The sequence below is a fragment of the Triticum aestivum genome, chromosome 7A (assembly GCF_018294505.1).
Source record: "Triticum aestivum cultivar Chinese Spring chromosome 7A, IWGSC CS RefSeq v2.1, whole genome shotgun sequence".
Classification (NCBI taxonomy): domain Eukaryota; kingdom Viridiplantae; phylum Streptophyta; class Magnoliopsida; order Poales; family Poaceae; genus Triticum; species Triticum aestivum.
This window is the reverse complement of record NC_057812.1, coordinates 394,937,440-395,514,155: the sequence shown is the minus strand read 5'-3', so window position 1 is coordinate 395,514,155 and position 576,716 is coordinate 394,937,440.

Sequence of the window (576,716 nt, the reverse complement as noted above, 5' to 3'; positions counted from 1 at the left end):
TGTGGTGATTAGTGGACTCGTGTGCGCTGCCTCACCTCAAAGAAGTTTCTCCTTGTCGTAGAACAGGATAGCCACTAAGTCAAAGCTGGCTTGCTGCAACTAAACCCCACATTACCTTCTTGATATAGATGCTTGTATGATAGGATCCGATGTAAGTCTTGCTAAGTACCTTTGTACTCACGTTTGCTTTATTTATGTTTTGTAGGTGAGACATTTGTCTCACTAGTAGTACCACTTGGACTTCGACGAGTAGCTTGTTACCTCAGCTATGATCTTGTACCCTTGGGAGGGACTTGTAGATAGTCAGGCCTCTTAGCCTTTTTCTTTTGTAGTTGTCTATACTCAGACATGTAATGCTTCCGTTGCTTGTATGCTCTGAATGATCAGTCATGTGACCCCTATTTGTTTTTAATGTTATGTGGCTGTTCTGTGCTTTTATTTATATGAGTTTGCGTTATGTTGTGATACCATGTTGTACAACACATACTTGCATGTTATGCGTACGTGTGACGTGTATTGCTATGTGTGGGATCCGACAATCTAGTTGTTTATCCTTGGCAGCCTCTCTTATGGGGAAATGTAGTCTAGTGCTTCTTTGAGCCATAGTAGTCCGCTACAGCCCGGTGCACCGGAGTCCTGGTAGCCCAGCACTACTGCTCAGGACACTTGACTGGACGGCATGTGTTTCATTTCGTTCATGTGTCTGTCCCTACGGGGAAATGTCACGCGGTGACCTCCGGAGTCCTGCCTAGCCTGCTACAGCCTGGGTTCCCTGGAGTCCTGTTAGCCCAGTGCTACAGCCCGGATTCACACGCTGCTGACCGACATGCTCGATGTGAATCATGCATGCCTGTCCCCATAGGTTAGTGCCGCTTTGGGTTCACGACTAGCCATGTCGGCCCGGGTTCTCTGTCATATGGATGCTAGCGACACTATCATATACGTGAGTCAAAAGGCGCAAACGGTTCTGGGCCATGGTAAGGCGACACCCGTGGGAATACTGTGCGTGAGGCCGCAAAGTGATATGAGGTGTTACAGGCTAGATCGGTGTGACTTAGAATCGGGGTACTGACAGCTTTGGTATTAGAGCCTGACTGCCTGTAGGATTTCCAAGCCAACCTGGTCGAAGTTGAGTCTAGAAATTCTTTAGCTATATAGGGGAATTGATTGTGGAAGGGAACGTAAGGCTCTTTTTACTCCTTATATCTCATGCCTTCTGATCTGAGTCATCCTATCTTTCCTACGGGGTTAAGGAACTAGGCTTCCTCTTCCGTCTATCAGGATCACGTGTTACTACTCCGTAGTCTCTAAGGGTTGGTTGATCTGAGTCTTATCCCAGTTCAAGTACTTCCGGTGTAGTCTGTTTAGTAATATCTCAGAACCTTGAGTGATGATGTTGAGTATGGTGCTACCCCATCATTTGCAGGATGTCTCATTTTGAGCATTTTACTGCCGTTATGCTGCCGGAATTGTCTTGGAGTTTGAGAGATACTAAATTCTTGTGCTACCTTCTGCATCCTATAGTTGGTGCTGAATCCGTCCTTGTTTACCTTGGTTTCATTCTTCAGGATGTTGCCGGTTAATCGAAGTTCTGTTGCTCGTAGCCGGAACCACGGAGATGGTAGGGATGAGGATCCTCCCGATCAGTCTTCGTTGGCAAAGTTCATGTTAGAGGTTGAGATGAACAAGCGTGAGACCAACCGCTTGTTAACACGTATCGAGGAGAACACCGCACCCCAGTGCAAGAAGTCAGCGACCATCTATGATTCCATTGGTCTGAAACCACCTACCTTCCATCATTCCATTGAACCACTCGATGCAGATGACTAGCTCCGTAGTATCACCATTAAGATGCGTTATGCGAATGTAGCTGAATATGACAAGGTCACCTATGCTGCATATCACTTGGAAGGTCCTGCTAGTCTTTGGTGGCAGAACTATGAGGCTATGCTTCCAGCTGGCCAGATAACCACCTGGAGAGATTTCACTGAGGCTTTTTGGGAGCATCAGATTCCTCTGGCTCTCATTGACCGCAAGAGAGAAGAGTTATGTAGTTTCACCCAGGATAAGATGGCTGGTGATGCTTACAGTAGAGAGTTTGAGAACCTCGCCCGCTATGCTACAGAAGAGGTGTCCACAGACGCCAAGAAGCAGCCTAGGTTCCGGAAGGGTCTCAACCCCAAGTTGCATCGTGATCTACACTTGCGTCATTGCAATAGATTCCAGGCTCTTGTGAACAAGGCCATTAATGCAGAGACAACTCAACTCATTTATGAGGAGTCTCGTAAGCACACCCGTGATTTGGGTTCTTCCTCCAGTTCTAGTTCTCGGAAGCGCCGAATTTGGGTTCCGAACTCTGCTCTTCCACCCGGCTACACACCGACGCCATCTTATGTGGCGCCTTACCTAGTTCAGCCATATGCTCCACCCAGGCCTATGGGTGGACCGCCTACCAATGCGGGTCCATGTCCTAACTCCAAGATTTGTTACAGGTGTGGAGAGCCAGACCACATTGCCCACATTTGCACTCAGGCCAGTGTCACTCCATCCCAGCCCGAGAAGTCTGTTGGCCGTGGTAGTAAGCCATCACACAAGATGATCAATGCTAAGTCAGCTCCCACTGAACATGGACGTGTGCATCACGTCTCAGCTAAAGACGCTCATGATTATCCAGATGTCGTTATTGGTACACTCCTTGTCAACTGTCATCCAACATCGGTTCTGTTCGATACTGGGGCATCTCATTCCTTCATTTCTGAAAGCTATGCTCGTTTGCACGACATGTCATTTTGTGATATGCCCTCCCCACTACTCATTCAAACTCCTGGATCCAAATGGCAAACTTCTAGGATAAGTTATGGCAACGAAATACATGTTGACAGACTTGTATTCCTAGCTTCCTTGATATCTCTTAAGTCTTCAGATATTAACATCATCTTGGGTATGGACTGGATGAAAGCTCATTATGCCAAGATTGATTGTTACACCAGGTCTGTTCAGCTCACACACCCCTCTGGCAAGATAGTCATTGTCTCCACTAGAATTGCAAAGTGTCAGCTTTATTCTCTTAATGCCAGCCCTCTTCCAGACCTTGAAGATATCCCGGTAGTCTGTGACTTTCCGGATGTCTTCCCTGAAGAACTGCCAGGTATTCCACCTAACAGGGATGTAGAGTTTGTCATAGATCTTCTCCCAGGAACCGCCCCAATTTCTAGGAGACCTTAGAAGATGGCATCCTTAGAGCTAGCTGAGCTTAAGAAACAACTTGATGAGTCCTTGCAAAAGGGTTACATCCGTCCTAGTTCTTCTCCTAGGGCTTGCCCCGTTCTCTTCGTCAAGAAGAAGGATGGTACGGACCGGATGGTTGTAGATTATCGTCCCGTTTATTTGGTCACGATAAAGAACAAGTATTCTCTCCCCAGGATCAAAGACCTATATGATCAGCTCGCTGGATCCTCAGTCTTTTCCAAGATGGATTTGAGGTTAGGCTATCACCAAATCAAGATCAGAAATGGGGACATTCCTAAAATGGCTTTTGTCACTCGTTATGGTCAGTACGAGTACACCGTCATGTCCTTTGGTCTAACCAATGCTCCAGCCACATTCTCCCGCTTGATGAACTCGAACTTCATGGAGTACTTAGACAAGTTCGTCGTGGTTTACCTCGATGATATCCTTATTTAGTCGAAGAACGAGGAAGAGCATGTCGAGCATCTTAGACTTGTCTTAGAGAAACTTAGAGAACACCGCCTTTATGCCAAGTTCTCCAAGTGCAAAATTTGGTTGCCATAAGTGACCTACCTAGGCCACGTGATATCTGGTAAGGGCATTGCTATCATTCCCGAGAGAGTTCAGGTCGTTCTTGATTGGACTCCGCCTGAAACAGTTAAGCAAGTTAGGAGTTTCCTTGGTCTAGCCCGTTATTGTCGCCGCTTCGTTGAGAACTTCTCCATAGTGGCCAAACCTCTCACAGAACTTCTCAAGAAAGATAAAAAGTTTGAGTGGTCCCCACAGTGTGAGCATAGTTTTCAGGAACTGAAAAGACGCCTGACTTCTGCTCCCATACTTGTGCCACAGGATTTCATTAAAGACTTTGTTATCTATTGTGATGCCTCATGACTGGGACTAGGTTGCATTCTTATGCAAGATTGCCATGTGATTGCCTATGCATCTCGACAGTTGCATCCACATGAGGAGAATTATCCTACACATGATCTAGAGCTTGCAGCCGTAGTCTATGCACTTAAGACCTGGCGACATTACCTCCTTGGTAAGCGTTGTGAGATTTACACCGATCACCAGAGTCTCAAGTATATCTTCACCCAACCAGATTTTAACCTTAGGCAAAGGCATTGGTTGGAGTTGATCTCAGATTACAACTTAGGGATTACCTACACCCCAGGCAAGGGCAATGTCATGGCTGATGCGCTAAGTCGTAAGTCCTATTGCAACAATCTTATGTTGTAGGAGGGCCAACCACTTCTCCATGAGGAATTCTGTAAGCTTAACCTTCACATTGCTCCTCATGGATTCCTTTCTACCTTGGTGGCGAAACCTACTCTTGTGGATCAAATCATCTCTGCTCAGAAGCAGGATACGGGAATTTCCCGGATCAAGAGAAACATTAACAAGGGAGTTGGTGGTAGTTTCTCTATAGATGATCGAGGTGTTGTTTTCTTTGAGAATCGCTTGGTGGTTCCCAAGAATCAACATCTACGACAACTGATCCTTAAGGAGGCTCATGAATCTCCTCTCACGATTCACCCCGGTAGTACAAAGATGTATCAGGACCTACGCCAGAGGTTCTGGTGGACTAGGATGAAGAGAGAAATCGCTGAGTTAATTGCCAACTGTGATGTTTGTCGTCGCGTTAAGGCAGAACATCAGAGACCTGCTGGCACCCTTCAGCCTTTAGCTATTCCTGAGTGGGAATGGGATAAAGTTGGTATGGACTTCATCACCGGCTTTCCCAGGACCAAGAGAGGGAATAATGCTATCTTCGTAGTCAGTGATCATCTTTCCAAAGTGGCTCACTTCCTACCTATTCGAGAGAGTATCACCGCTAGTAAGCTCGCTGACTTATATATTTCTCGAATAGTGTCACTTCATGGTGTTCCACTAGAGATCAATTCAGACCATGGTAGTCTTTTCACTTCTCATTTCTGGGAGAGTTTCCAAACTGCCATGGGCACCCATCTTTCTTTTAGTACCGCTTTCCACCCTCAATCAAGTGGTCAGGTGGAAAGGGTCAACCAAATTCTCGAAGACATGCTTAGCGCTTGCGTTATCTCATTCGGTATGGATTGGGAGAAGTGTCTTCCCTTCACCGAGTTTGCTTATAACAACAGCTACCAATCCAGCCTCAGGAAAGCTCCTTTTGAGGTTCTGTATGGACGAAGATGTCGAACACCTTTGAACTGGTCAGAAACTGGTGAAAGACAATTCTTTGGACCGAATATGATCCAGGATGCAAAATAGAAAGTTCGCATCATTCGTGAGAATATGAAAACATCCCAATCTTGTCAAAAGAGCCAGTATGACCATAGACATAAGGAAGTGGCTTATGAAGCTGGCGACAAGGCTTACCTTCGGGGTACCCCTTTGAAGGGTACCCATCGTTTCGGTATCAAGGGCAAGTTGGCTCCTCGTTACATTGGTCCTTTTCGCATTCTCGCTAAATGAGGAGAGGTTGCCTACTAGTTGGAACTACCCCCACATATGTCTCGAGTACATGATGTCTTCCACGTCTCTCAACTCAGTCGTTGCTTCTCGGATCCCATCCACGGAGTGGACCATGAAATGCTTGATCTCCAAGATAACCTCACTTATCGAGAGTACCGTGTTCGCATTCTTGATCAAGCAGAGCGTGTCACTCGACGTCATCACATCAAGTTTCTCAAGGTTCAGTGGTCTCATCATTCCGAGAGAGAAGCTACTTGGGAGCGTGAAGATCGTCTTCGACTTGAGTACCCCGCTTTCTTTCTGCCAACCCCTGAATCTTGGGACGAGATTCTTTCATATGGGGGCGAGTTGTCACATCCCTAGTTCTGGTATGACCTAGGCCAGCTAGTCATTTGTGCATCATGTTTAAATTCCATTTAAATTTCAAATGGGGATTTGTGAAACCCTCAGAATTCATTTCTGGAAATGACCCAGATAAAAATTGCTCCAAAAGGGTCCAAGAAAATGTTCATGTTACTCTCTGAAAATATTGGTCAGAGGTAAAAAATCAAACCAATATTTTTAGGAGCTCACAAATATTTATTTTGGCCATTTGGAATTAATGCATAATTATTTGCTTTGGATATATATATATGTTATATAAATAATATATATCCAAAAATTATGCTAGTAGTTGAGGAGCTCTGGAATAATACCACTAGCTCCTACAAAAATTGGCATAAGAAAATAAATTGATTTAGTATTTTTTACTAAATCAGAAACAAATGTCAGAAAAATAAAAAAATAAAAAGGAAATGGAAAAAACTTACCTGCGGCCAGTTCCCGTGCTGGCCCAGCACTGTGCGGCCTGGCCGGCCTAGTTGGCCAGCCCAGCCCACCTGCCCCCCTCCCCTGTCGTCTTCCTCCCGCCAGGAGGACGGGCGCGTGCCCGACGCGTGTGCACCACCGCGCCGCGCCACCTCCTCCCTCCCTGCCTGCCTGTCCCTCCGCCGATGCATGTGGACGACGCCACGCGCCCCCCAGACCCTATCACTGTCCCAAGTCCTGTCCTCTCCCTCGCTTTCTCGCTCACGGCCGAGCGCTGCCGTCGCCACCGGCCACCGTTGCCGTAGCCACTGCCTCCCCTCGCCCTCTCCCCGTGCTCAGAACCTCCGCCACGTCGCTGGCTACCTCCTCGTCGAGACACGCACCTCCGGACGGCCTCCATTGTCGCCACCGTCGTCTTCTTCACCGTCGGCCGCCGTGGATCCCCACCGCCCGCATGTCGCTGTCCGGCCTTCCCTGAGCCCGCTTCGAAGCCTGCTGCAACCGCTGTGAGCTGCTGCTCCTCCTCCCCCTCTCCGTTCTCGCCCTCGCACACAGCAGCCGCATCCCCGCCCGAACCCGAACGCCGGCCGCCGCCGTGAGCTTCGCTCTGGCGCGCTCCGGCCACCCCCGCCTCTCCCACTTGCTCCGATCAGTGCGGACGAGCGCGGACTTCGCCTCTGTGGTCTCGGCCATGCGTCTAGTCACCGGAAGGCGATTTTCGACGCCCTCCGCCGCGTCTGGCCTCGCCGGTGTCGAGTCGCCGGCGGGTTTTGACCCCGCTGACCAGGAGGTTTGACCTCCCGTGGGTCGCTGACATGTCGGGCCCGGCCCTGCTAATTTTTAGTTAGGATTAGTTTAATAACTAATTAAACCCTGTTAACTAATTCGGTCACTGACACTGGGCCCTAGCGCCACTAACCCTATAATTAGGATAAACTAACCCCTTGCTTAACCTGTTACACTGACGTGTGGAGCCCACAAGTCAGGTTTGACCATAGTCAGCGTTGTTGACTTGCTGACGCAAGCATGACGCAGTTATTTCTTTTCTGGTTTTAAATTAAATCAGGAAATTCCAAAAAAATGTTATAAACTTCAAAAATTCACAGAAATTTAACCGTAGCTCAGATTGAAATAAGTTATATATGAAAAATTATCAGAAAAATGCAATCTATCCATCTGTACAACTTTCATGGATGAAAAACCAACTTATACATGCTGTATATGTGAAAACACATAAATGGCATTTATAAGAGCTTATCTTGGAGCTGCATTTGAATCTTTGGTTCAAATGGACTTCAACCAAATGAGTGCTAGTTGCATTAGCTCAATCTACATCACATAGTCATGCCATGTTCATGCATCATAATGTTGCATATGATTGTGTATTGATTGCCGACATCGTTCCTTCTCGATAGGTCCTGCTCCGGAGAGTGCTCAAGAGTACCTGTCTAAGGAGCAGTGCCCCCCTGTTGATCTACCAGGCAAGAAAACCCCCTTGTTCATTCCGATACAATCCTACTCTCTCGCTCCTGCTCTCAGTTATTGCATTAGGACAACAACGATTCAACTGCTACTTTATGTTGCGGTAGTTGAACCCATTCATCTACATGACCTGTCATTGCCAGAGTAAATAGTTAAAACCCACTAGCATGTGTAGGAGTTGATTGAGCCATGTTGTGTTCCTGCCATGCCATGCATGCTATTGCTTAGAGTTGTGTCAGGTCTGATTCATCGGGAATGAATTGGAGTGGTACGATATGTTCTGGTGGTGAGAGTTAAGCGTGTGAACACGATTTGGTAAAGGTAGCGGTGAGAGGCCATGTAGGAGTACATGCTGGGTTGTCTCACTGGAACCGTCCCTAAGAACTGAGTTCTATGTATGTTGTCCAATGACTAGCTACTACCACACATTGGTCTCCGGGCGCTCCAAGCTCTCTCGACTTATTAACCAACTTGATCTCTGTCCAGGAGTCGCAAATAGTTTTTGGTGTTTGTAGGTAGTGTTAGTAGTCTACCAAGTGGCACCCGACCAGGTGGGCTTGGGACAGACTAGGCAAAAGTGGCACGGTGTACCAAGCGTAGATCCATCCGGCGAGGTGGGCTTGGGAACCCTGCACACATTGCTTGGGGCCGTGAGCGACACCCCGGCCGGATCTCCTTGCGGATGGAACCCGAATAGGCGATAAACCTGGACTAGTGTCTTGTGTGGTTAGTCAGGTCGTGGCCGACACCCTCGCCAGGCTTCCGCTTGAAGGTTGTCGAGATACATGACGTGTATATGGTGATAAGTGGTGAGAGCGTATGTGAAGAAGTACAACCCTGCAGGGTTATCATGATCTATTCGAATAGTCGTGTCCGCGGTTATGGACTTCTTGGATGCTTACGTGGTACATAGACAACTTGAAGTGGATACTCTAAAATGCTCAAGACAAGTGTGAGTTCTATGGATGGCTTTCTCGTAAGAAGACGAGGATGAACCCATAGTAGTGTATTGATGTGGTGATTAGTGGACTCGTGTGCGCTGCCTCACCTCAAAGAAGTTTCTCGTTGTCATAGAACAGGATAGCCACTGAGTCAAAGCTGGCTAGCTGCAACTAAACCCCACATTACCTTCTTGATACAAATGCATGTATGATAGGATCTGATGTAAGTCTTGCTGAGTAGCTTTGTACTCACGTTTGCTTTATTTATGTTTTGCAGGTGAGACATATGTCTCACTAGTAGTACCGCTTGGACTTTGACGAGTAGCTTGTTACCTCAGCTACGATCTTGTACCCTTGGGAGGGACTTGTAGATAGTCAGGCCCCTTAGCCTTTTTCTTTTGTAGTTGTCTGTCCTTAGACATCTAATGCTTCCATTGCTTGTATGCTCTGAATGATGGGTCATGTGACCCTTGTTTGTTTTGAATGTTATGTGGCTCTTCTGGGCTTTTATCTATATGAGTTTGCGTTATGTTGTGATGCCATGTTGTACAACACATACTTGCATGTTATGCGTAAGTGTGACGTGTATTGCTATGTATGGGATCTGACAATCTAGTTGTTTATCCTTGGCAGCCTCTCTTATGGGGAAATGTAGTCTAGTGCTTCTTTGAGCCATAGTAGTCTGCTACTGCCCGGTTCACCGGAGTCCTGCTAGCCCAGCACTACTGCTCAGGACACTTGACTGGCCGGCATGTGTTTCATTTCGTTCATGTGTTTGTACCTTTGAGGAAATGTCATGCGGTGACCTCCGGAGTCCTGCCTAGCCTGCTACAGCCCGGGTTCCCCGTAGTCCTGTTAGCCCAGTGCTACAGCCCGGATTCACACGCTGGTGACTGACATGCTCGATGTGAATCATGTATGCCTGTCCCCATAGGTTAGTGCCGCTTTGGGTTCACGGCTAGCCAAGTCGGCCCAGGTTCTCTGTCATATGGATGCTAGCGACACTATCATATACGTGAGCCGCGCAAACGGTTCCGGGCCATGGTAAGGCGACACCCGTGGGAATACCGTGCGTGAGGCTGCAAAGTGATATGAGGTGTTACAGGTTAGATCGGTGTGACTTAGAATCGGGGTCCAGACAGTAAGTATTTGCAAAGATTCAGTAAAGTTCATAGAAATATTCCAAATATCCATTCGGCAGCTGTTATAGCAGCTTTCCAGTCCAATGTGCACAACCACCACATTCGTAACAAAATGAACATGCAGTTGCCCAAGACTGTGAAAGAACTATATAAAGTGGTGGATAAATGTGCCCGGATGGAAGAAGCAAGGAAATTGCGAGGAGAGGAAGATTGCATTAGTGTTGAATCAGAGGATAAGGATGAAGCAACTAGTTAGAGGAAGGGAAAGAAGTGCAGTAAGTAGCCAAGAGATAAGGCAGTGATGACTGTATAAGGTTTGGGACACCTAGTATCAGCATGAAGGCCAAGGCTAAGGCCCCTGGCAAGGAAGCTACCGCGTGCACTGCCTGTTGGGAAGCCGCTACCGCGGAAAAAGTTGGGAAACGTGATGGGTCGTACTGCAAGATCCACCAGACCAAAGGCCATGACTGAGGTAGTCCTGGACTAAGGGGTCCTCGGGTGTCCGGCCTGTTGGACATGGGCGGATTATTGGGCCATGAAGATACAAGATAGAAGACTTTTTCCCGTGTCCGGATAGGACTCTCCTTTGCGTGGATGGCAAGTCAGGCGCCTGGATGTACTATTTCCTTTCTATGTAACCAAGTTTGTATAAACCTAGTCCCCTCCAGTGTCTATATAAACTGGAGGGTTTAGTCCGTAGGGACAACCATAATCAGATAAGCTAGAATTCTAGGGTTTAGCCATTACGATCTTGTGGTAGATCAACTCTTGTAACCCCCATACTCATCAATATTAATCTAGCAGGATGTAGAGTCTTACCTCCATCGAGAGGGCCCGAACCTGGGTAAAGATTGTGTTCCCTGTCTCGTGTTACCATCAAGCTCAGACGCACAGTTCGGGACCCCCTACCCGAGATCCACCGGTTATGAAACCGACATTTGTGCTTTCATTGAGGGTGTGTCGTCGAAGTCATGGTTGATGGCTCGCCTCGTGATCAAGAACAACATCACCGCCGATGGATCCCTAGTCTTAGGCCAAACCCTCCGGCTGGGTGGCTTTATTATGACCGCCCGTTCGTCCGGTGAGCCGACGATGACTTCTTGAGTCATCGAAAATCGCCTCCGAATACTCCAGACAGATGGATCCAATGGAATTATTGCCCTTGAACGAACTCCTAGATTGCATCGCCACCTTGGGGGTCGCTACAGACTATGGTCGGATTGGGCTTAAACTCGATCAGAGAGAAATCAAATCTCCATCGATCACCCACCAGATAGCGGTAGTGGAGGAGCAGAACAATAACTCTCCCTCTATACTGAGGACGAACTATGTCTGGATTTCCGAGCTCGAAGAGCCGGATACCTGTCCATGAAAGTACATGACTTGTCCTCCAAATTTGGAATCAGATGGTAGACTTGAAAAATCGGTCCATCTCCCGAAACCCGAATTATTCGGCTCGGAAATTCCTCGAACTCCAGATCCCAAATTGGGTCGAGGTTCGGACTTAAATCCACCCACCCACCCTGATATACGCGATCTCACATACCTACAGCAGCAGTCTCAAGAAATAGTCTATCACTTTTGGGCCAGGTTATCACTTTTGGGCGAAGGAATCGTCAACGCTATCAACCGCCACCACGTATTAGACTTCGCCGACTTGGCAACCATAGTACAGAAGTACTGCGCAATGGAAAGCGTCTAGAAAACCCAGACAGCTTGTTGGGAGCCACCAGCTCCCACTCAACCTTTCGGCCGGGCAAAGAGGATGCACCCTCACGAGGCGCCCAACACAACAGTAAAGAAATACAAACCCATTACGGGGCGTGGAACCGTTCTGGAAGGATGGCTCGATAGGCCATGCAAAATACACACAACACCGAATACCATACCTACCCACAGCCTTAGAGCATGTTGGATACTCCGGCAAGTGGCCAAGAGCGGCGAGGATATCCTCACCAAACATACCTCAGAACAACTCCCCTCGGAACATGACAACCGCAGAGTATTGACAGTCTTCGAGACTTTCGCTTCAAACAATCGGCGCAAGAGGGCACTCCGCGACCTCACCGAAGTCTGTCAAATCACAATAATAAATCCTTGCAACAACACGGCCATAACTTTTAATGCCAGTGATGAACCAAAAGCCCGGTCAGACCGAGCACCAGTGGCCTTGGTCCTCAATCCAATTGTGGACGGTTTTCGACCTACCAAAGTGCTCATGGACGGCGGCAACGGGTTAAACTTCATCTACGAGGATACACTCAGTAAAATGGACATAGACAGGAGCCGTATTGAGCAAAGTAGCACGGCCTTTCGAGGAATTATTCCCAGCCGAGAGGCATGGTGCATGGGAAAAATCACACTTGAGGTGGTATTCAGCACTCTGGATAACTACCAGTGCGAAGAAATAACCTTCCAGGTGGCCCCTTTCAACAGTGGATACCACGCCCTATTGGGGCGAGACGTATTCACACGCTTTCAAGCCATACCTCATTACGTGTATAAAAAGCTCAAAATGCCTGGGAGCAACGGTATTATCACTCTCGCAAGTGATCCGGATATAGCCCTCCGCGCTGAAAACAAAACAGCCTCCCTGGCCCTCGAGGCACACTCTGAGGCCCTTGTGGCCGAAGAGTTAAATGCGCTATGCTAAACGGTGGATAGGGGCGACATAATCCTCGACAAGCACTCTAAATCCACCTCCATCAAACCTGCAGATGAAATACTCAAATTTCAAGTCCACCCGACAGACCCAAAGAAAACAGCCTCCATTGGTGCACAGCTGGACTCAATGGTGGACGCCGCACTACTAGCGTTCCTAAGCGAGAATTGGGACATATTCGCGTGGCACCCTTCTGATATGCCAGGAATCCCATGCAGGTTGGATGAGCACATGCTCAAAATATTTAAGGGATACAAGCCAGTTAAGCAAACATTGTGGCTCTTTTCCGAACCCAAACGACAAGCCATGGGGGAGGAGCTAGCCAAGCTAATTGAGGCCGGATTCATCAGAGAAATAAAACATCCGGACTGGCTAGCAAACCTAGTGATGGTGCCAAAGAAGGATAAAACCTGGCGTTTGTGCATCGATTTCAAAGACCTCAACAAAGCTTGCTCTAAGGATCCATTCCCGCTCCTCCGCATCGATCAAATTATTGATGCCACTACAGGACACGACTCACTGTGTTTCCTTGACACATATTCCGGATACCATCAAATTAAAATGAAGGAATCCGACCAAGCTGCAACTCTCGGCGTTCTGGAAATGGGGGTCCCCAGACTTGCCTGCCTGCGGCCCACAGTGTGGCACTACAAGCTGGCCCGTACGACCCATCTTCACCAACAAGCATTCAAGACCCTCGTGAGGGGCCAAGCCTCGTGAGGCGGACGACACAAGAACTCCTCGGGAGCGGCCTCACCAGGCTGGCTCGCGAGGGGCGGGGAGATCAAGGCAAGGGAAACCTCGCGAGCTTCCAATGACGTGAGCCATGACAATCGAGACCAGGAGGGCGCCAGCGCTCGCAGTGTCCTTGTTTCCTCTATGGTGCTAAGGAGGCAAGGGCAGGCGAGGAGTACCGAGGCGTCAAGCAAATGTTTCCATATCGGTGCAATGAGACCAACACCAGCAGGACAGCAAGACGGAGGTCACCATGGAGCCTAAGGCTGCATCACCACCAGAGCCTTTGCAGGCGAAGACTGCTTTTGTCAGGATGACTTGTACTAGTTCTCCCCTTTCAAATTGCCATTGTTGGCTCCCTTCCCATTCAATATTTGGGGAGAGGACCAATGCCTCTATAAATAGGACTAGCCACCACAGTAGGAGGTGGACTGAGCCTTGGCCATCTCATCTCGGACTAGATCCAGCCCATCCTCACACCCACCAAGCACAAGAACACCTCACCTCAGGAGGCTGTTCTTCCCCTTGTATTGTTCATCCTTAGCTCGAGAGGCAATCCACCACACCACACTAGAGTTGGGTATTACATCACAACGGTGGCCCGAACCAGTATAAATCTTGTGTCTCTTGTGTTGTGAGTTTGTCGAGCTTGCCTTTGAAATCGTGGCAAGGTTGAGGGCTGAGTTGGTAGGGGGAAACCTTCGCGTGCACCCCAGTGTTCGAACCTTGAGGGTTTTGCCGGAAACCCGAGATCCGACATTTGGCGCACCAGGTAGGGGTGCGCCGGAGTTTTCCTTCCATTGATTCACGCTCCACCATCTTCATGCCCATTCTCCATGGCTAGCTCCGCCCTTCCGGCTGGATCTACGGGTACCCCACAGTGACGCTTGGGGGCTCCGAGCCCTTGCTCCCGCCTTGCGGCAGGTACAGTGGCCACCCAAGTTCAAGCCGGAGAAGCTGCCGCGATACGACGTCGCGGCGGACCCGTCGGATTTCCTATTGGCGTATTAGGAGGCCGTCCTTAAGGCCGGGGCGACGACAAGGTCATGGCCAACTGGCTTCCCATGGCCCTCACTGGCGCACCGCGTGCCTGGCTGCTCGACCTCCCCGGATCCATGGTGGCATCTTGGGAGGCGTTGCACGGCCTCTTCACTGTGCGCTATGCGGCACCGGCGCACCACGCGGTTGCGGCCCTCCTCTGCGGCTTGCAAGCACCAGTCTCGGATCGTCACGTCAAGCCATTCTTTCGCCAGATCGGCGCCACTTCCAAGCGCCCGGGGGCTCCACCGGGCTGGGCCGCGCCCGAGGCCGACCTCACCTTCGACTAAGGGGATCATTCCGTCTCCACCGTCGGGTCGGGTGTGCTCCCAATGCTTTGCACGCCCGCCATCTGCAACATGTCCGTCACCAAGACGCTCATCGGCGGCGGCGCCGGCCTCAACGTGCTCTCCGTCGGGGCCTTCAGCCTTCTTCAAGTACCGCTCGAGCGACTCCACCGTAGCAAGCCTTCCTTAGGGGTTGGTGGAGGCTCCGCCCACTCCCTAGGGTGGATCCGCTTCCCGGTGACCTTTGCCACACGCAACAACTACCGCACCAAGATGGTCGACTTCGACATCGCCCCCATCGAATTCCCGTACAACGCCATCCTTGGGTACCCGACCCTGGCTCAGTTCATGGCGTTGACCCATCTGGCCTACAACCTCATGAAGATGCTCGGGAGCAAGGGTGTCCTCATAGTAGTTGGGGACACCAAGGAAGCCATGATGATGCTCAAGCTCGCCCTCAAGACCACCGCGATAGCGCAGCCCGCCGACGCGGATACCTCCAAGGCCAAGGGACCCACACCAACCAAGTAGAAGCAGTTTTTCACTCAAGACAAGGCAGAAACCAAGGAAGTGCCAGCCGAGGAGGATAGGTTCTTGGGGGCAACCTTTACCATAGGCGCCAACCTCGAGCCTGATCAGGGGGAGGCGCTGGTGAAGTTCTTGCGCGCAAACAAGGCAGTGTTTGCTTGGGAGCCCGATCAGGTGGTAGGGGTCCCAAGAGGGCTGATAGAGCACCACCTGAAGGTGTGCCCCAATGTACGCCCCGTAAAGCATAGGGCGAGGTGGCAGTCCACGGAGAAGCAAGCTTTCATCATCCAAGAGACCCGCAAGTTAGAGGTTGTGGGTGTCATTCGCGAGGTTCGTTACCCCGAGTGGCTAGCAAACCCCGTCGTCGTGCCCAAGAAAGTCGGGAAGGGGCGAATGTGCGTTGACTTCACCAACCTCAACAAGGCGTGCCCTCAAGATCGGTCCCCTCTTCCACGCATCGACTAGATCGTCGACTCCACTGCCGAGTGCGACTTGCTGTGCTTCCTGGATGCGTTCTCAGGATATCAGCAGATCAAGATGGCAGTAGAAGATGTGGAGAAGACAACCTTCCTAACCCCCATGTGGGGTGTGCTGCTACACTTGCATGCCTTTCGGGCTGCGCAATGCAGGCGCAACCTTCAAGCGGCTCATGCACATCGCCTTGGGTCGGCAGCTTAGGAGAAACGCTGAAGCCTACGTCGAAGACATCATGGTGAAGTCTCGGGAGGCGAGGACCTTGATCCAAGACCTGGAGGAGACCTTTGAAAGCCTCTGGCAGGTGGACTTGCGACTCAACCTAGAGAAGTGCATGTTTGGCGTCCCTTCTGGTAAGCTGCTGGGCTTCCTTGTGTCCCACAGGGGGATCGAGGCCAACCCAGAGAAGGTCAGGGCCATTGAAGACATGAGTCCACCGCAGACCCTCAAGGAAATGCAGAAGCTTGCTGGACAGGTGACTGCATTGGGACGTTTCATTTCTAAGCTGGGAGAGCGTGCCCTACCCTTCTTCAAGTTGATGAAGAAGAAGGGCCCATTTGAGTGATGGTGGTGCCGCGACCTCTCGAGCCCCTAGTGCTTTATCTTGCCGCCCCTCCTCACTCCGCTAGTGCGGCTCTAGTGGTGGTTCGGGAAGAACACCAAGCCAAGGGAGACGACGCAGGACCAGGAGGCCGCCGCAAGGGCCGCAGCAGCCACAGCAGAGGATCAGGCTCAGCGGGACGACGCCCCTGAACCCGCAAAGGCCCCGACAAGCAGTCAATCGTTGGGGGCTCCACCACCTCAGGAGGCACCCCAACTCCCGAAAGGCGCAAGCCTCATCAGCGCACCTGCCCTCGTCGAGTACCCGGTATACTTCGTCAGCACGATGTTGCGGGATGCAAGAGCATGGTACCCCATGCCTCACAAGCTCCTACTCGTGCTCCTGGTGGCCTCACGTAAGCTAGGGAACTACTTTCAAGGCCACCCAATAAAGGTTGTCTCAGCCTACCTAGTGGAGAGGGTGCTCAGGAGCCCCAACTACGCCGGGAGGGTCGCCGAGTGGAACATCGTGCTGTAGGCATTACAATTGGAGTTCAGCACCACCGGAGTAATCAAGGGAGCCGCGCTCGCCGATTCATGGCAGAATGGACGGACGCCCCGGCGCTTGAAAGAGGCGAGGATCGGTCCCTCTCGCTGGGAAGTGAGGTGCCCGGCGGCTGGGTCATATATTTCGATGGTGCCTTTGCGCGACAAGGCGAGGGGGTTGGAGCAGTGCTCATCTCGCCCACTCAGGACAAGCTCTACTATGTCGTGCAGCTCTGCTTCCAGCAGGGCGAGAAGTTATCCAACAACGTTGCAGAGTGCGAAGGCCTCATAGCCGGTCTGAAGGCTGCGACGACACTAGGGGTGACACGTCTCACCATCAGGGGCAACTCGCGGCTCCTCGTCAACTTCTCCAACAAGGTATATGAGCCAAAGAACAAACACATGGAGGCATACCTCGCAGAAGTGCGCAAGATGGAGAAGTAGTTCCTGGGCTTGGAGTTGCAGCACGTGCCCCGGGGAACCAACAAGGAAGCTGAAGGCATCGCCAGAAGGGCATCCAAGCGACAGCCCCAAGATCCTGACGTCTTTGAGGAGGGGCTCTTCAAGCCATCGGTGACACCACCGCTTTCCAGGACAGTGCATCCTCAGGAGGAGCTCCCACAGCCTCCTGCCACGAGAGCCCCAGCCTGTGGCCCGACTTCGGGAGTGTGTCTACTCTTGGCGCTCGGGCCCCAGGAGGGATGCTGGACCAAGGAATTCAAGGAATACCTGATGCGAGGGATGCAACCGTAGAAGGAGGAGGAGGATGCGGAGCGTGTGACCCGGCAAGCCACGGCATATTGCATCCAGGATGGTGAGTTATATAGGAAGCAGCCAAATGATGTTTCACTATGTTGCATCTCTAGGGAACAGGGGAAAGAGCTGCTAGCCGACATACACGGCCGGGACTACGGGCACCACTCGTCGTCATGAACCCTCGCCGGCAAGGCATTCCGCAGCGGATTCTACTATTCTACGGCGCTCAACGACGCAGCTAAGCTGGTGAGACTGCGAGGCCTGCCAATTCCATACCAAGCAAATCCATCAGCCAGCTCAGGGCCTCCAGACCATTCCACTCTTGTGGCCGTTCGCAGTTTGGGGACTGGAGATCTTGGGCCCATTCCCTCGAGCGCCTGGGGGCTACCGATACCTCTAAGTTGCGATCGACAAGTTCACCAAGTGTGTGGAGGTGGAAGCCGTCCGCACCATCCCATCTGACTCTGCGGTCAAGTTCATCAAGGGCCGAATGAGCCGTTTTGGTGTCCCCAACCGCATCATCACCGATAATGGCACGTAGTTCACCAGTAATCTCTTCAAAACGTACTGCACTAACCTTGGAACGCAGATTTGCTATGCTTCAATGGCGCACCCCCGGAGCTATGGCCATGCTAAACGCGCCAATGCGGAGGTCCTAAGAGGCCTCAAGACCAGGACCTTAAAGAAGAAGCTCAAAGCTTGCGGCAGGGGCTGGCACGATGAGCTGTAGTACGTGATGTGGTCCATCTACACCACCTCCACCAAGCCCACGGGCAAGACCCCATTCTTCCTCATCTACTGAGCAGAAGCGGTCCTCCCTCATGAGGTCAAGCTTCGCTCTACACGGGTCCTGGCGTTTGATGAGACGCAGAGGGATGCCACACGGGGGATGGACCTCGTGCTGGGGGAGGAACGCCGTCACGAAGCTACACTACGGGCGGCAAGATACCAGTAGGCGCTGCGGCGGTACCACTGTCGCAGCGTCCGCTCCAGGACGCTCAAGGTGGGTAACCTCGTCCTGAGGCGGGTGCTCTCCAGGAAAGGGCTGCATAAGCTCTCACCCATGTGGGAGGTCCCGTTCAAGGCCGTCCATATCTGCAGGCCTGGCGCCGCACGCCTGGAGACACATGACGGGGTTCCCATCCAGAACGCCTGGAACATTCAGCATTTCCGGAAGTTCTACCCATGAAGAAAGGCCCAGCGCCTGTGGAGAAGGCCCAGTGCGTGTGCAGGTCACCGCCCGTGACACTCTCACGTAATAATGAGTGGGGTTGTACATGCCCCGGAGTCTCGGGATGGCCGCCCTCGGGCCTCGGGGGCTCCCTCCCACGTCCTAGTGGCAGCACTTAGCTCCGCGCTGGTGAGAAGACATGCAGACTAGACTATGTGCCGGACGCGACTTTTCATTTGCTTTCCGTAGTTGGCTTTCCCTCTTTTAATTGAAGTTTGCTTCTGGTGTTCTTCACTGATTTGGTTCCGTCGCCTTCTGCCTCTGTTTCCGTCTTTAGTTTAGCCTGTACTCTCTCTCGCATTCCTCGCGAGGGGGCTGGACGGGTGTCTTCGTGAGCATTTTTCCTTTTCTACCTTTCGTCGCTTTTCGCGAGGCACCCTCCTTCGAGCCCACAAGCTGGCGCACCTCTCCTAATCTGTGCCCCTCGGGTACCGCGATACGAAGCGCTGGGTCAAGGCCAGCAACGCTTGTGACCAAGGCTTGGGTGAACGATAAGCCTCTTAATGAATTTTTTGCAGTTCCTAAGCGCCTACCAGGCCAAGGAGGCCTCGACAGGCACCAGGAAGCAAGCGCCTTGTGAGGAGGAGACTACTGCGAGCAAGTCAAGCTAAGTTATCTCTACATAAAACAACGATGTTGCGACACAGGATAGGACCAATAAACATAGCATAATACTTGAGAAATCATAGTTTGTTGCACGCCCCTCGGGGGCCCATACTGGCTTCTTTCTTAATAAAGGAAGGAAAGGAAGAGCGAAATAAATGCGGCGCATGCCCCTACGGCGGTCCACGAGGGTGGACTCTTGGCGCCGTCCCGAGCTCAGGCAGACCCCTCCTTAAGCTTCACGGAGGTGCGGCAACGAGACAACCCACTGCCGCCTTCTAAGCGGGCGCGGCGGCATGGCGGCTGGTCCTAACCACCGCTGCTAGAGCTGTCGCCGGAGGAAGAGCCGCCGTAGCTGGACGAGACGTGGTTAGCACCAAGGGCCGGTTCGCCCTCATCCTCATCACGACCATCGACAAGGCCGAGCACCTCCTCGCCGTTGCTGACCTCGGGGCAGCACCCGGCATGGCGACCATCTTCCCCAAACACCCTCACATAGAGGGTCGTGTCACCGTCATACTTGAAATGGAGGGTGCACCGCATACCCAGGCCACGCGCGTGGGCAAACGTCTGCCAGTCGCGGGCCAGGGCTATGTTTCCCACGACGGAGACCTCAACCGCGACCCAGGAAGCCCTGCTGCAGCAGCCGTCCGCCTGTAGCCTGAGCCCGCCTGGACCTGAGGCCAGCAGCTCATCGGCAAAGAAGCGTGGGAGCTGAAGCCAGCTGCCGGTCAGGTTCTCCGACCAGACGACGAACTCCGGCAGCACCTCCGCCACGCGACCACGTCACGTCTCCCTTCATCAACAGGACTGCCACGACAGGAGCTCCCACTGCCATGCGAAGCGGCACCGTCGCGGCTGCGGGGGGGGGGGGGCGGCGGGGGTCGCGGTGTGCTTGCGTGGATGGCCGCGTCCACGCTTGCGCACCGAAGAGCTGGGCCCCTCGCGAGGGGCCTTCCCCTTCTCCGTGGCGGAGAACCTCTTCGACAGCGCCATTGGTGTCGCTATTGGCATGGAGCAAAGGGGGAGAAGCAAGAGGAATGGGAAGAGATGGGCGACGGGGGCTGTGCCCCCCTCCCCATTTGTAGCAGAAGAAGGCCAACCTGCGCCCCCCATGCTCACAGGTAATGATGGTTTATCCTTGCATGCAGCAGGGACTCGTCAAGTCGGGCAGTTGCCGAGGCAACGTGGGGAAGCGGAGACGCCCACGTCCAATCAATCGCCACGCGTAGACCAATGCCACAGGCTATTGGGGCCCGTGGTGCTCCGCACTTGCCTTTGGCTTCGCCTCGAATCCAAGCACGAGTGCGCCTTGGGACCGGGGGCTATTATCGGCGTTCTGGGAACGGGGGTCCCCAGACTTGCCTGCCTGCGGCCCACGGCATGGCTCTGCAAGTGGGCCCGTACGTCCCATCTGCACCAACAAGCCAAGCCTCGCGAGGCGGATGACACAAGACCTCCTCAGGAGCGGCCTCACCAAGCTGGCTCGCGAGGGGCGGAGAGATCAAGGCAAGGCAAACCTCGCGAGGTTCCAATGACGTGAGCCATGATGATCGAGACCAGGCAGGCGCCAGGCGGGCGCCAGCGCGCACAGTGTCCTTGTTTCCTCTTTGGTTCTAAGGAGGCAAGCGTAGGCGAGGAGTACCAAGGCGTCAAGGAAAGGTTTCCATATCGGTGCAACGAGACAAAGACCAGCAGGACGGCAAGACGGAGGTCACCATGGAGGCCAAGGCGGCGTCACCACCAGAGCCTTTGGCAGGCGAAGACTGCTTTTGTCAGGATAACTTGTACTAGCTGTCCCCTTTCAAATTGGCCGTTTCTTGCTCCCTTCCCGCTCAATATTTGGGGAGAGGACCAGTGCCTCTATAAATAGGATTAGCCACAACAGTAGGAGGCGCATTGAGCCTCAGCTATCTCATCCCAGACTAGATCCGTCCAATCCTCACACCCACCAAGCACAAGAACACCTCACCTCAGGAGGTTGTTCTTCCCCATGTATTGTTCATCCTCAGCTTGAGAGGCAATCCACCACACCAAACTGGAGTAGGGTATTACACCAGAACGGTGGCCCAAACCAGTATAAATCTTGTGTCTCTTGTGTTGCGAGTTCGTCGAGCTTGCCTTTGAGATCGTGGCAAGGATGAGGGCGTGAGTTGGTAGGGGGAAATCTTCACGCGCACCCAAGTGTTCGAACCTTGAGGGTTTTGCAGGAACCCCAGATCCGAGAACAACGACATTTATTACCCCATACGGGACTTTCTGCTTCAGCATTAGGCCCTTTGGGCTCAAAAACGCTGGTGCCACCTACCAACGCATGATTCAACATGCCTAGAGAAACAAATCGGTAAAATAGTTGAAGCATACGTGGACGACGTCGTCATCAATACTAAGTGCGTTGAATCATTGATAGATGATTTACAGCTCACATTCGACAATCTCCGGACATATGACATTAAGCTCAATCCGAAAAAATGTGTATTCGGTGTCCCCTCGGGAAAACTACTTGGCTTCATTGTTTCCAGTAGAGGAATCGAGGCAAATCCAGCCAAAATCCGAGCTTTATCACAATTGGCTACACCAACAGATGTTAAACAGGTCCAAAAGCTAGCTGGATGCATGGCAGCTTTAATCCGCTTTATCTCCAGACTAGGAGAAAAAGCATTGCCACTTTATCGGCTCCTTCGATGCACCGATCACTTCGAGTGGACAGATGCACCAACTGTTGCTGCATCTGTACTGTTGTTGCGACTCCCGGTACCCTCATTATCAAAAGATAGCATACGCGGTCTTCATGGCAAATCCCGGTACCCTCATTTGATAATGAAGACCGCGTATGCCATGAAGACCACGTGCATCCCGGTACCCTCATTATCAAAAGTTAGCATACGCGGTCTTCATGGCATCCCGAAAGCTACAACACTATTTCCAAGAGTGCTCAATCACAGTGGCTTCTGAAGTTCCACTGAACGACATAATAAACAGTTGCGACGCAACGGGCTGGATTGCCAAGTGGGTGATTGAGCTCCTTCCATTCGATATAACATACAAGCCACGCCGGGCCATCAAATCCTAAGTACTGGCAGACTTCATCACCGAATGGACAGAAGCCAAACTCCCTAAAGAGTATGGCACATGTTCCAACTGGGTCATGCTTTTCGATGGTTCCAAAATGCTGGCGGGCTTAGGAGCAGGCGTTGTCCTAACATCTCCCACTAGAGATATAGTTCATTATGTACTCCAAATATTATACATTGACTCCAACAATGCAGCCGAATACGAGGCTTTACTACGTGGTCTTTGGATGGCAGTCTCCGTGGGTATACAACACCTGGAAGTGCGCGGGGACTCGAACCTCGTGATATCTCAAATAAATGGAGATTTTGATGGCAAGAATCCGAAGATGGCGGCTTACCATAATGCTGTTCTCAAAATGTCGGCTCAGTTCGAGGGGCTCGAGTTTCACCATGTGGATCGATAGAGTAATCAAGCGGCGGACGTCCTTCCTTGCATTGGCGCCAAGCGCGACACCTTCCCACCAAACATCTTCTTGGAAAGGCTTTTCAGGCCATCCGTGGTGTGGCAAGGGGAGAGCGACAACATCATCCCAGACCCAACCATAACCCTAGATGTCGAATATACCGACATCATCGGAGGCTCAGCCACCGAAACAACACCGTCGGCTCGTGTTGTAATGGTAGTCATTGCCACATGGACCAAACCATTCTTGGCCTACTTCAATAGGCGAGAGCTCCCTGAGGATCAGAATGAGGCCCGCCACATTGTTCAGCGTTCAAATGCCTATAAGGTCCATGAAGGAGAACTCTACAAGAAAAGTGCTACCGGAGTGCTTCAAAGATGTATCTCCGAGGAGGAGGGGTGGCAGCTTTTGGCTGAAATTCATGCCGGTCTCGGTGGTCACCACACCATAGTTCGGTCCCTTGTAAGCAAGGCCTTCCATACAGGGTTCTACTGGCCGACGGCCTGAGCATATGCACATGACCTTGTCCAATGTTGCGTCAGACGCCAGCTTTTCACCAACCAGAGCCATATGCCACCCACTTCTCTACAAATAATCCCCATCACTTGTCCTTTCGCGGTCTCGGGGCTTGACATGGTTGGACCCCGTAAAGGAGGCAGCCTTAAGAAAAAATATCTGCTAGTTATGGTAGATAAGTTCACTAAGTGGATAGAGGCCAAACCAGTTAAAACGGCCGAAGCCAGACCAGCGATTGACTTTATATCCGGTGTTGTGCACCATTACGGTGTTCCACACAGCATCATCACCGACGACGGCTCTAACTTTACAGCCAACGAGGTGAAAAACTGGTGTGCTAATCTCGGCATTAAGCTCCATTGCGCCTCCATATATCATCCACAAACAAACGGTCAAGTCGAACGGGCCAATGGTCTTATTGTGATTGGCATCAAACACAGACTAGTGCGGTCTTAAAAAGAATCATACAAGAACTGGGTTGAGGAGCTCGACTCCATACTCTGGGGGTTGTGGACCACGCCCAATCGCGCTACCGGATACACACCTTTCTTTATGGTGTACGGTGCAGAAGTTGTGTTACCCTGCGATATTATTCATTACTCACCTCGAAAGTGCATGTACGAAGAGAGAGAGGCTGAGCTCGATCGGCAGGACACCTTAGATGCCTTGGAGGAGTCTGACATCGCAAAATCCTGTTCCGCATTTTATCAACAGCAGGCCCACAGATATCAAAGCAGAGAAGTACGGGCCAAGACTTATAATGTTTGCGAACTTGTTCTATGCCTCACAGAGAAGAAAAAGGACAAGCTCAAGCCAAAGTGGGAGGGTCCCTTCATCATTAACGAAGTTCTCACTGGGGGAGCATACCGCCTGCGTGACGCATCCGACAATCACCTAGAGCCGAACCCTTGGAATGCGGCCAGACTCTCAAGATTCTATGCCTAGGGCCGAACTCTTTGTTTGTTTCCTTCTACCTATTGTTTCCAATACTTTTTTCCTCTCTTTTCGTTTTTTTTCTTTTTAGCTTTAAAGCTCTTCGCGCGGCTCAACTTTGCACCTGTGACATACACATACTCAAATATGTACGTCCATTACACCTGGGGATTCTTAGACAGAAGCTTGTTATTGATATTTTCCGAGCATCAAGCTCGTCACATATGTGTGTACTCCACATATGTACCTTTTCTTCGACATTATATGCATCGATATGCCTTATGTTTTGGCCAAGCTAGGTTGCCTGGATCCTGTGCGTATGCCCTACATTCCCGTTAGTTCGGCTAGGGCATAAAGGGAGCACCTCCGTGATTGTTACTGTCGGGTCATCTGGATGTGTACCTCATACTGGGTGAAGCCGAAAGCTAGCGTTATTAAGGGAATATTTGGTCGGCGGACTAAAGATGTCTTTTCATTCACCCCATGGGTGAGCACCCCAGATGTTACGAACGCTACGATTTCTGCAAATCACAGTTTGACATGCACATTAATGCCTGACTACCCAGGGAAAGAAACCCTTAATGGAACTATTCTCTCTGTATGATGTTTCTTACAATCACAATGTAATATAATATAGCTAGCCAGATACAACTTGTTTGTTCAAGCAACTATGACCCCTACGCCTAGTTTCCACGCATACCCCGACCTATTTTTTGCCACTCAGATATTCGGAAACACTCCGCACCTTCGGGTCCAGAGGTGGAAGTGAAAAGGTCTGCCATGACAATCGTTTTACAAATCCTCCTAGGGAAAAACATTTCAAGGAAATTAATAGTCAATTAGACTCAAAAATTTCCTCCTCTATACCGTCTAACAGGCTGTCTAACTTGCGGTCCTGTTGGGGATATTGGGCGGCTACTTCGACTTGGTCATATACCAAACTAACGGGAACTTCTTTTCCATCTGACCCTACAAGTCCGACCCAAGCCATATGATTCAGATCAAGCTTGGTATATCGTGTTTTCACCATGGCCCAGGCTTCTCGTGCACCTTCCCGGCAGGCCGATATCTTCCATAATCAAAAATGCCGTTGTGCTCCCTTGAATAGCTGTATAAGCTCCTCCATTCTTAATGGAGTGGAGGAGGATGGCCATAAAGCCTTGGCAACACTTCTCATCGTCTGCAGAGCTTGCTCGTGCACTTGCGATAGCTCTTCTTGCAGATCGCCCGAGAATCTGGACATCTCCTATTCAGAACGGCCAGTCAGCATACCTACAGGCATAAATCTGTTAGCCCCTTTCGTTTCCGAATTACATGGAGGTAAGTTTGACCACATACTAAATATGGCACCTCGAAGACTCTTATTTTCCTTCACAGAGTCAGCCAACTTGGCCCGTACATCTTTTAGTTCCTCGCCCAGTTGGTATTGGAATCCTGGAGCTTGTTTTTCTCCTCCACGACTCGTGTTAGCACACGCTTGCCCGCGGCTAGTAGTTTTTTGGCTTCTCATTCTCCCCCTTGAGCGTCTTTCAGTTGCTATTGCAGTTTATCTGATGAGCCTATTAAGAGGTGAGCAACCGTGTTAGCATTATTGGTATACCATCATGTTTTCTCAATGGAGGGGAACATTACCAGGTGACGCCTTCTTAGAGTTTTCCAGTTCGGCATTGGCAGCAGTCAGCCGGGTCCGATACTTTTCTAGTTCCTGAGATAAGACTTTGTTCTTCTCCGTAAGTACCTGGTTATACAATGATCCTTCAATCAGTTGGATCAACTGCTTCAAGTCTCGGGGGCTACTGGTATATACCTATCAGATTGGTACAATGTAAACTTACCCGCATATCTTTTAGATGCTGGTGCGTGGCTCTTACAAGCCCATCCCTAGCAGGTTGGATGTACGCATTGGCTGAGCCGAAGGCATGAAGTGATTTCTTTGAAAAGCCGGGGTCACAGAGAGCGGCCCTCCGACGATGATGATTCATGGCGCTCTCCACTTTAGAGTTCGTGATGGACATATTGTCCGAATCCTCTGTGGAAGGATAGTTCGGCGCTATTCCCGTGTCAGCCCTCGTCCTTAAAGCAGGGTCTGGAACATGACTGGTGGAGGCACGACCGGTAGAATCCCCGGACATAGTCCGGCGAACACTTTTGCTGATAGAATGCGGCGAATGGCATCAGGATTTGATGTGGAGATCAGAAGATGTATTCTTTAAAAGAAAAGCCTTACCTCTTTGACGAGGGTTCTACCGTATTATCATTTGCCTTCCTGTTGGAAGATGTGCTCGGCACGGGCCCCGCTCTCCTCAGAGATACTTCTGGTGCACGTTGTGACACTAAGCGCCTCCCCTTTGGAACACGAAATAGTGCGGTGGGTGAAGCATCGTAAAGAAACACTTTCAAAGAAGGTGTCTTTTAAATTGCTTACATGCGAAGCAGGAAGGAGGCCAGAGTAATCAGTGATGATGGGTAATTCTGTACCATCGTATCCCGTCTGATCGAATACTCCATCCTCGAGCTCCATAAATATGTCCGGATCTTCTTCGAACCGGGGGTCAAGGTCCCGGTTGTGACCTTCTAGCTGGGGGGTGGGGCTATGGATCCCCTCGATAGCCTTCCGCCATTCCTGTTGCGAGTGGATAGGTTATTGTCCATCAAAAATGATTCGGGGAGAAGAGTAAAATGGTGGTATCGGAGCTTACCCAGCTAGGGGAATTATACATGGAAAATCCATCTCGGTATTGGAAACGAGTTAACTCCTCCATCTCCCCCTTGAACAGTTCAGCCAATATTTTGGCCAAAGCGGCAGGAGTTTTTGGACCCTTCCGACCGCGGTGTGAGACGTCATCTTCTCGATTATAGTGCCACATGGGAAGCCCTCTATATTGGAGTGGTTGGACCCTTCGCACTATGGAGATCCCCATTACCTCGATTATTGACAGTACGGATTGGGCGAGCGTCTTAATCTTGCCCATCAACTGATTGACTTTTGCACTATCCTCCTCCTCGAGGCTCCGAGGACGGCAGCTGAGGCGTTTCTTCAATGGAGCGCTTGAAAATTCGGGGAGGCCCATTCGGACTGGGTCAGGAAGAGCGACGTCGTCAATATAGAACCATTCGGAAGGCCACTCTTCGGAAGCCTTCTTCGGCGTGCTGGACAGGTATCCGGTCCCGGTGATATGCCACACTTCGGCTCCTGCCACTTAGAATATTGACCCCCTTGATTATGAGGGATGAGGCAAAACAGTTTTCTCCATAATTCAAAATGGGTCTCGCAACCTAGGAATAGCTCTCCTAGAGCAACATAACCTACGATGTGCAGGATGGAGGCGGGGGTGAAACTATGCAGTTGGAGGCCATAATACTCCATAAGTCCTTGGAAGAAGGGATGGATTGGAAATCCAAAGCCTCTTAACAAGAAGAGAACAAAGCATACTCGTTCCCCCCTTGATGGATTGGGGAAATTCTCCGCCTGAGCCCTGCCATTGAAGGACATCAATCCTGCTCGGACGGGGACTAGATCCGTGGGAGGAAGAAAGCCCTGTTTCTGCAGCTTCGTCAGCTGACGGTGAGATACAGAACATCTCTCCCAATCACCCTTTTCGGAGCCATGGGGACAAGAGGAAGATCTAGGAGCGCTAACCATGTTGGGGTGGTTCCGCTTAGCGAGCTCTAGGAATTTTCTTCGCAAGGTGTGGAATGGATTTGAGATCTATTCTCTTTAAATAGGCACCTCTTTGGTATGGTCAGGGTGGTATGTGCAAAAATAACCCGACCTCTCGTATTCGCTTGCCACGTGGAAGCTAAAGTCAGGAAGGCGTGGAAGCCGATGGGCACAACATTAAATGGAAAAGCCGAATACCGCTCTTTAAGTCAGGGACTTTGAAGTAATCGGAGGGGGAACCCGCCTTGCAATGCCGAAGACAATCTACGCGTCGGACACCTCATCATTGAAGTATGGTTCGGGGGCTACCGAGGGAGTCCTTGACTAAGGGGTCCTTGGGCGTACGGCCTGTTGGACATGGGCCGGATTATTGGGCCATGAAGATACAAGATGGAAGACTTTTTCCCATGTCCAGATAGGACTCTCCTTTGCGTGGATGGCAAGTAAGGCGGCCGGATATACTATTTCCTTTCTATGTAACCAACTTTGTATAACCCTAGTCCCCTCCAGTGTCTATATAAACTGGAGGGTTTAGTCCGTAGGGACAATCATAATCAGATAGGCTAGATTTCTAGGGTTTAGCCATTACGATCTCGTGGTAGATCAACTCTTGTAACCCCATACTCATCAATATTAATCTAGCAGGACATAGGGTTTTACCTCCATCGAGAGGGCCCGAACCTGGGTAAACATTGTGGTCCCTGTCTCCTATTACCATGAACCTCAGACGCATAGTTTGGGACCCCCTACCCGAGATCCACTGGTTTTGACACCGATAACGACCTTCAAGAGTGTTATTAGGTTGAGCAGCTCATCAAGAAGCAGAGGGGAGAATATGATAAGCGTGATAAGGAAAAAGGTCAGAATGCTACTGGCGGCAAGGGCCGAGGCGGTGAAGCAAATCGCCCCGGCAAACCCTTTCGGAACCAAGGAAAACCCACCATGGGCCAAGAGAAGGAAACCCGTGATGACGCCATTGATGGAGGGGAGGAAGAGGAAACTAATGAGCAGGAATTTGAGAAGGCCACTGACGCCCTATGCATTGATGGAGGAGCATCTTTGCACACCTCTCATCACCAACTCAAGCGATGGGCATGAGAGGTCAATGACGTGGAAACAGCGCCAGAGGCCCAAAAGCGGATCACCAACTCAAGTTAAAGTTGTCCTGCACGCCCATCATCTTTCATGAGGCGGATCACCCTTGCCGCACCACGGCGGTAGGGTGTTTGCCGTTGTTGGTCTCACCAACAATTCGCAACCTCAAGGTCACAAAGATGCTAGTGGATGCGGGGGCGGGTTGAATCTGATTTCCCCAACAGTTATCATCAAGCTTCATATAGGAGAAGAGGAGCTAGAGGCCACTGGCACGTTTCAAGGAGTTAATCCCAGCAGGAGTCATCCTAAGGGGAAGATCACGTTGTCGGTGACGTTTGGCGGAGACCTGAACTTTCTAACTGAGAAGATTGTGTTTGATGTGGTTGACCTCCCCCTGCCGTATAATGGGATTCTTGGATGACTAGCCCTGGCCAAGTTAACAGGTGCATCCCACTATGCTTACAACACCCTGAAAATGCCTGGGCCATTGGGAGTCCTCACCATCCCGTCAGATGAGAAGGATGCAATTATCTGTGTGGACAAGATGTATTGGAATGCAGTCGCAGCAGAGGCTGCAGCGGCAGCAGTTCCCGCCAAGGAAAGCAAAGGAAAGAAGAGGGATTGTAGGACCTTCGGCAAGGAGTCTGGGAAGCGTGCCCCCACTGAGGGCACGGCACCCGTTGACGACGTGCCGGAGTGTTACAAAAGCAAGAGAGCCAAGGTTGCTACAACCCAAGTGAAGAACGTCCCGGCAGGGCTTGCCGGCATTGATGGTACTTTCACTATGATCTCTACCCTCGATGACAAATAGGAAATTGTGCTTGTTGCCTTCCTGCGGGGGAATATTGATGTGTTTGCTTGGCAACCATATGATATCCCCGGTGTTCCCAGGGAGGTAATTTAGCACCACCTTGCTGTCTGCCCACATGCCCTACCCGTCAGGCAGAAAGTACGGAAGCAGGCCTCAGAGAGGTAGCAGTTCATTGTCGAAGAGATCAAGAAGTTGGAGGCAGCTAGTCTAGTCAGAGGAGTACTACATCCTACATTGATGGCAAATCCAGAAGTGGTCCGGGAAGCTAATGGGAAGTGGAGGCTTTGCATTGACTTCACAGACCTCAACAAAGCTTGCCCGAAGGACCTATTTCCCTTGCCATGCATTGACCAAATCGTGAATTCTACTTTGGGATGTGATTTGCTCTCCTTTCTGGATGCATACTCAGGATATCATCATATCTTTATGTCTAAGGAATATGAGGAGAAGACATCATTCATCACTCCATGTGGTACGTACTGCTTTGTCCGCGTGCCGTTCGGATTAAAGAGTGTCGGGTCCACTTTTGCATGGGCAGTCCAGATTGGTTTTGAGCTACAGTTGCATAGAAATATAGAAGCTTATATGGATGATATTGTGGTCAAAACCAAGGATAAGGCCACCCTTATCCAAGATTTGGAAGAGACATTTGCTAATATGTGCAAGATCAATCTGAAACTTAATCTGGAGAAATGTGTATTTGGTATTCCCTCCAACAAGCTACTTGGGTTCTTCGTGTCCCATCGGGGGATCGAAGCCAACCCCGACAAGATAAAGGCCATTGAGAAGATCCAAGCGCCAAGTATAGTTAAGGATGTGAGGCGCTTGACGGGATGCGTTGCCGCGCTGAGCGGATTCATCTCCAAGTCTGCCGAGTGTTCCCTGCTGTTCTTCAAGGTTTTGAAAAAGGCGGGACCTATGAAGTGGACCCTAGAAGAAGATGGAGCTCTATAAGAGTTTAAAGCCTACCTATCGTCTGTTCCCACCTTGGTTGCACCCAAACCCCAAGAACCATTGTTGCTATACTTGGCAGCAACCAACCAAGTGGTCAATGCTGCTTTGGTAGCGCAGCGAGAGATGGATGTGACCGAAAGTGGCCAGATCACAGCAGAGTCAGAAAAGTATCAGGACAGCAATGAGCACAACAACGAGAGCATCCCCAAGGACGCGACAAGGATGAAAGTGGTGCAGCGCCCAGTGTACTTCGTCAGCTCCTTATTACAGGGGGCTAGATCGAGGTACTCTAGCGTGCAAAAGTTGATCTTTGGTGTCATTATGGCCTCAAGGAAACTACGCTACTACTTCCAAGCCCATGAGATTACGGTTTGTACTCATTTTCTGTTGCAAAGGATACTCCGAAACCCTTAGGCAACTAGCAGAATAGTGGAATGGGCTTTGGAGTTATCCCTCCTTGGTTTTAAGTTTGAGAGAACTTCAACTATTCCGAGCAGGGCATTGGCAGTGTTTATTGCAGAATGGATGCCAACCCCTGATGAGGAAAGGATAGAGACAGCTCTCCCCGGCAAGGAATCACCCCAAGAATGGATTATGTATTTTGATGGTGCTTTTTCCCTACAAGGTGCAGGTACTGGCGTGCTTCTTGTTGCCCCCTCCGAGGAGCACTTGAAGTACGTCATCCAAATACACTTTGCCCGGGAAGAAGCCACCAACAAAACGGAAGAGTATGAAGGGCTCGTTGCCGGGATCAGGATTGCGGCAGAATAGGGAATTAACAAGTTGATCATTCGAGGATTTTCATAGCTCGTGCTGAGACAAGTCAACAAGGATTACCAAAGCCCACTGATGGACACATACGTCGATGATGTAAGGAGATTGGAGGAGCACTTTGACGGGTTGCAAACATAGCGCATACCCCGTGCGGAAAATAGCATAGCTGATCACCTGTCAAAGTGCGCTGTGTAGATGCTTCCTCTGGAACCAGGAACTTCTGTTCTCCATCTCTCTCAACCCTCCGTATCACCAACCACAATGGCCCGGAAGAGGAGAATGTAGGACTATGGTAAGCCTCTCCCGGCAGAGCCACCCGCTCCCAGCAAAGACCCTGCCGGAAACAACTCCTCACAGCCTACCGGACCACCCCCTCCAGCCAGGCCTATGGACCCCGCAAATGAGGCTGGAGCTCCCGCGGCTGAGGAGGTGTCTCTAGTCCTCATTGCCGAGCCCCAGGCCCCAACTTGGGCAAGGCACATTGTCCACTTCCCCCAAACCGGAGAACTCCCTAGCAATCATGATGAAGCTGAAAGAGTAGCCCCGAGGGCCAGTATGTATCTGTTTGTGAATGACACTCTGTACAGAAGGAGGCCCAACAACGTAAAATTAAAGTGTGTTTGCCGGGAGGATGAAAAGGAACTACTGGCTGACATTCATAGAGGAATGTGCGGCTCACACATTGGATCAGGGGGATAAGTTGGGAAAGTATTCCGGCAAGCATTCTATTGGCCCATAGCCCTCCAAGATGCAGTTGAGCTCGTCACGAAATGTGAAGACTGTCAGCTCCATTCCAAGAGAACACACCTGCCTGCCCAAACCATTCAGACAATCCCCTCTATCATGGCCATTTTCGGTTTGGGCTTGATATCCCCGGCCCCTTTCGCCGAGCGATCAGGGGCTTTGAATTTTTGTTCGTTGCCATCGACAAGTTTACAAAGTGGCCGTAAGTGACTGTCGTGAGAAAGGTGACTGCTCAGTCAACTATCAAGTTCTTGAAAAGAATTGGTGTGTCGTTTCAGAGTTCAGACAAGGATCATCACAAACAATGACACCCAGTTCACAAGCCACTCCTTCATGCAATACGTTCACACCCTCGGATGCAAAATCTCATTCGCTTCTGTGGCACACCCCCGGAGCAATGGAGAAGATGAGAAGGTGAATGCTGAAGTGCTTCGTGGACTCAAGACAAGAACTTTTGATACACTGCAGAAGCACGATAGGCGATGGATCGAGAAACTGCTAGTAGTTCTGTGGTCCCTCAAAACGACACCTAACCAAGCTACCAGGCAGACTCCCTTCTCCCTGGTCTATGGGGCAGAAGAAGCTATCCCCATGAAACTCATTTATGGGTCCCCTCGAGTGCTTGCCTATGATGAAGTAGCGCAAGATCAGCACCGGCATGACGATGTTGTGCTACTTGAGGAGAACCATCTCCGGGCTGCTACGCATGCTGCACGCTACCAGCAAGCCCTGTGTCGTTATCATAGCCGTAGGGTTCATGCCCGGTGTTTTGAGGAAGGTGACCTTGTCCTTAGGCGCATTCAGTCCGCCAAGGTTACAAACAAGCTATCACCAAAGTGGGAAGGCCCTTACCGGGTGGTAGGAGTCACCAAACCTGGCGCAGTCCGTCTAGAGACCTGAGATGGCACATAGTTGCAAAACTCATGGAATATTGAGCATCTCCGTATGTACTACCTATAAGGCGCGAGGCTGCCGGGCGGTGCCCTTTTGAATAGGCCTTGCCTCAGTTGCATGTAACACCTTGTACAAAGCCGAGGCGATGACCCCGTGTAAGATAAAATAAAGAAGCATTGTGGGGGGCCCTGATCAAGATTGCATGCATGCACAAGCACATCCAGATCACTACATAAGCATTTCATGAGCATTTGCATATGCATATAGGTAGCACTGCATCCACCATTCATTCTCATCTACATGGAGTTGCAGGTTCCTGCCGTGAACTTCATTCCGACAAGAGAAGAGAAGATTGCACGGCACCGTGGTCCCCGGCAGGCCAAACATATAGGTTTACCTCTTGTCCATTAGTGTTCTGTAAGCTATAACTTGTTCATAGATAAACCTCGCCGCTCTCTTGAAACTAGGGTGCTTCCATCCTTGGCTCGAGCGTTGCTTCGGCCTAGATGGTCGCAGTGGCCCTTGGTGAAAAGGGAGTGGGCGGGGCTTGGCGCCTCAGTGTGTTCCCCGGCAGACATGGTTCTACGGCAGACGAAACGGGTGCCGGCAAGATATCCTACCGGGAAAACTAGTTTAATTATAGTAAAGAGGCACTCCACCTTTCCATGGACGTATACATGCATGAGTTCTCAGCAAGGTTTATCTCTTTCATTGACATGCAAATACAAGCACAAGCATTACTAAACAAAAAGATGGATTTGAGAGAGTACATTATTTGAATTAAAATTTGGCAATTGCCTACAAGTTTAAGATTTAAAAAAGATAAGTGCCCCGTGATCCCCTCTTTTCGTTTTTCCGCCTTCAGGCACTGCGGCGGAAGGAGGAAAAAACGAGAAAAGGAGCACCCACGCAGGAGCCCACACTGGTCCCATAGGGGCCGTCAGGCACGACCTGACAAGCTCGGGAGTGACGAGGCTGCGAAGGAGAAGCATGGGGTACAGGGCGGCGCCTTCTGGTCACCACCTCCAAAGCCAGCAAGAAGCCCTGGCTTGAGCGTTGGTGGATTCATCCACCAAAGCTTAGCCTGAAGACTGCTGGAGGTGAGGAGAAGGCACCAAGAGAACATCGCTCCCCGGCTATCACCCGAAGAGGCTGCACTACAAAAAAATACACTTCTGTGATGATATGTGTTTGTCATAGTAGGTCACTTTTTCTGTCATGCATGTACATCCATGACAAATTTATGACAGAATCAAGATAGTCATTCCTGTGCTGTTGTAGAAGTGTTCCATGACATTACCAAAATTATCATCACGGAAGTGTCCAATTCCATGACGATAAATCGCGCGTCCCAGAAGTGCTTTCGTCAAGGGTGACCGACATGTGGCATCCACCGTAACGGAACGCCGTTAAGCTATCGGGTCCGGTTTTGGATCCGATAACCCGCTAATAGCCCCAACCAATGGGGATTTTCCACGTGTAAAATCATCATTGGCTGGAGGAAACACGTGTCGGCTCACCGTTGGGACAGATGTCATCCACTCATTGGACCCAAAGCGCCTATGATACGTCGACACGTGGCACGGCCCAACAGAGGGCCATTCCTGTGAAAAGGCCGACCCGTTTGACTTGTTCAAAAGGTGGGGGGTCGGCCCATGGCAAGCATGTTAACGGCATGTTCGCATATAGCCCATTTACAGCCCGCTAACCCAGGGCCCATTTACGGCCTATCTGAATTAGGCCCAGTAGCATCATCTGGGCCGTCCAATATAATTCCAGCCCATTTTAACTTCTGGCCCATGTATGGCCGATGACGTCTTTTGGCCCATATGAGGCCCTTAGTAACCCTCGGCCCATTAACGGCCCGTGGTAAAATAGGCCCCTAATGAATAGTGCATCACTTTATACCCATTAACGGCCCATTATTTCGTTGGGCCGTTTCCAACCCATGTTATCTTTCGGCCTTCTCAGGGCCCGTATATTATTGGGCTCATTTCCAGCATTCGTTCACTTTTGGCCCGTTACTGTCATTTTCTACTTGTGGGCCAAATACATCCTGTGGTTACAGTCGACCGTTTGGGGCCCGTTAATACCTTGGGCTGTTTTCATAGCATCATCAAATACGGCCTATTAACGACGGCCCGTTATGGTCGGCCCATGAACGGACAATTTCAACTCTAGCCCATTTTACGGCCATAATGTGGTCTGTTATTTGCCCATGTTTGGCCAACCGATCATACGGCCCGTAGAAGGCCCATTGATGATGCAGCCTGTAGAAGGCCCATTGTGTCTACGCCCCATAGAAGGCCCATTGTTTCTACGGCCCTTAGAGGGCCCATTGTTTCTACGGCCCGTAGGAGGCCCATGTTAACTACAGTAAATATGTAGCCCATTGTTAACGTGGCCTAGTTTTAAAAAATAGGTTATTGCGGCCACAAGAAAATCGCGGAAAAAGAACTCCACTAACTACAAGAAAACAAATAAACATGACAATGGAAATAAATAAGCAAGAACCTTACGCTAGGCTATCATGGCTATTACACATATTACATCCACTTGGCATCAAAGTTCGCCACAAGTGCAAATATAGGGAACAAAGCAGCATATAAACACCACAGCAAAACAAGTCTAGAACTAAAACCACTTCAGTAGAGCTCAAGAAACAATATCCTGGGTACCCATAATGCTGGCAAGATGCCTAGCAAGCTTATTAACTTTCTCTTGTTTGGCGCTTAAATCCTCCAGCACTTGCTGTTGCACCAGAAAGTATGCATCTAAATTATGCAGGGACTTCCTCAGTCCTTCGGCTTCTTGTCGCATAACATCTGATCGATCTCTTTCAACTTGAAGTTGTGACTCAAGAAGCCGAACTATTTTAGGCAGCGAGTTCGAAGAGCTGGTGCCAGCAGTAGTAGCCAGTAACTCGAACACTACATCAAGACAAGACTTTGGGGTTGTCTCAGTGTCTTCAATATAGTTTTTATCAGCTTTCTTGGAGAACAACAGGGATGTCTCACTATCTTGAACCTAATCTGCATTACTTCCTTTACCATTGCATAACGGGGTACTGTTCTCCAATATTTTATCCGCGTTCTAAAGGAGAAACAAACAAACACATCACAGGTTTACAATGTAGTATATGAAAATCATTTTGGTAAACCAGTTCAGTAGTAAGGTGGACAGGATAACAACATGAAACAAACATATATTTATGTAGTATGGTCATTGTATGGTCTATATCATTCTGGTTTATGTTGCCAAATCAAGACAAAGCAGCATAGACAAAATATGAGTGTGGGAAACTACAAATCAATAACAACACTTGTAATGTGCATGACATGAGAACATAACTGTTTATTCAATTGAAACCAAAACCAACATAGAGCAAGTTACAACAGCAAACATGTCAAAGAAACAGGTTTAAAACATACCTGTTGCGCCATTGGAGTTACAATTGCATCCTTCAAATTTGAAATTAGTTGGTATGAGTAAATACAGTGATGCGAGAGCAAAGTAGTATGAACCATAGCTACGGAACCTGACCTGAGAACAATTCTTCTTCTTCTTAAGCGTTGACTTGGGGTTCAGAGTGGTGGTCCTCGTGCTTTGGCACTGCAGTTGCCTTACTAACTGCTCGTGTTTGGGTGCTCTGTGGTGGAGACGGTGTTGTATCAACAAGAACTGGGTGACTATCTGCTGGGGTTGGGGTTAGAAGGGGTGTAGCTGGTTCTCTGTCCAACTGGGTAGGGGTAGAATCTGCGTGAGTCTGGGTTATGTGTGGTGGGGCTGGTTCTTGGGCAAGTACAACCATGGTTCTATCTCCATCGACAAGTATCACGATCTTTTCTAAAGGCCGTGTTTTTACTCCCACATATACTGCCATCACCCCCTCCAATTGAAATGGCTGATAAACAATAAAAGTAATTAAATGTACAAACATTGTAAGATAGACAGGTGCAATGGATAGTAGGGAAGAAAACAGGGCATGAAATAGTTCACATTTATATTGTCTAACCAAACAGAATAGCAGGACATAATTTCAAATATATGATGGCTAATTAAACAGGATAACATGACACAATTTCGCATGAATGATGGCTAACTAAACAGGATAGAATGACATACTTCAAAATATGATGACTATGTAAACAGGATGACATTATATAACTATATGATGTGTCTATTGAAGTGGTTGGCATGCCATATATCACAAACATGCCGTCGATGGAAACATGATGGCATGACATAATTCACGGATGGAATGACATAATTCAAAATATGATGACTATGTGAATAGGATGAGATGATATAACTATATTATGTCTTTAGAAAATGGGTTAGCATGCCATAATTCAAATACATGTTGTCTATGTAAACATCATGGCATGATATAATTCAAATATATGATTTATATACTACGGAAGTGAGCAGAGGGTAATCGCATATATGATGTGTCAACTAAGGAGATGGCATTCAATATCGTGTATATGATGTAAAAACTAAGCATTGCAATACAACATATGCATGATATGAGTAATATAACCCTTCCAAGTTTGTGCATACACCTCAAGGGGATAATAGGACTGGTCATCCGCCTCTGAATCCTCCTCTGAAGAGCTATCTGTAACCAGCAACATATCTGCTTAACCAGGTAGCATTGTCTGCTCTGAAGACCTTGTTTTCACTCCAGATTTCTCCATCACCAAGTCAAATGGCTGATGCACAGGAAGATCAGTTGAATATACAAACATTGTCGACAAAAGCAATGAGAAATACAAAAAAAGGACGGCACGATATAATTCACATATATGACGCTTGGCTAAACAACATGGCATTGCATAATTCACATATATAATGCCTTGCAACAAGATAGCATTGCATAATTCACATATATAATGTCTTGCAAAATGATGGCATTGCATAATTCACATATATGGTAATTAGACACTAAACAGGTGGCATTCACACAAATCATGTCTAAAGTAAGCAAATGACATAGCAATGCAAGAGACCATACACACGATATGAGCAACATAACCCTGCCAAGTTAGGGCATGCACCTCGGGGGGGGGGATAGGACTGGTCATCTGTCTCTGAATCCTCCTCTAAGGAGCTATCTATAACCAACAAGACATGCGCTTTGTCAGATAGCATTGTCTGCTCTGAAGACCTTGTTTCCACTCCAGATTTTTCCATGACTGTGCTGAATGGCTGATGCACAGGAAGAGTAACTGGATGTACTAAAATTGTTGACAAATTTAACACATAATAAAAAAACTGATGTCATGATATAATTCACATATAAGATGACTGGCTAACCAGGGTGGCATTGCAAAATTCAAATATATGATGCCTGGCTAAACAAGATGGCATTGCATGATTCACATATATGATAAAGAAACTAAATAGATGGCATTGACACAAAGCATGTCTAAACTAAGCAGATGACATCTTTGATGTATACAGTAAGCAATGCAAGGCACCATATGCATGATATTACCAACATCAGCATGCCAAGTTAGAGCGAAGACCTCATGGGGTAAATAGGAGTGGTCTTCTGCTTCTGAATCCCCCTCGGAATAGTTATCTTCCTCTTGATTACGATCCGAAATGGCTGGAGGGGGGCTGCCTTTGTGCCCACCATTGAGCGATGTCTGCATGAAATTTTATTGCCTCGCAAGGCTCATCTCTTTTGCTCCACATGTTCAGTTCCATTGTATACAATAACTGACATGCATAGGAATAAAACATAGTGAGATTATGTAAGGAGTGCATGCACAAATCCAAAGTGAAGGTAGCAAACTATGGGTAGACCCAAAACCAATGATAGTAGGCAGATAATAGCTTTAGTTAAAAAATACAGATAATGGCTCCTTTAATGTTTGTTTTCACCCAACATGAAACTCATAGTAGACACCCGAGATTAACCAGATAGTAGACAGATAGTATTTATTGCTGCCCCAATATGTACCCCACAACCATTTAAAAACTCAAGTTTCAGCATAAGTTTGGACCTGAGTCAGAGTCTAATAGGTGAACACGATGATAAAGTAGCATGTCATCATATTAAGTGATGCATAACGTAAGCAGACACGGAAGAATGCGACCTCTCTTACAGACCCGTGTAGTCCTCGAGGTCATCTGCTCAGTTGATGATGGTAATGTAGTTGTCATGGCTGCCGGCGGCGGGGAAGAAGATCTGAGGCGGCGAAAGGCAGTCTGGAGAGCGGATCCCTACTGTGGTGAACCCTTCCGTTGTTGGAGCAGCTAAGCTGCGGTGGAACACAGAACCGCTGGAGCAGGACAAACCACACAAGGTTTTCTTTGACACATATCTGTAACAGAAGTAATTGTGTAAGGGCTTGTTAGAAATTTGAGGATTCTAACAATGCAGGGATAGGAAATAGACATGAATAGGATAGGAATGCACGTGCAAAACAAAGAATTTAAAAACACAGGATTTCTGCCAATCCGGGTGTTTGGTTCACAAGAATTGGAAGATCACAGGATGCAAAGAAGCATGGTGAGATTAAGTCAAACCATAAGAAGTGTACAACCTCTTTGGGAAAGCCATGTCGATCTCAGCGTGATTGTGTTGGATGGTGAGGATGCTCCGACTGACTTGGCTGTCGGAGGAGGGGAAGAAGATCTTAGGCGTCTGGAGATGCAGCCCGAGGTACTGCTCCGCTGTGATGGAGGGTTTCGTCGTTGGAGCAGCTCCGGTGAGTTGTACGACGTCGAGGCTGAAGCAGGACAAGAGAGACAATGTTAACCTGAGTGGAATTCTAATAGCATCTCCAATAGATGATGTAAAATACATAACCACAAACTGCTAGATGTATACATCAGCCGCTCATCTCTGAACTTAACTATCGAAACTGAATTTAACTGTCGAAACTGAACTTAACTTTCGAACTATCGAAACTGAACGCACTAGAGGTGAGGTTACAAGTCAGTCGACTGACTTTTTCAGCTCTGGTCAGTCGATTTTGTAGCCGTTGGATACGAAATCAAGGGCCTGCAGTTCATCTTCAACCTCCACTCCCCTGAGCCGCCAGCCACCACCAGCCGAACAGCCGCCCTCCGTCACCCGCGGCCGGTGGTGCGCCGCCCCACCCACCCCGAAAACACTCCCCACCGCCGATCCGCCGCCGCCCCGGCCATCCTTGTAGGCCCCCATGTGCCGAGCTTTTTCTCCAGCGATCCCCATGCCACCGCCCGACCACCGCCGGCGACCACCGCCCCCACCTTGAACCCTAAGATAGATAGTGGGGTACCTCTCCGGCGAGCCCCCCTCCCTGTTGTAGCTGGTTCTTCCTTAACTCCAGTGAGCCGCCCCCTCCCCCACCCCCTGAAAATCGACTGACCCAAAAGTCGATTCAGTCGACTGAAGTGTAGCTAAATCGGAGCAGCATTGCAAGCAAGAGCAAGAGCGAGAGCATAAGCGCGAGCAAGAGTGAGAGCAGTAGCGCGAGCAAGAGCAGGCCAGGCAGGGGACCAAGAGCAAGAGCAGAGCAGCAGCGCGAGTGAGAGCTAAAGCAGCAGGAGCTCCTACTGTTGTGGACGTCGCAGCTGAGGGAGCGACACCGTGGAGGAAGTGGCCGGCGATGCCGCTATGGATGGAGCCACGCCGTGTCGGCTCGAGAACGAGCGCCAGCAGCACCGTGAGATCGAATCAAGAAGAAAATGTGACGATTAGTGTAGAACCTCTTTGGTGGCACCGATTAGGCCGCAGCTTCATCCGAGGAAAACGGTGATGATGATGCTCTTCCGGTGGTGCAGGTGAAGGCGGCGGTGTGAGAATGGAGGTGGTGCAAAAGACGAGGGGAACATCGGGGAAGCTCCTTGGAGGTGGAGGACGAGGTGGCTGAACCAGCGGGACGACCAGATCGACGACAGATCCTCATCCGGTACGGTGGATGAGGGACGTCGAGGTGTTGCTGTGGACGACGTCGTCAGGGAAGAGGCTCCGACTGGGTGGCGGACGGAGGAGGGTGTGGGGCTTCGCGGGTTTCGCCAGCCTCGGTGTATGAATGGGTGGGAGGATGGGATGGGAGTGGGGGAACCGTGGCTTACGAACACGATTTTCTGAAATGTGGGGTAAGTTACGAAAGTACCCCCACCAATTTGAGCCGGTTCTGTCAGTTAGGGGTATCATGGGCATTTCGCGTGTCAGGATTTCAAAGGAGGTGGGAGTTTTCGCACGCGTTCTAATTTTGGAATAGTAAGGCGCGAGTTGAGATGGAGGGAGTTGTCGGAGCACAACGAGACAAAGATATATCTTAAATATTTCGGGCTAACAAGGCGCGGTTGATATTTCCGGACAAGCCTAACGTGTACTGTACCAAATCAATTCGCACTACAAATGTCATTCAGAACTTTGAATTCATGTTATGTTCAATTAAAATATTTCACTACGTGTACAATGCATGCAACCTAGTACTCAAATGAACGTTTTAGTGCATTCCAAACATATATACTACCGCTTCAATATGTACTAAATTTGAATTCGTTTCTATTTGAATAAGATCTACAATAATGATTGTTGTGAAGTCAAAGCATTTCAATTCGTTTCTCTGTTTTAATAAGATCTACAATCGTCATTATTGTCAAGTTAAACCATCCTTTGTGTATTATCTTCACAGCACACCACATGATTAGTCTCGAGTTACATATGAACTATGTGTACTATATGAACTCGAACTTGATTTTTGAATCCACTTTATGTTGATTTCAAATCATAGTACATTTCAAGATCTAGCTAGATCTTCACAAACTAAACCATGTCTCATATGTATAATGTGTTTATCACATTATGTATGGTGCCCGCATCCTACGCCTACAAGTATTTAGATGTGAGTTGCAAACACCACACAATACCACAAATTCAAATAAAATGTGAGAATGTTTGATATATAGTATTGTTTAGATTGTTCGATATTTAGTTGTCAGCTGCAAACGCCACACATTATCACAAATTCAAATAAAATGTGAGATTGTTCGATGTATAGTATGGTTTAGATTGCTTGACATTTAGCTGTGAGTTGCAAACGCCATGCATTTTCACATTATGGTATAACATGTGCAAAACCACAACACGCGTATCACCGCTATATTCATGCATGCATATGTTAAAAACACTATGATCTCCTATTCAAATATATGAATCCACTTTCATATCAAATTATGATCTTTGTTAGTCTCTTACACCCACACAATCCTCTAGCCTTTGTAGCAACCACTAACTTTCTCTCGTGCATGCACACTCCCTCCTCGCCCTCCCCCTCCCTCAGCATTCTATCCATCGCGCACATTCATTTTCTTATTTAGGTCGTTCTCCCACAGTCTCCACAACTCCTTTCCGACACACACCCATCGATAACCTCTCCAACGATGTCTGTCTACAACATACACACGCACCTTCAATCTCCTCCTTTATGTGTCCTTGCCTCGTGTCTCTCATACGGTCCCACACAGGTGCAAACTCTTGCCCCTCTTTTCATCGATCTCACAACCGCACACTCCTCCCCCTATCTAGCTAGTAGCTGGGTCTCTCGCACCACCTCCTAGCTCCATTCTCTCTCTCTATCTGTCTCGCCGGGCCTTATTTTCCTCTAACAAATGAACGTACACCGACCGATCTCCCGCTATACATATAGCTAGCTAGGTCCTTATAACTCGTTTTCCACACGCGTCGATCGATATACCTCATTAGTTATGTCTCTCCCTTCCTCCGACAAACAACAATTGATCTACCAATCTAGTTAGGTTTGCTTACCAAACACATGGTTCCCCTTCATCATCCATGGATGTGTCCTGACAGATATATCACGCACAGGCACACACAGAAACACATCCCCACTCTTATTGATAATAGTGCAGTTCCACCTTCAGTTTGTCTAGTAGGCCTGTCCCACCATCTTTGAGAAGCAACTCCATCACCCATCCAACACTCTACCCCTCTTCCTCCATCTCTCTCTCCTCTCTCTCTGTCCCATCCTATTTACCGTCCTTCAGTTATGTATGGATGTCGACCGATCTCCCTCAAGACATAGCTGGGTCTCTCCTTCTCAATGCATATACGTGTCGTTCTACATCTATAGTTAGGCATCTTCCTACCCCTCCCCCACCCCCTCCCGCACACACACACACACCAATACATTGAGCGCTCTAGTCATGTCTCCCTGCCACACACAAACTTGACCTGTGCCCTCTGATGTTCCGATAGCTAGGTCAGTCGCCCTATATCTTTGACATGCACACACACAATTTATATGGCTCTCTTCATCGATTTCGCACCCACCCACTTGATCCTCTCTTCGACTCTACCGATATCTATGACCCCTCCCTCTCTTCTCGTGGATTGCCCGACCATCTATATATGATATGTATAGGCCTCCATTTCACACACATTGCATGCGAGATTTTGTTTGAGATGTCATCGAGAGATATGCCCACAAATACATTCACGAAATCAACCCCCCCCAAACAAAAAACACTCATGAACGCGCAAGCCATTTTTCTAGGTTTGTATCTCTCACACACACCCACTTTGGTGGGGGACGTGCACTAAGAGAAGAGGTGCAAGCATGGCACGCGTACTCCCGTCTCTTTCCCAACCACACCCGCGCGGGTACACGGTGGAGCTCATTTCTATACAAAAAGGCAGGCAACGTGGTAATTTGACATGTGTACTGGTTGTCCACTAGATGGAGGGAGGATCGTCTACCACGGGTGAACAAACAAATTGCGACTTGACGCGTTATGTTAAAAAAGAGGCAAACCTTGTGGGGCCTACCTTAGAGGCAAGGCTCTATACACTGGAGTACTTTTAATGTGTCCCATGAACTCGCAGAACGAGGAGAAGCTTGCTTGCTCACAAGATGAGGTGAAGCTTTCTTACTACGCCTTATGCCCGCTCCCTCGCCCACGTGCATGGTGGCTCGCAGGATGAGGAGAAAATTTTACTAGTACTCCCTCCGTTTACTCCTCGTCCCTACCTTGGTTAGAGAGATTATCATATTGTTTGGAATATATGTCCTTTAGTAGATTTCAATATGAACTACTAGTACATACTCCAAACACTGATGTATATAGACGTATTTTAGAGTGTAGATTCACTCATTTTGCTTCGTATGTAGTCCATATTGAAACGGGCGTAATAGTACACACTCTCCCTCGCCCCTCGACCCTCGCAACGTGGTGGATGTGCGGCAATTCATTCGGTCTCATATAGCCAGAACAATATATACTGTAGTACCATTATTGCTCGACTTCCCGAAGAGGTGAAGAGCCAATCGCAAGGTTAATAGTTTGGAGATGCCAAGCACAAGGTTTATAGGAGAACGAGTAGTAGGTGCCGCGTCATTTATAAATAAAGTTGTAGTGTGAGGTGGGCCATGTAATCACCGAGCCTGCGTGTTTTCACTTCTCTTGCACTCCTCCGCCGTAAGAATGGAGAAAATTGTAATCTAGTAGTACCTCCTTTCGCCAAAAGAGTGGGACATCCAGCAGTCCTACCACCTTAGTAATAATGACCAATGAGCCGTCAAATCACATAGACCCAGCAGTAAGTTGGACGGATGAAGCAACCATCACTCTTGAATCCGCTTCTCCCTTCAATGCAGGCGCCAGTGAGAGATCACGTCCTCTCTACCCGGGCATGAATGCGGCACCGATTCTTTGGAGCTGCGCTAACCGTTTCTGGCGGGAAGCGCGCAGGTGATGGAGGGGCTTTGGGTAGTCCAGGCTAGTCAGGAGCAGGCATGGCAGCTGTCCGACTGTCCCTACCGGACGCCCAGAAACGAGAGGATGCACTGACTCTCTCGGCTAAAATTGTACACTACACACAATCTCTCTGTAGGAGTAGGTCGATTTGTCGCTCTCTCTAACACACACATGTTGTTAAACACACACACACACACGCACACACAGGTTCATAGAATAGGAAAATCGTGCGAGTGTGAAGCTAGAGGAAGTGAGATACAAATGGAGTACGTACAAGAAGAGAAGAGGTGATGAATATTCCATCAAACCTGAACTGAGGAGTAGTACTCCCTCCGTCTAGGTGTTAAGTCATCCTACGGAAATCAGATATTCCCAAAATGTTTAGGCGTCGTCCATTAACTTCGCATCTCAATCCCCTCCTGGCCTCGTTGCTAGCGAGCGTTGTTACTCAGGGAGCATTTGGATCCTTAGCAAGAACAACTTATAGCATATCCGGGCAAGGTTAGGCGTTTGGAACTGTTAAAATATGTTAGCTTTTGTGGGCCAGCTATCTTGGGTGGGCTAGAAAAACCTTGCTAGATTAGGAGAGCCAGATCGGCTCGCTTCCGACGGCAAACTTCGTATAGTAGTAACATAGACTAGTAACATATGCATGTTGTACTAGTCCAAGTTACTCACCACTATGACTAGCCTAAGCAATGTAACCAAACGCTCCTTACTCTGCCTTGTTATCTCCCCCGGAAACCCAATGCATGGAGAGCAACTACGCGTTGATCAGTCAAGAAATCAAAGTCGGCTTGCATGCGAGTTAATACGTGGCCCTGCATGGTAGCTAAAACGGCATTTCTTAGTTGTTTGGATTTATTGTTGCATTTAGAGACAGAAATTAGGGCTTCGATTGGAGGAATGACCGGTCAAGTTTCTCCTTCTCCTCCAATCTTCTTGCACCTTGGTCCCGCTGCACCTTCTAACATGACTTATTACACCTAGACGGAGGGAGTCGTATGAGATACGGTGGCACACTGACTTAGGTCGAATACAAGTGTCCAAAATTGTGTGCATGTTATAATAAGGATTCACTTAAAATAGTACGTGAGCGAACAGAGGGATCAATTGGACAATGTTCCCGAGCAGTAGCGAGATGTGCGAGGTAAGATACATCGTTGTCGCTTTTAATTTTTCTTACTAATTTGTTTGTTTCACCCTCTGACTGGTGGGACCCAACGTACTACGTGGAGAGAGGTAAGGTGACTAAGGCTGCATTATTTCTGCACCACTGTGGATAGTCTTACCACCAAAGCCACATGACACGATTATGACTTAAATCCCAATGACTCCCACACACACAAAAAACACAGCATGCTTGTCACATGAATGCAGGAATGTATAAAAGGTTATTTCCCTCTCGTTTAACATAACGGGAGGGTTGTGTAGCTGGTTAGCATGTTCGCTCATCAAACTTGAGCATAATTCATGCCAGGAGGATTCTTTGACTGGTCAAAATGTATGGATACTGAGCTATATAATCTCGTAGTGACCGTATAATCACCTCATCACGTATAAGTTGCAGCCTCGGCGCTTGTTTTCTAGGGTTTGCACTCTTCATACTCTCTCCAGTATATATATACACGCTGGAGGCTCAGTTCTTGTAGTTGCTCTCTTCACACTCTCTCACCCTCTCCAGATCTAAACAAGACTTCGTTGGCCTCTCTCTCTCCCCTCACTGTTGGTCTGCTTGTAGTTGCTCTCTTCACACTCTCTCACCCTATCTAGATCTAAACAAGACTTCGTTGGCCTCTCTCTCTCTCCCCTCACTGCTGGTCAAAGAGCCGGCAGGATCCGTCTGCCGGAAAGGGAAGGAGGCTTAATGCTATCGCCATCGGCGAGGGAGGGAATCCACTACCGACGCAGCTGTTCACTTTCACCTAGCGGCGGCCCGGGAGGGCCTCCGACCCTTTCTTCTTCGCTGCCGTACATAGTGTGGGTCGAATGGCCTCCGGTCGCCCACCGAACCACACCCCAAGAACCTTAAGGTATAATTTACTTATTCTACATGCATTGCTCTAGCTGCATGTGGGCTTTTTCCGCATCTGCACTCGAATCTAGGTGTTGGATCAAACAGGAAAGTAGTGGGGAAAGTTGTATACCATGAATCTAGGACGTGGTTGAAAGAGGAAAGGAATGGGGGAAAGTAGTGGGAAAAGTTGTATAGCATGAATCTAGGACGTGGTTCAAAAAGGAAAGGAAGGGGGAAAGTAGTGGGGAAAGTTGTATCGCATGAATCTAAGACGTGGTTCAAAGAGGGCAGGAATGGGGGAAAGTAGTGGGGAAAGTTGTATAGCATAAATGTAGGACGTGGTTCACAGAGGAAAGGAAGTGGGGAAAGTACTAGTACAGACTGGATATCCAGCACCTATGTGGGTCGAAAAGGGAAAACAATGACAAACGCAGTATGCACATCTGTAATGAATTGGTCTTTTGTTTTGGTGGACAAGGATATAGAGTTTGACTAGGACTAGATTTGTTGCGCTCATAGGGAAAGGTGTCTAAAGATAACAAAACTGGGACCAACACGAATATGCTCCTTGGTTGTTTGTTCTTTGTTGCAACTGACTGTGCATCACCCGAGTACATCGATAGATGCACATGGTGCTGGTGCATCCACTGACCCGTGCAACTCTTTAGCTGTTGTTAATCTAAGGCCCTGTTTTGTTAAAAACTCCGTAGTCCCTACCTGCTTGGTTCTAGGGACTAAACATGGACTAGAGGTTATTAAATGACATGCTAAAAGACCATGTTACCCCTAGTAATGAACTAATAGAGACAAGGTGTGATGCGTGGCAGGGGTAACTATTGGAAAAAGTCCCAAAAAGACTCTCCATTGAGGTCTTCTTTCTTTAGTCCCAAATGCCCACTTTTAGTCCCTAAAAGTCACTCCTGTTTGGTTTAGATGGGACTGACACGGAGTTTTTTAGTCCCTCCACCAAAATGTCCCTGTAAACAAGCACCCGCTAATAATGCCGCTAGAAAATTGATGCAATGCCATAGTTAAAAGTAAATTACAAGTTTAATGAATTTTATTGTTAATATAATCTCTCTATTAATGTTAATCAATGCCACCGTTTGAGAAATGCTACTGTCTTGTTTTATTTCCCATTTAGATAAGGTAGATGCTTCTTTTTGTTGGCTTCTGTGTCATCCACCATTATTGAACACTAGTTGTTTCCTTTGACCTACTTGTAAACAGGGTTATCTACTTCACCTCGTTGCCATTGTGACCTTTTGTTGCACTGCACAAAACACTTCTGTTTTAAGATTGTTTTGTGCAGTTCAACCAAAGTGTCACACAGAAAATGTTGCTTGATTTCTTGATCTTAGTGGAACTGCACAAGAGGAGATCTTACTTCCTATCCGTGTTGGCAAATTTGGTTCAGATCTTCTTCTTGTGAGTTGTTTGAATTCCGCGTCATGAGAGGTCAGTACTAGCCTTCTTTCACATGATTCTGTAGTGTTCTTTCATATGTTGTGCTACTTGTACGGTAGTTGCTTGATTTTAGTGAACTGCACAAATGGAGACAAGACTTCCAATCTGTATGTGCACCGCAATATCCAATTGAGGTAAGGTAAGGATATTTCACAACTATTGGCCTGTATGTTGCCACTTTCAATAGAAAATTAATGTCATTGTTTAGTGCTATACTTGTGCAACCTAATTGACATGCCAAATCTTACTTTGAAGGTGAAGCTTCTCTATAGTTGAACCAAGTGATGAAGGGGAAGAACAAGCGGAAGAAAACCAAAAATCAACTCCTGGTGCTGTAATGAAGAACTGGAACTGTGATGACACAAGTAATGATATAGTTTTGCATCTAAATTTATTGCTATGGCTGGAACGAGCAATTGTTTTGCCACTGATTTGATGCCACTCTTAATGTAATACGTAATTATCTCTACTTGTGCAAACAGGGATCTTCTTTGAAGATACCATATATTTTAGTGGAATTGCGCAAGAAGATGTTGGGAGCATTAATCTAATCCAGGAGTATATAGTAAGCATGGCCACCACAGTAGATAGAAACAGATGGTTCCGGAGAAGTGCTTCATCTGTATGCTATACACAATAAGCCTCCTGATAAAGGTTGGTACTCGCCCACTGATTTCATCTAGATGATTGAGCTTTGTCATCTCTATTGGTGTTGTGCTACTGTTTAGATACTGTCATCAAAAAGTGGTATTGTCCTTGAGAAGTGCGTCATTTGGGCTATTTTAAATATTTCCTTTCCTTTTTTTCGATCAAACAAGGATGCTAGCATTTAGTTATCCTCTTGTCTTTGCACAACAAGATCATCCTCCTCTGAAGAAGAGTATGTAGTACGTGAAGTGACTAGTTCTGATTATGCTAGGATGAAGAAGCCATGTCTATCTTCTCATTAGAAGGAGCAGTTGAAGGATGGTCACATTACCCCCCACAAGACCAAACTAACTTCAGCTCAGAAGGACTGACAAATCTCCATTTTCTTGCTGTGATGCGCGAGTACAATGTTGTTCTAGGATTCTTTCCAGTGAGTTCCATTTTTCTAAAAGTGTGCTCTACATGGACCATGTAGGTGCCTGTTTAAACTGTCAATTCATAGTACAGTTTGCTTTATACTAATCACTTTTTTGTATTTGTGCAAACAGGGGTGCTCATCTTGATTTCAATGGGAACTGCACAAAATGTTCATGAATACATCGAATCATTCATTTACACCACAAGAAAGGAGGTGCCGATAAGTTCAAGGCGTTGCAACATATAAGGGCGAAATCATACAAGCTACGCGCGAATTTGGTTGATTTTGGTGGAACTACACAAAAAGAACAGCTGGTTTATTTAGCACGAGGTGCCATGTCAATGTCCGAATTGATGGCAAACCCTGCCCATTCCACAATCATAGGCATTTGATATTTTGGAATGGGAAAACCTTGTCAAATTTTGCTCATTGATTTTAGCAAGAAGACATGCGTTTGATATTTTCGAATGGGACGCCCTTTGCTGTCAGCAGCGTTGATCCATTTTTTCTTTATTCTTTAGTTGTGAAGTAAATATTGTCTCTGACATGTGAATCGCTGAGATGCATAATCATCGATTGTTTTTAATGTTCTCTATGAATTGCTAGACCTGTGTGTTTGATTGCAATGTATAGGAACGCTAAAAAGCTGCTCAAACTCTTTGTACTCCTTCTGTTACTTTTTACTTCGCACATTGCGAAAGTGCATACTTTCTTCTATAAGATTGGTCAAAGTAGAGATACTTTGACTGCAGACAAAACTTGTATGCAGACTAGAAAGGACCGGAGGGAGTACATGTGAAACTGCTGCAAACGAGGTGATCACCCTGGGAATAATGCTAGTACGTATTGTTTTGCATGTTCATCCAATGCCAGTGATACAAGAATTCGAACTAATCGAAATAAATTCATTCATACACGGTCGGATTTCATATAAACATTCTGGATTTCATTACATTACATACATTCTTCAACTAAAAAGGGGTGCACTGGAGGTATAATTAATTAACCGAAGCTACCCACCTGTGTCCGGCTAAGGCGATCAGAAGCTTCAGTGACTTAACTGCAGGTGCAGTTGCATAACTGACATGTGGCCTAGATGCCTGTTTGTAACACCCTCGATGCGACTATATCTCCCACGTGTCGAGGCACGACTTAGAGGCATAATCGCATTGAAGGCATATGTCGCAAGTTAGACAATCTTCACAACATCCCACGTAATATAGATGTAATAAAAGGGGAGATAACATAGTTGGCTTACACTTGCCACGTCAATCAAGTACATAATTAGCATTACATCATCCAAACACTCATGGCCCGACTACGGCGCCAAAATAAAAGAGAACCCAACATGCGACACGGTCCCGATCACCCCCAACTGGGCACCACTACTGATCATCAGGAAAGGAGACATAGTAACGTTGAGAGTCTTCTTCGAACTCCCACTTGAGCTCAAGCGCGTCACCTGGAGCAGAATCATCAGGCCCTGCATCCGGTGTAATAGTAATCTGTGAGCCACAGGGACTCAGCAATCTCGCACCCTCGCAATCAAGACTATTTAAGCTTATAGGTAAGGCAAGGTAAAAGTATATGGGGAGCTGCAGCAAGCGACTAGCAAATATGGTGGCTATTCTGAACGCAAAAGAGAGCGAGAAGAGGAGGCAAAGCACGAGCAAGAAACTAGAGGACAACCTGCGCAAACATTACTCCAACACCGTGTCCACTTCCCGGACTCCGCCGAGAAGAGGCCATCACGGTAACACACTCAGTTGATTCATTTTAATTAAATTAAGGTTCAAGTTATCTACAACCGGAAATTAACAAATTCCCATCTGCCCATAACCGCGGGCACGGCTTTCGAAAGTTCAAAACCCTGCAGGGAGTCCCAACTTAGCCCATGACAAGCTCTCACGGTCAACGAAGGAATAGACCTCCTCCCAAGATGTTCCGATAAGACTTGGTATCTCGGTACTTCAAGACAACTCCGACAATGGTAAAACAAGTCCAGCAACACCACCTGCTGTGCCGACAAATCCCGATAGGAGCTGCACATATCTCGTTCTCAGGGCACACCGGATAAGCTAAGCATACGGGAACTAACATAACCCAAGTTGCCAAGGGACATCCCCGCACGGTGCTCTAGGTTGGACCAACACTCAGAGGAGCACTGGCCCAGGGGGGTTTAAAATAAGATGACCCTTGAGTCTGCGAAACCCAAGGGAAAAGGCTAGGTGGCAAATGGTAAAACCAAGCTTAGGCATTGCTGGAGGAGTTTTATTCAAAACGGACTGTCAAGGGGTTCCCATTATAACCCAACCGCGTAAGGAACGCAAAATCCGGGAACATAACACCGATATGACGGAAACTAGGGCGGAAAGAGTGGAACAAAACACTAGGCGAGAGGCCGAGCCTTCCACCCTTTACCAAGTGTATATATGCATAAAGATAACATGGCAATATAATGATATCCCAACAAGTAAAATAAATGTTCCAACAAGGAACGGCCTCCAATCTTCACCTGCAACTAGCAATGCTATAAGAGGGGCTGAGAAAAGTGGTAACATAGCCAATCAACGGTTTGCTAGGATATGGTGGGTTAGATGTTTGACATGGAAATTTGGGAGTCTTGAAAGCAAATGGTAGGCATCGTAGCATTGGCATAGCAAAAGAGCGAGTAAACTAGCATAGCAAAGATAGTAGTGATTTCGAGGGTATGATCATCTTGCCTGCACAGTTGTCAGAGTTGACTGGATCCTCGAAAGCAAACTCAACGGGCTCCTAATTAGCTAACTCGTCTCCCGGCTCTACCCAAACAAGACAAACAAGCAAGAAGGACACAATCAACCACGTGCAAGACTCAAACAATATGACGCAATGATGGTATGCTATGCGGGATGCGATGCGGGATGCATATGCAAGATTTGACAAGGGATGCATGAACCTGGACTCAACTTGGAAATCCAAGGGTTCCACTAGAAAGATGATATGAAAATGCTTGAAAACGGTTTAAAGAACGCCGGAATCGGAGTTACGGTTTGAAAATGGCAAGCGATTCAAAAAAGACACCGGTCTGCGATTTACAGCAAGTAGCCTACTAAATGCAATGAGATGAACATGCTACAGCACTCAAACATGACAACAAAACACATGGCAGGGATGCATTCAAGATGCTTAACAAAATTGTAGCACTGAGCTACGGCCAATTCATCCATTAACAGGTTCAAACAAGCATGGCAAAAATGCATATGGCAAACAGATCTCAGACTTAGTGATATTAACACTTGTCTGGAATTTCAGATCAAGTAGCACTCTTTGGAGCAACAAAACTACATGCTACAGGACCTGAACATGGAAAGCTAAAGCATGGCATGGAGCTACTCAAAGAGCTTAACAAAAGTCCCTTAGTGACCTTGAGCCAAAAAGGACCAGAAAATACAATTGCAAGCATGTGAACATGGCAGAAACATAATCAGTTTTCAGACATAGTGAAAACTGGCACATGCTGAAACATAACTCAAGTAGGCATGTTTACGAGCTCGATGCACTCAACAAGGATCAAGTCATGACCAACTAAGCATACACCCATCAAGAATACACAAAATGCAATCTAGACATGGCAAGAACAATAATATAGCATGCACAGATCAACTACAACATCATCGGCAAAATTGCAAACAAGTTGACAATCTGCCCAGATTCACAAAGTTGCAAAAGTAGAGCTTAATTGACTCAAGCTAGGGTGCTCCATAATTGCAAACAAAGACATGGATGGATAGAGCACTACACGATTAACAAAACATCCTTACTAATCATCCTCAAAAGAGGCACGGATCACTAGGAATCAACATGAACATATGGCATCATGAGATAAACAGCTCAAGGACTTAGTGGAAATGCTAAGTCCCTGAAATCAGAATTAACAAGTGCACCACTTTGCAAGCTTGTGCTAGACACCACACACATCACAAAAATACATGGGTTGCACCTCTGGAAAGATGACAAGACCCTTAACAAAACATATGTAGAACTCATGGGCATAGCATGCACACAATAATCATGGAAGAAATGACAAAAAGCTAAATGAAGTAACAAATCTGACAATTATCTCAAGTAGCCCTCTTCTAACAACATTTCAGGCATCAAGATGAACTCAAATCAAAATGATGCAATGTAATGAAATGGTGTACTCTCTGACATGAACATTTTGATATGCTATATGCCCAAAACGGAGCTATGGATGCAAAGTTACGAGGCCATAAACAGGAGCATATGGATCTGTGGAAACAGGGACTTAGAAGAAGAAAAAAACACCTCCGGATCTAGGGTTTGACCCGGGCAGGCAAAACGAGGCGGCGACACTGCTCGCCGGAGTTCGAAGACGGCGGCCGGCGAGGTCGAGGTCGCCGGATCCGGTCGCTCCTCGACTGGATCTGGCCGGAGGAGGGAGGGTACGGCGAGGCAGCGGCGGAGGGTGGCGTTGGCGGGGCGGCGGAGCCGCGGCGGCCGACGACGAGCTCGGGCAGTGCGCGGATGCAGCGGTGCCGGCGAGGGCGCGCGATGGCGGCGGGGACGCGGGCGAAGCGGCGGCGGAGACTCGGGCCGGGAGGGCCGCGGTCGGGCCCCGCGGGCCGGCGCGGTGGGAGGCGGCGGAGCCGCCACGTGGCGATCGCTGAGAGGGCGCGGGCGGCGGCGGACGTTGTCCGGCGCCGGCGGACACGTCCAGCGCGCGGAGAGGAGCGGGTAGTTAGGGTTAGGGTCGACTTGATCCAAAATTTTTGGGGAGGAGGCTATATTTATAGGTAGAGGGAGCTAGGAGAGTCCAAATGAGGTGCGGTTTTCGGCCACGTGATCGTGATCGAACGCTCTAGATGATGGAGAGGGTTTAGGTGGGTTTTGGGCCAAATTGGAGGGGTGTTGGGCTGCAACACACACGAGGCCTTTTCGGTCCCTCGGTTAACCGTTGGAGTATCAAACGAAGTCCAAATGGTACGAAACTTGACAGGCGGTCTACCGGTAGTAAACCAAGGCCGCTTGGCAAGTCTCGATCCAATCCGGAAATGTTTAATCCCCACACACGAAAGAAAAGGTAGAAATGACCACCGGAGCAGAACGAAGCGCCGAAATGCAAAATGGACAACGGGGAAAATGCTCAAATGCATGATATGAACACGTATGCAAATGCAATGCACATGATGACATGATATGAGATTCATGACAACGATAACAACACACGGAGGCAAAAACCCGAACCCGAGGAAATAAAATAACTTAACGCTGGAAACGGACAAGAGTTGGAGTACAAATTGGGAAACTTACATCCGGGGTGTTACAACACTCCACCACTATGAAAGGATCTCGTCCCGAGATCTAGGACTGAAAGAACGCCGGGTACTCAGAACGGAGGTGGTCCTCGCGTTCCCAAGTAGCTTCACAGTCGGAATGGTGTGACCACTTGACTTTGACAAATTTGATTGACTTGTTGCGAGTCTTGCGTTTAGTCTCTTCAAGAATAGCAACTCGGTGCTCATGATAAGAGAGATCTTCTTGGAGTTCAATGTCCTCGAAGTTGACGGTGCGGTCAGGAGTCTTGAAGCACTTTCGGAGCTGAGAGACATGGAACACATCATGAACATTTGCAAAGTTTGAAGGAAGCTCGAGTTGATAGGCGAGGTCGCCTCTCTTGCTGACAATCTTGCAAGGTCCCACGTATCTGGGGGCAAGCTTCCCTTTGATACCGAAGCGACGAGTACCTTTCATAGGAGAGATGCGGAGATAAGATCTCCGATCTCGAAAGCCAAATCACGGTACTTACTGTCATAGTAGCTCTTCTGGCGGGATTGGGCTGCTTTGAGATTATCTCGAATGACTTTGTACATCTCCTCTGCCTCTGTGGTTAAGTCATTTCCCAAAAGCTGACGTTCACCGGTTTCAGACCAGTTGAGAGGGGTATGGCACTTCCTGCCATACAGAATTTCAAATGGGGCCTTGCCCGAACTTTCTTGAAAACTGTTGTTGTAGGAGAATTCAGCATAAGGAAAACAATCCTCCCACTTCATGTCGAAGGAGATCACACAAGCCCTGAGCATATCTTCAAGAATCTGGTTGACACGCTCGACTTGACCGCTAGTTTGGGGATGGAAAGCTGTGCTGAAGCGGATGTTGGTGCCCATGGCCTTCTGAAAAGAATCCCAAAACTTGGATGTAAAGATGCTGCCACAGTCTGAAGAGATCACTTGTGGAATACCGTGCAGAGAGACAATCGGAGAGGTATAGAGTTCCGCCAATTGAGCTGCAGTGATCTACTCTTTGATAGGCAGAAAATGAGCCACTTTGGTGAGTTTGTCGATGACAACGAATATAGCATCATTGCCACGCTTGGACTTTGGAAACCCAGTCACGAAGTCCATTTCAATGTGGTCAAACTTCCATTCTGGAATGGCAAGAGGTTGGAGGAGACCAGCTGGCCTTTGGTGTTCTGCCTTCACTCTTCTGCAGACATCACATTCATTCACGAATTGAGCAATCTCTCGCTTCATTCGAGTCCACCAATAAGCCTTCTTGAGGTCCTGATACATCTTCGTGCTCCCAGGGTGGATGGAGAGGAGAGAATTGTGAGCCTCATTCATGATCACTTTACGGAGGTCACCTTTGGGTACAACAATATGATCCTCGAAGAAGAGAGTGTCCTTGTCATCAAGGCGGTAACACTTGTACTTGGGTTGACTCTTGGCAATCCCAATCTTCACCTTTTTCACCATAGCATCAAGAAGCCGGGCTTGGCGAATCTGGTCTTCCAAGGTAGGAGAGACTGGAAGGTTGGCGAGGAAACCTTGTGGAACAACTTGCAGATTAAGTTTGCGGAAAGCTTCACAAAGCTCGGGTTGATAAGGCTTGAGAATAAGACTGTTGCAGTAAGCCTTTCTGCTCAATGCGTCAGCAATCACATTGGCCTTGCCTGGAGTATACTCAATACTCGGATTATACTCTTGAATCATTTTGACCCATCGAGTTTGCCTGAGGTTGAGATTAGGCTGAGTGAAGATGTACTTGAGACTCTTGTGATTAGTGAAAATGTCCACTTTTCTTCCCAATAGAAGATGTCTCCAAGTCAAAAGAGCATGCATAACTGCCTCCAACTCGAGATCATGAGTGGGGTAGTTCTTCTCATTGGGCTTCAACTGGCGAGAGGTATAAGCAACAACTTTGTTCTCTCGCATCAATACTGCACCAAGACCTTGGAGAGAGGCATCACAAAAGACCTCGTACGGCTTGGATTCATCAGGCGGAGTCAGAACTGGAGCAGTGATCAATTTCTCTTTCAAAGTGTTGAAAGCAATGTCACACTCCGGAGACCAAACGTACTTGACGTGCTTCTGCAGAAGATTTGAGAGAGGCTTCGCGATCTTAGAAGAGTTTTCAACGAATCTTCGGCAATAGCTTGCGAGACCGAGGAAGCTACGGAGTTGCTTCACGTTCTGAGGAGGTTCCCAATTTACAATTGCAGACACCTTCTCAGGATTCACCGCAATGCCCTTGGCAGAGATGATATGACCAAGATAAAGAACCTCATCGAGCCAAAATTCACACTTGGAGAACTTGGCGTAGAACTGGTGTTCCCTGAGCTTATCAAGAACCAAACGCAAGTGCTTGGCATGATCTTCCTTGTTCTTCGAGAAAACCAGAATGTCGTCGAGATAGACCAAAACAAAGTCATTGGTGTAGGCGTTGAAGATGAAGTTCATCATGCGAGAGAAAGTCGGAGGAGCATTGACGAGGCCAAAAGACATGACAGTGTATTCATATGAACCATAGCTTGTCCTGAAAGCCGTCTTGGGAATATCTTGCTCACGGATACGAATCTGATGATAAACCATACGGAGATCAAGCTTGGAGAATACTTGAGCACCTTTGAGTTGTTCGAACAGCTCGTTGATGTTGGGAAGTGGGTATTTGTTCTTGATGGTCTTCTTGTTCAATGGACGGTAATCAACACAAAGTCGGTCCGTTCCATCCTTCTTCTTCACAAAAAGAACACCACAACCCCACGGAGAAGAACTAGGCCGGATGAGACCCATTTTCTCTTGAATATCGAGTTGCTTCTTCACCTCCTTCAACTCTTCAGGTCTGAGCTTGTAAGGACACTTGCACACAGGTTCCGTGCCAGGCTCAAGATCAATAACAAATTCACCTGGCCGGTGCGGAGGCATTCCTGGAAGCTCTTCTGGAAAGACGTCTTGATATTCACAATCGATTGGAATTTGCGAGATGGCATCGAGTTCACCCTTCTCATTGAGAGAAAACAAACGGATGGTATCATCATTCGCGGCAAAGACAATTACATCCTCAGACGAATGAGTCAATTGAATCTGCCTGGCTGCACAATCAAGCTAAGCCTTGTGCTTAGAAAGCCAATCCATCCCAAGAATAAGATCAATATCCGAGTTACCAAGAACCATTGGAGAAGCCAAAAACTTGAAATCACCCATCATGATAGAAATATCCGGGACTATTGAAGTAGCCCTCAAAGACATAGCCGAAGAAATCACTCCCATAGGTTTACCCAACATTTGTGAAATGAAGTCATGCTTGGAAACAAATGATCTTGACATGAAACAGTGCAATGCACCAGTGTCAAAAAGAACTCTTGCGGGAATAGAGTTAACTGGAAAGTTACCCATGACGACATCTGATGAATCCTTTGCCTGAGCTGCATTCATCAAGTTGACCTTGGCATGCTTGGGGTTATGCTTGACCAAAGTTGTACTTGTGGATCTGACAGGAGGAGGAGGAGGAAGACGCCTCTGGTTGAAACACTTCTTGGCATAGTGACCCTTCTTTTGGCACTTGTTGCACGTGACCTCTGAAAGCGGACGGTGGTACGGAGCACTTGATCTTGGAGGTTGAGACGAAGTCTTGTTCTGAAAGCCAGGGTTGGGTGGGTGGGAAGATCCACTGCCACCTTTGCTCTTCTGCTGATACGGCTGACGGAACGGAGGAGGAGGAAGCTAATACTTCTGCTACTTGGCCACTTGAGTAGAGGAAGAAGGAGTAACATCTCTGACTCGCTTCTTGGAAGTATCACACCTCAATTGCGCAGCCTCTTGCTTCAATGCCATGTTGTAGAACTCATCGTACCTCAAGGGCTCGAAGAGAACAAGAGCGAGCTGAGTTTCTTCTCTGAGACCACCCCTGAACTGATATATCATGCTCTTCTCATCAGGTACGTCCTGCTTAACAAAGCACGCAAGCTTCTGGAACAACTTGTTGTAGTCATAGATAGACAAAGAGCCTTGCTTCAGGTTGCGGAATTCCTCACGCTTGCTTTCAACCACGCTCTGAGGGATATGATGAGCTTAGAAATCTTGATGGAATTCACCCCAAGTGATAACACGTCCACCTCCGGAGTCCTTTTACTGCTGGAACCATTCTGCAGCTTGATCTTTGAGTCGGAAGGAAGCCAACTTGACAAAGTCCTCAGGCCTGACGTTACTGCACTCGAAATGCTTGCACAGATCCACAAGCCAATCGTCAGCATCGGTTGCCTCAACACAATTGCTAAAAGTCTTTGGCCCGTTAGCAAGGAACTGGTTGAGTGTAGTAAAGTGATTATGATTGTTGCCTTGGTTCCGTAGGTTGCCTTGATTGCACTCTTGAAGAATGTGCATGATCAACTATGTGTTTGCATTGGTTGCGGCCATCACAGCTTGCCATGCCTCCGGAGGAGGTGGAGGTGGTGGCGGATCAGGATTCGGAGTCGTGCGTGTTGGAGGAGCCATCCTGAATAGGTTGACATCCATTAGCACATTGATAGACAAATATTGAAGCTGAATCCAACGGAATGAAAATTGCGACATGTAGTCTTCACATCCGAACAAAATGAACGAATGAATTCCTCTTGAAATGGTCACATGTCCATAAATTGAGAAGCCACTTAGAATTAAGGTAAAGAAATAAATCAACAAGGTACGGATCAAGAACGAATAATCGGTAAGAAATCCCAATCTCAAACCAATATCCGTGGAAGAAGAACTAGAGCTACTAGAATTCCCTCCTATGAAACTCCCGAACCTTTCCGGTTATGCAATCAGGTGTTGGGGATACAGGGGAAGCATAATATCTCACCCAAATCTAGCGAATCCTACATCCAGCTGTATCCATCCTTCAACACATAACCAAGATACCTTCGGAAACCATCTACCTCAACCTTCGAAAAGCATCCGTTATACAAGTTATGGCGATACTCCCGAACTCCCGCCCCAGTACTGGGTGGCGTCGAGGTTATCTCACCAACGAACTTCTTAAAAGAGATTTTCGATGTCGGCGTACTAAACTCAGGTATTCCAGAAGTGCATCGATAAAATTATGGTGACAACACCTCAGAGCTCAACTCCCCGGGACACTTCCACAAAACCCCTGACAGGAGGCACCAAGACAATGTTCTCATCATAAAACCATCGGAACGATTCCAAGATACCCGCGTGATGCTAAAAAAAATTAGTGAAATTTGAGAAGAGAAGAGTCAAAACTCTACGTCAGGATGCCTTACCCGAGCGATGAGGAGACTGGGAAGTAAAAAGAATTCCTAAACTCTCTGATATATAATTCCTAAATGACTCAAAACATTTTTCTAGACACAACTCGGCTGCTAAAAACGATCAAGCAATGGGGCTCCTAAGGTCGGGGAAGGCTCTGATACCAACTTGTAACACCCTCAATGCGACTACATCTCCCACGTCTTGAGGCACGACTTAGAGGCATAATCGCATTCGGGGCATATGTCGCAAGTTAGACAATCTTCACAACATAATATAGATGTAATAAAAGGGGAGATAACATACTTGGCTTACACTCGCCACGTCAATCAAGTACATAATTAACATTACATCACCAAACACTCATGGCCCGACTACGGCACCAAAATAAAAGAGAACCCAACATGCGACACGGTCCCGATCACCCCCAACTGGGCACCACTACTGATCATCAGGAAAGGAGACATAGTAACGTTGAGAGTCTTCTTCGAACTCCCACTTGAGCTCAAGCGCGTCACCTGGAGCGGAATCATCAGGCCTTGCATCTGGTGTAATAGTAATCCGTGAGCCACAGGGACTCAACAATCTCGCACCCTCGCGATCAAGACTATTTAAGCTTATAGGTAAGGCAAGGTAAAAGTATATGGGGAGCTGCAGCAAGCGACTAGCAAATATGGTGGCTATTCTGAACGCAAAAGAGAGCGAGAAGAGGAGGCAAAGCGCGAGCGAGAAACTAGAGGGCAACCTACGCAAACATTACTCCAACACCGTGTCCACTTCCCGGACTCCGCCGAGAAGAGGCCATCACGGTAACACACTCAGTTGATTCATTTTAATTAAATTAAGGTTCAAGTTATCTACAACCGGACATTAACAAATTCCCATCTGCCCATAACCACGGGCACGGCTTTCGAAAGTTCAAAACCCAGCAGGGTATCCCAACTTAGCCCTTGACAAGCTCTCACGGTCAACGAAAGAATAGACCTCCTCCCAAGATGTTCCGATCAGACTCGGTATCTCGGTACTTCAAGACAACTCCGACAATGGTAAAACAAGTCCAGCAACACCACCCGCTGTGCCGACAAATCCCGATAGGAGTTGCACATATCTCGTTCTCAGGGCACACCGGATAAGCTAAGTGTACGGGAACCAACGTAACCCAAGTTGCCAAGGGACGGCCCCGCCCGGTGCTCTAGGTTGGACCAACACTCAGAGGAGCACTGTCCCAGGGGGGTTTAAAATAAGATGACCCTTGAGTCCGTGAAACCGAAGGGAAAAGGCTAGGTGGCAAATGGTAAAACCAAGGTTGGGCATTGCTGGAGGAGTTTTATTCAAAGCGGACTGTCAAGGGGTTCCCATTATAACCCAACCGCGTAAGCAACACAAAATCCAGGAACATAACACCGATATGACGGAAACTAGGGCGGCAAGAGTGGAACAAAACACTAGGCGAGAGATCGAGCCTTCCACCCTTTACCAAGTGTATAGGTGCATAAAGATAGCATGGCAATATAATGATATCCCAACAAGTAAAATAAATGTTCCAACAAGGAACGGCCTCCAATCTTCACCTGCAACTAGCAACGCTATAAGAGGGGCTGAGCAAAGTGGTAACATAGTCAATCAACGGTTTGCTAGGACATGGTGGGTTAGAGGTTTGACATGGAAATTTGGGAGTCTTGAAAGCAAATGGTAGGCATCGTAGCATTGGCATAGCAAAAGAGCGAGCAAACTAGCATAGCAAAGATAGTAGTGATTTCGAGGGTATGATCATCTTGCCTGCACAGTTGTCAGAGTTGACTGGATCCTCGAAAGCAAACTCAACGGGCTCCTCGTTAGAGAAATCGTCTCCCGGCTCTACCCAAACAAGACAAACAAGCAACAAGGACACAATCAACCATGTGCAAGACTCAAACAATATGATGCAATGATGGTATGCTATGCGGGATGCGATGCGGGATGCATATGCAAGATTTGACAAGGGATGCATGAAACTGGCCTCAACTTGGAAATCCAAGGGTGCCACTGGAAATATGAGATGAAAACGCTTGAAAACGATATAAAGAACGCTGGAATCGGAGTTACGGTTTGAAAATGGCAAGCAATTCAAAAATGACATTGTTCTGCGATTTACAGCAAGTAGCCTTCTAAATGCAATGAGATGAACATGCTACAGCACTCAAACATGACAACAAAATACATGGCAGGGATGCATTCAAGATTCTTAACAAAAGTCTAGCACTGAGCTACGGCCAATTCATCCATTAACAGGTTCAAACAAGCATGGCAAAAATGCATATGGCAAACAAATCTCAGACTTAGTGAAATTAACACTTGTCTGGAATTTCAGATCAGGTAGCACTCTTTGGAGCAACAAAATTACATGCTACAGGACCTGAACATGGCAAAGTAACGCATGGCATGGAGCTACTCAAAGAGCTTAGCGAAAGTCCCTTAGTGACCTTGAGCCAAAAGGGATCAGAAAATACAATTGCAAGCATGTGAACATGGCAAAAACATAATCAGGTCACAGACTTTGTGAAAACTGGAGCATGCTGAAACATAACTCAAGTAGGCATGTTTACGAGCTCGATGCACTCAACACGAAGCAAGTCATGACCAACTAAGTATACAACCATCAAGAATACACAAAATGCAAGCTAGAAATGGCAAGAACAATAACATAGCATGCACGGATCAACTACAACATCATCGGCAAAATTGCAAACAAGTTGACAATCTGCCCAGATTCACAAAGTAGCAAAAGTAGAGCTTGATTGACTCAAGCTAGGTTGCTCCATAATTGCAACCAAAGACATGGATGGATAGAGCACTACAAGATTAACAAAACATCCTTATTGATCAACACCAAAAGAGGCACGGATCACTAAGAATCAATATGAACATATGGCATCATGAGATAAACAACTCAAGGACTTAGTGGAAATGCTAAGTCCCTGAAATAAGAATTAACAAGTGCACCACTTTGCAAGCTTGTGCTAGACACCACACACATCACAAAAATACATGGGTTGCACCTCTGGAAAGATGACAAGACCCTTAACAAAACATATGTAGAACTCATGGGCATAGCATGCACACAATAATCATGGCAGAAATGACAAAAAGCTAAATGAAGTAACAGATCTAACAATTATCTCAAGTAGCCCTCTTCTAACAGCATTTCAGGCATCAAGATGAACTCAAATGAAAATGATGCAATGGAATGAACTGATGTACTCTCTGAGATGAACATTTTGATATGCTATATGCCCAAAATAGAGCTACGGATGCAAAGTTACGAGGCCATGAACAGGAGCATATGGATCTGTGGAAACAGAGACTTGGAAGAAAAAAACACCTCCGGATCTAGGGTTTGACCCGGGCATGCAAAATGAGGCGGCGGTGCTGCTCGCCGGAGTTCGAAGACGGCGGCCGGCGAGGTCGAGGTCGCCGGATCCAGTCGCTCCTCGACCGGATCTGGCCGGAGGAGGGAGGGGACGACGAGGCGGCGGCGGAGGGCGGCGTCGGCGGGGCGGCGGAGCCGCGGCGGCGGCCGACGAGCTCGGGCAGCGTGCGGATGCGCCGGCGGCCGTGAGGGCGCGTGGTGGCGGCGGCGAGGGTGCGCGGTGGCGGCGGGAGCAGCGCGGGCGGCGCTCTGGCGGCGGGGAGGCGGGCGAAGCGGCGGCGGAGACTCGGGTCGGGAGGGCCGCGGTCGGGCCCTACGGGCCGGCGCGGTGGGAGGTGGCGGAGCCGCCACGTGGCGATCGCTGAGAGGGCGCGGACGCCAGCGGACACGTCCGGCACGCGGAGAGGAGCGGGGAGTTAGGGTTAGGGTCGACTTGATCCGAAATTCGCAATGGGGCTCCTAAGGTCGGGGAAGGCTCTGATACCAACTTGTAACACCCTCGATGCGACTATATCTCCCACATGTCGAGGCACGACTTAGAGGCATAATCGCATTGAAGGCATATGTCGCAAGTTAGACAATCTTCACAACATCCCATGTAATATAGATGTAATAAAAGGGGAGATAACATAGTTGGCTTACACTCGCCACGTCAATCAAGTACATAATTAACATTACATCATCCAAACACTCATGGCCCGAGAATGACACCAAAATAAAAGAGAACCCTACATGCGACACGGTCCCGATCACCCCCAACTGGGCACCACTACTGATCATCAGGAAAGGAGACATAGTAACGTTGAGAGTCTTCGTCGAACATCCACTTGAGCTCAAGCGCGTCACCTGGAGCGGAATCATCAGGCCCTGCATCTGGTGTAATAGTAATCTATGAGCCACAGGGACTCAGCAATCTCGCACCCTCGCGATCAAGACTATTTAAGCTTATAGGTAAGGCAAGGTAAAAGTATATGGGGAGCTGCAGCAAGCGACTAGCAAATATGGTGGCTATTGTGAATGCAAAAGAGAGCGAGAAGAGGAGGCAAAGCGCGAGCGAGAAACTAGAGGACAACCTGCGCAAGCATTACTCCAACACTGTGTCCACTTCCCGGACTCCGCCGAGAAGAGGCCATCACGGTAACACACTCAGTTGATTCATTTTAATTAAATTAAGGTTCAAGTTATCTACAACCGGACAATAAGAAATTCCCATCTGCCCATAACCGCGGGCACGGCTTTTGAAAGTTCAAAATCCTGGAGGGGAGTCCCAACTTAGCCCATGACAAGCTCTCACGGTCAACGAAGGAATAGACCTCCTCCCAAGATGTTCCGATCAGACTCGGTATCTCGGTACTTCAAGACAACTCCAACAATGGTAAAACAAGTCCAGCAACACCACCCGCTGTGCCGACAAATCCCGATAGGAGCTGCACATATCTCGTTCTCAGGGCACACCGGATAAGCTAAGCGTACGGGAACCAACGTAACCCAATTTGCCAAGGGACGGCCCCGCACGGTGCTCTAGGTTGGACCAACACTCAGAGGAGCACTGGCCCAGGGGGGTTTAAAATAAGATGACCCTTGAGTCCGCGAAACCCAAGGGAAAAGGTTAGGTGGCAAATGGTAAAACCAAAGTTGGGCATTGCTGGAGGAGTTTTATTCAAAACAGACTATCAAGGGGTTCCCATTATAACCCAACCGCGTAAGGAACGCAAAATCCGGGAACATAACACCGATATGATGGAAACTAGGGCGGCAAGATTGGAACAAAACACTAGGCGAGAGGCCGAGCCTTCCACCCTTTGCCAAGTGTATAGATGCATAAAGATAACATGGCAATATAATGATATCCCAACAAGTAAAATAAATGTTCCAACAAGGAACGGCCTCCAATCTTCACCTGCAACTAGCAACGCTATAAGAGGGGCTGAGCAAAGTGGTAACATAGCCAATCAACGGTTTGCTAGGACATGGTGGGTTAGAGGTTTGACATGGAAATTTTGGAGGCTTGAAAGCAAATGGTAGGCATCGTAGCATTGGCATAGCAAAAGAGCGAGCAAACTAGCATAGCAAAGATAGTAGTGATTTCGAGGGTATGATCATCTTGCCTACACAGTTGTCAGAGTTGACTGGATCCTCGAAAGCAAACTCAACGGGCTCCTCGTTAGCGAACTCATCTCCTGGCTCTACCCAAACAAGACAAACAAGAAACAAGGACACAATCAACCACGTGCAAGACACAAACAATATGATGCAATGATGGTATGCTATGCGGGATGCGATGCGGGATGCATATGCAAGATTTGACAAGGGATGCGTGAACCTGGCCTCAACATGGAAATCCAAGGGTTCCACTGGAAAGATGAGATGAAAACGCTTGAAAACGATATAAAGAACGCCGGAATCGGAGTTACGGTTTGAAAATGGCAAGCGATTCAAAAATGACACCGGTGTGCGACTTTACAGCAAGTAGCCTTGTAAATGCAATGAGATGAACATGCTACAGCACTAAAACATGACAACAAAATATATGGCAGGGATGCATTCAAGATGCTTAACAAATGTCTAGGACTGAGCTATGGCCAATTCATCCATTAACAGGTTCAAACAAGCATCGCAAACATGCATATGGCAAACAGATCTCAGACTTAGTGAAATTAACACTTGTCTGGAATTTCAGATCAGGTAGCACTCTTTGGAGCAACAAAACTACATGCTACAGGACATGAACATGGCAAAGTAAAGCATGGCATGGAGCTACTCAAAGAGCTTAACGAAAGTCCCTTAGTGACCTTGAGCCAAAAAGGACCAGAAAATACAATTGCAAGCATTGCAACATGGGAAAAACATAATCAATTTTCAGACTTAGTGAAAACTGGCACATGCTGAAACGTAACTCAAGTAGGCATGTTTACGAGCTCGATGCACTCAACACGGAGCAAGTCATGACCAACTAAACATACACCCATCAAGAATACACAAAATGCAAAGACATGGATGGACAGAGCACTACAAGATTAACAAAACATCCTTACTGATCATCCTCAAAAGAGGCACGGATCACTAGGAATCAACATGAACATATGGCATCATGAGATAAACAGCTCAAGGACTTAGTGGAAATGCTAAGTCCCTGAAATCAGAATTAACAAGTGCACCACTTTGCAAGCTTGTGCTAGACACCACACACATCAAAAAAATACATGGGTTGCACCTCTGGAAAGATAACAAGACCCTTAACAAAACATATGTAGAACTCATGGGCATAGCATGCACACAATAATCGTGGCAGAAATGACAAAAGGCTAAATGAAGTAACAGATCTGACAATTATCTCAAGTAGCCCTCTTCTAACAGCATTTCAGGCATCAAGATGAACTCAAATGAAAATGATGCAATGGAATGAAATGATGTACTCTCTGACATGAACATTTTGATATGCTATATGCCCAAAACGGAGCTACGGATGCAAAGTTACGAGGCCATAAACAGGAGCATATGGATCTGCGGAAACAGGGACTTAAAAGAAAAAAAACACCTCTGGATCTAGGGTTTGACCCGGGCAGGCAAAACGAGGCGGCGGTGCTGCTTGCCGGAGTTCGAAGACGACGGCCGGCGAGGTCGAGGTCGCCGGATCCGGTCGCTCCTCGACTGGATCTGGCCGGAGGAGGGAGGGGACGGCGAGGCGGCGGCGGAGGGCGGCGTCGGCGGGGCGGCGGAGCCACGGCGGCCGGCGACGAGCTCGGGCAGCGCGCGGATGCAGCGGTGCCGGCGAGGGCGCGCGGTGGCGGCGGGAGCAGCGCGGGCGGCGCTCGGGCGACGGGGAGGCGGGCGAAGCGGCGGCGGAGACTCGGGCCTGGAGGGCCGCGGTCGGGCCCCGCGGGCCGGCGCGGTGGGAGGCGGCGGAGCCACCACTTGGCGATCGCTGAGAGGTCGCGGGCGGCGGCGGACGTTGTCCGGCGCCGGCGGACACTTCCGGCGTGCGGAGAGGAGCGGGGAGCTAGGGTTAGGGTCGACTTGATCCGAAATTTTTGGGGAGGAGGCTATATTTATAGGTAGAGGGAGCTAGGAGAGTCCAAATGAGGTGCGGTTTTCGGCCACGCGATCGTGATCGAACGCTCTAGATGATGGAGAGGGTTTAGGTGGGTTTTTGGCCAAATTGGAGGGGTGTTGGGCTGCAACACACACAGTCCTTTTCGATCCCTCGGTTAACCGTTGGAGTATCAAACGAAGTCCAAATGGTACGAAACTTGACAGGCGGTCTACCGGTAGTAAACCAAGGCCGCTTGGAAAGTCTCGGTCCAATCCGGAAATGTTTAATCCCCACACATGAAAGAAAAGGTAGAAATGACCACCGGAGGAGAACAAAGCGCCCGAATGCAAAACGGACAACGGGGAAAATGCTTGAATGCATGATATGAACACGTATGCAAATGCAATGCACATGGTGACATGATATGAGATGCATGACAACGATAACAACAGACGGAGGCAAAAACCCAAACCCAAGGAAATAAAATAACTTAACGCCGAAAACGGACAAGAGTTGGAGTACAAATTGGGAAAGTTACATCCGGGGTGTTACACTGTTGGGCCCACGTGTCAGTCAGCCAACTGCACCAGCAGTTAAGTAGAAGCAGCGTCCTTCTCCAACATAGCTCTCTGACACCACGTCGCCTCCAAGAAGCTAATCGGCCATCAGTAGTCAACCCTCCTAGCTTGTCATAGTGATTAGGGAAACTAGGAGCCCAATGATCAGGATCCCCACATGACAAACACCTTTCTTCTTGTCATTCTTCTTCTTGAAGTTCGTGTGTTGCACAACCTTGTTCTTCCCATCAAAATTTGCTTTACCATCAAACTTGCCATTGTTCTTGAACTTGTGGGGTTGGAAGTTCTTCTTCTGTACCAGATTGGAAGTATATCCTCCCTCAATTCCTCGAGCATGTGTGTCCTTTGCCCTCGCCTTTTCTTCCACATCAAGAGTGGCAATGAGATCTACGAAGGAGGAAGCTTAGTGATGATACCTCCGGCAACAAACTTGTCTGGTAGCTGATAACCCACAAGTATAGGGGATCGCAACAGCTTTCGAGGGTAGAGTATTCAACCCAAATTTATTGATTCGACACAAGGGGAGCCAAAGAATATTCTCAAGTATTAGCAGCTGAGTTGTCAATTCAACCACACCTAGAAACTTAGTATCTGCAGCAAAGTGTTTAGTAGCAAAGTAATATGATAGTGATGGTAACGGTGACAAAAGAGTAACGAAAGCAAAGTAATGTTTTTTGTATTTTGTAGTGATTGTAACAATAGCAACGGGAAATTAAATAAGCGTAAACCAGTATATGGAAAGCTCGTAGGCATTGGATCAATGATGGATAATTATGCCAGATGTGGTTCATCATGTAACAGTCATAACATAGGGTGACACAGAACTAGCTCCAATTCGTCAATGTAATGTAGGCATGTATTCCGAATATAGTCATACGTGCTTATGGAAAAGAACTTGCATGACATCTTTTGTCCTACCCTCCCGTGGCAGCGGGGTCCTAATGGAAACTAAGGGATATTAAGGCCTCCTTTTAGTAGAGAACCGGAACAAAGCATTAACACATAGTAAATACATGAACTCCTCAAACTATGGTCATCACCGGTAAGTATCCCAATTATTATCACTTCGGGGTTAACGGATCATAACACATAATAGGTGACTATAGACTTGCAGGATAGGATCAAGAACTCTCATATATTGATGAAAACATAATAGGTTCAGATCTGAAATCCTTGCACTCGGGCCCTAGTGATAAGCATTAAGCATAGCAAAGTCATAGCAACATCAATCTCAGAACATAGTGGATACTAGGGATCAAACCCTAACAAAACTAACTCGATTACATGGTGAATCTCATCCAACCCATCACCATCCAGCAATCCTACGATGGAATTACTCATGCACGGCAGTGAGCATCATGAAATTGGTGATTGAGGATGGTTGATGATGATGACGGCGATGAATCCCCCTCTCCGGAGCCCCAAACGGACTCCAGATCAGCCCTCTCGAGAGGTTTTATGGCTTGGCGGCGGCTCCGTATCATAAAACGCGATGATTTCTTCTCTCTGATTTTTTTCTCCCCGAAAGCAGTTAAGAGAGATCTTCTTGGAGTTCAATGTCCTCGAAGTTGACGGTGCGGTCAGGAGTCTTGAAGCACTTTCGGAGCTGAGAGACATGGAACACGTCATGAACATTTGCAAAGTTTGAAGGAAGCTCGAGTTGATAGGCGAGGCCGCCTCTCTTGCTGACAATTTTGCAAGGTCCCACGTATCTGGGGGCAAGCTTCCCTTTGATACCGAAGCGACGAGTACCTTTCATAGGAGAGACGCGGAGATAAGATCTCCGATCTCGAAAGCCAAATCACGGTACTTACTGTCATAGTAGCTCTTCTGGCGGGATTGGGCTGCTTTGAGATTATCTCGAATGACTTTGCATATCTCCTCTGCCTCTGTGGTTAAGTCATTTCCCAAAAGCTGATGTTCACCGGTTTTAGACCAGTTGAGAGGGGTATGGCACTTCCTGCCATACAGAATTTCAAATGGGGCCTTGCCCGAACTTGCTTGAAAACTGTTGTTGTAGGAGAATTCAGCATAAGGAAGACAATCCTCCCACTTCATGCCGAAGGAGATCACACAAGCCATGAGCATATCTTCAAGAATCTAGTTGACACGCTCGACTTGACCGCTAGTTTGGGGATGGAAAGCTGTGCTGAAGCGGATGTTGGTGCCCATGGCCTTCTGAAAAGAATCCCAAAACTTGGATGTAAAGATGCTGCCACGGTCTGAAGAGATCACTTGTGGAATACCGTGCAGAGAGACAATCCGAGAGGTATAGAGTTCCGCCAATTGAGCTGCAGTGATCGACTCTTTGATAGGCAGAAAATGAGCCACTTTGGTGAGTTTGTCGATGACAACGAATATAGCATCATTGCCACGCTTGGACTTTGGAAACCCAGTCACGAAGTCCATTTCAATGTGGTCAAACTTCCATTCTGGAATGGCAAGAGGTTGGAGGAGACCAGCTGGCCTTTGGTGTTCTGCCTTCACTCTTCTGCAGACATCACATTCATTCACGAATTGAGCAATCTCTTGCTTCATTCGAGTCCACCAATAAGCCTTCTTGAGGTCCTGATACATCTTCGTGCTCCCAGGGTGGATGGAGAGGAGAGAATTGTGAGCCTCATTCATGATCACTTTACGGAGGTCACCTTTGGGTACAACAATATGATCCTCGAAGAAGAGAGTGTCCTTGTCATCAAGGCGGTAGCACTTGTACTTGGGTTGACTCTTGGCAATCCCAATCTTCACCTTTTTCACCATAGCATCAAGAAGCTGGGCTTGGCGAATCTGGTCTTCCAAGGTAGGAGAGACTTGAAGGTTGGAGAGGAAACCTTGTGGAACAACTTGCAGATTAAGTTTGCGGAAAGCTTCACAAAGCTCGGGTTGATAAGGCTTGAGAATAAGACTGTTGCAGTAAGCCTTTCTGCTCAATGCGTCAGCAATCACATTGGACTTGCCTGGAGTATACTCAATACTCGGATTATACTCTTGAATCATTTTGACCCATCGAGTTTGCCTGAGGTTGAGATTAGGCTGAGTGAAGATGTACTTGAGACTCTTGTGATTAGTGAAAATGTCCACTTTTCTTCCCAATAGAAGATGTCTCCAAGTCAAAAGAGCATGCATAACTGCCTCCAACTCGAGATCATGAGTGGGGTAGTTCTTCTCATTGGGCTTCAACTGGCGAGAGGTATAAGCAACAACTTTGTTCTCTCGCATCAATACTGCACCAAGACCTTGGAGAGAGGCATCACAAAAGACCTCGTACGGCTTGGATTCATCAGGCGGAGTCAGAACTGGAGCAGTGATCAATTTCTCTTTCAAAGTGTTGAAAGCAATGTCACACTCCGGAGACCAAACGTACTTGACGTGCTTCTGCAGAAGATTTGAGAGAGGCTTCGCGATCTTAGAAGAGTTTTCAACGAATCTTCGGCAATAGCTTGCGAGACCGAGGAAGCTGCGGAGTTGCTTCACGTTCTGAGGAGGTTCCCAATTTACAATTGCAGACACCTTCTCAGGATTCACCGCAATGCCCTTGGCAGAGATGATATGACCAAGATAAAGAACCTCATCAAGCCAAAATTCACACTTGGAGAACTTGGCGTAGAACTGGTGTTCCCTGAGCTTATCAAGAACCAAACGCAAGTGCTTGGCATGATCTTCCTTGTTCTTCGAGAAAACCAGAATGTCGTCGAGATAGACCAAAACAAAGTCATTGGTGTAGGCGTTGAAGATGAAGTTCATCATGCGAGAGAAAGTCGGAGGAGCATTGACGAGGCCAAAAGACATGACAGTGTATTCATATGAACCATAGCTTGTCCTGAAAGCCGTCTTGGGAATATCTTGCTCACGGATACGAATCTGATGATAAACCATACGGAGATCAAGCTTGGAGAATACTTGAGCACCTTTGAGTTGTTCGAACAGCTCGTTGATGTTGGGAAGTGGGTATTTGTTCTTGATGGTCTTCTTGTTCAATGGACGGTAATCAACACAAAGTCGGTCCGTTCCATCCTTCTTCTTCACAAAAAGAACACCACAACCCCACGGAGAAGAACTAGGCCGGATGAGACCCATTTTCTCTTGATTATCGAGTTGCTTCTTCAGCTTCTTCAACTCTTCAGGTCCGAGCTTGTACGGATGATTGCACACAGGTTCCGTGCCAGGCTCAAGATCAATAACGAATTCAACTGGCCGGTGCTGAGGCATTCCTGGAAGCTCTTCTGGAAAGACGTCTTGATATTCGCAAACGATTGGAATTTGCAAGATGGCATCGATTTCACCCTTCTCATTGAGAGAAAATAGACGGATGGTTTCGTCATTCACGGCAAAGACAATTACATCCTCAGACGAATGAGTCAATTGAATCTGCCTGGCTGCACAATCAAGCTCAGCCTTGTGCTTAGAAAGCCAATCCATCCCGAGAATAAGATCAATATCCGAGTTACCAAGAACCATTGGAGAAGCCAAAAACTTGAAATCACCCATCATGATAGAAATATCCGGGACTATTGAAGTAGCCCTCAAAGACTTAGCCGGAGAAACCACTCCCATAGGTTTACCCAACATTTGTGAAACGAAGTCATGCTTGGAAAGAAATGATCTTGACATGAAACAATGCGATGCACCAGTGTCAAAAAGAACTCTTGCGGGAATAGAGTTAACTGGAAATTTACCCATGATGACATCTGATGAATCCTCTGCCTGAGCTGCATTCATCAAGTTGACCTTGGCATGCTTGGGGTTATGCTTGACCACAGCTGTACTTGCCGATCTGACAGGAGGAGGAGGAGGAAGGTGCCTATGGTTGAAACACTTGTTGGCATAGTGACCCTTCTGTTGGCACTTTTTGCACGTGACCTCTGAAAGCGGACGGTGGTACGGAGCACTTGATCTTGGAGGTTAAGACGAAGTCTTGTTCTGAAAGCTAGGGTTTGTGGGTGGGAAGATCCACTGCCACCTTTGCTCTTCTGCTGATACGGCTGACGGAACGGAGGAGGAGGAAGCCAATACTTCTGCTGCTTGGCCACTTGAGTAGAGGAAGAAGGAGTAACATCTCTGACTCGCTTCTTGGAAGCGTCACACCTCAATTGAGCAGCCTCTTGCTTCAATGCCATGTTGTAGAACTCATCGTACCTCAAGGGCTCGAAGAGAACAAGAGCGAGCTGAATTTCTTCTCTGAGACCACCCCTGAACTGATATATCATCCTCTTCTCATCAGGTATGTCCTTCTTAGCAAAGCGGGCGAGCTTCTGGAACAACTTGTTGTAGTCATAGACACACAAAGAGTCTTGCTTCAGGTTGCGGAATTCCTCACGCTTGCTTTCAACCACGGTCTGAGGGATATGATGAGCTCGGAAATCTTGACGGAATTCACCCCAAGTGATAACACGTCCACCTCTGGAGTCCTTGTACTGCTGGAACCATTCTGCAGCTTGATCTTTGAGTTGGAAGGAAGCAAACTTGACAAAGTCCTCAGGCCTGACGTTACTGCACTCGAAATGCTTGCACAGATCCACAAGCCAATCGTCAGCATCGGTTGCCTCAACACAATTGCTGAAAGTCTTTGGCCCGTTAGCAAGGAACTGGTTGTGTGTAGTAAAGTGATTATGATTGTTGCCTTGGTTCCGTTGGTTGCCTTGATTGCGCTCTTGAAGAATTTTCATGATCAACTGTGTGTTTGCATTGGTTGCGGCCATCACAGCTTGCCATGCCTCCGGAAGAGGTGGAGGTGGTGGCGGATCAGGATTTGGAGTCGTGCGCGTTGGAGGAGCCATCCTGAAGAGGTTGACATCCATTAGCACATTGATAGACAAATATTGAAGCTGAATCCAATGGAATGAAAATTGCGACATATAGTCTTCACATCCGAACAAAATGAACGAATGCATTCCTCTTGAAATGGTCACATATCCATAAATTGAGAAGCCACTTAGAATTAAGGTAAAGAAATAAATCAACAAGGTACGGATCAAGAACGAATAATCGGTAAGAAATACCAATCTCAAACCAATATCCGTGGAAGAAGAACTAGAGCTACTAGAATTCCCACCTATGAAACTCCCGAACCTTTCTGGTTATGCAATCAGGTGTTGGGGATACAGGGGAAGCATAATATCTCACCCAAATCTAGCGAATCCTACATCCAGCTGTATCCATCCTTCAACACATAACCAAGAAACCTTCGGAAACCATCTACCTCAACCTTCGAAAAGCATCCGTTATACAAGTTATGGCGATACTCCCGAACTCCCGCCCCAGTACTGGGTGGCGTCGAGGTTATCTCACCAACGAACTACATAAAAGAGATTTTCGATGCCGGCATACTAAACTCAGGTATTCCAGAACTGCATCGATAATATTATGAAGACAACACCTCAGAGCTCAACTCCCCAGGACACTTCCACAAAACCCCTGACAGGAGGCACCAAGACAATGTTCTCATCATAAAAAATTTGGGGAGGAGGCTATATTTATAGGTAGAGGGAGCTAGGAGAGTCCAAATGAGGTGCGGTTTTCGGCCACGCGATCGTGATCGAACGCTCTATATGATGGAGAGGGTTTAGGTGGGTTTTGGGCCAAATTGGAGGGGTGTTGGGCTGCGACACACACGAGGCCTTTTCGGTCCCTCGGTTAACCGTTGGAGTATCAAACGAAGTCCAAATGGTACGAAACTTGACAGGCGGTCTACCGGTAGTAAACCAAGGCCGCTTGGCAAGTCTCGGTCCAATACGGAAATGTTTAGTCCCCGCACACGAAAGAAAATGTAGAAATGACCACCGGAGGAGAACGAAGTGCCGGAATGCAAAACGGACAACGGGGAAAATGCTCAAATGCATGATATGAACACGTATGCAAATGCAATGCACATGATGACATGATATGAGATGCATGACAATGATAACAACACACGGAGGCAAAAACCCAAACCCGAGGAAATAAAATAACTTAACGCCGGAAATGGACAAGAGTTGGAGTACAAATTGGGAAAGTTACATCTGGGGTGTTACAACACTCCACCACTACGAAAGGATCTCGTCCCGAGATCTAGGACTGAAAGAACGCCGGGTACTCAGAATGGAGGCGATCCTCGCGTTCCCAGGTAGCTTCACGGTCAGAATGGTGTGACCACTTGACTTTGACAAATTTGATTGACTTGTTGCGAGTCTTGCGTTCAGTCTCTTCAAGAATAGCAACTGGGTGCTCACGATATATAGAGTTGGAGTTGGAGTCGGGAGGTCTCCAGGGGGGCCACGAGGTAGGGGGCGCGCCCTAGGGGGGCACCCCCCACGCTAGTGGCAAGGGTGTGGTCCCCCTGGTCTTCATCTTTGGCGAGGATTTTCTATTATTTATTGTAAGAAATTATGTGGAGTTTCAAGTAATTCCGAGAACTTTTGTTTTCTCCACATAAAACAACATCATGGCAATTCTGCTGAAAACAGCGTGAGTCCAGGTTAGTTCCATTCAAATCATACAAGTTAGAGTCCAAAACAAGGGCAAAAGTGTTTGGAAAAGTAGATACGACGGAGATGTATCAACTCCCCCAAGCTTAAACCCTTGATTGTCCTCAAGCAATTCAGTTGACAAACTGAAAGAAATAAAGAAAAGCTTTTACAAACTCTGGTTGCTCTTGTTGTTATAAATATGTCAAGCTAGCACTCAAGTTTTCAGCAGAGATTATAACTAACCACATTCGCAATAACGCATAGGTCTCAAGTTTACTCATATCAATAGCATAATCAACTAGCGATCCATAATAATAAAACTCGGATGACAACACTTTCTCAAAACAATCATAATATGATATAACAAGATGGTATCTCGCTAGCCCTTTCTGAGACCGCAAAACAGAAATGCAGAGCACCTTTAAAGATCAAGGACTGACTAGACATTGTAATTCATGGTAATAGAGATCCAATCATAGTCACACCCAATGTAAACTAACAATAATGAATGCAAATGATAGCGATGCTCTCCAACTGGTGCTTTTTAATAAGAGGATGATGACTCAACATAAAGTAAATATATTGGCCCTTCGCAAAGGGAAGCAAGGATTTGTAGGGGTGCCAGAGCTTGGTTTTGAAATAGAGGTGAATAACATTTTGAGCTGTATACTTTCATTGTCAACATAACAACCAAGAGATGGCAATATCTTCAATGCTACACACATTATAGGCGGTTCCCAAACAGAATGGTAAAGTTTATACTCCCCTCCACCAACAAACATCAATCCATGGCTTGCTCGAAACAACGAGTGCCTCCAACATACATCAGATCCTAGGGGGAGTTTTGTTTGCAATTATTTTGATTTAGTTTGCATAAAGCATGGGACTGGGCACTCCTCTTGAGAATAACCGACATAACATGGAAGATACAGACAACCCTAGTTGATACATGAGCTATTCGAGCATACAAAACAGGATGATTATTTGAAGGTTTAGAGTTTGGCACATACAAATTTACTTGGAACGGCAGGTAGATACCGTATATAGGAAGGTATAGTGGACTCATGTGGAATAACTTTGGGGTTTAAGTTGTTTGGATGCACAAGCAGTATTCCCGCTTAGTACAGGTGAAGGCTAGCAAAAGACTGGGAAGCGACCGACTAGAGAGCGACAACGGCCATGTAAATGCATTAAAATTAATAAACATTGGATGCCAGCATGAGTAGGATATAATCCACCATGAACATAAATATCGTGAAGGCTATGTTGATTTGTTTCAACTACATGCGTGAACATGCGCCATGTCAAGTCACTTAAATCATTCAGAGGAGGATACCACCCTATCATACCACAGCATAACCATTTTAATAGCATGTTGGCATGCAAGGTAAACCATTATAACTCATAGCTAATGAAGCATGGTACAAGAAACTATGATCTCTAATTGTCATTGCAAACATTTTTATTCATAACAAGCTGAATCAAGAACGATGAACTCATCATATTTACAAAAACAAAAGAGGCCGAGTTCATACCAGCTTTTCTCATCTCAGTTAGTCCATCATATATCATCATAATTGCCTTTCACTTGCACGACCAAACGATGTGAATAATAATAAGAGTATATGTGCATTGGACTAAGCTAGAATCAGCGAGCATTCAATAAACAGGAGAAGACAAAGCAATATGGGCTCTTGGTTAAATAACCAATAAAGCATATAAGACCCACTTCAAGAATTTAATCATGGTCTTCTCCTACTGACCCCCAAAGAAAAGAAAAGAAATAACACTATTTACACGGGAAAGCTCCCAACAAGCAAAAGAAGAACAGGAAATATTTTTGGGTTTTGTTTTTAATTACTACTACAAGCATGGAAAGTAAATTAATTAAAAGCTACAACTAATTTTTTTTGGTTTTTCTTAAGATTTATTAAACACATAAGAAGAAAGCATAAAAGGAAATAAACTAGCATGGATGATACAATGAAAAAGTATGAGCACCGACATCTAGCAATGAGTGTGTGTGAACATAAATGTAATGTCGGTGAGAAATACGTACTCCCCCAAGCTTAGGCTTTTGGCCTTAGTTGGTTTATGGCCACGGCTGGCCTGGCTGATATCCATAATAATAATTGTTGGGGTCGTACTGTGATGAGGAAAAAGAGGGCTCCGATTGCCACCGGCTGGCAATCATCTCCGGATCCAACTGATAGTTAGACTGTCGTGCAGGATCAAATTGTGGTTCCGGTTCTGGCTCCTCGGTTGGTGCAGGGTTCCGTCAACGAAACAAGGTACATGCCTATAGTCAAATCAAACAAAGAAGGAGCAGGCAAGGTAATAGTCTCAGGATTATGTTTATTAAAGAACGATTGATATTGAGGCTCTCCTGCCCTATTCTTAACAATAAAATCATGTGCTACCATACTTTTATAATCTAAATAAACATGAGGCAACACTTTTTCTTCCTTCTCAGCATGCATAATAGGTATGTTAAAATGTGCAGCTAGGCGTGTAGCATAGATGCCTCCAAAGATGGGACCATTAGTACGGTTCATACATAACCGTCTAGCAATACTGCCGACCATACTAAAAGTGTTATCACTGTATAAACCTTGGAGCAAAATAATAATATCAGGGATACTAAGGCTTCCACAGTTTCCGTGACCAATTAAGCAACGACTAGCAAATAATGCAAAGTAACGTAAGACAGGAAAATGTATGCTAGTGATTCGTGCATCGGAAACCTTCCTAGTTTCCCCTATAGTGATAGTATTAATAAATCCCTCCACATCATCATGATGTGGTTCTTCTGTCTTGCCCTCAAAAGGGACTAAACAAATCCGATAGAAATCATAAAGTGACATCTCCTTATGCTCATCATATAAATGAAACTCCACCATAGGTGGTGAGTTCCTAGAATGAAAATGAAAGTTTTGCACAAAGGTATTTGTGAGTAAGAGATACTGATCGCATTGGTCGTGGAGGAAAGCAGTGAGGCTTGCATTATGAGAGAACTCATGAAAATCTTCATAGATCCCGGATGCTCTTAAGAAATCCTCGGAAGGCCATTCACACGCCCGAACCTCCGTGGTGCGCGGCAAATTATACTTAGGCTTCGGTGCCCTTTCCTTCGAGCTTTGGCTCGATGAGCCCCTCAATAATCTCCTCATCATTTTCGGAAAAATTCTGAAATTTTTAGTAACTTCAAAATAAAAGTAAACCAAACTCAATAATATTGATAGAAACTACTCCTACAAGTGCCTAGAGCCTATATCATGCATCACAACTAGTTTTGACCATATAAATTTCACATGCAAGCTCAAGAACAGGGTCACCTAAGCAGCAAAAATTTGCAATGAATAAATCACTAGAACAAAAACTAATTGGACCAATGGAGGAGTCTCATACCAAGGAACAATCTCCCCCAAGCAGTTTTGTCAGAGGTGCTTTGAGCAAGGAGATCGAAAATGGCAGCAAAGAGGGCTGGAACTCGTGCTCGAGTTGGTTTTCATGTTTGTGGGAGGAAGAAGAAGAGGATGGGTGCAGGAATAAGTGGAGGAGGGCCACCATGGGCCCACGAGCCCTCGTAGTAAGGTGGTTGGCCCCCCTGGTGTGTTCTTTGTTCCATAAATCCAAACATATTCTAGAAAAAATCATATTTAATTTTCAGGGCATTTGGAAAACTTTTATTTTCGAGGTATTTTTATATTGCGCGGATAATCAGATAACAGACAGAAAATTATTTATTTTTACTTTATTTCAACTAAATAACAGAAAGTATAGAGAGGGTACAAAAGGTTGTGCTTCTAGTTTCATCCATCTCATGCTCGTCAAAAGGAATCCACTAACAAGGTTGATCAAGTCTTGTTAACAAACTCATTCCGATTAACATGAAACCGGAGAAATTTCGAATAACACTAGGTTACCTCAACGGGGATATGCACATCCCCAATAATAAGTATATCATATTTCTTCTTCACAGTAGGAAGAGGAAATACAAAACCTCCAAATATAATCGATGGAATTTTTCCAATAGAGTTGATACTATGAAGTTGAGGTTGTTTCCTTAGAAAGTGTACTGTATGCTCATTACCATTAACATGAAAAGTGACATTGCCCTTAGTGCAATCAATAACAGCCCCTACAGTATTCAAAAAGGGTCTTCCAAGAATAATAGACATACTATCGTCCTCGGGAATATCAAGAATAATAAAAGTCCGTTAAAATAGTAACGTTTGCAACTACAACCGGCACATCCTCACAAATACCGACAGGTATAGCAGTTGATTTATCAGCCATTTGCAAAGATATTTCAGTAGGTGTCAACTTATTAAAATCAAGTCTACTATATAAAGAGAGAGGCATAACACTAACACCGGCTCCAAGATCACATAAAGCAGTTTTAACATAGTTTCTTTTAATGGAGCATGGTATAGTGGGTACTCCTGGATCTCCAAGTTTCTTTGGTATTCCACCCTTAAAAGTATAATTGGCAAGCATGGTGGAAATTTCAGCTTCTGGTATTTTTCCTTTATTTGTAACAATATCTTTCATGTACTTAGCATAAGGATTCATTTTGAGCATATCAGTCAATCGCATACGCAAAAAGATAGGTCTAATCGTTTCAGCAAAGCGCTCAAAATCCTCATCATCCTTTTTCTTGGATGGTTTGGGAGGAAAAGGCATGGGTTTCTAAACCCAAGGCTCTCTTTCTTTGCCATGTTTCCTAGCAACAAAGTCTTTCTAATCATAATGTTGATTCTTTGATTGTGGTTTATCAAGATCAACAGCAGGTTCAATTTCTACATCATCATCATTACTAGGTTGAGGATTATTACGAACATCATCATTAACATTTTCATTAGGTTCATGCTCATTGCCAGATTGTGTTTCAGCACCAGACATAGAGATATCATTTGGATTATCAGGTGGTTCAGCAATAGGTTCACTAGAAGTTTGCATAGTTCTATCATTTTTCTTTTTCTTCCTTTTAGAAGAACTAGGTGCATCAATATTATTTCTCTGAGAATCTTGCTCAATTCTCTTAGGGTGACCTTCAGGATACAAAGGTTCCTGAGTCGTTCTACCAGTTCTAGTAGCCACTTTAACAGCATAATTATTTTTCTTACTATTCATCTCATTGAGGAATTCCTTTTGAGCTTGAAGTACTTGTTATACTTGAGTGGTAACCATAGAAGCATGTTTGCTAACAAGTTTAAGTGCACCTCTAATATTAGCCATATAATCACCCAAGTATTTAATCATATCAGCATCTTGTTTTAATTGTCTACCAAAATAAGCATTGAAGTCTTCTTGCTTAAACATAAAATTATCAAACTCATCCAAGCATTGACTAGCAATTTTAGTAGGAGGGATTTCAGCTTTATCATATCTATAGAGAGAATTTACCTTTACTACCTGTATCGGGTTATCGAGGTTTGGAGGTTCTTCAATAAATAAAGGATTAAGATCATATGTTTCTTCGATAAGCGGTAAATTAAGACCATGTATTTCTTCAATAGGAGGTAAATTCTGAACATCTTCAGCTTTAATACCTTTTTCTTTCATAGATTTCTTTGCCTCTTGCATATCTTCGGGACTGAGGAATAGGACACCACTCTTCTTAGGAGTTGGTTTAGGAATAGGATCATTAATTGGAGCAGGAGCTGGCTCAGGAGGTGCCCAATTATTTTCATTTGTCAACATATTATTCAATAAGATTTCAGCTTCATCTGGTGTTCTTTCCTTGAAAAGAGAACCAGCACAACTATCCAGGTAATCTCTGGAAGCATCTGTTAGTCCATTATAAAAGATATCAAGTATTTCATTTTTTCTTAAGAGGATGATCAGGCAAAGCATTATGTAACTTGAGAAGCCTCGCCCAAGCTTATTGGAGACTCTCTTCTTTAATTTGCACAAAGTTATATATTTCCTTTAAAGCAGCTTGTTTCTTATGAGTAGGGAAATATTTAGCAGAGAAGTAGTAAATCATATCCCGGGGACTACGCACACAACCAGGATCAAGAGAATTAAACCATATCTTAGCATCACCCTTTAATGAGAACAGAAATATTTTAAGGATATAAAAGTAGCGAGATCTCTCATCATTAGTGAACAGGGTGGCTATATCATTTAATTTAGTAAGATGTGCCACAACAGTTTCAGATTCATAGCCATGAAAAGGATCAGATTCAACCAAAGTAACTATATCAGGATCAACAGAGAATTCATAATCCTTATCAGTAACACAGATAGGTGAAGTAGCAAAAGCAGGGTCAGGTCTCATCCTAGCATTTAAAGATAGCTTATTCCATTTAGAAAATAACCTTTTGAGTTCATATCTATCTTTGCAAGCTAAAATAGCTAAAGAAGCTTCTTGATCAAATAAATAACCCTCAGGAATAACAAGTGATTCTTCTTCATCACTTTCGTCTTCATAATCAGATTCAATATTTTCAATCTCTCTAGCCCTAGCAAATCGTTCCTCGAGAAAATCACCAAGTGGCACAGTAGTATCAGGCATAGAGGTAGTTTCATCATAAGTATCATGCATTGCAGAAGTAGCATCATCAATAACATGCGACATATCGGAACAAATAGCAAAAGCAGGTTTAGGTGTCGCAAGCTTACTCATAACAGAATGTGAATCAAGTGCAGAGCTAGATGGCAGTACGTTACCTCCCCTCATAGTTGAGGGATAGATCTTGGTTTTTGGATCTCTCAAGTTCTTCATAATGATAAGCAGATATAAATCCCAAGTGACTCAAAGAATAGAGCTATGCTCCCTGGCAACGGCGCCAGAAATTAGTCTTGATAACCCACAAATATAGGGGATCACAACAGCTTTTGAGGGTAGAGTATTCAGCCCAAATTTATAGATTCGACACAAGCGGAGCCAAAGAATATTCTCAAGTATTAGCAACTGAGTTGTCAATTCAACCACACCTGGAAACTTAGTATCTGCAGCAAAGTGTTTAGTAGCAAAGTAATATGATAATGATGGTAATGGTAACAAAAGAGTAACGAAAGCAAAGTAATGTTTTGGTATTTTGTAGTGATTGTAACAATAGCAACGGGAAAGTAAATAAGCATAAACTAGTATATGGAAAGCTCGTAGGCATCGGATCAATGATGGATAATTATGCTGGATGTGGTTCATCATGTAATAGTCATAACATAGGGTGACACAGAACTAGCTCCAATTCGTCAAACTAATGTAGGCATGTATTCCGAATATAGTCATACATCCTTATGGAAAAGAACTTGCATGACATCTTTTGTCCTACCCTCTCGTGGCAGCGGGGTCCTATTGGAAACTAAGGGATATTAAGGCCTCCTTTTAATAGAGAACCGGAACAAAGCATTAGCACATAGTGAATACATGAACTCCTCAAACTATGGTCATCATCGGTAAGTATCCCGATTATCGTCACTTCAGGGTTAACGGATCATAACACATAATAGGTGACTATAGAATTGCAAGATAGGATCAAGAACTCTCATATATTGATGAAAACATAGTAGGTTCAGATCTGAAATCCTTGCACTCGGGCCCTAGTGACAAGCATTAAGCATAGCAAAGTCATAGCAACATCAATCTCACAACATAGTGGATATCAGGGATCAAACCCTAACAAAACTAACTCGATTACATGGTGAATCTCATCCAACCCATCACCGCCCGGCAAGCCTACGATGGAATTACTCACGCACGGCAGTGAGCATCATGAAATTGGTGATGGAGGATGGTTGATGATGATGACGGTGATGAATCCCCCTCTCCGGAGCCTCGAACGGACTCCAGATCCACCCTCCCGAGAGGTTTTAGGGCTTGGCGGCGGCTCCATATCGTAAAACGCGATGATTTCTTCTCTCTCATTTTTTTCTCCCCGTAAGCAGTTATATAGAGTTGGAGTTGGAGTCGGGAGGTCTCCAGGGGGCCCATGAGGTAGGGGGGCGCGCCCTAGGGGGGCGGCCCCACCCTCGTGGCAAGGGTGTGGGCCCCCTGGTCTTCATCTTTGGCGAGGATTTTTTATTATTTATTGTAAGATATTCTGTCGAGTTTCAGGTCATTTCGAGAACTTTTGTTTTCTCCACATAAAACAACATCAAGGCAATTCTGCTGAAAACAACGTCAGTCCGGGTTAGTTCCATTCAAATCATACAAGTTAGAGTCCAAAACAAGGGAAAAAGTGTTTGGAAAAGTAGATACGATGGAGACGTATCAGTAGCATACAACTGAAGTGCTCAAGTTCTCTAGCAAAGTATTGTATCTCACGAGCTTGGTCAACCACGGAGCGCTATTCAATCATCATGTAATCATAGAATTGCTCCATGATGTACAGCTCAGTGCCAGCAACCGGTGGGTAGCAGTGGTGGCCTTACTTGGACCCGAGCGGCGGCGACCTACCGTGTTCTACTCTTCCTCATTTTCTGTATGGCGCGGCCTCGTTGGCAGCGGGGCGGGGCCTCGGCGCAGCCGGCGATGTCCTCTGTCTCGTTGCCAGCGGGTGGCATCTAAGCGGAGCAGGGGAATCCGCCACCTCGTTGCCGGCAGGGTGGGGCCTCGGCGGAGCCGGTAGTGTCCTCTGCCTCGTTGTTGGCGCTGCAGGGCCTCGGCGAAGCAGGGCCTCATCGACGCCAGCGGAGCGAGGACTCGTCGGCACGGACATTCTCCTCTGCCTCGTCCTCGGTCTCGCCAAACAGTGCCTCGCCTGCTTCATCGCCCTCTTTTTAGGCGGCCAAAACCTCTGCCACCCGCATGCGGTACCGCCAGTGCTCGAGGCGGCTCTCGCGGGCGGAGCGGTACGAGTCGGGCAGCGCCTCCTGCTCTGCCCGCTCCGCGGCGATCTGCTCCTCCGCCTGCAGGTGCTCCTGGAAGAGATGGTGGTTCTAGGCGGCGGCGGCCTGTGCCTCTCGGAACTGCTCCTCACGCTTCTGCCTCACCATGTCCATATATTGGGCACGGGCCTTGCCGATGGTCATGGTGTAATGCACCAGTGAGGATGGCACGGGGGAGGGGGTTGGCGCCGGATCGTCGACTACCATGTTCTCCATTGGGACGTCGTCGTCCTCCGGCTACCGACCGGCCAGCTAGCCTGCAGCAATGGCTGCCATCTCCTTGTGGTCCGTCGTCCGCCCGTCTTGAACAACGCTGGAGTGCGAGGACGCCATGATGGGCAGTAGTGGTGTGGAAAGGAGAACAGGAACTGATGCGGATGACTGCGGCTATGGCCGGCGCAGCAGTTTATATAGCAATGGTGGGCGGCGGAGGGACGGACGTGTGGAGCCGGAGTAGCTGCCTCGACAACCGCGTATCATTAATGTGGGCAGCAGAAGGACGGATGGACATCACTTGTGTCGTCTGAAGGCGGAGCAATCGCATGCACCGGGAAGCGGGGCGGGCGACGCTGATCGTTTCGGGGGAAAAGCGCGCGCGGGCGAGGTAGGCGGTCTGGGTGGGCCAGGGCAGTCAGACTCGTGCTTGGCAGCGGGTCGGTCCTGCAGCCGGACATGCTGGCTCGCCAGCTACCTCGCCGAGTTGAGCGACGATAATCAGACGATGGACGTCGCTTTCGACCAGGAGCCGGCGCCACTGTCCAAGCCGGTTCATGCCGTGTTCACCATAGAGCAGGTGCGGTCGCACTTCGACGCCCTAATGGCAGAAGAGCTACCAGAGCAGGAGGACCTGTGCTGCAACCTCCGTCTCCTCAAAGAGCACCGGTGAACAAGCGAACAACAATGTCATCGCGGACATGTGGCCCTATGATCCTGGCTTCCCGAATGAACAGCGGGCGCTGTATCAGACCATCCGTAGGGACCGCGAGGCCCTCTCTGTCGTCCTTCAACTTGTTATGCTCGCCGTGGCACCGCTGTCTCGCGTTGTCAACATGGTCAACGGACACGAGGATGAGGAGATGACTTTACTTGGAGAGGATGACAGTGGGGACCCACCAGGGCCATAGCTGCACGTACACAACTGCCGCTTTATTAGTATATAAAACTATATATTTTTTGCTTCCTCCTGGTTTCCCGACATCACGGTCCCACACCATTGTCAACCTATGTAGTCAATAAATGAGAGAATTGCACAAGAAGCGGCCGACAGCTGGGACCAAGCAGCTCGAGCAGTATTTGTGTTTTTGAGGTGTGAGCACTGCAGAGTTTAGCCAAGATATTAGTTTTTTCTCCTTTGAACAACAATGAAAACATCGCTGCAGCTATTAACTGGGCGGGCTGTGGCCCGTCTAGCCCAGGCTAGATATCCAGCCCAGATCTTAATTTTTTTCAAGCTGAAAATGGCTAGCCCAGCTATACTTTTTTTAGGAATACCCAGGCAAGGTCAAGTTATTATTCTCTGCGCCGCTGGGCTGCAAATTTTTCCTAGGAGGGATGCATTAGGCTTAACAAGAAAATGGGTTTTAAGAAATAATAAATGGGATGTAATTATAAAAACTGGGTAGTAACTATAAAAAAATGCACCAAACACGTAATTACTTTATAAAATATTATTTTTGGATATTGAAAATTTTAATTTCATTAATTGTTGCGAGGGAAATGTTTCGTTGGATCTTTACGTAATATAAATTTATATTGAAATTGTATTTAATCTGACGAGAAATTTTGGGATAAAAATATTTCGGATCCCATCAAAATGTGGGAATTTTTATTGAATTCTGTTTTGAACGGTTGGTTGAAATGGGTTGTACTTTTAACAAACTGTAAATGGGCTGTAGTAAATTCCATTAGAATTCAGAAATTGGCTGCACATTCTTACAAATCTCAAATGGGCTATAAGTTCTCTGCCGCACACTTGTGACCTTACTAAGTTGACGCGTCCCCTCAAAAAAAAAGAGTTGACGCGTATGCAAGGCTTTGTCAACTTATAGTCAACATACGGTTCTAGCAGTAGTGGCCATTGGATGTCCATCCAATGGATGCCGTGCTTCTTCTTTAATCTCGAATATTCTAGCTTCACCTGCCCAAAAAATGATTCCACTCCCTGACATCTGGGGTGCACCATTGCGGAAGCTGACCTGTGGGCCCACTAAGTTGACGCGTACCAACGGCTTGGTCAACTTAATCTATATAAATGATTCTAGCTGCAGTGACCGTACGTTGTCCATCCAATGGCCATCGTGCTTCTTCAACCTCTGGTCTTCTTGCTCCAGCCTCCCAAAGCAGCGCCGGTCGAGCTGCCTGCTCCTGCCTCTCGTGGCCGGCTATGCTATCGCACAAGCCTCACCGCCCCCTACTACTCCCACTGCTGGCCAGGGCATCCCTCCAATCACCCACACCCCCTATTATTCTGCGGCGACGGTAGCCTCACACCACAGCTGAACCAGTGAACCCTCGTACTCATCTCCGTGTGGGCATCCACTGCCGCATCTTCCCCGGCTCTGCGTCATGCCCTTCCTAGGCCTCGCCGTCGTCCACCGTCCTGGTGCTCTCAATGGGGCGTGGTCAACGTGGTCAAGGAAGAACTTCCATCGGAAGAGTACTGTATGTGGAGAGGCTGACAGCTGGGTCCATGGTAGCCGTAAGGAAGTGCCTCCTTATTACTCGGAAAATAATTATTCCTCCACCTAACAGCAGGGACCCACCGGACGGGCCACCGTATTTGGCGAAAAAAATGTTTCCCCCTGACTGCTGGGACCCACCGGACGAGCCAACGTATTTCGCGAAAAAATGTTCCCCCCGTTGTCAGCTCGGACCCATCGGAGGTGCATCCTTATTACGCACAAAAAATGAATATTCCCTGCTAGTTGGGACCCACCTTGGTGGGAGGCTGACTTGTGGGCCTACTAAGTTGACGCGGGCGGAGTGCTTTCTCAACTTAGTCAATATGTACGATTCTACCTCCAGTGACCGTACGATGTCCATCCAACGGCCGTAGTGCTTCTTCAACCTCTGGTCTTCTTGCTCCAGCCGCCCAAAGCAGCGCCGGTCGTGCCGCATGCTCTTGCCTCCCGTGGCCGCCTGTGCTGCCGCGGAGGCCTCATGGCCCTTACTATTCCCACCGCTGGCCAGGCCCTGCGGCGACGACAGCCTCACACCGAGCTGAACCAGTGAACCCTCATACAACTCTCCACACGGGCTTCCACTGTCGCGTCTCCCCCGACTCCGCGTCGTCCCCTTCTTAGGCCTCGCCGTCGTCCCCTGCCCTGGTTCCCTCGGCGCGGCATGGTCAACGTGGTCAAGGAACGACTTCCATCGGAAGAGTACTGTACGTGGAGAGGCTAACAGCTGGGTCCACAACAGCCGCAAGGAAGTGCCTCCTTATTACGCGCAAAATAATTATTCCTCCACCTGATAGCAGGGACCCACCGGACGGGCAACTGTATTTCACGAAAAAAACGTTTCCCCCTGACTGCTGGGACCTTCCAGCTACATCTTCGCACGCAAGGAAGTGTGTCCGGGCAAAAAAAACTATTCGCCCCGCTGACTGCTGGGACCCACCAGCTACATCTTTGCACGCAAGGAAATGCCAGACAGTCGGGACCCACCTTGTCGAAGTGTACGTAGTGTTGTCATTCTGGTTGCGAACATGTACGTACATACTGGTCGATGTAGAGGCGCGCACGTGTCGTAGTAGAGGCACGCACGTAGCATGTACACGTACGTACAGTGGCCAGGGTGCAAGAAAGAAAATACGGCCATGTATATACATATGGGCAGGGTCTCAAACACATACTCATGCATACGTACGGCCAGGGCTCGTGTACATGGCTAGGTCAGAACGGAGAAACTGCATCATCATCATGTTCAAGGGGAGCCAACCGGCTGGGTCGGAACAGAATGCGTCATCGTGTTCATCGGGAGGGCTTGGACGGAACATCCGATGGAAATGAGGCCTGGCGTACCGCAGAACGAAGGAAACGGCCTTTTGTTCGACCGGCCACGATCGAAACGGGATCCTGTTCATCGGGAGGGGTCTGGTGTACCGCAAAATGGAGGAAACGGACCTCCTACAGTCGAAATGGGGGTCCTATTGATCGGGAGGGGTGTGGCGTACCGCAAAACGGAGGAAACGGACTTGTGTTGGAGTGCTACGGTCGAAACGGGGGTCCTGTTCATCGGGAGGGGTGTGGCGTACCGCAAACTGGGACTCCATGGGATACTGTTCATCTCCACCGTCGACCCCCTCCAGCCTCCATGGGCTACTGATCATCCACCGTCGATCTCCTCCAGCCTCCACCTACGACTGTTCATCCACGGGCTCCTATTCATCCAGCCTCCACCATACGCTACTCCACCGGCTACTGTTTAACTAGCCCTCCACCATCTACTATTCATCCAGCCCTCCACGGGGTGGTCCTATTCAGCCTACCGTCCACGGGGTCCTGTTCATCCAGCCCCAACCGGCTCGATCGATTGGGGTCCTGTTCATCTAGAGGCAACACCACGTGGTCCTGTTCATCCACCCCCGCCGGGAACTGTTCATCCAAACCCCCCAGCAACGCTCACTGTTCATCCAGAGGCAACATCGATCGGCTTCAGTTAGCCGCATTAGCGAAGGAATCGCTCGATCGGGTTCAGTTAACAGCCGTCGATCGATCGCTCGGGTTCAGTAACGCGTAGCCTGCAGTGCAATCGTTGGGGTTCAGTTAGAGCCCAACGACTCGCTCGGTTTCAGTTAGAGCCCAACACCTTGCACCCACGCGCGTGCGTGTATGAGATAAACGCGCATCGTTCGGCCCTGACCACCCACTTAACGGGAACACCTTGATATTTTCCTCGCCCTCGCTTCTACCACGGTTTTTTCGTCATGGACGACCCAAAGAATGTCATGTAGCTGCATCTCCAGCCCGCCCAGGACGAAAAGCCCATTTTCTGTCATGATTTTTTGTCATAGAAGTAGGACCCCACCACATCTATGATGATACCAGTTTTTGTCACAATTATCATCATAGAAGTGTCATAAGTATGATAGATTTTTTTTGTTCGGCCCAAAATGTCATGGATATGTCTTTTTTTGTAGTGCTGGTGATGATGGTGCCGGGGAGGGAGGGAAAGATCTGAAAGACGAGGCGGCAACGGTCAGAGGCGAAGGCATCCACGCCATCATACTCCGACCTGACCCCCTGCCACTCACCTTCTCCATCTTTCCTCGCTTTCTCCCCACCACTGCTGCTCCTGGGAAGCACCAAGACTCTAGTTTCGTGCCTCCAGCGGAGAAACAACAAGCAGCCGGAACAGCCAGGAGGCACGAGTCGCGTCGTGCCCCACCTTGGCGAGCAGGGATGCGCGCCTCTCATTTACGGCAACTCGAAGACCTCCGTGAGGGGCGATGCTGGGATTACCAATGATCTCCAGCCCCACCTCCCGGGCGAGCATCAAAGGGACCAAAAGACTCGCCACGCCAAGGACCAGGCTCACTCCCCAAGCGTCGGCACCAGTGTGAGGCGACGTATGCCTCGAACAAGAGCCCGGAGGCTGGCCCCAGGCTTCCTTCTGAAGCATGACCAGCTGAAACAGAAGATGAGAAGAGGAGGACCACGGAGATGGATGACTCCGCCCTCCTCCACTCCTCCCTTTTATAGGCCGGGCGGGGAAGGGCAGCCTCCCCATTCACGGATGACCAGCCGCCCTCCTTTGCCAATTCAAGATGGGTGGGCCCTTACCAAAGGTTCCCTCCCGCGCTACGCGCCTCCGTTACCTACCCCGCGCGATGCATGTTGTATACATGGATAAGGATAAGGCCGCAGTGTGGGAAGAGTAAATTGGTAGATTCCGCCCCGTGCGTTCATGTCATTCATGGGCCACTACTAGAGAAACACCACCACTATTGGCTTTATGTCGCACTCGGGAAAATCGGAAACTGTCCTGGATTCAAGGCTAATGAAGCAACAAAGAAAAACTTAAAGGGCCAACCACTTCAGCAACCTTGTCTGTGTAATTATTAGGCCCTACCACGACGACACTCAGCAGCATGTTCGGGGCAGGCCTGGGGGGTTCTATCGGTGAGACAAACCCTGGGTCTGTTGACCAACTCTGCACAGGCACAAGATCAAGATTGAGGCATCAGCTTAAGTCGGGGATTGAAGAACCAACAGAGTCAAAGAACCAATATGCAAGTCAGAAGGACCAAGATTGAGCCTAAGGAGCAAGATATTGGCAAGAGAAGGGCCTCCCTTGCCGGACAGGCACGCTCGGCAAGGGGCGAGGCCACCACCAAAAGCAAGCGACTGAGGCTTCCCAGCAGAGCCTGCCGGGGCTCGAGAGGGGCAGAACCACCCCACCAACCACTCAAGTACGACTCACATCGTCAATCAGTGCACTATCCAGCCACATGATGATTTAGTGGCAGCCATTCACCACATGGCAGCCATTTCCTACGGAGATGCCTACAAATGACACCCGTCATGCTACGTGTCAAGAGAACACGTGCAGAGCTGGTGAGATAGCCCGACTGGCCTTGCTGGGTGCCTAGTGATGTGACACTAAGCGGCGCATTTTTCGTAGAGTGATATGTCTCCAACGTATCTATAATTTTTTATTGTTCCATGGTATTATATTATCTATTTTGGATGTTTATGGGCTTTATTCAACACTTCTATATTATTTTTGGGACTAACCTATTAACCCAGAGCCCAGTGCCAGTTTCTGTTTTTTCCTTGTTTTAGAGTATCACAGAAAAGGAAAATCAAATGGAGCCCAATTGACCTGAAACTTCACGGAACTTATTTTTGGACCAGAAGAAGCCCACGGAGTATCGAAGATGAACCAGGAGAGTCCTGGGCTGCCCACGAGGGTGGGGGGCGTGCCCACCCCCCTGGGCGCGCCCCCCTGCCTCGTGGACAGCCCAAAGATCCACCGACGTACTTCTTCCTCCTATATATACCCATATACCCTAAAAACATCGGAGAGCAGAATAGATTGGGAGTTCCGCCGCCAGAAGCCTCCATAGCCACCGAAAACCAATCTAGACCCATTCCGGCACCCTGCCGGAGGGGGCAATCCTTCTCCGGTGGCCATCTTAATCATCCCGGTGCTCTCCATGACGAGGAGGGAGTAGTTCTCCCTCAGGGCTGAGGGTATGTACTAGTAGCTATGTGTTTGATCTCTCTCTCTCCCTCGTGTTCTTGAGGTGGTACGATCTTGATGTATCGCGATCTTTGTTATTATAGTTGGATCTTATGATGTTTCTCCCCCTCTACTCTCTTGTAATGGATTGAGTTTTCCCTTTGAAGTTATCTTATTGGATTGAGTCTTTAAGGATTTGAGAAAACTTGATGTATGTCTTGCATGGGATAACCGTGGTGACAATGGGTTATTCTATTGATTCACTTGATGTATGTTTTGGTGATCAACTTGCGTGTTCCACCCATGCACCTATGCATAGGGTTTGGCACACGTTTTCGTCTTGACCCTCTGGTAGAAACTTTGGGGCACTCTTTGAGGTTCTATGTGTTGTTTGAATAGATGAATCTGAGATTGTGTGATGCATATTGTATAATCGTACCCACGGATACTTGAGGTGACATTGGAGGATCTAGGTGAGATTAGGGTTTTGGGTGATTTGTGTCTTAAGGTGTTATTCTAGTACGAACTCTAGGGCTGTTTGTGACACTTATAGGAATAGCCCAACGGATTGATTGGAAAGAATAACTTTGAGGTGGTTTCGTACCCTACCATTATCTCTTCGTTTGTTCTCCGCTATTAGTGACTTTGGAGTGACTCTTCATTGCATGTTGAGGGATAGTTATGTGATCCAATTATGTTATTATTGTTGAGAGAACTTGCACAAGTGAAAGTATGAACCCTAGGCCTTGTTTCAACGCATTGCAATACCGTTTGTGCTCACTTTTATCATTAGTTACCTTGGTGTTTTTATAATTTCAGATTACAAAAACCTTTATCTACTATCCATATTGCACTTGTATCACCATCTCTTCGTCAAACTAGTGCACCTATACAATCAACCATTGTATTGGGTGTGTTGGGGACACAAGAGACTCTTTGTTATTTGGTTGCAGGGTTGCTTGAGAGAGACCATCTTCATCCTACGCCTCCTACGGATTGATAAACCTTATGTCATCCACTTGAGGGAAATTTGCTACTGTCTTACAAACCTCTGCACTTGGAGGCCCAAGAACGTCCACAAGAAGAAGGTTGTGTCGTAGAGATCATAGAGTTAGGTATGATAGCACTATTTGCTATCATATTAGTGGATAATGACCACTTTGCCACTATGGTGACCCCTTAATCTATAAAAGGAGGCCCATGGCACTCGTAGGAGGGGTTAGAAGATTGGAAAATTGACAACCGCAAGCCACCACATGCGCGTAGTCGTTGCACCCATGAGGCAAACCTTGCCGGGCAAAGTGTATTACGCACCACCACATTCATTCTTCCATCAATCCACTAAAGCGGGAGTAGGTTCTTACGCCTCGCGGCGGCCCAAACCTGGATACATCGCTTGTGTGCTCTCTGTTGCGCCGTCGTACGCTGGTATGCTCTATGTGCAACGTGCCGTCCCCCTGCTGAACCAGAAAGGGGCCACCCAGTCCCATAGGTGGCCGCGGAAATCCTGCGAGAATCTAGGTTTGGGCCACCTTGCGGTGTAAAACCCTACTCCTTATTTGTGGTGGATTGGCCTCGAGGGGCTGAGGGTGAACTTGTAAAGTGGAGAACAACCTCAGGAGGAGAGGTGTTCTTTTGCTCGATGAGCTGGTGGGTCTGAGAATGATCTGAATGATCCCTCCCCTCTCCCTCTCCTCTTCCTATGGTGGTGGTGCTGCTGCCCTATTTATATTGACATTGGTCCTCTTCCCAAATGAAGTCGGGAAGGGATCCCACAACAGCCAAATTCAAAGGGAGACAACTAGTACATGCTATCCTAACCAAAGTAGTCTTCGCCTGCAAAAAGCCTTCGGTGGTGATGTTGTGGTGGGCTCGGCGATGACCTTCGTCCTGCTGTCTTGGCAGTCTTGGTCTTGTTGCACCAGAATGGAAACCTTTGCTTGATTCCTCGGGACTCCGCGCCTGCGCTTGCCTCCTTAATACCAAATAGGAAACTGGTACACTACGCCCGCTGGCACCCGCCTGGCCTTAGCCGTCATGGCTCACGTCATCTGAACCTCGCGAGGTGCACCTTGCATAGATATCTCCGATCCTTGGGAGCCAGCCTGGGGAGGCCGCCCCACATGGAGGTCTTGGTATTGTCCACCTCGCGAGGGTCTTGAGTTGTCAATGTTGAACCTGGGTCGTACAATGCCGTCATTGGAGCCATGCCGTGGGCCGCAAGCAGATAACTCTAGGTACCCGCGTTCCCAGAATGCCGACAATCCTTTAACACGTGGTGCTTGCCCCCTATCTTTGCTAGCCAAAAATTCCGCACTAAGTAGAGATACTACTTGCGCATCCAAAAATCCTTAAACCCAAATCTTGCTTTGAGAGTCCACCATACCTACCTTTGGATTGAGTAAGATCCTTCATAAGTTATCATCGGTGCAATAAGGCAATAAAAATTGCTTCTAAATGTGTTAGATCATTTAGTGTAAGAGAAAGTTGAGCATGTGCGAACTTGTGATGGCAAAATAGTAAAGGCGAGAGACTGCATAATAAAGGTTGCTATCACAAGGGGTAATATACACTACAAAAAATACACTTCTGTGATGATACGTGTTTGTCACAGTAGGTCATGTTTTCTGTCATGCATGTACATCCATGAAGATGTTATGAAAGAATCAAGATAGTCATACCTCTGCTCTTGTAGAAGTGTTCCATGAAATTACCAAAATTATCATCATCGAAGTATCAACTTCCATGACGATAAATGGCGCATCATGGAAGTGTTTTCGTCAAGGGTAACCGACACGTCGCATCCACCATAACGGGTCACCGTTAAGCTATCGGGTCCGGTTTTGGATCTGATAACCCGTTAACAGCCCGGACCAATGAGGATTTTCCACGTGTAAAATTCTCATTGGCCGGAGGAAACACATGTTGGCTCTCCATTGGGACATATGTCATCCATTCATTGGACATAAGGCGCCTATGACATGTCGACACGTGGCACGTGCCAATAGAGGCCCATTCCGGTGAAAAGGCCGGCCCGTTTGACTTGGTCAAAAGGTAACGGGATAGCCCATGGAAAGCCTGTTAACGACCTGTTCGTATATAGCCCATTTATGGCCCGCTAACTCATGCCCCATTAAGTCCTATCAGAATTAAGCCTAGTAGCTTAATTTGGGCCTTCCAATATGATTCCAGCCCGTTGAAATTTTTGGCCCATGATGTCCTTCGGCCCATACGAGGCCATTTGTGACTCTTGGCCCATTAACGGCCCATGGTGAATCTGGCCCGCAATGAATAGTGTAATGCTTTATACACATTAACGGCCCATTATTCCATTGGGCCTTTTCCAACCCGTGTTATCTTTTGGCCTTCTTAGGGCCCATTTATTCTTGGGCTCATTTCCAGCATTCGGTTACTGCCGGCCCGTTACTAGCCTTTTCTGCATGTGGGCTTTATTTTTGATTGCTCCATGCTATATTATAATACTGTTTTGGACTATATTGGGCTTTATTTTCCACTTTTATATTATTTTTGGGACTAACCTATTAACCGGAGGCCCAACCCAGAATTGCTGTTTTTTGCCTATTTCAGTATTTCGGAGAAACAAAATATCAAACGGAGTCCAAACGGAATAAAACCTTCGGGAACGTGATTTTCTCACCGAACGTGATCCAGGAGACTTGGACCCTACTCCAAGGAGTCAAAGAGGCGGTCACGAGGGTGGGGGGCGCCCCCCCTAGGGCGCGCCCCCCTACATCGTGGGCCCCTCGGTGCTCCACCGACGTACTCCTTCCTCCTATATATACCTACGTACCCCCAAACGATCAGAACAGGAGCCAAAGACCTAATTCCACTGCCGCAACTTTCTGTATCCACGAGATCCCATCTTGGGTCCTGTTCCAGAGCTCCGCCGGAGAGGGCCGTCATCATGGAGGGCTTCTACATCATCATAGCCTCTCCGATGAAGTGTGAGTAGTTTAGCTCTGACCTTCGGGTCCATAGTTAGTAGCTAGATGGCTTCTTCTCTCTTTTTGGATCTCAATACAAGGTTCTCCCCCTCTCTTGTGGAGATCTATTCGATGTAATCTTCTTATTTTTGCGGTGTGTTTGTTGAGACCGATGAATTGTGGGTTTATGATCAAGTCTATCTATGAATAATATTTGAATCTTCTCTGAATTCTTTTATGTATGATTGGTTATCTTTGCAAGTCCCTTCGAATTATCCATTTGGTTTGGCTAACTAGATTGGTAGTTCTTTCCATGGGAGAAGTGCTTAGCTTTGGGTTCGATCTTGCGGTGTCCTTTCCCAGTGACAGAAGGGGCAGCAAGGCACGTATTGTATCGTTGCCATCAAGGATAACAAGATGGGGTTTATTTCATATTGCATGAATTTATTTCTCTACATCATGTCATCTTGCTTAAAGCGTTACTCTGTTTTTAACTTAATACTCTAGATGCATGCTGGATAGCGGTCGATGAGTGGAGTAATAGTAGTAGATGCAGAATCGTTTCGGTCTACTTGTCATGGACGTGATGCCTATATACATGATCATGCCTAGATATTCTCATAACTATGCTCAATTCTGTCAATTGCTCAACAGTAATTTGTTCACCCACCATAGAATACTTATGCTCTTGAGATAAGCCACTAGTGAAAGCTATGGCCCCCGGGTCTATTCTCATCATATCAATCTCCATCACTTTAATCTTTCTTTGCTTTTTACTTTGCTTTTACTTTTTACTTTGCATCTCTATACCAAAAATACCAAAAATATTATATCTATCAGATCTCACTCTCGTAAGTGACCGTGAAGGGATTGACAACCCCTAATCGCGTTTGTTGTGAGTAGCTATCGTTTTGTGCTGGTACGAGGGACTTGAGCGTGGCCTCCTACTGGATTGATACCTTGGTTCTCAAAAACTGAGGGAAATACTTACGCTACTCTGCTGCATCATCCCTTCCTCTTCGGGGAAATCCAACGCAAGCTCAAGAGGTAGCATGAAGAATTTATGGCGCCGTTGCCGGGGAGTCTACGCAAAAGTCAACATACCAAGTACCCATCACAATCTCTATCTCTCGCATTACATTATTTGCCATTTGCCTCTCGTATTCCTCTCCCCCACTTCACTCTTGCCGTTTTATTCGCCCTCTCTCTCTCTCTGTCCTCCCTCTCTATTTGCCTGTTTTGCCCATTTTCTCTTGTTTGGTCATGTGTTGGATTGCTTGTCGTCATGGCTAGTCTCATATCTTCTCCGTTGTCTCCCGAGAATGAAGTTCTAAATTTTAAACAAAGGGAGGGAGAAAATCTAAAAGATGCTTGGTATAGAATTTGCAATGCTCAAAATAGATCTACCAGGAAGCAATCTACTTCAGTTCTTCTCCGCAATTTTTATGTAGGTGTTAATCCTTGGTATAGATATATCCTCTATACCATTACCGGAGGGAATTTCTTGGGTAGCCATACTTTTGATTCTTATAATGCTATGTTAGATTTATTTGGCTCACCACCTCTTTTGTTTAATGGAACCATGTTAACTCTGGAGCATGTTATGCAAAGACTTGAAATTATTGAAAATAAAGTTGCTAGTATTGAATTAATTGAAAATCTAGATAAAAAGATCCACAATCAAGTTACCCAATATGGATCTAAGGTAGGAATGACTTTGAAAAATATTAAGGAAAAGGAACCCATAGTTAATGAGAAGATAAACTTAGATTCTACTAGAATTGATAAACTTGAGAGTATCATTATAAACTTGGGAACCGCTTTTTCTTCCGTAAAGAATACTCCAAGTCCTCCTACTAAAATTTCCAAGCTTATGTATGTTCCTAAAAATAAGGGTGAATCATCTAGTAAGGAAACTGTGGATCTTAAATCTATAAGTATTCATCGCAATCATTTTGCTATCATTAAGGAACCAATTGCTACAAATGAATTTTTCGATCTTGTGCCTAAAAGTTTGATAATCACTAGAAAGAAACAAATTCCTAAGGGAAATAGATGCCTCATAGAAGAATTGCCTACCAAAGATGGCAATACCTAGATCTATCCTCGCTTTTATGCCTAGCTAGGGGCGTTAAACGATAGCGCTTGTTGGGAGGCAACCCAATTTTATTTTTATTCCTTGCTTTTTGCTCCTGTTTAGTAATAAATAATTTATTTAGACTCTGTTTTGGCTGTGTTTTTTGTGTTTAATTAGTTTTTGTGCCAAGTAGAACCGTTGGGAAGACATGGGGAAAGTCTTGTCGAACTTGCTGTAAAAAACAGAAGCTTTAGCGCTCACGAGAACTGCTGTAATTTTTATTTTAAGAGTGATATTTAGTTAATTATTTTTGAAGATGATTAATATATAAATTACTCACGTGCAGCAATTTATTTTAGAATTTTTGGGGTTCCAGATCTTGTGCTAGCTACAGATTACTACAGACTATTCTGTTTTTGACAGATTCTGTTTTTCGTGTGTTGTTTGCTTATTTTGATGAATCTATGGCTAGTAAAATAGTTTATAATCCATAGAGAAGTTGGAATACAGTAGGTTTAACACCAATATAAATAAGTAATGAGTTCAGTACAGTACCTTGAAGTGGTCTTTTGTTTTCTTTCGCTAAGGGAGCTCACGAGTTTTCTACTTTACGTTTTGTGTTGTGAAGTTTTCAAGTTTTGGGTGAATTCTTTTGATGGATTATGGAAAAAGGAGTGGAAAGAGCCTAAACTTTGGGATGCCCATGGCACCCCCAAGATAATCCAAGGACACCAAAAATCCAAAGCTTGGGGATGCTCCGGAAGGCATCCCCTCTTTCGTCCACTTCCATCGGTAATTTACTTGGAGCTATATTTTTATTCACCAACATGATATGTGTTTTGCTTGGAGCGTCTTATATTATTTGTGTCTTTGTGTTTTAGTATGCCACAATCATCCTTTCTGTACACACCTTTTGAGAGAGCCATACATGAATTAAAATTTGATAGAATACTCTATGTTCTTCACTTATATCTTTTGAGCTATGTAGTTTTGCTCTATGTGCTTCACTTATATCTTTTGAGCGTTATAATTTTGCTCTATGTGCTTCACTTATATCTTTTGAGCTATGTAGTTTTGCTCTATGTGCTTCACTTAGATATTTTAGAGCACGGTGGTGGATTCGTTTTAAAGAAACTATTGATCTCTCATGCTTCACTTAAATTATTTTGAGAGTTTCTTAATAGCATGGTAATTTGCTTAATAATAATATGCTTGGTATTCAAGATTTGTGAAACTTTCTTTTGAGTGTGTTCAATAATAAGAAAAGATTGAAGCATGATAATTGTTTTGAGATATGGAGGTGATAATATTAGAGTCATGCTATTTGAGTAGTTGTGAATTTAAAGAATACTTGTGTTAAAGTTTGTGATTGCCATAGCATGCACGTATGTTGAACCGTTATGTGATGAAGTCGGAGCATGATTTATTTATTGATTGTCTTCCTTATGAGTGGCGGTCGGGGACGAGCGATGGTCTTTTCCTTCCAATCTATCCCCCTAGGAGCATGCATGTAATACTTTGCTTTGATAACTTCTACATTTTTGCAATAAGTATATGAGTTCTTTATGACTAATGTTGAGTCCATGGATTATACGCACTCTCACCCTTCCACCTTTGCTAGCCTCTCTAATACCATGCACCTTTCGCCGGTATCATACACCCACCATATACCTTCCTCAAAACATCCACCACACCTACCTATTATAGCATTTCCATAGCCATTCCGAGATATATTGCCATGCAACTTTCCACCGTTCCGTTTATCATGACACATTCATCATTCTCATATTGCATATCCCGGTACACCACCGGAGGCACTCATATAGAGTCATATTTTCTTCTAAGTATTGACTTGTAATTATTGAGTTGTAACAAAAATAAAAGTGTGATGATCATCGTTTTTAGAGCATTGTCCCAAGTGAGGAAAGAATGATGGAGACTATGATTCCCCCATAAGTCGGGATGAGACTCCGGACGAAAAATAAATAAAAGAGGCCAAAGAAGCCCAAATAAAAAGAGAAAGAAAAGAGGCCATACAAAGGGAGAAAAGGCCCAAATAAAAAAATGAGAGAAGGGACAATGTTACTATCCTTTTACCACACTTGTGCTTCAAAGTAGCACCATGATCTTCATAGTAGAGAGTCTCTCATGTTATCAATTTCATATACTAGTGGGAATCTTTCATTATAGAACTTGGCTTGTATATTCCAATGATGGCCTTCCTAAAATTGCCCTAGGTCTTCATGAGCAAGCAAGTTGGATGCACACCCACTTAGTTTCTTTTTGAGCTTTCATATACTTATAGCTCTAGTGCATCCGTTGCATGGCAATCCCTACTCACTCACATTGATATCTATTGATGGGCATCTCGATAGCCCGTTGATACACCTAGTTGATGTGAGACTATCTTATCCTTTTTGTCTTCTCCACAACCACCATTCTATTCCACCTATAGTGCTATATCCATGGCTCACGCTCATGTATTGCGTGAAGATTGAAAAAGTTTTGAAAAAGTTAGAGTATGAAACAATTGCTTGGCTTGTCATCGGGGTTGTGCATGATTTAAATACTTTGTGTGGTGAATATAGAGCATAGCCAGACTATATGATTTTGTAATGATAACTTTCTTTGGCCATGATATTTTGAGAAGACATAATTGCTTTGTTATTATGCTTGAAGTATTATTATTTTTATGTCAATATAAACTTTTTTCTTGAATCTTTCGAATCTGAATATTCATATCACAATTAAGAATATTTGCATCGAAATTATGCCAAGTAGCACTCCGCATCAAAAATTCTCTTCTTATCATTTACCTACTCGAGGACGAGCGGGAATTAAGCTTGGGGATGCCTGATACGTCTCCAACGTATCTATAATTTTTTATTGCTCCATGCTATATTTGTAGGGGAACGTAGTAATTTCAAAAAAATTCCTACGCACACGCAAGATCATGGTGATGCATAGCAACGAGGGGGAGAGTGTAGTCTACGTACCCTCATAGACAGAAAGCGGAAGCGTTAGCACAACGCGGTTGATGTAGTCGTATGTCTTCACGATCCGACCGATCAAGTACCGAATGCACGACACCTCCGAGTTCTGCACACGTTCAACTTGATGACGTCCCTCGAACTCCGATCCAGCCGAGCTTTGAGGGAGAGTTCCGTCAGCACGATGGCATGGTGACGATGATGATGTTCTACGGACGCAGGGCTTCGCCTAAGCACCGCTACGATATGACCGAGGTGGATTATGGTGGAGAGGGGCACCGCTCAATTGTTGTGTCTTTGGGGTGCCCCCTGCCCCCGTATATAAAGGAGTGGAGGAGGGGGAGGGCCGGCCCTCTCTATGGCGCGCCCTAGGGGAGTCCTACTCCCACCGGGAGTAGGATTCCCCCTTTCCTAGTAGAACTAGGAGCCCTTCCAAGTAGTAGAAGTAGGAGGAAGGAAAGGGAAGGGAAAAGGAGAAGGAAGGAAGGGGGCGCCCCCCTCCCTAGTCCAATTTGTACCAGCCCATGGGGAGGGGTGCGGCCGCCCTTTGAGGTCTTTCTCTCCTTTCCTGTATGGCCCATTAAGGCCCAATACGAATTCCCGTAACTCCCCGGTACTCCCGAAAATACTGGAATCACTCGGAACCTTTCCGATGTCCGAATATAGTCGTCCAATATATCGATCTTTATGTCTCTACCATTTCGAGACTCCTCGTCATGTCCCCGATCTCATCCGGGACTCCGAACTCCTTCGGTACATCAAAACACATAAACTCATAATATAACCATCATCGAACTTTAAGCGTGTGGACCCTACGGGTTCGAGAACTATGTAGACATGACCAAGACACGTCTCCGGTCAATAACCAATAGCGGAACCTGGATGCTCATATTGGCTCCTACATATTCTACGAAGATCTTTATCGGTCAAACCGCATAACAACATACGTTGTTCCCTTTGTCATCGGTATGTTACTTGCCCGAGATTCGATCGTCGGTATCTCAATACCTAGTTCAATCTCGTTACCGGCAAGTCTCTTTACTCGTTCTGTAACACATCATCCTGCAACTAACTCATTAGTTGCAATGCTTGCAAGGCTTATAGTGATGTGCATTACCGTGTGGGCCCAGAGATACCTCTCCGACAATCAGAGTGACAAATCCTAATCTCGAAATATGCCAACCCAACAAGTACCTTCGGAGACACCTATAGAGCACCTTTATAATCACCCAGTTACGTTGTGACGTTTGGTAGCACACAAAGTGTTCCTCCGGTAAACGGGAGTTGCATAATGTCATAGTCATAGGAACATGTATAAGTCATGAATAAAGCAACAGCAACAAACTAAACGATCAAGTGCTATGCTAACAAAATGGGTCAAGTCAATCACATCATTCTCTAATGATGTGATCCCATTAATCAAATGACAACTCATGTCTATGGATAGGAAACATAACCATCTTTGATCAACAAGCTAGTCAAGTAGAGGCATACTAGTGACACTTTGTTTGTCTATGTATTCACACATGTATTATGTTTCCGGTTAATACAATTCTAGCATGAATAATAAACATTTATCATGATATAAGGAAAAAAATAATAACTTTATTATTGCCTCTAGGGAATATTTCCTTCAATATTATCTACTGTTTTGGACTATATTGGGCTTATTTTCCACTTTTATATTATTTTTGGGACTAACCTATTAACCGGAGGCCCAGCCCAGAATTGCTATTTTTTGCCTATTTCAGTATTTCGGAGAAACATAATATCAAACGGAGTCCAAACGGAATAAAACCTTCGGGAACATGATTTTCTCACCGAACGTGATCCAGGAGACTTGGACCCTACTCCAAGGAGTCAAAGAGGCAGTCACGAGGGTGGGGGGCGCCCCCCTAGGGCGCGCCCCCTACCTCGTGGGCCCCTCGGTGCTCCACCGACGTACTCCTTCCTCCTATATATACCTACGTACCCCCAAATGATCAGAACAGGAGCCAAAAACCTAATTCCTCCACCGCAACTTTCTGTATCCACGAGATCCCATCTTGGGTCCTGTTCCAGAGCTCTGCCAGAGAGGGCCGTCATCACGGAGGGCTTCTACATCATTATAGCCTCTCCGATGAAGTGTGAGTAGTTTAGCTCAGACCTTCGGGTCCATAGTTAGTAGCTAGATGGCTTCTTCTCTCTTTTTGGATCTCAATACAAGGTTCTCCCCCTCTCTTGTGGAGATCTATTCGATGTAATCTTCTTCTTTTTGCAGTGTGTTTGTTGAGACCGATGAATTGTGGGTTTATGATCAAGTCTATCTATGAATAATATTTGAATCTTCTCTGAATTCTTTTATGTATGATTGGTTATCTTTGCAAGTCCCTTCGAATTATCCGTTTGGTTTGGCCAACTAGATTGGTAGTTCTTGCCATGGGAGAAGTGCTTAGCTTTGGGTTCGATCTTGCGGTGTCCTTTCCCAGTGACAGAAGGGGCAGCAAGGCACGTATTGTATCGTTGCCATCGAGTCTAACAAGATGAGGTTTATTTCATATTGCATGAATTTATCTCTCTACATCATGTCATCTTGCTTAAAGCGTTACTCTGTTTTTAACTTAGTACTCTAGATGCATGCTGGATAGCGGTCGATGAGTGGAGTAATAGTAGTAGATGCAGAATCGTTTCGGTCTACTTGTCACGGACGTGATGCCTATATACACGATCATGCCTAGATATTCTCATAACTATGCTCAATTCTGTAAATTGCTCAACAGTAATTTGTTCACCCACTGTAGAATACTTATGCTCTTGAGAGAAGCTACTAGTGAAACCTATGGCCCCCGGGTCTATTCTCATCATATCAATATCCGTCACTTTAATCTTGCTTTGCTTTTTTACTTTGCTTTTACTTTTTACTTTGAATCTCTATACCAAAAATACCAAAAATATTATATCTATCAGATCTCACTCTCGTAAGTGACCATGAAGGGATTGACAACCCCTAATCGTGTTGGTTGCGAGTAGCTATCATTTTGTGCAGGTACGAGGGACTTGAGTAGCTATTGTTTTGTGCAAATACACCCAATTAACGACGGCCCGTTATGGTTAGCCCATGAATGGACGATACCAAATCTAGCCCGTTTACGGCCCATAATGCTGTCTGTTATTGGCCCATGTTTGGCTGATCGATCATACAGCCCATAAAATGCCCATTTATGCTACAACTTGTAGAAGGCCCATTGATGCTACGACCCGTAGAAGGCCCATTGATGCTACGACCCATAGAAGGCCCATTGTTTCTACGGCCCTTAGAAGGCCCATTGTTTCTACGGCCCGTAGGAGGCCCATGGTAACTACAGTAAATATGTAGCCCATGGTTATTGTGGCCTAGTTTTAAAAAATAGGTTATTGCGGCCACTAGGAAACCACGGAAAAAGAACTACACTGACTACACGCTAACAAATAAACAAGACAACAAGCAAAAAAATAAGCAAGCAACTTATGCTAGGCTATCACAGCTATTACACATATTACATCCACTTGGTATCAAAGTTCGCCACCAGTGCAAATACGGGGAACAAAGCAGCATATCATATACACTGGTTGTCAAAGTTGGTGACCAGTGCAAATAAACGCTGCAGCAAAACAAGTCTAGAACTGAAACCACTTCAGCAGAGCTCAAGAAACAATATCATGGGTACCCATAATGCTGGCAAGATGCTTAGCAAGCTTATTAACTTTCTCGTGCTTGGCGCTTAAATCCTCGAGCATTGCTATTGCACCAGAAAGTATGCATCTGAATTCTGCAGGGACTTCCTCATTCCTTCGGCTTCCTGTCGCATAACATCTGATCGATGTATTTCAACTTGAAGTTGATACTCAAGAAGCCGAACTGATTCAGGCAGTGAGTTCGAAGAGCTAGTGCCAGCAGTAGTAGCCAGTAACTCGAACACTGCATCAAGAGAGGACTTTGGGGTTGTCCCCCTACCCGAGATCCGCCGGTTTTGACACCGACATTGGTGCTTTCATTGAGAGTTCCACTGTGTTGTCGCCAAAAAGTTTGATGGACCCTTCAATCGTCAATAATGACGCTGTCCAACGAGAAACTTTCCTCCCTGGACAAATCTTTGTGTTCGGCGGCTTAGCACTGCGGGCCAATTCGTTTGGCCATCTGGAATAGATCGAAAGCTACACCCCTGGACATCAGGTCAGATTTGGGAGCTTGAACTATGTTGCGGACGTCCGTGAAGACTTGACCTTCGTCGGATTTGAGACTACGGCTACCACTCCTGATCACCCCGAGAGACATGGCCTAAATCTGTCATCCGACTGCATCCAGGAGACTGCTTGTGTAACCGCTCTGGCCTTAGATTCGGAGCAGACCGTGCCATCCAAGGACGGGAAGCTCAACCTTGCCACGGAGGCCATAGATTCCCTAGCGTTGGAGTCGCACTTAGACTTCATCTCACACGATACCTATGCCACTGGAACTCCGGACTCGTCTTCGGCCATAAGTCTCGAACCATGTGAGCCCGCGGACGCCGAACTTGATTGTTTATCGATCTTCGAATTCAACACTACAGACATCTTCCAGCACTCGCCTTTGGGCGACATGCTAAACTCAATAAAAACCTGTCCTTGACGGAGGACTCACAGCCGAACTCTATTCGGTCCGAACTAGGGGCTGACGGTGGAGAATTTTTCCTCCCACCTGCCACCCACTTCATAGCCACGGTCGTGGCTTTGACCGACACACTTGATTACGACTCCGAGGACATCGACGGTATGGACGATGATGCCACAGAAGAAGAGGCCCAGAACCCACCGTTCACCGGACGCTGGACGACCACTTCCTCGTACGATGTATACATGGTGGATGCACCAAAGGAGAACAACAACGATGACAAGGAAGATCCAGCCGAGGATAAACCTTCTGAAATACAATCCAAGCACCAGCGTCAGCGGCGCCACTCTAAGTCACGCCGAAGTAAAGACAGCAACACCAGCACAGGAGAAGATAACACTCCAGAAGGTGCCAAAGACAACAAAGACCCCGTTGAAACAGCTAATGAACAAGATGAACGGGAAGATGGGCAGGTTAGCCCTGGTAAACAGGCCATGCACGAAGACTCAGGGATGGAAGTTATCTTCCGCTCTCCGAGGATGAGGTGAGCCTCAGTACCGACGATATCATCGTGCCTGAGGATCCTCTTGAGCAAGAGCACTTCAAGCGCCAGCTTATAGCCACTGCAAGGAGCCTGAAAAAGAAGCAGCAGCAGCTTCAAGCTAACCAAGATCTACTCAATGATAAATGGACTGATGTCCTAGCAGCTGAAGAATACGGCCTCAAGCGCCAAACTAAAAGCTACCCAAAGCGCAAATTGCTACCTCAGTTTGATAAGGAGGCGCCGGAATACATACCACCATCGTACAATGCGGCTGGCCGATCGCCATGTGGTCGGGACAAAATGGCAACTCACGCCGAACACCAGCCTACCCCGCCTCATTGCATAGGTAGAGGTAAATTAGCCCACAACCATACATATGACCTCCGGGAAAACCTGAACAATAAAGCAAGACATACCCGATCAATCTACGGATCGTGAGGACGTGCCTCGACATGCGATGATGGCCACCTATTCGGACATGACAAACTTAGTCATGCGCGGGCTGAAAACCGCAGACAGACTCCATCAGATCTACGTCGTGATACGGCCCGATATAGAGGCGCCACACACCCTCATTGCTTCACTGATGAGGTCATGGATCATGAATTCCTAGAAGGGTTCAACCCTTGAATATAGAATTATATGATGGAACCACGGACCCCGCGGTGTGGATCGAAGACTTCATTCTCCACATTCATAAGGCCCGCGACGATGATCTCCATGCCATTAAATACCTCCCTTTAAAACTCAAGGGGCCAGCTCGGCATTGGCTCAACAATCTGCCTAAATATTCTATTGGCAGCTGGGAGGACTTGGAAGAGGCCTTCTTTGATAACTTCCAAGGTACATATTTTCCAACTCCGGACACTGATGACTTAAGCCATATAGTTCAACAGCCCGGAGAGTCCGCCAGGAAATTATTGACTAGGTTCTTGACTAAAAAGAACCAAATCGTCGATTGTTCGGATGCCGAAGCCCTCGCAGCCTTCAAACACAGCACCCGCGATGAATGGCTCGCTCGCCACCTCGGCCAAGAAAAGACAAAATCCATGGTGGCCCTCACGCCACTCATGACTCGCTTTTGTGCGAGCGAGGACAGTTGGTTGGCCCATAGCAAAAACAAGGCAAGCGACGGCGGCACCCCTGAAGTTAAAAATAACAAAGACAAGTCTCGACGCAACTGATTCAAGCATCGAAACAACAATGACAACGCCGAGGATACGACGGTCAATGTCGGATTCAGTGGCTCTAAGTCCAAATAGCGGAAGAAGCTGTTCCAAAAGAACAATTCAGGCCCATCCATCTTGGACCGCATACTTGATCATCCGTGCCAGATTGATGGCACCCCGGACAAACCACCCAATCATACAAATAGAGATTGATGGGTTTTTAAACAGGCCGGCAAATTAAACGCCGAGAACAGGGAAAAGGGATCACAAAGCGAGGACGATGACGAAGAGCCCCGGCAACCGAACACAGGGGGACAGAAGAAGTTTCCCCCTCAGGTCAAAACAGTGAACATGATATATGCTACCCACATCCCCAAGAGGGAGCGCAAGCGTGCGCTCAGGGACATCTACGCGATAGAGCCAGTCCCCCCAAAATTTAATCCATGGTTGTCATGCCCGATCACTCTTGATCGCCGGGATCATCCAACCAGTATCCGTCACGATGGCTCAGCCGCACTGGTCCTAGACCCAATAATTGATGGGTTCCACCTGACTCTCGTCCTTATGGATGGAGGTAGCAACCTCAATATGCTCTATCGGGATATAGCGCGAAAAATGGGCATTAACCCATCACGGATCAAGCCCACCAGGACTACTTTAAAAGGAGTCATACCAGGTGTAGAGGCCCACTGTACGGGCTCAATCACACTAGAGGTTGTCTTCGGATCTCCGGACAACTTCTGAAGCAAGGAGTTAATCTTCGATATCGTTCCCTTCTGTAGCTGCTATCACGCACTACTCGGACAAAATGCGTTTGCTCTATTCAATGCAGTACCACACTATGCTTATCTCAAGCTCAAGATGCCTGGTCCACGCGGCGTCATAATGGTCAATGGAAATATGGAACGCTCCCTCCGTACAAAAGAGCACACAGCTGCCTTAGCAGCAGAAGTACAGAGTGGCCTTCTCAAGCAGAACTGTAATTCGGCTACCGAGCCCACGGACACCGTTAATAGGGTCTGAACTACTCTGCAGCAGGAGATCTCGGCTCGTCAGGAGCTCTACTAGCAATCCGGCCTCCGTCTCAGTCCCAATCAAGTGGTGGCATTCGTGCCGCGCGTACATAACTACGCACTCAAAATCCCATGGGCATCGACGGAGGCATAGCTAGCTTGTGGTCCATAGTACGACTCAACCGACATAGGTTACACACATACTTTCACTTTTACTTATTTCCTTTTAGGGTCTACATCCCACAGGCCCCATATGGTGGTCTGGTCATTGGTCCTCTTGAAGGATAAACACACCAAGACGGCGAGAAACGCAGACATATGGGAGACTTTCTAGGTGATTCCGTCAAAGATAACTCTAACTATTTTTCAGGACCCACATGCAGCTCCCCTAGGTTTCGGCATGTAAAATAGCATGTTGCTTATCACACTACATGTATCAATGTGCCTTGACGTACTAATTAAATTACAATGAGAACAGTTTGCGGATGGAGCTTTAGGACCCCAGCTTTTTGCCTTTGCACCTTTCTGTTTTCTTTCTCTTTTTTTCTCTCACCTCCCCTATGGATAACCCTATCAGGTAGCACCCGTACACTTTGGTATGTTTGATGTTTTCCAGGGGCTTCATAGCACCCCACATTATGGCAACAAAAGTCCGAACACTTTTTATAAGTATAGTTCGGGACCCCGAATTTAGCATTATATGCATTGGCTCGGAATCATGTCTTTGGTAAATAGTTGGGTTGCCCGGCTCCTGTGCTTGCTACCTTACGTTCCGCTATATCGGCTAAGATACTAAAGGGACAACTACTATGATCATGCCTTGGTTGATCCAAAGGAGCACCTCAGTAGAGAAAGCCGAGAACTTACTATCATGATGCGGCGAGAGCCGGTCAGCTGTTCGGAGGTTGCAAATCGTTGGAGGTTTCTTCCGCATTACGTGAAGTATCGGTACTTCCCGATCAGACGCTTATAGCACTCTAGTTCGGATACTAGGGGATGCGCCCATGTTTTTATTATAAAACTCCTATGGCTAAGTGAGGGCGTTCAAGCCGCATAGTCTCGTTGTCTGGTTCGTTGCACTAAACAACTCTTCAAGGACCATATAATTGGATTAAGATTGTTTAGATTCCATCCCGAACACCCCCGTACTACCTACGTGGGGGCAGAAGCCGACGACTGGCCAACCCTCAGATTTCATACAACATGGCCGCACAGGAGGAAAAAATTAAAACATAACAAGCATTATATTTAATAACATTATTGTTTCATGTTAAAGGACAGGATAATATGAATGTTTTCATGGGAATATAACATCCTTCGCACATTTCTCCGCCACAAGGCGGGATCCCTCCAGGAGACCATCAAAATATAACTCGGGTCGGCGATGCTCCTTGCCCTCAGGCCACCCCTCGGTCATCAGCTTCTTGGCATCTTTCTTTGCCCAGTGCATCTTGACACGGGCAAAGGCCATCCGGGCACCTTCAATATAGACCGACCACTTTATGACCTCAAGTCATGGGAAGGCACTAACAAGCCGCTTCACAAGTCCGAAGTAGCTGCTAGGTATCGGCGCGGCAGGCCATAGTCGGACTATCAGGTCCTTCATGGCTAGCTCGGCCGCCTTGTGCAGCTCGACCAACTGTTTCAGCTGGTCGTTGAGGCGCACCAGATGTTTTGGTCCAAGATATTGAGACCAGAGCAGCTTCTCTGTAGAACTCCCTTCTTCGGCTCGATAGAACTCAGCAACATCTGATATGCTGTGCAGCAAATCCGTAAACGCCCCTAGAGAACTCCAAATTCGAGGCGCTCTGGCCTCGGCTCGAGCCTCTTGTGCGCTCTGGCAGGCCTTCGCAAGTTTGGACGCTTGCGTCTTAGAATCACGCTCCAAGGACTCGTACTTCTTGACGGCGTCCTGGAGCTCTTGCTGGACCTCGTTGACCCGTGCCTCGTGCTTCTCGCGCGTGGCGCGCTCCTTGGCCTGTTTGTGCTCGGCCTTGGCTAACGCCTTCTTGAGGGCCGCCACCTCCGTCGTGGCCCCTAATAAAATTAATGACACTTTAGTCAGCACGAAACATTCATCTTTCCTAAATATACGCGTAGGTCACTGCATACCTTGGCTGTCCTCCAGCTACTTCTTCATGAGGCCGAGTTCTTCTTCGGCCCGCTCCAGGCTCTGCTTCAAGCCGGAGACCCCCGTAGTATGAGCGATAGCAGCCAGTAGCGATGCCTGCTGATTCACATCGACATCTTATGTTAGGCTCGTGTGAAAATTAATTTGATCCTCTGTTCGGCTTTTTTTCAAACACTGAACAGAGCATCAGGAGCTACTGTCTACACTGTGATATCTTTTCTACAATTACATTACTTTCCTCAAAGCCTGTTAAAAGGCTAGCGTAGGCTTCGGTCAGTCTGCTTTTGGCGGACTGAACCTCCTCGATCACTGTACCCATAAGGACACGGTGTTCGTCCACAATGGAAGCGCCTCACAGAGATTTCAATAGATTATCCGGTGCCTCTGGTTGGATAGAGGTCATCGGTGGAACAGGCATACCTCCCCCTTTTGGGGAAGGCCGTACACTGGACTCCCGAGCCGTGTAGGTCTCCGGAATGGTATCCGGCTGGGGCCGAATGGAATTTGGCCCCCATCACCAGTCACCACGGGGGCTTTTTCCCCATGTGTCCGGCGGCCGAGGAGTCATCCTTGGGCGCCACCCCGACGATCTATGGAACCTCCCCCCGGTTTGGGAAGGTCCTTTGGGACACCACCTCGTCATCACCCTTGGCCAAGATGGAGTGAGCGGGCGGCGGTGACATGCTAGCCATCTCCTTTGAATCTAGCGAACCCTCTGTCGAAGATCGTGGGGAGCTGTTGCGGGCCTAATTTAAACATATTAATATTACAAAATGGAAAGGTCAGGCATTTGGACGTGCATAAGGTTTTTGGTACTTACGAGGCGGCCCGAGGCTTGGTCCGGGGCATTCGCTCCGGACTACTATCAACATCCCACGCGGAGTTATCCCCTCTTGGGTGCCTTCGCCTCCAAATTTAGGGAGGCCCCCTTTTCTTCCTTCCCCCCCAAGGGGGGGGGAGTCTTTTTCTTCCTCCTCCTCGTCGTCGTCTTCGGCAGCCGAAGAGTGTGTCTCGTCTTCGGACGTCACGTCCGAAGTGCCTTTTCGGCGAAGGCCACTTCGGGCCCCTTGGCCATTTTCTTCGCCTTCTTCTCCGACACATCATCAGGAGTCGGAAATAGCATCTTCGTTAGAAGTTGGGTTTCTTGGTCTTCGGGCAGCGGAGCCGGACAGTTAATTCGCCCCGCTATGTCAATCCAATCCTAAAAAATTGATAGGAAGGCTTAGACTCCTTCTTAAAATATGCCAGTAAAGGCTATACCTTGAAAACATGTAAGAACTTACCGAATTAGCCTGTCATTTTAAGCTAAGCCCGCGATCCTCAGTCATAGGCGGTGGTGTCTCGCCGGCCATGAAGAGCACTTTCCAGATGTCTTCGTGTGTCGTGCCGAAGAGCTCTAGCAGAGTTTGGTGCTTGGCCGGATCGAACTCCCACAAATAGCAAGTCCGCTATATGCACGGAAGGATGCGGCGAATGAGCATAACTTGGATCACGTTGAAAAGTTTGATTCTCTTGGTTATCATGTTCAGGATGCACATCTGGAGCCCAGTTAACTCGTTCGAAGAACCCCAGGTCAGATCCTTCTCTTGCTAGGAGGTGAGCCGCATCGGAACTCCGGAACCACCCCGACTACCACCCCTTCACCATCTCCACAAAGGAGCCCTCGGGCCATGTGACATTGGGCATCTTGCCCACCATGGCGCCTCCGCACTCTGCTTGTTGGACTCTCACCACCTTCGGCTTTACATTAAAGGTCTTCAGCCATAGGCTGAAGTGAGGTGGGATACGGATAAAGGCCTCGCAAACGAGTATAAATGCCGAGATGTTGAGGATAAAGTTGGGGGCTAGATCATGGAAGTCCAGCCCGTAGTAAAACATCAGTCCACGGACAAACGGGTGGAGAGGGAATCCCAGCCCACGGACGAAATGTGTGAGATATACAACCATCTCATGGGGCTCTAGGGTAGGGACGATCTGTCCCTCAGCCGGGAGACGGTGAACGATCTCCTTGGCCAGGTATCAGGCCCCTCTGAGCTCCTTGATGTATTTCTTCTTAACAGTGGAGGCCATCCACTTGCCTCCTACTCTAGATCCAGGCATGATTGGAGGGCTTTCTCTGGCGGGGGAAGCTAGAGCTTGGGCACTCGAGCTCAAGAATGGATGGGAAGAGGAAGGAGAAGGCGTGGGTGAATGAGGACGAATCCTTATCCCCTTATGAAGGCCGTGAATGTCAAACGCCTTCCTACTCGCCTTAAAACTCGCGTAATCCCAAGGGCTGTGTAAACAGCACGGTTGGGTTACCTAAACCTGTATTAATGAGGATCCCACAATAAGGGGACATCTCTGCATTGACAAGACGTGTCAATGGAAACCGCGTCTCGAAACGCGGGATGGCAAACAAAACGGTTCGATATAGTGATCGGGCAGACATGATGAAAGGTTGTCAGCAAATTGGTGTAACGCCCCTGGACCGATGCTCTAGATGCTTTCCTTTTATCATAGTTGTTGGCGTGTGTTTTCTATGTTTGTTGCATTATCATAATGATTTTTGCATATTTCTTTTCTATGTGTTTATGCCATGATCATGGTGAGTCCCATTGTCATATTTTGCTTCTTGCATCATGTTCATCATCGGTTATATTGCATTGCCATGTATATCTCTTGTCTTATTGCATTTGGTCATTCATGTTGCCATGAGCATCATGTGCATTGCAACTCCTTCTCTTTTATCCTTTGTATTTTACTCTTTGCTCTACTTCAACTTGGTTTCGCCCAAGTTTCCAAATCCCAAATTGCTACTTCCTTCTTTCCCTACTCTTCCTCTATTTGAGTTGCATTTCCACTTCTCGAATTCTTACCCAAACCGTCTTCATAATGCAAGTTTTATATGTCCAGCCACCCTCTAAAATTTTGTCCCAACCAGAACTCATTGATAGGGTTTCTAAATTCAACATATTGAACTCAATTCATTATGTTTGGTTTTCTTACTTCCTCCATAAATGTTCATCTTGTGCCCATAAATCATATCTATTATGTAGGGCCATCCTATAAAAATTAAGCCCATTTGGGTTCGGTTTGGTTAGGTTATAAATTCATGCAAGTTTGGACCAAATTCGGACATGTTTAAATTTATAGTCTGTAAAATCCTCACACCACTTTTCTTAAATTGACCATATTCCAAGGACTCCAGAACTATTTTGGTCTCTCCCTAATTCCTCTGCAACCTCTATGTGCATTTATGCAAGTTCCATTTATATCTTATAAAGTGATAAGAAGAAACAATAGAGGAAGAGAGTTCCAGCCGAGGCCCAGCTTCTCTCCGCACAGCGCCGCAGCCCACTTGGGCCTCCCCACTCTAGCCGGTCTAGCCCAGAGCCCCAAACGGCCACCTGCTCCGTTTTCCCTCCGTCTCCCTCGCTCCAGACACAGAGGGCTCGCGCCGTCGCGCCGTGAGCTCACGGACGTCGAGGCCAGCGACGCTCGCACCCCTTATAAGCCGACGCCCCGCCCTAGGGTTTCCCTTCCTCTTTGTTTCTCTCCACGCCACCGCCACCCGGTGCGTCCACACCCACGCCACCATAGCCAACGGCCGCGCCATGACCAAGGAGAGCTCAAGCTCTTCTCCAGCTTGATCCTCGTCGTAGCCGTCTTCGTCTTCTTCCACGACCATGTATGCGTCCCTGCCTTCGTCCTCGACCCCGCAGCAAGTCCCCGAAGCCCAGGAGCGTGCCCCTCCATGATGATTACCTCCCATGCTCCTTCTTCTTCTTCACGGGCAGTGTGCTGCATCTCCGTCTTCAGCGCCTCTTCGTCCTCTCCTTCACCTCCCAAAATCCTGGTCGGGCCACTCGAGCCCGTGGTGAGCCGCTGCTCCTTCCCATCTCCTTCCCTGTCATATTCTGTCGTCGCCCTTGTTCCCACGCGCTTTTGCACTCAGCCATAGCACCATCCATGGCTGCCGCCCAGAGTCGTTTCCACCGTGCCCCTGCTGCGCCGTCGTTCCTTCCCAAGTTCCAGTGTCGCCGCCTCCCCTGTTTTTCTCTGCTTCGCCCGCATGCCTCGCGCCGCACGTCCCTGTAGTCTCACCTCTCACCTCGCATCGCCGCACCGCGACCACACCACGGCAGTCGCACGCCCGAGTCGAGCCCGAGCTCATGCTCGAGCACCGCCTCAGCGCACGTATGCATCCATACCCTCCCGCACGCATTTGACCCTCTCCGTTTTCGTGCAGTAGCCGCAAAAAGCACCACCCACGCGGCTCCGGTCTCCTTCTCCTCCATGTCCGGGACGAGCTGTAGCTCATGCTCGAACGCCTGTGCACACGCCACACCCGCAGCCAACCCGCTTGTAGGGCAGCACCCCCACCTATTTCCGCGCCCCCGCCGTCGGCCTATGATCGAGAAGATCGCCATCTTTCTCGCCGGCGTCGTCACCTATTTCTTCTGCCATCCATGCAGAAGAAGGCTCTTGCATTTGTATTATTCATAAACTCTGGTCTCCCCTTTTAAGACACGAACAGAGCACCAGCATAGTGGTCAGTGCCCAACACACACACCAGGAGGTCCTGGGAACGAATCCCAGGTTCTCCCCATTTCTTTTTCTTCTTTTGCCGCGCCCCTGTTTCTAAATCATGCACACGTCACGCACACTTGGGCCACGTTCGCTGCTGGGCCACTACACCGTCATGCTTCGGGCCCGTGCATATTTTTTTCCTGCCTGTGCATTTAGTTATTTTTTCTCCAGTGCATGCATAATTACAGGAATGCCACTGTTTTGTATTGTTAATAACTAAATGTCCATGCATCTATATGAAACATGTTATATATGTAAAATGCTTAGAATTACATCTAGTTTCATAATTTCCAACTTTCATCCATGTTTAAATGTTTAACTTGCTATTTGCTTTAATTTGCTTAAATAACATGATAAAATGAATTATTTCATAACTTAATAATCGTAGCTCCAAACTTAATAAACTTTATATGTAATTGGGGTAGAAAAATGCATAGTTTAACATGGTGGCATCTCTTTGCATGTTTAACAACAATAAAATTGTGTTTAAGAACAGCACCAAATCTAAAATATGCATATGGGGATTACCGGAATTGTTGTTCATTGTTTCCGGCCTCATTTAAACTTGACTAGATAGGTAGTTTTGTTGTGCTTCACCCCTTGCCTTGTTAATCAACATTTAATATTGTTGGGTACATAAGCAAGATCGAACTAAATAACTTGTCATGGTGTTTCGTCAATATGCAACGGAGTTTCATATTGAGCTCCACTTAATTTGTAGGTTTGCTTGTGCACTTTTCCATGCCCTGCTTCATTAAACCGGGCATGCATCATACTTGTTGTGCATCATGCCGTGATTATGTGTTGGTTGTTTACTATGTTGTTTCCTTCTTTCCGTTGTTGCTTCTTCGAGTTGGTTCCGATAACGTCGCGTTTGTGAGGATCCGTTCGACTTCGTCCGTTTGTCTTCTTCATGGACTCGTTTCTTCTTCCTTGCGGGATCTCAGGCAAGATGACCATACCCTTGAAATCACTTCTATCTTTGCTTGCTAGTTGCTCGCTCTGTTGCTATGCCTATGTCGCGATACCTACCACATGCTTTATCATGCCTCCCATATTTCCATATCGAGCCTCTAACCCACCTTGTCCTAGCAAACTGTTGTTTGGCTATGTTACCGCTTTGCTCAGCCCCACTTATAGTGTTGTTAGTTGTAGGTGAAGATTGGAGTTTGTTCCTTGTTGGAACATGGATATTTTGTTTGGATATCACAATATATCTTATTTAATTAATGCATCTATATACTTGGTAAAGGGTGGAAGGCTCGGCCTTATGCCTGGTGTTTTGTTCCACTCTTGCCGTCCTAGATTCCGTCAGACCGGTGTTATGTTCCTTGATTTTGTGTTCCTTACGCGGTTGGGTCATAATGGGAACCCCTTGACAGTTCGCCTTCAATAAAACTCCTCAAGCAAGGCCCAACCTTGGTTTTACCATTTGCCACCTAGACTTTTCTTTTCCCTTGGGTTTCCGGAGCCCGATGGTCATCTTTATTTTAACCCCCCCTGAGTGTTGGTCCAACCTGTCAGCCGCCGGTGGCCACTAGGGGCAACTCTGGGTTGGCCTACCGGAAGTTTGGACAATCCGGTGTGCCCTGAGAACGAGATATGTGCAGCTCCTATCGGGATTTGTCGGCACATCCGGGTGGCTTTGCTGGTCTTGTTTTACCATTGTCGAAATGTCTTGTAACTGGGATTCCGAGTTTGATCAGATCTTCCTAGGAGAAGGAATATCCTTCATTGACCGTGAGAGCTTGTGATGGGCTAAGTTGGGACACCCCTGCAGGGTTTTGAACTTTCGAAAGACATGCTCGCGGTTACGGGCAGATGGGAATTTGTTAATGTCCGGTTGAAGAGAACTTGAAACTTAACTTAATTAAAATGGATCAACCGCGTGTGTAGTTGTGATGGTCTCTTCTCTGCAGAGTCTGGGAAGTGAACACGGTGTTGGAGTTATGCTTGATCGTAAGTATTTGTAGGATCACTTCTTGATCATAATTTTCTCGACCGTGCCTTCCTTCTCTTCTCGCTATCATTTGCGTATGTTAGCCACCATATCTGCTAGTGTTGGCTGCAGCTCCAACTCATACCTTTTACCTACCCATAAGCTTAAATAGTCTTGATCGCGAGGGTGTGAGATTGCTGAGTCCCCGTGACTCACAGTTTACTTCCAAAACTAGTTGTAGGTGCCGTTGATACCAGTGCAGTTTACGCTACCGAGCTCAAGGAGGAGCTCGATGAAGATCGTGTTCGTTATGTTGTTCCGTTTCCAGTTGATCGGTAGTGGAGCCTAGTTGGGGCGATCGGGGATCTGTAGCATTAGGGGTGTTCTTCTTTTATTTTTGGTTTCATAGTCGGAACTTGTTTGTATCTGGTTGATGTAATGCTATATTCATGTATTGTGTGAAGTGGCGATTGTAAGCCAACTATGTACCTCTTTCTTGTTTAGTACATGGGATGTGTAAAGATTACCCCTCTTGTGACATTGCCTACAATGCGGTTATGCCTCTAAGTCGTGCTCTGACACGTGGGAGATATAGCCGCATCATGGGTGTTACAATTGGACTCGTGGAATATTATATTCTCTCTATAGTTGTGTGTGGTGTGTGTTACAGGTCCGGACATGTTCAATACATCCGAAGACTACCCTGGAGTTCGGAAGGAGGAACCCGCCTTGCAATGCCAAAGACAGTTCTACGCGTCGGATTCCTTGTCATTGAAGCCAGGTTTAGGGGCTACTGAGGGAGTCCTTGACTAAGGGGTCCTCGGGCATCCGGCCTGTTACCCATGGGCCGGACTGATGGGCTGTGAAGATACGAAGACTTAACACTGCACCCGTGTCCGGACAGGACTCTCCTTGGTGTGGAAGGCAAGCTTGGCGACCAAATATGTAGATTCCTATCTTTGTAACTGACCTTATGTAACCCTAGATCCTCCCGGTGTCTATATAAACCGGAGGACTTAATACGGAGGAGACACATTATCATAGCCATACAAGCTAGACCTCTAGGGTTTAGCCATTATGATCTCCTAGTAGATCAACTCTTGTTATACTGATATTCATCAAGATCAATCAAGCATGACGTAGGGTATTACCTCAATAGAGAGGGCCCGAACCTGGGTAAAACATTGTGTCCCCTGTCTCCTGTTACCTTCTACCTTAGACGCACAGTTTAGGACCCCTACCCGAGATCCGCCGGTTTTGACACCGACACCCATTCTGGTGAAAAGGACGGTCCACCTAAAGGACCACCATGTTTTTTCAGACACTAGTGGGCTAACCCGTTAACAGCATGTCATGTTTTGGGTCAAATTGAGGCCCATACCAGATCAGGCTCATTCACAACCTGCTGTGTTTTGGGCCAAATTACGGTCCATATCGGATCATGCCCGTTAACAGGCCACTATTCTTTTGGGCCCATTCTAAGACATGTTTGTATTTCAGGCTGTTAAATGCCCGTTTACCAGTTTGGCCCGATAATAGTTTGAGCCTGTTAGCGGCCCGTGGTGCATCTCGGACATTGTTGGCCCGGTTTAACCTTAGGCCATTTAACGGCCCATGCAGAAAGTAGGCTATTTCTTGTTCAAAGTAACTTTAGGCCTCTTAACGGCCCGTAGCCTTCCTGGATAAATTTCAGCCCAACTGGCCTATCGGCCTGTTAATGGCCCGTGTAACAGTTGGGCCTAATTACAGCCCGCGTTGAATCCAGCCTGCTTATAGCCCTTCTGATGATGGTTGGTGACACTTTTGGGCCTATGACCCGCGTGCACACGGGCCTGCTTAAAGCCCATAATTTTATTGGGCCAAATAGGCCCGAGATATATTTTGGCTTGTTAACTGCTCGTCCTATTTGGGCCCAACATGGGCCTTAGGCAGTTTTGGCCTGTATTTGCCCGTGAATTTTTTGGCTCAATGCTAGCCCAATCTAGGTTTTAGCCTGTTAAAAGCCCATGGTATTCTCTGGCCCAGCTGGCCAGAACTTCGCTCGACCTGTTAAAGGCAGGAAACTACTATAGCTTTAGACCTGCTAATGGCCCAAGATGATTATAGGCCCACGTTTGGGCCATATGAGTAACGGGCCGGCCTGAACACCGACAAAACTAAGATCCACTGAACCTTCCGACCTAAATTATAGCATACCGACCAAGGATTAAACATAGACTATACAATAAAGAAATTACGGCATATTACATCCATTGGGAATCAAAGTTCGCTATCGGTGATATAAAGCACCACATGACCGCAGATTACATACATTGGGCATCAAAGGTCGCCACCAGTGCATATAAACGCGCCGACAAAAGAATATATAAAACTAAGAGCACTTCAAAAAGCACTAGGCCTAGCTAGGACGATCCCTGCAAGCAGCCGAACAAGCTGATGAGACCTCAGTTGTGTCAACGATAGATGCTCCATCCCTAGCAGTATGGCACCAAAGTGCACAAGGCATTCCTCTGACATCTTCATTGCATCTTTGACTTCAACTCGGAGCTGAGCTAAGGCAAGCCTTTCTGCTTTTACTTGAGACTGAAGAAGTCGAACTGATTGAGGCAGCGACTGCATAGAGGTTGTCTCACACCTGCTGGTGAGTAGCTTTAACTCACTATCTTCATCAAGACAGGACCTTGGGGTCATCTTGTTGTCCTCAAGATGGTTTGGCTCACTATATTCCCTAAAGTTCTGCCTGGCATAAGAGATACGACTCTGAAAGAGAAACAAGGAGACATGTAACATGTTTCACAATTATATAAGCAAATAAATGGATATGGTGTGCATGAGGTACATGTTTTTACAACTACAATTTAAAATAGGTAGTTGTTGCAAACATCCAATCAGATGTAAACCGCAAAGTAAATAGCATTGGAGGAAATCATGCCTATCCAAATCTATACTAGAACAAGGTTTAAAGGCGTGAGAAGGATGAACTTACATTACATGTTAACACGGAGTGGACAAGGCCCTTCTCCATGTTGATGGAAGGATAATTCTATAAATTCCCCCAAAAATTCTTTATAAGCGTTGCCACTATTCTACATTTTGCAAAGAGTAAATATAGATCAAATAATATTAGAAGAAACAGAGGATAATGAAGCTCAGGTGCAGACTGATGATACATTATCAAATAGCAATTAATTAAGTACAGCGTTACAAGGCAAAAGGTATTGACAAGAGGAATGCAGACATCAACGTGTGCAGTGGCATTGGCTTTGTTCAACATTTTGGTAAGAGTAAATGTAGATATGATAATTTGGAGAAAGTTGAGGGCAGGGCAGATAAGATGCAGAGTAATGCTAGACAATCAACTATCTCATGATGCAAGTACAGTAATACCACCACCGTCCGTTATTACTTGTCGCTCAAATGGATGTATCTACCACTATTAAGTTCTAAATACATCCAATTGATCAATAATTAATTCGATACAGAGGGGGTACATGACAACACATACTTACATCAGCAATCCAAAACTTCATAACCATTGTGTTAATTCTACATTTATCTAAGAGTAAATGTAGATCTTATAATTTTAAGCAAAGGGAGGATAAGGAAGCGAACATTTACAGTGATGCTATATAATCAAACAACAATGAGTGTAAGTATGCTGATAAAGGGCAAGAGGTACTAACAAGAGCAATGCAGAGCCCAGTATTGTTGTGAGATCATATGATCCTTGGAGCAAGGACATTCATCTGAAATTAGTTTTCATACAAGAGAGAAGGTAAGGCACATGCAGAAATTTAGGAATTCAAATTTTGAATTGATATCATAGACAGTACCTGACGCTGGGCTCTCAGTAGTTCTAATAGGGGTTTGGCCAGTGGAGTAGGGGTAAAGTGTGGTACAGTTGGGCCTGTGTTTTGTGTGGCTACTAATCTATCTGATTTAACAAGTATCACTACCTTTTCCGAATACCTAGTTTGTACTCCTTGAGGATCTACACTCACCCTCTTCCTTTTGGACATCTATTATGAAAGAATAACATTTGACTGAAAAAACATAGTATGACGACACATGGAATAGGTACAGAAAATGGATAGGTATGGCATATACTCATATATGATTCTTAAACTAAGCAGATGGTGTAACAAAGTAGAAGTAATGCAACAGGTCAGATGCAAAATATGTGCGACCAATACAACCTTGCCAAGTTAGAGCAAGCACCTTGATGGGTGAATAAGATAGGCCATCCTCCACCATGCCAAGTTTGTTAGCCAGTGGATTGTTCTGCAATATTCCTCTCATGCGCCCATTCTCATATTAATTTTGATAATGTTCAATACCAGGCATGCAACATAAAAACAAGTGAGATTATCTTTGTAATGCAGAAGTGATAATAATCCAATACTGCCTCCCTATAAACCCCTTTGTGCTATCTCTGCAATTCTTCGGAGAGATGACATGCATGTTGTAATTTGGTGGGTGCATTAATATAATGTGGCCTACTACTCAAAATATGAGAGTTCCAGAAGTAATGATACTTCGCAGATGACAGCTTCAACATATAGTAAAGAAGAACAAGCCGATCTGACCTGACAGTTTCAAAATATACTAAAGGAGAACAACTCGACTTGACCGGTTGACCGAAAATGTCTCTGCTTCTCTTCCCAACAAGGAACATACTTATTAAAGAAGAGAAGAGGATCATCTTAAAGAAGAGCAGAAGAGCAAGTAGACTGAAGATATTACAAGTCTTTCTATACAATGTCGGTTACCCACCCATGATGAACCAGAGCGCACAGAGAAATACTATTCCTTCCGATCTCTCCATATGTGGCTCACATGCATTTTGAAATTAAAGCAGGAACATTTAGCTGACCAATTAAACATCCCTTAGTTTTACTAATATCGGCATAATATCATATTTGAATTTGTACAACTATGCTTGTTTAGCTTGATGGGTGGAGAAGTGCTATCATGACACGAACCACGTAGGCAGATCGTGGTCATCATAAAATGGGGAAACCGTAAGCATGATGAGTATAGTGTTAACCATGGAATTGGGATGGCAGATCTAAAGCTGCAAAATGCGCAAAGGCTAGTTAGCAACCGATGTTTGCTTTTAAATAACAACTAAGATTTGGTATGGACACGAAAGTATAGTCATCAAGTGACAAAGAAATGCAATTCTGCTGTCTCTCTATATGTCGCGGCATGTATTTGGAAACTCAAGTGGGACCTGTAGCTAACCAACTAAATGTGTCTATTAACTAATATCTGTATCATCTCACAATCATATTTGAACAACGAAGCTTTGGAATTTTGAGTGTTGTGTGGTTTAGCTTGAAGGGTGGAGTAATGCTAGTATGACAGAAAGCACCTATGCAAATCATAGTAGAGTAGATAAAAGGGGAAAACCCTAAGCATCAGGAAAGTGGAACTAGCTGGACCAGAGGGTGGCGCACATGCTTTTCGAGACGAATATATGAACATTAGAAGACCAATTAAACGTTCTCTGTTTTAGTGATATGAGCATCATATCAGATTTTTATTTCAACACCTAAGCTTTGGAATTATGAGTGGCATGTTGTTTCGCTTGATGGGTCGAGGTCTTGAGGAGCTGCGCTAGCACGACACGAAGAACCTACAATGATGGTAGTGACTATAAAGGGGGGGAACCATAAGCTTTACGATTATAGTGATCGTGCCATGGTAGATCTGAAGGTGCAAACCGTACAAAGCTACTTCGCAACCAATGTTTACTTTCAACTAGCCACTATGATTTGGTACAGACAAGAATAGTACAGTAAACAATTTATGATCTATTTTCCGGGTGAGATCAATAACTTAAGCACATATGGAAGAGTACAACCTCTCTTGCGATGCCGTGTAGGCCCCTGCTAATATGTTGAGAGTGCTGCGGGTGCGATGGTTGTCGGCAGCGGGGAAGAAGAACTTAGACGACAGACGACCGGGTCAGGGGATAAATCTTGTTGCCGTGGACAAGGCGGTCGTAGGAGAGGCAACGACAAGGTGGACGACGGTGCTGATGAAGCGAGGACACGATGAAAGGATCCTGGTCCGGCGCCGTGGATGAGAGACGTCCATCTATTGAAGTGGACGATGGGGTAGGGGTAGCGGCTCCGGCAAGGTGGAGGATGGGATGGCGGACGGAGGAGGCTAGCCGTAGTGGGGAGGTTGTCGTGGCGCCGACGGTGTATGCATGGGGAAATGGAGGGGGATGGGGGATCTCAAACTTTGGGACGCGCTTGTCCGAAATGTGGGAAAGTTACGAACTTATCCCCTGTTTAAAATTTCGGACATCACGTCGGTTGGGGATAGGACAAAAATCTCGCATCTCCTGAATATTTGCTGGTAGTGATATTGGGCAAGGAGAAGGTGTTTTGCCGCCCACGGTTGGTGCCCACAGTGTATGAATGGGGCTGACATGTAGGGCGGTTGTGTCATGTCTGAGGGAAGTTACACATCTGCCCCTATTTAAAATATTTTCCAACATCGATTTCGGACGAGGAGAGTTTGTTTTGCCGCCCACCATGTATGAATGGGGAAATGGAGGGAGAGACACATGTCTTTCAGATGAGCTTGAATCAAATGTGTTTTGCCGCCCACGTTTGGCACCCACCGTGTCTGAATGGGCCCATAGGCGGTTGTGTCACGTCTGATTGAAGTTACTAGTCTACCCCTATCGACATCAGTTTCAATCCGGTCAATAAGGATGTCAAGTGTCAAGGGTAGACAGTAATTTCCATCTCGCAAACACTTTCTTAGGGCAGCCCACAAATGCTAGTGCGTGTTTAGCCGCTTCATTCAATACTTTGGAGAATTAGCATTCACATTTGCCCTAGGCCCTAGCAACTAAATTCAAATCCATTTTATAATTGATTATGAATATCCACAGATAATTCTACGTTTTGTTATTTATTTCTTCAAAACCACAACAAAGATTTATTCCACCGTTATATATGATTATGATTTAGAAATGTCGTGATCTTCGAGTTCAGTATGTTTGATACACTTTGAGTCAAATAGTAATTTCATCCGATACAATATGCTCACACGAAAAACAGTTCACCTTATGTTAATCATACAAGTACTGAGGATTACCTCGCCTAAAAAATTCAGATCATTACAACACATGGACAACATAGGTGGTCTTACAACATAATCCATTCAGAGACATGACACAACATGCATGTACAATAATCTAATGACAATATCAATTGGTATCTAAATAAGAACTAGGACTACCCTGGGCTTCACATAGTAGAAATAGCAAGACCTCCTCTATCTTATTATGCAACATTCTTACTTTCTCCAATTCTTGGGTTGCTTGCATAATGCGTGCAGCTAATTGCTAGCCTCAGATCAAGATTACCTCATTCATGGCAGCAACACCATCTCTTTCTGCCTCTAGTAGAGCCTCAAGAACTATAATATATGTGCTCAAACTGCTCTCCAGCAGTGTTGCCTCCGAACTACTACCATCTGGTAACATGGATGACGCACTGCTTCCACAAATAGATTCTGGGGCTGTACATTGTGTCGTAGTGTGAACAGCATCCTAAAAGGTTTTCACTGGACATAAGTAAGAGATAGTTATCGCATGATCCAGGCAGTAAGCTTACATGGTAAACGACATACATATTATTGCCGAGCATGGCAAGCTATATTTAAATGGTTCGAAGTAGCATCAGCCGAAAAGAAATTAAAATGGTAAGATGAAACTAGGGATGTCAGTGGCAAATAAACGACATCCACCAGTCCCATCTAGTTAGTTTTTGCTAGCTCCCTAGTCCATTTTCCTCAAAAAACAAAAACTCTTTTGAACTATCATACCACCAGTGGACTTTAATCGGGATTAAACGGGACCCAGTTGACATCCCTAGTTGAAAGGGAGTGTACCACCGCTATATTTAAGTTGTGAAGGCATCTAAGCAGTTGAAATCATCTGAGAAAGTAATTAATAGTGTGGCCTCATATAAACTACGAAGACAGTCTTGTGATGAAGTTCAGAGGAAAAGTTAAGGACTCAAATGAGCTAGGCATGCATTTATTTACGGTAGTACAGGAGGCAGTGCTGACACATTGGCCAACTCAGGTATAGCCTAACAAGTAACAAACAAGCATTCGAATCAAGCAATACAGCAAAGCAGACAACTGAACTTTTTGTAATTCTGTAGGATTACAGGTTGAGGGCACAAGCCAAGAAAGTATCCCACGTGCATTGCATTTCACATGTACTAAAACACACTGGCTTACCATATGTTGCTGTGAAGCCTCACTGCTGTTGCAATGTTCTTTGAAGATATCATCAGCATCCTGTGGTTGCCAATCTAGTTGTTGTAGTTTATTCTGCACCCTCTATTTAGGTAAAATTAATTTTAATCGCATGCATTGGTTTGAATTGATCATCAATGGTTCATCTAAACTAATGAAAGAAGGGTGTGTGCTTACGCGACAATATATCTGGTTCACTCTATTTTTATGCTTCTTCAAGGTGCCAGCCACAAAACAACAAATATTTTGCTTGATGGGGTTGGCAGCTCCATAATTAATAGAAGCATCAAATTAGTCATGCAACTTGGGAACATCAAGAACACACAAAAAAGTAATGAATAGAGGCTCGGAGCAGCAATGTAATAGATAGCATCAGAAAATGTAGGGTAAAACAAACAAAAAGCAGCGAAATCACATGCTAGTTTGTTGATGTGTAATTAAGCAAAGAGAACATGAAGCAATGTGATGGAACCAACAGGTGGCATAAGAACAACACCATTATCATAAATCTAGGATGCAAGAAGTAAAATAGTAGGCAGTGATATCTAGGAAGTAAAGTAATACTTAGGACAAAACTAAAGCATATTAACTATATGTGCACTGGTATGTAATTTAGCACATGTAACATGTTCACTGCCAGAAGAGTGGCCCTACAAGTCCAAGCAGAATAACACATCTGATGAAAAATTTAATGATGCCCTGAAGAAATTCAAAGGTGTCGTGCTTATGCTAAGAAAGTGAATGTAGGCGCCAACCGTTGGATAATAGTACCTGATTCTCGGCGGCGTATGGGTATCGTTGCCATACTTGATAGCTAAGGATCATCGATGGTGCTCGTGTTGCGGTTGTGTTTGGGCCGGCTGTCACCGTCGCTGAAGCGTCTCCGATGCTTTGGTTGCGGCGCCTGTCGACATACAAGAAAGATCATCTGTGGTAAGTGAACAGTTGCATGATAAAGAAGAGAAAAACCGAAGGAGTAAAAATCGAAATAACCTGATGAGGCTGCAATGTTAGTAAAGCACGGCCGGTGGAGTTGAATATGGCGTTCGTGGAGCGGGTCCGGTGTGGTGGACGAAGGATTCGACTGGCGTGGTGTATAGTGCTATTGGTGAGGCGGATCTGTTGCGCCGGACGAGGGCTTGTATGAAGGGCCAGCGATGGGGCGGACGAGGGAGTCAGTGAAGGGTCTACACTGTGGTGGCCGAGGGCGCTGGTTAAGCAGATCTGGTGCGGTGGACCATGATAGCGGTCAAGGAGATCTGGCGCGGTGGACAAGCTAGTCGCTGAAGCGGCTCCGGTGTAGTGGTGAGTTGGCAGTTGGTGGTTCCAAGGTGCGGAAGGTAGATGTGGCGGGGTGTGAGGTCCACCACTATGGCGGAGGACTAGATTGGGCAGCTTGCCGTGGTTGGGGGGTCGGGGAGGGGAAGGGGAGGGGCTCTGGGGAAGATTGTTGGGGGCAAAGAGGGGAAAACAATGGAGTTACCAAAGCAGCCCTTTTCTGTTCATGTGGCATAGGTAAAACAGGAACAACCCAAGGGCTAACCTTTTGGGCGTGAGATATTTCGATGTCAGCGGGAAGTTTGAAAGCTTTTGGCGCCTGAAATTATAGGAGTTCTGCTCTTGTACGGCCCACAATGATATCATGGCCGAGAATTTATTTGTTTTGCATGCAAAAAAGTGCATGTTTTGAAAATCAATGTCTCCAACTCGAATCTTAGATTGTCCATTCAATTCAAATATGGATCATTGAGCTAGTACAAGAAAATACCATCATATGGTCCAATTCAAATGAAATTCCAAATGTGCTTATCCTAAATATGATGACAAAAGCAAAAATGTGTATGTGTATGAATGAAGTGGATGATTATAAACACTACAAAAAAATACACTTCCATGATGATACGTGTTTGTCATAGTAGATCACATTTTCTGTCATGCATGTACATCCATGACAATTTTATGACAGAATCAAGATAGTCATACCTGTGCTGCCGTAGAAGTGTTCCATGACATTACCAAAATTATCATCATGGAAGTGGGCACTTCCATGACGATAAATCACACATCACAGAAGTGCTTTCATCAAGGGTGACATCCACATGGCATCCACCGTAACGTAATTGTGCGTCATATAAGGCCTACTTGTGTCAGGTCCATTTAAGCCCATGGCCCATATGAGATGTGCCAATTCGGCCCGTCAATGGCCCGTTAAAGATTTGACACCATTGCAGCCCATCGTCAGTTCGAGCCCGTTAACTGCCCGCTATGTATTTGGGCTCAATATCAGCCCGATGAGATTTTGGCCTGTTAACGGCCCATTCAGTGGATGGGCCAATTTTCACGATGTACATCTTTCATCCTTTAAGCGACCCATTTAAGTGTTGGGCCAATTTCCGGCCCTGTGTGTCTTTTAGCCTGGTGACGGCCCATATATCTGTTGGGCCATTTGTAGTCTGACCTAAGTTTTGGCCTTTTGGCGACCCATTTAAGTGTTGGGCCAATTCCCGGCCCTGTGTGCCTTTCAGCCTATTAACGGACCATAAATGAGTTGGGCCATTTGTAGTCGGACCTGAGTTTTGGCCTTTTAATGGCCCATGCTCTTCATGGTCCAATACCAGCCCGATTTCTCTTTCGGCCTGCTAAAGGCCCACAACACAGTTGGGCCATTTACAATACGACCTGACTTTTGGCCTCTTAGTGGCCCAAGCTCTTCATGGTCCAGTACAAGCCCGTTGTCTCTTTCGGCCTGCTAAAGGCCCAGAGTATAGTTGGGCCATATGTAGCCCGAACTTAGTAACGGCTTGTTAACGGCCCATGAAATGAATTGGGCCCACCTTGTTGCCCGCTTTGATGTCAGCCTGTTAACGACCCGGGAGTTAAGAGGGCCGACCATTAACTTTTGGCCTGGTAACGACCCATTAACTTAATGGGCCCACTAAAGTTCATACATGTCTTTAGGCCAAATTAGATAATTTGAGCCCATTACGACGAGCAATGATGCATAGGACAAAAACCGATCAAGCAAAGGTACGACATACAGGGAAAAACATTGCACATCCAGCATATATTACATGAAATTACATCCACTGGGCAATCAAAGATTGATGCCAATGCAAATAAATGAACAGAACCTAATGATCTACAACGTCACAATCTGCAACCTCACCATAGATGACACCCATAAGCATGTGGGAAAGTTCTTGCTGCTTTGCTACACTATCTATTAAAACATTGATCAGTTGTTGTGTCGCACGACTCTGCACCTCTGATTCCTCCACCATTTCCATCATTCCTTCAGCCATTAATTGGTTCACAAACATACATTTTTTCTGTTGCATTCGAGATAGAGGATACTGAACAGATTCATATGGCGATTTTGGCAGGCTTGTATTATTGATAGTGGAGAGTGTCTCGACCACTCCATCATAACATAAAATAGGAGGGGAACCAAACAGATTAATCAAGATTTATTGGCATATTACCTAGCCTAGATTTATTGGAAAGAAACAATGGGGTTGCCTTGCTATTTTCAGAGTTTGTCTTCTTATCTTCAGCAACCTGCACCAAATTAAGACACTAACATTGCAATCATTGGCCAAGCCAGATAATAGGAAAGAAACATTGGCACAGCGAATGTTTGGCAACTAGCCAACACCAAATTAACACAATATGGCACAGCTATCATCAGCCATGTAAGGTAATACGAAAGCAACATTGACACAATGAATGAATGGGCAACAAGAGTAGCACTACAATTCAGTAATGTGCATGATATGAGATAGTGCACTAATGCAGCTCAGTATGCAAAACTACCAGGCAGTTTTCTTTACAAAAATCAACATTGGTGCTTTTAACATTTTTCAACAACTAATTTTAGATCAGACAAAGGTTGGATTCACGCCGATTAACAAAATACATGCTGATGTAAAAATATAGTGATATACAACAGATACTTACAACAGCATTGGAGCATAGAGAATTCCTGCAAGATATTTTCCTCGAATACAATCCCAATGAAGGAAATCTTCTATCGTTTAACCTTATTTTCTAAAAGAGAGATGGGTAAGAAACATGTAGAAAATATGATCAGAATGGTATAAAATTTCATGATGCGAGGATACGCACGCGCTTCTTAGAATGGAGTTGACATTCTTTTGCTGGACTGGAGTGGACTAGTTCTTTGGCCACTGGAATATGATTATTATAAGTGGGAGTTGGGTTTCTCTGTGCTGGAGCAGTATCTATGAAAAATGGAGTTGGTTTATTATCACCTGGCGTTTGGATCTTTTGCAAAGACCTGGTTTGTAACCCTTCAGATTCTAACATAGCCTTCTTCCCCTTGCATGCCTTATATAGAAGAATGGTGCTTCAATTATAAAACATGCTACAGCAGAGATGGAATAGGTACTGAAGAATAGAAAGGCATGACATATTGACATGTATTCCCTCCATCTGGAAATAAATGGATGGGTCTAGGCATATTTCAGTTCTAGATACATCCAGTTTTATCCATCTCTAGGACATGTAATCCGGACGGAGGGAGTCTGATGTAAGAGCTAGGGATACGACAGGACAACATAGTAAAAAACACGGAAAACCCACTGCAAAACCAAAGTAATCAAACCCACTGATATGAGATAGTACACTCATGCAGCTGAGGATGCAAAACTACAAGGAAGTTTTGCTTACAAAAATCAACATTGTGGCCTTTAATCGTACATTTTGCTACAACTAAATTTAGATCAGATAAAGGTTGGATTCACACCGATTAACAAAATACATGCTGATGTAAAAATATAGTGATATACAACAGGTACTTACATCTGCATTGGAGTACAGAGAATTCCTACAAGAATCTTTCCTCACAGACAATACCAGTGCAAAAATTCTTCTATCTGTTAAGCTTATTTTCTAAAAGAGAGATTGGTAAGAAACATGTAGAAAATATGGTCAGCATGCTATAAAATTTCATGATGCAAGGATACACACACGCTTCTTAGAATGGAGTTGATATATTTTTGCTGGACTGGAGCGGACTAGTTCTTTGGCCACTAGAATCTGCTTATTATCAGTAGGAGTTTGGTTTCTCTGTGCTGCAACAATATGTATAAAAACTAGAGTTGGTTTATTATCTCCTGGCATTTGGATCTTTTGCAAAGACCTTGTTTGTAACCCTTCAGATTCTAACATAGTCGTCTTCCCCTTGCATGCCTTGTATAGAAGAATGGTGCTTCAGTTATAAAACATGCTACAGCAAAGAGATGGAATAGGTACTAAGGAATAGAAAGGCATGACATATTGACATGTATTCCCTCCATCCGGAAAATATGGGTGGGTCTAGGCGTATTTCAGCTCTAGATACATCCTTTTTATCCATTTCGGCAACATGTAATCCGGACGGAGGGAGTATGGTGTAAGAGCTAGGGATACAAGAGGACAACACAGTAAAAAAACACTAGTTGAATGTAAAACTGTATGCTTGCGGAATACGTACAGAAAAACTAAGGAACATACACGCGTATGATTGGGAAACTAAGAAGGCATTGCAATAGAGCACTAGAACAACACTTCAATGTAAAAAAACATGGTATGGTAGACAGATGAAGTACATACTGATGAATAACAATGCATAAGATATTCAGAAGCATGATGTCCAAATTAAGCAGATGGCACTGCGAGTAGAATGAAAGTACTTGAATTTCAAAACATGTTATCATGAATGGAATAGGTACTGAAAAACAGGGAGGCATGACATGATCAGCATGCTAAGCACATGGCATTGCAACAGAGTAGATACACTCCAGGACATTATATGCATATTGTACCCATATCACGGGCCAAGTTAGAGCAAGGACCTTGTGGGGTGAAGAGGATTCAACATCTTTCTGCAAGTCTTCTGAAGAACTACCTTTACATGTTCCATCATATTGGGTATCATTGACATCAAGTTTATTGACCTTTACATTGCTCTGTGAGGTTCTTGTGGATATATCAGTGTGTTCAATTATATGTGACATGCATGGAAGACAACTAGTAGTTAGATTTATTTAATGAGTGTCTGTAGGAGACGACATAAATAGTAGGACTAGGGTTAACTAGAAGCAACAGGTCTCAAAAACTAAATGAAGAAAACAGATGAAAGCTACAGAATATGTATCGTTTGTACTCGAGATTAACTAGATGGCACACAAAAGTATTAAAGAACAACATGGGTAATACTAGAAGTGGTATAATACTATAATCACCAGCCTGTGGGATAGCATTGGCTGATGGATGATAACTATGGAACAACGTTACCTAAAGAACAAGTATCTTAGCTGAACTATGGAACAATGTTAATTCCTGAACAAGACCCGTAAGATATCAGCATGAATATAACGTGAAATGTGCTAATCTATTTTCCATGCTTAGACAAATAACAAAGCCATAAATGTTCCACACAAGTAAGATGAGGGTACAACCTATCTGGTCGCCATCCATAGGAGTGAGCATCATGTGCTGACTTTTCGATGGCCCTGCAGTTGTTGTGGCTGTCCATGTCGGGCACGCACATTCGATGCAGGGAACTATTGAGTGGGGACTATAGCTCCCTTCTGGAGTATGCTTCCCTTGTTGGAGCAGGTGCAGTGAGTCAAAAGACGGTGTGGCTGAAGATGTAGATAACGCATAATGTTAAGAACGACACATCTCTTTGATCTAAAGAAATACACTAAGAGATCAACAACAAGGTACGAGAGTAGTCACATGTCTGTTGACTGAGACTAAATTGGGGTCACACGATTTTATTTTATTTTGGTATTGTCCGATCTACACCGGATGGCTTGATGGCCGTCTTGTGCCTCCCGGCTGATACTGTTAGGAATCATGCCCAAAAAGCCAGCGACCAACGGCAGAGCAGCTTGCCTCCGCCGTCTGTGGCCCCGGCGAAAACCCCGCTCCCCGCCCCACCGCACTGCCGTGGTTGCGCCGCCCCCAGGCCAATCCACAAAGAACACCCATCATCCATATCTAGCGGCGGCAGTACCTTGAACCCATGCAACTCTAATATAGCCATCTAAGTGGTGCTTCCGCGGAAAACTTGCGGCCCCGCACCCTTACGTTAGACACTAGCCAATCGGCAGCCTAGGAGCTCCACTGCCTCGAGGGGTGTTGCTTCCCATTGGGAATTGATTGTCCCATAATAAAAATTCATACAACTGATGCCTAAATAAAGTGATTTGAGATGAGGGTGTGACCTATCTAGCGGCATGGTGAAGTAGGCAGGTCCAGCTACCGAGTCGGTGAGGCCGGCACGGTTGCCGTGGCCACCGGCGGCTGAGAAATAGAGATGTCGCGATGGTCGACGGCTACGGGGAAGCAGCGCCGAGACTCTGTACGGACCCGAAGTTGGAGCCAGTCTGGCGCCGTGAACAACGGCGGGGGTGAATCGGCTACGGTACGGTTCACGCGGCTGTCGTCGAGGCAGCTCTAGCAGCAGGGAGTAAGAGGCACATGGCCCGGTGCACGACGGCAAATGGACAGCATCTCCGGCATTAGGGAGGAGGGCGGCTGTGAAATTGGTGTGGTGGGGGTGCCATGGAGGAGGGGCTGAGGTTTCGCGACTCGGGAGAAGGGAGGTTCCGGGGAGAAGGTGGTTTGGCGCCCACGAGGTATGAATGGGGGGGGGGGAATTGGGAGGGGAGTGGAACCATGTTTTACGGACGCAATTGTCTGAAATGTGAGGGGGAGTTGTAGTTCTACCCCTGCCTTTAGGCTTCTCGTCTTGGGTCTGTGTACTGAGGGTCGGGGATAGTAGAGTAACTTTGCTTCTCCCCAAATAGTGGGCGGGAGCGATTTCAGGCGAGGAGGGCGTGTTTTGAAATATAGTGGGCGCGAGCGATTTTGGGCTTGGAGAGCATGTTTTGAAATAGTGGGAGCAAGCTATTTCGGGCGAGGAGAGCGTGTTTTGCCAACCATGGTTTATGAATTATTCGGCACATGTCATTTTGGCCGAGGAGAAGGCGTGCTTGGATGAAGTTAAGAACCTACCCTCAATGCACAACGGGCCAATTAATGCATCTCCCACATAGGACGGTAATTTCACGTCTCCCATTTATTTGCTCGCGTGAATTCCACCGAGCAGAGGATGTTTAACGGTTTGTTCTAAATTTGGGAGAAAGAGCATCCACGTCTACCTTACCAAGTCGATTCGAATCAAATTTAGAAATATTAGCTTGCCACTTCTTTTTTAGATGGAGAGATGATGCTCGGGAGTAATGTGTTTTTACATGCTCGTTGCTAGCGATTTACTATATGACAAATAGTTGACCCACTCAAAAACAGGAAACAAACCCAAAATGAAATATCTCGATTCAATGAAATAGCTCGTTCACCAGGTCAAAATAGTGAACTAAATCCAAAATTGAACACCTCAATCGAATAGCATGTTGTACAGTATTATAGTACTCCATGAACATGTTGAAAGTCAAATTAATGAACTTGTTTGATATATGCATATATCCGTTCATGTGTGGATTGCAGACAACATGTTATCCAATTTAAATATTTGAATGCAAGTCTATATCGAAACATGGTTTATATCAGTCTTTGATGCATAAAATGCGACCTCCCCCTCTCCCGGACTCCTGCTCTCTCTCTCTCTCTTTCTCTCTCGCCGACAATCTTCAATTCTATCGCACGCATCCAACACACAAACTTTGTTGGTCCTCTCTCTTTCTCTCCATCTCTCTCTCTCTCTCTCTCTCTCTCTCTCTTTGTGTGTGTGCGTGGGGGGGTCTTTCTCGTTCGCATGCATATATACTCCATCTATAGGTCTCTCTCGCACACTACGTATGATTCTCTAGTCCAAGCTAGATATCTTGGGTGCACTCATCGTATGCACACAAATTCCTTGGCTCGTTGCCCGTAACTCTCTCATGCACCACTCTGTCGTATCTAAAACTCTCCATCAACCTGGGTCACACATACACATGCATATCTCAATCGCACTCGATAGGACCATCTAAAACTTGATCTCTCTCCCTCGTTTTCTCTCCATCTCACACGCACACACACACAATCTCATGCCTAGCTAGCCAAGTATGATGGTCTCTCACTCAATTGTAGGCACACGCAGCCCCCCCTATATGTATATGACTAGCTAATCTTAGTCTCCATCACAAACATGTGCATGGTCTATCTCGATTTCTCTCGGGGCATCTTTCTATCATGCACGCACCTCCCTCAATCTCCCACCCATATAGTCCCCTCACGATCTCGAGGGGGTCTCTCTATCACAAACACACCCTCTCGCCCTCCCCATGCGTCCATGTTCTCCATGTGTCCCTCTCGAGCTTTGTCCCTTGTTGGCTAGACCTCTATTGGACATGTGTTATAGGGGTGTCTCTCTTCGTTGCTAACAATCACACACTAGCTATCTTCGTGTATCTCATCGCCTGGCTTTTCTATCTCAGAGATGCATGCGTGATATGTTCGCCTAAGAAACAAGAAAACACACACACACACACTCTCTCTAATTTATCGTTTGATGTCACTTTATCTTTCACACACATACTCTTTTTGCACACATACTCATTCTCCTTCACACGCACATGATCCCTCTCGACATAGGCACTCTCCTCGGTCCATAGCATATTAATTTATTGAAAAGTCAAACATCACAAAGTCTGACCATGTACATGGAGAAAAACAATTACATTCAGAACGGCAAACATATACCAATAGATTCACCATGAGATGTAGTTTCGTATGATGTATCTTTGGTATTGAAGATATAAATAACTCTTGTGTAAACTTGATAAAAGTTTCCAAAGTTTGACTTCTAAAAAAATTACATGCACTGCATTATCGAGCGGATGGAATATCTCTTTCCCCCCTCTCAGCTATCTGACGCACCACTCAGCCTTATCGGGGCTCCTCAATCTCTCTCAAACTTTATATCTCCCTGGTTCACACATACACATGTCTCGCTCGTGCTATACATATAGACCCATCCAACAGTCTCCGCCCTTGTTCTCTCTCTATGTGACACACACCCCCCTAATAAGTACCATAATCCCTCACTCCATCATAGGCGCAAGCACTCCCCCACCTCCTAAGTATGATTATCTCTCACTAGCCATCAGGAAAACAGGTATTGTCTCCTTCCATCCATACGTCTATCTCGATATCTCTCGGGTTATCTTCTATCGCGCACACATCTTGTCACTCGATCTCCCACCCATTTAGTCCCATCACGATCTCTAGGGGATATCTCTATGACAAACATACACTCTCTCCTCCCCATGTCTGCATTTTCTCCATACGTCTCTCTCGACCTCTCTCCCTTGTTTGTGAGACCCCTCTTGGCCACGTGCTAGGGGTCTTGCTCTCTCGGTTGCAAACAACCACACACTATCTCCTCACCTTGCTTCCGTTATTGAAGATGCATGTGTGATATGTTTGCATAAGGCACACACGTTTTTTCTCAACTTTTATAGAGTGTTGTCCATGTCTCTTTCACACACGCACACACACTTTTTTCACTCACTCTTTCTATTTCACACACACACTCTCTCTCTCTCTCTAGCTAGGGACTCTAGCACGTCCATAAGCATATGGATGTTTTGAAAAGTCAAACCTCAGAAAAGTTTGACCAGGTATATTTGGAGAAAAACATCTACATCTGGAAAGATCATTAGATTCATCACAACATGTACTTACTTCATACTATCATTTATCTTTGGTATTGTAGATATAAGTAATTTCTTTATAAACTTGGTCAAAGTTTCAAAAGTTTGACTTTAAAAAAAATGTTGGAACTACATTATCAAACGGAGGGAGTAGCTCTTTCTCTTTCTCTCTGCTATCTCTCACGGGCCTCCCCTCTCACACGAACACTCTATACCGACGGATTATATGCTCACTGTGTCAGCGTATAGCTCCGTATATTATTTAGTTGATCGGTCAACCATTCCACATGCTGCCTTGTCAACTCGTGTTCTGTATCTTCATGTGCTGGCCCATGTGGCAGTGGGTGAAAATAAGTAAACTAGAGGTAGTACCCCGCACGCTAGTAAATTGAGGGCGCATTGAGGACACACATCTTTCGCATGGAGGACGCACTCGCACACAATTCACCACTGCGTGACGGCATGCACAAAAGGACGCACTCGTGCACACCTAGCACACAACACACACCAGCACAACTGTACACCAGCGTCGCCGCCGGTTGAGATGGACGGCAAGGCAGCCAACAAGCGGAGGCGGCTCAAGCCAAAACCGCATCCGGCGAGCCTGGACTTCATCAGCAGCCTGCCCGACGACATGCTTCTCGTCATCATCGGCCTCCTCCCCTCCAAATCTTCCGTGCAGACTGCCCTGCTCTCCTGGCGGTGGCACCCCCTCTGGCGCCGCGTCCCTATCAACCTCACCGTCGACAGTTACCTTTGCGATGGGGATTGCAAATGCATGGCTGCAGTCTCCAAGATCCTTTCATCGCACCCTAGGCCAGCCAGACGCCTTGACATCCGCATGTTCAGTAGCAACTGCAAGGTCCAACCCAAGTTCGACAAGTGGTTCTTATCCCCCACCCTAGATCAGCTCGAGGAGCTCAGCTTTGAAGCTAGACCATGTCTCTCTCTGCCACCGTCCGTGCTCCGCCTCGCGCCAACGCTGCGCCGCGCCAGCTTCAGGTCCTGCTATATTCCCCAGATTAATGCCGCGCCCACCCTTCTTCTCCCTCAACTCAAGCAGCTCAACCTCTTTGAAGTTGTCATCTCGAAGAAGGCTATGGAGCACCTGCTCCGCAGCTGTACTGCGCTCGAGTACCTTCGTCTTGAGCAGATCCATGGGTTCATTAGCCTCCACATCGCCTCGACGGATCTTCAATGGATTTATGTGTCTTGCTGGCCCCGCAACAAGACATCAATTGGGAAGAGATCACTCCAGCTGTTCTACATTATGGTCCTTGAGAATGCTCCTTTCCTTGAGAGATTGCTTGTATCAGATCTAGAAGGTCCAACAAAAATTAGGGTCATTGAAGCGCCGAAATTGACAGCATTGGTGCACTCGTCTGCCAAATTCTACGAACTATTTATTGGATCCGTAATCGTTCAGGCACATCACTCATCTTCTTCTCCGTCTTCTTGAAATTGACATTTTAAATTTCTTCTTGATGTATTTATGACCGTCTTCTAGCAAATGATTCCCACAAGCCTGACCCAGTCTATGCGCACAATGAAGATCTTGGCAATAAAAGCTATCGGCCCCAATATGGATCAAGTTGTTGGATTCCTTACATGATTTCCGTGCACAGAGAAGCTACTCATCGAGGTGAAACTTCTTTCCTATTAGTAAACGGTAATCACAAAGTAGCTCAAATTTTTCCTAATTTTCCCAAATTACGATGACAAGTGTAGTGTTCAAAAATGTATCTATGCACTGCACCGAAACAAATGTTTTTAGTATTTTTTTCTCACGTGATCACCTGCAATGTTTTTTTGTTTTACTACTATAGTAGCCTAGGCTAGTCATAGTGGAAAGTAACTTAGACTACTCCAATATCTCTATGGTTACCCTAAGAGCAAGTACTACCTCCGTCCTGGTTTACTCTTCCTATTTTGTAGTATCAAAATTTGACCATAGATTTAACTGACAAAATGTTAATGCATGTCACTAAGAACTATATCATTGGATTCGCATTTGAACATAATTTCAAATGGTGTAATTCTTAGTGACATGTATTGGCATTTTCTTATGTAAATCTATGGTCAAAATTTTATACTAAATAAGAGGTAGTACAAAAGTGGGCCATAATGGCCCTCCACTATGTACGCCAAAACACGTGCCAAATTCACTTGTGATGCATCTGGCATCGATGCCCCTCCATTGCTCACCTGTTGCCCCAATCTGGATCACCTACTTTGCTCCGGTGCCAAATTAACTCACGCAATGAAAAAACACTTGCGTGGGAGAGAGAGAGGACTGAGGAAATAAAAAACACTTGCTTGGGAGAGTGAGAGGCTAGTGTAGTTGGTTTGATTGATTTTTATACATGTGGGTCTGTGTGCACAACGGTGCCAACTCTCTCACATCGCGAGAGCGGTGCCAAATCTTTTGATTTGACATCGATGCGTATTATGTGGAATACTTTTGCGAAATATGGCATCGGCCACATAGTGGAAGGCAACAAATGCCCATGCTCTTCACGTACTCCTAGGTAAATGAGAGGAAAGAGAAAGAGAGAGAGAGAGAGAGAGAGAGTGAAAAAATATCACTAGCCAGCCAACCCTATCGTATGAGCGAATGATATTGGCACCTCTTGATGAAAGGGCAATCTTATATAGCCAGCTGCTCTAATATGTCTTCTTCTTTTGCAGATAAAAAAAGACCCTAAAGTGACAAATGTGCCGCACTATAACAATCTCATCGAATGCCTTGATCTCCATCTTACTGAAATTGATTTGATCGACTCCCGAGGCAGCACATCTGAGATTAAATTGGCTAGGTTCTTTGTTCTGGAGGCAAGTGTGCTCAAGGTAATGAGGTTTGGAGTTCTCTGGTGGAACAATGAATGGCGTGCTGATCACCGGAAGCGTCTAAGCCTACATGACAAAGTCTCCGCAGAAGCTGAATTTGTTTTTGAAACATCAAGTGGCCAGAGACTCGAAAACTTATTTTCCCATTAGTGACTTGTCAGGGCAGTGGATTTTAGTTTGTACGATAATCCTGCATCCACCTAAAGTAACAAAGTTCTTACGTAAACTTCGTAGTAGTTCCCTCTTCGTAGGTGCAGCATTACTCCTAACATTTGTAATATCAGTTTGAAACTTGTAATATTGTCGTGTCCTATTCCAGCATTTTCAAAATTCTACGAATCAAACAGGTCTTGAGTTGGTGAGGATGTTGTGCCTGCCATCTTTCACCAATAGCCGTCGGATCTAGATCTGACACATACAAACCAAACTTCTCCAATTTTGCAAAAAGATGCCCGCACTTGTTCCCTATTTACAAACAACTCCTGGCACGATGGCCATTGCCGGCGCCTTCCACCCCCAATCTTGGTGTTCCGTGCAATGCACGGGCATCTATGCATGGGAAATTATGTCGAACACAGCTAGTTGTAAGCAGGCTAGGTCTATAGCCATGATGATAGTGACTGTAGATGGTGAGGCTAAGTATGGTATGCCGAACACGACGCCTATACTCAGGTGTCATATCCGGTGTAGGGTCTTGTCACTTCACTGTGAGGAGCAGCACGTAATAATTTGACCAACTGGTAGTACAGTGCTACTACATTGGTAGTACTACTACTAGTAGTACTAGCACCACCGTCTGGATTTAGTAGTACTACCACGTCCATTTGGATTTAGTATTTGACTAGCAATATCTAGTAATGCATGTCACAAAAAATGTAATACTCCCTCTGTAAATAAATACATGGTGTATTGTTTTATTCCTATCGGCGAGATAACTTAATGTCTTTTTGCTACTTAATAGGATTACATGCAATGAACTAACCACTGCATGTGATGTTTGGTAGTCTCAAGTCATTAAAAGCATGCACGGGCACGGAGGGGGACGCATCTTCATTGACTTACTACACCTGCCTTTGGGTGTATCACACGTGTGCGCAACGGGTGGCTGGCAAACCTATCATACAGCCAAAGGCAGGTGCAATAGAGGGGCGAGGAGTAGATGGCCAACACGCACGTGAATTCAACGTAGTCTGCACTTCTCATATAAAGGCTCCCGCCAGTCCAATCTACGAAATCCTACGCACCTACGCACCCAAGGGCAAGAGTGATCACTCCAATCGCAAGATCAGTTGACTAGAAGCTAGGCCCATGGAGGCGATGAGCGCAAGCATCTGCCGGCTGTGCCATATGGTCCACGACGCTGGCCTGCGGCCCGGCACCAAGGAACGTCTCCAGGTAGTGCTTGAGGCCGCCAGGATGAAGGGGCACTTGGACCATAGCTTCGTCTCCTTGTTTGACGAGGTCCTCATCGGCTTCCTCGACAAGTTCACCATCGTCAAGAAGCTCGCGGACGGCCTTGACATACGCCTCTAGCCCACGCGCCCTGGCTCTATGATGCCTGCCACCCTCAAGGTCCTCTATGGTGACAACCTGTTCGATGCACTAGTGGCCCTGAGACTGCCCGCCGTTATGCCGGTGAATGTCCACCTCGAGGTCGCGCTCCCTACGCAGCGCCTGGCACAGCAAGACACCATCGACAAAATCACCCACGTCTACGCGAAACTACATGCAAGAGGAGGACGATAGGACGCTGGCGTTCTTGGACCGAAGGGCAACCTTGGACGGCATTGTTCAGAAGCACGTTGAGCTTGCCACCAACACCACTGCTCCTCACACGTCGGTTGGTGACCCAGTGCACTAGGGCGTGAGGATGTCGTTGATGGATTCGTATGCATCAACTTCATAATTTTCCTACGTACTCCATGCATGAACCGCACCAGAACCAAACTTCTCATTACTCTAGGGAAAATCATTATTTCTATCTATTGGTCACACCATGGAGCAGAACCAAATTTTACAAGTTACAAGTTCAAAAGGAAAAGCCTGTCGTGTTCGCATTGCACCCCCACACGGTTGGTCCGGCACACCGCTCAAGGGGGAATGCATGTTGTGTTGCATTTTCACTTACAATTTGGACCGTGTTGAGCAAACCGACTATCGGCAAACCCCCACCCCGCCCACCGCGGGATGGCTGAGAAAACAGGAGGAAGAAGAAATGGCTGTAGCATGGACTCCAAGAAAATTGGTGTCAGATGGGACTGGTGTGGGTGGCGTGTGCCGTACTGCTAGTTATGGCCCATGCCACCCAACTATATCACGGTGCTGGTTGCGTAGCACAAATTTCCTGGAGTCCGTGCTGAGCCCTCCTCTATCTCTCTTTTCAGCCAGCCAGCAGACGCGCGGAGCCCATCGTCTATTTGCTCATATGCGGTCCCACATGTCAGTGAAAATGCAAGAGGACCCACTGGACCTTCACATCTTTCATCTCGATGTGCTAGTGATGAAAAACAAATCCAATAAATATATTCGGTGGCCGCTTTCTGAGTTACTCAAGAGTAGTAAGATTCTATTTAAAGTTTAACCCAAGATGCACATCACGTGGCTTCAACTACCACTCTATTTTATTGCATGACACGACCTGGATGCTCGATGTCCCACGTGTCAGCAAAAGGAGGAAGAACTCGACGAAATCTTCGGTTGTGCTCTCGGATTAGACTAGTTGTGCTAACTTAAAATTTTATTGTGTAGAATGGATGCAAGTTTTGGTATTGGGAAGAACAGTACAACGATATATTGATAGAGCACAATTTAGTAGATGTTCTAGCACTTTTAGCTAGCATAGAGGCTAGAGATGACACTAGTGCACTTGTTGATAGAATAGAGGCTAGACACGTCTACTTCTTTACACTCGAAGAAGAAAGAAGCACGCAGGTTCGAGCCTCCGCAGATCAAAAATGAATGCATCGAGAAGGCACTAATCCAACTTACATGACCAGTTATGGAAGTTGGATATATTCTAAAATGTATTCTTGTGGTTCTTGTTTTTCTAGTCAAAATTTTGGTGATGTATTTCCATGTACCAAAAAATCAATGATGAAAAAAAGATATGTATTTGCAAAGAAAAATGTGCGCGGCCGTGATGCGTCCGCGCATTTGGCGCATGACCACCGCATCCGAGAAATGGCCCAGACACGACCCCATTGCCCTACCCAAATGGACAGAATCCGGGCAAAACGGAGGTCCATTTGGGGTCGTGCGTTGGAGTTGGCCATACAAGTGTGACCGCAGTTGAGGAAACCGACTATCAGCAAACCCCTACCTCACCCGCCGCGCGATGGCTGAGTTAGAGAAACAACGATGTTGTAGAGATTGTTGTAGCACGAACTCCAACAAATATTGTGTCAGATGGAAGTCATGCTGGTGGCGTGTGCCGTACTCCTAGACGTGAATGCTTGTTCTGGCCCATGCCACCCTACTACTCCTACTACTTATAGTAGTAGTATCGAGGATTCGAGGTGCTGGTTACGTAGAGCGAACACATTAACATATGGCCCACCTCACACTGTGGCCAAATTTCCCAGAGTCTGTGCTAGGTTAAAAAGTGTTCTTTGTGAGGATGGGTGGCTAGTCTCAAGTTTAAAACTTGTTGTATTACGTACGTAGACGTAGAGATAGTGCAGCATGTGAAGCTAGTACAAATAGCGTACTATTGTTGATTGGCCTCATCCGATAACCTGTTGCAATGCACGCACAATTATGTATTCGGACAATATTTTTTTGCCTCCTCGCAGCAGCCACTCAGAGAAGCAACTCGAAAGCCATTCATAAATTTAGTAAGTTTATCACAGGCATATCATTTTATTACATACAATAGGTCATCAACCCGCAATGACAACGAGGATACATTATAAATACTAAAAAATTTATCACACAACAAATAACAAGCAATGAAATGAACTTCAACTCAACCAATCCTCGGTGTTGGAAATGCTTGCTTTGAACCACAAGTGATTCTCTGGGAATGGCCAGCTGCTGTCAATCTCGAGACCAATGCAGGACTGATCATACAGGCTGAAGCGACCTACTATATCACAAGCAGGGTAGGGAACCACCGCAATGTTCGACATATAGATACAGTTGCTTCTCATAAATGGTAGTAACATTGTGTCAAAAGCAGTTGGATCGCCTTTCACCATCATTGGATAGTTTTGTCCAAGGAAGAGCGAGTTTGCTCCAAGACTATCAATACTGTACCAGGGAGAAGGTGTTGGGGCTAGCATAGTAGTATCCATCCTGAATACCATAAAACGGGTGTTGGAATAGGTCCGGAGAGTGCGACCATGCGAGAAAACACCTGCTTCCTTAGTAGTAACATCAGAAGTGGACTGTATACAGACAAGAAGGGGTGATCCATCAGAAGTTTCCAGGCGCCACTGACTACATCGGTCATCCTCATCCTCATCTCCCCCTTGGTTATAAAAATTTTCAAGTATAGGTGGTGGAATGTCCACAGGACCTTGGAAACACAAGAAGAAGGTTAATTAGTAGAGAAGGGAAACTTTCTAACTCGCATGCATGTGGATGAAACAATTATAATTACGGTGGAAGACAAACATACCAAAACTACGAGAATCCCATGCAAAAACAGTGCCACGAGTGGTGGCAGCAAACACAAGACCCTCGTATTCAATTGCATCACAGTACACATCCGTGTATAGAAACTTATTTTTGAGCAATATCCATCTAGTCGAACCACGAAGGACGACAACAAACTTGTCAAAGATAGAAACGACTTGATATTTCTTGTAATTCCAAGAGCGGTTGGGAACTCGAGAAATTGCTATCTTCCATAGACGACAGTCACCATGATCATATTTGAACGTACGTAGATCATCTGTGTGCTCAACCTTAGGGCACTCGGAGATTTTTGGAAGTGTAATCCGCTGACGAGTGTACACATTCACAAGTTCCCACTCACAATTCTACCCAATATAAACAACCCAATCTCCATTTGCGCCTGCACAAGCCTTGCCCTCAAGCGATGGCATCTTAACATCATACGTATCATTATCAAGCGGCATCAACTTGCACAAGGCGAGGCTTCCCTCGTCCCCACGCTAGTCAGCAGGGTCACAACGAAGAAGATAGGGGGGGATCAAACTGCTCCTGGACCCTTGGGTTCCTTGTAATGATGTTATTAGTTGAGTCGAGAATGTTCTTGAATGAACCTGCCATGGTAGTTGAGGTAATGACATCGCACCGATCAATGAGTTCCCCCACCACATCATCTTTCAGATCGGGGCAAGAATAATGGGGTCGTTTTCAACTTGTTCCCTCCATGGAGAAGATGATCGAACAATGGCAGAAGGAAGGGTGAAGGCAAATGGAGGAGGGAGGAAGAGCCTGCGAAGGCAGTTCCAAATCGAGAGGGAAAGGCGAAGAGTCGGTGGACGGTTGCTAGTTTGCCACGGTACACGAAGAGGCGCCCCGGCCTACACGTCCTTTTGGAAATTGTACAAAAGGACTCGTCGTTGTCTCACTGACATGTTGGAACGGGACCACATGATAACAAAACATGGTGTGTAATTTCTCGTGCAAAATGCGATCTGGCCGCATTGGCCCGAGGTGCCGCATTAGTTATTGACCTTTATACAACGTGAGTGTATAGCTCCTGTGGTCATCACACGTGAGCTGATATATAGGTGGGCTAGGTTGGTAGGCGGCAACAATCTAAGTGCTAAAAGAGTTGATCTCGAAAAAAGAGTTGATACAATGCTTGGTTTTGTTTGGATTTTCCAACTATGACCATTGGATAGAGTGAATCAATGGCTTACATTCAAAGTTATTCTCATAGTACTATAGAATGGTACAGGAACGTGGAGAGGTTTGGTTGATTTTATATCGCTGAATAATATAAAATATTATGAGTGCAGACGCTCCACCCAGAGGTTTGTAGCTCCTTCTCGGTCGTCGGGAATCTAGGTTCTTCCACTCTTTCGTTTAAGACATGAGCTTTGTTCATCATGTTGCCGTCCCGCGGGACATCTATATGCCTCCATTTTACAAAATCATACTATATGCCTCCATGACACGCGGGACATCTAGCATCAAGGTGGCGTGTCATGCAAGAAAATGTAGATATGCAGTGTGTAAGTGAGTCATGCACTTCGATGGCACCTAGTACTATGCAATATTTTTTCTCCTCGATGGCAGGTGAATAGCGCACGTACTCAATGACAGAGCATGGAATGGTAGCCATGGAAATGGTCGGCCCTTTTTGAAGAGAGTACTAATAAATACGTAACTTTGATGTGTCCCGTCAACTCGCAGAACGACGAGAAGCTTGCTTACTACGCCTTCTCCCTCGCCAACGCATGCGCGGTGGCTTGTAGCACGAGGAGAAACTTTTGCTTACAAGCGGTGGACGTGCAACAGTTTATGTGGTGTCAGATTGCCAGAAGTAGTACCATTATTATAGTTCAACTTCTGGAAGAGGAGAAGAGCCAAGCGCAAGGTCACCTAATAACCTAGTACAGTACTACCTTTTTAGAGCATGGTTAATTAATATAGGCGGCTCTTGCAGCGGCATATCATTTAGAGCAAGTACTCTCTTCGTAGGATCAAAGGAAGTGAAACAAAAGCTGGAGTGGATGCTAGATTGCCAATTAAAAATGATTACATAGGGAAAAAATCCTATATCATTCTATCCTATGAATCAAACCACCAATGTAGGAAAATTATGAGGGGGGGGGTCTCTCCAACAGTGTTCCTCGGCTCGCACCTAGCATCACGGTGGTCAAACTTGAGTCATTCATCTGGTAGACGTGGCATCTCAGATCGAGTACTCCAATATTAGGTTGGCTCTATGTGATGTGGCAACTTCACATATTAACCAGATGCTGGCTATACTACTACGGTACTCACACTCCAAGAAGTGACTCGAAAACCATTCATAAATTGAGTCTATGACACGTATTCGCAAATGTACCATTCATTACATACAATAAGTCATCAACAGACAACGACAACGATTATACATCTTGGATTATAGATTATTCCAACAAAAAATTCTAGTAAATACTGGAGTTTTCATCAACAACAAATAACAAGCAATGAAATGAACTTCAACTCAACCAATCCTCGGTGTTCGAAACGCTTTCTTTGAACCATAGGTGCTTTGGGAAGGGCTAGCTATTGTCAATATCGAGAGCAACGTAGGACTGATCATCCAGGCTAAAGCGACATATATCAGGACCAGGCAGGGAACCACCGCAATGTCCGAGGTATAGATATAGTTGCTTCTCATAAATGTTAGTAACGTTGTGTCAACAACAGTTGGATCGCCTTTCACCATCATTGGATAGTTTTCTCCAAGGAAGAGTGAGTTTTCTCCAAGCCTATCAATATTGTACCAGGGAGAAGGTGTTGGCGCTAGCACACTAGTATCCATCCCGAATACCCTGCAACGGGTGTTGGAATAGGTCCGGAGAGGGCGACCATGGGAGACAACACGTGCTCCCTCAGTAGTAACAATCTCATTGCACTGTATACAGACAAGAAGAGGTGATTCGTCAGAATTAGTTACCATCCGCCACTGAGTATATAAGTTCTGCTTGTCCTCATGCTCGTGATCATCACCATCATCATCTCCCCATTGGTTATAAAATTTTTCAAGTATAGGTGGTGGAATGTTCACAAGACCTTGGAAACACAAGAAGGTTAATTAGTAAAGGGAAACTTGCTAAACCGCATGCATGTGGATAAAACAATTATAATTACGGTGGAAGAAAAACATACCGAAACTACGAGGTTCCCATGCAAAAACAGTGCCACGAGTGGTGGGAGAAAACACAAGATCCTCATATTCAATTGCATCACAGTACTCATCCGTGTACAGAAACTGATTTTTGAGCAATATCCATGGACGAACCATGGAATCAGTAAGGAAGGCAACAAGCTTGTCGAAGATAGCAACAACTTGATAGTTCTTGTAATTCCAAGAGTAGTTGGGAACACGACAAATTTCTATCTTCCGTAGACGACAGTCACCATGATCGTATGTGACCGTACATAGATCATTTGTGTGCTCAACCTCAGGGCACTATGAGATTTTTGGAAGTGGAATCCGTTGATGAGTGTACAGATTCACAAGTTCCCACTCGCAATTGTACCCAATATAAACAATCCAATCTCCATTTGCGCCAGCCTAGGCCTTACCCTGAAGCGATGGCATCTTGACATCACACGTATCGTTATCAAGCGGCATCAACTTGCATAAGGCGAGGCCTCAGTCGTGCACGCCCATGTGAACAGGCTTATAGCGAAGAAGATAAGGGAGATCAAACCGCTGCTGGACCCTTGGGTTCCTTGTAATGAAGTTATTAGTTGAGTCGAGAATGTTCTTGAACGAACCTGACATGCTAGCCGAGGTGATGACATCGCATCGATCGATGAGTTCCCCCACCACGTCATCTTTCAGGTCGGGGTAAGAATAACGGGATCGTTTCTGGCTTGTTCCTTGTCGGGTGGTAGGTGCGACATATGCCAACGGGTGGTTTATCATTGTGGGAGCCAGTAAGACATCGCCGGTGCCTGGAAACGGGATAAGGCGAAGACATGCACGCCGGCGGATCTTACCCAGCTTTGGGGCTCTCCGTGGAGATAACACCCCTACTGCTGCTCTGCGGGGTCTCCGCATGTTCACTAGATGAATCAAGTGGCTACACAATGCTCCTTGAGCTGTTTGGGGGGGAAGGAGGAAGAAGGGCATGGCTAGCCTGCTTCTTCTCCTTGATTTTTGTGTCTAGAATTAGCTAAGGGTCCAACCCTTTGCATGGGTGCTCCGGGGGGTTTATATAGGCCTACCCCCGGGGGTACAATGGTAATCCGGCTGGGCACGGGGCCCAGCCGTCTGTGACTGCGCTCGCCGGCTTCTGCGCCGGCTGCTGGGGCCCGCTGACTGGTGGGTCCCGCCGGCGGCCGGCACCTTGGTCGACAGGCAGGCCCCACTATCCAGGGCCTGGTCGGCGGCTGGTTACTGTGGCTTCATCTTGTTGACGTGAGCTCCATCGTGGCAAGCGCGGCTACAGTACCGCCGCCTGTCAGGCGATCGCTGTAGCCTTACCGCATCTTGTCTCCTTAATGGGGCGTCCTCTTCGCGGAAGGCGGCAAGCCGGCTGCGGGGAGCCGACTCTGTCTTGGGCCGACTATTTGGAGGCGTGGCCGCCTTCGGGCGTCTCTCTGCTCAAAGGGGCCCACCGTCTGTGGGCCACGCTGGCGGCCCGTCGTGGGTGATGCCAGGGTCAACATGGCAATAGTGGTGTGCCGGACGGGTCGCCTAGCCCGTACGGCGCACCATGCCAGGCGTGCTCCGGGATTCGGGGGTGGCAGGCTTTACTGTAGCCACGCCCCGTCGCACCGCCGTTAGGTGGGTGCAAACTTTGTGGGTACGGTCTTGACCGCTTTATGGGGAGCCGGCTTCTTGGAGTCGGCCTTCTCATGGCCGGCTTCTTGGAGTCGGCCTTCTCATGAGGGCTAAAGTCGGACCGCCTTCCGAAAGCCGGCCTGGGTGGCAGCCAGCAAGGGGAAGGCGGCCCCTATGTTTTGAATTCTTGAGAGCCGGGCGGGCTCGTAATTTCTTCAGGAGGGCCAGGGGAAGCCGGCTAGGCTACCCATGGCTATTTACTCCGATAGTAGTCCCCGAAGCTGATCGAGCTCCGAGGTGAGCAGGGGACGAGAAGCTTGGTCAGCCTCACATCCTGGAGAGCCGGCTTAGCGGGCGTATGCCGACTTCAGAAAGCCCCGCGTCTTGTAGGCGAGAGGAGGGGGGGCAACCCGCGTGCCGACTACGGGCCCCCCCCGCGGCCACGTGGCGGCGAGACCCTGCGAGCGCACGCGCGCGACGGGACGCCGCCGCAGGCCCGGGCCAGCCACTCGCGAGCCTTGGTCCGGGCGCGGATCTTCCGTGGCCCACAGGGGCCGCTCGCCTTCTCGAGGCAGTTTCGTTTCGCCGTTAAGGCTCGACAATCGCGGGACATAGGGAGTGGGCACGATCGATCCCCACGCTTCGCCACGCCGCGCCTCCTCGGCTCTGCCACGTGAGCCTATAAGTAGGGGGAGGAGGGAGAGCGACAGAGGTTCGCACGCTCCCTCCCGCTCCGCCCCTCCTAACCCTCATCTTCTTCCTCTCGCTGCCGTCGCAGCTTCCCGTCTCAGCGCCGTCGCGTCTCCACACCGCCTCGTTCCCATGGCGTTGTAAAGCTCGTGGGACGGCTCCAACATCCATGAAGACCACGTGGAGTTCCTTCGCCAGACCCGGCGCCTGCCCGGCGCCGACCGCGTACAGGTCCGCCTGGCGCCCGCGAAGGAGATCTCGCCGGCGCCGGAGGAGGGCGAGCGGGTCGTCTTCCGCTCGCACTGCCTGCGCGGCTTCGGCCTTCCGGCGAGCGGGTTTCTGCGCTCTTTCCTGGAGTTCTACAACCTCCAGCCGCATCACCTCACGCCCAATGCGGTGATGCTGCTGTCGGCCTTCGTCTCCCTCTGCGAAGGCTTCTTGGGGCTGCTCCCCACGCTGGAGCTCTGGGGAGAGTTCTTCCAGAGCAAGCTCGGCACGGTCGTCGCCGGCGTGCCCGCCCCCTGCGGAGCCTTCATCGCCATGAGGAGGGCGAGCGAGAACAATCCGTTCCCGCCCATCCCCCTGATCCAGTCGGTGAAGGTCTGGCAGAGATCTTATTTCTATGTGAAGAACGTCGCTGAGCAAGGAGACTACATCAACCTGCCGGATTACGTAGCCGGCCCGCCGGCTGGGAGGCAGCCCTCGTGGAGCTTCCGGTCCCGGTCATTGTCTCCGGCCGGGAACGCCGCCATCTCCCGGCTTCGGGTGTTGGTTCAGTCGGAAGGCTTGCGCGGGGCCGACTTGGTGGCCGCCTTCGTGGAGCGCCGGATCCTTCCTCTCCAAAGCCGGCCCCATATGATGTGTCAGATGAGCGGCCGCTTCGACCCAAGCCGTCTGAGCACATGGGAAATGCCCCACGCGGAGGTGGCGCTCATGGTTAACTACATCGCCAACTGTAAGCTCGCCGGGGACTGGCAATACGGCAAGGTGCCGTATTCCCGCGCCAATCCTCCGCCCGTGGTAAGTCTCTCTCTCTATCTTCTTATTGTCGTCGGCCGGCTTCATGACGGCCGGCTTCTGACTAGCCGGCTCTTTTGAGCAGAACCCTCTTCTTGCGCCACCGGCTGGGGCGGCGGGAATTGAACGCCAGTATACCCCCGACCGCACGGTGGATGATGTTGACGACCCGGATTTGGGGGCGGCCGCCATGGAGGACGCCGTCGTGGGGGACAGTGCCGAGCCCGGAGGCTCAAGGTTCACCGCGAGCTTCGAGGACTGGCCGGACGAATTCGAAGCCGAAGTCGCCCCGCGTCGCCAGCCGGCAGCCGACCAACAGGGCGCGGGCTCGTCTGTCGCGCCGGCTGCCGGCGGCGCGCAGAAGCGCCGGGCCGCTCTAGGCCTCTTCGGCAGTCGGCCGAAGAAGTCCAAGCCCTCCACCGCGGCGACAAAGCGAGACGAGGCGGCCGCGAAGGCGGCCCGCTTCCGCAAGGCGGTGAAGCAGCCCCAGGCGGTCTCGGCGTAAGTCTTCGACTGCCTTGCCGCATGCTCGTCATCATTCTCTTTCTCTTCGAATATTCTTCTTAACTTTTCTTTGCTTGCCGGACAGCGCGCCGCTTTCCCTTGAGCGGGGCCCGGGCGGCTCCGTCGTGGGGCCGGCTGGAGGGTCTTCGAGCTCCCGCCGCGTGGACCCCCGCGCCGATCTCAGGGAGGCCACAGAGCGGAACGCCCGCGAAGCGCGGGAGGAGCGCGAGGCGGCGGAGAAGGCGGCCGCCCAGGCGGCGAGGGAGCAAGCCGAGGCGGCAGCCAAGGCCCAGATGGAGGCGGCTACCGCGGAGACGGAGGCGGAAAGCTCGCGCAGCCAGCCTCCACTGCTCGCCATTCCTCTCCGAGCCGTAGCCCCCGACACCTCATTGCCCTTGGCGGAGGAGATCGTCCAAGACCCGCCGCTGTTGGAGAGGAGGGAGGACCCCGTGGCCTTGGCGGGGAGAGCGCCGCCAGCAGCGCCAACCGGAGCGGGCCAAGGCGGTCAATCGTCAGCGGCGCCAGAGGGGCCGGCCGGGGGTGAGCCGGAGAACAGAGCCGGCCTCGAGGTGCAGCTGGCGACGGGCCGGCGCGCAGGGGGAAGCGCCGCTCCGCCGGAGTTGCGCCGAGCCGCGGGCGCAGGCCAGCCGGCGGAAGATCTGGAGGCGGCCAGCACCGCCGTGTCCGAGTGGACTCCCAGCGGGAGGACTGGCGAGCTGGATGCGGCGGCTCAAGGGGTCCGGAGCCGGCTGCAAGCTCAGGCCGCCCTGCTGCAACAGCTCAACCAAGAGTTCTTGTCAACGCGAGCCACTATCCGGGTGAGCCCTTCGTTCTTGGCTGCTTTGCTTTCTTAATTTCTTCCGTGGGGGCGCGTCAGCGCACCCACTGGGTGTAGTCCCCGAGATTCGGGCCGACTGCTGCGCAGTCGGGTCGGATCTTTCTCGACGGCCACCTTACTTTGCTTCTTTCTGAACTTTCAGGAATACCACAACCTTCGTGCTGCCGCCTTCGACTCCCAGGCTCGGGAGTTGAGCCGGCGGACCGACGACCTGGCCGACAGCCGAAGTAAGTACTCGATTTTGTCTGTCTCCTGTGGGGGCGCGTCAGCGCACCCACTGGGTGTAGTCCCCGAGATTCGGGCCGACTGCTGCGCAGTCGGGTCGGATCTTTCTTGACGACTCTTTTCTTATTGGTTTTTCTTTGTCTTCAGGGGCCAACGCCGACTTGAGGAAGGAGCTCGGTGAGGCGAAGGCCGCCCTTCATACCAAGGAGGCCGAGTGCGCCGCCTTGGTCCAGGAAAGGGATCGCCTAGCCAAGAAGCTGGCCGACCAAGAGGAGAGCCACAAAGCGGCCCTGCAGGCGGCGCAGGAAAGCGAAGACGCCTTGATGGCGGAGTATGAGATGGCGGCGGCGACCTGGTCTGAGACCCGGCGAGGCCTGGACGAAGGCTTCGGCCGGATCGAGGACTTGATCGACGGTAAGCTGCCTTCCTCGGCCCTCCCCTGCCCCTTGCCGCTTGGGTTTTTTGACTTATCTTGAGCTGTTGCAGATTACTTCCCGGGCTACTCCGCCTTCGCCGCCCAAAGCATTGAGGCCCATCGCGAGGCGCGCCGTCAAGCGGGGGCCGACATTGCGCCGGATGCAAACCGGACCCTTGAGGAGCAGCTCCTGGCTATCCAGGCACGGTTGCAGCCGGCTCATCGGATGCTTCGCCGGCTCCAACGTGCCGGGGCGCAAGTGTTGGCCGCCCTCTGGCCCGGCGAGACGATCCCCCGCACCCCAAGCCGAACTGCCGACTGGCTGGAAGTCGCAGTTGGTCGCTTCGAGGCTTGGAAAGCGTCAGCGGCCCGCCTCGGAGCCGGGCGGGCGTTGGAATTCGTTCGGGCTTGGTACCCAGGGCTGAGCCTGGACCAGCTGCGCACTTGGCGGATGGAGGCCGACGCGGAGCTGGAGGAGGTGAGGCCGGCTATCGCCCAGCGAGCTTCGACGATCGCCGAGTGCACCGACATCAGCGTTTTCGCACCCGAAATCGATGATGACGGTGTTGTTCAGCCGGAGGAGTGGTTCGGGCTGGACCCGGCGGTGGGCGAGGACTCGGCGGAGGAGATTGCCTCCAGCGACGAGGGCGAAGAAGATGAAGACGAGGGCGGCGAAGACGTCGAGCCGGCTGGTGGAACAACCAGCCGACCTCAGGCCGACCGTGCCTCCAGCAACGAGGCGCGTGGAAGCGCACCCTCTGCGGGAGGCGGCGACCAAGCCGAAGTTCGTCAGCCGGCCGCTCCTTCAGCCGGTACGACCGTCTCCGCCAACCAGTCTGGCTCGTCGGCCGCTCCGCCAGCTTGACCTGCCGTCTTTATCTTTCCTGCTTTGTTGTCTTTGAACAATCTTTGTTAAGTTTTCGCAGTTCCACCCACTGGGGGTGTATCCAAACTATGTTGAATGCTGGCCTCTTGGAGGTCTTTTTATGTAAATATTATCATGTGCATGTTTGGTTTCCATTCACGTATGCTTTTTTATCCTTAGGCTTTTTCCTTTGCCGCCTTCCCTCTTTGGGGAGGTAAGTACTTGAGCTTTCTTGGATTAAAGTGAAGTGAATGGAAGCCGGCCGGCCGGCTACTCTGGTAGCCAGTCGGCGGTGTGAGAAAAACCGGCTTTTGTTATATTAGTCCGTTAGTCCCTAGCCGTTTTTCGTGTGGGCGCCCGTTCCTACCTTTAACTCTTGCCAGCCGGACAGCCGGTTCTTCGGACTGCGACTTTTGGCAAGAGAAGGCTTGAGAGCCGGCACACTACTTGTCTGACTGTGGGTAGGACTTCTAACATAACTCCAGTCGGCCAGTCCCCGAGCCGACTTAGTCGAACTCGGTGCCGGACGGAATAAGTAAATGATACGACAAGGTTATGAGCATGATACTTTTCATTCATAAATAAGAGATGGCAGTCCCCGAGCCCTCCTCGGGGAGCCTATTGTCTTGTACTTAATACAAAAGTTAGCGCGGTACATACTGCATTTCAACTGTAAAATCTTCGGAGGAGGTTGGCGTTCCATGGTCGTTCCGACTCCTTGCCGGAGTCGTCTCTCTTGCGTGCCTTCGGCTTCTGTGCGTCGATCAGGTAGTAGGAGTCGTTGCCTAGAGCTCTGCTGATGACGAAGGGGCCTTCCCAAGGGGCTGAGAGCTTGTGCTGGCCGGCTGTTCGCTGGATCAGCCGGAGCACAAGATCGCCCTCTTGGAAAGATCTTGGCCTGACTTTCCGGCTGTGGTAGCGGCGCAAACCCTGCTGGTAGATGGCAGACCGGCTGAGGGCTAACAGCCGGCTTTCTTCCAGCAGGTCGACGCCGTCTTCTCGTGCTTCCTTGGCCTCCGCTTCCGTGTACATGGTTACTCGAGGCGAGTCGAACTCGATGTCAGTTGGGATGACCGCCTCGGCACCATACACAAGGAAGAAAGGGGTGAAGCCGGTTGACTTGTTTGGTGTAGTGCGCAGACTCCAGAGGACAGCCGGCAGCTCATCGAGCCAACAGCCGGCCGAGCGCTCCAGAGGTACGACCAGTCGAGGCTTGATACCGGAGAGGATGAGGCCGTTGGCTCGCTCGACCTGGCCGTTGGACTGCGGGTGGGCGACGGATGCTAAGTCCAGCCGGATACCTTGGGCTGCGCAGAAACGTGCCAAGGCTCCTTTGGCAAAATTCGTGCCATTGTCGGTGATGATGCTGTGCGGCACGCCGTACCGAGTTGTTATGTCTGCGATGAACGTCACGGCAGTCGGCCCATTCAGCTTCTTGATCGGCTTTGCCTCAACCCACTTGGTGAATTTGTCCACGGCGACGAGCAAATGCGTCATGCCGCCGCGCGCCGTCTTGAATGGGCCCACCATGTCCAGTCCCCAAACGGCAAAGGGCCAAGTGAGGGGAATGGTCTTGAGTGCCGAAGCCGGCACGTGTTGCTTGGAGCTGAAGAGTTGGCATCCCTTGCAATGTTTGACTAATTCTTTGGCGTCATCCAAAGCAGTCGGCCAGAAGAAACCATGGCGGAAGGCTTTGGCGACAAGTGATCTTGAGGCCGCATGGTGGCCGCATTCACCTTGGTGAATGTCTGTGAGGATTGCAATGCCCTTCTCTTGCTCGACGCACCGTTGGAGGATTCCAGTGACACTGCGCTTGAGTAGTTCTCTGTTGACGATTGTGTATGCTCCGGCTCGACGTTGGACTTGTCTTGCTTCTGTTTCTTCAGCCGGCAGGTCTTGGTTTACTAGGAAGTTGAAGATGGACTGAGCCCATGATGGAGCCGCGACTTCTCCTACCGCCAATGTGGCTACTGCTACTAGGGTGGGCGGGCTGGGCGGTGAGGTGCTGGGGTCGGCCGCCGATTGTAGAGCTGGTGCAGTCCCCGAGCCGGCCGCCAAAGTCCCCGGGCCGGCTGCCGAAGTCCCCGAGCCGGCTGCCGAAGTTCCCAAGCCGGCTGCCGAAGTCGCCGGGCCGGCTACGGGGGTCTTGGGGTCGCCTACTTGGCTCTTCGAGCCAGACCCGACCGCGTCGGGGTCAGGCGGCACGAAGATGGAATCGGATTCCAGAGACGGCTTGATAGACGTCTTGAGGAGGCGTTGTAGAGCGACGCCGGTTGGAATTTCTTGCCGAGTGGAGCCTATTCGAGCCAGGGCATCGGCTGGCTCGTTGTCGGCTCGTGGTACGTGGAGGAACTCGCATCCTTCAAAGTATCCGCTGATTTGTTGGACCAGGAAGCGGTAGCTCGCCATATTCGCGTCCTTGGCGTCCCAGTCGCCGGATGATTGCTGGACTACCAGGTCTGAGTCGCCATAACATAGGATCCGGCGAATGCCAAGTTCTTTGGCAAGCCGGAGCCCGTGTATGAGCGCCTCGTACTCGGCCACATTGTTGGAGGCGGCAAAGTGGATCTGTAGCGTGTATCTGAGCTTGTCGCCTTTCGGAGAGGTAAGGACGACGCCGGCTCCCAAGCCGGTGCGCATCTTGGACCCGTCGAAGTGCATGCGCCAATGGGTGGAGTCGGGAGCCGGTGGCAGGTACTGGGTCTCGGCCCAGTCGACGAGGAAGTCGGCCAGTGCTTGGGACTTGATGGCAGTGCGGGGCTGGTAGAAGATCGTGTACGGGGCCAGCTCGATGGCCCATTTCGCCACCCGGCCGGATGCATCCCGGCTGCCTATGATCTCGGCTAGCGGGGCAGTGCATACGACCGTGACGGGATGCTCTTGAAAGTAGGGCTTCAGCTTCTTGGCGGTGAAGTACACGCCATAACACATCTTTTGGTAGTGCGGGTAGTTCTGCTTCGAGGCGGACAGCACCTCGCTCAAATAGTACACCGGCCTCTGGACCGGCTGGGCTCGGCCTTCTTCTGGGCGCTGGACTACGATGACGGTGCTGACCACCCGGCTGGTTGCAGCGATGTAGAGGAGCATGGGCTCTTTCTCAGTCGGCGCCGCGAGGACAGGCGGCGTGGCCAGCATCTTCTTCAGCTCGTGAAAAGCTTGGTCGGCCTGGTCGTTCCACTCGAAGTGAGTGCTCTTCTTCATGAGGCGGTAGAGAGGGAGAGCCTTCTCTCCGAGCCGGCTGATGAAGCGGTTCAAGGAGGCTAAGCACCCGGTGAACTTCTGAATGTCTCGAAGCTTGGTGGGGATCGCCATTCTCTCGATGGCCTTGATCTTCACCGGGTTGCATTCGATGCCGCGTTCGGAGACCAGGAAGCCTAGGAGCTGGCCGGCTGGCACTCCGAACACGCATTTCTCGGGGTTGAGCTTGATTTGGAACCGGCGTAGGTTCTCAAACGTTTCCTTGAGGTCTCCCAGCAAGGTGCCGCGCTTCTCCGTCTTCACCACGATGTCGTCCACGTATACGTGAGCGTTTCTGCCGAGTTGCTTGAGGAGGCACTTCTGCATGCAACGCTGAAAAGTGGCACCGGCATTTCTCAAGCCGAATGTCATAGTCAGGTAGCAGAAGGCTCCAAATGGCGTGATGAAGGCGGTCTTCAGGCGGTCGTCCGGGTCTAGCTTTATCTGATGGTATCCGGAGTAAGCATCCAAAAAACTCAACAGCTCGCATCCGGCTGTGGAGTCTATCACTTGGTCAATCCTTGGCAGGGCAAAAGGATCTTTGGGGCAGGCCTTGTTGAGGCTCGTGTAGTCTATACACATGCGCCACTTGTTGTTCTTCTTTAGCACAAGGACCGGGTTGGCGAGCCACTCTGGAAAGAAAACTTCCATGATGAAGCCGGCCGCCAAGAGCCGGGCTATCTCCTCCCCTACAATCCTGCGCTTCTCCTCCGACAATCGGCGAAGGGGTTGCCTGACTGGCTTTGCGTCTTCTCGAACGTGTAGTTTGTGCTCGGCGAATTTCCTCGGAACACCCGGCATGTCCTTGGGGGACCATGCAAAGATGTCCCGATTCTCACGGAGGAAATCGGCGAGCTCGCCTTCCTATTTGCTGTTCAGGTTCGCCCCGATGACGGCAAACCTCTCTGGATGCTCGGGGTCAAGAGGTATCTTCTTCGTCTCCTTGGCCGGCTGGAAAGATCCCTGAGCATCGTGCTCCTTGGGGTCGGGGGACACGGCCGACTGCTTGCCGGCTATGGCCACGGCTCGGTCCAGCATCTTCTTCTCTTCGGCAATCACAAGGGACTCGGCCAGCCGGCTGCTGGCCGCCGCACACTCGGAGGACTTCTTATAATCACCGGCTACGGTGATGACGCCTTTGGTGCTTGGTATCTTCATCTTGAGGTATGCATAGTGGGGAACTGCCATGAATTTGGCCAAAGCAGGTCGGCCAAGCAATGCATGGTAAGGGCTCTCCAGGTCCACCACTTCAAACCAGATCGCTTCCCGGCGGAAATGCTCCTTGTCCCCAAAAAGTACATCAATCTTGATTTTGCCAATGGGGGCGCAGGACAGGCCGGGTACGATGCCATGGAACACTGTCCGCGTAGGCATCAGCTGCTTCGTCTTGACATTTAGCTTTTCCAGGGTGTCACGGTACAGGATGTTGATGCTGCTCCCGCCGTCTATCAACATACGGGAGAAGCGGGCGGCGCGTCTGTCCGTTGCAAGGGTGGCTTCCAGGACCAAAGCATAAGAGCCGGGACACGGCATCACCTCCGGATGGTCGGCCCGGCTCCAGCTGATGGGCTTTTCTGACCAATGCATGTGTCCGGCGGGGTTGGCAGCGACCACGCTGACTTCCTGGTGCTCTCGGCGTTTGCTGCGCCGGTCTTCGGGCTGGCTGGTAAAGACGATGTAGGTGGCTTGCTCGTCAGGGAACTCGTCATGCACGGCTCCGACTGCGGGCCGAGCGGCCGGAGGCGGCGGGGCCGGAGGCGGCGGGCCGGCGGGCGGAGGCGGCAAGAGACCCTCGCCCTTGGAGATTCGGGTGAGCCAATTGCACTTCCGGGTCGTGTGGTTGGACGGCTTCGCGCCGCTGTGGAACTTGCAAGGGGCGTCGAGAGTTTGCTCGTAGGAGAAAGCGGGCTGCCAAGCCGGCCTGCCGCCCTTGGGTTTCTTGGGCGCCGGTCGTTCTTCAGGCGGCGCGTCTTCGACTGTGGCCACCTGTCGACTGGCGGGAGGGGGCGCGGGGCCCTTGCGCTTGTGGTCGTTCGAGTTGGGGTGTCGGCCGGAATCCCCAGCCGGCGTCTTGGGCGCCGGGTTGAGTACCTTTCCGGACGCGTCTACCCGAAGCTCGGTCTTCATCGAGGAGTCGGCGGTGGCGTACTTATCCGCTATGTCCAGAAGTTCGTCGAGGGTAGCCGGCTCGTCGCAGAGGAGCTTGTGCTTGAGGAGGGTGCCTTCTCGGCATCCGGCTGTGAAGTATTCTATGGCTTGCACCTCGTGCACCCCTTCGCAGGAGTTGCGGAGCTCGGCCCAACGCGTGAGGTAATCGCGAGTGGACTCGGCGGGGCCTTGTACGCACAAGGAGAGCTGTCTGGGCTTGGGAGCCCGCTTGTAGGTGCTGGTGAAGTTGCGGATGAAGGCTTCTGTGAAATCTAGCCAGCTGTTGATGCTACGCGGCTTGAGGCTGTTGAGCCAGGTCCGCGCCGTGCCTTGCAGCATGAGGGGCACGTACTTCACGGCAACGCGCCGGTTGCCGTTGGCTATGCTAACCGCCGTGGAGTAGTCGATCAACCAATCTTCCGGCTTTACGGAGCCGTTGTACTTGGGCGTGTCTCTTGGGAGCGAGAACCCTTTGGGAAAGGGCTCGTCGCGGATGCGGGGGCCGAAACAAGGCGGGCCGACATCGTCTTCTTCTTCCAACGCCAGGGATCGCGCCAGGCGGTCGATCCGATGGCGGGCGTCGCTCTCGCCGATTCCTTCACGGCGGCCTAGCCGGCCGCTGAGAGTCGGGTGCGCCACTGGCGGCGAGGCGGGATATCTCTCTCCACGGGGCGGAGGCGGAGGCGGGTCGCCTCGCCATTCCATGGCTCGGGGATGACCGTCCGCGTCTCGCTCGATGGAGATCCGGGTCCGGCTGCGGCTGGTAGCCGGCTCCTTCTCGCGTCGCGCGCGGGTATTGCTCGTAGTCGGCGTCCGGGACGTCGCGCCGTGATCTCGGCGCGGGGGAGGGCTTCCCGTGCGGGCCTCTACTTCATGCCGCTGCGCGGCTGCGTCGATCAGTTGCTGGATGCGCCGGGTCATGTGGGGGGGGGTCTTCGGCCTCCAAGCCGTCCAGCTCGTCTACGGCCGCCTGGGCGGCACACAAGTTCTCGAGCGGCATGGCATAGACCGGGCGGTCGACTCCCAGCGTGTCGGCGATGACGGTGCCGCGTTGCTTGACAAGGCCGGCCCGGCTTGGCCCGCCCCGGGCCGGCGTGCCGAAGGCGGCGCGGTCAGCTTCGCGCTGGTAGGCCTCAGTGAGGCGTCTTACGGAGGCCAGCCTCCGTCCCTCTGCGAGGAGGGCGAGGCGGCGTGCTTCCAGTGCTTCGTCATCGGCATCAGCCGGGAGGGGAGCGGACAAGTCGTGGGCCGCCGCGCGCGAGGCGTCGTGGGCGCTCTCGTCGGTCAGGCCGCCGTGGCCGGCAACCATCACTTCGGCGGTGACAGCATCGCAGCCGTCGGTTCGAGGAAGCGGGTCGTTGTAGATCGCGACGTTGGTGGGGAAGGTGTCGTAGGAGGCCGTGTCGGAGTCGCCAGGCATCGGGTCGGTGGAGCCAACCGACTCCAGATCCGCAGCGGGCTCGCTGGAGACATGGAGCTGGCCGAGAAGGTTGGCGAGGTGGTCGGTGCCCGCATCGGAGGCGAGCTCGTCGGAGATGAGAGTTTTGTCGAGGAGATCGGCGAGGCCGCCTGCCGCGCAGATGCTGGTGACGCCTTGCAGCGCGTCGTGGCAAGCGCCATCGAGCGTGCCGGGCTGGCTACGCTCGCGGGGGAGGAATAAGGTTCCCGTCCAGAACAGGTCTCCGGACGACGGTGCACCTGGCCCCACGGTGGGCGCCAAATGTCGGGTGGTAGGTGCGACATATGCCAACGGGTGGCTTATCATTGTGGGAGCCAGTAAGACATCGCCGGTGCCTGGAAACGGGATAAGGCGAAGACATGCACGCCGGCGGATCTTACCCAGCTTCGGGGCTCTCCGTGGAGATAACACCCCTACTGCTGCTCTGCGGGGTCTCCGCATGTTCACTAGATGAATCAAGTGGCTACACAATGCTCCTTGAGCTGTTTGGGGGGGAAGGAGGAAGAAGGGCACGGCTAGCCTGCTTCTTCTCCTTGATTTTTGTGTCTAGATTTAGCTAAGGGTCCAACCCTTTGCATGGGTGCTCCGGGGGGTTTATATAGGCCTACCCCCCGGGGGTACAATGGTAATCCGGCTGGGCACGGGGCCCAGCCGTCTGTGACTGCGCTCGCCGGCTTCTGCACCGGCTGCTGGGGCCCGCCGACTGGTGGGTCCCGCCGGCGGCCGGCCCCTTGGTCGATAGGTAGGCCCCACTATCCAGGGCCTGGTCGGCGGCTGGTTACTGTGGCTTCATCTTGTTGACGTGAGCTCCATCGTGGCAAGCGCGGCTACAGTACCGCCGCCTGGCAGGCGATCGCTGTAGCCTTACCGCGTCTTCTCTCCTTAATGGGGCGTCCTCTTCGCGGAAGGCGGCAAGCCGGCTGCGGGGAGCCGGCTCTGTCTTGGGCCGACTAATTGGAGGCGTGGCCGCCTTTGGGCGTCTCTCTGCTCAAAGGGGCCCACCGTCTATGGGCCACACTGGTGGCCCGTCGTGGGTGATGCCAGGGTCAACATGGCAACAGTGGTGCGCCGGAGAGGTCGCCTAGCCCGTACGGTGCACCATGCCAGGCGTGCTCCGGGATTCGGTGGTGGCAGGCTTTACTGTAGCCACGCCCCGTCGCACCGCCGTTAGGTGGGTGCAAACTTTGTGGGTACGGTCTTGACTGCTTTATGGGGAGCCGGCTTCTTGGAGTCGGCCTTCTCATGAGGGCTAAAGTTGGACCGCCTTCCGAAAGCCGGCCTGGGTGGCAGTCAGCAAGGGGAAGGCGGCCCCTACGTTTTGAATTCTTGAGAGCCGGGCAGGCTCGTAATTTCTTCAGGAGGGCCAGGGGAAGCCGGCTAGGCTACCCATGGCTATTTACTCCGACATTCCCTCCATGAAGAAGACGATCGAACAATGGCAGAAGGAAGGGTGAAGGCAAATGGAGGAGGGAGGAAGAGAGTGCAAGAGCACTTCCAAATCGAGAGGGAAAGGCGAAGAGTCGGTGGACGGTTGCTAGTTCGCCACGATACACGAAAAGGTGCCCCGGCCTACACATCCTTTCGGAAATTGTTCAAAAGGACTCGCCGTCGTCTCACTGACATGTTGGAACAGGACCAAATGTCAACGAAACATGGTGTGTAATTTCTCGTGCAAAATGCGATATGGCTGCGTTGGCCCGAAGTGCCGTATTATTTCTCAACTTTATTTTTTTTAATCGCGTGTCGTTCAGTTTTGAAGCACGACTAACTGGTACTGTTTGCAGAAAAAATATAAACTAATCTACCACTACTCCACCTCTAGTACTAGTAGTATAAAAAGATATATAGGCTGGAGCTTCAGAGCTTTCTTGCTAAGGGCTGCCCACTTGCTTCTCACACTATCACCCTCTCTCCAGATCTAAAAAATACGGCCTCTCTCTCCCTCCTCACCGGTGGTCACAGATCTGTCGGGGTAGAAAAGGACGTGCATCGTTGATGCACTCGTCGTCGGCGAGCGAGGTCACGCACTGATGACAAGGCCGTCCTCTCAAACCTAGCGCCCGTGCGGGATGGCCTCCGTCCCCAAGCTCGCTGCCGTAGTGCGTACGGAGGATGACGACCACGAGCGAAGCCACTTCCCGCCGACCCTCAGGTATGCTACCTCTTTTCGAACCATACCCTTGTTCTATTGCCCCATCTGCCATGTCGCTGCATGTGGATCTTTTTCCACTCCACCATCTTCCCAATTTGCTATCCTCTTCTCTGTTGGTCACGCAGACGAAAACCTTAATTTGCACTATTAAAGGAAACCCTACTTCATGCAGACTAATCCATGTCTGGGTTGAATAAGGAAAGGAAGGGAGACTGTACTCTCCAAGAGATTAGGCATCGTACCCACATCTAGGTTGAAAAGGGGAAAATCAGTAGCTAAGGAATGAGTCTCGTGTCTCTTGGTTGAAGAAGGGTAGAAAGGCATGACAACGCAATAGAGAATAACTAGGTCGATCAGTTTGTTGTCCTTACATAGGAAAAAGGTGGATAAACATAACAAAAATGGGACGTAATCCACACATGCTGCCTGGATATTTGTTGCTCTGGGTAACCATACCTCCCTCACCACTCTATGCGTCCGTGGAGGTACATCGTACTGGTGCGCCCACTGTCCGAATGGGCCTCCCATGCTCTTATTGTCACTTTTTTGATGTTAGTATAACGCGAGCAGTCAAGTCAAGGAAAGATACGGCTAAAGTGATGCCACATTTAACTAATGCCACACTCAGTCTAATGCCACTGATAAATTTAAGCAATGCCATTTAATGTCACTGGATTATTTCAGGGTTAGCTGTTGATTGTGGATGTATTAAAGATTTTTCAGCTAAGGCATTCTAGTGTTGTTGCATAGCCAGTATACCAACGATGAAACTTGTTAATACCTTCAGATTTTTGCAGTGTTAATGCTTATAGATTACATACCTCACTTTCATGAGATAAGTTAATTTTTTGTACAGTGTCACCAAAATGCCAAGGTGCTGATGTAATTTTATTTTGGTTAAACTGCACAAAAATTATGAAGAGGAAAGGTCAAGACTGGGCACCTCCTCCTCCGGCTGTTCTCTTGATTCGTTCGATCAATTTTTAATGTTTGATCCATTGTCAAGATTGGGATAGAAATTTTTAGGCCCCCCCTGAGTTCGAAATGATATTTAACTTGGAGGTACATGGTTTGCAATTTTTTATACTGTTATTAGTTAATAATGCTAGTTACCTTCAGACTTTTGTATTTGGTTTAATGCTCATGCACAGCTAGTATACCAATGCTGAAACATGTTACCTTTACATTTTGTATTGTTAATTCTTATAAAAATCTTCAAGTGCCAGAGATTATTGAAATCTGTTCAGTAAAACCATTGTACTGTACCCTGTAATAAAATAACTACTCTACTGTTGCACTAGCCACTAGTTCAGTGTATATTTGTAGTATTCGAAATTTTGAATGGTGGTGCATTAGCGTATGGACATAAATAAAGTGTGGCAAGCTTTCCCAGATATCTGCTCAAGAAAACTACTAATTTTTTATAAATACTAGACGTTTGGGTACTTTAAACTGAACCGCGAAAACGTCTTATATTAAGGAATAGAGGGTGTAGAGTTCACTCAAATTATCCCGGTAAAGCTAGTCACACCTTTGTTAAATTTAATGTTCATTATGTTATCGGAGAAGGTCTGTAAGTTTGTCTCTAATGCATGTCGACTACATACCTGACATCATGATGTAATGTTAAGTCATTTCCTTTTGTACAGTGTCACTGAATTATCAAGGCGGTGATGGCATTTTATTTTAGTTGAACTGCACAAAATATGCTTAAAAGAAGAGGAAAGGTCAGGAATCGATCATTCTTTCATAAAGAACTATATATGCCTTTCTGACATCAGCCGATGTTTCCTTATTTATTCCTTCAAACAAGTGGTTAGAAACACTCTTGCTACCTTTTCCCATTAAGAAATTGGAAAGCTTATATTTGTGAGTCTATGCTTTAACTAGTGACACTTTTATAGTAATCACACTTTCAATATCTATGCAAACAGGGATGCTCGATTTTAGTGGAACTACACAAAAAGTCCAACTGGTTCAACATTAAGAGCATGTTTTCTTCCAAACCTTTATATCCAATTGGTGGCACTATGAGCTGTTCATTAAGAAGGTACATGGTTTCTTACTATCTTGCTACTCTTTTTGTACTGTCATTAGATAGTAATATTAGTAGTTTGCATGTGAATTTATTGGCAGGGTGACCTACATTGGAGGTGCAGGACAGGATTCAATGATTGGATGCTCAATTTCGGTTGTATCAATTTCACCTCTTCCATCACTGCGAACATGGATATCCTTGGTCTGAAGAATAGGCGCTATATTTCTTCTCTGAACAAGCAAATCAATTCAGTATGAAATTGTCCAGGGCAAAACATGGCTGTATCAAATTGTGTAGTGCAAAACATGACAGATGCTAAGTGGAAGAGACATGTTTAAACCGAAAATACAAGGTGGGGTATATGTTTACTAGCTGCTTGATATTTGTGCAGACCGAGATGTCTTCCCGTTGCTATTTGGCAAACACACAAAGTGACCGCAATTTTGGTTGAACTGCACAAGAGAATAGTATAGTCACTGCATGCAGTGCCATTTGAAAATATACACAGAAAGATTGGATAGTCACTTCATGGACTGCAAAAAAGTAGTACCATACTATTTATTGGCCAACACTAGGTGCTTCATTGCATTGGTCTAATTTTACTATGGGCATCATTTTGCCTAAGTTAAATGTTTGTATTCCGAAAATAGTCTCGCCGTGTGATCGAGAAAAGACCAAATCATATTGCAGTGGATGTTCCTCCATCATGTGTGGTTCATTCTCATGGTTCCAGTTGTTGGTGAAACCACTTACGTTTGCAAGAGGAATTGTAGACTTCACAAACAAATTTGTCTTTTAGTTTGTACTGAATGTTGGCCAAGAAAAGCATCCATGTTACTAGGAAGAACATATGTTTTTTCTAGATCTTTGCTTTTGGAGCTACATATTTGTATATGGTTTGTGAATCATTAAGATGCATTAACATGTTGATCTTATGTATGGGAATCGTACTAGTTGGTTTTAGTTGTGGATGATCTTTTGTTTTGGAGCTACATATTTGTATATGATCTGTGAATCATTGAGATGCATTAACAGTTCCATATATCAGTTCACTCAGTGTTTACAAGTTACTGATCGATCACTAGCTAGCCTACTAATGCGCTCCTGGCAGTTTTAGTTGCGACGCAAGATCTGAAGTGGCAGATTTTTGAATAAAAATGCCTACCTTTGAAGAAACTGACAAGCTGCTCTATAGAAAATGTCATGCGAGTCTGAAGAAACTGCCAGCGAAAATGTTCGCAAATGCCTTAGCTCCTAGCTAAAGTTCATCAACTAATGCCCTCTAGCGAAAACGTTCGCAAGTGCCTTATCTCCCAGCTAAAGTTCATCAACTAATGCCCTCTGCTGCGACTCGTTGCATGCTGCTCCGCGTACTGGCTGCGAGGGATTTTGAGTGCCTACATGCAGCCAGCCGTAATTAAGGCAGCTAACTGATGTGAAAAAAGATGCGCTTTAATTGTTGCAGGCTTTTTAAATCCGTGGAATCATTATTGACAAGGAGGGAGATGATTCGAGTGCACTCGTTTAACCTTCATGTCGGCGTGTGACCCAGCATGGACGGGACGGGATGGCATAGTCAGAATTTCAGTTTCTCTAGTTTTCCACGGCAAGCTGGCGCGCTAATCCATGCCTGCTTAATTATGCATTGAATTCTGATGACCGTCGTGCTACCTTCTGCATATAAGTAATGTTTCCCGGCCTTTTATGGTGGCACCGTGACCCAACTCGCCCTATCCTCATAAGCACCCACCACCCCGATGTCGCTCGCCACTTATCCTCGCTCTCACCACGTCCGCCATGCCCCTGCCCGTTCGTGATAGGCGAGGCCGGAGGCGGTCACCGCCGGAACTAGTGTTCGGTTTTTCACCGGAAGGCAGAAGGAGGGAGGAGGCATTCTATCGGTCTTTAGATGGCAATGCGGAGATTGAGGACTTGTTGGAGCGCAACCGCCTGGCGGAGGAGCAGCAAATCACCGATTTGCGCCGCCAGCGGGACATGGAGCAGCAGTGCACCGACGCTCTGAGTCGAGAGCAGAGCGCCCGCATCTAGGCCGACTACGAGGAGGCCTGCGCCCGGCAAATAGCCCTGGAGGCTGTCGGGCACGCACGCGTTCGCGACGCCGATTTTTACTACCATCTCGTCAAGTGGGTTTCCCGCTTAGAAGCCAAATCTTCTGTGGACCATGCCGGCATGGAAAGGGCCAACGCGCATGAGCAACGCACCCTATCGCACCTCTGGTAAGTCCGAGGCGAGGCAGAGGACGCCGGTGCCGGTGTTTAGCGTGTACCGCAGATGGCGGCCGTCATTGTCTAGTTAGCTAAGAGTAAGTTAGTACTTGTATGCTACTAGAGTATTAGTGGGAGTAGATAGTTAACTTGCCTATGATGGTTGTCAACGTGGAAGTTCAGTACTCTATATGTGGATCAGACCTGTTACTTTGCTCTGAATATTGAACTTTCCGTTTGAACGTATGGAATGGGATGTTATTTTTTTAAATGGATTGTATTTGTCCTCCACGGGTTTAGAGGCTGACTTGTGGGCCTACCAAGTTGACGCGTACACAATCAGGAGATGATTGTACATGGAGAGGATGACAGAAGGGACCCGCCAAGGTCATGGCAGTATGCAAGCAAGTGCCTCCTTATTTCAAGCCAATATAAAAATGGCTCCTCCTAATGGATTTCCGACATCTGGGTCCCATGCCATTGTCAATGTAGTCAATAAACGAGAGAATTGCACAACGAGCGGCTGACGCCAGGGACCTAGCAGCTCGCCCAGTTATTTTTGTTTTGGGTTAATTTGATAAACGCCACTCCAAATTTGGTGTTTCTGCGAAATACCACTGCAATTTCCAAACTTTGAAAAATGCCATTTCATGTCATTTCCAGTGGCATTTTTCGAAGTCTGGAGTGGCGTTTTTCAAAGTTTGCAAATTGCACTGGCATTTTCCAAAGTTTGCAAAAATTCCAGTGGCAATTTTCAAAGTTTGGAAATTGCATTGGTATTTTTATGAATCGCCATAATTGGAGTGGCATTTATCTAATTTGTTATTGAGATGGAAGCGGGGTGTCAATTGGGCTATGCGGGGCACTCTGGCTTGTCTAGACAGCCTTCTCTTTTATGTTTACCACAGACCAGCCCAGTAGTTTTTTTTTCTTTCTGAAAATGGCTAGCCCAGTTTTTTGTGATTTGCCAAGTAAGTCACTTTGTTAGGCCTGTTGGGCTGCACATCTTTCAAGACGAGGAGAGCCTCATTCGGCTAGACGAGAAAATGGCCTATCAGTAATGAAAAATGGGTTGTACATTTTTAAAACACATCAAACCAGCAATTAGTTTCAAATTTCTTTTTTTCATTTCGAGATTTTAAATTGCATTAATTTTTATACGTGGACAATTTGTTGGATTTTATATTGATATAAATTTATTTTTAAAATTAGTTTGAATGTGACTCGAAATTTCGGGATTAAAAATAGTTCGGACCGCATCGAAATATGCAAAATTTTGTATAATTTTTTAACCATGGCCACAAGATGGGCTGTAATGCTAACAAAAAGAATATGGACTCCAAAAAAACCTTAAGAATTACCAAACGGGCTGTAAATTATTAGAAATAATGGCTGATGGGATGTATGCTGTTTTCCACAGATTTGAGGCTTTCCTAAAAAAAGGTTGACGCACAAGCAGTGACTGTTGGATGTCAATCCAACGACCGTCGTGCTTCTTCAATCTCTGCTCATCCTGCTCCAGCCGCTCAAACAAGCACCCGGCGGGTCTGCCTGCTCCGTCCTCCCTGCGGCTGGCTGTGCTGCCGCGCAGGCCTCGCCGCCCCACCGTACTCCCATCGCTGGCCTAGCCATCCCTCTACTCACCCACACCTGCTGTTATTCTCCGGTGACGGCAAACAAACCAGTAAACCCTCGTATAGTTGTACTCCCATCCACGTGGGAAACAATTGCCGATTCTTCCCTGCCTCCGTGTCATTCCATTCCTAGGCCTCACCATCATCCACCACCCTGGTGCTCTCGGCGCGGCCTGGTCAACGTGGTCAACGACTGACATGCATCGGAAGTGGACTGTACGTGGAGAGGCTGATAGTTGGGTCCACAGCCACACGCAACGAAATGCCTCCTTATTACGTGCAAAATAATGATTCCTCCATTTGACATCTGGGACCCATCGAAAGGGCCTCTGTATTTCGTGAAAAAACATTACCGTCGCTGATAGCTGGGACCGACTAGCTATATCTTCACACGCAAGGAAGTGTGTCCTTATTACGCACAAAAAAATGAATACTCCCCCTGCTAGCTGGGACCTAGTATAGTGGGAGGCTGACTTGTGGGCCTACTAAGTTGCTGGGGACGGAGGGCTTTTTCACAAAAAAACTTAGTCAATATGCACGATTCTAGCTCCAGTGACCGTACGATGTCCATCAAACGGCCGTAGTTCTTCTTCAACCTCTGGTCTTGTTGCTCCACCCGCCCAAACAAGCACCGGTCGTGCCTCGTGCTCCTGCCTCCCGTGGCTGGTTGCGATGCAGTGGAGGCCTCAGCGCCCCCTAGTACTCCTACCGCTGGCCAGGCCATCCCTTTACTCACCCACACCCCCTGTTATTCTCCAGTGACAGTAGCCTCACACCACAGCGAACCAGTGAACCCTCATACTCCTCTACAAGTGGGCATCCACTGTCACATCTTCCCCGGCTCCGCGTCGTCCCCTTCCTAGGCCTCGCCGTCGTCCACCGCCCTGGTTCTCTCGGCGCGGTGTGGTCAACATGGTCAAGGAGCGACTTCCATCGGAAGAGTACTGTACGTGGAGAGGCTGATAGCTGGGTCCAGGGCAGCCACAAGGAAGTGCCTCCTTATTATGTGGAAAATAATTATTCCTCAACCTGACAGCAGGGACCCACCGGACGGGCCACCGTATTTGGCAAAAACACATTCCCCCCCTGACTGCTGGGACACACCGGATGGGCCACCGTATTTCGTGAAAAAACATTCCCCCCGCTGTCAGCTCGGACCCACCGGATGTGCCGCCTTATTACGCATAAAAAATGAATACTCCCCTTGCTTGTTGGGACCCACCTTGGTGGGTGGCTGACTTGTGGGCCTACTAAGTTGACGGGGACGGAGTGCTTTGTCAACTTAGTCAATATGAACGATTCAAGCTCCATTGACCGTACGATGTCCATCCAACAGCCATAGTGCTTCTTCAACCTCTTATCTTCTTTCTCCAGCCGCCCAAAGCAGCACCGGTCGTGCCACATGCTCCTGCTTCCCGTGGCCGGCTGTGCTGCCGTGGAGGCCTCACTGTGCCCTACTATTCCCACCGCTGGCCAAGCCCTGCGGCAACGGCACCCTCACACCGCAGCCGAACCAGTGAACCCTCATACTCCTCTCCGCGCGGGCTTCCGCTACCGCGTCTACCCCGGCTTCACGTCGTCCCCTTCCTAAGCCTCGCCGTCGTCCACCGCCCTGGTGCTCTTGGTGCGGCATGGTCAACGTGGTCAAGGAACGACTTCCATCGGGAGAGTATTGTACGTGGAGAGGCTGACAGCTGGGTCCATGGCCGTAGCAAGGAAGTGCCTCCTTATTACGTGCAAAATAATTATTCCTCCACCTGGCAGCGGGGACCCACGGCCGCAGCAAGGAAGTGCCTCCTTATTTCGTGAAAAAAAACGTTTCCCCTTGACTGATGGGATCCACAAGCTACATCTTCGCACGCAAGGAAGTGCATCTGGGAAAAAAACAATTCGCCCCCCTGACTGCTGGGACCCACCAGCTACATCTTCGCACGCAAGGAAGTGCCTGACAGTCGAGACCCACCTATAGAAGCGTATGTAGCATTGTCATTCTGGTCGTGAACATGTACGTACATACTGGTCTATATAGAGGCGCGCACGTGTCGTAGTAGAGGCGCACATGTAGCATGTACACGTACGTACAACGGCCAGGGTGCAGGAAAGTAAATACGGCTACGTACGTACATACACGCGGGGTCTCGAACACCTACTCGCGCATACGTATGGCCAGGGCTCGTGTACATGGCTGGGTCGGAACGGAGAAACTGCGTCTTCATCGTGTTCATGGGGAGGCAACGGAATGCGTCGTGTTCATCGGGAGGCAACGGAACACGTGGGAGCCAATCGGCTTGGAGGGAACAGCAAATGGAAACGAGGCCTGGCGTACCGCAGAACGGAGGAAATGGCCTTGTGTTCGACCGCCCACGTTCGAAATGGGATCCTGTTCATCGGGAGGGGTCTGGCGTACCGCAAAACGGAGGAAACGGACCTCCTACGGTCGAAACGGGGGTCCTGTTGATCGGGATGGGTGTGGCGTACCGCAAAACGGAGTAAACGGACTTGTGTTGGAGCGCTACGGTCGAAGCGGGGGTCCTATTCATCGGGAGGGGTGTGGCGTACCGCAAAACGGGACTCCATGGTATACTGTTCATCTCCACCGTCGACCCCCTCCAGCCTCCACGGGCTACTGTTCATCCACCATCGACCTCCTCCAGCCTTCACGTGTGATTGTTCATCCACGAGCTCCTGTTCATCCAGCCTCCACCGTGCGCTACTCCATCGACTACTGTTCAACCAGCCCTGTCCACGGGCTCCTGTTCAACCACCCTTCCATGGGCTAATTTTCATCCAGCCCTCCACTGTCTACTGTTCATCCTGCCCTCCACGGGGTGGTCCTGTTCATCTAGCCCTCCACGGGGTCCTATTCATCCATCCCTCCACGGGGTCCTGTTCATCCAGCCACAACCGCCTCAATCGATCGCCAGAGGCAACACTACGGGGTCCTGTTCATCCACCCCTATCGGGAACTGTTCATCCAACCCCCCCGGCAACACTCACTGTTCATCCAGAGGCAACACCACGGGGTCCTGTTCATCCACCCCCACCGGGAACTGTTCATCCAAACCCCCAGCAACGCTCATTGTTCATCCAGAGGCAGCATCGATCGGCATCAGTTAGCAGTAGTAGTGAAGGAATCGCTCAATCGGGTTCAGTTAATAGCCATCGATCGATCGCTTGGGTTCAGTAATGCGTAGCCCGCAGTGCAATCGCTCGGGTTCAGTTAGAGCCCAACGCCTCGCACCCACGCGCATGCGTGTACGATAGAAACGCGCATCGCTCGGCCCTGACCACCCACCGGAACCGGGAACACCCTGATATTTTGCTCACCATCACTTCTACCACGGTTTTTTCCGTCCTGGACGGCCCAAAGAATGTCATGCAGGTGCATCTCCGGCCCGCCCAGGACGAAAAGCCCATTTTCTGTCATGATTTTTTGCCATAGAATTAGGACCCCACCACACCTATGATGATACCGGGTTTTGTCACAATTATCTTGATAGAAGTGTCATAAGTATGACACAAGAAATTTTTGTTCGGCCAAAAATGTCACGGATATGTCTTTTTTTTGAGTGAAAGTTTGAACATGCCCGTATGTGTATATCTCTAGGTTTGGTATATGAATTTGAAATCAAAAAAATCCCGGCTTAAAAATGTACCTCTGTTTAAATGAATTACAAAAGCTAATGATGGAGTCGAATTCCAAAATTCCAATCTTAGGTTTGTAATTTTGGTACATCAAGGTATATCATGCATGTTCAAAAGTATCGTTATCTCATAGTCCAAACTATGAAACAAATTGATCAACCATGAGTGCGCATACTATTAACCATATATCTGAGTTACGCTAAAGTCCCTCAAATATAGACACCTCACTCTTTATCTAAAGCCAACCCCACCCCACCCCCACCCCTCCACACACACAGAAGTCGTTCTCTCCCATAGACAGGAACACACGAGCACATTAACAACCCCCCTCTCTTCCAAAGTCCGGACCCCAATATAGGTCTCTATCACTTTGTCTCTCGGGCATGCACACATCTCTTCCCCCACTCTCTAGGTCTCCCTACATCTCTCTTTCCCAAGCACACGCACTATGTAGAGTGTATCTTTCCCATACACACAAAGCGTCGCCCCCACCGTTTATCTCCCTAGTTATGTGGTTCTCGCACACTCACCTCACACAACACCCCACGGCAAACAAGCACACTTTGTCTCCTTGTTCACCACTCTCCTCTTTCTATCCCTCCCACATGCGGACCCGCCCCAGGTCCTTCCCTGTATACATATATGTCGTGACTCTTTCCATAGCTCCCTAATGTATCATCGTTCTCAATCTCGCATGTTGTTCTCTACACCTTCTATTCTAGATCTCTCATGAAGTCCCTATCACACAGACAATGACTCGCTTCCCTTGCGTCTCTGTACATAGGATGATTTCGAACAACATCAACATTGTCTCCTTATCTATAGGCCACTTATGGACACAAACGACCCCTCTCTCCCCCCTCTCTTCCTCTCTCTCTCTCTCTCTCTCTCTCTCTCTCTCTCTCTCTCTCTCTCTCTCTCTCTCTCTCTCTCTCGCACCCCTCTCCCACACACACTCGATGTCTCTTCCAAATAGTCTGCTCCCCGCCCGCACCCATGCTATCCCACTACTACACATGCCTTTTTCTCTCTTTGACACACATGTCACACCATTCCCCCTTCCCTTATACTAGGTTTACATCATTAGTGGTCTCTCTACTCCACATACACACACTCCCTCTCACACAGATACGCGCGCACAAACAAACACAAACACGCACAAACACCCATCTATCTGGATCCTTCTTTTAAGACACACACCCTTGCATATTCTCTCTAGCTCTAGGTATGTAGATATCCCCCTCCTCTCTAACTTAGCTGCACACCAAAATTCTCCATCTCTCTAACTCACACATATCTCCCCATGTCTGCATTTGTATCTCACACACTCACTCTCTAATTATGTCTGTGTGTCTCCACGTTACACAACACAAAGCCCCATGTACATGTCTCTCTCTATCCTCCACACACATAGACACAAAGAATCTCTTATCATTGCCTCAGTTTCTATACATATCACACACGCACACTGTCTCTCTCTCTCTCGCAAACACGCTCAACAAGGGTTTCCCCGTGAATAACTTACCGTCTATTCATCAACAGTCGTGGAAGTACGGCAAACACGAGATGTGAAAAAGAATAAATGTACACGTGCATAGACCACCAAGTATGAATACTAGGACTAGAGCAAGCCGAAAGCGCGCCGCCGTCACCCCCTCCTTATTGGCAACGGGAAAACCTTTGTATTACACAGTCGAGATGTCATTGTGCTAAGGCCCCACATGCTGAGCCGTTGAATAGAATGTAGATCCTATTTTATGGAAACAAGTATCGGTAATACATTTGTATCTCCATACTTATATTTCTTCTCTAATGGTGTGTCTGCCATCCTTCATTTTGACCATTAGATCTACATCTAATGACTGTGAGGTAAATTGTTGCCTTTTCTCACCAACATCCCACTTCTCTACCAATTTGAAGAAAAACCCATAATTAGTATCTTAAAACCAACCACATCCCTCCCTCACCTCACCAAAACAGCCCAAGGAATATATTCTGATTGAAACATAATATATCTCGAGTGATATATGTATATGAATATTACAATGTTTTATATCAAGTTTGTGAAAAAGTATTATTCTAATTATGATCCATTGCAATGCACGTGAACATTGTTAGTATTTCCAACCATGCAAAAAATTCTAGTATTTCCATTGTTTCAAGTTTTCCATCAAGATATTAGTCCCTCATGGTTGATATTTACTTTCAATCACGTACTCATAGGCACTATGTAACTAGCCTTTCTTATTAGCTTCCAAAGCTTAACTTTCACTCATACTTACAATATGTAGAGTATTTAACAACAAACTACCACTTTCAACCAGCCCTAGGAAGAAACTATTGTACAAAAATTAGCAAAAACATACCCAAAATTTCTTAATCCGCAGCAAAAACTACTACCTAGTGCCTATTAGGCTCGTTTAAACCCGTTTATGATAGGGTTGGCCCACACGTCTGTGCTGATGACGCATCTTAAACCAACACATTTTGTTTGACCGTTGACACGAGGGACCCACATCCGATCTTCTATCCTATTATTCCCCTCAAATCATTATTTTTTCTTGAACATTACTTCAAACAGTACTGATGCGTGTTCGTCGGTGGCGCCGGTGATGAGCGAGTTGGCCGCTGCTCCGTCGGATGGGCCGGACGCTGCGCTGGCCTCCGCACGGGTTGGCAGGCTGGCCCGAGCATGACTCACGCACAAGCGAGCTGCCACGCTAGCCTTAGCACAGCGCGCATGAGCAAGCCGTCGTGTCGTCGTGCCAATCTAGCTAGCAAACCTTGCAGACAAGCAAATGGACGGAGCTATCTTGGCTAGCTAGTGGCCGCGTGAACCAGACGGAGTTGGCATCTAGGCTATCGCAAGATGGGCTCCGCACCGCCGGCGGTTTTGATCTCACCTTCTACCGATGGCGGTAGTTGCGTCCCATGGCTGAGGATGACTAGGTGTCTAGGCCAGAGGTAGGCGGTCACTCGAGGATTTTTTTGCAGACTGACATGTAGGTCCCACAAGTCATAACGCCTAACTTGTCGGTCGAATAGAAGGCGTGGACTTAAGGGGCGACATGGGTTGAAATGTGCCTATGACGGCACTTTGTAGAGTAGTCATTTCTTGGTAGGGCTGGTTGGTAAGGGCATGTACAATGGTTGATAAGGTAGTCTTATCTTAAGTCCGCCACGTATGCAAGTGGTAGTAATTACTTGGCATTATTGGTGGGTTCTTGCCATTAATGGTGGTTTCTTGTAAGGAACAATGTACTACTAGTGACAAAAGGCGATTCTAGGTTGTGTTGTACTCCAAAGAGTACTACTAGTGGTCACGGGATTGTATACCTCATTTTGTGGGTTAGATCCCGGCCGAACGCACGGTGGCCTTTTTTTAAATAGTAACTTTGCTATGAGCGAATATTGTACACAGGTAGTTTCAGTTTGCAGTCGAGCGGACGTGTTGCACCACAATCTGGGCACACTGGATAGCCCAGCCACGTGAATGTGTTTTCCTTCCCATCATCTTGTGGCTTGCGTGCTCGCCCTAGCCACATCTCGCTTGCAGCTTCCTCATCAGCTAGTAGCATATTTAAAACTAGCGCCTCCCAATTAAGCCCGAGGAGCTGGAAAAGCCTGGTGGGACATTGGGAACTATGCAATATGGATCTATACGTAAAGTGCTAGTACGGTACTACTTTGTAGCTTGTGGCATTGCACGCACAGACTTCACTCGATTATCGGCTCTCTAAAAGAAATTCCTCTCGACTTGATTTTTTTGTTTTGAACCGGAGGCAAAAGCTTTGCCTCGTCTCATTCATAAAGAAGGAACTAATAACAAAGTTCAGCAGGATCCATTACACCTCTACAAATAGAAGCGAAAAGCCTAGTCTCACTGTATCAGATAACTCAAATGTTCTTCCCCTGCAGTAATCGTTGCTGATAAACAAGCTGCTAGTGTGTGCGTGAGAGGAGTGGATGAGTAGGCCATCTACGTGCTTGAATAGAGCACCGAGAGTACCCACTACATAGGTGTACTTTCCCTGCATCGATAGTACATCGATGGTTCTAGAGAACAGTACTACCCTCCACTTCCAATCGTAGCTCCTTGGCCCTTAGATTTAAGAGTTCAAAACTGGTGCACTATACTAGAAGTATAATACATCGCACTACTAGTTGAGAAAGTAGTACTTGTATTGCTACAGTATGAGTAGGTAGTAAATAATAGCCTCACCCCTTCGCTAAGGAACGATCGAGGATCTACAGTTGGAAGGGACAAGGCCCTGCGGTTACTACGCTCTTATCTCCTCCTCGCCAGTTCCCCTCCCCCTGAAGAGAAGGCAGTTCATCACTGCTCCTAGGGATTCGTTAGACGGTTTTCCTCCTTGTCGGGGCTGGGAGACCTTGGACGATGATCCTCTAGGAGAAATCGCACGCCACTCCGACGTCCTCACCGGCACAAGACTCGGTGCTTCCTGCACCAACTTTTTCAAGATGGTGCTTAAACAGGCTTGGGAAAAGGCCATGCTTGTTGGTCTTCCATGCGTCCCGAGGAGAAGGTTCTTCTATGGGACCATCCTTCGAACAGTCCACCACTCCCTGGCCATGGTTGCACATTGACTCCGCTAGAGTTGCCGACGTTGAGAGGTAGTCGGGTTTTGTCCGATGAGCAGGTCAGTCAGGGAGTTTGATCACGTATAACTTAGTTATTCCATTTACATATCGTAACTTCTCCGCTACCCACCGTCTTATATATAGGTCTGGGTCACTGCCAACAAAGATTGGCTTGCATACCTCCGGCCGGATACCACCATTGTTTTGCACAACATCCACAGCAGTGCGGCCGTTCTCGTAGACCCCTTCTCCACCATTGGGATCGGCCTTCCAGACTGGCTTGGCTTGAATACGTACGATGATGCCTACATGAGATTGAATAAGATAGCAATTGCGGACCCGCCGACAAAGCGACGCGGCTACGACAATTACTATCTCATCACGGTGTTCGACATAAGGGTTTCCATCAATGCAAGAGGCAGTAATGGCAGAGGATGGCGCATGTTGGCCGAGGTAGATTTCTACCCCCACACGTTCGAAGACGCCGTGCGCCATCTAGGCCGCATCTTCGCAGTGACAAGCCAGAGGACTTGTTTCATGTGGTTTCCATCCTATAGTATGGGAGATTACAAATGGAATGCACACAACATCATTTTCATCCCTCACAGTACTCCATTAGTTTGCAGGGACCAGTCATCCCCCGATCAAAATAAGATTGTTGATCCTGGATGTCCATTTGCATCCGCGATTCGGTCTAACCTGGAACCTTGTAGCTGACTTTGGCATATTGGGATCAACTTTCTTAGCAGTTGTTACCCATGGTACCACTGATGTGCAACATGGTCACACAATCTACCACGATCGGACCATCACCATCTACCCAGGTATTCCATTTAGTATTATATTTTTAACCCTCTCTCCTTCTCTTTCATTGTTGTACTACTTACTAGTACTAGGAGTACTATTTACCTTGGAGGACGCGTACAGCTAGCAAGGCCCTTGAAGACTTGAACCCACTAGCTGCCACAATTTTTGTTTTTCCATGTCTTACTATCTCATCCATGTAACCAAGAGTGGCTATATATAATAAGCCGGTTATTTTACTTCCTCTATACCAGAGTAGTACTATTTGCTGCACAGTATTACTGACCGCCATATTTGAGCACAACATTATTATGCATGGACCTTGACTATGTACGTCACCATGTGTCCAGATCTGAGATGCCGCATGTACCAGATCAACGGCTCTTAGTTCGACCCCCGTGAAGCTACGTGGGTGCCGAGGAAGACTCTTGGAGAGTACTCACTATTCATTGGGGAGAGCTACCCCATTGTGAAGCGGATGCCTCCTTCCGTGCATGACACCGAAGGCCTGTCGTTCATGAAGCATGGTTGTGTTTTCAGTGCGCACCGTCGGATGAATGACATGCTGGGACACGCTATCCCTGATTTATGCCGCTTCAGCTTCGATGAGTCTCCATCGTGTGGAACCGGACTAGAAAGCTCCGATAATGATTCCTGTTGCCCACCGCTATGGATCGTTCCATCCATGAAGAACACATAGGACTGGAACCTGGAGGAGGACACGTAGCCCATCTATAACGTGTAAGTGGAGTATGGTAAATTGTGAACGGTAGCGCAGTGAATATATGTAGACTGCTCGTGCACAAATTTATCACATGAATTGGAGATGAACTTGTGTGGCATACTGGCATTTGTCCTTTAGAATTTACTACTAGTAAATGTATTATTTGTATGTGCAACTTGTGTGGTTGATGCACGGGCTCCAACACCCTCTTTGAGAAAAAAAGGTGGCACAGCTTTGGATATAGGTGACGTGGGGGCATCATATAGTAGCATCATTCGCTATAGTTGTAGTATACTCCTACTAGGACGACAACTCCTATAAAACCTTGTGCTTGGCTCTTTGCCTCTTCAGGATGTTCAATAGTTCATACTCGTGTGAACCTTGCACTTGGCTCTTTCCATGTTCGGAAGGTCCAACAATGATGATACTACAATACAATATGTTTCTGGCAATCTGACACCGATTGAACTGCTACACATCCACCACGAGGGCGAGGGTGAGGGAGAGGGAGAGGGCGCTGTAGTAAAAACCCTCTCCTCGTCCTGCGAGCCACCGCGCGCGTTGGCGAGGGAGAGACGTGGAAAGCAAGCTTCTCGTTGTTCGGCGAGTTGATGGGACACATAAAAGCGGCACTAGTACTAGCCCATACTACGTCCTTTCAGTTTAATATGGCTTAATTTGAAATGAGAAAAATACACTAGCGGACAACGTATGTAACAATACGCTCTTTACAGTCACTATATATAGTTTTGCGGTGATTATACGGTCACTAGCTCATCGTAGAGCACCGTATTGCACCCTACTGACCGGCCGCATAGTCGACATGGCACTTCATTGAGTGGTTAAATTGTCACCAGCTGGTTTCTGTGTCCCACCCGTCAGTTGGCAGAGCAAAGAAATCAGTTAAACAAAACTTTACGCAGGCGCGACAGGAGTCCAACCCTTGCGCGCGAACCACCCTGGATGTGTATGTGAGTGCATGCGCGTGTACTCCCTCGGTCTTCCAACAAAGAGTTTACATCAGCTAAAAAACAAAGAGTGTACATCTACACTTCCAATGCATTTAGCCTTTAATCTAAATCAATATTGATTGACTAATGCACCAACTTGTGCTCTAGCTATAGGCTACATGTCTATCCTTAATTACATCATGCAACAACCATCATTTAATCTTCTTCTCTCAATGGTCGCATGCACACATAAGTATGCTACTTTTGGGCGTTAATTATGCCCTGGTCAATTTTTAAATCTCTAAATGTACATTCTTTCATGGATGTAGGGAGTAGGTTGAGCACTTGAGCGTGAGCGTGTTTCTTGCGTCGTGTGTTGAGTGTCGCATGGGTGCGTGAGTGTTGCGTGCATCCATGTGTATGTGTGAGTGTTGCATGTTGCATGCATGCATGCATCAGGCTTTTACTCCCTCCCATTGACATGTTCATATTTCAAGCTTCCTCTGTTCCCTCAATATGGTGATACCCCCCCTGTTCCCAAATACGGAGTAAAAGCCTCCCATTGTTCCCAAATACAGAGTATTTGTCTTTCTAGAGATTTCAACAAGTGACTACGTACGGAGCTAAATGAGTGAATCTACACTCTAAAATATGTCTTCATACATCTGTATGTTGTATTCTGTTTGATTGTCTACAAAGACTGTATTTAGGAATGGAGGGAGTAGCAAATAAACATTAAGTTCTCTTGTTTTTCCCTCCTTCGTCACGGTGCACAACCAAAGATGACTTATTCGCCTGGATGGAGGGAGTAGATTGTCAAAGTTTCACACAAAATTAATGCATTGATAAACATATTTTATTGAGGAAATCGAGTGCATTAGTTGAGTGTTTTTGCAAACTACAAAAATTATTCCACCACTCATCATCTACCTTGGTTGATGACATTTTTGAATTGATCCCTATAAACCAGAAAGGATGTAGTACTAGTACTCCTACATTATTGGCGTTGGATGCCTTGGCCAATGTTTCATCTTGTTGGAAAGGATGAGCGTACAAGCAGAAGGATACTATAGATAGGAAGTCTTCGCGATCCATTATTCCCCATCTCGGTCAGAGAGAACTATTCAACTAGTCTACATAGTGAAGTGACAATACACGCTACAGCACATGGGGCACTTAATTAATAAGCTGAACTAGCGTGTTGGTGTTACTAAATCAGCCTTACCAGTACTGCCATCATGTTTCCTAGTGGAGCACGCTTCCGCAAATACGCCTACGTACCTCTCTCCTCCATCAACTGACATATGGGCCCTCTTGAGGTAGACCCACATGTCATCGGCGTAACTATTTAAACTCTGAAGGATGGTATATCCTAGTAGTAGTAGTAGTACAATTGAGATTTAATGCACTTTATACCCCCTCTTTCACTCTTCTTCTCTCTCCTCTCTTTCCCATCGTCAGCCGCACAACATTTCCCCCCTCTCACTGCTTGCCCGCCCGCACCATCTTCCTTTTTAGCTCGTGCGTACCATATCCCCCCGCTCACTGCTCGGCCACACACACACCATCTTCTTCACTCGCCCGCTCGAATCCACTTCCCCTCTAGCCCGTAGGCACCGAAAACACCAATCACTCAGCACCCTAAAAAGCCCTATGATAGAACTGACTGACACACAGAGACGCGATTGGAATTCCCTCCCCGATGTTCTCTTGGAGCAGATCTGTAATCGTATGGACTTGTTCAGCACTGTCCATCTGGCTGCATGCTCGATGTCTTTGTACCGTCTACTCGTCTGCAACCGGCCGGCTCTTTTCAAGACACCCTGCTTGCTGATGCCTGATATGTCTCCAAGGTACCTATAATTTTTTATTGTTCCATGCTATTATATTATCTGGTTTGGATGTTTAATGGTATTTAATATGCTCTTTTATATTATTTTTGATACTAACCTATTAACTGCAGGCCCAGTGCTAGTTTTTGTTTTTTTGCCTATTTCAGTGTTTCGTAGAAACGGAATGAAAACCTTCGCGATCTTTCTTGGACCGAAAGCAAACCAGGAGATTTGGAGTGGAAGTATGGAACTCTGTGAGGCGGCCAGGAGATAAGAGGGCACGCCCAGGGGGTAGGTGTGCCCCACACTCGTGGGCCCCACAGAGCTCCACCGACGTACTTCTTTCACCTATATATATATATATCCTTATACCCTAAAAACATCAGGGGAGCCACGAAACCACTTTTCCACTGCTGCAACCTTTTGTACCCATGAGATCCCATCTTGGGGCCTTTTCTGGCGATCTGCCGAAGGGGGAATCGATCACGGAGGGCTTCTACATCAACCCCATAGCCTCTCCGATGAAGTGTGAGTAGTTTACCATAGACCTTCGAGTCCATAGTTAGTAGCTAGATGGCTTCTTCTCTCTCTTTGATCTTCAATACAAAGTTCTCCTCGATGTTCTTGGAGATCTATTCGATGGAATACTCTTTTGCGGTGTGTTTGCCGAGCTTTGATGAATTGTGGGTTTATGAACTTGATTATCTATGAATATTATTTGGTTCTTCTCTGAATTCTTATATGCATGATTTGATATCTTTGCATGTCTCTTCGATTTATCGGTTTAGTTTGGCCTACTAGATTGATCTTTTTTGCAATGGAGAAGTGCTTAGCTTTGGGTTCAATCTTGCGATGTCCTTTCCCAGTGACAGTTGGGGCAGAAAGGCAGATATTTTATTGTTGCCACCAAGGATAAAAAGATGGGGTTTATGTCACATTGCTCACTACTGCAGGATGGTCCAAACGGGACACTACGATCAGAGACCCTTCGACGAAATTGTGTGCGATGCAATAATCGCAAACAGTGGCGTAAAAGAACAATCAAAACAGGTGCAAAATGTTTGCGATGGTGGAGCTATCAAACACGGTTCAGATTTTAGTTGTGTGTGCGATGTAGGGCATACGGTTCAGCTCAATGAACTTTTTGTGATGAGGAGGAACAAAAGAAACAGGCAGCCTCATGAAGGTGTGTGCGATATAGAGCACACGGTTCACTCAGGTGAACTGTTTGGATTAGGCAACACAAAAGAAACGGTCAGCTAGATCAAGGTGTGTGTGATACGCGACAAACAGGTCTGTAATCAGAAATGTTTGCGAAGACCAATAATAACACAAACGTTTGCTGCTAATAAGTCATGTGATTTGCTCTATCTACAATAGAATAACATGTATATATATATAACTAAAATAAATATCCAATTACATAGGTGACTATACAGATCATTCGCACACACCTCAATAAACAATTGCGTGGATTCTAAAGTAGGATAAACGGTCGTCTAGTCATCTACTTCTTGTGACGCTCCCGCCACTGCTATGTGGCTCGATCCCTTGTCTGGGTCAGGAAGAAGACAATTCCTCATGTCAATGATCAGCCTGTACATCTCGTAGATTGTGTATGCGTCCATGGCCGCGTACTTGACATGTTGTTCATCCAGTCTCTTATGCCACACACTGTGCCATGCGTTCCTGTCCTTATTGCTCTCATTCTTCATCTTCATGTAGTAGGGGTCGATGATGGCCGAGGCGAGGTCAACGAGGGAGTTCAGTTTGTTTTTGTCGCTGCCCCAGACCTTGTAGTGGCTTTGGATATTGACAGGATTCGGGCATTTCAAGTCTGAAACCTTGAGCGCTTTTAAATCGTTCGTGGTGTCGACCGTAGCGAAACTGTAGTCAGAGCTGTTGATAAACCTGGAGAATCGCTCGCAAGGCCTTGTGGCAAGGTGGTAGTGGGAGACGAGGACGTCATGTCGCACGCACAACTGGGCGACAACAACCTTCTGATCGTGCCCGGCACGACCGCTGGTGTACTCGAGGTCGAAGCCGACCACTCGGTACTTCTCCTTGGCAAGGAACTGCTCCATAGTTTGGATGGAGCTCTCCACCGAGACTGGATCATTCGTGTACACCACCGAGAGGGCCTTCCCCCTCATGTGGTGTCCACTACGTGATGCGTGGTGAGCTGCCAGCCGTTGTCGTCGTTGGCCGGTGGGAGCGCCATTGGAACTGCTGGATGTCCTCTCTATATGTGTCCTCGTGGGTGTGCTTATTGTGTCGTGTGAGACGAGAGATGAAGGTAAATGGCCGCAGGAATAAAAGGGGGCCAGGCAGCATGGATTCTCGGCGCGTCCACATGGCAGTTTTTGCAGCGGGTAACTGCATCGTCACGCTGCACCCGACGCTACTGCTTGCACATGAATGTGCGTGATCGTGAGTTGGCCCCAAACACTGGCAGCGCGCGTGGATGTATGAGGGCAGAGCACCCGGAGGGCCGCGAGAGTATAGCGCGCGTGGCGGGATGCGAGCAGAGCGCACCGTGGCCGCCTGAAGCGCAAGCAACCACATGCATAGAGCAGTTGAACAGGCAGGAAATGGTCACCCACAAGCCAGCCGACAGTTGTGTCACAGCATAGAGAGTGGCCGTGTGCTACCACCTCCGTCTAGTCTATAGTCTCCTTTATATTTTGTGCCACACTTTGCCCTCAAATTTAACCAACAAAATGTTAGTGCATGTTTTAAAAATTATATAATTGGAAACTATGTTCAAATACAAATCCAACTATATAATCTTTGGCGACACGCATTCGTATTTTATCAGTTAAATCATACTTATACACCAGGACGGTGGTATAGTAGGTAATGAAATCGCAAATGTTTTTTATTAACCATATGTGTACGTGGACTTTCGTCCTCATCTCGCACATCTTGTCACCCCGCTACTACAGACAGCTTACAGCGCAAGCTTGCGCAGCGCGCGAGGGCATTCTTTTGGCCAAACGGTGGCGCCAATGAATCATCGGTGAGCCCATTCCCGGGCAACCTTCCCGCCCGACTGGGTGAAATCCCCCAAAAACCCAATGCTTACCGGCCTGCTATATAAACCGTCACGGCCGGGGAGTCCCGTGCCGCATTTCCCCTCCCTCCCTGTAGCTTATCTCGTCTGCTTCTCCCACAATCGCCAATAGCACCGGTCCATCATCGTCGCTCAGCCTCGGCCATCACACACGGCGGCGGCGGCGCAGTCCCCGGCATAGTGTAGTGCTCGTGGCGTCCCTGTTGGGTGTGCACGGAATACCCACCATGCACTCCGCCACTGGTGCCCGTCGGTAGCTATTGCCAGCCGCCATTGTTGCCACACCATCGTTGAAAGCCAGGTCCATCGCGCGCTCCGCCCCACTGCGTCCACTGTGGCCATCATGGCCTCCACCCCACTGTCGGCCACTATGGCCATCACCCGCTCCATGATAGCATGCCAAGTTTCTTGAATTCCAGACGGGTTTTGGATTTACTAGAATTTAAAACCCATGCATCTCAATGTTTTGTCGACAATCAACGATGCCCTGGTGTTTGAAATTCATTCCCACTTCTAGCATGGGACCTAAGAATGCACCCAAGGACACACATTTGATTTTTTTTCAACCAATTTATATTCACTGGAGCATGTGCACGTAGTTCAAATTTGAATTATGCACCTGAAATGGCTAGAAAACCAATTTAATGTATAAAATGTTCAAACGAACCCTGAAAAATTCCAATTCTTTTACGACACCCATATAGTTGCATGTTCACTCAATATAAAAGGTCTAGCAATTCAAACACCGTCCATTGCCGCTGTGACCCCATTATGTAATTCAAATCTAGATGAAAAATCAAGTAGATCGCACACAGTTTATTATCAGCAACCGTGTGAGATGCGGCACAAAATATCCTGGAGCACCGTCGGTGTATAGTACACCTATGGCTTACACGAGAAAGTGCGTCGGCTACAGTCCACAGCCGGCGTCTCAAACACACTAGCTCGCTCCGCAAATATCATTTCACTATTCAATCGTCACCGATGAAAGATGGGCACGTGGACTCGCGTTGTGAGGGCAACCTCGGTAGCCCACTCTGGCGAGAGCGCGGCCACAGCCGCCATCCGCGTGCTAACAAGGTGCACGAGCACGACCGCAATCTGCGACCGGACAACAAAGGTAGCCCAAACGGCCGCTCTTGCTTCTCAGGTGGCGGCAGCAACATCTGCCTCGGGGATAGCAACTGGCGAGAGCAGCACAATAGTCGTTCATTCCGCAGCGGCGGCCTTAGCCCTGGTGGAGGCCGCCCATGACCATGTCGAGGTCTCCCATGCCCAGCTCCTGGCGGTCACTGCACAAATCGAACAAAGCTTCTCTAACAATGGTCGGGAACCCACGGCGAAAGAGCTGGCAATCGCTGAGAGCGTTCGAGTAGCCGTCCGTTCCTCCACTACATACCTTGCGACGACGGAGCCCGTCCAAGCCCAGATCTCGTCCGCCCACGCCCATCTCGTGGCGGCCTTTTCCAAAGAGATGGCAGACGCGGATGGTGAGATGCTTGCCGAGTATGGTGCGATGGATGCCATCGAGCGCCTACCCCAGGAGACCGTCGGATGCGAGCTGGACATGGAGGCGGCGGTGGAGATCGACGAGCACTAGCCATAGTAGTACTCTTTGTTTTGTTTAATTAAGAGCGCCAGTCTTTAATTTGTTAGAGTAACATTTAGGTCAGCTAGCTCTGTTTAATTGCTAAACATGCTCGATCAAGAAGTGTAGGTGTGTTGTAGTCTCCTTTGTGTACCCAAATTATGCAATGACATGGATGACCACTGTAACCATGGAAATTCGAACCAAAACTTTTGATTTTCAAACTCATCACACACGGGTGAAGCTATCTGAATCGTTTGTGATGTCCACATATCGTACACAGTTCTGAATAAGGGATCGTGTCTGATGACACTTTGTGCGCCAGTGTTTTGGCTGAAGCGATTCCAAATTTTCGGCTTCCACGGAAATATCTACCTCCCTGCCCCCTCCCCCTTACCAAAAGCCACATTTCCCCTCTTTCCACCTTCCTTTCAAAGTTGAAACCTTCACTCCTTGCTAGCAGTGCCGCCTCCTCATCAGCGACCCTCCTTCACGCTGCTCGGCCTCGTCTATCTAGGCAAATAATCCACACCCTACCCCCATCCTCCTCCTCCTTCCACATCCCACATGCCCCGACCGTCGGCGCGAGCGTGACACCTTCCACACAAATCACCGACCCCTCCACCAAATAAGCGCCGCCCTAAGCCATGGTGCACGCAGTATAGCCAGGATCTCAAGGAGAATTTGGCAGCGGAGAAGCAAATCACGGCCGCACGTGCAGATGAGGTCGCGATGGCTGCCATTCGTGCTGACCCCCAGATCTTGGAGGAGCACCTTTCCATTTGCTAGCTACGTCGTTTTACCTGTTGCTTATGCTGCTCCTGCCTTTCCTTCACAAATTCTAGTGAATTGTGCTATCTAATTTTACCATGCAATCTGGTGCTCTAGTGTATATGTTCTATATGTCCTGCAGTGTGGTGCTCACTTATTAACTGTTTTGTTAATTAGTTGTCATCTTCAGTTAACTATTTGGTTCAATTTTGCAAATGTGATGTTCAATTCTTCAGGCTGCAATTTTGTATTGTCTTCCATGTGAGAAATAAATCGAATTTATCTTTGCAAAATACATGAGAAACGAATACAATTGCTATATTTCCAAGTTGTCAAGCATGCCTGGTTTGGTTATATATTGTGCAATGTGGTGCTCAGGTAACGTTTGGTTCATTTGTGTAGTGGTGTTTAGTTAATTGTTTGGTTCAACTCTGCAATGCGATGTTCTATAGTTGTGGGTGCATTCTGTTATTGTATACCATGTGAGGAATAAACTGAATTTGGCTGTAGTAAATACATGAGAAACAAATACAATTGCTACAATTGGTTGTAGTTAGCTGTTTGGTTAACTGTCTGATCTTCTATTAGGAGTATGTTATATTGCACAATGTGGTGCTCAGTTAATGTTTGGTTCATTTGTTGTGGTGTTTAGTTAACTGCTTGGTTCGATTCTGCAATGCAATGTCCAATTGTCGTGGGTAGAATTTTGTATTGTTGTGCATGTGAGCAATAAATCAAATTTGTATGCACTTAATACATGAGAAACATATAGAAGTGCTATACTTCCTAGTTCTTATTCACGCTTGGTTTGGGTAAATGGGTTTTTTGAGTGGCTTCAATTAATCTGATGAATCTACAGTGTGCTTATTTTTCATCAACATATTTTACTAATAGCATGCAAACCCATACTTAACCTGATGACTAACTACCTTATATGTGTTGCAGGGAAATAATGGGAAGTAGTGAGGTTTACAATCGAGGTTAGCACGTGCATGGTCCATTCTCTAATAGCACATTATTGTGCAATTGCAGGAACCATTCTAATATTTTGGTTTTTAACAATTTGGTCTTGCACATGTAGGTCCTGCTGTCAGAGGTTTTGACCTACTGTTTGACCCTTTTTGCATATGGGGAAATGAGTTGTCCATGAATATCAATCAAATCGAGAAAATAAGAAAGATTGTTATGGTAAAGAAATTAGTGACAAAAAACAACAAGATCTTTGTCTGCACAATGAAGAAGACATCAGTTCACTACAAGATGGTACTAACTATTATACCTTGCGTTTTTATTCTTTTGCCCCATTTATGCACATCCTTGTTTTCAGGCCTTTTCAAAGCAGTTCACTTATGATTACCTCTCAAACCACCTCTATGGTCAGGAGGCGAGGAAGGTATTCATACAACACCCACGGTTCAATATTGAAGTGTTCCTGAAGAGGACGAAGGATGGACGGTCAATCATCCACAGGCACTGGCCTAAAGGTGCAAAGACCTTCAACATGAATGAAGGCTCAATATTCGCCTTCCGCTTCAGCAATTTTACGGATGAGATGCATCTGTCTATATACCGTCTATGATGCTAATTTCAAAAGGTTCTACATGTTGCATGTGGAACTAGCTGCTGGTGCAGTTATGTAATGGGGTAGCTGAGTGCTGAAGCTAAATCATGTTGTAATCTGATGTATTTCAATTATGAAATTCTGCTTCCTTAATATGGAAATGAAATATATTGTGTGCCTAATAGGAAATGTCAATTATATTAATAAATGGATTGTGAATAATCGGATAATTAGCCTGCTTATGGCGAATTAGCCTCCTAATTGGGTTTTGCTATTCCAAACGGTTGTTGAAAAAATACCGTGAGCCATGAACTCAGGCAAAGCACACAGTTTCTCGAAATAATCCGTGTTGGATCAATGAACAATCACACACGACTTTCTCTTGAAAACTGTTTGTGTTAGGCCACCTTGCGCAAACGTTTACCACATAAAAACTGTGTTGGTGGATAGCTGGTCTAGTTGTGATAGAAGAAAATGATGTAAATGTCCATAAAAAATAAAAGAAAACGATGGAAATGTCCAAAAAATAGAAGAAAATAAGTTTCCTATGTGATATGTGGTCTAGTTGTTGGGAAAATTTACAAATATTAATTTCGACTTTATTTGCAAAATCTCTCTAAAATTTGTAAAATGGGCATAACTTTTGCATACGAACTCGGATTAAAAAGTTTTTTATATGAAAAATCATATACTCGAAAAGTTACATCCGAATTTAACAAGGGGAACCCCGTTAAACATTTTCAAAATCCCCAAAAACCTAACAGAAAAAAGTTACGTGGCTTTTAAGATCCGGAGGGAAAAAATTCAAAAAATTTCAAACTTACTAGTGGTGCACCGTATGCTAGGTGCGCCACTAGTAACAAAAAAAATTGGTTTCGAAAAAAAAAATGAATTATTTTTCAAAATATGATATGTAATATGACCGGGAAGTTTGAAATATTTTTTCAAAATTTCATCATACTCATGAACATGAACAAAGTCCTAGACATCAGCAATGTTTAATAGGATTGATATGATAGATATATCAACAAGTGCCTGTGAAGTGAGGTGGTGCTGGGGCTGGAGTAGTGTGAGGATGGGTGACCTTCCGGGAAGTTTGACCACAGAGTGCGATTTGACCTAAGATTAAGCATATTGACACGAGATTAAGCATATTGAAATTTTTTAAAAAAAATTTGAAAAAATTTGAAAAAAATTTATTACTAAGTCTGATAGTAATGGCGCGCCTCTAGGCATACTAATGGCGCACCAGTGGTGCGCCATTAGTATACAAATACTAGTGGCGTGATACTAATGGCGCACCAGTACTGTGCCATTAGTACGCAAAACTGGTGCGCCATTAGTAGGCCTTTTCCTAATAGTGTCTATACAACAAAATACCAAAATATTTATCTTATTATCTCTATCTGATCTCACTTTCGCAAGTGACCGTGAAGGGATTGACAACCCCTTTATCGCGTTGGTTGCAAGGTTCTTGATTGTTTGTGCAGGTACTAGGTGACTTGTGTGTTGTCTCCTACTGGATTGATACCTTGGTTCTCAAAAACTAAGGGAAATACTTACGCTACTTTGCTGCATCACCCTTTCCTCTTCGAAGGAAAACCAATGCATGCCCAAGAGGTAGCAATGCCCGATCCTCGCAGGTGGCCCAGACACCGACTTGATGATCCTATGAAGGTTATTGTTGTGCTACTCGACATGCTACCACTACCCGTCCACCTGTCCTTCATGCGCGGCCACTACTGGGCAGGCATGACGGCCATCTAGATCGTCGTCATCCACCAATCGAGTAGTTCGTGGTGTGTCATGGATATCTACACCCAAAGAGATCACCCTTCCATCGCTGGATACCGTCGACATCGAACCTCACGGCCTGCCGACACTCTTGCCTACTACGCACGAGACGCGTCGAGCTTTTGGCTCGACCACTATTTGCTAAAGGTTGTAATCTGCGAAGTTCCCACGCCATCAGAAGACTACATGGATTTCAAGCTCATTGCCTTGTTCAACATGGGATTAGTCTATCTGGAATCCGGTCGCCATATATGGTTATGGCTCATCATCAACCCTGTTGAGGCAACATTTCTGTCTGATGCTATAGTGCATGATGGCAGCGTTTACACGGTCGACGCACAGACTGGCTGCCTATACTGGTGGAATCTATCATCGTGTAATTGTTCTATCGCATCTCATCTTTACCTTACGAATATGACCATCTGTTCGTTGTTACAAATTTAGAATAGATAGTATGTCTGTAACCACATCATTGCTATATGTTCCTCTCATTTCCTAGATTTTTATTACCACACATGTTATTGTTAGAGTTAATATGAGAACAATTGGCATCTAATGATTGTTAGAATACATATTATGAGCATAACGTCATGATTTCTATATGTTACTCTTATTTCCAAGATTTTTATAACAACGCATGTTATTGCTTAGAGTTGATATGAGAACAATATTAAGTGTTATGGTAGAATATGAGTAGGCCCTGTCATAGATGTTTTCCTCTCATTGTTACATGATGTTTGAACCATGAAAGATTGCTAGAATATGAAAGTCATTGGCTTATTTTTTAACTTGGGGTATGATTATGACCATGGCATTGCAATTCTCTGTCTATGATATGTGTCACTGTTATAATAATCTTAATTCCACACATACACTGTACATGATTGTTTATTTTTGTCCTTTTGGTCTCCAATTTGAATTGTTGTAGCAGACGCAAATGCGCTGGCCTTCATGATTCAAGGACCTGGAATCATACCAGCGGATGGGTGGTGGTTTATCGCTCATTCAGCTGACGGCTGTCATTTGATGCTCATTCACACGTACCAAATTGTCCAAACCATTACATCAAACCACATGCAGTACAACGGGTGGGGCATTCGTGACATTGATGGCTATGGGTGCTTCATGTTCGAGAAAGATCCCAGCTCCGTTGGGCCAGGCGTATTCAACTGGAGGCGGGTTTATAGCCTCGGTGACCACTCCATGTTCCTCGGGCTCAATTATCCATTCATCCAACCAATCATCGATCATATCACCGGCGATGATTATCATGCTATGCAACTTCCATTCGCCAGGGGAACTGTGTTTACACATCATACTATGGGTTTCATGAATCACCATATCCTTAGATTCGTCGACACAGCTTGTCGCCAGGTAATCTTCAGTGTGTGAAAGGCATCAAGCTTCCATGCGATGGATGGCTTTTGCAAACCCGACATGCAACTATGTGGTTCACGCCAATAGAAAATATGCACAACTTGATTTGTACTGATATCTAGACTAAGCCATGTATCCTGCTGCTGTAGCACGACCCTCTTTTGTTGGATATTATGTACTGTTGTTAGTTTGATGCACTCCTCTGGTTTGAAGGATAGATACCTTTATGGGATCAAGTGCATCCTAACTCAGCTGCGTAGGATATACTGATAATGATGACGGATATGCTGTGCAGAAGCCATATATATATATATGTCAATTAGGCTTCAAGTGCGTACTTGTTAGTTAAACCTATGGTTAAAATGTGACACTAAATATGACTAGTACGTAGTACAATAGCAGTACTAGTATATGTCGGTCAAATTATTCATCATGTCCACACATTGAATTGATGTGACAAACACTGCACGTGAGGTGACACAAGAATCACAGCGACATGTTTGGGTATTGTGGACTTCAGATTTGGAGTACCACTTATGTGTTGAAATATTTTATCATTCACTTAAAATAGTCGATTGATCATACATTGAGTACCATATAACTGGAATTAACCGATACAAGTCCAAGAAGGATTGGTCGATGCTGCTGGTTGGCGTCAAGCTGATCGAGCACCTTGTAGCCAAAGTGAGTGCTGACAGTGGGAGATCTCACCCTCTCATTGATTTGTTCATACCAACCATCGACAACGAGCACGACATATGCTACACTCATCCTGAGAAACTTCCAGGTAAGACATCGATCGGCCGTCTACTTGCACAAACATATTCATTTCTTTATAGCTCTATTTTGCTTTTTAGACGCAAACCTAGTGAAGCAATTACAATTTGACAGTTAATAAAAAGTGAAACAAGTGACTGAACATGCCAAAGATGTTATGAAAATGCCAACTACGTACACTAAACCCTATATTAGATAATACTGCAGGTATCACACTAAGTGACCTAAGCAAGCATTTCTTCCAGTGCAATTCCACAGCATTCAAAAGGGGCACATGGACGCGTCGCAAGATACACTCAGAGTGCGGCATGCACGCGATGTGGCACAAGACCCGTAATACTTTGTCGGTGATGGTCAACGGTCGGCAGACGGGCAACAAAAAGGTTCTGGTGCTGCACACCAACAAGAACTTTGCCCAGCAGAGGACCAACTGGGTGATGCACTAGTACCACCTCGGGGACCTAGAGCTAGAGAAGCAGCGGAAGCTGGTCCTCTGCAAGATTTTCTACTAGACGAACACTAGGGCCAGGAGTAAAAAGATTATATGTTAGTTTGGTATTGGTACTTGTACTACCTTGTCGTCCGCAAGTTGGTATTGTTGTTAACGATCTTTCCGTACGAACTTAGCATTTGCTTCCAACCATCATGTCGAGGGTAGACGTGGATATAAAGTTGAATCATTTGTTTCAAAACGAATTTTCAGGCACCTAATTTTTATTTGATGGGTAGCATAAGCACCTGCCGTTCGAATTCCCAGTTCTCCAAATTTTTTGAAACAAGTGCATGCACTTATTATCATGGTAAAAAAACAATATACCTGCTGCATCCAAGTTACCAGTCTGTACTTGCAGAATTCTCTCGTTTATTGAGTAGGTATATTGTTTTTTCAGGTCGAGCAAGTTTCAACTGGGTTGTAGACTGTGCAGGCTTGGTTTTGTTTTTAACAGGCCCAGCCTATGATGACAACGGGGCACAAAGATCTAGCGGGTATCTACTGGCCTCTAGCCCACCATCGTTAGTTATATTTTGTCTTACAACATCCGCAGGCTGTTTTTTGACTGAATCAAACACACAACCCAGTTCTGTTTTCCTCTTGAAATGCCATGTCCTTGTTCCGTTTTCTAATCTGTACCTATAGTTTTACTAGTTCATATACACGTATCATTATATTCAAAATACATAAAGTTCTCTTTTCATATTTACATCCTTATTTTTGTTGTTGTTTTCCCTCCCAGCGCTGATTTTTTACCACTGGTTTTCCCTTAAACCAACTCAATTGTCCCATGTCTTATTTGCTTACAAAAACAAAATGATTTTTTTTGGAAAATCAATAAGTTCTTAAAAAATGCTTATCATTTCAAGATTACAACAACTCAGACTCCACGGAAATATGCAAAATAAGGTTGAACTTTTTAACCATGGTCCTCGGCAGAAAATAGGCCGTAATAAATTACTTAAGAATTAGCAAATGGGCTGCAAATTATTAAAATAATAGCAAATGGGCTCTATGTTGTCTGCCATAGATTTGGAGGCTGACTTGTGGGCCTTCTAAGTTCATGCGTAGACAAGGTTTCTCAAAAAAAGAAACTTAGTCAACAATCGACTCTACGAGCGTCTGGCCGTTAGATGCCAATCTAACGGCTATCGTCCTTCCTCAGTCTCTGAACTTCCCGCCCTAGCCTCCCAAACCAGCGTCGATGGAACCGCCTGCTCCCACCTCCCATGGCCGGCTGTGCTGCCGGGTAGGCCTCACGGCCCCACCATACTTGCATCCCTGTCCTGTGAATCCCTCTACTCACCGACACCTCCTGTTATTTTCCGGCGACGGCAGCCGAACCAGTCAACCCTCATACTCCCCACCGCGTCGGCAGCCAGTGTCGTGTCTTCTGTGGCTCCGTGTCGTTCCCTTCGTAGGCCTCGCCGTCGTCCACCGCCCTGGTGCTCTTGGCGTGGCGTGGTCAACATGGTCAATGAATGTCATCCATCAGAACTGGACTGTACGTGGAGAGGCTCACAGCTGGGTCCACGACCGCACACAAGGAAATGCCTCCTTATTACGCGCAAAATAATGATTCCTCCACCTGACATCGGGGACCCACCGGACGGGCCACCGTATTTCGTGAAAAAAATGCCCCCCCCCCCCCGCTGACAGCTCCGACCCACCAGCTATATCTTTGCACGCAAGGAAGTGCTTCCTTATTACGCACAAAAAATGAATACTACCGACCCACCATATGGGAGGCTGACTTGTGGGCCTACTAAGTTGACGCGGACGGAGGGCTTTGTCAACTTAGTCAATATGAACTATTCTACCTCCAGTGACTGTACGATGTCCATCCAACAAATGTAGTGCTTCTTCAACCTCTGGTCTTCTTGGTCCAGCCACCCAAAGCAGCGCCGATCTTGCCGCCTGCTCCTGCCTCCCGTGTCCAGCTATCTGGCCATGGAGGCCTCGTCGCGCCCTACTACTCCCACTGCTGGCCAGGCCATCCCTCTACTCACCCACACCCCCTGTTATTCTGCACCGACGAAAGCCTCACACAGCAGCCGAACTATTGAACCCTCGTACTCCTCTTCGCGTGGGCATCCACTGCTACTTCTTCCCCGGCTCCGCGTCGTCGCCTTCCTAGGCCTCGCCGTCATCCACCGCCTTGGTGCTCTCGACGCGGCGTGGTCAATGTGGTCAAGGAACGACTTCCATTGGAAGAGTACTATACGTCGAGAAGCTGACAGTTGGGTCCACGACCGCAACAAGGAAGTGCCTCCTTATTACGCGCAAAATAATGATTCCTCCACCAAACAGCTGGGACCCACCGGAAGGGCCTCTATATTTCACGATAAAACATTCCCCCCGCTGACAGGTCGAACCCACCAGCTATATCTTTGCACGCAAGGAGGTGCCTCCTCATTACGCACAAAAAATGAACACCCCCAGCTAGCTGGGACCCACCATAGTGGGAGGCTGACTTGTGGGCCTACTAAGTTAACGGGGATGGAGGGCTTTGTAAACTTAGTCAATATGAACGATTCTACCTCCAGTAATCGTACAATGTCCATCAAATGGCCGTAGTCCTTCTTCAACCTCTAGTCTTCTTGCTCCAGCCGCCCAAACCAGCGCCTGTCGTGCCACGTGCTCCTGCCTCCCGTGGCCAGCTGTGATGTCGCGGAGGCCTCACCGCCCCCTACTACTCCCACCATTGGCCAGGCCATCCCTCTACTCACCCACACCCCCTATTATTATGCGGCGACAGCAGCCTCACACCGCAGCCGAACCAGTGGACCCTCGTACTCCACTCCTCGTGGGCACCCACTGGCGCGTCTTCGACAGCTCCGCTTCGTCCTCTTCCTAGGCCTCGTTGTCGTCCACCGCCCTGGTGCTCTCGGCGTGGCTTGGTTAACATGGTCAAGGAACAACTTCCATCGGAAGAGTATTGCCCGTGGAGAGGCTGACAACTGGGTCCATGGCAGCAGTAAGGATGTGCCTCCTTATTACGCGCAAAATAAGTATTCCTCCACCTAACAGCAGGACCCACCAGACGAGCCACCATATTTTGCGAAAAAATGTTTTCCACCTGACTGCTGGGACCCACCAGCTACATCTTTGCACGCAAGGAAGTGCCTGATAGTCGGGACCCACCTGGTCGAAGCGTATGTAGCGTTGTCATTCTGGTCGTGAAAGTGCATGTACATACTGGTCGATCGGTCTATCTGCAGGCTGCAGCATTGAACTGTGGCCATGTAAGGAAGGGCATGTGTCGTACTATAGGCGCGCATGTAGCATATACATGTACGTACAACCAGGGTGCAAGAAAGTAAATACGGCCACGTACGTACATAAGGGCGGGGTCTCGAACGCCTACTCGTGCATACGTATAGCCAGGGCTCGTGTACATGGCTGGGTCGGAATGGAGAAACTGCGTTGTCGTGTTCATGGGGAGGCAACGGAATGCGTCATGTTCATTGGGAGGCAACGGAATACGTCGTGTTCATCGGGAGCCAACCGGCTTGGACAGAACAACCGATCGAAACAAGCCGTGGCAAACCGCAGAACGAAGGAAACGACCCTGTGTTTGACCAGCCACGGTCGTAATGGGATCCTGTTCATTGGGAGGGGTTTGGCATACCACAAAATGGAGGAAACGCACTCCTATTGGACCCCCTATGGTCGAAATGGGGTCCTGTTGATCGGGATGGGTGTGGCATACCGCAAAACGGAGGAAACAGACTTGTGTTGGAGCGCTACAGTCGAAACGGGGGTCTTGTTCATCAGGAGGGGTGCGGCGTACAGCAAAATGGGACTCCACGGGATACTGTTCATCTCCACCATCGACCTCCTCCATCCTCCACGGGCTACTGTTCATCCACCGTCGACCGCCTCCAGCCTCCACCTGCGACTGTTCATCCATGGGTTCCTGTTCATCCAGCCTCCACTGCTCCTCCACCAGCTACAGTTCAACCATCCCTCTCCAAGAGGTCCTGTTCATCCACCCCTCCATGGGCTACTGGTCATCTAGCCCTCCATTGGCTACTATTTAACCAGCCCTCCACGGGGTCTTGTTCATCCAGCCCTCCACGGGGTCCTGTTCATCCACCCCCAACCGGCTCGATCGGGGTCTTGTTCATCCAGCGGCAACGACCTCTACTACCATGGGGTCCTGTTCATCCAACCCCCCACTGGGAACTGTTCATCCACCCCCCCAACAACGCTCATTGTTCATCCAGAGGCAGCATCGATCGGCTTCAGTTAGCAACACTAGTGAAGGACTCGCTCGATCAGGTTTAGTTAACAGCCGTCGATCGATCGCTCAGGTTCAGTAACGCGTAGCCTGTAGTGCAATCGCTCGAGATCAGTTAGATCCCAACACCTCGCACCCACACACGTGTACGTGTACAAGAGAAACGCGCACCGCTCAGCCCCCGACCGCTCACCATAACCGGGAACTCCCTGATATTTTACTCGCCCTCGCTTCTACCACGGTTTTTTCCGTCATGGACGGCCCAAAGAATGTCATGTAGCTGCGTCTCCGCCCCGCCCAGGATGAAAAGCCCATTTTCTGGCATGATTTCTTGTCATAGAAGTACGAGCCCACCACATCTATGATGATACCGGGTTTTGTCACAATTATCATCACAGAAGTGTAATAAGCATGACAAAAAAAATTCGTTCAGCCCAAAATGTCACGGATGTGTCTTTTTTTGTAGTGATGACACAATTTCACATGTATGATGGCTAGCTAAACAGGATAGAATGGCATACTTCAAAATATGATGACTATATAAACAGGATGACATGATATAACAATAAGATGTGTCTATTAAAGTGGTTGGCATGCCATAAATCACAAACATGTCGTCGATGGAAACATGATGGCATGATATAATTCACATATAGAATGACATAATTCAAAATATGAGGACTATGTAAACATGATGAGATGATATAACTATATTATGTCTTTAGAAAATGGGTTGGCATGCCATAATTCAGATACATGCTGTCTATGTAAACATCATGGCATGATATAATTCAAATATATGATTTATATACTAAGAAAGTGAGCATAGGTCAATCGCATATATGATGTGTCAACCAAGGAGATGGCATTCAATATTGTGTATATGATGTAAAAACTGAGCATTGCAATTCAACATATGCATGATATGAGTAATATAACCCTGCCAAGTTTGAGCATACACCTTAAGGGGATAATAGGACTGGTCATTTGCCTATGAATCCTCCTCTGAAGAGCTATCTAGAACCAGCAAGATATCTGCTTCAGCGGGTAGCATTGTCTGCTGTGAAGACCTTGATTTCACTCCAGATTTCTCCATCACCAATTCAAATGGATGATGCATAGGAAGAGCAGTTGAATATACAAACATTGTCGACATATGCAATGCGAAATACAAAAAAAGGACGACATGATATAATTCACATATATTATGCCTGGATAAACATCATGGCATTGCATAATTCACATATATAATGCCTTGCAACAAGATAGCATTACATAATTCACATATACAATGTTTTGCAACAAGATGGCATTGCATAATTCACATATATGGTAATTAGACACTAAACAAGTGGCATTCACACAAAGCATGTCTAAACTAAGCAAATGACATAGCAATGCAAGATACCATATGCACGATATGAGCAACATAAGCCTGCCAAGTTAGAGCATGCACCTCGTGGGGGAAATAGGAGTAGTCATCTGTCTCTAAATCCTCCTCCGAGGAGCTATCCGTAACCAGCAAGACATGTGCTTCGTCAGATAGCATTGTCTGCTCTGAAGACCTTGTTTCCCCTCCAGATTTTTCCATGATCGTGTCGAATGGCTGATGTACATGAAGAGTAATTGAATGTACTAAAATTGTTGACAAATATAATACGTAATAAAAAATGATGCCATGATATAATTCACATATAAGATGACTGGCTAACCAGGGTGGCATTGCAAAATTCACATATATGATGCCTGGCTAAACAAGATGGCATTGCATGATTCACATATATGGTAAAGAAACTAAACAGATGGCATTCACACAAAGCATGTCTAAACTAAGCAGATGACGTATTTGATGTATAAAGTAAGCAATGCAAGGCACCATATGCATGATATTACCAACATAGGCATGCCAAGTTAGAGCGAAGACCTCAGGGGGTAAATAGGAGTGGTCTTCTCCTTCTGAATCCCCCTTAGAATAGTTATCTTCCTCTACATATTCAGTTTCATTGTGTACAGTAACTGGCATGCATATGAATAAAACATAGTGAGATTATGTAAGGAGGGCATGCACAAATCCAGAGTGATGGTAGCAAACTATGGATAGACCCAAAACCAATGATAGCAGGCAGATAATAGCTTTAGTTAAAAAATACAGATAATGGCTCCTTCAATGTTTGTTTGCAGCCAACATGAAACTCAGAGCAGACACCCGAGATTAACCAGATAGTAGACAAATAGTACTGATTGTTGCCCCAATATGTACGGCACAACCATTTAAAACTCAAGTTTCAGCATTAGTTTGGACCTGACTCGGAGTCTAATAGTTGAACACGGTGATAAAGTAGCATGTCATCATATTAAGCGATGCATAACGTAAGCAGACATGGAAGAGTGTGACCTCTCTTGCGGACCCGTGTAGTCCTCAAGGTCATATGCTCAGTTGATGATGGTAATGCAGTTGTCATGGCTGCCTGTGGCGGGGAAGAAGATATGAGGCGGCGAAAGACAGTCTGGAGAGCGGACCCCTGCTGTGGTGAACCCTTTCATCGTTGGAGTAACTAAGCTGGGGTGGAACATAGCGCCGCAGGAGCGGGACAAACCACACAAGGTTTTCTTTGACACATATCTGTAACAAAAGTAATTGTGTAAAGGCTTGTTTGAATTTGAGGATTCTAACAATGTAGGGATAGGAAATACACATGAATAGGATAGGAATGCACATGCAAAATAGAGAATTTAAAAACACAGGATTTTTGCCAATCTGGGTGTTTGGTTCACAAGATTTGGAAGATCACAGGATGCAAAGAAGCATGGTGATATTAAGTCAAACCACAAGAAAATGTACGGTTATATTGCTATTATGCTACTATCTCTTAGTCTTGTGCTTCATGAATAGGAATTTGAAAAGGAGGACAAGTGGATATTAAAATTCCTACAGTTTTTCTTTCAAGGAGACACCAAAGGAACAAATCTTATAGTTTTCCTTTGCTCCATTCCTTTGAACCAAATGCATGAATAATGGTACCATAGGTAACTTTCCAATTCCTATGTTTTTCCTTCACTTTTCCTTTCAAGCACTTGTGATTCTGGTAGGCAGGCTTGAGCAAGGAAAAGCCTACACTCAAAAAATGTTTCTATGCTACTTCTACTACTTTGGACCCAGGCCACTACACTACTAGCTCAACTCCCAGGCCCATCGACAAATGCATAGCTCAAATGCGCAGAGATAAATAATGATGGCATTCAAAAGAGTCCATCACGGATAGCTAAGTTGCCTGGCACCTCACTACTTGTCATATAGTAGGATAAAATAATCATATTTCACGTTACTACGTGTGCTCAGTGGACAATATATATAACATGTAGAGTAAAAAAGAGATGCAACAAGTGTACAACCTCTTTGGCGAAGCCATGTCGATCTCAGCGTGATTGGGTTGGTCGGTGAGGATGCTCCGGCTAACTTGGCTGTCGGAGGAGGGGAAGAAGATCTTAGGCGTCTAGAGATGGAGCCCGGGGTACTGCTCCGCTGTGATGGAGGGTTTCGTCGTTGGTGCAGCTTCGGTGAGTTGTACGACACCGAGGCTGAAGTAGGACAAGAGAGACAACATTAAGCTGAGTGGAATTCTAATAGCATCTACAATAGATGACATAAAATACATAACCACAAAGTCCTAGATGTAAAATACATCAGTCGCTCATATCTGAACTTAACTGTCGAAACCGAATTTAACTGTCGAAACTGAACATAACTATCGAAACTAAATTTTGTTGTCGAAACTGAATTTTACTGTCAAAGCTGACGCACTAGTAGCAGAAAAGCAGAGCAGCAGCAGCAGCAGCGCCCTGATACGTCTCCAACGTATCTATAATTTTTTATTGTTCCATGCTATTATAGTACCCATCTAGGATGTTTCATGTGCATTTATATGCTATTTAATATGATTTTTGGGACTAACCTATTAACCTAGAGCCCACTGCCAGTTTCTGTTTTTCCTTGTTTTTGAGTATCGCAAAAAAGGAATATCAAACGGAGTCCAATTGACCTGAAAATTTACAGTGATCATTTTTGGACCAGAAGAAGCCCACAGAGCATCGAAGATGGACCAGAACAGTCCCAAGGCCACCATGAGGGTGGGGAGCACGCCCTACCCCCCTTGGGCGCGCCCCCTACCTCGTGGCCGCCTCGTGGACCCCCCTGACTTGTTCCCGACGCCAATGCCTCTTATATATCCCCAAACTTCCAGAAAATAACCTAGATCAGAAGTTCCGCCTCCGCAAGCCTCTATAGCCACCAAAAACCAATCGGGGCCCTGTTCCGGCACCCTGCCGGAATGGGGATCCATCACCGGTGGCCATCTTCATCATCCCGGCGCTCTCCATGACTAGGAGGGAGTAGTTCACCCTCGGGGCTGAGGGTATGTACCAGTAGCTATGTGTTTGCTCTCTCTCTCTCTCGTGGTCTTGATTTGGCATGATCTTGATGTATCATGAGCTTTGCTATTATAGTTTGATCTTATGATGTTTCTCCCCCTCTACTCTCTTGTAATGGATTGAGATTTCCCTTTGAAGTTATCTTATCAGATTGAGTCTTTAAGGATTTGAGAACACTTGATGTATGTCTTGCATGTGTTTATATGTGGTGACAATGGGATATTCACGTGATCTACTTGATGTATGTTTTGGGGATCAACTTGCGGGTTCCGTGACCTTGTGAGCGTACGCATAGGGGTTGGCACATGTTTTCATCTTGACTCTTCAGTATAAACTTTGGGGCACTCTTTGGAGTTCTTTCTGTTGGTTGAATAGATGAATCTAAGATTGTGTGATGCATATCATATAATCATACCCATGGATACTTGAGGTGACATTGGAGTATGGAGGCGAAATTAGGGTTTTGGTTGATTTGTGTCTTAAGGTGTTATTCTAGTATGAACTCTAGGATAGATTGAACCGAAAGAATAGCTTCGTGTTATTTTACTACGGACTCTTGAATAGATCGATGAGAAAGGATAACTTTGAGGTGGTTTCGTACCCTACAATAATCTCTTCGTATGTTCTTCGCTATTAGTGACTTTGGAGTGACTCTTTGTTGCATGTTGAGGTATAGTTATATGGTCCAATTATGTTATTATTGTTGAGATTAAAAGTATGAAAGTATGAACCCCAGGCCTTGCTTCGAATCATTGCAATACCATTTTTGCTCACTTTTATCATTAGTTACCTTGCCGTTTTTATATTTTCAGATTACAAAAACCTATATCTATCATCCATATTGCACTTGTATCACAATCTCTTCGCCGAACTAGTGCACCTATACAATTTACCATTGTATTGGGTGTGTTGGGGACCCAAGAGACTCTTTGCTATTTGGTTGCAGTGTTGTTTGAGAGAGACCATCTTCATCCTACGCCCCCCACAGATTGATAAACCTTAGGTCATCCACTTGAGGGAAATTTGCTACTGTCCTACAAACCTGTGCACTTGGAGGCCCAACAACGTCTACAAGAATAAGGTTGTGTAGTAGACATCAAGCTCTTTTCTGGCGCCTTTGCCGGGGAGGTTAGCGCTTGAAGGTAAATCTTTAGATCTTGCAATCAAATCTTTTTTTTCTTGTTTTATCACTAGTTTAGTCTATAAAAGAAAACTACAAAAAAATGGAATTGAGGGTGCCTCATATGCTTCATCTTTTTAATAACTTTCGTGAAAATAAGGATTCCGATAATTGTGCCAGAATGCTAGAAGAAGAATGCATTAAAATGTTTGGCACTAAATCTTTTAGTGATGATGATGATTGTAGTGTTGTTAGTACGAACTCTTTGAATATCCATAGTACTAATGATGATTGTACTGGTCATGATGAAAATGTCTCTTATAAGCATGTCAATTTTTGTGGAGTGGATAGAGTTTGCAAGTACACACCAAATAGGGAAGATAGATTTTGCAAGAGGCATAAATATTTAGAAACTAAATGGTTGCAAGAAAGGCTAGCTGTTTGTGCCGAAAATTTAAATTTTCTTAGCCATCCTTGTGAACTTTGCAATGAACGTGGCCATTTAAATATCCAATGCAATTTTTTCATGATCGAATCATGTCCAAAAATTGTGATGACTTGATTTCCCTTGCGCATCATAATGAACTTAGTTTGCTTGTGGGTTATGAAGAAATGAAATCTATAACTAAGGATACTCCAGAATTTGCCCTTGGTAAAGTTCTTGATTTTGATCTAGAGGAAATTTATATGTATTGTTCGGTGAATTGCATTGAAAATCCTTATATTGCCAATTACATAAAGACAAGAAAACAAATAAAAGATGAAGAGAATACTAATGAAAGGGAAGAGATTTCCCAATATCCTCCTATTCTTTCTTATGATGAATCAAGTAACGAGGAGGAGCCATCTATTCAACCAATCTCATTAATTATGAGCTCAAAAAGGAGGATTAAATCCATACTTAATGTGAAGAAGACAAAGAAAAGACGGAGAAGAAAAGATAAAAAGGTATCCCTCCCAAATGATGTTGCTCCTATTACTCATTGTGATGATGATAATTGCTATACTATTGGTGCTATCCATACTACTAATGATGAGAGTGATTATGCTTATGATATGCAAAGCCCCAAGCTTGGGGATGCTATGTTTGATGATAATGACATGTTTGAGAATTTATTTTCTGCAATTAATGTTTGTCCCAAGCTTGGGGATGTTATGTTTAATGAAGATGATATTTTTAGTCTCCCAAGTTTTTATGAGCAAATTTATTATGATGATAGCATGCCTCCTATTTATGATGATTATATTGATAAAAGTGGGTTTGGAAGAGTGTCAACTTTAGGAAGTAATGATACGACTATTTTGGAGGATGTTGAATATCATTGTGATAATTATAAAAGTGGATGTGGAGAGGTCATGACTTTATTTAGTAATGATTCCACTATCTTGGAAGAGGTTTCAATTGATTATGATGAGAACAAAGTTGTTACTTATGATGATTATTGTGATGATACTTATGTTATAAAAAGTAGTGATGATTATATTTACAAAACTTGTCATGATTTCGATTACCCTTTTCCTGAACATTACTCTTTTAATGTGGAAACAATTTATAGTATTCGAGTTTCTTATGATACTGCCACTATTCCGAATGAGAAGAATTTTGCTTATGTGGAGAGTAATAAAAATTCTACGCTTGTAGATCCTGAAAAAAATGCTTTATGTGATAGTTATATTGTTGAATTCATTCATGATGCTACTTAAAATTATTATGAGGGGGGAATATGTGTTTGTAGGAATTGTAATAATATCAAGTTTCCTCTCTATGTGTGGAAAATCTTGAAGTTAATCTTGTTTTACCTTCCTATGCAAGATGATTCTTGTTCCCATAAGTTGTTTTCTCACAAAATCCCTATTCATAGGAAGTGGGTTATAATTAAATGTGATTGTCATATGCTTCATGATGCTCCCGTTATGTTTCAATTCTTATCTTTTATGTGAGCATCATTGAAATTATCATGCCTAGCTAAAAAGGCAATAAAGAAAAGCGCTTGTTGGGAGACAACCCAACATTTACCCCTACTATTTTTGTGTGTCCTCATGATTAAGCTACTGTAGTAATCATGTTTTTTAGCTTTTGTTTCAATAAAGTGCCAAGTAAAGCCTTTAGGATCTTCCTGGGTGATTGTTGTTTGATCTTGCTGATAAAAACAGAAAGTATGCGCTCACGAAGATAATTTACATTTTTCTACCACTGAGCGATAAAATACAAATTCCAACTTCACTAGATCAATATAAAAATTTCCCTAGTCGTCCAAATTTTTCAGAATTTTTGGAGTTACAGAAGTATTCGAAACCTCCAGATTGCTACAGACTGTTCTGTTTTTGACAGATTCTGTTTTCATTATGTTGTTTGCTTATTTTGATGAATCTATGAGTAGTATCGTAGGGTATGAACCATAGAGAAGTTGGAATACAGTAGATATTACACAAATATGAATTTAGAATGAGTTCACAACAGCACCTAAGTGGTGATTTATTTTCTTATACTAACGGAGCTTACGAGTTTTCTGTTGAAGTGTTGTGAAGTTTTCCAGGTTTGGGTAAAGATTCGATGGACTATGGAATAAGGAGTGGCAAGAGCCTAAGATTGGCGATGCCCATGGCACCCCAAGGTAATATTCAAGGACAACCAAGATCCTAATCTTGGGGATGCCCCGGAAGGCAACCCCTCTTTCGTCTTCGTCTATCGGTAACTTTACTTGAGGCTATTTTTTTATTCACCACATGATATGTGTTTTGCTTGGAGCGTCTTGTATGATTTGAGTCCTTTCTTTTTAGTTTACCACAATCATCCTTGATGTACACACCTTTTTGGAGATACACACATGAATCGGAATTTATTAGAATACGCTATGTGCTTCACTTATATGTTTTGAGCTAGGTAATTTTGCTCTAGTGCTTCACTTATATCTCTTTAGAGCATAGTGGTGGGTTTATTTTATGGAAATTATTGATATCTCATGCTTCACTTTTATTATTTTTAGAGTCCTTAGAACAGCATGGTAATTTTCTTTGGTTATAAATTTAGTCCTAATATGATGGGCATCCAAGATGGGTATAATAAAAACTTTCATATAAAGTGCGTTGAATACTATGAGAAGTTTGATACTTGATAATTGTTTTGAGATATAAAGATGGTGATATTAGAGTCGTGCTGGTTGAGTAATTTTGAAATTGAGAAATACTTGTGTTGAGGTTTGTAAGTCCTATAGCATGCACGTATGGTAACCATTGTGAGACAAATTTGAAGCATGAGGTGTTCTTTGATTGCCTTCCTTATGAGTGGCGGTCGGGGACGAGCGATGGTATTTTCCTACGAATCTATCCCCTAGGAGCTTGCGCGTAGTGCTTGGTTTTGATGACTTGTAGATTTTTGCAATAAGTATGTGAGTTCTTTATGACTAATGGCGAGTCCATGGATTATACGCACTCTCACCCTTCCATCATTGCTAGCCTCTTCGGTACCGTGCATTGCCCTTTCTCACCTCGAGAGTTGGTGCAAACTTCGCAGGTGCATCCAAACCCCGTGATATGATGCACTCTATCACACATAAGCCTCCTTATATCTTCGTCAAAACATCCACCATACCTACCTATTATGGCATTTCCATAGCCATTCCGAGATATACTGCCATGCAACTTTCCACCGTTCCGTTTATTATGACACACTTCATCATTGTCATATTTCCTTGCATGATCATGGAGTTCACATCGTATTTGTGGCAAAGCCATCACTCATAATTTTTATACATGTCACTTTTGAATCATTGCTCATCCCGGTACACCACCGGAGGCATTCAGATAGAGTCATATTTTGTTCTAGTATCGAGTTGTAATTTTTGAGTTGTAAATAAATAGAAGTGTGACAGTCATCATTATTAGAGCATTGTACCATGTGCAGAAATAAAAAAATAGAAATGCCAAACAAAGAGAAGGCCCAAAAAAGGTGAGAAAAATAGAGAAGGGACAATGTTACTATCCTTTTTTCACACTTGTGCTTCAAAGTAGCACCAGGATCTTCATGATAGAGAGTCTCTTATTTTCTCACATTTAAATACTAGTGGGAATTTTCATTCTAGAACTTGGCTTGTATATCCCAACAATGGGCTCCCTCAAAATGCCCTAGGCCTTCGTGAGCAAGCAAGTTGGATGCACACCCACTTAGTTTCTTTTGTTGTGCTTTCATACATTTATAGCTCTAGTGCATTTGTTGCATGGCAATCCCTACTCCTCGCATTGACATCAATTGATGGGCATCTCCATAGCCCATTGATTAGCCGCGCCGATGTGAGACTTTCTCCTTTTTTGTCTTCTCCACACAACCTCCATCATCATATTTTGTTCCACCTATAGTGCTATGTCCATGGCTCGCACTCATTTATTAGGTGAAAGTTGAAAAAGTTTGAGAATACTAAAGTATAGAACAATTGCTTGGCTTGTCAGTGGGGTTGTGCATGATGGGAGCATTTTGTGTGACGAAAATGAAGCATGGCCAAACTATATGATTTTGTAGGGATGAGCTTTCGTTGGCAATGTTATTTTGAGAGGACATAATTGCTTGGTTAGTATGCTTGAAGTATTATTGTTTATATGTAAATATTAAACTTTTGTCTTGAATCTTATGGATCTGAATATTCTTGCCAAAATAGAGAAGATTACATTGAATATGTTAGGTAGCATTCCACATCAAAAATTCTGTTTTTATCATTTACCTACTCGAGGATGAGCAAGAATTAAGCTTGGGGATGCTTGATACGTCTCCAATGTATCTATAATTTTTGATTGTTCCATACTATTACATTATCCATCTAGGATGTTTTATATGCATTTATATGCTATTTTATATGATTTTTGGGACTAACCTATTAACCTAGAGCCCTGATAACCCACAAGTCTAGGGATCGCAACAGTTTTCAAGGATAGAGTATTCAACCCAAATTTATTGATTCGACACAATGGGAGCCAAAGAATATTCTCAAGTATTAGCAGCTGAGTTGTCAATTCAACCACACTTGGAAACTTAATATCTGTAGCAAAGTGTTTAGTAGCAAAGTAATATGATAGTAGTGGTAACGGTAGTAAAAGATAACGGTAGCAAAAGTAATATTTTTGGTGTTTTATGGTGATGATAACCATAGCAACGGAAAATTAAATAAGCGAAGAACAATATATGGAAAGCTCATAGGCAATGGATCGGTGATAGAGAATTATGACGGATGCGGTTCATCATGTAACAGTCATAACCTAGGGTGACACAAAACTAGCTCCAGTTCATCAATGTAATATAGGCATTTATTCCGAATATAGTCATATGTGCTTATGGAAAAGAACTTGCATGAAATCTTTTGTCCTACCCTCCCATGGCAGTGGGGTCCTATTGGAAACTAAGGGATATTAAGGCGTCCTTTTAATAGAGTACCAGACCAAAGCATTAACACATAGTGAATACATGAACTCCTCAAACTATGGTCATCACCGGGAGTGGTCCCGATTATTGTCACTTCGGGGTTGCCGGATCATAACACATAGTAGGTGACTGTAGACTTGCAAGATAGGATCAAGAACTCTCATATATTGATGAAAACAAAGTAGGTTCAGATCTGAAATCATGGCACTCGGGCCCTAGTGACAAGCATTAAGCATAGCAAAGTCATAGCAACATCAATCTCAGAACATAGTGGATACTAGGGATCAAACCCTAACAAAAATAACTCCATTACATGATAAATCTCATCCAACCCACCACCGTCCAGCAAGACTATGATGGAATTACTCACGCACGGCGGTGAGCGTCATGAAATTGGTGATGGATGATGATTGATGATGACGATGGCGACAGATTCCCCTCTCCGGAGCCCCGAACGGACTCCCGATCAGCCCTCCCGAGAGAGTTTAGGGCTTGGCGGCGGCTCCGTATCGTAAAACGCGATGAATCCTTCTCCCTGGTTTTTTCTCCCCGAAAGTGAATATATGGAGTCAGGGTTGAGGTTGGTGGAGTGTCAGGGGGGCCCACAAGGCAGTGGGGCAGACCAAGGGGGGTAGGGCGCGCCACCACCCTCGTGGACAAGTGGAGGCCCGCCTGACGTGGATCTTCCTTCCAGTATTTTTTATATATTCCAAAATAATTCTCCGTTCATTTTCAGGTCATTCCGAGAACTTTTATTTCTGCACGAAAATAACACCATGGCAATTCTGCTGAAAATATCATCAGTCCGGGTTAGTTCCATTCAAATCATGCATGTTAGAGTCCAAAACAAGGGCAAAAGTGTTTGGAAAAGTAGATACGATGGAGACGTATCAACTCCCCAAGCATAAACCTTTTCTTGTCCTCAAGCAATTCAGTTGATAAACTGAAAGTGATAAAGAAAAACTTTTACAAACTCTGTTTGCTCTTGTTGTTGTAAATATGTAAAGCCAGCATCCAAGTTTTCAGCAAAGATTATGAACAAACCATATTCACAATAACATTTAGGTCTCATGTTTACTATTATCAATGACATAATCAACTAGCGAGCAATAATAATAAATCTCGGATGACAACACTTTCTCAAAACAATCATGATATGATATAACAGGATGGTATCTTGCTAGCCCTTTCTGAGACCGCAAAACATGAATGCAGAGCACCTTTAAAGAACAAGGACCGACTAGACATTGTAATTCATGGTAAAAGAGATCCAGTCAAGTCATACTCAATGTAAACTAACAGTAATGGATGCAAATGACAGCGGTGCTCTCCAACTGATGCTTTTTAATAAGAGGATGATGACTCAGCATAAAAGTAAATAGGTAGGCCCTTAGTAGAGGGAAACAGTGATTTGTAGAGGTGACAGAGCTCGGTTTTGAAATAGATATGAATAATATTTGGAGAGGTATACTTTCATTATCAACATAACAACCAAGAGATGGCGATATCTTCCATGCTACACACATTATAGGCGGTTGCCAAACAGAATGGTAAACTTTATACTCCCCTTGCACCAACAAGCATCAATCCATGGCTTGCTCGAAACAACGAGTGCCTCCAACTAACAACAGTCCCCGGGGAGTTTTGTTTGCAATTATTTTGATTTGATTTGCATAAAGCATGGGACTGGGCATCCCAGTGACCAGCCATTTTCTCGTGAGTGAGGAGCGGAGTCCACTCCTCTTGAGAATAACCCGCCTACCATGGAAGATACGGACAACCCTAGTTGATACATGAGCTATTCGAGCATACAAAATGGAATGTTTATTTGAAGGTTTAGAGTTTGGCACATACAAATTTACTTGGAACGGGAGGTAGATACCGTAAATAGGCAGGTATGGTGAAGGCTAGAAAAAGACTGGGTTTTATGGAATTGGATGCATAAGCAGTATTCCCGCTTAGTACAGGTGAAGGCTAGAAAAAGACTGGGAAGCAACCAGCTAGAGAGCGACAACAGTCATGAACATGCATTAAAATTAATCAACACTGAATGCAAGCATGAGTAGGATATAATGCACCATGAACATTAATATCGTAAAGGCTATGTTGATTTTGTTTCAACTACATGCGTGAACATGTGCAAAGGCCAGCCACTCCAATCGTTCAAAAGAGGATACCACCCTATCATACCACATCACAACCATTTTAATAGCATGTCGGCACGCAAGGTAAACCATTAAAAGCTCGTAGCTAATTAAGCATTGCATAAGCAACTATAATCTCTAATTTTCATTGCAAACATGTTTATTCATAATAGGTTGAATCACGAACGATGAACTAATCATATTTACAAAAATAAGCGAGGTCGAGTTCATACCAGATTTTCTCATCTCAATAAGTTCATCATATAATCATCATTATTGCCTTTCACTTGCACGACCGAATAGTGTGGATAACAATAATAGTGCACGTGCATTGGACTAAGCTGGAATCTGCAAGCATTCAATTCAAGAGATAAGAAAAGGTAATATGGGCTCTTTGTTAGATCAACAACAATGCATATGAGAGCCACTTTAACATTTTCATTATGGTCTTCTCCTCTCGACCCCCAAAGAACAAGAAAGAAATAAAACTATTTACACGGGAAAGCTCCCAACAAGCAAAAGAAGAACGAGAAATCTTTTTGGGTTTTCTTTTTAGTTACTACTACAACAATGGAAAGTAAACTAATTAAAAGCAACAACTAATTTTTTTTGTTTTTCATAAGGTTTATTAAACACACAAGAAGAAAGCATAAAAAGGAAAATAAACTAGCATGGATGATTCAATGAAAAAGTATGAGCATTGACAACTAGCAATGAGTGTGTGAACATGAATGTAATTTCAGTGGGAAATACGTACTCCCCCAAGCTTAGGCTTTTGGCCTAAGTTGGTCTATGGCCACCGCTGGCCTGGCGGATATCCAAAGTAATAGTTGGGGTCGTACTGTGAAGAAGCCTCGGATTGCCACTGGTTGGCAATCACCTCCGGATCCCACTGGTAATCAGACTATCATGGAGGATCAAATTGTGGTTCTGGCTCTGGCGCTGTAGCTGATGTAGGGTTCCGGTAGGGGTGAATATCCTCCAAAGGAACAAGGTACTTGCCTGCAGATAAATCAAACAAGGAAGGAGCAGGCAGGGTAATAGTCTCAGGATGATTTTTACCAAATATTACTTTGTACTTTAGCGCCTTTTCCCTATTCTTAACAATAAAATAACGTGCCACCATACTCTTATAATCTAGATAAATAGGAGGCAGCAACTTCTCTTCCTTCTCACAATGCCTAATATGTATGTTAAAGTGTGTAGCGAGGCACAAGGCGAAGATGCCTCCAAGGACGGGGCCCTTAGTACGGTTAAGATTTAACCGCTTTGCAACAATAGCGCCCATAATGAATGTGTCGTCACGAAATAATGCATGAAAAAAAATAACAATATCAGGGGCACTCAGGTTTCCACAATTTCCGTGCCCAATTAAGCATCTACTAGAAAATATAGCAAAGTAACGTAGAGCAGGAAAGTGTATGCTAGTAATTCGTGTGTCGGAAACCTTCCTCGTTTCCCCTACCGCAATGGTATCAATAAACCCATCCACATCATCATGATGTGGTTCCTCTATGCTTCCCTCGAAAGGGATCAAACAAACCCGACAAAAATCACGAAGTGAAATCTCCTTATGCTCATCATATAAATAAAATTCCACCGTAGGTGGTGAACTCCTAGCATGGAAATGAAAGTTTGGCACAAAGATATTGGTGAGTAAGAGATACTATTCGTGTTGGTCGTGGAGGAAGGCGGTGAGGCCTGCATTCTCAGCCAATTCATAGAAATCATCATAAACCCTGGCTGCTCTCAAGAAAACATCACCAGGCCATCCACATGGCCGAACCTCCGCGGTGCGAGGAAGATTATATTTGGGCCTCTTATCCTCCTCACTTTGATTATCTTCGAGCTTCGGCTCGATGAGCCCCTCAAAAATATCTTCATCTTTTTCTGAAAATTTCTGAAATTTTTAGTAACTTCATAATAAAAGTGAACCAAACTCAACAATATTTATAACAACTACTCCTACAAGTGCCTGGAGGCAATATCATGCATCAAAACTACTTTTGACCACATAAATTTGACATGCAAGCTCAAGAACGGGGTCACCTAAGCAGCAAAAATATGCAATGAATAAAGCACTAGAACAAGAACTAATTGGACCATTGGAGGAGTCACATACCAAGGAACAATCCCCCAAAGCAGTTTTTTGAATGGAGCTTTGAGCAAGGAGATCGAAAATGGCAGCAAAATGAGCTTGGACTCAGGTTTGAGCTGGTTAGTGATATTTGTGGGAGGAAGAAGGAGTGTGTGGTAGCTGGAATAAGTGGAGGGGAGCCACCATGGGCCCACGAGGCAGGGGGCGCGCCCAGGCGGTAGGGTGCGCCTTCCACCCTCGTGGCCAGGTGCTTGCTCCCATGCTGTATTCTCAGTGCCAACTATTCTCAAATATTCTAGAAAAAACATTTAATTTTCAGGGCATTTGGAGAACTTTTTTGGGGGGTATTTGTTATTGCATTGATAATTCACAAAACAGACAGAAAAAATACTATTTATGGTTTGTTTAATATAAATAATAGAAAGTAAAAAGAGGGTAAAGAGAGTTGTGTTTTCTAAATTCATCCATCTCATGCTCATCAAAAGGAATCCACTAACAAGGTTGATCAAGTCTTGTTAACAAACTCATTCCGAATAATATGGAACCTGAGAATTTTCGAATAACACTAGGTTACCTCAACGGGGATATGCACATCCCCAACAATAAGAATATCATATTTCTTCTTGACAGTAGGAAGAGGAAATTCAAAACCTCCAAAAATAATCGATGGAATTTTTCCAATAGAGTTTATACTATGAACTTGAGGTTGTTTCCTTGGAAAGTGTACCGTATGCTCATTGCCATTAACATGAAAAGTGGCATTGCCTTTGGTGCAATCAATAACAGCCCATGTAGTATTCAAAAAGGGTCTTCCAAGAATAATAGACGTACTATCGTCCTCAGGAATATCAAGGATAACAAAGTCGTTAAAACAGTAATGTTTGCAACCACAACAGGCACATCCTCATAAATACCAACAGGTATAGCAGTTGATTTATCATCCATTTGCAAAGATATTTTAGTAGGTGTCAACTTATTCAAATCAGTCTACGATATAAAGAGAGAGGCATAACACTAACACCGGCTCCAAGATCACATAAAGCAGTTTTAACATAGTTTCTGTTAATGGAGCATGGTATAGTTGGTACTCATGGATTTCCAAGTTTCTTTGGAATACCATCCTTAAAAGTATAATTAGCAAGCATGGTGGAAATTTCAGCTTCCGGTATATTTCTCTTATTAGTAACGATATCCTTCATGTACTTAGCATAAGGATTCATTTTGAGCATGTCAGTCAAACGCATACGCAAAAAGATAGGTCTAATCATTTCAGCAAAGCGCTCAAAATCCTCATCATCCTTTTTCTTGGATGGTTTAGTAGGAAAAGGCATGGGTTTCTGAACCCATGGTTCTCTTTCTTTACCGTGCTTCCTAGCAACAAAGTCTCTCTTATCATAATGTTGATTGTTTGATTGTGGGTGATCAAGTACAATAGCAGGTTCAATCTCTACTTCATTGTCATTACTAGGTTGAGCATCATTATTACCATTTTCACTAGGTTCATGCTCATTACCAGATTGTGTTTCAGAATCAGAAATAGAAATATCATTGGGATTCTCAGGTGCATCAACAACAGGTTCACTAGAAGCATGCAAAGTCCTATCATTTTTCTTTTTCTTCGTTTTAGAAGGACTAGGTGCATCAATATTATTTCTCTGAGAATCTTGCTCAATTCTCTTAGGATGGCCCTCAGGATACAAAGGTTCCTGAGTCATTTTACCACCTCTAGTCATAACTCTAATAGCATTATCATTTTTCTTACTATTCAATTCATTGAGCAAATCATTATGAGCTTTGAGTACTTGTTCTACTTGAGTGGTAACCATAGAAGCATGTTTACTAATAAGTTTTAGTTCACCTATAACATTAGCCATATAATCACTCAAGTGTCCAATCATATAAGCATTGTATTATAATTCTCTACCAAAATAAGCATTGAAGTATTCTTGCTTAACCATAAAGTTATCAAACTCATCCAAACATTGGCTAGCAATCTTAGTAGGAGAGATTTCAGCTTTATCATATCTATAGAGAGAATTTACCTTTACTACCTGTGATGGGTTATCAAGACCATGTATTTCTTCAACAGGAGGTAAATTAAGACCATGTATTTCTTCAATAGGAGGTAAATTCTTAACATCTTCAGCTTTAATACCTTTTTATTTCATATATTTCTTTACCTCTTGCATATCTTCAGGACTGAGAAATAGAATACCCTTTTCTTCGGAGTTGGCTTAGGAGTTGATTCAGGAGCTGGATCAGGGATTGGATCAGGAAGTGTCCAATTATTTTCATTAGTCCACATATTATTCAACAGAATTTCAGCTTCATCTGGTGTTCTTTCCCTGAAAACACAACCAGCACAACTATCCAGGTGGTCTCTGGAAGCATCGGTTAGTCCATTATAAAAGATATCAAGTATTTCATTTTTCTTAAGAGGATGATCAGGCAAAGCATTAAGTAATTGGAGAAGCCTCCCCCAAGCTTGTGGGAGACTCTCTTCTTCAATTTGCACAAAATTATATATTTCCCTAAAAGCAGCTTGTTTCTTATGAGCGGGGAAATATTTAGCAGAGAAGTAATAAATCATATCCTGGGGACTACGCACAAAACCAGGATCAAGAGAATTAAACCATATCTTAGCATCACCCTTTAATGAGAACGGAAATAATTTAAGGATATAATAATAGCGAGTTTTCACATCATTAGTCAACACGGTGGCTATATCATTTAATTTAGTAAGATGTGCCACAACAGTTTCAGATTCATAGCCATAGAAAGGATCAAATTCAACTAAAGTAATTATCTCAGGATCAACAGAGAAATCATAATGCTTATCAGTAACCAAGATAGGTGAAGTAGCATAAGAAGGATCATATTTCAATCTAGCATTCAAAGTTTTTTGTTTCAACTTAGCTAATAATTTCTTAAGATCACTCTTATCATTGCAAGCAAGAAAATCTCTAGCAGTTTCTTCATCCATAACATAGCCCTTAGGCACAACAGGTAATTCATATCTAGGGGGAGAATCTTCATCATCACTTTCATCAATATTATCTGTTTCAATAATTTCATTCTCTCTAGCCCTAGGAAGTTGTTCATCAAGAAATTCACCAAGTGGCACAGTAGTATCAAGCATAGCAGTAGTTTCATCATAAGTATCATGCATAGCAGAAGTGGCATCATCAATAACATGCGACATATCAGAATTAATAGCAGAAGCAGGTTTAGGTGTCGCAAGCTTACTCAAAACAGAAGGTGAATCAAGCGCAGAGCTGGATGACAGTTCCTTACCTCCCCTAGTAGTTGAGGGATAAATATTGGTTCTTGGATCTTTCAAGTTCTTCATAATGATAAGCAGATATAAATCCCAAGTGACTCAAAGAATAGAGCTATGCTCCCCGGCAACGGCGCCAGAAAATAGTCTTGATAACCCACAAGTATAGTGGATCGCAAAAGTTTTCGAGGGTAGAGTATTCAACCCAAATTTATTGATTCGACACAAGGGGAGCCAAAGAATATTCTCAATTATTAGCAGCTGAGTTGTCAATTCAACCACACATGGAAACTTAATATATCTACAACAAAGTGTTTAGTAGCAAAGTAATATGATAGTAGTCGTAACGGTAGTAAAAGGTAACGGTAGCAAAAGTAATATTTTTGGTGTTTTATAGTGATGATAACAATAGCAATGGAAAAGTAAATAAGCGAAGAACAATATATGGAAAGCTCATAGGCAATGGATCGATGATAGAGAATTATGCCGGATACGGTTCATCATGTCACAGTCATAACCTAGGGTGACACAGAACTAGCTCAAGTTCATCAATGTAATGTAGGCATGTATTCCGAATATACTCATACGTTCTTATGGAAAAGAACTTGCATGACATCTTTTGTCCTACCCTCCCGTGGCAGTGGGGTCCTATTGGAAACTAAGGGATATTAAGGCCTCCTTTCAATAGAGTATCGGACCAAAGAATTAACACATAGTGAATACATGAAATCCTCAAACTACGGTCATCACCGGGAGGTGTCCTGATTATTGTCACTTCGGGGTTGCCGGATCATAACACATAGTAGGTGACTATAGACTTGCAAGATAGGATCAAGAACTCTCATATATTGATGAAAACATAGTAGGTTCAGATCTGAAATCATGGCACTCGGGCCCTAGTGACAAGCATTAAGCATAGCAAAGTCATAGCAACATCAATCTCAGAACATAGTGGATACTAGGGATCAAACCCTAACAAAACTAACTTGATTACATGATAAATCTCATCCAACCCAATACCTTCCAGCAAGCCTATGATGGAATTACTCACGCACGGCGGTGAGCATCATGAAATTGGTGATGGAGGATGGTTGATGATGATGATGGTGACGGATTCCCCTCTAGGGAGCCCCGAACGGACTCCAGATCAGCCCTCCTGAGAGAGTTTAGGGCTTGGCGGCGGCTCCGTATCATAAAATGCGATGAATCCTTCTCCCTGGTTTTTTCTCCCCGAAAGTGAACATCTGGAGTCAGGGTTGAGGTCAATGGAGCGTCAGGGGGCCCATGAGGCAGGGGCGCACCCAGGGGGGTAGGGCGCCCCCCACCCTCATGGACAGGTGGAGGCCCCCCTGACATGGATCTTTCTTCTAGTATTTATTATATATTCCGAAATAATTCTCTGTTGATTTTCAGGTCATTCCGAGAACTTTTATTTCTACACAAAAATAACACCATGGGAATTCTGCTGAAAACAACGTCAGTCCGGATTAGTTCCATTCAAATAATGCAAGTTAGACTCCAAAACAAGGGCAAAAGTGTTTGGAAAAGTAGATACGACGGAGACATATCAAGCCCAGTGCCAGTTTCTATTTTTTCCTTGTTTTTGAGAACCGCAGAAAAGGAATATCAAATGGAGTCGAATTGACCTGAAAATTTACGGAGATCATTTTTGGACCAGAAGAAGCCCACGGAGCATCAGAGATGGACCAGGAGATTCCCAAGGCCACCATGAGGGTGGGGGAGTGCCCCCTGCCTCGTGGACCCCCTTGACTTGTTCCCGACGCCAACGCCTCTTATATATCTCCAAACTTCCAGAAAATAACCTAGATCGGGAGTTCCGCCGCCGCAAGGCTCTGTAGCCACCAAGAACCAATCGCGATCGTATTCCGGCACCCTGCCGGAGCGGGGATACATCACCGGTGTCCATCTTCATCATTCCGGCGCTCTCCATGAAGAGGAGGGAGTAGTTCACCGTCGGGGCTGAGGGTATGTACTAGTAGCTATGTGTTTGATCTCTGTCTCTCTCTCTCTCTCTCTCTCTCTCTCTCTCTCTCTCTCTCTCGTGGTCTTGATTTGGCATGATCTTGATGTATCGCGAGCTTTGCTATTATACTTGTATCTTATGATGTTTCTCCCCCTCTACTCTCTTGTAATGGATTGAGATTTCCCTTTGAAGTTATCTTATCGGAATTAGTCTTTAAGGATTTGAGAACACTTGATGTATGTCTTTCATGTGCTTATCTGTGGTGACAATGGGATATTCACGTGATCTAGTTGATGTATGTTTTGGTGATCAACTTGCGGGTTTCGTGACCTTGTGAACTTATGCATAGGGGTTGGCACACGTTTTCGTCTTGACTCTCTGGTAGAAACTTTGGTGCACTCTTTGAAGTTCTTTATGTTGGTTGAATAGATGAATCTGAGATTGTGTGATGCATATCGTATAATCATACCCACGGATACTTGAGGTGACATTGGAGTATCTAGGTGACATTAGGGTTTTGGTTGATTTGTGTCTTAAGGTGTTATTCTAGTACGAACTCTAGGATAGACTGAATGGAAAGAATAGCTTCATGTTATTTCACTACGGACTCTTGAATAGATCGATCAGAAAGGATAAGTTTGAGGTGGTTTCATACGCTACAATAATCTCTTCGTTTGTTCTTCGCTCTTAGTGACTTTGGAGTAACTCTTTGTTGCATGTTGAGACATAGTTATATGATCCAATTATGTTATTATTGTTGAGAGAACTTGCACTAGTGAAAGTATGAACCCTAGGCCTTGTTTCGGAGCATTGCAATACCGTTTCCGCTCACTTTTATCATTAGTTACCTTGATGTTTTTATATTTTCAGATTACAAAAACAAATATCTATCATCCATATTGCACTCGTATCATCATCTCTTCGCCGAACTACTGCACCTATACAATTTACCATTATATTGGGTGTGTTGGGGACACAAGAGACTCTTTGCTATTTTGTTGCAGGGTTATTTGAGAGAGACCATATTCATCCTACACCTCCCACGGATTGATAAACCTTAGGTCATCCATTTTAGGGAAATTGGCTACTGTCCTACAAACCTCTGCACTTGGAGGCCCAACAACGTCTACAATAAGAAGGTTGTGTACTAGACATCACACCCGGAGCAGCAGCGTGTGCGAGAGCCAGGGCAGTGGGTCGTTGTCGGATCACGGGTTCCAGCAAAACCCTTAAGGTTCGAACACTAGGGTGCGCGTGAAGATCTCCCCGCTATCGATCTGCGTCCTACTTAGCCTAGATCTCACGAACTAACTCGACGAACTCGCAACACAAAGGACACAAGATTTATACTAGTTCAGTGTAATACCCTAGTCCAGTGTGGTGGTAGTGGATTGCCTATTGGGCTGATGACGAATCGTACAAGGGGAAGAACAGCCTCCTCGGGTTGAGGTGTTCTTATGCTTGGTGCACTTGTGTGGCTGAGGATGATCTTGATGATCCTTCTTCGTCCCCCCGCCTATGGTGGTGGCTAGGTCTATTTATAGAGGCCCTGGTCCTCTCCCCAAATATTCAGTGGGAAGGGAGCCAACAACGGCCAATTTGAAAGGGGACAGCTAGTACAAGCAATCTGACAAAAGGTGGTCTTCGCCTGCCAAAGGTTCTGGTGGTGACTCCATGGTGACCTCCGTCTTGCCGTCCTTCTGGTCTTGGTATCGTTGCACCAATATGGAAACCTTTTCTTGATGCCTCAGTACTCCACGCATGCGCTTGCCCCCTTAGCACCAAAGAGGAAACAAGGACGTTGCGCGCGCTGGCGCCCGCCTAGTCTCGATCATCATGGCTTACGTCACGAGAACCTCGCGAGGTTTACCCGACCTTGAACTCTCCGCCCATCGCGAGCCGGCATGGCAAGGTGCTCCTGAGGAGGTCTTGTGTCATCCGCCTCATGAGGCTTGGCCCCTCGCGAGGGTCTTGATTTCTAGTTGATGAAGATGGGTCGTACAGGCCTGCCAGCAAAGCCACGTCGTGGGCCGCAGGCAGGGAAGTCTGGGGACCCCCGTTCCCAGAACACCGAGGAGTAGCCCCCGGGGCCAAGGCACGCTCGGGCTTGGCTTCGAGGCGAAGCCAAGGGTCAAGTGCGAAGCACCGCGGGCCCCAATAGCCTGCGGCCTCGGTCGACGCGTGGCGGTTGATTGGACATGGGCGTCTCCGCTTCCCCATTCTGCCTCGGCAACTGCCGGACTGTCAAAAGGCTGGCGTAGACAACTTTCGCCTTCACGGCTTCCTTTCGCCTTGCTCAGATCCCCTTTCTTAATCCCCGCTTCCGAAATCTTCAGATCCACTCTCATCCTTTCCTGTATCAGCGACCGATGGTGCCCCGGAGGGTTAAGCACGCCTCATCGCCGGTGCCATCTGAAGTGTAGGCTTGGTAGGAACCGGCCCTTTACTCGCCCAACGTCTCAGAGAAGGGCCTCGCCGCCACACGCCTGCTGACGGTAGGAGAGAGTAACAAAAGGTAGAAGACGGAGCTCCGGGTTGCCTCCGATGTGCCGGAGCCCGAGGGGAGCGCGTTCTTCCCGTTCTTCACGAGCAGTATCGCCGTCGGGTTGGTTCCTCCCTTCTCCAATTTCTTCTATGAGGTCCTCGACCACTACGGGCTGAAGGCGCTGCATCTCCATCCCAACTCCATCCTTCTCTTGTCCATCTTCGCCTACTACTGTGAGGCGTATGTGGGCGTGATGCCGTTCGTGGCCCTGCTACGCCACTTCTTCTTCCTCTGAGCTAGCGAGGGCCATATCTCCGGGTGCACCAAATTCATCGTGGCCGGCAAGGGCAACTCGATCTTAAACACCGGAAATAAGGCCGACAACCTCAGGGACAAATGAGTCATGATGAGCGCCAAGCGCGTCCACCCGCGCTTGGCACTGCCGACGGAGAAGCCCCAAGCCGACAAGGCGTGGTCCTATGCAAAGCTCACCGACGAGCAGGCGGCGTTGGTGTTGGAGCAGATGAACTCCGACCTGAAGCCTGGCAACGCGAAGGCGGCGAGGATTACATGGGCCATGCTCCTGAGGGACTTCCTGGTGCTACGCATGGCCCCGCTTCAGGCTCGCTCTCGCCCCTTGTGGGAGCTTGGGGATGAAGAGGACAAGGTTCGCCTGAGCTCGGATGCCTTCACCGAGGAGGAGATGTCCGCAACTCTCCATCTCCTGGTTGGGGATGATCTGGAGTATCCTCCAAATGTTTTCACTCCCTTGTTCCACCACAAGGATAGTGCGCTGATCGTGGCCTCCAAGCTGACCTTTGACAGGCGTGGACTGGTGCCTCCAGTGCTCATCGGGGCCCTAGCGGCGCCGTGCCGGTGGAGCTGTCTTTTGGTGAGTCCAATGAGGAAGAATAGGAGGACGAAGACTCGAAGGTGACCCCCGAAGGGACAGGGGAGACCTCCCCCTGAGTAAGGCTGACATCCTCCACGCCTTCCCTGACGATGAAGAAGCCAACGCTTCACAGGAGAAGGAGCAACTGCCTGTGATCCCGACGAGGAGAAGGTCAGCGCTGGTCCTTCAAGATTCTGCTGCTGCTCCGGTGCCAGCTGGAGCCGCTTTTGGTTCAACTGTCGCTCCTGCTTCAGCTTTTGGAGCAGCTGCGCCCGCGCCTCGGGTCACGATGCTCTCCGGCTTCAAGCTCACCAAGAGGAAGGTGGAATACGTTGCTGTATACCAATAAGTGCCCTGCCTTGCCTTGTTCCTGCTGCCGATGCTTGTTTCTGACTCTCTTTCCCTGCTGTGTAACCAGGCTGTCATCTGTGGCGAAGAGGAGAAGGGAGAACGAGGTGGTGCCCCTTGAGTCCGTGTCACCTCCTGCGACCGTGTCCCTCTCCATGGGCAAAGGTGGGGATGGTGCTCATGCCTCTCCGGCCCGGTCATCCTCGCGAGGCCCGATGCAGCATCCTCGGGAGGAGTCAGCCCCCGAAGCGCCGCTGGCTCAGGAGGTGCCAGTGTCCAGCACGGCTGATGAGGTTCTGAAGGCTCAGGATCCCTTGATCTCCCGGGCTCTGGTGACAATGTCGCCCCCTTCTCCTGCTGCGCCCCTAGCCCCAGGTTCTTCTACTTCCTCAGCCATCTTGGAGCGTGCCCTTTCGGAGATGGCCCAGCTGCGGGAAGATCTCCAGTGCACAAACTCGCGCCTAATGGTCGGGCGCCTGCAGCTGGTCTTTGGCTGGCTTCACTTTGACTCAGCGGTTCGAGCATCGCTGAGCCAGGCTACGGCGGCCTCCGAGAGGGAGAAACAGGCTGCTGCCAAAGCTGCGGCCGATCGCGAGGTGGCATTAAAGGACACCGAGGCCGCCCCGTGGCCACTGTCGAGAGCTGGAGGGCGAGCTAAAGGGCCTGCGGGACCATGATGCGGAAGAAGCGCGCGGCCGCCAGGCGAAGGAGGAGGAGATGAAGGCCTGGGAGGATGCCATCAAGGGCTGCGACGCCGAGCTCGGGGAGCTGGCGAAGGCGCAGTCAGCGGAGCGCAACCGGCTGGAGGAGCTGGAGCGGGAGGCGAGGGCAAAGGAGGCTGACCTTGACGCCAAGGCGAGGTTCCTTGCCGAAGACCGCGCAGCCTTCTCGACCTTTGAGGAGAGGACCCGTGTGGCCCTGAAGACACTGTACGAGATGGGCTTGGAGAAGCCGCTGGCCAGCGACGAGGATGGCCCTGCTCAGCTGCTTCCCTTCCTGGTGAAGGCGCTCGAGGAGGTCATGGAAGGCATTGGTCCTATGGCGGAGGCAGAGGCTCGCGTCCTTTGCTCAGCCGCGCTAACACGGGTCTTCAGCCACCTGCACCTTCGCGACCCCAGCGCTCGTCTTGACGAGCTACTGGAACCTGTAGCTGAAGAACACTGCACGGCTGCCGCCGCGGCCATGAAGGGTCAAGTGGAAGCCTTGCTAAAGAAGTTCGACGCCTTCGCCCCCGCGCCCTCAACCGGTGATGCAGGTGAAGGCGACGCTACCTAGGAGTGGGCACCTTTTGCAGGTGTCGGCGGTGTCCAGGGGTGACTTGTGGCTGCTTTTCTGCTTTGTTCCTGCAACATGTACCATGCCTCGTCGAGGCGTTAAACTTGCATTTGATATTGTGAGAAAAATATGTATTGTAATATTTGCTTTGAGATTTTGCGATTTTATTCCTATTTGCTTTGTGTTCCGCGTCGACAGAGCACGGCCCCGTGCATACCTCAACTGCCATTGGGCCGACTGGAAACCAGGACGGACCAAGGAGCGAGGGTCTACGTGACTAGTTAGGCTCCTGTGTCGCGATGCTCAGGAGTCCCCCTTGAGGCGCAAACAACCTATAGGAAGGATACGCGTGGATAGGTTGATGTTCTACGTCAGCAGAGCCCGGCCCTGCGCAAACCTCAACTGCCGTTGAGCTGACCGAAAACCAGGATGGACCTAGGAGTGAGGGGCTACATGACCAGTTAGGCTCCCGAGTCATGATGCTCAGGAGTCCTCCTTGACGTGCAAACATTCTCCATACATTTGCCCTCACCGAGGCTCGGGTCAGGAGGGGCGTGCGACAACCAGGTCCGGAGGACCTTGTTGGGTGGCGCATGCTTGGGCGTGACCCGAGCGCAGCCCCCGTGCCCAGCCCCCTCGCACGGCTCTCCCGAGGGGAGGCATTGCGGTGAGGTTGGACACTGAGCTCTGGGGCTCCCTGAGGTTGGTACGGCCGTGGGGCCGCCCTCAGTTGTTTATCACCAGCGCGGAGCATAGTGCTTCCTCTTGTGCATGGGCATAGCCGCTCCTCGGCAGTGTCGACGGCCAGCACGGAGCATGGTGCTTCCACTAGGGCGTGGGAGGGGGAGTCCCTACTTCGGAGAGCCCTCGGGGCGTGTACATCCCCCCCTGACACATGGCTTGCACGGCAGGGCTAGACGAGGTGTATCTGGGCACTCGTGAGCCAGCGCGGGACTCACGAGGCCCTACCTCAAGGTGGGTTGCACCTGGTCTTGATTTTTGTTTGTTGTCTTGGTCTTGTGAAGTGGTTACACAACCTGCACCGAACGAATCACCTGAGGTCATCGCGTGAAAAATCCAAGCAACAACGGCCCCAGGAGGTGACATGAACGAGCCCGGCCCACCAGACAGAGCTCAGCCACTGTATTTATCAACGCTGCAGGGACGGGCCCGAGCACAGACACTGTGCTTAACTTACTCACGCGAGGGGTTCTGAAGAAAGACGGCTGGTGCGCGGCTCCCATGGTGGGTGACAATCAAGCAGGCGATAGTCATAGATAGATTAAGCATGGAAAGCAACCTAGCTCAGGTAAGTGCAGGGAAGATGCATGCCATCGGGTCCGGCCAGAGCGGATTGCGGATGATGTAGCCCAAGGGGCGCCCCCAACAGGGTAAGCTAAAGACATAAAAGGAAAGATACATGCCATAGGGACGGACCCCACGTGACCGGGGAATGATGCAGCCCTCGGTGCGCTCCCAGTTGAATGAACTTGGGAAAATGTCACCTGGTTCTGTTGATGAATGATAGTTGGGGTAGCTGAAGGTGTGCGGCGAGAGGGCTGCCCCTCATGAGCCACCGGGGCCCTGAGCCTCGGGAGGCTCTAGCGGTCCAGGGGGTTCCTTGAGGACCGTCTTCATCTCTGTTAGCACGACGTGGTGCCCGGCCTCCTGAGATGCCAGGATGCTCTGCAGGTTGCGTTGATAGGCGGCCACCACACTCGGCAGGCCAAAGGGCATGCAAAGGTAGCTGTGAGGTGGGCCCTCGCAGCATCCCATGCGCGAAGGCGAGAGAAGCTCCTGAGAGGCGGCCCGCTTGAGCCCTGGGATGTCGATGCAGATGCGCGGCCTGACATCCTCGCCTGGATGGGGAGCTACGCCTGGTGAGCGGTGAGGGAGTCCTGGACTAAGCGGTCCTCGGGCGTCCGGCCGGTTATCCATGGGTCGGACTGATGGGCTATGAAGACATGAAGGCCGAAGACTGCACCGTGTCCGGATTGGACTCTACTTCGCATGGACGGCAAGCTTGGTGACCGAAGATTCGTTCTTATGTAACTGACTCCATGTAAACCCTAGATCCCCTCGGTGTCTATATAAACCGAAGGGGATAATCCAGAAAGGACAACACATGTACTCATTACCATACCCATATAGGATAGACTTCTAGGGTTTAGCCATTACGATCTCGTGGTAGATAAACTCTTGTAATACTCATATTCATCAAGATCAATCAAGAAGGAAGTAGGGTATTACATCCATAGAGAGGGCTTGAACCTGGGTAAACATCGTGTCCCCCGTCTCCTGTTACCATCGATCCTAGACGCACAGTTCGGGACCCCCTACCCAAGATCCGCCGGTTTTGACACCGACAAGCGGCGGTTGCCGTGCATGGCCCTCATGTCTTGCAGTTCCTGTGCGTTTTTGGTGATGAACTCCTGAGCGATGGGCACTCCTTGCCCTGTGTTCTCTTGAGGGAAACGTGCCGCGAAGCACGCCTCCAAGTGGTGCCCAAGAACCTCCCTCATGATGCTGGCAAAGTCTGAGGCCCTCCAGAGGAGAGCCCCCGAGCCCTGCCCAAGAGGGGCGCTGGGCGTGCTTCCCTATGCGATGGAGGGCGGCGCCCCAGGCACAGACACCGATCCTGACGAGGCGCCGCTTGCCGGAGGCCCTACGTGACACAACTGCTTCTCCTTCTTGGGGGTGGCCTCAAGAGGGCGCTCGCCCTGACTGTCGGGGTCGTTGATTGCTGCAGCTTAGAAGGCACACTCGAGGGAGCACACCGCGTCTCTTTCTTCTCACGGGACTGTGATGATTTCACCGCTTCCCGGCATCTTAAGGACATTGTAGCCGTGATGGGTCACTGCCATTCACTTCGCCAGGGCTGGATACCCGAGGATGGCATTGTAATGCAGGTGGATGTAGGCGACGTCGAAGTCGATGAGTTCAGTGCGGTAGTTGTTGCGTTCTCCGAAGGTAACGGGGAGGCGGACCTGCCCGATCAGGGTAGTAGAGCTGTCGGTCACTGCTAAGAAAGGCTTGGTAGGCTGAAGCTGGTCATATGGCACTTGGAGGTTGTCGAACATGTTGGTGGACAGGACGTTGAGCCTTGCCCCGCCATCGATGAGAGTCTTGGTAACTTGCATGTTGCTGATGACTGGTGAACGTAGCATTGGGAGGACGCTAGCAGTGGCCGCGCACTTGAGCTGATCTGCCGAACTGAACGTGATGGGGGCACCTAGACCATCTGAGTGGGCGCATGGCCTCGAGCTTGGGGAGAACTGCATTCACTTCACGGGCAAATTGTTTGAAGATACGCTGTGAGGCAGGGGCTTGAGCTCCACCCAAGATGCAGGCGATAGCGCGTGGCTCCTGGAAGCCCCTAGCCCCCTCGTCTTGATGGTGGTCATCGTTCCTTCTGGCTGGTGGCGGTAGTGGAGGAAGGCCCGTGTTGCCGTGAGGACGAGCCTCATGAGGCTGGTGCCTCCAGGTGCCCTCGCGAGGCTGATCCTGCCAGCTGTCCTCATGAGGCCGGTCATGCCACTACTGGCATGGGCCATGGTCTTCCCAGCGTCCGCTACCATGTCCTCTTACTTGGCGGTAGCCCCGGTCGCTGCGCTTGGGGCGTCGACCGAAGCATCCTTCTCGAATGGATCTGAGCTCTTGACAGTCGCTGGTGTTGTGGGTATGCAGGTTGTGGAAGGCGCAGAACGGTCGGCGGCCCTTGGATGACTCAGTCTGGTCTCTATAGCGCTTGGTGTCTGGCTCCGCCACGAGCACGGCTGCTCCCTCGCGCTTCACGTCCTTGGCCTTGTTCTTTTTCTCCTCTAGGTCTGTAGCAGGGAGCTCGAGGAGGGAGATGCTCCCTTGCTTAGCTCTTGCACACTTGGTCGCGATGTTGAACAACTCCAAGGTCGTGCACAGCACCTCGTGGATGGCGAGCTCCTCCTTCATCTTGACGTTGCGGACACTGTCGGAGAACGCTGAGATGATGGCCTCATTGGTCACCTTGGGGATTTTGATGCGTGCGATGTTGAAGCATTGAATGTACTTTTGCAGGGTCTCTCCTGGTTGTTGCTTGATGTGGCGCAGGTCACCCGCTACTGGGGGCGGTCGCGAGTGCCCTGGAAGTTGGCGATGATGCGGTTGCGTATCTCATCCCAGGAGGAAATTGAGCCCGGAGGCAAGTTCAGGAAACAGGAGCGGGCGCCATCCTTGAGAACCATCGGAAACCAGTTCGCCATGACTTTCTCGTCGCCGTTGGCCGCCTCGATGCTCAGCTCGTAGAGCTGCCGGAACTCCGTGGGGTCGGGGGTGCCGTAGTAGCGAGGAGGCAGATCTGGCTTGAACTTGCTCGGCCAGGCGATGCTACGCGGCTCGGGGGTGAAGGTGCGGCAGCCGGCTGTGGTCACCAGGGCCCACCTTCGAGGTGGAGCTTGGCCTTGGCTCCCGCGCGTTGCTACAGCCAGCGGCGTGGGGCCTTGCCGCAGCAAACGATCCTGGCGTGGCGGAGCGAGGAGTGGCGGAGCATTCACTTGCGGTCGAGGGACTTCTTGGCGGCTTCTTTCTTCACACATGGGCGCCGGACACGGTGGGTCACACCGTGGAGCCACGTGCCTCGGCGCTAGGGCGCCGTCTTGGGGCTGAGGTGGTGGAGGTGCTTGATGAGCTACGTCGCCCTTGGCTGGCAAAGGGCGAGGCAGAGAGCGGGATGGCGCAGTGGAGCCCCTGCAGCGCGGACAAGCTCGGCGCTGCGGTCAAGCCAGTCCTCGTAGAGGTCGTCGACTGGGCGGTAGAGCAGGAGCTCGTGCGCCATGAGGAGCACGGCTCGTGCGTCCGTGGCAACGCGATGAGCGTGAGATGACGAACCAACGGGAGTAAGCAATGGAGTGGCGGTGCGACCGTCCTGCCGCACCAAGGGGTGCAGCGAGGATGCTTGCTGCTCGTTCCCCGCTGGGCCGATGGCGGCATTGGCGGCAGGCGACGGAGAGCGACGGGGGCCGTCTGAGCAACGCGAGTGGCGAGGGCAGCTCGGCGCTCGGCACGAGCGAGACACACGTTCTCCATGGAGACGATGAAGCGACATGATGCGGAGCGACGGAAGGGAAGCTTCGGAGAACCCCTACCTGGCGTGCCAAATGTCAGATCACGGGTTCCGGCAAAACCCTTAAGGTCCGAACACTGGGGTGCGCGCGAAGATCTCCCCCCTATTGATCTGCATCCTACTTATCCTAGATCTCACGAACTAAATCGACGAACTCGCAACACAAAGGACACAAGATTTATACTGGTTTGGGCCACCGATGTGGTGTAATACCCTAGTCTAGTGTGGTGGTGGTGGATTGCCTCTTGGGCTGAGGACGAACCGTACAAGGGGAAGAACATCCTCCTCAGGTTGAGGTGTTCTTGTGCTTGGTGCACTTGTGTGGCTGAGGATAATCTTGATGATCCTTCTTCGTACCCCCGCCTATGGTGGTGGCGAGTCCTATTTATAGAGGCCCTAGTCCTCTCCCCAAATATTGCGCGGGAAGGGAGTCAACAATGGGCAATTTGAAAGGGGACAGCTAATACAAGCTATCCTGACAAACGGTGGTCTTCGCTTGCCAAAGGTTCTGGTGCTGACGTCGTCCTGGGATCCATGGTGACCTCCGTCTTGCCATCCTTCTGGTCTTGGTCCCGTTGCACCAATATGGAAACCTTTGCTTGATACCTCGGTACTCCGCTCCTGCGCTTGCCCCCTTAGCACCAAAGAGGAAACAAGGACGATGCGTGCGCTGGCGCCTGCCTATTCTCGATCATCATGTCTTACGTCATGAGCACCTTACGAGGTTTGCCCGACCTTGAACTCTCAGCCCCTCGCAAGCCAGCATGGCGAGGCCGCTCCTGAGGAGGTCTTGTGTCATCCACCTCGCGAGGCTTGGCCCCTCGCGAGGGTCTTGATTCCTTGTTGATGAAGATGGGTCGTACAGGCCTGCCAGCAAAGCCACGCCGTGGGCCGCAGGAAGGCATGTCTGGGGACCCCCGTTGCTAGAACGCCGACACTCGTGTTGTAGCATCAGGGTGAGGCTACATGTTAGTCGACTAACCTTTTCATCTTTGGTCAGTCAATTTTCCAGTTGTTGGATACAAAATCAAGGGTCTGCAGTTCATCTTCTACCTCCAACCCCCTGAGCTGCCAGCCACCACCGGCCAAACCACCGCCCCCACCGCCCGCGGCCGGCGGTGCGCCACCCCGCCCACCCCGAAACCCCACTGCCGGTCCGCCGCCGCCCCGGCCATCCCTCTAGCCCCCCCCCCCCCGTCCGTGCCGAGCTTTTTCTCCGGCGATCCCCACGCCACCACCCCACCACCGCCGGTGACCACCTCCCCCGCCCTGAACCCTATGATAGATAGTGGGGTACCTCTCCGGCGAGACCCCCTCCCCATTGCGGCTCGTTCTTCCTTAAATCCAGCGAGCCCCCCACCCCCTGAAAATCGACTGACCCAAAAGTCGATTCAGTGGACTGAAGTGTAGGTAAATTGGAGCAGCATCGCAAGCAAGAGCGAGAGCAACAACGCGAGCAAGAGCAAGAGCAAGAGCAGACCAGGAAGGGGACCGAGAGCAAGAGGAGAGCAGCAGCGCGAGCGAGAGGGAGCGACGACGTGGAGGAAGTGGCCGGCGACGCCGTCGTGGATGGATCCGCGCCATGTCGGCTCGGGACCGAGCGCTGGCAGCACCATGAGATCGAATCGAGAAGAAAATGCGGCGATTAGTGTACAACCTCTTTGGTGGCGCCGATTAGGCCTCAGGTTCATCCGAGGAAATGGTGATGATGCTCCTCTTCCGGTGGTGCAGGTGAAGCCGGCGGTGTGGGAATGGAGTGGTGCGAAAGACGAGGGGAACGTCGGTGCAGCTCCTTGGAGGTGGAGGACGGGGTGACTGAACCGGCGGGACGACAAGATCGACGAGGGACCCTCATCCGGTACGGTGGATGAGGGATGTTGAGGTGTTGCTGTGGACGACATTATCGGGGAAGAAGCTCCAGCTAGGTGACGAACGGAGGAGGGTGTGGGGCTTCGCGGGTTTTTGTGGCCTCGGTGTACGAATAGGTTGGCGGATGGGATGGGAGTGGGGATCTATGGCTTAGGGACACACTTGTCCGAAATATGGGGTAAGTTACGAAAGTACCCCGACTGATTTGAGCTAGGCAGTTCTTTTGGTTCAGGGGTATCACGGGCATTTTGCGTGTCGGGATTTCGCAGTAGGTGGGAGTTTTCGCGCGCGTTGTAATTTTGAGATAGCAAGGCACAGGTTGAGATGGAGGGACTTTTCAGAGCACAAAGAGACAAAGATATATCTTAAATATTTCAGGGTAACAAGGCGCGGGTTGAAGAGGCGGGAGTTCCGCAGCACGATAGATAGAGATGCTAGCTTGAAATTTCGACATAATAAGGCGTGACTTGAAATTTTGGGAGAATAAGCTTAAAGTGTACCAGAAAAAAGAAAATTCGCACCTCATCACTAGAGAGATCCATGTCCCGTTTTACAATATTACTAGAAATGCATGCAAATACAAAAAAAACTAAAAAAATCGGGACGACAAAAATAACGTGTAGAGTACCAAAACAATTTGCACTTCCCTCGACAATAAAAAACAATGCATGTTTTCTAGCATATGGACTAAATTTGAGTACATTTTCCTATTTGAATGGGATTGTACTCGGGTTAGTTATATAACCATCTAAATATTATCTTCATAACACATGACATGAATATAGGAGAAGTAAATTCCTATATAAATTTGAACTACATGTCCATACGATCTCAAATTCAAATATATGTATCCATTTTATGTTGAATTCAAATCATAGTACATGTATGATACTACGTACAATGTGTTTAACACGCACAACACACACATAAACACCATTTAGACTAGTAAGGTACACGTGCATTGCACGCATGAGATTTGGCAACAAAATTATGAAAAAAATACCACATTATAGCATGTAAGCTTTGACTCATATATGCATGATGTAGATGTTCGTTTAATTCTTATAGTTCATTTCATGCAAAATTATCTAGTTTGTATAATAAGAAAGCTAATCTATTTTAAGATCCATGGAATTGTGCGTTGTAAAGCATAAAGTAAAAACAAATAATGGAAAATCATGTTGAAAAACACTTGGGCAATTCTGATACGGAAGATTCTAGAACAAAGGAGAAGTTCTTGTGTTTGAGGTTTGTGCATTATGCTTAAGTTCAACCATGGACTCTTCTAGATTGTACATGTGGCAAAATTTGGGGGAATCTAGATGATATCCAACGGCCAGTAGCGCTCGAGATTACAATCTCTGCACCATCGGATTGGTTTCATCCAATGACCATCTTTCAAAGTTAAAGTTATCCGCACACTATTTAAAAAATAAAAAATATAATATATAGGGGTATAGATATAGATATGTGATGCGAAAGCCACCCATCATCTCCAGTTCAAATAGTGTGTCCATGCACAGATCCAATGTGGCCAAAGGATGCCTGCCATCGGTATCTCAAATTCATATCAGTCTGACCTTGTTCAATGTGTATACAGTACAACATGCTTGTTTCCAAACCACGCCGCATATCTCAGTTATATTCACGCATGCATGGGTTTCAAACATCATGATCTCTTATTCAAATATTTGAATTCAACTTTCCATTGATTATGAACTCAGCTAGTCATTTACACCCACACAGTCGTCTTCTCTTTATAATTGTAACACTAACTTCCTCTCGTGCATGCATGCACATACACTACCGCTCGACATTATCCATCGCACACATGAAATCTTTTTCTTCAGATCGGTCTCCCTGCATGCACACACACACACCTCCCCCTCCTCATCATATCGGGCATTCTTTATCTCTCACGTGCATGCGCAACAATCAATGTTCCTCTATGTGTGTGTGTATATAGCTAGGTCTTTCCCAGTATTCCACACAAACCGATCAATCTATATATCTAGTGAGGTCTCACCCTCTTTCCCACATACACATCGATCAATCTATACCTCTCTATATAGGATTACATAGCTAATACACCCACATTAATTATATATCCAACGTCCCCCTCCACTACTAGGGAAAACCCTAGTAGTAGCGCGGGTTTTGAGGCTATCAGCATCGCGAGCAGCCGCGCTACCAATAAGGCGCTACAGCTAACTGTTAGAAGTAGCGCGGTCTATACCCGCACTACTACTATGTACTATATCAGCAGCGCGTTTCTGGAACGCGCTACTACTGCTGTAGCGATTTCCTGGCCCAGCGCTACTGCTATATCTTTCATCACCCCCCAGGCTTCCTACCCCGTTTCAGCTTCAATAAATAGCAATTTCCAGATAGTAGGTAGTACTAGATATCAATTTCATAAAGCATTATAGGTTCTTGGTAGTACTCCCTTGGTTCCAAATTACTCGTCGTGGTTTTAGTTCAAATTTGAACTAAAACCACCATGAGTAATTTGGAATGGAGGGAGTACTAGATAATAATTTCATATATACTCAACATGCATCCTCAAGCAGTACAAGGTGATATCGACGACAATCATCATATGTAGTTCTAGATAATATCGATGATGATCATCATATGTAGTTCTACATGATATCGACGACGATCATCATATGTAGTTCTAGATGATATAGCCACACAGACACACATATGTAGTTCTAGATGATATCGGCGACGGTCATCATCCTCAAGCCTGGGCAGTGGGTGTTCCTGATAGTAATTAGGATGGCCTATCCAACACGAAGATTCTTGCCAACGAGGAATCTCTTCCACCAAACCAAGTTTAAGTGTGTGCTACTGTCTGTGTCCATGCGGTAAGTACAGGTGGTGACGGAGCCCCTTGCGGTAAGGCATAATCCATCTGAGCCTTCTTCATCAGGATCGATACCACAACTCACAGATAGGTTCTTTGGCAATTTCTGAATAAAAACAACATATCAATTAATAAATAGCCTCGCACATACTCTTGCAAAAATATTTCTATTAAGTCTAGATTTCTACACTATCAAAAGACACACTAGTACGCATTTGTACTAACTAATCATGAATTCTACTAATAAGTATGTATGGATTGTCTACACTATTAATAATTCCTTAGATTCTACACTAATAGGAGCATGTGATCAGACTCTACACTAAAGCATATCATCGACTAGATTCCACAAAGCATATCATTGGACTCTACACTAAGCATATCATCGGATTCACTAAGCATATCATCGATTAATTTGCATTTGTAAGTATAACAATAAATCATATATATATATCATAAAATTACTATAGGCAGTACGTATAACATACCATTTCATGCCGATCGACCATGGTACTTGTCAGGCAGGTCACGAATGGCACCCCGACAAAGTCATCACGTGGCGGAATTATGTCCCATAGGTTGCACACCTCCTCCTCGCTCAGCCTCATTCTTTGAGCTATGATGGCTTCATGAAGTGGGTTCTCATCATCTTCATCGAGTGGGTCCTCATTATGTTCATCATCTTCATCATCTTCATCACCTTCGTCATCTTCCACCGGGTTGAGATAAATGACAGCCAGCTTGGGTCTTTCTGCTCTGAAGGAGAAGCTGATCAACTCACCACCATTAAGACGCATGTGGGCAAGGAAACGGGCCCATCCATGTCCTCCAATCTGCGACATATTGCGTCCTTTCTCGACCTCCATAGTGTACGGCCCACAAGAGCCTCAAATGTCATAGTGTCTCCTATAAACTTGTTGAATTTCAACCTCACATTGCATGGGACGATCTGTGTAAAAAAAGCAAAATGACACATTGCAGTAATGCCAACACTAAAAATAAAATAGTTGTTACATTTCATCTAATTTCTTACCGCCGCATGACAAAAACTCGGCTGGAAGTAGATGCCGAAAAGCTTGCCAGTTGAAAGGCTGCTGGCGCACCTTGACTTGCATAGTCAACATAGTGGTGGTGGTGGTGGCGCCATTTTATAAATCAACTAAATCCACTAGCCTACTAAATCAAAATGTTCTAAATAAACTAAATCAACTAGCCTACTAAATCAACTAAATCAACTAGCCTACCAAATCAACAAAATCAAGATGTTATAAATCAACTAAATCAACTACATACTAAATCAACTAAATCAAAATGTTCTAAATCAACTAAACCAACTAGCCTACTAAATCAACTAGCCTACTAAATAAAAATGTAGCAGGGAGGAGGGGTTGTGGATGGAGGAGGGAGGAGGGAGAAGGAGGGGCGACTCGAGGAGGGAGAAGAGAGTAGGACGGAGGAGGAAGACGGAGCGAGGAGGGGCCAGCTGGCGGCGAGTGGAGGGAGGACGGAGGAGGAAGGCGGAGCAAGGAGGGACCGGCCAACGGCGACTAGAGGGAGGACGGAGGAGGAGGTCGGTACCGAGTCTAGCGAGGAGGAGGAGGTGGCGACGGCGCAGATTGGAGGAGGAGCGATAGGGGACGACCGGTGTGGGGGGTTGAGGGGGAGATTGAGTGAGTGTGAGTGTGAGTGGATCGGATAGGTCGGAGAAGGGGGGAGATGGAATGGCTTAGTAGTAGCGCGCTATAGCAAAAGGCTCTAGTGCTAAACGACGTAGCAGTAGCGCCTTTCACATAGAGCGCGCTACTGCTATGTGTCAGCATGTAAAAATAGACATCAAAAATACATTGATCATCAATGATCGTTTTGTGTACAATCTGATTTGTGAATATGAGTCCTCACCAATTTAGCAACTGGTGAAGACCCATATTGCAGCCACAAATTCTACACATAGAGTTCAATGAAGACCAAGTGGCTGTGGAAGTTTGAGAAGTAACATATTTAAGGTGGTACAAACTCTCTTCACGAAGCGAGGTGGGACTAATTTTTTTAGTAAACTTAGCAGTAGCGGTTATGGTGTAAATGCGCTACTGCTATGGTCCCTAGCAGTAGCGCTCTCCATATTAGCGCGCTGCTACTAGAACTAGCCTCGCGACGGCGGCGTGGCAATTATAGCAGTAGCGCGTCTTATAGTGGGCGCGCTACTGATACATTTATTTCAGCAGCGAGGTTAGTGCGCGTGCTACTGCTAGTTAGTAGCAGCGCCTTATTTTAAAGTGCACAGCTGGTAAGATTTTGTGTATAGGCTTTTCCCTAGTAGTGCTCTCATCATCCATGTCTTCCGCTTCATCTCTCAGACACGTGCACATTACTGAAGACAGGGGGAAGCAAGGGCCCTGCCCCCTAACATCACTATATATTGAGGATAATATGAATGTGATCATTAGACAATTGCTGGTAAAATGGTTTAAGTTGATGAATTGGCCCTCCTCGTAAAGGATTAGCAATGCTTGGCCCCATAGCTCATTTATTTTTCATGGCTCCACCACTGCACGCAAAAGCGCATGTTCTCGCCCCCTCTCTTTAAATATCGATCTCGCACTTGGGCACTCCTTCATAGTCTCCCTCAACTTGGCCCCTCGCACCATCTTCTAGCCCCCACCGGATTTTGCCACATGTACAATCTAGCAGACTCCATGGTTGAACTTAAGCATAATGCACAAACCTCAAAACACAAGTGCTTCTCCTTTGTTCTAGAATCTTTCGTATCATAACTTCCCAAACTTCGTTGCTAGTTGAATTGCCATTATTTGTTTTTTACTTTATGCTTTATAGCGCACAATTCCATGAATCATAAAATAGATTAAGGGGTTCTTTGATTCAAAGGATTCTCAAAGGAATTTTGGAGGATTCTAATCGTTAGGAATTTTCCCTATCTTGGTTGTTTGATTCATAGAATTGTAAACCATAGGAATTTTTCCATAGGATTCATTTCCACTAGATTTCAAAGGAAACATTCCATCCACTCAAACCTCTTTGAAAGAATCCTACATTTTTTCTATGCACTATCAAACACTCATACAATCCTGTAGGATTCAAGATGACATTCCACTCTAATCCCATGTTTTTCCTATTCCCGCGTTTTGGAAATATTATGAATCAAAGAGGCCCAAGCTTTTTTATAAAAACTAATTGATTTTGAATGAGATGAACTATAAGAATTGAACGAACGTCTACATCATGCATATATGACCCAAAGCTTACATGCTATAGTGTGGTATTTATTCATAATATGGTTGCCAAATCTGATGCATGCAATGCACGTGTACCTTACTAGTAATTCGAGTATGTACAAAACACGTAAATTAGAATTCCAATGGCACGCTACACAGTGTCTCTCTTTCGGTTCATGAAGCCACGTGGCACATGTGGAGGCGTTGCTGCGACCTCCTTGTGTGGATTGATCACAGTGACGTGCTGCTGGTTCCAGAGGAATGTACTCGTCCTCTCTGAGGCACACTGGCAGTACATGCACGAAGCGAAGATGTGCACGCATGCCACACACGCACTCATTCCCTCGCACGAACATGCGGGTACACGGGGGGGGGGGGGGGGGGTGGCGGATTTTTGTATGAAGATCCACCCCATGTGACAGTTTAACGTGTGTAAAGCCCTTCACTTCATTGATGGTCAATTAATACAACGCATGCAAATTGAGTGGACGTGAGGGAGGAAGAAAGACATTACTACTCCACTCCGTGCATGTGAGTAGTTAAATCATGGGTTGCTACTTCCATTGTTCTCCTTCGTATTTTGTGCCAATTTTTGACAACATTTTAAGTAAGATAATATTTATGCATCTCATAAAAAGTGGCACAAAAAAGGGGGGCCAATAAACCAGGACACATGTAACATGATCAATTTTTGCTAGGGCTACTTTTGGTGGCCTTTGTATTTAAATATGGACTGAGTGGAGTAGTACTATATTTATCTTAGCCTCGTAGGGCTCTCCCAGCGCCTAGGCTCGCCTCCCCGCCACGTCCACCGGATCCTGCCATGGATAATCCCTTAGATCCCAGGATCCTGCGGGCTGCCCTCTCGCTGCGCCCCGCAGCACTGGCGCCTTCGAGCGAAACCCACATGTGTTTTAGAGGGGATCAATTGCACTGGAATCACAGATCGGTGGCACCGGAGGACATGCCAGGGCTATGTTTCAGGTGGTGGGCAGCAAAGGCAAATCAGATCGAGGAAGCGTCGCATCGATTGGAGAGAAGTTCCAAGGAGCTGCGCGTGGCGCAACACAAGCTGGAGGTGCAAGTCGATCTCAGGGCAGAGATGCTAAGGGATGTCAGCATATGGCAGCGTCGTGTTGATCTCGATCTAGGTCTAATGGTAGAGATCATATTCACTGAGGCGACTGCGGAGAAAAGAATGTGCATGCATGTGCAATGGCATGAGCAGCCAGTGCAACTGTTCAAATGGGCGGTAGGAGAAGCCAAATCCCGGTACTAATTGCGGCGGCACCACTGGGCATGCATCATAGGCGAGGTGAGCTGCCCTCCTTCCCCGCCAGCGATGAAGTGACCTAGTCTGTTGCTGCTGCAGTGAACTTGCAATGCCATGTCGGTTTGCAACCTCGACAATCACTCCATCTATAGGTATTGTATTCCCATGAAATTACTTGGTAGTTTGGAAAAAGATGGTAATTGATTTATCACTAGTTTTTGAATGCTTGGTCGTGACAATCAACCGAAGCCACAACTAGAAGTATCCATTGCATAATATTTTATGGTCGGTCGCACCAACAAACGCTTGGTCAGACCTGCGTCTCACCGAAGGGACACACATCGGCTTGGTCTGACATGTACGACCAGTTACATAACTGACTTGTGCGACCGCATTTGAGCAGTGCAGTACTCCCTCTATCTCAGTTTACAAGTCTTGCACATGTACCTAGGTCATTAATTTGACCAACTTAATAAGAGGCATACATTACGAAAAATATATCATTACAAACTTCAAATATTCTATTTTTAATGATATATTTTTATGCTAAACAATTTATTTTATATAAGTTAAATTGAAGACCTAGATACACGTGCAAGCCTTATAAACTGAGATGGAGGGAGTTCTTGAAATTTATGTTCCACTAAACTCATCGGGAGCCGTTTCGGGCCTCGAAACCAAAACCATCAATTAATCTTTACCTTGTTCCCATCACATTCCAAAGTACTAGTGCTACAATTAAGTGCTAGCCTACTCACACGTACTAGTACATAACAAACCTGAACGTGTTCCCACTATGCATGTTTTAGTACTAGTGCTAGTACTTAGGTTATAAAAAAGGGAACTACCTAACCGAAAATTGCTCTACCTTCCTCCTGATAAGTCCTTCTTTGTCCTTCCTTGCCATGGTCGGTGTGCAGAGCTCTAGGTCAAGAACTACTCATAACAAGGGAGCGGCAACCAAGGCCGTGGAAAAAAGAGAGGGCTTGCCGCCTCGCAGAGACCTCGAAAGATCTCTCACGGGCAGGCGATGGCTCCCAGGAGCGCCCTAGCTGTGGAGGCAAGTGGTCCCAGGAGCGCCCTAGACGCAGATGCGAGGGATCCCAGGAGTGCCCTAGCCGCGGAGGTGAACATGCCGAACTGGCGGCGATAGAGTCGTTATCCCTTGACGGCATGCCCAATGAGAAAAATAAGCAGAAGGAGTTCCTCCATGGCTTGGTGGAGCTGCTGAGCTCAGTGAGCAGGGGGAGTTGACCGCCAGCTTGGTGATGCTGCTGAAGAAGAGCATTGCCTCGGAGAAGAAGGCGACCGACGAAATCTTGCAACTTCAGCAGGACAAGGCGAAGCTCTGCCACGAGCTCGACCTGCGGAAGGATGAGAACGTACGCTAGAAGAAGTTGGATGAGAAGAGTAGTTCCTCGATGAAGATGCTGCAGGCCCTCTTCATGGAACAGAAGGGGGAGTTGGCGAAGGTCCGCATCGAGCACCCGGCTATGTCAAGGTATGTAATGTGACCATGGAACAGATGATGAAGGCTCACATCGAGAAATCCCGTGTCATGGACAGAATGAAGAAGTTGGCGGAGGAGACGTGCAAGGAGATAGAGGTCATGGAGGCGATGAAGAAGCAGTTACGACTCCGAGGCCAGCAACCTTTCATGTAGTAGAGAGCAGCGCCCCAGACTTCTGTGTGCGTCTTCCTTCTTTTTGGGGGGTGATAATCTTCCTTCTTATTTTGCTCCTGTGTTTCTTATTTTGCTTCAGGTGTTTTGCCACACGTGTCATGTTCTCTACGAGGAATGAATAGAATAATGCAAACAATGAGATTACTAGCAAATTAGATCATTTTTATCGCCATATGGCACTGGGCTGCTAGGTTTCGTGCTCCCCGTCATACTCCAGTGGAAAACTTGAGTATAGCGCACGGTTCTTTGCTCCTCCTCGGGTCCTCGGCACATTTATACGAGTAGTCAAATCAGAAGGCCCTGCCTTCCACCAATAATGAGCTGTCAAATCACAAAGGCGCTCGCCTCTTGTGAAACCAACCAAGCTAGAGTGGCCCGCCCTCTAGCCTTTTAAAAAATGTATACTTTTGTACAGTAGTACTATCGATGGATTACACCAAGGAGCGCTCATCGCAAAATTATGCATATAGCACTATTAAAAAAGCTAGTACATGCTTAAATGGGGTGCTCAATTCTATTAAAGAAAATAGCATACCTATTTATTTCTTGGGTTCTTATTATTTATGCCACTAGTTGTGTATCACTACTCAGTTTTGCCATTAGAAGTTACAACTACTCAAAAGCACCATCGATCCGTGAGATGCCTGCTCAAAACTGCAATTAGACATCTCAAAAATGCCATCGTTAAGTTAGAAGTTTGCTCAAAAATGCCATTAGTCATTGTTATTTTCACGTCAAACCCATTGACTATGTTACATGAAAAAAATAAGCCGATTCTCACAATGATAAGTGTGGCCCCGCTTGTTAGGAGTAACCAACCGAATAATTTTACAAGAAAATAAGAACGCTGTTGGGATCAAGTAGGCCCCACAGTTTATTTTATTGTAGTGAGATAGAGGGAGAGCTGGCATGTTGGTCCATCGGTATTTATGTCATTATAACATGGAAAAAGAGATTTGAGTCACAATAATGGTGTCTAGCACAATACACCCCTCAAATAAATCTAAGCACCCTAAAATTCTTTGACAAAACTAAGCACCCTGAAATTCTTTGACAACTAAACTGCTGGCTATATGATGTTGGACATATATATTGTACGTATATAATGTGAAGAAATGAGTGGTAGTATGTGGCACCCCGGCTCAGAGATCGATGTGAAGTCTTCTGGAATACGACACTGCTTAGAATAGAACAAACCGGCTCTCTATTACAACACGAATATGAATACACGGGTTCCGATATTACAATGAATAACATCGGCACAGCGACACTACGCCAACCACGGTTGCTCTATACAAGCAGCATAAAAACTCGAAGCAGCGGAACAACTACTAGCAGCGGAACAACGGACGATGAAGATGGACTCCAATCCGTAGGGACTCTGTCTAGAACTTTTATCCTAGCTCGCGAACAAAGGAACAACACCAAACAAGCAAGCAATCCAGGCTCGACCTGCAAGCTGGAATGAGATGCCAGGTCAGTACATTGAATGTACTTGCAAGCTCACAATAACCAGAAGCATTCAAGACAAACAACAACATGGAAATTACAGGTTAAGCAGGAATTATCATGAGATCATCAGAATAACATGGCATGAACAACATGAACATAATACTACTGGAACAATATGATCATGGCAAGAACATATAAATCTGATGATACTAGCATGCAACATGATGACACTACATGCAACATTTATTCTGCTTGGGTTACCTCGTAACCAGCACATGCATCACTTACCAACCTGAGACATCACATGATCATCTTAGGATCAAATCAAGCTTGGTATAGACAATACCGTAGTAATCAGTAAATCACCACAAGGAGCTTGATCTTGACCCACGATTCTCGCACAACATCATGAATATCCAGCAACTCGGTATCCTCAATACCACGGTGATCCTTCCGGCGATCACAACCAAAGTAACTCAAACAGTGATCCTTCCGGCGATCACAACCATCTTATCACCAACGGTGATCCTTCCGGCGATCACAACCAATGTAACTCATGATCCTTACGGTGATCACCACCAAAGTAACTCGTGATCCTTATGGCAATCACCACCAAAGTAACTCGTGATCCTCATGGCGATCACCACTAAAGTAACTTGTGATCCTTATGGTGATCAGCACCAACTTATTTCATAACCGAACCAGGGTTGTCATTAATCAAGTTATTATTAATACTGTTGACTCACGGTGGGACCGACACAAACTGGGCCGTTATCCGCGGGTGCGGCTATCGATAGATTTAATATACACTCTGCAGAGGTAGCACACTATACCCACACCACGGAACCCATGGGCTCGCATTCCCATTCGGGTGGACCAACGACATTCCGACGAAACCGACCTACTACCATGACACTCTCCCGACCACTCCGACCCACTTCCCAACTGGGCTATTCTTGGGTGGCCCCATGCCTACCAAAGGCACCAACGGCCACCGTTGCAGCGAAACGGTCCCAAACGGGGACGAGGATCCATACTCAACAACAACGGGCACACAAGCTTATGTCCGCCTACCTAATCAGGGTAGTGCGCGCCCATAACCTTCCCTCGTTGGAGACACCGGCGAGAGGCACGACAATAGACCCAGTTAGGACATTCCCATAAAGGTAAGCATGGTTGCACTAGTCAGTTTCGATATGGTGGCACCATGACTCAGCCAACAGTTGTTCATGTTCAATTTAATTTGGTTAAAATTGAATGCAAATATGTTGAGCCATGATAAAATAACATGATGCAATTACAATGCAGGAGCATGACATCAACAATGAATCATATCGAACTAAGCATGGCATACCGACTGGCATGAACATCACAAGTAAATACTTCTTCGAAAGATAGCATGACCACTAGCATCAACAATAAATATCATGCAAGAACATATCAACAATGCCATCATGCAAGCATTTAACCAACTGTATGCAATAGAACATGCATAAGAACGATACTCGGGGCAGACAACAGTCATGCACCAAAGACCATTACCAACATCAACATGTACTACTAGCAAGCATCAACATATGAAAGGAATACTGGCAACTAGCAAGGCATGACAACCAAGTGCATAACAACATAGCAAGTGAGTAAGCATGAACCCATAAGCATTACCGAAACAACGATAACCATATTTTAAACAAGAAATCATTTAATAAATATTTAAGTTGAAAACCATGGCTACTACATGACTATCATGCAAGTGGGTATTGTGGCTTGCCTGGGGATGAAGAAGGCACCGGGAAGAAGTGCGGTGAATCCGCGGAAAGACTTGCCGGAAACAGTTCTCTCCGGAGGGGCTGTTTACGTGCAAGGGGAAAAAGTTCATTTTCACAGTGTCAAACCATCCTGAAAATGAAACTAACAGAACGGGTTCGACGAGACGAAGAAATGGGCTTTGGAATCACCTGATTTGGAGTTGTAGTTAAAAAGATAGGAAGGGTTGAAGTTCAGGGACTTTTGTGCAAAAATATCATCACAAACAAGTCCCTGAGTGGATAAGGCAGAAGTGCAAAGTTAGAAATATGCTTTCTATTTAAGAAAACACATTCTGGGCTGAAACAGAGAGGAAATAAGCTTTCAGTAAAAGGAAGCGTACTTTGAGCTGAGACAGAGGGAAAATGCGCTTTCCCGAAGATGAAAACGTACTTGCCCGAGTACGCCTCCACTTAATCCAGTCGATCGAGGCGGGACCGGGGCGTGTGACGCTGACGTGTGGGTCCCACGCGGGTGGGGCCCATCACTTATCCATGCTGGCACCAGGGGTCAACGCGCTGAGGCTGCCATGCGGGGCCCGCAAGGAGAAGAGGGCCCGCCTGGCCTTGTCTTCTTCTTCCTCGTCCTGCTCCCGCACGGGACAGAGGAGGCAGGGAAGGGCGTGTCACCGGCGATAGGCTCCTGTGCCACAGGCCACCTTCGGCGACGCGCTGGCCACCAGGATGGTCAGGGAGACGAGGTGCATCCATCCAGTGGCCACACGCACGTCGGAGAGGTGTGGAACGACGACGTGCCATGGATGCAGAGAACCACGACGGCGGACTACTTCGGTGGCGCGTGGCCACGCTGGCTCCAGGGAGAAACGGAGAAGACAGGGAGGTTTGGTGAGGGGAGGAGTGCAGCCGTGCTCGAATTTGAGCCAAGTAGAGCGACGGCCATGGCGGCGATGCGGGTCTAGGAGAGATGCTCGAGCTTGGGGAAGAGGTCGGGGAGGCTTGGTGGAGTGGGCTGAGGTTGGTGTTGTGCTCGAACAGCTCCGGGGAGGGCTATATATAGCCGGGCAAGGGAGGAACCGTGCTGGCGTCGCCGCGGATGTGTGGCCCGCGCCGCAGACGCATGTGCTCACGTATGAGCTCGGGGAAGGCGACGGAGAGGTGCAACAGAGCTACAACGATGCACAGGGACGAGCAGAGCTCGGGGACAAGAGGAGGAAGAAGCCATGGCGCGAATAGAGACGGTTGACTACATGTCTCTCATGGGCGCGAGGCAACGAGAGCTGACGGAGGGGCTGACGGAGGGGGAAGTGGCTCCGGGAGGACGGCGACGACGCGGGGAACCCACTAGACAGGCCCGTGCTCACTGAGACGCCGAGCAGCGAAGGGGCCCGAGCAAGAAGCCATTCTGGACGTGCCCACTTCATGCCAAGTCGGTGGTCATCGCGCGCACTGGTGCACACAGTGCCACAAGTGAAACCATACAATGTCTGGGGGCTTGTCCTTCCTGGGGAGGTTGCAACTGCGGTGGTAGCTCGGGTTAAAGTGATCTGGTTAAACGGTAAATAGTCTTTGAAGTTTATTGGAGTATACTTGTGTCAGCACTAGTGATCAACAGGAAGGGTTTTGGAGTCATAGAGTTTGTCTGCGAGGTTTAGGGTAAAAAGTACTTTCACCCTGGTAACTTTGAGGGGATTAGGATCAAGATTTAATGTAGTTGCTTTGCAACTGCCAAATCTAGTCCAGAAATGAGATTTGGATGATACACTGACATACTTGATCTCTGTGAGCTGAAATTTGGTAGAGAGGGGTTATATGATGATATGAAGCTGCTGTAAAAAGTTCATGCCATTTAGAAATACCAAAGTGGCACTTGCTTCACAAAGCTTCATTCTGGAAAGAAACTTGGAAAATTTACACAAGGTAATTGGATTAACCAATTGAGGTAAAACTTGGTGGGAGTAGTTGATATAGGTAGAAGCATGTCATGGTAAAGTTTCAGCTCAATTGAAGCAATATAAATATAGTTGCTTCACAAACTGAAAATCTAACCAGAAATTAAGATTTGGAGTTGGGCTCACATAGATGAGTTACATGACCTCATATTTGGTGGAGAGTCATTATTGGACCCTAGGAAAGACCATGAAAAATTGCAACTCATTTGGATATGCCTAGAATATAACTCCTTCACAAAGTTCCTTCCTAGACAGAAACTTTGGAAAATTGCTGAAAAATATTTACTAGGCAAATTGAGTTGAATTTCTGGCATGAGCCAATGAGATGGACAGGAAAAGATGTCCAAGAAATTTGGGGTCAATCAAGCAAATATAAATAGCACTTCCTTTGCAAAGTGCCATTTAGGGTAGAATAGGAAAAGAATTATTAGAGGATTATTTTTGAACATGGCAATGAAATACTTTGCCATATTTGAGGAAGATATGACCCAAACAATTTATGAGAATTATTTGGGAATTTTAGGAGTGACAGAAATATAGGTTGCTTCACAACCTAGGGTTTAAAGGGTTATTCCTTTATCAGAAAAGGAATATTACCAACAAAAGAAAATTGGGTTAGGTCAAGGATGGAAATGAGATGATCTTGAGATGATGATGAGGGTGAAAAGCCACTAGAAAGCCTAGGAAGACATGATCTTCCCAAGTTTCAGACCGTCATAACCATGGAAAAGCAAATCAAAACAGGAAATCCCAGAAAATCAAAGGAAAAAGAAAAGGGCAAAAATCCAGGCTGTTACAAACCTTCCCCCCTTAAAGAAATCTCGTCCTCGAGATTTGGTTGCTCGGGGTTAAATAATCTTTCTGACTTGAAGAAACCGCTTCCAACTCAGATTTCTTTTATTCATAATGTTTCCACTGAATTGGATCTGACTGATTGTCTTGATTGGGGGTGGTTTGCTTCACTGGATCTGACATTCTCATAGGACGTACCTCGGATGTCCCTGTTAATACTGACTCAAAATTTTCTTTGGCTGAGTTAGCATCCAAAATATTATTTTTACGGACATACTTGTCCTTCTTGATATTGATCCTTGCTGAAAATGTTATTCTAATATCGAGTACCGAGAACATTCCATGGAGTTGGGGAACATATCTTCCCGTGGAACAACGAATCCCTTTTATCCAGGCATCGAATTCCTTGAATATAGACATGCCTTCTGGTTCAAAAACAGTGATGTGGATCATATGTATTTTTTCTAAGGGATGCTGACATCTTGCATGAGTTTATGTCTTATCTTGACTGGCTTCATAGTCTTGAGTATCCAGGTTGTTCCAAAGGTTTGACTGTCGTGACAAAAATGCAATATCTCCTGATGATAAGATTTGCAGACTTGGCTGGCGGTGATCTTGGCAAAGAATCCCAATCACACATGCTATTCCTTTAATTGCTTCCCCTATGCGAGAGATAACGATCATCAAAGTATATGTTTGCACACCGATTCTTCATTGTTGCTAGTATCTTTCTAGGAACAACAGTTTGGGCAAAGCTCCATCGTGGGTGTTGAGGTTAATACATTGAGTTGTCCAGTACCACAATGGAGTATACTTCTTGGGTGGATCTTTGCTTGGGTTTGTCGTGGAATAAGGCGGTCTTGGGCATCCACATTTTTCACATAATAACCGGCATACATTGGTCTGGTTCATGTTTTGAGCCTCGGTATACTTATCCGGCTCATGTGTGGTTATACAGATCTCAATACCGTTGTGGATTATGTCGGACAGAGACAGGGTTAATAATATCACCTTGTGAGGCTGATTTTTATAATCACTGCCAAGATTATGGTCTCAATGTTGTCTTTCCTTCAAGACTTGTTGATTTTGGCATCACCCACTGGTTTTTGTTTCTTGAATAACCGGTGAGGTTGTCGGATGTGTACCGTGAATTCTTCCTTTAGAGACTTGCACGGACTTGGCCGCATACTAAATGAACTAATATCTGATTCTCAAGGCATACCTTTGTTCTGACTGATTTTTGTTTCAGACCAAACTGTTGCAGATCTGCCACTTGGAAAACACTGCCATATGCTGATAATTCATAATTTAATATCTTGTATTAGTGTCGTACAGAAGAATACTGGGCAGCTTGCGTTCGGAAGCAATCGGGGTATCGTGCTGAGGAAGGCTTGGGGGCTTATGCTCGAAGCCATCGGTGGATATCTTATTGAGGAAATTGGGGTACCGTATCTTATAAGCTTCCCCCCTTAAAGACTTGCCAGGGAAGACTCGATACCTTATGCCGGAAGCTTTTGCAGTATTTCATCGAGAAGACTGAATATCTTGCATGGGAATCCATTCATACTCTATCGGTGCAGACTGGGAACCTTATCTTTGTACACTTCGTCAATACATTGTGGAGAAGGATGGGACTGATTTTCTTGGTGATTGGAATGACATATATATATATATATTTGTCAGTCCGGGAGCTGATTATTGATATGACAAGAATTGTCTGACTGTCCTGATACGTCTCCATCGTATCTACTTTTCCAAAAACTTTTGCCCTTGTTTTGGACTCTAACTTGCATGATTTGAATGGAACTAACCCGGACTAACGCTGTTTTCAGCTGAATTGCTATGGTGTTATTTATGTGCAGAAACAAAAGTTCTTGGAATGACATGAAATTTCACGGAACATCTATTCAGAAATAATAAAAATCCTTACAAAAGATGAAGACCAGGGGGCCTGCCCCCCTAGGGCGCGCCCCCTACCTCGTGGGCCCCCTGGAGCTCCTCCGACCTCAACTCCAACTCTATATATTTGTTTTTGGAGAGAAAAAAATCAGAGAGAAGGAATCATCTCATTTTACGATACGGAGCCGCCGCCAAGCCCTAAAACCTCTCGGGAGGGCTGATCTCGAGTCCGTTTGGGGCTCCGGAGAGGGGAATCAGTCGCCATCGTCATCATCAATGTAGCGACCAGACCTCAAACGATCCAATCTCTATGCTCAGATGTCATCCCTGGATCAGTAATGCTGACACCACACAGTAATTGAAGGATTTATAACAGAGTAACAATCACACACTTATTACATCGAGTGTCTCAAAAGAGAACTTATTACAATAAATATGGCTTAAGGCCATCTAATAACGATAACAGCGGAAGGCTTGAAAGGTAAGTGAGTCCATCAACTCCAACGGCATCACTGAGTATAGAACCACGATCTAAAGGCACCTTAATCGTCGTCTGAAAAGTCTACAACATGAACGTTGCAGCCCGAAACGGGTCGGCACATGGAATATGCTGGCAATGTAACACATAGAGAGTAATGAAAGATATAGGCTATACTATATGCATATTTGGCTGGTGGAAAGCTCTATGGTTACAATTTTGCGTAAAGCCTATTTTTCCCTACTGCAAAGGAATAAATTTTAATTAACTATCATGGTAGTTGTTAAACATTGAGAATGGTTGACAGCATTCTCAATCCCAATTAAGCATCATCATTAAACAAACCCAACAAAATTAATTTAGAGTAACATGATGATATTCACATGATAATCCAGGTAATAGATACTCAAGATGTCCATAACCGGGGACACGGCTAACCATGATTAGTTTATACACTCTGCAGAGGTTTGCGCACTTTCCCCCACAAGACTCGATCTCCTCCGTTGGATTTCTCACACTACATGGTGTTTGAGAAACGGATGACCGAGACATAGTCTTTCAGAAGCGCTAGCACCTACGATCGGGTAGACCGTTACACCTACTTTCCCCTACATTTGCTAGTCTACCACTGTAAGAGTTCGCACGACTTAGTCAACTATGCTAGATCCCATAGTAGCTTGTGGCTGCACACGGAAGTTTCTAGCATGAATAATCTCATGATCCCTTTGAGCCTGGGTGGCGGTCCAAAAGAAAAACAAGCAATCGCTGGAATACCCAGGTGCCTCAATCCACCCAAATGTGTATTTAAGTTGCCACCTTAGATAAACCATTAATTTAACAATCTCACATCTGTCATGGATACACTCACCCAATCCACGTCTACTAGCATAGCATAGCACAATAAGCAAACGTAGAAGTAACTCCCAAAGGTTTGATAATAAACAGGTAATAGGTACTACCTCAACTACTTCCCAAACCCACAATTTAATTAGATCCTAATCATGCAATGTGTGAGGGTTGATCTAATGCAATAAAACTGGGTAATTGAAAGTATGATCAAAGTGTTACTTGTCTTGCTGATGATCCGTGAAACCTAGCGTTTCGAAGTAGCAAGCGGCGCAATCCGGGTACTCTATCGCAAAGAAACAAGCATACAATAAGTACTCATCTAATGCACAGGTAAAACTCGAATAAAAGATCTAAACAGAAAGTTCAACTTAAGAACTCCGGTTGGCAAAAGAATCAAATCGAACGAAGCAACGAAAGACAAACGGCAAAAGCAACAGGCTTTGTTTACTACTCTGGATCTAGGGAAATTTTTACAGTGGCAAAAACTTGTTTGAGTTGGTTAAACAGAAAGAGGGTTTCGAGACGAAACTCCAGGCGCTTGAATCGCCTCATTCCGATAAACGACCGAAAATTTATACTAAAACGAAAATCGGATCAGGAATCACGATCAGAAAAATCATGGATTTAATCCTAGAAAAAAGAAAACGACGAACTGATTAACGAACGAACGTTCGTTATCTGGATCTAACCAGTGAGCGCGTTCGTCAAAATGAACGAACCAGCGAACACTCACTAATTAAATAAACCGGAAAAACCGATCTATAAAAAACGAAACCAAAAAAACCGAACGAAAACCGACGGAAAACCGAATGGTTTTTCAAGAAAAACCGGCGACGGCGAGGTCTACCTCCGGCGAGCGGAGGGGCGGCGGGGTCGGCGGGCGGCGGTGGCATGGCGAGGCGGCGGCGGCGGGGCGGCTAGGGTTTGGGGGGGGGGGGTTCGGCTGGGCCTCCCTGGCTTATAAAGCCGGCCGGGCCAAGTGTCCGGGTCGGACACGGCCCGTTAGGTCGGTTGCGTTTTTTTAAATAGTTACTCTCAGAAAAAAACAAAAGGAATACTAAACGGACTCCAAAAATCCCGAAATAAATTTTCCCCGGCTTCTAAAATCAAGCCACACAGGATGAACATTTATTTCTGGCCTAAATGCACTTATGAAAAATGCGCATTTTTCCTAAATTCAAATAAAATAGCAAATAAAACCAAAATAAAATCTTATTTGATTTTCTTATTAAACCCTAAATATTTCTTTATTTTGGGGAAGTCATTTTATTCCCTCTCTTATATTTTTGTAATAGAAATAATTGAAGATAAATTAAATTAAATCAAATGATCCCATTTTCAAAATTTGAGAAAACTCAAACAAGAAAATAACGAAATCCCCAACTCTCTCCGAGGGTCCTTGAGTTGCGTAGAATTTTCTAGGATCAGCCAAAGTGCAATAAATTATGATATGCAATGATGATCTAGTGTTTAACATTCCAAATTGAAAATTTGGGATGTTACAAACCTACCCCCCTTAAGATGAATCTCGCCCTCGACGTTCGGGTTGGCTAGAAAATAGGTGAGGGTGGTCCTTCAACAATTCTTCCTCTCGCTCCCAGGTGGCTTCTTCCTCCGTGTGGTGGCTCCACTGAACTTTGCAAAACTTGATAACCTTGCTGTGGGTTACTCGGCTGGCATACTCAAGAATCTTGACTAGTTTCTCCTCATAGGTCAAATCACTATCCAACTGAATCATGTCTAGCGGCACTGTGTCTCTCAGCGGTATATCAGCCATCTCTGCGTGGCACTTCTTCAACTAGGAAACGTGGAACACATCGTGAACTCCTGACAATCCTTCGGGCAATTCCAATTTGTAGGCCACTTCTCCCATACGCTCCAAAACCTTGTATGGTCCTACAAAACGTGGTGCTAACTTTCCCTTAACTCCAAAACGCTTAACTCCTTGAAGTGGAGATACTCGAAGATAAACTCGGTCTCCGACTTCGTAAACTGTCTCCTTGCGTTTAGAATCTGCATAGCTCTTCTCCCTGGACTGGGCTACCTTGAGCCTATCGCGAATCAATTTTACTTTCTATTCAGACTCCTTAATCAGATCTGGTCCAAACAACTGGCGGTCTCCAACTTCATCCCACGACAATGGGGTCCTACACCTCCTTCCGTACAAGGCTTCGAAAGGGGCCATCTTCAAACCGGATTGATAATTGTTGTTGTAAGAGAACTCTGCATATGGCAAATTCTCGTCCCAACTAGATCCGTAATCTAGCGCACAAGCTCTCAGCATATCCTCCAAAATCTGATTGACTCTCTCGGTCTGTCCATCTGTCTGCGGATGGAAAGTTGTACTGAATTCTAGCCTGGTACCCAAAGTTTCATGCAACTGTTTCCAGAACTTTGAGGTAAACTGGGTTCCTCTATCTGATACAATGCTCCTTGGAACTCCATGCAGACATACGATTCTGGTCATGTATATCTTTACTAACTTTGCACCGGTATAGGTAGTCTTCACTGTAATGAAATGAGCTACCTTTGTCAAACGATCGACTACAGCCCAAATTGAGTCATAGCCTGAACGAGTTCTGGGTAAACCCATAATAAAATCCATGCCTAGCTTATCCCACTTCCATTCGGGTATCGGCAATGGCTGTAGCAATCCTGGTGGCTTCTGATGCTCTGCCTTTACTCTCTGACATACATCACAAACTGCTACATACTCCGCAATGTCCTTCTTCATTACGGTCCACCAGAAAATGTCCTTCAAATCCAAATACATCTTGGTATTTCCTGGGTGAATCGAGTATGGTGAATCATGGGCTTCTTGCAGAATTAACTTCCTGATCTCTGGGTCGTTAGGCACATAAACACGGTCTTCAAACCATAAGGTATCGTTCTCATCCTCACGAAATCCTTTAGCTTTTCGCTTGCTTATTTTCTCCTTAATAGAAGCGATCTTCTTGTCGGTCTTCTGGGCTTCTCTGATCTTATCCATCAAAGTCGACTGAATCTCCAATGCTGCTACATAGCCTCTCGGGACTATCTCGAAACATAGCTCACGAAGGTTTTCGGCTAACTCCCTTGGTAAATCTCCGGTCATTACTGTGTTGACATGGCTCTTACGGCTCAGCGCGTCAGCTACTATGTTAGCCTTTCCAAGGTGATAATGCCATCTCATATCATAATCCTTGATGAGCTCCAACCATCTCCTTTGTCTAAGGTTCAACTCCTTCTGTGTGAAAATATACTTCAAACTCTTGTGATCCGTGTACACCTCACAATGGTTTCCAATGAGAAAGTGTCTCCAAGTTTTCAATGCATGCACTACGGCTGGTAACTCCAAATCATGTGTAGCATAATTCAACTCATGAGGCTTAAGCTGTCGTGAGGCATATGAAACAACTCTTCCCTCCTGCATAAGCACTACTCCAAGTCCTCAACGTGAAGTGTCGCAATACACCTCATAATCCTTGGTCTGATCTGGCAAAATCAACACAGATGACGTAACCAAACATTTCTTCATCTCATAGAAACTGGCCTCACATTCCTCAGTCCATATGAACTTCGTATCCTTCTTCAACAACTCCGTCATCGGCTTTGCAATCTTCGAGAAATTTTCAATAAATCTCCGGTAGTATCCTGCGAGTCCAAGAAAACTCCGGATTTCTCCAACTGTTGTTGGGGCTTCCCAATTTGTCACAGTGTCAACCTTAGTGGGATCTACTGCTATACCTTCTCCAGATATAACGTGTCCGAGAAATCCTACTTCCTTCAACCATAACTCACATTTGCTAAACTTGGCATATAACTGATGTTCTCTGAGCTTACCAAGTAGCAAATACAAATGATCCTTATGCTCCTCTTCATTCTATGAGTAAACCAGGATATCATCAATGAACACTACGACAAACTTATCTAGAAACTCCATAAACACTTTGTTCATCATGTTCATAAAATAAGTAGGTGCATTAGTGAGACCAAATGACATAACGGTATACTCGTATAGCCCATACCTAGTGGTAAAAGCTGTCTTAGGTATATCCTGTTCTTGAATCTTCTACTGTTGGTATCCTGATCGCAGATCAATCTTGGAAAATACCTTAGCTCCTTGCAATCGATCAAACAAATCATTGATCATCGGTAGTGGGTACTTGTTCTTGATGATTACTTCATACAATCCTCGATAATCAACAACCATCCTTAATGATACATCCTTCTTCTCCACTAGAAGTGCTGGCGATCCCCAAGGCGAAGAACTTGGGCGAATATATCCTTTATCCAGTAACTCCTTAATCTGCTTCTTTATCTCCACCAAATCCTTTGCGGGATCCTATATGGTCTCTTAGATATTGGCCTTGTTCCTGGCAAAAGATCAATCAAAAATTCAATATCTCCATCCGGTGGCATGCCTGGCAACTCTTCTGGAAATACATCAGGGAAATCCTTCACTACCGGTACTTCCTCCTTCACAACTCCTGTTAAACAATTTACTTGAGTCCTCTTCGGCACATGCCGGGATACAAACTTGATCCTTCTTCCTTCTAGGGTGGTAAGCAAAATTGACTTATTGGCGCAATCGATGTTTCCTCCATACATCGACAGCCAATCCATACCCAGAATTACATGCAATCCTTGTGAGTCCAAAATGATCAAATCCGAGGGAAACACATGCATACCTATACTCAATGGCACTTGAAAACATCCCTGGCTAGCCATATACTCCACTCCTGGTGAGTTACTAACATAGGTGTTCTAAGAACTTTGGTGGGTAAGTTATAATTATCCACAAATCCCCTTGATATGTATGAATGCGATGCACCAGTATCGAAAAGAACGAGTGCAGTAAATGACTTAACCAAAAACTTACCAATTACTGCATCCGGCTGCTCTTCAACCTCGTCCACGTTAACGTGGTTCACCTGTCCCTTGTTGAAAGGGTTCGGCTTCCTCCCAGAACTTCCATTGCCATTTCCAGTCTAGGATTCAGGACATTCATTTGCATAATGTCCGGTCTTCTGGCACTTGAAACAAGTGACTTGGCTCAGGTCTCTTTTGGCTGGTGTTATTGGTTTGTGCGGTTCTGGCCATTGCTTGCTCCATTCCCATTACCATTCTTGTTGCCATTGTGATTGTGCGAGCTACCTCCTCCATGGGTATGCTAGAAATGTCCTCCCGGCCTAGGGGTAAAACATGGCTTCTGCTGAGCTCCAGAATTGTACTTCCCTTGTCCATACGTCCTCTTGCGGTTCTCAATTTGCCACTGCTTCCCTTCAATCATGAGAGCACGGTCTACCAACTCCTGGTAGCTGTTGAAGGTTGCTACCATCAACAGCATGCTCAACTCATCATTTAGTCCTTCCAGAAACTTCTCCTGCTTAGCTGCGTCCATATCTACGTCATCTGGGCATAACGTGCTAACTTACTAAAGTCCTCCACATACTGGCCAACTGTCCGTCCTCCTTGGCACAAGTTGCGAAACTCTCGCTTCTTCGTGGCCATAGCTCCTGCTGAAAAATGGGCAGTACGGAAAGCCTGCTGAAACTGGTCCCACGTGACAGTGTCGACAGGGAAAGTGGCTGTGAAATTCTCCTGCCATGATGTTGCGGGTCCTTCAAGCTGATGTGCGGCAAACTTCACCTTTTCTGCATCTGTGCATCCTGCCGTGGTCAACTCCCTTGCTGTCTTGCGGAGCCAATCATCTGCTACTATCGGCACGGTGCTACTGGAAAACACCGGCGGATTCAGCCTGAGAAAACGAGCTAAGTGATCAACAGGTGGTGGTGGTGGTGGGTTGTTGTTGTTGTTCCCCTGATTCTGATTCTGGACTAGCAACTACATCAATGTGTTCTGCTGCTGGATCAACTGGGTGAGCACCGGTGGGAAGGTAAATCCGGGGTCACATCTCGGAGGCATCTGAGGGTTTAGAAAAGATGATATTTAAGAATAGAGAGGGGTCTAGAGAGAAAACACTACCCATATGCTCATGAGGCAAAAGCATACAATTCACTTCATTCAATCAAACGAGGGCACACAATCGATCTAATTATCGCAAAAGTGCTCGGACTACTATATTTACATGGTGGACTACTACTACTACTGATGGGGTGGTCTACTAAAAAAATTCTTCGGTTGTAGACTCCATGATATCTGCTCCAGCTTCATCAACATAGTCATCATCGCTATCATCTGGATAGTCGGTGTCGTCGATGATGATGTAGTCTTCCGGGCGAATCTCCTTGGGTTCTTCATATTCTTCTACTGGTGTAGGGCCTCCCATAAATATTCCAATCTTCATTGTTAAGTCGGCATTTTTATCCACGAGTACTTCAATTTCCTCTTCATAATCTTCACGTGTAGCCTTGAGTTCTTCCTCCAGTTCCTTGATTCTTGTCCTCGCCTTCTTCAGATCTATCATGTCGGCGCACATTTGGTTCTCCTGACGTCGAATGTGCTGGTTTAACTCCTGGATAAAAGCTGCAATTGATCTATCGTTCCTGGTACTGATCATCTCCCAGTGCTCATCTCGGCACCCACAAATCTGGTAGATAGTATCCTTGAGATCATTGTGGTAAACTTCTCCAATGCGTCCCATGGCGATGTGAGCTGCCATGCTCTTCCCTAGATTCCAAGTTGGTGCATCAAAAGAAAACTCTATGGGCTCAGTGACTGGCATGAACGTCCTTCCTGGAACTTGAACTTGAATCATCCAGTGCTCTTCTTCAGGTAAAGTGGCGTTGTAAGTCCCGTTGAAGCTTGGTACTCCTAAGTTCAGGTATCTAGTGACTTCCTCCAAGTGTCGTCCAAAGGGTGTATCTTCATCCGGTTGCGTGAACTTATTCCTTGCATCCGCCATCCTAAAAGAGTAGAAAAGATGAGAAGTCAGAATGAGAAGAGAGTGAGTAGTGATCTAGGGCTTTAGCTTAGTGGTCGTGTCCTACAGTCAACGTGGCCTCTGATACCATCTTGTAGCGACCAGACCCCAAACGGTCCAATCTATGTGCTCAGGTGTCATCCCTGGATCAGTAATGCTGACACCACACAATACTTGAAAGATTTATAACAGAGTAGCAATCACACACTTATTACATCGAGTGTCTCAAAAGAGAACTTATTACAATAAATATGGCTTAAGGCCATCTAATAACGATAACAGCAGAAGGCTTGAAAGGTAAGTGAGTCCATCAACTCCAACAACATCACCGAGTATAGAACCACGAACTAAAGGCACCTTAATCATCGTCTGAAAAGTCTGCAACATGAACGTTGCAACCCGAAACGGGTCAGCACATGGAATATGCTGGCAATGTAACCCATAGGGAGTAAGGAAAGATATAGGCTATACTATATGCATATTTGGCTGCTCGAAAGCTCTATGGTTACAGTTTTGCGTAAAGCCAATTTTTCCCTACTGCAAAGGAATAAATTTTAATTAACTATCATGGTAGTTGTTAAACATTGAGAATGGTTGACATCATTCTCAATCCCAATTAAGCATCATCATTAAACAAACCGAACAAAATTAATTTAGAGTAACATGATGAGATTCACATGATAATCCAGGTACTAGATACTCAAGATTCACACGACTAACAGAGGTTTGCGCACTTATCCCACAAGACTCGATCTCCTCCGTTGGATTTCTCGCACTGCATGGTGTTTGAGAAACAGATGACCGAGACCTAGTCTTTCAGAAGCGCTAGCACCTTACGATCGAGTAGACCGTTACACCTACTTTCCCCTACATTTTCTAGTCTACCACTGTAAGAGTTCGCACGACTTAGTCAACTATGCTAGAGCCCATAGTAGCGGTCCAAAAGAAAAACAGACAATCGCTGGAATACCCAGGTGCCTCAATCCACAAAGATGTGTATTTAAGTTGCCACCTTAGATAAACCATTAATTTAACAATCTCACATCTGTCATGGATACACTCACCCAATCCATGTCTACTAGCATAGCATAGCATAATAAGCCAACGTAGAAGTAACTCCCAAAGGTTTGATAATAAACAGGTAATAGGTACTACCTCAACTACTTCCGAAACCCACAACTTAATTAGATCCTAATCATGCAATGTGTGAGGGTTGATCTAATGCAATAAAATTGGGTAATTGGAAGAATGATCAAAGTGTTACTTGCCTTGCTGATGATCTAGGAAACCTAGCGATTCGAAGTAGCAAGCGGCGCAATCCGGGTACTCTATCGCAAACAAACAAGCATACAATAAGTACTCATCTAATGCACAGGTAAAACTCGAATAAAAGATCTAACCAGAAAGTTCAACATAAGAACTGCGGTTGGCAAAAGAATCAAATCGAACGAAGCAACGAAAGACAAACGGCAAAAGAAACAGGCTTCATTTACTATTATGGATCTAGGGCAATTTTTATAGTGGAAAAATCTTTTTTGAGTTGGTTAAACGGAAAGAGGGTTTCGAGACGAAACTCCAGGCGCTTGAATCGCCTGATTCTGATAAACGAGCGAAAAGTTATACTAAAACAAAAATCGGATCAGGAATCGCAATCAGAAAAATCGTGGATTTAAACCGAGAAAAAAAGAAAACGACGAACAGATTAACAAACGAACGTTCGTTATCTGGATCTAACTGATGAACGCGTTCGTTAAAACGAACGAACGAGCGAACGCTCACTAATTAAATAAACCGGAAAACCGATCTATATAGAAAAACAAAACTAAAAGAACCAAATGAAAACCGACGGAAAACAGAACGGTTTTTCAAGAAAAACCGGCGGCGGCGGGGCGGCGGGGTCGGCGGGCGGCGGCTCCGGCTCCGGCGGGCGGCGGGGTAGGCGGCGGTGCTGGGCGGCGCGGGCGGTGGCGGCATGGCGCGATGCGGCGGCGGCGGCAAAGGCGGCGGCGGCGGGGCGGCTAGGGTTTGGGGCGGTTCGGCTGGGCCTCCCTCGCTTATAAAGCTGGCCGGGCCAAGTGTGTGGGTCGAACACGGCCCGTTAGGTCGGTTGCGTTTTTTAAATAGTTATGCTCAAAAAAACAAAAGGAATACTAAATGGACTCCAAAAATCCCGAAATAAATTTTCCCCGGCTTCTAAAATCAAGCCACACAGGATGAACATTTATTTGGGGCCAAAATTTAATTTTGAAAAACGTGCATTTTCCTAAATTCAAATAAAATAGCAAATAAAACCAAAATAAAATCTTATTTGATTTTCTTATTAAATCCTCAATATTTATTTATTTTGGGAAAGTCATTTTATTCCCTCTCTCATATTTTTGTAATAGAAATAATTGAAGATAAAATAAATAAAATCAAATGATCCTATTTTCAAAATTTGAGGAAACTCAAACATGAAAATAACAAAATCCCCAACTCTCTCCGAGGGTCCTTGAGTTGCGTAGAATTTTCTAGGATCAACCAAAATGCAATAAATTATGATATGCAATGATGATCTAGTGTATAACATTCCAAATTGAAAATTTGGGATGTTACAATCAACCATCCTCCATCACCAATTTCATGATGCTCACCGCCGTGCGTGAGTAATTCCATCATGGGAAAAATGCCTAACGTCACCTGGCTCGAAGGCTCCTATGTGGAGACCATAAAGGGGTGGCAATCAGGGTGGTTCTACATCACCGAGCCACGCGACACCACCTGGGTGGTGGCCCCTGAATTTGGATCCGCAATCCCCACGCGGCTCACTTCCTGGAAAAAGAAGGACTTGCCCTAGGGTTCTCCGGTAGAGCTGACTGGACTCCAGACCTGCATCAAGAACATGATGAGCAAGAAAATCAAGCTTGTCAATGTGGTCCAGGTCATGCTCTTCTGCCGGATCCTCCCGTGTCAACGACGGGTGTTCAATTTGTGGGAGTTCGACCCGACCGAGCACCAGACACTGCGAGAGCTCTTCGCCATGATGCACAAGGACCTCTAGAAGGTGTTGTTCAAAGGCGCCGAGGTACCTCCTCCCCTTACCGAGGACCGCGGACTCAACGCAAAGCGCCATGCCAATCCGGTAAATTTTTATATCTCATAGGATATTTATTTGCCCGAGTTTAATCATGTGAGGGATCTAATCTTCCATGTTTGAAGATCCTGCAGACGCTCTCCTAAAGGAGATGCTGGCTCCGGCGCCTTACGAGGTGCCGGTGAAGAAGGCCACGGGGACCCGAAAGGGTCTCCGGCGCAAGGTTATATCGGACCCATCGTCCGATGACTCTGAAGCGCACTCCTCCAACGAAAACGAGGAGGAGGAAGAGAAAAGTTCTCCCCCGCAGCCGGGGGAGACAAGAAAAGGAAGGCCGCCCCAACCAGGGAGGCCGAAGGGTCCAAGAAGGGAAGCACCCTCCTTCCGGACTGCTCCACGACAGCCGCCTACAGCGGCGACGAGTGGTTACCTAGGGACAAGCCCCTGGCGAAGTTGTCAGTATCCGGATGCCATAGTAATTCATGGTACGGTTTATTGCACTGCTTCTCCTCACGCCGAATATGATAATGCAGTCCGTCCCGAGCTCGTCTTGACGTATCTTCTTTGGACGGTTCTTTGGACTCGTCGGATATGAATAGCGATTTACTTCCGACCGCCTCCACCCCTTGTCCTACGGACAATGTCGAGGTGTTGTCTCAAAAGGCACCGAACTGAGGGGAGGTGGTCCTGGGGCGCCTCGAGGCGACCTTCTGGACCTTGGGCGCAAAGGGAGCAAGACTCCCACGGGCTCCAAGTTCGGCCCCCAGCCGAACACTACGCCGGAACCTTTGATGGTTCCGGACTCCGGCAGGGGATCCCCCGTTAAGAGGGGCAAGCCGCCCGTGCCGGTGGCCTCTGTCCATCCAGAGGCACCGGACAACTTGCTGGAAGCGCTTCGCGATGCTTCCATCGACGAAGAGCACCGCACTATCATGAGTGCGGTGATCGATAAGGTTTAGTCCGCCAAAAATGGACTAACCGAAGCTTGTGCTAGCCTCCTAACAGGCTTTCAGGTAAGCAATCAAAATATAGGAAAATATTACCGCATAGACAGTAACCCCTGATGCTCTGTTTGGCGTTTGCGAAGAAAGGCCGAATAGAGGATCAAATAATGACTCAGGAGTATAATCAAAATATGTATGTGTGCACGCGCAGGCTTCACTGCTGGCCGCTGTCGCACGTACTGCGGAGGTCGCTGCACTGAAGCAGGACCTGGAGCGGTCCGAGGACGAGCTCGGCCTTACCAAGAGGCAGCTCGAGGAGAGCCAAGGTATGCAATACCTTGTCTATATATTAGAAATAAGTTCGGTTTCTAAAGTTATAGGATCATCATGAATTTGCCAGGGGCCACGTCCGAGGTGGCGACCCTGAAGAAGGCGCTGTCCGAGGCCGAAGACAAAGCGGCCAAGGAGCGCATTGAGCAGGAAAAGCAAGAAGCCCGGGTAGGTGAGGTGCAGCAAGAGCTCGAGGCTCTTGCCAAAAAACACAAGTCCTTGGAGCTTGACTTTAGGACGCGAGAGTCCGAGCTTGCGAAGGCACTCGAAAGCGCCCGGAGCGCCAAGGCTGAAGCCCACAAGGGCCTCCAGGAGATTGATGCGGTGAAGAAGATAGCTGCGGGTAAGGCATTCATTATGCAAAGCAAGCATGTGAAGAAAACTTTCCTTTTACTTACCCGAGTTCAGAGCTCTCCATGAGCGCTCGCAGATCTTCCCCGCAGTGTACTGGATGCCGCGGAGTTTTACCGAGCTGAGGAGGGGAGCTCGATGCAAAAGTTGTTCTGGTCTCAGTATACCGGGACCGAACACCCAATGCCCTTGAGCGACCAACTGAAGCAACCGGTCGAGCTTCACAAGGCGACCGAACAGGCCATGAAGGGTCTTATAGTTCGGATGTGGCCTGGCGATCCCCTGCCTGGCAGCTACGTCGGCTTGGTAAGGCAGCTTATGGATGCCTGCCCATGGCTTGAAGTCCTAAAGCGGTCCGTCTGCATCGAGGGTGCGCGTAGGGCTTTTGCCCGGGCGAAGGTGCACTGGGCGAAGCTGGATGCCGTAAAGCTGGTGAAGGAGGGGCCACCGGAGGGCAAGGAGCATCGCTGCCCCAAAATGTATTATGACAGTGTCCTAAAGGGTTCCCGCCTTGTGGCAGAGGAATGTGCCAGAGATGTAATTTTAGAATGAACATGCTCATGTGATCCTGTAATATGAAACGAGTTCATTTGCGCTATGCAACACTTTTTGAATTTAAAATATTACCTTTTGTGCGGCCGTTTATAAAATCTGAGAGTTGGCCAGTCGTCGGCTTCTGCCCCCATGTACCTAGTACTGGGGTGTTCGGGATAAACCTGAGCACTCTTTATCCCAATTTTGGGTCCTTCGAGGGAGGTGTTCAGCACAACAAACCAGGCAATCGGACTATTAGGCTGTATCACTCTCACTTAGCCATAGATGTCTACAATTTTAAATTTTGGCTAAGCCCCTAGTATTCGGAAGGCCGAACTTGGGGCGCTATATACGCCTAAGTCGGGCAAGGCCGACTCCTCGCCTGAAGCGGAAAAAGTCTTTAAGGACTTGAGACCTCTCAAACAGCGACCATCTCTCACCTTATCATGACAGCCAGTTTTCGGCTTTCTCTACTAAGGTGCTCGTCCGGAAGAACCAGTACACAGTCGCAGTAGTTCTCCTAGTGCTACTTTCGCCGATATAATGGAACGTAAGGTACCAAAACATGGGAGCCGGGAAAACCCAACTATTGACCCAAGACATGATTCGGAGTTTATGCATATAATGCTATAAGGTCGGGGTGCCACACTGTCGAAAGTTTTCGGACTTCTCACGCCGTATTATGGGGTAAACGGAAAGCCCCTAGCGTACTGACCATACCAGAATGTACGGGTGCAAGTTGTCGAAATGAACATATAAGAAAAAGATGGATAATGCAATGATAGACTAATGCTATGCATTGTTATTTAAATAATACGTCGAAGCATACTGATACAAGTAGTGCAATAAGCAAAAAAATAGGGCTATTTGACATGTCCTATCCAAGGGCAAGCTGCGTATGGGAAGTAAAAAGCGGGTATATCTATTGTTATTAGAGACCACCAGGGGGTTCCCTTGGATGTCTTAGCTTCTTGTCTCCTTGGTTGTTCCTTCCCGTAATGTGTTCGGCAATCATACTGCCGGAAAGGGCTTCCAGAGAGTAAGGTCCTGAAAGAGAAAAAATGATAAAGGTATGCAGCCCCTAGGGCGGTTAAGCCGCATTGCGGGATGTGCCCTAATCGTGCCCCCACCTATGCCCATGGTATTTTCAGTGCGTAATTATGTACGCGCGGCATGGATTTCGTTGCTTGACTGGGACTGGGACGGGGGCCGGATTGCTAGGCGAGCTCTGAACGTGCCAGGCGATCCTGTAGTAGGTTACTCCGGACTCTCTTGGTGGTGCCCGGGAGCTGTATCGCCGAATTGGCGGTTTGCCTAAAAGGCTGCTTTGTGCTTCTGCTGCGTGGGCCGCAGTATGCTCTTCCGTGCAGAGCGAGCGTTCTGTGTTTCCATTGACTATTATGACCCCCCTAGGTCCTGGCATCTTGAGCTTGAGGTATGCATAATGCTGTACCGCATTGAATTTTGCAAATGCGGTTCGCCCGAGCAGTGCGTGATAGCCACTACGGAACGGGACAATATCGAAGATTAAATCCTGGCTTCGGAAGTTGTTCGGAGCTCCGAAGACCACATCCAGTGTGATTGAGCCCGTGCAATGGGCCTCTACACCAGGGATGACGCCCTTAAAGGTGGTTTTGGTGGGTTTAATCCTCGAGGGATCTATACCCATTTTGCGCACTGTATCCTGATAGAGTAGGGTGGGTTTAATCCACGAGGGTTTAATCGTCGATGATGGGGTCTAGGACCAATGTGACGGATCCGCCATGAGAGATACTAGTGGGGTGGTCCCTGCGATCGAAGGTGATCGGACAGGAGGACCATGGGTTAAATTTTGGGGCGACGAGCTCCATCACATAGACGTCCCTCAGTGCACGCTTCCGTTCCCTCTTGGGAATTTGGGTTGTGTATATCATGTTTACCGTCTTCACTTGTGGGGGGAACCTCTTCTGTCCTCCTGTCTTCGGCGACCGGGGCTCCTCCTCGTCACCACTATGCAGCCCCTTGTCTTTCTTTTCGGCATTCAACTTGCCGGCCTGCTTGAACACCCAGCATTCTCTGTTAGTGTGATTGGCTAGCTTATCAGGGGTGCCGTGTATTTGACACGAGCGATCGAGTATGCGATCCAAACTGGACGGGCCCGGAGTACTTCTTTTGAATGGCTTTTTCCGCTGACCAGATCTAGAGCCTTTGAATCCAGCATTGACTGCCGTATCATCGGCATTATCGCCGTTGTTGCGGCGCTTTTGTCTGTTACGACGTGGTCTGCCGTTGGCATCTTTGGTATCCGAATTGCCCAGATTCCTTGATGTGTTGTTGCTGTGAGCCAACCATCTATCCTCGCCCGCGCAAAAGCGGGTCATAAGTGTCGTGAGGGCTGCCATAGATTTTAGCTTCTCCTGGACGAGGTGCCGGGCAAGCCACTCATCACGGATGTTATGCTTGAATGCCGCTAAGGCCTCTGCATCCGGACAGTTGACAATTTTATTTTTCTTGGTTAGGAACCGTGTCCAGAATTGCCTGGCCGATTCCCCTGGCTGCTGAGTTATATGGCTCAAGTCATCAGTATGCAGTGGTCGCACATAAGTGCCCGGGAAGTTGTCAAGGAATGCGTCTTCCAAATCCTCCCAACTGTCGACGGAGTCTACTGGCAAGCTATTCAGCCAATGTCGAGCTGGTCCATTAAGTTTTAGTTGGAGGTACTTGATGGCATGCAGATCATCACCGCGAGCCATGTGGATATGGAGGAGGAAATCCTCAATCCATACAGCAGGATCTATTGTACCATCATACGATTCGATATTTACGGGTTTAAAACCCTCCAGGAATTCGTGATCCATGACTTCATCACTGAAGCATAGGTTCATATGAGTCTTGTCTGCTGTGTTCGGCCCGTCCGGATTTACTTTTATTGTATCTGGCGTGACGGTCATCATCGCGCGTTGGAGCGCGCCCCTTTGACCTATATATCGACCTTGCATGTTTTGCCCTACTTTCCAATACGTCTCGCAGGTCCCGTGTGTTGCCCCGGGCCTTGGTATTTTTGTGGCGGCGGGGTGCAAGCTGAACTTCAGGCTGAAACACCTCTCTGGCTCGGCCACGAGGTGGCCGGTCAGCCGCATCATACACTGGTGTTGTAGGTTTCAATGCTTCCTCCTCGAGGTGAGGTAGCAACTTACGCTTTGGGTAACTCTAGGAGGGGCGCTCGAGTTCGTATTCCTCGGCCGCAAGGATTTCAGTCCATATGTCTGGTAGAAAATCTTGGTCAGCTTGAAGCTGTTGTTGCTTTTTATTCAAGCTGTTTGATGTGGCCATAAGCCTGCGCTCGAAGCGCTCCTGCTCGACCGGATCCTCAGGCACGATAAATTCCTCGTCGCCGAGGCTCACCTCGTCTTCGGAGAGAAGCATGTAATTGTCTTCCTCTGATTCTCCATCTGCTGCTTGCTCTGGAGGGCTAGCATCTTCACTCTCCCACTCTAAATCGTGATGGATGGGATTGTTATCGTCTTCGGCACTATCCGGAGTGTTATTGTCTCTTGTGCCGGTATCACTACTTTTTCTATGGCAGGACTTAGAGTGGCGCCGCTGACGTCGGCGCTTGGGTTGTTTCTTGGAGGGGTCACCCCTGCTGTCTCATCGCCATTGTCTTCTTTGGGGGTGTCCACCATGTATATATCATATGATGAGGTGGCGGTCCAGCGCCCTATGGGCGGTGGTTCCTGTTCGTCTCCTGCATCGTCGTCCATACCGTCGATGTCTTCGGAGTCGAAGTCGAGCATATCGATTAAATCATCGAGAGTGGCTACTAAGTGGGTGGTGGGTGGGGAGCGAATTTATTCGTCATCCGCATCCCATTCTAGCCAAACATAGTTCGACCAAGGTTCTCCTGACAAGGAGAGAGACCTTAAGGAATTTAGCACGTCACCAAAAGGTGAGTGTTGAAAGATATCCGCGGAGGTGAACTCCGTGATCGGCGCCCAATCGGATACAATAGGCATGGGCGTAGGTGGCTCAGAGTCCGTGGCCGGAGACGAATCCAGTGGTTCGGCAACACGGCTCTCATAAGGGGTGAAGTCAGTATCCGGCTCCATCGCCACTAAGAGTGCGGTCTCCACGGCGGGGTCTATCCACCCGTCCTCGGATGGCACAATTTTTTCCGGATTGAAGACCGGAGTAGTTGTAGGTGTGATCTCCTGAACACTGTCCGACGGCACAGCTAAATCATGCTCGTCGCGATCATGCGGCGCACCTGACATGGGCTCGAATCCGTAGGAGATCAAGTCTCCGCGGATGTCGGCAGTGTAGTTTAAGTTTCCGAACCTGACCTGACGGCCAGGGGCGTAGCTCTCGATCTGCTCCAGATGGCCAAGCGAGTTGGCCTGCAGTGCGAAGCCACCGAATACGAAGATCTGTCCGGGGAGGAAAACCTCATCCTGGACCACATCGTTACCGATGATCCAAGGAGCCATCAAGCCTTACGGTGACGGCACAGTGGGACTCTCAATGAAAGCACCAATGTCGTTGTCCCGAACTGTAGGGGGTCCCGAACTGTGCATCTAAGGCGGATGGTAACAGGAGGTAGGGGACATGATGTTTACCCACGTTCGGGCCCTCTCGATGGAGGTAATACCCTATGTCCTGCTTGATTGATCTTGATGATATGAGTATTACAAGAGTTGATCTACCACGAGATCAAAGAGGCTAAACCTTAGAAGCTAGCCTATGGTATGATTGTTTGTTGTCCTATAGAGTAAACCCTCCGGTTTATATAGACATCGGAGGGGGCTAGGGTTACACAGAGTCGGTTACAAGGGAGGAGATCTACACATCCGTACTGCCAAGCTTGCCTTCCACACCAAGGAGAGTCCCATCCGAACACGGGACGAAGTCTTCAATCTTTTATCTTGATAGTCCAACAGTTCGGCCAAAGGAAATAGTCCGGCTGTCCGGAGACCCCCTAATCCAGGACTCCCTCAGGCTCCATGACTCAGCCAATAGTTGTTCAAGTTTAATTTAATCCAGTTAAACTTGAATGAAAATATGTTGAGCCATGATAAAATAACATGATGCAATTACAATGCAGGAGCATGATATCAACATATTCATGATAGGACCACATAACTATCCACCACATCAACAATGAATCATATCGAACTAAGCATGACATACTGACTGGCATGAACATCATAAGTACATACTTCTTCGAAACATAGCATGACCACTAGCATCAACAATAAATATCATGCAAGAACATATCAACAATGCCATCATGCAAGCATTTAACCAACTAGATGCAATAGAACATGCATAACAACGGTACTCAAGGCAGACAACAGTCATGCACTGAAGACCATTACCAACATCAACATGTACTACTAGCAAGCATAAGCATATGAAAGGAATACTGGCAACTAGCAAGGTATGACAACCAAGTGCATAACAACATAGCAAGTAAGTAAGCATGAACCCATAAGCATTACCGAAACAACGATAACCATATTTTAAATAAGCAATCATTTAATAAATATTCAAGTTGAAAACCATGGCTACTGCATGACTATCATGCAAGTGGGTATTGTGGCTTGCCTGGGGATGAAGAAGGCACCGGGAAGAAGTGCGGTGAATCTGTGGAAAGACCTGCCAGAAACAGTTCTCTCTCAAAGGGGCTGTTTACGTGGAAGGGCAAAAAGGTCATTTGCATAGTGTCAAACCATCATGAAAATGAAACCAATAGAACAGATTCGACGAGATGAAGAAATGGGCTTTGGAATCACCTAATTTGGAGTTGTGGTTAAAAAGATAGGAATGTTTGAAGTTCAGGGACTTTTCTACAAAAATATCATCACAAACAAGTCCCTGAGTGGATAAGGCAGAAGCACAAAGTTAGAAATACGCTTTCTGTTTAAGAAAACGCATTCTGGGCTGACACAGCAAGGAAATACGCTTTCAGTAAAAGGAAGTGTAGTTTGAGCTGAGACAGAGGAAAAATGCGCTTTCCCGAAGATGAAAACGTACTCGCCCGAGCACGCCTCCACTTAATCCAGTCGGCTGAGGCGGGACCGGGGCATATGACGCTGACATGCGGGTCCCACGTGGGTCAGGCCTGTCACTTATCCATGCTGGCACCTGGGGTCAACGCGCTGAGGCTACCATGCGGGGCCCGCGAGGAGAAGAGGGCCCGCCTAGCCTCTGTGTTCTTCTTCCTCGCCTTGCTCCCGCATGGGATAGAGGAGGCAGGGGAGGGTGTGTCACCAGCGACGGGTTCCGGCGCCACAGGCCACCTCCAGTGGCGCGCCGACCACCGGGATGGTCAGGGAGACGAGGCGCGTCCATCCAGTGGCCACACGCACGCCAGAGGGGTGTGGAATGACGACGCGCCACGGATGCAGAGAACCACGGCGGTGGACTACTTTGGTGGCACGCGGCCACGCTGGCTCCGGGGAGAAACGGAGAAGATGGGGAGGTTCGGTATGATCTGGAGGATCTACTTGTGGTGGAAAGGGGAGGGGAGGAGTGCTACCGTGCTCGAATTTGAGCCTAGCAGAGCGGCGGCCATGGCGGCGATGGGGGTCGAGGAGAGCTTCTCGAGCTCGGGGAAGAGGTCGGGGAGGCTTGCTGGAGTGGGGTGAGGCTGTTATGTGCTCGAACGGCTTGGGGGAAGGCTATATATAGCCGAGCGAGGGAGGAACCGTGCTGGCGTCGCCGCGGACGCGTGGCCGGTGCCGCGGACGCGTGTGCTCACACATGAGCTCGGCGAAGGCGACGGAGAGGTGCAGCAGAGCTACAGCGATGCACAGGGACGAGCAGAGCTCGGGGACAAGAGGAGGAAGAAGCCATGGCACGAATAGAGACAGTCTCTCGTGGGCGCGCGGCGACGACAGCTGACGGAGGGGATGACAGAGGGGGAAGTGGCTCCGGGAGGACGGCGCCGACGCGGGGAACCCGCTGGACAGGCCCGTGCTCGCTGAGACGCCGAGCAGCGAAGGGGCCCCAGAAGAAGCCATTCTGGACGCGCCCACTGCATGCCAAGTCGGTGGTCACCGCGCGCACTGGTGCACACAGTGCCACAAGCGAAACCAAACGATGTCTGGGGGCTTGTCCTTCCCAGGGAGGTTGCAACTGCGGTGGTAGCTCGGTTAAAAGTGATCTGGTTAAACGGTAGACAGTGTTTGAAGTTTATTGCAGTAAACTTGTGTGAGCACTAGTTATCAACAGGAAGGGTTTTGGAGCCATACAGTTTGTCTGCGAGGTTTAGGGTAAAACGAACTTTCACCCTGGTCACTTTGAGGGGATTAGGATCAAGATTTAATGTGGTTGCTTTACAACTGCCAAATCTGGTCCAGAAATGAGATTTGGATGATACACTCACATACTTGATCTCTGTGAGCTGAAATTTGGCAGAGAGGGGTTATATGATGATATCAAGCTGCTGTAAAAATTTCATGCCATTTAGAAATACCAACGTGGCACTTGCTTCACAAAGCTTCATTCTGGACAGAAACTTGGAAAAATTACACAGGGTAATTGGATTAACCAATTGAAGTAAAACTCAGTGGGAGTAGTTGATATAGGTAGAAGCATGTCCTGGTAAAGTTTCAGCTCAATTGAAGCAATATAAAATATAGTTGCTTCACAAACTGAAAATCTGACCAGAAACTATGATTTGGAGCTGGGGTCACATAGATGAGTTACATGAGCTCATATTTGGTGGAGAGTCATTATTTGACCCTAGGAAAGACCCTGAAAAATTGCAACTCATTTGGATATGCCTAGAATATAGCTCCTTCACAAAGTTCCTTCCTGGACAGAAACTTTGGAAAATTGCTGAAAAATATTTACTAGGCAAATTGAGTTGAATTTTGGTCATGAGCGAATGAGATCTACAGGAAAATATGTCCAAGAAATTTGGGGTCAATCAAGCAAATATAAATAGCACTTCCTTTGCAAAGTGCCATTTAGGGCAGAATAGGAAAAGAATTATTGCAGGATTATTTTTGAACATGGCAATGAAATATTTTTTTCCATATTTGAGGAATATATGACCCCAACAATTTATGAGAATTATGTGGGAATTTTCGGAGTGACAGAAATATAGGTTGCTTCACAACCTAGGGTTTAAATGGTTATTCCTTTATCAGAAAAGGAATATGACCAACAAAAGAAAATTGGGTTAGGTCAAGGATGGAAATGAGATGATCCTGAGATGATGATGAGGGTGACAAGCCACTAGAAAATCTAGGAAGACATGATCTTCCCAAGTTTCAGACCCTCATAACCATGGAAAAGCAAATCAAAACAGGAAATCCCGGAAAATCAAAGGAAAAAGAAAAGGGCAAAAATCCAGGCTGTTACATAGTACTATACCAACTAATAGGTGAACTGTAACAAATACTAGTATGTACGTACTGGAGAGTTAAAGTAACAATAAGGAACATAACATAGTTCTGCTGGGGTCTCAGCACAACACACCCCTCAAATAAAACTAAGCACACCTGAAATTAAACTAAGCAACTAATCCGGTAGACACTGCATTAGAACCACCACGAGCAACAACATTGCCACCATATTCGGACACCTCGTCCACGTGCTTGACTTCGTCCTTGTCCCTCTTCCCCTTGGCTGATACTTTTTTGGTTGAACCGCACACTTGGCTCTTGCTCTTCATCAAACCCTTATAGATATTGAAACAAAGGTAGGCATCTATTGCAGCATAGTGGATGTGGTCCATATCTAGTACATTCCACTGCCATGCACGATGAAACTTAGGTGGAGGTTTCTTCAGTTTACCATACGAAGGATGAACCATGGCTCCTGCAAGGGTCAGCATTGAAGGTTGATGACGGGAGGGCACCAGCCCATTCTTTTGGAGGTCGAAGGGCTTGCCTACAACGAGGCCTATCCGACCCAGGACTCTTATGTCGGTCGTAAAGTATACAATAACGAATTTGACTAGGTCGCCCGCAAGGAACTTCTTAAATTCCTCTCCCTCAACGTCGCCATGGCATATGTGGTAGACCAAGCACAAGTTATGCACGCAAACCTGGATTACGACGGGCTTCATCTTCACTTCGTCCTTTAGATTCTTCTATTTGCCCAGGGTTGTGGTGTACTCAACATCTAGCCCAGCGACCCACTCATCATTTGAGTTTTCAAACATGCGTCTGAGGCGAGCTAGGCATCCTTTCACCATCGTGGAAGATCCGGCGTAGATGACGTCGAACTCATCGCTGGTGATGGTTCTAACCTTGTACTCACCGTCGATCATGGAGATTTGGGACACCATGGATTTGGGAGGATGGTTAGCATTAGTGGAACTACCGTAATGTGAAAGGACGAGACGACTAGGAGCGAACTGCCGTAATGTTAAAGGACGTCCGGGGACGAGTAGGAGCGAACTGCTAGGGGTTTTTCGATTGTAAAAATTCTGAGTGGGGCATGCGAACGACAGGGTAGTGGCTTGCCTGGTGGATAAATGGATTCATGCACAGTACTATGGGGGGCCCAATTAGATTTCATGTCTACTCGACGCCGAATTAAATGGCTTTCGATGTCATGTCAATCGTCACGAAAATTACAGGTGATATGAAGCCTTCCATTCTCCCATGATATGGGCTTCTGAGAGCCCTTGGTTCTTAGATCGAACGGTTGCATGGCATGATTCTAGACCTATGCGTCAATATCCTATCCTGGAGGGTTATTGTACAAAATTTCAGCAACTTAGCATGCGACCGTTCGATCTCAGATCTAAGGGTCTCCAGCAGCCCGTATCATGGTCGCGCCTACCACGACTGTCGCCTCGCTCGCGCGGTCATGCCCTTGGAGATTTAACACGGTGCATTAGGCTATCTGACGTTGGCATGTCATACATAGACAACACTTAGTCACGCATACAACAAGGTTAGCTATAAGGTTGGCTATAAGAGTATTTTTTTTTACTTCTCTCTATCTCTTTCTTCGTAGTATTTATTGCATTTGCCAAGGAGTGACCTTTTCCAATGAAATGGTGCTTAGATGAGGTGCTAAGGGCATCAAATGGCATAGCAACTCAAGCCCCCAATGCATAAGTGCTTAGTTTTTTGTTGCTAAGTTTGCTTCATTTAATTAGCTATAGACTCAAAATTGTCTTTTCACCTAGGTACACGCGCTTAGCACCATTTCTTCCTGGGGTAACCAAACTAGTCTCTCTCTTATTAATTAACTTGCCACCTCAGACTTTATGCCTATGTGGCAGGCTTAGCACCTGAACGAGAAAGTACAATAGTGGGCTATAAGCCTGCTTACATGCCATTTTTTCATATGTGGACGAAAGTGGCAAGGAAAAAGTGGATGAGGGGGCTCTCATGCAAGAGACGGCCTCTACATGGTGGAGCATTGGGAGATGCACCTGTATACCATGGAGGTGGTTAGGAATCGGGAGACTCACGCCGGTCGTAGCGCCACAGTTAAAATGATAATGGCAAGTAAAATCACGGGGCCCCACCTGTCCAGCAGTAACTCGCTGTCAAATCACACAACACTACATTTATAGCAGCCTACTCCCTCATCCTCTCGCGTCTTTGTCGAACCTACTAGGTGGAACTTCCCCGCCCTCGACTTTTAAATAGTACAATATACTAATTTTATATGCATGGATTGCGCCATGGAGCAAAGCCTCAAGAAAACGTTGGTACAGATGTATGGTGTATACAACATGCCCATCGCGTTCCCATCGCACCCTAGACGGTCGATCAGTCTGGCATGCCGCTCTCCGACTGGAACACACATCATATTGCATTTGCACACACATGTGGGACCGCAATTAAGAACCGACCATAGGCACACTCCCCAGCCCTGCAAGTCAGGTGAGTTAATAGAAGAGAGAGACGAGCGATAGTACTAGAGAAGTGTTGTACACACATTGGTGCTTGGATGATCCTTGCATGGCACGGAAGATCAGTTCGTCCATGCATGTGACCAGACTCCAGCAGACATGGCTGGATTGGCTATCGTCTACATATCGTGCAGGCTGTGTTGTACAGGGTTGTAGTTCTGATGAGAAATCCAAAAAAAGGTTTCTTGTCATCTCGCAATATTAGGTGTCATGTGCTTCAGATCACTTTGAGGTTTAAATAGCGACAATTGAGTTCCTCCAAGGCGCTAGTCATTGGGGGCACATGCATAAAGACTACTCGGCTGCCATCTAGGTCAAGCCGGCTACGTTAATTAGGACATCTATCGATGGACCCCTTTTCTACGAGTTTATCATTAAGTTGAGCTTTGATCCTCGTCTAGTTTGTCTGTGGGGATTCATGTTGTCTCCTTGGGGCATTGAGGTTATGGTTTCTTGTCATGTGCATTCTTTCATGTTATATGTTATAGTCTGGTGGTTCAGATCAAAATGACGACAACTGCGCCCCCAGGGCACGTGCATGAAGACTTCTCGACAGTCATTGACGAGGTCAAGACGGCTCCGGTAGATAAAACAAAACTACTCCACTATATAGGCATGAACCTCCGTGCTTGCTTCCTACTGTTGCTGTCTTCATACCGTCTCGTCCTCTCCAGATGTAAACATGTTAGCGATGGCCACACTCTCTCTCTCTCTCTCTCTGGTCACTGCTGGTCACCGATCCAGCCGGATCCGCTCCGTTGGGGAAGGTGAGAAGGTGCAACATTCACGTGGTCGTCCTCGGCAACGGCTCTTACCCACTATCGGCGCATCCCGATCAGTGTGCCTTACCGTTCTCTCGCAAGCACCGCTGGCTAGGGAGGGCCTCCGACCCCTTCTTTCGCGCTGCCGTAGTGTGGGCAGATCCGGCCTCCCGCCGCCCACCTAGCGACATCCCCCTCAGGTATAACTTCCTTTGAAACATGCCTTACTCTACTTCCCGAGCTCCTGACATCGCTACATTTGTATCTTTTACTATATCTCAGGGCCCCTTGTAGATAGGATCGATCGGCTGTTTGAAAGCCACCTTAATTTTTACTGTTAAGAGGTAAAACTAGTTCATGCACTCGAATCTAGTACTACTTGGTTCAAACAAGGAAGAAAGGGGGTGGGAGTGGGGGAAGATTTGTTACCTGAATCTAGCACTTGGTCGAAAGAGGAAATAATGGGACGAAAAGTAGCAGAGACTGGCTATCCAACTAGTCTCTTGGTCTAACAGGGAAATAAAGGTAAACACAGTACAGACTCAATATAAACCTGATCTATTGGTTGAAAAAGGAAAGAAAGTGGGGACTGGGGGACAAGTCAACAGAGTATGTCCAGCACTAGATTTGCTAGCCTCACACAGTATAAGGTGGCTATACCGAAAAAAATGGGACCAACCCAGATATCTTGTTCTGATGTTTGTTGCCCTGAGCCACTCTTATGTAATGCCACTGGTAAAATGTAGCAGTCGCACTGTTACAAGTAAGGACACGTTAAACCAATGTTGTTTTCAATGTAATGCCTCTAGTAATATGACTCAATGGCACTTTTTTTAATATGATGCTAAATTTCCCATTGAGATAAGTTGCTTCTTTTCATTAGAAATGCAACTGTCCTAGTCCGCCTACTCTCCCATGCCCAAGTACCAACTCTGTAGTAGTTTTTAATGTAATGTTGCTGGTAAAATTAAGCAATGGCACCATTAAAGTAATGTCGTATTTAACGGTTGTCATAGTTAATCCTAATGCCCACACTAATATCTAGCAATGCTGCTGCTTTAGAAATTGCTACTGTCCTTGTAGTATTGCCATTTAGAAAAGGAACATGATTCTTTTCATTTGATGTATGTTTCATCACTTGTTAGTCACCGTCCTTTCCACCTTTTTTGTGAAAACAGAGATATACATTTCATGCTTGATCTTAGTTGAACTTCACAAATGATATCCAAACTATAGTTGAACACCCCAGGAGCTTCAAAAACAACCTTGATGTTGCTCAATTTTATTGCAACTAATGAAGAAGAAGCACTGTAGGTTTCGTTTTCTGATGGAAATGTAACCGGGGCCGGAGCCCTTTTCTTAAAAAAATGAAGAAGAAGTTGCTAGCTCATGGGACATTGCTTCATTTTAGGTGAACTGCACCAAAAGGTCTCGTGAATTGAATCATCCATGTTGGTGACTGGTGTCATCCCTTGTACTATGGTGTTGACTGCAGATATGGTTCCCATCACGAGGTATGTTCCGTTTTGTTCGGACTGTTTGCGAAAGATCCTGCATATTGTGTATGCTCTTGTGCTACTATTTTGGCACTGCCATGATAAAGCAGTAATGCTATTATTTTGCACCTTAATCTAGTGGCACTATTAATTTGAGGCAATGTTTTGGCACTGCTAGTGCCATTGCTTTTTTTATATATCGAAAGAGGGGGTTTCCTCTGATTTCATTAATGAAACCCAACCATAGAGAACCATTATCCAATAACATCTCAGTGTAAACAGGAAGTTATGCAACTACTACTAAAACGAACTGAGTACTAGCAGGAGACAAGATCTACACATAAACTAGGCAGGTAGGGGGACGCAGCACCAGCTCGACCAAGTTTGGATTACAACCCAAATGCTACCACAGAAACATCAAGGGGGAAGATAGGGACTGAAATAGCCAGCTTCAGCATCCCAGTCTAAGCACCCTCGGCCTCCATCCTTGCAACGCACGGTACACCTTGTTTGCGATGTAGATAAAGAAACTACTTCTCTTTGTTAGTATATGTTTCATCAATTAGTCCCATTGTTAATGTTTAAGCGTTTCTACAAACTGGGGTGCTTAATTTTAGTTGGTCTGCACAAAAATAGAGATTGGACTGTCTCAAGGCCCCTCCTTGTACTACCGTTGTACACTGATGTTCATCATTGGCAGAAGGTGTATCGGGGAGACTTGGGTCGATTTCCAGTATGAGGTGTACTATATGAGGCGTTACAGGGCCCATCTCGCCCTTGCGGAATGTCATACTATGATACTATCACAATATTTTCTTCTATTTATTAGTGTATGTTTCATCAACTACTGCCACTATAATGTAATCATGCCTTTTCATTATCTGTTCAAACAGGGTTATCCAGTTGCATTTCGGTGGAACTTCACAAATGTATGGATGGAACCAGCATATATGCAGAGTGCGAGGTGCGCCAAGTAAAAATTACAGACACCAACCATGTTTCATGCACGCATTGTTATCGACCACCACCAGTGGGATGTGTGGCGCTCTTTGTGGACGGATTGTTCTCGGCAACAAATCCTCTAACCAAATACTAGTAGCTTATATTGGCAGTTTTCTATGGAGTACTCTTTTCTGAAAGAAGCACCAATCTATTTTTCTTTATTTGTACATAGTGTCACAACTTTGACCCAAAGGTCCAACGCTATTTTAGGGTGATTGTCGTAGTACTCTGAGACTGATTGTAAGCATGATTTCGATTAGATGTCACACTGATTTTAAGCATGAGCACATGGAGGATTAGGTTAGTGCGAAGCTTGCCCTAAACCCTACTGCCGCCATTGAAACAAGGCAAGGGTCGAGGGAACCGCGGAGAACGACGGGTAAGCGATGTCGCGCCATCCAGCCTCCTCTTGCGGTGGGAGAACGAATATTCCTGTGGCTCCAGCTGGCTCTGCACCTTCACGGACGGCACACCATACTCGATCCATTCGTTATCCTCTGGGTGCTCAACCTTCGACCTGTACGCCCACCACCTCTACCTGACTTTTGCCTCGGGTGAATCTATCTGCTCCATCGCCCAGAGGAGATACCGGATGAAGTCGAAGGACTGCGGCGTGACTGACGCCATGGAGTACATTGTCGTCCTCATCGCCGATGTCTCGCTCTTTTGCATACATTGCCACATGGCCCTCACCGTCCTCAAAATCTCCCACACATTGTCAAACCAAGTAAGGATCTCCTTCAACCTGGCTAACTTTGCCTGGTCGTCACCGGCGATCTGCCCGATTTGCTGCTGCATCCTCTCCATAGATGTCCTTTTGAGTGGTCCGGTGCTAGCTTTGGAAGATGGGAGGAGATAAGGTGGTCTTGTAATAGACAAGAGGGAGAGGCGAGACGATGGTTTTCGAATGGAGATGATGGAGAGGAGAGGGGGTGGGTTTTCAATGGAGAAGAGGGAGAGGCGAGATGGTGGTTTTGGAATGGAGATGATGGAGAGGGGAGGAGGTGGTTTTGCAATGGAGAAGAGGGAAAGGAGCGTGCGGCGGGGATTTAGGATTGGACGAGAGGGCCGGCGCGCTGTGACTGGATCAAAATCAAAATCAAATTACCATTCAATTAAGAAAGTGACCCCACATTAACTAGTCTCCCTTTTTTCTGGGTCATAAATGACCATGATTTTCACACAAAAAGGTCATACATTGCAAAAATAATATAATTTGAAGTACATTCTGATACGATCCAAAAGATACAATTTTTGGTGACATGCATTTGCATTTTTCTTGTCAAATACAATATGTGGTCAAACTTTGACCCAAAATACGCAAAACAAAAAACACTTCCAAGACCAGCGTCGCTCCTCTCCTCTTAAACCACCGCCGCTCCTCTCTTATTCCAATCAAAATCCAGCGGCGCTCCTCTCCTGTTCTAATCCAAAACCAGCGCCGCTCCTCTCCCGTTCTAATCGAAAACCAGCGCCACTCCTCTCCTCTTCCATTCAAAAACCACCATCGGTGAGTGAATGTGTTGTGGAGAAGTAGACTGATGGAGGAGTACAACCGATACGTGACGATCGCAGATGGCGACCCTGTGAAGCTAGCTAGGATGTTGGAGATACAATCTTGGTTTGACAACAAGGACCAACTAGCGGCGATGGCGACATCCATGGCCAAATATCTGCAATAGAGCTAAAAGGCGGTGATACTCCCGATGGGAGTCGCGCAGGAGTACATAGAGCTGCTCCTCTGTGCCATGGAGCAAACAGATTCACCGAATCCGATCGTGAGACAAAAGTGGTGGGAGTATCGATCCCAGATGGAGCATCCACTAGAGATTGAAGGATCAAGCATCTACAGGGTGTCGTGTGTGAGGGTGTCGTGCCAGAGTGAGCCGGTGGAGTCTTCGTCAACCGAACCCAACTACAAGAGGAGAAAAGCAGTTGGCTTGAGGATGTTTCCCTGCCATCCTATCCCTCGCCATGCACTTCGTCTCATGGGGCGGCTGTCTGCCGCCGAGGAATAGGAGGGGACTACCCTCTAGCCCAATAGTCGGGCATGTTGTGAATTGTCAGGAGGAGCTTAGGGTTGTCAGTATTTGCAGGTTGTGAATTGTGTTTTGTGTTGTGTAGTTTGAGAGTACTTTCAGATATGAATGTCTTTTGAATTTCAGATTTGCAGTATGGAGCATATGAAGTATTTTATGAATTCTAGAGACCTATTTTTAGCACTTAAAATGTAGTTTCATAGGAGTATAAAAGTGTAGACAATGTGATTCTCAGAGAAGAAACTGCAAGTTTCAGTTTCAGATAAGAAACTGCAAGTTCAGTTTTAGATAAGAAACTACAACTTTCAGAGGCGAAGCATTTATATTAACATGGCCTTTTCAAACAAGGATAACATCATGTTGGAAGTCTTATTCATGGTCGAAAATGTAACTACCAGCCAGTAAACATCATGATGATCAACATTCATGCATAGCACATCTTCATATGATACACAGTCAAAAAGATATGCTATTTTCAAAATTCCCACACAATGTCGAGTGTGCAAAAAACAGAGAAAATGAGGGACGAAGTTTTGGCAAGTGTTGGACGTGGTGTGTGTAGATGACAATGGGGACCCACATGTCAATAATGGCAGAGGCAAAAAATTGGGAGATATTTTCCCTGCATCAGGTGGAATCGAACCCGGGCCGAACAACAGTCGGCTAGTGTCACTTGGCCAGTGGGCTAGTTCAATAGTTTCGGTACAAATAAGGCATTACCTCAGCTGATCCGATCTCGTCCTGCGCCTTTGTGCGCTTGCTATGGCGCCGCTATCTGCCATTGTGAACATGCTGAACAAACGAGTGGAATCTGGAGAGGACTGTACGTGGAGAGGCGAATAGTTTGGACCCACCAGGTCTATGGCCGTACGCAAGCAAGTGCCTCATTGAAAAAATACTTCCTCCTAATGCTATACTGATGTCGGGGCCCACGGGTTTGTCAACATAGTTGCATTTTTTAGGTGCTTCAACGTAGTTACTAAAGGAGATAAACTTACAGCAAAGCCGGGGAGCTGGCAGGTATCATTTATTATCACTGGGCAACAACTATCTGCTGGGTTGTGGGCTGCTCCGTCTAGGCTTTCTTTTTTAACCTGCATAGCCCACGACATGCCAGTTTTTATTTTCTTGAGGGCCGTCATGTATCGACCGGCCAATGGACCTCCCATCTGAGGTTTTTATTTTCCTGAAACATCGACAGCCCAACTTATGTATTTTTTTGAAGAAAACGCAGAGGTCTGTTCTATTTCTCTATATAAGATTAGGACCGCCTGGTCCAACTTATGTTTCCCTTCTAACTATATTATATATATTTAAATTATTTTATATGTTATTATATATTGTTGTTATTGTCATCGTATATTTAACAAATACTTACATATGTAAGAAAACAATATCCCACATCTTATTAACTTATAAAAATAATTTCTTAACAATAAAATCCTAGATTTTTTTGGCAAGGAAAATCTTGGTGATTGTGTACAAAAGCTAGATAAGATTTAAGGACCAATGTAATAATAAATCACTTATTATTTAAATATATTTATAACAAAATGCTCAGCCCCTGTTTATTTTTTGATAACCTTGCTGTGCCCAACCCAACATTATAATTAGAATCAGCCCAGCAAAATCGTGTATTTCGAGAAAGTGCAAATGGCCTGTAATTTTTTTGGAACAAAATAAATGGGCCGCATGGACGCTACATTATTAGTTCACCCAGCCTAGCAAACAGACTGTAATTCTAAAAAAGAGATCAAATAGACTGTAAATTCTAAAAAAATGGCGGCAGAAAAACAAAAAAGCCGCGTCCGGCGCCTAGTCTAGTCTTTGACGTCTTCTCACCAACGCGGAGCTAAGTGCTGCCACTAGGCGTGGGTGGGAGCCCCAGGGCCTGAGGCCGGCGCTCCTGAGACTCTGGGGCGTGAACAACCCCACTCATTATTATGTGAGAGTGTCACGGGGTGGCGACCTTGACAGGCACTGGGCCTTCTTCACAGGTACTGGCCTTGCTTCGTATCGGCAGACGAGGGCCCCGCCTTGCGCCTCACTCTGCCGCCATTGACGGCGACCGGAAACCAAGGATGACGCCAATGGGGTAGAGCGGTCGCCAGCGGTTCCCCCGATGACCATGGGTCCTCCGCCGGGGGCAGGCCATGGGGCACCTCCCCGGCAAAGGGCCTACCTCCAGAGAACATCTTCACCCGACCGCCGCGAGGGGGAGCCCGGATCTCGGCCCCTTTCCTGCAGCCCCCTGCACCCTCCTCCCGAGGGATAAGAGGCTGCAGCGTTGGGGCAGCCATCCGCCGCGGCGACCTGTACCTCCTGCGACCCATGGTTAGCGTAAGCTTGCTCCTAAGGGATGAGTGGTACTCAATAGTTGCCGCTGTAGGCGCGATTGTCGATGCTCTCTTGGGGTTCCTGAAAGAGCTCGGCTTCCGGCGCCGCCTTGTCCCAGCCGGGCCTGAGGAACGAGCCGTGACCTTCTTCCAGCTCGCGCCCTTGATCCACCATGCGGGGTACGTAGGCCTCCGGGGCGACCACCTCGTGGACCTCGGTGTAGTGCCCTGCATGCCACGAAGTCTGGCTTGGGGTGTCGCCTTGTATGTGATGACGTGCTGGTCCGCCGAGGCCAAAGGCCACAGCGTGCATCCCTTCATTGGCCTAGGGAAGGGCCAGCGCGATCTGCCGCCCGGTGCCGGCGGACGTGTTGGCGCTGGACCGGCCCTGGGGCCCGCCTGAAATCACGCGGGCATGCATAAAGCCGTCGTGCGACCTGTCCTGGATCTAGGGCGGCAGCTGGATGCATAAGGGGGGCGCTCCCGAGGCGGCGGTGTCCAGGAGCTCGGCCACGCGCTCCAACAACACGTCGCGGCCGACTTCCAGCAAGCGGCATCGTAGTAGCTCTCGGGCCACCGTGAGCGCGGCCCTGGAGTTCACCTTCTCCCGTCGGGTGTATGGCGCCGTGGCAACAGCGTGGTTCGAGGCCCTTGCTGCGGCCCGCACCTTCCGTGGCGTGAGGGCAGGCGGCGTCTGGCTGCGTCGCCCGTGCCCCGCAGCGCCCTGCGGAGCGCGAGCTGCCTGAGGCGCCAGGTTGAGGTCGCCTTGAGACGGTGACACGACGTGGGCGGGCCACGCCGCCCAGCGGTTGGCATTGGCAGCCGCATTGCTTGACATCTGGTGTAGAAGCGGCGGAATGCGACGCGGAGGAAGGAGGACTCCGGCGCACCCCTACCTGGCGCGCCAAATGACGGGTTTCGGGTTCCGGCAGACCCTTGAAGTTCGAACACTGGGGTGCGCGCGGAGATCTCTCCCCTACCTATCTATGTCCGATCCTCTCGTGCGAACTAAGATGAAAATGATGAACAACATAAGAGACACGATGTTTATACTGGTTCGCGCCACCGTTGTGGTGTAATACCCTACTCCAGTGTTCTTGAGCTGGTGCCATGAACTGCTAGGGCGAGTTCAGTCGCCTCTCTCTCTGCTGGGGTTCTACCAGATCTCTCGATGTTCTTGGGGTGTCTAGATGTCTCTACTCTGTGGTGGCTAGCTCTATTTATAGAGGCCCTGGGCCTCTCCCCAAATAATGAGCGGGAAGGGCGCCAACAATTGGCCATTTCGAAGGGGAACATCTAGTACAAGTTATCCTGACCAAAGGTGGTCTTCGGCTGCCAAAAGCACTGGCAATGACGCCGTCTTGGGCTCCATAGTGACCTCCGTCCTGCCGTTTGGCTGGTCTTGGTCTCGTTGCACCGGAATGGTAACCTTTGCCTAATGCCTTGGCCTGAGCTTGCCCCCTTTGCACTAAAGGGGAAACAAGGACACTGCACAGGCCGGCGCCCGCCTGGTCTCGATCATCATGGCTTGCGTCATGGGTTCCTCGCGAGGTACCCCTGCCTTGATCTCTCCACCTCCTCGTGAGCCTGCCTGATGAGGCTGCCTCTAAGGAAGCTTCCGGTCGTCCGCCCCGCGAGGCTTGGACCCTTGCGAGGGTCTTTGAGCTTGAGCTGATGAAGATGGGCCGCCTGGGCCCCCGCTTGAGCCATGCCGTAGGCCGGAGGCAGGCAAGTCTTGGGACCCCCGTTCCCATAACGCCGACAATAGCACTGTGGAAAGAGACACTGATGCCAATTGGAAGCCCAAGGTCATCGAGGTTGATGCTGGGGTTTTCAAACCATTCATCAATGAAGTTGTTCAAGATATCCACATGAAACAGGGGTAGATCATTGAAGATCACCGCCTCCCCTTTTCTCTTTATCAATAGCTCAAGAGCATCATCGCCAAGATCGTCGTCACATGACATATCAATGGCTTCATTTTCGTTCCTCAGAACGGCAGCTGGGGTCAGTGCTTGACCGGAAATCTGGATGGGCTTCTTCTTCTTCTCAGTCTTGGAGATGCGAGAGAGATCTTTAGGTTGCACACTGGCTTCAGGAGGTGCAGTGGCTAGAGGCTTCGCACGCGAAGCTTTTGGTGCAGTGGAGGGCTTTGAAGCCTTTGGTTTCTTCTGCTTCTGTGGCTTAGGTGGTGCAGGTGCTTCATCAAAATCAGCATCGTCTGTAGAGTGCTCCACGGCTGCCCGCTGAACAGCAATGTGAATGAGGAGACTGTCAAGGTTGTAGTAAGGCACGATAATATTGGGTTCGGCATCACGACTACCATCAGCCCGAGGAGCAGATGGACCAGGGTTGAAGTCGAGTCCAAGGTACTTCTTATTCTTCTTGGCAGACTCTTTGGCAAACTGGAAGTTGCGCTTGAAGAGATTGTCTTCACGACACCATAGCAGACTGGATGGGTTGGCATTTTCAAGCTGTGGTCCTTGGACCATGCAAAGATAGAAACCTTGAGCTATGGCTTCAGACTTGGACTTGGGCTGAAGACCTTTGTATACAATATCTCCCCAGGGGCCCTTGATGGCATTATTTTCAGCATATTCGGCAGTAACAAATTTGTACTTGAACCATTCCTCTGCCCAATATCTTCGAGTCCATTGTATTCGGTTCTTGCGTTCCCCATAGATCTCTTCAGGATCTGACTTGTATAGTTCATAGAGATCTGGTGGAAGGTCCTTGGCTGTGTTCCCACGATGCTGTCTGCCACCCTTTCTTGCTGACTTTTCTGTTGCCATGAAGTTTAGACTGAATGGCTTCAGAACTTGCAAAGGCTTCCTTCTGCTGGTCAGACAGTGCTTCGGGAGAATTGATGTGACGCTATAAGAACTGCGCAAATGAATCCAGACTATGAGAACCAAGGGATTCTTCCACGGACATGTACCTGTGACAGCATTAGAGATGCGAGGGAAGGGGAAGAGGTCATATGCATTCTCAGAAGATTTTGAAGATAAATCAGTTTGAAGACATTGACCTCATATCATGAAGACATTAACTTATATGATGAGAGTTAGTTCCAGATTTGTACGAATCCAAGAATAAGTACAAGTGAGGAATCGAACTACTTTGTGAAGCATAAGTGAATATACTAGGCATGATATGAGATGCCGAATAGGATAGAACAAATTTTGAAGGTACATAAACCACTTCCGATTGAAACGGATGAATCTATCGGATCAAAAGGACAGTAAAAAGGAGGTTTTATTTACAACACGAAGAACTGCTAGACGAAGTAGAGAGGAAGCTGAGCAGTTCGATATTCCGTGCCCTAACTAGGTGACAGAAGACACCTACGGCGACGGCGGAGGAGACGAGGTCCGCGGCCGGCATGAGGACGGCGTCTGTGAGGTCACAGTAGCTAAGTGCTTCGTCGCCGGTGTCGTCGAGGGCTAGCGGTGGCGCTAGGGTTTGTGGAGAGGTGGAAGAGAATATAATGACCGCGGTGTGGTGTATATTTATAGGGACAGGGACGGCACAACGTTATTACGCAGGTGCCCCTAGCGGTTCACATTTGAGGGACATGTGGCGAACATGCAACACATTAGAATTTGTTCCATGTTCCCGCGCATGCCTGGATTGTCGGGTGGTCGTTCCCACTTCACCGGTTTTTAGGGAAAAGAGATATAGCATTAAAACAGATTCAATTTTTATCTCTATGTCTTCTGCTGAAAAGGACTCAGAGAAGACAATCGATAGTTTCAATAGAATGCATATGATTTGGATAGATACAATCTGAGGTAGAAGCATATAGGGGGTTAGGGTTCGATCACATTCACTTAGATCAAAAGATTCGAACTTGAAGACATAGCTATAAGTGAATGTTGTAGAGGACAAAACACCAATGTATATACCAACATGATACCAAATCAACATTGTGAAGATAAACATGAAGTTGAATCAATGTTGAAGACAAACTAAATGCGAAGACTATGCAAATGGGATGCCAATAAAAACACTTCAAATAAGAGTTTGGTGGTGGTGTATTAGACACGACGCACAATATAGGAAGTATTAGACCCAGACACGACGCACAGTTATCGTGGTGCTCCGAAGTCAATTTCTGCATTAATGTATTCACACTTAGAGTGTATGTCTTCATTATGTGAAGATATACGTTACTTTGTGTGTTGCACATCTAAGTCATCACATGCATAAGCGTTAGGATGTGTGTCCAATTAAAGGACATTTGAGGATTCTAAGATATTTAGCTCACACCGCAACTTGCAAAACCTTTTCTCATCCAAGGGCTTTGTGAAGATATCCGCCAATTGCTCTTCATTGTTGACATGAATGATATCAATATCTTCCTTCATGACATGATCTCTGAGAAAGTGATGACGGATCTGAATATGCTTTGTCTTAGAATGCTGAACTGGGTTGTTGGCAATCTTGATGGCTCTTTGATTGTAGCAGTAGAGTGGCATATGCTTCAGATGGATGCCATAGTCCATGAGAGTTTGCTTCGTCCATAGAAGCTGAGCACAACAAGATCTAGCAGCAATGTATCTAGATTCAGTAGTGGAGAGAGATACACAGTTCTGCTTCTTTGAAGACCAACGGACAAGAGATCGTCCAAGAAAGTGACATGTGCCTGATGTAGACTTGCGATCAACCTTGTCACCAGCATAATCGTCCAAGAAACTCTGAGCCCTTTGGATACCATAATCCTAGTGTTGGGGTGTAAGCCAAATATCGAAGAATTCGTTTCACAGCTAAGTGATGCGACTCCTTTAGTGCCGCTTGGAATCGGGCACACATGCAAATTCTAAGCATGATATCTAGCCTAGATGCACATAAATAGAGTAAAGAACCAATCATGGAGCGGTATACCTTTTGATCGAACTCTTTACCATTGTCGTTAGGGCCCAAATGACTTTTGGTTGGCATTGGCGTCATGTATCCCTTGTAGTCTTGCATTCCAAACTTCTTCAGGCAGTCTTTGAGGTATTTCTCTTTAGATATGAAGATGTCGTTGCTTTGCTGACGAATTTGAAGACCAAGGAAGAACTTCAGCTCACCCATCATGGACATCTAATATTGTTCTTGCATCATGTGTCCAAACTCATCAATGTATCTTTTGTTAGTGCAGCCGAAGATAATGTCATTCATATAGATCTGGCACACAAACAGTTCACCGTCGTATGTGTTCGTGAGTAGAGTGGGATCCTGTGAACCAGGTTTGAAGCCTTTGCTCTTCAGGAAGTCTTTGAGTGTGTCATACCAAGCACGAGGGGCTTGTTTGATGCCATACAATGCCTTGTTGAGCCTGTAAACCATGTCAAGATGTTTGGGATCTTCAAAGCCAGGTGGTTGTGCAACATACACTTCTTCTTCAATCTTGCCATTGAGAAAAGCACTCTTCACATCCGTTTGATACAGGAGGATGTTGTGATGGTAGGCATAGGCTAGCAGAATGCGAATGGCTTCAAGCCTAGCCACCGAAGTGAATGTTTCATCGAAGTCAATTCCTTCAACTTGAGTATATCCTTGAGCAACGAGACGAGCCTTGTTTCTCACAACTTGACCATGCTCATCTTGTTTGTTGTGATAGATCCATTTTGTGCCTATGATATTGAGCTTGAGAGGATCAGGACGCTTGACCAATTGCCACACATTGTTCAGTTCAAACTATTGAAGCTCTTCTTGCATAGCTTGAATCCACTCAGGTTCCATGAAGGCTTCAGCAACTTTCTTGGGTTCAGATATAGAGACAAATGCAAAGTGCCCACAGAAATTTTCCAGTTGTGTTGCTCTTGAACAAGTAAGGGGACAAGGTGCATTGATGCTATCAATTATGTTCTCAATCTATACTTCATTCGCAACACGAGGATGAACTGGACGAAGACTTCACTCTTGCTGATCAATGTCTTCTTGTTCATTATTGGTTTCAGGCTGAGCAGAGTCTTCGGGTTGATTTGGGGCAGAAATGATAAGTCCCTCTTCAGCCTGCACCTCTGAAGGTATGATTTCTCCAGTACCCATAAGTTTGATGGAGTCACTAGGTGTAACTTCATCTAGCACATTTGGCAGGTGCTCTCTTTGCGAGCCGTTAGTCTCATCGAACCGCACATCCACAGTTTCAACCACTTTATAGTGAAGGAGGTTGAAGGCTCTATAGGAGTGCGAATCCTTCCAATAACCAAGCATAAAACCTTCATGTGCTTTCGGTGCACATTTTGAAGTGTGATGTGGATACTTAATCCAGCACCTTGCACCAAATACTTTGAAGTAGCTTACGTTTGGCTTCTTACCAGTCAGTAGTTCATATGATGTCTTGTTTAGAAGCTTGTGAAGATAAACACGGTTGATGACATGGCATGCTGTATCAATAGCTTCAGGCCAGAACTTCCTTGGAGTCTTGTACTCATCAAGCATCGTCCGAGCCATCTCAATGAGTGTTCTGTTCTTGCGCTCCATGATGCCATTCTGCTGAGGTGTGTATGGAGATGAGAATTCATGATTGATGCCCAATGTGTCAAGATAAGTGTCGAGGCCAGTGTTCTTGAACCATGTGCCGTCGTCACTTCTTATGTTCTTGATCTTGATGCCATAGTTTGTCATGGCATGATTGGTGAATCATCTGAAGACATCCTGCACTTCAGTCTTGTAGAGAATTATATGCACCCAGGTATATCCAGAGTAATCATCAACAATAACGAAGCCATAGAGACAAGAAGTTGTAGTAAGAGTGGAGTAATGAGTAGGGCCGAATAGGTCCATGTGAAGCAGCTCGAAGGGACGTGATGTAGTCATGATTGTCTTCGAAGGATGCTTTGCCCTAGTCATCTTCCTGGCTTCGCACGCACCGCACAAATGATCCTTGTTTAACTTGACGCCCTCGATGCCTACGACATGCTTCTTCTTCGCGAGAGTGTACAGGTTCCTCATTCCAGCATGCCCTAGCCTCCGATGCCAGAGCCAGCACTCTGAAGCTTTTGCTAGAAGACATAGTTCCAACTGTGGTCCTGCTGAGAAATCTACCATGTATAGATCACCTTTTCGATACCCTTCAAAGACTAGAGACTTGTTAGATTCCATTAGCACAAGGCAACGATATTTTCCAAATATCACAATCATGTTCAAGTCAGAAAGCATTAAGATAGACATTAAGTTGAAACCAAGGGATTCAACAAGCATCACTTTATCCATGTGCTGATCCTTTGAGATTGCAACTCTACCTAGACCCAATACCTTGCTTTTACCAGTGTCAGCAAATGTGATATGACTCTTGTCAGATGGACGTAAGGTTGAGTCCATGAGAAGACTTCGATTGCCAGTCATGTGGTTAGTGCACCCACTTTCAATAATCCATTCTGAAGCAGCTGGCGTCATACCCTACAGTGCAGTTAGGGGATAGACTTCACAAAGAGTATTGTGAAGCATAAACATTTGACGAGCAAGTGGATTATAAAAGCTTAGATCCAGGTTAGGACTGATAGGATGCATGGCAACCGACTCAGGAACGAAATACGTAATAAGACCATTTGGGAATTTTATCTTGCGCCCCACAAGATGTTTTAGGTCCCTAGCTATAGCATCTGGCGCCTTTGATTTCTGGCTACCTTATAAGACCATTTGGGCATTTTATCTTGCGCCCCACAAGATGTTTTAGGTCCCCAGCAATAGCATCTGACGCCTTTGATTTCTGGCTAGAAAACTTTCCCTACAAAAGAGTGTTAACTTTTCTTAACCACCCACATCTTCAGCGGTGGCTTCGAAGCAATGAGTCTAAGTGCAACATATGAGAACTTTGGCTTTGGGGCCCTAGCAAATAGTCTTGCAGGAGGTGAATAATACTCATAAGAATAAGCAGAGTAGTTCTTAGTCTTATGAACGTGGTGGTTTGATGAAACACGCTCATATTCATTGGCCTGAGTATGGTTTCCCTGCAAAACATTTGTGTTAGGGCGACTCTGGTGAGTCACCTGTTTGTATGAAACCTTTGGACCATGTGAAGACTTTGGTCTGGGTTGAAAGTGCAACTATCCCTAGGTGGTTTTGGTAATTCATAACAACATATAGGTCATTGAGCTAATGTTATTCCAAGATGATTATTTCAGGAAAGCTCAATGATTGGCATGGCATGGATGTGAAAGTGGAACCCTCAAAATGCTAAGGACAAAGGATTGGCTCAAGCTCAAAAGCTCAAGACTCTTCATTCTATATTTTAGTGATCCAAGATCACATTGAGTCTTTAGGAAAAGCCAATACTATCAAGGAGGGATGAGGTGTTGCTTAATGAGCCTCTTGCTTCATGTGCTTAGTGATATGCTCCAAAACCCTCAACTACTTTCCCATATCCACATATGACCTAAACCCTAAGCCAAACTCGGTCCTACCGATTCTTCCTATCCGGCGCCATCGAGTTTTACTTGTCATAAGCCACTGCCAAACCCTAGCAATTCGGTTCTACCGATAGGGATCTCGGTCTCACCGAGATGGGATTGCAAACTCTCTGTTTCCCTTTCGTAACTTTTCGGTCTCACTGAAAGAGCGAATCGGTCCCACTGAGATTGCAATGTAAATTCAGTATTTCCCCTTTGTAACTTTTCGGTCTCACCGAAAGAGCAAATCGGTCCCACCGAGTTTGCCTGACCAACTCTCTGGTTAGCTAATTACCAAATTCGGTCTCACCGAGTTTGTGTAATTGGTCTCACCGAGATTATGTTATGCCCAAACCCTAACCATATCAGTCCTACCGAGTTGCATGTCAGTCCCACCGAAAATCTCTAACGGTCACTAGGTTTACATTTTCGGTCCGACCGAGTTTGTTGATTCGGTCCCACCGAGATTGGAAAACTGTGTGTAACGGTTGGATTTTGTGTGGAGGCTATATATACCCCTCCACCTCCTCTTCATTTGAAATGAGAGCCATCAGAACACATACACCATTCCAACTCTTATGTTCTGAGAGAGAACCACCTACTCATGTGTTGAGACCAAGATATTCCATTCCTACCATATGAATCTTGATCTCTAGCCTTTCCCAAGTTGCTTTCCACTCAAATCTTCTTTCCACCAAATCCAAATCCTATGAGAGAGAGTTGAGTGTTGGGGAGACTATCATTTGAAGAACAAGAGCAAGGAGTTCATTACCTACACACCATTTGTTACTTCTTGGAGAGTGGTGTCTCCTAGATTGGCTAGGTGTCACTTGGGAGCCTCCAACAAGATTGTGGAGTTGAACCAAGGAGTTTGTAAGGGCAAGCAGATCGCCTACTTTGTGAAGATCTACCGCTAGTGAGGCAAGTCCTGTGTGGGCGATGGCCATGGTGGGATAGACAAGGTTGCTTCTTCGTGGACCCTTTGTGGGTGGTTGCTTCTTCGTGGACCCTTCGTGGGTGGAGCCCTGTGTGGACTCGTGCAACCGTTACCCTTTGTGGGTGGAGCCCTGTGTGGACTCTCGCAACCGTTACCCTTTGTGGGTTGAAGTCTCCATCAACGTGGATGTAGGATAGCACCACCTATCCGAACCACGGGAAAAACATCCGTGTCTGCAATTGCGTTTGAATTCTCCAAACCCTTCCCTTTACATTCTTGCAAGTTGCATGCTTTACTTTCCGCTGCCAATATACTCTTTGCATGCTTGCTTGAATTGTGTGATGATTGCTTGACTTATCCTAAAACAGCTAAAATCTGCCAAGAACTAAAATTGGGAAAAGGTTAAGTCTTATTTGGTCAAGTAGTCTAATCACCCCCCCCCTCTAGACATACTTTCGATCCTAGAAGTGGTATCAGAGCTTTGGTCTCCATTTGCTTTGATCTCCATAGCTTTTGGTGGTCATAGCCTTGGTTTCACAACCTAGGAGAGTATGGCGTCTATCGAGGGAAATTATCACCGTAGAGGTCCCTACTTTGATGGTACTCATTTTGCTAGTTGGAAGCATAAAATGAAAATGCATATTCTTGGACATAACCCCACCGTTTGGGCTATTGTGTGTGTTGGTTTGCAAGGTGACTTCTTTTATGGGAGAGAACCAAACCGTGAAGCTACCGCGGATGAGTTGAAGATGTTGCAATACAATGCTCAAGCTTGTGATATTCTCTTCAACGGATTGTGCCCCGAAGAATTCAACAAAATCAGCCGTCTTGATAATGCAAAGGAAATTTGGGACACTTTGATTGATATGCACGAAGGTACCAACTCCGTCAAGGAATCCAAGTTGGATGTGCTTCGAAGCCAACTTGACAAGTTCAAGATGAAGGATGGTGAAGGTGTCGCTGAAATGTACTCTAGGCTTGCTCTCATCACAAATGAGATTGCCGGCTTAGGAAGTGAAGAGATGACCGATAGATTCATCATCAAGAAGATTCTAAGAGCCTTGGATGGAAAATATGATACCATGTGCACATTGATCCAAATGATGCCTAATTACAAAGATCTCAAGCCAACGGAGGTGATTGGAAGAATTGTTGCTCATGAGATGTCACTTAAGGATAAAGAGGAACTTCACCACAAATCAAGTGGTGCCTATAAAGCCTCATGTGAAGCCCCTACATCATCAAGTGAGAAACAAGACTTCAATGAAGAATTGAGCTTAATGGTGAAGAACTTCAACAAGTTTTACAAGAGTAGAAGCAAAGATAGAAGCTTCAAGTCAAGGTCTTACAATGACAAAAGATCTTCTAGTCGAGAGCGAAACTGCTACAGTTGTGGAAGACCCGGACACTATTCCAATGAGTGTACGGCTCCCTACAAGAGAATAGAAGATTCTCCAAAAAGAAGAAGCAAAGAATCACCACCAAGAGAGAGAAGGAGTAGAGATGATCGTTATGAACGAAGATACTCACGGAGAAGCAAGGATTCGGAAAGGAAGGAAAAATCATCAAGAAGCTACACAAGACGAAGACATCAAGCTCATGTTGGTGAATGGGTATCCGGCTCCGACTCCGACAGCCACTCCGAGAGAAGTTATCACTCCGACTCAGGTGTTGCCGGTCTAGCACTTGTGTCAACCAACTCCTACGACATATTTGACTCACCAAATGAAGGAATTGGAAGATGCTTCATGGCCAAAGGTCCTAAGGTAACACACCCCGAGTATGTTGATTCAATAGTGATGAAGATGACTTGTTAGGTGATGATTTGCTTGTTGACAACTCTAGTGATGAATACTATGATGAAACGTCAATTAAACATGCTAATCAAGATAAAACGAATGACAATGATAAGGAGAAGGTTGAGGCTCTAACTAAAGAACTAAACACTCTTAAGTTAGCTCATGAAACTATCTTCGAAGATCATCGAGAACTTTTAAGAGCTCATGAGAAATTACGCTTTGAAAAGCTCAATCTTGAGCAAGAGCATGAGTTCTTAAAAGCAATCAATGATGATCTCCGCAAGAAAAGTTCTTCTCACATTGCCAAGCGTTTACTCTTATCCACTTACATGCCTCAAGTCAAGTCTAGTAACAAGAACAAGAAAGATTCTTCCTCTAGTAGTAACAATGATCATGCTAAATCCAATATTGTTGCTTCTAGTAGTTCTCTTGATTCCACTAATGATTCTCTTAGCCAAGTTACACTTGAGCAAGAAAATAGCTTATTGAAGGGAATTATAGAGAAAGGAGTGTACAAAAGCCTTGCCGGGAGTAAGCAATTCGAGGAAATTGTGCGCAAGCAAGGAATGCACCGGAAGAATCAAGGTGTTGGTTTTGAACGAAAGTTCAATGCCAATGGAGTTGAGTGGGAAGAAGATCAATACCCCAAGACAAAGTTTGTTCCTCAACAAGAGAAGTATGATACTTCTTTCAAGGGGACACAAGCTCAAGATGATCTTCCACCACAAGACTACAAGCAAAAAGGCAAGGACAAGCTTCAAGAGGAAATTGACGCATTTGAAGAAGCTCCTAAGACCTTAGTCAAGTGGATTCCCAAGACTACTTCAAGTTCCACTTCATCAAGTACGACTACAACTCCAAGGATTCCCATCAAGATGATGTGGATCCAAAAGAAGAAGAACTAGAGAGTTCCTTGAGGGTGACTCCGCCAACATACTTCACTCTTATCATTTTGGCAAGAACAAGTGCAATCAACTTCCACATCTTGCACTAGTTCAAGGAGTCACAAACCCTCTTGTTGGTAAGACAAGGGACAAGGTAACCTAAAAGTTTTCATGGACATCATCTTGTGTGTGCATCACTCTATGTCTATGGATATCCTTGTTTGTTCCTTGTGGGACTAACCCATGTAGGTATTGAAAGTGCAATTCACTCAAATGGATAGCTCCAAGTGATCTACATCAACATTGAGCATCCACATCTTCAACATCTACATGAAGTCATCATCGACAAAACCCAAGGTTAGTTCATCCCTCTTAGGGGGGTATCACATCTAGGGGGAGCTTTACTCTAAGACTTGAGCTAAAGCAACTCTAAAGATGTGAACACAACAATGCTTTATGTAAAAGTGGTAACCCCACTTGAGCTTAAACGATGAGTATGACCTATGATCAAGTGTTCTCACTTGACTCCTAAGTCAATATACTCATATATAGATGACCTAGTCATCGCAAATTGCTTGATAGATGCTAGAATTGGTTGTGCATGCCTTGTCACATATTTCATTTGCCATCTTATTGTGTGAGCATGCTGGTTGCATATTTTACTCATTCGAGGACATCCACTTCTTGTTTTGATTGTTTGGTTTTATTTTCTTTTGCCAAGTGGATGGACAAGAATGTCTAAGAACCTCCTCTAGCTATCTATGCTTTTCTCGTCTCAAACTCTATTCATGCTGCATCACAAAATTTGATCAAGTCAGATTCAAACCACTCTGTGTGAGGAGCGCTCGGAGTCCCCGATTCGTCATAGACTTAAACTTCCAAAACCTCTTTATGATTCTCGGTCTGACCGATACCCCACATTCGGTCCTACCGAGATCACTAAGTTGATCTAGGTTTTCGATCTCGGTGCAACCGATTTGAACCTTTCGGTCACACCGAGTTTCAGTAACTGCTTGCAGTTATGAATCTCGGTGCCACCGAGTTGTTCCACTCGGTCACGCCGACAGGGTCGGGCTATATATAGTCACGGGCAAAATTTGGAAATTTCTCCGAACTCCTTCGCCCGCGCGATAGCCTGCTCTGCCAACATGGTCTCCGGATCGTCTCCTCGCTGCCAGCCGCCTCCAGTCGCTGGTCTCCGTCGCCGTCAACGGGAATTCTGCCCCGCCGTTGCCGCCGTAGCGAGTCTCCGCCGAACTAGGGTATGGACTCGATCTTTGTGCTATTCCCCAATCCGATTCTTAGCACATTGTGATCATCATGATTCTTGCCACGATTGAAACACTCCTATCCAGTCAATACGCTCATAGATTAGGTTTGATTCAAAAAATTTAGGGTTAGGTTTCCGCCGAAACCATCTCGGACCTACCGAGTTGAAAAACTCGGTCCCACCGATTTGGCTTATGCCATTGCACAAGTGAGACTCGGTCTGACCGAGAATTACTTATCGGTGTGACCGATTTTGGAATTCTGTGAAACCCTAGCAGTCTCGGTGCCACCGAACTGTGACTCGTTCCAACCGAGTTCACTAGTTTAGGTTCCACAACTGCTTCGGTATCACCGAGTTTGAAAATCGGTAGATCCGAGATGATTTCAGTGGGAAACTAAAACTAAGTTTTTGGATCATTCTTTTTGCAAAAATCTCTGCATTTTGTGATGCTCATCCACTCTACCTCATCTATAAACTATTCACAGGGTCAGCAGTCAGAGTTTGCAGCATGTCTGATCAGAGTGATAGCCAAAACATGTCAGAAGAGCAAGTGCAGATGAGTGAGGGCACTAGCCCCTCCAACTCTTCAGATGATGGCAGCAGAAGTACCCCAAGCAATCTGCCAAAAGCTGCCACTAGACAAAGGAAGAAGAGAACTTCTGATTCTGAAGATGAAGATTATGTGGCAGAAGAAGAGGCCACATCAAAGAGAGTTGAGCTAGCTCAAGGCACAAAGCCAGGTCTAAAGATGAAAAGGCCAGCAGGCAGGCAGCCTATGTCAAAGGCTAGAGCTTCAACTGAAAAGCCTGCACCCAAAGAGCCAGTTGCAGCAGAAGGCAAGAAGAGGAAGGAAAGGGTCAAGAAGACCGTAGCCAGAGTGCTTGGAAAGGCTTCCATTATGGAAGAGGAAGAGGAAGAAGAGGTTGCTGCACCAGCACCTAAAGCACCTAAGCTTATGGGTGATGCTATCAGGACAGGGGCTGCTGCATCTAAGCCCAAAGAAGCACCCAAAGCTGCCTCCAAGCCCAAGTCTGCACCAAAGAGGAATACAAGGAGCATTCCTGCAGCTGAGAAGAACAAGGCCCCAGTGCCTGAGACTGTTGCTGAAGAAGAGGATGAAGAGAAAATTCTGAGAAAGCTCAAGCCCAAGATCCCAGACCACAACGATGCTCATCCTGTGGCTGAGGACATGAAGCTCGGGAGAGACTCAGGGCTGAGGAAGTGGAGAGAAGCAGATCCATATGCTTTAAGGAGAAGGACTGCTTTGGACTACAGATTTCACACCAAGGAGCAGCAAGATTTTTATGAGACAGTTTTGCTTGATAAGAAGCCCATTGTTTGTTACATGAGATGGGTCGACTGGACCTACATGAAGGAAAATGAGGAACACTACCCTAGAGTGTATGACAGCTTTAGTGCTTGTGGAGTTGCTGACTTTGTTGGGCAGAAGCTCACAAAGTGGAACGAGGAGCTCATCATGCAATTCTACTCCACGGCACACTTTTATCCAGATGGGAGGATCACATGGATGTCTGAGGGTACGAGGTACCAATCAACTGTTGAGGAATGGGCAAAGTTGATCAATGCCCTAAAGGAGCAAGTAGATGACTTGGATATCTATGCCAAGAAGAAAATGGATCATAACTCAATGTCCAACATGTACAAGGAAATTCCCAATGAAGCTCTTGACACTTTCAAATTTGGCTCAGTGCATTATCTTCTGTCAGGGCTGCCAACCATCAATTGGATATTGAGGCACACCTTATTGCCCAAGTCTGGAGATCACAAGATGATCAGAGGCCATGCAATCAACTTGCTACATGTATTTGATGTGCCACAGAAATTCAAGGTCATGAGCCTCATAGTAGAGACTATCAAGAGGACTGCAGCAGATCAGAAGAGGAGCTGTGGTTATGCCCCTCAAATTCAGGAGCTCATCAACTCTAAGATGGGCACGGGCATATATTTATTGGACAAGGAACACCTACCCGTCCGTCCAGATTTTGAGGACAATCAAGTTGTAATGACTGAGAATGAGCCATCAACAGTTCAAGCACAAGCAAAGAAGGAGAAGGCAAGGAAGGAGAAAGCTGCCAAGATGCCAACTCAAGAGGAGGCATCTGAGTATTTCTTGAAAACCAAACAAGAGCAGCTTGGTTACCTGATTGCATCCACCCTGTGGATTGAGAAAGGACTAGCCACCCTAACTCAAAACCAGGCAAGCCTAGAGAGAATCATGGAACAAAAGTTCTATGACTTGGATGTCAAGGTGATAGAGATTCAGACTGTAGTGGAGCAGCTCCAGGATGACATGCAGGAGAGGAGAGGCAGGACTACCACTGATGCCTTTGCCAGAGTGCCACGAGGTCCGAGGTCGTCTGCAGTGCCAGTTCCTGACACAAGAGCAACTGCCTCATCTCCAGCCGTAGCACCAGCCCAACCTGCTCCAGCGTCTACTTCAGCTCCAACTCCAGCGTCTACTTCAGCATCTATAGAAGCCTTCGTCCTTGGAGTGATCCGGACTCCACAACCACCTGAAGATCAAGCCCGAGCGTCGATCTAGCACTATGCATTTTCTAGGAACTTTTTGGTAAATTGTTGCCAAAGGGGGAGAAAAATGTATAGATCATAGGCTTCGAGAGAGAGAGTGTTGCTTTTCTCTCTTGCTTTATTTGGTGTTCTTTTTTCGAACTTGTTTGCTTTTGAGTGCTTGAGATACTATGCTCGTGAGACATTGATGATCATGTGTTTGATCATAAGCTACACTTAATGTTTGATTAATGTTATTATCTTGTCTATCTTATGTGATCATTCACTATTCTTGGTGATGAGTGCATGTATTTCATTCTTATCATTTTAAGCGCTCCACCAAGATGTATGTGACATGGAAGAGTAACCCATGACTCTAACTCCTTGTGCATTTATATGGAAACCAGTCCAAAGCAAATTTTAAATATGCACAAATTTAGGGGGAGATCTTACTTATCACATACTTCTCAAAGCAACGATATATTTCATGCTTATTATCATTTGTCGAAGCTTTGATCTATATGTTGTCATCAATTACCAAAAAGGGGGAGATTGAAAGTGCAACTATCCCTAGGTGGTTTTGGTAATTCATAACAACATATAGCTCATTGAGCTAATGCTATTCCAAGATGATTATTTCAGGAAAGCTCAATGATTGGCATGGCATGGATGTGAAAGTGGAACCCTCAAAATGCTAAGGACAAAGGATTGGCTCAAGCTCAAAAGCTCAAGACTCTTCATTTTATATTTTAGTGATCCAAGATCACATTGAGTCTTTAGGAAAAGCCAATACTATCAAGGAGGGATGAGGTGTTGCTTAATGAGCCTCTTGCTTCATGTGCTTAGTGATATGCTCCAAAACCCTCAACTACTTTCCCATATCCACATATGACCTAAACCCTAAGCCAAACTCGGTCCTACCGATTCTTCCTATCCGGCGCCACAGAGTTTCACTTGTCATAAGCCACTGCCAAACCCTAGCAATTCGGTTCTACCGATAGGGATCTTGGTCTCACCGAGATGGGATTGCAAACTCTTTGTTTCCCTTTCGTAACTTTTCGGTCTCACCGAAAGAGCGAATCGGTCCCACCGAGATTGCAATGTAAATTCAGTGTTTCCCCTTTGTAACTTTTTGGTCTCACCGAAAGAGCAAATCGGTCCCACCAAGTTTGCCTGACCAACTCTCTGGTTAGCTAATTACCAAATTCGGTCTCACCGCGTTTGTGTAATCGGTCTCACCGAGATTACGTTATGCCCAAACCCTAACCATATCGGTCCTACCGAGTTGCATGTCAGTCCCACCGAAAATCTCTAACGGTCACTAGGTTTACATTTTCGGTCCGACCGAGTTTGTTGATGTGGTCCCACCGAGATTGGAAAACTGTGTGTAACAGTTGGATTTTGTGTGGAGGCTATATATACCCCTCCACCTCCTCTTCATTTGAAATGAGATCCATCAGAACACATACACCATTATAACTCTTATGTTCTGAGAGAGAACCACCTACTCATGTGTTGACACCAAGATATTCCATTCCTACCATATGAATCTTGATATCTGGCCTTTCCCAAGTTGCTTTCCACTCAAATCTTCTTTCCACCAAATCCAAATCCTATGAGAGAGAGTTGAGTGTTGGGGAGACTATCATTTGAAGCACAAGAGCAAGGAGTTCATTACTTACACACCATTTGTTACTTCTTGGAGAGTGGTGTCTCCTAGATTGCCTAGGTGTCACTTGGGAGCCTCCGACAAGATTGTGGAGTTGAACCGAGGAGTTTGTAAGGGCAAGGAGATCGCCTACTTCGTGAAGATCTACCGCTAGTGAGGCAAGTCCTGTGTGGGAGATGGCCATGGTGGGATAGACAAGGTTGCTTCTTCGTGGACCCTTTGTGGGTGGTTGCTTCTTCGTGGACCCTTCGTGGGTGGAGCCCTGTCTGGACTCGCACAACCGTTACCCTTTGTGGGTGGAGCCCTGTGTGGACTCTCGCAACCGTTACCCTTTGTGGGTTGAAGTCTCCATCAACGTGGATGTAGGATAGTACCACCTATCTGAACCACGGGAAAAACATCCGTGTCTCCAATTGCGTTTGAATTCTCCAAACCCTTCCCTTTACATTCTTGCAAGTTGCATGCTTTACTTTCCGCTGCCAATATACTCTTTGCATGCTCGCTTGAATTGTGTGATGATTTCTTGACTTGTCCTAAAATAGCTAAAATCTGCCAAGAACTAAAATTGGGAAAAGGTTAAGTCTTATTTGGTCAAGTAGTCTAATTACCCCCCCCCCCTCTAGACATACTTTCGATCCTACAGTCTTCTTCCCAGGTGGTGTCATGATGACATTCACCTAAAGATTTTCAAGACAACTATTGGGCACCCAAATCTTCTTCAAAGGTGGTCCATTCCTGCAGTTAGTACCAATATACCTAGCAAACACTTCACCATTCTGATTCTTAAACAGTTTATAGTTTGCATCAAAGGATTCATCAATGATAATCGGGTTAGCACAAGTGAAGCCAGATAAGGTAGATGGATCCACTAAAGGTATTTTTGCAGCAACCCATGTGGTTTTGGGCTACTGCTCAGGCTTCCAGTAAGAACCATCAACATTCATTTTCCTCTCGAACCCAACACCCTCTTTCCTAGGGTTTCGATTTAGAATCTATTTCTTGAGGACATCACATAGTGTTCGATGCCCTTTGAGACTCTTGTACATTCCTGTTTCAAGCAACATCTTCAACCTGGTGTTCTCATCAGCAATAGTAGTGGTATCCTCAACAGAGGTGTTAGTTACCACATCAGCAGTTGAAGATATTGCAATAGCAGTAGCAGTAGAAAATCAAGCAACAGAAGTAGTGTTATCACTCTCAAGGAATTTTAGACATGGTGGATCAAATCCTTCCTAAGCGGGACTGATCTATTGAGCGCGAAGTGACTCATTCTCTTTTTGAAGATCTTCATGAGCCACTCTCAAGTTCTCAAGTTCTTGCTTCTTTTGAAGATAATCATAGGAGAGCTTTTCATGAGTAGTTGAGAGTGTTTCATGACGACTTTCATGCTCTTCATACTTAACATGAAGATTTTTAATGTCCTCAATTAAGGACTGAGTTCGAGTCATTTCCACATCCAACAAGTCATCGCTTTTGTCTAACAATTTTGGAATATGTTCCATAGTAGTCTGTTGCTGTGTTGCAATTTTAGCAATTGTTTTGTAGCTAGGTTTAGATTCATATTCAGAGTCATCTTCACTTGATGTTTGATAGTGTGCATCACATGAGTTTACCTTGGAACCACGTGCCATGAAGCAGTAGGTGGGGCAGAGTCATCTTCGTTAGCATCAGCGTTGGTGAATAGGCCATCGTCTTTAGTGTTGAAGATGGACTTGGCGACGTACGCTGAAGCTAAAGCCAGGCTTGCCACGCCTGAATCAGATTCCTCTTCAGACTCCATCTCCACCTCCTCAGATGCGGACTCCTCCTCTGAATCCATTTCCTTGCCAACAAATGCACGACCCTTGCTAGATGAGCTCTTCTTGTGTGATGAAGACTTTGACGAAGACTTAGAAGAAGACTTCGAGGATTTCTTCTTTTTCTTGTCATTAGAATCATATTCCTTGCTCTTCTTCTTTTTGTTGTTCTCATTGTCCCATTGAGGATAGTCAAAGATGTAGTGACCATGTTTCTTGCACTTGTGACACGTTCTCTTCTTGTATTCACTGGAGGAAGCTTCATCATTTCTTGAGCTATATCTTGAAGACTGTATGGAGCCTTTCTTCCTAGTGAACCTTTGGAACTTCTTCACGAGCATGGCAAGCTCCTTTCCAATGTCTTCAGGATCCTTAGAACTGCAGTTAGATTCTTCTTTAGATGAGGAAACAACCTTTGCCTTCAAGGCGCAAACTCAGCCACGGTTGGGACCATAGATATCTCGTTTCTCAGATAGCTGGAATTCATGTGTGTTGAGCCTCTCAAGTATGTCAGACGGATCGAGAGTCTTGAAGTCAGGGCGTTCTTGAATCATCAGGGCCAAGGTGTCAAATGAGCTGTTGAGTGATCTCAAGAGTGTCTTGACGATTTCATGCTTGGTGATTTCAGTGGCGCCGAGTGCATGTAGCTCATTTGTGATATCAGTGAGGCGATGAAAAGTCAGCTGAACATTCTCATTATCATTTCTCTTGAAGCGGTTGAAGATCTTGCGAAGAACACTGATCCTTGAGTCTCGCTGGGTTGAGACGCCTTCATTGACCATGGAGAGCCAGTCCCATACTAGCTTCGGAGTTTCAAGAGCACTCACCCAGCCATACTATCCTTTGGTCAGATGACCACAGATGATGTTCTTGGCAGTAGAATCCATTTGAATGAACTTCTTGAAATCAGCTGCGGTGACGCCTTCACCGGCCTTGGGAACGCCATTCTTCACAACATAGCAGAGGTCGACATCAATGGCTTCAAGATGCATGTGCATCCTGTTCTTCTAGTAAGTGTAATCAGTGCCATCAAAGACAGGGCACGCAATGGAGACTTTGATTATCCCTCCAGTCGACATAGCTAAAACTCCAGGTGGTTAAACTGAATCACACAGAACAAGGGAGCACCTTGCTGTGATACCAATTGAAAGTGCTAGTTATCGACTAGAGGGGAGGTGAATAGGCGATTTTTATGAAAATCTTCAAAACACGGGGGGTTTGAAGACAAACAGTAGAAATGAACCTATTGATATGCAGCGGAAGGTAGACTACACTAGACAAGCCATAGTCAAGTAAGCAATGAAGTGAAAGCATGAAGACTATTAGCAGCTAGGTAGTATGGATCAAGATGGAAGAAAGTATGAAACCAATCAACAACAGTCTTCACATAGTGAAGTCAATCATATCATGCAAGAAGGCAATGACTTGAAGAAGACAAAATGTAAGTAAAGAGAGATGTAAGGATAGAACCAGTTGCTTGGTGAGGACAGGTAGTTGTTGGACCAGTTCAAGTTGCTGTGACAACTGTACGTCTGGTTAGGGAGGCTGAGATTCAACTCAGAAGACCGCGTCTTCACCTTCTTCCCCTTGAGCTAAGGACACATAGTCCTCGCCCAATCACTCTGGTAAGTCTTCAAGGTAGACTTCCAAACCTTCACAGACTTCGTTCACCGGCAATCCACAATGACTCTTGGATGCTCAGAACTGATGCCTAACCGGCTGGAGGATTCACAGTCCTCAAGTGTAACAAGTCTTCAGATCACGCAGACAGAAAGACTTCAGTGATGCCTAACACTCTTTGGTTCTCGGTGTTTAGGGCTTTGTCCTCGTAAGGATTTCTCTCTCAAAGGCTTCGAGGTGGGTTTCTCTCAAATGACAAAAGTCGTGCACTAACTATGAGCAGGGACCAATTTATGGTGTAGGGGGTGGGCTATTTATAGCCACTACGCAACCCGACCTGATTTGTCTGAAATGACCCCGTGGCACTAAGGAACTGATACGTGTTCCAATGGTCAGATTTCAAACACACACATTAGCTTGACTTGGGCTACAAGTAAAGCTGACTTATCCAGCTCTAGATAAGATTTGCTCTCATTGTCTTCGCTCGAAGACATAGAATTTGGTTGAGCATCACTTCCGTCACTCTGACTTTGTTCACTTGGACCCCACTTAACAATACGGTGGTTCCTATGACTCAACAAAGAAGAAAAGGAAACTACAGAACAACTATGTCTTCGCAATTCATAGTCTTCACACAATGTCTTCTCATGTCATAGTCTTCAATGTGAAACTATTCACAGACCACCATTGTCTTTAATGTCTTCACACATTTTTAGGGGTCATCTCTAGTAGGTAAACCGAATCAATGAGGGACTACTACCTATGTTATTCTGCAATTCTAACAAACACATTAGTCCCACAACCAGGTTTGTCGTCAATACTCCAAAACCAACTAGGGGTGGCACTAGATGCACTTACAAGTAGTTACTTTTATTCTTGAGCTCACGGGAGAAATCTTGTTGCAAGTAATCATGTGAACTTGATATGTGTTCGATATTTTGAATTTATGTATCTTGTGATTCCTTTAGTGGTGTCATGTGAACGTCGACTACATGACACTTCACCATATTTGGTCCCAAGGGAATGCATTGTGGAGTAGTTATTAGATGATGGATTGCTAGAGTGACAGAAGATTAAACCCTAGTTTATGCGCTATTCCGTAAGGGACCGATTTGGATCCAAAAGTTTAATGCTATGGTTAGATTTTATCTTAATACTTTTCTCGTAGTTGCGACTGCTTGTGAGGGGGTTAATCATAAGTAGGAGGCTGGTTCAAGAAAGAACGGCACCTAAGCACCGGTCCACCCACATATCAAATTATCAAAGTAGCGAACACAAGTCAAATCAACATGATTAAAGTGACTAGATGAAATTCCTGTGTACCCTCAAGAACGCTTTGCTTATCATCAGAGACAGTTTTGGCCTATCCTTTGCCACAAAAGTATTGGGCTACCTTGATGCACTTTATTTACCATTACCGTTACTTGCTCATTACAAAATATCTTGCTATCAAACTATCTGTTACCAACAATTTCAGTGCTTGCAGAAAACTACCTTGCTGAAAACCACTTGTCATTTCCTTCTGCTCCTCGTTGGGTTTGACACTCTTACTTATCAAAAGGGCTACGATTGATCCCCTATACTTCTGGGTCACCACTACTCTTTTCTGGTGTCGTTGCCATGGAGTGAAGTGCTCTTGGTAAGTGGAAATTGGTAAGGAAAAATTATTACTACGTGCTGAAATTTAATGTCACTTGGTACTATGGAGAACAATCATTTTACGGGTTTGTTCGGGGTATCTTCACCTCGAACGGAACCTTAATTAGTTACCCCTGAACATACTGCACCTACAGAAAATATTGGTTATGAAATTCCTTCGGGTTTGATAGAACAACTACTAGATAATCCTTATGCAGGAGATAGAACGGAACATCCTCATATGCACTTCATATATATGTAGATGAAATTTGTGGACTACTGAAGCTTGCAGGTTTACCTAGAGATGAAGCTAAGAAGAAGGTTTTCCCTTTATCTTTGAAGGGAAAAGCATTGGCATGGTATATGCTATGCGATGATATTAGATCTTGGAATTGGAATCGATTGAAATTTGGAACTTCACCAAAAAATTATCCTATGCATCTAGTTCATCGTGATCAGAATTATATATATACTTTCCCTCATGAAGGAGAAAGTATCGCTCTAGCTTGGGGGACGCTTAAGTCAACATTATATTCATGCCCCAATCATGAGCTCTCAAGAGAAATCATTATCCAAAAAAATTATGCTCGGTTTCTCGTGATGATCAGTCCATGCTCGATACTTCTTGCACTGGTTCTTTTATGAAGAAGACTATTAAATTTAGGTGAGATCTTTTAGAAAGAATTAAACGCAACTCTAAAGATTGGGAACTCTACGAAGGTAAAGAGTCTTGTATTAAGCTTAAGTTTGATTGTGTTAAATCTTTTATGAATACCGATGCTTTTCACAAGTTTAGCAATAAATATGGACTCGACCCTGAGATAGTAGCCTCTTTTTGTGAATCATTTGCTACTCATGTTGATATCCCCAAGGAGAAGTGGTTTAAATATCATCCACCTATTAAATAAGAAATTAAAGAACTAGTAGTAGCTAAGGAAGAAACTATTATTTACAATGTTGATCAAGTTGTTCCTACTACTTATATTGAAAAACCACCTTTCCATGTTATGATAACGGGATATGCTAAGGTTTCAACTATGGTCCGCAAAAGTAATATCAAAGCACCTAAACCATTGGAACAAATCATATTAGAACCTAGCGTTGCTACGGTCAAAGATCTCTTGGTAGAAAATATAGATGGGCATGTTATTTACTTTTGTGATGAAGCTGCTAGAATTGCTAAACCAGATGAGAAAGATAAACATAGACCTGTTATTGGCATGCTTGTTGTCTCAGTTAAAACAGGAGATCACCGTTATCATGGTTTAGTTATTTAGGTCCTAGCATAAGTGCTATTCCTTTTACCTTATATCAAGAAATTATGAATGATATAGCACCCGCTGAAATAGAAGACATAAATGTTACAATTAAACTTCCTAATAGAGACACCATCACACCACCTGGGATTGTTAGAGATGTTGAAGTCTTGTGTGGGAAAATAAAATATGCTACTGACTTTCTTGTTCTTGGTTCCCCACAAGATGACTTTTGTCCCATTATCTTTGATAGACCCTTCTTGAACACTATCAATGCTACTATAGATTGTCATAAACAAACCGTCAGTGTTAACTTTGGTGATGAGTCTCATGAGTTTAATTTTTCCATGTTTAGTAGAAAACATCATAAAAAATAATTACCTAGTAAGGATGAAATGATTGGTCTTGCTTCTATTCGTGTGCCTGCTACTGATCCACTAGAACAATATTTGTTAGACCATGAAAATGAGATGCATATGCATGAAAGAAATGAGATAGATAAAATTTTCTTTGAACAACGACCTCTGCTTAAACACAATTTTCCTATTGAAACTCTAGGAGGTCCTCCTCCACCTAAAGGTGATCCTATCTTTGAATTAAAAAAATTGCCATATACTTTGAAATATGCTTATCTCGATGACAAAAGATATATCCTATTATTATTAGTGCTAACCTTTTAGAACATGAAGAAGAAAGATTATTGAAAATTCTGAAGAAGCACCGAGCTGCTACTGGATATACTCTTCATGATCTTAGGGGCATTAGTCCCACTCTATGTCAGCACAAAGTTAATATGGAGCCTGGTGCTAAACCCATTGTTGATCACCAATGATGTTTGAATCGTAAAATGAAACAAGTGGTAAGAACTAAAATACCAAAGCTTCTGAAGCAGGTATAATCTATCCCCTAGCTGATAGTAGATGGGTAAGTCCCGTTCATTGTGTCCCTAAGAAGGGAGGTATTACTATTGTTCCTAATTATAAAAATGAACTAATTCCACAAAGAATTGTCACTGGATATAGAATGGTAATTGATTTTAGAAAAAATAATAAAGCAACTAAAAAAGATCATTACCCTTTGCCTTTTATTGATCAAATGCTAGGATGATTATCGAAGCACACACGCTTTTGTTTCCTTGATGGATATTCTGGTTTTTCTCAAATACCTGTTTCACAACCTAATCAAGAGAAACCCACCTTCACTTGGCCTTTTGGAACCAATGCTTATAGACGTATGCCTTTTGGTTTATGCAATGCACCTTCTACCTTTGAAAGATGTATGACTGCTATATTCTTTGATTTTTGTGAAAAGGTTGTTGAGGTTTTCATGGATGATTTTTCCATTTACGGAACTTCTTTTGATGATTTCTTAAGCAACCTTGATAGAGTTTTGCAGAGATGTGAGCAAACAAATCCTGTCTTGAATTGGGAAGTGCCACTTTATGGTTAATGAAGGTATTGTCTTGGGGCATAAAATGTCTGAACAAGGTATTGAGGTGGATAAAGCTAAAGTTGATGCAGTTGAGAAAATTCCATGTGCTAAAGATATCAAAGGTATTCGTACTTTCCTTGGTCATGCTAGTTTCTATAGGAGGTTTATTAAAGACTTCTCTAAAATTTCTAGACCTCTTACAAATCCTTTACAAAAGTATGTTCCGCTTGTTTTTGATGATGATTGTGTAGAAGCCTTTGAATCACTTAAGAAAGCCTTAATTTATGCACCTATTGTTCAACCACCTGATTGGAACTTGCCGTTTGAAATTATGTGGGATGCTAGTGATTATGTTGTTGGTGCTGTCCTAGGACAAAGAGCTAATAAAAAATTAAATGTTATCACAGAAAAAGATTTTTTTTAGCAGTTGTATTTGCTTGTGATAAATTCATATCTTATATTGTTGATTCTAAAGTGATTGTTCACACCGATGATGCTGCTATAAAATATCTTATGGAAAAGAAATATGCTAAACCTAGACTCATTAGGTGGGTTCTCTTGCTACAAGAATTTGGCTTACATATCACTCATAGAAAAGGAGCTGAGAACCCCGTAGTTGATGACTTGTCTAGGTTAGAAAATATTCTTGATGACCCACTACCTATTGATGAGAAACTAGCCGCAATAAATGTTTCTCATAACACTCCATGTTATGCTAACTACACTAATTATATTGTTGCAAAATATATACCACCTAGTTTCACATACCAGCAAAAGAAAAAAATCTTATATGATTTAAGACATTACTTTTGGGATGACCCACATCTTTACAAAGAAGGAGTATATGGTATTATTAGACGTTGTGTACCTGAGCATGAACAGGAACAGATCGTATGAAAATGTCACTCCAAAGCTTATGGAGGACATCATGCGGGATATAGAACTACTCACAAAGTATTGCAATCTGGTTTTTATTGGCCTACTCTCTTCAAGGATTCCTGTAAGCTTGTTTTATCTAGTGATGAATGTCAAAGAATTGGTAATATTGGTAAGCGACAGAAAATGCCTATGAATTATTCTCTTGTTGTTGAACCATTTGATGTTTGGGGTTTTGATTATATGGGAACTTTTCCTTCCTCTAATGGGTATACACATATTTTGGTTGCTGTTGATTATGTTACTGAGTGGGTAGAAGCTATTCCAACTGGTAGTGCTGATCACAACACCTCTATTAAAATGGTTAAGGAAGTTATTTTCCCAAGGTTTGGAGTCCCTAGATATTCAATGACTGATGGTGGTTCACACTTTATTCATGGTGCTTTACGTAAAATGATTGCCAAGTATGATGTTAACCATAGAATTGCATCACCCTATCATCCTCAGTCTAGTGGTAAGGTTGAACTTAGCAATAGAGAAATAAAATTAATTTTACAAAAAACTGTCAATAGGTCCCGAAAGAATTGGTCTAAGAAATTAGATGATGCAATTTGGGCTTACAAAACAACATATAAAATTCCTATGGGTATGTCTCCTTATAAAATGGTTTATGGAAATTCTTGTCATTTTCCTCTTGAGTTAGAACATAAAACATATTGGGAAAATAAAGAACTCAACTATGATTTCAAACTTGCCAGTGAAAAGAGGTTATTTGATATTAGCTCACTAGATGAATGGAGAACCCAAGCTTATGGAAATGCCAAATTATTGAGATAAAGAGTTAAGAGATGGCATGATAAAAGAATACAAAAGCGTGAGTTCAAAGTGGGCGAATATTTCCTTTTGTAAAACTCTCGTTTCATATTCTTTGCAGGAAAACTTCTCTCCAAGTGGGAAGGACCTTATGTTATTGAAGAACTATATCGTTCTGGAGCTATCAAACTAAATAATGCCGAAGGTACTAACCTGAAGGTTATCAATGGGGAAAGAATTAAACACTAGTATATCTCAGGTACGCCTATTAATGTTGAAAGCAATATTATTCAAACCATGACACCGGAGGAACACATAAAAGAAACCTTCCGGAACATTCCAGAATCGTGAAAAAGATGAAGTACGTGATACGGTAAGTACATGGACTTCGAAAAATCTGCAAAATTATTTTTTGTCAGTTTTGGAAAATAATAAAAAATAGAAAAATAAGAAACAACCAGGAAGGCAACCCTGGTGGGCACAAGACACCAGGGCGCGCCTGGCTTGCCAGGCATGCCCAGGTGGGTTGTGCCCACCTCGGGTACCTTCCGGACTCCATTTTTATCTCGTTTGCTTGTTCCCCAAGATAAAAAATCATTATATACCCCCTGAACCTATTGACCACCGTATCGATGAGAAATCTTCTGTTTCTTTTCATGCTGTTTTCTGTCAGATCCATCAAAGATAGCATTATGTCTTCCCCCTCTTCCAAAAACAGAGAAGGTGATGCATGGTTGTTATAGGAGGAGCTAGAAGGGGAGGGTATTGAAGATGTGGCCATGGAGGGATATGAGGGGAAATTACTTGGAGTTCACCCTCCAGCCTCCAAGAGAGGCACCCTAGCTGGCATCTCCACTCGTCCTAACCCTCACCAGGCCTTGAGACTAATGAATAGTCAAGAGAGCCCTGAAGTGCATGAAGAACTCCCTCCAAGGAGGCCTCTGCACATGTTACATCGAAACAATTTTTTCAATTTGATTCATAATTAGGGGTTCGAGAATACTCCTCGTGTGCACCTACTATCCAATTGGGACGTACCTCGTCCAAGAGAAAGTGATGCAAGAACAAAATCTTGGGGCCTAGAGAATAAACACATTGTGGCTAAAGTGGAGAAAAATACTGAATTACTTCATCGATCCCTTCAAGTGATTCAAGACATGAAGGGGCTACTCATGAGTATATTGGGGAACATGACCTCACCACCACTACCTTCTTCATCACCAAAGGAAACTTGAGTATTGGGTATGGGTACTACCCCTGGCTTGTGCCAAGGTTGGGGGAGGTGCCCTGGTATCTTATCACCACCACTATCTTTGCCTTTATTCATTTTAGTTTGTTCCTTACCTATCTTTTGCTTTAGTTGAATAAAAAATTAGTTTGATCTTTCTTCGAGTGTTTGTTTAGTGATCTATCTATCCTTGTAATCGTGTGAGACATATACAATAAACATTAGTTTGAGTTTTGCTTTCTTTACTTTCATGTTCACTAAAAAGAAAGGGAAATAAATGAAAAATATCATATGCTAATCTTATGGTAAGTGATGACATCACATAAGGAAGAGTATAAGTAGCAAAATTTATTGGAGATTGACAAACATAACATTGGTCAATGATGCAATTCATGAAAGAATTAATAAGGGAAGAGAAGATTCACATGCAAATACTGTCACATCCCCAGCTTTACCTTGCACTAGGCTAGCACTTGTCTGTTGCATCATGTTTAAATTTTATGTAAAGCTGAAATGGGGATTGATCAAACCCTAGCACCAGAAAGAATTCAAATAGGTTCAAATAAAATATTTTCAAAGAACCCAAAATGCCTTTGAAAATGTTCATGATTTCTGATAAAGGTGAAAACCTCTGCCAAAAATGATGAGCATATTTCTTGGCCATTGATGGATTTTTGAGTTAAATCATATTGTATTTGTATTGGAGCATTTAATGCCTATAAATTTTTTTAAATGCTTCAATACTTCTGAAACCAATTGTGGGCTGTTGTAAATAATTCAAATAATGCCCACAATTATTTTCAGGATTTTACGAAATGAATTAGTATTTCTACTAATTCAAAATAGATCAAAAGAATTAGAAAACAGAAAATAAAAGAGAGGGAGAGGGAGAGAAAGAAATGGGTACTTACCTGGTTGGCCCAGTTATTGTGCAGCCTAGCACACCGCAGCCGCCACTGTCTTCAACCTCCTGCCAGTACACAGGAGGACGTGTGCCCAATGCGCGCGCGCATGCGCCGACCACCTCCTGCATGCCTGCTCGCCTGCTCGCCTCTGGACTCACCCGAGGGCACCATGCAACCCCTGGTCACTCCCCCCTCTCTCCCGTGTCTCTCCCTCGTCTGCCCTCTCCCCCGAGCACCACTGAGCGGAGCTCGTCGCCGCCGACACCGCTCACCGCGGCCATCGGCCCTCCCCCGGCCATCCCGCGTGTCCAGAAGAACCACCGTCGTCCCCTGCATCATCTACACCAAGTCGTTCGACGCCGGGAAGCCTGCAAGGATGCCAGCGACCCCTTCCTCAACCTCTAGTCCCTGAGATCGCCGACGACCCCGCGCTCACCTCGCTGCCTCCCTAACCTCGCTGACCCACTCGCCGTGACTGCTGTGAGCCACTGACCTCCCCCTCCTGTCCTTTTCCTTCCTCATGCACCGTAGCGACTGCACCGCTCTCACCCGCACACGCCACCGCCCGCGCTCGTCGCCCGTGACGCTCTAGTGAAGATTTTGTCCCGGGAGTGCGCCCAACACGCTCCCCGCATCGCTTAGAGCCGTCGTAGCACCTCGCCGTGCTCATTTGCGCACCGCAGCCCATCCCCGCTTGCACCCAAGCTCCGGCCACTGCAAACCTCGTCGTCGGCGCAGCTCTCGGCTACCCCAGCCTCTGCCACCGCCACCATTGGATGCGCCACTCCACCCTACTCCCGTAGCTGCTCCCTGCGCGCCAAAAGACCCCCTGTAGGTGGATCCCGATGCGCTCCGCCACGTCTGGCCATGCCGGTGGCTAAACGCCGGCAGGTTGACCGCTTTGACCAGCGGGATTTGACCCCGTTTGACCAGGGGTTTGACCCCTCTGTCTCACTGACATGCGGGCCCCGCACGGCTAACTAAGTTAGTTAGGGCTAATCCTATTTAGGTTAGTTAGGTTAACTTAATTTTAAACACATAGCCACTGACGTGTGGGTCCAGGGACTAAATAGCCTAGATTAACTTTTAGTTATTGCTAATTAACCTTGTTAGTTGACTGAGTCACTGAGTAGTGGACCCACTGGTCAGGTTTGACCTGGACCGGCCCTGTTGACTGCTGACATCATAGTGACGTCACCCTGACGCAATAAGTGTTTTTTCTGGATTATTTATAATTCAGGAAAATTCTAGAAATTTTTAAAACTTCTAAAATCCATATAAAATCAACTGTAACTCCGAATGAAATAATTTATATATGAAAAATTATCAAAACAATTCATGGAATCCATCTGTACCACTTTCATGCATGTTTGAACAACTTATACCTGCTGATTAGGTCAAAACAAATGATTGGCATTTAAATAATCACATATGGAGCTTGAATTTGAACCTTTGGTTCAAACCAACTTCATTTAAATTGTTGAAAGTTGCATTAGCTCAAATCACAGCATATTGCCATATCATGATCATGCATCATATTGTTGCATTTCATTGATTATGTTCTTCGTTGTTTGCCGGTATTTGTCCCCTCTCGGTAGACGTGGTTTCGACGATGAGTTCGATGACACCGATGAAGAGCTATACTGTCTTCAGAAGTGCCAGGCAAGCAAAACCCCCTTGTTCATTCCGATAGGATCCCGCTCTCTTGCTTCTGCTCTCTTTTACTGCATTAGGACAACAACAATTCAACTGTTACATGTTGTGGTAGTTGAACCCCTTTCCTCTACATGACTTGTCATTGCCAAAGTAAATAGATGTGCCTACTAATTCATGCTTGTTTGTCATGCCTGCTATTGCTTAGAGTTGTGTCAGGTCTAATTCATCGGGGATTAATTGGAAACATGTGAACATGTCCTACTATTGAGAGCTAAGTGTGCGAACACGATTTGGTAAAGGTAGTTGTGAGAGGCCAAGTAGGAGTACATGGTGGGTTGTCTCATTGAAACCGTCCTTAGGAACTGAGTTCTGTGTTTGTGATCCATTAATAGTTACTACCACACATTGGGTTCCCGTAACTCGATCCCTCTCGGCTTATTAACCACCTCGATCTCTGTCCAGGAGTTGCAATTAGTTTCTGGTGTTTGTAGGTTGTGTTAGTAGTCTACCAAGTGGTACTCGATACAGGTGGGCTTGGGACAGACTAGGCACCGTGTACCAAGCGTAGATCCATCCGTCGAGGTGGGCTTGGGAACCCTGCACACATCATTTTGGGGCCGTGAGCGACACCCCGGTCGGATATCCTTGAGGATGGAACCCGAATAGGCGATAAACCTAGACTAGAGACTTGTGTGGTTAGTCAAGTCTTGGCCGACTCCCTCTCCAGGCTTCCGCTTGAAGGTTGCCGAGATACATGATGTGTACATGGTGGTAACTGGCGAGAGCGTGTGTGAAGAAGTACACCCCTGCAGGGTTAACATGATCTATTCGAATAGTCGTGTCCGCGGTAAAGGACTTCTGGGTTGCCTGTACAGTTCATAGACAAGTGAAAGTGGATACTCCAAAATGCGCAAGATAAGCGTGAGTGCTATGGATGGAGTTCTCGTAGGGAGACGGGAGTGGATCGATTGTGGTGTATTGATATGGTGAATATGTGGACTCGCGTGCGCCATCTCAAAAGGGTTACTAGTAATCGTAGTTCAGGATAGCTAATGAGTCAAAGCTAGCTTGCTGTAGTTAAACTCCACCACCCCCCTTTGTTGATACCGATGCATATGTAGCTAGTTATGATGTAAGTCTTGCTGGGTATATTTGTACTCACGTTTGCTTAATTTATGTTTTTGCATAGAGACTTCAGTCTCGCTAGTAGTTCCGCATGGACTTCGACGTTTAGTTCGTTACCTCAGCTACGATCTTGTGCCCTCGGCAGGGTCTTGTAGATAGTCAGGCTTCTCAACCTTTTTCTTTTATAGTTGTCTGTACTCAGACAAGTTAAGCTTCCGCTTGTGCTTGTTGCTTGTATGCTCTATATATTGGGTCATGAGACCTGAGGGAGTCCTGGATTAGGGGGTCTCCGGACAGCCGGACTATATCCTTTGGTCAAACTGTTGGACTATGAAGATACAAGATTGAAGACTTCGTCCCATGTCCGGATGAGACTCTACTTGGCGTGCAAAGCAATCTAGGCAATATGGATATGTATGTCTCCTCCTTTGTAACCGACCTTGTGTAACCCTAGCCCCCTCCGGTGTCTATATAAACCAGAGGGTTTTTAGTCCGTAGGACAACATACAATCATACCATATGCTAGCTTCTAGGGTTTAGCCTCTCCGATCTCGCGGTAGATCAACTCTTGTACTACTAATATTATCAAGAATAATCAAGCAGGACGTAGGGTTTTACCTCCATCAAGAGGGCCCGAACCTGGGTAAAACATCGTGTCCCCTGCCTCCTGTTACCATCCGCCTTAGAAGCACAGTTCGGGACCCCCTACCCACGATCCGCCGGTTTTGACACCGACAATGGTGCTTTCATTGAGAGTTCCTCTGTGTCGTCACCATTAGGCTTGATGGATCCTTTGATCATCGATAGCAATGCAGTCCAGGGTGAGACTTTCCTCCCCGGACAGATCTTTGTGTTCCGCGGCTTCGCACTGCGGCCCAACTCGCTTGGCCATCTGGAGCAGATCGAGAGTTACGCCCCTGGCCACCAGGTCAGCTTTGGATGCTTAAACTATACGGCCGATATCCGCGGAGACTTGATCTTCGACGGATTCGAGCCCCTGCCTTGTGCGCCACACGGCCACGATGAGTACGATTTAGCTCTACCATCAGACAGTGTTCAGGAGATCGCACTGGCAACCACTCCGACCCTCAATTCGGAACCAGTTACGCCATCCATGGACGGGTGGATAGACCCCACCACGGAGGCCTTGTCCTCAGCGGCAATCGAGCCGAATATCGACCTTACCCTTCATCAGAGCCGTGTTGCCAAACTGCCGGATCCTTCTCCGGCCATGGACTCCGAACCACCTGTGCCCGTGCATATCGAATTCGGCTGGGCGCCGATCATGGAGTTTACCTCCGTGGATATTTTTCAGCACTTCCCCTTCGGTGACTTACTGAACTCATTAAGGTCTCTCTCCCAGTCAGGAGATTCTGGGCCGAACTATGTTCGACAGGATTGGGATGAGGATTACGAAGAAATTCACCTCCCACCCACCACTCACTTAGTAGCCACTGTCGACGATTTGACCAACATGCTCGACCTCGACTCCGAAGACATCAACGGTATGGACGACGATGCAAGAGACGAACAGGAACCACTGCCCACAGGGCATTGGACGCCCACTTCATCATATGATGTATACATGATGGACACACCCAAAGAAAACAACGACGAGGAACGGAAGGACGCAACAAAGGGTTGTCCCCTCGAGAAGCTGTCAAAGCGGCGGCGCAAGCGCCACTCCAAATCCTGCCTCGGCAGAAACAACGGTCATATAGACCCAGCGATAGAGCAGGGTGAACGATCGCCTGACCAGGGCAACACGGAGAATCAAACCGAACAACCCGACTCTGTCGAAGATAACAGTCCAGACGACATCACACCGGACAGGCACCCGAAGCAACAGAATGCCCACCAAAGGCTTGTTGCCACTACGAGGAGTCTGAAAAAGCAGAAGCAAAGGCTCAGGGCTGCACAAGACACAATCAGAATCAGATGGAGTGAAGTACTCAACACTGCAATGAAGTACGGCGGTAATCGCCACACCAAGAGCTACCCGAAGCGAAAATTGCTACCTGAATTCGACGTGGAGGCCTTAGATTCCCATCAAACGACGCTGCACTTAAGCCAGTATGCGATCCACGCGAGGGCTCGCATTAAAAGGACGGCGCAACCAGATCCATATACGTGCCACGCAAGCGCACTCAAGTATGCAATACAACACAGCAAACATCCAAACACCACGGTACACCCAAATACAGGGGTGCCGCACACCCCCTATGTTTCACCGATGAGGTATTGGACCATGAATTTCCAGAGGGATTCAAACCCATAAACATAGAGGCGTACGACGGAACAACAGACCCTGGGGTCTGGATTGAGGACTATATCCTCCATATACACATGGCTCGAGGAGACGATCTCCAAGCCATCAAGTACTTACCCCTCAAGCTCAATGGGCTAGCTCGGCACTGGCTTAAAAGCCTCCTCGAAAACTGCATTGGAAGCTGGGAAGAGATCAATGACGCCTTTCGAGAAAATTTTCAAGGGACCTATGTCCGACCACCGGATGCAGACGATTTAAGTCATATAACTCAACAACCCGGGGAGTCAGCCCGAAAGCTTTAGAACAGGTTCCTCACTAAGAAGAACCAAATAGTCAACTTTCCGGACGACGAAGCCTTAGCAGCTTTCAAGCACAGCATTCGAGACGAATGGCTCGCCAGACACCTCGGCCAAGAAAAGCCGAGAACAATGGCAGCATTAACAAGCCTCATGACCCATTTTTGCGCGGGCAAGGACAGCCGGTTAGCCCGATGCAACACCAGCGACCCAAGTACATGCGAAGTCAGGGACGGAAATGGGAAATCATGACGTAGCAAAAACAAGCGCCGAAATAAAGAAGATAGCCAGAAGAGCATGACGGTAAACGTCGGATTCAGAAGCTCTCGGCCAGGTCAGCAAAAGCCGTCCTCCAAAGGCAACAAATACGAATTGTCCAGCCTAAAGAAGATTCTGGACCAAATATGTCAGATCCATAGTACCCCCGACAAACCTGCAAATCATACCCATAGAGAATGTTGGGTCTTCAAGCAGTCCGGCAAGCTCAACGCCGAACATAAAGGGCAGGATACACCAAGCGAAGACGAGGACGAGCCTCGCAAGCAAAGCACCGGGGAACAGAAGAAATTCCCACCAGTAGTCAAAATAGTCAACGTGTTACACGTAATAAAGGGGAGAAGCAAAGCGTCCTATCACCGCGGAGTTCTGCCACTGGTCATCCCAACCGATCACTTTTGACCATCGGGATTACTCAGCAAGTGTCCGGTGTGTAGGATGGGCTGCCTTGGTATTAGACCCAATAATTGACGGATACCACTTCACACGAGTTCTAATGGACGGCGGCAGCAGTTTAAACCTGATATATCAGGACACAGTACGCAACATGGGGACAGACCCAGCAAAAATTAGCCATAGCAATACTACCTTTAAAGGAGTAACGCCAGGCCCAGAAGCCCATTGCATGGGCCCCCTGCTACTAGAGGTTATATTCGGCTTCCCCGATAACTTTCGCAGCTAAAATTTAACCTTCCACATCGCTCCATTCCAAAGTGGCTATCAAGCACTACTCGGACGTGAAGCTTTCGCTCGCTTTAACGCAATACCGCATTACGCTTCCCTCATTCTTAAGATGCCCGGTCCACGCAGCATCATTACAGTAAATGGAAATATTGACCGCTCCTTGCGCGTGGAAGACCGTGCGGCTGCCTTGGCAGCCGCACACTAAACGACCTCACCAACTAAAGCATTTGACAGGTCATTAAGACCACGAACACGGTTGGACGAGTCCGGTACAGCTATATGTAATTGATATAGGTTTGATGGCTATACCCCTATTACAATACAAGGGGCTCAACACGCGCGCACAAGTGGCAATCAGGCTCAACTTTACTCATTTTGAACTATATATTGTTTATTTAGTATAACTTAACTTTTGCATGGCAACTTCTCAATTATGTTCCTCTCTTTTTCAGATGACCATCGTGCTACACCCATCCAGAATACGGCACAACGGAGACACAAGCGCAGACGTGTAGCAGGGACCCGTTCCAAGGATTCTTTTTAGATTAAGACCCTGCATAAACCTTTTTTACTGTCTCTTGTTGATACACATCCCCCGGATTCTCAGTACAATGGAGAAGGATGCTGACGTATTGGCATGTGGCCACGTCAGAATATTGCATGTACCTAGACACCAGGGGCTTATTACAAAGGGCACTCTTTAGGCCCGGTTTACACCATAAAGACCGAATACCTTAGGGAGTGTTCGGCGTCGCGAGTTTGGCCTTATATGCATCAGTTCCGAATCATGTCTTTGGTCAAATGTTGGGTTTGCCTGGCTGCTGTGTTTTGCTGCCGTACGTTCCACTCTATCGGCTAAGGAGGCACCAGGAGAAATACTGCGATTGTGCCCTGGTTCATCTGGATGAGCACCTCAGTAGAGAAAGCCGAAAACTGGTTGTCATGATATAGCGTGAGATTGGTCAACCACTCGATGACCTACCGGAATCTTCTGGATTCCTCCGCCTTAACGATGGGCCGTTTCCCTAGGCACCCCGAATTCGGATGAATTCGGATGACCTACCTCACGTCTTCAATCTCGGTACGATATTCTTGTTTAGTGGGGGTGAGTTGTCACATCCCTAGCTTTACCTTACACTAGGCTAGCACTTGTCTATTGCATCATGCTTAAATTTTATGTAAAGCTGAAATGTGGATTGATCAAACTCTAGCACCAGAAAGAATTCAAATAGGTTCAAATAAAATATTTTCAAAGAACCCAAAATGCCTTTGAAAATGTTCATGATTTCTGATAAAGGTGAAAACCTCTGCCAAAAATGATGAGCATATTTCTTGGCCATTTATGGATTTTTGAGTTAAATCATATTGTATTCGAACTGGAGCATTTAATGCCTATAAATATTTTAAATGCTTCAATACTGCTGAAAGCAATTGGGGGCTGTTGGAAATAATTCAAATAATGCCCAAAATTATTTTCAGGATTTTACGGAATGAGTTAGTATTTCTACTAATTCAAAACAGATCAAAATAATTAGAAAACATAAAATAAACAAGAGGGAGAGAAAGAACTGGGCACTTACCTGGCTAGCCCAGTTACTGTGCAGCCCAACAGCAGCCCAGCCCACCGGAGCCGCCACCGTCTTCAACCTCCTGCCAGTAGGCAAGAGGGCGTGTGCCCGATGCGCGCGCACGCGCCGGCCACCTCCTGCTTGCCTGCTCGCCACTGGACTCACCCGAGGGCGCCACACAACCCCCTGGTCACTCCCCCCTCTCTTCCGTGTCTCTCCCTCATCCGCTCTCTCCCCCGAGCACCACCGAGCAGAGCTCCTCACCGCCGACACCGTTCACCGCGGCCACCGCCCCCCCTGTCCATCCATTATGTACAGAAGAACCGATGTCATTCCCTGCATCGTCTACACCAAACCGTTCGATGCCGGGAAGCCTGCAAGGACGCCATTGACCCCTTCCTCAACCTCCGATCCCCGAGATCGCCGGTGACCCCGCACTCGCCTAGCTGTGTCCCCGACCTCACTGGCCCGCTCGTCGTGACTGCACCGCGCTCACCCGCACACGCCGCCACCCGCGCTCGTCGCCGGTGACCCTCTGGTGACCATTTTGTCCCAGGAATGTGCCCAATGCGCTCCCCGCATCGCGTAGAGCCTTCGTAGCACCTCGACGCGCTCATTTGTGCACCGCAGCCCATCCCTGCTTGCACCCAAGCTCCGGCCGCTGCAAACCTCGTCACCGGCGCTGCTCCCGGCAACCCCAGCGTCCGCCATCGCCACCGTTGGATACGCCACTCCACCCTCTTCCCGTAGCTGCTCTGTATGCGCCAAAAGAGCCCTGTAGGTGGATCCCAACGCGCTCTACCGTGTCCAGCCACGCCGGCGGCTAAACACCGGCAGCTTGACCTCTTTCACCGATGAGGTTCGACCCCGTCTGATCAGGGGTTTGACCCCTCTCTCTCACTGACATTTGGGCCCCGCCAGGCTAACAAAGTTAGGTAGGGCTAATCCTATTTCGGTTAGTTAGGTTAGCCGCCGACAAGTGGGACCTGGCCCCTGTTAATTAGCTAAGTGTCAAATTAACTTAATTTTAAACCCACAGCCACTAACATGTGGGTTCAGTGACTAATTAGCATAGATTAACTTTAGTTAGTGCTAATTAACACTGTTAGTTGACTGAGTCACTGACGAGTGGACCCCACTGGTCAGGTTTCACCTGGACCGGCCCTGTTGACTGCTGACATCATAGTGACATCACCCTGATGTAATAAGTGTTTTTTCTGGATTATATATATTTCAGGAAAATTCCAAGAATTGTTAAAACTTCAAAAATCCATATAAAATCAATGTAACTCCAAATGAAATAATTTATATATGAAAAATTATCAGAAAAATTCAAGGAATCCATCTGTACCACTTTCGTGCATGTTTGAACAAGTTATACCTGCTGATAAGGACAAAACAAATGATTGGCATTTAAATAATCACATATGGAGCTTGAATTTGAACCTTTGGTTGAAACCAACTTCATTTAAGTTGTTGCTAGTTGCATTAGCTCAAATCACAGCATATTGCCATGACATGATCATGCATCATATTGTTGTGTTGCATTGATTGTGTTCTTCCTTGTTTGCCGGTATTTGTCCCCTCTCAGTAGACATGGTTCCGACGATGAGTTCGATGACACCGATGATGAGCTATACTATCTTCAGAAGTGCCAGCCAAGCAAAACCCCCTTGTTCATTTCGATACAATCCCACTCTCTCGCTTCTACTCTCTTTTACTGCATTAGGACAACAACGATTCAACTACTACATGCGGAGGTAGTTGAACCCCTTTCCTCTGCATGACCTGTCATTGCCACAGTAAATAGATGAAACCCACTTGCATGAGTAGGAGTTGTTTGAGCCCTGATGTGCCTACTCATTCATGCTTGTTTGTCATGCCGGCTATTGCTTAGAGTTGTGCCAGGTCTGATTCATTCGGGGATGAATTGGAAAGGTGTGAACACAATTTGGTAAAGGTAGCGGTGAGAGGCCATGTAGGAGTACATGGTGGGTTGTCTCATTGAAACCGTCCTCAGGAACTGAGTTCTGTGTTTGTGATCCATGAATAGTTACTACCACACATTGGGTTCCAGTAACTCGACCCCTCTCGGCTTATTAACTGCCTCGATCTCTGTCCAGGAGTTGCAACTAGTTTCTGGTATTTGTAGGTTGTGTTAGTAGTCTACCAAGTGGCACCCGGTACAGGTTGGCTTGGGACAGACTAGGCACCATGGCACGGTGTACCAAGCGCAGATCCATCCGTCAAGGTGGGCTTGGGAACCCTGCGCACATCGTTTGGGGCCGTGAGTGACACCCTGGCCGGATGTCCTTGCGGATGGAACGTGAATAGAGATTAGAGACTTGCGTGGTTAGTCAGGTCATGGCCGACTCCCTCGCCAGGCTTGCACTTCAAGGTTGTCGAGATACACGACGTGTACATGGTGGTAACTGGCAAGAGCGTGTGTGAAGAAGTACACCCCAGCAGGGTTAACATGATCTATTCGAATAGCCTTGTCCACGGTAATGGACTTCTGGGTTGCCTGTCCAGTTCATAGACAAGTGAAAGTGGATACTCTAAAATGCGCAAGATAAGCGTGAGTGCCATGGATGGCATTCTCTTAGGGAGACGGGAGCAGATCCATAGTGGTGTATTGATATGGTGAATATATGGACTCGTGTGCGCCACCTCAAAAGAGATAGTTGCAGTCGTAGTTTAGGATAGCCACCGAGTCAAAGCTGGCTTGCTACACTTAAACTCCACCACCCCCCTTTGTTGATACCGATGCATATGTAGCTAGTTCTGATGTAAGTCTTGCTGGGTACATTTGTACTCATGTTTGATTAATTTATGTTTTTGCAGAGAGACTTCGGTCTCACTAGTAGTTCCGCGTGGACTTCGACATTTAACTTGTTACCTCAGCTGCGATCTTGTGCCCTCAGTAGGGTCTTGTAGATAGTCAGGCTTCTCAGCCTTTTTCTTTTATAGTTGTCTGTACTCATACAAGTTAAGCTTCTCTTGTGCTTGTTGCTTGTATGCTCTGTATGTTGGGTCATGAGACCCATGTTTGTAATACTTCGCTCCTCGGAGCCTAATGTTAAATACTTTGAGTTGTAGAGTTTTGTTGTGCTGCCATGTTGTATTTACACATATCGGGCATATTGTGTGTATGATTAAAATGCTTGGTATGTGTGGGATCCGACAACCTAGTTGTTTATCCTTGGTAGCCTCTCTTATGGGGAAATGTAGTCTAGTGCTTCCACTGAGCCATGGTAGTCTGCTACAGCCCGGTTTACCGGAGTCCTCCTGGCCCAGTTACTACTGCTCCGGAACACTTAGACTGGCCGACATGTGATCCACTTCGTTCCTATGTATGTCCCTTCAGGAAATGTCACGCGGTGTCTTTCGGAGTCCTGCTAGCCTGCTATAGCCCGGGTTCCCTGAGTCCTGTTAGCCCAGTTTCTATAGCCCGGATTCACACGCTAATGACCGACACGTTCAATGCTGGTTCATGTATGCCTGTCCCTGTAAGTCAGCGCCACTTTGGGTTCACGACTAGTCATGTCGGCATGGGTTCTCTGTCATATGGATACTAGCGACACTATAATATATGTGAGCCAAAGGGCGCAAACGGTCTCGGTCCAGGTAAGGTGACACCCATGGGAATACCGTGCATGAGGCCACAAAGTTATATGATGTGTTACATGCTAGATCATTGTGACTTAGAATCGGGGTCCTGACAAATACACTATCTTGGACATCTTTTATGATTGTGAGCCCTCGTCAAAATATAATATGCCAAAATTGTTGATGTTGGACAAGGAAGACAACACAATGATCTAAGTTTGTTCATATTCACATAGAAGTTATATTATCATAGATCCTTTAACATGTGGTGCTTCCCCCTATCTTTGCAAGCCAAAAATTCCGCACTAAGTAGAGATACTACTTGTGCATCCAAAAACCCTTAAACCCAAATCTTGCTTTGAGAGTCCACCATACCTACCTATGGATTGAGTAAGATCCTTCAAGTAAGTTGTCATCGGTGCAATAAGGCAATAAAAATTGCTTCTAAATGTGTTAGATCATTTAGTGTAAGATAAAATTGAGCGTGTACGAACTTGTGATGGCAAAATAATAAAGCAACATACTGCATAATACAGGTTCCTATCACAATCAGCAATATAGCATGACGTTCTTTTGCACTAAGAGATTGAGCATACAACCAAATAGCGCATGGCAACCTCTCCTTCCCTCTGCGAAGGGCCTATCTTTTACTTTTGTGTATTTACTTTTATGCAAGAGTTAGAGTATTCTTCCCTGTTTCTTTTTATTTTCACTTTTGTGAACATCATGTGTTGAGGAAAGATCTAGGCACATATATCCAGTTGAATATGGGTGGGCATGAGTTATTATTGTTCACTTCACCCCTGAGGTGAATACGTTGGGAGGCGAAACTATAAGCCCCTATCTTCCTATGTGTCTAGTTGAAACTTTTTGCTCATGGGTATGCGGTGAGTGTTAGCAATCATGGAAGACTATCTGATGGTTGAGTATGTGGACTTGCCAAAAGGCTCCGATATGAGACCCTTCTTGAAAAGATGATGAATTGTAGTTGCAAAGTTGACTAAGAACATAGTTTGTTGGTTTTCAATAGAGTTTATGCTTTATACTAGTTCATGAGAAGTTTATGATAGAAGTTATGTAATAAAAGTTCTATGCTAAAGTTTGTTGTTGTTATAATAATATACATGATGCTTCTATGTCTGTATTTTTTTTATCGACACCTCTCTCTCTTTCTAAGTATGTGGACATGTTTTTCGATTTTGGTTTTCGCTTGAGGACAAGCAAGGTCTAAGCTTGGGGGAGTTGATACGTCCATTTTGCATCATGTTTACCTACTTTATTTACTATGTTTTATCGCATAATAATGCTTTTTGGATTAATTCTAATGCCTTTTCTCTCATAATATGCAAGGTTTACACAAAGAGGGAGAATGCCGGCATCTGGAATTCTGGACCTAGAAAGCTACATAAGAGTTACCTATTCTGCACATCTCCAAATGAGCTGAAAATTTATGTAGAATTATTTTGGAATATATGAGGAGTATTGGAGCAAATAACCACCAGAGGGGGCCACCAGGTGGGCACAACCCACCTGGGAGCGCCAGGGAGCCCAAGCGCGCCCTCGTGGGTTGTGCCCTCCTCGGCCCACCTTCGGTGCCCCTCTCCTGGTATATAAATCATTTTGACCAAGAAAAAATAAGGGAGGACTTTCGGGACGAAGCGCTGCCGTCTCGAGGCAGAACTTCGGTAGGAGCACTTTTTCCCTCTGGCGGAGTGTAACACCCCGGATGTAACTTTCCCAATTTGTACTCCAACTCTTACTGTTTCCGGCGTTAAGTTATATTTATTTCTCGGGTTCGGGTCTTTGCCTCCGTGTGTTGTTTTCATTGTCATGCATCTCATATCATGTCATCATGTGCATTGCATTTGCATACGTGTTCGTCTCATGCATCCGAGCATTTTCCCCGTTGTCCGTTTTGCATTCCGGCGCTTCGTTCTTCTCCGGTGGTCAATTCTAGCCTTCTTTCATGTGTGGGGATTAAACATTTCCGGATTGGACCGAGATTTTCCAAGCAGCCTTGGTTTACTACAGGTAGACTGCCTGTCAAGTTTCGTATCAATTGGACTTCTTTTGATACTCCAATGGTTAACCGAGGGACCGAAAAGGCCTCGTGTGTGTTGCAGCCCAACACCCCTCCAATTTGGCCCAAAACCCACCAAACTCTGCTCCATGTCCTAGAGCGTTCGATCACGATCGCGTGGCCGAAAACCGCACCTCATTTGGACTCTCCTAGCTCCACTTATGCCTATAAATAGACACCCCCCGAATTCGGATCTCTCCCTCTCCCCGAAACCCTAAAACCACCCCGCACCGACGGACGTGTCCGGCGCGGACCGGACAAGTCCGCCCAGCCCCGCCACCGCCACGTGTCAGTGCCGCATTCGCCGCGCCCGGCTCCCAGCTCGCCGCCGCCGCCGGCCCGGGAGGCCCAGGAGGGGCCCCCGCGAGCCCATCTCCGCCGCCACCGCGGGCCGCCCCGCGCCGCCGTCTTCTACCGCCCGCGCCACCGTCCTCCGCTGCCCGCGCCACCGCGGCTCCACGCTGGAGCCCGCGCCCCGACGCCGGCCGGCGACCGCCGCCCCGGCCACCGCCCGAGCCGGCCCCGCGCCACCGCCGCCATCCTCGGGAGCCGCGCCAAGGCCGGCCTCCTCCTCTCCTTCCCCCGGCTTCTTCCTCTCCTTCCCCGGCAACGACGAGCTCTGGCAAGAGCTCCGGCGAGCACGACCTCGACTCCGGCGACCTCGGAATCCGTGCGTGAACAGTGCTCTCAGATCTGGATCTGAGAGGATCGGTTGACTTTTTCGTCCCTAACCCTAATTTTTTTATGCATACTTGGACCGACCGTATCTCCGCATCCGTAGCTCCGATTTGGGCATATAATATATCAAAATGTTCGTCTTGACGAGTAAATCATTTCATTCCATTGTATCATTTTCATTTGAGTTCATCTTGATGCCCAAAATGCTGTTAGAAGGAGGCTTCGTGAGTTAATTGTCAGATCTGCTAGTTCATCTTAGACTATTGTCATTTTTGCCATGATTAATGTGTGCATGATATGCCTGTGAGTCCTTCATGTGTTTTGTTAAGCATTTTGTCTTCTTTCCAGAGGTGCAACCCATGCATTTTTAGGATGTGTGTGGTGACTTGTGCAAGCTTGCAAAGTGAGGCACCCGGTAAATCTGTTTTCAGAGACTTAGTTGTTTTCACTAAGTCTGGGATTATTTAGTTCATGATGCCATATGTTCAGCTTGTTTCCTAGTGATCCGTGCCTCTTTTGAGGATGATCAGTAAAGGAGTTTTGTTAATCATGTTATGCTCTATCCATCCATGTCTTTGTTTGCAATTATGGAGCACCCTAGCTTGAGTCAATCGAGCTCTACTTTTGCTTCGTTGTGAATCTGGGCAGATCGTCAACTCGTTTGCGATTTTGCCGATGTTATTGTAGTTGATCCGTGCATGCTATGCCATTGTTCTTGCCATTTCTAGCGTGTGTTTTGTGCCTTCTTAATGGATGTATGCTTGCCTTGCCATGACTTGCACCGTAGTGAGTGCATCGAGCTCGTTTACATGCCTTCGTGAGTTATATTTCAGCATGTCTCAGTTTTCACTAAGTCTGAAAACTGATTGTGTTTTGCTATGTTCGTGTGCCCGTTAGTATATTTTGTGATCCCTTTTGGCCCCAGGTCACTTTGGGACTTTTGTTAAGCTTGTTGAGTAGCTCCATGCCATGTTCTTACTTGTCTTAATCAAGTCATGTATCATGTTGTTTTGCTGCTCCGAAGAGGGCTTCGTGATCTGAAATTTCAGACAAGTGTTAATTCCACTAAGTCTGGAATCTGTTTTGCATTTGCGTTTTTGCCATGCTTGTTTGAACCTCATAATGGATGAATTAGCCGTAGCTCAGTGCTAGTCTTTTGTTAAGCATCTTGTGTGCATCCCTGCCATGTATTTTGTTGTCATGTTTGGTGGCTGTAGCATGTTCATTTCATTGCATTTAGATGCCTACTTGCTGTAAATCGCAGACCGACGTCATTCTTAAAACGCTTGCCATTTCCAAACCGTAACTCCGATTCCGATGATCTTTATATCGTTTTCAAGCGATTTCATCTCATCTTTCCAGTGGCACACTTGGAATTCCAAGTTGAGGCCAGGTTCATGCATTTCCTGTCATATCTTGCATTTTGCATCCCGCATCGCATCCCGCATAGCATATCATCCTTGCATCATGTTGTTTGAGTTTGCACGTGGTTGATTGTATCCTTGTTGCTTGTTTGTCTTGTTTGGGTAGAGCCGGGAGACGAGTTCGCTACCGAGGAGCCCGTTGAGTTTGCTTGTGAGGATCCAGTCAACTCTGACAACTGTGCAGGCAAGATGATCATACCCTCGAAATCACTACTATCTTTGCTATGCTAGTTTGCTCGCTCTTTGCTATGCCAATGCTACGATGCCTACCTTTTGCTTGTCAGCCTCCCAATTGCCATGTTGAACCTCTAACCCACCTTGTCCTAGCAAACCGTTGATTGGCTATGTTACCGCTTTGCTCAGCCCCTCTTATAGCGTTGCTAGTTGCAGGTGAAGATTGGAGGCCGTTCCTTGTTGGAACATCTTTTATTTACTTGTTGGGATATCATTATATTGCTATGTTATCTTAATGCATCTATATACTTGGTAAAGGGTGGAAGGCTCGGCCTCTCGCCTAGTGTTTTGTTCCACTCTTGCCGCCCTAGTTTTCGTCATATCGGTGTTATGTTCCCGGATTTTTGCGTTCCTTATGCGGTTGGGTTATAATGGGAACCCCTTGATATTTCGCCTTGATTAAAGCTTGTCCAGCAATGCCCAACCTTGGGTTTACCATTTTCCACCTAGCCTTTTCTTTCCCTTGGGTTCTGCAGACTCAAGGGTCATCTTATTTTACACCCCCGAGCCAGTGCTCCTCTGAGTGTTGGTCCACCTGTCAGCTACCGGTGGCCACCAGGCGCAACTCTGGGCTAGCCTACCCGTACCTAGGACAATCTGAGTGTGCCCTGAGAAAGAGATATGTGCAGCTCCTATCTGGATTTGTCGGCACATTCGGGCGGTGTTGCTGGTCTTGTTTTAACCTGTCGAAGTGTCTTGAGTTACCGAGATACCGAGTCTGATCGGAACGTCTTGGGAGGAGGTCTATTCCTTCGTTGACTGTGAGAGCTTGTCATGGGCTAAGTTGGGACTCCCCTGCAGGGATTGAACTTTTGAAAGCCGTGCCCGCGGTTATGGGCAGATGGGAATTTGTTAATGTCCGATTGTAGATAACTTGAACCTTATTTAATTAAAATGAATCAACTGAGTCTGTTACTGTGATGGCCTCTTCTCGGCGGAGACCGGGAAGTGGACACGGTGTTGGAGTAATGTTTGCGCAGGTTGTTCCCCTAGATTCTCGCTCGTGCTTCGCTTTCTCTTCTCGCTCTTCTTTGCGTATAAGTTAGCCACCATATATGCTAGTCGCTTGCTGCAGCTCCACTTATATATATTGCCTTATCCTTCCTATAAGCTTAAATAGTTTTGATCGCGAGGGTGTGAGATTGTTGAGTCCGTGTGGCTCATAGATACTATAACTCCAGATGCAGGTCCAAGTGATTCCGCTCCAGGTGACGAGTACGAGCTCAAGTGGGAGTTCGACGAGGACTCTCAGCGTTACTACGTGCCTTTTCCTGATGATCAGTAGTGGTGCCCAGTTGGGGGTGATTGGGACCTTGTCGCATGTTGGGTTTTCTTCTATTTTGGCACTGTAGTCGGGCCATGAGTGTTTGTATGATGGATGTTATTTATGTTCTTGATTGACATGGCGAGTGTAAGCCAACTATGTTCTCCCCGTTATTATTCATATTACATGGGATGTTGTGAAGATTGCCTAACTTGCGACATATGCCTTCAATGCGATTATGTCTCTAAGTCGTGCCTCGACACGTGGGAGCTATAGTCGCATCGAGGGTGTTACAAGTTGGTAATCAGAGCCTTCCCCGACCTTAGGAGCCCCATTGCTTGATCGTTTTTAGCAGCCGAGTTGTGTCTAGAAAAAAGTTTTGAGTCTTTAGGAATTATATATCGGAGAGTTTAGGAATTCTTTTTACTTCCCAGTCTCCTCATCGCTCTGGTAAGGCATCCTGACGTAGAGTTTTGACTCTTCTCTTCTCAAATTTCACTAAAAAAAATTTAGGATCACGCGAGTATCTTGGAATCGTTCCGATGGCTTATGATGAGAACATTGTCTTGGTGCCTCCTGTCAGGGGTTTAGTGGAAGTGTCCCGAGGAGTTGAGCTCTAAGGTGTTGTCATCATAATTTTATCGTTGCAATTCTGGAATACTTGAGATATGTTCGCCGACATCGAAAATCTCTTTTATGCAGTTCGTTGGTGAGATAACCTCGACGCCACCCAGTACTGGGGCGGGAGTTCGGGAGTATCGCCATAACTTGTATAACGGATGCTTTTCGAAGGTTGAGGTAGATGGTTTCCGAAGTTTTCTTGGTTATGTGTTGAAGGATGGATACAGCTGGATGTAGGATTTGCTAGTTTGGGTGAGATATTATGCTTCCCCTGTATCCCCAACACCTGATTGCATAACCGGAAAGGTTCGGGAGTTTCATAGGTGGGAATTCTAGTAGCTCTAGTTTTTCTTCCACGGATATTGGTTTGAGATTGGGATTTCTTACCGATTATTCGTTCTTGATCCGTACCTTGTTGATTTATTTCTCTACCTTAATTCTACGTGGCTTCTCAATTTATGGATATGTGACCATTGGAAGAGGAATGCATTCGTTCATTTTGTTCGGATGTGAAGACTATATGTTGCAATTTTCATTCCGTTGGATTCAGCTTCAATATTTATCTGTCAATGTGCTAATGGTGGTCAACCTCTTCAGGATGGCTCCTCCAACGCGCACGACTCCGAATCCTGATCCGCCACCGCCTCCACCTCCTCCAGAGGCATGGCAAGCTGTGATGGCCGCAACTAATGCAAACACTCAGCTGATCATGCAAATTCTTCAAGAGCGCAATCAAGGCAGCAAGGGAATCAAGGCAGCAATCAGAGTCACTTTGCTACACTCAACCAGTTCCTTGCTAACGGGCCAAAGACTTTCAGCAATTGTGTTGAGGCAACCGATGCTGACGATTGGCTTGTGGATCTGTGTAAGCATTTCGAGTGCAGTAACGTCAAGCCTGAGGACTTTGTGAAGTTCGCTTCCTTCCAACTCAAAGATCAAGCTGCAGAATGGTTCCAGCAGTACAAGGATTCCAGAGGTGGACGTGTTATCACTTGGGATGATTTCCGTCGAGATTTCCGAGCTCATCATATTCCGCAGAGCGTGGTTGAAAGCAAGCGTGAGGAATTCCGCAATCTGAAGCAAGGCTCTTTGTCTGTCTATGACTACAACAAGTTGTTCCAGAAGCTTGCCCGCTTTGCCAAGCAGGATGTTCCTGATGAAAAGAGCATGATATACCAGTTCAGGGGTGGTCTCAGAGAAGAAATTCAGCTCGCTCTTGTCCTCTTCGAGCCCTTGAGATACGGTGAGTTCTACAACATGGCACTGAAGCAAGAGGCTGCTCAGTTGAGGTGTGATGCTTCCAGGAAGCGAGTCAGAGATGTTACTCCTTCTTCCTCTACTCAAGTGGCCAAGCAGCAGAAGTTTTGGCTTCCTCCTCCTCCGTTCCGTCAGCCGTATCAGCAGAAGAGCAAAGGTGGCAGTGGTTCTTCCCACCCACCCAACCCTGGCTTTCAGAACAAGACTTCGTCTCAAGCTCCAAGGTCGAGTGCTCCGTATCACCGTCCGCTTTCAGAGGTCACGTGCAACAAGTGCCAACAGAAGGGTCACTATGCCAACAAGTGTCTCAACCAGAGGCGTCTTCCTCCTCCTCCTCCTGTGAGATCGGCAAGTACAGCTGTGGTCAAGCATAACCCCAAGCATGCCAAGGTGAATTTGATGAATGCAGCTCAGGCAGAGGACTCGTCAGATGTGATCATGGGTAACCTTCCTGTTAATGATATTCCTGCAAAAGTTCTTTTTGACACTGGTGCATCGCATTGCTTCATCTCGAGACCGTTTACAAATAGGCATGAATTGGTTTCACAAGTTTTGCCTAGTCCTTTAGCAGTTGTCTCTCCCGGTAAACGCATGCAGGCTAACTCCATCGTTCCGGATGTTTCTATCACTTTGGGTGACTACAAGTTTCTATCTTCTCCAACGGTTCTCGGTGACTCGGATATTGATCTTATTCTCGGTATGGATTGGCTTTCTAAGCACAAGGCTCAGCTTGATTGTGCAGCCAGGAAAATTCAATTGACTCATTCGTCTGAGGATGTAATTGTCTTTGCCGCTCGTGATGATACCATTCGTCTGTTTTCTCTCCATGAGAAGGGTGAATTGGATGCTATCGCTCAAATTCCAGTCGTTTGCGAATATCAAGACGTCTTTCCAGAAGAGCTCCCAGGAATGCCTCCGCACCGGCCAGTTGAATTCATTATTGAACTTGAGCCTGGCATAGAACCTGTGTGCAAACGTCCTTACAAGCTTGGACCTGAAGAGTTGAAGGAGCTGAAGAAGCAACTCGATGAGCAAGAAAGAATGGGTCTTATCCGGCCTAGTTCTTCTCCGTGGGGTTGTGGTGTTCTTTTTGTGAAGAAGAAGGATGGAACGGACCGACTTTGTGTTGATTACCGTCCAGTGAACAAGAAGACCATCAAGAACAAATACCCACTTCCCAACATCAATGAGCTGTTCGAACAACTCGAATGTGCCCAAGTATTCTCCAAGCTTGATCTCTGTATGGGTTATCACCAGATTCGCATTCGTGAAGAAGATATTCCCAAGACAGCATTCAGAACAAGCTTTGGTTCATATGAATACACTGTCATGTCTTTTGGCCTCGCCAACGCTCCTCCGACGTTCTCTCGCATGATGAACTTCATCTTCAACGCCTACACCAATGACTTCGTTTTGGTCTATCTCGACGACATTCTGGTTTTCTCCAAGAACAAGGAAGATCATGCCAAGCACTTGCGTTTGGTTCTTGATAAGCTCAGGGAACATCAGTTCTACGCCAAGTTCTCCAAGTGTGAATTTTGGCTCGATGAGGTTCTTTATCTTGGTCATATCATCTCTGCCAAGGGCATTGCTGTGAATCCTGAGAAGGTGTCTGCAATTGTGAATTGGGAACCTCCTCAGAACATGAAGCAACTCCGCAGTTTTCTCGGTCTCGCAAGCTATTGCCGAAGATTCGTTGAAAACTTTTCTAAGATTGCGAAGCCTCTCTCAAATCTTCTTCAGAAGCACGTCAAGTGCGTTTGGTCTCCGGAGTGTGATATTGCTTTCAACACTTTGAAAGAGAAGTTGATCACTGCTCCAGTTCTGACTCCGCCTGATGAATCCAAGCCGTACGAGGTCTTTTGTGATGCCTCTCTCCAAGGTCTTGGCGCAGTTTTGATGCAAGAGAAGAAAGTTGTTTCTTATACATCTCGCCAGTTGAAGCCTAATGAGAAGAACTACCCCACTCATGATCTTGAGTTAGCGGCAGTTGTGCATGCTTTGTTGACTTGGAGACATCTTCTATTGGGAAGAAAAGTGGACATTTTCACTGATCACAAGAGTCTCAAGTACATCTTCACTCAGCCTAATCTCAACCTCAGGCAAACTCGATGGGTCGAAATGATTCAAGAGTATAATCCGAGTATTGAGTATACTCCAGGCAAGGCCAATGTGATCGCTGACGCTTTGAGCAGAAAGGCCTACTGCAACAGTCTGATTCTCAAGCCTTATCAACCCGAGCTTTGTGAAGCTTTCCGCAAACTTAATCTGCAAGTTGTTCCTCAAGGTTTCCTCGCCAACCTTCAAGTCTCTCCTACCTTAGAAGACCAGATTCGCCAAGCCCAGCTTCTTGATGCTATGGTGAAAAAGGTGAAGATTGGGATTGCCAAGAGTCAGTCCAAGTACAAGTGCTACCGCCTTGATGACAAGGATACTCTTTTCTTCGAGGATCGTATTGTTGTTCCCAAAGGTGACCTCCGTAAAGTGATCATGAACGAGGCTCACAATTATCTCCTCTCCATCCACCCTGGGAGTACGAAGATGTATCAGGACCTTAAGCAAGCTTATTGGTGGACTCGAATGAAGCGCGAGATCGCTCAATTCGTGAATGAATGTGATGTCTGCAGAAGAGTGAAGGCAGAACACCAAAGGCCAGCAGGTCTCCTCCAACCTCTTGCCATTCCAGAATGGAAGTTTGACCACATTGAAATGGACTTCGTGACTGGGTTTCCAAAGTCCAAGCGTGGCAATGATGCTATATTCGTTGTCATCGACAAGCTCACCAAAGTGGCTCACTGTCTGCCTATCAAAGAGTCGATCACTGCAGCTCAATTGGCGGAACTCTATACCTCTCGCATTGTCTCTCGGCACGGTATTCCTCAAGTGATATCTTCAGACCGTGGCAGCATCTTTACCTCCAAGTTTTGGGATTCTTTCCAGAAGGCCATGGGCACTAACATCCGCTTCAGCACTGCTTTCCATCCTCAAACAAGCGGTCAAGTCGAGCGTGTCAACCAGATTCTTGAGGATATGCTCAGGGCTTGTGTGATCTCCTTCGGCATGAAGTGGGAGGATTGTCTTCCTTATGCTGAATTCTCATACAACAACAGTTTTCAAGCAAGTCCGGGAAAGGCCCCTTTTGAAATTCTGTATGGCAGGAAGTGCCGTACCCCTCTCAACTGGTCCGAAACCGGTGAACGTCGGCTTTTGGGTAATGACTTAATCACAGAAGCAGAAGAAATGTGCAAAGTCATTCATGATAACCTCAAAGCAGCCCAATCCCGCCAGAAGAGCTACTATGATAGTAAGCACCGTGATTTGGCTTTCGAGATCGTAGATCATGTTTACCTCCGTGTCTCTCCTATGAAAGGTACTCGTCGCTTCGGTATCAAAGGGAAGCTTGCCCCTAGATACGTGGGACCTTTCAAGATTGTCAGCAAGAGAGGCGACCTCGCCTATCAACTCGAGCTTCCTTCAAACTTTGCAAATGTTCATTACGTGTTCCATGTCTCTCAGCTTCGAAAGTGCTTCAAGACTCCTGACCGCACCGTCAACTTCGAGGACATTGAGCTCCAAGAAGATCTCTCTTATCGTGAGCACCCAGTTGCTATTCTTGAAGAGACTGAACGTAAGACTCGCAACAAGTCAATCAAATTTCTCAAAGTCAAGTGGTCACACCATTCTGACTGTGAAGCTACCTGGGAACGCGAGGATCACCTCCATTCTGAGTACCCGGAGTTCTTTCAGTCCTAGATCTCGGGACGAGATCTTTTTCGTAGTGGTGGAGTGTTGTAACACCCCGGATGTAACTTTCCCAATTTGTACTCCAACTCTTGCCGTTTCCGGTGTTAAGTTATATTTATTTCTCGGGTTCGGGTCTTTGTCTCCATGTGTTGTTTTCGTTTTCACGCATCTCATATCATGTCATCATGTGCATTGCATTTGCATATGTGTTCGTCTCATGCATCCGAGCATTTTCCCCGTTGTCCGTTTTGCATTCCAGCGCTTCGTTCTCCTCCGGTGGTCAATTCTAGCCTTCTTTCATGTGTGGGGATTAAACATTTCCGGATTGGACCGAGATTTGCCAAGCGGCCTTGGTTTACTACCGGTAGACCGCCTGTCAAGTTTCGTATTAATTGGACTTCGTTTGATACTCCAATGGTTAACCGAGGGACCGAAAAGGCCTCGTGTGTGTTGCAGCCCAACACCCCTCCAATTTGTCCCAAAACCCACCAAACTCTGCTCCATGTCCTAGAGCGTTCGATCACGATCGCGTGGCCGAAAACCGCACCTCATTTGGACTCTCCTAGCTCCACTTATGCCTATAAATAGACACCCCCCGAATTCGGATCTCTCCCACTCCCCGAAACCCTAAAACCACCCCGCACCGACGGACGTGTCCGGCGCGGACCGGACAACGTCCGCCCAGCCCCGTCACCGCCACGTGTCAGTGCTGCATTTGCCGCGCCCGGCTCCCAGCTCGCCGCCGCCGCCGGCCCGGGAGGCCCAGGAGGGGCCCCCGCGAGCCCATCTCCGCCGCCACCGCGGGCCGCCCCGCGCCGCCGTCTTCTACCGCCCGCGCCCCGACGCCGGCCGGCGACCGCCGCCCCGGCCACCGCCCGAGCCGGCCCCGCGCCACCGCCGCCATCCTCGGGAGCCGCGCCAAGGCCGGCCTCCTCCTCTCCTTCCCCCGGCTTCTTCCTCTCCTTCCCCGACAACGACGAGCTCCGGCAAGAGCTCCGGCGAGCACGACCTCGACTTCGGCGACCTCGGAATCCGTGCGTGAACAGTGCTCTCAGATCTGGATCTGAGAGGATCGATTGACTTTTTCGTCCCTAACCCTAATTTTTTTATGCATACTTTGACCGACCGTATCTCCGCATCCGTAGCTCCGATTTGGGCATATAATATATCAAAATGTTTGTCTCGACGAGTACATCATTTCACTCCATTGCATCATTTTCATTTGAGTTCATCTTGATGCCCAAAATGCTGTTAGAAGGAGGCTTCGTGAGTTAATTGTCAGATCTGCTAGTTCATCTTAGACTGTTGTCATTTTTGCCATGATTAATGTGTGCATGATATGCCTGTGAGTCCTTCATGTGTTTTGTTAAGCATTTTGTCTTCTTTCCAGAGGTGCAACCCATGCATTTTTAGGATGTGTGTGGTGACTTGTGAAAACTTGCAAAGTGAGGCACCCGGTAAATCTGTTTTCAGAGACTTTGTTGTTTTCACTAAGTCTGCGATTATTTAGTTCATGATGCCATATGTTCAGCTTGTTTCCTAGTGATCCGTGCCTCTTTTGAAGATGGTCAGTAAAGGAGTTTTGTTAATCATGTTATGCTTTATCCATCCATGTCTTTGTTTGCAATTATGGAGCACCCTAGCTTGAGTCAATCGAGCTTTACTTTTGCTTCGTTGTGAATCTGGGCAGATCGTCAACTCGTTTGCGATTTTGCCGATGTTATTGTAGTTGATCCGTGCATCCCATGCCATTGTTCTTGCCATGTCTAGCATTTATTTTGTGCCTTATTAATGGATGTATGCTTGCCTTGCCATGACTTGCACCGTAGTGAGTGCATTGAACTCGTTTACATGCCTTCGTGAGTTATATTTCAGCATGTCTCAGTTTTCACTAAGTCTGAAAACTGATTATGTTTTTGCTATGTTCGTGTGCCCGTTAGTATATTTTGTGATCCCTTTTGGCCCCAGGTCACTTTGGGACTTTTGTTAAGCTTGTTGAGTAGCTCCATTCCATGTTCTTCTTTGTCTTAATTAGGTCATTTATCATGTTGTTTTGCTGCTCCGAAGAGGGCTTCGTGATCTGAAATTTCAGACAAGTGTTAATTCCACTAAGTCTGGAATCTGTTTTGCTTTTGCGTTTTTGCCATACTTGTTTGAACCTCATAATGGATGAATTGGCCGTAGCTCAGTGCTAGTCTTTTGTTAAGCATCTTGGGTGCATCCCTGCCATGTATTTTGGTATCATGTTTCGTGGCTGTAGCATGTTCATTTCATTGCATTTAGATGCCTACTTGCTGTAAATCGCAGACCGACGTCATTCTTAAAACGCTTGCCATTTCCAAACCGTAACTCCGATTCCGATGATCTTTATATAATTTTCAAGCGATTTCATCTCATCTTTCCAGTGGCACACTTGGAATTCCAAGTTGAGGCTAGGTTCATGCATTTCCTGTCATATCTTGCATTTTGCATCCCGCATCGCATCCCGCATAGCATATCATCCTTGCATCGTGTTGTTTGAGTTTGCACGTGGTTGATTGTATCCTTGTTGCTTGTTTGTCTTGTTTGGGTAGAGCTGGGAGACGAGTTCGCTACCGAGGAGCCCGTTAAGTTTTCTTGTGAGGATCCAGTCAACTCTGACAACTGTGCAGGCAAGATGATCATACCCTCGAAATCACTACTATCTTTGCTATGCTAGTTTGCTCGCTCTTTTGCTATGCCATTGCTACGATGCCTACCTTTTGCTTGTCAGCCTCCCAATTGCCATGTTGAACCTCTAACCCACCTTGTCCTAGCGAACCGTTGATTGGCTATGTTACCGCTTTGCTCAGCCCCTCTTATAGCTTTGCTAGTTGCAGGTGAAGATTGGAGGCCGTTCCTTGTTGGAACATCTTTTATTTACTTGTTTGATATCATTATATTGCTATGTTATCTTAATGCATCTATATACTTGGTAAAGGGTGGAAGGCTCGGCCTCTCGCCTAGTGTTTTGTTCCACTCTTGCCGCCCTAGTTTCCGTCATATCGGTGTTATGTTCCCGGATTTTTGCGTTCCTTACGCGATTTGGTTATAATGGGAACCCCTTGATATTTCGCCTTGATTAAAGCTTGTCCAGCAATGCCCAACCTTGGTTTTACCATTTGCCACCTAGCCTTTTCTTTCCCTTGGGTTTTGCAGACTCAAGGGTCATCTTATTTTACCCTCCCCCGGGCCAGTGCTCCTCTGAGTGTTGGTCCACCTGTCAGCTACCGGTGGCCACCAGGGGCAACTCTGGGCTGGCCTACCCGTACCTAGGACAATCTGAGTGTGCCCTGAGAAACAGATATGTGCAGCTCCTATCAGGATTTGTCGGCACATTCGGGCGGTGTTTCTGGTCTTGTTTTAACCTGTCGAAGTGTCTTGAGTTACCGAGATACCGTGTCTGATCGGAACATCTTGGGAGGAGGTATATTCCTTCATTGACCGTGAGAGCTTGTCATGGGCTAAGTTGGGACTCCCCTGCAGGGATTGAACTTTCGAAAGCCGTGCCCGCGGTTATGGGAAGATGGGAATTTGTTAATGTCCGGTTGTAGATAACTTGAACCTTATTTAATTAAAATGAATCAACTGAGTGTGTTACCGTGATGGCCTCTTCTCGGCGGAGACCGGGAAGTGGACACAGTGTTGGAGTAATGTTTGCGCAGGTTGTTCCCCTAGATTCTCGCTCGTGCTTCGCTTTCTCTTCTCGCTCTTCTTTGCGTATAAGTTAGCCACCATATATGCTAGTCGTTTGCTGCAGATCCACTTATATATATTGCCTTATCCTTCCTATAAGCTTAAATAGTTTTGATCGCGAGGGTGCGAGATTGCTGAGACCGTGTGGCTCACAGATACTATAACTCCAGATGCAGGTCCAAGTGATTCCGCTCCAGGTGACGAGTACGAGATCAAGTGGGAGTTCGACGAGGACTCTCAGCGTTACTACGTGTCTTTTCCTGATGATCAGTAGTGGTGCCCAGTTGGGGGTGATTGGGACCGTCTCGCATGTTGGGCTTTCTTCTATTTTGGCACCGTAGTCGGGCCATGAGTGTTTGTATGATGGATGTTATTTATGTTCTTGATTGACGTGGCGAGTGTAAGCCAACTATGTTCTCCCCATTATTATTCATATTACATGGGATGTTGTGAAGATTGCCTAACTTGCGACATATGCCTTCAATGCAATTATGTCTCTAAGTCGTGCCTCGACACGTGGGAGCTCTAGTCGCATCGAGGGTGTTACACGGAGCGATTCCGCCGGGGGAACTTCCCTCCGGAGGTGGAAATCATCATCATCATCACCAACGACTCTCCCATCTTGGGGAGGGCAATCTTCATCAACATCTTCAACAGCACCATCTCCTCTCAAACCCTTGTTCATCTCTTGTGTTCAATCTTTGCACCAGAACCTTAGATTGGTGCTTGTGGGTGACTGGTAGTGTTGATTACATCTTGTAGTTGATTGCTATATGGTTTATTTGGTGGAAGATTATATGTTCAGATCCATTATGCTATTTAATATCCCTCTAATATTGAGCATGATTATCATTTGTGAGTATTTACATTTGTTCTTGAGGTCACAGGAGAAATCTTGTTGCAAGTAATCATGTGAACTTGATATGTGTTCGATATTTTGATGATATGTATGTTCTGATTCCTTTAGTGTTGTCATGTGAACGTCGACTACATGATAATTCACCATATGTGGGCCTAAGGGAATGCATTGTGGAGTAATTATTAGATGATAGGTTGCTAGAGTAACAGAAGTTTAAACCCTAGTTTATGCGCTATTCCGTAAGGGACCAATGTGGACCCAAAAGTTTAATGCTATGGTTAGATTTTATCTTAATACTTTTCTCGTAGTTGCGGATGCTTGCGAGGGGGTTAATCATAATTAGGAGGCTTGTTCAAGTAAGTACAACACCTAAGCACCGTTCCACCCACATATCAAAGTATCAAAGTAGTGAACACAAATCGAATCAACATGATGAAACTGACTAGATGAAATTCCCGTGTACCCTCAAGAACGCTTTGCTTATCATTAGAGACCATTTTGGCATTTCCTTTGTCACAAAATGATTGGGCTACCTTGCTGCACTTTATTTACCATTACGATTCTTGCTCATTACAAAATATCTTACTATCAAACTATCTATTACCAACAATTTCTGTGCTTGCAGAAAACTACCTTGCTGAAAAGCACTTGTCATTTCCTTCTGCTCGTCGTTGGGTTCGACACTCTTACTTATCGAAAGGACTATGATTGATCCCCTATACTTGTGGGTCATCATACCCTAGGTCTATCGGTCAATAACCAATAGTGGGACCTGGATGCCCATATTGATTCCTACATATTCAACAAAGATGTTTATCAGTTCAACCACGATATCGAGAATTCAGTTAATCCCATATGCAATTCCCTTTGTCCAGCAATATGTTTACTTGCCCGAGATTTGACCGTCGGTATCTCCATACCTAGTTCAATCTCGTTACCAGCAAGTCTCTTTACTCATTCCGTAATATAAGATCCTATGACTAGAATTATTAGTCACATGAAGCTTCTTATGTTTTTGTATTACCAAGAGGGCCTAGAGATATCTCTCCATCACACAGAGTTATAAATCCTAGTCTCGATCCATGCAACGTAATAGACACCTTCGGAGATACCTGTAGAGCACCTTTATGATCACCCAGTTACGACGTGACATTTGATAGAACACAAGGCATTCTTTTGGTATTCGTGAGTAGCATGATATCATGGTCTAAGTAATAGATACTTGTCATGAGGAAGTTATAGCAAATGAACTAAGTGATACGATATGTTTCTAAGCTTACAGTTGGGTGTTGTCTATCACATCATTCTCCTAGTGATGTGATCCTATTATCAAATGACAACTCACGTCTATGGTTATGTAACCATAACCATCTTTGATCAACAAGCTAGTCTAGTAGAGGATTACTAGGGACACTGTGTTGTTTATGTATCCACACATGTATTTAAGTTTCCGATCAATACAATTCTAGCATGAATAGTAAACATTTATCATGAATGGGAAATATGATAATAACCATTTTATTATTGCCTCTAGGGCATATTTCCAACAGTCTCCCACTTGCACTAGAGTCAATAATCTAGTTACATAGTAATGAATCTCACACCCATAGAGTTCCGGTGCTGATCATGTTTTGCTCGTGGAAGAGGTTTAGTCAACGGGTCTGGCACATTTAGATCCGTGCATACTTTGCAAATGTCTATGTCTCCATCCTTAATGTTATTACGAATGGATTGAAGCGACGCTTGATGTGCTTTGTATTCTTGTGAAACCTTGTCTCCTTGGCTATCGCAAAGGCGTCAGTGTTGTCACAATAGAGAGTCATCGGATCCGATGCACTAGGCACAACTCCTATATCGGATACGAACTCCTTCATCCAGACTCCTTCATTCATCACTTCCGAAATAGCTATGTATTCTGCTTCACGTGTAGATTGATGTCTACTACACAACCTTGACTTTGTTGGGCCTCCAAGTACAGAGGTTTGTAGGAAAGTAGCAAATTCCCCTCAAGTGGATGACCTAAGGTTTATCAATCCGTAGGAGCCGTAGGATGAAGATGGTCTCTCTCAAGCATCCTGCAACCAAATAACAAAGAGTCTCTTGTGTCCCCAACACACCCAATACAATGGTAAATTGTATAGGTGCACTGGTTCGGCGAAGAGATGGTGATACAAGTGGTATATGGATGGTCGATAAAGGTATTTGTAATCTGAAAATATAAAAACAGCAAAGGTAACTAATGATAAAAGTGAGCGTAAACGGTATTGCAATGTGTTGAAACAAGGCCTAGGGTTCATACTTTCACTAGTGTAAGTTCTCTCAACAATAATAACATAATTGGACCACATAACTACCCCTCAACATGCAACAAAGAGTCACTCCAAAGTCATTAATAGTGGAGAACAAACAAAGATATTATGGTAGGGTACAAAACCACCTCAAAGTTATTCTTTCCAATCAATCCGTTGGGATATTCCTATAAGTGTCACAAACAGCCCTAGAGTTCGTACTAGAATAACACCTTAAGACACAAATCAACCAAAACCCTAATGTCACCTAGATACTCCAATGTCACCTCAAGTATCTGTGGGTATGATTATACGATATGCATCACACAATCTCAGATTCATCTATTCAACCAACACATAAGACCTCAAAGAGTGCCCCAAAGTTTCTACCGGAGAGTTGATACGTCTCCAACGTATATATAATTTTTGATTGCTCCATGCCATATTATCTACTGTTTTGGAATATATTGGGCTTTATTTTCCACTTTTCTATTATTTTTGGGACTAACCTATTAATCGGAGGCCCAGCCCAGAATTGTTGTTTTTGCCTATTTCAGTGTTTCGGAGAAACATAATATCAAACGGAGTCCAAACGGAATGAAACCTTCGGAAATGTGATTTTCTCATCAGATAAGATCCAGGAGACTTGGACCCTCCATCAAGAAAGCCACGAGGCAGTCACGAGGGTGGAGGGCGCCCCCCTAGGGCGCGCCCCCTGCCTCGTGGGCGCCTCGAAGCTCCACCGACGTACTCCTTCCTCCTATATATACCTACGTACCCCAAACGATCGGGGATGGAGCAAAAAACCTAATTCCACCGCCGCAACTTTCTGTATCCATGAGATCCCATCTTGGGGCCTGTTCTGGAGCTCCACCAGAAGGGGCATCGATCACGGAGGGCTTCTACATCATCATCCAAGCCCCTCCGATGAAGTGTGAGTAGTTTACTTCAGACCTACGGGTCCATAGTTAGTAGCTAGATGGCTTATTCTCTCTTCTTGGATCTCAATACAATGTTCCCCCCTCTCTTGTGGAGATCTATTCGATGTAATCTTCTTTTTGCGGTGTGTTTGTTGAGACCGATGAATTGTGGGTTTATGACCAAGTCTATCTATGAATAATATTTGAATCTTCTCTAAATTCTTTTATGTATGATTGGTTATCTTTGCAAGTCTCTTTGAATTATCAGTTTGGTTTGGCCCACTAGATTGTTTTTTCTTGCCATGGGAGAACTGCTTAGCTTTGGGTTCGATCTTGCGGTGTCCTTTCCTAGTGACAGAAGGGGCAGCAAGGCACGTATTGTATTGTTTCCATCGAGGATAACAAGATGGTTTTGTTATCATATTGCATGAAACTATCCCTCTACATCATGTCATCTTGCTTAAGGCGTTACTCTGTTTTTTAACTTAATACTCTAGATGCATGATGGATAGCGGTCGATGAGTGGAGTAATAGTAGTAGATGCAGGCAGGAGTGGTCTACTTGTCTCGGACGTGATGCCTATATACATGATCATACCTAGATATTCTCATAACTATGCTCAATTCTGTCAATTGCTCAACAGTAATTTGTTCACCCACCGTAAAATACTTATGCTCTTGAGAGAAGCCACTAGTGAAACCTATGTCCCCCGGGTCTCTTTCTCATCATATCAATCTCCATCACTTTATGATTGCTTTGCTTTTACTTTTCTTTTACTTTGCTTTTACTTTTTACTTTGCATCTCTATACCAAATATACCAAAAATATTATTTATCATCTCTATCAGATCTCATTTTCGTAAGTGACCGTGAAGTGATTGACAACCCCTAAGCGCGTTGGTTCCGTTGAGCTATTGTTTTTGTGTAGGTACAAGGGACTCGCGCGTAGCCTCCTACTGGATTGATACCTTGGTTTTCAAAAGCTGAGGGAAATACTTACGGTACTTTGCTGCATCATCCTCTCCTCTTCGGCGAAATCCAACACAGTGCTCAAGAGGTAGCAATAAGAATTTCTGGCGTCGTTGCCGAGGAGTCTGCGCAAAAGTCAACATACCAAGTACCCATCACAATCCCTATCTCCCGCATTACATTATTTGCCATTTGCCTCTTTTTTTCCTCTCCCCCACATCACCCTTGCTGTTTTATTCGCCCTCTCTCTCTATCCTCCCTCTCTATTTGCCTCTTTTGCCCGTTTCTTGTTTGCTCATATGGTTGGAATAGTTGTTTATTTATTACTAAACAGGGAACCTAAGATCTATGTATCCTCATCCGCTTGCTAGTCTTTTTAAGAGATACAATTATGATGAACCAGTTGCTAGTAAGTTTTGTGCACTAGATTATCTTTATGAGGTTTTGCTTGAAATTCGTGAATCTGAAAAGTGTGATGAATTACTTTATGAAGCGATTCATGATAGATCTTTGAATAAAAAGCATGATTGCATTGATTTTACTATAAACTCTCTTGATGTCAATTGTGCTAATAATATGCAAAACCCTAAGCTTGGGGGTGCTAGTTTTGCTATGTCCTCTACTTGTTGCAATGATCATGATTGGGGTGATTCTTCTTATGATATTGAAAATTTATTTAAGCCCCATGATGAATATGAGATTGATAATAGTGTTTGCAATATTATTGAAAGTGGGTCTGGAAGAGTGTCAACTTTAGATCCCACGTATTTGGAGAATCATCAATCTTATGAAATTTTTGATAAAAGTGGGTCTGGAAAGGTCATGACTTCAGTTAATGTTAATCCCACTATTTTGGAAGAGTGTCAACTTTGCATGCATGTGGATCATGTTGAAAATATTTTATGTGATAGCTATTTTGTTGAATTTGCTTATGATCCTACATATAATTATTACGAGAGATGAAAATATGGTGGTAGAAATTTTCATGTTACTAAATTACCTCTCGTTATGTTGAGATTGCCATTGTTTCTTTCCGCTTCCTCGCATATGCTAGTTTTTGCTTGCCTTCATAATTTGTTTTCCTATAAGATGCCTATGCATAGGAAGTATGTTAGACTTAGATGTGTTTGTCACGTGTTTTATGATGCTCTCTTTGTGCTTCAATTCTTTTCTTTCATGTGAGCATCATTGAAATACTATGCCTAGCTATAAGGCCTTAAAGAGAAGTGCTTGTTGGGAGACAACACAATATTTATCCTTGCTGTTATTTAATGAATAAATTATTTAGCCTCTGTTTTGGTTGTGTTTTTTGTGTTTAGTTAGTGTTTGTGCCAAGTAGAACCGTTCGGAAGACTTGGGGAAAGTCTTGTTGAACTTGCTGTAAAACACAGAAACTTTAGCGCTCACGAGAACTACTGTCATTTTTATTTGGAAAGTGCTATTTAGTTAATTATTTTTAAGATGATTAATAGATAAATTCCTCACGTCCAGAAATTTATTTTAGAATTTTTGGGGTTCTAGATCTTGCACTAGATACAGATTACTACAGACTATTATGTTTTTGACAAATTCTGTTTATCATGTGTTGTTTGCTTATTTTGATGAATACATGGCTAATAAAATAGTTTATAATCCATAGAGAAGTTGGAATAAAGTAGGTTTAACAACAATATAAATAACTAATGAGTTCATTACAGTAACTTGAAGTGGTCTTTTGTTTTCTTTCGCTAACGAAGCTCACGAGATTTTCTACTTTAAGTTTTGTGTTGTGAAGTTTTCAATTTTTGGGTAAAGATTTGATGGATTATGGAACAAGGAGTGGCAAGAGCCTAAGCTTGGGGATTCCCATGGCACCCCCAAGATAATCTAAGGACACCTAAAAGTCAAAGCTTGGGGATGCCCCGGAAGGCCTCCCCTCTTTCGTCTACTTCTATCGGTAACCTTACTTGGAGCTATATTTTTATTCACCACATGATATGTGTTTTGCTTGGAGCGTCTTTTATGATTTGAGTCTTTGCTTGTTTGTCTACCACAATCATCCTTGCTGTACACACCTTTTGAGAGAGCCATACATGATTTGGAATTTTATAGAATACTCTATGTGCTTCACTTATATCTTTTGAGCTTTATAGTTTTGCTCTAGTACTTCACTTATATCTTTTCAGCTTTATAATTTTTCTCTAGTGCTTCACTTATATCTTTTAGAGCACGGTGGTGGATTTGTTTTCTAGAAACTATTGACCTCTCATGCTTCACTTAGATTATTTTGAGAGTCTTAATAGCATGGTAATTTTCTTAAAATCCTAATATGCTTGGTATGCAAGATTAATAATAAAACTTTCTTATGAGTGTGTTGAATACTAACAAAAGTTTGATGCTTGATGATTGTTTTGAGATATGGAGGTAATAATATCAAAGTCATGCTAGTTGAGTAGTTGTGAATTGAGAAATACTTGTGTTGAAGTTTGCAAGTCCCGTAGCATGCACGTATGGTAAACGTTATGCAACAAATTTGAAACATGAGGTGTTATTTGATTGTCTTCCTTATGAGTGGCGGTCGGGGACGAGCGATGGTCTTTTCCTACCAATCTATCGCCCTAGGAGCATGCACGTAGTGCCGAGGTTTTTGATGACTTGTAGATTTTTGCAATAAGTATGTGAGTTCTTTATGACTAATGTTGAGTCCATGGATTATATGCACTCTCACCCTTCCATCCTTGCTAGCCTCTTCGGTACCATGCATTGCCCTTTCTCACATTGTGAGTTGGCGCAAACTTTGTCGGTGCATCCAAACCCCGTGATATGATACGCTCTTTCACACATAAACCTCCTTATATCTTCCTCAAAACAGCCACCATACCTACCTATTATGGCATTTCCATAGCCATTCCGAGATATATTGCCATGCAACTTTCCATCATTCCGTTCGTTATGACACATTGATCATTTTCATAATTCTTAGCATGATCATGTAGTTGACATAGTATTTGTGGCAAAGCCACCGTTCATAATTCTTTCATACATGTCACTCTTGGTTCATTTCATATCCCGGTATACCGCCGGAGGCATTCATATAGAGTCATCTTTGTTCTAGTATCGAGTTGTAATCATTGAGTTGTAAATAAATAGAAGTGTGATGATCATCATTATTAGAGCATTGTCCCAAGTGAGAAATAAAAAAAAGAAAGGCCATAAAAAAGAGAAGGCCCAAAAAAAGGAGAAAGGCCATAAAAAATGGCCCAAAAAATGAGAGAAAAATAGAGAAGGGACAATGTTACTATCCTTTTACCACACTTGTGCTTCAAAGTAGCACCATGATCTTCATAGTAGAGAGTCTCTCATGTTATCACTTTCATATACTAGTGGGAATTTTTCATTATAGAACTTGGCTTGTATATTCCAACAATGGGCCTCCTCAAGTGCCCTAGGTCTTCCGTGAGCAAGCAAGTTGGATGCACACCCACTAGTTTCTTTTGTTGAGCTTTCATACATTTATAGCTTTAGTGCATCTGTTGCATGGCAATCCCTACTCCTTGCATTAACATCAATCGGTGGGCATCTCCATATCCCATTGATTAGCCTCGTTGATGTGAGACGTTATCTTTTTTTGTCTTCTCCACATAACCCCCCTCATTATATTATATTCCACCCATAGTTCTATGTCCATGGCTCGCGCTCATATATTGCGTGAAAGTTTATAGGTTTGAGATTACTAAAGTATGAAACAATTGCTTGGCTTGTCATCGGGGTTGTGCATGATGAGAGCATTGTTGTGTGACAAAAATGAAACATGACTAAACTATATAATTTTGTAGGGATGAACTTTCTTTGCCATGTTATTTGGAGAAGACATAATTGCTTAGTTAGTATGCTTGAAGTATTATCATTTTTATGTCAATATGAACTTTATTCTTGACTCTTTCAGATCTGAATATTCATACCACAATTAAGAAGAATTACATTAAAATTATGCCAAGTAGCACCCGCATCAAAAATTCTCTTTTTATCATTTACCTACTCGAGGACGAGCAGGAATTAAGCTTGGGATGCTTGATACGTCTCCAACGTATATATAATTTTTGATTGCTCCATGCTATATTATCTACTGTTTAGGACTATATTGGGCTTTATTTTCCACTTTTATATTATTTTTGGGACTAACCTATTAACCGGAGGCCCAGCCCAGAATTGCTGTTTTTTGCCTATTTCAGTGTTTCGGAGAAACAGAATATCAAACGGAGTCCAAACGGAATAAAACCTTCGGAAACGTGATTTTGTCATCAGATAAGATCCAGGAGACTTGGACCCTCCGTCAAGAAAGCCATGAGGCGGTCACGAGGGTTGAGGGCGCCCCCCCTAGGGCGCGCCCCCCTGCCTCATGGGCCCCTCGAAGCTCCACCGACGTACTCCTTCCTCCTATATATACCTACGTACCCCCAAACGACCGGGGACGGAGCAAAAAACCTAATTCCACCGCCGCAACTTTCTGTATACACGAGATCCCATCTTGGGGCCTATTCCGGAGCTCCGCCGGAAGGGGCATCGATCATGGAGGGCTTCTACATCATTATCCAAGCCCCTCCGATGAAGTGTGATTAGTTTACTTCAGACCTATAGGTCCATAGTTAGTAGCTAGATGGCTTCTTCTCTCTTTTTGGATCTCAATACAATGTTCTCCCCCTCTCTTGTGGAGATCTATTCGATGTAATCTTCTTTTTGCGGTGTGTTTGTTGAGACCAATGAATCATGGGTTTATGACCAACTCTATCTACGAATAATATTTGAATCTTCTCTGAATTCTTTTATGTATGATTGGTTATCTTTGCAAGCCTCTTCGAATTATTGGTTTGGTTTGGCGTACTAGATTGGTTTTTCTTGCCATGGGAGAAGTGCTTAGCTTTGGGTTCGATCTTGCGGTGTCCTTCCCCAGTGACAGAAGGGGCAGCAAGGCACGTATTGTATTGTTTCCATCAAGGATAACAAGATGGTTTTTTTTATCATATTGCATGAAACTACCCCTCTACATCATGTCATCTTGCTTAAGGCGTTACTCTGTTTTTAACTTAATACTCTAGATGCTTGTTGGATAGCGGTCGATGAGTGGAGTAATAGTAGAAGATGCAGGCAGGAGTCGGTCTACTTGTCTCGGACGTGATGCCTGTATACATGATCATACCTAGATATTCTCATAACTATGCTCAATTATGTCAATTGCTCAACAGTAATTTGTTAACCTACCGTAGAATACTTGTGCTCTTGAGAGAAGCCTCTAGTGAACCTATGGCCCCCAGGCCTCTTTCTCATCATATTAATCTCCATCACTTCATTATTGCTTTGCTTTTACTTTGCTTTTACTTTTTACTTTGCATCTCTATACCAAAAATATTATTTATCATCTCTATCAGATCTCATTTTCGTAAGTGACTGTGATGGGATTGACAATCCCTAAGTGCGTTGGTTGCATTGAGCTATTATTTTTGTGTAGGTACGAGGGACTCGCGTGTAACCCCCTACTGGATTGATACCTTGGTTCTCAAAAACTGAGGGAAATACTTACCCTACTTTGCTGCATCATCCTCACCTCTTCGGGGAAATCCAACGTAGTGCTCAAGAGGTAGCAAGAGTCAAGACGAAAACGTGTGCCAACCCCTATGCATAGGTTCATTGGCGGAACCCGCAAGTTGATCACCAAAACATACATCAAGTGGATCAATAGAATACCCCATTGTCACCACGGGAATCCCACGCAAGACATACATCAAGTGTTCTCAAATCCTTAAAGACTCAAGCCGATAAGATAACTTCAAAGGGAAAACTCAATCCATTACAAGAGAGTAGAGGGGGAGAAACATCATATGATCCAACTATAATAGCTAAGCTCGCGATACATCAAGATCGTACCACCTCAAGAACACGAGAGAGAGAGAGAGAGATCAAACACATAGCTACTGGTACATACCCTCAGCCCCGAGGGAGAACTACTCCCTCCTCTTCATGGAGAGCGCCGGGATGATGAAGATGGCCACGGAGAGGGATTCCCCCTCCGCCAGGGTGCCGGAATGGGTCTACATTTGTTTTCGGTGGCTACTGAGGCTTCTGGTGGCGGAACTCCCGATATATTGTGCTCCCCGATAGTTTTAGGGTATATGGATATATATAGGCGGAAGAAGTACATCAGGGGAGCGACGAGGGGCCCACGAGGGTGGAGGGCACGCCCATGGCTTCCTTGTTGATCCCCTAATGTGCATTCCAAGTCTTCTGGGTTGCTTCTGGTCCAATAATAAGTTCCATGAAGTTTCAGGTCAATTGGACTTCGTTTGATTTTTCCTTTTCTGCGATACTCTAAAACAAGGAAAAAATAGAAACTGGCACTGGTCTCTAGGTTAATAGGTTAGTCCCCAAAATCATATAAAATAGCATATAAATGCATATAAAACATCCAAGGTTGATAATATAATAGCATGGAACAATCAAAAATTATAGATACATTGGAGACGTATCATAGATCCCACTACGACACTTTCCTTGGAACTGCATCAACCGACTGCTCCACCATTCTAAATATATACGTACGCGGTCTGAGACTTAGAGTCATCTGGATCAGTGTCAAAGATAGCATCGATGTAACCCTTTACAACGAGCTCTTTGTCACCTCCATAAACGAGAAACATGTCCTTAGTCCTCTTGAGGTACTTAAGGATATTTTTTATCGTTGTCCAGCGATCCACTCCTGTATTACTTTGGTACCTCTCTGCCAGACTTATGGAAAGGCACACATCAGGTCTGGTACACAACATGACATACATTATATAGCATATGGTTGAGGCATAAGGATGACTTTCATCCTTTCTCAATATTCTGCCATGGTCGGGCTTTGAGTCTGACTCAACATCACACTTTGCAACATAGGTGTCGGTGTCAAAACTGGCGGATCTCGGGTAGGGGGTCCCGAACTGTGCGTCTAAGGCGGATGGTAACAGGAGGCAGGGGACACGATGTTTACCCAGGTTCGGGCACTCTCGATGGAGGTAATACCCTACGTCTTGCTTGATTGATCTTGATGTTATGAGTATTACAAGAGTTGATCTACCACAAGATCGTAGAGGCTAAACCATAGAATCTAGCCTATGGTATGAGTGTTTTTTCTCCTACGTACTAAACCCTCCAGTTTATATAGACACCAGAGGGGGCTAGGGTTGCACAAAGTCGGTTATAAGGGAGGAGATCTACATATCCATATTGCCAAGCTTGCCTTCCACACCAAGGAGAGTCCCATCCGGACACGGAATGAACTCTTCAATCTTGTATCTTCATAGTCCAACAGTCCGGCCAAAGGATATAGTCCAGCTGTCCGGAGACTCCCTAATCCAGGACTCCCTCAGTAGCCCCTGAACCTGGCTTCAATGACGATGAGTCCGACGCGCAGTTTTGCCTTCGGCATTGTAAGGCGGGTTCTTCTTCCGAATACTCCATAGAAGATGTTGAACACAAGGATAGTGCCTGGCTCTCCAAAACAAGTTCCACATACCACCGTAGAGAGAATAATATTTCCACAAATCTAATCTGCTAACACGTTTTGACAGCATGACATCATGTCATGGCCCGGTCATTATTCAAACTCTTTTTCTCAACCAGCACCGCACATATCGCGAGGCGGTTTTCTTGACATGTCTTGTCAAAGCAGAGATCGTCTACCCCTTATTACGGGATTCTCATCAATACGGACGTGGGTAACCCAGCCATGCCATCAATTACGATGCTTGGGGAATAAGCGATTTTACCAGGCAAGTGGGGAGGCGTATCACCTCTCTCGCCCTTATAAAGGGACAAGGATTCACCATTTTTACCCACGCCTTCTTCCTCCTTGCTTATCCATTCTCGCACACTCGAGCTCCAGCGCCCAAGTTCGCGTCTTTCTCCTCAAACCACTCCAAGCATGTCCGGAGCGGGAGGCAAGTGGATGGTCTCCTTTGTCACGGAGGAGCACATCGCAAAGTTACGGGAAGCCGGATATCTGGCCGCGGATATCGCGCACCGGCTGCCAGATGTAGGGAAGATCATCCCTACACCCAAACCCCATGAGAGGGTAGTTTTGTTACCCACTTCGTCTGCGGACTCGGATTTCCCCTCCACCCATTTGTCCGCGGGCTCATGTTCTACTACGGGCTGGATTTTCATGATCTGGCCCCCAATTTCATCCTCAACATCTCGGCGTTTATCATCGTGTGCGAGGCCTTCCTCCCCATCAGGCCCCACTTCGGCCTGTGGCTGAAGACCTTCAATGTTAAACCGAAGGTGGTGCTCGGCCAGCAAGCAGAGTGCGGAGGCGCCATGGTGGGCAAAATGCCTAACGTCACCTGGCTTGAAGGCTCCTATGTGGAGACGATAAAGGGGTGGCAATCAGGGTGGTTCTACATCACCGAGCCGCGCGACAACAACTGGGTGGCGGCCCCCAAATTTCGATCCAGAATCCCCACGTGGCTCACCTCCTCGAAAGAGAAGGGCCTATCCTGGGGTTCTCCTTTAGAGCTGACCGGACTCCGGACCTACATCAGGAACATGATGAGCAAGAAAATCAAGCTCGTCAACATGGTCCAGGCCATGCTCTTCCGCCGGATCCTCCCATGTCAACGATGTACATTCAATTTGTGGGAGTTCGACCCGGCCAAGCACCAGACGCTGCGAGAGCTCTTCGACACGACGCACAAGGATGTCTGGAAGGTGTTGTTCAAGGGTGCCGAGGTACCTCCTCCCCTTACCGAGGACCGCTGACTCAGCGCAAAGCGCCATGCCAATCCGGTAAGTTTTTGTATCTCACAGGATATTTATTTTCCCCAGTTTAATCATGTGCAGGATCTAAGCTTCAACGCCATTTAACAGGATCGGGTAAAGACAGCGGAGCAGCTCGATTGCCTAGCCCCCCTGCCTGAAGATCCTGCAGATGCTCTCCTAACAGATATGCTGGTTCGGGCACCTTACGAGGTGCCGGCGAAGAAGACCAAGAAGAAGGCCACGGGGACCCGAAAGGGTCTCCGGTGCAAGGTTATATCAGACTCATCATCTGATGACTCTGACGCGCACTCCTCCCACGAAAACGAGGAGGAGGAGGGGGAAAGTTCTCCCCCCCTACAGCCGGGGGAGACAAGAAAAGGAAGGCCGACCCAACTACGGAGGCCGAAGGGTCCAAGAAGGGAAGGACCCTCCTTCCGGACTGCTCCACGACGGCCGCCTACAGCGGCGACGAGTGGTTACCCAGGGAGAAGCTCCTGGCGAAGTCGTAAGTATCCGTACACCATAGTAATTCATGGTATGTTTTATTGCACCATTTCTCATTACGCCGCATATGATTATGCAGTCCATCCCGAGCCCATCTCGACGTATCTTCGGCGGACGGTTCATTGGACTCGTCGGATATGAATAGCGATTCACTTCCGACCCCCTCCACCCCTCGCCCTACGGACAATGTCGAGGTGTTGTCTCGAAAGGCACCGAGCCGAGGGGAGGTGGTCTTGGGGGCTCCTCGAGGCGACCTTCCGGACCCTGGGCGCAAAGGGAGCAAGACTCCCACGGGCTTCAAGTTCGGCCCGAGCCGAACACTGCACCGGAACCTTCGATGGTTCCAGACTACGGCAGGCGATCCCCATTAAGGGGGGCAAGCCGCCCGTGCTAGTGGCCTCTGTCCGTCCAGAGGCACCGGACAACTTCCTAGAAGCGCTTCGCGGCGCTTCCATCAACGAAGAGCACCGCACTATCATGAGTGCGTTGATCAAGAAAGTTCAGTCCGCCAAAAACGGACTGACCGAAGCTTGCGCCAGCCTCCTAATAGGCTTTGAGGTAAGTAATCAAAATATAAGAAAATATTACCGTATAGACGGTAGCCCCTAATGCTCTGTTCGGCATTCCCGAGGAAAGGCCGAATAGAGGATCAAATGATGACTCAGGAGTCTAATCAGAATATGTCTATGTGTATGTGCAGGCTTCACTACTGGCCGCTGCTGCATGTACTACCAAGGTCTTGCACTGAAGTAGGACCTGGAGCGGTCCGAGGATGAGCTCAGTCTTACCAAGAGGCAGCTCGAGGAGAGCAAAGGTAAGAAATACCTTGTCTACATAGTTAAAAAGAAGTTCGGGTGTAAAGTAATAGGATCATCATGAATTTGCTAGGGGCCACGACTGAAGTGGCGACCCTAAAGAAGGCGTTGTCCGAGGCCGAAGACAAAGCGGCCAAGGAGCGCATTGAGCGGGAAAAGCAAGAAGCCCGGGTGGGCAAGGTGCAGCAAGAGCTCGAGGCTCTCACCAAAAAACACGAGTCCTTGGAGCTTGACTCTAAGACGCGAGAGTCCGAGCTTGCGAAGGCGCTCGAAAGCGCCCGGAGCACCAAGGCTGAAGCCCACAAGGCCCTCTAGGAGATTGATGCAGTGAAGAAGATAGTTGCGGGTAAGGCATTCATTATGCAAAGCAAGCATGTGAAGGAAACTTTCCTTTTACTTACCCGAGTTCAGAGCTCTCCAGGTGCGTTCACAGATCTTCCCCGCAGTGTACTGGATGCCGCGGTGTTTTACCGAGCTGAGGAGGGGAGCTCGACGGAAAAGTTGTTCTGGTCTCAGTATACTGGGGCCTAACACCCAATGCCCTTGAGGGACCAGCTGAAGCAATTGGTCGAGCTTCACAAGGCGGCCGAACAGGCCATGAAGGGTCTTATAGTCCGAATGTGGCCTGGCGAGCCCCTGCCCGGCAACTACTTCGGTCTGGTGAGGCGGCTTGTGGATGCCTGCCCACGGCTTGAGGTCATAAAGCGGTCCGTCTGTATCGAGGGTGCCCGCAGGGCTTTTGCCCGGGCGAAGGTGCACTGGGCGAAGCTGGACGCCGTGAAGATGGTGAAGGAGGGGCCGCCGGACGGCAAGGAGCATCGCTGCCCCGAAATGTATTATGAAAGTGTCCTGAAGGGTTCCCGCCTTGTGGCGGATGAATGTGCTAGAGATGTAATTTTTGAATGAACATGCTCATGTGATCCTGTAATGTGAAACAAGTTCATTTGCGCTATGCAACGCTTTTTTAATTTAAAATATTACCTTCTGTGCGGCCGTGTATAAAATCTGAGAGTTGGCCAGTCGTCGGCTTCTGCCCCCATGTAACTAGTACTGCGGTGTTCGAGATAAACCTGAGCACTCTTCATCCCAATTTTGGGTCCTTCGAGGGAGGTGTTTGTCGGGGTATGGGGTCCCGGAAAACCCTTAAGGTTCGAACACTGGGGTACGCGTGAACACTGGGGTGCGCGTGAAGTCTTTCCCTCCAACCGATCTATGCTCTAGCTCACTAGGATCTTGTGGACGAACTCGACGAACTCACAACACAGAAGGACATAGGGTTTATGCTGGTTTGGCCCACCATTGTGGTGTAATACCCTACTCCAGTCTGGTGGTGGTGGATTGCCTCTTGGGATGATGATGAACAATACGAGGGAAGAACGGCCTCCCGAGGGTGAGGTGTTCTTGTGCTCGGCGAGCTTGTGTGTGTGGGGGTGGTCTCTCTCAAGCTCAGATCAGATCGTCCCCTCTACTGTGGTGGTTAGTCCTATTTATAGAGGCCCTGGTCCTCTTCCCAAATCTCGAGCGGGAAGGGAGCCAACAATGGCGGGCTAATTTGAAGGGGGGCAGCTAGTACAAGCTATCCTGACAAAAGTAGTCTTCGCCTGCACAAAGTTCTGGTGGTGACGCTGTTCTAGGCTCCACGGTGACCTCCGTCTTGCAGTCCATGGTCTTGGTCTTGTTGCACCGAAATGGCAACCTTTGCCCGAGGCCTTGGTACTCCGCAGCTGCGCTTGCCCCCCTTGCACCAAAGAGGAAACAAGGACGCTGTGCACGCTGGCGCCCGCCTGGTGTCGATCGTCACGGCTCAAGTCACGAGAACCTCGTGAGGTTCGCCTCGCCTTGATATCTCTGCTCCTTGTGAGCCTGCCTGACTAGGGCACTCCAGAGGAGGTCTTGCATCGTCCGCCTCCCGAGGCTTGGCCCCTCGCGAGGGTCTTGGGTGCTTTGTTGGTGAGGATGGGCCGTACGGCCTGTTGGCTCAGCCATGCCGCAGGCCGCAGGTAGGCAAGTCTGGGAACCCCCGTTCCCAGAATACCGACAGTAGCCCCTAGGCCCATGGTGCACGCGGGCTTGGCTTCTTGGCGAAGCCAAGGGTCAATCCCGAAGCACCGCAGGCCTCAAGAGCCTGCGGCCTTGGTTGACGAGTGGCGGTTGATTGGACGTGGGCGTCTCCGCTTCCCCACGCTGCCTTGACTACTGCACGACTTGACAAGTCCTTGCGACATGCAAGGGAAACCATCATTACCTGCGATCGTGGGGGACGCCGGTTGGCCTTCTCTTGCTATTAATGGGGAGGGGGCGGAGCCCCTGTTGCCCATATCTTCCTTTCTTGCTTCCTCCTTCTTGCTCCATTGCTTGCAGTGCCTCCAATGGCGCCTCAAAGGAAGTTCTCTGCTGCCGAGAAGGGTAAGGCCCCTCACGAGGGCCCTGGTTCCCATGTGCCCAAGCACGGTCGCGGCCGCCAACGCAAGCATGCTGCGACCCCTGCCGTGGCCCACCGTCGAGGCGGCGCCATGGCACACGGTGGGGGCCGTCCCAACCGCGGCGGTCCAGTCGACGGGGGGAGGTGGGCGATGGTGGAAAGGCCTCCCCGCCCACGCTTCCATTCAGCGGAGGCATCGCCGGAGTTCGTTGTTTGGTCAGAAAACCCGGCCGGCAACTGGCTCCAGCTTCCGCACTTCTTTGTCACCGAGCTGCCGGCCCCTGGTCTAGGGGCGCTCTGGTTGCAGGCGGATGGTTGCTGCAGCAAGGCCTCCTGGGTCGCGATCGAGACTTCTGTCGCGGGCAACATAGCCCTGGCCCGCGGCTGGTAGACATTCGCCCACGTGCGCGGCCTGGGCAGGCGGTGCACGCTCCACTTCAAGTATTACGGCGGGTCGACCCTCTTCATGAGGGTGTTCGGGGAAGATGGTCGCCGCGCCGGATGCTGTCCCGAGACGAACGATGGCGAGGAGGTGCTCGGCCTTGGCGATGGTCGTGACGAGGGTGAGGGCGAGCCTGCCCTCAGCAGCGACCACATCTCCTCCAGCTATGGCGGCTCTCCCTCTTGCGACAGCTCCAGTAGCAGTGGCTACGATCAGTCGCTGGAGGCAGCGGGTCATCTTGTAGCCGCGCCTCCGTGAAGCGTGAGGAGGGGTCTGGCTAGGCTTGGGCATCACTAAGGGCCTGCCCCTGCAGATTGTTGAAACGCCGCTTTGCTTGGTTTTTTCCTTTCTTTCCCTACACCAAAAAATGAACCAATATGGGCCCAGAGGGGCGTGTATAGAACTATGGTTCTTGGTTAATGCAATGTGCGTGTTATTCCCATGCCATGCTGTTATTTTGCACAGAGATAACCTAACTTGGTGTGTTTGGGATGCTCCTTCCTTCGCGAGATATCTGCGTTTGCTCAGGAACTGCAAGAATTTGTTAGGGGTGCGCTAGAGGATTTTGCCGTTCACCCGAACCTTGACTTGGCGCTTTGCATCGCGGTACCCGGGGGGCACGGATTTATGAGAGTTGCGCCAACTTCTAGTCTTGAACGAGGGTGACTCGCGAGAAGGCAGAGAGAAGGAAAAGCTTGCGAGGGCACCTGCCTAGCCCCCTCGCGAGGTACGCGAGAGAGAGATCATGGGTAAACCAGAGCCGAAAAACAGGGAAAATGGCGAAGGAACCAAATCAGCAAGGAACGCCAAAGGAAAACTCGATTAAGGAAAGGCAAGCCAACTACAGAAAGCAAATGAAAAGCCAAGTCAGGCACCTAATCTAGTCTTCGAGTCTTCTCACTAGCCTTGCTTCTCAGGCTCTAGGCCTTCCTTCATGGGTAGAACTTCCGGCGTTTTGGATGGGTGTCCCCTCTTGCGTCTCCAAGCGCACGACGCCAGGACTGGCAATGTGAACGACCCTGAACGGGCCCTCCCACATGTGCGAGAGATTGTGCAAGCCTTCCCTGGAGAGGAACTGCCTAAGGACCAGGTCACCTGTATCGAGCGTCCTGGAGCGAATGTTGCGGCAGTGGTAGCGCCGCAACAATTACTGGTACCTTGTTGCCCTTAATGCAGCTTCGCGATGTCGTTCCTCCCCCAGCACGAGATCCATCCCCCGCATGGCGTCCTGCTGCATTTCGTCAAACCCCAGGACCCCCGCGGAGCGATGCCTGAACTCGTGAGGGAGGACTGCTTCAACTCCGTAGATGAGGAAGAACGGAGTCTCGCCCATTGGCTTGGTAGCGGTGGTGCAGATGGACCACAGCATGGACTGGAGCTCGTCATGCCAGCCCCTGCCGCAGGCCTCTAGCTTCTTCTTGAAGGTCCTGGTCTTGAGGCCCCTCAGGACCTCAGCGTTGGCGCGCTTGGCCTGACCATTGCTCCTGAGGTGGGCTACCAAAGCGTAGCAGATCTGCGTTCCAAGGTTAGCATAGTAGGTTTTAAAGAGGTTACTAGTGAACCGCGAGCCATTATCTGTGATAATGCGGTTGGGGACCCCGAAGCGGCTCACGAGGCCCTTGATGAACTTGACAGCAGAGCCGGCTGGAATGGTTCGGACAGCTTCCACCTCTTCCCACTTAGTGAACTTGTCGATGGCGACGTAGAGATAGCAGTAGCCCCCTAGCGCTTGCGAGAACGGGCCTAGGATGTCCAGCTCCTAGACCGCGAACGGTCACGTGAGCAGGATGGTTTGGAGGCCCTGAGCAGGCTGATGGATTTGCTTGGCGTGTAATTTGCAAGCTTCGCAGGACTTCACCAACTCAGCTACATCGTTGAGTGATGTAGGCCAATAGAATCCACTGCGGAAGGCCTTGCCGACGAGGGTCCGTGATGACGACTGGTGCCCACAGTCCCCGCCGTGTATGTCAGTCAGCGGCTCCCTCCCTTGATCATTGGAGATGCAGCACAGCGTGATGTCGTTCGGCCGTTTCCTGTACAACTCGCCGTCTTGAATGCAGTATGTCGTGGCCTGCCAGGATACGCACTCTATGTCCTCTTGTCTCTTCGGCAATGTCCCGTGCATTAGGTACTCCCTGAACTCCTTGGTCCAGCACTCCTCCCGGGGCTCGAGCACCAAGAGCAGCCGAGCTCCTGAGGTTGGGCCGCAATCTGGGGCTCCCGAGGCCGGGGGCTGAGGGAGCTCCTCCCGAGGCTGAGTCATGCTCGAAAGAGGTGGCGTAGCTGACGGCTTGAAGAGCCGCTCTTCGAAGACGCAGAGCTCTTGCGGTTGCCGCTTGGATGCTCTCTTGGCGATGTCATTGGCTTCCTTGTTGGTGCCCCGAGGCACGTGCTGCAGCTCCAAGCCTGCGAATTGCTTTTCCATTTTCCGCACCTTAGCAACGTAGGCCTCCATGTGCTCATCCTTTGGCTAATACACTTTGTTGGAGAAGTTGACGAGGAGCTGCGAGTCACCCTTGACGGTAAGGCGCCTCACCCCCATAGCCGCCGCAGCCTTCAGGCCAGCTATGAGGCCCTCGTATTCTATAATATTGTTGGAGACCTTCTCGCCATGCTGAAAGCAGAGTTGCACGGCGTAGCAAAGCTTGTCCTCAGTGGGCGAGATGAGCACTACTCCAGCCCCCGCGCCCTGGTGCGCAAAGGCGCCATCAAAATACATGACCCAGCCATCTGGCGCCTCGCTTCCCGGGGAGGTGAACCTGTCTTCACCTTCCTCAAGAGCCGGGGCATCTGTCCATTCTGCCACAAAATCGGCGAGCGTGGCTCCCTTGATGACCCTGGTGGTGCTAAACCCCAGCTGAAATGTTTGCAGCATGATGTTCCATTCAGGGACCCTTCCGGCTGAGTTTGGGCTCTTGAGTATCCTCTCCAACGGGTAAGACGAGACGACCTTGATGGGGTGCCCCTGTTAGTAGTGCCGCAGCTTGCGCGAGGCCACCAAAAGTGCGAGCAGGAGCTTCTGTGGCATGGGTTAGCTTCAAGACAAGGGTAGAGCAATAAATGCTCGAGAGGCCGTGGTGCCACCATCACCGGGGGGCTGGTGAGGTATTTCTTGAGGTCTCGGAAGGTCTGGTCGGCCTACGGGGTCCACTCGAAGGGGCCTTTGTTCTTCATGAGCTTAAAGAAGGGCAAGGCGTGCTCGCGTAGCTTAGAGATGAAACGCCCTAACGCGGTCACCCGTCCTGCCAGTTTTTACATCTCCTTGAGGGTCCGTGGTGGGCTCATGTCTTCGATGGCCTTGATCTTTTCTGGGTTCGCGTCGATCTCTCTATGTGATACGAGAAACCCTAGCAACTTGCCAGATGGATGCCAAACACACACTTTTCCAGGTTAAGCCTCAAATTCACTTTGTGCAAGCTCTCGAAGGTCTCCTCCAAGTCTTGAATCAACGTCCTCGCCTCGTGAGATTTGACCACTATATCATCAACTTAGGCCTCTGTGTTCCCGCCGAGGTGCCGCCCCAAGCCGATCTGCATCAGCCGCTGAAAGGTTGCACCCGCGTTGCGAAGGCTGAAAGGCATGCAGGTGTAGCAGTACACCCCACATGGTGTCAAGAAGGCCGTCTTCTCCACATCCTCCACCGCCATCTCGATCTAACGGTATCCAGAGAACGCATCTAAGAAATACAGCAAGTCGCACTCGGCGGTGGAGTCGACGATTTGATCGATGCGTGGAAGGGGGAACGGGTCTTAGGGGCAGGCTTTGTTTAGGTTGGTGAAGTCGACGCACATCCATTCCTTCCCGCCTTTCTTCGGCACCACAATGGGGATCGCCAGCCATTCGGGGTATCAATCTTCTCGGATTGTACCGGCCGCCTCCAGCTTGCGAGTCTCTTGGACAATGAAGGCCTGCTTCTCAGTGGACTGCCATCTTGCCCGCTGCTTCACGGGGCGTATGTTGGGGCACACCTTTAGATGATGCTAGATTACCTCTCTCGGGACCCCTACCAGTTGATCGGGCTCCCACGCGAATATCTCCTTTCTCGCGCGCAAGAACCTCACCAAAGCTTCTTCTTGCCCCGGGTTAGGGCCGGTTCCTATGGTGAATGTGGCTCCTGAAGACCCATCCTCATTGATCGATACCTGCTTGGTCTCTGCCTTGTCTTGGGTGAACAACTGCTTTTTCTTGGTGGGCGCAGCCTCCTTGGCCCCCGGCGCATCGGCGCCGGCCTGCTGCGATGCTGCCGCGGTCTTGAAGGCGAGCCTGAGTGCCATCACGGCCTCCATAGCGTCCCCTTGGATGGTCAGGATGCCTTCACACCCTGGCATTTTCATGAGGTTGTAGGCCAGGTGAGTTGCCGCCATGAACTGAGCGAGGGCCGGGTACCCGAGGATGGCATTGTACGGGAGACCGATGAGGGCGATGTCAAAGTCCACCAGCTTTGTGCAATAGTTACCCCGCGTGCCAAAGGTGACAGGGAGGCGGATCTGCCCCAAGGGGTGAGCAGCTCCACCGCCCACTCCTGTGAAGGGCTTGCTGAGGCCGAGCCGTTCGAGCGGCACATGAAGAAGGCTGAAGGCTTCCACGGAGAGCAGGTTGAGACCGGCGCCGCCGTTGATGAGGGTCTTCGTGACGGCCACGTTGCAGATGGTGGGCGTGCAGAGCATCGGAAGCATCCCTGAGCCGGCGGTGGAGCTGGGGTGGTCTTCCGAGTCGAAGGTGAGGTCGGCTTCCGGCGCGGCCCAACCCGGCGGAGCCCCCGGGTGCTTGCAGGTGGCCCCAATCTGGCGGAAGAAAGGCTTGACGTGGCGATCTGAAGGAGGTGCTTGGGAGCCGCCCAGCAGTGCCGCGACTGCGTGGTGTGCCGGTGCTGCGTAGAGCACAGTGAAGAGGTCGCGGAGTTCCCCCCAGGACGTCACCATGGATCCTGGGAGGCCGAGCAGCCAAGCGTGTGGCTCACCGGCGAGGGCCAGGGGGACCAAGTTTGCCATGATCTTGTCGTCACCTCCGACTTCGAGGACGGCCTCCTCGTACGCTAGCAGGAAGAGCGCCGAGTCTGCCGCGCCGTTGTAACGCAGCGGCATCTCCGGCCTGTACTTGACCGGCCACTGCACCTGCCAGAGAGCAGGGGGCAGGGCTCGGTACCCAGACTCCCTGCTGCTGCCGCCGGCCGAGGAGGTCAGTGGCGAGGTACCTGCCATCGGAGCGCGGTGTGGCGGTACGGGGCGCTGGTTGATGGAGAAAAGCTCCGGCGCACCCCTACCTAGCGCGCCAAATGTCGGGGCGAGTCTGCCGCGCTGTTGTAACGCAGCGGCATCTCCGGCCTGTACTTGACCGGCCACTGCACCTGCCGGAGAGCGGGGGGCAGGGCTCGGTACCCAGACTCCCTGCTGCTGCCGCCGGCCGAGGAGGTCAGTGGCGAGGTACCTGCCATCGGAGCGCGGTGTGGCGGTACGGGGCGCTGGTTGATGGAGAAAAGCTCCGGCGCACCCCTACCTAGCGCGCCAAATGTCGGGGTATGGGGTCCTGGCAAACCCTTAAGGTTCGAACACTGGGGTGCGCACGAAGTCTTTTCCTCCAACCGATCTACGCTCTAGCTCGCTAGGATCTTGTGGACGAACTCGACGAACTCACAACACAGAAGGACACAGGGTTTATACTGGTTCGGGCCACCGTTGTGGTGTAATACCTTACTCCAGTGTGGTGGTGGTGGATTGCCTCTTGGGCTGATGATGAACAATAGAAGGGAAGAACGGCCTCCCGAGGGTGAGGCGAGCTCATGTGTGTGGGGGTGGTCTCTCTCAAGCTCAGATCAGATCGTCCCCTCTACTGTGGTGGCTAGTCCTATTTATAGAGGCCCTGGTCCTCTTCCCAAATATCGAGCGGGAAGGGAGCCAACAATGGCGGGCTAATTTGAAGGGGGACAGTTAGTACAAGATATCCTGACAAAAGTAGTCTTCGCCTGCACAAAGTTCTGGTGGAGACATTGTTCTGGGCTCCATGGTGACCTCTGTCTTGCAGTCCATGGTCTTGGTCCTGTTGCACCGAAATGGCAACCTTTTCCTGATGCCTTGGTACTCCGTGGCTGCCCTTGCCCCCATTTCACCAAAGAGGAAACAAGGACGTTGTGCACGCTGGCGCCCGCCTGTTGTCGATCATCATGGCTCACGTCACAAGAACCTCGTGAGGTTCGCCTTGCCTTGATATCTCCATTCCTCGTGAGCCTGCCTGACTAGGCCACTCCAGAGGAGGTCTTGCGTCGTCCGCCTCGCGAGGCTTGGCCCCTCACGAGGGTCTTGGGTGCTTTGTTGGTGAGGATGAGTCGTACGGCCTGCTGGCTCAGCCACGCCGCGGGCCGCAGGCTGGCAAGTCTGGGGACCCCCGTTCCCAGAACGCCGACAGTGTTCAGCACAACGAACCAGGCAATCGGACTATAAGGATTTATCACTCTCACTTAGCCATAGAAGTCTACAATTTTAAATTTTGGCGAAGCCCCAAGTATTCGGAAGGCCGAATTTGGGGCGCTATATACGCCAAAGTCAGGCAAGGCCGACTCCTCGCCCGAAGTGGAAAAGTCTTTAAGGACTTGAGACCTCTCGAACAGCAACCAGCTCTCGCCTTATCATGACAGTCAGTTTTCAGCTTTCTCTACTGAGGTGCTCGTCCAGAAGAACCGGGACACAATCGCAATAGTTCTCCCAGTGCTACCTTAGCCGATATAGTGGAACGTAAGGTACCAAAACATGGGAGCCGGGCAAACCCAACTATTAACCCAAGACATGATTCGGAGCTGATGCATACAATGTTATAAGTTCGGGGTGCCGCATTGTCGAAAGTGTTCGGACTTCTTACGATGTATTATGGGGTAAACGGAAAGCCCCTGGCGTACTGACCGTACCAGAATGTATGGGTGCAAGTTGTCGAAATGAACATATAAGAAAATAGGGATGAATACTGCAATAATAGGCTAGTGCTATGCATTGTTATTTAAATAATACGTCGAAGCGTACTAATACAAGTAGTGCAATAAGCAGAAAATAGGACTATTTGACATGTCTTATCCAAGGGCAAGCTGCATATGCATAGTAGAAAGCGGGTATATCGATTATTATTAGAGACCACCTGGGGGTTCCTGTGTACATCTTAGCATCTTGCCTCCTTGGTTGTTCCTTCCCGTAATGTGTTCGGCAATCATACTGCCGGAAAGGGCTTCCAGAGAGTTAGGTATACAGCCCCTAGGGCTATTAAACCGCATTGCGGGACGTGCCTTGATCGTGCCCCTGCCTATGCCCATGGTATTTTCAGCATGTAATTATGTATGCGTGGCACAGATTTCGTCGCTTGACTGGGACTGGTACGGGGGCCGAATTGCTAGGCGAGCCTTGAACGTGCCAGGCGATCATGTTGTAGTTTACTCCGGACTCGCTTGATGGTGTCCAGGGGCTGTATCGCCGAATTTGTGGTTTCTCTTAAAAGGCTGCTTCGTGCTTCTGCTGCGAGGGCCAGAGTGTGCTCTTCCGTGCGGAGCGAGCGTTCTGGGTTTCCATTGACTGTTATGACCCCCTAGGTCCTGGCATCTTGATCTTGAGGTATGTGTAATGCGGTACCACATTGAATTTTGCAAATGCGGTTTGCCCGAGCAGTGCGTGATAGCCACTTCGGAACGGGATGATATCAAAGATTAACTCCTCACATAGGAAGTTATCCGGAGATCCAAAGACCACTTCCAGTGTGATTGAGCCTGTGCAATGGGCCTCTACACCTGGGATGACGCCCTAAAAGGTGGTTTTGGTGGGTTTGATCCTCAAGGGATCTAATACCCATTTTGCGCATTGTATCCTGATAGAGCAGGTTCAGGCTGCTGCCGCCGTCCATAAGGACTCGAGTGAGGTGAAATCCGTCGATGATTGGGTCTAGGACCAGTTAAGCAGATCCGCCATGACGGATACTAGTGGGGTGGTCCCTGCGATTAAAGGTGATCGGACAAGCGGACCATGGGTTGAACTTTGGGGCGACGGGCTCCATCGCATAGACGTCCCTTAGTGCATGCTTCCGTTCCCTCTTGGGAATGTGGGTTGCGTATATCATGTCACCGTCTTCACTTGTGGGGGAACCTCTTCTATACTCCCGTGTCCGGCGGCCGGGGTTCCTCCTCATATGATGCCACTGTTGGGGAACGTTGCAGAAAATTAAATTTTTTCCTACGGTTTCACCAAGATCCATCTATGAGTTCATCTAAGCAACGAGTCAAGGGAGAGAGTTTGCATCTACATACCACTTGTAGATCGCGTGCGGAAGCTTGCAAGGTGATGATGTAGTCGTACTCGACGTGATCCAAATCACCGATGACCAGCGCCGAACGGACGGCACCTCCGCGTTCAACACACGTACGGGACGGGAGACGTCTCCTCCTTCTTGATCCAGCAAGGGGGAAGGAGAGGTTGATGAAGATCCAGCAGCACGACGGCGTGGTGGTGGATGCAGGGCGTCACAGCAGCAGGGCTTCGCCGAGACTACGAGGGAGAGACATAACGGGGGGAGATGGAGGCGCCAGGGGCTGGGGTATGAAGTCCCTCCTCTCCCCCACTATATATAGGGGTGCCAGGGGGGGCGCCGGCCCTAGTAGATGAGATCTACTAGGGGGGGGCCTAGGGGAGGTTTCCCTCCCCCCCAAGGCACCTAGGGGTGCCTTCCACCACTAGGACTCCTCCTAGGGGGAAACCCTAGGCGCATGGGCCTATAGGGGCTGGTGCCCTTGGCCCATGAAGGCCAAGGCGCACCCCCTACAGCCCACGTGGCCCCCCGGGACAGGTGGCCCCACTCGGTGGACCCCCGGGACCCTTCCGGTGGTCCCGGTACAATACCGATAACCCCGAAACTTGTCCCGATGCCCGAAATAGCACTTCCTATATATAATTCTTTACCTCCGGACCATTCCAGAACTCCTTGTGACGTCCAGGATCTCATCCGGGACTCCGAACAACATTCGGGTTTCTGCATATACATATCTTCATAACCCTAGCGTCACCGAACCTTAAGTGTGTAGACCCTACGGGTTCGGGAGACATGCAGACATGACCGAGACGCTCTCAGTCAATAACCATCAGTGGGATCTGGATACCCATGATGGCTCCCACATGCTCCTCGATGTTGTCATCGGATGAACCACGATGTCGAGGATTCGATCAAACCCTGTATGCAATTCCCTTTGTCAATCGGTACGTTACTTGCCCGAGACTCAATCGTCGGTATCCCAATACCTTGTTCAGTCTCGTTACCGGCAAGTCACTTTACTCGTACCGTAATGCATGATCCCGTGTCCAACACCTTGGTCACATTGAGCTCATTATGATGATGCATTACCGAGTGGTCCCAGAGATACCTCTCCGTCATACGGAGTGACAAATCCCAGTCTCGATCCGTGTCAACCCAACAACTACTTTCGGAGATACCTGTAATGCACCTTTATAGTCACCCAGTTACGTTGTGACGTTTGATACACCCAAGGCACTCTTACGGTATCCGGGAGTTACACGATCTCATGGTCGAAGGAAGAGATACTTGACACTGGCAAAGCTCTAGCAAAACGAACTACACGATCTTTTATGCTATGCTTAAGATTGGGTCTTGTCCATCACATCATTCTCCTAATGATGTGATCCCGTTATCAACGACATCCAATGTCCATAGTCAGGAAACAATGACTATCTGTTGATCACAATGAGCTGGTCAACTAGAGGCTCACCAGGGACATATTGTGGTCTAAGTATTCACACGTGTATTACGATTTCCGGATAATACAGTTATAGCATGAATAAAAGACAATTGTCATGAACAATGAAATATAATAATACTTTTATTATTGCCTCTAGGGCATATTTCCAACATGATCTCCAGAACACTGTCCGACGGCAGAGCTAAATCATGCTCGTCGTGATCATGCGGCGCACCTGGCATGGGCTCGAATCCGTCAAAGATCAAGTCTCCACAGATGTTGGCAGTGTAGTTTAAGTTTCTGAACCTGACCTGATGGCCAGGGGCGTAGCTCTCGATCTGCTCCCGATGGCCAAGCGGATTGGCCTGCAGTGCGAAGCCACCGAATACGAAGATCTGCCCCGGGAGGAAAACCTCACCCTGGACCGCATCGTTACCGATGATCGAAGGGGCCTGTCACAGCCCCAGATCAGCACGTGCTTGATTTTTCTTGCATCCATGCATCATGTCTAAATTTCTTTTAAATTTGAATTGGGGAATTGGAGAGCCTCAGAAATCATTTCTAAAAATGATCAACATTAAAAGATGCTTCAAATGTTTCCAAGGAAATGTTCGTTTTCAGCTTTGAAAAATATTGGCAAGAATAAAATTCAAACCAATATTTTTGGAGGTTCAAAAGTATTTATCTTGGGCCTTTGAGTTAAATCCTATAGTATTTGAATTGGATTATATTCATAATAATTATTTTACTAATCCAATAATTCTGAAAATTCGTGGGTGGCTCTGAATATATTATACATAGCCACATGATTATTCTCAGAAGCTAAAAAAATAGTTTAGTGCCTGAACTAAATCAGAACACAAAAAAAACAAAATAGAGAACAGAACAGAAATTATGAAAAGACAGAAACCTCACCTGGGCCTTACCTGGCAGAAGAGGCCCAACCCACCAGGGGCTGAGTGGTCTTCTTCCTCCTGCCAGGAGGACAGACAGGTGGGTGGTGAGCGTGCCGACGACGCCTTGCCACCTCCTGCTTAAGCCGCATGACCCCGACCCCTCCAGACGTGCCACGGAGACGCCCAGCGCTCCCTCTCGCTTCCCCTCCTCTCCCTGGACCTCACTCCCCTCTCTGCCCTCTCTCTCTTTCTTGCGACCAAGCGGAGCTCGTCGCCGCCGACACCTTCCACTACGGCCACCAGCCCTCCCCCACCCAATGGTTGTGCTCTAGTGCTCCGCCTCAACGCCTGCATCGTCCTTGCTGAGCCACGCAACCCAGGGCGCATCGAATCGCCGCCATCGACGTCGTCTTCCACCCCGGCCGTCCGAGATCGCCGGCAACGCCCCATCGATGTTCGTCTTCCCACGAGCCCGCGGAGCACGCCCGTCGACCCGCCGTGAGCTCCCCTCTGTTTCCTCTCCTTCCTCGTGCTCGATTTCGCACTCCAGCCCTGCGCCGGAACGCGCCCGTAGCTCCGGCCCCAGCCGTCGTCATGGTTGTCATTGCCATGGACCACCCCATGGCCAGGCACGGCCAAGATCTGAAGTGCCTCGTCGCGCTGGTTCCGTAGAGCCTAAGAGTGCGAGCTGTCATGGCCGGAATCGCCCGTCCGGTGAGCCCCCGCCGCGCTGTGAGGTCACCGCCGACTAACCCTGGGGGCCGCTGACATGGACCCGTCATTAGCACTAATGACGGGGCTAACTAACCCACTATCTCACTGACATATGGGCCCCATGCACTAATTAACCCCGGGTTATTCCTGCTTAGATTTAACTTAATCACAGTGGCCCCACGTGTCAGCTTTGACTTTGGTCAAGTCAACGTTGACCGGTCCCACCTGTCATCTAGCCAAATCAGCTTGAGACACTGACATATGGGTCCCACAGGTCAGGTTTGACCTGGCCGACCCAGTTGACCTGCTGACATCACACCCATGTCATGCTGATGCAGTTAGTGATTTTTTGGGATTTTTGAATAATTCAGAAAATTCCAGAAAATAGTTAAAACTTCTAAAATTCATAGTAAATCAACCGTAGCTCCAAATCAGATAAATTATATATGAAAAATGATCAGAAAAAACCAAAGAATCTGTTTATGGCATTTTCATGCATGTTGGAGCAACTTATATCCTTTGTTTAGGACAATTCAATTAAATGGCATTTAAGAAAGCACATACGGAGTTTGGAATTTGAACCTAGTGTTCAAACCAACTCCATTTAACTTGTTGCTAGTTGCATTAGGCCAATCAATAGCATATTGCCATGTCACATTCATGCATCATATTGTTGCATTGCATTGATTGTGTCCTTCTCTGTTTGCCGGTAATCGTCCCCTCTGAGTCGACGAAGTTTCTGACGACGTGATTGATGACACCGATGAAGAACTATATTATCTTCAGAAGTGCCAGGCAAGCAAAACCCCCTTGTTCATTCCGATACAGTCCCACTCTCTCGCTCCTGCTCTCTTTTACTGCATTAGGATAACAACGATTCATCTATTACTTGCTGCGGTAGTTGAACCCCTTATCCTCTGCATGACCTGTCATTGCCACAATAAATAGATAAAACCCACTAGTATAAGTAGGAGTTGTTTGAGCCCTGATGTGCCTACTCATTCATGCTTGTTTGTCATGCCTGCTACTGCTTAGAGTTGAGTCAGGTCTGATTCATCGGGGATGAATTGGAATAGTGATGAACATGTCCTACTGTGTGTGAGCTAAGTGTGTGAACACGATTTGGTAAAGCTAGCGGCGAGAGGCCATGTAGGAGTACATGGTGGGTTGTCTCATTGAAACCATTCTTAGGAACTAAGTTCTGTGTTTGTGGTCCATGAACAGCTACTACCACGCATTGGGCCCGAAACCAATGGACCCTCTCGACTTATTAACTGCCCTTGTCCTCTGTCCAGGAGTTGCAACTAGTTTCTAGTGTTTGTAGGATATGTGTTGGCGGTAGATACACCGTGGCACGGTGTACCGGGCTCCCATTTGGTGTCTCGGGAACCCAGTTGTCACACCCTAGCTAGTTCATGCATTAGAGTGATTGCATCATGTTTACTTTTCCCAGAAAGATGAAATGGGAATGATAGAACCCCCAGCACCCCCCCTGGAACAACTAGGGTTTACTAAAAAACTTTGCAATGAACCTGGAATGCCCTTCTAAAAAGCCCACCCTTTTTGTTTCGGGTTAACACCTTTGACAAAAATGGTGAACATTTTTCTAGGACATCTTAAGGTCATTGGATTAATTCATATAGTATTTGCATTTGGGCATTTAAATGCTATAAAATATTTTGAATGCTTCAATAATCATAAACTAAAATATTTACTGTTGGATATATTCTAAGGAGTAGCCATGATTAATTTTATGATTTTTGGAAATGCCCTGGCATTTTTAATAAAGCCCTAAAGTTACAGAAATAATAGAAAATAAATAAAAACAGAAAAAGAAAGGGTTAGAACTTACCTGGGCTTACCTCACCTGTGCAGCCACCTGGCGGCCCAAGTCGCCGGCCCAGCCCACCTGCCCCCTCCCCTGTCCCTTCGGGGAAATGTCACGCTGTGGCATCCGGAGTCCTGCCTAGCCTGCTACAGCCCGGGTTCCCCAGAGTCCTGTTAGCCCAATGCTACAGCCCGAATTCACACGTAGTTGATCGACATGCTCGATGTGATTCATGTATGCCTGTCTTCATAGGTCTGTGCCGCTCTGGGTTCACGACTAGCCATGTCGGACCGGGTTCTCTGTCATATGGATGCTAGCGACACTATCATATACGTGAGCCAAAGGGCGCAAACGGTCCCGGGCCATGGTAAGGCGACACCCGTGGGGATACCGTGCGTGAGGCCGCAATGTGATATGAGGTGTTACCGGCTAGATCGATGTGACTTGGAATCGGGGTCCTGACAGCGTTGGCATCAGAGCCGGACTGTCTGTAGGTCTGTTGAGCCAAACTGGTCGATGTCGAGTCTAGAAATGCTTTAGTTATATGTAGTGGAATTGATTGTGGGAGGGAACGTAAGGCTCTTTTACTCCTTTACCTTATGACCTCTGATCTTAGTCATTCTCTTCTCATTCTACGTGGGTTAAGGACTAGGCTCTCTTCTTCTATCAGGTTCACGTGTTACTAATCCATAGTAGCTTATAGGATTGTTGTTACAAGCCTCAGTACAGTTTCTACTACTTTTAGTATGTTGTCAGTTGAACCAGAACCTTGATATGATGTTGTTGAGTGGTATTGCAAACTGTTGTGAATGTCTCAAATCTTTTTTCTGAGCATTTACAGCCGTTATGTTGTCCGATCTCCCCTAGAAAATTCTAATGCCTTTGCATTATTCTGTGCTTTCAGATGGCACCCTTAGAACTAGCCGATCTTAAGAACCAACTCGATGAATCCTTGAAAAAGGGTTTCATCCGTCCTAGTTCCTCTCCTTGGGCTTGTCCCGTCCTCTTCGTCAAGAAGAAGGATGGAACAGATTGGATGGTTGTAGATTATCGACCTGTCAACATGGTCACCATCAAGAACAAGTATCCGCTTCCCAGGATCAACGATCTGTATGACCAGCTCGCTAGATCCTCAGTCTTTTCCAAGATGGATTTGAGGTTGGGCTACCATCAAATCAAAATCAGAAACGCGGACATTCCCAAAATGGCCTTTGTTACCCGTTATGGCCAATACGAGTACACCGTCATGTCCTTCGGTTTAACCAATGCCCCAGCCACCTTTTCTCGGTTAATGAACTCGGTCTTCATGGAGTATTTGGATAAATTCACCATAGTATACCTCGATGATATACTCATCTACTCTAAGAGTGAGGAGGAACATGCCGAACATCTAAGGCTGGTATTGATGAAACTTCGAGAGCATCGCCTTTATGCAAAATTCTCCAAGTGTGAATTTTGGTTGCCAGAAGTGACCTATCTAGGCCATGTAATCTCTGGTAAGGGTATTGCTGCCAATCCCGAGCGAGTTCAAGCCGTCCTTGATTGGACTCCACCTAAAATGGTCAAGCAAGTTCAGAGCTTCCTTGGCCTAGCGAGCTATTGTCGCCGCTTCGTCAAGAATTTCTCCAAGGTTTCTAAACCTCTAACTGAACTTCTCAAGAAAGATAAAAGGTTTGAGTGGACCCCACAGTGTGACTTCAGCTTTCAGGAACTGAAAAGACACCTGACATCTGCTCCCGTACTGGTACCACTAGATTTCTCCAAGGACTTTATTATCTATTGCGACGCCTCGCGACAAGGACTAGGTTACATACTCATGCAAGATCGTCAAGTAATTGCCTATGCCTCATGTCAATTACATCCACATGAGGAAAACTATCCAACACATGATCTAGAGCTTGCAGCGGTAGTCCATGCACTTAAAACTTGGCAACATTACCTTCTCGATAATCGTTGCGAGATCTTCACCGATCACCAAAGTTTGAAATATATCTTCACCCAACCGGATTTGAATCTCAGGCAAAGACGTTGGGTCGAGTTGATCTCGGATTACGACTTAGGAATAACTTACACCCCGGGCAAAGCCAATATCATGGCTGATGCGCTAAGTCGTAAATCTTATTGTAACAACCAGATGTTACAACAAAGTTAACCACTTCTCCACGAGGAATTTCGTAAGCTTAACCTTCACATTGTTCCTCAAGGATTCCTATCCACCCTGGTGGCGAAACTGACCCTTATGGATCAGATCATAACCGCCCAGCGGTATGACAAGGGGATATCTCGGATCAAGGAAAACATCACTAGCGGAGTTGCTAAGTGTTTTTCCATGGATGAGCGAGGTGTTGTCTTCTTCGAGAACCGCTTGGTGGTTCCCAAGAAACAACATCTACGTCAGTTGATTCTTAAGGAAGCTCATGAATCCCCTATCACCATTCATCCCGGTAGTACTAAAATGTATCAAGACCTACGCCAGAGGTTTTGGTGGACTAGGATGAAGAGAGAAATTGCTCAATACATTGCTAGTTGCGACATCTATTGTCGTGTTAAAGTAGAGCATCAACGGCCTGCTGGCACCCTTCAACCTTTGGCTATTCCTGAGTGGAAATGGGATAAAATTAGTATGGATTTCATTACTGGGTTTCCAAGGACCAAGAGAGGGAATAATGCCATCTTCGTCGTGATCGATCGTCTTTCCAAGGTGGCCCACTTTCTACCTGTTCGTGAGAGTATCACCGCTAGCCAGCTAGCTGACTTATACCTCTCCCGAATAGTGTCTCTTCATGGTGTTCCATTGGAAATTAACTCAGACTGTGGGAGTCTCTTCACCTCTCGATTTTGGGAAAGTTTCCAAAATGCTATGGGAACTCGTCGCTCTTTTAGCACCGCCTTCCACCCCCAATCAAGTGGTCAAGTAGAGCGAGTCAATCAAATTCTAGAGGATATGCTCTGAGCCTCTGTCATCTCATTCGGAATGGATTGGGAGAAATGCCTTCCATTCGCGGAGTTTGCTTATAACAATAGTTATCAAGCTAGCTTGGGCAAAGCTCCTTTCGAAGTTCTCTACGGATGAAAATGTCGAACGCCTCTTAACTGGTCAGAAACCAGGGAAAGACAACTCTTTGGCCCGGATATGATTCAGGAAGCACAAGAGCAGGTTCGCGTTATTCGTGAAAAATTGAAAACAGCCCAATCTCGTCAAAAGAGCCAATATGATCGTAAACATAAGCTCATGACTTTTGAAGTCGGTGAGAAGGCTTACCTTAGGGTAACTCCGTTAACGGGAACCCGTCGTTTCGGTATCAAAGGAAAATTGGCTCCTCGTTACATTGGACCCTTTCGCATTCTTGCCAAACGAGAAGTTGCCTACCAATTGGAACTACCTACGCATCTTTCCAGAGTCCATGATGTCTTCCACGTTTCTCAACTCAGGCGTTGCTTCGCGGATCCTATCCGTGGAGTGGACCACGAAACGCTTGATCTACAAGATAATCTCTTATATCAGGAATATCCCGTTCGTATCCTTGATCAAGCCGAGCGTACCACTCGACGCCATAACATCAAGTTTCTCAAGGTTCAATGGTCACACCATTCCAAAAAGGAAGCCACTTGGGAAAGGGAGGATCGTCTTCGACTCGAGTACCCCACCATCTTCCCAACAGATCCTAAATATCGGGACGAGATTCTTTTGAGTGGGGGTGAGTTGTCACACCCTAGCTAGTTCATGCATTAGAGTGATTGCATTATGTTTACTTTTCCCAGAAAGATAAAATGGGAATGATAGAACCCCCAGCACCCCCCTCGAACAACTAGGGTTTACTAAAAAAACTTTTCAATGAACCTGAAATGCCCTTCTAAAAAGCCCACCCTTTTTGTTTTGGGTTAACACCTTTGACAAAAATGGTGAACATTTTTCTAGGACATCTTAAGGTCAATGGATTAATTCATGTAGTATTTGTATTTGGGCATTTAAATGCTATAAAATATTTTGAATGCTCAAATAATCATAAACTAAAATGTTTACTGTTGGATATATTCTAAGCAGTAGCCATGATTAATTTTATGATTTTTGGAAATGCCCTGGCATTTTTAATAAAGCCCTAAAGTTACAGAAATAATAGAAAATAAATAAAAACAGAAAAAGAAAGGGTTAGAACTTACCTGGGCTTACCTCACCTATGCAGCCACCTGGCGGCCCAAGTGGCCGGCCCAGCCCACCTGCCCCCTCCCCTGTCGTCTTCCTCCTTGCCAGGAGGACGGGCGCGTGCCCGCCGCGCGCGCACCACCGTGCGCCACCTCCTGCTTGTCGCTTCATCGCTGGACGGGCTGTACGACCTCCACGTCGCGCCCCCGACCCCCTGGACATGTCCACTCTCCCCCTGGCTCTCTCCCTCGCTCCCCCGACACCATGGCCGACGCAGCCGCCGCTGTCCCGCCGCCGTAGCCGTAGCCACCGTCGTCTCTGCGCCGCCCCACCATGTCCATGAGCTCCACCACCCTCCTCTTTGTCGAGCAGGCCGACCCCTGAGCGCTCGTGTGCCCCGAAGCCACCGCATCGACCTTGCCCGATATGCCACCGCCGTAGATCCCCCTTCGCCGTCACCGTCGCAGCAGGCCATCCCCGACCTCGCCGTCAGCTCCGTCGCAACCGCCGTGAGCCTAGCTACCTCCCCACCCTCTCTGTTCCCTCTCTCGAGCCCCATAGCGACTGCACGTAGCTCACCCGCACCCGCCGCCGCGTGAGCTCGATGCCGGTGTCACTCTGGTGACCATTTGGTCAGGCGCGGGTGCCTAACGCACTCACCGCACCTCGTAGCGCCTCGCTAGAGCGTTTGTTTTTCTGCTAGCTCGCTGCAGCAGCAAAACCACCTACGGTCGAGCTCCGGCCGCCGCCCGGCTCGACGCCGTCGTCGTTCCCGGCCACCCCAGCACCAACCAACGCCACCTTTGGATGCACCACATCGCCAGCTATCCGTAGCACCCACCCGCGCATTGAACCAAGGCCGGAGCAGCGTTTCCGACGCTCTCCGCCGTCTCGGCCTCGCCGGCGACTCAACGCCGGCTGGATTGACCCTGCTGACAAGGGGTTTGACCCAAGTTTGACCCCGCCTGAGTCACTGATATGTGGGGCCGACTCCTAACTAAATGAGATTAGTTTTTAATTAGAGCTAATCACTCTGTCAGAGGTTAATGACCTCATTAACTAACTCTCTCTCATTGACATGTGGGCCCAGGGCCTAACTAACCTAGTTTAGTGCTAACTAAACACTAACTAACTCTGTTAGTTAGCTGAGACACTGACAGATGGGGCCCACCAGTCAGGTTTGAACTGGGCTGGCGCCTTTGACCCGCTGACGTCACAGTGACGCAGTGCTGACACAGTTATTTATTTTCTGGATTTATTCTTATATAGGAAATTCCAGAAAATAGGCAAAACTTCTAAAAATCGTAGAAAATCAACCATAGCTCCAAATCAAACAAATTATATATGAAAAATGATCAAAAAAATTCAATCTTTCCATCTGTAATGGTTTCATGGATAACAAAACACTTTGACCTTGCTGTTTAGGTGAAACAAGCTAATACACTTATAATGCATAAGAACATCCGCTTCCATTTGAATCTTTGATTCAAATGGACCCATTTCAACTTGTTTAACATTGCATTAGGCAGGACACCTCATTTTGCCATGTCATAGCATGCATCGTATTGTTGCATATTGCCATGTGTTGATTATAATCCATGGTGTCTTTCGTGATAGTTTCTGCCTCCGAGGATATCTCCGAGTATCCACCTGAAGGGCAGTACCCTACTACTACTCCATCAGGCAAGCAGCCCCATTGATCATATCGATACAATCCCATGTTCTCTCTTCTGCTCTCACTTACTGCATTAAGACAACAACGTTTCAAACTGCTGTGTGCTGCGGTAGTTGAACCCTTATCCTCTGCATGACCTATCATTGACACAGTAACTAGATAAAACCCATTATCATGTGTAGGAGTTGATTGAGCCATGTATGTGTTTCTACCTTGCTATGCCTGCTATGCTTAGAGTTGTGTCAGGTCTGGTTCATCTGGATGATGGGCTAGAGTGAAATGATTATGTCTGTAATGTGAGGGATGTGATGAAGATGATTTGGTAAAGGTATCTATGAGATGCCATGTAGGAGTACATGGTGGGTTGTTTCATTGAGGCCGTCCCTAAGAACTGAGATCTGTATGTGTGATTTAAGATTCAGTTACTACCATGCATTGGGATCCTTAATTGACCATCTCGGCTTCTTAATCACCCTAGTACTCTGTCCAGGAGTAGCAACTAGTTTCTGGTGTTTGTAGGTTATTAGTTGGTGGCCGTGCGTAGCGCTGACCCTAGGGGTGGGCTATGATGTGGTAGATACACCGTGGCACGGTGTACCGAGTCACCCGTTTGGTGTCTTGGGAACCCTGTTCACATCATTCGGGGTTGTATGTGGAAACCTCGGCCGGACTCCCTGCGGATGGAACCTGGATAGGCGATAAACCTAGACTAGAGACTTGAGTGCTTAGGTAGGCCGTGGCCGACACCATCGTTGGGCTTCCGCTTGAAGGTTGCCGAGTACATGTCGTGTAAACAACGGTAAGTGGTGAGAGCGTGTATGAAGAAGTACACCCCTGCAGGGTTAACATCATCTATTCGAATAGCCACGTCCGCGGTAAAGGACTACTTGGTTGCCTATACAGTTCATGGACAAGTTAATGGTTACTAGTAAAAGACTCAAGATAAGTGTGAGTACCGAGGATGGCCCTCTCATAGGAAGGCGAGGGAGGATCCCCAGTGGAGTATTGTGTTGGTGATTAGTGGACTCGTGTGTGAAAACTATTTTACTAGTGGTGTCTCGTAGGATACCTCAGCCAAGAGTCAAAGCTGGCTCGCTGAAATAACTCCACCACCTTCTTGAGAATGAGCATGTATAGTAGGTTCTGTTGTTAGACTTGCCGAGTACCTTTGTACTCATGTTGCTTTAATTACTGTTTTCACACGACAAGACCGGCCCCTCCAATGGGTTTTATGTAGATCTCGACGTCGATGAGTAACTTGCCACCCAGGTGGTGATCCTGGCCATGGAGGGCCCTATGTAGATAGACAGGCTTCGACAAGCCTTCTATCTTTCTAGTGTCTGTACTCAGACTATTTGCTTCCGCATGTGCTTGTATGCTTGTATGACTTGAGTGTTGGGTCATGTGACCCCTACCATTATGAACATGTTATGTATGGCTCTTTGGAGCCTTTAAATAAAGTACTTGAGTTGTAGAGTTTTGTTGTGATGCCATGTTGTATTTGCACATATCGAGCATATTGTGTGTATGATTGAAATGCTTGGTATGTGTGGGATCCGACAATCTAGTTGTTTATCCTTGGCAGCCTCTCTTATGGGGAAATGTAGTCTAGTGCTCCTCGAGCCATAGTAGTCCGCTACAGCCCGGTTCACCGGAGTCCTGCTAGCCCAGCACTACTGCTCTGGACACTTGACTGGCCGGCATGTGTTTCACTTCGTTCCAATGTCTGTTCCTTCAGGGAAATGTCACGCGGTGACATCCAGAGTCCTGCCTAGCCTGTCACATCCCTGGTTCCCCGGAGTCCTGTTAGCCTAGTGCTACAGCCCGGATTCACACGCTGTTGACCGACATGCTCGATGATATTCATGTATGCCTGTCTCCATAGGTCTGTGCCGCTTTGGGTTCACGACTAGCCATGTCGGCCCGGGTTCTCTGTCATATGGATGCTAGCGACACTATCATATACGTGAGCCAAAAGGTGCAAACGGTCTTGGGCCATGGTAAGGCGACACCCATGGGGATACCGTGCGTGAGGCCGCAATGTGATATGAGGTGTTACCGGCTATATCGATGTGACATGGAATCGGGGTCCTGACACCTGCACACATCGTTTGGGTCTGTGAGCGAAACTCCGTCCGGATCTCCTCGCGGATGGAACCCGAATAGGCAATAAACCTGGACTATAGACTTGTGTGGTTAGTCAGGTCGTGGCCGACTCCCTCGCCAGGCTTCTGCTTGAAGGTTGCCGAGATGGACGACGTGTACATGGTGGTAAGTGGCAAGAGCGTGTGTGAAGAAGTACACCCCTGCAGGGTTATAAATGATCTATTCGAATAGCCGTGTCCGCGGTAAAGGACTTCTGGGTTACCTGCACAGTTCATAGATAACTTGAAGTGGATACTCTAAAACTCGCAAGATAAGTGTGAGTGCTATGGATGGCCTTCTCGTAGGGAGACGGGAGCGGATCCATAGTGGTGTATTAAATGGTGAATATGTGGACTCGTGTGCGCCACCTCAAAAGAGTTGCTTGCAGTCGTAGTTTAGGTTAGCCACTGAGTCAAAGCTGGCTTGCTGCAGTTAAACACCACCACCCCCCTTGTTTATACCGATGCATATGTAGTTAGTTCTGATGTAAGTCTTGCTGGGTACATATGTAGTCACGTTTGCTAAATTGATGTTTTGCAGAGAGACGTCAGTCTCGCTAGTAGTTCCTTGTGGACTTCGACGTTTAGCTTGTTACCTCAGCTACGATCTTGTGCCCTCGGTAGGGTCTTGTAGATAGTCAGGCTTCTTAGCCTTTTTCATTTGTAGATGTCTGTACTCAAACATGTTGAGCTTCCGCATGTGCTTTGATTTGTATGCTATGATTGTTGGGTCATGAGACCCATGTTTGTAATATCTCGTTCCTTGGAGCCTAATGAAAAAAATACTTGAGTCATAGAGTTATGTTGTGATGCCATGTTGTATTTACACATATCGAGCATATTGTGTGTATGATTGAAATGCTTGGTATGTGTGGGATCCGACAATCTAGTTGTTTATCCTTGGTAGCCTCTCTTATGGGGAAATGTAGTCTAGTGCTTCCATGAGCCATAGTAGTCTACTACAACCCGGTTCACCGGAGTCCTGCTAGCCTAGCACTACTGCTCAGGACACTTGACTGGCCGGCATGTGTTTCACTTTGTACCTATGTCTGTCACTCCGGGGAAATGTCACGCGGTGACATCTGGAGTCCTGCCTAGCCTGCTACAGCCCGGGTTCCCGGAGTCCTGTTAGCCCAGTGCTACAGCCCGCATTCACAAGCTGCTGACCGACATGCTCGATGTGATTCATGTATTCCTGTCCCCATAGGTTGGTGCCGCTTTCGGTTCACCACTAGCCATGTCGGCCTGGGTTCTCTGTCATATGGATGCTAGCGACACTATCATATACGTGAGCCAAAAGGCGCAAACGGTCTCGGGCCATGGTAAGGCGACACCCGTGGGAATACCGTGCGTGAGGCCGCAAAGTGATATGAGGTGTTACCGGCTAGATCGATTTGACTTGAAATCGGGGTCCTGACAGCTTTGGTATCAGAGCCTGACTATCTGTAGGATTACCAAGCCAAACTGGTCGAAGTTGAGTCTAGAAATGCTTTAGTTATGTAGGGGAATTGATTATGCAAGGGAACGCAAGGCTCTTTTTACTCCTTTACCTTATGCCTTCTGATCTGAGTCATCCTCTTCTTTTCTACGGGGTTTAAGAACTAGGTTTCTCATCTTTCTATCAGGATCACGTGATGCTAATCCATAGAATCTTAGGATTGTTGGTTCCAGGCCTTAGTATGTTGTCAGTTGAACCAGAACCTTGATATGATGTTGTTAAGTGACTATGCAAATCCTCGTGAATGTTTCAAATTTTTTCTGAGCATTTACAGCCATTATGCTGTCCGAGTCATCCCAGGTATCTAAAACAGTCTGATGCATTTGCAAATCCTTTCCATGTTCCTGATGTCCATTTGGGCCAGATTAATCGCACTAATCGGTGAGTTGAGGTACTCTGTTGCCTCGACATATATGTTGGAGCTATTATTATGACCCTAGGTGTTTCAGGGATCACCTAGTAATCTACTCTGTTTTGTGTTCCCCGTGTGATGATTCTGGCCATCATTCTCGAAAGCATCCCGTGATGTTATTAGTTAGTAGGTATTCTATTCCTGGGTTCTTGAACCCGAGATTCACCTTACTTAATCCATGTTGATAGTGCTTGCTAGTTCCTTTAGGATAATTAGTAACCCTTGTGATAGTCCTCGAGGTCCATGCATGCTATATCATTCTTCTAGATACCATGAACCATCCTTGGCGGAAGTTCTTTGAACCAAAAGATCACAACTAGAGTGCTCTTGATGAGTTCTCCATTATACTTGTGACTCTGCCAATCGTACCTCTCTGCATGAGTTATCCGGAAGAAATATGTTGAACTCGTTCGAGATGTTAATCTATGCATCCATAACTCAGAAAGTTATATGTTCCTTTGAGTTGTCCCTCTTTAGTTGTTTCCTGACCTTCGGATATCAATTGATAATCAAGAGTATGTGTGCATTCATTCAACGATGCCTATTATTCTTGTGGTCCGTCAAGCCATTCTATTCCGGAATGATTAGGGGAAACAAACTCCAGTACCTTGTCCATTTCTTGGACTGGTCAAAGTAGTTGTGTTCCGCAGATCAAAATGCCAATCTAGCTTTTGTTCTGTTCTACCTGGAGTATTACCCCCTTTATGTCAGGATTGTCATGAGAATTGCACCATCTCTCATGAATTCCTGATGCAGTGATACTTCTTGCCATCATTTTTCATTCCTCGGTCCCGTGTTGTTGCAACCGGAATGCCGACAAGTGAACCATGATGTGTGAAATCAATACTACTAGCAACCCCGAAGCTTGGTAGCTAATGGACAATAATTTCATTCTTAGCATGTTGGTTATTGAATCATCATCCTAAGATGGATGTTGCTACCTAGCCCTTATTTTCGGTGAACTCTTCGATCAATGAGATAGGATTGTGGCAATCCATCACTCTCTTGGTCCCATCGCCTTGCCCTGAAAAGCAAGAATGTTCTCGAGTTTAGTAACATATCGGTCGTTCATGATTTTCCGAATATCTTCTCAAAAGTATTACCAGGTTGTCACCTGGCCGCTATGTTGAGCTCGTGATCAAATTGGTTTTCTTATAAACCACCCCTTCTCCAAGAATCTATGTTGGATATCCCTGAGCTAGTTGGTTGAGCTAGACAACAACTTGGAGAGTTGGAAGATGGATGATATCTCCAAAGGGATATCCTTGTGTTTGTGTGTTTGTTGAAGAAAAATGATATCTCCATCGATGTCAGGACCCCAATTCCAAGCCACATCGATCTAGCCGGTAACACCTCATATCACTTTGCGGCCTCACGCACGGTATCCCACGGGTGTCGCCTTACCATGGCCCGGGACCGTTTGCGCCTTTTGGCTCACGTATATGATAGTGTCGCTATCATCCATATGAAAGAGAACCCGGGCCGACATGGCTAGTCGTGAAACCAAAGCGGCACAGGCCTATAGAGACAGGCATACATGAATCACATCGAGCATGTCGATCATCAGCGAGTGATTCCGGGCTGTAGCATTGGGCTAACAGGACTCCGGAAGTCTCCCCGTGACATTTCCCCGAAGGGACAGACATAGGAACGAAGTGAAACACATGCCGGCCAGTCAAGTGTCCTGAACAGTAGTGCTGGGCTAGCAGGACTCTGGTGAACCGGGCTGTAGCGGACTATTATGGCTCGAGGAACACTAGACTACATTTCCCCATTTGAAAGGCTGCCAAGGATAAACAACTAGATTGTCGGATCCCACTCATACCAAGCATTTCAATCATACACACAATATGCCCGATATGAGTACATACAACATGGCATCACAACATAACTCTACAACTCAAGTACTTTATGTAAAGGCTCCAGAGAGCCATACATAACATGTTCATACAGACAGGGGTCACATGACCCGACACTCAAGTCATACAATCATACAAGCACATGCGGAAGCAACTAGTCTGAGTACAGACACTAGAAAGAAAGAAAGCTTCTCGAAGCCTGTCTATCTACATAGGGCCCTCCATGGCCAGGATCACCACCTGGGTGGCTAGTCACTCGTCGACGTCAAGGTCTACGTAGAACCCATCGGAGGGGGCGGTGTTGTCGTCTGAAAACAGTAATTAAGCAAACATGAGTACAAGGGTACTCAGCAAGTCTTACAACAGAACCTACTATAAATGCTTATTCTCAAGAAGGAGGTGGGGTTATTGCAGCAAGCCAGCTTTGACTCTTGGCTAAGCTATCCTACGGAACTCCACCAGTAAAATAGTTTTCGCACACGAGTCCACTACTCACCAACACAATACTCCACCGAGGATCCTCCCTCGTCATCCTACGAGAGGGCCATTCTCGGTACTCACACTTATCTTGAGTCTTTTAGTAGTATCCATTAACTTGTCTATGAACTGCATAGGCAACCAAGTAGTCCTTTACCGCGGACGCGGCTATTCGAATAGTTTTATACCCTGCAGGGGTGTACTTCGTCACACATGTTTCCACCACTTAGCGTCTGCACACGACATGTGCTCGGCAGACTTCAAGCGAAAACCGACGTGGGTGTAGACCACGACCTGACTAACCTCACAAGTCTCTAGTCCAGGTTTATCGCCTATTCAGGTTCCATCCGCAAGGAAATCCGGCCGGGGTGTCCTCAACGGCCCCAAACGATGTGTACAGGGTCCCGAGACGCCAAACGGGCGCCCGGCATACCCGGCCACAGTGTATCTACCGCATCATAGCCCACCCCTAGGGTCAGCGCTACGCACGGCCGCCAACACATGTCCTACAAACACCAGAAACTAGTTGCAACTCCTGGACAGAGGGCGAGAGGGGTCAGTAAGTCGAGCGGGGTCATATTTCAGGGCCCAATGTGTGGTAGTAGCTGAATCTTAAATCACGCATACAGATCTCAGTTCTTATGGACGGTCTCAATGAAACAACCCACCATGTACTCCTACATGGCCTCTCATCGATACCTTTACCAAAACATGTTCAACACATTCCTCACATTACCGACATATCATATCACTCTAGCCCATCACCCAGATGAACCAGACCTGACACAACTCTAAGCATAGCAGGCATAGCAAGGTAGGAATCACATACATGGCTCAATCAACTCCTACACATGCTAGTGGGTTTCATCTAGTTACTGTGGCAATGACAGGTCATGCAGAGGATAAGGGTTCAACTACCGTAACACACAGCAGTTTGAATCGCGTTGTCTTAATGCAGTAAACCAGAGCAGAAGCGAGAACATGGTTTTGTATCGGAATGATCAATGGGTTGCTTGCCTGTTGTAGTGGTAGTAGGGTACTGCCCTTCAGACGGATACTCGGGGTTATCCTCGGAGGCAGAACCTACCACGAAAGACACACCGAAACATAATCAACACATGGCAATATGCAACAATATGATGCATGCTATGACATGGCAAGATGAAGGTGTCTTGGCCTAATGCAAGCTAAAACAGAAAGGGATGAACTCATTTGAGTCAAAGATTCAATTATTAGCTTATTTAACATGGCTTTATTAGTGCATTACCTCATTCTGCTTAAATAGCAAGGTTAACTTGTTTTGTCATTCATGAAACCATTACAGATGGATAGATTGAATTTTTCTGATCATTTTTCATATATAAATCTTTGCATTTGGAGCTATGGTTGATTTTCTATGATTTTTAGAAGTTTTGATTATTTTCTGGAATTTCCTATTAAAGAATAAATCCAGAAATTGAATTAATGCGTCAGCACTGCATCATTGTGACATCAGCGGGTCAAAGGCGCCAGCCCAGGTCAAACCTGACTGGTGGGCCCCTTCTGTCCGTCTCTCAGCTAACTAACAGAGTTGGTTAGTGTTTAGTTAGCACTAAACTGGGTTAGTTAGGCTCTGGGCCCACATGTCAGTGAGAGAGGGGTAGTTAACGGCGTCATTAACCTCTAACAGAGTGATTAGCTCTAATTTAAACTAATCTAAATTAGTTAGAAGCCGGCCCCACACATCAGTGTCTTAGAGGCAGTCAAACTGGGGTCAAACCCCTGGTCAGCGGGGCTAATCTCACCGGTGTTGAGTCGCCGGCGAGGCCGAGACGGCGGAGAGCTTCGGATTTGGTCCTTCGGTGAACAAATCGCCAGTGGAGACGTGCTACGCGTAGCTGGAGAGCTGCCGCATCCAGTGGTGCAAGTGGTTGGACACGGGAACGCCGGAAACGACACCGGCGAGCTCAGCAGCGGCGGCCAGAGTTCGGACGGGGTTGGGTTTGACGCTACGGTGCATGGGAGAAAGAGCTGGTGGTGGCTATGGGCTCCTGGTGCTGTGCTGAGCACAACGATGAGCTTGGCTTCGAGCCACTGTGGCTCTAGCCACAACGGCGCCATGGCCGGCGGTGGGGAGCTTTCGGGTGCGGTGGAACTGGCGACTACAAAGGCCAAACGAGCACGGGAGCTAGGGGAAGAGGAAGAGGAGCTCACAGCGGGGTCAGAGAGGGGGTCAGCGAGCTCGAGGAGGTCCTGGCGGCGACGAATCGACCGGAGACGGCTCGGGTGCCCGAGGTTGAAGACGAGGGTGAAGACAGCGTTCGGCGGCGTTTGGAGTCGCGTGGGTCAGCGGAGAGGTCCAGGGCGACGAGGCGGAGCTATTGGGCTTGTCGGAGGGGCGAGGGGGTTGCTCTGGTGACGTCTGCAGCGAACGGCGGCGAGGATCGTGCTCGGCCATCGCGGGAGAGGGTGAAGGAGACGAGAGGGAGAGTGAGGGAGGATGAGAGGGGGACGTAGGTGTCGGCGTGGCATCCCTGGACGTCTCCAAGGCGTCGGCAGAAGCAGGAGGTGGCCGGCGTGTGGCTGCGGGCGCCGGCCACGCGCTCCTCGTCCTCCTGGCGGGAGGAGGACGACGACTGGCAAGGCTAGTCGACTGGGCCGACCCAGGTGGGCTGGGCCAGCACAGGTAAGGCCCAGGTGGGCTTCCCTCTCTCTCTTTTTTTGATTTGTTTCTGTTTTTCTATTTAACTGCAATTGTTGGGCTTTATTAAAATAATAAAACGTTTCCAAAAATCCTGAAAATAAAAGTGGGCTCTGTTTAGAATATTTCCAACAGTATACATTTATTTCCAGAATTATTTGAGCATTTAAATTATTTTATAGCATTTAAATGCCCAAAATCAAATACTTATGATTTAATTCAATGACCTTCTATTGACCTAGAAAATTGTGCACCAATTTTGCCAGAGGTTCTAACCCAAGACAAAGAGAGTGAACTTTTTAAAAGGGCATTTTAGGTTCATTGAAAAATAATTTTAGTAAACCCTAGTTGTTTTCAGGGGGGTGTTGGGGGTTCTGTCTTCCCCATTTCAAATTTAAGAGGAATTTAAACATGATGCACACTCTAATGCTTGAACTAACTAGGGTGTGACAACTCACCCCCACTCAAAAGAATCTCGTCCCGAGATTTAGGATCCTCCGGGAAGAAGGTGGGGTACTCGAGTCGAAGACGATCCTCCCTTTCCCAAGTGGCTTCTTTCTCGGAATGGTGTGACCATTGAACCTTGAGAAACTTGATATTATGACGTCGAGTGGTACGCTCGGCTTGATCAAGGATACGAACGGGATATTCCCGATAGGAGAGGTTATCTTGTAGATCAAGCGTTTCGTGGTCCACTCCACGGATGGGATCCGCGAAGCAACGCCTGAGTTGAGAAACGTGGAAGACATCGTGAACTCTGGAAAGATGCAAAGGTAGTTCCAATTGGTAGGCAACTTCTCCTCGTTTGGCAAGAATGCGAAAGGGTCCAATGTAACGAGGAGCCAATTTGCCTTTGATACCGAAACGATGGGTTCCCTTTAACGGAGTAACCCGAAGGTAAGCCTTCTCGTCGACTTCATAAGTCATAGGCTTATGTTTACGATCATATTGACTCTTTTGACGAGATTGGGCTGTTTTCAATTTCTCACGAATAACGCGAACCTGCTCTTCTGCTTCCTGAATCATATCCGGGCCAAAGAGTTGTCTTTCCCCGGTTTCTGACCAGTTAAGAGGCGTTCGACATTTTCGTCCATAGAGAACTTCGAAAGGAGCCTTGCCCAAGCTGGCTTGATAACTATTGTTATAAGCAAACTCCGCGAATGGAAGGCATTTCTCCCAACTCATTCCGAACGAGATAACAGAAGCTCGGAGCATATCTTCCAGAATTTGATTAACTCGTTCTACTTGACCACTTGATTGAGGATGCAAGGCGGTACTGAAAGAGAGACGAGTTCCCATAGCATTTTGGAAACTTTCCCAAAATCGAGAGGTGAAGAGACTCCCACGGTCTGAGTTAATTTCCAATGGAACACCATGAAGAGACACTATTCGGGAGATGTATAAATCGGCTAGCTGGCTAGCGGTGATACTCTCACGAACAGGTAGGAAATGGGCTACTTTGGAAAGTCGGTCGATCACGACGAAGATGGCATTATTCCCTCTCTTGGTTCTGGGAAACCAAGTGATGAAATCCATACTGATTTTATCCCATTTCCATTCAGGAATAGCCAAAGGTTGAAGGGTGCCAGCAGGCCGTTGATGCTCTGCTTTAACACGACGACAAACGTCGCAATTAGCAATGTATTGAGCGATTTCTCTCTTCATCCTAGTCCACCAAAACCTCTGGCGTAGGTCTTGATACATTTTAGTACTACCGGGATGGATGGTGAGAGGGGATTCATGAGCTTCCTTAAGGATCAACTGGCGTAGATGTTGTTTCTTGGGAACCACCAAACGGTTCTTGAAGAAGACAACACCCCGCTTATCCATGGAAAAACATTTAGCAACTCCGCTTGCAATGTTTTCCCTAATCCGGGATATGCCCTTATCACGCTTCTGGGCAGCTATGATTTGATCCATAAGGGTAGGTTTCGCCACCAGGGTGGATAGGAATCCTCGAGGAACAATGTGAAGATTAAGCTTACGGAATTCCTCATGGAGAAGTGGTTGACTTTGTTGTAACATCAGGTTGTTACAATAAGATTTACGACTTAGTGCATCAGCCATGACATTGGCTTTGCCCGGGGTGTAAGTTATTCCTAAGTCGTAATCCAAGATCAAATCGACCCAACGTCTTTGCCTGAGATTCAAATCTGGTTGGGTGAAGATATATTTCAAACTTTGGTGATCGGTGAAGATCTCGCAACGATTACCGAGGAGGTAATGTCGCCAAGTTTTAAGTGCATGGACTACAGCTGCAAGCTCTAGATCATGTGTGGGATAATTTTCCTCATGTGGGTGTAATTGCCGTGAAGCATAGGCAATTACCTGACGATCTTGCATGAGTATGCAACCTAGTCCTTGTCGCGAGGCGTCGCAATAGATAATAAAGTCCTTGGAGAAATCTGGTGGTACCAGTACGGGAGCAGATGTCAGGCGTCTTTTCAGTTCCTGAAAGCTGAACTCGCACTGTGGAGTCCACTCGAACTTTTTATCTTTCTTGAGGAGTTCAGTTAAAGGTTTAGCAACCTTGGAGAAATTCTCGACGAAGCGGCGGCAATAGCTCGCTAAGCCAAGGAAGCTCCGAACTTGCTTAACCGTCTCAGGTGGAGTCCAATCAAGGACGGCTTGAACTCGCTCGGGATTGACAGCAATACCCTTACCAGAGATTACATGGCCTAGATAGGTCACTTCTGGCAACCAAAATTCACACTTGGAGAATTTGGCATAAAGGCGATGCTCTCGAAGTTTCATCAATACCAGCCTTAGATGTTCGGCATGTTCCTCTTCATTCTTGGAGTAGATGAGTATGTCATCGAGGTATACTACGACGAATTTATCCAAGTACTCCATGAAGACCGAGTTCATTAACCGAGAGAAGGTAGCTGGGGCATTTGTTAAACCGAAGGACATGACGGTGTACTCGTATTGGCCATAACGAGTAACAAAGGCCGTTTTGGGAATGTCCCCGTTTCTGATTTTGATTTGATGGTAGCCCAACCTCAAATCCATCTTGGAAAAGACTGAGGATCCAGCGAGCTGATCATACAGATCGTTGATCCTGGGAAGCGGGTATTTGTTCTTGATGGTGACCAAGTTGACAGGTCGGTAATCCACAACCATTCGATCCGTTCCATCCTTCTTCTTAACGAAGAGGACGGGGCAAGCCCAAGGAGAGGAACTAGGACGGATGAAACCCTTTTTCAAGGACTCATCGAGTTGGTTCTTAAGCTCGGCTAGTTCTAAGGGTGCCATCTTGTAGGGTCTTCTAGAAATTGGAACGGTTCCTGGAACAAGGTCTATCACAAACTCAACATCCCTGTCAGGTGGAACACCTGGCAGTTCTTCTGGAAAGACATCCGGAAAGTCTCGGACTACCGGAACATCCTCAAGGTCTGGAAGGGGGTTGGCATTTAGGGAGTAAAGTTGGCGCTTGGCCACTCGGGTTAAGACATTGACTGTCTTGCCCGATGGGTGAGTAAGTTGAACGGTTCTAGTGGCACAATCGATCTTAGCATAATGAGCTGACATCCAGTCCATACCCAAGATGATGTTTATGTCCGAGGACTTGAGAGCTATTAAGGATGCAAGGAAGACAAGTCTATCGACAAGAATTTCGTTCCCATGGCTTACTCTAGAAGTTTGCCATCTAGAGCCAGGGGTTTGAATTTCCATGGTAGAGGGCATGTCACAGAATGTCGTGTTATGCAATCGAGCATAGTTCTCGGATATGAATGAATGAGATGCTCCAGTATCGAAAAGAACAGATGTCGGATGGCAGTTAACAAGGAGCATACCTAGGACGACGTTAGGATCCTCGTGAGCCTCCTCGGCTGAAACATAGTTGACATGGCCACGTGCAGTGGTGGCCGGCTTGGCGTAGAATGTTTTTCCCGTGGGCTTACCACGGCCAACGGACTTTCCAGTTTGATTGGAGTTGTTGTTCTGGGGACACTCTCGACTATAGTGACCCGGCTCTCCACACTTAAAGCATGTCACCATATTGGGGCATGGAGCAGCGTTAGCAGCGGGGCCACCATAGGGCTTGGGCGGTGCAAATTGCTGGTTAGGACGAGGCGCCTCAAAGGATGGCCTCGGAATGAACCTGGGTGGCAGCGCCGTGCTTGGGATCCACACCCGGCGCTTCTGAGCTCCAGAGCCGGATGAAGAGCCAAAATCACGGGAGTGCTTGCGTGAAGCGTCATAATCAGTCTGGCCTGTCTCAGCACTGATGGCTTTATTGACCAACTTCTGAAAAGAGGTGCACTCGTGCAGACGAAGATCGCGGCGAAGCTCAGGGCTAAGTCCCTTGCGGAACCTTGCCTCCTTCTTAGCGTCAGTAGATACCTCTTCAGGGGCATAACGTGCCAGATTCCCAAATTCACGACTATAAGCATCCACAGTCAGTCTTCCTTGGGTGAAGTTGCAGAACTCCTCCCTCTTGCGATCCATGAGACCTTCCGGAATGTGATGCTCACGGAAAGCCTCACTGAATTCAGCCCAAGTAGTAATTTGGCCGACCGGGCGCATAGCTTCAAAATTTTCCCACCAGAGGCTAGCAGGGCCTTCGAGATGGTAGGCAGCGTAAGTAACCTTGTCGGCTTCGGCTACGTTGGCAGAACGTAGCTTGTGGGTGATGCTGCGAAGCCAGTCATCCGCGTCGAGGGGCTCGACGGAATGGTTAAACTTTGGTGGGTACAGCTTGATAAAGTCATTGATTGACACCAAGTCATTTCGCGGATGGCGTGCAGTGTTCTGCTCAATCCGCTCTAGCAGGCGGTTAGTCTCACGCTTGTTTCTTTCCGCCTCCAGCATTACTTCGGCCAGAGAAGGCGGGTGAGGCAGATTTTCACCCCTAGCTGCACTGGCTTCCCCCTGCTCCGAGGCAGCAGGGTTGCTGCGGGTGTTCACCATCCTAGGAGAAAACAAGACAATGGTTTAGATAAGGATGGCTCAAGCTTAGCAAGGAAGTGCAGAATGTAATGGATAACACGGAATGCAGAGATGTTCATCCGTATGTCATGGTAATATAAAACTGCCATATATATACCAACGGTCATACACATCATACATAGTTTAGTACAAGCCCAGGCTACAGTACAACTATGATGAAAGACGTTACATCTCATCAGAGGCATCCCAAGCTCCTATACATTATTTGTCTACACCTCCGGAATTGATTACACACAAAGTCATATTCCACAAGTCATGTAGGACAGTGGATATACAACTACTACAATACTAGTGGTACTACTACTAACTCAGACAGCTCCGTAGTAGTCCTCATAGAAATCACCTCCATAGCCTGGAAGTTCAACGTGACCATCCGGGAACAGACGGTCCTGAGGAGCCTGTGGACCATAGGGGCTAGGATGAGATCTTGGACCAACAAACGGTGGCCTGCGGGGACCACGGGGTGGGGTGATGCCTCCCACATCACGCAAATCCACCATGTTGGGCAAAGCAGATCTCACAGGATATAGATCCCTTGTATCCATACATCCAGCTTGCACCGCAGGTGCAAACCGAGTCAATGTAGCCCAATGATCAGCACGGGTATTGAAAAGCTCCAGCCTCAAGGCCCGATTCTCTCGGTCCTTATCTTCGAGCATCTCGGTAGTGGTACGAGTTAATGAGTCCTCCTGAGTGGAGTCAGCATAGATAGCCTGAAGATACCCTTGCGCTCCCGGAAGTGAAGCTGGCATGTAACGAAAGTCGGTGTTCCGAAGCAGGCCAGTCCGGACTCGCATGATGGTCATCATGGAATAGGCAGCATCCTGCACAGCCATCTCAACAGTAACCCCGAGTCCATAGGAACAGTGAAGGGGCTCGGTAGATCCAGGATAAGAAGGAAATATCCTGACGGTGTAGAAATATTGGCTTTGATTAAAGTCTCGGAATTGCTCTTCGACGGTGTATTCGGGATACCAACGGTAACCCATCTCGATCATTACCCGGACTAACATAGCAGTATGACCGGGCACGTCGAGGCACTAGGTCAGGCGAACCACTTGGTTTTGAACACGGTTGGCCATCTGAAAGCACAACCACAATGCAAAGACATCAGAATTTCTAGGGAAAATTGGACAGCATAACACCTGTAAATGCTCAGAAAAAGATTTGAGACATCCACAACAGTTCGCAATACCACTCAACAACATCATATCAAGGTTCTGATCCAAATAGCAACATACTAAAATAGTAGAAACTGAACTGGGGCTTGTAGCAACAATCCTATAAGCTACTACAGATTAGTAACACGTGAACCTGATAGAAGAAGAGAGCCTAGTCCTTAAACCACGTTGAATGAGAAGAGAATGACTTAGATCAGAGGCATAGGCTAAAGGAGTAAAAGAGCCTTACGTTCCCTCCCACAATCAATTCTCCTACATATTACTAAAGCATTTGTAGACTCGACATCGACCAGCTTGGCTCAACAAACCTACAGGAAGTCCGGCTCTGATGCCAACGTTGTCAGGACCCCGATTCCAAGCCACGTCGATCTAGCCGGTAACACCTCATATCACTTTGCGGCCTCACACACGGTATTCCACGGGTGTCGCCTTACCATGGCCCGGGACCGTTTGTGCCTTTTGTCTCACGTATATGATAGTGTCGCTAGCATCCATATGACAGAGAACCCGGGCCGACATGGCTAGTCGTGAACCCAAAGCGGCACAGACCTATGGAGACAGGCATACATGAATCACATCGAGCATGTCGGTCGTCAGTGAGTGATTCTAGGCTGTAGCACTGGGCTAACAGGACTTCGGAAGTCTCCGCGTGACATTTCCCCGAAGGGACAGACATAGGAACGAAGTGAAACACATGCCGGCTAGTCAAGTGTCCTGAATAGTAGTGCGGGGCTAGCAGGACTCTGGTGAACCCGGCCGTAGCGGACTACTATGGCTTGAGGAACACTAGACTACATTTCCCCATAAGAAAGGCTGCCAAGGATAAACAACTAGATTGTCGGATCCCACTCATACCAAGCATTTCAATCATACACACAATATGCCTGATATGAGTACATACAACATGGCATCACAACAAAACTCTACAACTCAAGTACTTTATTTAAAGGCTCTAGAGAGCCATACATAACATGTTCCTACAGACAGGGATCACATGACCCGACACTCAAGTCATACAATTATACAAGCACATGCGGAAGCAACTAGTCTGAGTACAGACACTAGAAAGAAAGAAAGCTTCTCGAAGCCTGTCTATCTACATAGGGCCCTCCATGGCCAGGATCACCACCTGGGTGGCTAGTCACTCATCGACGTCAAGGTCTACGTAGAACCCATCGGAGGGGGCGGTGTTGTCGTTTGAAAACAGTAATTAAGCAAACATGAGTACAAGGGTACTCAGCAAGTCTTACAACAGAACCTACTATAAATGCTTATTCTCAAGAAGGAGGTGGGGTTATTGCAGCAAGCCAGCTTTGACTCTTGGCTAAGCTAGCCTACGGAACTCCAACAGTAAAATAGTTTTCGCACACGAGTCCACTACTCACCACCACAATACTCCACCGAGGATCCTCCCTCGTCATCCTACGAGAGGGCCATTCTCGGTACTCACACTTATCTTGAGTCTTTTAGTAGTATCCATTAACATGTCTATGAACTGCATAGGCAACCAAGTAGTCCTTTACCGCGGACGCGGCTACTCGAATAGTTTTATACCCTGCAGGGGTGTACTTCGTCACACATGTTTCCACCACTTAGCGTCTGCACACGACATGTGCTCGGCAGACTTCAAGCGAAAACCGACGCTGGTGTAGACCACGACCTGACTAACCTCACAAGTCTCTAGTCTAGGTTTATCGCCTTTTCAGGTTCCATCCGCAAGGAAATCTGGCCGGGGTGTCCTCAACGGCCCCAAAAAATGTGTACAGGGTCCTGAGACGCCAAACGGACACACGACATACCCAGCCACAATGTATCTATCGCAGCATAGCCCACCCCTAGGGTCAGCGCTACGCACGGCCGCCAACACATGTCCTACAAACACTAGAAACTAGTTGCAACTCCTGGACAGAGGGCGAGAGGGGTCAGTAAGTCGAGCGGGGTCATATTTCAGGGCCCAATGTGTGGTAGTAGCTGAATCTTAAATCACGCATACAGATCTCAGTTCTTATGGACGGTCTCAATGAAACAACCCACCATGTACTCCTACATGGCCTCTCATCGATACCTTTACCAAAACATGTTCAACACATTCCTCACATTACCGACATATCATATCACTCTAGCCCATCACCCAGATGAACCAGACCTGACACAACTCTAAGCATAGCAGGCATAGCAAGGTAGGAATCACATACATGGCTCAATCAACTCCTACACATGCTAGTGGGTTTCATCTAGTTACTGTGGCAATGACAGGTCATGCAGAGGATAAGGGTTCAACTACCGTAACACACAGCAGTTTTAATCACGTTGTCTTAATGTAGTAAACCAAAGCAGAAGCGACAACATGGTTTTGTATCAGAATGATCAATGGGTTGCTTGCCTGTTGTAGTGGTAGTAGGGTACTGCCCTTCAGACGGATACTCGGGGTTATCCTCGGAGGCAGAACCTACCACGAAAGACACACCGAAACATAATCAACACATGGCAATATGCAACAATATGATGCATGCTATGACATGGCAAGATGAAGGTGTCTTGGCCTAATGCAAGCTAAAACAGAAAGGGATGAACTCATTTGAGTCAAAGATTCAATTATTAGCCTGTTAAACATGGCTTTATTAGTGCATTACCTCATTCTGCTTAAACAACAAGGTTTACTTGTTTTGTCATACATGAAACCATTACAGATGGATAGATTGAATTTTTCTGATCATTTTTCATATATAAATCTTTGCATTTGGAGCTATGGTTGATTTTATATGATTTTTAGAAGTTTTGATTATTTTCTGGAATTTCCTATTAAACAATAAATCCAGAAATTGAATTAATGCGTCAGCACTGCGTCACTGTGACGTCAGCGGGTCAAAGGCCCCAGTCCAGGTCAAACCTGACTGGTGGGCCCCTTCTGTCAGTCTCTCAGCTAACTAACAGAGTTGGTTAGTGTTTAGTTAGCACTAAACTGGGTTAGTTAGGCTTTGGGACCACATGTCAGTGAGAGAGGGGTAGTTAACGGCGTCATTAACCTCTAACAGAGTGATTAGCTCTAATTTAAACTAATCTAAATTAGTTAGAAGCCGGCCCCACACATCAGTCTCAGATGGAGTCAAACTGGGGTCAAACCCCTGGTCAGCATGGCTAATCCCGCCGGCGTTGAGTCGCCGGCGAGGCCGAGACGACAGAGAGCTTCGGATTTGGTCATCCGGTGACCAAATCGCCGGTGGAGATGTGCTACGCATAGCTGGGGAGCTCCCGCATCCAGTGGTTTAAGTGGTTGGACACGGGAACGCCGGAAATGACGCCAGCGAGCTCGGCAGCGGCGACCGGAGTTCGGACGGGGTTGGGTTCGACGCTATGGTGCACGGGAGAAAGAGCTGGTGGTGGCTACGGGCTCCTGGTGCTGCGCTGAGCACAACGATGAGCTTGGCTTCGAGCCACTGTCGCTCTAGCCATGACGGCGCCATGGCCGGCGGTGGGGAGCTTTCGGGTGCGGTGGATGTGGCGACTACAAAGGCCAAATGAGCACGGGAGCTAGGGGAAGAGGAAGAGGAGCTCACAGCGGGGTCGGAAAGGGGGTCAGCGAGCTCGGGGAGGTCCTGATAGCGACGAATCGACCGGAGACGGCTCGGGTGCCCGAGGTTGAAGATGAGGGCGAAGACGGCGTTCAGCGGCGTTTGGAGTTGCGTGGGTCAGCGGAGAGGTCCAGGGCGACGAGGCGGAGCTATTGGGCTTGTCGGAGGGGCAAGGGGTGGCTCTGGTGGCGTCTACGGTGAATGGCGCCGAGGATCGCGCTCGGCCATCGTGGGAGAGGGTGAGGGAGACGAGGGGGAGAGTGAGGGAGGATGAGAGGGGGACGTGGGGGTCGGCGTGGCATCCCTGGACGTCTCCAGGGCATCGGCAGAAGCAGGAGGTGGCCGGCGTGTGGCCGCGGGCGCCAGCCACGCGCTCCTCGTCCTCCTGGCGGGAGGAGGACGACGACTGGCAAGGCCAGTCGGCTGGGCTGAGCCAGGTGGGCTGGGCCAGCACAGGTAAGGCCCAGGTGGGCTTCCCTCTCTCTCTTTTTTTTGATTTGTTTCTGTTTTTCTATTTAACCACAACTGTTGGGCTTTATTAAAAATACTAAAACGTTTCCAAAAATCCTGAAAATAAATGTGGGCTCTGTTTAGAATATTTCCAACAGTATACATTTATTTCCAGAATTATTTGAGCATTTAAATTATTTTATAGCATTTAAATGCCCAAAATCAAATACTTATGATTTAATTCAATGACCTTCTATTGACCTAGAAAATTGTGCACCAATTTTGCCAGAGGTTCTAACCCAAGACAAAGAGAGTGAACTTTTTAGAAGGGCATTTCAGGTTCATTGAAAAATAATTTTAGTAAACCCTAGTTGTTTTCACAGGGGGTGTTGGGGGTTCTGTCTTCCCCATTTCAAATTTAAGAGGAATTTAAACATGATGCACACTCTAATGCTTGAACTAACTAGGGTGTGACAATCGATTGGTCCTCGTGATTAGTTGTTGGATCCATTGCCTTGTCAAAATTTTGACTTGAGTATGGGCTATCCTCAAGTCAAATCAGAACCAACGATGTTCGTAATGTTGTCTTACTCGTGGTTGATCCCTCGAGCATACACCATTACATCTTTTGGTCTGACCAATGCTATCACCATGTTCACATGATGGTGGAAGTCCAGTGATATGGAAATTCCGATGAGTTGCTGTTGAGCTGATCAGCGGCATTTTGGCTCCCTCATGATTCGTGTTGAACATTGAGCTAGTGTTGGAAACTTTGTAAGCATTTCCTTCGTGTTCCACTCATGAGGTATATGTTTGGTGAAAGAAGTGAATTTCTCTAAGTTCACATGCATTAGGTGTAAGTTTCTGCCATGAATTTGAGAAAGGTTTGTTCTGTTTCCCCTGGAATCATCCCAAATCAGGCATGCATACATGCGAAGTATTCTATTGTTCGGTAGATTAATTACCTCCACTCCATATGTATTCCCTAGCACACCAAGCCACTGATTGATTTGTACAAGGAAAAGGAGTTGCTGTGTGAATACTAGTTCATGCACAAGGACTTCGATATCCTCAATGATGGTTCCCCACCTTAACTCGGTAGTGTTTTGTTGTAAGACTTCTACATGGTCATGCTTTTCTTGGACAATATGTTCACATGTATGTAGCAGAACTAGCTCATGTTTTGGAATTTACTATCATAGTTCAATTTCCGAGAATCTTCGCAACATCGTCTCGTCGGTTTGTGTTGCAAACTTCTTTCCGGACATGTTGTCTGAAATATCCCGTTACCAACCAGATCTGAATCTCAGGCAGATATGATGGTTGGAGCTATTCCAAGATTTATGATGTAGGTCCTGACAAGGTTGATGTTCTGGCCGACACACCTAGCCGGAAGATCTATCATTGTAGGATTTAGTGCAACTTATTCTATAAGTTGTTCCTCAGGGGTCGTTGTGCTCTTGGTTTCCTCGATTATACTAGAACCATTCAAATAGTGGAATCACTCTCTACTGTTGAGTTTCTCCCCGGATACTAGAATCATTCGCAACATTTGCATTTTGTCCCAGCTTGCACCCACCATGGTGCCTTTTCACTATGATCCACCTTCTCAGCAGTTGTTGTCCAATATCATCTTCAAAAGTGGACCTACCATGGGTCCCATCCATCTCTGATGATAAGCAGAAATCATCCCTTGCGTTGTCTTCAACAAGGTAGTCCACATCATCCTTCCTAGTCCGGGTATGCCATCCCTTCATATTCCGCCAAACTATTGTTGTGATTTGCCCTAGGCTGGTATGAAGAGTTTCAACAATCTCTGAATCAAAAGTAATTCTTTTTGCCACTTAAGGGAATAATTCTATGAGTCACCTCCCCTAAGGTGCCCCATTATGGAATCATAGGCGATTATTTCATCGCTATCTTGAGATCTTGCCCCCACCCTTTTCAGCGTGAGATTTTTGCCTAACCAGTAGAACCTTGTCATCTACCTCTTTCCATCACTCCTAATGTGTGATTTGCGTCTCAGCTCATGAGATGTATCTATGTCTCATTCCGTGAGTTAATCCTGAGTTGCTCGATCTTCGAAAAGATCGATCCTTCTAGAGTTTCTTTTCCCTCTCGTTGTCATGTTGGTAGGAGTTCCTGGAGCAAGACTTCAAGACAATGATGGTGATCGAAACAACGTTCTTATGGAGTGCACCCTATATCGTGAAGATTGTGTTAGTTTGTGTTCCCTCTTCATCTTACCTCATGTCTTGAATCTTGGGACGAGATTCTTGTTTAGTGGGGGTGAGCTGTCACAGCCCCAGATCAGCCCTTGCTTGATTTTTCTTGCATACATGCATCATGTCTAAATTTCTTTTAAATTTGAATTGGGGAATTGGAGAGCCTCAGAAATCATTTCTAAAAATGATTAACATAAAAAAATGCTTCAAATGTTTCCAAGGAAATGTTCCTTTTCAGCTTTGAAAAATATTGGCAAGAATAAAATTCAAACCAATATTTTTGGAGGTTCAAAAGTATTTATCTTGGGCCTTTGAGTTAAATCCTATAGTATTTGAATTGGATTATATTCATAATAATTATTTTACTAATCCAATAATTCTGAAAATTGGTGGGTGGCTCTGAATATATTATACATAGCCACATGATTATTCTCAGAAGCTAAAAAAATAGTTTAGTGCCTGAACTAAATCAGAACATGAAAAAACAATGGAGAGTGATATTATACCTCGGAGATGGAGGCACGCCAACATCTTTTGGCACAGGTGGTCGTCGTTACTCAACGGACTCCCGCACCAACTTACAACACCATGGTCGTCTCTCGCGACAGTGCCGGCTTACAACGCCGTGGCTGTCTCTCGCGACCACGCCGACTTACAACAAGGAGGAAACTTGCCCGTCCGCACCGGCTTGCAACGCCACGGCAGGTTCATCTGTCTGTGCCGCCTCAGATGTTGCGGTCGTCTTTACCGTCCGTCTCTCGCGGCCTGGTCTACATCAACACACTGGGCCGCACCTGTCTGCATGAGCTGTTTATTCAATATGAGCGAGTCACTGCTTGGGAAGCCTACTTTTCTTCCAACAAATTGGAGGCAAATTATCATTATCAGCCGCCGTCTGCACTGTATGGCTCAATGAGCAGGCGCACAAGTCGCCGCCACTACAAACAGCCAGTTGGAAGGAACCATTAGCTAAGTTACTGACACGGCTCATACGGGATCATTTATAAACCCGCCGCAGTCACCTCAACCTTTTGTGGATTCACATCGCGCTATCAACGCCAATGATATACACCTTCTGCTATGGTCAAATATGAAGAATCTCAAGTCAACACCTCGAGTCGTCTTGAGACTCGGGGGTTACAATGGTATGACTCGGCAGAATTGACTAGTTTCAATGCATTCAAGAACTCCAGGTCATTGGAGGGAAAAGTAACCCGACCCCGGAGATTACTTCTCTATCAATGAAAATTTAAAAGGCCATCAGAAAAATTCCGGCTCACAATGATGCTTCCGGTTTAAAAACCGGTTCAAGGGAAATTTATTCACCACAAAGCTTTGAAGCTCTCAAATCCGGTTCAAGAAAGATTGAAGGGTGCCAAAAAGAGCCTGCTACCATGATGCGCAGTTCAAACATGGGTATCCTGCCTTACGGCTTATCTTACTATGGTCACTTGGGGGCTTCCAACTCATCGAGCATAGCTTTCGGTACCCTCTTGATCGGCGCAATTCCAAAACGTATATGGTCCATTGGGGGCTTCCTGTTCAAACATAGGTCGTATTCGAACCAAAGAGAACATAGCTGTCGGTACACTTTTGACCGGCGCACTGCCAAACTCACTAGGGGGCTTCTTGATCATATTCGAATCATAGCTCAATCCCATTGGGTCCGACGTGGATTGTATTCGAATCAGCATCGTTAAACAATTCTCAAGGTCATTTGGGGGCTTCCTATTCAAACATAGGTCCTATTCGAACCAAAGAGAACATAGCTGTCGGTACCATCTTGATCGGCAACGCCAAAGCCACTAGGGGCTATATGATCGTATTCGAATCTTAGCTTAACCCCTTTGGAACGGTTTTTTGATCGTATTCGAATCAGAAGCCTCAAAATTTTTGTAATCTCTTTTTGCGAACAATTTTTTAGATTTTGTCTTCAGACTTTTTTGATCATATATGAAGCATATATGAGTAACTTCTATTTAACCCGGCTTGACTTTGGATGATAAGTTGCCAGTATATGACAATCATAAACATTTGGAAGTTTTTTCTTCTAAAGATTGGGTTATCACCCTTACTTTAGAGGTATCATAAGCCGGCAGTACGATTCAATATCACCGGTATGATATTGTTTATACATGATTATGTTTAACCCGGCCCTGTATTTTGACGTTAAGTTGCCAGGGCGTATGTTGTTTAAACTCTATGCAGGATTCGTAGAACTATGACTTGTATAAATGATTAAGTTCAAGTTCATCATCAAAATTGATGCTTCAAAGGGTTATCCATTCCAAATTTTTTCAAAGGTTATAAGCCGTTGGGTTACAAAAATTCCGGCTTACAATTAAAGCGCATTAAGTCGCCATCGGCCAAAAGCTGCCGAGTATTTAAACTCTGAATATACTTGTCAACTGATAAGGTATTCACATCTTTCATAGCCAAAATTGGCTGGATTTTCATGATGATATTGAATGATTGATGTTTTCAAATCGGGTTATTCAAATCTTTAATAGCCAACATGGCTGGATTTTTATTATGGTTATCAGTAACTAATATTATTGAGGTTTTCAAAGTCGCTTCAGCGCAATGGCTATTATTTTATCAATGGATATGATTTATTCTACAATGAAAGGAATAGTCCCGAGTCGCTGCAGGCTTATGACCCGGCACTTGGGGGCTACATTATTCAAATTGAGATTACATCGAATATCCAAGTCCCATGTCACTGCCAGCATGCACCATGACACTTGGGGGCTAATGCAAAAGTTATTTTTTGCTTAACTTATTGAAGACCCGACTCATCACATTGTAATGAGCTGGCCCTTGGGGGCGACCAATTGCTCCTATCAACAATTCAAGGTACACAAGTCTTAAATCATTATATTGAAGGGTCCACTACTCGGTTGGTAAAGCACAAAGCTCTTAACCTTGTTGACGTGGGTTCAAGCCCCATGATGGGGGTTACATCATATGATGTTCTTTTCCAAGAAGTATATATAAAGTCCTAGCTCAATATTATTTTACCGAGCCAGCCCTTGGGGGCTACACGTTGCTGTTCAAATCTACATGATCATATTTATAAGTCCGTGAGCATTATTGCATAATGACCCAACCCTTGGGAGCTACACTGGTTGAAGTTTTATGAGCATAAAGCAATTACAAGTCCCAGGTTGCTGCAAGCATGACAACCCGGCACTTGGGGCCTACATATGTGGAATACTCAGTTCTGACTAGTGATTGAGATGAACAACATGGATTTCCTCAAAGTGGTAATATTTATATTGAAGCAAGTCTTAAGTCATCACTTTGCTCTACTCAAGACTTTGAGTCTACAGGTAATATGGATACGAGGGAGAGAAATCTTCAAAATTCTCAGTTATGACCCGGCATCATCATAAGATCAACCCGGCATCAGCAAGAATTACATGATCCGACATCGTCTATTTTATATTCCGGCAGTTTTGGTAATGATAAACCGGCAAGTGTTACATCTTCAAGCCGGTTGAAAGCCAGATGAGTATTTCAAGACCAATATTTTTTAAGCCGACGTTTTGGAGGCCGATTCAAGTGGATTATCTCTTACTATATTTCTCTGCAAGAAGACCAATGTCAGCAAATTGATTCTAAACCTGGCCTATTGACCCAGATTTTTCAAAAAGAAGTATCTGGATTATTTGCATTGACAAATTTGAAACATATCTGCTAAAGAAGATCTGCTATGAGATTATGGATATATTTATATCAATAAGGAAATGACAAGGACTTAAAGATGTTCAGGTGCCGGCTTACAAGAATATTTAACCCGGAGCACAACCTGTCAAATTTGTTCTTGAGTTATTTTGCAGGATCAGTTTAACATGGATAAATCCAAATTAAACTGGGGGCTAATGTCGGGGATATACCCCGCGGTATGACCCGGCCGGATGGGTGACCTGGCTGGGGCTTGGCGTTTCACTGGTAACCCGTCGGAGGTTTGGCGACTTACGAGTCTGGCGGCTCACTGGTCTGACGACTCACGAGCCTGGCGACTCACGGATGGCCCCGACGGCGGGTCAGATAGAGGACTAGGCCCAAGGCCCAGAAGGGCGGCTCATGTTAATGGTGGGCCGGCTTAAGGGGAAAGCATAAGGAATATTCTCCTGCAAAAGGAAGCAAGACTAGGACTCCACTTGTAATAGACTAATCCTAATCCTACTAGGACTAGTCATGTAACCCGCCCCTTCAACATATATAAGGAGCGGCAGGGCTCCCCAAGAGGGACATGCAACAAGAAACAATATCTAGGGCTAGACACAAAGAGCCGGCATACCGCTGACTCCCTTGTGATCATAATGAGACCTAGCCACAAACAACATGTAGGGTTATTACTGGATGATGTTTCGCGGGATCCGAAGCTGTCTAAATCCTTGTCTTGTGTTGCATCTCTCGATTCCGTTCAACCGCTCTCAAGCTACCACATGGATGCGTTGGCCTCATGACTAAGTCCTCACACTAAGGACATCTGCTGTGACAATTCCATGACATTACACCTTGCTGCATATGGCGTTGAAGCCGGCGGTATGAATAAATTGAATAGGGCGTTGTGCTCTCAATCTTTGGGCTGTTACCCTTACTGCACGTCCCATGATAAGACGGCGGTATGAACAAATATCACAGATATGATATTTATTTTGTTATGATTATATGAGGTTTTGATAAACCCGCCCTCGTTATGGACTATTCAGTCACTAGTGGTTTTTATATGGGGTATTGTGAGCCACCCTGGGTAAACCGCCAGGGCACCTCTTATCTTATGTGCAGGAAAAATGATAAACATAGTCTGCATAACTGAGGCCATTATAATGCTTAAGTGCTAGATCTTCAAACATCAGATCAGCGGTTTAAGAGTATTATGCAAGTCAACGTGCGCGATGGCGTGACAGATCGTGGTTTTTTCTACTAGCCTATTACAAGGCATCATATGGCCGCAAAACAATAAGTGTTTTTGAGACACACACCATCCAAATGCTATGGCTGGTAAATCGGCTCATAAATTAAGACTTCTAGTCTTGGCGGGTTGAAACCTTCGGGTCATCCTGCGCTGCTTCTTCTTCTTCCTGGTTACCCATTGGCTGGAAGTCGGGCATAGCCCAGTTGATACCATTCAAAGCTCTAAACACAGCCTCATCATCTATAATACTTGATGGATCAATGTCAGGAGTGAAGGTGTGATTACGAGTCGCCGGGATGAGATCCACCTCCTAATGAACTGGCGCCTTCACCTTCTTGTTCTCAGCATCATAAGCTGCCTGATATTGGGATAGATCTGTGTCTTCAGCTAGCTTGCTTGCTAATGGACGCATTTCCCTTGATATTTTTGCAAAATCATTAATGCAGAAGGGAGACCCGTCTTCTTTCACACTAGGGAAGCGATTAGCTAAATCTTCTGGATCAAGATTGGCTTGCCATGCCTTTGCTCGGCTTAGGGTAGTCATGGCGCCGGCTCTGGCGGCTGATCGCTTTAAATCCTCAATTCTTTGGGAAAACACCGATAGCTTATCCAGTGTTTCCTTGACGTGGGAGGGCGGATGTTTCTTATGAATAGCAGCAGAGATTGTTCGTTGAGCGCCAGTGTATAGCTGCTCTACCAGAGTATAGACAGCCTTAAGCTTGATGCGCATGTCTGAACCCAGCTTTGCGCTTCGGGAGCCTGCATCCGTAAAATTATTGGTAAACCGGCAGATGATTATGATATACTATTGGTGCAAAGGAGAGTATTTTTTGCTACTTACCGAAGATGGCCGATGTCATGTTGTTGATTTGATGCTTTAAACCGGATAACTCGTCAGTTACCGGTTTAAGGGATGCTTCGGAATCCTCTGCTCTTTTGAATAGAGTTGCCTTCTCGGTGTCCCAGCCGGTTTTATCAGTATTGAAGTTTTGTTTCAACTTCTCAATGATTTCCAATGCATTCTTCAGCTCTGATTTGGCTTTTGAAGTCTCGGATTGTTGGGTTTCAATGTTGGCCCTCAGATCATTGACTTGGGTTTCCTTCATGCTTAATTCGGCCTACAACATGAATAATATGAAGCATTATGATCATATTATTTGAAGTCCCAAGCACAATACAAGTATTTTAGTTGGCACTTGGGGCTAATACATATTGCTCTTTTGAAGAAAATTCTAGGATGACACGGCTACACTTCTATGACTATAGCCGACTCATGGGGGCTACACAGCTGGATTAAGCCGGCGCTTTGGGTCTACCGGTGCAAATTTGATTGTTGTTACTTGAAGTTCTGGATTAACTTGTCATTGTAAGGCGGCCCTGCGAGCTATTTACATGAAATTAAAAGCCGTTTTTTGAAGACCCGACTTTAGCTATACAGGTTAAGCCGGCCCTTGGGGGCTACTTGTTGATTCTGCAATACTAACAAACTATAACATGGATATCAAGTTCAATAAGAATGTTTAAAGTCTACAGCATATTCAAGTTTATCATATCGAGTAGACTTGGCGACTAACATATATATATATGGAGAAGTGATATGTCTCTGTCGTATCTATAATTTTTCATTGCTCCATGCCAATATTATACACCTTTCATATATTTCGGCAACTTTTTATACTATTTTTGGAACTAACATATGGATCCAGTGCCCAGTGCCAGTACCTGTTTGTTGCATGTTTTTTGTTTCGTAGAAAATCCGTATCAAATGGAGTCCAAACAGGATAAAAACTGAAGGAGATTTTTTGGAATATATGCGATTTTTGGGAAGAAGAATCAACGTGAGTCCATGCCCGATGAGGCCACGAGGCAGGGGCGCGCCCCTGACCGTCGTGGCCACCCCGTAAGGCTGTTGTTGCCCTTCTTTCGCCGCAAGAAAGCCAATATCTGGATACAAATCATGTTAAAATTTTAGCCTAATCGTAATTATGGATCTCCGGGAATATAAGAAACGGTGAAAGGCTAGAATCTAGAACACAGAAATAGGGAGAGACAGAGAGACAAATCCAATCTCGGAGGGGCTCTCGCCCCTCCACCGCCATGGAGGCCATGGACCAGAGGGGAAACCCTTCTCCCATCTAGGGAGAAGGCCAAGGAAGAAGTAGAAGGGGGGCCCCTCTCCCCCTCTCTTCCGGTGGCGCCGGAACACCGTCGGGCCCATCATCATCACCGCAATCTACACCAACACCTCCGTCATCTTCACCAACGTCTTCATCACCTTCCCCCATCTATCTACAGTGGTCCACTCTCCCGCAAACCGCTATACCCTCTACTTGAACATGGTGCTTTATGCTTCATATTATTATCCAATGATGTGTTGCCATCTTATGATGTCTGAGTAGATTTTCGTTGTCCTATTGGTAATTGGTGAATTGCTATGATTGGTTTAATTTGCTTGTGGTTATGTTGCTGTCCTTTGATGCCCATAATATGAGCGCGCGCATGGAACACACCGTAGGGTTAGTTGTATGTTGATAGGACCATGTATTGGAGGGCAAGAGTGACAGAATCTTCAACCTAGCAAAGAAATTGATGCATAGGGGATTGAAGGGTGACCAGTATATCTTAATGCTTTGGTTGGGTTTTACCTTAATGAACGTTAGTAGTTGCGGATGCTTGCTAATGGTTCCAATCATAAGTGCATAGAATTCCAAGTCAGGGATGACATGCTAGCAGTGGCCTCTCCCACATAAAACTTGCTATCGGTCTAGCAACGTAGTCAATTGCTTAGGGACAATTTCCCAACTCCTACCACCACTTTTACACACTCGCTATACTAACTTTATTGCTTCTTTACCTAAAACAGCCCCTAGTTTGTATTTACGTGCTCTTTATATTCTTGCAAACCTATCCCATTACACCTACAAAGTATTTCTCGTTTCATACTTGTTCTAGGTAAAGCGAACGTTAAGCGTGCGTAGAGTTGCATCGGTGGTTGATAGAACTTGAGGGAATATTTGTTCTACCTTTAGATCCTCGTTGGGTTCGACACTCTTACTTATCAAAAGAGGCTAGAATTGATCCCCTATACTTGTGGGACATCAAGACCTTTTTCTGGCGCCGTTGCCGGGGATTTATAGCATAGGGTGAATACTCTCGTGTGTCCTTGTTTGCTTTATCACTAAGTAGTTTTTATTTTGTGCTCTTGTTTTCTATCTTCAGTTATGGTTAGGAAACACAAAATACCCAAAAAATTAGTTGTACCTACTACACCAATGGTTGAAGAACCACTCAAAATCTATCACAATCCTGAAGCTTTTTACTTGGATCATCTTCAATCCCTATGTGTTGTGTTGAAACCCCAACTAGCTTAGTTAAGGGAAAATCTTTGGATGAGCATGCTTGTTATGTGCGACACCGCTTATCTCAAAAAGGGAAAATATTACTGGATCAAATTCATCGTTTGGAATGCTATGCTTGGAATTTATGTGAAATATATGATTTTACTTGTTGTTCTGAAGACCCTAAGAAACACCTTCCCTACCAATGTGACTTTAGTGATAATGGAATCGTATCTTCGTGTGCTAAGGGTGTTTATAATTTCTATGATGTTCAAAAAATTGAAGAATTTTTTTGCTTTTAAGGGTGCTTATGAAATTGCTTCTTTGATTGGAAAGAATGATGCTACTCTTTACATATCTGAAAATTTTGCCATACTTAAATATTATTATGATAATTATGCTTCTAATGCCTATGTTAAACCATATACTGAGGACTCCTCTGCTTTCCAAGAAGAGACTAATATTTTGCAGGAGTCTATGGAAGAAGGAATTGATGAAACTGTGGGCTCATTGGATGAAAAAGATGATGAGGATGGCGGAGAACAAAAGGAGGAAGAGGGGATTAGCTACCCATGCCCACCTTCTAATGAGAGTAACTCTTCAACTCATACATTGTTTAATTTCCCTTCGTGCTTACCAAAGGATTATTTCTATGATGATTGTTATGATCCGTTGATTCTTTTGAAATATCCCTTTTTGATGATGCTTTCTATGCTTGTGGCCAGGATGCCAATATGAATTATGCTTATGGAGATGAACTTGCTATAGTTCCTTATGGTAAACATGAAATTGTTGCTATTGCACCCACACATGATAGTCCTATTATCCTTTTGAATTCTCTCGACTACACTATATAGGAGAAGTTTGCCCTTATTAAGGATTATATTGATGGGTTGCATTTTACTACTACACATGATGACTTTGATAGATATAATATGCATGTTCTTGCTGCTCCTACTTGCAATTATTATGAGAGAGGAACTACATCTCCGCCTCTCCATGTTTCCAATATGATAAAATTGCAAGAAACTATTTATACTATGCATTGGCCTTTACTATGTGTGCATGAATTGTTCTTTTATGACATGCCGATGCATAGGAAGAGAGTTAGAATTCGTTGTTGCATGATATATGTAACTTTGTGCTCACTACTAAATCACAAATAATTGTTAATTAAAATTGGCTTTGATATACCTTGGGATCCGGGTGGATCCATTACTTGAGCACTATATGCCTAGCATAATGGCTTTAAAGAAAGCGCTGACAGGGAGACAACTCGGAAGTTTTAGAGAGTCATTTATTTATGTTCTGTGCTTTTATAAAGTACAATCCATTGTATTATAAAAATAATGTGCCAAGATTTGCCTTTAGGATGTTTACATTGCTTGTTGGTTTGTGTGGTGCAAAACAGAAACTTTGGATGTAGTGCGCGATTTTACATTTTCTACCGGAATGTCAAACAGTTCTGAAACCTTCTGCACTGTCTTTCTATACAAATTGTTTATTTTACGTAAATTTTTCTGAATTTTTGGAGTACAGAAGTATGGTGAATGTTCAGATTACTACAGACTGTCCTGTTTAAGACAGATTCTATTTTTGATGCATAGTTTCCTTGTTTTGATGAAACTATCGATTTATGTCAGTGGATTATGCCATGGAAACGTTATATTACATTAGATACAATGCAAAAACAAAATATGAATTGGTTTGCAACAGTACTTAGAGTAGTGATTTGCTTTATTATACTAACGGATCTTACCGACCTTTCTGTTGAGTTTTGTGTGGATGAAGTGTTAGAATATCGAGGATGTCTCGATGTGAGGAGAAGGAGGAGAGGCACGAGCACAATCTTGGGGATTCCCATGGCACGCCAAGTAAATATTTAAGTAGACTCAAGCGTCTAAGCTTGGGGGTGCCCCAGAAGGCATCTCATCTTTCTTCAACAAGTATCGGTATGTTTTCGGATTCGTTTCATTCATGTGATATATCCAAATCTTGGAGCGTCTTTTGCATTTAGTTTTCACTTTTATTTGATGCACCATGCTGGTATGAGATAGTCCTTGGTTGATTTATAGAATGCTCATTGCACTTCACTTATATTTTTTGAGTATGGCTTTATAGAATGCTTCATGTGCTTCACTTATATCATTTGAAGTTTGGATTGCCTGTTTCTCTTCACTTAGAAAACCACCATTTGTACAATGCTCTTTTGCTTCACTTATATTTGTTAGAGCACGGGCATCTTTTATAGAAAGAATTAAACTCTCTTGCTTCATTTATATCTCTTTAGAGAGTTCAGGAATTGGTCATTCACATGGTTAGTCATAAAATCCTACATAAAACTTGTAGATCACTGAATATGATATGTCTGATTCCTTGCAATAGTTTTGCGATATAAGGGTGGTGATATTAGAGTCGTGCTAGTTGAGTAATTGTGAAATTGAGTAATACTTGTGTTTACATTTGCAAGTCACGTAGCATGCACGTATGGTAACCTTTGTGTGACAAATTTGAAGCATGAGGTGTTTCTTTGATTGCCTTCCTTATGAGTGGCGGTCGGGGACGAGTGATGGTCTTTTCCTACCAATCTATCCCCCTAGGAGCATAGTGCTTGGTTTTGATGACTTGTAGATTTTTGCAATAAGTATGTGAGTTCTTTATTACTAATGTCGAGTCCATGGATTATACACACTCTCACCCTTCCATCGTTGCTAGCCTCTTCGGTACCATGCATTGCCCTTTCGCACCTCGAGAGTCGGTGCAAACTTCATCGGTGCATCCAAACCCCGTGATATGATACGCTCTATCACACATAAGCCTCCTTATATCTTCCTCAAAATAGCCACCATATCTACCTATTATGGCATTTCCATAGCCATTTTGAGATATATTGCCATGCAACTTCTATCATCATATACATGACTTGAGCATTCATTGTCATAATGCTTTGCATGATCATAAGATAGCTAGCATGATGTTTTCATGGCTTGTCCGTTTTTTGACGTAATTGCTACGCTAGATCATTGCACATCCCGGTACACCGCCGGAGGCATTCATATAGAGTCATACTTTGTTCTAGACATCGAGTTGTAATATTGAGTTGTAAGTAAATAAGAGTGTGTTGATCAGCATTATTAGAGCATTGCCCCAGTGAGGAATGGATGATGGAGACTATGATTCCCCCACAAGTTGGGATGAGACTCCGGACTTAAAAAAGAGAGGCCAAGGAAGCCCACCAAAACAAAAAAAATTGAGAGAAAAAGAGAGAAGGGGCAATGCTACTATCCTTTTACCACACTTGTGCTTCAGAGTAGCACCACGTTCTTCATATAGAGAGTCTCTTGAGTAATCACTTTCATATACTAGTGGGAATTTTCATTATAGAAGTTGGCTTGTATATTCCAATGATGGGCTTCCTCAAATGCCCCAGGTCTTCATGAGCAAGCAAGTTGGATGCACATCCACTTAGTTTCCAGTTCGGTCTTTCATACACTTATAGCTCTTAGTGCATCCGTTGCGTGGCAATCCCTACTCCTCGCATTGACATCAATTGATGGGCATCTAGCCCGTTGATTAGCCGCATCGATGTGATACTTTCTCCCTTTTTGTCTTCTCCACACAACCTCCATCATCATATTCTACTCCACCCATAGTGCTTTGTCCATGGCTTGCGCTCATGTATTGCGTGAAAGTTGAAAAAGTTTGAAAATGCTAAGCATGAAACAATTGATTGGCTTGTCATCAGGGTTGTGCATGATTGGAGTATTTTGTGTGACAAAAATGAAGCATGACCAAACTACATGATTTTGTAGGGATGAGCTTTCTTTGGCTATGTTATTTTGAGAGGACATAATTTCTTGGTTATTATGCTTGAAGTATTATTGTCTTAATGTCAAATGATAGACTATTGCTTTGCATCACTCGTGTCTTAATATTCATGCCATGATTAGATTACATGATCAAGATTGTGCTAGCTAGGATTCCACATCAAAAATTATCTTTTTTATCATTTACCTACTCGAGGACGAGCAGGAATTAAGCTTGGGGATGTTTATACGTCTCCGTTCTATCAAGAATTTTTGATTGTTCCATGCCAATATTATACAACTTTCATATACTTTTGGCAACTTTTTGTACTAGTTTTGGGACTAACATATTGATCCAGTGCCCAGTGCCAGTTCCTGTTTGTTGCATGTTTTTTGTTTCAGAAAATCCATATCAAACAGAGTCCAAACAGGCTAAAAACTGATGGAGATTTTTTTGGAATATATGTGATTTTTGTGAAGAATCAACACGACACAATGGCCGAGGGGGCTACGAGGCAGGGGGGCGCGCCCCTGACCCTTGTGGCCACCGTGTAAGGAGGTTGGTGCCCTTCTTTCGCCGCAGGAAATCCAATATCCGGATACAAATCGTGTTAAAATTTTAGCCCAATCGGAGTTACGGATCTCCGGGAATATAAGAAACGGTGAAAGGACAGAATCTGGAATGTAGAAATAGAGAGAGACAAAGAGACAGATCCAATCTCAGAGGGGCTCTCGCCCCTCCCCCACCATGGAGGCCATGGACCAGAGGGGAAACCCTTCTCCCATCTAGGGAGAAGGACAAGGAAGAAGAAGAAGAAGGGGGGCCCTCTCCCCCTCTTTTCCGGCGGCGCCAGAACGCCGCCGGAGCCATATCAGCACCGCAATCTACACCAACACCTCCGTCATCTTCACAGACATCTTCATCAACTTCCCCCTTCTATCTACAGCGGTCCACTCTCCCTCAACCTGATGTACCCTCTACTTGAACATCGTGTTTTATGCTTCATATTATTATCCAATGATGTGTTGCCAACTTATGATGTCTGAGTAAATTTTCGTTGTCCTATTGGTAATTGGTGAATTGCTATGATTGGTTTAATTTTATTGTGGTTATGTGGCTGTACTTTTGTGCCCATCATATGAGCGCACGCGTGGATCACGCCATAGGGTTAGTTGTATGTTGATACGACTATGTATTGGAGGGCATGAGTGACAGAACCTACAACCTAGCATAGAAATTGATGCATACGGGATTGAAGGGGGACCAATATATCTTAATGCTATGGTTGGGTTTTACCTTAATGAACGTTAGTAGTTGCGGATGCTTGCCAATAGTTCCGATCATAAGTGCATAGAATTCCAAGTCAGGGATGACATGCTAGTAGTGGCCTCTCCCACACAAAACTTGCTATCGGTCTAGTAACGTAGTCAATTGCTTAGGTCCAATTTCGCAACTCCTACCACCATTTGCCACACTCGCTATACTAACTTTATTGTTTCTTTACCTAAAACAGCCCCTAGTTTTTATTTACGTGCTCTTTATATTCTAACAAACCTATCCCGTTACACCTACAAAGTATTTCTAGTTTCATACATGTTTGTCAGGACCGGTTTTTTGGGATATTAATTTCCCAAAAGCGGCCCTTGTGCTCAGCAGCCCCAGGATTACTGTTAGCTGATGAGACACCAACTTGTTACAGAAACTCCAAGCAAACTACAAAATATGTAGTACAAGACCATTCTGGCCTATGGGTACAACAATTGGTTTCTAGTGGTTGATGGTGGAAGCGGTTTGCGGATCATCGGCGTCTATGGGACTCCATTTCCCACAGGAACAGCTGACCAGGATAACTCCTATCTTCGCGAGGCTGCTATCTCCATTGCATAGGTTCCGGGGCTGTCATCACAATGTTCCTTTCCACGCAAGAAATCTGGCCAAGACAATAGCCAGGGACAAACCAGTGAGTACTTTGAATGTACTCGCAAACATTAAGAACACAGGTATAATATAGCCATTGATAATCCTGCTTTGAAATATTCTATGATTACATCGTCAGTCATAAATGAAGCTCATGATGCATGCAAGCAGGTTAATCATGTCATATATGACTATGCAATCAGCGAGTAGAAACAGAATGCACCGATCGGGTGTCTGAAGCGACGCCTCGAAAGGATAACAATATAAACTATGCCTCAGTCGGGCGTTTAAGTGACACCACATAAAGGGCTTATAAGTAAATGAAATGAAAATCATGCCACAGTCGGGCGTCTGAGCGACACCACATAAAGCGCCTATAAGTAAATGAAATGACAAACATGCCACAGTCGGGCGTCCGAGCGACACCACATAAAGGGCTTATAAGCAAATGAAATGACAAGCATGCCAAAGTCAGGCGTTTGAGAGACACCACATAAAGGGCTTAAATAAGAATAATCACAGTGAATATCCAGGAGGTAGAACCGTCTCAGGGATACTCATAAAATTCATATAATAAAAATGATTATTCTACAATAATAATAATCATAATCATCATATGTCACAGATCATAACTAATGTTCTGGTTCAGTTGGTTTTCCTCCGAAGACCGACACTTGACCCATCCCAGACTGTAGTCCTTAACCATGGACACGGCTATTCAAATAGGTATAATATCTCTGCAGAGGGTGTAATCTTTACCCACTACCATCGGATTCCTTTAGTCCATCGGTACTAATTCCGTCCACGGTCTTTTGATTGAAAACACACCTGACCGCACACACCAGCCTAACTCACCAGTGTCTGGAATCACCCTTGACACCTGTTAAGCAAAACTCTAAGTGGGGAGGCTACAACCTCGACTAGCATGGGATCACAAAATTTATACCGCGCGCAAACTGGGGGAGCTACCCCCTTCGGCTACAACCGAAAACACCCATGCCCTCGGACCGGATGACTGGCTTTAATCCAGGGCCATGGAACCCTCATCGAGGTCTCTCTGTACAGTGTGTGCTAGACAGGGGTTGACAACTTACTGAACCGTACCCTACCTACGACAGGGACAAGTGGTAGCACGAAACAAGTACGGGGGTTACTGGAACAAGACTCAATCTACCGCCGACTCAGGAGGCTTAAGTATTTCCTGCATGATTAGCTCAAGAATAATATTTCACATCCATCAGACACAACCACCACTCATCATACCTCCCCCTGCCACACCGGTCATAACCGTCTCGACGAGGGACAAGCTCGTGTCTACCCAAGATAGAGACTTTCCCGGATCTTTCCTGGTAGGCCTGAGAGGCATATGAGGGTGATTGATATCACAAGTATGTCCATTTCCAACAGCAAAAAATTTCATCTTTGCACTCCAAGCATATGATCATATCGTCACAAACACATAACGGATACTCCGTGTCACGGTGGTGTTGTAACTGTATTAAACAACACACGATAATATTATGCCTGAGTTCAGAAATGCTTGCCTTCAAGGTGTGGAGAGGTGAGGTGCCCTCCAAAACTTTTGAAAGTTATATCTTCCTTCCAAATTCCTATTTTCAAAAATATTCAAATACCACATACTTCAAAAACAGTACAAAAATTTGCCCTAATTATTTTTGAAATAAATCTTAAAATAAACTAGGTGAAATTTGAGAGATGTAGGAAAAAGAATCAATTCATTTGGAGTTTTATTTAAAAAGATATAGCCAGTCAAATTTTCTGTCAAACTCTGTTTTTTAAAATAACACAGAAAAGAAAACGTTTCGACGAGAATACACTTTCAAAGTAGGGGATACGTACTTTCGGGTGTTTGCGTTTTCACTTAAAACACGCGGGCGGGGCTGGGTCACTGACAGTGGGTCCAGGGGGCCCACTGGTCAGGTTTGACCAGTCCTCTCTCCCTCCTCTTCCTCTACCCGAACGGAGGCGAGGCTCCGGTGATCAACGCCGGCGAACGGCGTCTCCCCGCGGGCTCCAGAGGGTCGAGATGGAACCGCAAGACCGGTGCGGTCCTCCCGGTGGTCATTGGGTCGGCGGGGGTGGAGGGAATCGCCGGCGACGAGCTCTGCGGCGGAGGAAGCTTCGGGTGAAATTAGGGTTCTGGGTTGCGGTGGCTCTGGGTTGCGTTTGAGGGGTTGGGCAGCTCCGCGAGGTTGAGGGGAGTCGAGTGGTGGCGCTAGATGGACAGGAGGGGCTCGGGTTGTGACGCACGACACCGGAACGAGGCGGAGGCCGCACTGATCGCAGACGGGGAAGAAAGCCATCGATTGCTGGCCGTGGTAACTCTAGAGAGGTGGCTTGAGGTCGCCTGAATGCTTAGTCAAGCTCGGGGTTTCCTTTTATAGGCGGCCAAGGTCGGTTCTGCGGCGGCCGTGGATAAGCTCGTCAGCGACCGTCATTCTGTAGGGGCAGGGTGACGTGGCGGCGATGAGTGCTAGCGGACGCGTTTGCGGATGAGATCGAGTTGTCCCAGGTGCAGCTGGCGCGCTGGGAAGGCTCGGGCGGTGCTGCCATGGCCGGGGCCTGCTGTGGTCGGCCGCTAGTTGCCACGGCCGACCTGACGGCGGCGCTGTAGAGCTCCAGGGGCGGCTCTGCGGCGAGGGGAGGGGTCGGGGCGTCGACTGGGAGAGGGGAAGGGCCAGAGCGAGCGCGGGGCGTCGGCAGCGGGACACGGCGACTTGCGTGCACGCACGTGCAAAACGCACGCTCTGGGCGCGCCCAGAGCGTGCAAGCCAAGTGTTCGGCGAAATGCCCAACCATGCTAGGCGGCGTGGGTGGAGCTGGGGATTTGCAGGTGTAGGCTAGGGTCTCTTAGGAGATTAATGGACATACCAGTAGGTACAGAGGGGCAAGAGCACAGTGCAAAACCAAACTCATGCCAAAACTGGACATGCACACCAGGTGTTTGACAGAATGCCAAAGGCACCTAGGCAACTCTTGGGGTGGCCCAAATCTCCAGATCAGAGTCTCTTTGGATGAATAAGAGAGTGGTGAGGTTAGTTTGTCAAAAGCAGAAACTTTTCAGTTCAAATTTGTGAGGAAATTGATTTTGGACAGACAGGGAAAGGCACCATTGCATGAACGTAAAATCCTCCAATGAGTCCACTCTCCTAGACTTAAGGGTTTAGCAGGATGGGCTATAAGTAGGAAAAGGAATCATGGGTAAAAGAACAAGATAAAAAGGGGTTGCAGTACAAACCACCAAGATGGATCAGAATGAAAAAGAGGTTGTTTCACTCAATTTTTTTCAAAGAACATAAAAGGGCTTTTGCATAAAGTTGCATAATATACTCCTATTAACATCCCATCATTTTGGTGGAAGCTAGAAAGGAATATTTAAATGGGTTGTAGTGCAAAATTGCCCACTGGACCAGATTTGAAAAATTGGTGTAGAGCTCAAAATATTAAATGAATGGAATATATTTTTGCATAAAAGTGATTTAAAAACATCACATGACATCTCCAAATTTTGGTGAAAATTTTAAATAAATTTATCAAGTGGTTGTAGTTCAAAAAGAGCTCCAAAACTAATGAAAAATCATTTTAAGGAATAAAGCTCAGAGAGAAATGCTTGTGCAAACAAATTCCACTGATAATAGGAATGCTTTCTTGAGAGGGTAAACAAGTCCAATAATATATTTGAAAGGTTGTCACTTGGGGTAAAACTCCATAATAACCAAGAAAGAATGGTTCTGAAATCAATGGAAAATCCAGAAACTGAAAGTTTGAATTTCCTAGCAGAATTTTAGTTAATAAAACAAGGTCAAAATTTTGGGGTGTCACAACACTACCCCCCTTAAGAAAAATCTCGTCCTCGAGATTTGTTAAAAGCTGTTTTGGAAATATATGCAATAAAATGTGGCTACAGTGAGAGGGCAATAAGTGGTGTAAAACCACAGTGTGGAACACTGGCGCTGCGTGGAAAATCTACGGTTAGGGGAAAACGAGAGATTTCTACGCTGGATACAGTAAATTTAGAATAAATTCTAAATTTATAATACGCTGGTCGTACCCGAGAGCACAGTGCTCTCACTGGCTGACAGGTGGACCCAGGGTCTACTGTCAGTCTCTTCTTCTTCCTCCGGTCCTCTCTTCTTCCTCTCTCCCGCGCGCTTTCTCGCGCTTTCTCCACCGGCGACGTCTAGCGCGTAGGGCATCTAGGCTGTACCTGTGGTAGTGCGCGGCGTGCTAGCTGCCGATGCAGCATGCACTCACCTCGCGGGCCAGCGTGCTGTCGGCACTACTCGCGGATTCGCCTCCGAACACCGGCGATCAGGCGACGAGCGGTGCTGGTGGACTCCGCCCATCGTACACCGAACTCGAGCTATAAAACGGCCGAGGTGCTTCTCTCTTCTTCCTCACACCCGGCCTCGCTTCTCCTTCCCCTTCGTCCTCCTCCATTTCCCTTTACAGAAGCTAGAGACGAGGTTTTAATGGCGGAGGCGATGCCGGATTGGTACGTGATCCTGGTGTGCGGAGGGCTGGCGGCATTGCTGGGGCTCTCCGTGCTCCTGTGCACAATGATCCTCGATGATCGACGTGACACTGCTACTCGAGTGCTGGCTCTTCGCGGTGGCGGTGATCACGAGGAGTAGGTGTGCTGTTGGGTGCTAACTGTTGTCGGTATACTAGGTAACTTGTACCCGGATGATTACCCACTAATCTCTCCTTCAGAGACTGTGGTGTACTAGGGAGATGATTAGCCAGATGCAGCATGGTTACGTGGTGTTGCAGGTAGTGTATGTGCTCCAGTGGTTGTGGTTGTGAGTCTGCTGCCGTGGTGCTGCGTGAATAAAAAAATCCATGTCGTGAGGAGATATATGCTGCAGCAACTCAGGGAAAAGAAATCTCACTCCTGGATTTTTCGCGAGAGAAAATTAGTTAATCAAAATTTACAGCAGCAAAAACTACTCACCACAATTGAAACCAAATATTTATCTCAACGCATAAGAATTAAAATAACACGCATGAGTTACAACACTTATCTAAATGCAAGAATAAAATAACATAGAGTGACGTCTAAAATGAAAATGGCAACTGGACGGGGTCCTGAGAAAACGTCTCTGGTACCGGGGCGCACTCTTCTTCTATCGGTGGAAGTGGATTGACCAGTCGATGAACGCGTCTCTCCTGGTCGGGTCTCAGCGGTCTACCGATGGCGATCTGAGGATTTAAATCAGCGAGGCTTTGGAGATAACCCATCACTCGCTGGGTCAAACGCTCTTGAGCGATGACATACTGGACAAGGTTGGCCAGTACTGGGTCTCTCTCAATTCGTCCACCGGGAAAAGATGTCACTTCCCCATGTGCTGCACGGCTCGGAAAGTAATAATACCCTCGTTCGCTGGCATAGGGTACCGCGAATCGAAGGCGAACAATCGCTTCGTGTGCAGCCGCTTCTATGGCCATCTGCGGAGTTGGCATAGATTTCCCTAGGAAGGAGACTTCCGCTGGGTCCTGATTTGAGTTTACGGGAGGGATGTGCATTACTGCCCAATATTTCGAGGTGGAAGAGGTGATCCTCGATTTGAGCAGCTCGTACTGGGGTGGCTGGGTAGAACCCATGGTACTGTAGGTAAAGTCCCACAATATTTTAACAAAACTACCCGGGGTTGCATCCGGGGTTCTTAGATAAATGCTAGGGCTCGACATGGCAAGAAATGGTTGTGAGGGTGGTGCACAAGATGAGGGGTACTTGGCATGGTCACGAGGTGGCCTTTTATATAGCAACTGGGCTGGGTTATTTACCATGGTGAGGGGCACTTGTTTGCTGGTTCTGCTCTCGTGGGGGTCGGGGTCAAAGCCACAGATACACACATCTCACAAAAGTGATGTGTTACTGTGGGTGTCGTCGGGGTTGGTTTTGGTAGCTACGCCCGGGATTAAAATGTAGCCGTACACCAACGCACTCATGCATGGCCACTATTCAAAATAGGGATGCATAAGCAGGTAGCATTCCAATATGGCGATACATGATCACACAATTACAGGGCGTGGGGTATACTAAGACTCGGTACTACTCGAGTGACTTAGTCTACCTCGTTCATATCTAAGCGGGCGTGCCTTGTGGATGCCGAGGCTTCTCCATTGGCTTCACCGTCGGGGTTAGCTGGAGGGGGTTGAGGAACTGCAAGGTCGGGGTAGCGATGATGACCATCGCGGGGATTGTTGGCCACAATCCCATTGGAGTGTGTTCCCAAAAGGCGACGAAGCACTTCTGGGGTCATCAAAGCACCTTGATTGATGGTTGGGGATGACCTCAACGTCTCGATCGGCTGTCCGAACAGCAGGACTGGGTTGTCGGCGTCGGGCTCATCTTCTCTTCTTGCCGAGGCTCGGCGAACCAGCTCTCCATGAGCTGCGATCAGATCAAGGGTGATTTGATCGAACAGTCCCTCTAGTGCACTTACATAGCGCACTAGATGCAATAATGCAGGATCCGTCTCGTGATCTCCATTGGCAACTTGTGGTGGCTTACTATACCCGTCATGGCTGGGGTAGTAGTAGAAGGAGCGACAGTTAACTCGGGGCGACAAGTGCCGGAGTTGAACTATAGCTTCTCGAGCAGCTAGTTGGATGACTTGTGGCTCAAAGGAAGTTGTCCTCCCGGTGAACCTGTAGGGGCGTTCTGGCGATAGACCCCTACCATAGACGTGCACAGTGGCCCAAAATTGATGGCTATCACCGCTCATGGACCCTTGGTACACAACATATTCTGGGGCTCTTTTAATGCAAAGGCACGGCGGGTGAGGTTTGCTAACACGGTCACAAAACCTCCAAGGTTGGTTGCTGTGGTCTCATTGTGAACAATGGGTCCTGGCATTATAGCTTGGTTTGGGGTAGAGGCTGTGCTATGCTGGGTTGAGACTAGTGTGCCCTTTTATAGAAAAAGGGGATGAGTCTTCCTTCGCACGCTTGCGAAAAGACTATTCATGGGCCGGTCACTGGCGTGTGACTGACAGGTTAGGCTGATAGGTTGGGCACCGACTGCCAAAAGGTGTCGGGTCACTGTGAGGCTATCTTACACGAGAAGCTTGGCCGGGGTTTGGTTAAGGTCTGGTAGGTTGGTTTACCTAGGTTTTTGACCTGGCTAAGATAGGATTAGCCAATGGTCAGCCTGGCTCTGATACCAAGTTTGCCAGGACCGGTTTTTCGGGATATTAATTTCCCAAAAGCGGCCCTTGTGCTCACCGGCCCCAGGATTACTGTTAGCTGATGAGACACCAACTTGTTACAGAAACTCCAAGCAAACTACAAAATATGTAGTACAAGACCATTCTAGCCTATGGGTACAACAATTGGTTTCTAGTGGTTGATGGCGGAAGCGGTTTGCGGATCATCAGCGTCTATGGGACTCCATTTCCCACAAAAACAACTGACCAGGATAACTCCTATCTTCGCGAGGCTGCTATCTCCATTGCGTAGGTTCCGGGGCTGTCATCGCAACGTTCCTTTCCACGCAAGAAATCTGGCCAAGACAATAGCCAGGGACAAGCCAGTGAGTACTTTGAATCTACTCACACACATTAAGAACACATGTATAATATAGCCATTGATGATCCTGCTTTGAAATACTCTATGATTACTTCGTCCGTCATAAATGAAGCTCATGATGCATGCAAGCAGGTTTATCATGTCATATATGACTATGCAATCAGCGAGTAGAAACAGAATGCACCGATCGGGTGTCTGAAGTGACACCTCGAAAGTATAACAATATAAAGTATGCCTCAGTCGGGCGTCTAAGCGACACCACATAAAGGGCTTATAAGTAAATGAAATGACAAACATGCCACAGTCGGGCGTCTGAGCGACACCGCATAAAGGGCTTATAAGTAAATGAAATGACAAACATGCCACAGTCGGGCATCTGAGCGACACCACATAAAGGGCTTATAAGCAAATGAAATGACAAGCATGCCACAGTCGGGCGTCTGAGCGACACCACATAAAGGGCTTATATAAGAATAATCACAGTGAATATCTAGGAGGTAGAACCGTCTCAGGGATACTCATAAAATTCAAATAATAAAAATGATTAGTCCACAATAATAATCATAATCATCATATGTCATAGATCATAACTAATGTTCTCGTTCAGTAGTTTTTCCTCCGAATACCGACACTAAGACCGACAAGTGACCCATCCCAGACTGTAGTCCTTAACCATGGACACGGCTATTCGAATAGGTATAATATCTCAGCAGAGGGTGTACTCTTTACCCACTAGCATCGGATTCCTTTAGTCCATCGGTACTAATTCCGTCCACGGTCTTTTGATTGAAAACACACCTGACCGCACAAACCAGCCTAACTCAACGGTGTCTAGAACCACCCTTGACACCTGTTAAGCAAAATCTAAGTGGGGAGGCTACAACCTCGACTAGCATGGGATCACAAAATTTATACCGCGCGCAAACTGGGGGAGCTACCCCCTTCGGCTACAACCGAAAACACCCATGCCCCGGACAGGATGACTGGCTTTAATCCAGGGCCATGGAACCCTCATCGCGGTCTCTCTGTACGGTGTGTGCTAGACAGGGGTTGACAACTTATTGAACCATACCCTACCTACGGCAGGGACAAGTGGCAGCACGAAACAAGTATGGGGGTTACTGGAACAAGACTCGATCTACGGCCGACTCAGGAGGCTTAAGTATTTCCTGCATGATTAGCTCAAGGATAATATTTCACATCCATCAGACACAACCACCACTCATCATACCTCCCCCTGCCCCACCGGTCATAACCGTCTCGACGAGGGACAAGCTCGTGTCTACCCAAGACAGAGACTTTCCTAGATCTTTCCTGGTAGGCATGAGAGGCATATGAGGGTGATTGCTATCACAAGTATGTCCATTGCCAACAGCAAAAATTTCATCTTTGCACTCAAAGCGTATGATCATATCGTCACAAACACATAACGGATACTCCATGTCACGGTGGTGTTGTAACTGTATTAAACAACACACGATAATATTATGCCTGAGTTCACTAATGCTTGCCTTCAAGGTGTGGAGAGGTGAGGTGCCCTCCAAAACTTTTGAAAGTTATATCTCCCTTCCAAATTCCTATATTCAAAAATATTCAAATAACACATACTTCAAAAACAGTACAAAAAGTTGTCCTAATTATTTTTGAAATAAATCTTAAAATAAACTAGGTGAAATTTGAGAGAGGTAGGAAAAAGAATCAATTCATTTGGAGTTTTATTTAAAAAGATATGGCCTGTCAAAGTTTCAGTCAAACTCTGTTTTTTAAAATAACACAGAAAAGAAAACGTTTCGACGAGAATATGCTTTCAAAGTAGGGGAGACGTACTTTCGGCTGTTTGCGTTTTCACTTAAAACACGCAGGCGGGGCTGGGTCGTTGACAGTGGGTCCAGGGGGCCCACTGGTCAGGTTTGACCAGTCCTCTCTCCCTCCTCTTCCTCTGCCCGAACGGAGGCGAGGCTCCGGCGATCAACGCCGGCGAACGGCAGCTCCCCACGGGCTCCAGAGGGTCGGGATGGATCCGCAAGACCGGTGCGGTCCTCCCGGTGGTCGTTGGGGAATCGCCGGCGACGAGCTCCGCGGCGGAGGAAGCTTCGGGTGAAATTGGGGTTCTGGGTTGCGGTGGCTCTGGGTTGCGTTTGAGGGGTTGGGCAGCTCCGCGTGGTTGAGGGGAGTCGAGTGGTGCCGCTAGATGGACGGGAGGGGCTCGGGTTGTGACGCACGGCACCGGAACGAGGCGGAGGCCGCACTAATCGGAGACAGGGAAGAAAGCTTCCCGCCGTCGATTGCTGGCCGTGGTAACTCTAGAGAGGTGGCTTGAGGTCGCCTGAATGCTTAGTCGAGCTCGGGTTCCCTTTTATAGGCGGCCAAGGTCGGTTCTGCGGCGGCCGTGGATAAGCTCGTCAGCGACCGTCATTCTGTAGGGGCAGGGCGACGTGGCGGCGACGAGCGCTAGCGGACGCATTTGTGGATGAGATCGAGTTGTCCTAGGGGCAGCTGGCGCGCTGGAGAGGCTTGGGCGGTGCTGCCATGGCCGGGGCCTGCTGTGGCCGGCCGCTAGTTGCCACGACCGACCTGACGGCGGCGCTATAGAGCTCCAGGGGCGGCTCTGCGGTGAGGGGAGGGGTCGGGGCGTCGACTAGGCGAGGGGAAGGGCCATAGCGAGCACGGGGCGTCGGCAGCGGGACGCGGTGACTCGCGTGCACGCACGTCCAAAACGCGCGCTCTGGGCGCGCCCAGAGCGTGCACGCCAAGCGTTCGGCGAAATTCCCGAGCATTCTAGGCGGCGTGGGTGGAGCTGGGGATTTGCAGGTCTAGTCTAGGGTCTCTTAGGAGATTAATGGACATGCCAGTAGGTACAGAGGGGCAAGATCACAGTGCAAAACCAAAATCATGCCAAAACTGGACATGCACACCAGGTGTTTGACGGAATGCCAAAGGCACCTAGGCAACCCTTGGGGTGGCCCAAATCTCCAGATCAGAGTCTCTTTGGATGAATAAGAGAGTGGTGACGTTAGTTTGTCAAAAGCAGAAACTTGTCAGGTCAAATTTGTGAGGAAATTGATTTTGGACAGAAAGGGAAAGGCACCATTGCATGAACTTAAAATCCTCCAATGAGTCCACTCTCCAGGACTTGAGGGTTTAGCAGGATGGGCTATAAGTAGGAAAAGGAATCATGGGTAAAAGAACAAGATAAAAAGGGGTTGCAGTACAAACCACCAAGATGGATCAGAATGAAAAATAGGTTGTTTCACTCAATTTTTTCAAAGAACATAAAAGGGCTTTTGCATAAAGTTGCATAATATACTCCTATTAACATCCCATCATTTTGGTGGAAGCTAGAAAGGAATATTTAAATGGGTTGTAGTGCAAAATTGCCCACTGGACCAATTTGAAAAATTGGTGTAGAGCTCAAAATATTAAATGAATGGAATATATTTTTGCATAAAAGTGATTTAAAAACATCACATGACATCTCCAAATTTTGGTGAAAATTTTAAATAAATTTATCAAGTGGTTGTAGTTCAAAAATAGCTCCAAAAGTAATGAAAAATAATTTTAAGGAATAAAGCTCAGAGAGAAATGCTTGTGCAAACAAATTCCACTGATAATAAGAATGCTTTCTTGAGAGGGTAAACAAGTCCAATAATAAATTTGAAAGGTTGTCACTTGTGGATAAACTCCATAATAACCAAGAAAGAATGGTTCTGAAATCAATGGAAAATCCAGAAAATGAAAGTTTGAATTTCCTGGTAGAATTTTAGTTAATAAAACAAGGTCAAAATTTTGGGGTGTCACATTGTTCTAGGTAAAGCGAACGTTAAGCATGCATAGAGTTGAATCGGTGGTCGATAGAACTTGAGGGAATATTTGTTCTACCTTTAGCTCCTCGTTGGGTTCAACACTATTACTTATCAAAAGAGGCTACAATTGATCTCCTATATTTGTGGGTTCTCAAGAAGATGATCATGTTTACCTCAAAGTGCTCCTTCATTAGGTTGACTAAGCCAGCTTCAATGTCGCGGCTCGTGTGGAGGCGGTTCAAATAGCCTACATGTAGCTCCTAGGCATTAAATTGACCATGGCTCTCCAAATCCAAATTCCGATTGTGCTTAGCAACACCAGAAAATTTTTCTTTGGCACTGTGTTTTGATAGGACAATGGGGTTGCCTAGGGCTTTGTTAGCCGTCCGTGTAATCATTATGTCCTTAGTTTCCTGAGCTGGCTGAGTGGGACTGGGCGGTTTATCATTTTCCGGGTCAATGTCCATGGCGTATTTAGTGACAGGGTGTTCCTCTGGAGGGGGTTCATCCATAGCAGTTTCTGAAACTTGATGCAAAGTCTCGGATGTGGCATAATCCTCCAGATCAATAGTCTTGGGCTCTTCAGCCGGTTTATCAATTTTCTACTTCTTGTTGGGCTGTGCCATAGCGCTGAAAAGGAAGTACAAGACAGAGTTAATATGACAATTAAATGCATGATTCAAAATGGATAGTCCTAACTGTAAGTGCATCTAGTCCAACCCCTAGTTGGTTTTGGAGTATTGACGACAAACCTAGTTGAGGGACTAATGTGTTTGTGAGAATTGCAGGATAACACAGGTAGAAGTCCCTCATGATTCGGTTTTACTACCAGAGATGACCCCTAAAAATGTATAAAGACATTGAAGTCAAAGGTGGTATATGAAGATATTCACATTGAAGACTATGACAAGAGAAGACACGATATGCAGCCTATGGAGCTTGAAGACTTAGATCTTTCGTAGTTCTTTTTCTTTTGTGATTGAGTCATAGGAACCACCGTACTGTTAAGTGGGGTCCAAGAGAACTAGTCAGAATGACTGAAGTGATGCCTAAACCAAAAACCTATGTCTTCGAGTGAAGACTATGAACAAGTCAGCTTTGCTTGTAGCCCAAGTAAAGTTGCCGTGTGAGTTTGAAATCTGACCGTTGGAACACGTGTCAGTTCCTCAGTGACCCAGGGTCACTTCAGACAAATCAGGTCGGGTTGCCAAGTGGCTATAAATAGCCCACCCCCTACAACCATAAACGGTTGGCTGCTCAGATTGAGAGTATGGCTTTTGTCGTTTGAGAGCAACCCACCTCGAAGCCTTTGAGAGAGAATTCCTTGCGAGGATAAAAGCCCTAACCACCAGAGCCAGAGAGAATTGGGCATCACTTAAGTCTTCTTGTCTGTGTGATCTGAAGACTTATTACACTTGAGGACTGTGCATCCTCCAGCCGGTTAGGCGTCGTGTTCTGAGCTTCCAAGAGACATTGTGGATTGCCAGTGAACGAAGTATGTGAAGGTTTGGGAGTCTACCTTGAAGACTTACTAGAGTGATTGGGCGAGGTCTATGTGACCTTAGCTCATGGAGAATACGGTGAGGACTGGGTGTCCCGAGCTGCGTGTTCAGGACTGGGTGTCTGGGACTATGTGTCCTAAGGTTTAAATACCTAGCCGCTCCAACCAGACGTACAGTTGTCACAACAACTGGAACTGGTTCAACAAATCATTGTCTTCAACGAGTCACTGGTTTCATCTTCACTTCACATTACTTACTATTACTCCTTGTGAAGTCATTGTATGTTTGCTCTATCATTTGTCTTCACTGAGTGACTGCGTGTTCTGTTTGACTTCACAATATCTTCCTACCTGATCCTTACTACCTAGCTGCTATTAGTCTTTGTGCTTTCACATCATTGAATACTTGACTATGGTTTGCCTAGTGTAGTCTACCTTCCGCTGCATGGTAATAGGTTCAATTTTATTGTTTGTCTTCAAAACTCCCATGTTCTGAAGACTTTCATAAAAATCGCCTATTCACCCCCCCTCTAGTCGATATAACGCACTTTCAATTGGTATCAGAGCAGGGTGCTCCCTTGTTCTGTGTGATTCGGTTTAACCACCTGGAGTTTTAGCTATGTCGACTGCAGGGATAATTAAAGTCTCCGCTGCGTGCCCCATCTTTGATGGAATTGAATATCCCTACTGGAAGAATAAGATGCACATGCATCTTGAAGCCATTGACGTCGACCTATGGTATGTCATCGAGAACGGCGTTCCCAAGGCTGGAGAAGGTGTCACTGCTGCTGATGTCAAGAAATTCGTTCAACTGGACTCTACTGCCAAGAATATCATCTGTGGTCATCTGACCAAAGGACAGTATGGCCGTGTGAGTGCTTTGAAGACATCCAAGCTGGTCTGGGACTGGCTCTCCAAGGTCAATGAAGGCATCTCAACCTAGAGAGATCAGAGAATTAGTGTCCTTCGTAACCTCTTCAATCGCTTAAAGCGAAATGACAATGAGAATGTCCAGCACACATTTGACCGACTCACTGACATCACAAATGAGCTTCAAGCCCTTGGCGCCACTGAGATTACCAAACATGAAGTTGTCAAGACGCTGCTGAGATCACTTGATAGTTCGTTTGACATCCTGGCCCTGATGATTCAAGAACGTCCTGATTTCAAGACACTCCATCCGTCTGACATACTTGAGAGGCTCAACACACATGAGTTTCAGCTTTCAGAGAAAAGAGATATCTACGGTCCAAAGTATGGGCGAACTCGTGCCTTGAAGGCAAAAGCTGTCTCCTCATCTGAAGAAGAATCTGACAGCAGTTCTGATGATCCTGAAGACATTGGAAGGGAACTTTCTATGCTTGTCAAGAAGTTCCAACAATTCACCAAGAAGAAAGGCTTCAGAAAGTCTTCCCAATCAAGTTCAAGGAATGATGAAGCTCCCGCTCATGACTACAAGAGGAAAACATGTCACAAGTGCAAGAAACTTGGCCACTTCATCTCTGAGTGTCCACAGTGGGACAATGAGAACAAAAAGAAGAAGAAGAGCAAGGAATATGACTATGACGACAAGAAAAAGAAGAAGAAATACTCAAAGTCTTCTTCCAAGTCTTCCTCAAAGTCTTCATCACACAAGAAGAGCTCATCTGGCAAGGCACGTGCGTTTGTTGGCAAGGAAATGGATTCAGAGGAGGAGTCTGCTTCTGAGGAGGCGGAGGTGGAGTCTGAGGAGGAATCCGACTCAGGCGTCGCAAGTCTGGCTACAGCATACGTTGCCAAGTCCATCTTCAACACTGAAGACAATGACTTCATCACTGACGCTGATGCAAATGACAAGGACTACTCCGCTTCTACCTACTGCTTCATGGCACGCGGTGCCAAGGTAAACACACGCACTACTCACTATCAAACATCTAGTGACGATGACTCTGATTGTGGTTCAAAACCTAGCTACAAAACACTTGCTAAAATTGCAACTGAACAACTGAAAGCTATGGAACATATTCAAAAACTGTTAGACAGAAGCGATGATCTGTTAGGTGTTGAAATGACTCGATCTGAATCCTTAATTGAAGACATAAAAAATCTTCACATTAAGTATCAGGAACTTGAAAGTCGTCATGAAACTCTCTGAACAACTCATGAAAAGCTTTCCTATGATTATCTTCAAAGGAAGCAGGATCTTGAGAAATTGAGAGCGGTTCATGAAGATCTTCAAACGGAAAACGAGTCACTTTGCGCCAAACAGATCAGTCCCGCTCAGGAAGGATTTGAACCACCATGTCTTAAATGCCTTGAGCGTGATAATGCTACTTCTGTTGCTGAATGTTCTACTTCTACTGCTGTTGCAATATCTTCAACTGTTGATGTGGTAGCTAACCCCTCTGCTGAGGATACCACCACTATTGCTGATGAGAATGCTAGGTTGAAGACATTGCTTGAAACAGGGATGTACAAAAGTCTTCAAGGGCATCAGACACTATGTGATGTCCTCAAAAAGCAGATTCTGAACCGAAACCCTAGGAAAGAGGGTGTTGGGTTCATAAGGAAAATGAATGCAGATGGCTCTTACTGGAAACCTGAGCAGTACCCCAAAACCATGTGGGTTGCTGCAAAGGAACCTTCAGCAGATCCATCCAATCTAACTGGCTTCACTTGTGCTAACCCCATTATCATTGATGAATCCTTTGATGCAAACTATATACTGTTTAAGAATCAGAATGGTGAAGTGTTTGCCAGGTACATTGGTACTAACTACAGGAATGGACCGCCTATGAAGAAGATCTGGGTTCCGAAAAGGTGTCTAGAAAATCTTCCTGTGAATGTCTTCATGACACCTCACTTGAAGAAGACAAACCTCAGACCAAAGGCTTCATACGGTCCAAAGGCTTCATATAAACAGAGGACCCACCTGAGTCGCACTAACGCAAATGTTTTGCAGGGAAACCATACTCGGGCATATGAATATGAGATCAGGTCATCAAACCGCCATGTTCATAAGACCAAGAACTATTCTGCTTATTCTTATGAGTACTATTGTCCGCCTACAAGACTGTTTGCTAAGGCTTCAAAGCCAAAATTTTCAGATGCTGCACTTAGACTTATTGCTTCTAAGCCACCCTTGAAGATGTGGGTGGTTAAGAAGGCTTAACTCTCTTTTGCAGGGAAAGGTCTCCAGCAGAAAACCAAAATCATCTGACGCTATTGCTGGGGACCTTAAACATCTTGTAGGGCACAAGATCAAATGCCCAAATGGTCTTACTATGTACTTCGTACCTGAATTGTTTGCTACTCTCCCTATTAGTCCTAACCTGGATCTAAGCTTTCATAACCCACTGGTTCGTCAAATGTTTTTGCTTCACAATGCTCTTGGTGCAGCCTATCCCCCTAACTGCACTGTAGGGTATGACACCAGCGTCTTCAGAATGGATTATTGACAGTGGGTGTACAAATCACATGACTAGCAAAAGAAGCCTTCTTATGGACTCAACCTTACATCCATCCGATAAGAGCCACATCACATTTGCTGACACTGGTAAAAGTAAGGTATTGGGTCTAGGTAGAGTTGCAATCTCAAGGGATCAACACATGGATAAAGTCATGCTTGTTGAATCCCTTGGCTTCAACTTAATGTTTGTCTCAATGCTTTGCGATTTGAACATGATCGTAATGTTTGGAAAATATCGTTGCCTTGTACTAATGGAATCTGACAAGTCTCTAGTGTTTGAAGGGTATCGAAAAGATGATTTATACGTGGTAGATTTCTCAGCAGGGCCACAGCTTGCAGTATGTCTTCTAGCAAAGGCTTCAGAATGCTGGCTCTGGCATCGGAGGCTTGGAGATGCTGGCATGAGGAACCTCCACACCCTTGTGAAGAAGAAGCATGTCATAGGCATCGAGGGCGTCAAGTTCAAGAAAGACCACTTATGCGGTGCCTGTGAAGCAGGAAAGATGACGAGGGCCAAACATCCCTCGAAGACAATCATGACCACTACTCGACACTTCGAACTGCTTCACATGGATCTTTTCGGTCCCACTCATTACTCAACTCTAACTACTACTGCTTGCCTCTATGGCTTCGTTATTGTTGATGATTATTCTAGATATACTTGGGTGCACATAATCCTTTACAAGAATGAAGTGCAAGATGTCTTCAAACGCTTCGCCAATCGAGCTATGAACAATTTTGGGGCCAATATAAAGCACATCAGAAGTGACAATGGCACTGAATTCAAGAACGCTGGCCTTGATACATATCTTGATACCTTGGGTATCACACATGAATTCTCAGCCCCGTACACGCCACAGCAGAATGGCGTCGTCGAACGCAAGAACAGAACACTAATTGAGATGGCCAGAATGATGCTAGATGAATACAAGACCCCAAGAAACTTCTGGCCCGAAGCCATTGATACTGCATGCCATACAATCAATCGTGTTTATCTTCACAAGCTACTGAACAAGACATCTTATGAGCTCCTTACTGGCAAGAAGCCAAATGTTAGTTACCTCAGAGTATTTGGCGCAAGGTGCTGGATCAAGGACCCACATCACACCTCAAAATTTGCACCAAAAGCACATGAGGGTTTTATGCTTGGATATGGAAAGGATTCGCACTCCTATAGAGTCTTCAATCTCTTTCATTACAAAGTGGTTGAAACAGTGGATGTGTGGTTCGATGAGACCAACGGTTCACAAAGAGAGCAGCTGCCAAATGTGCTAGATGAAGTTCCATCCAGTGAATCAATCAAGCTAATGGGAACTGGAGAAATTATACCTTCTGAAGCTCATCTTGAAGAAGAACTTATCATTTCAGCACCTGATCAACATGAAGACAATGCTCAGCCTGAAGATATTCCTTCCAACAACGACAATGAACAGCAAGAGCAAAGTCTTCGCCCTGTACATCCTCGCGTTGCCAATGAAGTGCAGATTGAAAGAATAATTGATAGCATCAATGCACCTGGTCCACTCACTCGTTCAAGGGCAACTCAGCTAGCAAATTTCTGTGGGCACTTCGCATTCGTCTCAATAGCAGAACCCAAGAAAGTTGAAGAAGCCTTCATGGAACCTGAATGGATTCAAGCTATGCAAGAAGAGCTTCAACAGTTTGAGCTGAATAATGTATGGGAACTGGTTAAGCATCCTGACCCACGGAAGCACAATATAATAGGCACGAAATGGATATACCGCAACAAGCAAGATGGGCATGGTCAAGTTGTCAGAAACAAAGCTTGTCTCGTTGCTCAAGGATATACTCAAGTGGAAGGCATTGACTTCGATGAAACATTTGCTCTTGTGGCTAGACTTGAAGCCATACGCATACTGCTGGCCTATGCAAATCATCATAACATACTTCTATATCAAATGGATGTGAAGAGTACCTTTCTCAATGGCAAGATTGAAGAGGAAGTGTATGTTGCACAACCACCTGGCTTTGAAAATCCAAAACATCCTAACATGGTATACAAGCTCAACAAGGCACTGTATGGCCTCAAACAAGCCCCTCGGGCCTGGTATGACACACTCAAATACTTCCTGAAGAGCAAAGGCTTCATACCTGGTTCCCTAGATCCCACCCTTTTCACGAAGACATATGATGGTGAACTGTTTGTGTGCCAAATATATGTGGATGACATTATCTTCGGCTGCACCAATCAGAAGTACAGTAAAGAGCTTGGATATATGATGCAAGAGCAATATCAGATGTCCATGATGGGGGAGCTGAAGTTCTTCCTTGGTCTTCAAATACGACAACAACGCAATGGTATCTTCATAACTCAAGAGAAGTATCTCAAAGATTGCCTGAAGAAGTTCGGTATGCAAGACTGCAAAGGCTTCACAACACCAATGCCAGCCAAACATCATCTGGGTCCTAACGACAATGGTAAAGAGTTTGATCAAAAGGTATACCGCTCCATGATTGGTTCTTTACTTTATCTATGTGTATCTAGGCCAGATATTATGCTTAGTGTTTGCATGTGTGCTCGATTTCAAGCGGCACCAAAGGAGTCGCATCACTTAGCTGTGAAGCGAATTCTTCGATATTTGGCTCACACCCCAACTTTAGGATTATGGTATCCAAAGGGCTCAGAGTTTGATCTGGTTGGATTCTCGGATGCTGATTATGCTGGTGACAAAGTTGATCGCAAGTCTACATCAGGTACATGTCACTTTCTGGGACGATCACTTGTATGTTGGTCTTCAAAGAAGCAGAACTATGTATCTCTGTCCACTGCTGAATCTGAATACATTGCTGCATGATCTTGTTGCGCTCAGCTTCTGTGGATGAAGCAAACACTCAAGGACTATGGCATTCATCTTAAGCAAGTGCCACTTTACTGCGACAACGAAAGCGCCATCAAGATTGCTAACAACCCAGTTCAGCACTCGAAGACAAAGCACATTGAAATTCGTCATCACTTTCTCAGAGATCATGTTGTGAAGGAAGACATTCATATCATACACGTCAACACTGAAGAGCAATTGGCAGACATCTTCACCAAGCCCTTGGATGAGAATAGGTTTTGCAAGTTACGATGTGAGCTAAATATCCTGGAATCCTCAAATGTCCTGTGATCAGGCACACATCCTAACCCTTATGCATATTGATGACTTAGATGTGCAACACACGAAGTGAAGTATATCTTCAATCAATGAAGACATACATTCTAAGTGTGAATACATTAATGTGGAATTTGACTTCGGAGCGCCACGATAATTGTGCGCCGTGTCTGGGTCTAATACTTCCTATACGGTGGGTAATGCCACCACCAAATGTTCTATTTTGAAGTGTTTCACTCATGGCGTTACCTTGCAATGTCTTCACATTTGGTTTGGCTTCGATCTCAACATATTTTCATGATTATCTTCACTATGTTGATTATAGATATATATATATATATATATATATATATATATATATATGCTAGTGTACTGTCCTCTACAGCATTCACTTATAGCTATGTCTTCGTGTTGAATCTTTTGAACTAAGTGAATGTGATCCGGACCCTAACCTCTCTATGCTTTCTATCTCAAACTCTATCTCTCAAGTCATATGCATTCTATTGAAACTGTCGAATGTCTTCTCTGCGTCCTTGTCAGCAGAAGATACAGAGACAACCATTAAGTCCCTTTTTCAAGGGTTAATTAGATAAATGCCACTCCAATTATGGCGATTCATAAAAATGCCATTGCAATTTCCAAACTTTGAAAAATGCCACTGCAAATTTTGCAATCTTTGAAGAACACCACTACAGACTTCGAAAAATGCCACTGGAAGTGGCATGAAATGGCATTTTTCAAAGTTTGAAAATTGCGGTGGCATTTCTCAGAATCGCCATAATTGGAGTGGCATTTATCAAATTAACCCTTTTTCAATGCTCATTCCTCCACATGAATTCTGGAGAAGTAGGAACGACCACCCGACAATCGAGGCGTGCGTGGGACGTCGAACAAACCCCAAAATTCTGCATAATGGCCACGTGTTCCTCAAATGCGAATCGCCAGGGGCACCTGTGTAATAGCACAGTGCCGCCCCTGTGCCTATAAATACACACTCACAGCAGTCATTATCTCTTCTTCCACCCTCGCACGAACCCTAGCGCCACCGCTAGCTCTCGATGACGCCCACGACGAAGCGCTTCGCTGCCGCAACCTCTCCGACACCGTCTTCACGCCGACCGCGGACATTGTCCTCTCCGCCGTCGCCGTAGGTGTCCTCCGTCGCCAAGTTAGGGCACGGAAGATCGAACCGCTCGGCGTCATCTCCCACTACATCTAGCAGTTCTCAGTGTGGTAAATAAAACTCCCTTTTTTACAGCACCGTTGATCCTATTGATCTGACACTTTCTACCACAAGCAGTTTCTGTTCACACAAGCTAGATCTCTCTCATACTGCATCTCATAAACTTGCCTAGTATATTAACTTGTGCTTTACAAAGTAGTTAAATTCCTCACTTGTACTGATCTGTGGATTCGTACAAATCTGGAACCAACTTCTTATCTATGAGTGAATGTCTTCGCACGATGAGGTCAATGTCTTCTAAACTGATTTATTTTCAAAATCTTCTGAGAATGCATATGACCTCTTCCCCTTGCCTCGCACCTTAATGCTGTCACAGGTACATGTTCGTGGGAGAATCCTTTGGTTCTCATAGTCTGCATTCATTTGCAGAATTCTTACAACATCACATAAATTCTCCCGAAGCAAGTTCCTGTTGGTCCATCAAACGAAAACCTTTGAAGCCTTTGAACGTCTTGAAGCCTTTCAAGTTAAAGTTTATGGCTTCAGAGAAAGCAGCAAGGAAGGGTGGCAGAAAGCGTCATGGTGAGACCTCCAGAGATCTGCCAGATGAACTCTCAAAAATGTACAAGACAGATCCTGAAGAGGATTATAGTCAGCGCAAGACCCGAATCCAATGGATTCGAAGATATTGGGCAGAACAATGGTTCAAATACAGATTTGTGACCCAGGAGTATGCTGAGAAAAACGCCATCAAGAGACCGTGGGGAGACATCCTATTCAAGAATCTTCTACCCAGGTCCAGAGATGAAGCCATTGCTCAAGGCTTCTATCCATGCATGGTCCATGGACCACAGCCTGCTGATGCACACTCGTCGTCACTGCTATGGTGTCGTGATGACAATCTATTCAAGCGCAACTTCCAGTTTGCTCAGAACTCAGCAAAGCAGAACAAGAAGACTTTTGGGTTAGACTTCAACCCTGGTCCCTCATCTCCAAGGGCAGATGGCACACGACATGCAGAACCCAATGTCATCGGTCCTTTCGCCAACCTTGAAGGCCTCATCACCTACATCTTGGTTCAAGGGACTGTAGTGAATGAGCCTGCAGCTGACACTGAGTCTGATGACGCGCCTGCAGTGCCGAAGCCAAAGCAGTTGAAGAAGCCAAAAGCTTCAAAGCCGGCCCCTTCACCAAAAATCTCAAGGGCGAAGCCATTGGCAACTGCACCTCCTGAAGACAGTGTGCAGTCTGAAGACTTATCACGCGTCTCAAGGCCCCAGAAGGCCAAGATGCCTCTGTCTCACACTGGCAAAGAGCTAACAGCTGCTGCCATTCTGCGCAACGACGACATTTATCTGTCAAGTGATGAAGATCTTGCAGATGACGCTCTTGAGGAAATCATCAAGAGCAAAGAAGAAGCAGAAATCTTCAATGATCTGCCTCTCTTTGATGTCACCATCATCCACAACTTCATTGACGAGTGGTTTGACACGCCAAACATCAGCTTTGAAGATCTGTAGCTACCCATTGGCCTCAGTGTCGCCTTCCAAGGCGCCATTGCTTCAGAACTTGCTATTGCCCAGCGCATTGTTGAGCTAAAGTAGAAGATTGACTATGAAAAGGCTCAGTTCAAGAAGCATATGGCCAAGCTCAGCATGCAAGAAGTGAAGAACTTCAAGACAATGATGCACGAGCTCAAGGAAGCCTTTGTGAAGAAGCATGCAGAAGCTCAGGGTTCGCGTGAGCGCATGAAGACTCTGGCTGACAGATGTGTGCAAGACTATAATGAGGCTGAGAAGTGCAAGGCACTTGGGCGTCCTGGCATCGACCCCAGGATGGCCGCAAAGAAGAAGAAGAAGCCTGCTACGGCTGAATCTGATGCACCAAGGCAAGAAGCAGTTCCGATTGTCTTCCCAACAAGAATGACTGGCTCGAAGCCAAAGAGCCGGTCAATAGCTTCAGAGCTCAAGAAGACAAGAACTGCTGAGGCTGAAGCCAAGAAGAGGAAACACTCTGAAGACTCTCCTACTGTCCCCACCAAGAAAAAGAGAAAGACCAAGAAAGCTCGGGCTGCTCCCACAGAGCCCTTGATAGTTGAACCCATTTCTATGGTTCATCCTGACGCAGAACGTCAACTGACAGTTCATGAGCCTGCTTCCACAGAGGCTCCTGAAGCTGAAGACATTCCAGCAGCTGATCCATCACTGCTGAAGACATTGGTCATGACAATGTAGAAGATGATGCAGTCCTTCCTCAGTTAGAAAACAGCGAACACATCAGCATTGGTCGTCCATTGACGCCAATTGCACAGGATGCTTCATGGGCGGATCGCCCACAAGAGGAAGAAGACTATGAGGCCCAGCCCACTCCAACTCCACAGGCGTCGTCTGCGTTCCGCAGGCTTCGCAAAGGTCCAAGGCCTCAAGTCTCTGCTGAAGACATTCCGGCTACATCAGCCGCAGAAGAAGAAGTACCACAAGATCCCACTCCCCTGCTCCACCAAGAAGCAGTTCTCCAGGAGAACGTGCCTGTGACCGACCCTCTAGCTAGTCAAGTGGAGGATGAAAATCTTGAGGCTGCCACAACCAACAACGAAGCTAATGTGGAGCCCTCCCCAGCAAAAGCTTCAGAAGACAGCGAAGCCACTGATCCCGCCACTTCTGTTCCTGAGTCTTCTGCCGGTCCCCAATTCAACTATCATGTTGAGCACAGGCCTCAGGTCCAGAAGCCAATCCCAAGACTGCCAAGGTTTCCAGGTCCTGCATCAGCACCTGGCTCCTTCAACATCAATGGCTTCAGGGCAGACAACACGTTCTTCAATAGCTCCAGGAACCCCTACTCAAGGGAAAGGATATCATCTGATCGGTTCTGGAGCTATCCTCAGCGAATCTATTACTCTTGCATTCTTTACAACCAAGGTCGCATCTTCCCACACAAGCGCCTTGATGTTGAAGCTATAGCTGGTTTGCCCTGTCTAGAAGAAGCGTTAGATTGCTTCAAGCAAGTGGGTCTGCTGCAGTTTGTTACTGATGAAGAGCATTGGAATGAAGAGCTGCTGCTACAATTCTATGCCACACTTCACATCAAAGGGTACAACAGAGATCTAAAGACTTGGGTCCTGGAGTGGATGACTGGCAACATTCATCATGAAGCCAATGCATTTGACATCATTGAGCTCACTGGCTTGCCCACTCCTGGCGATCTCTTCGAGCAAGGCTGTCAGCTGCATGCTGAAGCTATTGAGAGCATCTTTCAGCGGCCAGAACCTGATATGAGTCAATTGCTCAGCATGCTGAAGCCATTGCCCCAAGATGTTGCGTATCCCACAGAGTTTGTTGTTGAAGACCTTGAGTACCTGCCCAGAACCATCTATCACATCATCAGGCAAACTCTCTGGCCTATCAAAGGGCACTCTCCAAATGCCAAGCTTCAGGGTGCAATGAAGACTTTGGTCTTCTATATACTTCATGGAAAATGCTTCAATGCACAGGACTTCTTCATACGCCAACTTGTTGCATCAGGCATTGATCTGTTTGGTTTGAAGTTCTACACCCCTTGGGTCATGCGGCTGATCAAGCTACACTCCGCCATCTCTTATCAGCCCTCAGCCCGCAACCATCGAATCTTCTTTCCTGACGTGGACATGTCTTCTGAAGCCATATATTCTGAGCCTGCCAAGAAACCTCTAAGTCTTCAGAATGCAGAACATCAGAGTTTTACACAGAACGTTGAAGGCGTTGAAGCAGTTTCTCGGGTGTATCCTTTGGCTGGCACTACACGTGCACCACACCCTGCTTCCACTGAAGCCACTGACAGTGCCACTGCTCCAAGACCCAAGAAGCGCACTCGTGTTCTCAACGACCGAGAGCTTCTTGTGGCTCTACATCAGAAACAGGATGGGCATCATGACTGGCTGAAGCGTCAGATGAAAAGCCTCTGGGTAATGCGCTTACGATCTTTAGATCATGTTGCCCCCTCCCACCCCCACCCCCTCCACGGCGATCTCCACCACCTCCGGCGATCTCCACCCCTAGCCACCAAATTATAGTTTCTCTCCATTAGATCTCTCTGGTGTCTTGAGATCTACTCGTTCATACCCATCTTTCATGGGTTCCAATAATGGTTCCACCCTTGCCTTGGACTTCTCCAAGGGTTTGGTTTTTGCTGAGAAGGTTTTTCAATCTACGGGCTTTTCGGTGCATCCCATGGAGGACTCGGAGATCTTTACCATGGTGGTCTCGTTTGGATGTCATTCCTTCCGTTTGAATGAAGATTCGGTGGCGACAGCTCTTGAGGCAGCAATTGGCGGCTCGGGTATTGATCTTATGGTTTTCTTGATCAAGGATAAGGTATTTGGCTTTCAGGTATCTTGCAAGGCTGTTGCCATGATCATTATTAGTCGTCGATCTTTTGCTTGTGATCATTTCAAATGTTACTTTCATCTTTGGAGTAACCGGGGACCGAATTGGAGTCGTGAGTTTAGGATCTGGAATTTGGAATGTGATGCTGAGTGGATCCTCGTTAGTCCTTCTAAGCGGCGTGCAGCTCTTGGGGTTCTAGCCATGCATTGTAGGCCATCAAAATCTTCATTCAAATCCTCAAATTCTGTTGGCAAGAAATTATCATTTGCGGTCTTTCAAAATTATAATGCTTGTCGAGGTTATCGGTATCCGGCTATGGAAAATTGTATTCAAACTACTGAAGACGCTGGTTATTCTATCCCGCCACATGAGAGAGTTGTCATCCATCCCGCGCCGCCGGTGAGCCTCCGGTGGACGTCGACGAGGCCGTCTATCTCGTTTGGTACGGTTCAAGATCTCCTGCCGTTATCTGATCGGTCGCCGTCTATCTCGGGCGGGAATTCGGGTACTTTGAATGTGGACGTGCCAACACGTGCCACGGGCCATGGGCTGCTCTCCGTTGGGTCTGACAGGGCTGGCCCGGCTTCTTCTGCGGATAATTTGGATATTCCTTCTTCTTAGCAAGCCAGGGATAATTTTGAGGATTTAATTTCTAATATGGTTGATGAGGTTCTCATGTGTCAAAAGTGTTTGAGGAAGGGACACTTTGCGGCCTCTTGCATGTCCAAGTTGTGGTGCATCTCCTGCCTTAAGACGGGTCACATCAGGAAGGATTGCAACAAATTTGCACAGGTTTTGGGGCTTGTTTGGCAACCCAAATCCACTAACGCTACGACTTCCGAGGCGCGCTGCGAGAATATCTCTCTGACAACGCTTTTACCAAACTTGGACCTCCCTTCCACTTCTGCATTAACTCCCTCGTCCAGTTCCATCAGCCCTGGCCCCAAGACTCCCTCTGCCTCGCCGCCTGAAACCCCTCCTCCGCCGTTGCACTCGCCGTCGTTCGAGGCTGAGCCCTCGGTTCCGATGGCGAACTTTCATCTGGATCCTCAGCTTTACGTCCCCGCGGGCCACCATGTCATCGACGGTGGTGAAGATCGCCTTCCAAGAACCTTCGTTTCGCTGCATACCCCAATTGTGCGCCGCCATGAGGAGTTTATGCTTGCTGAGGTAATGCCTATCCCCCAGCCAGATGAGATAGGTGCTGCTAGAGAGGCTGTAGTTCAGTGGTTGCATGAGCATGGAGTTTTAGTCAGATCGGCTCAGCTATGGATTCGCTCTGTGGGGATTTTTGAGCTTCATGATGCTGTTGTACATTTCCATCTGCTGCAGCTCCCACCGCAGCCACTGGGCAATGATCGCTTTGTGTGCTTTATGAAGCATGACGAGGGAGAAAATTTCCGCGGCATTCAGGGTTTCCGTCAGGGCCTTCTCATGTTCCTGGGCATTCCTTTGGATCTTCGCAATACAGAGTGTATCAGGGCTGCTGTCAACACTTTTGGGAAGTATCATCATTGGGTTAGCGAGGATCCTTACTTGGTCAGGTCTCTGGTGTTTGCTTCCTTCCCTGAAGACATTCTGGTGACACGTGATGTGGTGTTTATGGATTTTGCACCCTATGGAGGTGCAAGAGTTTCTTGGACTGCTCCCCTATATATCTTGGGGGCAAACTTTTCTGAGCAGATGCCTCAAGATGAGGATTGGATGCCCATCAATGGCAATCCGCACCCGGTGCCTGGTGTTCCATTCCCTGAGATGCCCCCTTTGAACTTACCTGATGTCGGTGTACTAGAATAGGGGTACCCTAGTACCCCGAACTTGTGCACGGGCAGTTGCAGCACCCCGCGGCAAGGCTTGCCGGGAGAACGCCAAGATACTCCGTGGTTCCCTTGGAGCCATTCAAGAACAAAGTATTTAAGCTCAGGAGACAAGGCCCCGGCAAGAGGAGCTTGCCGGGAAGGCCAACCAAGGCACTCCAAGGAACTTGCTGCGACGCGCCACGCCCTCCGGCAAGGCAACAAGGCCCCGGCAAGAGGAGCTTGCCGGGAAGACCAACCAAGGTACCTCGAGGCCTGGTGAGCGACAAGCTTCTGGACCCGACAAGATAACAACACCGGCAAGGCGCTTGCCGCGACAGGCGGCCACTCTGTGCCCACGCTCCAGCGCATCCACCAACATGTCGCCCTGGGGGCCTCTCCAGGCACGCGTGGCGGGAGGCTGTGCAGCCAGCGGTGCACAGAGGCATGCGAAGCTGACAAGATCGCCATCGTGGCCAACGGTGGCGCCCCTAACGGTCCTTTTGTGCATCGTTTGGGCGACCCAGACGGGCATTTAATGCCCTTGTCCCCTGCCGTCAGGGTTAGGTAGGGTGCACTGTACAAGTAACTGTACCAACCACCCCACTTTTTACATTTGTACCCTTCTCTGCGTTGCCACCTGTCGGTGACCCCTTGAGCATATAAAAGGAGGCCCATGCGCAACGTAGAGGGGGTTCGACCCATTCGTAACCCAGAAAAACACTACGCTCTCTCTCTCTGGAGCAAGAACACAAGATAATCAAACAAGCAGCAGTAGGGGTGTTATCTCTCCGGAGAGCCCCGAAGCTGGGTAAACTGCTCGTGTGCTTCACCTCGATCTGCTCTTCGTGCGATCTCCGCCCCCCGCCGAACCGAAAGGGGCCCGATCCGCCGGCCCCATAGGTGTTCGTGGATCAGTTTCCCCGACATCTTTGGCGCGCCAGGTAGGGGGCGTCGAGATTGTGTGAACCTGATCCGGCGTTCACACGAGCTAGATCTTCATTCCCTCCATCAACATGCCACCGAAGAAGAAGACTTCGGCGGCAGCCGCTCCGTCCACGTCACTTCCGCCACCGTTGGAGTAAACGGGTGGTGGAATGGACGCCGGCGGAAGAATGGACGTCGACGAGGAAGCTCATGATGCTTCCAGGTCCAAGAACAAGGCTGCACAAACCTCGGCGACTGTACATGTTCCACGCCACTCTCAGGAGGCGCAAGACCAGCGTCATGGCACTTGCAGTGCCATATGCATGATAGGCCAAGACCAAGCTGGTGGATCTCGGGGCGCTCAAGACCAGCATGCACGCCAGTGTGCTGGCACGAGCGGGGCACGGTCGCCTGGACGGGATACTGCTCCTTCTAACATAGTTAGAAGTCCGAGCACGTCCCGCTCCTCGCGCCGTCCGCCACTGCCACCCACCACTCCAGCAGAAGCTTTGGCGCGAGCTCAACTGCTCCTAGATTACCCTCCGACGTAGGACAAGATCGACGAATGGAGGGCCACCATTCAGAGTCTCATCGGCTACGCCAACGGCGACACTCCACGGTGGCCGAGCGCGTCGCCGCCGCGGCAGGGTTGCCGGGCGCGAGCCGGTGGCGACGAAACGGGTGGAGGTGCAACTACCATGCAATCACCACCCCGAAGGCCAAGATCGCCGACTCGCCGGATCCACCTCGACAGCGACTCCACCGCATCGTCGGATCCACGAGCTCGTCGCGATCAGCGCCAAGTTCTTCATGATCGACAACAAGAAGACGCTCGAACTCGCATCGAGCGCCGAAGAGAAGCGCGACGTCAATCCGACAAGCGCGCTGGGCCCTCTGTTGACATGCATGCGCCAGGGGAACCAGGCGATCTGCCGTACGCGGTAGGTTGCCCTGCGTTCACTCGTGAGCTGCGGCAAGTCCAGTGGCCCAGCACGAAGAACTTCAAGCCAGACGTACCGGAGAAGTACGACGGCAAGACGCATCCGTCGGAGTTCCTCAGCATCTACACCATTGCGGTGCAGGCTGCCGGGGGACGGGATGACAAGATCCTTGCCAACTACTTCCCGCTGGTGCTCAAGCCCAACGTCAGATCCTGGCTCATGCACTTGCCGGACAACTCCATATCCTCTTGGGCTGATCTGTGCCATCAGTTTGTCGGCGCCTTCACAGGCGGACACAAGCCTCATGGCCAGGAGAGTGATCTTCATCTGCTCGCCCAGAAGGAAGGAGAGCCCCTGCGCAAGTACATTCAGAGATTCAGCAGTGTGCAGCACAACATCCCAGACGTCCACCCTGCCGCGGTGATCAGCGCGTTCCATCAGAATGTGCGAAACCGCAGGATGCGGGAGGAAATGGCGATGTGCAAGATCAGGGACGTCAGTGAGTTATATGCACTGGCCGACAAGTGTGCACGTGCTGAGGAAGGGAGGAGACTCCCCGGAGAGAATGTAGGAGCGGGAGGATCTGACAGTGAAGATGCTGCCCCGGCAAGGAAAAACCGGCGGCGGAACAACAGGAAGAGGAAAGGCAAAGAGGTGCTAGTTGTTGAGCAGTCCGGCAACGGTGGTGGCGCCAAGAAGCCAAAGCTGGTGACTCCGGCAAGGAGGTTGCCGCGGAGGTGGCGGTCGCCGACAAGCAGGACGGCACCAACAAGCAGTATTGCAAGATCCACCGCACCAAGGGCCATGATCTCCAGAGCTGCAGGAAAGTCGAGCAGCTTGTTGAGCAACAGAAAGCTGAATACGAGCGGCGCGACAAGGAGAAGGCCCAGGAAGGTGCTGGGGGATCCGGCAAGAAACGTCCCGGCCGAGGAGGACGCCGCGGCAAGGCCAAGCAGCGGCAAGGAGACAGACCTCCTCGCGGCCGCGACAAGGATGAAGATGACGACGACGATGAAGACATGGATGATGAGGAGACTGATGAGCAGGAGTTCCAGAAAGGCCACAGAGGTCCTGTGCGTTGACGGTGGTGCTTCTCTGCATACCTCGCACCGTCAGCTCAAGCAGTGGGTGCGGGAAGTTAATGCAGCAGAACCACCCGTCGAGTCACGCAAGCCTCTGAAATGGTCCAGCACGCCTATCATCTTTGATATTGAGGACCACCCTGATCGCATAACTGCGGTCGGGTGCTTGCCGATGTTGGTTTCACCAACAATCCGCAACCTCAAGGTCACTAAGATGCTAGTTGACGGCGGGGCCGGCTTGAACCTGATCTCCTCCGCGGTGCTCCAGAAACTCCAGATCCCTGACAGCGAGCTCGAAGAGACCGGTACATTTCAAGGAATCAACCCGGGAAGGAGCAAGCCGAAGGGAAAGATCACGTTGCCGGTAACATTTGGCAGCGAGCTGAACTTCAGGACTGAGAGGGTCACGTTTGATGTTGCTGACTTTCCATTACCTTACAATGGAATCCTTGGCCGTCCGGCACTCGCCAAGTTCATGGCAGCCTCTCACTATGCGTACAACGTACTGAAAATGCCAGGCCCGATAAGTGTCATCTCTGTCCCTGGCGACAAGAAGGATGCTCTTATCTGTGCCGACAAGATCTACCGGGAAGCAGCAGCCGCAGCAGAACGCAAGACACTTGCCGCTGAAGCTCCCGGGGGGAAGAAGAAGACCAAGTCCGGCAAGAGCTCTGATGCCCACTCCGGCAAGCGCACCTCTTCGGAGTGCTGCGCTACCGTCGAGGACGCACCATCGAGCTCCACCGGCAAGTGTAAGAAGGCAATGGCAGCTCCACCTGAGACCAAGAAGGTGTCCGCCAAGGAGGACGGCACTGGTGGTACCTTCACCATCAGCGCCACTCTTGACCCCAAATAGGAAAGCGCGCTCGTTGCTTTCCTGCGGGCGAATGTCGACGTGTTTGCGTGGCAACCGTCTGATATCCCCGGTGTTCCCAGGAAAGTAATTGAGCACCACCTTGCCGTCTGTCCTCATGCGCGGCCCGTCAAGCAGAAAGTCAGGAAACAGGCAGTGGAGCGCCAAGAATTCATCGCAGAAGAAATCAAGAAGTTGGAAGCAGCAGGCCTTGTCAGAGGAGTGCTCCATCCCACGTGGTTGGCCAATCCTGTTGTCGTGCGCAAGGCTAACGGGAAATGGAGGCTTTGTATTGACTTCACTGATGTTAATAAAGCTTGTCCCAAAGACCCATTTCCCTTGCCGCGCATTGACCAGATTGTTGACTCCACAGCCGGATGTGATTTGCTTTCATTTCTTGATGCATACTCAGGATACCATCAGATCTTCATGGCAGAAGAGGATGAAGAGAAAACCGCATTTATCACCCCGTGTGGCACGTACTGCTTCGTACGGATGCCTTTCGGTTTGAAGAATGCTGGTTCAACATTCGCAAGGGTAGTCCACCACGCTTTTGAGCCGCAGATGCACAGAAATGTGGAAGCCTACATGGATGACATAGTGGTCAAGAGCAAGAACAGGGCGACCCTGATTCAAGATTTAGACGAGACATTTGCAAATCTGCGCAAGATCAACCTCAAGCTTAACCCCGAGAAGTGCGTGTTTGGAGTCCCTTCCGGCAAGCTTCTCGGGTTCTTCGTGTCTCAGCGGGGAATTGAAGCCAATCCCGACAAGATCAAGGCCATTGAGCAGATCGAAGCACCAAAGCGCGTCAAGGATGTACGAAGGCTTGCCGGTTGCGTGGCTGCTCTCAGCAGGTTTATCTCTAGATCTGCTGAGCGCGCCCTGCCATTTTTCAAAATTTTGAAAAAGGCAGGTCCAATGAAATGGACTCCGGAGGCGGAGGCTGCGCTGCAGGACTTGAAGAGATACCTGTCCTCCACTCCAACACTTGTCGCACCTAAGCCGCAAGAGAAGTTGCTGCTGTATATAGCGGCAACCAATCAAGTGGTTAGTGCTGCGTTAGTGGCGGAGAGGGAGGCAGATGATGAGCCAGCAACCACGGCAGATGCATCCAGCGACAAGCAGGGGGCTTCGCCGACAAGCTCTGGTCCCGACAAAGATGGATCTGCGCAGGAGCATGATAAGATGCAGAAGAGAATGGTGCAGCGTCCAGTTTACTTTGTCAGTTCCCTTCTACAGGGGGCTAGATCAAGGTACTCTGGTGTGCAGAAGTTGCTTTTCGGCCTCCTCATGGCCTCGAGAAAGCTGCGCCATTACTTCCAAGCACATGAGATCACAGTCGTCACTCGCTTTCCGCTGAAGAGGATACTGCAAAATCCAGAAGCGACAGGCAGGATTGTCGAGTGGGCGCTGGAACTGTCAAGCTTTGGCCTCAAGTTTGAGAGCACTTCAACTATCCAAAGCAGAGCATTGGCAGAGTTCATAGCAGAATGGACGCCAACACCAGATGAAGAAATTCCAGAGACGAGCATCCCCGTCAAAGAGGCAAGCAAAGAGTGGCTGATGTACTTTGATGGTGCCTTCTCGCTGCAAGGCGCCGGTGCGGGCGTGCTGCTTGTCGCGCCCACCGGAGAGCACCTCAAGTACGTAGTCCAGATGCACTTTCCCAAGGAGCAAGCAACCAACAATACTGCAGAGTATGAAGGATTGCTTGCCGGTCTCAGAATCGCAGCAGACCTTGGGATCAAGAAGCTCATTGTCAGGGGTGACTCACAGCTTGTCGTCCGCCAAGTGAACAAGAACTACCAGAGTCCATTGATGGAAGCATATGTTGATGAAGTGAGGAAGCTAGAAGAGCACTTTGACGGCCTACAGATGGAGCATATCCCAAGAGCTCAGAATGACATTGCTGATGGCCTGTCAAAGTGCGCCGCACTAAAGTTACCTGTGGAACCAGGGATCTTTGTGCTCAAGTTGACTCAACCATCCGTAACACCATCAACTGGACAAAGCAAGAAGAGGAAGTTGGTTTCTGGTGACTACTTTCCGGCAGAGCTCCCCGAAGCCGCCGCCAAGAAAGTCCCCAAGATCAACACCAAGGATGCTGAGGGGCAGTCTGCTCCGGCAAGCCTTATGGTTTGTTCCGTTGAAGCAGACGCTCCGACAAGTTTTGCTCCGGCAAGCTTGCTGGGGAACATCAAGCTCCGGCAGGGCCGCAAGTCCTTGCCGTAGAAGCGGATGTTCCCGCAGCAGCAGATGTGCCTTTAGTCCTTGTTGTCGAGCCACAAGCTCCAGCATGGGCACAGCAGATTGTCCATTTCCTTCAGACAGGAGAACTTCCCGAAGAGCAAGAAGAAGCGGAAAAAGTAGCCCGGCAGTCAAGTATGTACCAGTTTGTCGATAGCATACTGTACAGAAGAAGACTCAACGGTGTGAAATTGAAGTGTATTTGCCGGGAAGATGGACAAAAGCTGTTGGCAGAGATACATGGAGGCATATGTGGCCACCACATTGGCGCAAGAGCACTTGCCGGCAAAGCTTTCCGGCAAGGTTTCTTTTGGCCGACAGCCCTCCAGGATGCAACTGCACAAGTAACCAAGTGTGAAGCGTGCCAGTTCCACTCCAAACAGATACACCAGCCAGCTCAAGCTCTCCAGACGATCCCTTTATCCTGGCCATTTTCGGTCTGGGGGCTCGATATCCTCGGCCCTTTCCCCCGAGCTGTCGGGGGCTTTGAGTACTTGTACGTCGCAATCGACAAGTTCACAAAGTGGCCGGAAGTGCAGCCAGTGAGGAAGGTGACAGCACAGTCAGCAGTCAAGTTCTTCAGGTCAATTGTTTGCCGTTTCGGGATCCCTAACAGGATCATCACCGACAACGGCACGCAATTCACGAGCCGCACCTTCATGCAGTACGTCCAAGACCTTGGCGCCAAGGTCTGCTTCGCTTCTGTTGCTCATCCGAGAAGCAACGGTCAAGCAGAGAGGGCAAATGCTGAAGTGCTGCGCGGGCTCAAGACCAGAACTTTCGACAGGCTGCACAAGTGCGGAAGAAACTGGATCGAGGAGCTGCCGGTGGTTCTTTGGTCGATCAGAACGACGCCAAATCGAGCCACTGGCCAGACACCTTTCGCTCTAGTCTATGGAGCAGAGGCAGTTCTCCCCACGGAACTCGTATACGGATCGCCTCGAGTGCTCGCTTATGATGAGCTTGAGCAAGAACAGCTGCGACAAGACGACGCGCTGCTCCTTGAGGAAGATCGTCTTCAGGCTGCTGTACGAGCTGCTCGATACCAGCAAGCTTTGCGCCGCTACCATAGCCGCAAAGTTAAAGCCAGAAGCTTCGAGGAAGGCGACCTTGTTCTTCGGCGCGCTCAGTCCGCCAAGAATTCCAACAAGTTGACACCGAAGTGGGAAGGCCCTTATCGGGTGAAACGAGTCACAAGGCCCGGCGCTGTCCGCCTTGAGACCGAAGATGGCATTCCGGTGAGCAACTCCTGGAACATAGAACATCTTCGTAAGTTTTTCCCGTAGGGCGCGGTTGCTGGAACCCGTTCCGGCAACCACCTTTTGTACAAGTCTTGCCACTGTTGCATGTAATCCTTTGTACAAAGCCGGGCGCAGATCCCGTGCATAAGTAAGACCCCATGTGCTCAGCACAACTTGTCCATTTCATGCATTAGTTTCTTTCTTGCATGCGTTATCTGACACTTTGTGCAGCACCTACATCCGGTAAGCAATAACGAGCCGAAAGGCTCCATATCATTATTTTCTCTTCTTTCTTCTTTTCAACAAAGGAAAAGAAGGTTCCCTCGCAAACAAGTTTGCCGGGGGGGAAGGAGAAGATTGTGGTATGGACCAGGCGTTGTTCAAGCAAGGTTTTGCCTTGCCGGGAAGCAAACGACAGAAAAGCTAAGTTGCCAAAGTTTGAGCAATCAGTTTTTAAATTTTTGAGTTATCTTCCTCGAACGACCCTGCTTTGCATGGAAAACCTGTGCGCGGAGGAACCAACTCGTGGCTAGTTGCGCCCTTACTTTGTTTCGAGTCCGCTCAACAACTTAAGTGTGCTGCATCTAGTCGCGACAAGGTTTCTTGTCGGAAGCAGCGCCGCCAGCAGGCTGCTGACGTTCCGCACCCAGCGCTCGCGGCTCGGGCGCCTGCGCCGACAAGTTCCCTAGAAGCGTAGGGTAAAACATACAAAGGAAGGAATCTAGTAGAGGAAATAACATAGCAATTGATAACAGAAATAAAGTTATATTACAAGATAACTTGTCGCAGCTCTAACAGACTGTTTTCATAACATGATTAGCAGCGACAAGGGAAAAGAAGAAATGGGAGGCCTAGTCTACGCGGTCGCCCTCAACCCTCTTGATCTCACTCACCTTGTCCACAATGGGTGCGACAAGGGCCTTGAGTGCGTCCCGATTGGCGTCTGGCGGCAAGGATTTGAGGACGTTGGTGAAGCTGAGGCCTGGATTGCGGAAGGCCACCTTCATCAGCACCTTCTGGAGAACCCCGGCGCAGATTTTGCGCGACTCATCGGCCAGCTGCTTTGGGATCCTTTCCCGGAGCCGCTGGAGTGCCGTCGCCACGCCCTTGAAGAACAAGCTGAGCTTGGCGCTGGGTTGGAAATTTCGTCGGAGGGATACCCAAAGTCCTCCATCCCCAGCTGTGCCAGTTCCTCGTTGATGACTGCGGCAATATTCACTAGACCCTCGGTCCAGTGCTCCATAGTATCTCTAAACGAGTTCTGGGTAACTGCGAAGCTCTCCAGCAGCGCCTTGTCAGCTTTGACCTTCTCCGACAAGGTTTTCTCCCGCTCCTTGGCGGCCTCCAGCGTCTGCATCAGCATGGCCAGCTTCAACTCCAGGTCCGCATTGGAATCCTTGGCGGCACTGAGCTCCTTGCCCCTCTCAGCGAGAAGACCTTGCAGCTCACCGTGGGCGGCAGCATCCTTCTCACGCTCACGCTTGAGCGCGGCAAGCTCCTCGCCGCTCTTCCCGATATTGGCCTCCAGCTGCGCCACCTTCTCCTCCAGCTCTTTCTTGGCGGCCTCTGCGATCGCGGCAGCGTCCTTTGCTTCCTTGAGCGCCCCGCCAAGTGCTTGCTCGCGCTCGGCGAGCTCCTCCTCGTAGCTGTCGAGGTTGGCCTTCCGCTGCACCAAATCGCCTTCTCGCGCAGACTGCTTCTCGGCAGCCAGCCTTTGTTCCTCCTCAGGTTCGGCCTTCTCGAGAAGGAAGGCCGTGCGCTCCTCGTCGAGTCGCTCCCGCTCCTGTGCCAGGGACCGGAGAGCTTCTTGATTTTGGCCCCGGAGCTCCTCTGCGCGCTGCTCCTCCTCAGGCTCGCCACTGCTGCTGCTGGGCGCGTCGACCAACGACAGTCCAGTAGAGGCGAGCACCTCCCCATAAAAAGTTTCCCCCTCGACCGGCACCCTGGAGCTCGACGCCCAGGGTAGCTTGATGAAGATATCGTCGCCGGCCTTCAAGTAGGCGCCGGGCTGGGGCTCCTCGGAGCCCGGCCCCGCAGCAGCGGCAGAAGGATCGGCGGTCGGTGCAGCGCCTGGCGCTCGTGCGGCCTCAGGGTCGTCAGTGCGATCGCCCGACCCCTCGCCGGGTTCTGCGGCGGCAGCCTTGGCGGCCTCCTCGCCGGCGGCCTCATCAGCACCGGTCCCTTCCTCGCCGGCGCCCTCTGTCTCCATTGGCTCAGTAGCAGATGGGTCTGAAGAACGAAGAAGGGAGAAAAATCAATCAAAAATCCAAGAGAAGAAAATCAGGAGAAGAAGAACCCAAGGGAAAGTTTTTGGACAAGTGAATTACCTGTGCCAAGATCTGCAGTTGCAGTCTCGGCCGCTGCAGGATCGACGGTGCTGCCCCTTGACGGAGAGTTGTCCCTTGCCGGAGAGCGCTCCCTTACCGGGAACCCCTCCCTTGGCGGCGTAGTCGAAGCAGATGGCACTTCGGGACCAGCTTCCGGGCGCTCCTGATGCGGCTGCTCTGCTCCTACACAAATCAACAAGCAAGATATCAACAAAGGAAAAAAGCACTCATGCGCGCCCGACAACAGAAAGCTAACTATGAACTTACGCTGGGGGCTGCGCTGGGGGCTGCTTTGAGGAATGGTTGCCAGGTCCGTCAAGGTGGTCTTGGACCCACCCCCTGCCGACACGGTGGGGTCATCTTCGATGACAATCACCGCGGCCTTGGCCCTCTTCGCCGCTCTCTGGGCCAGCGTCCTGAAAAGAAAGGAGTCCAGATTGAAGCGAGTCAAATACAAGATAAAAATAGCAAGATTGAAGAACTCCAAGAGCACCAAAGAAACTTACTCTTCTTCCTCCTCGTCGGAGCTGAGCGCGGAAAGATCGAAGTCCGGCTCCCCTCTGGTGCGGCGAGGCGGAGGAGTAGGATCCCTTGCCCGCTTGGCGGGGGCGGTGGCAGTGGCCCGGGAAGATCCCGCTCCGGTTGCCGCTGCTGCGTGAGGCGCTCCCACGGCAACATTGCTTGCCGCGGTAGAGCGTGTCGCACGGCTCAGCGGCTGTTGACCCGGCTGCCGCCCCGCTACGTCCGCGGTCCTACGAAGACGCCTTCTTGGCGGGGCAGGGGACTCCGCCTGCGGCAAGCTTTCTGAAGGCTCGGGCTCTTCCTCGCCGGCCTCGCTCGGCTCAGCTTCAGAACCGGCGGGCTCTTCCTCGCCAATGAACTCCGCGCGCTCGGCGAGGTTTGCCGCCTCTGCCGCCTCCGCCTCCTCCACAGTGAACCCGAACACACCCGCGGCGGCTGCGGCCGCAACCTCTTCCGCCCTAGTGGCGATGCGCTGCAGCTCCTCGTCGGTGGTGTCACGGGTGAGGCTCTTCTGCTCGTCAGCGTGGACCGGCACTTCTTCCAAGTTGTCGAAGAACGCTTGCACGACGTTATTCGCAGGCTCTTGCCAAGTTGGAACGATTCCGTGTGAATCGCACAACGACATCATGGCGCGGATCCGGTCAAGCGAAGAATTATTGCACAATGGAACTACGCCCCTCGGCAGCGTGAATGGGTGCTGGGGGTCGCGTTTGAATAACTCCAGGAGCATTGCGTCCAGCTCCAAGACGGTGAAGTTGTAGTTGAGGCCCGGCCGCAGCCTCATGATGTCCGCCAAGTTCTTGAATTCCCAGGCAGGCCTCCCCCTCTCCTGCAGGGGGGCAATGCGGTGGCGGAGGAAATCTGCGCCGACAGCACCTACAGTGAGACCGGCAAGCCTGAGGCGAAGGATCCTAGTAATGGCGATCTTCATCCTCTCATCTTCCGGGGCCACGTTGCTCCAGTCATTGCCGCGCACTATTGGAGCTTGGCGCACGGCGGTGAAAGGCTGCGGATTCTCCTCGACGATCCAGCACCACTCCGCTCTCCACTCATCCCACTTGCTGCGGAGCTCACCCTCCAAGTACGCCTCCTTCTTGCCGACCCTCGAGATCCAGGCGATCCCTCCGGCAAGCGGCTCTCCACTCTCTACCCGAGGTATGAAGAAGTGGCGGAAAAGGGGAACATTGGGGTGGACTCCGACAAAGTTTTCGCACAAATGTGCGAAAACTGCCATGGTCAGAACGGTGTTGGGGGTGAAATCAAGGACGCGGAAGCCATAGGTGTTCATGATATCGTAGAAGAACTCTGAGAAGGGCGGGCAGAGCCCGCAATATAAGAATAGCGCGAAGAATGGGTACCCGTTTGGAGCCAGCTCCGAAGCAGCGGCCGGGAGTACCCTCGTGCGCGAATGCACACACGTCTCCGTCGCCCAAAAGAGGTAGAAGTACTCCCTCAGCTCCTTCACGCTGAGTTGGGGGGAGAAGATCGCCCACTCCTTCCGCAGCGCCGCGAGCCGCTGCGCCTCGGCCGACTTCACGCCCTTTCCCTTGTAGGCTTTCGGAGCCATGGCGGAGGTGGTCGGGGAGGTCGACGGTGTTGGTGATGCTGGTGGCAATGGGGGGCGGAGCGCTGCTCTCTCGGCTTCGAGAAGAAGGGGGGAGCGGCGGAGGTTCATGAAGATGGAGTAGTAGCAACCAGCGAGGGGGAACGAACTGCCCCTGTTTCCTCTGCTTATAAAGAGGGATGGGGCGGACGTTTCGCCCTTCCGAATAAAGAACCACCCACGATCTCTCCCACGATGCCGCATTCAACGCGTGCCGTTAGGGGAGAGCGCGGTGGATACGGAGCGAGATTCGGCGTGGCCCAGTCCGCGTGTGCCCGTGCCCTGTTTTGGGCCTGGCCCAACAGCGCTCGGCACCGTGTCTGGCCCAGGCCCGGGGGCTCCTGTCGGTGTACTAGAATAGGGGTACCCTAGTACCCCGAACTTGTGCACGGGCAGTTGCAGCACCCCGCGGCAAGGCTTGCCGGGAGAACGCCAAGATCCTCCGTGGTTCCCTTGGAGCCATTCGAGAACAAAGTATTTAAGCTCAGGAGACAAGGCCCCGGCAAGAGGAGCTTGCCGGGAAGGCCAACCAAGGCACTCCAAGGAACTTGCCGCGACGCGCCATGCGCTCCGGCAAGGCAACAAGGCCTCGGCAAGAGGAGCTTTCCAGGAAGACCAACCAAGGTACCTCGAGGCCCGGTGAGCGACAAGCTTCCGGACCCGACAAGATAACAACAGCGGCAAGGCGCTTGCCACGGCAAGCGGCCACTCCATGCTCCAGCGCATCCACCAACATGTCGCCCTGGGGGCCTCTCCAGGCGCGCATGGAGGGAGGCTGTGCAGCCAGCGATGCGCAGTGGCATGCGAAGCTGACAAGATCGCCATCATGGTGAACGGTGGCGCCCCTAACGGTCCTTTTCTGCACTGTTTGGGCGACCCAGACGGGCATTTAATGCCCTTGTCCCCTGCCGTCAGGGTTAGGTAGGGTGCACTATACAAGTAACTGTACCAACCACCCCACTTTTTACATTTGTACCCTTCTCTGCGTTGCCACCTGTCGGTGACCCCTTGAGCATATAAAAGGAGGCCCATGCACAACGTAGAGGGGGTTTGACCCATTCGTGACCCAGAAAAACACTACGCTCTCTCTACCTGGAGCAAGAACACAAGATAATCAAACAAGTAGCAGTAGGGGTGTTATCTCTCTGGAGAGCCCCGAAGCTGGGTAAACTACTCGTGTGCTTCGCCTCGATCTGCTCTTCGTGCGATCTTCGCCCCCCGCCGAACCGAAAGGGGCCCGGTCCGCCGGCCCCATAGGTGTTCGTGGATCAGTTTCCTCGACACCTGCTTTTCCTACTTTGGGATGGAATGCAGTGCCACCAGCACCTGTGGTCAATGAGATAGCTGATGATAACTGGGGGAACTGGGATGACAATGTAGCCCATGATCCTGTGCAAGACCAGGAGTCCATGGTGGTAGATTTCTCTACACAGCCAAGCTCTGTTGCTGATGCCCATGTGCCACCTGTTGTAGTTCTTCATGATGAGCAGCCTGAGGCCCTTGTTACTCCTTCATTCAATGAGGAGTTTGCTCCTGATCATTGGGCCATTGTGGTCTATCAGCCTCCTGTGATTAGGGAGGAATTAGTTATGCCTGTTGTGCCTTATGGGCCTCCTCTACCTCCTGACATGATTCGGAGAAGATCTTTTGAAAGTCTGCTACAAGCTCCTATAGTGTTCTCTGTCCCCAAGCCAGTTTCAATGCAGCCTCTGTCGCCTGTTGTTCTGTCTAAGCGAAGCTGGGATTTCGCTTTCTCTGATCTGGATCTGCCTCATCTCACTTGGAAGGACCAGGAAGTGGCCAGGCCGGTCGCTAGAGCTTTGTTTGTTGACTCTGCACCTGATCAGGTGGTTCCTCCTGTGTCTGTGGTGACTGCGAGAAGGCCACGACAACCTTTGGCGCCAACACAAATTGTTGATACGGCCGTCAGACGTTGCACTAGGAGTTCTGTCAAGCGGGATGGTTTCAAGCCCGTTTTCCATGAGCTTGCTATACAGCCCAAGAAGAAGAAGCCCAGAGCGAAGCCCTTCACGGCCCATGAGTCTGAAGAGCAGGCTTCTGAAGAAATCCCCCTGGCGACTCCGATTGCGCGGCTTCAGGAAATAGGGAGAGAGTTGGAAATTGATGCCACTCTCCTCTTTGTGGATGCACTTATGGTGGACCCACCTGCTTCTGCCTCCATCGATCCTGATGTTTAACCTGCTCCTGGACTTTTGGGTGTGGCAGGACCCTAAGTTTGCCGCTTTTATGCTTTATGTATGTCAGTTATGTCATGAACTTTCTTAGGTCTGTGTGGTGGGTCAGACTTTGTTCTATTATTTTGGACATGTGACATTGTGTGTCATATGGGTTATGCTGCCTAGTATATGTTTTAATGAGTAATTCATGTAGAAACTGGAATGTGCTGTGCTGGAATGTTAGAGGTTTGAACTCTGAAGCTAGGCAGCGAGCTGTCAGACAAAAAATTGAGGAAAGTCAATGCTCTATAGCCTGCTTGCAAGAAACTAAATGCTCATCTTTCGATTCCAGATCAATCAAAAGTTTCTGCCCTAAGAGATTTGACTCTTTTGCTTGCTCCCCTTCAATAGGGGCTTCTGGTGGTATTCTTGTGGTTTGGAATTCAAATGTTTTTATTGGAAATCTAATTGAAGTTCAGCAATTTGCTGTTGTGATTAAGTTTACCTCCAGGCAGAATAATGAAAGTTGGACCTTGGTTGTTGTATATGGTCCTTGTCAGGGGGAAGCAAGGGACAATTTTATAAGCTGGCTATATAATCTCTGTATCCCTATTGATGAGCACTGGTTATTGCTTGGCGACTTCAATTTCCTTAGGTCAGTGGACAATAGAAACTTACCTGGTGGGGACATAAATGATATGTTCATCTTCAATGAGGTTATTGGACATTTGTGACTTCTTGAATTGCCAATTAAAGGTAGATCATACACTTGGTCCAATATGCAGGACACCCCTCTTCTGGAGCAGTTAGACTGGTTCCTCACCTCAGTAGATTGGATCACTGACTATCCAATGACTGAAGTATTGCCTCTGGCCAGGACTGCCTTTGACCATATCCCTTGTTTAGTATCAATCAAGACAACAATACCTAAATCAAATCTCTTTAGGTTTGAAAACTATTGGTTGGAACTAGAGGGCTTTATGGAGTGTGTGGAATCATCTTGGCTAACCCCATCTAGGAAGACTCACATTACTGCTAAGATTGCTGACAAGTTTAAGCATCTAAGAATGTGCCTTAAGAGATGGCAAATGAATGTTTCCAAGTTAAAATTGTTGATTAGCAAGTGTAATCATGTGGTCTTCCTTTTAGATGAGTTGGAGGAATGGAGGCCCTTGTTTAGACAGGAGTTCAATTTCAGGAAAATTGTGAAGGTCCATTTGGAAAAGCTTTTGCACCTGCACTGCATGTACTGGAAAAAGAGATGCACTATCAGGTATATTAAGGTTGGGGGTGAGAACACCAAGTTTTTTCATGCCATGGCCACTAAGAGGCACAGGAGAAATTCAATTGCTAGTCTTAAATTACCTGATGGCTCTGTGGTCTCTGACCATGATCAAATGGCTGGAATTATTTGGAGTTGTTTCAAGAACAGAATGGGCACTTCTAGAGGGATTGCAATGGGTTTTGATTTAGCATCTCTAATAATCCCAGTGGATGGCCTGGATATGCTTACTAAGCCTTTTGAAAAAAAGGAAATGGATGATGTGGTCAAGCACATGCCTGTGGATAAAGCACCTGGACCTGATGGTTTTAATGGTCTATTCTTCAAGAGGTGCTGGCACATCATATCAGCTGATTTCTATTATCTGGCTCATGCTTTTCATGAGGGGACTGCAGTGCTGGACAACATTAATAGTTCTTTCATTACTCTGATACCGAAGAAACTATCACCGGAGGAAGTGGGGGATTATAGGCCTATTTCTCTAACAAGCATGGGTCTGAAGTTCCTTTCTAAGATGGCTGCCAATAGGTTTCAGAGGATAATTATGAAATGCATTCATAAGAATCAGTATGGTTTCATTAAGAGCAGAACAATTCAGGACTGCATTGGTTGGACCTTTGAGTATCTGCATCAATGCCACCAGTCTAAGAGGCCAATTGTGATCCTCAAATTGGACTTTGAGAAGGCTTTTGACTCTGTTGAGCATGAAGCTATCTTCCAAATCCTAAGGCACAAAGGTTTTAATGAAAAGTGGATACTATGGATGAAGCAGTTACTTGCCACTGGTACTTCTTCTGTCCTTTTGAATGGTGTGCCTGGGAGGAAGTTTGTTTGCAAAAAAGGAGTTAGACAGGGGGACCCTGTTTCTCCTCTTCTCTTTGTGATAGCTGCTGATCTTCTGCAAACAGTGATCAATGATATGTTCAGCAAGGGGATCCTAAAGCTACCTATTCCCTGCCATGACCAAGACTACCCTATCATTCAATATGCCGATGATACTCTGATCATCCTCCCTGCTGACAGGCAACAACTTCTAGCACTGAAGGATATGCTGTTGGTGTTCTCTCAGTCCACAGGTCTTGATGTCAACTACCATAAATCTTTTATCATTCCTATAAATGTTGAAAATGCAGTCATGACTGAGCTTGCTTCTGCTTTTGGATGCCAAATTAGAAAGATGCCTTTTACTTACCTTGGTCTGCCTGTGGGTACTACAAGGCCAAAGATGGTGGACTTTATGCCTCTTGTGGATTGTATGGAGAGGAGAATGACTGCCAGCTCCTCCTTCCTTAATCAAGGTGAGAGGCTGCAGTTCTTAAATTCTGCCTTGTCTTCCATGCCAATCTTCTTTATGGGCAGCCTGGCTATTCCTGCTGGAATCCTCAAGCAGTTGGAAAGAATTCAAAGGAAATGTCTGTGGAGAAAAAATAGGGAGGAGCCTGCTCCATCTCTTGCTGCTTGGGATTTGATTTGTAGACCAAAAAACAAGGGTGGTCTTGGTATTTTGAACCTGGGTGTTCAAAACGTGTCTTTGCTTCTCAAGCATGCTAGTAACTTTCTCAACAGGAAAGACCTACCTTGGGTGTCCTTAATTTGGGACTCATATTATCATGATGGCATGCCCCAGGGAACAACTTCTTGTGGCTCTTTTTGGTGGAAGGATATTTGTAAGGTCTTGCAGAATTTTAGGGACTGCTCCTGGGTGCAGGTTAATGCTGGGGACACTGCTCTCTTTTGGTCTAATAACTGGAATCTTGGCAATGAAGTTTCTAGCTTGCAGTCTAGATTCCCAAGATTATTCTCTTTTGCCAAGGATCCATGGATTTCTGTTAAGGCCATCTTCAATTCAATAGACTTGTACCAACACTTTCACCTACCTTTGTCTGCTCAAGCTTTTGATGAGCTAAACTTGATAAGAAATATGTTGGTCTCCCATACAAGAGATGACGCTTGTAAGGATTTATGGTTCTAGCAGGGCTCTTCAAAGGTTTACAAACCTAAGCTGTTCTATGGTCATGTTTTTCAGAATGAAACATTCAACCACTTGCTGTGCTGGATCTAGAAATCCTCTTGCACTATCAAGATCAAGGTTTTTGCATGGATACTCATCATGGATAGACTCAACACTAAGGATATGGTTGATAGAAGGCACTGGCACATGGATGATGGTGTTACTTGTAGGCTATGCCCCCTTCAAGTGAGAGAAACCAGAGACCATCTCTTCTTCAACTGCAATTTCAGTGTCAGAGTTTGGAATTATTTGCAGATCGATTGGTCGGCTGGAACTTCAATGTCTGACCTAGTCATCCAGGCAAGGAGATGTTTTGATAAGCCCTTTTTCAATGAAGTAGTATTTATTGCCTGCTGGAATATCTGGATCATCAGAAATGCCAAAGTGTTCAGAGGTGAGAGGGCAAGTTTCAACAAATGGGGAGGAGCTTTCAGGCATGAAATTACTCTGATGCAGCATCGAATCAAATCTGGATACAAGGATGAGTTACTCAAGTGGATTTCTTTCTTGCCACCTTAAGTTTTAGCCTTTTCTTTATTTTATTTTATTTTTCTCCTCTCCTTTCGGTTACCTCTTGTAATCATGTTGTTGTAACTGTTGTCTGGCTTTAATAAAGTTTTGATATGCTGTGGGGGTTTTCCCCACAGTTCACAGTCAAAAAAAAGCCTCTGGGTGGATTTTAATCGCACTTGAAATCTTGCCACCAAGAACGCTTTCGTTGCCCATGAAACCTGTCGCCGCACATGGAAAGGGCTCACGATGATGGTATTTGAAGCTGATCTTCAAGAGGATCTGAGAGATTCAAGTTTGACTCCACACCTCCTCGAAGGGCTGTGCTGCTAGGAACTCCATCCCTTGAAGACTCTGAGTTCTCTTCCTCTGCTGCCATAGTCACTGCCAGAATTATTGAGGAAAAAGATGATGCTACTTCACCGCCACCTCCTTCAGCACCTCCAAGCTCTTCTGCACCGCCAAACAACACCAACAACCCTACTACTTCACCTACTCCTCATGGGAACGAGTAGAGGCTCTATGTCTTCAAACCTTTTTGGTCATTACTGACAAAAGGGGGAGAAGCATATGAGATTGATAGTCTTCAAGCGGGTCCATATGGGCGGGTGCTTTATATTTTGCTTCATGCTTACAACTCTCGTTTTTGCTACATTTTGTTCTTATGAGTGGTAACACTTAAACCAGATGGTCGTCTGCTACTTATATGCCACCTTGTTTTGCGAAGATAAATTCCGCATGTGCGATGATAAATTCCGCACTTAGCTCATTCTGTAGACGTCCATTTTCCATTATGCATGTCATTATCTTCATATACTTTCACATGCATAGTGGATTATCATCATAAGTTGAAGTGGATCTCCACAAGTACCACCTGCCATGTGCATTTGCATTCCAAAAGCAAATTAACTTATATGCACATCTTCAGGGGGAGCCCTTGCAACTTATGAAGACAATTCCTTATCCCTTCCAATTTCACAGATTATATTCCCCATTGAAAACTTCAACTAGTTTGTCATCAATCACCAAAAAAGGGGAGATTGTAAGTGCATCTAGTGCCACCCCTAGTTGGTTTTGGAGTATTGATGACAAACCTAGTTGAGGGACTAATGTGTTTGTGAGAATTGCAGGATAACACAGGTAGAAGTCCCTCATGATTCGGTTTTACTACCAGAGATGACCCCTAAAAATGTATGAAGACATTGAAGTCAAAGGTGGTATATGAAGATATTCACATTGAAGACTATGACAAGAGAAGACACGATATGAAGCCTATGGAGCTCAAAGACTTAGATCTTTTGTAGTTCTTTTTCTTTTGTGATTGAGTCATAGGAACCACCGTACTGTTAAGTGGGGTCCAAGAGAACCAGTCAGAATGACTGAAGTGATGCCTAAACCAAAAACCTATGTCTTCGAGTGAAGACTATGAGAGCGAATCTTGTCCAGAGTCGGACAAGTCAGCTTTGCTTGTAGCCCAAGTAAAGTTGTCGTGTGAGTTTGAAATCTGACCGTTGGAACACGTGTCAGTTCCTTAGTGACCCAGGGTCATTTCGGACAAATCAGGTCGGGTTGCCAAGTGGCTATAAATAGCCCACCCCCTACAACCATAAACGGTTGGCTGCTCAGATTGAGAGTATGGCTTTTGTCATTTGAGAGCAACCCACCTTGAAGCCTTTGAGAGAGAATTCCTTGCGAGGATAAAATCCCTAACCACCAGAGCCAGAGAGAATTGGGCATCACTTAAGTCTTCTTTTCTGTGTGATCTGAAGACTTATTACACTTGAGGACTGTGCATCCTCCAGCCGGTTAGGCGTCGCGTTCTGAGCTTCCAAGAGACATTGTGGATTGCCAGTGAACGAAGTCTGTGAAGGTTTGGGAGTCTACCTTGAAGACTTACCAGAGTGATTGGGCGAGGTCTATGTGATCTTAGCTCAAGGAGAATACGGTGAGGACTGGATGTCCTGAGCTGCGTGTTTAGGACTGGGTGTCCGGGACTGTGTGTCCTAAGGTTTAAATACCTAGCCGCTCCAACCAGACGTACAGTTGTCACAGCAACTGGAACTGGTTCAACAAATCATTGTCTTCAACGAGTCACTGGTTTCATCTTCACTTCACGTTACTTACTGTTACTCCTTGTGAAGTCATTGTATGTTTGCTCTATCATTTGTCTTCACTGAGTGACTGCTTGTTCTGTTTGACTTCACAATATCTTCCTACCTGATCCTTACTACATAGCTGCTATTAGTCTTTGTGCTTTCACTTGATTGAATACTTGACTATGGTTTGCCTAGTGTAGTCTACCTTCCGCTGCATGGTAATAGGTTCAATTTTATCGTTGGTCTTCAAAACTCCCATGTTATGAAGACTTTCATAAAAATCGCCTATTCACCCCCCCCCCTCTAGTCGATATCACGCACTTTCAATTGGTATCAGAGCAGGGTGCTCCCTTGTTCTGTGTGATTCGGTTTAACCACCTGGAGTTTTAGCTATGTCGACTGCAAGGATAATTAAAGTCTCCGCTGCGTGCCCCGTCTTCGATGGAACTGAATATCCCTACTGGAAGAATAAGATGCGCATGCATCTTGAAGCCATTGACGTCGACCTATGATATGTCATCGAGAACGGTGTTCCCAAGGCTGGAGAAGGTGTCACTACTGTTGATGTCAAGAAATTCGTTCAACTGGACTCTACTGCCAATAATATCATCTGTGGTCATCTGACCAAAGGACAGTATGGCCGTGTGAGTGCTTTGAAGACATCCAAGCTGGTCTGGGACTGGCTCTCCAAGGTCAATGAAGGCATCTCAACCCAGAGAGATCAGATAATCAGTGTCCTTCGCAACCTCTTCAATCGCTTCAAGCGAAATGACAATGAGAATGTCCAGCACACATTTGACCGACTCATTGACATCACAAATGAGCTTCAAGCCCTCGGCGCCACTGAGATTACCAAACACGAAGTTGTCAAGACGCTGCTGAGATCACTTGATAGTTCGTTTGACATCCTGGCGCTGATGATTCAAGAACGTCCTAATTTCAAGACACTCGATCCGTCTGACATACTTGAGAGGCTCAACACACATGAGTTTCAGCTTTCAGAGAAAAGAGATATCTACGGTCCAAACTTTGGGCGAACTCGTGCCTTGAAGGCAAAAGCTGTCTCCTCATCTGAAGAAGAATCTGACAGCAGTTCTGATGATCCTGAAGACATTAGAAGGGAACTTTCTATGCTTGTCAAGAAGTCCCAAAAATTCACCAAGAAGAAAGGCTTCAGAAAGTCTTCCCAATCAAGTTCAAGGAATGATGAAGCTCCTGCTCATGACTACAAGAGGAAAACATGTCACAAGTGCAAGAAACTTGGCCACTTCATCTCTGAGTGTCCACAATGGGACAATGAGAACAAAAAGAAGAAGAAGAGCAAGGAATATGACTCTGACGACAAGAAAAAGAAGAAGAAATACTCAAAGTCTTCTTCCAAGTCTTCCTCAAAGTCTTCATCACACAAGAAGAGCTCATCTGGCAAGGCACGTGCGTTTGTTGGCAAGGAAATGGATTCAGAGGAGGAGTCTGCTTCTGATGAGGCGGAGGTGGAGTCTGAGGAGGAATCCGACTCAGGCGTCGCAAGTCTGGCTACAGCATACGTTGCCAAGTCCATCTTCAACACTGAATACAATGAATTCATCACCGACACCGATGCAAATGACAAGGACTACTCCGCTTCTACCTACTGCTTCATGGCACGCGGTGCCAAGGTAAACATACGCACTACTCACAATCAAACATCTAGTGACGATGACTCTGATTGTGGTTCAAAACCTAGCTACAAAACACTTGCTAAAATTGCAACTGAAAAACAGAAAGCTATGGAACATATTCAAAAACTGTTAGACAGAGGCGATGATTTGCTAGGTGCTGAAATGACTCGATCTGAATCCTTAATTGAAGACATAAAAACTCTTCATGTTAAGTATCAGGAACTTGAAAGTCGTCATGAAACTCTCTCAACAACTCATGAAAAGCTTTGCTATGATTATCTTCAAAGGAAGCAGGATCTTGAGAAATTGAGAGCGGTTCATGAAGATCTTCAAACGGAAAACGAGTCACTTCGCGCCAAACAGATCAGTCCCGCTCAGGAAGGATTCGAACCACCATGTCTTAAATGCATTGAGCATGATAATGCTACTTCTGTTGCTGAATGTTCTACTATTACTGCTGTTGCAATATCTTCAACTGTTGATGTGGTAGCTAACCCCTCTACTGAGGATACCACCGCTATTGCTGATGAGAATGCTAGGTTGAAGACATTGCTCTAAACAGGGATGTACCTAGCCGCTCATGATTCGGTTTTACTACCAGAGATGACCCCTAAAAATGTATGAAGACGTTGAAGTCAAAGGTGGTATATGAAGATATTCACATTGAAGACTATGATAAGAGAAGACATGATATGAAGCCTATGGAGCTCGAAGACTTAGATCTTTCGTAGTTCTCTTTCTTTTGTGATTGAGTCATAGGAACCACCATACTGTTAAGTGGGGTCCAAGAGAACCAGTCAGAATGACTGAAGTGATGCCTAAACCAAAAACCTATGTCTTCGAGTGAAGACTATGAGAGCGAATCTTGTCGAGAGTCGAACAAGTCAGCTTTGCTTGTAGCCCAAGTAAAGTTGTCGTGTGAGTTTGAAATCTGACCGTTGGAACACGTGTCAGTTCCTTAGTGACCCAGGGTCATTTCGGACAAATCAGGTCGGGTTGCCAAGTGGCTATTAATAGCCCACCCCCTACAACCATAAACGGTTGGTTGCTCAGATTGAGAGTATGGCTTTTGTCGTTTGAGAGCAACCCACCTCGAAGCCTTTGAGAGAGAATTCCTTGCGAGGATAAAAGCCCTAACCACCAGAGCCAGAGAGAATTGGGCATCACTTAAGTCTTCTTGTCTGTGTGATCTGATGACTTATTACACTTGAGGACTGTGCATCCTCCAGCCGGTTAGGCGCCGCGTTCTGAGCTTCCAAGAGACATTGTGGATTGCCAGTGAACAAAGTCTGTGAAGGTTTGAGAGTCTACCTTGAACACTTACCAGAGTGATTGGGCGAGGTCTATGTGACCTTAGCTCAAGGAGAACACGGTGAGGACTGGGTGTCCTGAGCTGCGTGTTCAGGACTGGGTGTCCGGGACTGTGTGTCCTAAGGTTTAAATACCTAGCCGCTCCAACCAGACGTACAGTTGTCACAGCAACTGGAACTGGTTCAACAAATCATTGTCTTCAACGAGTCACTGGTTTCATCTTCACTTCACGTTACTTACTGTTACTCCTTGTGAAGTCATTGTATGTTTGCTCTATCATTTGTCTTCACTGAGTGACTGCGTGTTCTGTTTGAGTTCACAATATCTTCCTACCTGATCCTTACTACCTAGCTGCTATTAGTCTTTGTGCTTTCACTTCATTGAATACTTGACTATGGTTTGCCTAGTGTAGTCTACCTTCCGCTGCATGGTAATAGGTTCAATTTTATCGTTTGTCTTCAAAACTCCCATGTTCTGAAGAATTTCATAAAAATCGCCTATTCACCCCCCCTCTAGTCGATATAACGCACTTTCACTAACATTCTTACCCAGGCACGGTCTTGAAGACTGGGATTTGAGTTCCCGTTGAGTCATCGGAGGAGGAGTGAAATGTTCCATGATAATTTGAGTTGGAAGGGTTAAGAGGTTGACGAAAATGACCCGCCTTGGGATAAGCTAAGTCAGAAATTTGTGAAAGCTCAGCACAATGCTTGCGAGGAACCAGTGTGTTGGGTAAGCTGGAGGATAAAACCCCATCATCGTTGTTCCGGGTTATGCGGCGAGCTTCATGCTGTTGTTTCTTCACAATAAAGTTGGGATCCAAGTAAGTTAAAGGGTGACAAAATCTTACTTTCCGGCTTGCTTGTCGAGTTTTCTGTGTTGGCAGAGGTTCTGAGCTGAAGGAAAGAGTAATTACCTCTTAATCATCTACACAATTCGCCTCTACATCATCCTGATAATGGTCATTGTCAATAAGATGTACAAAAAATGAGCCAACGGAATCAAGCTCTACCTCCGACTCATCATCATCATCTTTATCATCCAAGTTGAATAACTCAGTGGGATTGGTCTTTTCCTTGGCAGGCTTTTTTGTAGCCTTGGTCTTTGTCCGAGTTTTCTTGGCCGACTTATCCTGCAGCTTCTTACTCCAAAAAGGTGAATCGGCCTACAAAAATTAAATGGGTATGAAAAGGCAATCTAAGTGAAGGTATGATTCAATTGTGAAGTTGGTTAAAAACTTATAGCTGGCGGTTTGTTAAGAACGCAGAAAGGATTCAATCCGATTTTACTGCAATCTCCCAAGCTCTCATTTAACAGAGACTTGGTCATATTATTGATGTTTTCGTCAGTCAATTCAATCTCATAGTGGCGTTGAGGATCTTTTAACTCGCCAGTGTACTCGCATAATAAGCTGGGGTGGCGGCTTAAGGGAAAAACTCTCTAGGCGACCGAGCATCAAACCAGATCGATTCCAGTCAAGCCGTTCACCATCAAGGCTCAGATCTTGGAAAATAATAGCATATATTTCTTCCATTCTGCTATACTGATGCGGTCTGGAAGAGGATGCCTGTTGCTAAGCTGGCTGGTGCGATAACCCAGCAAAGGATTTTCCCCTGATGGAGAAGTGTCTTTGCAATAAAACCAGGTTTGGTTCCAGTCTTTGGGATGATTGGGCAAAGTGGCAGCTAGGAAAGTGGCTTCTTTCCGTCGCTGGGAAACTCTAGGCTGGGCCCGTCTGTGAACTCGTTCTGCCTGTTTAAATAATAAAATTCCCAGAATAGTTCTACGGTGGGCTCCTATTGAAGGTACACCTTGCAGAATACTTGAAAGTTGCAAATGTTTGAAACAGAATTTGGTTTGATATCTTGCGGATGGAGCTTGGAAAAATGCAGCACATCGTGGAAGAATTTTGAGTCTGGAGGGCTGAAGTCTCAGAGCATGTGACCAGTGAAGACAATTACTTCACCATCCTTGGGCTCGGGAGGAGTTTCAGCACCTGGGACCCTCCAATGGATGACATCTTTTTTGGCCAGGATGCCTGTCTGAACATATTCGTTCAAGTCTTCCTCGGTGACCTGGGAAACGACCCAGTTGCAGGCAGTGACAGTCCTGCCCATTTTGAGGATAAAGGCCTAAAAGAAAGAGATATTGTCGGTTTAAGATTAAACTCCTACGCCGGACCAATGATTCAAAGGTAAAAGTGCTATAAATAGCTAATACGTTAAGTCGGAAGATGAACACTGAAGTACGCGGATATTCATACGGGTGGCTTAAAAGGGGACTAATAGTACCTATCGGGTTAAGGATTATGCTATTAAGCCGGCCAGAGTTTAAAGGTCTAATACATTGTGCAGAACCAAATTATGAGGATGAATGAGCAAGCATGGTTCACTACAAAAAAATACACATCCGTGACATTTTGGGCCGAACGATTTTTTTTCCTGTCATACTTATGACACTTCTATGACGATAACTGTGACAAAACCCGATATCATCATAGATGTGGTGGGGTCCTACTTCTATGACAACAAATCATGACAGAAAATGGGCTTTTCGTCCTGGGCAGGCCGGAGACGGAACTGCATGACATTCTTTGGGCCATGCATGACAGAAAAAACCGTGGTAGAAGCGAGGATGAGGAAATATCGGGGAGTTCCCGGTGATGCTGGGTGGTCGGGGGCCGAGCGATGTGCATTTCTCTCAGACGTACGCGCGTGTGTGTGAGGCGTTGGGCTCTAACTGAACCTGAGCGATTGCACTGCAGGCTACGCGTTACTGAACCCGAGCGATCAATCGATCCCTTGATGTTAACTAAAGCCGATTGATTCCTTTGCTACTGCTGCTAACATAAGTCAATCGATGCTGCCTCTAGATGAATAGTGATCATTGTTGGGGGTTTGGATGAACAATTCCCGATGGGGGTTGGATGAACAGGACTCCGTGGTAGTAGAGGTCGTTGCCGCTGGATGAACAGGACCCTGATCGATTGAGCCGGTGGATGAACATGACCCGTGGAGGGCTGGTTGAACAGTAGTCGGTGGAGGGATGGTTGAACAGTAGTCGGTGGAGGGCTGGATGACAGTAGCCCGTGGAGGGGTGGTTGAACAGGACCCCGTGGAGAGGGCTGGTTGAACAGTAGCCGATGGAGGAGCGTGCGGTGGAGGCTGGATGAACAGGAGCCCGTGGATGAACAGTTGCAGGTGGAAGCTGGAGGAGGTCGACGGTGGATGAACAGTAGCCCGTGGAGGCTGGAGGAGGTCGACGGTGGAGATGAACAGTATCCCGTGGAGTCCCATTTTGCGGTACGCCACACCCGTCCTGATGCACAAGACCCCCGTTTTGACCGTAGCGCTCCAACACAAGTCTGTTTCCGCCATTTTGCGGTACGCCACACCCCTCTCGATCAACAGGACCCCGTTTCCACTGTAGGAGGTCCGTTTCTTTGGTTTTGCGGTACGCCAGACCCCTCCCAATGAACAGGATCCCATTTCGACCGTGGCCGGTCGAACACAAGGCCGTTTCCTCCATTTTGCGGTACGCCAGGCCTCGTTTCCATCGGTTGTTCCGTCCAAGTTGGTTGGCTCCCGATGAACAACACGCGTTTCGTTGTGTCACACCCTAGTTAGTTCAAGCATTAGAGTGTGCATCATGTTTAAATTCCTCTTAAATTTGAAATGGGGAAGACAGAACCCCCAACACCCCCGCTGAAAACAACTAGGGTTTACTAAAATTATTTTTCAATGAACCTGAAATGCCCTTCTACACTCTCTTTGTCTTGGGTTAGAACCTCTGGCAAAATTGGTGCACAATTTTCTAGGTCAATAGAAGGTCATTGAATTAAATCATAAGTATTTGATTTTGGGCATTTAAATGCTATAAAATAATTTAAATGCTCAAATAATTCTGGAAATAAATGTATACTATTGGAAATATTCTAAATAGAGCCCACATTTATTTTCAGGATTTTTGGAAACGTTTTAGTATTTTTAATAAAGCCCAACAGTTGCAGTTAAATAGAAAAACAGAAACAAATCAAAAAAAAGAGAGAGAGGGAAGCCCACCTGGGCCTTACCTGTGCTCGCCCAGCCCACCTGGCTCGGCCCAACCGACTGGCCTTGCCAGTCGTCGTCCTCCTCCCGCCAGGAGGACGAGGAGCACGTGGCCGGCGCCCGCGGCCACACGCCGGCCACCTCCTACTTCACCAGAGCCACCCCCTTGCCCCTCCGACAAGCCCAATAGCTCCGCCTCGTCGCCCTGGACCTCTCCGCTGACCCACGCGACTCCAAACGCCGCCGAACGCCGTCCTCGCCCTCGTCTTCAACCTCGGGCACCCGAGCCGTCTCCGGTCGATTCGTTGCCGCCAGGACCTCCCCGAGCTCACTAACCCCCTCTCCGACCCCGCTGTGAGCTCCTCTTCCTCTTCCCCTAGCTCCCGTGCTCGTTTGGCCTCTGTAGTCGCCACTTCCACCACACCCGAAAGCTCCCCGCCGCTGGCCATGGCGCCGTCGTGGCTAGAGCCACAGTGGCTTGAAGCCAAGCTCACTGTTGTGCTCAGCGCAGCACCAGGAGCCCGTAGCCACCACCAGCTCTTTCTCCCGTGCACCGTAGTGTCGAACCCAACCCCGTCCGAACTCCGGCCGCCGCTACCGAGCTCGCCGGCGTCGTTTCCGGCGTTCCCGTGTCCAACCACTTGCACCACTGGATGTGGCAGCTCCCCAGCTACGCGTAGCACGTCTCCACCGGCGATTTGGTCACCGGAGGACCAAATCCGAAGCTCTCCGCCGTCTCGGCCTCGCCAGTGACTCAACGCCGGCGGGATTAGCCCCGCTGACCAGGGGTTTGACCCCAGTTTGACTCCATCTGAGACACTAATGTGTGGGGCCGGCTTCTAACTAATTTAGATTAGTTTAAATTAGAGCTAATCACTCTGTTAGAGGTTAATGACGCCGTTAACTACCCCTCTCTCAGTGACATGTGGGCCCAGAGCCTAACTAACCCAGTTTAGTGCTAACTAAACACTAACCAACTCTGTTAGTTAGCTGAGAGACTGACAGAAGGGGCCCACCAGTCAGGTTTGACCTGGGCTGGTGCCTTTGACCCGCTGATGTCATAGTGACGCAGTGCTGACGCATTAATTCAATTTCTGGATTTATTCTTTAATAGGAAATTCCAGAAAATAATCAAAACTTCTAAAAATCATAGAAAATCAACCATAGCTCCAAATGCAAAGATTTATATATGAAAAATGATCAGAAAAATTCAATCTATCCATCTGTAATGGTTTCATGCATGACAAAACAAGTTAACCTTGCTGTTTAAGCATAATGAGGTAATGCACTAATAAAGCCATGTTTAATAAGCTAATAATTGAATCTTTGACTCAAATGAGTTTATCCCTTTCTATCTTAGCTTGCATTAGGCCAAGACACCTTCATCTTGCCTTGTCATAGCATGCATCATATTGTTGCATATTGCCATGTGTTGATTATGTTTTGGTGTGTCTTTCGTGGTAGGTTCTACCTCCGAGGATAACCCCGAGTATCCGTCTGAAGGGCAGTACCCTACTACCACTACAACAGGCAAGCAACCCATTGATCATTCTGATACAAAACCATGTTCTCGCTTCTGCTCTGGTTTACTGCATTAAGACAACGCGATTCAAACTGTTGTGTGTTATGGTAGTTGAACCCTTATCCTCTGCATGACCCGTCATTGCCATAGTAACTAGATGAAACCCACTAGCATGTGTAGGAGTTGATTAAGCCATGTATGTGTTTCCTACCTTGCTATGCCTGCTATGCTTAGAGTTTTGTAAGGTCTGGTTCATCTGGGTGATGGGCTAGAGTGATATGATATGTCGGTAATGTGAGGAATGTGTTGAACATGTTTTGGTAAAGGTATCGATGAGAGGCCATGTAGGAGTACATGGTGGGTTGTTTCATTGAGACCATCCATAAGAACTGAGATCTGTATGCGTGATTTAAGATTCAGCTACTACCACACATTGGGCCCTGAAATATGACCCCGCTCGACTTACTGACCCCTCTCGCCCTCTGTCCAGGAGTTGCAACTAGTTTCTGGTGTTTGTAGGACATGTGTTGGCGGCCGTGCGTAGCGCTGACCCTAGGGGTGGGCTATGATGCGGTAGATACACTGTGGTCGGGTATGCCGGGCGCCCATTTGGCGTCTCGGGACCCTGTACACATCGTTTGGGGCCGTTGAGGACACCCCGGCCGGATTTCCTTGCGGATGGAACCTGAATAGGCGATAAACCTGGACTAGAGACTTGTGAGGTTAGTCAGGTCGTGGTCTACACCCATGTCGGTTTTTGCTTGAAGTATGCCGAGCACATGTCGTGTGCAGACGCTAAGTGGTGGAAACATGTGTTTCGAAGTACACCCCTGCAGGGTATAAAACTATTCGAATAGCCCCGTCCACGGTAAAGGACTACTTGGTTGCCTATGTAGTTCATAGACAAGTTAATGGATACTACTAAAAGACTCAAGATAAGTGTGAGTACCGAGAATGGCCCTCTCATAGGATGACGAGCGAGGATCCTCGGTGGAGTATTGTGTTGGTGAGTAGTGGACTCATGTGCGAAAACTATTTTACTGGTGGAGTTCCGTAGGATAGCTTAGCCAAGAGTCAAAGCTGGCTTGCTGCAATAACCCCACCTCCTTCTTGAGAATAAGCATGTATAGTAGGTTCTTTGTAAGACCGAGTACCCTTGTACTCATGTTTGCTTAATTACTATTTTCAGACGACAACACCGCCCCCTCCGATGGGTTCTACGTAGAGCTTGAGGTCGACGAGTGACTAGCCACCCAGGTGGTGATCCTGGCCATGGAGGGCCCTATGTAGATAGACAGGCTTCGAGAAGCCTTCTTTCTTTCTAGTGTCTGTACTCAGACTAGTTGCTTCCGCATGTGTTTGTATGATTGTATGACTTGAGTGTCGGGTCATGTGACCCCTGTCTGTATGAACATGTTATGTATGGCTCTCTGGAGCCTTTAAATAAAGTACTTGAGTTGTAGAGTTTTGTTGTGATCCCATGTTGTATGTACTCATATCGGGCATATTGTGTGTATGATTGAAATGCTTGGTATGAGTGGGATCCGACAATCTAGTTGTTTATCCTTGGTAGCCTTTCTTATGGGGAAATGTAGTCTAGTGTTCCTCGAGCCATAGTAGTCCGCTACAGCCCGGTTCACCGGAGTCCTGCTAGCCCAGCACTACTGTTCAGGACACTTGACTGGCCGGCATGTGTTTCACTTCGTTCCTATGTCTGTCCCTTCGGGGAAATGTCACGCGGTGACTTCCGAAGTCCTGTTAGCCCAGTGCTACAGCTCGGAATCACTCGCTGATGACCGACATGCTCGATGTGATTCATGTATGCCTGTCTCCATAAGTCTGTGCCGCTTTGGGTTCACGACTAGCCATGTCGGCCCGGGTTCTCTGCCAAAAGGCGCAAACGGTCCCGGGCCATATTATGGCGACACCCGTGGGATACCGTGTGTGAGGCCGCAAAGTGATATGAGGTGTTACCGACTAGATCGATGTGGCTTGGAATCGGGGTCCTGACAGCATTGGTATTAGAGCCAGACTGCCTGTAGGTTCATTGAGCCAAGCTGGTCGATGTCGAGTCTAGAAATGCTTTAGTAATATGTAGGGGAATTGATTGTGGGAGGGAACGTAAGGCTCTTTTACTCCTTTACCCTATGCCTCTGATCTGAGTCATTCTCTTCTCATTCAACATGGGTTAAGGACTAGGCTCTCTTCTTCTATCAGGTTCACGTGTTACTAATCCGTAGTAGCTTATAGGATTGTTGCTACAAGCCCCAGTTCAGTTTCAGTTTCTACTATTTTAGTATGTTGCTATTTGGATCAGAACCTTGATATGATGTTGTTGAGTGGTATTGCGAGCTGTTGTGGATGTCTCAAATCTTTTTCTGAGCATTTACAGCTGTTATGCTGTCCAATTTTCCCTAGAAATTCTGATGTCTTTGCATTGTGGTTGTGCTTTCAGATGGCCAACCGTGTTCAAAACCAAGTGGTTTGCCTGACCCGGTTCCTCGACGTGCCCGGTCATACTGCTATGTTAGTCAGGGTAATGATCGAGACGGGTTACCGTTGGTATCCCGAATACACCGTTGAAGAGCAATTCCGAGACTTTAATCAAAGCCTATATTTCTGCACCGTTAGGATATTTCCTTCTTATCCTGGATCTACCAAGCCCCTTCACTGTTCCTATGGACTCGGGGTTACTGTTAAGATGGCTGTGCAGGATGCTGCCTATTCCATGATGACCATCATGCGAGTCCGGACTGGCCTGCTTCGGAACACCGACTTCCGTTACATGCCAGCTACACTTCCGGGAGCGCAAGGGTATCTTCAGGCTATCTATGCTGACTCCACTTAGGAGGACTCATTAACTCGTACCACTGCCGAGATGCTCGAAGATAAGGACCGAGAGAATCGGGCCTTGAGGCTGGATCTTTTCAATACCCGTGCTGATCATTGGGCTACATTGACTCGGTTTGCACCTGCGGTGCAAGCTGGATGTATGGATACAAGGGATCTGTATCCTCTGAGATCTGCTTTGCCAGACATGGTGGATTGGCGTGATGTGGGAGGCATCACCCCACCCCGTGGTCCCCGCAGGCCATCGTTTGTTGGTCCAAGACCTCATCCTAGCCCCTATGGTCCACAGGCTCCTCAGGACCGTCTGTTCCCGGATGGTCACGTTGAACTTCCAGGCTATGGAGGTGATTTCTATGAGGACTACTACGGAGCTGTCTGAGTTAGTAGTAGTACCACTAGTATTGTAGTAGTTGTATCTCCACTATCCTGCGTGACTTGTGGAATATGACTTTGTGTGTAATCAATTCCGGAGGTGTAGACAAATAATGTATAGGAGCTTGGGATGCCTCTAATGGAATGTAACGTCTTTCATCAAAGTTGTACTGTAGCCTGGGCTTGTACTAAACTATGTATGATGTGTATGACCGTTGGTATATATATGGCAGTTTTATATTACCATGACATACGGATGAACATCTCCGCATTCCGTGTTATCCATTACATTCTGCACTTCCTTGCTAAGCTTGAGCCATCCTTATCTAAACCATTGTCTTGTTTTCTCCTAGGATGGTCAACACCCGCAGCAACCCTGCTGCCTCGGAGCAGGGGGAAGCCAGTGCAACTAGGGGTGAAAATCTGCCTCAACCGCCATCTCTGGCCGAAGTAATGCTGGAGGCAGAAAGAAACAAGCGTGAGACTAACCGCCTGCTAGAGCGGATTGAGCAGAACACCGCATGCCATCCGCGAAATGGCTTGGTGTCAATCAATGACTTTATCAAGCTGTACCCACCAAAGTTTAACCATTCCGTCGAGCCCCTCGACGCGGATGACTGGCTTCGCAGCATCGCCCACAAGCTATGTTCTGCCAACATAGCCAAAGCCGACAAGGTTACTTACGCTGCCTACCATCTCGAAGGCCCTGCTAGCCTCTGGTGGGAAAATTTTGAAGCTATGCGCCCGGTCGGCCAAATTACTAATTGGGCTGAATTCAGTGAGGCTTTCCGTGAGCATCACATTCCGGAAGGTCTCATGGATCACAAGAGGGAGGAGTTCTGCAACTTCACCCAAGGAAGACTGACTGTGGATGCTTATAGTCGTGAATTTGGGAATCTGGCACATTATGCCCCTGAAGAGGTATCTACTGACGCTAAGAAGCAGGCAAGGTTCTGCAAGGGACTTAGCCCTGATCTTCGCCGCGTTCTTCGTCTTCATGAGTGCACCTCTTTTTAGAAGTTGGTCAATAAAGCCATCAGTGCTGAGACAGGCCAGACTGATTATGACGCTTCACGCAAGCACTCCCGTGATTTTGGCTCTTCATCTGGCTCTAGAGCTCAGAAGCGCCGGGTGTGGATCCCAAGCACGGCGCTGCCACCTAGGTTCATTCTGAGGCCATCCTTTGAGGCGCCTCGTCCTAACCAGCAATTTGCACCGCCCAAGCCCTATGGTGGCCCCACTGCTAACGCTGCTCCATGCCCCAATATGGTGACATGCTTTAAGTGTGGAGAGCCGGGTCACTATAGTCGAGAGTGTCCCCAGAACAACAACTCCAATCAAACTGGAAAGTCCGTTGGCCATGGTAAGCCCGCGGTAAAAACATTCTACGCCAAGCCGGCCACCACTGCACGTGGCCATGTCAACTATGTTTCAGCCGAGGAGGCTCATGAGGATCCTAACGTCGTCCTTGGTACGCTCCTTGTTAACTGCCATCCGGCATCTGTTCTTTTTGATACTGGAGCATCTCATTCATTCATATCCGAGAACTATGCTCGATTGCATAACACGACATTCTGTGACATGCCCTCTACCATGGAAATTCAAACCCCTGGCTCTAGATGGCAAACTTCTAGAGTAAGCCACGGGAACGAAATTCTTGTCGATAGACTTGTCTTCCTTGCATCCTTAATAGCTCTCAAGTCCTCGGACATAAAAATCATCTTGGGTATGGACTGGATGTCAGCTCATTATGCTAAGATCGATTGTGCCACTAGAACCGTTCAACTTACTCACCCATCGGGCAAGACAGTCAATGTCTTAACCCGAGTGGCCAAGCGCCAACTTTACTCCCTAAATGCCAACACCCTTCCAGACCTTGAGGATGTTCCGGTAGTTCGAGACTTTCCGGATGTCTTTCCAGAAGAACTGCCAGGTGTTCCACCTGACAGGGATGTTGAGTTTGTGATAGACATTGTTCCAGGAACCGTTCCAATTTCTAGAAGACCCTACAAGATGGCACCCTTAGAACTAGCCGAGCTTAAGAACCAACTCGATGAGTCCTTGAAAAAGGGTTTCATCCGTCCTAGTTCCTCTCCTTGGGCTTGCCCCGTCCTCTTCGTTAAGAAGAAGGATGGGATCGAATGGTTGTGGATTACCGACCTGTCAACTTGGTCACCATCAAGAACAAATACCCGCTTCCCAGGATCAACGATCTGTATGATCAGCTCACTGGATCCTCAGTCTTTTCCAAGATGGATTTGAGGTTGGGCTACCATCAAATCAAAATCAGAATCGGGGACATTCCCAAAACAGCCTTTGTTACTCATTATGGCCAATAGGAGTACACCGTCATGTCCTTCGGTTTAACAAATGCCCCAGCTACCTTCTCTCGGTTAATGAACTCGGTCTTCATGGAGTACTTGGATAAATTCGTCGTAGTATACCTCGATGACATACTCATCTACTCCAAGAATGAAGAGGAACATGCCGAACATCTAAGGCTGGTATTGATGAAACTTCGAGAGCATCGCCTTTATGCCAAATTCTCCAAGTGTGAATTTTGGTTGCCAGAAGTGACCTATCTAGGCCATGTAATCTCTGGTAAGGGTATTGCTGTCAATCCCGAGCGAGTCCAAGCCGTCCTTGATTGGACTCCACCTGAGACAGTTAAGCAAGTTCGGAGCTTCCTTGGCTTAGCGAGCTATTGCCGCCGCTTCGTCGAAAATTTCTCCAAGGTTGCTAAACCTTTAACTGAACTCCTCAAGAAAGATAAAAAGTTCGAGTGGACTCCACAGTGCGAGTTCAGCTTTCAGGAACTGAAAAGACGCCTAACATCTGCTCTCGTACTGGTACCACCAGATTTCTCCAAGGACTTTATTATCTATTGCGACGCCTCACGACAAGGACTAGGTTGCATACTCATGCAAGATCATCAGGTAATTGCCTATGCTTCACGGCAATTACACCCACATGAGGAAAATTATCCCACACATGATCTAGAGCTTCCAGCTGAAGTCCATGCACTTAAAACTTGGCGACATTACCTCCTCGGTAATCGTTGCGAGATCTTCACCGATCACCAAAGTTTGAAATATATCTTCACCCAACCAGATTTGAATCTCAGGCAAAGACGTTGGGTCGAGTTGATCTCGGATTACAACTTAGGAATAACTTACACCCCGGGCAAAGCCAATGTCATGGCTGATGCACTAAGTCGTAAATCCTATTGTAACAACCTGATGTTACAACAAAGTCAACCACTTCTCCATGAGGAAATCCGTAAGCTTAATCTTCACATTGTTCCTCGAGGATTCCTATCCACCCTGGTGGCGAAACCTACCCTTATGGATCAAATCATAGCTGCCCAGAAGCGTGATAAGGGCATATCCCGGATTAGGGAAAACATTGCTAGCGGAGTTGCTAAATGTTTTTCCATGGATAAGCGGGGTGCTGTCTTCTTCGAGAACCGTTTGGTGGTTCCCAAGAAACAACATCTACGCCAGTTGATCCTTAAGGAAGCTCATGAATCCCCTCTCACCATCCATCCTGGTAGTACTAAAATGTATCAAGACCTACGCTAGAGGTTTTGGTGGACTAGGATGAAGAGAGAAATCGCTCAATACATTGCTAATTGCGACGTTTGTCTTCGTGTTAAAGCAGAGCATCAACGGCCTACTGGCACCCTTCAACCTTTGGCTATTCCTGAATGGAAATGGGATAAAATCAGTATGGATTTCGTCACTGGGTTTCCCAGAACCAAGAGAGGGAATAATGCTATCTTCGTCGTGATCGACCGACTTTCCAAAGTAGCCCATTTCCTACCTGTTCGTGAGAGTATCACCGCTAGCCAGCTAGCCGATTTATACATCTCCCAAATAGTGTCTCTTCATGGTGTTCCATTGGAAATTAACTCAGATCATGGGAGTCTCTTCACCTCTTGATTTTGGGAAAGTTTCCAAAATGCTATGGGAACTCGTCTCTCTTTTAGTACCACCTTCCATCCTCAATCAAGTGGTCAAGTAGAACGAGTTAATCAAATTCTGGAAGATATGCTCCGAGCTTCTGTTATCTCGTTTGGAATGAGTTGGGAGAAATGCCTTCCATTCACGGAGTTTGCTTATAACAATAGTTAACAAGCCAGCTTGGGCAAGGCTCCTTTCGAAGTTCTCTATGGACGAAAATGTCGAACGCCTCTTAACTGGTCAGAAACCGGGGAAAGACAACTCTTTGGCCCAGATATGATTCAGGAAGAAGAAGAGCAGGTTCGCGTTATTCGTGAGAAATTGAAAACAGCCCAATCTCGTCAAAAGAATCAATCTGATCGTAAACATAAGCCTATGACTTATGAAGTAGACGAGAAGGCTTACCTTCGGGTTACTCCGTTAAAGGGAACCCATCGTTTCGGTATCAAAGGCAAATTGGCTCCTCGTTACATTGGACCCTTCCGCATTATTGCCAAACAAGGAGAAGTTGCCTACAAATTGGAACTACCTTTGCATCTTTCTAGAGTTCACGATGTTTTCCACATTTCTCAACTCAGGCGTTGCTTCGCGGATCCCATCCGTGGAGTGGACCACGAAACGCTTGATCTACAAGATAACCTCTCCTATAGGGAATATCCCATTCGTATCCTTGATCAAGCCGAGCGTACCACTCGACGTCATAATATCAAGTTTCTCAAGGTTCAATGGTCACACCATTCCGAGAAAGAAGCCACTTTGGAAAGGGAGGATCGTCTTCGACTCGAGTACCCCACCTTCTTCCCGGAGGATCCTAAATCTCGGGACGAGATTATTTTGAGTGGGGGTGAGTTGTCACACCCTAGTTAGTTCAAGCATTAGAGTGTGCATCATGTTTAAATTCCTCTTAAATTTGAAATGGGGAAGACAGAACCCCCAACACCCCCCCTGAAAACAACTAGGGTTTACTAAAATTATTTTTCAATGAACCTGAAATGCCCTTCTAAAAAGTTCACTCTCTTTATCTTGGGTAAGAACCTCTGGCAAAATTGGTGCACAATTTTCTAGGTCAATAAAAGGTCATTGAATTAAATCAGAAGTATTTGATTTTGGGCATTTAAATGCTATAAAATAATTTAAATGCTCAAATAATTCTGGAAATAAATGTATACTGTTGGAAATATTCTAAACAGAGCCCACATTTATTTTCAGGATTTTTGGAAACATTTTAGTATCTTTAATAAAGCCCAACAGTTGCAGTTAAATAGAAAAACAGAAACAAATCAAAAAGAGAGAGAGAGGGAAGCCCACCTGGGCCCTACCTGTGCTGGCCCAGCCCACCTGGCTCGGCCCAGCCGACTGTCCTTGCCAGTCGTCGTCCTCCTCCCGCTAGGAGGACGAGGAGCGCGTGGCCGGCGCCCGCGGCCACACGCTGGCCACCTCCTGCTTCTGCCGACGCCCTGGAGACGTCCAGGGATGCCACGCCGACCCCCACGTCCCCCTCTCATCCTCCCTCACTCTCCCCCTCATCTCCATCACCCTCTCCCGCGATGGACGAGCGCGATCCTCGCCACCGTTTGCCATAGACGTCACTAGAGCCACCCCCTCGCCCCTCCGACAAGCCCAATAGCCCCGCCTCGTCGCCCTGGACCTCTCCGCTGACCCACGCGACTCCAAACTCCGCCGAACGCCGTCTTCACCCTCGTCTTCAACCTCGGGCACCGGAGCCGTCTCCGGTCGATTCGTCGCCGCCAGGACCTCCACGAGCTCGCTGACCCCCTCTCCGACCCTGCTATGAGCTCCTCTTCCTCTTCCCCTAGCTCCCATGCTCGTTTGGCCTCTGTAGTCGCCACTTCCACCGCACCCGAAAGCTCCCCGCCGCCGTCCATGGCGCCGTCGTGGCTAGAGACACAGTGGCTCGAAGCCAAGCTCACTGTTGTGCTCAGCGCAGCACTAGGAGCCCGTAGCCACCACCAGCTCTTTCTCCCGTGCACCGTAGCGTCGAACCCAACCCTGTTCGAACTCCGGCCGCCGCTGCCGAGCTTGCCGGTGTCGTTTCCGGCGTTCCCGTGTCCAACCACTTGCACCACTGGATGCGGCAGCTCCCCAGCTACGCGTAGCACGTCTCCACCGGCAATTTGGTCACCGAAGGACCAAATCCGAAGCTCTCCGCCGTTTCGGCCTCGCCGGCGACACAACGCCGGTGGGATTAGCCCCGCTGACCAGGGGTTTGACCCTAGTTTGACTCCATCTGAGACACTGATGTGTGGGGCCGGCTTCTAACTAATTTAGATTAGTTTAAATTAGAGCTAATCACTCAGTTAGAGGTTAATGACACCGTTAACTACCCCTCTCTCACTGACATGTGGGCCCAGAGCCTAACTAACCCAGTTTAGTGCTAAATAAACACTAACAAACTCTGTTAGTTAGCTGAGAGACTGACAGAAGGGGCCCACCAGTCAGGTTTGACCTGGGCTGGCACCTTCGACCCGCTGACGTCACAGTGACGCAGTGCTGACGCATTAATTCAATTTCTGGATTTATTCTTCAATAGCAAATTCCAGAAAATAATCAAAACTTCTAAAAATCATAGAAAATCAACCATAGCTTCAAATGCAATCTATCCATCTGTAATGGTTTCATGCATGACAAAACAAGTTAACCCTGCTGTTTAAGCAGAATGAGGTAATGCATTAATAAAGCCATGTTTAATAAGCTAATAATTGAATCTTTGACTCAAATGAGTTCATCCCTTTTTGTTTTAGCTTGCATTAGGCCAAGACACCTTCATCTTGCCATGTCATAGCATGCATCATATTGTTGCATGTTGCCATGTGTTGATTATGTTTCGGTGTGTCTTTCGTGGTAGGTTCTGCCTCTGAGGATAACCCCGAGTATCCATCTGAAGGGCAGTACCCTACTACCACTACAACAGGGAAGCAACCCATTGATCATTCCGATACAAAACCATGTTCTCGCTTCTGCTCTGGTTTACTGCATTAAGACAATGGGATTCAAACTGTTGTGTACGGTAGTTGAACCCTTATCCTCTGCATGACCTGTCATTGCCACAGTAACTAGATGAAACCCACTAGCATGTGTAGGAGTTGATTGAGCCATGTATGTGATTCCTACCTTGCTATGCCTGCTATGCTTAGAGTTGTGTCAGGTCTGGTTCATCTGGGTGATGGGCTAGAGTGATATGATATGTCGGTAATGTGAGGAATGTGTTGAACATGTTTTGGTAAAGGTATCGATGAGAGCCCATCTAGGAGTACATGGTGGGTTGTTTCATTGACACCGTCCATAAGAATTGAGATCTGTATGCGTGATTTAAGATTTAGCTACTACCACGGATTGGGCCCTGAAATATGACCCCGCTCGACTTACTGACCCCTCTCGCCCTCTTTGCAGGAGTTGCAACTAGTTTCTGGTGTTTGTAGGACATGTGTTGGCGGCCGTGCGTAGCGCTGACCCTAGGGGTGGGCTATGATGTGGTAGATACACTGTGGCCGGGTATGCCGGGCGCCCGTTTGGCGTCTCGGGACCCTGTACACATCGTTTGGGGCCGTTGAGGACACCCCGGCCGGATTTCCTTGCGGATGGAACCTGAATAGGTGATAAACCTGGAATAGAGACTTGTGAGGTTAGTCAGGTCATGGTCTACACCCACGTCGTTTTTCGCTTGAAGTCTGCCGAGCACATGTCGTGTGCAGAAGCTAAGTGGTGGAAACATGTGTGATGAAGTACACCCCTGCAGGGTATAAAACTATTCGAATAGCCGCGTCCATGGTAAAGGACTACTTGGTTGCCTACGCAGTTCATAGACAAGTTAATGGATACTACTGAAAGACTCAAGATAAGTGTGAGTACCGAGAATGGCCATCACGGAACTTCTCCTGTCTGCGTGCATCAGTTCCAATGTCCTCTTCAGCATAGTGGGACAAGTCCAGAAACTCCAGCTGGTAAGCTTCCACAGTTTTGTTGCCTTGGGTGAGGTTGCGAAACTCGCGCTTCTTACGGTCCATGACTCCCTGAGGAATGAAGCGAGCATGAAAGGCAGCTTGGAAGTCTGGCCAGATGATGATTGTTCCAGCTGGCAGAGTACGCCTGTGGCTGTCCCACCATTGAGCTGCGGGTCCTTTCAGGAAGAAGGAAGCAAAGGTGACATAGCTGGCAGGGCTACATCAGCAGACTCCATCTCATAGGTGATGTCATGGAGCCAGTCATCAGCATCCAGAGGCTGAGTTGAGCTGCAGTACACGGTTGGGTTGAGGCGCATGAAATCTTGCAGAGTCACTTGGGTTGGCTGCTGGTTCATATTGGGGCGAGGAAACTGAGCCATAATATTCTCCATGAACTGACGATTCAGCTCAAACTGTTGCATCATCCCAGCCATGTACTCAGGCGGTGGTGGGGCGTTGCCACCACGACCACGACCACTTGGTCTAACCATCGTGCTAATATTTAACAGGGGTAGTTCAGCATTGAGAAATTTGCAAAAACAAGAATCATTCATGATGAAACATGCACAACGAAAGCAGCATGATAGATACTACATAGTAGTCGGCATATCTTACAAAAGAGATCATGCATAGAGTTCGTTACACAGTGTTCGGTACATAGGCTAAGACATCATAGGCGGCACACAGGCTCGCGGCGAATGCATCTAACACTAATAAGCAAGTCTACGTCAGTCCCATGCGGTACTGCGAAGGTAGGTGTAGCCCGACAGCTGGTAGTGACGCGAAGGGAAGACCTCCACGCGAGTAGCCTGGGGTCCGCGGATACTCTGGTGCGGAACCCGATGCGTAGGTGGCAGGAGAGGACCCAATGCAGGAGAGTAGCCTCCCACATCTGGCCAGCCGACGCCCTGGGGCATCACGGTCCTGGCAGGGTAGAACGCAGAACGCGACAGATCACCAGATCGGACAGAGGGGTGCAACAGCGTCAGAGCAAGGTACAGGTGCTGTCGGGTTGTGTACAACTCATGGCGAAGAGCTCGGTTAGTTTTATCCAGCCCATCAGCATGCAGAACCAGGTTCTGATGGTAGAAGGGCTCTCGGGTGACAGTGGAGTAGGCAGCAGTGTAGTATCCCTCCGCACCAACATCGGATGCGATAGCAATGTGCATGAAGGGGGAGGTATCCAACTCCTGATACTCTCCACGAAGACGTGTCAGAGCAGCATAAGCAGCATCATGGACCGCCATATCGATAGTCACTCCAACTCCATGAGCAGTGTGCAGCACGGTAGTGGAGTCATACTCCCGAGAGTAGAGGTGGACGATGGCACGGTACTGCTCCTGGTTGAAGTCCTGATACTCCTCATAAACGGTGTACTCAGGGTGCCAGCGATAACCCAGATAGGTCATCATCTCAACCAACACAGCAGGTGATCCTGAGGCACCAATGGTCGTCGTGTGGCGCACGACCTGCCTCGTGGGTTCCATCTGAAAACAAGGATGTTTTCACAGGAGTCAAATGACAATGTGGATAATGTTCAAATACCACTCTAAAGAATAACTAGGGCTTATCCAACTTTGGGGTGAACGTGGTCACGGGATCCTAGTGTTAGTGTTAATAAAATCGTTTAACCCGAGTAGGAGAGAATTCAGTGTCCCAGAGTAAGGATTGAGGAGTAAAAGAGCCTAATACCACCCAGATGGCGATGTGGGCCCGTAAGACACTCAGCCATGTTAGTAAAAGTTTTTGTAATGTCTAGACTCGACTTCGGCCAAGGAGTGTGGAAGAGGGATTCCTACAGGAAGTCGGCTCTGATACCAACTTGTGACGCCCCCAATTCAATCGTACACTAATCATACATGCAAACATGTACGATCAAGATCAGGGACTCACGGGAAGATATCACAAGACAACTCTACAAATAAAATAAGTCATACAAGCATCATATTACAAGCCAGGGGCCTCGAGGGCTCGAATACAAGAGCTCGATCATAGACGAGTCAGCGGAAGCAACAATATCTGAGTACAGACATAAGTTAAACAAGTTTGCCTTAAGAAGGCTAGCACAAACTGGGATACAGGTCGAAAGAGGCGCATGCCTCCTGCCTGGGATCCTCCTAAACTACTCCTGGTCGTCGTCAGCGGGCAACACGTAGTAGTAGGCACCTCCGGTGTAGTAGGAGTCGTCGTCGAAGGTGGCGTCTGGCTCCTGGGCTCCAACATCTGGTTGCGACAACCAGGTAGAAGGGATAGGGGGAAAAGAGGGAGAAAGCAACCGTGAGTACTCATCCAAAGTACTCGCAAGCAAGGAGCTACACTACATATGCATGGGTATCAAATGGAATAAGGGTATCATATGTGGACTGAACTGCAGAATGCCAGAATAAGAAGGGGATAACTAATCCTTTCGAAGACTACGCTTCTGGCAGCCTCCGTCTTGCAGCATGTAGAAGAGAGTAGACTGAAGTCCTCCAAGTATCATCACATAGCATAATCCTAACCGATGATCCTCCCCTCGTCGCCCTGTGAGAGAGCGACCACCGGTTGTATCTGGCACTTGGAAGGGTGTGTTTTATTAAGTATCCGGTTCGAGTTGTCATAAGGTCAAGGTACAACTCCAAGTCATCCTGTTATCGAAGATCACGGCTATTCGAATAGATTAACTTCCCTGCAGGGGTGCACCACATATCCCAACACGCTCGATCCCATTTGGCCAGACACACTTTCCTGGGTCATGCCCAACCTTGGAAGATCAACACGTCGCAGCCCTACCTAGGCACAACAGAGAGGCCAGCACGCCGGTCTAAATCCTATGGCGCAGGGGTCTGGGCCCATCGCCCATTGCAGACCTGCACGTTGCGTACGCGGCCGGAAGCAGAACTAGCCCCCTTAATACAAGAGCAGGCTTACGGTCCAATTCGGCGCGCGCCACTCAGTCGCTGATGTCACGAAGGCTTCGGCTAATACCACCACGTCGAGTGCCCATAACTGTCCCCGCGTAGATGGTTAGTGCGTATAGGCCAATAGCCAGACTCAGATCAAATACCAAGATCTCGTTAAACGTGTTAAGTATCCGCGAACATCGACCAGGGCCAGGCCCACCTCTCTCCTAGGTGGTCACAACCTGCCCTGTCGCTTCGCCACAAAGATCCACACAAAGGGCCGTTGGGACAAAGGTCCTTTCAGCCCCCAATCCGTGAATCACTCGCGGGTGCTCCACAAGGCGACCCGACTTTAGTCACCACATGTATCATGTATAAAGTATATAGTATATACCCGTGATCACCTCCCGAGTGATCTCGGCCCGATAATATAGCATGGCAGACGGACAAGAATGTATGGCCACTGATGATAAACTAGCATCCTATACTAAGCATTAGGATTGCAGGTAAAGGTATCAACAGTAGTAGCAACGACAGGCTATGCATCAGAATAGGATTAAGGAAAGTAGTAACATGTTACACTACTCTAATGCAAGTAGTAGGGAGAATAGTAGGCGATATCTGGTGATCAAAGGGGGGGCTTGCCTGGTTGCTCTGGCAAGAGAGAAGGGTCGTCAACTCCGTAGTCGAACTGGGTAGCAACAGCGTCAGTCTCGGTGTCTAGCGGAAGAAGAGGGGGAGAAACAATAAATATAATGCGAACAAATGCATGATGATGCATGACATGACAAAGCGTGATGCTAGGTGTGCCCTAACGCGGTACGAGGTGGTACCGGTGAAGGGGGGAACATCCGGGAAATTATCCCCGGTGTTTCGCGTTTTCGGGCAGAGGAGCCGGAGGGGGAAAGTTGCGTGTTTGATACGTTAGGGGTGTGTGGTGGACGAACGGGCTGCATATCCGGGTTCGTCTCGTCGTTCTGAGCAACTTTCATGTTGAAAATAATTTAATCCAAGTTACGGATTAAAAGATATGATTTTCTAAAGATTTTATTAATTTCTGAAATTATTTTTAATTCGAAAAATAATTGCTAAATTGCTAGGCGCACCCAGCACAGTGTACACAAAAGTGTACCCAGTGACTGACAGGTGGGCCAGAGGGACCCAGTTGACCAGTCAATGTTTGACTGGTCCACAGGGGTGGGACCCCCCTGTCATTGACTGTTTTAGTTAGTTAGGGTTTAGGTTAATTAGTTAGGCTTAACTAGTTGCCTTAGTTAATTAATCAAAATTAATTAAGTTAATTAAGTTAATTAATTCTTTAATTAATTAATTAATTAATTAATTAATATTATTATTTTCTCTTTTTTTTCATTTCTTTCTGGGGCTGGGCCCCACATGTCATAGCCCCAAGGGGCTGGCGGATTGGGCGTTCGAGTGCGGGCGTGCGGGCGTGGGCGTCCGTTTGCGTGCACCGCGGCACCCAGAGGGGCCCCGGCGGGCACGACGCCGGCCGGGGTAGGGCGAGGTCGGGCCAGGGTACTGGAGGCAGCGGGCGTCCGCCGGCGAAGCTGCGGGCGGGCTAGGGGGCGCGCGAGGCCGGTGCATGGGCGCGTGACCAGGAGGTAGGGCGTGGCCCGACACACTAGGGGGTCGGGGTGAGCGCGTGCAGGAGCGAGCCACCAGCGTGGCCATGGCGAGCGATTGCAGGCGGCATCGCCGGGAGATGGAGAGCGGCCAGCGCGGGTGCGCGAGGCGTAGGCGTGCGTGCAGGATGGGTTGCGGCCGCAGCAGCAGCTAGGCGCAGCGCGGGGCGACGGGCGCAGCCGGACGCGGCCACCGCGCTTGTGAGGCGATGCGGGGTGAGCAAGGCGCGCGTGCGGATCGTGGCCGGTGGGAGCAGCAGCACGGGGGAAAGGGGAGGAGAGGGGAAGCTCACGAGGGCCGTAGGGAAAAGGCCGCGGGCTCAGGGTCGGCCGGTGAGGAGGCCGTGGACGGGGCGGCGCCGGCGTGGTCGACGGCGGCAGGGACGACGAGGTTCGGTGGAGGCCGCTGAGGAGGAAGGCGAGGACGGTCCGGCGAGGGGGTCGGGGAGGCAAAGGGAGGCGCGCCGACGCTGTTCCGGGCGGCGAGGCACTCCAGGCGGCGGCGATGGGTGCCCGATCCAATCAGGATCGGGAGAGAGGGATAGTGGGGGCGCGAGTGGGGGGGAGTGGTTGCGGTCGTGGGGAGTGGGGGGGGGTGAGGAGTGCGTTTAGGGTTTCGGTCGGGGTGAGGTGGCCTATAGGCCACGGGGGTGAAGGGGCCGCGTGGGCCGGCCTGGTGGGCGGCCTGGTCGGACAGCTGGGCCGTTTGGCCCGGGGGGGCTCTTTCTTTTTATTAGTTTTCTGTTTTTGTTTTGTTTTGTTTTTTATTTATCTTATATCTTTTCTGTTTTATCTTGTTCCTCATTTTATTTTAGTTTGTTAAAATACAAGAATGATCCCTAACTTAGTACTACCACTAAACCCACTGCAATAAAAAGTTTAACACCTAAATAGAATAGTTTAACATTTTATTAATTATAAAATGCATTTCAATAATTGTTTTGACTACTGTTTTGTTCATTTTAGAGTATTTAAAGATTTTATGTAAGTGTGGTTTCTCCATCATAACTATCCATGATTTATTTGAATCCACCCGAACATTTAGTTTTAAGATTTGAAAACTTTTATTGTTTGCCTTTATTTTAAATTTGAATTTTGAACTGGGTTTCGAACTACGCGGGTTTATCAACAGTAACCGAGGTGATGTGGCATCATTAGCGGAGATTCACTGTAGCTTAATTATCCGGGCGTTACAATTCTCCTCCACTTCAAGAAATCTCGTCCCGAGATTTAGGAGGTAGAAGGAAACAGTGCGGGGTATTCATCACGAAGGCGGTCCTCGCGTTCCCAAGTGGCTTCGTCTTCAGAGTGATTCGACCACTGGACTTTGAGGAATTTGATCACCTTCTGACGTGTGCGGCGTTCAGCTTGGTCAAGAATGCGGACCGGATGCTCTTTATAAGAGAGGTCCTGTTGCAATTCGAGCACTTCATGATCCACTGCTCGGATTGGGTCCTTGAAGCAGCGTCGGAGTTGTGACACGTGGAACACATCGTGAACCTGAGAAAGGTTCGGCGGAAGCTCCAGTTGATATGCCACCTTTCCACGCCTTTCTAGAATAGTGAAAGGACCAATATAGCGGGGGGCTAGCTTTCCTTTGATCCCAAAGCGGTGTGCACCCTTCATTGGTGTAACTCGAAGATAAGCCTTTTCGCCAGGTTGATAGGCCATGTCTTGGTGATGACGGTCATACTGACTTTTCTGATGTGACTGAGCAGTCTTGAGATTCTCGCGAATAATGCGAACTTGTTCTTCGGCCTGTTGGATAATATCCGGACCAAAGAGTGGACATTCCCCAGTTTCTGACTAGTTCAGAGGGGTTCGACACTTTCGTCCATATAGCACTTCGAAGGGGGACATCTTCAGACTAGCTTGATAGCTATTATTATAAGAGAACTCGGCATATGGAAGAGATTCCTCCCATTTCTTGCCGAATGATATTACACAAGCTCGAAGCATGTCTTCGAGAACTTGGTTGACACGTTCAACCTGTCCCTGCGACTGAGGATGAAACGCAGTACTGAACGACAGATGAGTTCCCATAGCTTCTTGGAAACTCGCCCAAAACCTTGAAGTGAATAAGCTGCCACGGTCTAAACTGATAACTAGTGGAATACCGTGAAGTGAAACAATTCTGGCCATGTAGAGAGTAGCAAGCTGACTAGCAGTGATTGTCTCTTTGACTGCCAGAAAATGGGCAACTTTGGAAAGCCGGTCAATGACGACAAGAATAGCATCATTACCTTTCTGCGATTTGGGAAATCCAGTGATGAAGTCCATTTTAACATGGTCCCATTTCCATTCAGGAATAGAGATAGGTTGCAGAGTTCCAGCAGGCCTTTGATGCTCTGCTTTGATTCGGCGACAACCGTCACACTTAGCAACATAATGAGCAATGCCCTGCTTCATATTAGACCACCAGAATCTTTGGCGAATATCTTGATACATCTTCGTACTACCAGGATGGATGGACAGAGGCGTATCATGAGCTTCTTGCATAACCCTTTTAGTGTTATCCAGGTTTTCCTTCGAACATGGTACCACTAGGCGGCCTTTGAAATACAAGGCGCCATCGTCGGTGATAGCGAAGAATGAGGGCTTTCCTTCTGCTAGATGGCGTTTAATCTTATGGACTTCAGAGTCATAACCTTGAATAGTCTTTATACCAGCTACGAGATCTGGTACGACAGCCAGGGTATTTAGAGAACCCTTAGTAACAAGACGAAGATTCATCTTGCGGAACTCCGGGGGAGGGGGAGCGAGTGCTCCAGGAGGAACAATATGGAGGTTCAGCTTTCTAAATTCTTCGACAAGCGAGGGCTGAACTTTGTGAACCTGGAGGTGGTTTGCAGTAAGACTTGCGGCTCAAGGCATCAGCCATTACATTAGCCTTGCCGGGGGTATATGATATACCCACGTCAAAGTCTGCAACAGTCTCCATCCATCTCTGCTGGCGAAGGTTCAGATCTGGCTGAGTAAACAGATACTTCAGACTTTGGTGGTCGGTGAAGATCTCGCAATGATTACCGAGAAGGTAATGTTGCCACTGCTTTAGTGCATGAATGACAGCAGTAAGCTCGAGGTCGTGAACTGGGTAGTTCTCTTCGTGAGGGCGCAGTTGACGAGAGGCATAAGCAATCACTCTGCGCTCTTGCATTAGGACACAGCCTAATCCTTGACGGGAAGCGTCGCAGTTAATGACGAAGTCCTTCTTAGTATCAGGTGGAGCAAGCACGGGGGCAGAGGTCAACTTGTCTTTGAGCGCCTGAAAACTTTCCTGACACTTGTCTGTCCATTCGAACTTGACACCCTTATGCAACAGATTAGTCAGAGGCCTGGCAATCTTGGAGAAGTTCTCGACGAATCGACGGCAATAGCTGGCGAGACCGAGAAAACTTCGGACTTGCTTGACATTCTTCGGAGGAGTCCAATCGAGAATAGCCTGAACTCGTTCAGGGTTGACGGCAATACCATCCTTGGAGATGACATGCCCAAGATAGGTTACTTCGGGGAGCCAGAATTCACACTTGGAATACTTAGCATACAGTTGGTGCTCTCGAAGCTTTTCTAGCACCAGACGAAGATGTTCTGCATGTTCTTCCTCGTTCTTGGAAAATACAAGGATATCGTCCAGATAAACCACGACGAACTTGTCGAGGTAATCCATGAATATATAGTTCATCAGATGAGAGAAGGTGGCGGGAGCATTCGTTAAGCCGAATGACATGACGGTGTACTCGTATGATCCATACCGAGTCACGAAGGCAGTTTTTGGGATATCCTCTTCACGAACACGGATCTGGTGGTAACCTAGCCTCAAATCGAGTTTGGAGAACACTGATGAGCCAGCCAGTTGATCATAAAGATCATTGATCCGAGGAAGAGGATATTTATTCTGAATGGTAGCTTGGTTTATAGGATGGTAGCCTTGGACTAATCGGTTTGTCCCATCCTTTTTCTTAACAAAGAGAGAAGGTGCTCCCCAAGGAGAGCAACTTGGGCGAATGAAACCTTTGACAAGAGATTTGTCGATTTCCTCCTTAAGCTCAATGAGTTCATGCGGCGGCATCTTATAGGGTCGTTTAGCTATAGGGGTGGTGCCGGGTTTCAAGTCGATGATGAACTCGACAGCTCTAGCAGGGGGAATCCCTGGAAGTTCTTCTGGGAAGACGTCTTGGAATTCACGAACGACGGGAATGTTTTCAATGCCCTCGAGTGGTGCAGCGTTCAACGCATTCAAGGCATAAAGTCGTGCCTCGGCGTTCTGAACTAGATGAGCTTGGTAAGCTATTATTTCGTCAGAAGGGTGTAGCAGATGGACGACCTTAGTGGCGCAAACTATAGAAGCAGTATGCGCTTTCAACCAATCCATTCTCAGAATGAGGTCGATGTTAGACGACTTCAGGATAATGGGAGAGGCATAGAATTCCAGCCCTTCGATTTCCACGAGGACATCGATGCCAACCAGTGAGGTTTGACATTGTCCCACGGGGGTTTTTACCAATAACGAAGTGTTCATCTCCTCACATTTAACGTCATGCTTGTATGCAAAATCTTCTGACATGAATGAATGTGATGCTCCTGAATCGAATAAAACAGATGCAGGTACTGAGTTTACGAGGAGTGTACCCATCACGGTAGCAGGCTGGTCTAGAACTTCATTGAGATCAACGTGGTTGGCATGAACACGACCATAAGACTTGGCATTGTTGTTGTGAGGCTGGTTGCTTCCACGGCCAGCTGTGGGGAGGGCCAGTTGATTCTGGTTCTGATTGCAATCCCTAGCACGGTGACCTGGCTGACCACACTTGTAGCAGAGACCATTATTGGGAGTGGGAATAGGAGCTTGTGGTGGTGGAGGTGGAAGTCTTGGCTGCCTAGTTGGAGGAGTAGGCAGACGAGGTGCAGCATAGGTCCGCCTTGAGGCAGGTGCATTCGGCTGGTACATGCTGTTGGGAATCCATATCTTGCGCTTCTGCGAAGACGGGCCCGAAGATGAGCCCGTGTCACGGTTGCGCCTGTGAGAGCTCTGGTATTCCTGCAGACCAGTTTCGACATTGATGGCTTTGTTCACCAGAGTGGCGAAATCAGCAAAGTCATGCACTAGAAGTGCGAGCTTGATGTCAGCTTGAAGGCCATCACGGAACTTCTCTTGTCTGCGTGCATCAGTTGCAATGTCCTCTTCAGCATAGCGGGACAAGTCCAGAAACTCCCGCTGGTAAGCTTCCACAGTTTTGTTGCCTTGGGTGAGGTTGCGAAACTCGCGCTTCTTACGGTCCATGACTCCCTGAGGAATGAAGCGAGCATGAAAGGCAGCTTGGAAGTCTGGCCAAGTGATGATTGTTCCAGCTGGCAGAGTACGCCTGTGGCTGTCCCACCATTGAGCTGCGGGTCCTTTCAGGAAGAAGGAAGCAAAGGTGACATAGCTGGCAGGGGCTACATCAGCAGACTCCATCTCATAGGTGATGTCACGGAGCCAGTCATCAGCATCCAGAGGCTGAGTTGAGCTGCGGTGCACGGTTGGGTTGAGGCGCATGAAATCTTGCAGAGTCACTTGGGTTGGCTGCTGGTTCATATTGGGGCGAGGAAACTGAGCCATAATATTCTCCATGAACTGACGATTCAGCTCAAACTGTTGCATCATCCCAGCCATGTACTCAGGCGGTGGTGGGGCGTTGCCACCACGACCACGACCACCTGGTCTAACCATCCTGCTAATATTTAACAGGGGTAGTTCAGCATTGAGAAATTTGCAAAAACAAGAACCATTCATGATGAAACATGCACAACGAAAGCAACACGATAGATACTACATAGTAGTCGGCATATCTTACAAAAGAGATCATGCATAGAGTTTGTTACACAGTGTTCGGTACATAGGCTAAGACATCATAGGCGGCACACAGGCTCGCGACGAATGCATCTAACACTAATAAGCAAGTCTACGTCAGTCCCATGCGGTACTACGGAGGTAGGTGTAGCCCGACAGCTGGTAGTGACGCAAAGGGAAGACCTCCACGCGAGTAGCCTGGGGTCCGCGGATACTCTAGTGCGGAACCCGATGCGCAGGTGGCAGGAGAGGACCCAATGCAGGAGAGTAGCCTCCCACATCTGGCCAGCCAACGCCCTGGGGCATCACGGTCCTGGCAGGGTAGACCGCAGAACGCGACAGATCACCAGATCAGACAGAGGGTTGCAACAGCGTCAGAGCACGGTACAGGTGCTGACGGGTTGTGTACAACTCGTGGCGAAGAGCTCGGTTAGTTCTATCCAGCCCATCAGCATGCAGAACCAGGTTCTGATGGTAGAAGAGCTCTCGGGTGACAGTGGAGTAGGCAGCAGTGTAGTATCCCTCCGCACCAACATCGGATGCGATAGCAATGTGCCTGAAGGGGGAGGTATCCAACTCCTGATACTCTCCATGAAGACGTGTCAGAGCAGCATAAGCAGCATCGTGGACCGCCATATCGATAGTGACTCCAACTCCATGAGCAGTGTGCAGCACGGTAGTGGAGTCATACTCCCGAGAGTAGAGGTGGACGATGGCACGGTACTGCTCCTGGTTGAAGCCCTGATACTCCTCATAGATGGTGTACTCAGGGTGCCAGCGATAACCCAGATAGGTCATCATCTCAACCAACATAGCAGGTGATCCTGAGGCACCAATGGCCGTCGTGTGGCGCATGACCTGCCTCGTGGGTTCCATCTGAAAACAAGGATGTTTTCACAGGAGTCAAATGACAATGTGGATAATGTTAAAATACCACTCTAAAGAATAACTAGGGCTTATCCAACTTTGGGTTGAACGTGGTCACGGGATCCTAGTGTTAGTGTTAATAAAATCGTTTAACCCGAGTAGGAGAGAATTCGGTGTCCCAGAGTAAGGATTGAGGAGTAAAAGAGCCTAATACCACCCAGATGGCGATGTGGGCCCGTAAGACACTCAGCCATGTTAGTAAAAGTTTTTGTAATGTCTAGACTCGACTTCGGCGAAGGAGTGTGGAAGAGGGATTCCTACAGGCAGTCAGCTCTGATACCAACTTGTGACGCCCCCAATTCAATCATACACTAATCATACATGCAAACGTGTATGATCAAGATCAGGGACTCATGGGAAGATATCACAACACAACTCTAGAAATAAAATAAGTCATACAAGCATCATATTACAAGCCAGGGGCCTCGAGGGCTTGAATACAAGAGCTCGATCATAGACGAGTCAGCGGAAGCAACAATATCTGAGTACAGACATAAGTTAAACAAGTTTGCCTTAAGAAGGCTAGCACAAACTGGGATACAAGTCGAAAGAGGCGGAGGCCTCCTGCCTAGGATCCTCCTAAACTACTCCTGGTCGTCGTTAGCGGGCAACACGTAGTAGTAGGCACCTCCGGTGTAGTAGGAGTCGTCGTTGAAGGTGGCGTCTGGCTCCTGGGCTCCAACATCTGGTTGCGACAACCAGGTAGAAGGGATAGGGGGAAAAGAGGGAGAAAGCAACCGTGAGTACTCATCCAAAGTACTCGCAAGCAAGGAGCTACACTACATATGCATGGGTATCAAATGGAATAAGGGTATCATATGTGGACTGAACTGCAGAATGCCAGAATAAGAAGGGGATAACTAATCCTTTCGAAGACTACGCTTCTGGCAGCCTCCGTCTTGCAGCATGTAGAAGAGAGTAGACTGAAGTCCTCCAAGTATCATCACGTAGCATAATCCTAACCGATGATCCTCCCCTCGTCGCCCTGTGAGAGAGCGACCACCGGTTGTATCTGGCACTTGGAAGGGTGTGTTTTATTAAGTATCCGGTTCTAGTTGTCATAAGGTCAAGGTACAACTCCAAGTCGTCCTGTTACCGAAGATCACGGCTATTCGAATAGATTAACTTCCCTGCAGGGGTGCACCACATATCCCAACACGCTCGATCCCATTTGGCTGGACACACTTTCCTGGGTCATACCCGGCCTCGGAAGATCAACACGTCGCAGCCCTACCTAGGCACAACAGAGAGGTTAGCACGCCGGTCTAAATCCTATGGCGCAGGGGTCTGGGCCCATCGCCCATTGCACACCTGCACGTTGCGTACGCGACCGGAAGCAGAACTAGCCCCCTTAATACAAGAGCAGGCTTACGGTCCAATCCGGCACGCGCCACTCAGTTGCTGACGTCACGAAGGCTTCGGCTGAAACCACGACGTCGAGTGCCCATAACTGTCCCCACATAGATGGTTAGTGCGTATAGGCCAATAGCCAGACTCAGATCAAATACCAAGATCTCGTTAACCGTGTTAAGTATCCGCGAACACCGACCAGGGCCAGGCCCACCTCTCTCCTAGGTGGTCACAACCTGCCCTGTCGCTTCACCACAAAGATCCACACAGAGGGCCGTTGGGACAAAGGTCCTTTCAGCCCCCAATCCGTGAATCACTCGCGGGTGCTCCACAAGCCGACCCGACTTTAGTCACCACATGTATCATGTATAAAGTATATAGTATATACCCGTGATCACCTCCCGAGTGATCTCGGCCCGATAACATAGCATGGAAGACGGACAAGAATGTATGGCCACTGATGATAAACTAGCATCCTATACTAAGCATTAGGATTGCAGGTAAAGGTATCAACAGTAGTAGCAACGACAGGCTATGCATCAGAATAGGATTAAAAGAAAGCAGTAACATGTTACACTACTCTAATGCAAGTAGTAGGGAGAAGAGTAGGCGATATCTGGTGATCAAAGGGGGGGGGGCTTGCCTGGTTGCTCTGGCAAGAGAGAAGGGTCGTCAACTCCGTAGTCGAACTGGGTAGCAGCGGCGTCGGTCTCGGTGTCTAGCGGAAGAAGAGGGGGAGAAACAATAAATATAATGCAAACAAATGCATGATGATGCATGACATGACAAAGCGTGATTCTAGGTGTGCCCTAACATGGTACGAGGTGGTACCGGTGAAGGGGGGAACATCCGGGAAATTATCCCCGGTGTTTCGCGTTTTCGGGCAGAGGAGCTGGAGGGGGAAAGTTGCGTGTTTGATATGTTAGGGGTGTGTGGTGGAGGAACGGGCTGCGTATCCGGGTTCGTCTCGTCGTTCTGAGCAACTTTCATGTTGAAAATAATTTAATCCGAGTTACGGATTAAAAGATATGATTTTCTAAAGATTTTATTAATTTCTGAAATTATTTTTAATTCAAAAAATAATTGCTAAATTGCTAGGCGCACCCAGCACAGTGTACACAAAAGTGTACCCAGTGACCGACAGGTGGGCCAGAGGGACCCAGTTGACCAGTCAACGTTTGACTGGTCAACAGGGGTGGGACCCCCCTGTCATTGACTGTTTTATTTAGTTAGGGTTTAGGTTAATTAATTAGGCTTAATTAGTTGCCTTAGTTAATTAATCAAAATTTATTAAGTTAATTAATTCTTTAATTAATTAATTAATTAATATTATTATTTTCTCTTTTTTCATTTCTTTCTGGGCTGGGCCCCACATGTCATAGCCCCAAGGGGCTGGCGGATCGGGCGTTCGCGTGCAGGCGTGCGGGCGTGGGTGCCCGTTTGCGTGCACCGCGGCACCCAGAGGGGCGCCGGCGGGCAGGACGCCAGCCGGGGTAGGGCGAGGTCGGGCCAGGGTACTGGAGGCAGCGGGCGTCCGCCGGCGAAGCTGTGGGCGGGCCAGGGGGCGCGCAAGGCCGGCGCATGGGCGCGTGACCAGGAGGTAGGGCGTGGCCCGACGCACTAGGGGGTCGGGGTGAGCGCGTGCAGGAGCGAGCCACCAGCGTGGCCATGGCGAGCGGTTGCAGGCAGCATCGGCGGGTGATGGGGAGCGGCCAACGCGGGTGCGCGAGGCGTAGGCGTGCATGCAGGATGGGTTGCAGCCGCAGCAGCAGCTAGGCGCAGCGCGGGGCGACGGGCGCAGCCGGACGCGGGCACCGCGCGTGTGAGGCGATGCGGGGTGAGCAAGGCGCGTGTGCGGATCGTGGCCGGTGGGAGCAGCAGCACGGGGGAAAGGGGAGGAGAGGGGAAGCTCACGAGGGCCGTAGGGAAAAGGCCGCGGGCTCGGGGTCGGCTGGTGAGGAGGCCGTGGACGGGGCGGCGCCGGCGTGGTCGACGGCGGCAGGGAGGACGAGGTTCGGTGGAGGCCGCTGAGGAGGAAGGCGAGGACGGTCCAGCGAGGGGGTCGGGGAGGCAACGGGAGGCGCGGCGACGTTGTTCCGGGCGGCGAGGCACTCCAGGTGGCGGCGATGGGTGCCCGATCCAATCGGGATCGGGAGAGTGGGGGCGCGAGTGGGGGGGAGTGGTTGCGGTCGTGGGGAGTGGGGGGGGGAGCAGTGTGTTTAGGGTTTCGGTCGGGGTGGGGTGGCCTATAGGCCACGGGGGTGAAGGGGCCGCGTGGGCCAGCCTGGTGGGCAGCCTGGTCGGCCAGCTGGGCCGTTTGGCCCGGGGGGGGCTCTTTCTTTTTATTAGTTTTCTGTTTTTGTTTTGTTTTGTTTTTTTATTTATCTTATATCTTTTCTGTTTTATCTTGTTCCTCATTTTATTTTAGTTTGTTAAAATACAAGAATGATCCCTAACTTAGTACTACCACTAAACCCACTGCAATAAATAGTTTAACACCTAAATAGAATAGTTTAACATTTTATTAATTATAAAATTCATTTCAATAATTGTTTTGACTACTGTTTTATTCATTTTAGAGTATTTAAAGATTTTATATAAGTGTGGTTTCTCCATCATAACTATCCATGATTTATTTGAATCCACCCGAACATTTAGTTTTAATATTTGAAAACTTTTATTGTTTGCCTTTATTTTAAATTTGAATTTTGAACTGGGTTTCGAACTATGAGGGTTTATCAACAGTAACCGCGGTGACGTGGCATCATTAGCAGAGATTCACTATAGCTTAATTATCCGGGCGTTACACATGGTAAGGCGACACACGTGGGATACCGTGTGTGAGGCCGCAAAGTGGTATGAGGTGTTACCGGCTAGATCGATGTGGCTTGGAATCGGGGTCCTGACACGTTGCCTCCCGATGAACACGACGCATTCCGTTGCCTCCCCATGAACACGATGACGACGCAGTTTCTGCGTTCCGACCCAACCATGTACAGGAGCCCTGGCCGTATGTCTGCGCGAGTAGGCGTTCGAGACCCCGCTCGTATGTACATATGTGGCCATATTTACTTTCTTGCACCCTGGCCGTTGTATGTACACGTACATGTTACGTGTGCGCCTCTACATCGACAAGTTTGTATGTAAACGTTTGCGACCAGAATGGCAATGCTACGTACGCTTCGACCAGGTGGGTCTCGACTGTCAGGCACTTCCTTGCGTGCAAAGATGTAGCTGGTGGGTCCCATCAGTCATGGGGGCGAATCAATTTTTCATAATATGGACGCACTTCCTTGCGTGCGAAGATGTAGCTGGTGGGTCCCAGCAGTCAGGGGGGAAACATTTTTTTGCGAAATACGGTGGCCTGTCCGGTGGGTCCCTCCTATCAGGTGGAGGAATCATTATTTTCCACGTAATAAGGAGGCACTTCCTTGATGCGGCCGTGGACACAGCTGTCAGCCTCTCCACGTACAGTACTCTTTCGATGGAAGTCGGTCATTGACCACATTGACCACGCCGCGCCGAGAGCACCAAGGCAGTGGACGACCGCGAGTCCTGGGAAGGGGATGAGGAGGAGCCGGGGAAGACGCGACAGTGGAAGCCCACACGGACAGGAGTACGAGGGTTCACTGGTTTGGCTGCGGTGTGAGCCTTCCGTCACCGCAGGGCCTAGCCAGCGGTGGGAGTAGTAGGGGGCAGTGAGGCCTCCGCGGCGGCACAGCTGGCCATAGGAGGCAGGAGCAGGCGACATGACCGGCGCTGCTTTGGGCAGCTGGAGCAAGAAGACCAGAGGTTGAAGAAGCACTACTGCCATTGGATGGACATTGTATGGTCACTGGAGCTAGAATCGTTCATATTGAGTAGGTTGACAAAGCCCTCCGTCCCCATCAACTTAGTAGCCTCACAAGTCAGCCTCCCATTATGCTGGGTCCCAGCTAGCAGGAGGAGTATTCATTTTTTGTGTGTAATAAGGGGGGCACTTCCTTGCGTGCGAAGATATAGCTGGTGGGTCCGAGCTGTCAGCGACAGTAATGTTTTTTCGCGAAATACAAAGGTCCTTTCGGTGGGTCCTAGATGTCAGGTGGAGGAATCATTATTTTGCGCATAATAAGGAGGCATTTCCTTGCACGCGGCCGTGGACCCAGCTGTCAGCCTCTCCACGTACAGTCCACTTCAGATGCATGTCGATTGTTAACCAAGTTGACCACACCGCGTCGAGAGCACCAGGACGGTGGACGACGGCGAGAACTAGGAAGGGAATGACACAGAGCTAGGGAAGACTCGACAATTGTTTCCCACGCGTAGGGGAGTATGAGGGTTTACTGGTTCGTCTGCCGTCGCCGGAGAATAACAACCGGTGTGGGTGAGTAGAGGGATGGGTAGGCCAGTGATGGGAGTATGATGAGGCGGTGAGGCCTGTGTGGCAGCACAACTGGCCGCGGGAGGAGGGAGTAGGCAGTCCCGCCGGCGCTTTTTTCAGCAACTGGAGCAGGAAGAGCAGGGATTGAAGAAGCACGATGGCCGTTGGATGGACATCCAATAGTCACTGCTTGTGTGTCAACCTTTTTTTAGGAAAGCCTCAAATATATGTAAAACAGCATACAACCCATCTGCCATTATTTCTAATAATTTAGAGCCCATTTGCTAATTTTAAGGTTTTTTTGGAGCCCATATTCTTTTTGTTAGCATTACAACCCATATTGTGGCCAAGGTTAAAAATATATATGATATTTTGCATATTTCGGAGCGGTCCGAACTGTTTTTAATCTCGAAATTTTGAGTCACATTCAAACTGATTATAAAAATAAATGTATATCAATATAAATTTAACAAATTGTCCATGCATAAAAATCAATGCTATTTAAAATCTCAAAACAAAAATAATGAAAGTAATTGTTGGTTCGATGTGTTTTAAAAATGTATAGCCCATTTCTCATTGCTAATAGGCCATTTTCTCGGCTAGCTGAATGAATCTCTCCTCATCTTGAAATATTTGCAGTCCAACAGGCCTGACAAAGCGACTAACATGACAAATCACAAAAAAACTAGGCTAGCCATTTTCAGAAAGAAGAAAAAAACTACTGGGCTGGTCTGTGGTAAGCATAAAAGAAAAGGCCGTCTAGATAGGTAGAGTGCCCCTGACAACCCATTTGACACCCTGCTTCCATCTCAAAAATAAATTAGATAAATGCCACTCCAATTATGGCGATTCATAAAAATGCCACTGCAATTTTTGCACACTTTGGAAAATGCCACTGCAATTTTTGCAATCTTTGATAAACGCCACTCCAGACTTCAAAAAATGCTATTGGAAAAGACATGAAATGGCATTTTTCAAAGTTTGGAAATTGCAGTGGAATTTCTCAGAATTACCAGATTTGGAGTGGCATTTATCAAATTAACCCAAAACAAAAATAACTGGGCGAGATGTTGGGTCCCTGGTGTCAGCCGCTCGTTGTGCAATTCTCTCATTTATTGACTATGTTCACAATGGCATGGGATCCAGATGTCAGAAATCCACTAGGAGGATCCTTTTTATTGGCTTGAAATAAGGAGGCACTTGCTTACGTACTGCCATGACCTTGGTGGGTCCCTGCTATCATCCTCTCCATGTACAATCATCTCCTGATTGTGTACGCGTCAACCTGGTGGGCCCACAAGTCATCCTCTAAACCCGTGGCGGACAAATACAACCCATTTAAAAGATAGCAGCCCATTCCATATGTTCAAACGGAAAGTTCAACATTCAGAGCAAAGTAACAGGTCTGATCTAGATATAGAGTACTGAACTTCCATGTTGACAACCATCATAGCCAAGTTAACTATCTACTCCCACTAATACTGTAGTAGTGTACAAATACTAACTTACTCTTAGCTAACTAGATGATGCCGGCCGCTGTCTGCGGTACACGCTAAAAGCCAGCACTGACGTCCTCCGCCTCGCCTAGGAATTGCCAGAGGTGCGATAGGGCGCGTTGCTCACGCGCGTTTGCCCTTTCCATGACGGCGTGGTCCACCGAAGCTTCAGCTTCTAAGCAGGAAACCCACTTGACGAGCTTGTAGTAAAATTCGGCGTCGTGAATGCGCGCATGCCAGACAGCCTCCAGGGCTATTTGTCGGGCACCGGCCTCCACATTGTCGGCCCAGTTGCAGGCGCTCTGCTTGCGACTCAGAGCAGCGGTGCGCTACTGCTCCATGTCCTGCTGGTGGTGCAACTCGGTGATATGCTGCTCCTCCACTAGGCGGTCACACTCCAACAATTCCTCATACTCCGCATTGCCATCTAAAGACCGATTGAATGCCTCCTCCCTCTATCTGCCTTCCAGTGAAAAACCGAACACTAGTTCCGGCATCGTCTATCACGAACGGGCGGGGGCTGGCGGACGTGGCGAGAGCGGGGAAAAGTGGCGAGCGACGTCGGGCCGGTCGGGTTGGGACGGTCATCGCGGTCATCGGAATTCAATGCATAAGAAGGCATGGATTAGCACGCCAGCTTGACTGGAAAACAAGAAAAACCGAAATTATGATTGTGACGTCCCATCCCGTCCCATCAGTGGTGCGTCCTGTCTGTGCTGGGTCGCACGCGGGCATGACGGTCAAACGAATGCACTCGAATAATCCAGATGAGGTACTCCCTCTTTGTCAAAAATGATTCCACCACTCATCATCTACCTTGTAGGTGAGATTTTTGAATTAAGCCCCGCAAACCAGAAAGGACGTAGTACGTGCGTGATCCGCTATTTATTTGTGTAGGATCGAGCAGGTCGCTTTTTGAATTGAGCCCTGCAAACCGGAAAGGAGGTAGTACGTATGTGCGTGATCCACTGTACGGCAGCGTTGGCACTGAGGCCCCTCTCATTGAAGATTAGGTCGATGAGTCGTCCGGGGAGGAGGCCGAGGCTGTTGAGCCCCCAGCCACGGGGAGAGGGCATGTCCTGTGGAGGGCCGTCTCAGGTTAGCCGGTCCGGTCCGGCAGGACCGCACAACCGCAATAACCTCCAGAGGCGTCCATGCGTCAGAAGAGGGCCGCGGCGGCGGGGAAGGCAGTGAAGGTTGTGATAGTGAAGAAGAAAGCGGCTGCCCCTTCTCCGTCCAAGCGTCCCTGAACTCCACCTGCTTCCCCTCTTCCTGGAGGTGACGACACGGAGGTCTTCTTCGACCTCGGATCTCCTAACCCGAGGAGGAAGAGGAAGGCCACGGAAGAAGAGGCGGAGGATGAGTAAGTGTCTCGTCTTTTATCATCTCTGCAACCCCAGACTGTGCCACTTTTCTTGACTTGTCTTCATCTCTGCAGGGATAGAGAGACGCTGGCCCAGAGGGTGGCGAACAGGGCCAAGGCCACGATGGGCGGCTAGCCCCCGGCGGGCACCTCGAGTACGCCACTGGTGGTGGTGGAGAGCAGCCCCCGGCGCAGCCCCCAGCATGCGTTCAGCACTTGCTCCCCATTGACGTGTGCTGGGGACGATTAATTCGTGCTGACCTTGCCGTGGTTGCAGGAGCAGAACGGCAGCAGGACGAGCCACTAAGGGCCACCCTCAATAAACCACCCCCATCGACGATGCCGCCCCGAGGGGCGTCCCCGGCATGGGCGCCATCCACCGAGCCCATGCGCACAAAGGAGGAGGAGGTGAACCCAGGCGCCGGCGGCTCCGTCCAGGCACCGAAGGTCGGTGGGGAGGGGGCCGCTTCGTCCCAGCTTGGCATAGGTGAGTTGCTTGCCTCCCATTCCCGCTCGTTTTTCTTCTTTCAAATTTTGATCTTGGCTTCGCCTCATTCTCCTTCTCGGTACCCAGAGCCTTCCTCAGCGGACCGGGAGGACGTGGAGACCATCATCGCAGAGGTCGCCAGAGAGGCCAAGGCTGACGAGATCGCCATTGAGGAGGCCACTAAGGACGTTGCTGAGGATGCTGCTGAGGGGCCTGCCGGGGAGGCCGGCGAGGCCGCTGCTGAGGAGGCTGGCGAGGGGCCTGCCGGGAAGCCAGCAAGGCCGCTGCCGAGGAGGAGGTGGTCGATGACCAGCCTACCTCCTCCGCCGCTTATGGATTGGGCAAATATCTGTAGTTAGGCGATGACTTGTTCGTCCACCTGATGACGAGCACCAGGACGCCCGCTGAGGGGGAGGTGTTCGGCAATGAGGTGCTTGTCGCCGCGGGGCTTGAGGTCGTCGACGGACCGAGCGTCGGTGGCGGTGGTTCCCAAGAAGAGCGGCTCCTCCAGAGCATGAGCGCCAACTTCCAGAAGCTTCAGGCGCTGCACCATGCCCACTTGGACAAGGCCAAGTCCAGGATGGCAGTGGTGGACAAGGCAGAGGCGGACCTCGAAGGGTGCGTCACCATGGCACAGGCTTGGTTCCGCTAGGCCTGCGAGGAACTGAAGGCCGCTTAGGATCAGCTGGCCGAGCGCAAGCTGGAGCTTGTCATGAAGCAGGCCGACATCAAGAAGGCCCAGGAGGCGGCAAGTCAACAGGCCGCCAAGCAGGAGGCCGCTCGGTGCCAGCACCAGGCCGAGCTGAACTCCCAGGAGGAGGACCTTGCCGCTCGCGAGGAGAAGCTCGCCGCGACGCTCCGCGGCAAGGACAAGGAGGTCCAGGAGCTTGTAGTGCAGTGGACCCGGGAACTGGAGAAGAGGCACGAGGAGGCCCTCAATGCTCAGGCCCAGGTCCATGCCAGCAAGGTGAACGAGCTGGAGGTGGAGCGTGACGGGCTGAAGAAGCAGACCCAAGAGCTGACGGGGGAGAGGGACGCGGCCAATGGCACCTTGGCTAATGCGCAAGCCGCAGTCCTCGAGAAGGCCGAGCTACTCTCCACGGCCAATGAGTCCATCAAGGACCTCAAGCTGAAGCTGGAGGTCATTGAGGGGACGCTCTCGGAGCTCAGGTCCCGGGAGGAGACCCTGACCAAGAATCTGGAGGAGGAGAGGTAGCTGCGGAAGAACGACACCGCCAGCCACACGAAGTTTGTGGCGGGCGAGAAGCTCTGGGTCAACCGCCTCGCCGATGTTGCCGGCAGGATCACCATGCAGCTAACTACCATGGGGATGTCCACCATGAGGTATGTCCCAGAGCCAAACGTGAATCCTACTGCCAGGCTGACCCTGTTCTTCGAGGGTGTTGTCGGGGCCCTGGAGCGGCTCCGCTCCAACAGGGCCGCCTCTTCGGCCGAAGAGGGCCGAAGACTTTGCCGGGCTACCATGACCAAGGTCCTCACCAAGATGGCGTACTGGAACCCTGACCTCGACTTCGAAGCTTTGCTGGATAGCTTGCCGGACGACGTGGACCCTGCACCGCTCGAGGAGCGCATCGAGCCTGTCATCAGCCGCATCGACGGAGTTCGGAGGGTACAAGGCCAGCGCCGGGACTAGGCACCCCGTTTCTTATCGCCGTTGCGGGTTCATGACCAAGACAATTTTTATCTTTAGTTAGAACCGCAGCAACAAATGATGCAATATAACCCTGCAGTACTTTTGAAATGATTCATGTTATTTTCCCGTTTGATCTCCCTTTGTATGTCCACCCTACGTTAATCGGGTAGGTTTGCCGGCGCGAAAACCCAGGCATCGCCTTGAGGACGGATCCTCAATGGCCTGTCGGGTATGATTTCTGCCGGGCAAACCACCTCACTTCTCTTGACACGGCCGCTCGAGCTGTCGAGCGGACTCGAGATAGAATGAGAGCATTGCCAATCGCAGAAGGTCACCCTGCCGTTCTCGACGCAGCCGCTCGAACTGTTGAGCAAACTCAAAACAGAACGAGGGCGTTGCCAATAGTGGTAGGGCCCCATTGCGTGCAGATTTTCCATACACATGGCAAGCTCGACGACGATGATTACCTTATATATAGGAAGGAATTACTCAAAATTTTGCATGACTTAGCTTTTCTGCCGCTGCGTGGGTGTTCGCGGCATCCACCGAGGACGCCATTTATTCGGTCGTGTTCTTTCTTGAAGTCACAACCATGATGAAGTTGTTGCTTCAACCAGACTGGATTTTTACAACTACGCACCCCCTACCTTGCGCGCCAGAGATGTCGGTGGGAAACGACACCAATGGGGTCACCGGGATCCCTTCTACGGTTGGCAGGTGCGGGGTGGTGCAAAGAGCGGGTCTGGCAGTCAGCACACAAATTGTTTACCTAGGTTAGGGCAGCACAGACGCGTAAAACCCTATTCATGCTTTGATGTATATTTAGGTGTTCTTGTGTTCCTGAACTAGTTGCGGTGGCTCTCTAGTCCAAAAGATCTAAATCCCCCTCCAGTACACATCGGGCCTCCTTTTATAGACAAAAAGGGGTCGCCACAGTGGCACACAAGAGGACAAACGCATTTAATGCGCTGCAGACATGCCCCTCTTGCTTTATTGGGGACGGAAAATAAGCTCGTCCCATCTGTCGTTGCCTCACCTGGCTCCAACGCGCGTCCAAGCTGACAGGGTGTTGTAGCGCCACGTTGGATGGCTGCTGGGCCGGTGTGGTGGTGGAGCCTTCATGAAGATTTGTATGCCACCACGCAGGTGCTTGCTGATTTGGTGTAGAGGCCACGTGCTGCCACGCAGATGCCTGCCCAGCTGGTCGAGGTGGCAGCTATATGGGAGCGGCGGTGGAGTCTTGGCAGACGCAGGCCTAGCTATGGCCCGCAGGCATTCTCGACAGGGGTCTTGCTAAGGGCCCGCCAAGGGTCTCGCTGCTACACCGTGGTCATCCCCGGCAAGGATCTTACCGGGGGTCTCGTGGATCTCCTTGGCAAGGATCTTGCCAAGGATCGTCGTCTTCTGGTTCTCATTTGATCTTGTGTATTTATGATCTCTACAAAGATCTTCATGCCACCACGGAGGTGCCTCCTGAGCCTTGGTTTCGACGTGGCTAATGGTGTTGGAACCACTTGGGCTCAAGGGTAGCGCGTTCGGCTGGCGTCAGGCAAGTTGCCCCGGCAAGGATCTTGCCGAGGCTGCGGAAGCCACCCCGGCAAGGGTCTTGCCAGGGGAGTCCACCTCGCCCTCTTGCTCTCTTTGCGCCTTTGGTCATGGAATTTCTTTGGTTATCTTGTGCTCCGGCTTCCCTCCTCTTCCCTGCTTAGTGTGGCCGTGGGCGCGGCTCTGACTGCCCATGCACAACTAAAGGGGTGCAAAAGGACAACCCCTACTTTTCTACATCGATAGTAATATGTTCACATTAGTATCCCAAATTCAAAACCAACTAGTACGATTCCCATACATAAGATCAACATGTTAATGCATCTCAATGATTCACAGATCATATACAAATATGTAGCTCCAAAAGCAAAGATCTAGAAAAAAACATATGTTCTTCCTACTAACATGGATGCTTCTCTTGGCCAACATTCAGTATAGAATGAAAGACAGATTTGTTTGTGAAGTCCACAATTCCTCTTGCAAACGTAACTGGTGAAACCAACAGCTGGAACCATGAGAATGAACCACACATGTTGGAGGAACATCCACTGCAATATGATTTGGTCTTCTCTCGATCACACGACGAGACTATTTTCGGAATACAAACTTTAACTTAGGCAAAATGATGCCCATTGTATAATTAGACCAAAGCAATGAAGCACCTTGTGTTGGCCAATAAATTGTACAGTACTACTTTTCTGCAGTCCATTAAGTCACTATCCAGTCTTTCTGTGTCTATTTTCAAATGGCACTGCATGCCGCGACTATACTATTCTCTTGTGCAGTTCAACCAAAATTGCGGTCACTTTGTTTGCTTGCCATATAGCAACGGGCAGACATCTTTGTCTGCACAAATATCAAGCAGATAGTAAACGTATAACCCACCTTGTATTTTCAGTTTAAACACCTCTCTTCCGCTTAGCATCTGTCATGTTTTGCACTGGACAATTTGATACAGTCATGTTTTGCCGTGGACAATTTCATACTGAATTGATTTGCTGGTTTAGAGTAGAGATATAGCGCCTATTCTTCATCAGACCAAGGATATCCATGTTCGCGGTGATGGAAGAGGTGAAATCGATACAACCGAAATTGAGCATCCAATCATTGAATCCTGTCCTGCACCTCCAATGTAGGTCCACCCTGCCAATAAATTCACAGGAAACCACTAGTATTAATATCTAATGACAGTACAAAAAGAGTAGCAAGATAGTAGCAAACCATGTACCTTCATAATGAACAGCTCATAGTGCCACCAATTGGATATAAAGGTTTGGAAGAAAACATATTCCTAATGTTGAACCATTTGGACATTTTGTGCAGTTCCACTAAAATCGAGCATCCATGTTTGCATAGATATTGAACGTGTGATTAATATTAAAAGTGGCACTAGTTGAAGCATAGACTCACAAATATAAGCATTCCAATTTCTTAATGGGAAAAGGTAGCAAGACTGTTTCTAACCACCTGTTTGAAGGAATAAATAAGGCAACAACGGCTGATGTCAGGAAGGCATACATAGTTTTTTCTTAAAAAATTGAGCCATTCCTGACCATTCCTCTTCTTTTAAGCATATTTTGTGCAATTGAACTAAAATAAAATGCCATCACCGCCTTGACAATTCAGTGACACTGTACAAAAGGAAATGACTTAACATTACATCATGATGTCAGGTATGTAGTCGACAGGCGTTAGAGACAAACATACAAACCTCATCTGATAACATAATGAACATTAATTTTAACAAAGATGTGACTAGCGTTACCGGGATAATTTGAGTGAACTCTACACCCTCTGTTCCCTAATATAAGATGTTTTCATGGTTCAATTTAAAGTACCCAAATGTCTAGTATTTATAAAAATAGGTAGTAGTTTTCTTGAGCACATATCTGGGAAAGCATGCCACACATTATATATGTCCATACGCTATTGCAACACCATTCAAATAGTACAAATATACACTAGTCAAGTGGCTAGTGCAACAGTAGAGTAGTTATTTTATTATAGGGTACAGTACAATGGTTTTACTGAACAGATTTCCATTAGCTCTAGCACTGGAAGATTTCTATAAGAATTAACAATACAAAATGTAAAGGTAACAAGTTTCAGTATTGGTATACTAGCTGTGCAAGAGCATTAAACCAAATACAAAAGTCTGAAGGTAACTAGCATTATTAACTAATGACAATAATAAAAAAATTGCAAACCATGTACTTTCAAGGTAAATATCATTTCGAACTCGAGGGGACCTAAAAATTGCTATCGCAATCTTGATAATCGATCAAACATAAAAACTTGATCGAACGAATCAAGAGAACAGCCGGAGGAGGAGGTGCCCACTCTTGAACTTTCCTCTTGACACTATACAAAGAAATTGAGTTATCTCATGAAAGTGAGCTATGTAATCTATAAGCATTAACAGTGCAAAAATATGAAGGTAGTAACAAGATGCATCGTTGGTATATTGGCTATGCAACAACATTAGAATGCCTTAGCTGGAAAATGTTTAATACATCTACAATCAACAGCTAACCCTGAAATAATCCAGTGACATTAAATGGCATTGCTTAAATTTATTAGTGGCATTAGAATGAGTGCGGCATTAGTTAAATGTGGCATCACTTTAGCTATATCATTGCTTGACTTGATCGCTGGCATTATACTAACAGCAAAAAAGTGGCAATAAGAGCATGGGAGGCCCATTCAGATAGTGGGCGCACCAGTACAATGTACCTCAAAGGACGCATAGAATGGTGAGGGAGGTATGGTTGCCCAGAGCAACAAATATCCAAGTAGCATATTTGGATTACGTTCCATATTTTTTACCTTTAGCTACTGATTTTCCCCTTTTCAACCTAGATGCGGGTTCGATGCCTAGTCTCTTCGATAGTACAATCTCCCTTCCTTTCCTTATTCAACCCAGACATGGATTAGTCTACATGAAGTAGGGTTTCCTTTAATAGTGCAAGTTAAGGTGTTCGTCTGCATGACTAGCAGAGCAGAGGATAGCAAATTCGGAAGATGGTGGAGTGGAAAAGATCCACATGCAGCGACATGGAAGATGGGGCAATAGAACAAGGGTATGGTTTGAAAAGAGGTAGCATACCTAAGGATTGGCGGGAAGTGGCTTCGCTAGTGGTCGTCGTCCTCTGCACACACTGTGACAGCGAGCTTGGGGACGAAAGGCATCCCGCACGGGCGCTAGGACTGAGAGGACGGCCTTGTCGTCAGTGCGTGACCTTTGTCACTGACGACGAGTGCGTCAACGCTTCATGTCCTTTTCTTCCCTGGCGGATCTGTGACTACCAGTGAGGAGGGAGAGAGAAGCCGTCTTTTTTAGATCTGGAGAAAGGGTGATAGTGACTGAAACAAGTGGGCAGCGCTTAGCAAGAAAGCGTTGAAGCTCCAGCCTAGATATCTTTTTTATACTAATAGTACTAGAGGTGGAGTAGCGTAGAGTAGTTTATATTTTCTTTGCATACAGTACCAGTTAGTCGTGCTTCACAACTGAACGGCACACCATTAAAAAAATAAAGGTCGATAACTAATGTGGCACCTTGGGCCAATGCGGCCAGATCGCATTTTGCACGAGAAATTACACACCATGTTTTGTTGACATGTGGTCCCGTTCCCACATGTTAGTGAGACAGCAGCGAGTCCTTTTGTACAATTTCTGAAAGGACGTCTATGTAGGCCGGGGCGCCTCTTCGTGTACCGTGGCAACCGTCCACTAACTCTTCACCTTTCCCTCTCGATTTGGAACTGCTGTCGCACGCTTTTCCACCCTCCTCCATTTGCCTTCACCCTTCCTTCTGCTATTGTTCGATCGTCTTCTCCATGGGAACAGGCTAGAAACGACCCCATTATTCTTACCACGATCTGAATGATGACGTGGTGGAGGAATTCATTGATCGGTGTGACGTCATAACCTCAGCTAGCATGACAAGTTCGTTCAAGATCATTCTCGACTCAACTAATAACATGATTACAAGGAAACCAAGGGTCCAGGAGCGGTTTGATCTCCCCTATCGTCTTCACCATGACCCTGCTCACTGGGCAGGGACGATGGAAGCCTCGCCTTGTGCAAGTTGATGCCGCTTGATTATGATATGTGTGATGTTAAGATGCCATCGCTTGAGGGCAAGGCTTGGGCAGGCGCAAATGAAGATTGGGTTTTTTATATTGGGTACAACTGCGAGTGGGAACTTGTGAATGTGTACACTCGTCACCGTGTTCCATTTCCAAAAATATCAGACTGCCTAGAGGTTGAGCACATAGATGATCTACGTGAGTTCAAATACGATCATGGTAACTGTCATCTACGGAAGATAGCAATTTATCAAGTTCCCAACCGCTCTTGGGATTACACGAACTATGAAGTCGTTGCTATCTTCGACAAGCTTGTTGCCTTCCTTACTTCCACGCCTCGATGGATATTGCTGAAAAATCAATTTCTGTACATGGATGAGTATTGTGATGCAATTCAATATGAGGGTCTTGTGTTTTCTACCATCACTCGTGGCACTGTTTTTGCATGGATTCATCATGCTTTCGGTACGTTTGTCTTCCACCGTAATTATAATTGTTTCATCCACATGAATGCGGGTTAGCTAGTTTCCCTTTACTAGTTAATTAACCTTCTTGTGCTTCCAAGGTCATGTGAACATTCCACCATCTATAGTTGAAATTTTTTATAACCAAGGGGGATATGACGATGCTGATGATCACGAGCATGAGGATGAGCAGGACCCACATACTCTGTGGCGCCTGGCAACTTATTCCAATGGATCACCTCTTCTTTTCTGTATACAAGGCACTTCTGATATTACTAAGGAAGCAGGTGTTGCCTCATGTGGTCGCACTGTCTGGACCTATTCCAACATCCGTTGCAGGGTATTCGGGATGGATACTAGTGTACTAGCGCCAACACCTTCTCCCCGGTTCAATATTGAAAGTCTTGGAGGAAACTCGCTCTTCCTTGGACAAAACTATCCAATCATGGTGAAAGGCGATCCATTTTGCTGTTGACACAATGTTACTACCATTTATGAGAAGCAACTGTATCTATACCTCCGTCATTGCTATGCTTCCCTACCATCGCACTATGGGTCCTAACATAGCCCGCTTCAGCCTGGATGATCAGTCCTGCATTGGTCTCGAGATTGATAGTAGCTGGCCCTTACCAGAGAATCACTTCTGGTTCAAAGCAAGCGTTTCCAACTCAGAGGATTAGTTGAGCTAAAGTTCATTTCATTACATGTTATTTGTTGTGTGATGAAAACTTTAGTATTTACTAGAATGTATCGTCGTTGTCGTCGTGGGTTCATGACCTGTTGTACGTAATAAAATGTTATGCCTGTGATAGACTTGCTAAATTTATGGATGGCTTTTGAGTCGCTTCTCTGAGTTGGTGTTGCGACGAGGCAAAAAAATATTTTCTGAATACATAATTGTACATGCATTGCAATAGGTTATCGGATGAGTCCAATCAACAATAGTACTACTACTATTTGTACTAGCTTCACATGCCTCGCGCGCCGGGCGGGTGTTTTTACCGAAGTTGCAAATCCCATCATTGTAGGTCCTCGGATGAGTCCAGTAGAAATTGCATTCTGATGTTTGGGTTCAAACTTTCAAAACTGTTGCACTATCTCTACGTCTATGTATATGTAATATAACAAGTTTTAAACTTGAGACCAGCCACCCACCCTCACAAAGAACACTTTTTAACCTAGCACAGACTCCAGGAAATTTGGTCATAGTGTGAGGTGGGCCATATGTTAATGTGTTCACTATACGTAACCAGCACGTAGAATCCTCGATATATAGTACAGTAGGGTGGCATGGGCCAGAAAAAGCATTCACATCTAGGAGTACGGCACATGCAACCAGCATGACTTCCATCTGACACCATATTTCTTGGAGTCCGTGCTACAGCTATCTCTTCAGCCCCGTCGTTTCTCTAACTCAGCCATCGCGCGGCGGCCGAGGTGGGGGTTTGCCGATAGTCGGTTTCCTCAACTACGGTCCCACTTGTAAGGCCAACTCCAACTCACAACCCCAAATGGACCTCCGTTTTGCCTGGATTCTGTCCGTTTGGGTAGGGCAATGGGGTCAGGTCCAGGCCATTTCTCGGATGCGGTGGTCGTGCGCCCAATCCATGGACCCATCCCGGCCGCGTACATTTTTCTTTGCAAACACATATCTTTTTTTCATCATTGATTTTTGGTACATGGAAACACATCACCAAAATTTGACTACAAAAGCAAGACCAAAGAAAACAAGAACCACAATAATACATTTTAGAAGATATCCAACTTCCATAACTGCTCCTGTAAGTTGGATTAGTGCCTTCTCAATGCATTCATTGTTGATCTGCGGCGACTCTATCTTGAGTGTTTCTTTGTTCTTCGAGTGTAAAGAAGTATACATTGCTTCCTCGCATCTAGTATCATGTCTAGCCTCTATTCTATCAACAAGTGCACTGATACGTCCATTTTGCATCATGCTTTTATATCGATATTTATTGTAATATGGACCGTTATTACACATTATGTCACAATACTTATGCCTATTCTCTCTTATTTTACAAGGTTTCCATAAAGAGGGAGAATGCCGACAGCTGGGATTCTGGGCTAGAAAAGGAGCAAATATTAGAGACCTATTTTGCACAGCTCCAAAAGTCCTGAAACTTCACGGAAGACGTTTTCCGAATATATAAAAAATACTGAGAGCAAGAAGGTCACCAGGGGTGACACACCCTACCCACGAGGGTGGGGGCGCGCCCTACCCCCCAGGGCGCGCCCCACTACCTCGTGGGCCCCCTGGTGGCGCTCCGGTGGCCATCTTCTGCTATATGAAGTCTTTCGATGGGAAAAAATTGGAGGCCATCTTCTTGGACGAATCTCCGTCGCCACGAGGCGGAACCATGGCGGGACCAATCTAGGGTTCTGGCGGATATTGCCGGGTAAACTTCTCTCCGGGAGGGGGAAATCATCGCCATCGTCATCACCAACACTCCTCTCATCGGGAGAGGGCAATCTCCATCAACATGTTTACCAGCACCATCTCCTCTCAAAACCCTAGTTCATCTCTTGTATCCAATTCTTGTCTCCAAGTCCGGGATTGGTACCTGTGGGTTTTCTAGTAGTGTTAGTTACTCCTTGTAGTTGATGCTAGTTGGTTTATTTGGTGGAAGATCATATGTTCATATCCTATATGCATATTAATACCCCTCTGATTATGAATATGAATATGCTTTGTGAGTAGTTACGTTTGTTCCTGAGGACATGGGAGAAGTCTTGCTATTAGTAGTCATGTGAATTTGGTCTTCGTTCGATATTTTGATGAGATGTATGTTGTCATCCCTCTAGTGGTGCCTTGTGAACGTCGACTACATTACACTTCACCATTGTTTGGGCCTAGAGGAAGGCATTGGGGAGTAATAAGTAGATGATGGGTTGCTAGAGTGACAGAAGCTTAAACCCTAGTTTATGCGTTGCTTCGTAAGGGGCTGATTTGGATCCATATGTTTCATGCTATGGTTAGGTTTACCTTAATACTTTTGTTGTAGTTGAGGATGCTTGTAGTAGGGGTTAATAATAAGTGGGATGCTTGTCCATGTAAGGACAGCACCCAAGCACTGGTCCACCCACATATCAGATTATCAAATTACCGAACGCAAATCTTATGAACGTGATGAAACCTAGCTTGACGATATTCCCATGTGTCCTCGGGAGCGCTTTTCTCTATATAAGAGTTTGTCCAGGCTTGTCCTTTGCTACAAAAAGGATTGGGCCACCTTGCTGCACTTTATTTACTTTTGTTTAACTTGTTGCTCATTACAAATTATCCTATGACAAAACTATCTGTTACCACTTATTTCAGTACTTGCAGAGGATACCTTGCTGGAAACCTCTTATCATTTCCTTCTGCTCCTCGTTGGGTTCGACACTCTTACTTATCGAAAGGACTACGATAGATCCCCTATACTTGTGGTTCATCAAGATTCTTTTCTGGTGCCGTTGCCGGGGAGTGAAGCGCCTTTGGTAGGTGGAATTTGGTAAAGAAAAATTTATATAGCGTGCTGTAATTTACTGCCACTTGTTACTATGGAAAGTAATCCTCTGCGGGGCTTGTTAGGGGTATCTTCACCCCGACCAGTAGAGCAAAGAGTTGCTCCTCAACCTATTGAACCTTCTGAAAATGAAAAGGTCTGCTTCGGGTATGATAAAAACACTGCTAGCTAATCCTTTTGTAGGAGATGGAACAAAGCATCCTGATGAGCATCTAATATATGTGGATGAAGTTTGTGGATTATTTAAGCTTGTAGGTGTACCCGGAGATGTTGTTAAGAAGAAGGTCTTCCCTGTATCTTTGAAGGGACATGCATCGACATGGTATAGGCTATGTGATGATATGGGGTCTTGGAATTACAAATGATTGAAATTGGAATTTCATCAGAAGTTTTATCCTATGCATCTTGTTCATCATGATCGCAATTATATATATAATTTTTGGCCTTGCAAAGGAGAAAGCATCGCTCAAGCTTGGGGGAAGCTTAAATCAATGTTATATTCATGCCCCAATCATGTGCTCTCAAGAGAAATGATTATTCAAAAAATTTATGCTCGACTTTCTGATAACAATCACACCATGCTCGATACTTCTTGTGCTGGCTCTTTGATGATGAAGACTATTGAATTCAAATGGGATTTATTGGAAAGAATTAAAAGCAACTCTGAAGATTGGGACCTCGATGAAGGTAAGGAGTCGGGTATGACAACCAAGTTTTATTGTGTTAAATCTTTTATGGATACCGATGTTTTCCGTAAATTTAGCACTAAATATGGACTTGACTCTGAGATAGTAGCTTCTTTCTGTGAATCTTTTGCTACTTATGCTGATCTCCCCAAGGAGAAGTGGTTTAAATATCATCCTCCCATAGAAGTAAAAGTAGCTGCACCTATTAAAGTTGAAGAAAAGATTATCACTTATAATGATCCTGTTGTTCCTACTTCTTATGTTGAGAAACCACCTTTCCCTGTTAGGATAAAGGATCATGCTAAACCTGCAACTGTGGTTCGTAAAAGCAATATTAAAACTTATACACTTCCTGAGCAAGTTAAAGTTGAACCTAATAATGCTATTGTTAAAGATCTCTAGCCTGATAATATTGATGGGCATGTTATTTATTTCTGTGATGAAACTGCTAGAATTGCTAAACCTTGTGGTAAAGATAAACCTAGACATGTGGTAGGCATGCTTGTTATTTCTGTTAAAATAGGAGATCATTGTTATCATGGCTTATGTGATATGGGTGTCAGTGTCAGTGCTTGTGTTAGAAGATATTGATGTCACAATTAAACTTGCCAATAGAGATACTATTTCACCAATGGGAATTGTTAGAGATGTTGAAGTCTTGTGTGGGAAAACTAAATATCCTGCTGATTTTCTTGTTCTTGGTTCCCCACAAGACAACTTTTGTCCTATTATATTTGGTAGACCTTAACTGAATAATGTTAATGCTACCATAGATTGCAAAAGAGATGTTGTTACTATCGGTTTAGATGATATGTCTCATGAATTTAATTTCTCTAAATTTAGTAGACAACACCGTGAAGAAGAGTTACCTAGTAAGGATGAAATTATTGGTATTGCTTCTATTGCCTTACCTCCTAGTGATCCTTTAGAACATTATTTGCTAGACCATGAGAATGATATGTTTATGAATGAAAGAAGGGAAATAGATGAAGCATTCTTTAAACAGGAACCTATTCTGAAAACAATTTACCTATTGAAATCCTAGGGGATCCTCCTCCACCTAAGGGTGATCCCGTGTTTCAGCTTAAACCGTTGCCTGATACTCTTAAATATGCTTATCTTTATGAGAAAAAGATATATCCTCTTATTATTAGTGCTAACCTTTCAAAGCATGAGGAAGAGATATTATTGAAAACTCTGAAGAAGCACCGTGCTGCTATTGGGTATACTCTTGATGATCTTAAGGGCATTATTCCCACTCTATGTCAACATAAAATAAATTTGGAAGAAGATGCTAAACCAGTCCGTGATCATCAACGACGGCTGAATCCTAAAATGAAAGAAGTGGTAAGAAAGCAAATACTAAAGCTCCTTGAGGCAGGTATAATCTATCCCATTGCTGATAGTCAGTGGGTAAGTCATGTCCATTGTGTTCCTAAGAAGGGAGGTATTACTGTTGTTCCAAACGATAAAGATGAATTGATTCCTCAAAGAATTATTACAGGTTAGAGGACGGTAATTGATTTCCGCAAATTAAATAAGGCCACTAAAAAGGATCATTACCCCTTACCTTTTATTGATCAAATGCTAGAAAGGTTATCCAAACATACACATTTTTGCTTTCTAGAGGGTTATTCTGGTTTCTCTCAAATACCTGTGTCAGCCAAAGATCAATCAAAGACTACTTTTACTTGCCCTTTTGGTACTTTTGCTTATAGACGTATGCCTTTTGGTTTATGTAATGCACTTGCTACCTTTGAAAGATGCATGATGGCTATATTCTCTGACTTTCGTGAAAAGATTTGTGAGGTTTTCATGGACGATTTCTCCGTCTATGGATCTTCTTTTGATGATTTCTTGAGCAACCTTGATCGAGTTTTGCAGAGATGTGAAGAAACTAATCTTGTCTTGAATTGGGAAAAGTGCCACTTTATGGTTAATGAAGGTATTGTCCTGGGGCATAAAGTTTCTGAAAGAGGTATTGAAGTTGATAAAGCCAACATTGATGCTATTGAAAAGATTACATGTCCCAAGGAGATCAAAGGTATAAGAAGTTTCCTTGGTCACGCCAGATTTTATAGGAGGTTCATTAAGGACTTCTCAAAAATTTCTCAGCCTCTGACTAATTTATTACAAAAAGATATACCATTTTTTTTTATGATGATTGTGTAGAAGCATTTGAGATACTTAAGAAAGCATTGATCTCTGCACCTATTGTTCAGCCACCTGATTGGAATTTACCCTTTGAAATTATGTGTGATGCTAGTGATTATATTGTAGGTGTTGTTCTAGGGCAAAGAGTTGATAAGAAATTAAATGTTATTCAATATGCTAGTAAAACCCTAGACAATTCTCAAACAAATTATGCTACTACTGAAAAAGAATTCTTAGCAGTTGTATCTGCTTGTGATAAGTTTAGAGCCTATATTGTTGATTATAAAGTAACTATTCACACTGATCACACTACTATTAAATATCTCATGGAAAAGAAAGATGCTAAACCTAGACTTATTAGATGGGTTCTCTTGCTACAAGAATTTAATTTACATATTGTTGATAGAAAGGGAGATGAGAACCCCGTTGCAGACAACTTGTCTAGGTTAGAAAATGTGCTTGATGACCCACTACCAATTGATGATAGCTTTCCTTATGAGTAATTAAATGTCATAAATGCTTCTCATACTGCTCTATGGTATGCTGATTATGCTAATTATATCGTTGCTAAATTCATACCACCTAGTTTCACATACCAACAAAAGAAAAAGTTCTTCTATGATTTGAGGCATTACTTTTGGGATGACCCACATCTTTATAAAGAAGGAGTAGATGGTGTTATTAGACATTGTGTACCTGGACATGAACAGGAACAGATCCTATGCAAGTGTCACTCCGAAGCTTATGGAGGACACCATGCTAGAGATAGGACTGCACATAAGGTTTTGCAATCTGGTTTTTATTGGCCTACTATCTTCAAGGATGCCCGTAAGTTTGTTTTATCTTGTGATGAATGTCAAAGAATTGGTAATATTAGTAGACGTCAAGAAATGCCTATGAATTATTCACTTGTTATTGAACCAGTTGATGTTTGGGGCTTTGATTATATGGGACCTTTTCCTTCCTCTAATGGATATACACATATTTTAGTTGTTGTTGATTACGTTACTAAGTGGGTAGAAGCTATTCCAACTAGTAGTGTTGATCATAAAACCTCTATTAAAATGCTTAAAGAAGTTATTTTTCCAAGATTTGGAGTCCCTAGATATTTAATGACTGATGGTGGTTCACATTTTATTCATGGTGCTTTCTGTAAAATGCTTGCTAAGTATGATGTTAATCATAGAATTGCATCTCCTTATCACCCTCAATCTAGTGGTCAAGTATAATTGAGTAATAGAGAGCTCAAATTAATTTTGCAAAACACTGTCAATAGATCTAGAAAAAATTGGTCCAAGAAACTTGATGATGCATTATGGGCCTATAGAACTACATATAAAAATCCTATAGGTATGTCTCCGTATAAAATGGTTTATGGAAAAGCATGTCACTTACCTCTCGAACTAGAACACAAGGCATATTGGGCTATTAAAGAGCTCAATTATGATTTTAAACATGCCGGTGAGAAGAGGTTATTTTGTATTAGCTCACTCGATGAATGGAGAACCCAAGCCTATGAGAATGCCAAATTACTTAAAGAAAAAGTTAAAAGATGGCATGATAAAAGAATACAAAAGTGTGAGTTTAATGTAGGTGATTATGTATTGCTATACAACTATGTTTAAGATTTTTTGCAGGAAAACTTCTCTCTAAATGGGAAGGTCCTTACGTTATCGAGGAAGTCTATCGTTTTGGTGCCATAAAAATCAACAATTTTGAAGGCACAAATCTGAAGGTGGTGAACGGTCAAAGAATCAAACATTATATTTTAGGTAATCCCATAAATGTTGAAACCAATGTTATTGAAACCGTAACCCCAGAGGAATACATAAGGGACACTTTCCGGAACGTTTCAGACTCTGAAAAGGAATAGGTATGTGGTACGGTAAGTAAACCGACTCCAAAACAATTTTTAAGGCAATATTTCTCCGTTTTGTAATATTTAGAAAAATAGAAAAATAAGAAGCAGTCCGGGAAGGACACGAGGCCTCCACGAGGGTGGAGGGCGCACCCTACCCTACTGGGCGCTCCCCCTACCTCGTGGGCACCTCGTGCGCTCACCGGACTCCGTTTTCTTGCACAATACGTATTTTGGTCGGTAAAAATTCATTATATAATCTCCAGGGGTTTTAACTCCCGTATCACGCAATTATCCTCCATTTGTGTTTTGAGTTGTTGCTGCTGCAGATTAGAGCAAGGTGTCTTCGCAAGAGTCAGTCGAGGAGAGCCGGGTGTCTCATCCGGCACCGAGATCAATGACAAACAACAATGTTGACCTCTTTGGGCCAGCAACGGAGGAAGAGATGGAGGCCGAATTGAAGAGGATAGATGCCATGGAAGAGGATCAAGAAGTCACTTCCCGCTTCCGAGATAGATTCACAATAAGAGAACTGCAGAGCTCGGCTATTCCAAACTCGGTTATCCCTTCCAATGTTAGATTTCTTTCTTACGAGAATATGAAAAAGAGTGTCACTGGTTCTCCCGCAGCTATGCGGCACCCTTGGGTGTAGGGAGCTTTGGCTGTTAGAGGAAAACTCCGAAAGGAAATAATGGACCTCAAGTAGCAAATCAATAAGCTCGAGGAGGAGAATCATATCCTGAGGGGCATCATTTCAAATAACAACACGTCACCACACCCGAAAAGAGAGACATAATCACCTGGGTATGGGCACTCCCTTTGGCAACTCCCAAGCTTGGGGGAGTGCCCCGGTATCATATCACCATCAATTTTATCTTTACCATTTTTCTAAGTTCGATCCTTTTGGTAATATCTTGACCTAGTAGAATAAAAGTTCTCAGTATGATCTAGTTGCGAGTTTTGCTTTATAATTCCTCTATGTAATCGAGTCCGTGAGCTATATAATAAAGATTAGTGTTGAGTCAAGGGCTTGATTCTTTTGCCATGATCTTAAGTGAATAAAAGAAAAAGATAAAGAAATAAAAATAAACAAAGAGCTCATATGGATCTCCTGGCGAGTAAAGAGCTCACATAGAAAAAGTATGATGAATAAAAGTTGTTAGAGTTGACAAGCATAGTTTTGGTCATCGTTGCAATTAATAGGAAGTAATAAAGAAAGAGAGGTCTTCACATATAGATATACTATCTTGGACATCTTTTATGATTGTGAGCACTCATTAAAATATGACATGCTAAAGAGTTGACGTTGGACAAGGAAGACAAAGTAATGGGTTATGTTTTCTTACATCTGAGATAAATTATATTGTCATGGATCATCCAACATGGTTGAGCTTGCCTTTCCCTCTAATGCTAGCCAAATTCATAGCACCAAGTAGAGATACTACTTGTGCTTACAAATACCTTTAAACCAGTTTTTCCCTAAGAGTCCACCATACCTACCTAAGGATTGAATAAGATCCTCCAAGTAAGTTGTCATCGGTGCAAAGCAATAAAAATTGCTCTCTAAATATGTATGACTTATTAGTATGGGAGAAATAAGCTTTACATGATCGTGTGATATGGAAGAAATAAAAGAGACAGACTGCATAATAAAGGTCCATACCACAAGTGGCAATATAAAGTGACGTTCTTTCGCATTAAGATTTCGTGCATCCAACCATAAAAGTGCATGACAACCACTGCTTCCCTCTGCCAAGGGCCTATCTTTTACTTTTATCTCCTACCTTGCATAAGAGTCACGGTGATCTTCACCCTTCCTTTTTACATTTTATCCTTTGGCAAGCACAGTATGTTGGAAAGATCCTAGTATATGTGGCTAATTGGATGTGAGTTTTCATGAACTATTATTGTTGACATTACCCTTGAGGTAAAACGTTGGGAGGCAAAACTATAAGCCCCTATCTTTCTCTGTGTCCGACTAAAACTTCATACCCATAAATATTGCGTGACTGTAAACAATTGTGAAAGACTATATGATAGTTGAGTATGTGGACTTGGTGAAAAGCTCTCATATGTTGACTCTTTCCTATGTTATGATAAATTGCAATTGCTCCAATGACTGAGATTATAGTTTGTTAGTTGTCAATAAAGTTTACGATTCATACCTGAAATTGTGATTGAATTATTACTTTAGCGTAAGAAATTATATGACAAGAATTATATAAGTTGATGTTCTAAGAATGATCATGATGCCCTCATGTCCGTATTTTATTTTTATCGACACCTCTATCTCCAAACATGTGGACATATTTTTTGATTTCGGCTTTTGCTTGAGGACAAGCGAGGTCTAAGCTTGGGGGAGTTGATACGTCCATTTTGCATCATGCTTTTATATCGATATTTATTGCACTATGGACTGTTATTACACATTATGTCACAATACTTATAGCTATTCTCTCTTATTTTACAAGGTTTCCATAAAGAGGGAGAATGCCGGCAGCTGGGATTCTGGGCTGGAAAAGGAGCAAATATTAGAGACTTATTCTGCACAGCTCCAAAAGTCCTGAAACTTCACGGAAGACGTTTTCCGAATATATAGAAAATAGTGAGAGCAAGAAGATCACCAGGGGGCCACACCCTGCCCACGAGGGTGGGGGGCGCGCCCTAACCCCCTGGGTGCACCCCCTACCTCGTGGGCCCCCTGGTAGCCCTCCGATGGCCATCTTCTGCTATATGAAGTCTTTCGATGGAAAAAAATAGGAGGCCATCTTCTCGGACAAATCTCCGCCGCCACAAGGCGGAACCAATCAAGGGCTCTGGCGGATTCTGCCGGGGAAACTTCCTTCTGGGAGGGGGAAATCATCGCCATCGTCATCACCAATGCTCCTCTCATCGGGAGAGGGCAATATCCATCAACATCTTCACCAGCACCATCTCCTCTCAAAACCCTAGTTCATCTCTTGTATCCAATTCTTGTCTCCAAGTCCGGGATTGGTACCTGTGGGTTGCTAGTAGTGTTAATTACTCCTTGTAGTTGATGCTAGTTGGTTTATTTGGTGGAAGATCATATGTTCGGATCCTATATGCATATTAATACCCCTCTGATTATGAATATGAATATGCTTTGTGAGTAGTTACGTTTGTTCCTGAGGACATGGGAGGAGTCTTGCTCTTAGTAGTCATGTGAATTTAGTCTTTGTTCGATATTTTGATGAGATGTATGTTGTCATCCCTCTAGTGGTGTCATGTGAACGTCGACTACATGACACTTCACCATTGTTTGGGCCTAGAGGAAGGCATTGGGGAGTAAGTAGATGATGGGTTGCTAGAGTGACAGAAGCTTAAACCCTACTTTATGCGTTGCTTCATAAGGGGCTGATTTGTATCCATGTGCTTCATGTTATGGTTAGGTTTACCTTAATACTTTTGTTGTAGTTGCACATGCTTGCAATAGAGGTTAATCATAAGTGGGATGCTTGTCCAAGTAAGGACAGCACCCAAGCACCGGTCCACCCACATATCAGATTATCAATGTACCGAACGCGAATCTTATGAATGTGATAAAAACTAGCTTGACGATATTCCCATGTGTCCTCGCGAGTGCTTTTCTCTATAAAAGAGTTTGTCTAGGATTGTACTTTGCTACAAAAAGGATTGGGCCACCTTGCTGCACTTTATTTACTTTTGTTACTTGTTGCTCGTTACAAATTATCCTATCACAAAACTATCTGTTACCACTTATTTCAGTACTTGTAGAGAATACCTTGCTGGAAACCGCTTATCATTTCCTTCTGCTCCTTGTTGGGTTCGACACTCTTACTTATCGAAAGGACTATGATAGATCCCCTATACTTGTGGGACATCATGCACTAGTCTCATCTCTAGCGTCTATGCTAGCTAAAAGTGCTAGAACATCTACTAAATTGCGCTCTGTGAGTATATCGATGTACTCTTCTTCCCAATACCAAAACTTGCATCCATTCTACACAATAAAATTTTAAGTTAGCACAACTAGTCTAATCCGAAAGCACAACCGAAGCTAAAGTAGCACATACCCCATCGGTTGAGCACTTGATGAACACCCATCCGGGGTGCACGGCGTTGTAGACACGCGGTGCAAGACCTTCTTTGGGCAGTCGTCGCACGTAATGAGTGGCAACGGTGCACCGATGAGCTTTTGGGCCAGCACCGAGCCTGGCCTACAGCCATTCATGTATCTGTCGCCGGACTGCCGATGGTGTAGATCTGAGCGGCTAGAGGAGGAGTCAGTACCTGCATGCGGCCTTGCGGCCTTATCGGGGACTTCCTGCCCGGTGCCCGTGTCACATCCTAGTCTAGTAGTGCTCTAGGCTAGCATTTGCATCCATGCATCATGTCTAAATTTATTTGAAACTTGAAATGGGGGTGATCAAACACTAGTACTTTGAAATCCAAGTAGGTCCAGCTTAAAAAAATTCATTCAATGAACCCAAAATGCTTCCATCAATGTTTGATAATTTTGGCAAGGCTTGAGACCAAACCAAAAATAGTGAGCATTTTTTTGGAATATTTTTGGCATTGAATTTAAATCACTATTGTATTTGAATTTGGATCTATATTCTTAATATATGGAATATATTTTCAAATGTCTCTAATATAATTTATGTGCTTTTCGATTAGTCCAGAGAAGTAACATAAGATTATTCCAAATGTTTTGGCATTGTTTGAATTTTGTTTCAATTCTAAAACAGTGGTAAAATAAAAGAAAACAAAAGAAAAGGAAAGGGAAACAGAAACCTACCTGACACTTACCTCGACCCACTACTGTGCTAGGCCCAGCTGTCAGGACCCCGATCCTAAGTCACACCGATCTAGCATGTAACACATCATAACACTTTGCGGCCTCACGCACGGTATTCCCATGGGTGCCACCTTAACTGGCCCGGGACCGTTTACGCCTATTGGCTCACGTATATGATAGTGTCACTAGCATCCATATGACAGAGAACCCGGGCCGACATGACTAGTCATGAACCCAAAGTGGCACTAACTTATGGGGACATGCATACATGAACCAACATCGAACGTGTCGGTCATCAGCGTGTGAATCTGGGCTGTAGCAACTGTGCTAATAGGACTCCGGGAACCCAGGCTGTAGCAGGCTAGCATGACTTCAGAGGTCACCGCGTGACATTTCCTTGAAGGGACAGACACACGAACGAATTGGATCACATGTCGGCCAGTCTAAGTGTTTCGAAGCAGTAGCAACTAGGCTAGCAGGACTCCGGTAAACCGGGCTATAGCAGACTACCATCGCTCAGTGGAGGTACTAGACTACATTTCCCCAAAAGAGAGGCTACTAAGGATAGACAACTAGGTTGTCAGATCCCAGACATACCAAGAATTTCAATCATACACACAACATGCTCGATATGTGCAAATACAACATGGCATCACAACATGACTCTACAACTCAAGTATTTATTCAATAGGCTCCGAGGAGCGAGATATTCCAAACACGAGTCTCATGACCCAACATTCATGTTGGGGAACGTAGCAGAAATTCAAAATTTCCTACGTGTCACCAAGATCTATTTATGGAGAAACCAGCAACGAGGGGAAGGAGAGTGCATCTACATACCCTTGTAGATCGCTAAGCGGAAGCATTCAAGTGAACGGGGTTGATGGAGTCGTACTCGTCGTGATCCAAATCACCGATGATCCTAGTGCCGAACGGACGGCACCTCCGCGTTCAACACACGTACAGCCCGGGGACGTCTCCTCCTTCTTGATCCAGCAAGGGGAGAGGAGAAGTTGAGGGAGAGCTCCGCCAGCATGACGGCGTGGTGGTGGTGGAGCTCGTGGTTCTCCAGCAAGGCTTCGCCAAGCACCATGAAGGAGAAATCGAGAAGGTAGGAGGAGGGAGGGCTGCGCCTGGGAAGAGATCATCTCGTGTGTTGGGCAGCCCCAAAACCTCCACTATATATAGGGGCAAGGGGGAGGGGAGGCGCCCTAGGGTTTCCCCTAGGGGGGGGGGGCGGCGGCCACGGCAGATGGGATCTCCCCCTTGGGTGACTTGGCCCCCAAGCCAGGAGGTGGGAACCCTAGATGGGGCGCCCCAAACCCCCTGGTCACGTGGGAATAGGTGAGGGGGCCGCACAGCCCCTTAGTGGGCTGGTTTTCCGCCTTCCCTTGGCCCATGAAGCCCCCCAACACTTGCAGGGGCTCCCGAAACACCTTTCGGTCATGCTGGTCATAGCCTGGTACCTCCGGAACACTTCCGGACTCCAATACCCTTCGTCCAATATATTGATCTTCACCGCCGGACCATTCCGGAACTCCTCGTGACATCCAGGATCTTATCCGGGACTCCGAACTACCTTCGGTAACCACGTACTATTTCCCATAACAACTCTAGCGTCACCGAACCTTAAGTGTGTAGACCCTACGGGTCCTGGAACCATGTAGACATGACCGAGACACCTCTCCAGCCAATAACCAATAGTGGGATCTGGATACCCATATTGGCTCCCACATGTTCCACGATGATCTCATCGGATGAACCACGATGTCGAGGATTTAATCAATCCCGTATTCAATTCCCTTTGTCTATCGGTACGATACTTGCCCGAGATTCGATCGTCGGTATCCCGATACCTTGTTCAAGCTCGTTACCGGCAAGTCTCTTTACTTGTTCCGTAACACATCATCCCGTGATTAACTCCTTGGTCACATTGTGCACATTATGATGATGTCCTACCGAGTGGGCCCAGAGATACCTCTCCGTTTACACGGAGTGACAAATCCCAGTCTCGATTCGTGCCAACCCAACAGACACTTTTGGAGATGCCTGTAGTGTACCTTTATAGCAACCCAGTTACGTTGTGATGTTTGGCACACCCAAAGTATTCCTACGGTATCTGGGAGTTGCACAATCTCATGGTCTAAGGAAATGATACTTGACATTAGAAAAAGCTTTGGCATACGAACTACACGATCTAGTGCTATGCTTAGGATTGGGTCTTGTCCATCACATCATTCTCCTAATGATGTGATCCCGTTATCAACGACATCCAATGTCCATGGTCAGGAAACTGTAACCATCTATTGATCAACGAGCTAGTCAACTAGAGGCTTACTAGGGACATGGTGTTGTCTATGTATCCACACATGTATCTGAGTTTCCTATCAATACAATTCCAGCATGGATAATAAACGATTATCATGAACAAGGAAATATAATAATAATCAATTTATTATTGCCTCTAGGGCATATTTCCAACAGTCTCCCACTTGCACTAGAGTCAATAATCTAGTTCACATCGATATGTGATTAACACTCAAGGTCACATCCCCATGTGAATAACACCCAAAGAGTTTACTAGAGTCAATAATCTAGTTCACATTTACCATGTGATTAACACTCGATGAGTTATGGGTTTGATCATGTTATGCTTGTGAGAGAGGTTATAGTCAACGGGTCTGAACCTTTCAGATCCGTGTGTGCTTTACAAATCTCTATGTCATCTCCTAGATGCAGCTACCACGCTCTATTTGGAGCTATCCAAATAACTGTTCTACTATACGAATCCAGTTTACTACTCAGAATAATCTGGATTAGTGTCAAAGTTTGCATCGGCGTAACCCTTTACGATGAACTCTTTTACCACCTCCATAATCGAGAAAAATTCCTTAGTCCACTAGTTACTAAGGATAACTTTGACCGCTGTCCTGTGATCCATTCTTGGATCACTCTTGTACCCCTTGACTGACTCATGGCAAGGCACACTTCAGGTGCGGCACACAGCATAGCATACTGTAGAGAGCCTATGACAAAAGCATAGGGGACGACCTTCGTCCTTCCTCTTTCTTCTCCCATGGTCGAGCTTTAAGTCTTAACTTCATACCTTACAACCCAGGCAAGAACTCCTTCTTTGACTGATCCATCTTGAACACCTTCAAGATCATGTCAAGGTATGTGCTCATTTGAAAGTACCATTAAGTGATTTGATCTATCCTTATAGATCTTGATGCTCAATGCTCAAGTAGCTTAATCTAGGCTTTCCATTGAAAAACACTTTCCAAATAACCCTATATGCTTTCCAGAAATTCTACGTCATTTCTGATCAACAATATGTCAACAACATATACTCATCAGAAATTCTATAGTGCTCCCACTCACTTCTTTGGAAATACAAGTTTCTCATAAACTTTGTATACACCCAAAATCTTTGATCATCTCATCAAAGCATACATTCCAACTCTGAGATGCTTACTCCAGTCCTTAGAAGGATTGCTGGAGCTTTGCATACTTATTAGCATTTTTCAGGATTGACAAAACCTTTTGGTTTGTATCACATACAACCTTTCCTCAAGAATATCGTCGAGGAAACAATGTTTTTGACATCCTATCCGCAAGATTTCATAAATAATGCAGTAATCGCTAATATAATTCCAACAGACTCTTAGCATCGCTACGAGTGAGAAAGTCTCATCACAGTCAACTCCTTGAAGTTGCTGGTAAACATCTTAACGACAAGTCGAGCTTTCTTAATGGTGATACTTACCATCATTGTCCGTCTTCCTTTTAAAATCCATATGTACCTAATAGCCTTATGACCATCAAGTAGTTCTTCCAAAGTCTACACTTTGTTTTCATATATGGATCCTCTCTCGGATTATATGGCCTCGAGCCATTTATCGGAATGCGGGCCCGCCATCGCTTCTCCATAGCTCGTAGGTTCATTGTTGTCTATCAACATGACTTCCAACACAGGATTACGTACCACTCTGAAGTAGTACGCATCCTTGTCGTCCTACAAGGTTTGGGAGTGACTTGATCTGAAGTTTCATGATCACTATCATAAGCTTCCACTTCAATTGGTGTAGGTGCCACAGGAACAACTCTCTGTGCCCTACTATACACTAGTTGAAGTGACGGTTCAATAACCTCATCAAGTCTCCACCATCCTCCCACTCAATTCCTTCGAGAGAAACTTTTCCTCGAGAAAGGACCCGATTCTAGAAACAATCCCTTATTGCTTTCGGATCTGAGATAGGAGGTATACCCAACTGTTTTGGGTGTCCTATGAAGATGCATTTATCCGCTTTGGGTTCGAGCTTATCAGCCTGAAACTTTTTCACATAAGCGTCGCAGCCCCAAACTTTTAAGAAATGACAGCTTAGGTTTCTCTAAACCATAGTTCATACGGTGTCATCTCATCGGAATTACGTGGTGCCCTATTTAAAGTGAATGTGGTTGTCTCTAATGCCTAACCCATAAACTATCGTGGTAATTCGATAAGAGACATCATGGTATGCATCATATCCAATAGGGTGCAGTTATGATGTTCGGACACACCATCACACTATGGTGTTCCAGGCTGTATTAGTTGTGAAACAATTTCCACAATGTCTTAATTCTGTGCCAAACTCGTAATTCAGATATTCATCTCTATGATCATATCATAGATATTTTATCCTCTTGTCACGACGATCTTTCAACTTCACCCTGAAATTACTTGAACCTTTCAATAATTCAGACTCGTGATTCATCAAGTAAATATACTCAACATCTACTCAAATCATCTGTGAAGTAAGAACATAACGATATCCACTACACGCCTCAGCACTCATTGGACTGCACACATCAAAATGTATTACTTCCAACAAGTTGCTTTCTAGTTCCATTTTACTGAAAACCGAGGCTTTCAGTCATCTTGTCCATGTGGTATGATTTGCATGTCTCAAGTGATTCAAAATCAAGTGAGTCCAAACGGTCCATTTGCATGGAGTTTCTTCATGCATATACACCAATAGACATGGTTCGCATGTCTCAAACTTTTCAAAAACGAGTGAGCCCAAAGATCCATCAACATGGAGCTTCTTCATGCGTTTTATACCGATATGACTTAAGTGGCAGTGCCACAAGTAGGTGGTACTATCATTACTATCCTATATCTTTTGGCATGAACATGTGTATAACTACGATCGAGATTCAATAAACCATTCATTTTAGGTGCAAGACCATTGAAGGTATTATTCAAATAAACAGAGTAACAATTATTCTCCTTAAATGAATAACCGTATTGCGATAGTCATAATCCAATCATGTCTATGCTCAACGCAAACACCAAATAACAATTATTTAGGTTTAACACCAATCTCGATGGTAGAGGGAGCGTGCGATGCTTGATCATATCAACATTGGAAACACTTCCAACACATATCGTCAGCTCACCTTTAGCTAGTCTCCGTTTATTCCGTAGCTTTTATTTCGAGTTACTAACACTTAGCAACCGAACCGGTATCTAATACCCTAGAGCTACTAGGAGTACTAGTAAAGTACACATCAACACAATGTATATCCAATATACTTCTATCGACCTTGCCAGCCTTCTCATCTACCAAGTATCTAGGGTAATTCTGCTCCAGTGGTTGTTCCCCTTATTACAGAAGCACTTAGTCTCGGGTTTGGGTTCAACCTTGGGTTTCTTCACTAGAACAGCAACTGATTTGTTATTCCACGAAGTATCCCTTTCTTGCCCTTGCCCTTCTTGAAACTAGTGGTTCCACCAACCATCAACAATTGATGCTCCTTCTTGATTTCTACTTTTGTGGTGTCAAACATCGCGAATATCTCAAGGATCATCATATATGTCCCTGATATATTATAGTTCATCACGAAGCTCTAGCAGCTTGGTGGTAATGACTTCGGAGAAACATCACTATCTCATCTGGAAGATCAACTCCCACTCGATTCAAATGATTGTTGTACTCAGATAATCTGAGCACAAGCTCAACAATTGAGCTTTTCTCCCTTAGTTTGCAGGCTAAGAAAATCGTCGGAGGTCTTATACCCCTTGATGTGGGCACGAGCCTGAAATCCCAATTTCAGCCCTCAAAACATCTCATATGTTTCGCGACGTTTCAAAAACGTCTTCGGTGCCTCAACTCTAAACTGTTTAACTGAACTATCATGTAGTTATCAAAACATGTATGTCAGATGTTCGCAACATTCACAGACAAAGTTCGAGGTTCAGCACACTGAGCGGTGCATTAAGGACATAAGCCTTCTAAGAAGCAATGAGGACAATCCTCAGATTATGGACCTAGTCTGCATAATTGCTACTATCAACTTTCAACTAATTTTTCTCTAGGAACATATCTAAACAGTAGAACTAAAGCGTGAGCTACGACATAATTTGCAAAATCCTTTTTGACTATGTTCAGGATAAACAAGTTCATCTTATGAACTCCCACTCAGATAGACATCCCTCTAGTCATCTAAGTGATTACATGATCCGAGTCAACTAGGCCGTGTCCGATCATCACGTGAGACGGACTAGTCAACATCGGTGAACATCTTCATGCTGATCGTATCTACCATACGACTCATGCTTGACCTTTCGGTCTTCTGTGTTCCGAGGCCATGTCTGTACACATGCTAGGATCGTCAAGTCAACCTAAGTGTTTCGCGTGTGTAAATCTGTCTTACACCCATTGTATGTGAACGTTAGAATCTATCACACCCGATCATCACGTGGTGCTTCGAAACAACGAACTGTCGCAACGGTGCACAGTTAGGGGGAACACTTTCTTGAAATTTTAAAGAGGGATCATCTTATTTACTACCGTCGTTCTAAGCAAATAAGATGTATAAACATGATAAACATCACATGCAATCAAATAGTGACATGATATGGCCAATATCATATTGCTCCTTTTGATCTCCATCTTCGGGGCTCCATGATCATCATCGTCACCGGCATGACACCATGATCTCCATCATCATGATCTCCATCATCGTGTCTTCATGAAGTTGTCTCGCCAACTATTACTTCTACTACTACAGCTAACGGTTAGCAATAAAGTAAAGTAATTACATGACGTTTATGTTGACACGCAGGTCATAAATAAATTAAGACAACTCCTATGGCTCCTGCCGGTTGTCATACTCATCGACATGCAAGTCGTGATTCCTATTACAAGAACATGACCATCTCATACATCACATATATCATTCATCACATCCTTTGGCCATATCACATCACATAGCATACCCTGCAAAAACAAGTTAGACGTCCTCTAATTGTTGTTTGCATGTTTTACGTGGCTGCTATGGGTTTCTAGCAAGAACGTTTCTTACCTACGCAAGGACCACAACGTGATATGCCAATTGCTATTTACCCTTCATAAGGACCCTGTTCATCGAATCCGATCCGACTAAAGTGGGAGAGACAGGCACCCACTAGCCACCTTATGCAACTAGTGCATGTCAGTCGGTGGAACCAGTCTCACGTAAGAGTACGTGTAAGGTCGGTCTGGGCCGCTGCATCCCACGATGCCGCTGAATCAAGATTGGACTAGTAACGGTAAGCATATTTAACAAAATCAACGCCCACAACTACTTTGTGTTCTACTCGTGCATAGTAACTACGCATAGACCTAGCTCTGATACCACTATTGGGGAACGTAGCAGAAATTCAAAATTTCCTACGTGTCACCAAGATCTATTTATGGAGAAACCAGCAATGAGGGGAAGGAGAGTGCATCTACATACCCTTGTAGATTGCTAAGCGGAAGCGTTCAAGTGAACGGGGTTGATGGAGTCGTACTCGTCGTGATCCAAATCACCGATGATCCTAGTGCCGAACGGACGGCACCTCCGCGTTCAACACACGTACAGCCCGGGGACGTCTCCTCCTTGATCCAGCAAGGGGAGAGGAGAAGTTGAGGGAGAGCTCTGCCAGCACGACGGCGTGGTGGTGGTGGAGCTCTTGGTTCTCCGGCAGGGCTTTGCCAAGCACCATGAAGGAGGAGGAGAAGGTAGGAGGAGGGAGGGCTGCGCCTGGGAAGAGATCATCTCGTGTGTTGGGAAGCCCCAAAACCTCCACTATATATAGGGGCAAGGGGGAGGGGAGGCGCCCTAGGGTTTCCCCTAGGGGTGGCGGCGGCCGGGGCAGATGGGATCTCCCCCTTGGGTGACTTGGCCCCCAAGCCAGGAGGTGGGAACCCTAGATGGGGCGCCCCAAACCCCCTGGTCACGTGGGAATAGGTGAGGGGGGCGCACAGCCCCTTAGTGGGCTGGTTTGCCCCCTTCCCTTGGCCCATGAAGCCCCCCAACACTTGTCGGGGCTCCCGAAACACCTTTCGGTCATGCTGGTCATAGCCTGGTACCTCCGGAACACTTCCGGACTCCAATACCCTTCGTCCAATATATCGATCTTCACCGCCGGACCATTCCGGAACTCCTCGTGACGTCCGGGATCTCATCCGGGACTCCGAACTACCTTCGGTAACCACATACTATTTCCCATAACAACTCTAGCGTCACCGAACCTTAAGTGTGTAGATCCTACGGGTTCTGGAACCATGTAGACATGACCGAGACACCTCCGCGGCCAATAACCAATAGCTGGATCTGGATACCCATATTGGCTCCCACATGTTCCACGATGATCTCATCGGATGAACCACGATGTCGAGGATTTAATCAATCCCGTATTCAATTCCCTTTGTCTATCGGTACGATACTTGCCCAAGATTCGATCGTCGGTATCCCGATACCTTGTTCAATCTCGTTACCGGCAAGTCTCTTTACTCGTTCCGTAACACATCATCCCGTGATTAACTCCTTGGTCACATTGTGCACATTATGATGATGTCCTACCGAGTGGGCCCAGAGATACCTCTCCGTTTACACGGAGTGACAAATCCCAGTCTCGATTCGTGCCAACCCAACAGACACTTTCAGAGATACCTGTAGTGTACCTTTATAGCCACCCAGTTACGTTGTGACGTTTGGCACACCCAAAGTATTCCTACGGTATCTGGGAGTTGCACAATCTCATGGTCTAAGGAAATGATACCTGACATTAGAAAAAGCTTTAGCATACGAACTACACGATCTAGTGCTATGCTTAGGATTGGGTCTTGTCCATCACATCATTCTCCTAATGATGTGATCCCATTATCAACGACATCCAATGTCCATGGTCAGGAAACCGTAACCATCTATTAATCAACGAGCTAGTCAACTAGAGGCTTACTAGGGACATGGTGTTGTCTATGTATCCACACATGTATCTGAGTTTCCTATCAATACAATTCTATCATGGATAATAAACAATTATCATGAACAAGGAAATATAATAATAATCAATTTATTATTGCCTCTAGGGCATATTTCCAACAATTCAGAGCATACAAGTCAAAGCACATGCGGAAGCTTAACATGTCTAAGTATATACATCTACAAATAAAAAGGCTGAGAAGCCTGACTATCTACCAGATCCTGCCGAGGGCACAAGATCGTAGCTGAGGTATCAAGCTAAACGTCGAACTCCACATGGAACTACTAGCGAGACTGAAGTCTCTCTACAAAAACATAAATTAAGCAAACGTGAGTACTAATGTACTCAGCAAGACTTACATCAGAACTAACTACATATGCATCATTATCAACAAAGGGATGGTGGGGTTTAACTGCAACAAGCTAGCTTTGACTCAGTGGCTAACCTGAACTACTACTACAAGTAACTCTTTTGAGGTGGCGCACACGAGTCCACATATTCACCATTTCAATACACCACTATGGATCCGCTCCAGTCTCCCTACGAGAATGCCATACATAGCACTCACGCTTATCTTGCACATTTTAGAGTATCCAATTTCACTTGTGTATGAACTGTTCAGGCAACCCAGAAGTCCTTTACCGTGGACACGGCTATTTGAATAGATCATTTATAACCCTGCAGGGGTGTACTTATTCACACACGCTCTCACCACTTACCACATGTACACGTCGTGTATCTCGGCAACCTTCAAGCGGAAGCCTGGCGAGGGAGTCGGCCATGACTTGACTAACCACACAAGTCTCTAGTCCAGGTTTATCTCCTATTCGAGTTGCATCCGCGAGGAGATCCGGCCGGGGTTTCGCTCGCAGCCCCAAACAATGTGTGCAGGGTTCCTCAGACACCAAACAGGCGCCCGGTACACCGGGCCACGGTGTATCTACCGCATCATAACCCACCCTTAGGGTCAGCGCTATGCACGGCCTCCAACACATATGCTACAAAAACCAGAAACTAGATGCAACTCCTGGACAGAGATCAAGGCAGTTAATAAGTCGAGAGGGTCCATTGGTTTCGGGCCCAATGCGTGGTAGTAGTTGTTCATGGATCACAAACACAGAACTCAGTTCCTAAGGACGGTTTCAATGAGACAACCCACCATGTACTCCTACATGGCCTCTCACCGCTACCTTTACCAAATCATGTTCACACCCTTAGCTCACACACAGTAGGACATGTTCATCACCATTCCAATTCATTCCCGATGAATCAGACCTGACTCAACTCTGAGCAGTAGCAGGCATGACAAACAAGCATGAATGAGTAGGCACATCAGAGCTCAAACAACACCTACTCATGATAGTGGGTTTCGTCTATTTATTGTGGCAATGGCAGGTCATGCAGAGGAAAAGGGGTTCAGCTACCGCAGCATGTAACAGTGAAATCGATGTTGTCCTAATGCAGTAAAAGAGATTAGGAGCGAGAGAGTGGGATTGTATCGGAATGAACAAGGGGGTTTTGCTTGCCTGGCACTACTGAAGATAGTATAACTCTTCATCGGTGTCATTGAAATCATCGTCGAAACCACGTCTACTAAGAGGGGACAAACACCGGCAACAGAGAATGAACACAATCAATACAATGCGACAATATGATGCATGATCATGACATGGCAATATGATGTGACTTGAGCTAATGCATCTAGCAACCAGATTAAATGAAGTTGGTTTGAATCAAAGATTCAAATTCAACTCCATGTGTGAAGATTCAAATGCCATTTATTTCATTTGCCCTAAATAGTAGTCATAAGTTATTCTCACATGCATGCAAATGGTACATATGGATAGATTGGATTTTTCTGATAATTTTTCATATATAAATCATTTCATTTGGAGTTACGGTTGATTTTCTATGATTTTTAGAAGTTTAAACCATTTTATGGATTTTATAATTCACTAGTAAAAGAGCCTGTGCGTTGCAACGGGAGAGAAAACATAACAACTCTTTTAAGTCAATAACCATCACTCAAGACCACAATAGGTCCATCTCCTTTATTTTTGCGAGGCATCATATTTGTGTTGCCGCTTATCCTCCTTCTCACCATCGCCAGTGATGGCCTCGGTGTTCACACTAAACAACAAAAAACTTGTGTTGAATATGGTTAATCCTAAGGCGTCTCTCTCTCTCCCTCTCCCTCCCTCCCTCTCTCTCTCTCTCACTCGCTTTCTCTCACTCTCGCGATAAGAAATTCTGTTGTTTTTCCCTGCGACATTTTTCAGAGCTATGCATGTGTAGTTATCGATATTTTCTTTTCCCTATATGGTTATAGTGGGGTGTTTATTTGCAATCTAGATCGCTGCCGGTATGAACAAAACGGATCCTGCGCTATAAATTATATGTTTGCTTACATAACAATATTTTAAAATATTTAATAGGTAAAATTAACATCATATTTAGATTCCACACATTTTTCTAATAAAATTTCATATATAATATGTTAAAATCAAAGTTACGGTTTAAATGATACAGATAATTTAGAAAATCATTTGGTTTGACTCAGATATATTCCAAAATAATATTTAAAAATACTTAACAAGTAAAAATAATCTCATATTCATATCTACATATTTTTCTAATCAAATTTCATATGTAACATGGTCAAATCAGAGTTACAGTTTAAAAGATATGGATGATTTTAAAAAGCATTTGTCTGACTTAAATATGACCCGTGGATGAATTACCTAAAACATCAGGGGGGTTTCGAAAAATGCAAAATAACGGTTCGGGTGTGACTTAAATCCGGACGGCTGGTTGATTTCAAGAAAAGACAGGGACTTTTGTGTAAAATATGAAAACAACGATTCGTTTTAACTTAAAACAGGACTGCGGGTTGAATTCTCTGAAATAGACGGACTTTTCTGAAAAATGCCATGACGGACGAAAGAAACCCAATTTGCTTTATTATTAGGTAAAGATCTCTGAAATTTAAAATCGCCAGAAAATAATTATGAAGTGAGCATAACGTAAGCCTGAGTCAGAAGGTCAACTGGGCTGCCCCTGGTCAAACCTGACCAGTGGGTCCAACTGGTCAGTAACTAACTAACTAACACAGTTAGTTAGTGCTAAGTTAAATACTAACCTGAGTTAGTTAGAGCCTGGGCCCACATGTGAGTGGATCATCTAGTTAATTAGGTTAATTAACACCAATTAAATCTAACACTAATTAAGTAGGGGCCTGGTCCACTTGTCGGTGACCCAGGGGAGGTCAAACCCCTGGTCAGCGGGGTCAAACCCGCCGGACCTGGTCCACGGCTCGTCGCCGGCGAAGCATGAGACGGCGGAGGCGCTCGGGTTTTGCCCACGGTCGACCAAATCGACTGCGGTTTGGTCCTACGCGTAGCAGGAGCTAACGCGTATCTAGTAGGGCAAGCGGGAGGCACTTGGGTGGAGCGGGCTCGCCAGAGTCGAGCTCATGCCGGCGGCCGGAGTTGGGTTGCGCACGGGATCGCGTTTCAGTGCATAGAAGAGCGGGGCAAGAGGCTAGGAGGGTGCTACGCATTCCGGGGAGTAGGTTGGACACTCCAGGGTGACCATTTGGTCACAGGAGCATCGTCGACGGCGAGTTCAGGCGGCGGTGCATTTCGGTCATCAAGGGGCGATGGCTATAGCGAGCAAACAAAGCGGGGAAGAGGGTGAAGCGGCGGCGGAGCTCACAACAGTGCCGTAGGGATGGTTAGCGGGCTCGGGGAAGTCCTGCGTGCGGTGGTTCGACGACGATGGTGGCCGAAGCCCGAGGTGGAAGACGATGGTGATGGCGATGTTGCTCGCCTCCCGTGGTCGCGTGCTTTGGCGTGCAGCTCTACGGCGTCGAGGCAGAGCTCGTGGGGGTGCTGGCCGGGCATGGGGATGCTAGTGGCCACGGTAACGACGAGCGGCGGCGACGGCTCCACTCGTCTTCGGGAGAGAGAGCGAGAGAGGTGAGGCAGGGAGAGAGGGGAGCACTCGAGGGGGTCCAGGAGTTTGTGTGGCAATGCCAGATATGTTCAGGGCGTCGAGGCAGGGGCGGGAAGCAGGAGGTGGCTCGGTGCATGGCCAGCGCGCGACGAGCATGCGCCTGTCCTCCTAGCAGAGGAGGAAGACAGGAGTGGATGAGGCGGTGGTGGGCTGGGCCGGCCAGCTACAGTGCTGGGCCAGCTGGTGGGTTGCATAGGTGAGGCCAGGTAAGATTCTCTCTCTCTCTCTTTAATTTCCTTTTTCTATTTCTTCTGTAACTTTGTGGCTTTTCTAAAAACACTAAAACTAACACAAAAATCATGAAAATGCTCATGCCCACTTTTTGGAATATTTCCAACAGTAAACATTTTATTTTATGATTATTTGGACATATAAAATATTTTATAGCATTTTAAATGCCCAAATGCAAATACCATATGATTTAATTGAGTGATCCAAGTTGTCGTAGAAAAATGTGCAATATTTTTGGTAGAGGTTCAAGACCAATCCAAAAATGATGAACATTTTGTGAAGGCCATTTTGGGTTCATTGAGGCAATTTTCAGTTGAAACTGTTATTACGAGAGGGGGTTCTAGGGTTTTGTTAATCCCCATTTCAAATTCATTTGAAATTAAACATGATGCACACCTAAAGCTGTCCTAGCCAGAAGTAGGGATGTGACAACTCACCACCACTAAACAGGAATCTCATCCCAAGATTCAAGCGTAGGGTAAGAAGAAGGGGGACGCAGACTAACACAATCTTCACCATCCAGGTTGCACTTCGTAAGAACGTTGATTCATCATCATCTTTGGCTCGACGTCTTGCTTCGGAAACACCAACCAACACGACAACGAGAGAGAAAAAAGGAAAACTCTAGAAGAATCGATCTTCTCGAGGATCGAACAATTCAGGATCTACTCAGAATGAGATGTAGAAACCTCTCTTAATCTGAGAGACAAAACGCATATGAGGAGCGATGGGAACAAGCGGATGACGAAGGTTCAAATTGGTAGGCAACCATTCCATGCTTAGGTAGGATGGTGAATGGTTTCAAGATAGCGATGAAATAATTGCCATGATTCCATTATGGGACACCTCAAGAGAGGTGACTCGTAGAATTATTCCCTTAAGTGGCAAAAAGAATTACTTTTGATACAGAGATCATTGAAACTCCATATTCCGGCCTAAGGAAAATCACAATTGATCGTTTCAAAGAGTTCGAAGAAATGACATACTCAAACAAGAATGGATGATGTGGACTACCTTGTTGAAGACAACAAAATGGATGATTTTTGCTTGTCATTGAAAATGGATGGGACCCATGGTAGGAACACTTTTGAAGATGATCTTGAATAACAGTTACTGAGAAGGCAGACCATAGAATAATGGCACAATGGCAGTGCAAGATGGGAACAAAATGCAAATGCTGGGAATGTTCCAACCATCATATCTACCTGAGATTCAGATCTGGTTGGTAATAGAATATTTCAGACGTCAGTTCTGAAGAAAAAAAGAGTTGCAACACAAACCGATCAGATGACGTTACGAGATTCTCGGGAAATGATCTACGATAGCAAGCTCCAAAACATGAGCTGGTTCTGCTACATACATGTGAGCATGTTGTCCAAGACAAGCATGACCACATAGTAGTCTTATAATAAAACACTATCGAGTTCAGCTGGGGAACCATCATCAAGGATTTCGAAGTCTTTACGCAAGTCCATGGATTAGATCCCAAGCATAGAATTCTTTTCCTTGAACAAGTCAATCAGTGGCTTGGTGTGCTAGGAAACACATATAGAATGGAGGCGGCCAACCTATCAAACCATAGGGTACTTTGCACATGCATGACTAACTTGGGACGATTCCAGAGGAAGCAAAAACAAGCTTTCTCGAATTCACGGCGGCAACTTGCATCAAATGCACATGAATTAGAGGAAGTCACTTCTTTCATCCAAACATATGCTTCATGAGCTAGCATGAATAAATGCTTTCAAAATTTTCCAACACGAGCTTAATGTTCAACAAAATAATGGAGAGGATAAGGATGTTGTCGATGAGCTCAATAACATTTATCGAGGTTCCATATAGATGGAATTCCGCAATTATGGGAACAAGGTGATAGCATTGGTCAGACCCAAAAGATATAACGGTGTATGCTCGAGGAAACAACTACGAGTAAGACAACATTACGAACATTGTTGGTTCTGATTTGATTTGACGATAGACCACACTCAAATCAAAGTTTGGACAAGACAATAGATCCAATAACTGATCATGAGGGTCAATTGATGAAGATATCATCTTTCTTCAACAAACACACACAAGATATCCCTTTAGAGTGAACTAAGTGGATTAAGCTTTTATCTTCCAACTCTCCAAGTTGTTGTTTTAGCTTAACCAATTAGTTCAGGGTATCCAACACAGATTCTTTGACAAAAGAGTGGTTTACTAGAAAACCATCTTCATCACAGACTCAACATAACAATCAAGGAACAATCTGGTGATACTTCCGAGAAGATATTCGGAAAATACGAACCATTGTTTTGTTACTAAGCTCAAGAACAATCTTACTTTTCAGGGCAAGACGATGTGATCAAGAGAGTCATGGATTGACACAATCATAACTCTTTGATCGAGGAATGCACCAGGAAATATGGACTAGGTAGCATGATCAATCTTAGGATTATGATTCAATAAACAGCACGCTAAGAATGAGAGTATTGTCCATTAACTACCAAGCAACGGAGTTGCTAGGAGTATTGATTTCACAGATCACAATTCACTTGTCGGTATTCCGGTTACGATAACACGGAGACCGAGGAATGAACGATGATGGCGAGAGGTATCACTGTATCAAGAGTTCATAGGAGGTGGTGCAATTCCAATGACATTCTTGACATAAAGGGGGTAATACTAAAGGGTAGAACAGAATCATAAGCTGGGTTGGCATTTTGATTTGCGGATTACAACTACTTTGACCCAATCCTGGATATGAATGGGATTTTGGAGTTTGTTTCTCCTAGTCATTCTGGAATAGAATGGCTTGACGGACCACAGGAGTAAAAATGCACCGATGAAAGCGAGTGCACAACTACACCTGACTATCAATTGATAGACGGGGGTCAAAATACAACTAAACAGGGACAACTCAAGGAACATATAACTTTCTGAGTTGTGGATGCATAGATTAGTATGTCGAACCAAGTTCAACATATTTCTTTCGGATAACCCATGCAGAAAGGTAGAACTGGCAGAGTCACAACATGAATGGGGTACTCCTCAAGAGCACCCTGGTTGTGATCTTTTGGTTCAAAAGAACTTCTGCCATGATGGTGCATGGTATTGGAAGAATGAGATACCATGGACCTCGAGGACTATCGCAAAGGTTACTAATAACCTAAAGGAACAAGCAAACACTAACAACATGAAGTGAGTACAGTGATTCTTGTGTTGAAGAACCCAGGAGTAGAATACCTAATACTAAATGGCATCATGGGATGCTTTCGAGTATGATGGCCAGGATCATCACATTGGGAACACTAATCATGGTTAGATTACTAGGTGGTTCTCTAAGACAAATAGGGTCGTAGTAATAGCTCCAACATATTTGTCGACGTAATGGAGTACCTCAACTCAGCAATTAGTGTGGTAAATCTGGCCCAAAAGGACATCAGGAATGGGAGGAAGGGATTTGCAAGTGCATCAGACTACTTAGAAACTTGGGATGACTCAGACAGCATAACGGCTGTAAATGCTCAAAAAGATTGGGACATTTTGAAAAAATGGTGGCATAACCACTCAGAATCACAATATCAAGGTTCCGAGATCAACTGGCAACATACTGAAGTAGTAGAAACTAAACTGAGACTTGAATCCGTCAATCCTATAAGTCTACGGATTAGAAACACATGATCTTGGTAGAAGATGAGAAAGCCTAGTTCTTAATCCCGGTAGAAAAGAAAAGGATGACTCAGATCAGAAGGGAATAAGGTAAAGGAGTAAAAGAGCCTTACGTTCCCTTCCACAATCAATTCCCTTATATAAATAAAGCCTTTCTGGACTCAACTTCGACCAGTTTGTCTTGGTAATCCTACAGGCAGTCACGCTCTTATACCAAAGCTGTCAGGACCCCGATCCAAAGTCACAACGATCTAGCATGTAACACATCATATCACCTTGTGGCCTCACGCACGGTATTCCCATGGGTGCCACCTTACCTGGCCCGGGACCGTTTGCGCCTGTTGGCTCACATATATGATAGTGTCGCTAGCATCCATATGACAGATAACCCGGGCCAACATGACTAGTCGTGAACCCAAAGTGGCACTAACTTACGGGGACAGGCATACATGAACCAACATCGAACATGTCGGTCATCAGCGTGTGAATACAGGCTGTAGCAACTGGGCTAACAGGACTCTGGGAACCCGGGCTGTAGCAGGCTAGCAGGACTCTAGAGGTCACCGTGTGACATTTACCCGAATGGACAGACACAGGAACGAAGTGGATCACATGCTAGCCAGTCTAAGTGTTCCGGAGCAGTAGCAATTGGGCTAGCAGGACTCCGGTAAACCAGGCTGTAGCAGACTACCATGGCTTAGTGGAAGCAGTAGACTACATTTCCCCATAAGAGAGGCTACCAAGTATAGACAACTAGGTTGTCGGATCCCACACATACCAAGCATTTCAATCATACACACAATATGCTCGATATGCACAAATACACCATCGCATCACAACATGACTCTACAACTCAAGTATTTATTCAATAGGCTCCGAGGAGCGAGATATTACAAACATGGGTCTTATGACCCAACATTCAGAGCATACAAATCAAAGCACATGCGGAAGCTTAACATGTCTAAGTACAGACATCTACAAATAAAAAGGCTGAGAAGCCTGACTATCTACCAGATCCTGCCGAGGGAACAAGATCGTAGCTGATGTATCAAGCTAAACGTCAAAGTCCACACGGAACTACTAGCAAGACTGAAGTCTCTTTGCAAAAACATAAATTAAGAAAACGTGAGTACAAATGTACTCAGCAAGACTTATGTAACACCCTGGATGTAATTTACCATATTTGTACTCCAACTCCTGCCATTTTCGGCTCTAAGTTATGTTATTCCCTCGTGGTTGGGTTTTTTCTTCGTTTTTCTTTTTGACCATGTCATGCATTTCATATCATTTCATCATGTGCATCTCATTTGCATAGGTGTTCGTCTCATGCATCCGAGCTTTTTCCCCGTTGTCCGTTTTGCGATCCGACACTCCTATGTCCTTTGGCGCCCCCTTTTGTCTCTTTTTGTGTGCGGGTGTTAAACGTTCTTAGATTGGAGCGAGATTTTCCAAGCGGCCATGGTACACCACTGGTAGACTGTTTGTCAAGTTTCGTGCCATTTGGAGTTTGTTTGATACTCCAATGGTTAACCGAGGAACCGTAAAGGCCTCGTGTATGTTGCAGCCCAACACCCCTCCAAAGTGGCCCAAAACCCATCCAAACCCCCTCCATCCTCTCGGTCGTTCGATCACGGTCGCGCGGCCGAAAACCGCACTCCATTTGGACTCTCCTAGCTCCCTCTACCTATATATATGTGCACTCCTACGAATTTTTGGGCGAAAGCCTAGCCTTCTTCCACCCCGCGTCGTCGGGCACGTCCGGTCCGGCCGAACAAAAATCGCACCGCCGTCCTCTTCATCAACTCCGGCAAGAGCTCTGGTGGACCTCGGTTTCCGTGCCGCCCAGATCTAGATCGGGTCAAACCCTAGGTTGACCCCGAAATATCTAAGTCTTTTTATTTTTACATCGTGTAGCACTTTTCATCATGCCATATCTATGCCACCGTAGCTCTGTTTTGGGCGTGCCATATATCAAAATGTTTGTTAGGATACGTGGGTCCTTTCAAGATCATTGGCAAAAAAGTCGACCTCGCCTATCAACTTGAGCTTCTGTCCAATTTTGCAAATGTGCACGACGTGTTTCACGTGTCTCAGCTTCGCAAGTGTTTCAAGACTCCTGACAGCACCATCAATTTCGAAGAGATTGATCTCCAAGAAGACCTATCTTATCATGAGCATCTCGTGGCTATTCTTGAAGAAATTGAGCGCAAGACGCAACAAGTCTATCAAATTCCTCAAAGTGAAGTGGTCACATCATTCTGACCGAGAAGCCACTTGGGAACGCGAGGACCACCTCCGTTCTGAATATCCGGAGTTTTTCCTTTCGTAGTGGTGGAGTGTTGTAACACCCCGGATGTAATTTACCATATTTATACTCCAACTCTTGCCATTTTCGGCTCTAAGTTATGTTATTCCCTCGTGGTTGGGTTTTGTCTTTGTTTTGCTTTTTGACCATGTCGTGCATTTCATATCATGTCATCATGTGCATCTCATTTGCATACGTGTTCGTCTCATGCATCTGAGCTTTTTCCCCGTTGTCCATTTTGCGATCCGACACTCCCATGTCCTCCGGCGCCCCCTTTTGTCTCTTTTCGTGTGCGGGTGTTAAACATTCTCGGATTGGACCGATATTTACCAAGCGGCCTTAGTACACCACCGGTAGACCGCCTGTCAACTTTTGTGCCATTTGGAGTTTGTTTGATACTCCAACGGTTAACTGAGGAACCGTAAAGGCCTCGTGTGTGTTGCAGCCCAACACCCCACCAAAGTGGCCCAAAACCCATCCAAACCCCCTCCATCTTCTCGGCCATTCGATCACGGTCGCGCGGCCGAAAACGACACTCCATTTGGACTGTCCTAGCTCCCCCTACCTATAAATATGTGCACTCCTCCGAATATTCGGGCGAAACCCTAGCCTTCTTCCACCCCGCGCCGCCGGACACGTCTGGTCCGGCCAGACAAAAATCGCGCCGCCGTCCTCTTCGTCAACTCCAGCAAGAGCCCCGGTGGACCTTGGTTTCCGCGCTGCCCAGATTTGGATCGGGTCAAACCCTAGGTTGACCCCGAAATATCTAAGTCTTTTCATCAAGCCATATCTCTGCCATCGTAGCTCTGTTTCGGGCGTGCCATATATCAAAATATTCGTTAGGATGTTCTCTTCATTTTGTTCCATTGCATCATGCTTGTTTGATTCCATCTTGATGCCCTAATGACTGTTGCAAGAGTACTATAAAATGTTAGTTCCTGTTTCTTATCAGATTATGAGCTTTTGTCATTTTGTCATGATTATTGTGTGCCTCCTATGGACTTGAGCTCTACATGTGTTTTCGGCTATGCCATGCCATCTTTACAGGGGGTGTATGACATGTATTTTTGTGATCAATGTGGTGACTAGCACATGCATTCAAAGTAGCTCTCGTGATGTTGCTGATTTCAGGGACTTAGAATTTCACTGTCTTTTCCCTGATGTTATTTTTATGCAATGTACTCATGTTGCTACAGAGAGATCCATGCTTCTTTTGAGTATGTTTAGTAAGGAAGTTTTGGACATATGATTGTGCTCTATCCATCCATGTCCTTGTTTTCATTTATGGAGTTCCCTAGCATGACTCAATCTTGCTCTACTTTTGCTATAAAATGTTCCTGGCAGATTGTTTACGTGTTAATCAATTTTGCCAAGGTTGTTGTAGTTGATCCATGCATGCTATGAGATTGTTCTTGCTTTGGTTAGCTTCTTGAACATGTCTTCTTGCTGGTAGTATGCTTAGTTTTTCATGCAATGCCTTGTGTTGAGTGCATCAAGCTCGCAAACATGCCTACGTAACTCTGTTTATGCCATGTCCAGTTTTCTGCCAAGTCTGAATCTGTTAACGAAACTTGCTATGTTTACATGGGTGCCATCATATCTTCTGATCCTTTTTGGCTTATGGTTAATAAGGGACTTTTGTTATATGCTTTGTGTATATCCATGCCATGCCTTGCTTTGCTATGATCTGATCCTGTAGCATGTTGTTATCTTGCTCTAAACATTGCTTCCTGATGTTAATTCCTGACATGTTAGTATTTTCACAAAGTCTGTGAAGCAGATATCTTTTGCACTTTTGCCATGCTTGTTTGAACCTGCTCCTTTGTGATTTAGCCGTAGCTCAGTGTTCATATTTTGTAAAGAATCTTGAGTAGATCACAGCCATGTGCTTTGTTGCTGTGTTAGAGTGCAGTAGCTTAGTTTTTTGTTGCATTTTAGATGACACCATGTTGTTAATCGCAGAATCGTGCCATTCTTGTTTTGCTTGTCATTTGCAAACCGTGCTTCCGATTTCGGTGATCTTTATATCAATTTCAACCAAAATCAACTCGTCTTTCCAGCGGCGCACTTGGTTTGCCAAGTTGAGGCCTGGTTCAATCTTTTCCTTCCGGATCACACGTATGCATTGCATATTACATCCCGCATATCATGCCATGTTTTGCGTCATGTTGCTTGCACATTGCACCGTGGCTGACTGTGGTTTCTTTTGCTTGTGTTCTTGCCTTGGGTAGAGCCGGGAGACCAGTTCGTGATCGAGGAACCCATTAAGTATGCTTACGAGGATCAAGCTTACATCAACTCGGAGAACTTTGCAGGCAAGATGACCATACCCTCCAAATCACTTCTATCTTTGCTTGCTAGTTGCTCGCTCTATTGCTATGCTGCGATACCTACCACTTCCTTTATCATGCCTCGCATATTGCCATGTCAAGCCCCTAACCCACCTTGTCCTAGCAAACCGTTGTTTGGCTATGTTACCGCTTTGCTCAGCCCCTCTTATAATGTTGCTAGTTGCATGTGGAGATTGGAGTTTCTTCCTTGTTGGAACATGATTATTGTTGGGATATCATTATTATATCTTGTTTATTTTAATGCAACTATATACTTGGTAAAGGGTGGAAGGCTCGGACTTATGCCCAGTGTTTTGTTCCACTCTTGCCGCCCTAGTTTCCGTCATACCAGTGTTATGTTCCTTGATTTTGTGTCCCTTACGTGGTTGGGTTATAAGGGGAACCCCTTGACAGTTTGCCTTGAATAAAACTCCTCCAGCAAGGCCCAACCTTGGTTTTACCATTTGCCTCCTAAGCCTTTTTCCCTTCGTTTCCGCAGACTCAAGGGTCATCTTTATTTTAAACCCCCCCAGGCCAGTGCTCCCCTGAGTGTTGGTCCGAGACGAGTAGACTGCGAGGCCACCTCGGGGGAACTTGAGGTTTGGTTTTACTCGTAGTATGTATCATCCGGTGTGCCCTGAGAACGAGATACGTGCGACTCCTATCGGGATTTGTCGGCACACCGGGCGGCTTTGCTGGTCTTGTTTTACCATTGTCGAGATGTCTTGTAACCAGGATTCCGAGTCTGATCGAGTGTTCCTGGGAGAAGGAATATCCTTCTTTGACCGTGAGAGCTTGTGATGGGCTAAGTTGGGACACCCCCTGTAGGGATTTGAACTTTCGAAAGCCGTGCCCGTGGTTATGGTAAGATGGGAATTTGTTAATATCCGGTTGTAGAAAACATGACACTTAACTTAATTAAAATGAATCAACAGTGTGTGTAGCTGTGATGGTCTCTTTTCGGTGGAGTCCGGGAAGAGAACACGGTCTCGTGTTGTGCTTGAACGTAAGTAGTTTTAGGATCACTTCTTGATCTTTGTAGCTTCTCAACCATGCTTTTCTTCTCTTCTCACTCCCATTTGCATAAGTTAGCCACCATATATGCTTAGCGCTTGCTGCAGCTCCACCTCACTCCCTTTCCCTACCCATAAGCTTAAATAGTCTTGATCTCGCGGGTGTGAGATTGCTGAGTCCTCGTGACTCATAGATTACTTCCAAAACTAAATGCAGGTGCCAATGATGCCCGTCTAGGGGATGCGACCGAACTCAAGTGGGAGTTCGATGAGGATTCAGGACGTTACTATGTTTCCTTTCTAGACGATCAGTAGTGGAGCCTAGTTGGGGCGATCGGGGATCTTATACATTTGGGGTTGTCTTTATTTTGGTTCCGTAGTCGGACCTTGATTGTATTCTGGATGATGTAATGCTATCTTTATGTATTGTGTGAAGTGGCGATTGTAAGACAACTCTTTATCTCTATCTTATTCAGTACATGGGATGTGTAAAGATTACCCCTCTTGCGACTTGCCTACTATGCGGTTATGCCTCTAAGTGGTGCTCCGACATGTGGGAGATATAGCCGCATCATGGGTGTTACAAGTTGGTAATCAGAGCCTTCCCTGACTTAGGAGCCCCCTGCTTGATCGAATCGCTGGCGTTGTTGAGTCTAGAAAAAAATGTTTTTAGTCTTATAGGATTGTATATATCGGAGAGTGGGATTCTTTTTACTCCTCAATCCCTTCGTCGCTCTGGTGAGGCTTCCTGACGTTGAGTTTTGACTCTTCTCTTCTCAAATTTCATGAAAAAAAATTAGGATCACGTGGGTATCTTGGAATCATTCTGATGGTTTTGTGATGAGAACATTATTCTTGGTGCCTCCTGACATTTAGGGGCTGTGGAAGTTTCCCGGGGAGTTGAGCTCCGAGGTGTTGTCATCACAATTTTATCGTTGCAGTTCTTGAATACATGAGTTCGCCGACATCGAAAATCTCCTTTATGCAGTTGTTGGTGACATAACCTCGACGCCACCCAGTACTGGGGCGGGAGTTCGGGAGTATTGCCATAAATCGTATAACGGATGCTTTTCGAAGGTTGAGGTAAATGATTTCCGAAGGTTTCTTGGTCATGTGTTGAACGATGGATACAGCTGGATGTAGGATTTGCTAGCTTTGGGTGAGATATTATGCTTCCCCTTTATCCCCAACACCTGATTGCATAACTAGAAAGTTTCGGGAGTTTCATAGGTGGGAATTCATGTAGCTCTAGTATTTCTTCCCGCAGATATTTGGTTTGTGATTGGGTAATCCTTACCAATTATTTGTTCATGTCCGTACCTTGTTGTTTTATTTAGCTACCTCTATCTAAGTGGCTTCTCAAATTTATGGAAGTGTGATGATTTACTTTGGAATTCATTCATTCATTTTTGTTCGAATGTTAAGGCTACATGTTGCAATTTCGATCCATTGATTCAGCTTGAATATATGTCTGTCAAGATGCTAACGGATGTCACCCTCTTCAGGATGGATCCTCCAACGCGTCAGAATCCGGAACCACTGCCACCATCTCCACCTCCGGAGTCATGGCAAGCTGTGATGGCTGCCACCAACACCAACACGCAGATGCTTATGCAACTCTTGCAAGAGTGCAACCAACGAAATCAAGGCCACGGCAACAATCAAGTTCAGTTTGCTACCCTCAACCAGTCCCTCGCAAACTAGCCGAAGTCCTTCAGTAAATGTGTTGAGGCCATAGACGCTGACGATTGGCTCGTGGATATCTGCAAACATTTTGAGTGTAGCAACGTTAGGCCTGAGGACTTTGTCAAGCTTGCTTCGTTCCAACTCAAAGACCAAGCTGTTGAGTGGTATCAACAATACAAAGATTCCATAGGAGGTCGTGTGATTACCTAGGATGATTTCCGCCGAGACTTCAAAGCTCACCACATTCCTCAAAGTGTTGTTGAGAGTAAGCGTGAGGACTTCCGCAATCTTAATTAAGGCAGTATGTCTGTTTACCAATACAACATCATGTTTCAGAGGCTCGCTCGCTTTGCTAAACAAGACGTCCCTGATGAGAACAGCATGATTTATCAATTCAGAGGTGGCCTCAGAGTGCAACTAGCTCTCGTGATTTTTGAGCCGAAACAGTATGATGAGTTCTACAACATGGAACTAAAGCAAGAGGCTGCTCAACTCAAGTGCGATGCTTCTAAGAAGAGAGATAGGGATACAACTTCTTCTTCTTCTTCAACTCAAGTGGCAGCTAAGGAGCAAAAGTACTGGTTTCCTCCTCCTCCTCCATTCCGTCAGCCTTATTAGCAGAAGAACAAAGGTGGCAATGGATCTTCCCACCCACCCAACCCAGGGTTTCAGAACAAAGCTTTGTCTCATGCTCCAAGGTCAAGTGCTCTGTATCACCGACCGCTCTCAGAGGTTACGTGCAACAAGTGTCAGCAGAAGGGTCACTATGCAAACAAATGCTTCAACCAGAGGCGCCTTCCGCCTCCACCTCCTGTGAGATCTGCCAGCAATGCAGTGGTCAAGCATAATCCCAAGTTTGCAAAGATCAACATGATGAACGCAGCTCAGGCAGAGGACTCTTCGGAAGTGATCATGGGTAACCTTCCTGTTAACGATATTCCTACAAGAGCTCTTTTTGACTCTGGTGCATCGCATTCTTTCATGTCATTCCCATTTGCATCGGAGCACAATGTTGATACAGAGGTTTTGCCCAAATTCATGCAAGTTGTTTCTCCGGGGAAGCTTATGACTTCTAGTTTGGTTGCTCCCGATGTCTTTGTCCAGTTTGGAGACTATAAATTTCTGTCCTCTCCGATTGTTCTTGGTAACTCGGATATTGACCTAATTCTTGGCATGGACTGGCTTTCTAAGCACAAGGCTCAGCTTGATTGTGCTGCCAGGCAGATTCAATTGACACACTCGGCTGAGGATGTCATCGTCTTTCCCACTCGTGATGATACAATTCGACTGTTTTATCTCAATGAGAAGGGCGAGTTGAATGCCAGCTCTCAGATTCCAGTCGTTTGTGAATATCAAGACGACTTTCCAGAAGAGCTTCCAGGAATGCCTCCTCACCGGCCAGTTGAATTCATCATCGATCTTGAGCCTGGCACGGAACCTGTTTGCAAACATCCTTACATGCTTGGACTAGAAGAGTTTAAGGAGCTGAAGAAACAACTTGATATACAAGAGCATATGGGTCTGATCTGACCAAGTTCTTCTCCATGGGGTTGTGGTGTTCTTTTTGTCAAGAAGGATCGCACAGACTGACTTTGTGTCGACTACCGCCCATTGAACAAGAAGACCATAAAGAACAAGTACCCACTTCCCAACATCAATGAGCTTTTCGAACAACTCAAAGGTGCTCAAGTATTCTCCAAGCTTGACCTCCATATGGGCTATCATCAGATTCGCATTCGTGAACAAGATATCCCCAAGACAACATTCAGAACAAGCTATGGTTCCTATGAATACACTGTCATGTCTTTCGGCCTTGTCAATGCTCCTCCAACGTTCTCTCGCACGATGAACTTCATCTTCAACCCTTACACAAATGACTTCGTCTTGGTCTATCTCGATGACATTTTGGTCTTTTCCAAGAACAAAGAGGATCATGCCAAGCATTTGAGATTGGTGTTGGACAAACTCACAGAACATCAATTCTATGCGAAGTTTTCAAAGTGCGAGTTTTGGCTTGATGAGGTTCTCTACCTTGGGCATATCATCTCCGCCGAGGGAATAGTTGTTAATCCTAAGAAGGTGTCTGCAATAGTGAATTGGGAACCACCTCAGAATGTGAAGCAGTTCCGCAGCTTTCTTGGGCTTGCAAGCTATTGTTGAAGATTCGTTCAGAATTTCTCTAAGATCGCGAAGTCTCTTTCCAACCTCCGCCAGAACCTTGTGAAGTATGTCTGGATGCCTGAATGTGACATCGCTTTAAACACCCTCAAAGAGAAGTTAGTCACAGCTCTAGTTCTGATTCCTCCTGATGAATCCAAACCATTTGAGGTTTTCTGTGGTGCTTCCCTGCAAGGTCTCGGTGTTGTGTTGATGCAAGAGAAGAAAGTTGTGGCCTATACCTCTCGCCAGCTGAAGCCCAACGAAAAGAACTACCCCACACATGAGCTCGAGTTGGCGGCAGTTGTCCATGCTCTTTTAACATGGAGACATCTCTTGTTGGGAAGGAAAGTGGACATCTTCATAGATCATAAGAGCCTCAAGTACATCTTCACTCAACCCAACCTCAACCTCAGGTAGACTCGTTGGGTCAAAATGATTCAAGAGTATAATCCAAGCATTGAATATACTCCAGGCAAGGCCAATGTCATTGCTGACGCCTTGAGTAGGAAGGCTTACTACAACAGTTTGATTCTCAAGCCCTTCCAACCGGACCTTTGTGAAGCTTTCCACAAACTTAATATCCAAGTTGTTCCTCTAGGATTCCTTGCCAACCTCCAAGTCTCTCCTACTATGGAAGATCAGATTCGTGAGGCACAACTTCTTGATGCCATGGTGAAGAAGGTGGAGATTGGGATTGCCAAGAGCCAACCCAAGTACAAGTGCTATCGCCTTGATGACAAAGATACTCTATTATTCAAGGATCGAATTGTTGTTCCTAAAGGTGACCTTCGTAAAGTCATTGTGAACGAGTCTCACAATTCACTCCTATCTATTCATCCTGGAAGTACGAAGTTGTAACATGACCTCAAGTAGTCGTATTGGTGGACTCGAATGAAGCGCGAGATTGCTCAGTTCGTGAATGAATGTGATGTCTGCAGAAGAGTGAAAGCAGAACACCAACGGCCAGCTGGTCTCCTCCAGCCTCTTGCCATTCCAGAATGGAATTTTGATGATATTGAGATGGAATTCGTGACTAGATTTCCCAAGTCCAAGCGTGGCAATGATGATATCTTTGTTGTCATCGACAAGCTCACTAAAGTGGCTCATTTTCTTCCTATCAAAGAATCTATCAGAGCAGCTCAGTTGGCAGAGCTATATACCTCCAGGATTGTCTCCTTGCACGGCATTTTGCAGTTGATATCTTCAGATCGTGGAAGCATCTTTACTTCTAAGTTCTGGGATTCCTTTCAGAAGGCCATGGGCACCAACATTCGCTTCAGCACAACCTTTCATCCTCAAACCAGTGGACAAGTCGAGCGAGTAAATCCAATTCTTGAAGATATGCTCAGGGCTTGTGTAATTTCTTTCGGTATGAAGTGGGAAGATTGTCTTCCATATGCTGAGTTCTCCTACAACAACAGCTTCCAAGCGAGTTCGGGCAAGGCCCCATTCAAGATTCTCTATGGCAGAAAGTGCCGTACTCCTCTTAACTGGTCAGAGACTGGTGAACGCCAACTTCTTGGCAATGACTTAATCACAGAGGCTGAAGAAATGTGCAAAGTCATTCATGAAAATCTCACAGCCGCGCAATCACGCCAGAAGAGTTACTATAATAGCAAGCATCGTGACTTGGCTTTCGAGATCGGAGACCATGTCTACCTCCGCGTCTCTCCAATGAAAGGTACTCGTCGCTTCGGTATCAAAGGGAAGCTCGCCCCTAGATACGTGGGTCCTTTCAAGATCATTGGCAAAAAAGGCGACCTCGCCTATCAAATTGAGCTTCCGTCCAATTTTGCAAATGTGCACGACGTGTTTCACGTGTCTCAGCTTCGCAAGTGTTTCAATAATCCTGACAGAACCAACAACTTCGAAGAGATTGATCTCCAAGAAGACATGTCTTATCATGAGCATCTCGTGGCTATTCTTGAAGAAACTGAGCGCAAGACTCGCAACAAGTCTATCAAATTCCTCAAAGTGAAGTGGTCACATCATTCTGACCGAGAAGCCACCTGGGAACGCGAGGACCACCTCCGTTCTGAATATCTGGAGTTTTTCTAGTCCTAGATCTCGGGACGAGATCCTTTCGTAGTGGTGGAGTGTTGTAACACCCCGGATGTAATTTACCATATTTGTACTCCAACTCTTGCCATTTTCGGCTCTAAGTTATGTTATTCCCTCGTGGTTGGGTTTTGTCTTCGTTTTGCTTTTTGACCATGTCATGCATTTCATATCATGTCATCATGTGCATCTCATTTGCATACGTGTTCGTCTCATGCATCTGAGCTTTTTCCCCGTTGTCCGTTTTGCGATCCGACACTCCTATGTCCTCCGGCGCCCCATTTTGTCTCTTTTCGTGTGCGGGTGTTAAACGTTCTCGGATTGGACCGAGATTTACCAAGCGGCCTTAGTACACCACCGGTAGACCGCCTGTCAATTTGTGTGCCATTTGGAGTTTGTTTGATACTCCAATGGTTAACCGAGGAACCGTAAAGGCCTCGTGTGTGTTGCAGCCCAACACCCCACCAAAGTGGTCCAAAACCCATCCAAACCCCCTCCATCCTCTCGGACATTCAATCACGGTCGCGCGGCCGAAAACCGCACTCCATTTGGACTCTCCTAGCTCCCTCTACCTATAAATATGTGCACTCCTCCGAATTTTCGGGCGAAAGCCTAGCCTTCTTCCACCCCGCGTCGCCGGGCACGTCCGGTCCGGCCGTACAAAAATCGCGCCGCCGTCCTCTTCATCAACTCCGGCAAGAGCTCTGGTGGACCTCGGTTTCCGCGCCGCCCAGATCTGGATCGGGTCAAACCCTAGGTTGACCCCGAAATATCTAAGTCTTTTTATTTTTACATCCTGTAGCACTTTTCATCATGCCATATCTCTGCCACCGTAGCTCTGTTTTGGGCGTGCCATATATCAAAATGTTTGTTAGGATGTCCTCTTCATTTTGTTCTATGGCATCATGCTTGTTTGAGTCCATCTTGATGCCCTAATTACTGTTGCAAGAGTGCTATAAAATGTTAGTTCCTGTTTCTTATCAGATTATGAGCTTTTGTCATTTTTTCCATGATTATTGTGTGCCTCCTATGGACTTGAGCTCTATATGTGTTTTGGGCTATGCCATGCCATCTTTACAGGGGTGTATGCCATGTATTTGTGTGATCAATGTGGTGACTAGCACATGCATGCAAAGTAGCTCTCGTGATGTTGCTGATTTCAGGGACTTAGAATTTCACTGTCTTTTCCCTGATGTTATTTTTATGCCATGTACTCATGTTTCTACAAAGAGATCCATGCTTCTTTTGAGTATGTTCGGTAAGGATGTTTTGGACATATGATTGTGTTCTATCCATCCATGTACTGTTTTGCATTTATGGAGTCCCCTAGCATGACTCAATCTTGCTCTACTTTTGCTATAAAATGTTCATGGAAGATTGTTTACGTGTTAATCAATTTTTCCAAGGTTGTTGTAGTTGATCCATGCATGCTATGAGATTGTTCTTGCTTTGGTTAGCTTCATTAACATGTCTTCTTGCTGGTAGAATGCTTAGTTTGTCATGCAATGCCTTGTGTTGAGTACATCGAGCTTGCAAACATGCCTACGTAACTCTGTTTATGCCATGTCCAGTTTTCTGCTAATTCTGAATCTGTTAACAAAACTTGCTATGTTTGTATGGGTGCCATCATATCTTCTGATCCTTTTTGGCTTATGGTCAGTAAGGGACATTTGTTATATGGTTTGTTTATATCCATGCCATGCCTTGCTTTGCTATGATCTGATCCTGTAGCATTTTCTTATGTTGCTCTAAACATTGCTTCCTGATGTTAATTCCTTAGATGTTAGTATTTTCACTAAGTTTGTGAAGCTGATATCTTTTGCACTTTTGCCATGCTTGTTTGAACCTGCTCTTGTGTGATTTAGCCGTAGCTCAGTGTTCATCTATCAAGCATCTTGTGATTTAGCCGTAGCTCAGTGTGCAGTAGCTTAGTTTGTTGTTGCATTTTAGATGGCACCGTGTTGTTAATGCAGAATCATGCCATTCTTGTTTTGCTTGCCATTTGCAAACCGTGCATCCGGTTCCGGTGATCTTTATATCGATTTCGATTGAAATCAACTCATCTTTCCAGCGGTGCACTTGGTTTGCCAAGTTGAGCCTGGTGCAATCTTTTCCTTCTGGAGCACACATATGCATTGCATATTTCATCCCGCATATCATGCCATGTTTTGCATCATGTTGCTTGCACATTGCACCGTGGTTGATTGTGGTTTATTTTGCTTGTGTTCTTGCCTTGGGTAGAGCCGGGTGACGAGTTCGTGATCGAGGAACCCATTGAGTACGCTTACGAGGATCAAGCTTACGTCAACTTGGAGAACTTTGCAGGCAAGATGACCATACCCTCGAAATCAATTCTATCTTTGCTTGTTAGTTGCTCGCTCTATTGCTATGCCGCGATACCTACCACTTGCTTTATCATGACTCCCATATTGCCATGTCAAGCCCCTAACCCACCTTGTCCTAGCAAACCATTGTTTGGCTATGTTACCGCTTTGCTCAGCCCCTCTTATAGCGTTGCTAGTTGAAGGTGGAGATTGGAGTTTGTTCCTTGTTGGAACACGATTATTGTTGGGATATCATTATTATATCTTGTTTACTTTAATGCACCTATATACTTGGTAAAGGGTGGAAGGCTCATCCTTATGCCTGGTGTTTTGTTCCACTCTTGCCGCCCTAGTTTCCGTCATACCGGTGTTATGTTCCTTGATTTTGATTTCCTTACGCGGTTGGGTTATAATGGGAACCCCTTGACAGTTCGCCTTGAATAAAACTCCTCCAGCAAGGCCCAACCTTGGTTTTACCATTTGCCACCTAAGCCTTTTTCCCTTGGGTTCCGCGGACTCAAGGGTCATCTTTATTTTACCCCCCCCCCCCCGGGCTAGTGCTCCTCTGAGTGTTGGTCCGAAATGAGTAGACTGCGGGGCCACCTCGGGGAAACATGAGGTTTTATTTTACTCGTAGGATGGCTCATCCGGTGTGCCCTGAGAACGAGATACGTCTGACTCCTATCGGGATTTGTCGGCACATCGGGTGGCTTTGCTGGTCTTGTTTTACCATTGTCGAGATGTCACTACTAGGGAAAAGCCTAGCAGTAGTGCTGGTTTTTGGATTTATTAGTAGTGCGGGTAAGCGCGCTACTGATAAGGCGCTACAACTAATGCTTAGCAGTAGCGCCTACTGGCACTCGCTACTGCTATATCTACTTAGTAGTAGCGCTTTCCAAGTCCATCGCTACTGCTAATTATTAGTAGTGCTTTCGAAAACAACTGCTACTACTATTATTCCCAATTCCATTTCTTTTCAATTTTATGTCGTATTTATATACCTGTATATAATTTTTCGTACAGTAGCAATTTAGAGATTCTTTTTACATCGTAATGAGTTATTAAATCACTAGGTGAAAGAACCTTGGATTAGTTTCAAGTGCATGGATCCAAAGTAACCAATTGTCACTTTGGATCCATCCATTTGAAACTAATCGGTGGTTCTTTTACCCAATGACATAATAACTTCTCATCATCATCATAATATCATTAACAACTTATCATCATAATATATCATTGTCATATAACTCCTCATAATCATCATTTTCGTCCATGATGGGACATCATATAACAACTTCATCACTAGTTATAATAACAACTCGTCCTCATCATCATCATAGTACTCATAGTCACTACTCTTACTCAGCATCACCATCAAGTCTAAGACATTGTAGTCATATATAATCAACACTAACTAATTGTTCTTAATACTTAGGACCTACTCCTCTCTCCTAGCTAAAATACCATAAAACAGATAAACCGGTCCTTCACCATAATGAACAATGGACATAAACCTATTCCAACTTGTGGCTTGCGCACATTCATTTTGTCTCCAATTATTGGCGTGTGCGTATTCATCACTTTGCTCCATTCATTGATTTTGAGCCTTCCATCATTTGAAGAAATCGAGTATGCAGTATTGTAAGCCTCCGAAGGAGTTGGTCGTAAGCTAACCATATGGATATCACCTTCGGTAAATAGCATGTCAGGCAAAACCTTCTTCGGGAGCCTCTGTTCAAAAACAAAATAGTAACATATATAGTTAGACATGGTTTACTTAAGAATAATGTATGCAAAGAAGTTACCATCATTAACAAAATCTTACCAAGTTTTTAGCAATGAAGTTATCATCAAGCAATGTATGGACTAGTGGCACGTATCTAGTATAATTTGGGCTGATAGAGTGACTGGTTTTGAAGGCCTCAACATCTTCTATGAATGAGACAAGATAACCTTTCTCCTCACAATTAAGCTTCGAGTCATAGCTGTAGTATGTGTTGTGTACTATCTTCCGAGTATTTCTTGAAGATAAGAAATAAGCTGAAAATTATAAATAAATAAGTTTAGTATGGACGAACACCAAATATTTTTAAATTAACAACATAAATTACTGAACTTAACAAATTAGTTTGACAAACTCACATCTAGGAAAAACTGGAGGCATATCCATATACACCCAGATGTCGATATTATCATCATCATAATCTTCAGGACGAATATCAAATCTTATTTGCATTCCCTCCTCAAATCCATATGCCTTGCAGAGAGCTTCCAATTTAGAGCAACCGAAATGGGAGCGATCGACCACATTGTAGAACTTAATCAGAAACTCGTAACCATGTTTAGTTCTTAAGTGAGCCCTCCTCGTCTCCACATTCTCAAAGTCATCTAAACCAAAACCAAGCTTCTCCAATACATATGGTCTAGCATGGCATGGGATGTACTAATCGAATTGAAAAAAATCCATAAATTACACGTTGAACAAAAGAAGCACAAGTGATGATATTAATTATGATGAAATGCTTGTCGTTGCGTACCGTACAAACATCGAAGGTCTCTTCCAGCTTCACGGTGAAAAACCTATCATTTTGCAGGTGAGGAAACATGTCGCACACACCCCAGTCATCATAGCAGTACCCGCACTCCGGGATCCCATCGTCATCAGACATCTCCTGTGTTCAAAATTCAGAGATTATAACTCAACAACAAAACCCCAAAAATCTGGCATGACCTTTGCTAAAAAAGGACACATCGAGCGCCTGAAATTTGCCGGAATGGAAATTAATCAACACTCCGGCAAAACATAGGCCACTTATCGATGGTCATTGCATTTCAATGATTCAAAATATAAAAAAACATTCGAAAATATCTTATATAAAATCTTAACACTAGTTAAACTAGTTTTATTAACTACTTACTAAATAAACTAGTTTTATTAACTACTTACTAAATAAACTAGTTCTATTAAGCTCTTACTAAATAAACTAGGTCCATTAAGCACTTAATATAAATAAGCTAGTTATATTAATCACTTGATAAATAAAGTAGTTACCTATGATTTGCAAAAAGAGAGACAAGGGAGGGAGGGAGGATAGAGGAGTGGTAAGGGGAGGCCGAAGGAGGAGGGGAAGGGGCTGGCCGGAGGAGGAGGAGGGAGGGGCGGTGGGAGGAGGAGGAGGAGGAGGGGCTGTGGGAGGAGGGCTGCCGGAGGAGGAGGGAGGAGGGGGCAGCCGCAGGCGGAGGGAGGAGGGCGCGGTGGGAGGAAGAGGGAGGAGGGTGCGGTGGGAGGAGTAGGGACGGAAGGAGGGAGTACCTCGGTGGCGGATGGACGACGGTGGCGGCGGCGACGAACGACAATGGTTATCGGCTGTAACGCCCTCGATGCGGCTATATCTCCCACGTGTCGAGGCATGACTTAGAGGCATAACCGCATTGAAAGCAATGTCGCAAGTTAGGCAATCTTCACAACATCCCATGTAATATAGATAAATAAAGGGGAGATGACATAGTTGGCTTACACTCGCCACGTCAATCAAAGTACATGAATAGCATTACAACATTCAAACACTCATGGCCCGACTACGGCGCCAAAATAAAAGATAACCCAACATGCGACACGGTCCCGATCACCCCCAACTGGGCACCACTACTGATCATCAGGGAAAGACACGCAGTATCATTGAGAGTCCTCGTCGAACTCCCACTTGAGCTCAAGTGCGTCACCTGGAGCGGAATCATCAGGCCCTGCATCTGGTTTTGAAGTAATATGTGAGCCACAGGGACTCAACAATCTCGCACCCTCGCGATCAAGACTATTTAAGCTTAAAAGGAAAGGCAAGGTAAAAATGTAGAACTGCAGCAAGCGACTAGCATATATGGTGGCTAACCTGTTCGCAAAAGAGAGCGAGAAGAGAAGGCAAAGCGCGAGCGAGAAACTAGAGGACAACCTGCGCAAGCATTACTCCAACACCGTGTTCACTTCCCGGACTCCGCCGAGAAGAGACCATCACGGTAACTCACACTGTTGATTCATTTTAATTAAGTTAAGGTTCAAGTTATCTACAACCGGACATTAACAAATTCCCATCTGCCCATAACCACGGGCATGGCTTTCGAAAGTTCAAATCCCTGCAGGGGAGTCCCAACTTAGTCCATGACAAGCTCTCACGGTCAATGAAGGAATAGACCTCCTCCCGAGACGTTCTGATCAGACTAGGTATCCCGGTTCTTCAATACAACTCCGACAATGGTAAAACACGTCCCGCAACACCACCCGCTGTGCCGACAAATCCCGATAGGAGCTGCACATATATCGTTCTCAGGGCACACCGGATAAGCTAAGCGTACGGGAGCCAACATAACCCAAGTTGCCAAGGGACGGCCCCGCACGGTGCTCTAGGTTGGACCAACGCTCAGAGGAGCACTGGCCCGGGGGTTTAAAATAAGATGACCCTTGAGTCCGCGAAACCCAAGGGAAAAGGCTAGGTGGCAAATGGTAAAACCAAGGTTGGGCATTGCTGGAGGAGTTTTATTCAAGGCGGACTGTCAAGGGGTTCCCATTATAACCCAACCGCGTAAGGAACGCAAAATCCGGGAACATAACACCGATATGACGGAAACTAGGGCGGCAAGAGTGGAACAAAACACTAGGCGAGAGGCCGAGCCTTCCACCCTTTACCAAGTATATAGATGCATTAAAATAACATGGCAATATAATGATATCCCAACAAGTAAATAATGTCCCAACAAGGAACGGTCTCCAATCTTCACCTGCAACTAGCAACGCTATAAGAGGGGCTGAGCAAAGCGGTAACATAGCCAATCAACGGTTTGCTAGAACATGGTGGGTTAGAGGTTTGACATGGCAATTTGGGAGGCTTGAAAGCAAGTGGTAGGCATTGTAGCATGGCATAGCAAAAGAGCGAGCATCTAGCAAAGCAAAGATAGTAGTGATTTCGAGGGTATGATCATCTTGCCTGCAAAGTTGTCAGAGTTGACTGGATCCTCGAAAGCAAACTCAACGGGCTCCTCGTTAGCGAACTCGTATCCCGGCTCTACCCAAACAAGACAAACAAGCAACAAGGACACAATCAACCACGTGCAAAGCTCAAACAATATGATGCAAAGATGATATGCTATGCGGGATGCAATATGTGATGCATATGCAAGATTGGGCAAGGAATGAATAAACCTGTCCTCAACTTGGAAATCCAAGTGTTCCACTGGAAAGATGAGATGAAATCTCTTGAAAACGATATAAAGAACGCCAGAATCGGAGTTACGGTTTGGAAATGGCAAGCAAATCAAATATGGCCACGTCCTGCGATTTACAGCAAGTAGCCATCTAAATGCAACAAGATGAACATGCTACAGCACCCAAACATGGAATCAAAATACAAGGCAGGAATCCATTCATGATGCTTAACAAAAGTCTAGCACTGAGCTACGGCCAAATCATCCATTAACAGGTTCAAACAAGCATGGCAAAAATGCATTTGGCAAACATGTCTCAGACTTGGTGAAATTAACACTTGTCCGGAATTTCAGATCAGATAGCACTCTTTGGAGAATGAAAACTATATGCTACAGGACCTGAACATGGCAAAGTAAAGCATGGCATGGAGCTACTCAAAGAGCTTAACAAAAGTCCCTTAGTGACCCTGAGCCAAAAGGGATCAGACAATACAATTGCAAGCATGTGAACATGGCAAAAACATAATCAGTTCTCAGACTTAGTGAAAACTGGAGCATGCTGAAACAGATATCAAGTAAGCATGTTTACGAGCTCGATGCACCCACTACAGAGCAAGTCGTGATAATCTAAGCATACACCCATCAAGAATACACAAAATAGAAGCTAGACATGGCAAGAACAAAATCATGGCATGCACGGATCAACTACAACATCATGGGCAAAATCGCTAACAAGTAGACAATCTGCCCAGATTCATGAATTGACAAAAGTAGAGCTCGATTGACTCAAGCTAGGTTGCTCCATAATAGCAAACAAAGGCATGGATGGATAGAGCACTACAAGATTAACAAAACAACCTTACTGATCATCCTCAAAAGAGGCAGGGATCACTAGAAAACAACATAAACATATGGCCATATGAGATAAATAGATCAAGTACTTGGTGGAAATGCTAAGTCCCTGAAATCAGCATTAACAAATGCCTCACTTGGCAAGCTTGTGCTAGTCACCACAAAAATCACAAAAATACATGGGTTGCACCTCTGGAAAGATGGCAAAACCCTTAACAAAACATATGTAGAGCTCAAGGGCATATCATGCACACAATAATCATGGCAAAAATGACAAATATCTAAATGGAGCAGCAGATCCGATAAATATCTCAAGTAGCACTCTTCTAACAGCATTTCGGGAATCAAGATGAACTCAAATGAAAATGATGCAATGAGATGAAATGATGTACTCTCTGATACGAACATTTTGATATGCTATATGCCAAAAACGGAGCTACAGATGCGGAGATATAGCATGATGAAAAACGCCAATTATTAGGGTTTGGGACGAAAAAGTCAACCCCGATTCTCAGATCTGGATCCGACGCGCGGACCTAGGAGATCGCCGGATCCGAGCTCCTGTTCGCCGGAATCGTCGGGGTTCGCCGGAGTTGAAGCGGACGAGGAGGAGGTCGGCGAGGCCGGGCGTCGAGGAGGTGGCGGGCGATGGTGGGCGGCGCACGGCGGCCGGGCGGCGAGGCACGCGGGCGGGCGGCGCACCGGAGCGGTGGTGCGGCGGCTCGCGCTCGCCGGAGCTGAGCAAGGCGGCGGCGGGAGGTGAGGAGCCTCGGCGGCGGAGGAACGGGCCGACAGGGCCCGCCGTGGGCTCTCCGGGCCTCGGCGCGGGGGCGGCCGGCGGCGCCACGTGGAAACCACGGATTGGTGCGGCGGTGGGGCACGGACGTGTCCGGTCAGAGTTGGACGTGTCCAGTGCGGCGCGAGGGGCGGATCTAGGGTTTCGGAGGGAGAAGAACGGGAATTTCAGAGGGGGTCTATTTATAGGCATAGGAGGAGCTAGGAGAGTCCAAATGAGGTGCGGTTTTCGGCCACGCGATCGTGATCGAACGCTCTAGATGATGGAGAGGGTTTTGGTGGGTTTTGGCCCAAATTGTAGGGATGTTGGGCTGCAACACACACGAGGCCTTTTCGGTCCCTCAGTTAACCGTTGGAGTATCAAACGAAGTCCAAATGGTACGAAACTTGACAGGCGGTCTACCAGTAGTAAACCAAGGCCGCTTGGCAAGTCTTGGTCCAATCCGGAAATGTTTAATCCCCACACACGAAAGAAAGGTAGAAATGACCACCGGAGGAGAACGAAGCGCCGGAATGCAAAACGGACAACGGGGAAAATGCTCGAATGCATGAGATGAACACGTATGCAAATGTAATGCACATGATGACATGATATGAGATGCATGACAACGATAACAACACATGGAGACAAAAACCCGAACCCGAGGAAATAAAATAACTTAAGGCCGGAAACGGCAAGAGTTGTAATACATATTGGGTAATTCACATCCGGGGTGTTACATCGGCGCGGGCGAGAGTGACTGAGAGGGAGGGTGACAGAGAGAGAGGGTCAGCCGCATGGGGATAAGGTAGGGTTAGTAGTAGCGCGGGTATGAAAAGGCGCTGCAGGTAAGGAGAATAGCAGTAGCGTGGTACGGTGTAAGGCACTACTGCTATAACTAGCTGGACGGCGAGGTCATGGCAATTAGAGCAGTAGCGCGGTTTAGAGATGATGCGCTACTGCTATTTTTCCGGCATGCGCTGCTGCTAAATAGCAGTAGAGTCGTATTTTGAAGAGCACTGCTGGTAATATTTTGTGTATAAGGTTTTCCCTAGTAGTGTGTCTTGTAACCAGGATTCCGAGTTTGATCGGGTCTTCCTGGGAGAAGGAATATCCTTCGTTGACCGTTAGAGCTTGTGATGGGCTAAGTTGGGACGCCCCTGCAGGGATTTGAACTTTCGAAAGCCGTGCCTATGGTTATGGGAAGATGGGAATTTTTTACTATCCGGTTGTAGAAAACCTAACACTTAACTTAATTAAAATGAATCAACAACGTGTGTAGCCATGATGGTCTCTTTTCAACGGAGTCCGGGAAGAGAACACGGTCTCGTGTTATGCTTGAACGTAAGTAGTTTTAGGATCACTTCTTGATCTTTGTAGCTTCTCGACCATGCTTTGCTTCTCTTCTTGCTCCCATTTGCGTAAGTTAGCCACCATATATGCTTAGAACTTGCTGCAGCTCCACCTCACTCGCTTTACCTACACATAAGCTTAAATAGTCTTGATCTCGCTGGTGTGAGATTAATGAGTCCCCGTGACTCACAGATTACTTCCAAAACCAGATGCAGGTGCCGATGATGCCAGTCCATGGGATGCGACCGAACTCAAGTGGTAGTTCGATGAGGATTCATGACGTTACTATGTTTCCTTTCCAAATGATCAGTAGTGGAGCCCAGTTGGGGCGATCTGGGATCTTATGCATTTGGGGTTGTCTTTATTTTGGTTCTGTAGTCCTTACCTTGATTGTATTCTGGATGATGTAATGCTATATTTATGTATTGTGTGAAGTGGCGATTGTAAGCCAACTCTTGATCTCTATCTTATTCAGTACATGGGATGTGTAAAGATTACCCCTCTTGCGACATGCCTACTATGCGGTTGTGCCTCTTAGTCGTGCTCCGACACGTGGGAGATATAGCCGCATCGTGGGTGTTACAACTTACATCAGAACTAACTACATATGCATCATTATCAACAAAGGGATGGTGGGGTTTAACTACATCAAGCCAGCTTTGACTCAGTTGCTAACCTGAACTACTACTGCAGGTAACTCTCTTGAGGTAGCGCACACGAGTCCACATATTCACCATTTCAATACACCACTATGGATCCGCTCACGTCTCCCTACGAGAATGCCATCCATAGCACTCACGCTTATCTTGCGCATTTCAGAGTATCCACTTTCACTTGTCTATGAACTGTACAGGCTACCCAGAAGTCCTTTACCGTGGACACGGCTATTCGAATAGATCATTTATGACCCTGCATGGGTGTACTTCTTCACACACGCTCTCACCACTTACCACCATGTACACGTCGTGTATCTCACAACCTTCAAGCGGAAGCTTGGCGAGAGAGTCGGTCACGACCTGACTAACCACACAAGTCTCTATTCTAGGTTTATTGCCTATCCGGGTTCCATCCGCGAGGAGATCCGGCCGGGGTTCCCGAGACACCAAACGGGCGCCCGGTACACTGGGCCATGGTGTATCTACCGCATCATAGCCCACCCCTAGGGTCAGCGCTACGCACGGCCTCCAACACATATGCTACAAACACCAGAAACTAGTTGCAACTCCTGGACAAAGATCAAGGGGGTTAATAAGTCGAGAGCGTCAACTGGTTTCGGGCCCAACGCATGGTAGTAGCTGTTCATGGATCACAAACACAGAACTCAGTTCCTAAGTACAGTTTCAATGAGAAAATCCACCATGTACTCCTACATGGCCTATCACCGCTACCTTTACCAAATTGTGTTCACACACTTAGCTCACACACATTAGGACATGTTCATCACCATTCCAATTCATTCCCAATGAATCAGACCTGACTCAAGTCTAAGCAATAGCAGGCATGACAAACAAGCACGAATGAGTAGGCACATCAGGGCTCAAACAACTCCTACTCATTCTAGTGGGTTTCATCTATTTACTGTGGCAATGATAGGTCATGCAGAGGAAAAAGGGTTCGGCTACCGCATCATGTAATAGTTGAATCGATGTTGTCCTAATGCAGTAAAAGAGAGCATGAGCGAGAGAGTTGGATTGTATCGGAATGAACAAGGGGGTTTTGCTCGCCTAGCACTTCTGAAGATAGTATAACTCTTCATCGGTGTCATGGAACTCATCGTCGAAACCATGTCTACTGAGAGGGGACAAACACCTGCAACAGAGAAATAACACAATCAATGCAATGCGACAATATGATGCATGATCATAACATGGCAATATGATGTGATTTGAGCTAATGCATCTAGCAAACAGATGAAATGAAGTTGGTTTGAATCAAAGATTCAAATTCAACTCCATATGTGAAGATTCAAATGCCATTTGTTTCATTTACCCTAAACAGTAGTCATAAGTTAATCTAACATGCATGCAAATGGTACAGATGGATAGATTGGATTTTTCTGATAATTTTTCATATATAAATTATTTCATTTACAGTTATGGTTGATTTTCTATGATTTTTAGAAGTTTAAACAATTTTATGGATTTTATAATTCATTTTTTGAAATTTAAAATCGCCAGAAAATGATTATGAGGTCAGCATAACGTAAGCCTAGTGTCAGCAGGTCAAATGGGTTGCCCCTGGTCAAACCTGACTAGTGGGACCAACTGGTCAGTGACTAACTAACTAACACAGTTAGTTAGTGCTAAGTTAAAACTAACCTGATAACAAGGTTAATTAACCCCAATTATATCTAACACTAATTAAGTAGGGGCCTGGCCCACTTGTCGGTGACCCAAGGGAGGTCAAACCCCTGGTCATCGGGGTCAGACCCGCCGGACCTAGTCCACGGCTCGTCGCTGGCGAAGCACGAGACGACGGAGGTGCTCGGGTTTTGCCCACGGTCGACCAAATCGACCGCGGTTTGGTCCTACGCGTAGCTGGGGCTCACGCGCATCTAGTAGGGCAAGCGGGAGACGCTGGGGTGGAGCGGGCTCGCCGGAGTCGAGCTTGTGGCGGTGGCCGGAGTATGGTTGCACGCGGCATCGCGTTTCAGTGCGTAGAAGAGCAGGGCAAGAGGCTAGGAGGGTGCTACGCATTGCGGGGAGTAGGTTGGACACTCCAAGGTGACCATTTGGTCACCGGAGCATCGTCGACGGCGAGCTCAGGCGGCGGTGCGTTTCGGTCATCAAGGGGTCGACGGCTACGGCTATCAAATGAATTGGGGAAGAGGGGGAAGCGATGGCGGAGCTCACAGCGATGCCATAGGGATAGTTAGCGGGATCGAGGTCGTCCTGCGTGTGGCGAATTGGCGACCATGTTGGTCGGAGCCCGAGGTGGCAGACGATGGCGATGGCGACATTGCTGGCTTCCCGGGGTCACGTGCTTTGGCGTGCGGCTCTATGGCGTCGAGGCAGAGCTTGTGGGGGCGCTGGTCGGGCGTGGGGATGTTGGTGGCCACGGTAACGACGAGCGGCGGCGACGGCTCCGCTCGGCTTCGGGAGAGAGAGCGAGAGAGGCGAGGCAGGGAGAGAGGGGAGCGCTCGAGGGGGTCCAGGGGTCTGTGTGGCAACGCCAGAGCCGTCCAGGGCGTCGAGGCAGTGGCTGGAAGCAGGAGGTGGCTCGGCGCGTGGCCAGCGCGCGACGAGCACGCGCCCGTCCTCCTGGCAGAGGAGGAAGACACTACCATATGATTTTCTAAAAACACTAAAACTAACTCAAAAATCATGAAACTCCTCATGCCCACTTTTTGGAATATTTCCAACAGTAAACATTTTAGTTTATGATTATTTGGACATTCAAAATATTTTATTGCATATTGAATGCCCAAATGCAAATACCATATGATTTAATTCAGTGATCCATGTTGTCCTAGAAAAATGTGCAATATTTTTGGAAGAGGTTCAAGACCAATCCAAAAATGATGAACATTTTGTGAAGGCCATTTTGGGTTCATTGAGGCAATTTTCAGTTGAAATTGTTATTACCAGAGGGGGTGCTAGGGTTTTGTTAATCCCCATTTCAAATTCATTTGAAATTAAACATGATGCACACCTAAAGCTGGCCTAGCCAGAACTAGGGATGTGACACCAGCCCAGCCGCCGCACCGTCTTCAACCTCCTGCCAGTAGGGAGGAGAGCGTGTGTTCGCCGTGCGCCGGCCACCTCCTGCTTGCCGCTTTCTACTGGACACGTCTAAGTGCGCCATGCAAACCCCCTGGCCTTTCCTTCTCTGCCCCGTGCTCTTCCCCTCCTCTAGCTCTCTCCCGTGCCAGACCCGAACGGAGCTCGACGCCGCTGTTCGGTGCTCGCCTAGCTAGAGCCACTGCCTCGCCTCCTGAACGTCTCCAGGAGATCCGTCGTTCCTTGATGCCCCTTCTACTCGACGCGCGCAAGCCCAGGACGACACCGCGTCGCCCTCGTCATCGTCTTCACCGTCGGCCACCGAAGATCTATCACACCCTAGCTAGTTCATGCATTAGAGTGCTTGCATCATGTTTAAATTATCAGAAACTTGGAAATGGGGATGACAGAACCCCCAGCACCCCCTGAACCCAACTAGGGTTTACTAAAAATAATTTCAATGAACCTGAAATGCCCTTCTAAAATGTTCATCATCTTTGCCTTGGTCCTATACATATGACAAAAATGGTGCACAAATTTCTAGGTCATCCTAAGGTCACTGGTTTAAATCATTAGTTATTTGAATTTGGGCATTTAAATGCTAATAAATATTTTAAATGCTCAAATAATCCAAAACTAAAATGTTCCATGTTGGATTTATTCGAAACAGTAGCCATGTGAAGTTTGGTGATTTTTCAAAATGCTTAGCTATGTTTAGAAATGACACAAACTTGTAGGAAAAAACAAAACAGAATTAAATAAAAGAGAAGAGCTTACCTGGCCGCAGCCCACCTGGCGGCCCAGCACTGTGCTGGCCCGTGCCAGCCAGCTGCTTCCTCCTGCTAGGCTGGCAGGCAAGAGGTGACGCCGGCGCACGAGAGCTCGCCACCGCGCCACCTGCTTGCCGCTTCGCCCCTGGACACCTGGGCGAGCTCCACGTCGCCGCCCCGACCATGTAGACACCTCGCTCACTCCTCTGTCTCTCTCTCTCGCCCTCTCCTCGCCATAGCCGACGCTGCTGCGCCCGCGCCATCGTGAATCCCGCGTCCACCATCGTCCCCGCGTCGCGCTGCCGTGTCCACAAGCTCCGCCATCATCCGCTTCGTCGAGCCGAGCCCCGAGCGCTCGCACACCCTACACCGTCTTCTTCAACCTCGCCTTCACCGCACGCCGCCAGAGATCCCCTTCGCTGTCACCGCCGCACCAGCTCGTCCCCGACCTCGCCGTCTGCCTGTTGGATCGCCGCGAGCCCTGCTACCTCCTACCCCTCTCTGTTTGCCTTCTCGAGCAATGCAGTGACCGCACCAAGCTCGGCCGCACCCGCCGCCGCCACCGCACGTCGCCGTCATGGCCACAGCCACGTTGGCTGGAAACCGAGCACGCCATCGTCTTCTCCGCACCCGCAAGAGCCCGTAGCACCGCTCCACGCTCCTCGCCATGCCTCCTAGCTGCGAGTTCGAGCTCGTCCGAGCTTCGGCCGCCGCCACACTCGTCGCCGGTGACGTTTCTGTCGACCACGAGCCCAACCACTAGCACCACTCGACGCGGCTTGCTCCCAGCAATGCGTAGGTGGCCTCCGCTGTCCATTTGGTCGTTGGAGTGTAAATCCCGCACTGCCCCACCGAGTTTGGCCTCGCCGGTGGCTAAACGCCGGCGAGTTTGACCCCACTGACCATGTTTGACTCTGGGTGGGCCCAGTTTGACCCCCCTGGGTCTACGACAAGTGGGACCCGCCTGCTAATTAAGTTAGGATTAGGACTAACTAAAAATTAATTAAACTAATGACATTGACACGCGGGACCCACTGGTCAGGTTTGACCTGGACCGTCCTCGTTGACTGCTGACGTCACCCTGACGCAATGCTGATGCAGTAAATCAATTATTGAATTTATTCTTATATAGGAAATTCCAGAAGATGTTCTAACCTCCAAAAATTCATAGAAATTAATCTGTAACTCGAAATACAAAGATTTATATATGCAAAATGATTAGAAAAATCCAATCTTTCCATCTGTAATGGTTTCATGCATGTCAGAACACTTTATCCTTGTTGTTTAAGTGAAACAATCTAATGCACTAATATGACTTCGTGTCATGAGCTTAAATTTAAATCTTTGATTCAAATGGACTCAAACCAACCTGTTTTAGAATGCATTAGCCGAAACACAACCATATTGCCATGTCATAGCATGCATCATATTGTTGCATATTGCCAAGTGATGATTGTGTTCCGTTGTGTCTTTCATGGTAGGTTATGCCTCCAAGGATACCTACGAATATCCAATTGAAGGGCAGTACCCTACTCCCACTCCATCAGGCAAGCATCCCCATTGATCATATCGATACAATCCCATGTTCTCGCTCCTGCTCTCATTTACTACATTAAGACAACAACGTTTCAAACTGACGTGTGCTGCGGTAGTTGAACCTTTTCCTCTGCCTGACCTGTCATTGCCACAGTAACTAGATGAAACCCTCTAGCATGTGTAGGAGTTGATTGAGCCATGTCTGTGTTTCTTACGTTGCTATGCTTGCTATGCTTAGAGTTGTGCCAGGTCTGGTTCATCTGGGTGATGGGCTAGAGTGAAATGAATATGTCGGTAATGTGAGTGATGTGTTGAACATGATTTGGTAAAGGTGTCGATGAGAGGCCATGTAGGAGTACATGGTGGGTTGTTTCATTGGAACCGTCCTTAAGCACCGAGATCTGTATGTGTGATTTAAGAACCAGTTACTACCATGCATTGGGATGCTTAATTGACCCTCTCGGCTTCTTAACCACCCTAGTCCTCTGTCCAGGAGTTACAACTAGTTTTTGGTGTTTATAGGATATGTGTTGGCGGCCGTGCGTAGCGCTGACCCTAGGGGTACACTATGATGCGGTAGATACACCGTGGCCGGCTATGTTGGGCGCCCGTTTGGTGTCTCGAAACCCTGTACACATCGTTCGGGGCCGTATGTGGAAACCTCGGCCGGACTCCCTGTGGATGGAACCTGGATAGGCGATAAACCTGGACTAGAGACTTGAGTGTTTAGGTAGGCCGTGGCCGACACCCTCGTTGGGCTTCCGCTTGAAGGTTGCTGAGTACATGTCGTGTAAACAACGATAAGTGGTGAGAGCGTGTATGAGGAAGTACACCCCTGCAGGGTTAATATCATCTATTCGAATAGCCACATCCGTAGTAAAGGACAACTTGGTTGCCTATACAGTTCATAGACAAGTAAATGAATACTCCTAAAAGCGTCAAGACAAGTGTGAGTGCCGTGGATGGCCTTCCATAGGATGACGGAGGAGGATCCATGGTAGTGTATTGTTGTCGTGAGTAGTGGACTCGTGTGTGCAAAACATTTACAAGTGGCTATCTCGTAGGATAGCTTAGCCAAGAGTCAAAGTTAGCTTGCTGCAATAACACCACTATCCTTCTTGAGAATGTTGCATGTATAGTAGGATCTATTGTAAGACTTGTTGAGTACCCTTGTACTCATGTTTTCTTAATTACTGTTGCAGAAGAGAACACTGCCCCCTCTGATGGGTTCTATGTAGATAGACAGGCTTCGTCAAGCCTTCTTGCTTTCTAGTTGTCTATACTCAGACAAGTTTGCTTCCACATGTGCTTGTATGTTAGTATGACTTGAGTGTCGCGCCATGTGACCCTACCTGTATGAACATATGATGTATGGCTCTCTGGAGCCTTCTAAATAAAAGTACTTTGAGTTGTAGAGTTTTGTTGTGATGCCATGTTGTATTTACACATATCGGGCATATTGTGTGTATGTTTGAAATGCTTGGTGTGTGTGGGATCCGATAATCTAGTTGTTTATCCTTGGTAGCCTCTCTTATGGGGAAATGTAGTCTTGTGCTTCCATGAGCCATAGTAGTCTGCTATAGCCCGGTTCACCGAAGACCTGCTAGCCTAGCACTACTGCTCCGGAACACTTGACTGGCCGACATGTGATTCAATTCGTTCCTATGTCTGTCCCTTTAGGGAAATGTCACGCGGAGACATTCGGAGTCCCGTTAGCCTACTACAGGCCGGGTTCCCAGAGTCCTGTTAGCCCAGTTGCTACAGTCCGGATTCAAACACTGTTAACCGACATGCTCGAGGTTGATTCATGTATGCATGTCCTTGTAACTTAGGGCCACTTTAGGTTCACGACTAGTCGGCCCGGGTTCTCTGTCATATGGATGCTAGCGACACTATCATATACGTGAGCCAAAAGGCGCAAACGGTCCCGGGCCATGGTAAGGCGACACCCATGGAAATACCGTGCATGAGGCCGCAAAGTGACATGAGGTGTTAGAGGCTAGATCAGTGTGACTTAGAATCGGGGTCCTGACAGCGTTGGCATTAGAGCCGGACTGCCTGTAGGTTCGTTAACCCAAACTAGTCGATGTCGAGTCGAGAAATGCTTTAATTATATGTAGGGGAATTGATTGTGGGAGGGAACGTAAGGCTCTGATCTGAGTCATCCTTTTCTCTTTCCACGTGGGTTAAGGACTAGGATCTCATCTTCTATCAGGTTCACGTGTTACTAATCCATAGAATCTTAGGATTGTTGGTTCCAGGCCTTAGTTCAGTTTCTACTACTTTTAGTATGTTGTCAGTTGAACCAGAACCTTGATATGATGTTGTTGAGTGGTTTTGCCAAATGTTGTGAATGTCTCAAATCTTTTTCTGAGCATTTACAGCCGTTATGCTGTATGATTTCTCCTAGAAAATTCTAATGCCTTTGCATTATTTCGTGCTTTCAGATGGCCACCCGCACCCAGAATCAAGTGGTCCGTTTGACTCGATGCCTCGATGTACCTAGGCACACGGCCATGCTAGTCCGTGTGATGACCGAGGCGGGCTATCGATGGTATCCTGAGTATACCGTTGAGGAGCAATATCGAGATTTCAACCAGAGCCAATACCTTTGCACAGTCAGGATATACCCTTCCTATCCTAGAGCTACTGAATCCCTCCATTGTTCATATGGACATGGGATTACCATCAAGATGTCAGTGCAGGACGCAACATACTCAATGATGACCATCATGCGAGCTAGACTTCCTTTGCTTCGGAACACTGAGTTCCGCTATATGCCAGCATCACTTCCTGGTGCAGAAGGTTACTACCAGGCTCTCTACGCTGACTCCTCCCATGAGGATTCGCTACTCCGCACCACCACAGAGCTGCTTGAGGATAAGGACCATGAGAATCATGCTTTTCAATAGTCGATCTGATCACTGTGCCACTTTGACACGGTTTGCATCTGCCGTGCAGGCTAGGTATATGGACATGAGGGTTTTGTACCCCGTGTGGTCTAGTCTACCGGATCATATCGACTGGCGTGATGTAGGAGGCATGACTCATCCCCGTGGGCCTCATCTTCCACCGTTTGTTGGACCAAGGCCACATCCGAGTCCTTATGGACCGCAAGCTCCACAGAACCGACTGTTTCAAGATGATCATGTTTAGCTCCCAGGATATGGTGGCAATCTCTATGAAGATTATTACGGAGACATCTAAGTTGGTAGTTGGTAGTAGCTTCGCTAGTATTGTAACAGTTGTATTTCCACAGTCCTACGCGTCAGGTGGAATATGACTTAGTGTGTACTGAATTCTGGAGGTGTAGAAAAATAATGTATAGGAGCTTCGAATGCCTCTGATGAGATATAATGTTCCTCACCGTAGTTGTACTTGAGCCTGGGCTTGTACTAAACTATGTATGGTGTGTATGACCGATGGTATATATATGGCAGTTTCTGTATTACCATGTCATATGGATGAACATCTCTGCATTCTGTGTCATCCATTACATTCTGCATTCTTATGCCACAGTTTTGCCATCCTTGTCTAAACCGTTGTTTTGATTACCTAGGATGGTGAACACCCGAAGCACCCCTGCTGTTCAGGAGCAGGGTGAAGCCAGTGGAGCTAGGGATGGGAATCTGCCCCATCCACCTTCCTTGGCTGAAGTCATGTTGGAGGCAGAAAGGAATAAATGTGAGACCAACCGGTTGTTATAACGCATCGAGTAGAATACTGCATGTTCCCAGAGGAACGACTTGGTGTCTCTCAATGATTTCATCAAGCTGACCCCACCAACTTTCCATCATTCTATCGAGCCTCTCGATGCGGATGATTGGCTTCGCAGCATTACCCATAAGCTACGTTCTACACCCATAGCCGAAGCTGACAAAGTCACTTACGCTGCTTATTGCCTTGAGGCTATGCGCCCCGCCGGTCAGGTTACCACTTGGGAAGAATTCAGCGCGGCTTTCCATGAACATCACTGTCGGCGTTCTGGGAACGGGGGTCCCCAGACTTGCCTGCTTGCGGCCTGCGGCGTGGCTCAAAGGGGGGCCCAGCGCGGCCCATCTTCACCAACACAAACCCAAGACCCTCGCGAGGGGCCAAGCCTCGTGGGGCGGACGACACGGAGCTTCCTCAGGCGCGGCCTCGTCAGGCTGGCTCACGAGGAGGCGGAGAGATCAAGGCGGGGTACCTCACGAGGTGCCCGTGACGCAAGCCATGACGACCGGGGCGCCAGGCGGGTGCTAGCCCGCGCAGTGTCCTCCCTTCCTCTTTGGTGCAAAGGGGGCAAGCGCAGCCGCGGAATACCAAGGCATCAGGCAAAGGTTGCCATTTCGGTGCAACGAGACCAAGACCAGGAGGACTACGAGATGGAGGTCATCGTGGAGCCCAAGACGGCGTCATCACTAGAGCTTTGCGCGGGCGAAGACTACTTTTGTCAGGATAGTTGATACTAGCTGTCCCCCTTCAAATTAGCCCGCCATTGTTGGCTCCCTTCCCGCTCGATATTTGGGAAGAGGACCAGGGCCTCTATAAATAGGACCAGCCACCCACAGAGCAAAGGGGGCTGAGAGGTTGGAAGGAAAGAGAGGGGTTTCGATCAGAAAGAGAGAGAGAGAGAGAGAGAGAGAGAGAGAGAGAGAGAGAGAGAGAGAGAGAGAGAGAGAAAGGCGACTGAACTCCTCCCGGCAGTTCATCGCCCCAGCCAAGAACAGACCCTCGCGAGGCTGTTCTTCCTTGTATTGTTCATCATCATCAGCCCAAGAGGCAATCCACCACACTACGCACTGGAGTAGGGTATTACACCACAATGGTGGCCCGAACCAGTATAAACCCTGCGTCTCTTGTGTTGTTCTTTCCTTAGTTTAGATCCTAGCAAGGAGGAGGAGTGCAGGTAGGCAGGTGGCAAAATCTCCGCGCGCACCCCAGTGTTCGAACCTCAAGGGTCTGCCGGAACCCGAAATGCGACATTTGGCGCGCCAGGTAGGGTGGCGCCGGGATTCGTCTTCCACCACCCCGTTCTCCTCCGACCATCACGCCCATGTTTGACGCTCGTCGGGCCCGCGCCGAGCGCCGGGCCGCACTCGCTTCCCGCGTCGCCCAGACGGCCCCTGTCGGCGGGCGTCCTCGCCGTTCCCAGTCACCTGCCATCAACGCCGCCACCGGCCCGGCGGGGGACGAGCAGCAAGCATCGTCCCAGCATCTTTCCGTGCGGCAAGACGGCCGCACCGCAACTCCCTCGCTCACCCCAACTGGTTCTTCGTCCCGCGCGCTCCGCGCGCCCATGGCGCCCCGCAACCTCTCCCCCGCCCATCGCGCTGCACCAATACCCCCAGTCATCACGGCCCTCTTGGGCGGCTCGCAGGCACCGCCTACAAGTCACCACGTCAAGCCGTTCATCCGCCGGGTCAGCGCCGCTTCCACGCGGCAGGGGGCTCCCCTGGACCGGGCGACGCCCGAGCCGGCCTGACCTTCAGCTCGGAGGACCACCCCTTCAACTCGGCCTGCTCGGGTGCACTCCCCATGCTGTGCACCCCCACCATCTGCCAGGTGGCCGTCACCAGAACCCTCATTGATGGCGGCGTGGCCCTCAACATGCTCTCGGTCGAGGCCTTCAACCTCCTCTGCATACCCCTGGAACGGCTGCAACCCAGCCGGCCCTTCTCAGGCGTTGGGGGCAAGTCGTCCAGCTCCTTGGGAGAGATCCGTCTCCCAGTAACCTTTAGCACCTACGACAACTTCCACACGGAGCTGGTCGACTTCGACATCGCCCCCATCGGCCTCCCCTACAACGCCATCCTCGGCTACCCAGCGCTGGCCCAGTTCATGGCCGCGACGCACCCGGCGTACAACCTCATGAAGATGCCCGGGAGCAGCGGTGTCCTCACTGTGCACGGGGACACCGGGGACGCGCTGCGGGTGCTCAAGCTCGCCTTCAAGACGGCGGCGTCGGCACAGCCCGCCGACTTGGAGACCCCCGGGCCCAAGGGGGCTGCACCCGCCAAGAAGAAACAGTTGTTCACCCAAGACAAGGCAGAAACCAAGCAGATACCCGTCGATGAGGACGGATCCACCAACGCCACTTTCACCATAGGCGCCCACCTCAAACCCGAGCAGGAGAAGGCCCTGGTCGGGTTCCTGCGCGCAAACAAGAAGGTATTCGCTTGGGAGCCTGACCAGTTGGCAGGGATCCCTAGGAGTGTAATCGAGCATCACCTCAACGTGTGCCCCAACGTGCGCCCTGTGAAGCAGAAGGCCAGGCGGCAGTCCACAGAAAAGCAGGCCTTCATCGTCCAAGAGACCCGCAAATTAGAAGCCGCTGGGGTCATTCGCGAGGTCCGATACCCGGATTGGTTGGCCAACCCTGTCGTTGTGCCAAAGAAGGGAGGGAAGGAGCGCATGTGTGTCGACTTCACCAACCTCAACAAAGCATGCCCGCAAGATCCGTTCCCGCTCCCCCGCATCGACCAGATCGTCGATTCCACTGCGGAATGCGACCTGTTATGCTTCTTGGATGCCTTCTCTGGGTATCACCAGATCAAGATGGCGGTAGAAGACGTCGAGAAGACAGCCTTCCTAACCCCGTGTGGGGTGTACTGCTACACATGCATGCCATTCGGGCTGCGTAACGCAGGGGCGACCTTCCAGCGGCTGATGCACATCACCTTGGGCCCGCAGCTCGGGAAGAATGTTGAAGCTTACGTCGATGACATTGTGGTAAAGTCTCGGGAGGCCAGGACCTTGATACAAGACTTGGAGGAAACCTTCGCGAGCCTCAACGCAGTGAACCTACGGCTCAACCCAGAGAAGTGTGTGTTCGGAGTCCCCTCGGGCAAGCTCTTGGGTTTCCTCGTGTCCCACCGAGGCATCGAGGCTAACCCGGAGAAGGTCAAGGCGGTGGAAGACATGAGCCCGCCAAAGACCCTCAGAGAAATGCAGAAGCTCACGGGGCGCGTGACCGCGCTAGGGCGCTTCATCTCCAAGTTGGGGGAACGAGCACTGCCCTTCTTCCAGCTAATGAAGAAAAAGGGGCCCTTCGAGTGGACTGAAGAGGCCGACAAGGCGTTCCAGGATCTCAAGAGATACCTGACCAGCCCACCGGTCATGGTGGCTCCGCGCCCTCAAGAGCCCCTGGTGCTTTACCTCGCCGCCACTCCCTACTCCGCCAGCGCAGCCTTGGTGGCAGTCAGAGAGGAGCGCCGAATCAAAACCGCGGCAGCAGCCCGGGACAAGGCAGAACAGGGACAAGGAAGGCCTACAGAAACTGCCACCGCGGCTGAGGAGGATCAGCCGCCGCAGAGGGGCGCACCAGAGGCGGAAGAGGCCCCTCTTCCAGATGGCCAGTCTCAGGAGGCCTCATTGCCTCAAGAGGCGCCATGGTCTCCGAAGGGAGCCACCAGCACTGACGCACTCCACCTCGTTGAGCACCCAGTGTACTTCGTCAGCACGGTGTTGCGGGATGCAAGAGCACGGTACCCCATGCCTCAAAAACTCCTCCTCGCGCTACTGGTGGCCTCGCGCAAGTTGCGGCACTATTTTCAGGGTCACCCCATCAAGGTCGTCTCGTCATACCCCCTGGAGAGAGTGCTCAGGAGCCCTAATTCAGATGGAAGGGTCGCTGAGTGGAACATAGAACTGCAAGCGTTTCAGCTCGAATTCAGCACGACCAGAGTCATCAAGGGAGCAGCGTTGGCGGATTTTGTGGCAGAATGGACGGAGGCGCCAGGCCTCAAGGCCGACGAGGATCGGTCCCTGTCCCCGGGAAGCGAGGCGCCAGAAGGCTGGGTCATGTACTTCGATGGGGCGTTCTCCAGGCATGGCGCTGGGGCTGGGGCGGTGCTTATATCGCCCGCTCAGGACAAGCTCTATTACGCCGTGCAGCTCTGTTTCCAGCAAGGTGAAAAGGTCTCCAACAACATAGCGGAGTATGAAGGTTTAATAGCGGGCTTGAAGGCCGCGGCTGCCCTGGGGGTGAAACGCCTCACCATCAAGGGCGATTCGCAGCTCCTTGTCAATTTCTCCAACAAGGTGTACGAGCCGAAGGATGAGCACATGGAAGCCTACCTAGCGGAGGTCCGCAAGATGGAGAAGCAGTTCTGGGGGTTGGAGTTGCAGCATGTGCCCCGTGGCACCAATCAGGAGGCCGACGACATCGCCAAACGGGCGTCCAGGCGGTTACCTCAGGAGCCTGGCGTTTTCGAGGAGCGGCTCTTCAAGCCATCAGCCCTGCCGTCATTATCGAACACGGCTCAGCCCCGGGAGGAGCTCCCCCAGCCACCTGCCTCAGGGGCTCCGGCCTGTGGCCCGGCCTCAGGAGCACGCCTGCTCCTGACGATGGAACCTCAGGAGGGATGTTGGATCGCGGAGCTCCGGAGTTACCTAACGCAAGGGACCCTGCCGGAGAAGGAGGAGGAAGCGGAGCGAGTGGCACGCCAGGCCACGGCATACTGCATCAAGGATGGAGAGCTCTACCGGAAGCAGCCAAACTATGTATCCCTGCGCTGCATCTCCAGGGAGCAAGGGAAGGAACTGCTGGAAGATATACACGGCGGAGACTGTGGACATCATTCATCAGCAGGGACCCTCGTCGGCAAGGCGTTCCGCAGTGGGTTTTATTGGCCCACCGCGCTCGATAACGCCGTCGAACTAGTGAAAGCTTGTGAGGCCTGTCAGTTCCACACCAAGCAGATCCATCAGCTAGCAGGAGGCTTGCAGACTATACCCCTTTTGTGGCCATTCGCAGTCTGGGGGCTGGACATCTTGGGCCCGTTTCCTCGGGCGCCCGGGGGCTACTGCTACCTCTACATCGTCGTGGACAAGTTCACCAAGTGGGCTGAAGTAGAGGCTATCCGCACCATTCCCGCGGGTTCCGCGGTCAAGTTCATCAAGGGCATCGTGAGCCGGTTCGGGGTGCCGAATCGCATCATCATGGACAACGGTTCACAGTTCACCAGTAACCTCTTCAAAACATATTGTGCTAACCTTGGAACGCAGATATGCTACGCTTCGGTGGCGCACCCCCGAAGCAACGGCCAGGCCGAGTGAGCCAACGCGGAGGTCCTGAGGGGCCTCAAGACCAGGACGTTCAAGAAGAAGCTGGAGGCCTGCGGCAGAGGTTGGTACGACGAGCTTCAGTCTGTGTTGTGGTCCATCCGCACAACCGCGACCAAGCCGACTGGAGAGACCCCGTTGTTCCTGGTCTACGGAGCCGAAGCGGTCCTCCCTCACGAGGTCAGACATCCCTCCGTGTGGGTCCTGGCATTTGACGAGGCACAGCAGGACGCCATGCGGGGGACGGACCTCATGCTGGGGGAGGAATGTCGCCGAGAAGCCGCGCTACGAGCGGTGAGGTACCAACAAGCACTGCCATGATATCACTGCCGCAACATCCGCCCCAGAACTCTCGAGGTAGGAGACCTCGTGCTCAGGCGGGTTCTCTCCAGGGAGGGGCTGCACAAGCTCTCTCCCATGTGGGAGGGCCCGTTCAAAGTTGTTCATGTTTCCAGGCCCGGCTCCGCGCGCTTGGAGACTCAGGAGGGGGTGCCGGTCCAGAATGCATGGAACATCCAGCACCTCCGGAGGTTCTACCCCTAAAAAGGCCCAGAGCCTGTGAAGAAGGCGAATGCCTGTGAAGCTATCGCGTTTTGGAAAAGGCCCAGAGCCTGTGAAGAAGGGGAATGCCTGTGAAGCTATCGCGTTTTGGAAAAGGCCCAGAGCCTGTGAAGAAGGCGGATGCCTATGAAGCTATAGCGTTTTGGAAAAGGCCCAGAGCCTGTGAAGAAGGCGAATGCCTGTGAAGTTATCGCGTTTTGGAAAAGGCCCAGAGCCTGTGAAGAAGGCGAATGCCTGTGAAGCTATCGCGTTTTGGAAAAGGCCCGGAGCCTGTGAAGAAGGCCAACGCCTGTGAAGCTCGCCGCCCGTGACACTCTCACGTAATAATGAGTTGGGGCTGTACACGCCCCGGAGTCTCAGGAGCGCCAGCCTCAGGCCCTGGGGCTCCCTCGTGCGCCCAATGGCAGCACTTAGCTCCGCGCTGGTGAGAAGACGTTGAAGACTAGATTAGGTGTCGGACGAGGCTTTTCATTTGCTTTCCGCAGTTGGCTTGTTCCTTCTCATTCGAAGTTTTATTGGAGTTGTTGCAGTCTTTGGCTTGTGGTTCTTGGACTTCTCACTCTCCTGCCTCGATTTCTCTTGTGCGAGGCCTCGTGAGGGGGGGAGCTGAGCGCCCTCGCGAGTGTTCCTATCCTAGTCATTCAAAGAGTTCGCGACCTGGGCCCATTACAGGAGCACCCCTCCAGTCCGTGCCCCACGGGCACCGCGATACAAACAAAGGGCCTGGGTCGGTCGCCCCCCACGGCCGGGGCCGGGAAGTATCCATGCTCGAGCATGTAGCCGGAAGGTACGATAACGAAAGCAAAACGATGATTAACAGCAATAACACAAACACGCCCCCGCGGGGCTCCACATTACTGTCTTTGTAATGCAGGAAAAAGGAAAAGAAAGAACAAATCTGGTGCAGCTCGCCTCACACCAGCCCGCAGGGAAGGCCCGAGCTGCCTCCGGAGCTCAGGTGGACTCCCTCTCGCGCTTCACCAAGGCGCGACGGCGGGCGGACATGTTGCCACCTCCCAAGCAGATACGACGGCGTGGAGGATGACCGCGGCCACCGCTAGAAGAGTCACCGCCTGAAGAAGAACCGGAGAAGCTTGAGGAACCCTGAGCGCCGCCAGCCGCGCGAGCGCTGCCCTCTCCATCATCGCCGGAGCTGGGTTCCCAGCCGCGGTCGTCACCCTCGGGGCAACACCCTACGCGGCGACCATCTTCCCCAAACACCCTCACGTAGAGGGTGGCATCGCCGTCGAACTTGAAGTGTAGGTTGCACCGACGGCTCAGGCCACGCGCGCGGGCAAACGTCTACCAACCGCGGGCCAAGGATAGGCTCCCAGCCGCGGAAACCTCCAGTGATACCCATGAGGCCCGGCTGCAGCAGCCGTCGGCCTGGAGCCAGAGGCCGCCCGGGGCGCCGGCCGGGAGCTCGCCAAGGAGGAAGCGAGGAAGTGGAAGCCGGGTGCTAGTCGGCCCCGCCGACCACACGACAAACTCCGGCAGCACTTTAGCAGCGCGAAAGCACGGCCTAGGGGGACGCGCAGCCGGAGCGCGCCCCCCGGCCGCAGCAATCCGCCCGTCACTGTGCTGAAGATCGCCTCCACAGCCGCGGGGAGCCACCGTGGTGGCCACAGGATGTTTGCGAGGGTGCCCTCGGCCGCGCTTGGGTGGGGTAGAGGCGAGCTCAACCTGGCGAGCCTTCCCCTTCTCTACGGCCGAGAACCTCCTCGACGGGGCCATGAAGAAAAAGGAGAAGCAAGGGGGGATGGACTGGAAGGGCATGCGCTGGTCCATACTTATAGCTGGCGATGCCCAACCAACGTCCCCCACGATCGCAGGTAATTATGACCCGCTTTGCATGCATGGACTTATCCAATCCGTGCAGTTGCCGAGGCGCCATGGGGAAGTGGAGGCGCGCACGTCCAATCAACCGCCACGCGGCGCCCAAGGCCGCAGGCTGTTAGGGCCCGCGGCGCTTCACTCTTGCCCTTCCGCCTCCCTCCACGGCCATGTCCGGGCGCGCCTTGGGCCCGGGGGCTACTGTCGGCATTCTGGGAACGGGGGTCCCCAGACTTGCCTTCCTGCGGCCTGCGGCGTGGCTCAAAGGGGGGCCCAGCGCGGCCCATCTTCACCAACACAAATCCAAGACCCTCGCGAGGGGCCAAGCCTCGTGGGGCGGATGATGTGGAGCTTCCTCAGGCGCGGCCTCGTCAGGATGGCTCACGAGGAGGCGGAGAGATCAAGGCGGTGTACCTCAGGAGGTGCCCGTGACGCAAGCCATAACGACCGGGGGCGCCAGGAGGGTCCCAGCCCGCGCAGTGTCCTCCCTTCCTCTTTGGTGCAAAGGGGGCAAGCACAGCCGCGGAATACCGAGGCATCAGGCAAAGGTTGCCATGTCGGTGCGACGAGACCAAGACCAGGAGGACTACGAGATGGAGGTTACCGTGGAGCCCAAGACGGCGTCATCACTAGAGCTTTGCTGTCAGGACCCCGACTCGATGCCACATAGGTCTAGCATGTAACACATCATATCACTTTGCGGCGTCACGCACGGTATTCCCACGGGTGCCACCTTACCTGGCCCGGGACCGTTTGCACCTTTTGGCTCACATATGTGATAGTGTCGCTAGCGTCCATATGATAAGGAGCCCGGGCTGACATGGCTAGTCGTAAACCCAAAGTGGCACAGACTTACAGGGACAGGCATCCATGACCCAGCATCGAACGTCTCGGTCATCAACGAGTGAATCAAGGCTGTAGCACTGGGCTAGCAGGACTCCGGTGAACCGGGCTGTAGCGGGCTAACAGGACTCCGGTATTCATCGCGTGACATTTCCTCGAAGGGACAGACACAGGAACGAAGAAGGACACATGCCGGCCAGCCTAAGTGTTCCGGAGCAGTAGCAAGCTACCATGGCTCGGTGGAAACACTAGGAGACATTTCCCTGTAAGAGAGGCTACCATGGATAAACAACTAGGTTGTTAGATCCCACACATACCAAGCATTTCAATAACATACACACAATATGCTCGATATGTGCAAATACAACATGGCATCACAACATGACTCTACAACTCAAGTATTTTATTCAATAGGCTCCGAGGAGCGAGATATTACAAACATGGGTCTCATGACCCAACAATCAGAGCATACAAGTCAAAGCACAAGCGGAAGCTATCATGTCTGAGTACAGACATCTATAAATGAAAAAGGCTGAGAAGCCTGACTATCTACCAGATCCTGCCGAGGGCACAAGATCGTAGCTGAGGTAACAAGCTAAACGTCGAAGCCCACGCGGAACTACTAGTGAGACTGAAGTCTCTCTGCAAAACATAAAATAGGCAAACGTGAGTACAAATGTACCCAGCAAGACTTACATCAGAACTAACTAGATATGCATCATTATCAACAAAGGATGGTGGGGGTTTAACTGCAGCAAGCCAGCTTTGACTCGGTGGCTATCCTGAACTACGACTGCAAGTAACTCTTCAGGTGGCGCACACGAGTCCACATATTCACCATATCAATACACCACTATGGATCCGCTCCCGTCTCCCTACGAGAACGCCATCCATAGCACTCACGCTTATCTTGCGTATTTCAGAGTATCCACTTTCACTTGTCTATGAACTGATATAAGCAACCCAGAAGTCCTTTACCGCGGACACGGCTATTCGAATAGATGATGTTAACCCTGCAGGGGTGTACTTCTTCACACACGCTCTCACCACTTACCGCCGTTTACACGACATGTACTCGGCAACCTTCAAGCGGAAGACCAATGTGGGTGTCGGCCACGGCCTGCCTAAACACTCAAGTCTCTAGTCCAGGTTTATCGCCTATTCGGGTTCCATCCATGAGGAGATCCGGCCGGAGTTTCGCTCACAGCCCCAAACGATGTGAACAGGGTTCCGTGACACCAAACGGGCGCCCGGTTTACCCGGCCACGTGCCTACCGCATCACAGCCCACCCCTACGGTCAGCGCTGCGCACGGCCTCCAGCATACTACAAACACCAGAAACTACTTGCAAATCCTAGACAGAGGACAAGGGTGATCAAGAAGCCGAGAGGGTCCATTGGTTTCGGGCCCAATGCGTGGTAGTAGCTGAATCATGGATCACAAACACAGAACTCAGTTCCTGAGGACGGCTTCAATGAGACAACCCACCATGTACTCCTACATGGCCTCTCACCGCTACCTTTACCAAATCGTATTCACACACTTAGCTCACACACAGTAGGACATGTTCACACACCTCTGATTCATCCCCGATGAATCAGACCTGACTCAACTCTAAGCAGTAGCAGGCATGACAAACAAACATGAATGAGTAGGCACAACAGGGCTCAAACAACTCCTACTCATGCTAGTGGGTTTCATCTATTTACTGTGGCAATGACAGGTCATGCAAAGGATAAAGGGGTTCAGCTACCGCAGCAAGTAACAAATGAATCGGTGTTGTCCTAATGCAGTAAAAGAGAGCAGGAGCGAGAGAGTGGGATTTTATCGGAATGAACAAGGGGGTTTTGCTTGCCTGGCACTTCTGAAGATAACATTGAGTCTTCATCAGTGTCAACGATCACAACGTCGGAACATCGTCTACCGGGAGGGAACAATACCGGCAACAAAGAAGAAATACAATCAATGCAATGCACAATATGATGCATGCTCATGACATGGCAATATGAATGTGTTTTGAGCTAATGCAACTAGCAATAGATTAAATGAAGTTGGTTTGAATACAAGATTCAAATTCAAACTCCATATGTGATTATTCAAATGCCATTTAATTGATTTGTGCTAAACATCAGCTATAAGTTGTTCTAACATGCATGAAAATTGTACAGATGGATTCCTTGAATTTTTCTGATAATTTTTCATATATAAATTATTTAATTTGGAGTTACGGTTGAATTTCTATGATTTATTGATGTTTAGGGCATGTTCTGAAATTTCCTGAATTAAAATAAATCCAGAAAATGATTTAACTGCGTCAGCCTGACGCCAGCATGACGTCAGCGAGTCAACGGCCAGGTCCAGGTCAAACCTGACATGCGGGTCCACACGTCAGTGACACAGGAACTAATCCCGCGTTGACTCGGGCTTTGACCCGCTACGGGGCCCGCTGTCAGTGTCTGTTAGTGTGCTAATTGGGGGGATTAGCCGCTAATGGCAATGCCACGTCAGCGTCGCCGGATTAGGCGCCGGCGACCACATCTCGCGGCGGAGGCTCGCCGGAGTTGCGCTATGGGCTGCGGTTGGACGCGCGAAGAGCACCAGGAGGTAGCCCATGACCGCGTGCATCTAGGGAGACCAAGGGGAGGTGCGGGGGTGGTCGGAGTGGAGCCCGAGGCGGCGGCCGGAGATCGGGCGAGCTCGGGTTCGAGGCCACAGCGGCCTTGGCGACGCGGGGATAACACCTACGGTGTCTACGTGGTGCGGCGAGAACGTTGGACACATGCCCGGGACCGAATGGTCACCGGAGCGTCATCGCCGGCGAGCTTTGGCGGCGGCGCTGTCGGGTGAGAAAGGCACGGCGGCTACGGAATACTAGGGAGAAAACAGAGAAGGGGAGGAGGATCAGGAGCTCACAGCGGTTCCAGTAGGCGCCGGAGCGGGCTCGGGGAAGGTCGGAGCTGAGCGGGGCGGCGAGGCCGATCTCCGGCGGCCGAGGAGGGGAAAAGCGTCGGGGCGGCGCTTCGGGGCTCTTCCGGTCACGTGGCTCAGTGAGGGGGTTGGCGACGAGGTGCAGGAGCTCGGGAGCAGCTCGGGGCATCGTCGGAACGGCGGTGGTCGCGGCAACGGCGAACGGCGGCGATGGGCGTGTTCGGTGGCGAGAGAGAGGGGTCCAGGGGAGAGGATGAGGGCGCGGGAGAGTGAGGGAGAGAGGCAGGGAGGTGCGTGGCGCTCGGGGGAGGCGTCCAGAGGAGGAGGAGGCAGCCAGGCAGGGAGGAGGTGGCCGGGGCGCGTGGCCGCGCGCGCCGGGCGCGTGCCCGTCCTCCTGGCAGGGAGGAAGACGACAGGAGAGGGAGGCGGCGGTGGGCTGGGCCGGCTGGAGGAGCTGGGCCAGGTGGGCTGAGGTGAGCGCCAGGTAGTCCTCTGCTCTTTCTATTTCTGTTTTTATTTATCTATTCTGTTCTGTGTTGTTTTAGTTTAGTAAAATACTAAACCATTTTATAAAATCCTGAAAATTGTTATGTGGCTAGAGCTAAAATATACCAAACCACATAAAAATGTTCCAGTATTATTGGACATATATTATTTATATATCAAATATATATCCAATGCAAATAGTTATTGAATTAATTCAAAGGCCCCAAAATAATGTTCAGTCACTCCAAAAATATTGGTTTGCATTTTATTCTTGCCAATATTTTTCAAAACTGAAAAGGAACATTTCCTTGGAAGCATTTGAAGCAATTTTTAATGTTGATCATCATTTTTAGAAGGTTTCTGTGGCTTTGAAAATCCCTCAATACAAATTTCATTTGAATTAAAACATGATGCTCACATGAGGTCTGGCCTAGTGCATAACAGGACCAGGGATGTGACAACTCACCCCCACTAACAAAAATCTCGTCCCGAGATTCAAGCGTAGGGTAAGGTGAAGGGGGAGCGCAAACTAGCACGAGCTTCACGATCCAGGTTGCACTTCAATTGAACGTTGATTCGTTCACCATCATTGTCTCGAAGTCTTGCCTTGAGAACTCCAACTATCATGACAACGAGAGGAAAGGAAAGACCCTAAAGAATTGTTCTTCTCGATGGTCGAACAACTCAGGATTAACCCACGGAATGAGACATAGCAACATCTCTCGAGCTGAGAGACGAAGCACACATCCATAGGAATGGAGTAAAGCAGATGACAAAGGTTCACTAGGTAGACAACAATTCCAGACTTAAGAATGTGGTGATCGGTTGTCAACGTAGCGAGGAGTTGAATTGCCATGATACCATAACGATGCACCTTAGGGAAGGTGACTCGTAGAAATATCCCCTTAAGTGGCAAAAAGAATTACCTTTGATTCAAAGATCATTGAAACTCTTTAAACCAGCCTAAGGCAATTCTCGAGCGATCGTTTGGAGGGGGTCGGTAGAATGGCATACTCGGGCCAGAATGGATGATGTGGATTACCTTGTTGAAGACAACGTAATGGATGAATTTGCTTATCACCGGAAATGGAAGAGACCCGTGGTAGAATGGCACATTGGCGGTGCAAGCTGGGAACAAAATGCAAATGCTGGGAATGATTCTGGTAACTGGGGAAGAACCCAACAATAGAGAGTGAATTCACTGTTTGAAAAGGTCATAGCATTGCCGAGGAAACTGAGAGGAATCCGAGTTAGTGCCGATGATAACACGTAGCCCTTGTGCGTGCTCTCAAGAACTTGGGCATTTCCAAAATCATCAAGATTTTACCAATATCCGTGTCAAGGATCCTGGCAACACAACTTGCTACCATGATGAATGATGATGGAAGATGCAGATACAAAGAAAGATAACACTTTCTTAGATTTCACCCTTGGCGGGGCCAAGGAAATAAAATCTGGATGATCGACCGAGAGACATTTAGCACTCGGCTTCTAATGTTCTCCTTGATGTGCTAGTGTAACCCATTCATAGATATGGTTTGATATCTAGAACATCAAGTAAAAAGGTCGGACTTCGGGATCTCAAAATCCATAGGGGCAACTAGGGAGTAAATCCTACGAAATCCCTATGGGGAGGTGGCCAACTTCCTTAATCAAGATATTATAATAACAGGTCTTCCGGCGGGGTGTGTTGGCCACGACATCCACTTTACCGGTTATCGCAAGACCAATATTATAGTTCTTGGGAAATGTTCCAACCATCACATCTGCCTGAGATTCAGATCCGGTTGGTGTCAAAATATTCTAGACTCATCGAGTCTAGGAAGAGAAATGAAAGTTTGCAACACAAATCGACGAGATGATGTTGCGAGATTCTCGGGGAATGAACTACGATAGTAAGCTCCAAAACATGAGTTGGTTCTGCTACAAACATGTGAACACGTTGTCCAAGACAAGCATGACCACAAAGTAGTTTTATAATAAAACACTACCGAGTTCAGGTTGGGAACCATCATCGAGGATATCGAAGTCCTTACATAAGTCCGGATTAGCTCTTATGAAGGAACTCCTTCTCCTTGAACAAATCAATCAGTGGCTTGGTGTGCTAGGGATACATATAGATTGAAGGTTGCAAGTCTTCAAACCACAGAATTCTTCGCACGTGTGCATGACTGATTTGGAATGATTCCAAAGAAAGCAACATTGACTTTCTCGAATCCACGGCGGCAACTTGCATCAGATGCACATGAATTAAAGGAAGTCACTACCTTCATCCAAACATATGCTTCATGAACGAAACACGAAGAAATGCTTACACAAGTTTCCAACACTAGGTTGATGTTCAACATGACTCATGGGAGAGACAAAATGCTGCTGATGGGCTCAACAACAACTCATCGAGATTTCCATGTAAATGGAATTCCATAATTATGTGAACAAGTGATAGCATTGGTCAGACCCAAAAGATATAATGGTGTATGCTCGAGGGATCAACCACGAGTAAGACAACATTACGAGCATCGTTGGTACTGATTTGACTTGACGATGGCCCACACTCAAATCAAAGGATTGATAAGACAATAGGTCCAACAACTGATCACAGGGACCAGTCGATGAAGATATCATCTTTCTTCAACACACACTACACAAGAATATCCCTTTGGAACGAACTAAGTCAGGCAAGCTTTTATCTTCCAACTCTCCAAGTTGTTGTCTAGCTTAACCAACTAGCTCAGGGATATCTAACACCGATCTTGGAGAGAGGGTGGTTCACAAGAAACCAACTTGATCACGAGCTCAACATAACAGTCAGGAAACAACCCGGTAACACTTCCAAGAAGATCTTCGGAAAATCACGAACCACCGGTATGTTACTACGCTCGAGAACAATCTTGCTTTTGAGGGCAAGACGACATGATCAAATGAGTGAGGACTTGAAATAATTCCTAACTCATTGGTCGAGGAGTGCACCAGAAATAGGGACTAGGTAGCACAATCAATCTTAGGGTGACGATTCAATAATCAACACGCTAAGAATGAGGTTATCGTCCATTTAACTACCAAGCAACAGAGTTGCTAGCAATATTGATTTCACACGCCATGATTCATTTGTCGGCATTCCGGTTACAATAACACAGGAACCAAGGAATGAACAATGATGGCAAGAAGTATCACTATACCAAGAGTTCATAGGATGGTGTGCAATTCCTATAACAATCTCGATATAACATATGTAATACTCCAAGGTAGAACAGAGCAAAAGCTGGATTGGCATTTTGATCTATGGAGTACAATTGTTTCGACCCAATCCTAGATATGGAAGAGGTACTGGAGTTTGTTTCTCCTAGTCATTCCGTGATAGAATGGCTTGACGGACCACAAGAGTAGTAGGCATCGATAAACGAACGCACGCATACTCTTGACTATCAATTGATAGACGAAGGTCAGTAGACAACTAAAGAGGGACAACTCAAAGGAACATATAACTTTTTGAGTTGTGGATGCATAGATTAGTATGTCGAACCAAGTTCAACATAATTCTTCCGGATAACCCATGCAGAAAGGTTGAGCTGGAAGAGTCACAACATAGCATGGAGAACTCATCGAGAGCACTCTTGTTGTCATCTTTTGGTTCAGAAGAACTCCTGCCAAGAATGGTTCATGGTAATTGGAAAAAGGATGTATCATGAACCTCGAGGATT